This window comes from Hypanus sabinus, chromosome 11 (assembly GCF_030144855.1).
Source record: "Hypanus sabinus isolate sHypSab1 chromosome 11, sHypSab1.hap1, whole genome shotgun sequence".
Taxonomy (NCBI): domain Eukaryota; kingdom Metazoa; phylum Chordata; class Chondrichthyes; order Myliobatiformes; family Dasyatidae; genus Hypanus; species Hypanus sabinus.
The window spans coordinates 40073123-40649838 of NC_082716.1; the positions used below are offsets into that span (position 1 = coordinate 40073123).

Below are 576716 nucleotides of genomic sequence, written 5' to 3' on the forward strand. Positions count from 1 at the left end.
GGTTGACAGCTGGCTGAAGTTATTTTTGGTTTGCTGCTGGCGGACAATTTAAGTTCAGCTTTTTTCATAAATACAAGAAGGACTCAAATAGACATTGAGTATTTTACTTAAAAGTAACCTTCAACCCAACGTCTTTTTTTTGGAGTTCAAAATGTTTTTGTTGCATGCAGAAATGTAATTTCGTTTTCTCTGCAAGAGTTCATCGATTTAATAAATGCAACACATTATAGTTTGTTTATACATAGCAGAAAGGCAAAAAAAAAACGTTGTATGCAGTGTTATTTCATTTTAAATGTCAAACGGGTTTTGTGGCTCCCAGTGTTTTCTTTTCTGTGGGAAACGGGTCCAAATGGCTCTTTCAGTGGTAAAGGTTGCCGACCCCTGGTCTAGGGGAAGCAGTCTTCAGCTCCGCCAAACTGGATAATCAGCTTGTGTGAATGCTCCCAACCCCACCAATTAACAGTACACCATATGCGATTAAATGATTACACTTTATAGATATTACTAGAGCTAAGTGATTAATAACGATACAGTAAATATGAAGGAAAAGAAAACAAAGAAAAGGTGCCGAACTTATCACAGTCTAAACCACTTTGTGCATAACTGTTGGAGCTGAATTAACGAAGTCTTCTAACCACTATTCAATCCCCTCAGACCTCCTCGACTTGCAGTTCAGGACCACCCAAAATGATCAACCAAGCACCCCCGGCACGTCTGTCTTCATCTCCTCTCCTCGCTGAACCTCCTGCTCGGGGTCTGTTCCATTGCCCAGCTTACAGCATCGCGTCCTCCCTCTCTCACCTCCTTGTGCCGACTCCCCAAAAGCCCACCAACAATAGTTTACAGACCCAGAAGAGAGAGAATAACATCAATCCCAATTGGTTAACAAATGAATACAATCCCCTGTTATCAGTAAATTTTAACCCAAATAAGCTTCCAGCACTCTCTCATAACAAAGAAGCATTCCTACTTTTAACAAAACAAAGAAGCCATTTTGATTAACATACGTAGTAACAAAGAAAAAGAAGAAACTCCCTTTACATTATCATGAACAGTTTTTTCATCAACAGTGTACAGATTAGTGCTATTTTTGAACTGCAACTTGAGCTTTTAGCTTTTTGTCTTCTTTGAGTAGTCGATTTATTTTGTCTGCCCAAAATGCTCTTTGTCTATGTCCTAATTCATTGCATCTTCTGCAACTTTCACCTTTCAGCATACATTTGTTTGGTGAATGTGAGTCCCTGCCACAACAGTAACAATTTGTTCAACCAGGCTGGTTTCTGTTTAGATGTTGTAATTTTATTCCTGTTCTCTTTTGTTCCTGAATGCAACTCAATTGCATTTCTGTCTGCAGTTTTCATTGAAACAGCAATTTCAACTGCTCTTTTGAATGTAAGTTGTTCCTCAGTTAGGAACTGTTTTTGAATATTTTCTTGTAAGATTCCACAAACTAAACAATCTCTCATTGTATCATTAAGATCATTATCAAACTGACAATGCTCAGACAACTTCTTCAATTCGACCACCTACGCTGAAATGGATACCCCTTCCTTTCGATTCCGCTTATGAAACCTAAAGCATTCTGCAAGCAACAATGGCTTTTGCTCTGAATGTTGCTGCATTACTTTGACAATATCAGCAAAGCTCAAAGCTCATTCTGCTGGTTTGGTTGTAGCAGCCAAACTTTGAAGCGAATTATAAGCCATTAAACCCAATGACTTAGCAAAATTCATACTCATTTCTCATTGGCTATTTAATTTGCTTCAAAATAATGCTGGATTAGTCTATTATAGTGATCTACAGTATCATCCTCTGCAAAGCAAAACAGTAAAAAGTATTTCTTGCATTCAGCTCTCAAACATAAGAATACATTCCTTAAAACAGATTATCTCAGCTGGTCAGTGCTCAAAAGTGTATTAGTGGGATTCACTGAGCATGCATTAGGAAGAGAAAAATCAGTTAGAAATGCTACTCACAATTACTCCAGTAATACCTCCTGGTGTACACAGTTATGTTGTTTGGAGAAAATTTACTTCAGCTGCGAATTCCCCAAAGACCAACAACGTCAATTTTTGCATTCCCATAAATGTGAGAGGATGGGCAACAAGACTCTCATTATCGATCATCAGATGTATAGAATCACAAAATTAGTACTCAGTTGTCAGAGCCAGATCTTAAGATACAGTATCGCTTTTGCAGGCAATACTGAAATGTTCACCAACACTACCACTTGAATAGCACTTACAAATATTGTTGGTTTGCATTGTCACAAAATAAATTGCTGCAAATTTTATGCTAATTTTTAAAATTCTTTTTAAAGATCGTTTTAAATGATGTTCACTTATTACACCAAGTTATCATGTGATATTCTAGTAACAGTATACAAGTTCTTTTATGTATTTGAACTAAATTTTTTTAACCAGAAGTATCTTCAAACATGTATTTTAAGCACAAAGAGTGCAGCACAGATACTGCTGATGTGTGCTTGAGGAAAGAGCAAGCTGATTTCAGCAGAATCAGAGGCTGTGTTTGTCCAGATCATCACACTGCATAATATCATAGACCAGTGCACAGAGTGGCAGAGACAACCGTCTGTGAATTTCACGGACTTTGAAATGGCTTTGACAGCATTCACAAGGAGAGCCTCTGGCAAAGTCTTATACCATATGGAATCCCTTCCAAAATTGTCCAGCTTATCCAGGGTTTCTATGCTAATTTCACCTGCATAGTTGGGGATTGCAATTTGAGCTTTGAAGTCAAGACTGGAGTCAGGCAAGGCTGTGTGATGTTGGCAATATTATTTAACTTTGTGATTGACTCAGTTATGAGGCAAACAATGAAAGATAAGCAGAGAGGCATGAGTTGGACTCTATTCTCTACTTTAGAAGACCTTGACTTTGTGGATGATCTCACATTACTATCACATACATACCGGCAAATGAAGAGAAAACTCAGCACCTGTGTACTTTGATCAGGTTGGAATCCGAGTCAGCCAAAGAAAGACTGGGACCATGACCTTCAAGGTAAAATCTCCTTCTCCTGTCAAGACATATGGCATCGACTTACCCCGCACTGGTAGATTCACCTACCTGGGCAGCTTCATTTGGCAGGATGGTGGGATCAAGGATGACATCCAGTACAGACTCAGCAAAGTTCGAAATGTCTTCAGATCAATGAGGATCAACCAAGTGCAGCATCCACAGCAAGGTGAAGCTGTACCCAAGCTGTGTTCTGCCCACACTCTTGTACGGGTCAGAATCCTGACGCACGACCGAGAACAACCTTACCAAGCTGTAATAATTCCACACCATTAGCCTCCTTATTTTCTGACTAAGAAAGCTCCCTATTCCTTCAGTGTCACTAAGAGGACTTGGCCACAATCATCATGAGGAAATGTTGTTGATGGATTGGGCATGTGAGGAGAACAGAAGCCAAATCCATCATCGAGACAGTACTTAATTGGACTCCTGAAGGGCGGAGGAAACACAGGAGACCAACGACAACTTGGTGCCATTTCATAGAGGCAGAAATAAGGACTCCGAATCACACCTGCGACACAACAGAGAACAAGGACAGATAGAGATGGAGGACTTTCATTGCTGCCCTAAGTAGCAGCGGTATAACAGGCAGTAACTAAACACAAAAATAGTGAATTATTTGTTGTCATGTACTATACAAATTGCAATGGCGATCAGCAAATGATGGCTCGTCTTCTACAAAAGGTCTCCAAATTTCGATTTTTTTGTAACGTGCAAATTTATTTAGTTACATTCACAATAACTTTGTCATATTATTTGTGGAATGCTGTATATGCTATGGGATTAATTTGTCTGATCTAATTTTATACTGGTTGTATTTATGTGACAAAACTCTGGGTTAGAAATGTAAAATGGATTTTCCATTTTAAACTTGAGTGTGGCACGGTTGTGAAGCTGGCTGACCTGCTGCCTCACAGCTCCTAGTTCTCTCTTTTTCGATGACATCTCAAAAACTTGTGGATTGCTAATTTAAATGTAAACTTCTTCCATTGTGCATGCAAATAGGTACACAAACATGGTGGGCCAAAGGGCCTGTTTTGTTTTCTCTAATTCTGACAAAATGAGCCTTATAAACTCTGAGCACCTGAAGTGTATTCTCAGTTGCTACTTAATTCTGTCTCAAATATCTTGTGCTCCTGGACCCAGTCATGTTACAACTGACACACACAAAATGCTGGAGGAAATCTGCAAGCCAGGCAGCACCTATGGAAAAGAGTCCGTTGACGCTTCAGGCAGAGTGAAGGGTCTCGGCCCAAAACATTGACTATACTCTTTTCCATAGATGCTGCCTGGCCTGCTGAGTTTCTCCAGCATTTTGTGCGTGTTGCTTGGATTGCCAGCATCTGCAGACTTGTTCATGTTCCAGTTGACATCTTCTCATTGAAAAATCATCAACTAGAAATGTTAGCACTGTTTCTCACTCCAGACCTGCTTGGAACCTGCTGAATATGTGCCTACCAACTCAACAGGTCAACAACAGATGCCATTTGCTCTTCAGTCAGCTCTGGCAAACCTGGACTATAAAGATGCATGCATCAGGATACTCTTTATTGACTACAGCTCAGCATTCAACACTATAGTCCCCTCAAAACTAATCACTGTTCCAAGGCCTGTGCCTCGATATCTCCCTGTGCAAGTGGATCCTTAATTTCGTCATTTGTAAACCCCAGTCAGTACAGATTTGTGACAACATCTTCTCCACAATCAGTTTCAGCACAAGAGCACCACAGGGCTGTGTCCTTAGCCCCCTGCTCTACTCATCTCATAGTTATGATTGTGTGGCTAAGTATCACTCCAATGCCATGTTGGCCGTGTCAAAGGTGGTGAGCAACTGGCATATAGGAGGAAGGTTAAAAACTTGGTTGAATGGTGCCACAACGACAGCCTCTCACTCAATGTCATCAAAATCAAAGACATGATTATTGACTACAGGAGGAAGAAACTGGAGGTCCATGAGCCATTCCTTATTAGGGGATGAAGATGGAGAAGTTTTCAATAACTGGGACTACCACATAAATGCCACCACAAAGAAGGCACAACTGAGCCTATACTTTCTTAGAGATCTAAAACTTTATCAAAATTATATAGGTGTACAGTGGAAAGTATCCTGACCAGTTGCATCTCCACTCCCCTCTCATATTAGATACCTTCTCTCCAGCCATTTATTTTTTCCATCTACCTGGCTTCATCTATCACCTTCTAGCTATCCTCCTTCCCTTTTTTATTCTTCCATCTATTCCCTTTCTTTCCAGTCCTGAAGAAAGGTCTCTGCCTGAAATGTCGATTGTTTGTTCATTTCCATAGATGCTGCCTGCCCTGCTGAGTTCTTCCATGTATGTGTTACTTTTGTTGTATCTCTGCCTGGTATTGAAACACGAATGTCCAATCATGGGAAAGCCTACAAAAAGTGGTGGACGCAGCCCAGTCCATCACAAGCAAAGCCATCTCTTCTATTGAGCATATCTACAAAGAGTGAAGCCACAAGGACCCTACCATCCTGACCATGCTCTCTTCTCACTGCTGCCACTGGAAGGAGGTACAGGAGCCTTAGGTCCCGCTCCACCAGGTTCAGGAACAGTTATTACCCCTCAACCATCAGGCCCCTGAACCAGAGTAACCTCACTCACCTCAACAATGAACTGATTCCACAACCTATGGACTCACTTTCAAGGACTCTTCAACTCATGTTATAAGTACTATCAATTTACTTACCTTTTTTTATTTGTACAGTTTAGCTTCTTTTGCACATTGGTTGTTTGTAAGACTTAGTGTGTCGATCTTCATTAATTGTATGGTATTTCTCCAGTCTACTATGAATGCCTGCATTAAAATGAGACTCGGGGTAGTATATAGTTACACAAATATACTTTGATAATAAATTTACTTTGGACTTTGAAAATTTCCAGCATTTTCCATTTTCACTTCAGATTTTGAGTATCCACAGTCTTAGTTTTTGATGAGATTCTTTCAGATGTAATTTATAAAATAAGTGAAAATTGCAGTTTCAGAAATACTTTATTAACTGCTGTAGATAAGGATCCAATTGTGAAACACTGACAAACAGAGTAGGCAAACAAAGACAACCATTATCCAAAAGGTCCATCAGGGTCCAACTAAAACAAGGTCAGCCAGTACAATCAATAGTAGCTTGATAAATGTTGGTGTACAGTAAACTCAATGAAAGAATATTGCAGGAAAAATGCGTAAGCAAAGATTTGTATTACCTTTTCTTGTCTGCAGGTGAATAAATGTTATTTTAATGGTTGCCTTTTACATTAGGACAATGTGGAATTTTAAGAGAAAATAAAACAAAACTCTCCTTTTATATAGTTCCAGCATCTAAAAAACAAACAGTATTGATTCTATCCGAACAAGCAAAAGTATTGAAGATATATAGGACAACGAAATGAAAGATATAGATTTACATGCAACATGCATGACTATTTCAGGGTAATATATGTACTCTTTTGTAGCCATTGAAATGTTTTGAAATACAAACTTAAGTTTGGCTCTTCTTTTTGAGGCATTTGCACACAGTCATGAGCAAGTGCTTGATTATAGCATGCCTTGTGCTTATTGGGAGAGCCCCCAATGCCCAGTTGCAGCTCATCCAGTTCTAAGTAAGGACACCTATGGAAAGTCATAAACAAGGCAACCAGTTAGTGCATAGGAAGCTCTTATAAAAACGAAGCTAGTGTAATAATGAACAGATAATTGCTTTTAGTGACAATGACTGAGGAATTAATATTCCAAAGGGTAATACCTCTATTCTACCTGAGTGAGCAAGTGAAGCATCATGCAAAGACATTATCTGCAATAATCTATTCTTCACAATGTACTGAACTAATACATACAAAGTGCTGGAGGAGCTCAGTAGGTCAGGCAGCATGTATAGATAGGAATAAACAGTCAATGTTTCGGGCCGAGACCCTTCATCAGGACCGGAAAGGAAGGGAGAAGAACTGACCTGCTGAGCTTCTCCAGCACTTTGTAGACATTGCTCTAGATTTCCAGCATCTGCAGTACCGCTTGTGTCTATGATGCACTGAAGTGTCAGTTTAAATTTTTATCCTGAGAGGTCTGTTTGAGGAGATTAGGTTTGCACCAAAGACAGTGACAAATTTCTACAGATGTACCGTGCAGAGTCATTCTAACTGGTTGCATCACCATCTGGTATAGAGGGGCCACTGCACAGGATGGGAAAAAGCAGCAGGAAGATGTAAACGCTGCCTGCCCCATCATGAGCACTAGCTTCCCCAGCATCCAGGACACCTTCAAAAGGCGATACATCAAATTGGCAGCATCCATCATTAAGGACTCCCATCACCCAGGACATGCCCTTTTCTCATTGCTACCATCAAGGATGAGATACAGGAGCCTTAAGTCACAGACTCAACATTTCAGGAGAGCTTCTTCCCTTCTGCCATCAGATTCCTGAATTGACAATGAACCCATGAACACTTCCTCAGTATTTTTTCCCCACTCTTTTTGCACTACCTATTTAATTTAACATTCTTTTATATGTATACATCTTGTTGTAATTTATACTTTTTATTCTGTATTCCAACGTACTGCTGCCACAAAGTAACAAATTTCACAACATATGCCAGTGATAATAAACCTGATTCTGATTCTTGAAGCTTAACCCAAATAGTATGCCTCAGAGTTATTAATGCTACCCATAGAGCCACTCATGACACACCATCCTGCTCATTTTAATTTATTTTTGGGATCTGTGCTTTACTAGCATTTATCCCCTATTCATATTTCTCCTTGAGAAGATGTTGGTGATCTGCATTTTTGAGCCATTGAATTAACTCAGGGAAGAGATTCACATAGTGCTACTGGAAGGGAATAAACAGTCAATGTTTTGGCCTGAGACCCTTCATCAGATCTGTTTTGATGGAGGGTCTCAGCTCTTTCCATACTTCCCATAGATGCAGTCTGACCTGCTGAGTTCCTTCAGCATTTTATGTGCTTTACATTGTATATGCAGAATTTCTTGTGCTTATGCAGTGCTATTAAATTGGGATTTGCAGAATTCAAATGATGGTAATGCTTTTGAACATCAAGGATAGGCATTTGCATTTTCTCTTCTTTTATACCATCAATCCATAACATTTTTTCAGAGCAAATGTTACCAGCCTTTTATTGGTCTAGGTCTTTTCAGAACAGCTTAATTTGTAGTGCTATTTCATATCATTATGAGCAAAACTGAATGGTGGTGGTGCTGTGCTTAAATTACTGGATTGATAATCCAGAGGATTGGACTACGAGTAATCCAAATTCAAGTTCCACCATTAACTTTACATTTGTTTAATAATCTGGTTTGATTAAAAAAGTCTTTGGAATGGTAACGACTCAATAAGCTTCAAGACCTTGGTCTCAATACCGTGTGCAATTGGATCCTGGATTTCCTCACTAACACACCCCAGTCAGTTTGCATTGGCAACAACATCTCCTCCACAATCTCCATCAGCATTGGTGTACCACAAGGATGTGTGCTCAGCCCTCTGCTTTGTTTGCTTCACTTGTGACTGTGTGGCTACATCATAAGTCAGGTGTTGAATCAGGACCCAACTGCAGGACACAGACACTGGAGTCCCAGAAACAGGATGAGACAGAACCCAAGGACAGGACGGGATGCAGTCTAGGCAGGGGAAGCAGGACCAGGACGAGGGACAGGGAGCAAGGAACCTGGAGTGGACTCTGAGCCCGAGACTGGACAAAGACCCAGAACCTGGGTCTTGACTCAGGCTCAGACCTCCAAACCCAGGCGAGGACATGACGAGGCTTGGCTAGGGACTTGGGGTCTTGAGGCTTGGGGCTGGAGGCTGCAGGCTTGGGGCTGGAGGCTGCAGGCTTGGGTCTTGAGGCTTGGGGCTGGAGGCTGCAGGCTTGGGGCTGGAGGCTGCAGGCTTGGGTCTCGAGGCTTGGGGCTGGAGCCTGCAGGCTTGGGTCTCGAGGCTTGGGGCTGGAGCCTGCAGGCTTGGGTCTCGAGGCTTGGGGCTGGAGCCTGCAGGCTTGGGTCTCGAGGCTTGGGGCTGGAGCCTGCAGGCTTGGGTCTCGAGGCTTGGGGCTGGAGCCTGCAGGCTTGGGTCGAGGCTTGGGGCTGGAGCCTGCAGGCTTGGGGCTGGAGCCTGCAGGCTTGGGTCTTGAGGCTTGGGGCTGGAGGCTGCAAGCTTGGGTCTTGAGGCTTGGGGCTGGAGGCTGCAGGCTTGGGTCTCGAGGCTTGGGGCTGGAGCCTGCAGGCTTGGGTCTTGAGGCTTGGGGCTGGAGCCTGCAGGCGGGTCTTGAGGCTTGGGGCTGGAGGCTGCAGGCTTGGGTCGAGGCTTGGGGCTGGAGCTAGGGGCAGACTAGGAACTTTACATCAACATGGAGTCAGGACTTATTCTCCAACAAGCCAGGACTCATCTATAACTCCACACCAAGGTGGGGCAGGACCATCCATTGGGTAATAGCAGAACAGCCTGACCTACCTGACAGAGGCAAAGACAAGGCAAGACAGATTCCCCCCCCCCCCACAGGGCAACAGCAGAACAGCCAGATTTACCCCACAGGGGCAAGGACAGGAAGAGATAAATACCAAGGAACAACAGACAGTTCCACCTCTGCATCAGGGTAGCTCTGAGTAGTTGTTATGGCCAGCAGCCTTGGCTGGCTACAGAAACAACCAGATCCCTCCCTAGCTCAGAGTGGCTGTCGACCACCCAGTTGGCCCAGGAAACAGCCAAATCCCTACTGCAACGACAGCTCCGACTACTGACAGCAAGGCTCCCAGAAGCCATGGTTCTCCAATACAGCCCCAAGGACAGCAAGCACCCATTCTAGCCATCTGTGCTATGAGTATCTTGACAAGACAACCCCCAACCACACTCAATACCAGGGCCACTTATATTCCCAGTTCCAATATCAGCTTCAGGTGTTTCTAGTTAAGTCCAACCGCAGCAAGGGACCGCCGGAAAACCCGGAGTCCACGGACCGGCCCACAGACTTCGGAATGAACCACCACAGGCTGAGCACAACTCCAATGCCGTATTCAAGTTTACTGTCGACACCATTGCGAAAGGTCAAATCAGAAGTGGTGACAAATCAGCAAATAAGAAAGTGATTGAAAATTTGGTCAATTGGATCCACAACTTCTTACTCAGTTACGAAGAAAACACAACAACACCTCTACTTCCTTCGGAGTTTGTGAAGATTTGGCATGACATCTAAAACTTTGACAAACTTCTATAGATGTGCAGTGGAAAGTATATTCACTGGCTGCATCACAGCCTGGTATGGAAATACCAATGCCCTTGAATGGAAAATCCTACAGTTGAAGTGGATATGGCTCAGTCCATCATGGGTAAAACCATCCCCCCCATTGAGCACATCTACATGGAGCATTGTTGCAGAAAAGAAACATCTATCATCATGGATCCTCACCACCCAGGTCATACTCTCTTCTTGCTGCTGGCATTAGGAAGATGGTACAGGAGCCTCAGAACCTACACCACCAGGTTCAAGAATGGTTATTACTCCTCAACCATCAGGCTTTTGAACCAAAAGGGGATACCATCACTTGCCCCTTTTCCTGATATATCACTTGCTTTGGCTAGTGGGTGATAGCCCCTGGCCCGGCCAAACTTAAGAAATCTTGTTTGTGTGGATGCTGCATGATGTGTCCCCTGTTACGAATCAGTATCCGAAATAACAAAAAGCACACAATATGCAATTAAACGCTCCCCTCCCTCTTTCATTCTCCCTACGCCTCCCGTCACATGATCCTTTCCCTTTTCTAGCTCTGTATCCCTTTTGCCAATCATCTTTCTGGCTCTCAGCTTCACACCACCCCCTCCGGTCTTCTCCTATCATTTCACATTTTCCCCTCCCCCTCCTACTTTCAAATCTCTTGCTATCTTTCCTTTCAGTTAGTCCTGACGAAGGGCCTTGGCCCGAAATGTCGACAGTGCTTCTCCCTATAGATGCTGCCTGGCCTGCTGTGTTCCACCAGCATTTCATGTGTGTTGCATAGTTTTATAATTCTTACTTTGACTATATGGTTAGTAAAGAAATGGAAAAAAGAAAAAAGGGCCCAATCTTATTAAGCAGTATGTTGCGCAATGTTGGAGCTCACTGATAAGCCGATCGCCGCTGCCCTTCGGACCCTCACTCCACGTCCACCCCGTCCGGCGGTCTACCAACTCTCTCCATCCACGTCTTCTCTCCTCATCTCTCCCCAGCAAAAGACTGCGAAAATCTCTCTTCCAGCTCACAAGAAAGAACAGCAGCATTCCTAACCCAGTTACCTCTAGTTATAACTCAAACATTGCTGCTACAGAGAAACCATTACATTATCAGTGAAAACTTATAGCATGTTACACAGCAGTGAAACCCTACAGCATGTTAAACTCAAACTCCCAACAAATTTAGTCGTGTCCTCATGACATTGAGATAATTCACCAATGCTTCCTGCAAAACACAAAGCCCAATCCAGGTGTAAAAGGCAGTGATAGCTCCCCAACACAGTAGGGGTCACACTCTGTTCCCCTGGTGCTACATAGGCCAACTTATCTGGTGGTCTTCTAATTCTCTGAGATCTCTGCACCCCATCATCTTCAGGTTCTGACACTACTGGGGATTCTTCTAGTCTACCTGACAAGGCCTCCCCTGATCTATCACTCGTGCCCACCTGCAACTTGGAGCCCTCTGTTCCGTGATCAAACCCTGCTTCCTCCCCCGCAGAGTCTCACTGTAACCCAGGTTGTCCACAGGTAGACCTTCCCACTTCACCTGTCTCAATGGGAGAAAGATCTGGTTCTTCAACTCCAACTGAGGCCATTCTCATAGTAACGGAGGCACCGACGCGTGCTTCGTCCTTTCCTCCTGAGCCACGTCTCCCTTTTCAACCGCTGTCCAAATGGAAGCAGGTTCCTTATGTCCAGTCTATACCGCAATTTAGGTTACATGGCTCTCAGCTGCTGTCCCGCTTGCTCACATTTTTTTCCGTTGAAAAAACTCAGTGGGTTTGTCTTTAAGTGCAGGGTGTTTGGACTCAGGGTACCGAAGCAGTTTTGAGGGCTTCATTGCCTCATTAGACAGCCTCCGGGCCCGAACTCCAGCCTCCCGCCCACCTGCCGCCAGACGTCTTGGCCAGGCTCGGCTGGTCGTGGTGGGGTGAGAGGACAAGGTCAGGGCCGGAGGTCCCCATGCTGGGGCCGCGGTGGTTGCAGTCCGGACAGCGACCAACCAAGTGAGCAAGGAGTGCGACAGGGAGTGGGCACGCCCCCCCCCCCCCCCAGGATCTATCAGCCGACAAAAGTTTGTTTCCGTAGATCGCAGCGAGGTAGCTGCTCTGCTACTTACGAAACCCTGATCCTGAATTAGGCTGTCTGCAAATATTTTAGCACCGGGTTCCCCACGAACATTCGGTGTGCTACACAGGTTTAGAGGCAGCGCCCATCTGTCCACGCTCCAGGACGGTTGCACGAGGATATCACTGCGACTGATAACCTCGCGTAGGTTCAAATTCAACAGTGGGCGTGACAGGAAATGAGGAAAGGTGCAGCTGACTCATATTGTTTCCTCGCAGCCCAGTGGCTGGGGGCCACTGAAGTACACTGTGTAGTTAAGTGTGTAGCAGGGAAGCTACACACATGCACACTGGGCAGAAAGAACGGAACTAAAACCCCACAACCCGGAAACAATCTCTCAACAGTAGTTATGAATTTATTTTCCTTTTTTTCGGTATCTACTGGGAAAGTCTCAAAGATCGACCAGTTGATCGCGATCGACAGGTTGGTGACCACTAAGTTAGGGGGTTGTTGTCTGTCCTCACCTCAAACTTGGCCCCATAGAGTGGGTGGCAACTGGGAGATCCTGCCTGTTCTGGTGGACGGAGTGGAGGTGCTCAACGAAGTGGTCCCCCAATCTGCGTCGAGTCTCCCAGTTGCCACCCACTTCAACTCTGCTTCACATTCCCATTCGGATATGTCCATACAAGGCCTCCTCTACTGCCATGATGAGGCCAAACTCAGGTTGGAGGAGCAACACCTCATATACCGTCTGGGTATTCTCCAGCCTCTTGGCATGAACATAGAATTCTCCAACTTCTGGTAATCCCCTCCCTTCCCCCATCCCAGTTTCACTCTACCTCCTCCTCCAGCTGCCTATCACCTCCCTCATGGTTCTGCCTCCTTCTACTACCCATAGTGCTTTCCCCTTACATTCCTTCTTCACCTTTCCTGCCTATCCACTCCCTGCTTCCCCTCCCCCACTCCTTGATCTTTCCCCTTACTGGTTTTTCACCTGGCACCTACCAGCCTTCTCATTTCCACACTCCCCCCACCTTCTTTATGATGAAGGGTCGTGGCCTGAAACGTCGACTGTTTGTTTCCTACTGATGCTGCCCGACCTGCTGAGTTCCTCCAGCATGTTGTGCCTGTTGCTTTGACCCCAGCATCTGCAGAGTATTTTGTGTTATTCAGGGTGTTCTGCACAAGGATTCCCAAGTCCCTTTGCATCTCAGATTTTGGGATTTTCTCACCATTTAGAAAATAGTCTGCACATTTATTTCTACTACCAAAGTGCATGACCATGCATTTTCCAACATTATATTTCATTTGCCACTTTCTTTTCCATTTTCCTAATCTGTCTAAGTTCTTCTGCATCTTACCTGTTCCCTCAACACTACCCACCCCCTCCACCAATCCTGGTATCATCTGCAAACTTGGCAACAAAGCCATCTATTTCATCGTCTAAATCATTGATATATAGCATAAAAAGAAGTAGTCCCAACACCAACCCCTGCAGTACACCACCAGAAAAGGATCCTTTTATTCCCACTCACTGCCTTCTTCCAGTCAGCCAATGCTCTAACCATGCCAGTAACTTTCCTGTTATATCATGGGCTCTTAACTTGGTAAGGAGCCTAATGTATGGCACCTTGTCAAAGGTCTTCTGAAAGTCCAAATATACAACATCCACTGCATCCCCTTTATCTATCCTACTTGCAATCTCCTCAAAGAATTCCAGCAGGTTCGTCAGGCAGGATTTTCCCTGAAGGAAACTATCCTGACTTTGTACTATCTTGTCCTGCGTCACCAAGTACTGCATTGCATGGTGACCTATATGGATGTTGATAATAAATTTACTTTGAACTTTAGATAATGACTCCCTCATTGATCAGGTAACCTTGTTTGTAGTTGATTCCCAGCTCACCCCATTTTTACCTGATCAGAGACATAGCCCTTCCCTGCAACTTCTTTTGTCTCCTTCACAGTGGTGAAGAAAAGTCTTTGTCCTGAAATGTTAACTCCATTTTTCTTCCTGCAGCTGTGGCCTGACTTTTTGAACCTTTCCAGCATTTTCTGTTTTTACTCTAGATTTCCAGCAACTGCTGCTTTATTGATTTGGTTAAAACTATCCGATTGCTGTATAATCTCATCTGGTTTATTAATGTCTTCAGTGAGGAAATCTGCAGGTAACAAAGTTATGGTACAGAGACAATTATTGTTGTGGGCAGCAGTTACCCTGGACTTGTGCATGGCTTTGGTTTTGAAATAGATTATGAGAAAAAGAGTACAAGTAACCAAATGCTCTTGATAAATGGGGGATGCTGCAAAAATGTACAAATAACAAGGAGGAAGTGTAATTTTTATTGTACAACAATCAATTGTCTTGGAAGTTAAGTCAGAGAAGCAGAATGGAAAATAAGAGTAGTTCTAAGAAAAAATAAGAGACATCCATTTAAATGCATGGAGAATGAAAACTAGGATTGTGCAGAACTAGATTTTTAATAAGCTGTGAACACATTACTGTGTTGTATGACTATGATTTCATAATTTACAAGTAACTTTGTATCTGAGAATGTGTACTTTATATCAGCGTGTAGTATATTGGTAAATTAGTGAACTAGCAGCATGAGGTTTGTATCATTGTTCCAAACTGAAAATATTTTTTCACCAAAGATGATACTTTAATCTCACAAGCAATGCCTTTGTATGGAATTCTGATGATGGAGACATGAAGAGTGATGTCAGAGTATTGGTAGAGACGGCACCACAATGATTAAATAATTATTTCAGAAAAATATACAATCCACAAAGAAAAATAGTATAGCCCATGTCCCTGAACGTCCAACTTGTTCTTCCACCAAGGTGAACACTGGAGGGCAGCACTGGGCGAGCACTGGAGGGCAGCACTGGGTGAATACTGGAAGGCAGCAGTGACAAGAGGAGCAGCCCCTCACCCAGAACAGATTCCAGAGGCCTTCGCATACCTCAACATTTCTATCTGTAGGTGACTACAAGTGAGCCCATCCACTTGGAGTCACTGATCTTCGAACCAGTGTCAAAGTGCCCTTCATAAAAGCATTTGTTGACAAGTTTCAATAGGTACATTTAATGTCAGAGAAATGTATACAATATACATCCTGAAATTCTTCTTCTTCGCAAACATCCACAAAAACAGAGTGCCCCAAAGAATGAATGACAGTTATGTTAGAACCCCAAAGCTCCCCCAAGTTCAAACTATTAAACCTATCCTCGAGTTTGCATGTTAAAATTCTTTGCATTTATTGTTGATTTACTGTGAAACTACCTACACCATACATTGCTGAACCTTTTGAAAAGGCAGTTAAGGTTTGACTATACTGATGTGTCTGAATTACATGCAAAGCACATCTGGTACAGATGGATTATTTCCTTCCCTAATGGGTATTAGTGAAGCAGACAGGGTTTTAATACATCTGTTTGGTTCATGGTGTTTAACGTTAAATTGACATTCACTTTTTTACTACAGGTTTATTTCAGTTCAGCTGCCACGGTGCAATTAATACAGATAACTTGCCCAGATCTAGGAGCGCAAGTCCAGTAAATTAACCACTGTGCTGCCGCAACTCATTAGCACTGCAAACAAAATCTGTGTGAGATCTCTGAAACAACATCCCACAACAGCATATTCCAGGCAAAAAAAAGGTAGACAGAGAGAAAAAAATTTCAGCTTTTTGCTGCGCCTAGATTAGGGGTTGAGAATCTGAACATTATTGAGTTATGAAGCAGTTCTGTACACAGAGGGTGCTAGAAATTTGCAACATTCCTCCACAGTTGTTAATTGATATCAGGTCAAGTGCTGATTGTATATCCAAGATTTACTGTTCTTAGTTTGTCCTTAGTGTTAAGGGAAATGGAGAACAAAACTGCAGGAATATGAAATCAGTCTATGAATCATTCAAGGTCATATTAATGGAGTCACAAGAGACTGCAGATGCTGACATTTGGAGCATTAATTTGTGGGAGGAACTCAGTGAGTCAAGCAGCATCTGATTAAGATATTGCTCAACCTGCTCAGTTCCAAGAGCAGATTTGTTTTGTTACTCTGTGGTTGGAACAGGGTTAAGGGTTAATTGCTCTAATTACATTCCTATATCTCATGCATACTATGTTGTTACTCTTCGGTGAGCTCTACCTGCTACAGGTTAACAAGAGAAAAAAACACATTTTAGTTTCTGTACTGTTACTGCTCTTCGTATCTAACTATTTTATGGTATTGTTAATTTGTCTTTAGCTCAACAATCATTGTTAATGGGAATTATGCCTGACACATACTGTATTATACTTTAGTCTCATCACTTCCACTTTTGGCAGATCCTGCTGGATTATACTACAGTTGGTCAATCATTCTCAGAATCAGAACCAGGTTTAATATCACTGACATATGTTGTGAAACTTGCTGTTTTGCAGCAGCAGTACATTGCATACACATAATAAAAATAACAATAAAAATAAAACTATAAATTACAATAAGAAATGTATACAGTGAATTCCAGTTAATTGGGCCATTGGTTAATTGGGACAGCTGCTTATTTGGGACAACTCTTGAAGAAGAAAGACTAATTGAGAAAATGGCCAGGATTTCCTCGGTGTATATGGAACACTAAGCCATTTAATTAGGACCAGAGACTGTTGCTGAACGGTTTCTAACTGGTGTCAGTCGCGTGCACTTGTGTGACTGTTAGACACTACACCATGCTTGGAGGGGGTGGTTTTTAAACAACGTCAGTCGCATGTGTTTTTGTTCAGAAAGCAGTGATTTTTGTCACTGATAGTTGGCAAAAAAATGTTTCACTCAGGACAGATCTTCAGAGATGTTGACACCAAGGCACCTGAACCTCACCATTGCTGATCCCTTGATGAGGATGGGTGGACGTTCCCTCAACTTCCCCTTCCTGAAGTCCACTATCAATTCCTTGAGCTTACTGATGTTGAGTACAAGGCTATTGTTGTGACGCCATGCAACCAGCTCATCTGTCTCACTCCTCTTCACCTGTCACCATCTGAAATTCTCCCGACAATAGTTGTGTCACTGGCAAATTTATGGATGATGTCTGAGCTGTGCCTAGCCACACAGTCGTAGGCATCGAGAGAGTAGAGCAATGGGCTAATCACACATTCTCGAGGTGCGCAAGCTTTGATCTTCAGTGAGGAGGAGATGTTATTTGCAATCTGCTCTGACAGTGGTCTCCCTGTGAGCAAGTCAAGGATCCAGTTGCAGAGGGAGGTACAGAGGCCTAGGCTTGGAGTTTCTTGATTAGAAGGTATGATTGTGTTGAATGCTGAGCTGTAATCAATAAACAGTAGCCTGACAAAGGTATTGCTATTGTCCAGGTGATCCAAGGCTGTATGGAGAACCAGTGAGATTGCACCCACTGCAGACCTATTGCGGTGATAGGTAAATTGCAGTGGGTCCAGGAGTTGATTCTGGCCAGACTAAACTCTCAAAACACTTCATCACATGTGAGTGCAACTGGGAGATAGTCTTTGAGGCAGCTCGCCCTGCTCTTCTTGGGCACTGGTAATGCAAATGGGAACCACCAGCTGCAGCAATGAGGGATTGAAGATGTCTTTGAACACTCCTGCCAGTTGGTTGGCACACGTTTTCAATGCCCTTTCAGGAATGTCATCAGAGCCTGATACTTGCGAGGATTTGACCCTCTTGATAGATGTTCTGACATTGGCCTCAATGACAGAGATCACAGGGTCACCAGATGCTGCAGAGATTCACACAGGGTAGTTTTATTCTGCTCTTCAAAGTGTACATATAATGTGTTGATAATAAATTTACTTTGAACTTTTGAACTTTGATCATCACAGCCATTCATGATGAAAGGTTTTGCCCTGTAGCAAGTAATTGCCTGCAAACCCTGGCAGAGCTGACATGCATCCAATTCCATCTCTAACTTCAATCAAAGTTGTTTTTTCACTCTCAAAATAGCTTTCCAGTAGGTTGTATATTCTTGTATCATTCTGGATCACTGGTGTTGGATGCCATAGCTTTAGCCGACTATGAATCTCCTGGTTCTGGTTCATCTACAGATTTTGGCTAGGGTACATTCAGTCTGTTCTTGACGGTAAACATCTTGATAAAGTTGCTGACAACTATGGCCTATTAATTTCAATTCAAAAATGAGTCTTTGAATATTGTCAAGTCCGCTGACTCAAAGCAGTTTTTAAAGCACTCCTCTGTCTCCCTTGACCATAACTTCTTGGTCCTCACCACTGGTGCTGCGGTCTTGATTCTCTGTCTACATGTTGGGAGTAGAAGTACAGCCGGGTGACTGGATTTTCCAAAGTGTGGGTGTGGGATAGCGTGGTAAGTTTTCTCGATGGTGGTATAACAGTGATCAAGTTCGTTGGCTCAGCTAGTTCCACAGGTGATGTGTTGGTGGTAGTTGTTCAGAACTGTCTTCAAGCTGGCCTGGTTGAAATATACTGCAATGATAGTGAAGGCATCTGGGTGTGCTGTTTCATTACCGCACGAGAAGGCAGGACCATATGCCAGAGAGATTTGAGGCCAATTGGCTTTTCAGAAAGTTGTACTGTCTTGAGATAGATTCCCTGCTAATTTTAACTATTCCCATAGGTCAGACAGTGGCTTCTAAACTTAACCAAACTTTTATGGAAGCATATGAGATGGCAGATGATCTCAATCCTTCCTTCCAAAATGTAATATTCTCATAGACTGATGGGACTCTCTGGCCCAATACAGTGCATTGAAGAAGGACACTGAAAACAAGGAAAAGAACAGAGGGGCACAGAATTTTTCAAACAAACCAAATTAAATTCCTCTTTTCCTATCAGTGACAAAGTCCGTAGACCCTGCAGACTTTATCTATCCCTTTTGATTTCATGAATCTCTAATGGAGGCAAGTCATCATCAAAACTAAGGGACTATCGAAGAAGAAAGAGAGTTCGCTGTCAAGACTGTAATTTTGCACGTTCCCTTAAATTAGTCTCTGCAATCTCATCTGAAATTTCTGGAAAGAATTAACTGATGAGCCATCAGTTAGGATTATCTGTAGCAGCTCTATATAAAGGTATACAGACCTCAGTAGGTATTTTTAAAATTATGATGTGCCTCCACCTCAATAACATTGTCAATTTGCTCAAAACAAGCTTCATCAAACAACACTAGGATCAGACCTTTACCATCTTTCATTACCAGCTCCATAGCAAAGAAAACCCAGCAGCATCTCTACTTTCTGCGAAGGCTTTGGAAAGTCCATCTCTCACCCCCCATCCTCATCACATTCTACAGAGGTTGTATTGAGAGCATCCTGAGCAGCTGCATCACTGCCTGGTTCGGAAATTGCACTGTCTCGGATCTTGAGATCCTGCAGTGGATAGTGAGGTCAGCTGAGAAGATCATCGGGGTCTCTCTTCCTGCCATTACAGACATTTACACCATACGCTGCATCTGCAAAGTAAACAGCATTAAGAAGGACCCCATGAACCCCTCCTGCCATCTGTGAAAAGGCACGGAAGCATTCAGGCTCTCACAACCAGACTGTGTAACAGTTTCTTCCTCTAAGCCATCAGACTCCTCAATACCCAGAGTCAGAACTGACACCAACTTACTGCCCTCTACTGTGCCTATTGTCTTGTTTATTATTTATTGTAATGCCTGCACTGTTTTGTGTACTTTGTGTAGTCCTGGGTAGGTCTGTAGTCTAGTGTATTTTTTTTGTGTTGTTTTACATAGTTCAGTGTAGTTGTTGTATTGTTTCATGTAGCACCATGGTCCTGAAAAGCGTTGTCTCGTTTTTACTGTGTACTGTACCAGCAGTTATGGTCGAAATGACAATTAAAAGTGACTTGAGTTGACTTGACTTGATTTATGATGACTAGCCAGGATAGCAGCACAACTTTAAAATGGTGCAATGGGATGACTTGCAACCAACCAGATAATGAGTTCAAGAACGCAAATGTAAAGATGTTGAGCCGAGAAACCTGCCCCCCCCCCCGACGCCCCAGCCCACCTGCCCGGAGCAGATGTGCCCCCGCGCGCGCGCGCCCCCCAGCGGTGCTTCCGGCCTAAAGGTCAAGTGCGCCAGCCACCGGAAGTGAGTGCCGTTGAAAGGGAGTAAAACAACAACAATAATAAATTAAGTCTCATCATCACTGTCATCAGCCGGGTTGATATGTCCGTCGCATTGCGGCTGTCGTGGGACGCGGCTTGTTTTCGGGACGATGCTGACAGCGGAGCAGTTGGTGTCAGCGGCAGTTGGGGCAGCGGCTTCTCACCGGTAACAGCGTCTTGAACTGCGGCTGGAGCGAGGACGAAGGAGACTGGAGCGGGGCCCTGCACGCCCTTCAAATGGCTTAGCTTTAACCGCATCTGCGGCCACGGTCCAACTTCTTCACTTTCTACCGTCTCCTGGTCCTGAGTGAGAGCGGCTCGCAGTCCTGGAACAAGGGAAAGATGCCCGAGAGTGGCGGGTGCCTGCATCTCGTCGCCCGCTGATTAATTCATTCATTCCTTCCTTCCTCTCGGCCAATTCCCAAACGCTTTTTTCTCCCTTCCCGCTTTTTTGTTTTAAAACTAAACGTGGACCACCCTTTCAAAGATGTATCTCTACCAGTTGTGGCCTGGAGAATAGATTCGCCTCTTTAATTTTAAGGAGGATAATCAACTTTTTTTTTGTTGGTTGTTTTATTTATACATGTGCTTAAATTAGTTGGGGGGGGTGGTTTTGACTGCTGAGCAATGAAGAAATCTGGAACATACATCAGCCTCAAGACCAAAAAGAAAGCTTCGAAACAGTTCTTGCGGGATGAGCACAGAAGTGCAAACGAAGTTCACCCTAATCAAGAGTGTAGGAGCGAAGTGCAGAGAGAAAAGGTGAGCTCATCTTCCTCATGGTGAATTTGTGGATTATTCACGCTTTCATTTCCAGTATTGCTTTTGACCTGCAGTATACGGAAAATGTTTCTAGCTATTGTGATCGAATTGTAGAAATCCTAGAAGTTTGAGGCATATCATTGTATTTATTATGATTACATTTGAATATTACAGTGAATCAACAGCTCATCGTAAACGTCTCTTACTAGTACTCACAGGTACTGACTTGCAGACCGTTAGTGCTTCCCTGATTTTTTTTTTCAATATGGTGCTCTTGGACGTGGTAAATATTTTAAATCTCTGCTGACTGATTTCACTGCTGAGAATCAAATTTATTATCGCACACAAAATGCTGGAGGAACTCAATAAGTCAGGCAGCATGTTATTACTGTAATATATGACGTGATTTGTTCCTTTGGCTGCAGTACAGTAGAAAGACATAAAAATTACCATAAATCACAAAACGAATAAGTATTGCAAAACAAAAAGAATAAGGAATTAGTGTGCGTGGACTGTTTGGAAATCTGATGATAGAGGGGGAGAAGTTGTTTCTTCAATAATGAGTGTAGGTCATGATGGTAGTAAATAGAAGAAAGCATGTCCTGGATAGTGAGAGCCATTATTGAGGCATCACCTCTTGAAGATGTCCTCGATGTTAGGGAGGGTTATGCCGACAATGGAGGTTGCTGAGACAATAAGCTTATGCAGCTGTTTCAAACCTGTGTAACAGAGCCTCCATACACAGTGGTGATACAAGCAATCAGAATGTTCTCCACCAACATCTGCAGAAATTTGCAAGGATCTATGGTGGTGACATTCCAAATCTTCTCAAACTCCTAGCAAAGTAGGGCTTCTGACACGTTGTCTTCATGATTACATCAATGTGTTGGGCACAGGACCAGTCCTCTGAGATGTTGACAGCCAGGAACTTAATATTGATTACCTTTATCACTGCTGCCCCTTCAATTAGGACTGGTATTTGTTTTCCCGACTTCCCCTTCCTGAAGTCTGCAATCAATTTCTTGGCCTTGCGAGGTTGTTGCTGCAAGGTGAGTCTACCAGATAATCGATCTCAATCTTACATGCCTCCTCATTACCATCTGAGACCTGGATGAAGGTGATCTTACTATGTAGTCTATAGAAATCTCTTTATTAAACACTGTTAAATCTCCAATCTTTGTAGTTACCCAAAATCTAACACGGCCCTGCCAATCTTTTGTCATATTGAAAGACTTAAGTTCGGACAATGTATTTGTAACTTCTCTCTACCCTGTCTACTGTTAACCTTTATTCTGCAATGTAGTTTGCAGACTAAACTTTTATTTATGACATTACTGAAACTTGCAACTTCAATTTCAACTGAAATATGTTTACTTGTAACAAAAACAATATATTGGAGGCAGGCAGCATCTCTTGAAAGGTAATGTTTCAGGTTGATTATAAATTAATGCAGAAAATACTGGAAATACTTAGCACTTCAGGCTAAAACTGTGGTAAATGGGTCAATTAGAAACATTAACTCTGTTTCTCTTCCCACATATATGGCTTTGTTAATCGTTTCTAGCAGTTTGCCTCAATTTTTGATTTCCAGCATCTCAAAAGTTGTCACCCTCTACCTCGTTGGCATGTTAAGTATATTTCATGATCATACATAAGCATATTTTTGCTGGTTTCTGATGTAGGCAGTGTTGATAATGTGGAGCTTGCGATGATTTGTCTGCAGATCTTAGAACTGGCTTATTTGTACTGTTTTTATTGAAGAAATTACTCAGTTGCACAGTTGTTGTTGGGCAAAAAATTGCACAGCACAAAATTTTTGCACACACTGGTCATTGCAAATTAGAGAGAACATTGCCCAACACCAGTTCCATCTTTTCCATTGTGATTCCTATTATCAATTTCCTTCTCAAGTTCCTTGGCCTTAGTGCCTTTACTTTTTTTCCACCCAACCCCTGTCTTCACTTTTATCCTCCCCTATCCACATTTGGTTCCATCTGCTTTTTTTCCTTGTCTACTTCCAGCTATCACCCACCTGCCTCAGTCTCCCCACTCTACTCCTACCTCTCCTTCACCTGTCTTCTTCTGCTCATCAGTGTGGCTTTGTTATAGGAAGTCAAGCTTGACAAATCTACATATGTCTTTTTGAAGAGGTAACCGTAGGGCTTGGGGGTGTTGTCTCTCTGGAACTTCCCAAGGCCTTTAACATCGTCCTGCATGGCAGGCTGATCTGGAAGGTTAGCTTCCATGGAATCCAGGGAAAGTTAGATGGATACTAAATTAGCTTGGAGGTAGGAAGCAAAGCGTGGTTGTTGAAGGTTATTTCTTGAAAGGGAGGTTGATGACAAGTGATGTGCTATAGGAGTTGGTGTTCAGACCCTTGTTACTGTTACTTTAATCTGATTTGATTGCAAATGCACAGGGTTTGATCTCTAAGTTTTTGGATGATACAACATTTAAAAATGTTGATAGTAAAAAAGGTTATTGCAGATTATAGGGAGATTTTGATCATTCGCTGAAGTGAGTCAAGGAGTGGCAAATGGATTTCAGTACAGATATGGGTGAGATAATGCATTTTGGGAGGTCAAACCAGTGTAGGTCTGATACTATGAATAGTTGGGCACTAGGGAATGTGATGGAACAGAGGACTGAGAAGTACAAGTGTGTGGTTTGTTGGAAGTGGCTCCATATGTACACAGGATGAGCAATAAGGCATTTAGCACACTTACCATCATTAATCAGGGCTCTGAGTAAGGGAGCTGGGACATGATGTTGCAGTTATGTAAGTCATTGGTGTGGCCACACTTGGAGTACTGTGTACAGTTTTGGTCACTCTGTTACTGGAAAGATATGGTTAAATCTAGATTCAAGATTCAAAAACTTTTTTGTCATTCTAACCATACATCAGCTCTGCAGGGCAGAATGAAACAGTGTTTCCCAGGAGCAGTGAAATCTAAAGAGTGAAGTAAAAATTTGAGGATGTTGCCATGATGGCAGGGCCTGTGTTCTAGAGAGAGATTGCAGAGGGTAGGTCTTTATTCCTTGGAAAATAGAATATTGAAGGGTAACTTTATTGAAGTGTTTGAAATTGTGATAAGGTGGATAGTAAGGGATATGTTTGAATGCAGGAAATTGGGATGAGCTTCTGAGTACACCATGGTTAGCATGACTTACTGGGCCAAAGAGCTTGTATCCATACTCTGTTGCTCGATGACTTGGCCCAAAAACATGGGCATAAAGGAGGAAGTGGCCCTGCACAGTGAGTATAGAGAGTTAGGAAAGAGGCCAAGTAACAATACTTCAAAGTTAGTAATCTCTGGAATACTCCTGGTGCCTTTTGCTAGTTATGGCAGATATATAAAGATAGAGCAGATGATTGTGTGTCTGAGTATCTGGTGCAGGTTGCAGTTTCTTGGATCACTGAAACCTCCAGTGGTGATCAGAGTGCAGTCTGTTAATTTGTTGGGCATTTTGAGATAAAGGAGGTGGTAATGTTAGACCATTAAAGAACATTAAGGTGGTTAAGTCCCCTGGGTCTGATGGGATATACCCCAGGTTATTGAGAGAGGCAAGAGGTGAGATTACTGTTGCCTTGACCAAGATCTTTGTATCCTCTCTGGCCACAGGAGAGATCATGGAGGACCAGTGAGTAGCTAATGTTGTTTCATTATTTAAGAAAGAAAATGGAGATAATCTTGGAATGTGAACACTGACATCAATGGCAGGAAAGCTATTGGACAGGATTGTTAGGTATAGGATTTATGAACAGTTTGAAAACCATGAGCTAATAAGGGACAGTCAGCATGGCTTTGTTTGGGGCAAGTCAGGTCTTAACTGGTTTGACTGAGATTTTTGAGGAGGTGATGGTGATTGATGAATGTCGAGGTGTGGATGTTGTTTTCAGCAAGGCATTTCTGTCAAGGGAGGCTTCTCCAGAAGTTTAAGATGGATGGTATTCATGGTAACTTGGCTGTTTGGATTCATAATTGGCTTGCCCATTGAAGACAGAGTACGGTAATAGTGGCTGAAAATTATACTAGCTGGAAGACCATGACTTGTGTTCTGCAGTGATCCATTTTGGACCTCTCCTGTTGGTGATTTATATAAATGTATCAGAATCAGGTTTAATATCACCAGCATGTGTCATGAAATAACTGGATGAAAACGTAGATGGGTGGGTCAGTAAGTTCGCAGTTGATACCAAAGGTTGATTGTAGTGTTGATAGTATCAAATAATGCTAAATGATACAGGGATATAGATCTGCTAAATGATATAGGGGTAAAGGTGGAAAAATGGTAGATGGCGTTTAATCCAGCCAAATTTGAGATGTTGCACTTTGGGAGATTAACCATGACTTGTCCTTTTGCGTTTAATGTAAGGCCATTAACAGTGCTGATGTACAGAGACACCTTGCGGGTCTAAGTCCATAGCTGCAGAGGTTGATGGGTGATAAAGAAATAATCAGACTTGCTTGCCTTGAAGAGTCAAGGCATTGAGTTTGAGAGTTCAGAATTCAGAGATGCAAAAGGATTTGGGAATCCTTAAGGCAAACACGAGGAAATCTGCAGATGCTGGAAATTCAAGCAACACACACAAAATGCTGGTGGAACACAGCAGGCTAGGCAGCATCTATAGGGAGAAGAGCTGTTGATGTTTCGGGTTGAGACCCTTCATCAATCCTTAAGTATTCCCTAAGTATTAAATTGTAAGTTGAGTTGGCAGTAAGAAAGGCAAATTCAGTGTTCGCATTTATTTCAAGAGGGCTAGAATATAAAAGCAAAAAATGTAATGAGGCTTTATAGGTTGTTGGTCAGACCACATTTGTAGTGTTGTGAGCAGTTGGGCCCCATATCTAATAAAGGACCATAAGGCAGGGGAGCACAATAAGGCCATTTGGCCCATCAAGTTTGCCCTGCTGTTCTATCATAAGTGACTTATTATCCTTCTCAACCCCATTATTTTGCCTTCTCCCCATAACCTTTAATGCCCTAACTAATCAAGAACCTATCAATTTCCACCTTAAGTATACCCAATGACTTGGCCTCCACAGCAGTCTGTGGCAATGAATTCCACGTTGTGCTTGCATTGGAGACAGTTCAGAGGAGGTTTATGAGAATATCCCAGGATTGAATGGGTTAAAATGAGGAGCCTTTGATGGCTCTCAGCTTGTACTCACTGAAGTTTAGAAGAATGAAGGTGGGAATCTTATTGAAACCTACTCAAGATTGAATGTTTCCAGTAGTAGGAGAATTGAGGACCAGAGGGCACAGCCTCAGAATACAAAGGTGTCCCCTTAGAGAAGAGATGAGGAGTGGCAGAGACTGAAGAGAGACTGATAGATGCTTGTAGGATTATGAGAGGCATAGGGAAGGCTGCTGGTATAATTTTCTCAGGGTCAAAATGTTTCATACTCGAAGGCATACGTTTAAGACAAAATGGGTTAAGTTCAAAGGAGATGTGTGGGTCAAGTTTATTTTGCACAGTGTGATTGGTGCCTGGAATGTGCTCCCTCTCCTCTTTATACTGGCTATCTTCCCTCTCCACTCCTGGTCCTGATCTTTAATGTTATCAATTCCTTCATCCCACAGATGCTGCCTAATCTGCTGACTTCCTCCACCAGTCTGATTTATGCAAACAAAGGATTATGTGTTTCTGTTGCCTTTTTAAAAATAATTTAACATCAAATGAAAATTCACTGAATATTTTTTTACTATTTATTTGAAATGTACAAATTAAGGGAATTGTCAAATAATTACAATAGTATCAGAAACATACTAGATATATCAGACTTGGTGGAGAGAGCAGATTATTTCATGTTCAGGCTAGGGCCTTTTCAGAACTGAAGTTGGATCAGAGTTATGACAGACCATGGAATAAAAGAAAAACTGCGTGTTCTCTTTACCATTTCTGATTGAATGAGTTCCTGAGATTTTATTTTAATTTCATCAACATGTTTTCATTTTCAGATTACTTCTGTTTCTTTTAAATGTGCCATAGTTTTCTATGAATATTTGCTCTTTTTATCAACCTGTTGCGTACAGGTAAAAAAATATTAAATACCTTCAAGGACAAAATACTAAGATAATGAGATCCCACTGCTCTACTGTCCAATTTCCCACTTTAACTTCCCTCATTATGCAAAATTTTCAAATTATTTATTCTCATTGCATTAATTTCATTTACTATATTGACCTTCACTAGCTTCCACTCCTGCAAAACTTTAAATATTTAAATTCCAGTTTTCAAATTGGCCTTATCCTATCTTTTATCTCTAACTTTCTTAAGCCATAGAACCTTTTGATAGCTGTGTTCGGGTGATTCTGGCCTTACTCATTCTTTCTTTTCTTGAACATTGGCAGCTTCCCTTTCTACTTCCTAAGCTTTGGAATGATCTTTTTTAACTTCTTTGCCTCTCGACCTTTCTGTTCTTAAAATGCCTACCTTCTGAAAGAATCTTCTGGTTACTTTATAGTATAAAATGAAATTTCATTTTGATAACTCTCCTGTTAATCACCTTTGGATTTTTTACTATGTTATGGGAGCATAATAAATACAAGGCATTATTGATATTACTTACAATAGATCAATGCTTGACAAATAGGAAATAAAATCAGAAAATGCAGGAACTAACTTGACAAATAACAAAAAAAAGCTGTAGATGCTCTAAGTCAGAAACAGAACCAGAAAATTCTGGAAATACAAAGCAGGCAGGCAACAGCTATTGAACCTGATGCAGTTATTGTCCCAGGTTGCCACACCCCTCACTCTAGCATTTCCTGCTCTTTGATGGTCAGGGTGATTTCTTCTGATACAAACTGGAAAGGCTTATTATATGAAATTAATGACTGCGATGTTGAGCCCTAAGGCTTGTTGCGTGTCTCAGCGCGAGATGTAATATTGTACCTTGAGCTAGTGGTATGTTGTACTTCATTGAAGTAGTGTGCAAGAGATAACTTGCATGCAGCAATTTACTGACTCTTACCCAATTCAGCATTCTGCGTTCAGTATTCACAATGTGTTCTCTAGTTGGAACAGCAAAATGCAGTCTGAGAGATTGGACTACTCCAGTTCAAGATCAAGTTTAGTTATCAAATGTTGGATTGTTAATAGGATAATTCTTAATAAGCTCTTCTTGGGCTTCCAGCCGGGTACAGATATTGCTTATAACCGACATTTCGATCACAAACTCTGCCACCTTCTTCAGGGATGATGCCTGAGCATGTCTTGTCCAGTGGTATTTATACCCCCATAATTCCATTCCTCCTGATTGGCTAGTCCTCATCCAGACTGGGAAAATTGGGCTGAAAAATGGCAGATGAAATTTAATGCAGACAAGTGTAAGGTGTTACACTTCAGGTGGACAAACCAGGGTGGGTGTTACACAGTGAGCAGTTGGGCCCAATCTATTTGGCATCTGTTTTACTTGTCTTAAATATAAACCCTTTCAGTAATCTGTTTTTCTAGACATGAGTAGATGTATTTTGGCTTTTGAATCATGAGATCCATTTGCAGATAGTCATGTAAAATCAGAGTCATTTAGCAGGAAATCAGGCCCTTGACCCAGCTCATTTGTTCTAACTGGATTCCAAGTTAGTCCTTTCTGTTTGTTTTTGGCCCATTGTCCACCAAACACTTCGTGATCATGTACTTGTCTAGATGGCTTTTATATGTTGCTAACGTGCCTGCTTCAACTGCTATTTCTGGCAGCTGTTCCAAATAAGCACCCTACTTTGTATGAACAATCTGCCTGGATGTCCCTTTAAGATCTATCGCCTTTGATGTTAAACCTGTGCCCAGGTTTATTCTCTCCTCCCTGGAGGGGAAAAACATGTGCTTTCTTTCTGTTTATACTTTCCATGATCTGGTTCACCTCTGTGAGGTCAGCCCTCAATTTCCTGTGTTAAGGAATAGAGTCCGAGTCTGTGCAAGCCCTCCTTGTAACTCAGGCCCCAAGTTTAGGCAACTTTCTGGTAGATCTTTTCAATCTTTACTAATATCTTTCATATAATATCATGACCAAAACTATGCATAGTACTCCGTGTGATCTCAGCGATGTCTGACATAACTTCCTAACTCTAATTTACAATGCCCTGAATGAAGGCTAGTGTCCTAAATGCCTTCTGTACCACCCTAATTAACAGTGATACCAATTCAGTAAATTATGCACGCACCCCTATTTCCCTCTACTGCGTAACACTGATAAATCAAAGTATTGAGTACAGGAATTGGAATGTTATGTTGGAATTGTATAAAATGTCAGTGAGGCCAATTTTTGGAGTATTCTATGCAGATCTGGTCACTACCTACAGGAAAAATGAGATTGGAAAAAGTGCAGAGAAAACCTACAAGGATTTTGCCAGGACTTGAGGACCTGAGTTATAAGGAAATGTTGAATAGATTAGGACTTTATTCCCTGCAGTGTAGGGGAATGAGGGGAGATTGATAGTATTTAAAATTATGAGGGGTTTAGATCAGTAAATACGAGCAGGCTTTTTCTACCAAGGTTGAATGAGACTAGAACTAAAGGTTAAGGGCAAAAGGTGAAATATCCCACCTCTCCAGGGATTAAAGTCCAAACCTTCCCGATTACCCTGGCATGCGAGACTTAGCAAAGTTCTTGCTAAAGTTCATATAGGCAGTATCCACTGCTTTACCCTCATCTACCTTCTTGATTACCTCCTCTAAGAACTCAAAAGGGATTTAGCAGACATGATCTCCCATGCACAAAGCCACGCTGACTGCTGCTATGTTGGTAGATCATGTCCCTCAGAATTCCCTCCAGCAATTTACCAACAAACAACGATGTCAGACTCACTGGCTTATGGTTTCCTGGCTAGTTTATGCTACCCTTTTAAAATAATGATGCCACATTAGCCACTCTTTAGTCCTTGGAAACTTCAGCTGTGGCAAGAGATAAAACAAGATTCACTGTAAGGACCTCCATGATTTCTTCTTTAGCTTCCCACAGCATCTGCAAATCCAACTTAAGGCCTCTAATACTTTCTCATTGGTACCTTGTATGAGGTCAAAGACAACACCACTGGATTCTCCCATTTCCTTAACTTACATCATAGAAACAAGAGAAATATTAGTTTAAAATCTTGCTGTTTCCTATGGTTCCACAGACAGGTGGCCATGCTGATCTTTAAGGGGAGCTTTTCTCTTCCCAGTCATCCTTTTAATATACAAGGGGTGATTAATAAGTTTGTGGCCTAAGATAGAAGGAGTCCATTTTAGAAAACCTAGCATATTTATTTTTCAGCATAGTCCCCTCCTACACTTACACACTTAGTCCAGCGGTCATAGAGTATATGGATCTTGGACCTCCAAAAAGTGTCCACAGCAAGGGTGATTGATAAGTTTGTGGCCTAAGGCAGAAGGAGATGAGTTATACAGCTCTTGTTACATGCACATGCAGGTCAACTCTGTGAGTGATTATGCAGAAAGTTTGAAGTTAATAACCCATCTCCTGCTTTAGGCCATGAACTTATCAATCACCCCTTGTACTTATAAATCCCTTTGGATTTTGCTTCTTTTTGCCTGCCAGATTCTCTCATCCTCTTCTTGCTTTGTCTTTCAAGTGTACTTCCATACTTATAGTGATAAAGAGGCTCACTAGTTCCTAATTTCTTACATGCACAATGTATACTTGCATCTCTTTCTTAACCAGAGCCTCAAAATATCTTTCATAACTGAGGATTTGCTGAGCCTGCCAAGTGTGCCCTTCTCCCTGCAGGAACATGTAGACTTTGAATTCTGAACAGTTGTAAAGGCCTCTTAATTGGCAGATGCTTCTTTCCTTGTTGTTGTATTAGCGCACTACTGGACATATCTGTAATTCCATACCTTTCTATCTTATGAATAATCAGGTGTGGTGATTTCAATAAATTTATAAATAAATGATCACAGCTCAATAATTTTAGTTATTTGTAGTCTGTTTTCCTTTGCATTTGTTTATTTTGGCTCATTTTAAGTCTATTATCTAATGCTACTTGTGAAATTCCCAGCCATCTGTACAAGTACTTTCCAAATTCATGTCATTTATAGAACTTCAGCGATATCCATTCTCAGTGTCTTGATATATTTCACTGCCTAAGCAAAAAGTGACATTTGTTGCAATGTTGAAGGGTATGTGTACAGATGTTCCAGTTGGAGGAAATGATGCCATTTTGCAGTCTTGGCATTATATCTACTTTTATGCCTTTGGAACATTTTAATGAATTACTTTGAAGTCTGGTTACTATCTGGAGCAAAGCACAAAGTTCCAAAAAGTAGCTAAGCTTTGACCACAGGAGTTGAAGTTGTCATTCAAAGCCATTTAGATGTGTTTTTCTAATCATGTTTTTACAGGTATTTTAATGGGTAGTTCTGGTTACCTGGTTTGGATATTATGTAAGCTTGCCTTGAGTGATAATTTCCATTGACAGTTATGATTAAAGTTGTGAGATTGGGCACGGTCAATAACTAGCTTTGACTCATTCAGTGTTGAAGGAAATGCTTCTAGTGCACATTGGTATGCACTGTTTTTTGTGGCCAGTTGTAACAAGATTGGTGTTTCCCTAAGTATAAAAACAAAAATGTATTTCTCAGTGTCAGTCTATATATGGAGCTCGTTTAGATGGAATTATCTTTTGTAGCTTCTTGTGTATTTTGATGGGAATTTGTTCCAAATTCAAGAAGGATGACGGTGGCAAGAGACTTTTCCAATGTATATATGACTTGTTGAATCTTGTAGAGTCAAGTGCCTTTTTGTAGTGATATTCACAGAATATCATAGTTAAATTTGTAATTATGGTCTCATTCTGTTTCATTGTAAAAACTATTAGTTGTATCTGTTTAATGTTAAATCTACTGATTGTAAATTTAACACAATCATGGTAGACTAATTTGATTCTGTACTTTGGAGTTTCAGTTTGTTGGAAATTAATTTTGCATATAGTATTGGGTACAGAACATAGAACAAGATTCTGAAGAGGATAATGTAAAGAATGGAATGTAATAGGTTTTAGCAAGCTGGAGTCAAATGCCAAGTTTCTTTTCATTCAATTGTTGGATCATACCATGTTTGATATTATTTGCAGTCCCTAAGATCACTCTGTCTAAAACACTTATTTGGTTTCAGTATTTCCCAGATAAAGGCTAAGGCTATAATGATTGATGTTCCAAAGCTATTTAGTTAGCATTTTAATATCATGACTTTGAACTAGGTCCTACTTTACTGATAAACTGTGACTATTCTTTTGGCTTATGTTGCTGACAAAGATCCACATAAAACTTAGATTCTCCTTGTGGTCATATAGGTTTTGTTATCTTCCTAAGGACATGGAGGTTGGCATCAGCATTCCTGTCATCCACCATGGAAAATAGAGAAATTAGAGAAGATAGAGAATAGGAAGAATTTAACCGTTTTGCTAATGAGCTAGGAGAAGTTGCCCTCTGGTGCCATCTTTAACTGAAAGCTCTATTTTGGGTCTTAAACTCTTGATCTAGGCTGATGTATGTTATTGCAATGGTAAATATAGTCTTTGAAACCCTGCAGAGAACTTCGGTATTTTTTTGGGACCAATATTTACAGAAAGATTCCAGAATGAATGACTAATTGGCCGGTTTTGGTGTAACGATTTGACAGGTTGTTATTGGGGGCAGTGACAAGCACAATATATTTGTGAGATCATTCTGACATAGGCATTGAAAGTACGATTGAGTTGATCAGAGGAAAATAATCGAGATTTGTCTTGTTGATGTGGGAGGTCAATCTTTCATCTAAGCCTTATTGATTATCCTGCCGATTGGAATGAAATCTTGTCACTGTAAGGCCTATTGATATAATTTTGTATCTGATGAAAGTAATATTTTAGCCAACAACACACACAAAATGCTGGTGGAACACAGCAGGCCAGGCAGCATCTGTAGGGAGAAGTGCTGTCAACGTTTTGGGCCGAGACCCTTCGTCAGGATATTTTAGAGTTGTTTGCAACAGAATAGCCCTGGAATCACTGGAGTTGAAACCATTGGAAGCTTGTTCATATCAGAGTTTTCTGTTCAGCATTGACTTTTTTATTTCGAGCACCCTTTTTGAGGATGTATATTCAAGAACAAGGCATGATTACATTAAATAACTACTTTGATGCATTGATGATCAATCTGGTATTTTTGTAGTGTCACGTTATTAGCTACAGTTTGAAAGCATCTGGAGTCTGTATCTCCAGTAATGCACTTTACAGTGCATTCTCGCATTTGAGCAATTTGAATTGTTTGTTTATAAATGGCATTTTTGTTTCTTTTTAATTATTTAAAAGTCCTTTTTCATTTAAAACAACTATGATTATACTTTGTGCATGCCTTTAAAGTGGGTGTTCCATTTAACTGTTTGCTTCAATAGATTGTAAGGGCTATATATAAACTGCATATGGAACTTCCTATTTGGATTTATTTTTTGTTGTTCTCCTAATGTTAACTCTTTATTTTATTCTTTTCCTTATGAACTTGCACATTTTTGAACATTATTTTGAATAAATGGTAACTTAAGGTTACCATTTTAATTACATGTGATATACAGCATATAAAAGCTGTTTTATTAGATTTATATCAATCTTAAAGCAATAAACTTATTCCCCATTTATTACATTAGTATCTGAATCAGGTTTAATATCATCAGCTTACGTTGTGAAATTCGTTGTCTTTGTGGCAACAGTACAATGCAATACATAATAATACAGAAAAAATGAATTACAGTGTGTGTCTTCACCCCCTCCCCAGAAGTTTTCATGTTTTATTGTTCTACAACTTTGAAACACGTTTGATTTAATTTGGCTTTTTTGACACTGATTAACAGAAAAAAGACTCTTTCATGTCAAAGTGAAAACTCTACAAAGTGATCTAAATAAATCACATATATAAAACAAAATAATTGATTGCATAAGTATTCACGCCCCCTAATATAACACACCAGATCATCACTTGTGCAGCCAATTAGTCTTAGAAGTCACATAATTAGTTAAATAGGGATCTGTATTTGGAGACCTGTGTGCAGTCAAGATGTTTCAATTGATTGTTGTAAAAATACACCTGTATCTGGAAGATCCAACTGCTGGTGAGTCAGTGTCCTGCCAAAAACTACATCATGAAGACAAAAGAACACTCCAGGCAACTCCAGGAAAAGGTAATTGAAAGGCACAAGTTAGGAGATGAATATAATAAAATTTACCAAGTCACTGAACATCCCTTGGAGTACAATTAAGTCAATCATCAAGAAATGGAAAGAATATGGCACAGCTGTAAATCTGTCTGGAGCAGGCTGTCCTCAAAAACTGTGCAAGAAGGGGACTAGTGAGGGTGGCCAGCAAGAAACCTATGACAACTGATGTCAGGGATATGTTTTGTACTCAGCGGTGAATGTGTGGAATGGGCTGCTGGCAAAGGTGGTGGAGGTGGATATGATAAGGTCTTTTAAGAGACTTTTGGATAGGTACATGGAGCTTAAAAAAATAGAGGGCTATAGGTAAGCCTAGTAATTTCTAGGGTAGGGACATGTTCAGCACAACCTTGTGGGCCGAAGGGCCTGTATTGTGCTGTAGGTTTTCTACGTTTCTATGTTTCTAACTCTGGATGAGTTTCAATTTTCCGCAGCTGAGATAGGAGAGACTGGGCATACAACAACTGTTGTCCGGTGCTTCACCAATTGCAGTTTAATGGGAGAGTGGCAAAGATAAAGCCACTGTTGGGGGTGAAAGAAAAAATTCACATTAAATCTTGGCTAGAGTTTGCCAGCAGTCATGTGAGGGATTCTGAAATCAGCTGGAAGAAGGTTTTATGCGCTGATGAAATGAAAATTTAGCTTTTTGGCCATCAGACTAAACACTATGTTTGGTGTAATTCAAACAGAGCACATCATCAAAAACACCTTGTCCTTCCTATGAAGCCTGGTGGTGGCTGCATCATGCTGTGGGGATGCTTCACTGTAACAGGCCCTGAAAGGCTTGTGAAGGTAGAGGGTAAAATTAATGCAGCAACATACAGGAAAATCCTGGAGGAAAACATGATGCAGTCGACAAGAAAACTGCCACTTTGGAGAAGATTTGTTTTCCAGCAATACAATGACCCCAAGCAAGGGCCAAAGCTACACAGGAATGGCTTAAAAAAACAACCAACGTTAATGTCGTGGAGTGGCCAAGTCAGAGTCCAGATCTCAAATCAATTGAGAATTTGTGGCTGGACTTGAAAAGGGGTGTCCACTCATGATCCCCATGCAATCTGACAGAGCTTGAACAGTTTCTAAAGAATAATGGGGGAAAATTGCTGAGTTCAAATGTGCAAGGCTGATAGAGCTCTATCCACGCACTCAAGGCTTTAATTGCTGCAAAAAGTGTATCTGCTAAGTATTGACTTGAAGGGGGTGAATATTTATGCAATCAATTATTTTCTGTTTTATATTTGTATTTAATTTAGATCACTTTGTAGAGATGGTTTTTCATTTTTGACATGAAGGTCTTTTTCTGTTGATCAGTCTCAAAAAAAGCCAAATTAAATCTGCTGAGATTCAACATTGTAAAACAATGAAACATGAAAACTTCCAAGGGTAGTGCAAAAATAAGATGTATTGAGATAATCTTGTGTTCAATGTCCATTTAGAAATTGAATGTTAGAGGGGGGAAAAGCTGTTCCTGAATTATTGAGTGTGTGCTTTCATGCTCCTGTACTTGCTTCCTGATGGTAGCAATGAGAACAGGGCGTGTCCTGGTGATGGTGGTCCTTAATGATGGATGCCACTTTTTTTTTTGAGGCACCCTCCATAAAGATGTCCAGGATACTATAGAGGCTTGTGCCATGATGGGGCTGACTGAGTTTACGACTCTCTGCAGCTTATTTTGATCCTTATTTCAATAAGGTGAATGCTCACAGGTTTTCTTTCCGTGGATTGGAAATAACATCTCCTTGCTGACAGTCAACACAGGTGCACCTCAAGAATGCATGCTTAACCCACTGCTCTACTCTCTCTACACCCATGACTGGAATCATGGCCCTAGTATGCTTATAAGGAGCACGGGAACAACGTCTCATGGTGTTTAATGGGAGAATGAAAAGGTCACCTGATGAGCTATCAAAATTTCTGAACAATCAGACGATGGATTCATGGAATTTTAGTCTTCCAGAATACAAATCTGAGTTCAAGGGAAAAGTCTTCTCTAAGAGACTTGGTAAATCTTTGAAATTCATGCCCTAGGAATGGACTATTTTGATATGTTATTCTGAATACAAAGGAAGAAAAAGGTACTCAAGGATACTATAGAAATTGAGGTTGATTTGGACAATTAGCAACATTGAATGGTGCAACAAATGTATAAGGCTTTGCAGGCAATGCTCATAATCCTAGGTATATTGAAGTTTGGAAAGAAAACACAGGTGGTAGCACAGTTGTTCAGTGCAGTACAGTTTTCTTCCAAGAACACAGATGAGACACACCTCTTTAAATGCAGCTAGTATCTGATTTTATAGATTTAAGTGGACCTGTTTTGAGCCCAGGACTTTAATGTGTTCAATTATGATAGCAGACCAGTTTTGGTTTAACATATCCACTGATAGTATATTCCTCAGTGCTCAGTTTGGGTAAGATGCTCGAAATTGGTATAGAATCCATGAACTATACATGTGAGTGATGCCACTGAGCTCTATCTGGAATTTCCTGTCCACTTGCTATTATAAAGCAAATTGATTTGACGATGATAGAGAATCTACGTTTTTCCATCTTTTACCAACACAAGAGCAGCCACCCCAATTAATTCCAGTAGATTAAATGTGATAGTATAATTGAGAAGTTAATTAAAATCTTAATTTTGAATGCCGTCAATATCAGAGACATTAAAAGTTGCTTTAAAAAAACAGGTTTAACAACAGATAGTGCTCCATTCCCAGACCAGCCTGCTGTGAAAAGCTATGCTTATTCTGTGCTGCATCTCAATCAATAAACACACACACACACACACACCCCAGGGCAATCAGGGTCAGGGCCCCTGGCAGCAAATTGCTTGTGTCTTACTACTTACTAAAGACCTCTTTGTAATAGATAGATGGAATGGTCTGAATGAGTTGGCTAAGAGTGGGGACGGTAACAAATCAATGTGGGTAGCAAGCCAAATATAGTTTGATATCACCCTTTGGAACTGTAACTTTATTCAAAACATAAGTATTGGACTGCTTTAAGTTTCCTGGCCATAACTTATCCCTCAAGTGCCATCCTTTAATTAACTTAATTAAAGTAGATTTTGTGGTGTCAATTTAGTGGGGCTTTACTATGCATAAATTGATTGTCCCATTTCTTGACATTGTGTTAATCACTATACTTCAGAAAGTACTTCATTGCCTGTAGAATAGATTGACAATACTTTATTGATCTCAAAGGAAATTGCAGTGTCACAATAGTATTACAAGTGCACAGATATACAAATGTTAGAAGAGATAAAATCCAAAGAATAAAAAATAAGTTACAACAGTCTAACTTGAGGGGGTCATCACTTCCCCAGCTATAGGTCGACTCATTATCGAATCTATTGGCCAAGAGTAAGAATGACCTCATAGTGCTCTTTGGAGCAGCTCAGTTGTCTTAATTTATTACTAAAAGTGCTCCTCTGTTCAGCTAAGGTGGCATGCAGAGAGTGAGAAACACTGTCCAGAATTGCCAGGTTTTTTTTGTAGGGCCTTTTGTTCTTCTACAGCCTCTAGTGTGTCCAGTTTAACTCCTAAAACAGAGCCAGCCCTTTCTAATCAGTTTATTGAACCTGTTGGCATCACCCGTATTGATGCAATTGCCCCAGCACACTACTGCGTACTGGTGACAGCAGACTGATAGAACATGTGAAGGAAAGGTCTGCATACTCCAAAGGGCCTCAGTCTCTTCAGGAAGTAGAGGCAACTCTGGCCCTTCTTGTTTACAACCTTTGCGGTGGTGCTCCACTCAAATCTGCCATCCAGGTGCACTCCCAGGTACTTGTAAGTCATCAAAGGTTACAGAGATCAGTGCAGGCTTAGTCTTCCTAAAGTCCATCACCATCTTCTTTGTCTTATTGATGCTGAGCTGCAGATGATTCAGCTTGCTTCATTTGATAAAGTCCTCCACCAGGGCCCTGTATTCATCACCTTTCCTCTCACCCAACTATTGCTGAGTCATCAGTGAATTTCTGTAGATGACATGACACAGTTGAATCTAAAGTCAGAGGTATACAGGTTAAACAGGAAGGGAGCCATACAGTCCCCTGTGGGGCCATGTCTGACACACAGCTCTGAATACTTTGACGCATTCTGCCCAAAAGGGAACTACTTCAATAAAAAACTACTTTTTCTCACCAAGAATTGTGCTGCTATGTCTGTCAGAGTATGAAAACTTACAAAACTGAAAGAGGGTATGTCTGTCTGTCTGCCTGTCTATCCTATTGATTCTGTGCTGATCAGAAAAAAGCCCTCCGGCCTTATCCTACCTTGTAGCACCATGATCAGAGCTCTTCAAGGATCCAGACAAGTACTTTTTAATTGTTCCTGCACTGCATTTTTTTTGAAGTAGCAAGCTCTAGATCCCATTTACCCCTGGGTGAAAGCTGTACTGTAAGTACATTTATCCTGGTGGTTTGATAGCATTTTAATGAACATGATAATAATTTAATATTATAAAGAAGGGTTTTACTTCCATTCACCTATGGCAATCCTCTTGTTCCTGCAGATGGTGGGATTACACAGATGGGAGGTAGCCGGTGCTTTTACACATTTTCCGCATTCTGTTTTTATTTTTGTTACTTCAGTGTACATATGTACAGAATGGTTTGTCTGGATTGCACACAAACAATTTTCACTATATCTTGGTATGTGTTTGAGAATAAACAAATGCACTGTATAACAGATTTTCTTAATAGATAGTCCAATGTACTATCTATAATGCTCTTAAGTATGCTGCTGAAGAACGTCAGAAATAGAAGCAAGTGTATATCATAAGGTCCCTTGTATCTCTGCTGCTTCTCAGCAAGAATATGACTGATCTTTTTCCACAGCACTACCTTGCTCGATTCTCATAAGGTCTGAAAAATCTCATGATCTTTGGTGTTGTAGTGTGTTGCTCGTATGACATCACAGAATTCTATTTCCGCAGTCAGCTTGTTTTGCAAGTTGGCCAGTTCATACCACACTATTAGCATCACAGGCCTAGCACCTTAACAGATTGAACATTTAAGTTTGATGCTTTCAGGAAGTTGCAGAAAGGGCTGCACATTTTAATTCTGCATTCCAGGTTGACAGTGGTATTCTGAAGTCAAATGATCTGAGGAAGTAGACTTCATGTCACTGAATGTTTAGTTGATAAAGCCATATGATTGACCAACTGAAGACACTTCCTGATAACATCTGTATGATAACTTTTGATTATTATTTTGATGCTAGTAGATTGAATATTTTTTATAAAAAACCATGATTGCAACATCCCCACCTTCTACCTCCTCCTGTTTGAAGATGGGATCTAGGAAACCAACCTTTAAACTAAACTTTGAATCATGGTCAGATTTGTTTCTTGCTTTAATTTTGTTATTTTTGATGTATACGGAGTTTGTAATAAAGGAATCTATTCTCTTCAACAGGTGGAAGGAGCTCATTAGCATGGGATGTTGCTGAGTGCGGTGATGGTGGTTGAGAGGTGGAGAGAATAGTGGGTGAAATGTATGATGGAAGTAGGTAGTCTGCTGTGTATTACTTGATGAAAAGGAGTGAGGTGTCTGTATTGTTTTTCCAGACCATAAGGGGTTGTAGAAGAAAACTAAAGTTGTCTTTTTAACAGCAGTATAGCTAATAGAACAGATTAAATGTTCAGGTTTTGTGGTAGTTGTTTGTATTTGAGGAGTAAGAAAAAAGTTTATGATTGGAGAGCTGCATGATACTGCAGTATCTCATATCGCTGATTTATTCTCAGATTTGGACCTTTTATTGAGACAGTTTCTGAATATTACTTAGCTCCAGCTTTCTGAAATATAGGAGATGCCAAGCCACAGAAATGTGCGATCAATTATTTTTGTTCAAATCCTGCAAAATGCTTTTATATAAGATGTTGTGTTTATAAAGCAAGATTCCATTTATTTGGGGATGTAAAGGCTTGTTAAGGGAGTGATTTTTGTGTAAGAATGTTGGAAAGTTTGAAGTAAAATCTGAATAACGAGTAAGTAGATACCTAATTTGCCTCACAGGTGATAAGACATGCAATCTCCAACCACCACTCTGACGTCCTAATTGTTGTACCCTCCTTTTGAAATGTAACTATCCAGTTTACTTTGGATTTCTTTGCCTACCAAAATATATCACTGTGCTATCACTTTGTCCATTTTAACATTCTGTTTATTCTTCTGAAGTTGCTATTTCACGCCATTTAATGTTCTTGAGCCTAAATGCTGCCAAATGTACAATTGCTCCATTTTGCATGTCATTTAACCCTGTTTAGAAGTTACTCCTGCTGTTATGCTCTCCATTCCATAAAACTGTGTCCTGAATGTATTTTCAGAAAAGAAATGCTTTTCACCATGTCTCTTAAAGGTATGAATTGTGATTTTCAGTTATATTATTTGTAATTTGAAAGATGTTATTAATTTCTCCAGTGCTAATCAAAAAATTTGTAACTTTATCTTCACATTTGATAATTCTGGTACATGTATAATGATAAGATATTGATTCCTTTCAGTTAAGAACACGGGCACTTAAACTTACAAGAGGGTGATACAGTAGCATAGCAGTTAGTGCAATGCTTTTCATCGTGAGCAACTAGGGATCAATTCACATTTCTGTCTGTAAGGAGTTTGCATGTTCTCCCCATGACTGCATATGTTTCTTCTGGGTTGTCTGGTTTCAAAGGCATATATGTTAGGGTTCGTAAGTTGTGTACATGCTATGTTCGTACTAGAAGCAAGGCCCCCAAATATAGTCCAGCAAGACTACAATGCCAGTCAGATTTGAAGCAAAAGTACTGAGGGGTAAGTAATTGGAGGCTTCATTATTAAAAATTGAGTAAGGCGTTGCGCAAGATGATGTTGGTGAACCACGTCAACGTTCTGCAGACTACATGCAATTGTTCCAAATATACCCTTTTGAATGACTCTACTGCAAGTTGTAGTATGTAATTTGCCTTTAAGCACTGCATTTTAAATCAACTTAGTGAATTGCAGAGTTCAGGATCTTCAGAAGGATTCACCAGACTTAACTCTTAGGCTATCAGGTATGGTGCCTTTAAGTAGATGAATGTTCACTGTCATGGTCTGAAGCGAGGTGGGTTGGTGGGGGGAGGTGAAGGCTGAAATGCAGAGGAATGAGGACTCCTATACCCAGCATCTTATTAGCAAATGTGCAGTTGCTGGAGAATTAAATTGAGGACCTGAGGGTAAGATTGGTGTATCGAAGGGATTTGAAAAATTGTTGTGTTTTGTGTTCTGTGTTTTACCAAGACATGGCTTACTCAGAAATCACAAGATATGGTGATCAGTCCTGAAGGCTTCTCAAAGCACAGAATAGATTAACTTTTGATTCATAAAAGGCAAAAGGTGGAGGTGTCTGTTTCATAATAAACTCTTTGTGGTGCTGTGATGTGGCTGTTTTGTCAAACACATAATCCTTGACCTTGAACACCTAATGATCAAATGCCATTTGTTCTATTACTATCTGTTCTAAGTCCTCCATAATTCGACTGCAGTTTACATACCACCAGTGGTTCACTATGATCAAATGTTTAAGATGTTGCTTGATGCCATCTCCAAACAAGAAACAATCTATCCTGATGCATTTCACATCATAGGGATTTTATTCAGGTTTGTTTGAAGAAATCCCTGCCCAGTTACCATCAGAGTTTCCAACATATTAGTGCTCTCTTGTACTAAGATAGTGAATGCCTACTGTTCCATGCCTGGAGCACATTTTGGGAAATCTGATCATTTGGCTGACCTTCTCCAACTTGCACACAGGCAGAGGCGAAATGACAAAGAGCTGGACGTGGGAGGCAGGAGCTGCTATGGAATCGCTTCACATCAATGGACCAGGCAGTGTTCAAGGACTCAAATGAGTACACCATGGTTGTCACAGACTTTATGAAAACAATTAGAGACAAATGTTTCCTCATAGAATCTTTCACTGAATGAAGTAAAATGAAGCAACATAGGTGATAATGAGCTTTGTTTCCAGATGAATTCAATGTCTTCTATGATTGCTTTGACCATCAAGAGATCAAGCTCGCACAGTCCCTGATGATCCTGTGACTGAGTGGTGTCACAGCAACAACCTCTCACTCAATGTCCTCAAGATCAAGGAGCTGATTATTAACTACAACAGGAGGAAACCAGTGGACCTTGAGCCATTCCTCATTAGGAGGTCGCAGGTGGAGAGGGTTAGCAACTTTAAATTCCTCAGTGTTATCATTTCAGAGGATCTGTCTGGTCTCGGCATGTGAGTGCAATTACAAAGAAAGCACAGCAATGCTTCTACTACCTTAGGAGTTTGAGAAGATTTGGCATGACATCTAAAACTTTGACAAACTTTTATAGATGTGTGGTGGAGAGCATATTTGACTAACTGCATCACAGCCTGATATGGTAACGCCAATGCCCTTGAATAGAAAATCCTATAAAAAGTAGTGGATACAGCCTAGCCCATCATGGATAAAGCTCTCTTCACAATTGAGCACATCTGCACAGAGCATTGTCACAGGAAAGCAGCATCCATCATCAGGGACTCCCACCGCCCAGATCATGCTCTGTTCTCCCCTCTGCCATCAGGAAGAAGGTACCGCAACAACCTCTCTCTGAAAGTTAGCAAAACCAAAGAGCTGGTTATTGGAAGGAGGAAACCAAAGGTCCATAAGCTAGGCCTCATCAGGGGATGGGGATGGAGAAGATTAGCAACTGTGAATTTCTCTGCATTATTATTTCAGAGGATGTGTCCCAGGTCCAGCACACAAGCACCTTTTACAGCAGTGCCTCTACTTAAAGGTTTGCAAAGATTTAGCATAACGTCTAAAACTATGATGAACTTCCATTGATGAGCAATGGAAAGTATATTGCCTGGTTGCATCATGTCCTAGTATGGAAACATCAATTCCCTTGAATGGAAAAGCCTACAAAAAGTGGATACAGCCCAGTCCATCATGGGTAAAACCCTCCCCATCATTGAGCACATCTACAAGGAGTGCTGTCTCAGGAAATCATCCATTATCAAGGATTCCCACCATCCAGGCAATGCTGTCTTATCACTGCTGCCATCAGAAAGCAGATACAGGAGCCTCAGGTCCTACACCACCAGTTTCAATAACAGTTATTACCCCTCAACGAGCAGACTCTTGAACAAGAGGGCATAAGTTCACTCACCCCAATACTGAACTGATCCCACAACATATGAAATCAATTTCAAGGACTCTTTGTCTCATGGTCTGAATATTTATTTTACTTATACTTTATGTTATTTAGAGATACATCATGGAATAGGCCCTTCTGATCCTCCGAGATGCGCTGTCTAGCAACCATCAACAACCCAGACTTAACCCTAACCTAATCATGGGATAATTTACAATAACTAATTAACCTACCAGGCATGCCTTTTGGACTGTAGGAGGAAATGGGAGAAACCCATGTACTTCACAGGAGGGACATACAGATTCCTTACAGAGGACATTGAGATTAAACTCTGAACTCCACCCGAGCTGTAATAGCATTGTGATACCGTGACACCCTTATTATTATCTTTTCCATTTTGAATTTAGTTTGTCTTTTGCATGTTGGTTGTTTATCTGTCTGAGCAGTTTTTCATTGATTCCATTGCGTTTCTTTACGTTTACATGAATGCCCACAAGAAAATGAATCTCAGGGCAGTATATGGTGACATATATGTACCTTAATAATAAGTTTATTTTGAAGTAAATCTGATTATTAGATTAATATGCATAAATAAAACCCTTTAATAATTTGCATCATATCTGAGTTTCTAAGTTTATTGTTAAAGAGAAAGTAGAGGCACAAATACCCATTTTAAGTTGTGTTGAGGACACAGTGGTTACACCCTTCATTTATCTGTTTTTTGCAATAATGGACAGCAGAGTCATTCCTTTAAATCTAACAACGCTAGCTTGTACTGTGGTGAGTAACTTGTGCAATATCCTCTGTTTGTGACTGCATCTGTTTTTACATTCATGCTCACTCCTACTGCCAGGAACAATCCCACTTGATTAAAAATGTCTCTGGTTTATTACTGTCTTTTCTAAAACTGATATGCATAGGATAAATTTATGTGTCTTCTCCAATTAACACATCATGACAAACGCATCCATTTCTGTTACATGTATAGATATTACTGCTGCTGCCTTTTATTGATCTCAATTAATTCTAATCTCTTCAATTGATATCTCAATCTAATCAAAATTGACATTTTTTTCTAAAAAGACTTGTTGCTCCATGGCATGTGAGTTTGCTTGTTGTGATAATTGAATTGAAAAATGCTGGACTCATACTTGATTATAAAAACAAAATATTCTTTTGACAGGCAGAGCTTTCTGGATCCTCTCCATGGCTTTTCAGGAAATTGAGCAATCCCGATCTTGACTGTTCATCAGGAAAAGTTTCTAAAGTCCTACACCAATTCAGTGAAGATGATGCAAAACTTCGAAGAGGGAGCTTTGGTGCTGCAATGGGAGGTGAAGAATTGATTTAATTCTTGCAATAAAAGACTTTAGGATGTAATTATTTAAACAAACACACAGAAAATTATTATCTCGGGGGAAAAAAATCTTGGAATATCCTGTATCTAGAAAAATTGTTGTAATTAAACAGTGCAACATTGGGGAAAAAAACAATCCAATGGGAGAAGAATGTTTTAGAAACATACAGCACAGACACAGGCCCTTTGGCCCATCTAGTCCATGCCAAAATGATTTGAATTGCCTACTCCTATTGACCTGCTTAGGAACCATAGCCCTCTGTATGCCTACTATTTGTGTACCTATCTGAACTTTTCTTAAACAGTGTGTGGCTGCTAATTCCACACGCTAACAACCTTCTGAAGAAGTTTCCCCTCATGTTCCCTTGAAGCTTCTCACCTTTCACCCTTAACCCATGACCTCTGGTTGTAGTCCCACACAACTTCAGTGGAAAAAGCCTGCTTGCATTTACTTTATCTATATCCCTCATCGTTTTGTATACCTGTATTCATTCTCCTCTCTACCTTTGTTCCTCACTGCCCACTATATCCCCAATCTTGGTGTCGTTCACAAATTTGCTGATCCAGTTAACCACATTATTATCCAGATCATTGATATCAAGGACAACAAAGGACCCAGCACCGATCCCTGTGGTACACCACAAGTCATAGGCCACAAGTCAGAGAGGCAACCTTCTACTACCACTAACCCTCTTCTCCCACAAAGCCAATGTCCAATCCAATTTGCTACCGTATCTTGAATGCCAAGCAACTGAACCTTCTTGACCAGCCTCCCAGCATAATGGATGAAACTCTTCTTTTAAACTGTGCAAAAGCATTTCATTTCATCGACAAATACTCTAAGCTTCAGAGTAATATCAACTGCTGCTAATTTGTTAAGTATTCTGCTGAATACTGTACAATGCATGTTTTGGTAATTACCAGTTCCTTGGGGCAGCAAATATAAGCACTAAGTTTTAAGCGCAAACACGAAATCTGCAGATGCTGGAAATTCAAACAACACACACAAAATGCTGGTGGAACACAGGAGGCCAGGCAGCATCTATAAGGAGAAGCACTATCGACGTCTCGGCCTGAAACATCGACAGTGCTTCTCCTTATAGATGCTGCCTGGCCTGCTGTGTTTCACCAGCATTTTGAATAAGTTTTAAGCTCTGATTTTTCATGAGGTGCCTGATTTTGACCACTAATGATATACTTAATATTGGGAATTACTTGTTAGAGATGAAGTCATATAGCATGGAAACAAGTACTGTGGCCCAATCAGTCCATGGCAACTAAAGTCCACATCCAAGCTAAATTTATATAATTCCATATTTTGAAATGTAAATAAATCAAATAAATGCAAAATGTTTTCAAATTGACTGAAAAGTAATTTTTATCATAAGATAGTGATCTGAGATGAGCATATTGACAAAGGCATGTTAGTCTAGAAGCAGTAATTTCAGAAATAGCATGTTTCCTTTAATGGATTTGGTGTGTTTAATTGAATTTTTGAATGCACCAATATTACAATTATTTGGCAAAATTGAATGTTTTCAGTTATAATTAAGTGTATGAGGTTTAAAAATTTCTCTAATAGTTATGTTAGTTAAGAAAAATTGTATCTGCGCAGCATAATTTGCCCCCCACCGCAGTGACTTTACCATTTTTTTTCAGCCATCACTGTCACCGCCTACCCACTGCTAAGTTACAACACTGACCTCAGTTATAATAGCATCTCCATGCTGTATGTGATTGATTGAGGTGATAAGCAGGTATTACTATTTTGAAGGCTGCATTTTTAAAGCAGGGTTTATATAAATGTACTGCCAACAAATGGAGTAAAAACTTAAACTGATTACATATTTTCCAAATAGGACAGTGGAGGTGTCTTGGTTCTTTGTGGTTATCTTCAAGACGAGAAAAAATGTGCTTCTAGCAACTGAACTAGACTGTTAAGATTCTAAACAGTAGTTGCCAAACATTTTTTAGATTACTGACTCCTTGGCTCCCAGACCACATCCCCAACACACTCCTCTCCCTTTCTGGCCATTACTTAAAAATCTATAAAGAATTTTGATTCATGATACATAGTGAAAGAAAGTCAGAACTACAAAATCAAAGCAGTGACAAAGAAATCCAAATATTATTAAGATCTATTTAAAGCTGCAAATAAATTTTCTTTAATTATAGTAAAAATAGTTTTCTCAACAATCTTAGAGCATACATTAGGAAGATCTATTTAAAGCTGCAAATAAATTTTCTTTAATTATAGTAAAAATAGTTTTCTCAACAATCTTAGAGCATACATTAGGAGTCCAACTCTTCAATACTTTGCTCTCTCACCTTTCAATGTGATGGATGGGCTTGGTGCTGTCACGTTCCCCATGACCGGGTTACTAAACCAGCAGAAATGGAATAATATGTTGGAGTCTGGTGGTACTGTAACTAAAAGTGTTTATTAGTAAACTAAATAATACAGTACTATAAAATGTAAATATATATATATATAAAACAGGTTAGCAAGGATCTATACAGAAGTGTAGATATAGGAATCAAAATCAAGCTCTAACAAAGTCCAAACAACACACACAAAATGCTGGTGGAACACAGCAGGCCAGGCAGCATCTATGAGGAGAAGCACTGTCGACATTTCGGGCTGAGACCCTTTGTCAGGACTAACTGAAAGGAAAGACAGTAAGAGATTTGAAAGTAGTGGGGGAAGGGGGAAATGCGAAATGATAGGAGAAGACCGGAGGGGGTGGGATGAAGCTAAGAGTTGGAAAGATGATTGGCGAAAGTGATACAGAGCTGGAGAAGGGAAAGAATCATGGGACGGGAGGCCTCGGGAAAAAGAGGAGGTGGGGGAGCACCAGAGGGAGATGGAGAACAGGCAAACAACTAAATATGTTAGGGATGGGGTAAGAAGGGGAGGAGACGCATTAACGAAAGTTAGAGAAGTCAGTGTTCATACCATCAGGTTGGAGGCTACCCAGCCGTTATATAAGGTGTTGTTCCTCCAACTGGAGTTTGGATTCATTTTGAATCCTGCACTCCCTACGCGACTCCCTTGTTCACTCGTCCCCCCCATCCCTTCCCACCGATCTCCTTCCTGGAACTTGTCCTTGTAAGCGGAACAAGTGCTACACCTGCCCTTGCACTTCCTCTTTCACCACCATACAGGGCTCCAGACAGTCCTTCCAGGTGAGGCGACACTTCACGTGAGTCGGCTGGTGTGGTATACTGTGTCTGGTGTTCCCGGTGTGGCCTTTTATATATTGGTGAGACCCGACGCAGACTGGGAGACCATTTCACTGAACACCTACGCTTGGTCCGCCAGAGAAAGCAGGATCTCCCAGAGGCCACAAATTTTAATTCCACGTCCCATTCCTATTCTGATATGTCTATCCTCTCTACTGTCAAAATGAATCCAAACTCCGGTTGGAGGAACAACACCTTGTATACCGGCTGGGTAGTCTCCAACCTGATGGCATGAACATTGACTTCTCTAACTTCCGTTCATAGATGCTGCCTGGCCTGATGTGTTCCACCAGCATTTTGTGTGTGTTGTTTGAATTTCCAGCATCTGCAGATTTCCTCGTGTTTGCTTTATCGAAGTCTAGGGGTAAATGAATAGTCTTAAGATGATGCAGAGTTCAATTCAGTTTAGTTTGTCGAGGTAGTTGCTGTTGTACCGTTGGGGGGGGGGGAGAGAGAGAGAGAGAGAGAGAGAGAGAGAGCGAGAGGTGAGCAGTTGCAGCAGGCAAACCTTCTGTTGTCTTCTTGTCCTGTTGTGGTCACTGACTGTGACCCCTCCGTACCAGGCCAGACTGTTCTTCAGACCGTCACCCAGGCGAGGGTGGACACACACACAAGCCCCCACTGGTCTGCCTTCACACACTGTGAGCCTCTGATCGATTCCCCCCAAATCGATCCTTCAAACCCCACCTTCCTGTGGGTACACAACACTCTTTCAGTGTCCCGTGGCATGGCTGCCTGTGTCTCAGCAGACTTGCTTTTATCTCCCCTGTCGGGGTACCAGCCGTCCATCACGCCCATAACCTGGCACCGCCTTGCTGCCTCAGCAGGAATCTACACAAGTTGGCAAAAGTGTCCTTGGAGCAAAAGTAAACAATTATCGAAGAAGCTATAATGCTAAATCATTCTCTCTCTCATTATCAGAATCTGCAGCAGGAGGCCTTCCCCCTCTTCTTCTCTCTCTCGTTGGCAGCATAGTTCACAGGGGGGTCAACTCTGGACCCCATCTCCACCTGGTTTGCTCATCACACATCAAAGTGCATTGATATCAGCTTCTCAACTTCAGGTTGAATGCCAGTGAGAAGGAGTCTCAGATCCCTACATTCAGTAATTTGGACCCTGTTTTGTTGCTTTGAGAGGCATTGGAAGACTGCTAGTGAAACTGCGCTCTGCAAAATACGATGTTGGAAGGGCAATAAAGAACATCTTGATCTTTATCCAAAGTGCAGTATAGTATTTAGAGATTTCTTTCTGCAATCAAATGTCTTGGTGATTTATTTTGAACCTCCACTTCAGCTCAAAGTCATTTTGTAATGAAATATTTCTTCCTCCATCCTTTTTGTTAATTCCTCATTACAAGTGCTCAAGGATGGATTTATTACCCAATCTAGAATTTGGATTGAGAGAAGATCCTGAAAACTCTGACATATCTTTATACAGCTCACCCAGGTGGACACAGTATACTTGAAGATCATCTGGTCCTAAAACGAGATAAAGAGAATCCAATTAAATAAATAACAGAAAAAAGCATTATACTTGAGAAAAGTTATGTATTTCTTGGAAAAAGTATGTGAGCCTTTGCTTTCAGTAACTGGTGTGACCTATTTGTACAGCAATATTTTAACCAGATGTGTCTGGTAACTGTAGAGCGGTCCTGTACATTGGCTTGGAGAAACTTTAGGCCATTCCTCCTTACAAAGCTGCTTCAACTCTGGGATGTTGGTGGGCTTCCTTGCATGAACTTCTTTCCACACCATTTCTATCGGGATTAAGGTCAGAACTTGGACTTGGCCATTCCAAAACACAAATTTTCTTTATTTTAATTCTGTTATTGATTTACTCTCTTTTGGATCATTGTCTTGTTGTATTATCCAACTTCTATTAAGCTTCAGGTGATGGATTGCTACCCTGACATTCTCCTGTGAAATATCTTGATACAATTTTGAATTCATTGTTCCCTCAACAATTGCAAAGCCGCCCCAAACCATGATGCTCTTTCCAACATACTTCACAGTTAGGATGAGGTTTTAGTGTTGGTGTGCAGTGCCCTTTTTTGTCCAATCATAACAATGTGCATTTCTTCCAAAAAGTTCTACTGTTGTCTCATCTGTCCACGGAAGACTGTCTTAGAAACGTTGTGTAACATACAAGTGGTCTTCTGCAAACTTGAGCTGTGCAGCAATATTTATTTTTGAAGACCATTGGTTTCCTCCATGGTGTCGTTCCATGAACAGCATTCTTGTTCAGTGTTCTTCTTATAGTGAACAGAGAATTGAGCAAGTTCTGGAGGTCTCCGCAGGTCTTTTGCTGTTACCATTGGGTACTTGTACATCGCCTTCAGCATTGCAAGCTATGTTCTTGGTGAGATCTTTGCAGGATGCCCATTCCTAGGGAGAGTAGCAACAGTACCTCCATTTGTAGACAATTTCTCTTACTATGGACTGATGAACACTTGGGTATTTCAAAATGCTTTTGTAACCTTTTTCAGCTTCATGTATCTCTACAATTCTTCCAAAGTTCTCTGAAAGCTGTTTAGATTGAGGTATGGTGCACATAACAGATCTGTTTTGAGAAGAGCAGGCTCTGTCAGTAACTTAACTCTGATACTTTTTTATAGGGCAGGGCTTCTCTATAATCTCACCTCTAGTCTCATGTCATTATTGGAGCACCTGACTCCAAATAGCTTTTGTAGGAGACATTACCCCCAGAGGTTCACATACTTTTCCCAATAAATAGATGTAATATTGGATCATTTTTCTCAACAAATAAATGACCAAGTATGATTTTTTTGTGTTATTTATTTAATTTGGTTCTCTTTATCTAGCTTTAGGGCATGCATGAAGATCTGATATGTTTTGGGTCATATTTATGCAGAAATAGAGAAAATTGTACAGAGGTCAGAAACTTTATAACATCACTGTAACTCTCTGCCATTTTGTGGATTTATGGGGAAACATCCAGATTAGATGCTTTCTATAGCACTTTGATAGAAGTTGATAAAAATCAAAAGGATCACGGCAATTTAAAAATTTTTTTAGCTTCCTGAGGAAGTGGAGGTGCTTTTGACATTTACGTGGTTGGACCACGACAGTGATGTTCACTTCTCAGAATGTGAATCTCTCAAACCTCAGCACTGTTGATATAAATAGGAACATGTATACCCCCCCCCCGAAATAATCTGCTCTTTTGACTTGCTGACATCAAGAGAAATGTTGTCATGACACCATTTCACTGGATTTTCTATATCCTACTTGTACTTCAAGTACAAGATAAGGAGAATCTTTATCTGTTTCTAGTCATACTATCAAGAGGTTTAGAAACATTCTGTAGTGGTGTAATTGGTGAGAGTTCGAAGTTTTGACCAAACAGATCTCATTATCCAGCAGAATGTTTTTGATTTCTATGTCATTAGTTTGCTTCATCGAAATGGCTGTTCAGCCCCCTGAGGATATGCTGATTATCAGACCCATATTTACATTAATCCAATGTAATTCCCATATTCTTAGCAATCACCCCCAGACTCTACCATTCACCTACATCCTCGGGGCAATTAATAATGTCAACTTGATCTCCACTCCATCCATCATAAGTGGAACTTCCCAGTGGCCAAGCATTTTAATTGCAATTCCCATGTTGATCCATGTTGACATGTGCCAAGGTGAGGCCACACTCAGGGTGGAGGAGCAACACTTTGTATTCCGTCTGGGTAACTCCAACATGATGGCATGAATATCAATTTTTACATCAGTTTAAAAAAAAACAAAACTCTCCTCTCCCTTCCTCTGCCCTTTCACTTCTCAACTGCCAATCACTACCCCCGGGTCCCCTTCCCTTCCATTTCTCATATGGTCCATGCTCCTATCAGATTCTTTTCTCTCTAGCCCTTTACTTTTCTTGCCCTCTTGGTTTCACCTATCACCTTCCAGCTCACCTCCTTCCCCTGCCCCCACCTTTTTATTCTGGCACCTTCCTTCTCAGTTTTGAGGAACGGTCTCAGCCCAAAATGTTAACCATTTATTTCCATGGATGCTGCCTGATCATGGTTCTCCAGCATTTCATATGTGTTGCTTTGGATTTCCAGTATCTGCCGACTTTTGTGTTTGATAATTTAACATACTAACTCGTGTATCTTTAGGATGTGAGAGGAGATTGGACAAAATTCAATTGGCCAAGGGACAATATGCAAAATCCACTCAATCAACAGTGAAAATCAGGATCCTTTCTCTACCAGGCACACCACTGTGCCATCTATATTGAGTGATAAAATACAATTAATTAGGACACATTGGGACCAGTATATTTTGGTCCAATTAAGCCGATGCCCCAAATCGCCTATGTTTAATGGAAATAGTTAAAAATGTATTAAAAAAAGACAAATTACCATTGAGCTATTGAGCTACAGTACTATAAAGTTCCAAATAATTATTGACGGAGGAATTCATTCTGTGTATGCTATAACGTTCTTTTGATTGTAAATGGGGGAAAAAAATCAGCACAGATACCTAGTGCAGATAATGGACTGCCTTCATACAATGCTTTCAATGATTACGTCCTCCAAATCTTCATTTTGATTGTAACATTCAAGATGATTGTCAATACCTTCAAATTCTTTGTAGTTTCTAACTTGCTGAAGTAGCAAAATTGTTTCATTTTCACTCCTGGCTGTTTCTGGTATCTCCAACCATGAATATTTGAAATAGCAGTAAGCAAAGCAGTTCTTAATTGTCTTGCTGTTTATTTCTTGCCAACTGTAAGTGACAAAAAGCACTGGTTTTTTGACAAAAATCCATGGAACTGATACTACAGTTGGCTCTCCTTATCCGCGAATTCAACCAACCACAAATCGCAAAAACCTGGAAGTGCTCTTCCAGCACTTGTTTGAGCATGTACAGACTTTTTTTCTTGTGATTATTCCCTAAACAATGCAGTATAACAACTATTTTACATAGCATTTACATTGTACTAGGTATTATAAGTAATCTAGAGGTGATTTAAAGTATACAGGAGGCTATGCGAGGGTTATCGTGGATTGGGATTGAAAAAAATTGGAAGTTCTCTTACTAAGTAAGTTGGAACAGGTACATCCGGTATTATTTAGTGCAGTTAGGCAAACGTTTGTCTTAGTGTATAGTATATATTTTACCTTTCTATGCATATAAAATGCTTAAGAATGTATGTTTCAGCGCTGGGGTCGGGAACAAAAGTTCCTGAGTTCGATCCAGTGACAGACCGCTATCGAGTGCACTCTCCACCGTGCAGGGTTGATGTGGAGGATCAAAAACCCAAAACTCAATAATTAAACCACTGCATTGCTTAGTAATAATTGTAGCTTTCATCAGGGCAGGGCCTTTCTCACTTTATCCTTTAAAATTGTTCCGATCGTTGACCGACTGTAGCCTAACGCTTTTCCAATGACTGATGGCGTTTCACCTCTTTCCGATCGCTTTATTATTTCCACTTTATTTTCAATTGTGATCGTGATTATTTTTGTGAACAGAAACACTGCGGATTTAGAGCTTCGCCGCTGAGTCCTAATGTCCTCTGCACTGAGACAGATTAAATAACGTCTGGGGTTCCGCTGGGTTCTAAGGCCCACCGCATTGAGATAGGTTGAATAAGGGACTTGAGCATCTGCATTTTTTGGTATCCGCGAGGGGTCCTGGAACCAATCCCTTGTGGATAAGGAGGGCCAACTGTATTTAAAAATGGGAAGAGCTGGGGACTAAGCACATAGCCTTGCGGTGCACCTGTGTTGATGCTGATTGTGGAGGAGATGCTATTGCCAATCCAAATTGACTGAGGTCTGCAAGTGAGGATATTGGGAATCCAGTTGCACAAAGGGCTATTAGGGCTTAGCTCAAATATAAATCTTTTCTGCCTTCAAAGCTTCTGGACTCTGTGAAGGGCAAAACAAAGGACTCATCTTTATCTTGAATGGGTGGCTTTTTTTTTATTCTTAAGGTCTGACCCCAAGTTCTTGATTTCCCCAGAAGAGGCATCATCCTTTCCACATTATCCTGCTCCAAACTTTCAAGAACTTGCATTATCCAGACTCCGAACCTATGTTTTTGTAGATTGGTTTGCCAATAGTCTATATTAAATTAATTATTGCATCTGATTCACAAGTATTAAAAATCCCTGTTTGTTATCCATTGTGAATCAATTGATGACTGAAATCATTTTTTACATAATTAAACCAAATTTATTTAAATTTTTTCCATTTATAGAATGTATCAGTATGAATCCATAAGTCCCTGGGTGTCACGATCTCTGAGGATCTAACGTGGTCCCAACATCTCGATGTATCTTTTAAGAAGTCAAGACAGTGGCTATATTTCATTAGGTGTTTGAAGAGTTTTGGCTTGTTACCCAAAACACTCAAACTTCTACAGCTGTACCATGGAGAGCATTTTGACAGGCTGCATCAATGTCTGTCATGGGAGTGGGTTGGGGCGGGACACTGGGTACTGCACAGGATCGAAAGACGCTACAGAAAGATGTAAAATTGGTCAGCTCCATCATGGGTACTCGTCTCTGTAGTATTCAAGGAACAGTGCCTCAGAAAAGCGGCATCCATTATTAAGGATAGTCATCACCAGAACATGCATTTTTCTCATTGTTTCTGTCAGGAAGGAGGTACAGAAGCAAAAAGGCACACATTCAGAGATTCAAGAACCGCTTCTTCCCCTCTGCCATCCGATTCCAAAATGGATATTGAACCCATGAACATTATCTCACTATTTTTATTTTTTCTGTTTTTGCATTATTTTTAATTTAACTGTGTGTGTGTGTGTGTGTGTGTGTTCGTTCTGTGAAAAGCCATATTGTAGACATTCTATAAAGATCTTTTGGAATCCAGCACCAACTTGATTTCCCCAATTTACTGCATGTTGAAGACCCTCATGAAAACTGTAACATTGCTTGCTCCTCTTGTGTTTCTTTTTTATCTCCCATTGTAATTTGCTACCACCCATGTTGGACCCTCCGACAATTCACCTACCAACACAACCGATTGACAGATGATGCAATAGCCACAGCTCTACGCACCATCCTTACACACCTAGAGAAGAAGGATGCTTATGTGAGAATGCTGTTCTTGGACCACAGTTCAGCTTTTAACACCATAATTCCATCCAGGCTTGACAAGAAGCTCAGAGACCTCGGCCTTCACCCTATCTTGTGTAGCTGGATCCTGGACTTCCTGTCAGATTGTCAGCAGGCGGTAAGAGTGGGCTCCCTCACCTCTGACTCTCAAAACAGGTGCTCCACAGGGCTGTGTCCTAAGCCCCCTCCTTTACTCTCTCTATACCCCTGACTGTGTTGCCACCCACAGCTTCAATCTGCTGATTAAATTTGCTGATGACACTACATTGATTGGCCTGATCTCAAATAATAATGAGGCAGCCTGCAGAGAAGAAGTCTCCACCCTGAAACAATGGTGTCAAGAAAACAACGTCTCCCTCAATGTCACAAAAACAGAGGAGCAGGTTGTGGACTACAGGAGGAATGGAGACAGGCTAACCCCTATTGACATCAATGGATCTGGGGTTCAGAGGATGAACAGCTTTAAGTTCCTTGGCATACATATCACTGAGGATCTCACATGGTCTGTACATACCGGTTGTGTGGTGAGAAAGGCATAATGCCTAGGACAGCCTAGCGTATCTGTGGATGTGAACTTCCCACTATTCAGGACATTTACAAAGACAGGTGTGTAAAAAGGACCCAAAGGTTCTTTGGGGACTCAAGTCACCTCAACCACAAACTCTTCTAGTTGCTACCATCTGGGAAACGGAACCTCAGCATAATAGCCAGGACCAACAGGCTCTGGGACAGCTTCTTCCACCAGGCCATCAAACTGATTAACTCATGCTGACACATGTTATTTTGACTAATCTGTTGTACATACTATTTATTATAAATTACTATAAATTGCACATTTAGATGGAGAAGTAATATAAAGATTTTATACTCCTCATGTATAGGAAGGATGTAAGTAATAAAGTCAATTCAATTCAATTGTACTCTACATCCTGGCTACTATTTGGAGGCTGTATGTAATTCCCGTCAGGGTACTTTTACCCTCTTTTTAATTCTACCGACAAGGGTTCTACATCTTCTGATCCTATATCACTTCTTGCTAAGACTGTTTCATTTTTTGGGGGGTGTCCTGGGGTTTGCGTTGTTTCAAATCTATTGATTATTTTGCATCAGAATTTAATTTGTATTTTCAGAGCAGTTCAAGTAATCTCTCTTAATTCAACCCTCTGCTTTAAGATTTTGTTTCTTTATCTTTAAAATTAAGGGAAAGATTCCAGCTACAAAAGACACATCAGCTAACTCATGTTTAAGTATTTCCAGTCAAAAAGTTGAGATTAGGTTGAGTTTTTGAAAAAATTGCTAACTAAAGATAGATAGTGGAAAGGATGATCAGCTCATGTGACAGTATTTTTTTGGTTTGCAATTTTATCGTGTTCTCCTTTCCACTGCTGACCATGTCTCTTTTACTTTGCTTCCTGCATCATCTCTTCTGCATGAAATAACAGCTTTCAAAATCACTACTGTATAATTCTAATGCAGATTTCCATCCAACTAGTTAATGTCAAAAGCATTTAAAATAAAACAAGTATAAGGTACTGATTTAAGTGTCATTGTATTCATTGGGGAATAAACCAATAATTTGTATATGACAAGGAAATAGTTCAGAAAATGTAGAGACTGGCCACAAATGTATGGAGTTTCGTCATTAAAGCAGTAGTGACAGAATAGTTGGCAGAGAAAGGTGATACAAGAAAGCACAAGTCATTTCATGACAAGATTATGAAGTAGAGCCATTTTTGTCTGTTTTGAACATTACAAAGAGCTGACTATGAAATTAAATACTTTAAACTCCTTATATTTGCTGTTGTTTTGCATTAAGTTTTGTATTTTTTAAAAACCAGGTAAACATTTGCTGTATGGGCCATCCACGTGTCGATTATCAGCTGAATCCTCCAATTTGGTGCGAATGCGGAATCAGGCATTTGGGCAGTCAGCTCCTTCTCTAACTGCTGGCATGGTAGGTCAATAATACCTTTTGAGGGCATCGGTGAAAATAATTTCTGCGTTAGGTTATACCTCTTAAACATGTTACAATTGTTTTCTTCAAGTTGTCTACTTGGCTTTTAATCTTATTTCTAACTACTAGTATTAGAAAAAAAATATTTGTCAACAGAACAATTTAAATGCATTTTAGAACATTCAGAGTGGAACTTATTGAAATTTTCACCTGCATGATTTAACTTAATACAGTCTGTTATGATATTTTTTAGTTGTCCAAAGTTATGAGCATGTGCACAGCTGTTTTAGAGAAAGCTATTTAAAGATTGTGAACTGAAAAGTTCAGCCGCAGCTGAATGAACAAAAAAATACACTTCAAAGCAGAAGAAAAATCAATGTGATTCATGAGCACAAATTTCTTTGTTGAGCAACTTGTACTACTCAGGTAAATAACCGATTTGACCAGGATCCATTAGTTACCAAAAATTGAAACTTTACAATTTCATTGAAGTTGTAATTCATTGACCATATTTATAATGTTGATTTATTTAAGAATAATTGCACATCTGCTAAAATGTTAATATTTTCACTTTTTTGGAAGTTGTACTGGTAACTTTTGCTGGGACTTCGCTTCAGATTGGCAGATTATTTCATAATGCTGAGTTGTGTAAAACTGCCTGAGGTTAGAGAACTCTGAATCAAGACATCTGACTTGGTGGTGGCAGTTGCTTCATTTTGTTGATTAGCTCTTGGTCATACATGTTGACCCAAAACCAAAGAGAGAATCGTGATATTAACACTGAATTGAAAGGCCATGGCATATTCAGTATGTTTCTTCCATGCCTAAAGATTAGTTAATGTTTGCTGAATGGAAAACGGACTTACCATATGCTTGAAACACATACTTTGTATGCTCTTTGTATTCTCTTTGTATGCTTTGAAGAGCCTCTCAACAACCGTATTTGTGTCCTGCATTTTTTAAAGAATTTTTAGAGGCTTCCTACTTATCAATCAGGAACAAGAGTAGGTCCCTCAGCCCTTCATACCTGCTACACTGTTAAATGTATGGCAAAGCAGATTCATGCAATAACCCTCATCCCCTTATCAAGTAACAATCTCAGTTTAAAAATGTATTCATAGACATTGCTTCTGCTGTTGTTTGAAGCAACAGCAACCCTTGACAAAAATCTTTGGCAAAAAGTTTCAGTCCATCTTTAGGTTGAATGACTGGCTAATGTTTCCAGTTTAAGTTTTTACCCCACAAGAGCAAATGTCATTTGCATATCAATTCTGTTCTTTATGTAATTTTTGTCATGAGATATTGAAAAATGAAATAAAGCTGCCACCTTGTGGTTATAAGTAGCTATGCTGAAAGATAATGAAAACTGATATATATATATATATAAAATTGTGTGTGTGTGTGTGTGTGTGTGTGTATATATATATAAATAAAAAGTTGTTGGACTTGTTATTTTGACTAATGCCTTTTGAGTTCCTCTCAATATTGCTTCAAAACATCCTTTTTATTATAAAATGTTACTTGATCTCTAATTTTTCTGATTTGTTTGAATTGTTGTGGATATTATTGAAGTGACCTGATGAAGTAGCACTGGATGTTCCTATTTGTATTAAAATTATGACATTAAGCATTGTGAATGAAGTCTGATTTTGTTGCAAACCATCAACTTTGATATCTTACCAAAAAGAATGAACACCTTTCTGGTATCCTGGTATCAATTCTGTGTTGCTCTCGATATTTTTGAAGAATTTCCATGTGAAGTATGTATTCCTCTAAGTGATTGGAGAGTGAGTTTTCATTATGAAATGTTAGAATGAAATTGCCTTTGTTAAATTTATTTTAGAGAATTGTATTTCAAATTAATTTAGTAATAGCACAGTCTTCTTCTGAAATGTTTAAGCATGGATCATCATGTTCAACTTAGCCTATTCAAAGTTCTATTTGTTTCAGAAGTCATCATCTCGGTTGATATAATTTACAGTTTAAAAATTATTTTTATAGCAATTATGTGTTTTAAGTAATAAAGTTGTTCATTAAATATTCAGCTGTTTCATCCAATTCCTTGCGTATCACTTTCCAGTCAAAAGACATTCAAGCAATTTGTAAGAGGGAAAAGAAATCACCTTCTGTCTTATTTATTGACAGAAACCTCTCATTTAGTTCTAAAATATTGACTACTCTGTGTATTTAATATTTTAGTAATATGTGAGTAATATTGTAAATTTTATGTTTGATTAAGCAGTCATTGTACTTGCATAATGCCTTGTGGGTTATCTGTAAAAGTATGTAAATGGCATATGCCACCACGTGATAAAAGTAAAAAAGAAGTTACACTTGCACTCCTGGCATTCTTGTTTTCCTTTCAATTAGCTTTTATGTTTTGAAGTTACAAAACATAACACACATGTTCCAGATTTTCTGCATAAGCAGAGACAACCCCTCCATCTTGTCAAGACTTTCAGGATCTTTTGTTTCATTTAAGGTATCGTTCATTTCAGCAGATAGCAAAAGTAGTTTTGACTGGCATTTCTGTCTGTTGGTTGTGTGAGTTAAGATTTGAAAAACAAAATAAGAAGCTGGTTTACCAAGTATCTGTGATGAGTGTGTCCCCACTAAATCGTTCAGTCTTCTGCAGTTGGAAGCTCTGGGTGAACCATGAGATCTAAAATTTGCTGAGGGCCAGATCAAAGGCAATCAAGTCTGGAGACTAAGACGGCTACAAGAGGTGCAGGTATGATCTTTGGAGAGCCACCTTATGGGTGAATTGGAGATTCTGGACCAAACTAGAATCAATGAGGGATGTTTCATAGCTGTGGGAGGGCTTGAATGCTTTCACCTCCTACAAGTTAAATCAAGCAACATGGGAGACATTTCAGATGAGGTCAATGCGTTTATGCTTGCTTTGACCATCATAGCATGGAGGAACCATCATAAATCCCCACATCTCCCAATGATTCTTTGATCTCAGTATCTGATGCTGACATGTGGGCAGCCTTCGAGAAGGTGAATCCAAGGAAAGCATTTGGACTGGATGGGGTATCTGGCCATGTACTAAAGACCTGTGCTGACCAACTGTGTTCACTGAGATCTTTAACCTCTTGCTTTGGCAGTGTGTGGTACACACCTGCTTCAAGCAGGCTTGTATCATACCAGTGCCCAAGAAGAGTGTGGAGACCTGCCTCAGTGACAATTGCCTAGTTGCACTTATTTCCGCAGTGAAGTGTTTTGAGAGGCTGGTGATGAAACATATCGGCTCCTGCCTGAGAGACAACTTGGATCCATTCCGATTTCCCTTCTGGAGCAATAGGTCCACAGCAGGTGCCATCTTAGGTGCATACATCAGGATGCAATTAATGGATCAACATTTGTTACCATTATCCCCTAAAAACTCATAAATAAACTCCAAGACCTTGGCCTAAATATCTCCTTGTGCAATTGGATCTTGACTTTCTTACTTGTAGACCCCAGTCAGTTCGTAATGGCAAAAACATCTCCTCCTCCATCCCCATCAGCACAGGTACACCACTTCTCATTCAGCAAGTCCAAGGAATTGATTGTAGACTTCAGGAGAGGGAAACCAGAAGTCCATGAGCCAGTCCATTGGAAGATCAGAAGTGGAAAGGGTTAGCAATTTTAAATTACTGGGTGTTAATATTTCAGAGAATCTGTCCTGGACCCAACATGTAAGTGCAATGTGAAGAAAGCATGGCAGCACTTTCACTTTCTTAGGAATCTGGAGATTCAGCATGATATCTAAAACTTTGACAAACTTCTGTAGATGTGGAGAGTGTGTTGACTGGCTGCATCATGGCCTGGTATGGAACGGAAAATCCTACATAAGCTGGTGGATTCAGCCCAATATATCCTGGGTAAAGCCTTCCCAACTATTGAGCACATGTATATGAAACGCTGTCATAGGAAAGCAGCATTCACCATCAGAAATCCTCACCGTCAGGACATGCTCTTTTCCCAGTGCTGCCATCAGGTAGAATGTACAAAGCTTCAGGACTTGCCCCATCAGGTTCAAGAGCAGTTACTAGCTCACAACCATCAGGTTCTTGAACAAAGGGGTTAACTACACTCACTTGCCCATCCAGTGAGATGTTTCCACAACTAATGATCTCACTTAAAGGACTCTTTATCTTGTTATTTCATGTTCTTATTATTTATTCATTTTTTAATGTTTGCATTTGCACAATTTTTTTGTCTTCTGCACTATAGTTGATCTTTCATTGATCCTGTTGTAGTTATTGTTTATAGATTTGCCGTGTGTGCCCATTGGAAAATTAATCTCAGGGTTGTGTATGGTATATATGTACTTTGATAATAACATTTATTTTGAACTGTGAGCTCTTGAATGATGAAAAAACGGGCAATGATTAGTCATGTTATATTTTATAAGATATTTTGAATTTCCTGAAGCAACTGAGAACTTTAAAAATGCTTATGAAATTTGGGCTTATCGTATCTGGCTGCTTTCCAGCATTTTTAACAGAGAATGCTGTCTTAGGACTTGTAAAGAAATGATGAGCAATAGCTATTTCAAACCCGAATACAAGATATATTTTTATATCCGGGTGATTTAATGACAAGGGCTCAAAGAATCCCATTTTCTAAATGCTAATAGGTTTGTTAAATGAGTATGGAATGCTTTGAAGCATCAAGTGGCTTTCACTGTGAAGTGAGACACCATCAAGATTATAGAGAGCTGTATGAAGATAAGCTTATTGTAGATGAATGTACTGAGGAAGTGTTGCCAGGCTTAGTAATTGAGTATACGCCTGACTGCACTTTCACAAGCAAGACCAGACTTGCATGATAATCTTACATAAAAGAGCAAAGTAAACTGAGGTTGTTTTTGTTTTGTGTTAACCAAACAAGCTCAGACAAATTGAAATTTCTCATGATGGGAAAACATATAATTTCTTTGAAAAATATGCAAACATTTTCAACTGATTATCAAAGCAGGGCTAATTCTAAAATACTATTTTCGGCACGTGGCAGCAGTCTTGCAGTGCAAGGATGAGAAAGCAGCGAACAGACAGTAGTGCTTCTGACATTGACACTTAATAGAATGTGGTTCAAACTTGCACATGTGAACTCTGCTTTCAGCAATTTCATCATTGAGTCCTGGACAAGTGTCATTCATAGTTGAAGTGTGAATTATTTTCTCCATATGGTGGTTTGTATTTTAGATTTCACACTGAAGGAGTTCCTTTTTTGTGAAAAAGTGAATGCCTGTGTCAAATTGAGAGACTTCAGTAAACCAAGAACTAAACAAAACTGTTGTCGAACCTCAGCATGTCAAGCTGCAAAAGGATATTTGAAGTTCTGGGTCAAAACACTGCATCAGGATGTGTGGGGTCTTGACCTAAAACATTGGCTATACCTTTTCTCCTATATATGCTGCCTGATATGCAGAGCTCTGCTAGCAGTTTGTTTCTTGCTCCAAATGCCTGCATCTGCAGTCTCTCATGTCTCCTCATACACTGAGTTCTCACTTGCATTTGTTTAAAAATGTAAGATAAGATGGAGTTGTGCACAGTTCTTCTCCTGCAAAAACAGCCGTAGCTGGTAGCATGTTTGGTTTTGGATATCTGCTTAAATGGTGACAGCAAGAGATGGATGAGTCTATGTTACTTGCAGCTCATGACATATGTAGGGAGTCAACATTCAAGAAAAAAGTCAGTAAGCTTCATTGATAGGAAAAAAATGAATTTGGATTTGGATTTGGATTTAAGTGCTCAGGAGTGGTGAATAGTTGTTTCCTAGGGTAAGTGAGAAAATATAACTTTCTGGCATTAAGCAGATTGAGGCATTTCTTAGGTTAAATGTATGTACATGCCTTGGATAAACTGGACAATGTACGAACGGTTGTAGGATTAAACAGCAAGGAATCTGCTTGGTGTAATTGGAAGAAGTGTCCATATGTAGTGAAATAATAATCTAGGACTTTGGTACTAGCTATCAGATTTTCTGAATTATTGTATGTTATTTCTATTCACACTTCTATTTCACTATTTTTTAGATGTTTTATGGTAAAGTATTATAATAAATTTGTACTGATCCAGATACATGGGAAGGGATTTGTGAAACCATGAGTCCTCGTGAATAGAGAGGAAGTGTGGCAAGTGTTACTTGGAGAAATAGATGACATAGAATTTGTACTTCTAAATTATCTTACAGTAGATTATTAGAGTTTTCATGATCAACAAATATCTTGGGTAGAGATGCGAGGGGCTATTTGCTAAATTTTTGGTTGATAGATAACATCAAGAAACTGTTAAGTAAGTGTTCTGTGTGTTGTTACCTTGCATAGGCTTCAGAAAAATATAAAAAATTGTGGGAAGGACAATTAAAAGAAGCTGATGAGAAAGGAGCACTGATTTTTGATAAGGCACTATCTGGGAATGTGTCATTTTTGGGATGGTTAAGATAGAATTGCCACATTTGGGAAAAGAAAAAATAATAGCAAAAGGTAATGGATCTCTCCACCTTCAATTATAGATTAATGACAATATCCACTAGGTGATTGTTTCTCCATCATCTTCTTGCATAGATGAATAGAGGAGGAGGGAGACCAAGAGGGCAAAATTGTAAGTCACAGGAACAGTGATGACTTCTGAAGGTATTAAGCCTTCTTTGGGTCTTATGACCAGAATCTGCCCTAGAAGAACCATTGTCTTGTGGAGTAGACTAAATCCTCATCAGCCACTGACTTCATCACTGTGGATGTAAGTGCAACACTGTTCTGAGATGTGGAAGAGCAAAATGATTAGGATATTTTGTAAACATGTTGAAGATGCCTTTTTGCTATCATCTGGTAGCGACACACCAGGTAGTCCTAACTGCAGATTTGCAGCAGTAACTGTTCTTTGCTTTATGTGGCATGGTGGCTCACTCTCTATTTTTATCAAAACATTACTGGTATTCTATTCTGAATGGAAACAAAGCATGTGTCTACATTCACAAAGCAATAAACTATGAATAATGGTTTTGTTATTAACATTATAGTCATGACAGCTTTCTTTTGCTGAACATTTTCCTGCAAATTAGGAATAACTAATGTTACCTACCCGTGGGTATCTTGTGACTTTCACATGACCATGATGTAATAGTCTTGTGATGGTGGAGTGATGTAATTTTCCCACCAGTGAGAAGTCACGTGGTGGCCTCTTTCAACAGGGTATAAAAGGAGAACCCTCCCTGTAACGTAGGTCAGTGGCCTAATTCATCGGTGACTCCGTTCTGCTGCTTATTTGATTTCATGATGCAGTTTCATTTAAAAGTGGAATTTTAATTTCTACTGTAAGAATCATTGTGCCGGCAGTTCTGAAAATCGCTGCCAGTTAAAGTCCAGTCGGAGAGTGAAGAATTTATTGAAGTACAGAAAACCTGAAGGGTCGAGAAAACAGGTTCGACCTTATTTAATCTTCATTTGAAAGGAATTAGTAACCTGCAATCCAAGATTGTCTCTGCTAAAGAGCAGAAAGGACTGGAGCAGGGTTTCGCCAAGGAAAGGTCAGTGCCTTTAAGCCGTTTTATTTCCTTCGCCGTAAATCCTTCGGGCAAGGCATATTTTGGCTGGGATCAGCAGTAACGTCGTGATGCCAAGGAATATGTTACTTCTAGAAAAATCTCTCCTAACTGACTGTGTAAATCATTTGGACTTTTGTATTTACTACTTTTAAGAACTATGTTTGCATTTCTCATTTTAAGAACTGCTTGAGCAGTTCACTTCCAGTTAAATTAGTTGTTTGTTTACTTTTCAGTTTTTTTGAGCAGTGTTTAATAAAGGTTTTATTTGTTATAAAAAAAACCTGTCTCAATTCTATATTCATTGTTGCCATATCGTAACACTAATTAGTGGTCCATTGTAGAATTCAAGCTTGCTTGGTATTCACTGGTAAGTATAAAAACGACCGATCACTCCTTCTGTGATTCCCTTGTCCATTCCTCCCTGCTCACTTGTGCATCCAGTCAAGATGGTGCCTGCGTACAACGTTCCTTTAGTCGACATCTCATGAACCCATATATTTAGCTATATGTATTTTATGTATTTTTATGCATTTTACATTTTTTTTGTTATGGATGTGATTCTAGATCTGTTGGACCCGATGATTTGCTATTTGGGGATCATTTAGGTATTCCAGCATTCTGCCGTCTCTGAGGAGTTTCAGAGAGGTAAAGACAACGTGTGGGAACATCATGGCAGGCAAACTGTGAGACAATGTTCCTCTCAACTTCGCTGATGAAGCCTTCCATTGTTCACTAATTAAAGTGATGAGGGAGATTAAAACATCAAGGCAAATGCAGAAACTTGGAGATTGTTTAGGTGCTCAGTGCTCTGCAGTCTCTGAGAAGATTCTGGGAGACAGTGTGTGCAAAGGCTGAGGGACAGGGACGCAAGCCATTTTAAAAAATTCTATTTTGCCGATTAAAGGTTCCATTGTTGGCTGTTCAAAGCAGCAAGGGTGATTGAAGCATTGAGACGAGTGCAAAGGATGAGCGCTGGCTGTGTTTTTTTTGATGGCTCTGCTAGAAGAGGGAAAGGTCTGCCGCTGGGCCTGTGAATGTTGCCCAGGTTTTCTGCATATTGGATGTGGACTTGGACTATAAACTTTCTTTTCAGTCTTTTAGTTTTTTATATTCTGTGTCTCTTGCATGATTCTTTTTGTTTTCTTGTGGGGGAGGAGGAATTTGGGGATTCATGTGTCTGTTCCATTTTTGTTCATTTTTTTGTTTGGGAAGGGGGAGTGTTTGGGGTTGATCATGCTGCCTGTCTTTTCTTTCTTGGTTTTCATGGCTACCTGGAGAAGAAGAATTTCAAGTTGTATACTTTGAAAATAAATGAACCTTTGAACTAATTTCCCTGTTGGCATGTTTCCCTGCAAGTGACAGAAATGCTTCATCTGCCCATTTACCTCCTTCCTCACCTCTTTACAGGGCCCCAAACAGTCCTTCTGGATGATGCAAACCTTCACCTGCAGTTTTGTTTGAGTTATCTCCTGTATCTAGTGTTCCTGCTGCAGCTCTACATTACTGAAGCCTGATGTAAATTGGGGGACCGCTTTCTTGAGCATCTCCACTTCATCTGCAAAAAGCACAATTTTTTGGTGGCCAACCACTTCAGTTCTATCCTCGTTCCTATTTTGACATGTTGGTCCACGGCCTCCTTTTCTGCCACGATGAGTCCACTGTCAGGATGGAGGAGCAACACCTCATATTCTGTCCAGGTAGCTTTTAACTGATGGCATAAACATTGATTTCTCCTTCTGGTAATTTTTTTGTTTTGTTTTCTTTCACTTCCCGTTTCCTTCTATTCCCCACTCTTGCCTCTTCTCCTCAGCTGCCTATCACCTCCCTCTAGATCCCCTCCTTCATTCCTTTCTCCCATAATCCACTCTCCTTTCCAATCTGATTCCTTCTTCACCAACCCTTTGCCTTTTCTACCTATTACCTTCCAGCTTCTTACTTCATCCCCAATCCCCCACCCACCCGGTTTCACCTGTCTCTATGCGGTGGACGTTAGGACCCAGCGGACCCCAAGACTTTATTTAACCTGTCTCAGTGCGGTGGACATTAGGACCCAGAGGCAGAGATCTGAATCTGCAGTGTTTTTGTTCATGAAAATAATCATGATAACGATTGAAAATAAAGTGGAAATAATAAAGTGATCAGAAAGAGGTGAAACGCCATCGGTCATTGGAAAAGTGTTAGGCTACATCGGTCAATGATCGGAACAATTTTAAAGGATAAAGTGAGAAAGGCTGTGCCCTGATGTAAGCTACAATTATTACTAAGCAATGCCGTGGTTTAATTATTGGGTTTTAGGGTTTTGGGTTTTAGATCCTCCACATCAACCCGGCACAGTGGAGAGCGCACTCGATAGCGATCTGTCACTAGATCGAACTCGGGAACTTCCCGAGCCCCGTGCTGAAACATACCTTTCTATACATATAAAACAATTAATGTAAAATATATGCTATATACGAATGCAAATGTTTGACTAACTGACACTAAATAATACCAGATGTACCTGTTCCGATTTACTTAATTAGTAAGAGAACTTATAATTTTTTTTGATCCAGATCCACAATAACCCACTCACGTCCTCCGTATACTTTAAATTATCTCTAGATGACTTATAATACCTAATACAATGTAAATGCTATGTAAAATAGTTGTCATACTGCATTGTTCAGGGAATAACGACAAGAAAAAAAGTCTGTACACGCTCGAATAAGTGCTGGAAGAGCACTTTTGGGTTTTCGTGGTTCACAGTTGGTTGAATTCATGGATAAGGAGGGCCGACTGTATTGTGCCCTTGCACAGCTATATGGACTGAATTCATTTTGTAATTCTTGGAGTAGGTCTCAGCTAATTTACAGGATGAATTGTAAATTCCAAAACTAAATCCACCCCAAAAATTGAACTGCAGTGGGCAGCTGACACTTACATATGCATTTGGTTTCCAGGCCATGTTCAGAGTCATTCTTCAGTGAAGCATGCAGGAGAATCAGACTAAGAATTCTACAAAAAAAGCTTCTTCCAACCTGCACTGACTGTAAAACACTGTTCTCTAATAATAGGATCCATGCAGGGCTCTGCAAAATATGAGCTACTTTCTTTATTTCGGGTGTTACCTCTCTTTGATGATGGGCACAATGTAGCAACTCATCCTTTTGGACATCTAAAGAAGCGAATTTGTTAATCAACTATTTAATCGTGCTACAAAAGTTTTAGTCAACAAGACAGTAATAATCCATTCCTCCTGAGATGATTTACAATAGGCCCAACAAAGCACTGGCAAGCTACCACCAGCCCAGTCTGTGCTAATCCAGAAGATTCACTGGTTGGGTGGCAGGAATAGTTGAACTACTTGTAGCACTTTTTCCTAGTACAAAGGTGTGAATTACACTCACTCAACTCTGACTGTCAGACAGCATTGTTCCTCTGCCTAATCACGCAGACTCCTAAAACAAATATTGTCATGCAAGTTCTGTTTGAAGCGATTACCAAGTATATAAGAAGACACTGATGGATGATTCACTGGCTGGGTGGCAGGAATAGCTGAACAATTTGTAGCATTTTTCCCTAGTACAGGGGTGTGAATTACACTCGCTCACCTTTTCCTTGTCAAGCAGCATTGTTCATATGCCTGAACACACAGACTCCTAAAACAGGCACTGTCATCCAAATTCTGTCTGAAGAAGAGATTACCAGGTTAATAAGAAGATACAAATGGATGTTTTCAAAACGTTCTGGGGAAAAAAGTCCCCATTGACTCATGGGAATGCCTAATGTCAAAGGGAACATTTTAGATGGCTTTGAGAATTTCGAATTCATTCATCAGAACTAAATAGCTAGCATAAATGGCCAAAGGAGTGTACTTCCTGCCTTCTACATCAAGTATCTCCTTCGAGATAACACCAACCTCATCGGCTACATCAAAACCGCAAAACTGGAGCAGAAACAAGATATTCTTGACTCTGAGGCACTGTCAAAGAAAAAAAGAATCTGAGAAAATAAAACTTGTCACTTAAAGTTTTGGATACAAATACATCAACTCCTAATGTGGTTTTATTGCCTTTTTGCAGATTGGATTCTGAAACTTATTTCTTCTTTTCTGGCAGACTGGTGACAGAGATGCAGGATTCACTGTACCCATCTCTGAATGCCAGCTCAATTTGTGGCAGGAGTGGCTTCTGTCAAACCTTTTTAAAAGTAAACTAAAGACTAAGTTATGGTCTATTGGATGAGTTTGTGAAAACTTGAGTGTAATGATTATAGATAAACTAATTGAAGGCCAGTATTGCCAAGGAATGTTTCTCCCCTTTTGTATTATTTGGTCCTTGCTGACTGTTCTTACTGAAAACTAATTTTTTTTGCTGCCTAGTAGAACGTTATATCTGTCAAGATTTTGATTAATGACTTTGGGTTTTGTTTTTCAGCTTGGATTAATTATTAAAGTTATTCAGTAGAATAGAATCCCAAGCTACAAAAGATGTTCTGCAGGTCCTGATTTTGAGTGCTGATGTAGAATGAGAAGTTATTGTTCAGGCACTATTCAGCCAGATTTTCAATCTTCCTCTGATAAGATCATTTGTCACAACAACAATATTTCACTCCCAGTTGAGCTCAGTGGCTTTAATGCTCACTTTGACTGACAAAACATGGAGAGACCTTAATGAACTTCCACAGCCCCCAACAACCCTGTGATTTCAGTCTCTGAGGCTGAAGTTGGAGCATCCTTCAGGAGGGTAAACCCAGGGAAAGCACATGGCCCAGACAGTGTACCTGGCTGAGTACAAAGACCTGGGTTAATCAACCGGTTGGAGTTTTTTCTGATATCTTTAACTTATATCTTAGGCAATCTGATGTACCCACTGCTTCAAGCAGACTTTGGTTAAACAGTGCCATTGCCCAAGAAGAATGTAGTAACCTGCCTCTATGACTATCATCCAGTAGCACTTGTATCCACTGTAATGAAGTGCGCTGAAAGGTTGGTGATGAAACAGATCAATTCCTGAGGAGTGACTTTGATCTGCTCCAATTTCCCTATGTCACAACAGCTCAACAGTAGATACCATTTCATTGGCACCTTACTCAACCCTGGAGCATGATGACAGTGAAGGTGACAGTGAACATAAGGATGTTCTTCATTGACAACAGCTCTGCATTCAACACCATCACCCCCTCAAAAATAATCAATAAGCTTCAAAACCTAGACTTCAATACCTTGCACAACTGGATAGCATTCAAGCCTCAAGTCAAAGGTAGTGACGATTCAACAAATAGGAGGGAGATTGAAAATCTGTTAGAATGGTGCCACAACAACAATCTACCACACATCAGCAAAACCAAGGAGCTGATTATTTCCTACAGGAGGAAGAAACCTGAGGTCCAATAGTCAGCCCTCATCAGGGGATCAGAGGTGGAGAGAGTCAGTAAATTTAAATTTCTCACTGTTAAAAATTTCTGAGAATTATTAAAAGGTTTCGAAGATTGGACATGTCACCTAAAACTTTGATGAACTTCTATAAATCAGTGTTGGAGAGTGTACTTACTGGTAGCAACACAGCCTGGTATGGAACAACAATGCCCTTGAATGGAACTGCCGACAAAAAGTAGGGATACAGTCCAGTCCATCATGGGTAACCACCACTCCCCCACTTATTGAGTGCATCTATAAGGAGCACTATTGCAGGAAAGCGGCATCCATCATCAATGACTCCCACTATCCAGGCCATGTTCTTTTCCAGCTGCTGCCATCAGGAAGAAGTTACAGGAGCCTCAGAAACGGTTACTTCACTTCAACTATCAGGCTCTTGAACCGGAGCGAATAACCCCACTAAGCTTCATTTGCCTCATCACTGAACTGTTCCCACAATCTATGAACTCACTTTCAAAGACTTTTCATCTCATCATCTCTTTATTTATTGCTTATTTATTTATTAGGAGTCAGAATCATAGAGAAGTACACCACAGAAAAGACAATTCACGCCATCTAGTGAATGCCAAGACCGTTTAAACTGTCTGCTCCCATCAGCATGCTCCAGGACCATAACCCTCCATATCCCTGCTAACCATATACTTATCCAAACTGCTCTCAAATGTTGAAATTAAGTTTGCTTGATGCTCATACTTGCACTGGCAGCTCATTCCACACTCTCAAGACCCTCTGAGTGAAGAAATTTCCCCTCATGTTTCCCTTAAACTTTTTACCTTTTCACTATTAACCAATGACCTCTGGTTGTAGTCCCACCCAACTTCAGTGAAAAAAGCCTGCTTGCACTTAGCCTATCTATACCACTCATAATTTTGTATACCTCTATCAAATCTCCTCTCAGTTTTTTTATGTTCTAAAGAATACAGTCCCAACCTGTTCAATCTTTCCTTATAACTCAGGTCCTCCAGACCTGGCAACATCCTTGTAAATTTTCTCTGTATGCTTTCAACCTTGTTCACATTTTTCTAGTAGGTAGGCAACCAAAACTGCTGACAGTACTCCAAATTAGGCCTCATCAATGTCTTGTACAACTAAAACATAACTTCCCATTGCCTTTATACATTGATTTATGAAGGGTAATGTGCTAAAAGCTTTCTTTATGACCCTATCTACCCATGATACCACTTTCAATGAATTATGGACCTGCATTCCTAGATCCTTTTGCTCTAGAGCACTCATCAGTGTCCTACCGTTGACTATGTAAGGCCTACCCTGGTTTATCCTAATAAAGTGCAAGACTTTGCATTTGTCTTCATTAAATTCCATTTGCCATTTTTCAGCCCACTTTTTCCTGCTGGGGTCTAGATCCCACACAAGCCATGATAGCCTTCCTGCTGTTCACTACACTCCCAATCTTGGTGTCTTCTGCAAATTTGCATAGCCAGTTAACTATATTATCATCTGGATCATTGATATAGATGACAAACAACAAAGGACCCACTACTAATCCCTGTGGCACACCACTAGTCACAGGCCTCCATTCAGGCAGGCATCCATCTACTACCACTCTCTGGCTTTGTGGGAGAAGTCAATATCTAATCCAATTTATCACCTCATTCTGAATACAGAGCGAATCTTCTTGACCAACCTCCCATGTGGAACCTTGTCAAAGAATTGCTAAAGTCCATGTAGACAAAATCGACTGGCTAGCCTTCATCCATTTTCCTGGTAACTTCCTTGAAAAACTCTAAGTTGGGTTGGACATGACCTACCATGCATGAAGCCATGCTGACTATCCTTAAATTAGCCCATGTCTCTCTAAGTAATTGTATATCCAGTCCCTTAAAATAGCTTCCGGTAACTTTCTCACAACTCACTGCCCTATAATTTCCTAGTTTATGCTCAGAGCCTTTTTTATACAGTGGAATGCATTGACTATTTATTTATTTATTCATTCATTCATCTCTCTCTCTCCCCCTCTCTCTCCCCCTCTCTCTCCCCCTCTCCCTCTCCCTCTCCCTCTCCCTCTCCCTCTCCCTCTCCCTCTCCCTCTCCCTCTCCCTCTCCCTCTCCCTCTCCCTCTCCCCCTCTCCCCCTCTCCCCCTCTCCCCCTCTCCCCCTCTCCCCCTCTCCCCCTCTCCCCCTCTCCCCCTCTCCCCCTCTCCCCCTCTCCCCCTCTCCCCCTCTCCCCCTCTCCCCCTCTCCCCCTCTCCCCCTCCCTCCCCCTCCCTCCCCCTCCCTCCCCCTCCCTCCCCCTCCCTCCCCCTCCCTCCCCCTCCCTCCCCCTCCCTCCCCCTCCCTCCCCCTCCCTCCCCCTCCCTCCCCCTCCCTCCCCCTCCCTCCCCCTCCCTCCCCCTCCCTCCCCCTCCCTCCCCCTCCCCCTCTCCCCCTCTCCCCCTCTCCCCCTCTCCCCCTCTCCCCCTCTCCCCCTCTCCCCCTCTCCCCCTCTCCCCCTCCCTCCCCCTCTCCCCCTCCCTCCCCCTCTCCCCCTCCCTCCCCCTCTCCCCCTCTCCCCCCCTCTCCCCCTCCCTCCCCCTCTCCCCCTCTCCCCCCCTCTCTCTCTTCTTCCCCCCCCCCCCCACAACTTGTTAACCAGCTTCGGAGTGTGTTGTCAGTGATTCTTTTGTTTTTCTTTGTACTTACTATGAATACCCACAAGAAAATTAATCTTGGGTTGTATATGTTGACGTTATGGCCCTCGGGGGTTGACCATGAATGTTGTTTCCCACCTGTCTTTGTGACAAGCAAGCCAGGGCAGTATGATATGGAGAGCAGGCTGTTTTTTTTACCCTCTCCACACAACCGATGTAACCATGGGAACAGCAGAGACAGATACAGTTTGGCACCAGTGGCATTGCAAGAGTTGTCAGTCAGCGTTGCATTCAACCTCGGATTGCCTTTGGGACTCCAGCTCTGGATTTTTCCTCTGGGTTTGCTCCTGATGCCTTCCCTTCAGTGGATTTTGCTGAAAGACAGTGGAGGTTTGAGATTCAGAGTTCCCTTTCCCTCAATGAGCTGTCAACCATGGCTGATGACCCCCATCTGCTCGAACCGACAAGTTTTAAGATGCCAGTAACCTGCCTCTTCCCCTTCTCCTGTCAGCAGAGCCAGTTCTGTCGGACTTAGTAATGAAGTCATACGTGAAAGGCTGGAGCTGCACTTGGTTGTCAGAGGCTATTTGAGATAAATGACATTGGGAGCATTGAATAGGTAGAGGGAGCTTATTTCACCCCTAGCTACAGCAACCTTCAGGAAACTGAAATACAGTATTTGTACTTGCATAATATATTTATTTTCAACATGAAAGGTATGCAAATTAAGTATTTAAAATTTCTTATCAATGTATGTATATGTAACCATATATTACCTTGAGATTAATTTTCTTGCAGGCAGTTACAGTGGTGCTAGAAAGTTTGTGAACCCTGTAGAATTTTCTCTATTTCTGTATAAATATGACCTAAAATGTAATCAGATTTTCATACGCTAGATAAAGCGAACCCAATTAAATAAATAACACAAAAAGCATTATACTTGTTAGTTTATTTATTTAGAAAAATGATTCAATATTATATGTATTCATTGAAAAAAGTATGTGAACCTTTGATTTCAGTAACTGATGTGACTCCCTTGTACAGCAATAACTTCAACCAAATGTTTCTGGTAACTTGATCAGTCCTGCACATTAGCTTGGAGCAATTTTAGGCCACTCCTCCTTACAAAAATGCTTCAACTCTGGGATGATGGTGAGCTTCCTTCTACAACATTTTCTGTAGGATTAAGGTCAGGGCTTAGACTTGCCATTCCAAAGCAGGAATTTTCTTCATTTTAAACCATTCCGTTGTTGATTTACTCTTGTCTTTATCCAGCTTCTATTCAGTTTCAGGTGATGGATTGCTACCTTACAATTCTCCTGTGTTGTTACAATTTTAAATTAATTGTTCCTTCAACGATTGCAGACTGTCTGGGTCCTGAGGCAGCAATGCAGCCCCAAACTATGATGCTTCTTCCACCATGCTTCACAGTTGGGATGATGTTTTGGTATTGGTGTGTAGTGCCCTTTTCCCTCCATACATAACAATGTGTATTTCTGCCAAGAAGTTCAATTTTTGTCTCACCTGTCCACAGAATATTATCCCAGAAGTGTTGTAGAACTTTTGCAAATTTGAGACATGCAGCAATTTTGTGTTTTTTTTCTTTTGGAGAGCAGTGGTTTCCTCCATGGTGTCCATGCTATTCAGTGTTTTTCTTATAGTGGACACCTGAACAGAGACTTTAGCAAGTTCTAGGGATTTCTGCAGGTCTTTTGCTGTTACTGTTGGGTTCTTTTTGATGCACCATCAATAACTCACACTGAGACGTAAGGCGAGATATCGGCTTTTATTGACTGGAAGAAGGAACCAGGAGTGAATGTCTATCATACAATGTCCTGGAGACTGAGGCAGAGCGTCAGGCCTCAGATCTCCTTTATACAGGGGCCTGTGGGAGGAGCCACAGGAGCAGTCAGCGGGGGCGTGTCCAGACAGGCACATAGTTCACCACACTTTTTCACCTCCTTCACCATTGCATGTTGTGCATTAGTGTGATCTTTGCAGGGTACCCACACCAAGGGACAGCATTACTTAGCAACAGCATTAAGTTTCCTCAATTTGTAGACAATTTCCCTTTCTGTGGACTGATGAACACTCAGTCTTCAGAAATGCTTTAGTAGCCTTTTCCAGCTTCATGCATCTCTACAATTCTTGGGCCTCTGTAAATTGTTTTGATGGAGGCATGGTGCACATAAACAGGTCTTTCTTGAAAGTGCAAGATAAGTAACCTGACTTTGTGTGTCTTTTTGAAAGGGCAGGGCACCTTTACAACCCACACCAGAAAATTTCATCTCATTAATTGGAACACCTGACCCCAAATAGCTTTTGTACAAGACATTACCCCAGTGGTTAACATTCTTTTTCCTACAAATAGATGTAATATTAGATAATTTTTTCAATAAATAAATGAACAAGTATAATTTTTGTGTTATTTAATTGGGTTCTCTTTATCTAGTTTTAGGACTTGCAAGAAGATCTGATCACATTTTAGGTCGTATGTTTGCAGAAATAAATAAAGTTCTACAGGGTTTGCAAGCTTTCTAGTTCCACTATACAGCGGAGAAAATAGGATTTTATAGAAAAACTGAGACAAGCATTGTCAGCATTGTGCAATGTGCAAAAACAAGACAAGCTGTGTAAATAAAAATAATACTGAGAATGAGTTGTAAGGAGATTGAAAGTGAGTGTAGATCGTAGAATCTCTTCAGAGTAGCAGTGAATGAAGTTATCTATGCTAGTTCAGGTGCCTGATGGTTACTGGGTAATAACAATCGTGAACCTGGTAGTGCGTGATCTAAGACTTCTGTGCCTACTATCCGATGGTGGTAGTGAGAAGTGAGTGTGGCTGGATGATGGGGGTCTTTGATGATGATGCTTCCTTGTTGCAAAGCACCATGTAAATGTACACAGTGGTGGGAGGGCTTCACATATGATGGACAGGACTGTATTCACACACTCTGTAGTCTTTTCTGTTCGTGCGCATGAGTATTTCTGTACTAGGATCAACATGTAGGAGCCTTGACAAAGAAGGTATAGCAATGCTTCCACTTGCTCATAATTTGAGTAAATTCAGCATGTCACCTAAAGCTTTGACAGATTTCTATAGATGTACAGTGGAGAGTATGCCAATTAAATGTTTGCAAATTGTTGAAATTAAATTTTCAGTTGTCTTATTCTATTTTAAGTCCAAATATTAAAGATATATACAATATGTACCTTCGAATTTGGAGTATGAGCAGAAATAGACCACTTGGCACTGAACCCTTCGCTGCCATTTTCATAAGGTCAATAATTTTTTGAACTGAATTGACATCCTTCCTTAAACAGGGACACCAGTACTCTGCACAGTACTCAATATCTAGGATTGCCAATGGCCTCACTTTACTTTGCTGGCTGTCTCCTCTAACCTTAGACTCTCCTAACAAAAGAAAAACTATCCCTGCCTTTAATGAATATTAATTATAATGACAACAAAAATATACTGTTGTACAGAGCCAACTGATTCCCTAATGTACTTAAGGGAAATAAGTCCTCCATCCTTGGTTTGGCCAGCACGTGACACTCAGCAATGTTGTTGAATCACTCTGATGTGGCCTTGCAAGGCACTCAACTTTGCTAGAACCACTGCATTAAAGCAGACAGACAATAAAATTAAGTGAATCACTTAGCATTGATGGAAGCTTTGGATTTTGGGCATGACTAAGTTATTTAGTCAGGTTGACCTTATAGAGTCTCTTTGTGAATATCTGTGGACTACTGACTGAACTGGGAGAACTATTCCACTTTATCAACAGGTGGAAAAATCATACTCACAGAATGATTGCAACAAAAATTGGAATTGGTTTATTATTGTCACTTGTACTGAGACTGAAAAGCTTGTCTTGCATACGGTTCACACAGCTCTGATAATTACATCTGACGATGCGAATGCAGGTCGATGGGATTAGGCAGTTTAAATGGTTTGGCACAGACTATTTGGACTGAAGGGTCTGTTTCTGTGTTGTACTGCCCTGTGACTCCTTGACTCTGCACTGTGCATTGAAGTAGAACAGTGTAAAATGAGCTAGGCCATTCTAAACCAATCCCTGTGTATGTCTTATTTCTCCAGGAGGATGGATACACTTGAAGGGGGATGATATAATTATGCAAGCAGGAAGGAGTTAGTCCCATGAGTCCCCAGTGCTGTTTCCAGAACCTTTACTTTCTCAGGAGTGTAATGAATCTCCCCATTGATTCTTGGCAGTTTTTATGGGCGCATGATAGAAAGCATTCTATATAGATGCCTGCAACACACACAAAATGCTGGAGGAACTTAGGCAGTATCTATGGAAAAGAGTACAGCCATGTTTTGGCTGAGACCCTTCAGCAGGACTGGAGAAAGAAACATGAGTCCTGCTGAAAGGTCTTGGCCTGAAATGTCAACTGTACTCTTTTCCATAGATGCTGCCTATCTGGCTGAATCCCTTCAGCATTTTGTGTGTGCTGCTTGGATTTCCAGCATCTGTAGATTCTCTCTTGTTTGCTATATGGATGCCTCATGGCTTGGTAAGGCAACTGATCTGTGTATGACCGCAAGTTACTGCAGAGAGTTGTGGATATAGCCGAGCACATTATGAAAACCTGCATCCCCCTTGATGCACCATCAATAACTCTCGGAGATGGAAAGCGAACAATAGGCTTTTATTAGCAGCAAAACGGAGCACAGCATCTTGGAGACTGAGGGGGGAAGCAGTGCCCCAATCGGCTTTATACAGAGGTCTGTGGGAGGAGTCACAGGAGCAGTCAGCAGAGGGGTGTGTCCAGACAGGTATACATAGTTTACTACATTCACCCCCCTTTGTTTTAAAAGAGAGTCCCCAGGGGGCGAAGTTTCTTACAAGTATATTTACAGGTTAAGTCTATCAGGTGGTCGAATCTGTCGCTGCGATTTACGTAGCACTGGTGGTGATTGCACTGGTGATGGTGGCTGTGCTGGCTCCAGCCTGACTTGAGGTGCCAGCCCGTTAGGCGTCAGTAATCCCTCAGGTATGTGCATGGTGCCCAGTATGGGAGTGTTGTGAGGAGTCTGTGTGGGGCTTGGTGTGCGTGGTGTCTCGTGGGTATATACATCAGTGGGTATGGGGTTCATAGTCACTGTGGAGTGTTTGGGGTAGGGGTCTGGTGCTCCTGCGAGCGCCAGGTTGCGGACGGAGACCATGTCCTCCCGTCCATCAGGTAAGACCATGTAGGCATACTGGGGGTTCGCATGAAGTAGGTGAACCCTCTCGACCATCGGGGAGTATTCATTGCTCCTCGCATGTTTCCGGAGCAGCACTAGCCCTGGGGACGTCAGCCAAGCCAGTAGGGTGGTCCCGGTGGATGACTTCCTGGGAAAAGAAAAGAGTCGCTCATGAGGGGTGGCATTGGTGGACATGCATAACAGGGAGCGGATGGAGTGGAGTGCCTCGGGGAGGACCTCCTGCCTGCGAGAGACCGGCAATCCCTTTGACTTAAGGGCTAAGAGTGTGGCCTTCCACACAGTGGCATTCTCCCTCTCCACCTGTCCATTTCCCCGGGGATTATAACTCGTGGTCCTACTAGTAGCAATACCCCTAGCCAGCAGGTACTGGAGCAGCTCGTCACTCATAAACGAGGACTCTCTATCACTGTGGATATAGCAGGGATATCCGAACAGAGTGAAGAGCTGGCGCAGGGCTTTTATGACGGACGTGGCAGTGGTATCGGGGCAGGGGATAGTAAAGGAGAACTGCGAGTGCTCTTCGATGATGTTGAGAAAGTAGACATTGCAGTCGGTGGAGGGAAGGGGCCCTTAAAGTTGACACAGTCTCACAAAGGGGCGGGTGACGTTGATAAGTTGTGCCTTTTCAGGACGGTAGAAGTGCGGTTTGCACTCAGCGCAGACTTGACAGTCCCTGGTCATCGTCCTGATTTCCTCAAGGGAGTAAGGGAGGTTCCGGGCTTTCACGAAATGATAAAGTCAGGTGACCCCGGATGGCAAATATCTGCATGGAGGGCGTATAGGCGGTCGAGCTGCGCGCTGGCACACACTCCCCGTGATAGGGCATCAGGGGACTCATTGTGCCTTCCAGGCCGGTACAGGATGTCATAGTTGTGGGTGGAGAATTTGATTCTCCCTCAAAATTTTATCATTTTTGATTTTGGCCCGCTGTTGGTTGCTGAACATGAACACAACTGAGCGCTGGTCGGTCAGCAAGGTGAACCTTTTGCCGGTGAGATAGTGCCTCCAGTGCCTAATAGCTTCCACTATGGCCTGGGCTTCTTTCTCCACCGTGGAGTGCTGAATTTCAGGGCCCTAAAGGGCATACGAGAGGAGAATGCTACTGGCCTTCCTGCCTGATTGAGGGTAGCAGCCAGCGTGAAGTCGGAGGCGTCATTCTCTACTTGGAAGGGAATGGTCTCGTCCACCACATGCATCGTTGCTTTGGCAATGTCCCCTTTAATGTGGCTGAAGGCCGCACGGGCCTTGGCTGAGAGTGGGAATGCGGTGGATTTGACTGGGGGCGGGCCTTGTCTGCGTAGTGAGGGACCCATTGGGCGTAATAGGAAAAGAAGCCCAGGCACCGTTTGAGGGCTGTGAGGGTGGTGGGAAGAGGGAGTTCCAATAGGGGGTGCATACAGTCAGGGTCAGGGCCAGTGACCCCGTTCTCCACGACATACCCAAGGATAGCAAGTCAGGTGGTTCCAAACACAGACTTGTCCCTGTTATTGGTGAGGTTAAGAGCTTTGGCTGCTTGGAAAAATCGTTGGAGGTTGGTGTCGTGATCCTGCCTGTCGTGACCGCAGATGGTGATGTTATCCGGATATGGGAACGTGGCCTTCAGTTGGCACTGGTCCACCATCTGGTCCATTTCCCTCTGGAAGATAGAGACACCATTCGTGACACCGAAGGGGACGCACAGGAAGTGATAGAGCCTGCCGCCCGCCTCGAAGACGGTGTAATGGTGGTCCTCCGGGCAGAGGGGGAGCTGATGGTAAGCGGATTTCAGGTCTATGGTCGAGTACACCTTGTACTGAGATATTTGATTGACCATATCCGCGATGTGGGGTAGGGCATACATGTCAAGCTGCGTGAACCTATTGATGGTCTGGCTATAGACCACGACCATCCTATTTTTCTGCCCGGTTCGAACAACAACCACCTGGGCCCTCCAAGGACTTGTGCTTGGCTCAATGATCTCCTCCCTGAGCAGCCGCTGCACCTCTGACTGAATGAAGGCCCTGTCCCCCGCGCTGTACGTCCTGCTTTTAGTTGCCACAGGTTTACAGTCGGGGGTCAGGTTGGCGAACAGCGGTGTGGGAGGGATCTTGAGGGTGGAGAGGCTGCAAGTGGTATCAGTAGCGTGGCCATTGACATGGTGTTGGGTGGGATGTGCGGGTAGGTGTGTGTGTGTGGTCAGTAGCAGGGTATATGACCAAGTCCCACAAAGCTGAGGATTTCTGATAATTATCGGTGGGAGTGGCCCATCATACTCCATTGTCACACTTTTCGGGTGGCTCTGGAAGTTGAGCCCCAGTAGCACAGGGGCACACAGTTGAGGCATGACCAGTAACGCAAAGTTCCTATATTCTGTGCCCTGCACCACTAATGTCGCTACACAACCCCACCGGATGTCTGTGGAATGCGGTCCAGAAGCCATGATGACCTTCTGGCTTACCAGCTGTGTCACGAGTCCACAGTGTTGCACTGTGTCTGGGTGAATAAAACTCTCAGTGCTGCCCATGTCAAACAGGCAGCTAGTCCTGTGCCACTCCACCAGGATGTCCATCATTGACTTTGCGAGCTGGTGTGGAGCGCTTTGGTCGAGGGTCAGAGTTTTGGTGTGGAGGCCAGAGTTGCATCGCCGTCTTTGTGCCTGGTAAGCGGGCAGGCAAGATGGCGGTGACCAAGATGGTGACCCCCATGCCTCGCATGTGGCACTGCTCGTCCTAGCTCGTGGTTTGGACTTACAGGCCTTGGCGAAGTGGCCTTCTTTCCACAGCTGGAGCAGGTAGCTTCTCGGGCCGGGCAGCGTTTTTGGGGGTTCTTTTCGAGTCCGCAGAACACTGCACGGACTTGTGACTAGCAGCAGCCATGGTTGATTCGCCGGCGGGTTGTGGGGACTTCACAGACTCACGACTGGTAGCAGCCAAGGTCGATTCGCTGGCAGGTTACAGGGTCTGTGGCGTCCCTGGGGCCAGCGGGAGATTGCGTGCTTGGACAGCGTCAGCATCGTGCAGAGCGGCCTCCAGCTTGTTGGCCAGCTCGATCACCGACTGTAAAGTAAGATCGGCATGTCCCAGCAGTCGCTGGTGCACGTACACTGACCTGATGGTGTCTCTTACTGGCAGCTCTGCATGCTGTTCCGCCATCAATCCCCTGCAGTCACAGGCCCGCACAAGTGTCCGTAGGGCTCGGTCAAACTCAGCGCTCGACTCTCCTGCCGACTGCCGCCGTGTCGCTAAGCAATGTCTCACGTAGACGGTGTTCACCGGTCGCAGGTGTTGTTGTTTGAAGGCATCCAGTGCCCCTTACTAGGTCGGCAGGTCCCTGGTCAGGAAGCAGACCCGCGTACTGACCCTGGAGAGAACTCTGATCATTGTGGCAGGCTCGGTCACACGAATCTCCTCTAGGTACAATTGGAAGCATGCAAGCCAGAGTTCAAAAGCGATGTTGGCTTCCGGAGATTGAGGGTCAATATCCAACCTGTCGGGTCGTAAAATGCTCTCCATGGTTTAAAATTGCTGCTAATAAAATTGATGCATCATCAATAACTCTCGGAGATGGGAGGCGAATGATAGGCTTTTATTAGCAGCAAAATGGAGCACAGCATCTTGGAAACTGAGGGAGGAGCAGTGCCTCCAATCGCCTTTATACAGGGGTCTGTGGGAGGAGCCACAGGAGCAGTCAGCAGAGGGGCGTGTCCAGACAGGTGTACATAGTTTACCATACCCCTTGACTCTTTAAATCTAATCTATGGATTTAACCTGCTAAATCCTTTCATCTCAGCAAAAGTAGTCAAATTTCTCTGAAACTTCCAATTCAAGTATTAGCCTACTTAAATAAGGCCAAAATAATACCCAGTGAGACCATACCCAGAAAACTAACACTGCAACTACTTGTATATTCAATTAATACTAAAATAATTGAGAAGCTATTTTTGGTAAATTTCAAATTGTAAGTCATTTGTGCTTTATCTTAAGACAGGACCTATTTATGTCACAAGTCTCAGCATTTTTCATTGCTTAGAGGCTGATGTAGTGAGGTTTTAATGCAAAAGTAACTAAGAAAAGAATAATTTCTGAAAGTTGATAAATATTTTCATTATATTATGTCCTGTTGTTGTCAGCATGTGAAATCAGGAAAATCCAGTGCCTGTGACAAAGTTTTTTTGTTGTTAGCTGACATTTTTGTGTCTGATCAGCTTGGGGATTAACAGAGAAGTAGAAAAGAGAAAATGGAACATGTAGAAAGGTGGGTGGCTGAGAGGGTGTGATTTTGAATTAAAGGAATTGAATTGTGCATGCAAATCAGTGAAAATATTTGATAAACATTTTTCAGACTGTCTACACAAGGACTGTATACAATTGAAACACATACCTTCAAGAAGATAAATATGGATGTGTTCCAATAAGTACAGTTATTTGAAAATTAAACTGATTTGATGCCTGTTGTTCAAGCGTTAACTTCAATCTCACTGCACTTACATTGCATGCTGGCAGAAAAGATACATGACAAATATCATATTGGAGTGTTAGCTTAACAGTCATATTTAACTGGAAAGTTCCTTCTTCCTTATTGAAAATTTCCATGAATAATTTCGGTAGAGGGAGAAAAATCCATTTAATTGCATAATACTTAAACAGAATCACTAAAAAAAATTGAATATTTAAGAATTCCTTAAAAATTAAAATTATTGCTTTGTTGTCTTTTAAATCAGGCTAAGTAGCACTTCTTAAGCAAATGCACTTTAGTTGCATATGAGTTGTAATTTGATGCACTCTGAGAACTGATAGCTTTAATAGGTGCGCTGACATTGAACCTTGTGTATTTTACTCAAAATGCAAAATGCAAAGAATTGCCTTTTGTCGTCTAAGTGGCAAGATTAGTCAGTTTGTGGGCAATGCTGTAATTGCTGGTATGGTAGATTGTGAAAGCAGTTGTCTAAGGTTACAACAAGATCTGGATCAACTGGAATGCGGACAATGGAATGGCAGATGGAATTTAACTGAGATAAGTGTGTGTATTTTGGGAAGTTAAACCAGAGCAGAATATATGCAGTGAATGGCAGTGTCCTGGGCAGTGTTGTAGAAGACACCTAAGGATACAAGTACAGAGTTCCACGCAAGTGGCAACACAGATAGGCAAAGTGAAGAAAAAAAGCACATGGCATGCTTGCTCTACTGCCTTTGCAGTGTGTTGTGTATAAACCTGGGCAGGGAGTTAACACCTTTTCAAAACTCATCCGCGCCAAAAGTTGTCTTCAAGTTTTTTAATGAGAAAACTTTGTGAAACTGCAAAAAGTTAAGTAAAATATGTCTGTATGTGTTAATATTATTGATTATTCTCATGCTCAGCATTAAATAAGGTAATACACATTGCACCATTTTATTGCTGTGCTGTGAACAACAAAGAACTATGGTGCGATGATAGCTTAATAGCGATGAATGATAAGCATAATACTTCCTTCAAAGTACATCTACTAGATGTTTACCAGTATTTAGAAAGCTTAAGACTCACAGTGCTGTTTCAAGGGCAAATAGTAACTGGATGGAGATGGATGTCTTTCTATTGCGCATGCTTCAAGTTCGAATATGAATTTGCTCATGCAGGAAGAGATGTAGAAAAAACAGCTGACGAACAGGAATTGATGTTTGTACAAAATCAACTGCATACAAGTGAATAGTGCCTCCAGAGGCAGAGCTCTTGCCTTCGTTGGAGGAAGTATTCAACATAGAGTGTTGTATTGGGCATTGGTGAGATCGTACCTGGAATATTGTGTGCAGTTCTTGTTCCATACCAAAGGAAAGATGTCATTCAGCTAGGAGATTGTGCAGAATAGATTCATGGGGGTTATTGCTTGGGCATGAAACCTTGAGTGGTAAGGTAAGACTGGATTGACTGGAACTATCCAAAAGTCAAAAGAGATAAACTTCTTGATAAACCTGGGAACTTGGCTCTCCTTGTAAAACCATTAGTAACAAGCCTGGCTGCTGTCCCTGATTTTAAATCCCACCTAAAGAAAGTGTCAGAGCAATATTTGTACGTTTAAGAAATATTGCTAAGGTACATTTGTTTCTGGCACATCATGATGCTGAGAAATGAATTCACTCCTTTATATCAAATAAACTAGACTGCTATGCACTCCTTACTGGTTTTCGAAAGCAATCTAATGACAAACTTCAATTCATTCAGAATGCTGCTGTTAGACTTGCAACTAAAATGAGGATGAGGGAAATTATCACTCCTGTCACAGCCACTCTGCATTGGCTTCCTTTATCTTTTAGAATTGATTTTAATGTTCTCTTGACGAAGGGTCTTGGCCCGAAACGTTGACAGTACTTCTTATAGATGCTGCCTGACCTGCTGTGTTCCACCAGCATTTAGTGTGTGTTGTTTTAATGTTCTCTTACTTGTTTTTGAAGCTCTTAATGTTCTGGGACCAGAGTACATCACAGAATTGCTTTCAGTTTATAATCCTGCTTGAGCACTCAAGTCTTCTGCCACTGGTCTCTTAAATTTAAACAACCTCTCTCAAAAGATAATCAGCAGGTCAGTTTTTTTTTGAACAATGCTCCTAAACTGTGGAATTCAATACATAAAACTGTAAGGGATGCAGTCTCAGTTGACACTTTTCAACGCCAGCTCAGAACCCATTTGTTTAACTGATAACTTTGCCTTTTATTTTTATTTTTATTTTTTTTATTTTCATGGTTGCTCATCATCCCAATATAAAGAATTTTGAGCTACATCGTCTATATGAAAAGTGCTTTATAAATATCATTAGTTATCACCATCTTCCTTGGAGTGAAGGCAACTAAGTGGTGACCTCACAGAGATTTGTGAAATCAGAAAGGCATAGATAAGGGAGATGGCCACTGTCTTTTTCCCAGGGTAGCGGAGTCTAAAATAAGAAGGCATCGGGTGAAGGGAAAAGAGGGATTGAGGGCAACTGTTCATGCATAGGGTGTTAGCGTATGGAATAAGTGGTAGAGACAAATATCATTATCTTCAAAAGAAATTTGATCAAGTTCACAAATAGGAAAGCTTTCGAGGGATATCAGGCAAAAGGGATTAGTTTAGGAAGAAAACTTGGTTGACATGGACGAGGGGCTGTTTGCAAACTAAATATCTTTATGACTCTTTTTAATAGAAAATTTTGAATTGAGTAACTTTCCTTTTTATTCCAATTGTGTTGATTTGATGTGTTACTGTTGCCGATGATTTAATGTATCTATTCAAAGTATTTATAAGTTAATTGTAATTGGTAGAATCTCTGATCACTAAGTAAGCAAAATGGCTGAGGTAAGAGTGACTACTGTTGATGTCAATTTTAGCACGTGCCAATGCCGTATTTGAGTGATTTTATTTTCCATTTGGTGCCAATCATGTGGATTTAATGTATTTAAAGTAAACAATCCACTGGTTGCTGATTGTTTAATGTTAGTCTTAGTTCAGGAGTAATGATATAGGAAATTGATATAAAATTGAAGGCAGTGGGAATTGAGGAAACCTTCAGCTGCTTCACGAATTAACTCCTCCCATGGTGGATTCAGAATTATGGGTGATAGCTAATATTTGCAATTGTTTGGCTGCATTTTCAGTTCCTCTTGCAACAATACATTCTTACCTGCATTCAGTGCAATTTGGACAGTAATAAAGCTCATTAATGCCACACAAGTGCTGGGCAGTAACCATATCCAACATGAGAGTAATTAGTGACAACCCTTGATATTCTATGTAAAGATAACAATTAGCTTTGATTGTCACATGTACATTGAAACACACAGTGAAATGTGTCATTTGCGTTAAATCAGCCAGGATTCTGCTGGGCAGCTCGCAAGCGTTGCTTAGCTTCCAGCATCAACATAGCATGCCCATAACTCACTCACCCTGACTGCCTTTGGACTGTAGGAGGAAACCAGCACGGTCACAGGGAGAACATACAAACTCCTAACAGACAGTGGCGGGATCTTAACAGCCTTTGCTGTAAAGCTGTGCTCAAACTGCCATGTGCGCATTGTCATACAGCAACATTAACGATTATTAATGATGAATGCTACCATCACCGTCCTTGGCTTTGACTTAAAAGGTAGAACACAGTATAGAACAGGCCTCTTCAGCTTATCATGTATGTGCCAACCATGATGCCAGTGTAACTAATCCCATCTCTTGGCACCTGATCTGTATTTCTCAATTATTTGCTTTCTAAATGTTGCTGTTGTACTTGCTTCTGTTACCTTGCCTGGCAGAAGAGTGCATTCTTTGTACTTACCACTCTCCGTAATTTCAAAACAAACCTGTCATCTTAATCCTATGCACTCTAGGATTTAACATTTTATCACTTGGAGGATAAAAGATTCTATTTGCTAAACATTTTATCTGTTTTCTTGGTTAAAAAAGTTTTACCTGTATTCTCTGTTGAATTTTCTATTACTGAAAATTTGGTACTAATAGTCCTTAGTTCCACATAAAAACATCTGCATGTGAAATCTATTAAATCATTTTATAATTTATATGGAAAATTTTATGAAGAAATGGTGAATCTTTTAACTTATTTTTTAAACTTGTGTATCTTTATAGTGAAGGCATTTTCTATAGTTTTCCATTTCTTGGAATACTCCATAAAATGATGACCAGACTTTGTCACAATATTCTGACTGTGGTCTGACCAGTGTACTCCTAACATCATTTCTTCAGCTCTTTTCCTGAGGAACCTGCCTCATCTTTCATTTGGCTTTCTTTCTCCATAGTCACTAACTTGCACGTGTACGATTCATGTGTCCTCCACACATCCAACAATGTCCCTCTGTTTAATCACATGCCTTCCAGGGAATCCATGGCCTTTGTATTCTTAGCAAATGTGCCACCCACCATTGTAACTGTAAGGAGTTTGTTGCTGTCCTCTGAATTAAGTAAATTTTCCAAATTAGTATTAATTGTAAATTTTCCAAGTCAGAAATGTTCAATAAATTGCGAGCAGCAATAGGGGAAAAACAAGTAAGTTGCAGTGAAAGCATTGTCCACCCTTCCTGTGAGTTGTGAATAGAGAATTGTCAATGTTTTTCATGATAGAAAACAACGCAATATCATGTGTTTTATCCAACCACAGTGTGTATGTGTGCGTAGTGTGTTGACAAAAGATATTTTGTATTTGCCCTGGACTTGCTCTTGTACTACATTTCACAACCTATTTGCTATGTATACAGTCACAGCTGTATTATAATATACAGTTTGTTTATTGGTTTTTGAGTTACTTTTCGTTTCGGGCAACTAATAACTATTTATAATCAGAAACAGAATGAGGTTTACTATCTCCGAAATGTGTTGTGAAATTTATTATCTTAGCAACAGTTCAAAGCAATATATAATATAGAAGAAGAAAAAATAAATAAATAAATCAATTTACAGTATACATTTATTGAATAGATTAGAATCGTGCGACTACAACTAGGGGACATTGCCTCAAGATTCAGGGGAGAAGATTTAGGATGGAGATAAGGAGAAACTGTTTTTCCCAGAGAATGGTGAATCTGTGGAATTATCTGCCCAGGGAAGCAGTTGAGGCTTTTTCACTAAATATATTTAGAAAACTGTTAAGTTTTACATAGTAGGAGAATTGAGGATTATGGGAAAAAAGCAGGTAGATAGAGCTGAGTTTACGGACAGATCTGCCATGATCTTATTGAATGGCGGGGCAAGCTTGATGGGCCGGATACTCCTGCTCCTATTACTTATATGCAAAAAACTGAAATAGTTGTATATTAAAAAGAGTGAGCTAGTGTTCATGGGTTCAATGTCCATTTAGGAAATGGATGGCAGAAGGGAAAAAGCTGTTCCTGAATTGCTGAGTGTGTGCCTTCAGGCTTCTGTACCTCCTACCTGAAGGTATCAGTGAGAAAAGGGTATGCACTGGGTGCTGGAGGTTCTTAATAATGGACACTGCCTTTCTGAGAGAGTTGTGTTAAATGAATTTCTTTAAAGACATAGTGTATACCTTACATCATTTTGTGGCTAGATGCTGCACAGGTTAATGCTGTAGTAATTTAACAATTAACAGAGTATTTGTCCAGAACTCAAGATTTAAAAGATTCCCCTTTTCTGCCAAACATGACCTAAATTCTGATCCATATTTAATGGAATAAAGCTGCTTAGGTTGTGATTCTTAAACTAGCCTTTGGCTGTAAAATTTAAGTCATGGAGGTGAAATAGTTTGATTTACATTATAAACTGTTGTATACAGTCAGAAAATTGGAATACATTTTAATTTAGAGACTTCTGAAACTTGGTAAAGTTGCCCTGTAACAGGAAAATATTGATTCAACTTAAAAGAAAAATTAAATGGCAGATGATTGTAAGATGTTTGCTATTTAGATTCCTTATTTGCTTGGAGACTGTATGTCTAGCTTGTGTGAATGTTTCTCATTTCCTTCATCCTCTATTTGTTTCGCTTTGCTTATGACATATTCTCAAAACCTGAGCCCTTTGGTGCAGGAGGTATTTTTTCCTGTTTCTTTTGTCTGACCTTTCAAGATTTTTCACTTTTCCAGTTTATCATCAGCTTTTCTACACTGAAAAATTATTGCTGTGTATTTCAAAACAGAAATGAGTACTGATAGATCTCTTTGTGATATATATTAATGTTGTAAGTAAATGTCAAGCAATATTTATTGTTGTTAAGTCCTTTGTTCATTCTAGCTTTTAAGAGTGAAATTTGATGGGAAGTTGTTAATTAGGTAAATTGAAGAAGGATATTCAATAATTAAATGATTTGTTAATGGCTATTTAGGTTCATGCTTAGTCAGAGGAAAGAATATTCTTTAGTGCTATTCCACAACTGAGTTTCTATTGAATTGGGTTGAGCTTTCTAAAATCTGAAAGAAACCAGTCATTCACTTTTGCACCATCTGTTCTATTGTTTCACTTGTTTTCAGCATTTCCTCACAGGATTTCCTACAAAGTCAAATAAGAAAATTCATGAAGAAGGTTTATGCATGTTTAATTGTGTATATTTAAACTGTTTTTCCCTGTTTTGATGTGGTCATAAGCCATCTTCGAAAATTCAAAACCACAAAACTTGAAAAACTATCATTTACCAAACAGTGTGATTATATAAATCGTTCTCAAGTGTGTATGACCTTCTGTTACCTCTGCTTAAGTGGGAGTGGAATTAATTATACTATCTTCAAAAGCAACCAAATTCTGCTTTCTGTGCAACACTTTGTCATTGCCACTGTACAGGATACTTGTGCAGAATGGCAAAAAGGTTGCACTGCAGTTACTTGGCAATTTTCTCTTCAGTCTGTTGAGGCACCTTAGATATTGACAAAGCTTGTCTCTTTCATGTCCTTTTCCTCACTTGCTTATGGTATCCTTGACATTGGTTCTACAAGTCTTTTTGGGTCAACCGCTTTTTCTCTCTTTAGTGTGTAATGGTGCTGGCTAGGGTTTCCTGCTTTGAGTCCTCACAATTGCTATTTTCTTTGAAGCATAGCCTCTAATAATAATTCATCAATATATATTTATTGCAGTATTTGTTGCTGGAAAAAAATGGTGCTTGGTCATCAAGAAACAACTTTCTGACGAAAAAGTGTATTCCAAGTGTTTAATTAACTTCTGACAGTTTATTCAGCTTCTGTGCCATGCAGCCATTGCACATTTTTGAAGCGATCTTTGCTTGTAGCTCTTAATAATTTTACCATTTATGATGTTATGCTACCTTGACAAATTTTTATAAGCTTGATTGATTTTGTGGCATTTTTATGAGTTAAGTCCACTCTAATTGTCGTTTCCATTTTCCTTAAATGTGTTTAGTTTTCACATTTTTACTGATTGTCTTGGTGACTAGGTATTAAGAGACAAAATTCTTGTGCTGTTATATTAAATCCCTTCTGAATTTTTAAATCTTTGAACATTTAGAAGGCATCTCTACCTGAAATCCATCATTCTAATTCTCAGGAATACCAGAGGAAAACAAAACATTAGAGGCTTACTTTGTTGATAATACTTGCCAAAGATTTGTTTGAACTAAACATCTTTTAACATTTAAACCCCATTCTTACATGATATTGATAATTTCTAGTTTAATGTATGAGTATGAAGACCTTGGGGACGATGATTTATCAAGATCTTTCGGTCCATTGAAATGAAATGTGGTGGTCAGGAGGTTATTAATACTAAATTATGTTGGTTATAATGACTGCCTGTGGGACTGATAATTGATGGTCTCAATCCTTAAATGATTTATATTCTTTGTATCCAGAGGTCATTTCAGACAAGGGCCTGTCGACAACATTTGGCAGAGATTATTTTGTAGAACATTGAAATACTTATTTTCTGCCAACAATCATATGCTAGTTTTCCTGCATTCTTGGTTCCTCCTTTCCCTCAATGAGGTGTGGAACATTGTTCAAAGAGCAATTCTAACAAAAGAAGTGTTGTGTTTGAACAATTTGTCTTCATTGGGGGTTGACTGTACATGTTATAGGAAAGCTAAGGACGAAAAATTTCAGTTCCTATCCATTGAGTAAATCATGATGTTTATAACCATGGAGACAGTCTCTCCTGAGCAGACTCTACATTCTTGTCTGTGGATTTCTGTAATTGGTCCCTAATGTCATTTGGGTTGCAAAATGCAGTTTCCTTTTATGGTTTCACCATCAATTTAGTTACATTGTAGACAGTGCACAAGCTGGAAAATCATAAATACTTGTCCAGAATTATGATAAATGATAATGTTTATTCTATACAATTGAAAATTCAACATTAGTCTCTTGTTTAATTATGTTTCACAGAGGTCTGGATTCTGTCCTTGTAACAACAGCAAAATACCAGTGTTCACTCTAGATGTTTTGTGAAACGAAAAAAAAATCAAGATTTTTATGCATCTGCAGGTTAATGTGAAATCCCCAAATTTTCTGCACCTTTAATACTGTGTTTTTTTTTAAGCCTTTTCCAGCATCTGAACTGTTGTTAATTCTAGTTTGCAAAAACCCAGCTTCACAATAAATATCTTGTAAATCTTGATACTGAAGTGAGTTTTTCGTGGCAAGCTTTAGCCAGCAATTACTGTTTGAAAAGTTAGTTCATACTTACTGTCTATGCCATTTCTTTTTTTTTCAGCTAGCATGATGCCTTTGCATCTCCTGGGAACTGATGATTATGTTGAACTGATCCCTGACATTAGTGTGTGTTGGAAACTGCAAGTTCACATCATGGATTTCAAGATCTCCATGGTGAACCTTTCTTTCAGGTCATCGAGAAATGCTGTTGCTTTACCTTTAGCTGCAGTATGGGGAATAACTTTCCTGAACCCATATTTTGTTTTTTCCCCAATGCCACTTATTATTGCCCTGTAATATGTTCCATTATCCAACTTGTAATTCCTGATTTGTACCCAGTTGTGAACTAATTATTTTGCTGTTTTTCACTCTTTCCTTCATTTGCTATATTTTCTATAAGCAGAAAATCAAGCTAAAACATCTCTCCCCCCTCCCCAAGTTGCTTAAATTTCTGAGAATTTCCACCATTTCCTGTTTGTTACAAATTTTCAATATTTATACTTCCTTTGTGCAGTATCATTTCCATTGTATTTCTGCGACAAGGGAGCCTGCAGCCCTTTCTTTCTCTGGTGCTTTCAGTGTTTTTCAGTGCACAGGATTTTCCGGCTATTTTAATGGGGTACTCCAAACAGACGTACAATACTAATACATTTTAAGTATACGTAATCAACATTGGGGAGGTGATGCTGCCCTAAGGCAGGCTGGTCGATATTATTTCTCAACCAAAAGTAAATTCAGATGATTATTACATTTTGGCTGAAGATAGAAAATATTGGAAGCAGTCAGCTAGTTGGGTGACAACTGTGAAAAAAGATTGCAAACTAACATTAAGGGCAATGATCCTTTGTCAGAACTCGGCAAGAGAGATAAAATTGTAGTTTTGAAGTTCAAGGCAGCTTCATTTAAGGAATTGCATGCAATTGACTTTTAAGACCACTTTGATTTTCACATTTCAATATTAACATAATCACTGATGTAATTAATTGATTTTACAATATGTGATTGTGTTGGTGGATAGCAGTACCATTAATGACAATTTGGCATAATAATCATTTCCTATCAATGTCAAGGCACTCTTTAGAATTTCTTAATCCATAATGAACATTGCCTTTTATTTAAAAGGACTAATGGCACTAGTTCTCAATGTGTGAACCATGTAAGACCCATGAGCATGTTGCTATGATTTGGGTGAAAGCCTATTTTAAAAATGGATGCACAGGAATTAATTTATGTAGCCATGGCCATATCATATATTGTGGTAATTAGGTTAAGAACATTGGGTTAAAGGAACAAATGCAATTTTATGTTTAATGTACTACACAATCTTTTGATCAGTCTTGCAGCTATTCAGCATTGCTGAATTCATCTTCGGCTTCCCAGCTTCTAGGATGTGCCTGAACCTAAATCCTACCACTGAATTCTATTGACTAGGACTTGATCGATCTGGTTCCCTTTAATATACACCAAAACAGATTTAATTTCTTGTGACTTTCTCAAGCAGTCTGAGTCTGCACCACATATATTCTTGAAATGTGGTCTTGACCCAAAACCTTTGCTCTCTTTCTTCCACAGATGCTGCCTGACCTGGTGAATTCCTTGAGCACAAACAAGAGAAAATCTGCAGATGCTGGAAATCCAAGCAACACACAAAATGCTGGAGGAGCTCAGAAGGCCAAGCAGCATCTTTGGAAAGAGTGCAGCTGATGTCTTGGGTGGAGACCATTCAGCATCTAGCATTTTGTGTATTGCTCTGCTTTCCAGCATTTGTGTCTTCTCTGAAAATCACAGAAACTGTGTCTTTGGACATCAGGGAAAGGTTGAATAGGTTAGGACACTTTTCCCAAGAATGTAGGAGAAGAGTGGAAATTTGATAGAGATATACAGAATTATGAGGAGTAAATGTAAGCACTGAAATTGGGGGAGCCTAGGGTCATGGTTTAAAGGTGAAAGATGAAATGCTGAAGGGGAACATGAGGGAGAAACTTCTTCACTAAGGATGGTGAGCGTGTGCAATGATCTGCCAGTAGATGTGCTGGATGTGCGTTTGACTTCAACATTTAAGAGAAAATTGGATTGGTATATACAGGGGTATGGAGGGCTATTGTCTGGATGCAGGTCAATGGGACTAGGCAGTTACATATTTTGGTATGGACTAGATTGGCCAAAGTGCCTGTTTCTGTGCAGTAGTGTTCTGTCACTTGATGACCATTGCATGTATTCAGGCATCTCTATACTGGACTTCCGACAGTACACAGTGACACAAGTTTTTTTCAGAAATTTTATTTATTATCATTGATACAAATTGTTATGACAAGCTGACTCAATTGACTTTAGATGGTGGAACACTGAACACCACATTAGATTGTTTATTAGGTGACAACCAGCGACCAGTGTCCAAGCTAACACAAATCCATGGAGCCAATGCTATGCCAATTGGAGTAAATTACTGTAAATGCCAGAACATTATACTAAATACTTTGTTTTGGTAAATGTTGTGGCAATAGCTGTAACTAAGAATTTTAATGAGAGCCAGTAATTTTCAAGGTGGCTGTAATTACTCTTGTTAAACTTAAAAGGGTTAAGATGTTGAAAATAAGGAGAAACATCTGTTTTCATTTTTTCTCAATGATAAATCTTCCCTTCCTGTTTCATGTAAGTTAAAATCTTGTCGATAACTGTGCATCATTAGCCCGATAAAGTAGGTTGGCTACCTTGTCTATAAGATACAAAAAGATTTATTTCTGTGTAACTTTCTCATTCTTTCCATGGTTTCCCAATATGCTAATACCCATATATGATGCCAACATGAATTTGGTGTTGCTTCTGAAATTATCAATCTCATCTAACTTGCTCTCTGCACGTGATGCTAAACTGTAAATTATAAATTTTGTAGAGTTTAAAGGAAAATCCTGCCCTGGCATAATTTGCTCATCACTGAATGTAACATATTTTTCTCAATGACTTGTATCTAGCTACCTAATTGTGTGTTGCAGAAATTACTCTGTTTTAATAGATTGACCTCATTTGTGCATTGAAGATTGATTGATCTGTTATTTAAGTAATTGAATATAAAATATAAAAATCCTTAATTATTCAGTAGCTATATACATTGTTTTTCTATAATGAGCATAGCTTCAGTGTCGTATTCCCAGTGCTGAAGGCAATTTCACTTGTGGTGGAATGAAAATGTTATTTTTGTCCTGGCATCCCTTGATTAGAGAGGCTGAAATGACAATGATTTTCTTGTAATTATTGACAATATATATGTTTAATTTATGGTTGTCAACAAATATTGTGGCCAGAAAGCATATATTGTTATGCAGGTTCAAAATCTTAACTGAAAGCAGCTCGAAACACTTGAGCCGGTTAGAAAGCATCTGTGGAAGGAGAAGTTAACATTTCAACTCAAAGCTTCTTTGTCAGAACTAGGAGATTGCTTTGAACTTGCAGAGAGGAAGGTGGAGGGATAGATGGGGCAAAGCAAATATCTTTGATAGGGTGAGGCTTTGGTGATAAGCTACTGATAAAATGATCAGATTGTCTCATTGATAGTTCAAAGACAGAAACACAACCAAGGGAACCCAAAAATAGTGAAATGCAGGCCAACTACAGTAAAATCCCATGTGCTTCCAAAGTTTTAGTTTGCTCATTTTCATTGCATGAGAACTAGCCACTTCTGCTGTAAGTTAGTAAACTAAACACCGTTTTTTTCTACTCCCCCCTTCCCCCATCGACACTGTCAGATTTTCTGGACAACTCTTGTATAACTTACATTGATTGTGTTTGCCTTATTTTCCCCTTATCCAAAATTGTCACTTTAAACCCTCAGTAGCTGCTTTTAATTGAACTGGATCAAAGGGCCTATTCTGCTGAACCTCTGCGTCTCCAGACTCCAGCAGTATTATGTGAACGGGGGACTGGGCCTCGAGTGTCTTGGAGTAACAGTGAAGTAGTTACTTTGCCAGTCTGTGTGTTATTGATTTCAATATTTGGTAAATGTGTCTTGGTCAAAGAGATATTAAAAACCCATGAACATTAAAGTAACCAATAGAGAAAAATATTATTCACTAAAAATATTTCGCTTTGGTTATGTTCTCTTAATTATGTACTTACTGAGTCTTTGTTTAATGTTCTTCATTTAGATTAATGGAGATGCAGCATAGGATAAGCTGACAGAGTTGACTCTGAAACTATCATTAACTTGTAGGCTTGTATCTGTTTCAATGTCAAGCATTCGCAGTTCTGTTTGGCACTCCTGATGAAAATCAGTACTATCTTACTCAAAGTCTTCAAGTTGTTCTGATGTAGGATTTCAATCTGAAATATTGAAGTTTATTTCCTCTGCTGCCAGACCTACTGAGTTCCTCCAGCAAACTGTATGTTCAAAGTCTTTGAGATCAGGTTTTGGACTCCAAAAGCTTGATTTTGGAGATCATAATTCAGGATGCAAAGCACTTTACAGCTAAAGAAATAGTTTTGAAAGTGACATTGCCTTGGATTATAGTTGGGTGTGTAGATGATTTCTCCCATTTTTAAATAGTGGAGTTACACATGTCATCCTCCAATCTGCAGGAGTTGCATTATACTTTTTAAAAAAAACTTGATCCTTGAGAACCATGTAAAATGGTCAACTGCTTAATACAATATCTTTGTGAAGGAAAACTAAATAAAAATATTGCAACAAAGTTTTGCTTTAGCAGCTCAGGTAGTACTTAATGCTTGAAAATGTATAAGGCAGAAGAATAGTTCACGTAGAGCAACTTTTTTTCTGTTTTGCCTGCCACAAGAAATTTTTATTGAAAAAATTCTCTTCATGTTAAGCTATTTTAAGTATTGTAGATTAGCAAAACAGCAAAAGAAAACAAGTTGTCAGGCCTGTTTAGGCAGGCACCTCCCAGTTTCCATCCAGCGAACAGTCAGCTGCCACATATTTCCAGCTCGTCACCGGTGGTCTATTTAAACCCAGATCTCATCCACAGGCCGAATTCACCCATCGAATCAACTAGCCTCCATCAGTTGTTCTTAGCCTTCAGTTACCTTGTTGCCTGCAAAACTATTTTGCAGTTTATTATTAAAGTGATCACTCATTGCTAAATTGTCTTGGCTGCTTTGTATTTGGGTCAAGCCTCCTCTACATTTACTGACACAATTTAGGATAAATGAATGTTCATTACTTGTTTTTGTTTTGCATTAGATCATGGCTCGGTTCTTGTGCTTGAATTTAACTGTGAATTAGAATTGTTTCCTATCTTTATCAATTTCATAGTCACTGGGTAGGATGAGTTCCATTGCTTACTTTTCTATTTTCTTTATTTCAACAAAATGTACAATTACAGTGTTACTATTCTCTTACCACTACATGTATGTATATGAAATAATTTAAACAGAATTGAATGATATGATATGATGGCACATTGCTTGCCAGTCTGCAAGTTCCAAAAGTAGCTTAATATTTTCTGTAACTCCTGTGGATACAAATGTTTGCTGCTTTTGCATATGGTGAGAGTGGGGGTTGGGTGAATGCTGGTTGTGTAGAAAGTGCTAAATTTTCAAGCTATCCTTTGGTTTTAGGACAAAGCATTGGTTGGAAAATGGAATTGGTTCAGTGGTACTTCCCTCAGTGAAAAAGCTCTGAGTCTGGAGCTGTTGCTCAGAAGGGAGTGGGTGTGGTGGGGGGCTGGGGAGAAGAGGAGTGAGGGTATGGTAGGGGATTCCATAGAGAGGAGTAGACATAGAAATAGTATGAGATTCTGTGGATGTGAAAGAGATACCTGGATGCCAGGGTTGCTTCCCAGGTACCAGGGTCAGTCATGTCTCTGATTGGGTCCATGGCATTCTAAAGGGGGAAGGTGAACATTATTGACATTGATAGGAAAAGAATGGAGGTTCTGAAGAGAGAATTTAAGAAGTTAGGTAGAAGGCTGACTTCCAGAGTAGAAATCTATCCCATATGCCAGTGAGGGTAGGAATAGGATAATTTAGTGTATGAATCAATGGCTGAGGAAGTTCTGCAGGGGGCAGGGCTTTAGATTTCTGGATCATTGGGATTTCTTCTGGGGAAGGTATGACCTGTACAAAAGAGATGGGTTTCATCTGAACCTGAGGGGGACCAATACCCTTATGGGCACGTTTGTTAGAGCTATTGATGAGGGTTTAAACTAAGTTGGCAGGGGGATGGGAACCGGAGTGATAGGGCTGATGATTGGGTTGCTGGTATACAAGTAGATGAATTGCATAGTGAGATGGTGATGAAGGACAGGCAGATGATAGGTCAAAATTGCAATTAGTAAGATGTGTTGCAGTATAACATGGGGATAAAATTGAAAATGGTGATGAACACAGGACTGAAGGAGTTGTATTTCATTGCATGCAGTATATATGGAATAAGCTAGATGATCTTGTAACACTAGATATAACTTTGAGGGCATCACTGAGCTGTGGCTGAAAGAAAATTATAGATGAGAGCTTAATGTCCAAGGATACACCTTGTATCAAAAGGACAAGCAGATAGACAGAGGGGTTAGCGTGGCTTGTTTGGTAAAAATGAAATCAAATCCTTACAAAGAAATTACATAGGATCAAAAGATATCGAATCCTTGTGAGTAGAGTTAAGAAACTGCAAGGATAAAAATACCCTGTTGGGAGTTGTATATGGACCTCCAAACAGTAGCCAGGATATGGGCTACAAATTACAACAGAGATAGAAAAGGCATGTCCAAAGGGCAATGTTACGATAGTCATGGTGGATTTCAGTATGCAGGTTGATTAGGAAAAATCAGGTTGGTGCTGGGTCCCAAATGAGAGAATTTGTAGCATGCCTATGAGATTGCTTTTTAGACCAGATTGTGGTTGAGTCCATGATAGGAAAGGCAATGAATCAGGTTTGATTAGGGAGCTTTAGTTACAGGAACCCTAAGATGGCAGTGATCATAATATAGTGTTCACCCTGCAGTCTGAGAGGGAGAAGATAAAGTCTAATGTATTAGTATTATGGTGGAATAAAGGGAATTACAGAGGCATGAGAGAGGAACTGGCTGGAGTTGATTGGAAGGGGACACTAGCAGGGATGATGGCAGAATAGCAATGGCCAGAATTTCTGGGAGCAATTCGGAAGATGCAAGATAGATACATTCCAAAGAAGAAGTATTCGAAAGGCAGGATGACACAACTGTGGCTCCAAGGGAAGTCAGAGACATCAAAGCAAAAGAGAGGGCATGTAATGAAGCAAAAATTAGTGGGAACTTAGAGGATTGTGAAGCTTTTAAAAACAAAGAAAAGGCAACTAAAAACATTATAAGGGGAAGGGGAGGAAAAGATGAAATATGAAGGTAAGCTGGCTAATAATGAAAGGGCGCTAAAAGTTTTTTTTCAGATATATATAAAGGGTAAAAGAGAGGCAAGATTAGTTCGCTGGAAAATGACATTGGAGAGAGTAATATAGAATAAGGGAACAATAGACAAATTGAATAAGTATTTTACATCTGTCTTTGCTGTAGATGACACTAGTAGTATGCTGGAAGTTCGAGTATAAAGGGGCAGAAGTGAGTGATGTTGCTGTTACTTGGGAAAAGTTGTTTGGGAAGCTGAAAGGTCTGAAGTAGGTAAGTCACCTGGACCAGATGGACTGCACCCCAGGGTTCTGTAAATGGTAGCTAAGGAGATTGTGGAGGCAACAGTAATGATCTTTCATGAGTCACTAGATTCTGGCATGATTCTGGAGGACTGGAAAATTACAAACGTCACCTCACACTTCTAGAATGGAGAGAGGCAGAAAAAAGGAAATCACAGACCAGTTAGCTTGACCTCAGTGATTGGCAAGGTGGTGGAATAGATTGTTAAGGATGAGGTCTCTGAGAACTTGAAGGCACATGATAAAATAGGCCAAAATCAGCTAGGTTTCATCATGGGAAAATATTGCCTGACAAATCTGTTGGAATGCATTGAGGAAATAACAAACATGATAGACAATGGAGAATTGGTGGTTTTGTGTGCTTGGATTTTCAGAAACCCTTTGACAATAGGCCACACTTGACGCTGCTTTACAAGAATCTATGGTATCACAGGAAAGATAGACAATAGGTGCAGAAGTAGACCATTCGGCCCCTCGAGTCTGCACCGCCATTCTGAGATCATGGCTGATCATTCACTATCAATACCCCCAGTCCCTGCCTTGTCCCCATATCCCTTGATTCCCCTATCCATCAGGTATCTATCTAGCTCCTTCTTGAAAGCATCCAGAGAATTGGCCTCCACCGTCTTCTGAGGCAGTGCATTCCTCACCTCCACAACTCTCTGGGAGAAGAAGTTTTTCCTCAACTCTGTTTTAAATAACTGACCTCTTATTCTCAATCCATGCCCTCTGGTACTGGACTCTCCCAACATCTGGAACATATTTCCTGCCTCAATCATATCAAATCCTTCAATTATCTTAAACGTTTCAATCAGATCCCCTCTCAATCTCCTCAATTCCAGTGTGTACAAGCCCAATCTCTCCAATCTCTCTGCGTAAGACAGCCCTGCCATCCCAGGAATCAGCCTAGTGAATCTACGCTGCACTTCCTCAATTGCCAGAATGTCCTTCCTTAAACCTGGAGACCAAAACTGTACACAATGTTCCAGGTGTGGTCTCACCAGGGCCTTGTACAAATGCAAAAGGACATCCTTGCTCTTGTACTCATTCCATTTGCCCTCTTCACTGCCTGTTGCACTTGCTCATTCACCTTCATTGATTGATGAACTAGGACTCCTAGGTCTCTTTGCATTTCTCCCTTACCTAACTCTACACCGTTCAGACAATACTCTGCCCTCCTGTTCCTGCTTCCAAAGTGGATAACTTCACATTTATTCACATTGAATGACATCTGCCAAGTATCTGCCCACTCACCCAGCCTATCCAAGTCTCCCTGTATTCTCCTAACGTCCTCTTTGCATGTCACACTGCCACCCAGTTTAGTATCGTCAGCAAACTTGCTGATATAGTTTTCAATGCCCTCATCTAAATCGTTGACATAAATCGTAAAGAGCTGTGGTCCCAATACAGAGCCCTGTGGTACCCCACTAGTCACCTCCAGCCAGTCCGAGAAACACCCATTCACTGCTACCCTTTGCTTTCTATCTGCCAACCAGTTTTCTATGCATGTTGAAACCCTGCCCCCAATGCCATGAGCTCTGATTTTACTCACCAATCTCCTATGTGGCACCTTATCGAATGCCTTCTGAAAATCTAGGTACACTACATCCACTGGCTTACCCTCATCTAACATCCTTGTTACACCCTCAAAAAACTCCAACAGATTAGTCAAGCATGATTTGCCCTTGGTAAATCCATGCTGGCTCGCCTAATCCTAATACTGCCATCAAGATATGCCACTATTTCGTCCTTAATAATGGACTCAAGCATCTTCCCCACGATTGACGTTAGGCTAACAGGGCGATAGTTCTCTGTTTTCTCCTTCCCTTCATTCTTGATAGAAGTATGCTGATTGGCAGGAGGCAATGAGTGGAATAAAACGGCCTTTCCTGGTTGGCTGCTGGTTCCACATGGTAGGCTTATTCAGAAAGTCAGAAGGCATGGGATTCAGGGAAGTTTGGCTAGGTGGATTCAGAATTGGCTTGCCTGCAGAAAGCAGAGGGTCATGGTGGAGGGAGTACATTCGGATTGGAGGGTTGTGACTTGTGCTGTTCCACAAGGATCGGTTCTGGGACCTCTACTTTTCGTGATTTTTATTAAAGACCTGGATGTGAGAGTAGAAGGGTGAGTTGGCAAGCCTACAGACGACACAAAGGTTGGTGGTGGTGTGGATAGTGTAGACAATTGTTGAAGATTGCAGAGAGACATTGATAGGATTCAGAAGTGGGCTGAGAAGTGGCAGATGGAGTTCAACCCGGAGAAGTGTGAGGTTGTACACTTTGGAAGGACAAACTCCTAGGCAGAGTACAAAGTAAATGGCAGGATACTTGGTAGTGTGGAGGAGCAGAGGGATCTGGGAGTACATGTCCACAGATCCATGAAAGTTGCCTCACAGGTAGATAGGGTAGTTAAGAAAGTTTATGGGGTGCTAACTTTTATAAGTTGAGGAATAGAGTTTAAGAGTCGCGAGGTAATGATGTAGCTCTATAAAACTCTAGTTAGGCCATGCTTGGAGTACTATGTCCAGTTCTGGTCACCTCACTATAGGAATGATGTGGAAGCATTGGAAAGGGTACAGAGGAGATTCACCAGGATGCTGCCTGGTTTAGAGAGTATGCATTATGATCTGAGATTAAGGGGGCTAAGGCTTTACTCTTTGGAGAGGAGGAGGATGAGAGGAGACATGATAGAGGTATACAAGATATTAAGAGGAATAGATAGAGTGGACAGCCAGCACCTCTTCCCCAGGGCACCACTGCTCAATACAAGTGGACATGGCTTTAAGGTAAGGGGTGGGAAGTTCAAGGGGGATATTAGAGGAAAGTTTTTTACTCAGAGAGTTTTTTACTAGAGTGTGTGGAATGCACTGCCTGAGTCAGTGGTGGAGGCAGATATACTAGTGAAATTTCAGAGACTGCTAGACAGGTATTTGGAGGAATTTAAGGTGGGGTGGTTATATGGGAGACAGGGTTTAAGGGTCTGCACAACATTGTGGGCTAAAGGGCCCTTACTGTGCTGTATTGTTCTATGTTCTATGACCGGTGTTCTGCACGGATTGGTTTTGGGACTGCTCTTTACATAATATATTAGTGATTTGGATGATGGAGTTGAAGCTTTATGGCCAAGTTTGCTGACGAAACAAAGATAGATGGAGGCGGAAGAAGGACTCAAACAGATTTAGGACACTGGGCAAAGAAATGTCAGATAGAATACAGTTTCTGGAATTGTGTGGTCATGTACTTAGGTAGAAGGAATAAAGACAAAGACTATTTTCTAAGTGTGGAGAAAATTCAAAAATCCAATGTACAAAGAGACTTGGGAGTCCTCTTGCAGGATTCCCTAAAGATTAACTTGCAGGTTGAGTTGGTGGTGAGGAAAGCAAATGCAGTGTTAATATTCATTTTGAGAGACTAGAATATTAAAGCAAGGATATAATCCTGAAGCTTTAGAAGGCACTGATGAGTCATCCCTTGAAGTATTGTGAGCAATTTTGGGCCCCTTATCTGAGAATGCTGACATTGGAAAGAGTTCAGAGGAGATTCATGAGGATACCAGGAATGAAAGGGTTATCATATGAGGAGTATTTGATGACTCTGGGCCTGTAGTCACTGGAGTTTGGAAGAGTGGTGGTGGTGGCGGTGGCAGTGGGGTATCTCATTGAAACCTATCGAATATTGAAAGGCCTAGATAGAGTGGATGTGGAGAAGATGTTTCCTAATGGATGAACTTGGACCAGAAGGCACAGCCTCAGAATAGAGGGATGGTCATTTAGAATGGAAATGAGGATGAGTTTCTTTAGCCAGAGGCTGGTTAATCTGTGCCAGGCGTTGATGGAGGCTAGGTTATTGGGTGTATTTAAAGTGGAGGTTGATAGATTTTGGATTGGGGCATGAAAGGTTATGGGTTGAATGCAGGAGAATGGGGTTGAAATGGAAACTGGAGCAGCTATGGCAGAGTAGACTCTCTGGACTGGTTTGTGATAGGCAAAATGTTCAAATTTGGACTTGCACACTTTGCTGAAAAGTTTTGTTTTAAAAAGAATATTAAATGAAGGCATAGACAAAATATATAGTGTAATCTGCAGCAGATTAGCAAAGATATTGTCAGTCATATGATAAAACTAAGCAGTGGAGAAACAGATGTGCATCTTGGATATACTTCAAGAAATGATGTCAGATATACAGTATAAATGGCTATGTGAATAAGAATTAGCTCATAAAGCCTATTTTTCCCTGCTTGGATCCTTGTCTTGTCATTTTATGTAGTTAATAAGATAAACTGTAACTGATCTTCTGCATCTATTTCTTGAGAGGGAACAATTTATGCACCAAGTATCTGTCTATATTGTATAAATCCATTTATTTTTGTCAAGGGTATTGTATATTTATTATTTCCCTTTACCTGTCCATCCTTCTCATTCAAAATTTGCATTTTTCGATAGCAATTCTTTTTAAATTACAACTTCTCTATTTAGGCTTCTCTATTATTGAAAATTCTGTGAGTAAACAAGAGGAATTAGCTTAATTTCAGAATATATTGTGCCTTTTTAATGGAAGTATGTTCCAGAATGTATTTGGCTTTGTGCTGATCATTTTACTTTCAAAATCTTCAGAAAAGCCAGGTATTTGTTAAATAATGAGAATTTGGGCATTGTTGACATTGAAAGAGATGAAGGTTGCTTGTACACAACTCACTGAAGGCCATCATTTAGCGCAGAAGGCAATTTGGAGTACAAATGGCCTAATAGCCTTCATTTCAACAGGTTTTGATTGCTGGAGTGGGGAAATATTGCATTGGCGAGATTGCACTGATGTGTTCTGTTTTGGTCTCTTCAAAACAAACTTTTCATATAAGTACAGTGAAAATTCTCTTTACTGATTCCAGTGATGACATAAAGAGATTAAGTTAGCTTGGACAGATAAGAATTTGAAAAAATGAAAGGCATTATTGAAACTTAAAAAAATTGTTCAAGGATTTGACATGTTGCAGAGAGGAGTCTAGGATGCACTGTTTAAGAATAACATTTAGGACTTGGATGAGGGGAAATTTCTTCAGGGGTGTAGTGAACAGTGAAGAAGGATATCATGGCTGGTGTGGAATCTGGACCCCAGCAGGAAAAATGGCAGATGGAATTTAATGCAGTCAAGTGCAAAGTATTGCTTTCTGGTAGGATCAACCAGGGTAGGTCTTACACAGTCAAAGGTAGGGAACTGAGGGAGGTACTAGAACATAGGTTCGTAATTCATTGAAAGTGGCATCACAAGTAGATAGGGTCTTAAAGAAAACTTTTAGCACATAGGCCTTTATAAATCAAAATACTGAGTATAGGAGATGGGATGTTATGTTTTAGTTGTATAAGACATTGGTCTTATTATATAAGACATTTATCTAATTTGGAGATTGTGTGCAGTTTTGGTCGCCTACCCACAAGAAAGAAGTAAACAAAGTTGAAAGAATACAGAGAAAATTTATAAGGACGTTGCCAGGTCTAGAGGACCGGAGTTACAAGAAAAGATTGAATGAATTAGGACTGCTTCCTTTAGAACATAGATGATTGAGAAGTGATATGATAGAGCTTTTCAAAATTATGAGGGTTTGGATAACGTAAATGCAAACGTGTTTTTTTCCATGAGGTTGGGTGGGGCTAGAACCAGAAGTTATGGGTTAAGGATGAAAGGTGAATGGTTTAAGGGGCATGTGAGGGGAAATTTCTTCACTCAGGGTCTTGAGAGTGGACTGAGCTGCCAGCACAGGTGGTGCATGCAAACTCAATTTTACCATTTGGATAGGTACATGGATGGAGGAGGTATTGAGGGCCATGGTCACAGTGCAGATTGTTGGGAGTGGGAAGTTTAAATGTTTTGGCATGGACTAGATGGGCTGAAGGGCCTGTTTCTGTGCTGTACTTTTCTATGACTACTGATTTCTAGAAGGGGAAGGAGGGCAAACATACATACACTGGTCTCGATTGGGGGATTGGCAGTGTAGAAGTTCAGCAGCTTTAAATTCTTGGGCATTAACATAATACAATCTGTCCTGGGCCCAGCACATAGATACAAAGATGAGGAAAATGTGTCAACTTATTACTTTCTTAAGGTTGGCTTGTCATCAAGCACTCTGCAAATTTCTACAGATTTACTGTTGAAAGTATCCTGATTGATTGCAACATGGTCTGGTACAGCATTCCGGATGCAGAAATGTAAGAAGCTGTAGAGAACAGTAGACTTTGCTCAAAACATCGCAGGCATATTCCTCCACACCATTGGTATTAACTACAGAACATGCTTTTTCAGGCATGTAACATCTATCAGCAAAGGTCCCCCACAACCATCTTTTCACACCTACCATAAGGCAGGAGGAACAGAAGCCTGCGAAGACGGCACTGGTGAGATATGGCTGCAAACAAAACTAAAAAGAATTCTACTAAATATACTTCTTTGATAACTGCAATTTGCAGTCTGCAACTTCCTGTTAGGAGGTGTGCTTTTGAACCATCTGTACGACCGGGAGGTGTGGTTTTGAGCCATCAGTGTGACCTGGCATTTTTTGTAATGCCCTGAAAGTCTCAGCAAACTGGATTCTCAAGTATGAGAATTGCTGGAATGGACTTGGGGCCGGATTGAATCTTTGGGTTGGACTGAAACGATGAGGTCTGGACTGGAGAGCAGATAACATACTAATATTTGGATGGTTTAAGCGCCAAACCAGATTAAAAAGATTAATCCGTTGAGGCTGATCGTGGAGGATGAACCAGTATTCAACTCATTGCCGGAGGCTTTACTCACCTTAACACTGAACTAACTCTGTAGCTGTGGCTTGCAGCCATCGGCACTTGCCTCAGTGCTGAATCTGGCTCTGCGGCTGTGACCTTTGGGTTCCTGGATCTGCTGCAGGACCTACGTGGCTGTGGACTTGTTTTGGGCGACACTGTGGTTCATGTTGGTATTTTTTTATTGTTTGCATGATTTGTTCCTTTTTGCATGTTGGATGTTTGTTTCTGATGCTTTGTTCCCACAATGCTCTTAGAGGTAATTGTACCTGTTCATACAGATACAAGTTGTGCACCCCTTATCTGAAAATCCAAAATCCAAAACTTTCTGAAATCCGCTGACATGAAATCTCAAATGGAAAATTCCACAACACAGGTCCCTGTGGATCACAGACAACTATGAGAAGTGACCTCACATACGTAAGGAACAGAAGTTAATGAAAAAATACAAAAACCCTGCGTAAAGTGAAAAATGAAGATCTCGATTGTGTACTGTCAGTGTCTGAGCGAACATGTGCTGCTGTGCTGATCATGAAGTAAGCAAAGATCTATCACGATGAACTGAAAATTGAACATAATTGTTAATATTTTGCAGGCTGGTTACAGAAATTTCAGAAAAAGCTCAGCATTAAATTTTTAAAGCATCTGCTGATCTCAAATCTAACATCAAAACAAGTCTACGATGCTGAATGTTTTTGTACCTAACAGAACAGCATCACATTTTTAGAGAGTTGCTGATGGGACTCTTAACATGAGAACAAGTCTACGATGATGGTTTTTATACCTTACATAAAGCCCCCAAAAAGTAAAATACAGTGTATTGTAACCTTTTAATTGAGACACAGTGTCGCAGGTGGGGACTGAAAGCCTGCTGTTATTTGTTGTTCAACAGCAACTTCAGGTATTCGCTCGATGCTTTTTTTGTTAACCTGCATACATTATATTTTATATTTTCATTATATTAATGGTACGTAATAATTTTTAAGGTTAATCATGTTTATGTGATGAACAAGTGTAAGACAAAGACTGGTAGCACATAAATAGAGTCAGAAATTTTGGTAATCCCAAGCTAGCTCTTTATATATTCCAAAAATCTGAAAACATCTGAAATCCAAAGCACTTCCAGCCCCAAGCATTTTGGATAAGGTGTACTCAAACTGTATTCCAAAAACTGAAATCCAAAGCACTTCTGCCCCAAAACATTTTGGTTAAGGGGTGTTTAACCCGTACTTGTGCAAACAATAAACTTGACTTTGATATAGGCATGCTTTCAATGTGCAAATTTAACTCTGCTTTCCGATCTGTTTTTCTTGGAATCAACTTTTACATTAGAAAGTATTCCCCGTTGATTTTAATAGGATGTGGAATTAGTTTCTCACGAACTGAAAGCACACTTCAGAACAAAATATTTAGTAAACTGTCATATTTGTGGATTGTGTGATGTTTGTGACCCAAGAAGTGTGGAATGAATGAGACTGAGCCAAAGGAACAGGGAGTTTCTCTCAGCAGCATGAACAGACTAGCTGTATAATTTAGGCAAATCTTCCTCTGCTTGCATGTGGTTGGTTGGCTGACTGCTTGCATTCAGTTGTTTTCAACAGCAGATGGGGAGGAAGTGCTACTGCTCACTGACTGGATCTGCAACAAACGGACTGCCTGCCATAACGGAACAAGATATGCGAGCTGAACATTTAGTGCACTTTGGATTTGTCTTGCATATTATTCTTCTGAATTGTGGCGAAGCTTCCAAGTGAATCCAGCTAGCTTAGCTTATATGTTTCCAGAAATCTCATTTGAACAATCACTTTGTAGTGTGACTTCAAATCTGAAGAGAGCGGGAAAGAAGAATCTTTTGTACTGGGGGGAAAGGCAAGTCTGAAAGAGAGAAATCTGATTAAAAAGGCTATATCAATGGTGCCCTCATGTTGAAGTGTCTTGGAAACGGATCCCGGGTTCTGACTGTAATTCGCATATGGGAATAGCTACTGGCTATTTGCCAAGTCTGCTCTCCCATTAACACTGACAATTCAGAGGTGCTGCGACATTGAGATGGACTCACCAGCAAAACTAGTGAATGAATTACTGCAACGTCAGATCACATATGTCTCAGCTGCTCAGATGAGAGGAAAAAGCCCTGCTTAAGTGACCTGTATAGCACAGACCCAATTCCAGTCAAGAAGGAAGTGGATTTTTGCAGCACGGACTCCAAAAGAACAAGAACCCTCACGGAAATGAGGAATGAAGTCCGGTAGCTCTGGCTGCTTAGAAATAGAAATAATTTATTTGCCTGCCTGTCTGCTGCTGATGTGAGAGACTAGCTAACAAGCTGTTAATACAGTTTGTACGCGTTTGCATACTGGCATGAACTGTGGATTTTAATTTGACTTGTAACATGGACGATTCGAGTATTTTGAGGCGGAGAGGACTGCAGGTAAGACAAGTGGTGGAGGAAGCCAAACTAAATAGTGCATATTAAAGTTTGAACAACTTTGATAATGAGCTGGTATCACTGTTTTGAAGTGATACTCGTCGGATTATTTTCAATCTGGCAGCTCTTGGGAGTGTCTTGTTCACCAAGAATGTTTATGACTCACTGAACTGACAATATTTGAGGATGGCTTTAGGTTTTAAAAAAATACATCTTCAAAGTATTTGCATTTAAAGATTAAAGAGCCCTTGTTTGCAATTTAAAATAACAGATGAACCAGGGGGCCTCCAATCATTATGCTTTCTTCAGGGTTTGCTGATTACTTTCTACCACTTAACTCATGAAGCTATCGCTGATATTCATATACCATTCCATTAATTATTCAGATTGGTGTTTATTTTAATGAAGTCATGTGAAGTAGGTAGAAGTAATTATGAAATCCCAAATGAGTTGTGATTCTTTGCTTCCTCTTCAACAATAATCTGTTTCTAATCTGTTGCCCGAGTTCACTTTTTATAAACGTGCAGATGTTCACTGATAAATGGTGAAGGCCAATAGAACTGATTCTAACTCTTCTCCTAATAGAAGAACAACACAGTGCTGTAATCAAAGTAAATAATCAGGATTATGTTTAATATCACTGTCGTATGGTCTGAAGTTTGTTATTTTGCTGTAGCAGGGCACTGTAAGACATAAAAATTACTATAATTGACAAAAATAGATAGTTTTAAGAAAGATGAATAAACATTTGGTGTTCTTGGGAGCATGGATGTTCAGAAATCAGATGGTGGAGGGGAAGAAACTGTTTTTAAAATGTTGGGTGTGGGTCTTCAGACTCCTGCACCACCTCCATGATGGAAGCAAAGAAGGCATGTTGAGGGTCTTTAGTGATAGATGCTATATTCTTGAGGCACAGGCTGTTCTTGAAGGTACCCTTGATGGTGGGGCCAGTTGTGTCTGTGATGGAACTGGTTGAGCAACCTCTTGTGATTCTGTGCGTTGGAGACTCTATACCAGGTTGTGATATACCCAATTAGAATTCTCTCTATAGTACATCAGCAGAAGCTTTCAGAAACCGTTGGCAGTGTACCATTTCTCCTTAAACATGTAATTGAGTGGGGGACTGGTGTGCTTTCTTTGTGATTGCATTAATGTGTTGTGCCCATGATGCATCCTCTGAAATGTTGGAGCTGTTCCATGCAGTCTGCATCTATGGAGAAAGGAACTGTTGTTTTTGATTCTTCAACTGCTTTCTCTCTTTTCAGATGCTAGGTATTTCTTGAAATTTCTGTTCTTATTTTCAGGCTTGTTTTCACATCATATGATGCTGGATTTCCTTTTGTGAAAGATTGATTAAATATAGTGCAGCAATCTTACAGAACTAATGAGATACCAGAAAAGATAGTTCAATGAGAATGTATTGTTTAAACAAGTGCCTTGAAATTGGATAAGGAAAACAAAATTATTTGTCTTTTTATGTGTAAAGAGTGCGTAATTAAAATTCTATGTCTTTTGATCAGTTTCTGATGGAAGTTCAACATATTGGGAAATTGGATATTTCTAGTGACAATTCACCAAAACACTGGTGTTTATTTTTGCTGTTGTAATTGACATACTGGTTTCACTAATCAACATGGCATTTTCTCTGACCCACTACTTTTTGGGGAGCAGCAGTATCCATGGCCAACTCCTTAAAGCAATGTCCTGGTCCCTGCTTTACTTTCACTCAGTCACTGTTTTTACCTATTACTCCCCTGAACCACCTTTCTTCCATGAAGCCATGTCCTCAAATCCCATGCCTTTTCCTGATATCCCTATATCTGAAACTCTTTCCTAAAGCATGAGTCTTGCATGTCAGAAAAAAATGCCTCGCAATTGAAGATCGTGGCTGCTCTGCACTCTGAGACATCTGTTTATATGTCCTCGAACTGGAGTGACTTGCTGCGACCGCCAGTATCATTGATGTGATGACATCCACATCCAGATTTTATTACTCCACAGTATTAATGTCTTAATTTGTCGTTACTTTTGCATGAGCCCTGTCCACCTTCCCAGTCTGTTGCCTCAGCTTTTAAATGACATTTGGTCACTTTATCATCTCTGGGGAAAAATAGTTTATTATGAAAGGGAAACATTCCATAGGGATGCATCTCCATTGTTAACAGGACTCAATAGGAAAAGGTGTTTGCATTACAGAACATAACCCCTCTGTAATGCAAGGATCACCTGAAGTGTTTTTTTAAAGTGGATTTGTACTAGTTAGTTTTCCGTGGTATTAGCGCAAAATGCACTGCTCATTCCATGCCAAAAATGGATGAAATACAACTCACTGACTGAAGGTAGTAGCTTTGTATGCATTGATGGTGATAAATTATATTTTAAAATATGCACACATCTTTTAAAAGAGGAAAGGGCTAAATTTGAAAAAAAGCAAAGTAAAAGATTTATTTCAAGTTTTTGGAGCTTATGATGAATCCTTAACTTCACACTAACTTGTCAAAATAATTTCAAATAGTTTTATTTTATGAGTGTAACCCCCCAAAAAAATCAATCTGTTGTATTTAGTATATTTACTGTATTTTCCATCATCTGATTAAAGAAACAGCGTATAACACTTTGCTAGCAGGGAATTACTTTTATGTAAAATTTGTTGGTGACTACATTTTTACTTCAATTATGATACCTGGCTTAGTCTTAAACTGCGAAGTCTGCTTCCTTACATTGGTCTATGGCTTTATGGAGTATAGTGCAGCTCAGGATCACTTTATCCTAAATAGCCAACAATATTCAGAGATTGGCTTTTGTAGCCAGTTTCGTTGCTCCATTTGTGAATGTTTTTGGCTATCAAACATTCAAAATGCCCTGAACCAATGAAAAATGCAAAAAAAAACTGGAACAATTCAAAATGCTTTAAAGAAGCCCTTAAGCTGCTTTAAACTAAACTGAATGATGTAAAATGGTTAGTTTGCCTTTTTTGGCAGTCTTTCTCACATTAATTTCAGTGAGATTGCTCTATTTGGATTAGGTTGAACAGTGCAGACTCCATGGGCAGTTATTTCTAAACATGAACACTGGGATGCCTGCAGAAGCTTGCACAAGGGGAGTCCACTGTGCAGTGCAGTGCAAAGACAGGTAGCATAAATCATAGTGCATCCCCTGGGCACTTGCTAGCAGGTGGCTCAAGAGCAATAGAAGTATGTTTGCAGGCCAGTCTCAGGAAATGTATATTGAGCCTGGGGGTAAGGAATAAAAGCGGGCCAAATTAATAACATAACAAAAATGAGAGCATTCCTTATTTAAAGTGCTTTCGTAACTGAGAAATTTATTTGCTATATTAAAGGGAAAAGATACCAAGAGGAATTCTTATTTGTGAAATTATGGAGAAATATCCTTAAATGACATTCATATATTGTTGCATACTAACCATACATCTGATTTATATGTGAAATTGATTTATGACCAGTTTTGTTTCACTTGTGGGAGATGCAAGGAAAATCTTGTCAGTGAACTCCAGCATTGATAAGTATTGTCAATAGGATGGACCGATCCCATTAAAAGTAATTAATGAGAGAGCTTGACAGATCGGATTACTCTTTTTCCTATCACCATTCTTGCTTATAATTGAGTTGAAAGTAATGAAGTTTTGAAATATTCTATTGAAGATGACATTCTGTGTAATGTGTGTTCTTGTCTTTAAGTAATATTAATGTGGTAATTAACATTACTTAAAGACATTAACAATATTTGTCACATGTTCATTGAAACATATAATTAAACGCATATTTTCCATCATGACCAACACAGTCTAAGGTTGCACCAGGGAAAGCCTGCAAGTATTACCATGATTCCGGCACCAACATAGCATGCCCTCAACTTACTGATCCTAATCTGTATCTGTTTGTAATGTGGGTGGAAATCGGAGTACCTGGAGGAAGCCCACGTGATCATGGGCTGAATGTACAAACATCTTAAAGACAGCAGCTGGAAATCGAACCAAATTGCTGGTGCTGTAAAACTTGTGCTAACTGCTATGTTACTGTGCCACAATAGTTATGGCATATTGCTCTTTTTGATCAATGTTTCTCTTGTTTCTCAAACATCCTTGATAGTAAGCCAGTTTTAATTGAATTTTAAAATACTGCAATTAGAGTTTTATAATGGAAATCAAATTGCAGAACTCTTATTGTTTAACAAAATGTGGGTATTATTTATGACTGGTGTTCAGTTTCTCAAAGGGTTAGGAAATATTTGTGTGCCTCAAGACCTGAGTAACATTCAGACTTGGACAGGCAATTGGGATGCAAAATTAAAATCTCCTACATGCCATGCATTGACCAACTCTAACAAGCGAATGGTATGACTAGAACAGTCCCCAAGCGTCAACATCCTGAGGGACACCATCGATGAGAAACTCAAATAGAATAACCATAGAAATATATTGTGGCTTCAGGTGAGAGACTGGATTTCTTGTGGAGTGTGACCTGTTGTCTGTGCACAATTACATATCAATTAAATAAAAGCATGCATGCGGGAGACAGTTTTAACTGGTTTATTCGCATTGCAGTGAGAGAGAGTGACAGAGGACAATGTGCACACGTAGACAACAGCGCATGCGCAGTCAACAGTAAGTGGAGGGGTTCATTGCTCTAAAAGAAATAGGTCTATACATTACACTTCCTCCCCCTTTAGATTAATGTAATATAAAACTGTATATGTACAAAATGTTCAATTTTCCTTTCACAAATCCATATTCCAAATAAACATACTTTCACAATAACCATCCATAATGAACTTCATAGTTATAAAGGTTTAGCTTTATAGGTGACACTCTGTTCCTTTCAGGTTAGCGACTTTGGACTTGTGCAGTGGCATCAGTTTTGGTAGGTGTCTTGTCAAAGACAATGTTCTCGGTTTCTGGTATCATGTTGCTGTCAGTGATATGATCATCACTGAGAGATAAGTTTGGTGATTGTAATGAGTCCGTCTTGTTGGATGCATTCGACTCGGATGTGTTCTTCAATTGAATGCCCATTATCTGGTCCACATGATTTCTCCATGTCTGAACTCCAACTTCGACTGTGTACATCAGTGGTCCAGTTCTTGCAGCTATCTTACTGCATGTCCACTGTCTTCTCGGTAATCCTGTCCTAGGACTTCCTGTCCAATCTCGAAGCTCCTTGCTGCTTCACTTGGCAACTGGTTGAACTATTCTGCTATTCTGCATTTCCCTCTGTAGGTCTGGTTTCAGGAGGTCCATGTGAGATCTCAGATCCTGATCATGAACAGCATTGCAGGTATTTGATTTGTCACCACATAAACAGAGTTCTGATACACAAAAAGGAGGTTGTCCACCTTGTGCCCTCCTTGTCCATAGTTTTAATGGACTTCTTGAAGATTTGGATAAACCTTTCAGCTAATCGATTCATTGCTGTGAGGTGAGGAGCTGATTTGAAATGTCTGATGCCATTTTTCATCATGAACAGTCACAATTCTTCTGACGTGTACTGTGGTCCGTTGTCACTCACAATTTGTTCTGGTAAGCCATTTCCGACAAAGATAGTCTTCAGAGCGGAGATGGTCTTTGTTGAGGTGGTTGACTTCATTGGTATAACCTCCAGCCACTTTGAATGAGCATCCACAGCCATCAGAAACATGGAGTCCATGAATGACCCAGCAAAGTCAATATAAGCTCTTTGCCATGGTGATGTTGGCCACTCCCATGGGTATAGCATCCCAAACAGCTTTTGGCCACGTCTTCAATCTGTTTATCTATTCTTGGCCACCACATGTAACTCTGGGCGATTCCCTACATCTTGTCTGCATTCAGCTGTCCTTCATGCAGATTTTCTAGCACTTAGATGTGCAGTTTAGAGGGAATCACAACATGAGATCCAGACATCAGCGTTCTTTGACATACAGACAGTTGGTCTCTTCTCACTGAAAACTCTGAAAACATAGGGTTACAATGAGCTGACAGTCCTTGCATGGTGATTTCATAGACTTTTGACAATGTCACGTCATTCCTCTTTTCCCTTTGTATTTTGGAATTTGTTACCGGCAACTGGTCCACCAATGTGGTGTGGAACACTTGTGCTGGGTCACAGTATGAAGACTTTTCTTCAGCTGCCAATAATGGAAGATGTGATAAGCCAACAGCATTGCTGTGTTGTTTGGTACCCTTGAACTCTATGTCATAAGAGTGGGCTCCTCAGAATAGTTCCCAATGATGCAATCGGATAGCAGTCATCATGGTATTACCTTCTTGGGATTGAAAATGGACACAAGGGGCTGGTGATCTCTTAAACTTTTGTCCATTGAGGTAGTGATACTAGACTAAGGGCCTCCTGGTCAATCTGTGCGTCAGTGACCTTGAAGCAAGTGCAATCAGGCATTCAGATTCATCTTTTAAAATGTGTGACTAAACAGTTCCAATGCCAGTAGGGGATGCATTGCACGCCAGTCTGATGGGCAGGGGTGGGTCATGATGGGTGAGCAATTCATCGGATGTTATTACCGGTAGTCTCTTTTTTTCCTTGAATGCTTTTTCACATCTCTCTGACCAGTCCCACTCTGCTCCTATCTGTAACAGTGTGTTCAATGGGTGCAGCACTTTAGAGGTGTTTGGGAAAAACCAGTGGTAGTAGTTTACAAGGCCCAAATATGTCCTGAGTTGTGACACATTTTCAGGATTGGATGCTTGTAGCACTGCTTCAGTTTTCTCTTGTTACTTATGTAAGCTACGCTTGTCAATGACATGTCCACAATATGAGATCTTATTCTTGAAAAACTCACATTTCTCTGCACGCAGACCATGTCACCAGTCTGGTAAACACTTTACCAAGGTTCCGGAGGTGCTCTTCATTATTTTTGTCGGTCACGATGATGTCATCAAGGTAACATTGTGTTTCTAGTGTAACTTGGAACACTTGGTCCATTGCTCTTTGCCAAATTGCTGGAGTTGATGCAATGCCAAAGATAGGACGATTATACTGGAACAGTCCCTTGTGATTGATTGTGAGGGACTTCCTGATTGACTCCTCAATCTCCATTTGCAGATACTATAGACTTGTGACAAGTCAATCTTTGAAAAGCGCTCTCCACCTGCCAAAGATGCAAAAGCGCCTTCTATTCATGGCAGGGGATACTGCACAGTACACAACACCGGGCTGATGCTGATCTTGAAATGCTCACCCCACATTTGCGAGCAGCTCGGGCCTTCCTTTTCTTGATCACTGGGATGATGGGTGTAGCCCAATTGCTTCATTCAAACTTGGAGAGAATTTCAGATGCTTCCAAACTCTGCAGTTCAGCATCCATATTAGGAAGTAGTGTGTTAAGGCACCAGGTGTGCTTTGTGGAGTCTTGGTGTTGCCGCTTCATTCAATTCAATTCTGGCCTTTGTGCCTTTGACTTCTCAAACACCTTCTCATTAGCGTTAAGCGGCTCTGCCAGTCTCTGGTTGGTGCTACTATTTGAGCTGCTGTTGCCTGTTGATGCTATGCTGAGAGCCTTGGTTGAGTGCCAGTCTAGTTGGATTTTTCTCAACCATTCATGTCTGAAAGGTGTTGGCCCTCCACTTTTCAATACATTGAGGTCTAATTGTTGTGTTTTGCCTTGATATGTCATATTTACTTCCAGTTTGCCTTTGGGGTACACTTTTTCACCTGTGTAAGTCCTCGCTGAGGTCTTCTCTCATGGTATCTTAGTTTTATGTATGAGACTTCTCACTCGGTTGTGCTTTTTGTCTGCCTTGCGCATTCTCTCCATGTGACCTTATCAATGGCACTTACTGCAAACTTTTTCTTTGAACCAACAGTCATGGGAGGATTTGCTACATCAATAACATCTTTGGCTTTTTGCATCATTCAGGGACATTTTGTGTATTTCATGTTCTAAACTTTTCTGTAGTTCTGCTGCATCTTCTGCTGAAGTCTCTAACAATATTGCAATAGTCAATGCCTGTTCTAAGGTTGAGTCTCTTTTGGACAGTAGCCTCTTTTGAGTGCCTTGACTGTGCATGCCACATACAAACCTGTCCCTTAATGCATTAGAAAGTCCATCTGAAGTCACAGTACTGGGAAAGTTTGCACAGTTCTGCTGTCTATTCAGAAATACTTGCATCCTTTAATTCCTTTTGTAAAATCTAAATCTCTCAGCTATTACCAGCGATGTAGGACTCAAGTGATTTGGTAAATTTGTAACAACTTTTATCAAACATCTTGCCTGCTAGCTTTGCAGGGTTTACTAAGTTGCGTAAGAGACTGTACGTTCTTCAGCCCATTAAGCTAAGAAGTGCAGTGTTTTGCTCCTCCACATTATTTGCATTACAATACAGTTCAACATTCTCAATATACGACTCCCAGCCTTCATTAGCACCAACAAATTCGTCAACTTCCCCGACTGAAGCCATCTTCTCATTATTCTCACTTAAAATTAAGCACGTCTTGCGTGTTCCTTTGTTAGTGTCTGTGACGGCTTTCTTATGCGGCTTAGCTCTCACTGTTTCATCCCGTAACTGTTGGTGCAGTTCGCGACATTTTCTGACATTTAGCTTTGTACTCGTCACCAATTTGTTGTGTCTGTGCACAACTACGTATCAATGAAATAAAAGCAAGTATGCGAGAGATGGCTTTATCTGGTGTATTCACATTGCAGTGAGAGAGAGCAATGTGCTTGTGCAGACGAGATTTATGGTTCTAAAAGAAATAGATCCAGACACTACATCAGGGGTGTCAAACTCAAATACACAGTGGGCCAAAATTTAAAAATCGGTACAAGTCGAGGGCTGGACTGGTTCAGCGTTTATTGCAAAACTTATTGAAATGAATTTATTACACATAATAACCTGGAACTAACAAAGCTTAGGTTATTGCCTACAAAAACAACATTGAACATTAAATAAATAAAAAATCAGTTGCATTTATTTCTTATGGCTTTATCTGCAGCTTTTCCGGAGTAATTTCTAATGAAAACATTTTTCCACAGGCCAACACTCTGTGATTCACACTAGTCTAAGCCAGATACTTGGCATCTCATCTTGGATGCAAGTTCATCAATGTTTGGAGTCAGGCTCTGAGCTGAGGAAATCTTCAGAATTGAGTGAAGGTGTTCATCAGAAAAACAACTCCTGTGTGATGTTTTGTTTATCTTCATCAAAGAGAACAGTTGTTCACACAGATATGTGCTGCCAAACATAGAGAGCATTTGAGCAGCTTGGGTACGCAGCTGGGGCATTGTGTCGGGAATGAAACGTAGAAACTGTGCAGCACCCACCAAGTCATACTTTGCCTTGAGTGTGTCACTACATTGGAGTTCAATCAGCTCCATTTGTCTGTTGGTTGGTGCGCTTTCCATGTCAGCTGCAAATGGTTTACTGAGCAGTTCAAACCTGCTTTTTTGGGCTTCAAAGTCGGCAAATCGCCATGTGAAGTCGGCACCAAGTATGCTAAGTTTTTCAGCAAACTTTGCACATGGGAACACTGCGGTAGAAACCTGCTCTTTCATAGTTTGGCAACACGGAAAATGGCTCAAGTTTTCTTGCTGTATCTGCGTCTCCCACAGGCGCAGCTTGGTTTTAAAAGCCCTCACTGCAGAGTACATGTCTGTGATCACACGACCCCGCCCCTGAAGCTGCAGGTTGAGCATTGAGATGGCTCATGATGTCACACAGAAACGCCATTTCACAAAGCAACTTTTTATCCCGGAGCTCTGTTGTGTCTTTCCCTTTGCTTTCCATGAACTGACAGATCTCCTCACGCAACTTGAAACATCTTTTCAGCACTTTTCCTTGGCTTAACCATCGCACCTCTGTGTGATAGGGCAAATCATTATATTCTGAACCCAACTCCTCCAGCAACGACTTGAACTCGTGGTGATTTAAACCTTTGGCTCTTATGAAGTTAACTGCTTGTGTTATGGTGCTCATTATATGTTCCATTTTCAAGGCTTGGCCACACAATGATTCCTGGTGTATGATGCAGTGATAAGCTGTCAGCTCACCTGCGCCGTTTTCCTCCCGCATCTTCTCCCGGATCCTGCCCACCAATCCACTCTTTTGACCGCACATCATGGGCTTCTGTTTCTTGTCCAGATGCTTGTATTTGTCGTGTTTCGTTTCATAGTGTTGTCTTAAGTTATATTCTTTAATTACAGCCACACCATCTCCGTACACAAGACAAACAGGTTTGCCCTTTATATCTGCGAACATATACTCTGCCTCCCACCTGCCTTGAAAACCCCTGTTTTCAAAGTCCACCTTTCGTTCAGCCATTTTTGGGGTGAGGGATAGCTGAAAGTTGACCACACGTGACTAGCGCCATAAGGATGCTGATGAGAGAGTAAGGCAAGCGCGAGCAATGCACTGGCAGTGCATTGTGGGATTTGTAGTATTAGTGGTGCGTGCAATATACCGGCGGGCCAGCTCTAATAGAAAAAAAATTTATTCATTAATGATATTCAGGAAATAAACCAGGGAAACCGAATAAACACTAAAAACCCTGAAAACCTGGTACCTGAATAAACTCAGCATTAGCCATATCATACGCCATAGGCGCTTCGATTACTGGGGCCAGCTTTAACAGTAATTAGATATCATCTCGCGGGCCAAAGATAATTCCACCGCGGGCCGGATTTGGCCCGCAGGCTTTGAGTTTGACATATATGCACTACATGACTCGTTTTCTGTTATTAAAAAGATTTCCCACTCTTAAATTCACAATGTGAGCATTTTTATTATTTCTTCAGTTTTCCTTGAAGTAGTGATTGTGTTCATCATCAGCTCCAGTCTTGTTTGTAATGACATGTTCATGTTTTTGGGTAGGGATCTCTAAAATATGCATCCTGCAGTGAAGAAAGAATGCTAATATATTCCAATCAGTTTGCAGCGAAAAATGCAGTGGTAGCATTCCCATGTACCTGTTGTGCTTAACCTTGGTAATACCTTGGAGTTTTCGTGCAGGATTCTCCAAAGGTTAACTTGCTGGTTAAGTCAGTTGAACAGTGAGAAAGGCAAATGCAATGTTGGCATTACTTTTGAGATTACCAGAATATAAAAACAAAGATGAAATGCTCTGACCTGATAGGGCATTGGTCAAACCACGTTTGGAGTATTGCAGGCAGCTTTGGGCCCCATATCTAAGAAAGGATGTGCTGGCATTGTAAAGGGCCCACAGGAGGTTTATAAGAATGATCCTGGGAATGAAAGGGTTAACATATAAGGTAGTGGTCGCCAACCAGTCGATCATGATCGATTGGTTGATCTTTGAGACTTTCCCAGTAGATCCCGGAAAAAAGAAAAGAAAAGTGTTATGAATGTACCACAGCTGTGAGGGGCCGAAGGGTGCAGGGTAGCCCCCTCCTTTGTGAGAATCACAAGAGCATTATTGGGTTGGATCAGAGGACCCAGGAAATGAGAGAGAGTGACCTGGCCATTGTCTCCTGGAGACAACGTTTGTGGATCGGGGACTATGCTATGTGCAAGCCCTCGGGCAAAGTGAGCTGGTTGAGAGAGAGATTGCATCACCCCAACCTGATTGACATCTACTACCCAGCGAGTTAAGATAAAAGGGGGTGTAGGGACAGCCCAACAGACGTACCAGAAGAAATGCTAGCGATCCCGTAATAGTGGGAAGCCATTTGAAGGAAGCCATGTGCGTTCGGTTCCCCTGCCTGGGGGCTGGTGGCTGGTACCACGGAAAATGACTTGGAACTAACAACGGGGAACCAACTCCCCCGACTCAACGGATTGGCCTCATAAAAGACCCGGGCCAGTTTAAAACCGTCTCTCTTAAACTCAAAGAGCTGCAGCTTGAAAGGACAGTGAATTTTATCTTTCCATCGGACAATACAATATCCCCTAGACAAACGATAGAGCTATTGCTTAATTGATGATTATTGTTATACCCACGTTTTTAGATTGAGTATTGACGACGTCTATTATCTGAATGTCTGTATTAATCTTATTTTGTGCCCCTTTATAAATAAAAAATAGTACCATCAGACTTCAACGGACCTCTCGATATTTGCTGGTAAGTGACCCAGTTACGGGGTTCGTAACAAAAGAAAAATAAATGCAGAAATACTGTTGAGAGATTGTTTCCGGGTTGCGGGGTTTTAGTTCCGTTCTTTCTGCCCAGTGTGCATGCATGTAGCTCCCCCACCACGCACTACACAGTGGTCCCCAACCACTGGGCCGCGAGGAAAGGATATGAGTCAGCTGCCCCTTTCCTCATTCCCTGTTAGCCCACTGTTGAACTTGAACCCACGCGAGGTCATCAGTTGCCTAAACGCAGTGACACCCTTTCACCAGTGTTCACCTCGCGTGGCTGGTGAGAACTGCCGATGCTACTGGCCCGGAGCGCGGCCGGCGGGAAGTGCTGATGCTACTGGCCCAGAGCGCGGCCGGTGGAACTGCCGATGCTACTGGCCCGGAGCGCGGTTGGCGGGAACTGCTGATGCTACTGGTCCGGAGTGCGGCCGGCGGGAACTGCCGATGCTACTGGCCCGGAGCGCGGCCGGCGGGAACTGCCGATGCTACTGGCTTGCCTGGAGTGAGGCCAGTGGGAAGTGCCGGTGCAACTGGCCCGGAGCGCGGACAGATGGGCGCCACCTGTGAACCTGTTTAGCACACCGAATGTTTGTGGGGAACCCAGTGCTAAAATATTCACAAACGGGCTCAGGGTTTTGTAAGTAGCAGAGCAGCTACCGCACTGCGATCGACTGAAACAATCTTTTCTCGGCCGATAGATCCTACGGGTGGGGGGGCGGGGGCGGGCGCGCATCCTGTCGCACTCCTCGCTCGGTCGGTCGCTCTCTCTGGACTGCGACTGCTGTGGCCCCGGCACAGGGACCTCCGGCCCTGACCTTGTCCTCTCACCCCACCACAAGCAGCCGCACCTGGCCAAGGTGGCAGGCGGGTGGGTGGCTGGCTGCAGTTTGGGCCGGGAGGCTGTCTAATGAGGCAGTGAAGCCTTCAAAACAGCTTTGGTACCCTGAGTCCAAGCACCTCGCACTTAGAGACAAACCCGTTTTGAGTTTTTTCAGCAGAAAAAATGTGAGCAAGCGGGACAGCAGCTAAGTGCCGAGAGCTGCGAAAACTAAATTGCGGAATAGACTGGACATAAGGAACCTGCTTCAAGCATCGCTGTATTCCCGTCGTGTTTAACACCCTCATCCCCCGTCAGCTGGTCCGCAAGAATATTGTCAACATTAAACTGGTCCGCACTGCTAAAAAGGGTGGGTACCCCTGGTATTCATACATTATTTCTACTTCTGTGTTGTGGGATTTTACTTCTGGTCTTTTCTGCCCAGTGCACATGCGTGTAACTAATCGATCTGTGGTCAATCTTGCCTTTCACTAAGGCCGAGGTTGGGGATCTTGGGCTTAAAAATGTTGGTGACCACTAATATAAGGTGTATTTGATGGTTCTGGACATATACTCGCTGGAATTGAGAAGAATGGGGGTAATCTCATTAAAACCTAAATATTGAAAGATATTCAAAGATATTTCCAATAATGGGACAGTCAAGGGTCACAGCCTTAGAATAGAAGGACGTCCCTTTAGAACAGAGTTAAAGTTAAAGTCTGTCCCGAGCCTTATAGGCTCATCAGGCCAATGCTTATGCCGGCTTCCGTGGCGTGAAGCAGCTGAGAGTACGAGACACCCCCCACCCCGGATAGGACGCCAGTCTATCGCGAGGTTTACCCCCAGCATTTTGCCATACCCATTTTCAGCTGGGTGGACTGAAGCAATGTGTGGTTAAGTGTCTTGCTCAAGGACACAATGCACTGCCTCGGCTGGGGCTCCATCTCACGACCTTCAGATCGCTAGTACAACGTCTTAACCACTTGGCCACGTGCCACACTTTTAGAACAAGTACGAGGAGGAATTTCTTCAGACAGAGGGTGGTGAGTCTGTGGAATTCATCGTCACAGACATTAATGGAAGAGGTTATTGGATATACTTAAAGTGGAGATTGATAGGTTCTTGATTAGTTATGGCATCAAAGGTTATGGGGAGAAGGCAGGGGAATGTTGTTAAGATGGAAAATAAATAAGCCATGATTAAATAGAGCAGTGGACAGGGTGGGCCGAATAGCCTATTTCTGCTCTTGTGTCTTATGGTCTCCGTCTACCACCTAATGGAAACAATTAATATGGATCAGCAGGCAATGCTCTTCCCAATTTTACAGCCCATTTCATGTGTAGTCTGCTGATCTATTCTGCAATGGCTCTTCATAGCTGTATACTGCCTTGAAAATGGATGAAGGATAGAAAATAAGCTTTTTGGAGAAAATGTGTATAGTTACTTACAAGAACTATCAACGCTCTGTGATGCCTGAATATTTAATATATTCTCTAAATGAACTTCTTTCATTTCTCCGTCATTTTTGTCCTTTGCTTTGTTTAGTACACTGCTAAATAAGCTTAGTTCATTGCTGATAGATTAGTTTTGGTATGCTGTGGTTGACTTTTTCTGTTTCTTAGTCAAAAATGATCAAATTTATTTTTGGATATATTTCAGGCTGGTCAGGTAGTATATTTGTGTTTATACATTTACACAGATAAGATCGTGTATGCTGATTTTATTTGCTTGTGCGTGCCATGCAAAAATAACTGATGAGAGGTTGAGGAGATTAACTTCAATATCTGAATTGTTCACTAAGAATACTGAAAGATTGTTGTTATTTTCTTAGTAGAGAGAGCTCTTTTCTGAGTGCCTGCTAATGTATCAAGTTTCTCAAAATCTTTTTCTGGATCTGAAATGCTTCAAAGTAAGATTAACTAAAAATGTGAAAAAAACTCTCATAAATTGATTTGTACGGTTGACCTCGTTACTGAATTGCTGCTTGACACAGATGTGACATCTGTTTTTTTTCCACAAGACTGCATATTTAAATTTTATGCATTTGATCCTGAACAGTGAAAAAATAACATTTTAATTTTTGATTTTGTGAAAGAGTCCATGAATGTACTTGGAAATGTTCAAAATACCTGACTAGTGAATAATTTCAATTTCTTGATTGTTTTTTTTGTAAATTGTGCATAACCATGCTGTTAATTTGTCTTTGGCTCATGATTTGAGGAGACTGTTTCACTGTTAAATCTTTTATCGCCAACTTTCCCACTGTTCTTCTAACTATATACTCTTGGGTATTTCTTTTGATTATGCTGGACGGTACAGCTTTTCAGTATCTTCAGATATACTTTGTGGCTTCTTGTTTTCTTCCTGAAAAGGCATCAATGCATGGGCAATACATTCCACCTACTAGAAGGCTTTTGACAGTGTTTGATAGAGAATATGAATCTAGTGAATTGATCAGTCTCAAATATTAATGTAAAAATTAGAATTATTCTTCCTCTTGACAGATTTAAGATCCAAAAAACAATTGGACAGTGTGCTAAATTGTTTCACCTCTAATTTTATGTAGTCTGCCAAAAGGATAGTTGTGTCATGCACATTAAGAGACTAATATAAATAAAAATACTCATGTTCATTTTAATTTTTGACCAGTTTTAGTGGTGGCAGTGCTGTCCCTGAAGCCTTCAGCATACTGGATATCACTCAGCTGTGATATGTCTGGTACTTTAACAGCAGGGGCGATGATCAGATGGAAGTTACAATGAGATGGAATTTTTCAGAGGGCAGGGAAAGCAATCCTGTACAAATCAGTGAATCACAGTTTGTGACCTTTTATCTCTAGGAAGAATTAAATTGCTTATGGCTAGAGGAGGAGGAGGAGGAATATTTCTAAGTGCAACTTTCAAAATTCTGTTATCTTGCTCCCACCTGATGGACTCTGACAATTAACCTTGACGTATCTGGATATTCTGTTATATCCTGGAAAAGTAATTGGTTTATACTGTCCATAGGACTTGGATAAATTGGGAATTTATCTAACACTGTAGATAAATTCTGGTTGGGTACACTATCTCTTACTTGCAAAACTGCTGGTGTCAAACCCATCTCACCATTTCTTCCCTCCATCTCATTCCTTGTGGCTTCATAACTGATTATTTGTACAGGCAACTGTCTCATTAGAATGGTTGGGGTTGGAGGGGAAGTGGGGATCGCATTGCATTTCTAGAAAACAGCTTGTTTTGCACCTTGCCTTCAAATCCAGCTACAAAACCTTGCTCCTGCTTGCCTCTTCTATAATTTTCCTTGAACTCAGCCAAGGCTTCCTTTGACCCCACCATCTGTCAATAATCTAGTATGCTGTTTGTCCATATCCCAGATGAGATGTGCAGAAATTTCCTCCAGCTAAATATCAGGAAGCCTGAAGCCATTATCTTCAGGCTACAAACTAATTTCTTTATCTGCCAACTACATTTCTCTTCCTGGCTTCCTTCTGTTCACAATCTTGTGCTATTTTGAGTTTTTAAAAATACTTGTTTATCCACCAAAATTATCTTTAACTTAATTAATCGTTCTGCAATTTGAGATTATCTACAACCTGAAGTACTGAGTGCTCTATTTTTCCCTCACTCTTTTGTGTTTACTTTTGGATTGAACTAAATCTAGAATTTCTTTTTTATAAAGATTAGTATCTACATATTTTGCTTTGATAATTGGGCCATTTCACTTCATATTGCTGGGTGAGAAACAACACAATAGAGGTGATTGAGAAGTGGTTTATTCAATTTATGTTCTGCAGTTGAGCAAGATTCTCATTGATTTGCAGGCAGTTAGACGTTGGAGATGTTAGATTTTTTTGTGTACTAAGCATAGCAGCTGTTCCTCTAGTTCTTCATTATAAGGCTCAATGATTGTTCAGTTGTTAACTTAATTGACTGAAGCAAAAGGATACTTGTCACTATCTTGCTAAATGCCGTAAGGGAGAAATCCTTAAAATCTGAATGATTTTACATCCTCTACAACATTCAGATGTGCATAAATTAGTCTCCCACAAAACAGAATCATTGAACTGGAATGATTCTGAGCAGTACCTATGAGATGCAGCCACAACTTCGGAGCAGAAGAATATCGAAAGTGTAGTTGATTCCCAATCATTTGTTCCTAATTGTTCCTCTCTTAGTTATTATCATTATGTTAATCATTTCTGTAAAAGATATGACATCTATTTAAATTTGTTAGTGTACTGAAAATGAGGAATAGATCATGTGAATAATCTGAAATAAATGCCAGTATTGTGGCAGTTTAGTACTATAACAAATTTTATTTTTGGGTCATCTGAATAAGCTGGCTTTAGTAAGTGAAAAGCTTTGAGAAATGTCAGATGAAGGTGTTTTGGTTTCCATTTGAAATTGATTTTAGATTAAACTTGAGCATATTTTCCTATTGTTCCTTTTAGTGCCTTGTGGTGTAAGGGGTGGCATTTTTTTTGCCTTTTCCTTTGCATTTGACTTTTTTTTGAGGCTGAGTTGCTAGCTCGATGCTCAACTCAGTACGGATAGAAAGGGTACAGGGGTCCAGCCAGATTTGAACTCAGGACTATTTGCCTTAAAGTCCAGTGCTGATGCCACTATACTCCTAACCTTTTCAATTTTCATATTGACTGTGTGACAGTTTTGGAATTACTTCTGGTTAAATTTGAGTTGTTTTTATTATGTTAAAAATAAGTTTTAGGGTAAATGACCTGTTGCTATTAAGCTTTGGAAATGTTTTGAGACCATAATACCCTAAGGTATAGGAGCAGAATTAGGCCATTTGGTGTATGAGTCTGCTCTGTTATTTCATCATGTCTGATCCAATTTTCCCTCTCAGCCCCAAACTCCTGCTTTCTCCCTGTATCCTTTCATGCGCTGACTAATCAATAACATGTCAACTCTGCCTTAAATATGTATATATAAAGACGGCCTCCATAGCTGCCTGTGGTAAAGAATTCCACAGATTAACAACTCTTTAGCTAAAGAAATTCTTCCTCATATTCATTCTGAAAGGACACTTCTTTATTCTGAGGCTGTGTCCTCTGGTCTTGGACTCTTCCACCATAGGAAATGTCCTCTTCGCATCCACTTTATCAAGATCTTTCAGTCTTAGATAGGTTTCAATGAGGTTTCGAATTCTACTGAACATGAGCCCAGAGCCATCAAATGCTCTTCATACAACAAACCATTTAATCCTGGGATCAATTTTGTGAACCTCCTTAGTACCCTCTCCAGTTTCAGCAAATCCTTTGAAGATGAGGCCCCAAACTGCTCATAATAGTCCAAGTGAGGCCTCACCAGTGCTTTACAAAGTCTCATCATTACATCCTTGCTTTTATATTCTAGTCCTTTTGAAATGAATGCTAACATTGCATTTGCCTTCCTCACCACAGTCTCAACCTGCAAATTAGCCTGTAGGGAATCCTGCACAAGCACTCCCAGGTCCCTTTGTGCCTAATTTTTTTTGTATTTTCTCTCCATTTAGAAAGTAGTCAACCCTTTCACTTCTTCTACCAAATTGCTCGACCACACACTTACTGACACTGTATTCTATCCGTAATTTCTTTGCCCGTTCTCTTTATCTAAGTCCTTCTGTGGTCTCTCTACTTCCTCAAAACTACCTGCCCCTCCACCTATCCTCATATCTGAAAACTGCAGCAAAACCATCAATTCCATCATCCAAATTATTGACTATTGACATAAGAAGGATTGGTCCTAACACAGATCTCTGTGGAATGCCACTAATTACAGGCCGCCAACCAGAAAAGGTTATCTTTATTACCACTCTGTGCCTCCTGCCAATCAGCCACTGCTTTATCCATGCCAGAATTTTTCCTTTAATACCATGGGCTTGTAGCTTATTAAGCAGCCTCATGTGTGGCACCTTGTCAAAGACCTCCTGAAAACCCAAGTACACAACATCAACCGATTCTCCTTTGGCTATCCTGCTTGTTACTACTTCAAAGAATTCAAACAGATTGTCAGGTGAGATTTTCCCTTGAGGAAGCCATGCTGACTGTGGCCTATCATGTACCTCCAAGTACCCTGAGACCTCATCCTTAATAATTGGTTTCAACATCTTCCTAACTACTGTGCTCAGACTAACCGGCCTATAGTTTCCCATATTCTGATTCTCGCCCTTGAAGAGTGGAGTGACTTTTGAAATTTTCCAGTCTTCCGGAACCATTCCAGAGTCTTGTGATTCATGAAAGGTTACCAATTCCTCTGTGATATCTTCAGCTACTTATTACAGAATTCTGGAGTGTACACCATCTGGTACAGGTGACTTATCTACCTTCAGACCTTTCAGTTTTCCAAGAATCTTCTCTCTAGTAAGGGTAAGTGCACACAGTTAATGCCCCCGACACCTGGAATTTCCACCGTTCTGCTAGTGTCTTCCACAGTGAAGACTGGCACAAAATATTTATCAGTTCATCTGCCATTTCGTTGTCCCCCATTACCACCTCTCCAGCATCATTTTCCAGCAGTCTGATGTATCCACTCTCGCTTCTCTTTTATCGGAAGAAACCTTTGGTATCCTCTTTAATTTTATTGGTTAGTTTACTTTTGTATTCCATCTTTATCTTAATGACTTTATTAGTTGCCTTCTGTTGGTTTTTAAAAATTTCCCAATTCTCTAACTTCTCACTAATTTTGCTCTAATATATGCCCTCTCTTTGGCTTTTATGTTGGTTTTGACTTCTTTTGTTAGCCACAGTTGTGTCATCTTTCCTTTAGAATACTTATTTCTTTTTGAGGTGAATATATCCTGTGCCTTCTGAATTGCTTCCAGAAATTCCAGCCATTGCTGCTCTGCTGTCATCACTGCCAGTGTCCTTTTCCAATCAATTCAGGCCAACTCTTCTCTCATGCTTCTATAATTCTTTTTACTCCACTGTAATGCTGATAAATCAGGCTTTAGCTTTCCTTCTCAAATTTCAGGGTGAATTTGATCATATTATGATCACTTTCTTCTAAGAGTTCTTTTACCTTAAGCTCTCTAATCAACTCTGGTTCATTGCACCAGATTCTGGTTTTGAAGCTTTATTTATATTTGTGCTATTTTATTATCTCCAGTTGAAGCTGTTCATTATTTATATTAAATGATTTATATATAAATGTTGTTACGTACCCCGTAACTGGGTCACTTACCAGCAAAGATAGAGAAGTCCGTTGAAGTCTGATGGTACTATTTTTAACAGTATTTATTGATAAAAATACACAAAAATAATATCAATGCAAACATACAGATAATATACGTCGTCAATACTAAATCTAAAAGCGCAGGTATAATAATAGTCGATAAGGAATAGCTCTGTTGTTGTCTAGGGGATAATGTATTGTCCGATGGAAATATAAAAGTCACTTTAGTTCATTCAAGCTGCAGCTTTTTGGTTGGAGAGAAAGACGGGTTAAAACTTGCCCATTTCTTTTATGATGTCAATCCTTTGAGAGTCATTGGGAGTTGATTTCCCCGTTGTTAGCTAAAAACCGTTCTTCCGTGGTAAAGGACCACCGATTCCGGGGCAAATGGAAACGGACGCACGTGGCCTTCCCACCGGCTTTCGCTATTACGGGATCGCTAGCGTTTCTTCTGGTGCGTCTGAGGGGCTGTTCCCACAGACCCTCTTTTATCCTGACTCACAGGGTCTCAGATGTCAATCAGGTTGGGATGATGCAATCCCTCCACCAAACCCCCCCCCCCACCCACCTCGGTTCATTGCCTGGGGGGCTTTGATGCATCGTACAGGGTTCAATACACAAGTCCGTCTCAAAGACAGTGACCTGTTCTGTGGCTTTTTATGTCGGAGGCCCAGGAAACATTCCAACCATTGAGGAATCTGTGTGTGTGTGTCTCTCTCATTTCCTGGGTCTCCTGAACTGACTCAATAGTGATCTTGTGATTCTCAAAAAGGAGGGGGTCACGGGCGTAACAATGTGCAAGACATGGTTAGTTAGTAAATTTGCTGATACTAAAATAAGCGATACTGTAGACGGTCAAGAGGGTTATCAAAAGTTAGCCCTCTTGACTGTCATCAAGAAGAATCTTGATCAGCTAGGTGAAAGGTTTGAGGTTTGGCAAATGACTTTCTATTTGCATAGTACAAAGTGTTGCATTTTGGGAAATCATACCAGGGTTGGACATGTACTGTGAGTGGACATGGTCTTGGAGGTACTGTGGAACAGACAGACCTAGGGTAGCAAGTACATAGTTTACTGAAAGTCCCATCATAGGTACTCAAGGTGGTGAAAAGTACATTTGTCACGGTAGCCTTCATTGGTCAGGGCATCAGTCATAGGATTTAGGGCACTATGTTGAATATTCACTTCTGGAAAGACATCATTAAGCTGGAAAGGGTGTAGAGAAGATTTACAAAGATGCTGCCAGGGCTCAGGGCCCTGTGTTATAGGGAGAGATTGGAGAGGCTAAGACTTTACTTATTGGAGCATTGGGGATTGAGAGGAGGTCTTGTATAAGTCTATAAAACCCTGAGGGGCCTAGAGAGGATGAACACAGTCTTTTCCCAAGCAAAAGGGAACTAAAATCTAGAGGGCTTAGATTTAAGGCAAGAGGTGAAAACTGTAAATGGGATTCGAGACAAATTCGAGGAACAGTAATAGCATTCAAAAGTCATTTGGGTACATACATGGATAGAACAGATTTAGAGGGATGTTGGCAATGTGAAATGCATGATGAATGGCACGATTAGCCTGAATGTGCTGGCCTGAAAGGTCGATTTCCATGTTGTAGTAGATGATTGGTCCTGGAGTCAGAAAATCTTTTCCACACCACACTGTATTTTTAATATTTATGTGGACTTACGCTTGAACCATTAAGCGTTCTGGCAAGGTAAAACTTTGTGTGCTACCGTGCAGCAGCCAGTCGAGCCACAATCTCACTGAAACAGGAACTTAGGTTCAATCATGATTTTGGATGCCTTCTGTGTGGAGTTTCTGAACTTGTGGATTTCCAACAGATACACTGGTTTCCCCACATATCCCAAAGACCTGTGGGTCGGTAGGTTAATTAGCTGCTAACTGCCCTAATATAGACGAGTGTTAGAATCTGTGGGAGATGATAAGAATGGTATACTAAATTCATGTAACATATCTCTGAGATTACCACAGGTGTCCATCTAATTACAATTTAGAGATAAAATAGGGTCTTTTAAGAGCCTCTTAGATAGGTACATGGAGCTTAGAAATATAGAGGTCTGTGTGCTAGGGAAATTCTAGGCTGTCTCTGGAGTAGGTTACATGGTTGGCACAACATTGTGGGCCGAAGAGCCTATAATGTGCTGTAAGTTTCGATGTTGTATGTACTTCAATGCATGGAAAAAAATTGTCCCAACTATCCCCTGTGGCAATGAGTTTCAAAATTGCCCATCAGGGGATTTCTCTCTCTCTCTCTCTCGCTCTCTTCTAAACCCTGTTCCTTCCACATTGAACTATAGGCTAAAGAAAATGCGTCCTGATTGATTCTGTTTAACTTCTCTTCATTTTGAGCACATTATTTAAAGCTTCACTGAGCTCTTGTGCCTGAAACAATTCCACTTTTGTCAGTCGTCATCTATTCAATGTTGTCATCTATTCAAACTGTCTTGTGCTCATGCTCTGCATCTGCCTGGCATCTCACTTTTCTACCTAGTTTTGTTTTTACAGGGCATGTTGTCGTCTTCTTGGGCATCATCACCCTGACTGGGGCATAGGCTGCAAATAGAAGCTCACCAGAGTCCTCTGTCCTGGGCCAGTTGTAGCCCATCTCCTTTGTGTATCCGTCCTCTCCCAGAAATGAGATCCTTGCAGCTTCTGTTGGTAGTCCTGTAGCATTGGGTTGCTAGCCCCATGCCTAACCCTTCTCTTTTGGTAGCCAGGCTTGGGACAGTACACGGTGGCATTAACAGGGCATGTTGTACTGTCCTGATCCTAGTTCCCCCCCCCCCCCTTAATAACAGCCACCTATTACAATAGACCCATTTTATTCTTATTCCAAAAATCAGAAGTTGAGCTATGCTTTCGCATTATACTTCATAGGTGCTCAGTTCTGACTAGTATTCCATTGATATTGCACTGAAGTGTCAGCCCATTTCTTAAAATCCATGGACTATGATCTGCACAAGGTATTAAGATATGTCACTTGAAATGTTTCTTTGGTGAGTGATATGGGATCATTATAAATGTGATTTTGTTTGATGTAGGGTTTAATTATAAATGCAGTTTTAAGTGAGTAATCGAAGGAAATAAATTGAGATTGCAACAAAAAAGACAAGTGGAGTATCAGTTTAGGCAGCTGACTATTTTCTTTGGGAATTGTTCTTGAAGGAGGAAGAGTAGGGCAGAGCAGAGGTGCTTAAATGGTTACTTGTGTGATACAACTGAATTGAAAGTGTTTTGGGTTGTCCAAGTCCAAGTGATTTGGGCTGCTGCTTGTCCTGTGGTTTGACTCTTAATGCACTACCTGCAGGATGGTCTGTGGCTGTGGTTTATGCTGTGTGTCTTTTGTGGCAATCCCAAATCAACTCACTCTTGTATTTGATAGGTTTTCCATGCTCTCCTTCACATTAGTTGTTCTGCTTCTGCCATTTATACTGCTACTGAATACACCTTTTGCTTTTGTAATTGATTCATTATCATTCTTTTTGGATTTGTACTTTTATTTATTTCATCATTTAATCACTTTGGCCGTGTCTCCTGCCCCTTTCCCTGTCCTCTTTGATCATTTGCTGGTTCTGCATTTGCATTCAAGTGGTTCATTGTGAACTTCTAATGGAAAGGACAGAGGGCTAAATTTAAAGGTGCTTCATCTGAGGTCTTTCTAACATTTCTCTTTTTTTTGTTTCTAATGGTATGCTGATGTTTTTCTACCAAAACAAATATTTTGTTCTTCAGATTTGGATAATCATCAGGAATGCAATGCTTTCTCTACTCAACCCTTTGGCTTTGCAATATTCCTGTATCCCTAATTGTAATGTAGATCCATCTGCTACTTCTCTAGTGTGACATGGTGACTTTTTATGTATGAGCTAAGGAATGCAATGAAATTCTGCTTGCTCATGATGACTTCCTTACACTGCGTAATGACGGCTGTTGCACGGACTTTGAGAGCTTGTGTCATTTTGGATGTAATGAAATATAAATTGTTCCCATTTATGTGCAGGTGCTTTTGTCGCCAACATGTTGCAAGCTGAACAAAATGTAGATATTTAGTTATCACCCCCATGGGAATCAAAAGAATAAAATCTTCTTGAGGTTTATCTTCATGAAAACTGCTACATTTACTTCTGCTCACAAATGGAAACAATGAGTAAGAAGCACACTTTATTAGAAGAACATTTCTAAAGAACGTTTCAATGAAAACAGCTGGCTGAAGAACTGATGTCAGTAAAAGAAAGTGCAGATAGGACAGCTGTTTGCAAGAAAGTGAATATTTTCTTCACAAATGCAAATTGAATCACAATAGCGGCACTATTCAACAAATGTTGGCAGAGCAGTTTAATACACTACACAATGCTGCATGAAGTTTGGTCACATGACTAACTGAGGTTTAATTGTATTTGACTTCTGTGGGTCACATTCTGATAACCTTTACCCTCAAATTTATTTGAGTAGTTTAAAATGGAACTGGACATTTTCTAACAAGGGTGTGTTGTCTATTAGGGGTATTGTTTGAAACATAAAGTGCTGATTTTAGAACATAAAAACATAAGACATAGGAGCAGGAGTAGCCTTTCTTTTCTTTTTAAATCTTTTTATTAGCTTTAAACTTAAATGAAACATGAATACAAAATGTTTGAGAGTACATAATTAATAGTTTAAATAGACATTCAGATATGTAATAATAAAAATATATAAACTCTCAACCCCAGAACAATAAAGAACAAAGAAGTAAAAAGAAAAAAAAGGAAAAAACCCCCAAAAAAGAGAGAAAAAAAAACAAAAAATAACACTAACCAACATGGGCCATTGAATAATATTGAGTACATATACATTAGTGCCAATAACTCCAAACCTCCATCCAATCGATTAAGGATAATATAAGTAAGGTTTAGGAAAAGACAATTCAACTCATGTGAAAATGTTGAATAAAAGGTCTCCAAGTTTCTTCAAATTTAACTGAAGGTTCAAAAACCACACTTCTAATCTTTTCTAAACTCAAACAAGAAATAGTTTGAGAAAACCACTGAAATACAGTTGGAGGATTAATTTCTTTCCAATTCAATAACATAGATCTTCTAGCCATTAATGTAACAAATGCAATCATTTGTTGAGATGAAGCAGATAAATGATTATTATCCGTCATTGGTAAACTGAAAATTGCAGTAAGAGGATGTGGTTGAAAATTAATTTTTAAGACTTTTGAAATAATACTGAAGATATCTTTCCAATAATTTTGTAAACAAGGATAAGACCAGAACATATGAGTCAATGAAGCAACATCAGAATGACATCTATCACAGGTTGAGTTAAGATGAGAGTAAAATCGAGCCAGTTTATCCTTAGACATGTGAGCTCTATGTACAACCCTAAATTGTATTAGGGCATGTTTAGCACAGATAGAGGACTAATTTACCAATAATAAAATTTTTTCCCATTGCTCAGTAGATATAAGACAATGCAACTCTTCTTGCCATTCCTTCTTAATTTTTTCTGATGCATCTAACTGTAAATTCATGATCATCTTATAAATGATGGCTACTAAACCCTTTTGATAAGGATTAAGAGCTAAAATTCTATCTGTAATGTCCAATGGACATTCTTTTGAAAAAGACTGTAACTCATTATACAAAAAATTTCTAACTTGCAAATATCTAAAAAAAAATGGGTTTTAGGTAAATTATATTTATTAGATAGCTGTTCAAAGGACATAATGTTATCATCCAGAAACAGATCATGAAAACATGTTATACCTTTTGTTTTCCATAAAAGAAAAGCTTGATCCATAGATGAATGCCGAAAAAAATAATTAGATATTATAGGACATGATAAAATAAATTTATTCAAACCAAAAAATTTACGAAATTGAAACCAAATTCGTAATGTATATCTGACTATAGGATTAGTTATCTGTTTATTCAATTTGAATAAAGAAAAAGGAAGTGAAGATCCTAAGATTGAAATCAATGAAAAATCTTGCACAGATTTACATTCCAAATTTACCCATTGTGGGCAAGTAGCTATAGTCCATTCTTGTGTCCAGAATATTAAATACCGTATATTGACTGCCCAATAGTAAAATCTTAAGTTTGGTAAAGCCAAGCCGCCCTCCTTCTTAGGCTTCTGTAAATATTTTTTACCCAATCTAGGGTTTTTGTTCTGCCACAAATAAGAAGATATTTTAGAGTCAATAGTATCAAAAAAAGCTTTAGGAATAAAAATTGGTAATGCTTGAAATAAATATAAGAATTTAGGTAGTATCATCATCTTAATAGCATTAACTCTACTAACCAATGACAAAGATAGTGGAGACCACCTAATAGCAAGTTGCTTAATTTGATCAATTAAAGGTAAAAAGTTAACCTTAAATAGATCTTTATGTTTTTTAGTAATTTTAATACCTAGGTAAGTAAAATAATCTGTAACAATTTTATATGGTAAATCTTTATAAATTGGAACTTGCATATTTAATGGAAATAGTTCACTCTTGTTAAAATTCAATTTATAACCAGAAAAATTACTAAATTGAGCAAGCAAAGACGAAATAGCAGGGATAGATTTTTCAGGGTCAGATATATATAACAAATATAATAACATATTAATATATATTAATATAATAACAAATCATCAGCATACAATGATACTTTATACGTCCTCTCCCCACGGGTAATACCCAGAATATTAGGTGATTCCCAAATAGCTATAGCCAACGGTTCTAAAGCAATGTCAAATAGTAAAGGACTTAAAGGGCAACCTTGCCTTGTACCACGAAATAACTGAAAAAAAGGGGATCTTTGATTATTGGTAAAAACCGAAGCTAAAGGTTTATGGTATATTAATTTAATCCATGATATAAATTTTGAACTAAAATTAAATTGTTGCATTGTAGTAAATAAATATGGCCATTCAACTCTGTCAAATGCTTTTTCAGCATCTAAAGATATAACACATTCTGGTATTTTAGATGAAGAAGTATAAATAATATTAATTAATTTTCTAATGTTAAAAGATGAATAGCGATTTTTAATAAATCCAGTCTGATCTTCGGAAATAATTCGAGGTAATATATTTTCTAATCAAATAGCAAAAATTTTACTGAAAATCTTAAAATCCCTATTTAATAAGGATATAGGTCGATAGGATGCACATTCAGTAGGGTCTATCTTTTTTAAGAATTAAAGAAATAGAAGCCTCATAAAAAGATTGTGGTAGTTTACCTACATCTTCAAAAATTTTACAAAGCCAAGGAGAAAGTATGGAAGAAAAAGATTTAAAAAATTCTACAGGAAAACCATCTGGACCAGAAGCTTTACCAGAATTCATTAAAGAAATAGCCTTTTCTATCTCAGATTCCGTAATAGGTGTATCTAAAATTATATTATCCTCAACAGTTATTTTTGGAATATTCAATTTCCTTAAAAATTCGTTTATTATAGAAGAGTCCTTAGTGAATTCTGATTGATATAAGGAGTTATAAAAATCTTGAAAGGCTCTATTTATCTCTTTGTGATCGATCGTCAGAGTACCATCTTGTTTACGAATTCTAGTAATCTGTCGTTTATCCGAAACAATTTTCAATTGGTTAGCCAATAATTTACCAGACTTATCTCCATGCATATAGAATTGAGGTTTTGATTTAATTAACTGACTTTCAATCGAAGAGGATAATAATAAACTATGTTCCATTTGAAGTTCCACTCTTTTTTTATAAAGTTCTTTACTTGGAGTCATTGAATAAATTTTATCAATTGCTTTGATTTTATCAACTAATGTTAATATTTTAGAATTAGTTCGTTTCCTAACTCCAGCAGAGTATGGAATAATCTGTCCACAAATATATGCTTTAAAAGTATCCCACAAAATTCCACTAGAGATCTCTACTGTAGAATTTGTTGCGAAAAACAAATCAATTTGTTGTTTAATAAAGTTAACAAAATCTAAATCCTGCAATAAAATAGGATTAAACCTCCAAAATTTAGTATTGACATATGAATCCGTTATTTTAATAGATAACTTCAGAGGTGCATGGTCAGATATGGTAATACAGTCATATATACAATCAGTAACATCTGTGAGTAAATGGTGATCAATGAAAAAGTAATCAATTCTTGAGTAATTATGATAAACATGGGAAAAGTATGAAAACTCTTTGTCATTAGGGTGAAGAAAACGCCAAATTTCACAAATAGCTGAATCAATCATAAAAGAGTTAATAAAAGAAGCGGATTTATTCGGAAGAGTTTGGGTAGTCTTGGATTTATCCATCACAGGGTTTAAACAACAGTTAAAATCCCCACCCATTATCAGTCTATATTGATTCAGATTAGGAAAAGATGTAAATAAGCATTTAAAAAATTCAGGACAATCAGTATTTGGAGCATAAACGTTAACTAGAACAACTTTTTGATTGAAAAGTAGACCAGTAATAAGCAAAAATCTACCTTGTGGATCTGAAATTGTTTCATGATGTATAAAAGAAGTTGATGAGTCTATAAAAATAGAAACACCTCATACTTTGGCTTGCGAATTTGCGTGATACTGTTGGCCCTACCAAAACCTAAAAAAACGTTGACTATCCACCTTCCTTACATGAGTCTCCTGCACAAAAATAACATTGGCATTCATTCTATGGAATACTTTGAATATTTTTTTCCGTTTGATCGGATGATTTAAACCATTAGTATTCCAAGAAACAAAATTAATAATCCTATCCATATTGACAATATTTATTACAGTTAACACATAAGTTTCAGAAAAAAGTGAACTCATGAACCCGGAAGAAGGAAGTGAGTTCAAGGAGAAACCGGAAGTCACGGCACTGCAGCCATTTTTGTAGTTTCATATAGGCCCATGAAATAAAACTAAGCAAAAAGCAAGCAAAAAGAAAAAAAAGAAAAAAGAAAAATCCCCCTCCCTCCACCCTCAAAACCCCAGGAAAAAAGCCAAAAAGAGGCAAGCAGGCAATCTAATACTAAAATTACCCCCGTGTCTCAAGACGGCAACTCAGACAAAAAAAATTGAAAAAAATACGAACAGCCCATATTATAAAAAAGGATTAATATAACAAAAGATAAAATATAAAATTAGTATTATATATATATATAACAAAAGGGTTAAAAAAATTAAATTGATAAAACCCATAAATAAATACTACTAAAATAGTATTTTAAATGAGAATTTAAAACTTTCAAACTCATCAAAACGAATATGACGTTCCAGGCACTAAAATCTGTCGGGAAGAAGAAACGCCATTTTATTATTATTTTTTTAAAAAAATCTTAATATTTAAATGTTAAAAATATAAAAAAAAAGCTTATACTGTGGCGACCCATTTCCTGGCACATCCGAACCAGCTCACAATTAGATAGCCTACGGGGGTTTGCGAGCACAGAGCTTTGGAGCCTCTGCGCCACGGGGGGGCAGGTTGAGGGAGGCTTAAAAGTGAGGCAGAGGATTTCGAATAAAGTTTTTCCTTCGACTGCAGTTACCGACTCCGTGTCATAATTTTAGCGCTGCGTGTAGCACACCGCTACAATTGGTGACCCCGACGGTCCAAACGATTTTTGGACCAGAAATGACCGCCGCCGCCTCTGTTCATGCGGTTTTGTTGAAACTGCCGGGTTTTTGGACACAGCAACCGAACCTATGGTTCCAGCAAGCCGAAGCCCAATTCCACGTTCGCCGGATCACCTCAGAAGACACCCGCTACTACTACGTGGTGAGCTCTCTCGACCAGGACACAACGGCCCAGGTCGCGGAGTTCATACAGTCGCCACCGGCAGACGGCAAGTACACGGAGTTCAAAGCTCTGCTCCTCAGGACTTTCGGACTCTCACGGCGTGAGCGGGCTGCCCGTTTACTGCACCTGGATGGCTTGGGCGACAGACCTCCATCGGCTTTAATGAATGAGATGTTGTCTCTCGCCGACGGACACACACCCTGCCTCAGGTTTGAGCAGGCATTCCTGGAGCAGCTGCCCGAGGACATACGCCTGCTGCTGTCCGACGCGGATTTCAGTGACCCCCGGAAGGTGGCAGCCTGGGCGGACTTGCTGTGGAACGCCAAAAAGGTGAGCGGGGCGTCCATCGCACAGATCTCCCAGCCACGCTCCCGGCAGGAAACCAGTCCAGGCCCGGCCGCAGAGCACGCCAACCCCCGACCCAATGAACACTGGTGCTTCTACCACCAGCGGTGGGGCACAGAAGCCCGCCGTTGTTGCCCGCCCTGCAAGTTCCCGGGAAACGCCAGGGCCAGCCGCCGCTGATGGCTACGGCGGCTGGCCATCGGGATAGCCTCCTGTATGTGTGGGATAGAAGGTCGGGACGCCGGTTTTTGGTCGATACTGGGGCTGAGATCAGCGTTTTACCTCCGACGAGTTACAACACCCGCAGCAGGGCACCGGGTCCCCCCCTGAGGGCCGTGAATGGCAGCACAGTAAGGACCTATGGCACCCGTCAGGTGCAGCTACAGTTCGGCTCCAGCCAGTTCACATGGGACTTCACACTGGCTGCCGTAGCCCAACCGCTTCTGGGTGCGGATTTTTTGCGAGCTCACAGCCTACTGGTCGACCTGCCCAGGAAGAGACTGGTACACGCCGAGACCTTTCAGACGTTCTCCCTGGGTGCAGCCCAGTTGCCAGCCCCTCACCTCAGCTCCATCACGCTGTCCGACAACGACTTCACCAGGTCCTGGCGGATTTCCCATCGGTTCTGGCACCGCAGTTCACAGCGGCCATGCCCAGGCACGGCGTACAGCACCACATCCCGACCCAGGGACCACCCCTCCACGCCCGCGCTCGGCGGCTTCCCCCGGACAAGCTCCGACTGGCGAAGGAGGAGTTCCAGAGGATGGAGGAATTGGGGATCATCCGGCGGTCCGACAGCCCATGGGCCTCCTCCCTGCACATGGTGCCCAAAGCGACGGGAGGCTGGAGACCGTGCGGTGACTACCGCAGGCTGAACGAGGCTACCACACCGGACCGCTACCCTGTGCCGCACATTCAGGACTTTGCAGCAAACCTGCACGGTGCACGGATCTTCTCCAAGGTAGACCTCGTCCGAGGGTACCATCAAATCCCGATGCATCCTGACGACATCCCCAAAACGGCTCTCATCACCCCGTTTGGCCTTTTCGAGTTCCTCCGCATGCCGTTCGGCCTGAAGAATGCAGCACAGTCGTTCCAGCGGTTAATGGACACGGTGGGATGGGACCTGGACTTCGCGTTCATCTATTTGGACGACATCCTCATAGCCAGCAGCAGTTGTCAGGAGCATCTGTCCCACCTGCGTCAACTCTGTGCCCGACTGAGTGAGTATAGTCTTACAATCAACCCCGCCAAATGCCAGTTCGGACTCGATACCATTGACTTCCTGGGCCACAGGATTACTAAAGATGGGGCAACCCCTCTGCCCGCTAAGGTAGATGCGGTCCGCCACTTTCCCCGACCCACCACGATCAAAGGCCTTCAGGAATTCATAGGTATGGTCAATTTCTACCGCCGCTTCCTCCCTTCAGCCGCCCGGATCATGCGCCCCCTGTTCGCCCTGATGTCGGGTCCGAGCAAGGACATTACCTGGGACGAGGAGTCCACCGCCGCTTTCGTTCAAATGAAGGAAGCTTTGGCGAACGCCGCAATGCTAGTACATCCCAGAATGGATGCCCCTACCGCCCTCACAGTGGACGCATCTAACACGGCAGTCGGTGGGGTGCTGGAGCAACTCATCGCAGGTCGCTGGCAACCCCTGGCTTATTTCAGCAAACACCTGCAGCCACCATACCTCAAGTACAGTGCTTTCGACCGGGAACTGTTGGTGCTCTACCTGGCAATCTGGCATTTCAGGTACTTCCTAGAAGGTCGGCCCTTCACCGCGTTCACGGACCACAAATCGCTTACCTTTGCGTTTACGAAAGCGTCCGACCCCTGGTCATCCCGCCAGCAACGCCACCTGTCCTACATCTCTGAATACACGACGGATGTCCGGCACGTCTCGGGTAAGGACAATGTCGTGGCGGATGCGCTCTCTCGCCCTACCGTTCATGCCCTTTCCCAAGGCGTAGACTTTGAGGCACTGGCAGAGGCGCAGCAGGCGGCTGAGTTACAGAACCGCAGTCTCTGGTTTGCAGCTCCAGGACCTCCCCGTGGGCCCGGGTGAGAGGACCTTACTCTGTGACGTCGCCACCGGCCAGCCCCGCCCCGTCGTCCTGACAGCCTGGCGGCGCCGTGTTTTCGACTCCATTCATAACTTGGCGCACCCCTCCATCCGGACAACTGTCCGGATGGTTTCCAGCAGGTTCGTTTGGCACGGACTCCGCAAACAGGTCAGTGAATGGGCCAAAACCTGCATGCACTGCCAGACGGCCAAGGTGCAGCGGCACACCAAAGCCCCACCGCAGCAGTTCCATCCCGTCCACCGGCGTTTCAACCACATTCATGTGGATATCGTGGGCCCCCTGCCAGTGTCGCGCGGAGCGCGGCACCTCCTGACTATCGTGGACTGGTTCACAAGATGGCCAGAGGCGGTCCCGCTCACCAACACCACCTCCGAATCTTGCGCCCGAGCCCTGATCGCCACCTGGATATCTCGCTTTAGTGTACCGGCCCACATTACCTCCGACAGAGGCGCCCAGTTCACCTCCAGCCTGTGGTCAGCTATGGCCAGCCTCTTGGGGACTCAGCTGCACCACACCACTGCCTACCACCCAAAGTCGAACGGGCTAGTGGAGCGTTTCCACCGGCACCTGAAGTCGGCCCTCATGGCCCGCCTGCGAGGAGCCAACTGGGCGGACGAGCTTCCCTGGGTCCTACTCGGCATCCGCACAGCGCCCAAGGACGACCTGCACGCCTCGTCGGCCGAGTTGGTATACGGTGCGCCCCTGGTCGTCCCCGGGGAGTTCCTACCAGCCCCACGGGGGCAAGAGGAAGATCCCGCAGCAGTCCTGGGCAGACTACGCGAGAAGCTCGGTAACCTGGCCCCCATACCCACTTCACAGCACGGGCGGCACCCGACCTGCGTACCCAAAGACCTACAGAACTGTAAGTTTGTGTTTGTACGAAGGGGTGGGCATCGGCCACCGCTGCAACGGCCATACGAGGGGCCGTTTATGGTGCTCCGGAACAACAGGTCCACATTTGTGCTGGACGTTGGGGGGAAAGAGGAGGTTTTCACGGTGGACTGCCTCAAACCGGCCCATGTGGACCTGGCGCAACCGGCCGAGTTTCCGGCACCTCGGCGCAGAGGCCGACCTCCCAAGCAGGTTCTGGCCCAGACTGTGGACATTGGGGGGTGTATCGCCGGTTCTGGGGGTGGGGGGGTTATGTGACGACCCATTTCCTGGCACATCCGAACCGGCTCACAATTAGATAGCCTATGGGGGTTTGCGAGCACAGAGCTTTGGAGCCTCTGCGCCACGGGGGGGCAGGTTGAGGGAGGCTTAAAAGTGAGGCTGAGGATTTCGAATAAAGTTTTTCCTTCGACTGCAGTTACCGACTCCGTGTCGTAATTTTAGCGCTGCATGTAGCACACCGCTACAATACAAACTTAAAAAAGGAACCCTAATCAGTTATTTTCAAGGTTAATAGATTAGTAAAATATAAAAAAATAATAAAATCAGAATAGACCAAAAAAAAAGAGAACTTTTACAATATATAAAAAATACATATCAGCCATACCTAAAAAAAAACATCATTCTGTAAGAGATCGATATTTATAGACTAATTATTACATTAGTCAATGCAATAGAGTGTCATTGTTCCAAAAAACTTTGAGCGTCCGCTGGAGATTTAAACAGCCGAACAGTTCCGTCTCCAGAAATAACTCTCAGATGTGCTGGAAATAACAACGCTTGCTTGTAGCCTTCCTGGTGAAATTTAGACATAACCGGTCTAAAAGCCATTCTTGCCCTTAAAACTTCAGGGCTATAATCTTCCAAAATACGAAATTTGAATTCTTGTAAGTTAATCATACCCTTTTTCCGAGCGGCTCGAATCAGTTGCTCTTTGATACGAGGGTAATGGATCCGGAGAATTACATGCCGTGGTTTGTCTGAATCAGAATGATAGCGAGAGATACGGTGTGCACGATCGATTATTGGAGGAGAGTCCAGAACTTCTGAACCGAAGACATCCATTAGAAGTTTAGAAAAGACAACGGTAAGATCACCGCTCTCAAACTTTTCCGGAATCCCAATTAGCCGAAGATTTTGCCTTCGAGAGCAATTTTCAAGATCAATAATTTTAGATTTATAACGATCCATCTGTTGAGAAGTCGAAGCTTGCTCTTGTTTCAAAGTTTCGATAATATGTTCTTTCTTCCGAGCGGCTTCTTGAAGTACCAAAATACTTGCTTGATATTTTTGTAGTTCCAGTGAAAGCATTTTAAGTTCTCCTTCGAATGATTTTAAACACTCATCAAACGCAAAAAGCTGTTCGATAATTTTTCTCTCCAGACCCGCAAATTTATCTTCTATAAGCTTTACAATAGTTTCTAAAGTTATCGGTTCTTTCGTCTGTTTCGATTCTTTTGCTTTAGACATTTCAGCGAGTTGAAAATAGATCGAATAGTTAAAAAGAAAAATTCTATATATTTAAACCCCTTTAGAATAAGTAAAAAAAGATCATTTAAGGGGTGTTTGTAGGTTAAAAGGACGTAAAAGGTTTGGAGCAAAGCCAAAAGCGGTTTACTCCATAAGCGCCATCTTGAGACCCTCAGGAGCAGCCTTTCTGTCCCGTTGAGCCACCCCTGTAAGATCATTGCTGATTTTGCTGTGGACTTAGTTCTACCTACTACCGCTAGGCAAAAATCCATGTCCACGTGCATTAAATATATTTAACGAAGAAGCTTGTGCTATTTCCCTGGACAGAGAGTTTGGCAGATTTGCTACTCTCTGGGAAAAGTAGTTTCACCTCATGCATCCTAAATCTATTCCCCTGAATATTGAGGCTGTCTCCAAGTCTTAGAATCACCAGTACAAATTACTTTCCTGCTTCTGTCTTGTCTATTCATTTCATAATTTAATGTTTCTAAAAGATGCCCTCTTATTCTTCTGAATTCCAACAAGTATATTCCCAGGTGACTTGGTCTGTATTCATTGGCAAATCCTTCTGTGGCATTAACCTGGAGAGCCTCTATGCACTGTCTGCAAAGCCAGTATGTATTTCATTTAGTCAGGAGAATATAACTGCATGAAGTACTCCATGTATGGCCGCACCAGTACCCTGCACAGTTGCAGCATAACCTCCCTGTTCTTAAATTTAATCCCTCTAGTAATGAAGGATAGTGTTCTAGTTGACAACTTGATAACCTGTTGCACCTGTGGAATGTCAACAAATACACTCAAAAAATTCTGTAGTTGTACCATGGAGAGCATTCTGACAGGCTGCATCACTGCTTGGTATAGAGCGGCTACAGAACACAGAATCTTTGGACACAGAACCCTGCTGGCAGCCGATGGGGGTAACATCTTTTTGAACTTGCTCCTACCTTATCTATCTTTTTGTTTCCTACCAGTTTTTTGAAACCTTATTATAAATGTTAATAGTGCTGTATTATGTCTTTGAGAAAGACTAAAGCCTCTGCAAAAGAGAAAGATGATTCTCTAAGCACTTTTGAATCAATTGGAAAATTCCTTAAAAAGCAAAGAACATAACTCTGAGGAATTTCAACATCTTCATGTTAAATTGGACACTATTCAACAAACTCTAATCGAACATGAAAAATGAATTGAGAATAAAGGAACTTGGTCAATACTGGAAGTGGACTTAGAAGACACGAGTAAGCTCTGCAAAAAATTTTCATTATCTAATGAAAAATTGACAAAGAAGATTATCAACCTGGAAAGCAGAAGGAACAACTTATGTATTCTTGGTCTTGAAGAATCAATTGAAGGTGCCCACCCCACGGAATTCTTTGCAAGCTTTCTGAAGCAGTTATTCCCTGATTTATTGCCACCTGTCCTAAGATGGACCATGCCGACTGGTCACTGGCCCCCAAACCAAAGTCAGGAGAGCGACTTAGTCGGTTATTTTATGTTTTCAAGAATTTATACTAAGGAGCTTTTAATCCGTCATAACTGTTGAGTTGGAATGATCGATTACAACGGGAAGATGATCAGATACGTGGAAGATTATACACCGGAGGTTATGGCTGAATGTGCTAAGTACAAAGAGGTCATGTTGCTGCTTTATAATAAAAGGTTTAAGCCCTCCCTTTCCTTCCCCGCATGTCTTAGAATTGTTCTGAAAAATGGTGTGCAGAAATGGCTGGGATCAGTTGAACACGCACGGAAGTTTTTGAAAGCAGAAGATTAATTGCATTATATCTCTTACAAAAGCAGTTATCTTTTTAATGTTGGATAGAATAAGGTTTTAATAAACTTATGTTTTGACCGTTTATATATCTTGTTATTTGATATTTTCTTTGATCTTTTTACTACTGTATTTTTTGAGGTTTTTCTATATATTTTGAAATTGTTAAAATAAATCCTCTTATGTTTTGGATTTTTGATCTAAGTTTTTTTTTTCTGTTTTGTCTTGGTAGGAACTTAATAACCTTGAATGATAGAGTTTTGTCAGCAAGATTTCTTTGGGAGGGTTGTCTTTACGGTATAGCATGCTGACTGTTCTTTGGCCGGCATTTTGGCTTTGGGAGGGGGAAGGGGGTGGGATCTCTTTTTTCCTTTCTCTGGAAGCTGGGTTGGGCTACCATCCAAATTTTCTGATTGAGTACCTTATTTTATGGTTTGTTCTCTGGTTCTAATAATTTATGGTCAGATCTTTTAACTCTTCTGTTAATTAGAATTTATAATGGGTCAAAATATTAATTTACTTAGTTTTAATGTGAAAGGGTTAAATTATCCTGTGAAACGGAATGAGATTTTTGCTTACATTAAAAAGTTAAAGGCCCCCGTTATTTTTCTACAAGAAACGCATGTACGTAGTTGTGACAATGCACACCTTTTTAATTGGTGGAGGGGTCTACAATTTCATTCTTCATTCAAAGCAAAATCTCGAGGGGTCTCGATTTTTATAGATAATACAATTTCTTTTGTTCAACATAAAGTTGTCTCTGACTCTAATGGGTGATTTGTCATAGTGTCAGGGAAACTAGATAATAAATTAATTGTATTTGCTAATGTGTACACTCCCAATGTGGATGACCCAGGATTTTTTGAGTGTTTCTTTTCATTCTTGCCAGATTTGAGTTTTTATTCTTTAGTGATGGGAGGAGATTTTAATTGTTGTCTAGACCCAGTATTAGATTGTTATTGTCTTATATCAGCCTCTCCTAATAAATCAGCTTTATTTATTCAATCCTTTCTAATGAAGTGTGATATTGTTGATGTCTAGCATTTTTTTTTCACCCAGCAGAAAGGGAGTATTCATTCTTCTTTCATGTCCATCATTCCTATACCAGGATTGATTTTTTTTTATTGATAGTCAAATTAGTTTGATCCATTGAATATAAAGAAATAGCTGTATCCGACCATTCTCCTGTATTTCTCTCTTTAAATCTTCCTGGTTTCACTCATATAAACAGATCCTGGCATTTTAATTTAAATTTGTTATCTGATAAGGACTTTCTAAAATTTCTGGAGAATCAAATTACTCTTTTCTTTGAAGAAAATGTTTTGGAAGAGACTTCTAGTCTTACGATTTGGGACACTTTTAAGGCATGTATTAGAGGACAAATTACCACCTATACTGCATATATTAAGAAAAAAGCTAATAAAGAGAGAACTGATTTAGTTAATTAAAACAGAAATATGCTTTGGCACCAGACCCTGAACTATACAAAAGACGTATTAAAATTAAAACTAAATATGACCTTCTTATAACGTATCCAATTGAAAACCAGCTTTTAAAAGATGGAAGCCAATTCTATATACATGGAGAAAAAAACTGGTAAACTATTAGCTAATCAATTGAAGACCTCTTATAGCTAAATGGCAAATTAAAGAAATTTGCAAAACCAATGTTGATATGACAACTGACCATTTTGAAATAAATGACACTTCTGTAGAATTTTATTCTAAATTGTGTAGTTCTGAATCTGTTAAAGATAATACTGCAATGAACAACTTTTTAGACCAACTAAATATTCCTGGACTTGCAGTTGATAATCGAAAGCAGTTGGATCACCCTATTTCTCAGGAGGAAATGAATACAGCTATACGTTCATTGCATTCTGGGAAATCTCCAGGACCTGACAGATTCTCTGGAGAATTTTATAAGGCTTTTCCTTCATTGCTTATACCTTATTTATGGTCTACCCTTACTGATTCTTACAGAGCCTTTTTATGAAGCCTCCATTTCGCTTATTCTTAAAAAGAATAAAAATCCCACTGAATGCTCTTCATATAGACCAATCTCTTTACACACAATGTTGATGCAAAAATCCTATCTAAAGTTTTGGCCCGTAGACTCAAAAATATTATACCTTATATAGTATCTGATGATCAGACAGGATTTATTAAAAATTGATATTCCCATTTTAATATACGGCAACTGTTAAATGTTATGCATTCTCCATCCAAGGAAATATCAGAATGTGTGATTTCTCGGGATGCGGAGAAGGCTTTTGATTGAGTTGAATAGAATTACCGATATAAAACCTTAGAAAAATGTAATTTTGGACCCAATTTTATTCATTGGATTAAATTACTTATCTGCTTGGGTCCTTACTAATATTCATATTTCTAAACCAATTAAACTCCAATGTGGAACAAGACAAGGATGTTCGTTGAGCCCTTTGCTTTTTGATTTGGTATTAGAACATTTAGCAATTGCCTTTCGAGAGTCTAAAGATATCACCAGTATCTTAAGGAAAGGTACTATTCATAAAGTCTCGCTTTATGCTGATGACCTATTGCTTTTTATATCTAATATTACAACTTCTTTACCCTCTGTTTTCTTTTACTGATTAATTTTAGTCAGTTTTTAGGATATAAATTGAATTTACATAAGAGTTAATTGTTTCCTTTTAAATAATTTGAAACCTATCGATATTAACCTTTTTAAAATTGTAAGAAAACAATTTACATATTTGGGTGTAACAATCATTAAGAATTATAAGGATCTATTCAAAGAAAATTTTCTAACCTAAATGAATTATGTGAAAAAGACACTTTCTAATTGGTCGCCTCTCTCTTTATCATTGTTTGGTCGAATCAATTCTACTAAAATGAATTAGGTAAATTTTACCTAAATTTATATACCTTTTTCAAGCCGTACCTGTTTTTATTCCTAAGTCTTTTTTTTGATTCTTTAGATTCCATTCTTTCTTCCTATATATGCAAGAACAGAAAAACCCGATTAAATGAAGCCCACCTTCAAAAAATTAAAAAGAATGGAGGCCTTGCTCTGCCCAATTTTAGGTTATATCATTGGGCAATTAACATACAAAATCTTACGTTCTGGTTATATATGGATCTTCTTGGAAGCCAATTCTGTTACGAAATTTTCTATTATTTCTCCTTGGATCTTCTCTTCATTTATCTTTAAATAAATTAACTGACAGTTTGATGGTTAAACACACTTTGAGGATCTGGCTACAGTTTAGAAAACATTTTGGTTTATTGAGATTTTCCCTTTCTAGTCCTATTTTTTCTAATTTTTTTTGAACCATCTACGACTGATCTGTTTTTTAGAGAATGGGATAGATTATAAACCATTTCAGGATCTGTTTGTTGGAGGGAATCTTTCTTCTTTTGAGCAGCTCTTAGTGAAATATAACCTATCAAATACCCACTTTTTTTGATATCTACAGATTAGAGATTTTTTTAAGATCTAAACTACATATATTTCCTACTACCAGCCTGGATAAGAACATAATAGATGTAATTTTTAATTTGAAATCTTTTGATAATGGCTTAATATCTTGTATTTATGGTCTGTTGTTGGGATTGAGAATGGCTCCTTTAGAGAAAATTTAAAAAGATTGGGAAAAGGATTTACAGACTTCATTATCTGATGAGACCTGGAGGGCTATTTTCAAAATTGTTAATTCTTCATCATTATGTGCTTGTCATTCCCTCGTACAATTTAAAGTGGTACATAGGGCTCATGTCTAAAGACAAGCTGTCTCATTTTTTTGCAGATTTGTCTCCCTATTGTGACAGATGTAATAATGGAGAGGCTTCATTAATTCATATGTTTTGGTCATATTCGAGCCTTGAAAATATTGGAAAGGAGTATTCTAAACTATTTCTGTACTTTTTAAGGTTAATAAACAATCCTCTGACTGCCTTATTTGGTATTGTTGAGGAAAGAGCTATAATTTTGGAGCCTTCTCATTTGCGGGTACTGGCTTTTATTTCTCTTATGGCTAGGAGAGCAATCTTGCTTAAGTGGAATGATGTTTGCCCCCCCACCCCCACACACACGCTCAATGGTTATGCGATGTTATGTCACATTTAAATTTAGAGAAGATTCATTGTTCGATTTCTGATTCTAACCAAGATTTTCAACCACTTTGGGGACCCTTTGTGAACTATTTTAAAAATCTTTGAATTCTATTGTTATTAAAATATAGACCTGGGCTATTATTATAAGACACAATATGGTAAAGTACTCTTTTTTTTTCCTCTCGTTGTTTTACCAACCATCTTTGTCATGGTAGTGAGTGTAGATTTTTTAATAATATAATTAACCATATTATTATATTTCATAATTCAATTTATTTTATTTGATCATGAATATGAGATACCTTGATTGATTCAGTGTGATTTATATACAGTGCATTTTGTACTATCTTAATTTGATTTATAATAAGTATCCTTATGAATTCTGTATTTGTGTATATGAAATTTAATAAAAAATATTGGAAAAAGAAAGAATCTTTGGACACTACCTTTTTAAAAATGTACAGTATTTCTGTTTTTGCACATTTTAAAAATCTGTTCAATATACTTAATTGATTTAGTTGCTTATTATTATTTTTATTTATTATTATATATATTTTTCTTCTGTTAGATTATGTATCTCATTGAACTGCTGCTGCTAAGTTAACAAATTTCACATCACATGTCGGTGATAATAAACCTGATTCTGATTCTGCAAGCCAATCTTTTGTGATTCATGCACAAACACTCCAAGTCCCTTGGCACAACAGCATGCTGCAATCTTTCACCATTTAGGTGATAGTTTGATCTTTCATTTTTCCTTCTGAAGTGGATGACCTTGAACTTACTAGGGTCATACTTTATTTGCTAGACCCTTCCCTCTTCACCTATCTATCTCTGCAGACTCTCTGCATCCTCTGCAGAATTTGCTCTTCCAATCGGATTAGTGTCATCAGCAAACTTAGATATACTATACTGTGTCTCTTTGAAATTGTTGATGTATGTCATGAGCAATTACAGGCCTATGGACTGATCTCTTTAAATTCTGTGGTCTTGTATTCAAGAAATATTTCCACATGATTTTAATGTAATTTTAGAATTGATGATAGTTTGAAGAATTTAATGTTCAAAGGCTGTGTTGTTACCTGGGAAGTTGCAGAAAAGGTACATTTAGTGTCAGAGAAATGTATACAATATACATCCCAAAATGTTTTTTCTTCACAACCATTCACAAAAACAGAGCAGTGCCCCACAAAGAATGAATGACAGTTAAATGTTAGAACCCCCAAGCCCCCCCAACTCCTCTCCTCCCTCTGGTAGGAAGTAATAATCCCCCTTCTCCCCACCAGCAAAAAAAAAAGCATTGGCACCTGCCACCGAGCGCTCAAGCATGGGCAAAGACACAGACTTGCAGTTACACCAAAGACTACTTGTTCACCTGGTATTCAACATGCCACAGGCTCTCTCCCCCCCCCCCCCCACCCCCAATAAGGGAGTAAGAGGTGTCTCCGTTTCACAGTGAGAGGTTAGAGGCATTACAAACAGCTTGCTGGTTTACTGTGTTAAAAGTCCATTGTGTTACTTTTTCTGAGCTCTGTGCCCAAAGATCTCAGATCTCTGGGCACATAGCCGTAGATCTTCAGACTTCCCTGCTGCCACACTGATCTCCTGCCGTGACACCGATCTTCGATCTGCCTGTCTCCAGAGCCACAAGATCTTGGTCCGCTGAGGGCGAGCTGAGCTCTTAGGCCAAGCTCTTGGCATGCCAAACATTGGCCATTTATGAAACCCTGAGAGTGGGTCCCATTCCTGCAAAGAACTGTAGTCAGTGTGTAACTCCAGGTCAGGGTCTTCAAAGGAACCATAAAAGCAAAAAATAGAGAAATTAAAGGTGGAAATAGAGCTGTTTCCAAAGATGCAAGCAAAGGAGTCACCATTAGGTGCCATTAATCCTCCTAAGCTCCTCCTAATGAATGAATTGATAAATTTATTTTTTAAGAAAATTAGCCTTGTCCCATTTAGACTTAAGTTGCTCACCTTCTCAGCAATTATTAACCTCTATAAAATTGTCAAATATTACTAGAACAGCTGATTTCACCACATTGTTTTGAGGTATGAAAGTCATAGCCTGACAGTAATTCAACATGGAAAGAGGCCCTAAGGCCTAACTAGTCCCTGTTGACTACAGCATCCTTCCTGCTAATCCATTATCCTCCAAGCCCCTCCCCTCCATATACCTATCCAAGTTCCAAAAAATTGATGCAATTGTATTATTTGGTTTGTTCTGATCTGATTTTTTTTTGCCAATAAATGTTCTCCAAACCCCATGCCAAAAAACTTGGTTTGAATAACAACTGTGTTTCTCTCCTATTCTGTGCCTGCCCTTGGAAAAAAAAACAGTGTACAGAAGCCTATTTATGAAGTTGCTTGCTCTGGCTGGATCACTTTTTAGTAAGAATCTGCTCTAAGTCTTTGTGAGGTCTTGATGCTAAATCTACATTACAGCAAATGCAATGTGCCTATCTGGTGGTCAACCATAGTAACTCAGATGAACGTACACATGGCAAAATAAATGATCTGTGTGTGAGGTGTGGGCGGGAAGAATTATGTTAAAGAATAGGATCCTGCCAGATTCAGTAAAGTGGTATGCTGATTCACTTCTTTCCATAAAAGGGCAGAATAAATGATCATTCTTATTTTGTTAACAGTGTTTATGTTCACAGGTTGTAAGTTAGAGGAGAGTTTTGATTTCGTTCAAAGAAAGATATATTTCTCATCACATTGTGGTATAAACTCCAGAATTTATTCACTGTGCATTGCTGATGAAACTTAATGACAGAGACAGTGAAAATTGATCAAGATTTCATGAAATTGAAAATTCCACAAAGCAAATCGATTCATTATATTTGTGATTGTCTTATTGGAAATTCATATATCAATTTGTGAGACATATGTTTTCTTGTATTTAACCCTCTTCAAAGAAAATAAAGATTAAGTAGTTTGATTGCTTTATCCTTGATGTGGAAACTCTCGGGTAGTTGGTCTTTGAATCAGGTTTCCAAAGTGATTTACAATGATTTTCGTAACCATCATTCTTCCCTTTATATACTTGAGTATACTGATGTGGTCACAAAAATGCACAGATGAAGACATTGCATTTCCTTGATGTGAAACATTTCTTTAATTGAATGCAGCACACACTCTTGGAAAAATTATAATTTGGTACATTTATGTTGCATGTTATGAGTAGTCCTCATGGTATTTTCAATGTCTTTCGCTTTATCAAGGTATTTTATACCAAGGTGTTCTGTATTCTGCTGGTTTTACTTTATAAAATACCCAAATTCATTTCCCTATCTGCTTATGTTTTCAGTTTTAGAATTGGCCAACAATTTTAATTGTTGAATTAAAATCAACAATGCAGTAGTTTCTGTAGTTGATTGTTATTAGGGTTTCCTAAAAATTTGAAAACTCAGTTAAGAATTGATGTGATTAAATTCAAGTCATTGCTTACAGTGCTTTGGTCAATAAGATTTACAGCATTATTTGTAATTTATGTTTTGCCATTCTTTTATTGAATGTTGTAGAATCTTGAAATTACTGAGAGAAACAGAATTAAGGATGAAGAAAGATCTAAGGATATTTTTGTTCTATTTTGAAAAAGCTCTCTAAATATGGTGCATCATTTTGAATTTGCTCTTCTGTATTTTTAAAAAAGCAGGTCAAGTGATAAAGAATTCAACAGAGTTACTGCAAGTAAACTTGAACAATTTTGGGGAGTTGAATTGTCTACTCGGGTTCTTATTTTTGTTGCTTTCCTCAAGATGAGATTTTGATCTCTATCATTGTGGGAAGGTGCCAAATATATAAATGTGATGTGAAAAAAATCTTGCAGAGTTTTCTCAGTAGCTTGAGTTTCTTGGTAATTTTTTAGTACAGTGCCTTGATATAGGAGGAACTGACCAGCATGTATTTTCTGCTAAGTGATGAGTGGAATTAATACAGACTTCTGTGGGGAAAGAGTAGTTTGCATTAAACTTCACTTCAGGATTTTCATTTTTATAGTATACTGATCTACAGCTTATTGAAATGACTCTTATTTCTTTGCAGGTTGTCATAATCATCACATTGAATCTTTAGAAATGCAGTGCATTGGAAAACATAAGAATTGCTCTAACACTAGAAAAGAAAAGTAATTAGTTGAAATTTATTGCTAAAAGGCAAGTCCCACTTAAAAAAATAGAATATGGAATGAATACTTAACTTGGTGGAAACTTAATGATTTAATTTAATGTGATGTGCTGCAATAACTTTAGCAATTTAAGCAATTTAAAAATTTTTGTTTGTTATTTAATGCTTAGTGGATGTTCGTATACATTAAAAATATTGCAATGGACCTGAAGTCATAGACGTTATGTCGTGACAACAAAGGTTGCACACTTGTCCCGCAGTGCATGGGATTTGTAGATTTGAGGATTTGGTGAGAATAAAGACATTCTTTTAGTGATAGCTTGTTCTTATTGCTGTAGATCATTCCGCAAAAAATAGTAGGAGTTTTTAACTTCACAGACATTTTTATTGGGACAAAATATAGGTACTCTTGGCCCTTATTATCTGCCGATCCATATATTCATGAGGCTGGTTATGTATTGTGTGGAGTGTTGGTAAATATAACAGTTACTGTCATGTGATGGGTGAATCCTGTTTGGCATTAGGTAAAATTGCATTTGATGTTGCTGCTGATGAGGAGAGAAATATTAATAGTCAGGGTCAGGGACGCCTGATGAGGAGTGTAGGTATTCTTGTGTTGGGGACTCATTTCTGGAGTGTGGGCTGCATGCGCAACCAAAGCTTGCTTGGGTTTCAGAGGATCTGAAGTCAGAAACTTACAATTTGAAATTATACAGAGGAAATGTCATCTCCATGGAGAGAGAGACCACTATTTGTCACTGTAACCTTTATATCATTACCACTGATTTTGGTGATTTCAGCATATTTTTTTATTACCCTTGGGAAGACCATGCACCTTTCCCTGCAAATAAGGAGAATTTAGTACAACACAGAAGCTTTTTTATTCATTTACTGTGTGAATGTGAAATAATCAGATTTATACATAAGAGTAAACATTTACAGTGTCGTACTTCAACTGAGAAGTTTTCACCGTCGTTCAAAATGGCAGTTTTACTTATTGTCAGGTCTCTCAGCTTTGCCATAAAACGTTACATTTATTTTTCAAGAAAACTTTCTTCTTCAGCTCTGAAAGTTGAGTAGAGCTGAAATAAGTGATGTTGCAATATCAAGTCACATTGACGCACGACCTTGTGGGATTAATTTACATTTATATAGTATTGCTTCAGGATATTCATGGGGCTCTACACATTTTGGGTTTTCCCCACAGTATATTACATTGCGTATGTGTAAAAATTGGTAATGAATGACACCTGCTAATGCAGATATGTTTTTTTCCTTTGCGCTAAATTAAGTTCTAAGATGACAGTATCTTTATTAAATAAAGGTGTTTATTGATAGAAATGGAATATGTATCTGTCATAATACTATAATATGTAAAATACAATTCCAAGTAAAGTTATAAAGTAGATATATGTCAGCATTACAACCCTGAGATTAATTTTCTTGTGGGCATACTTATTAAATCTATAGAATAATAACCATAACATAATCAACAAAAGACCACCCAACTGGGGTGTAGGAGTGCAGAAAACAACAAATTGTACCAATACAAAGATAAAGAAACAATAATAATAAATAAGCAACAAATATTGAGAACTTGAGATAAAGAGTCCTTGAAAGTGGTTGTGGGAAGCTTCAGAAGCCTGATGGCTAAGGGGATAGTATGAGAAATTTAAAGTTGCTGACCCTCTTTGCGTCCGATCCTCTGAAGAGAAGTGGCTCATAGACCTCTGGTTCCCTCAATGTCAAGTTACAAAACTTAGTGGTAAATTATCTAAGCAGTTGTGCCTTTATAATACAAATCTACTCCTGTTTGTGTTTTCTGTTTCTCCAAGCTTGTGGTCTATGCATTACCCAGTACCCTATGGTAGCTTCTAATTTCAATCTTCAAAATAGCTATATGTAATTGATTGAGAAAACCAGTTCAAAGAAATGTAGGAGAAGCCACAAAAATGTAGCATTTGGAATTTGTCATGAAGTATTCCAATTAACAGGAACACATGAAATTAATATTTAATGTAAATAAGTGTAAAATTTTAAGTCTGAGTTTTCTTTTAAGTACCACTTCTCATTCTATTTACATGTTATACAGGACTATTTGATCCAATACTCTGATTTTGCAGTGACCATCAGGAATTGTGTATGTACACAAGCATTACGAGGTATCATTCTGCTAAGATGGTGTTGGCAAGACACGGTCACACTTTTCAGGCAGCAAACAAAACTACAAATGATTCTATTAAAAATACTTTTGCAAGATTGCAATCATGACAATGGCAGCCTGTAATATCACACAAGGGAATGTTTGTTTTTTTGTGAATTCTATTGTGTTTCTTTGTTTTGCGACTAACTGCAATATCATTCTCAATGTTGTATATGGTATATATATTTTGATAATAAATGTTCTTTGAACTTCGAAGCAGAGTCAATATCATCGAACAGTCTCCTGTTAAGACTCATTGATTTTAAAACAGATGCTATTGGTCTGCTGTTGTTTGTGGACTGATAACACTGAATGATAATATTAAACTTTGAAAAAGGACATCAAATCAATAAATAGCTGATCCCTACTGCTGAATGAACTTTTTGTGTCAATTTTGGGTCTGTCTTCACTGTGGAAGACACTAGCAGTATACCAGAAATACAAATGTCAAGGGGCAGAAGTGAATGTAGTTGTTATTACTAAGGAGAAGGTACTTGAAGCTGAAAAGTCTGAAGGTAGATAAGTCACGTGGACTAGATGGACTACACCCCAGTGTTTTGAATGATATAAATTGTGAAGATATTGGTAATGATCTTTCAAGAATCATTACATTCTGGAATGGTTCTGGAGCACTGGAAAATTGCAAATGTCACTTCACTCTTCAAAAAGGGAAGGAGGCAGAAGAAAGGAAATTATTGGCCAGCTCGCCTGGTTTCAGCGATTGGTAAGATGTTGAAGTCCATTATTAAGGATGAGGTTTCGAGGTACTTGGAAGCACATAATAAAGTTGGCCGAAGTCAGCCTAGTTTCCTGAAGGAGAAATCATGGCTGACAGTTCTGTTTGGTAGTCTTTGAGGAAGTAACAGGCATGAGAGACAAAGTTACTCCAGCAGATGTTGCATATTTGAATTTTCAGAAGATGTTTCACAAGGTTGCACACATAGGTTGCTTAACAAGATGAAAGCCCATGTTACAGGAAAGATGCTCGCATGGATAGAGGATTGTGGACTGGCTAAATATAGGAAGCTTATTCTAGTTGGTTGCCAGTGACTAGTGCTGTTGGGACTGCTTCTTTTCACATTATACACCAGTGATTTGGATGATGGAATTAATGGCTGTGTGGTCAAGATTGCAGATGATATAAATATAGGTGAGGGACAGGTAGTGTTGAAGAGGGATGGAATTTGCAAGGACTTGGACAGATTGGGAGAATGGGCAAAGAAGTGGTAGATGGAATATAGTGTAAGAGAATCTGGTCATTTACTTTGGTAGAAAGAATAAAGGTGCTGACTATTTTCGAAATGGGGAGAAAATCCTAAATTTAGAGGTGTAAAGGGATTTGGGAGTTATTGTGCAGGATTGACTAAAGGTTAACTTGCAGATTGAGTCAGTGGTAAGGATTATTACTTTTTCCTTCTATATCATGTATTGTATTGTTTCAGGTAACACTATGGTCCTGAAAAACATTGTCTCGATTTTACTGTGTACTGTACCAGCAGTTATGGTCAGTCAAAATGACAATAAAAAGTGACTTGACTTGACTTGAACTGCTTCTGCTAAGTTAAATTTCATGACACATGCCGGTGATAATAAACCTGATTCTCATTTCAAGAGGAGTAGAAATATGAGCAAAGATATAATGCTGAAGCTTGATAGGGCATTGGTCAGACTGCACTTATTGTATTGTGAGCAGTTTTGGGCCCTTATCTAAAAGTTGTGTTGGCATTGGTGAGGGTTCAGAGGAGATTCACAAGAATGACTCTGAATGAAAGGATTAACACATGAGCTTTTGATGGTTCTGGGTCTGTATTCGCTGAGATTTAGAAGAATGAGGGGAGACCTATTGAATATCAAAAGGCCTAGGTAGAATGGATTTGGAGAGGATGCACTGGGTGAGTTTAGGGCCAGAGGGCACAGCCTCAGAATAGAATGACGTCCATTCAGAATAGAGATTTCTTCAGTCAGAGGGTGGTGAATCTGTGCAATTCATTACAATGGATGGCTGTGGAGACCAAGTCTTTGAGTATGTTCAAAGCAAAGGTTGAGATGTTCTTGATTAGTTAGGGCATCAAAAGTTATGGGGAGAAATGAGGAGAATGGGGTTAAGGGAGATAATAAATCAGCCAGGATGGAATGTTGGTGCAGACTCGGTGGGCCAAATTGTTCTAATTCTGCTCCTATGTCTTATGATCTTATGGCATTTACATATTTCATATGCATTTATTTTCATGTAGCTATGCATTTTATTGTTGTAACTTTCCAGTAGGTGATGTCTGGCTATGCTGCTGCTGAGGGGAATATAGTATTGAATCTTAGTTTAAAAGAGGATAAGTTTAAAAACATAGGGATGTTATAAATCAGAATATGCCTGTGTGTGTTGAGTATTTGTGGAGTGTCTGTTGGACATAAGTTCTCCTGTAGCCAACAAATAAACGTATTTTTAGGAATATTCTTGAGAGCAGTACTCAATGAAATTGTAACTTATTAGCCCACAGGGAAACATGACTGAAAATTATCATGTAATACAGTCGGCCCTCCACATCTGCGGATTCAACCAACCGTGAATTGAAAATATTTAAAAAAGTTCCAGAAAGTTCCAAAAAAAACAAGACTTGAATTTGCCACGCGCCGAGCACTACGCTGAATCCACGTGAATGAAGTGATGTGTAGGCATACCCTGCTGTAGCCTCCCGCCATTTCACAGATCCTCAGTCTCTCTCCAGCACTCGTTGTTTGAGCATTGTTTGCCTCGCGTCTAGTTCGTTCGCTACTTGTGTTGTGAGCGAGAGGAAGGAGTTTAAGGCTAGTAAGGGATGGATGGCTAGCTGTGTAAAGCGCTACAGCCTCAGAACTTAAAGATCACGGGAGAATCAGCATCGGCTGATGCCGAGGCAGCATCAGCGTTCTTTGAAGAGCAAAGATGGTTGAACATGTATGTCCTTTTTTTCTTGTCATTATTTCCTAAACGATACAGTATAACAACTATTTACGTAGCATTTACATTGTATTAGGTATTATAAGTAATCTAGAGATGATTTAAAGTATATGGGAGGATGTTCGTAGGTGCACATATGTGCAAATATGCAAATGCTATGCCATTTTATATAAGAGACTTGAGCATCCGCGGGGGGGTCCTGGAATCAATCCCCCATGGATACTGAGGGACAACTGTATTACTGAAAACACCGTCTATAAGTCGAATGGCAGCCATCTTCAAAGAAATATTGTCCAAGCTGATAAAGCTTCTTCGTAATCCTTGCAGCTGATCTCTGCCCTGTCTGATTTGGCACTGTGGTAACAAACTGGGCAGGTGGCAACTTTTGTTCCTGATTCTTTCAGGAGGCCCATTGATGATATCAGAGATAGCAAGTGGTGATGGGGAGGAACACCGCAGCATGGGACTAAAAGTGGTTCTGACATGTTTTCCACCTGCTTTCTGTTGGAATTCCTAAGGTCACCCTACATGAGGTGCAGGGCCTTAGTACCCACCAAATGCATGCCTGCCGGAAACTTGGGAGCCAATTGGTCTGAAGCCTTGTTGTGGATGGCTTGATCTTCTGGAACCAAATTCAGATCCAAGTACATGTCTAGCAGAACATCCAGGATAAATATATTGATTTTCTTGGCTCAGTGAAAATTCAGAGTAAAACTGGATGTTGGAAATCTGAAAAGAAATCAAAAAGTGTTGGGATCTCCCAGTTAGTTGGACAGCATTTGTGGAGAGAAAAAAAATGAATGTTTAAGAATTGTTGCCCTTCTTCAGAAGTGAGAACAAAATACTTCCGTGGTTAATTTCGGTGGAGGACAAAGTGTTTAGGAAATAGGGTATGGTGTGAAACAAAAGTGAGAGAGTGTTGGCATGACGTGGTAGTTCAGGGACAGTTTAGATCCATTTGTGCCTCTTGGTGTATGTAATTTCTTGCTAATGATGAGTCTTATTGGACAAAGCCAGCTGACTTGCGACACAAAAAAAACTGAACCAAAATGTCGACAGGCTCAAACGGCAAGTTCTGGTTTGAACCGAAAGAAAAATCAAGTTGTCTGGCCCTGAACTTGAAATGTGAACTGTTTCCCTTTCCACAAATATTGCCTGGCCTGCTGAGTGTTTCCAGCATGTTTAGTTTTCATTCAAAAGGTCTGTAATTATAGGACTGATATGACTAGTTTAGTTGCTGTATTGCACTGTCATAGAGTCAAATTGAATAGTTTTACAGTACAAGAGTGGAGTACAGAACTAAGTGTTCCAGAGAGGTGGTGAGTGAATAAGTTTGGAGGTAATGAAGAGGCAGTGTCATGGGGAGCTTTGGGTCCCACACCACCAGGTTCAGGAATTGTTATTAGCCTCCAACCATCAGCATCCTGAATGATGTGGATAACTTTATTCAACGTGACTCGGAACTGATTCTACAACCTACACACTCATTTTCAAGGTCTCTTTTCAATTTGTGTTCTCAGCAATAATTTTATTTGCATACGTTGTTTTCTTTTTTACATTGTTGTTTGCCGGATGTTTTTTGTATATTTTCTCACAAAATTGTATTGTATTTCTCTTTCCCCGTAAATGCCTGCAAGAAAATAAATCTTAAGGTAGTATATAGTGGCAGATACATACTTTCACAAACGAGAAAATCTGCAGTTGCTGGAAATCTGAGCAATACACACAAAATGCTGGAGGAACTCAGCAGACCAGGCAGCATATATGGGGGAGAAAAGCACAGTCGACGTTTTGGGCTGAAATCCTTCAGCAGAAGTGAAAGATACATACTTAGTAATAAATTTACTTTAAATTTGAAAATTGAGCAAGGAGTCGGTTTTGAGTTACTGATGGGGCAAGGAGATTGTGAGGATGCAGTGAAATTCAAGGCATTTGTCTCTTTGAATGTGATTATGTACATCAGTGTCTGTCAATACTGGTCCTTCCGGTCAAGATGGTGCCTGCGTACAACTCTCCTTTGGTTATCATCTTCTGTATAGATCATGAAACCATCTTTTTCGCTTATTTTGTCCTTTACATTTGTTTCTCATCTTGAATGTGATTCTGGAACTGTTAAAGCCTGTATTTTGCTGTTTCCAGGAGGCAGAGGTGGCATGAATGAACCTTGTGGTGAGAAGGCTGCAGGATAGTGTGCAAGCCGATGTTTGACCCCATTTTGCCATTTAAAGCTTCCATTGTTTGCCAATTAGTGACAAGGGTGATTGAAACACTAAGGCGAATGTGGAAGTTTGGAGATCGTTTGGGTTTTCCAGTGCTTTGCAGTCTTGGAAAGGATTCCAAGAGGCAGAGGCAGCATGTGCGAACCTCAGAGTGGGCATACTGCAAGCTGATGTTTGGGTCCATTTTGCTGATGAAAGCGACTAGGGCGATTGAAGCATCAAAGTGAGTGCAGAGGATGAGCTCCAGCTGCTTGCCTTTTGATTGGTTGACCTGTACCAGAGAAGGGAGAACCTGCTGTTGAGGAGAGTGTTGTTCAGGTTTTTTTTCTGCGTTTTGGATTTGGTCTTTGGACTATAGACTCTTTTCCCCCCCCAGTCTTGTAGATTTTATATTCTGTTTTTCTTGTCCATTCTTCTTGTTTTTTTTTGTGGGGGGAGTTGGTTTTGGGGGTTGATGTGCTTGATTCATTTTGTTCAATTTTTTTTTGTGCAGGAGGAGGAATTTGGGGGTCAATGTGTTTGATCTGTTTTGTTCTTTATGTGGGAGAAGGCAGTTGGGGATTGATGTGTCTGATCTGTTTCGCCCAGTTTTTGTGTGGGAGGAGGTATTTGGGGAGGTTGATGATCAGCTGCCTTTCTTTTCTTTCTTTGTTTCATGGCTACCTGGAGAATTGAAGAATTTCAGAGTTGTTTACTTTGTTGATAGACTTTGATATCTGGTTAAAGTAACACTTCCTCTTCGTGAGCACTGCTGGAAGTGTTAACTTTAGTGTTTTAGTCTAAATCAGTATCCAACCTCATTGTAGTTTTGCTCAAATTTCAAAAAGAGGCTTGGATTCAATTGATCTGTTGAGAATAACTCTCCTTGATGTGAGAGTAGCATCAATGTGGAATCAAGGAGCTTCAGTGAAATTGAAGTTAGTGGGAATTGAGATGCAATTTATCCAGATAGGAGTAGTGGATACCATTTATTGAAAGTTCTGCAATTGGGAGTTGCATTTACAGCAATGCGTTTGATTTATACCTCCAGATAAGGAGGTAGTCCAGTAAGACATGGACTGCTAATCGTCTTCAACTTGAAACCATTCCATTTCCAGTTAATAACCATTTTCACTTTGATGTTTAAAGACATTACCTTTATGGCATCCACCGCCATTAATGTCCTGTCAGTCACTTCTGACCTGAAAAATTATCGTATAAACACAGTGATTTCAAGAACAGGTTGGAAACTGATTATTTTGTAGTGAATGACTTGGTGTATAATGTCAGAAAACCTTTTCACCATCAACCTACAGAAGAGAAATGAACTGTATGTTGATTCCTTCCTTGGAAAAGTTATGCTTTAGCAACATTTGATAATCTTGTCACTAACCAAAACAAATTGCATGTGTTTAACTAGGGCTGCCTAAGTAATATAGATTGGTACTTGATGGGCTGTAGAGACTATTTTGATGCTAAACAGTTCTGTAAACCTGAGTCACTCCCTTTACCACTGGGCATAGTGGCTGCAGAGTACACCATCTACAAATTGCTCAGACATCTATTGCTAAGGCTTCTTAGTTAAGACTGTCCATCCTTTGACTTCAGTCATGGAGCACTACCGCCACCATTGCAGGTTACATACTACCCATGTTTGGTGGATGAGAACGCACAAATTCCCTTTCCAACAGCTCTATCAAGTATATCCAGTATGCAAAGACCAGGTGCTCAAATAGTTTGAAGTTCGAAAGAGGTGATAAATGGGCCAGCAATGTAACCTGGTATTTACTGATATTTGAAGGAAATTCTGCATCATGCCTGAAAACCAGGAAATGGGTCAATAATTTCTCATATTACTGTCAGAGTAATATAATAGCTGAACAAGGGAGTACCACACAAAGCACAAAGCAGCTTTTGCATGCTGCTGACATGGCATCGATCAAACTAAATTTCTCATTTAAAAGACTGATGTTGTGCAAATGACCCAGGAACAATAAATATAATGTTAGTGAACTAAGCAGGGAAATAAAAAGAAAAAGCCAATCAAAATCTTTGGACCATGAAACTCATTGAATTTCAGCAGTTACCACTTATCAGGGAGAAACCATTAAATATTATGTACGAGTTCAATTTATTGTTAGTATGATGTTTTTGAATGTCAGACTTTCTTTGTCTCTTTTATGATGTTGAAACAAATTGTTACTGCCAGAAATTGATGTTCTATTGTTAGTGATACCTTGCTCAAATCTCATTAACACACAAAAACTGTGGAACAGCAGTTTAGTGCTTTTTGTCAAGAAATATCAAAGTGGTGAGTTATTTGAAATAATATTTATCCAGATGAACAATAGGTTGCCAGTGAAGCCTTTTAAACATAAGACTATTTATTCACAAGTCATGCTGCAAACCGTAGGTTACTTCTGCAAGCTTTGATTTATTATTAGTATGATTAGTCCTTCATTTATTACTTTATTAATAAACCCATAAACAACATTTTTTTAAGTTCATCAAATATTATGTGTCCATTTATACAATATCATGTAACTCTGTTTTCCATATCTCTATTTCCATCCTGTTTTTGTCTGACATTGAGTTCCTGGTACATTGTATCCCAGAGGATTCTGAGGTCAATGTAGCAGGGGTACTGGATTAGTTAAAGGATTGAAGACTAATCAATCCCAGGTGCTGAATAGTATATGAATTGAAGAGTGTTGAATAAGACTGAGGGTGGGGGGTAGTGTGGTAGGGGTCCATGTAGGACCTACTAACATGCTGAAGCACTACTGGATAAGAAGTAAAAAAGTAATTTTGACAATTAAAGACTTTGAATATAGTGTTACATTAGGCAAAGTCATTTAAATCCCATTACAGTGTTGAACAATAGATGCTCTTTTTTTAATAATCTAATAAGAATTAGCCAGAATTACTTTCAGAGTGAGAAAAAATATGAAGTAATGAATTTCACATCACAGTGTTAATAAATCTGATTCTGATCTTATCATTGGGAATATTGCAGATAAAGATAGTGGAATTACTAGAGATACACATATTTGGAATTGTGACATGCAGTTCAGGATAGGGTAGATAACATGATATGCTGCAGATATGAAGAGTATAACAACTTTACTGGTGATGGATTTATTGTTAATCTGCGCTAAATACTGAAAGCAAAATCCTGAATGAGGATTTGGATGTTAAAGTTTGAATGTGATATAAAATGAGGCAGAAAATTGGAATTATAATTGATTAATGTGTAGGAGAACTTGCAGTAACACACTAGTTCAGTTTTATTTCACTGTAAGCCTACAAGCCAGTGGTAACTCCTCTTCATCCACCCCCCAACAAATTTCATGACGTATGTGTGTGATGATAAACCTGATTCTGATATGGATCTCTATTATGGACTGAGAGTGGGAAGGGGGCAGGGAGAGTAGAATCATGGTTGGATAAATGGGAAGGAAGAGGGGAGGGAGTGGGCAGCTCTGGATACATATTCTGTAATGATCAAAACAATTGTTTGGAATCAAATGACCCTGTCTAGTGTTTCAGAGCTGGATGCGAATGTACCCAAGCCAACTCTGCCCTGGCACTTCTTTGCCATCTGCTCCACACCTCGCCATTCCTGATGTCGTTTGCTGCCTCCAGATTCGCAAACTCGCTCTCCGCTCTGTGTTGACAAATGTAGTATGTGCTAAAGTCTCAGACACCCTAGTTATATATTATATATGTGCGCCTAAGAGTAATGTATGTGAACACTTTAAGAAGCAGATTGAACGTCTTAGAGGCAAAGATAATTTGCAAGGAAACAGTTAATGCATATACTGTTAAAGTAGCACTTTGCCTTAGGTAATCCTTTGGTTCAAGGATGACTTATACTTGTGTATGTTAGCATCCTAAAGTGGCTAATGAGGCCGTGGAATCAGAGAGTTATACAGCATGGCCAGGTCGTTCGGCCCAACATCCACACACTTGCCTCATATCCCTCTAAGTATTTCCTCTCCATAAATGTGTTCAAAAGTCCTTCGAAAATTGTCATTTTACCTGCCTCTGCCATTTCTTCTAATATCTTGTTCCATACACTCACCATCTTTTGTGTATTTAAAAAAACAAACTTGCTTCTTGGCTCCCCTTTAATTTTTCCCCTCTCACCTCTAAAGCCATGACCTCTTAAGTTTAGATTGTCTCACCTTGTGGCCAACCGTCTTATTATCTCTTCCCCTCATGTTTTATAAACCTCTGAAGGGTTACCCCTTAGCTTCCTTTGCTTAAAAAGCAGTTCAAGTCTCTCCTCCCAACCCAAGCCCAGACTTTTCTCACAGATGGTGAGCGGTAACTGTTAGAGCAGGTGGTTGGGTAGTTTGTGAGGTGGTTCACTCTTTATGCAGCTGTGTGCTGCTGACCCTGGTCCTCAAGGTTATAAATATCATCCCAGATACAATTTTACTACCTTAAGTGGACCTGAGGTTGTCATAAATCACTTCCTAAGGCAATAATAGAACATCTGTCTTGGGAACCTGTTGTGGGGCAGACAGATGATGTTGCTGGGGAACATGTAGTTGGGGTCTCAGTAGTGGTGATGCTAGGTAGAGAGGTTTCCCTAACTAAAGATGCGCTAGCTGATAGTACATTAGTTAGCCATCTGGTAAATGGTAGAATTCAATGGTGGTGGTCTTGCTGGGAATGTAGGGAAAATAAAATAGGATTGACATAACTGTCAACTTTGACTCAGTGGGTTAATTCTGAGCTGCTTCATTCTGTGATTAACTTGATCTATGTCTTTGCAACAAATTTGGAAGATGTTATGGCAATAGCATGAGTGGTATTTTTCAGTTGTCTTGAGGGGCCAGCTATCGGCCTTCCAGGTCTCAGAAGCATAGAGAGATCACTGCTACTCAGGAGGTCATGAGCAATGTGCCAGATTTCATGTCTTGATCTTCAAATGCCCTTTTCCTCGGTCAATCAGAAGTTGTGCTGGCACATTAATGAAAAACATAGAACATTATCGCGGTCCAGGCCCTTTGGTCCATGATGTTCTGACCTCTTAACGTACTCCAAGATCAATCTAACCCTTCCTTCCCCCATAGCCCAATTTTCTTCCATCTATGTGCCTACAAAGAGTCTGTTAAATGTCCCAAATGTATATGCCTCTACCACCAACACTGGCACTATGTTCCATGTACTTGCCACTCTGTGTAGTGAGAATAAAAAGCCTACCTCTGACATCCTTTCTATGCTTTGCTCCAATCACCTTAAAATTATGCTCTCTCGTATTAGCTTTTTCTGCCCTGGGAAAAAGTTTCTGGCTAACCACTCTATCTATGCTTCTTAGCATCTTGTATAGCTCTTTCAAGTTGCCTTTCATCCTCCTCCACTCTAAAAGCAAATAGCCCTAGCTTCCTCAATCTGCCTTCTTTAGAGTGCTCTCTAATTCAGGCAGCATCCTGGTAATTCTCCTCTGCACCCTCACTAAAGTTTCCACATCTTTCCTATAATGAGGTGTTCAGAACTGAATACAATACTCCAGATGTAGTTTAACCAGAGCTTTATAGAGCTGCAACATTGCCTCATTGCTCTTGACGTCCAGCCCCAGCACTCAATACAACTTCTTAACCAACATATCAACTTGTGCAGCAACTTTGAGGGATTCAGGGGCGTGGATCCCAGGATCCTTCTGTTCCTCCACACTGCGAAGAATCATACCATTATTCTTTTACTCTGCCTTCAAGCTTTTCTTATTATTTTATTCATGAACTATTTCATGTTTAAACCCTTTTCTATTGCCTCATGAGAGAAATAATCAGTGCATTATTAAATGCAGTGCTCTTAAATTACAGTAACAACAGCTTACATTTTATGATCTCTTTAATGTCAAAGCTTGATGGGAATGTAATTAGAATGTAATGCTAACACTATGCAGGCATATAAGAGTCAGACTTGGTTATGATTAGTATGCCTCTTCAAATGAAGAGGGAGATTATGGGGTTTACTCATGCTTGAAAGTGCATGTTTGTGGATGGTTAGTGAGGGCAGGATCAAACGTGATTATCATTCATCCTTAATGAGTTGGACTCATTGTTCAGACACAATCTGAGGTTTGGATGTGATGGGCATCTTTAGGTGCAGTACAGCTTCCTTGGATATTTACAGTCTACTCTTGACTTGGAGAATAAAACCAGCTGTGACATTTTAGTGTCTATTGTGTTTACGAAGTGGTGGGAAAGATGCTGGAGTCAATTATAAAAGAGCAAATTACGACACATTTGGATAGCAGTAGAAGGATCTGTCCGAGTCAGCACGGATTTATGAAGGGAAAATCATGCTTGACTAATCTTCTGGAGTTTTTTGAGGATGTAACTATGAAAATGAACAAGGGAGAGCCAGTGGATGTAGCGTACCTGGACTACCAGAAAGCTTTTGCTAAAGTCTCACATAGGAGATTAGTGGGCAAAATTAGGGCACATGGTATTGGGGGCAGAGTACTGACATGGATTGAAAATTGGCTGGCTGACAGGAAACAAAGAGTAGCGATTAACAGGTCCCTTTCGGAATGGCAGGCTGTGACCAGTGGGGTACAGCAAGGTTCGGTGCTGGGACCGCAGCTGTTTACAATGTACATTAATGATTTAGATGAAGGGATTAAAAGTAACATTAGCAAATTTGCTGATGACACAAAGCTGGGTGGCAGTGTGAAATGTGAGGAGGATGTTATGAGAATGCAGGGTGACTTGGACAGGTTGGGTGAGTGAGCAAATGTATGGCAGATGCGTTTAATGTAGATAAATGTGAGATTATCCACTTTGGTGGCAAGAACAGGAAGGCAGATTACTATCTAAATGGAGTCAAGTTAGGAAAAGGGGAAGTACAACAAGATCCAGGTGTTCTTGTCCATCAGTCAATGAAAGCAAGCATACAGGTACAGCAGGCAGTGAAGAAAACTAATGGCATGCTGGCTTTTATAACAAGAGAAATTGAGTATAGGAGTAAAGAGGTCCTTCTGCAGCTGTACAGGGCCCTGGTGAGACCCCACCTGGAGTATTGTGTGCAGTTTTGGTCTCCAAATTTGAGGAAGGACATTCTTGCTATTGAGGGAGTGCAGCGTAGGTTCACAAGGTTAATTCCCGGAATGGCGGGACTGTCATATGTCGAAAGATTGGAGCGACTGGGTTGTATACACTGGAATTTAGAAGGATGAGAGGGGATCTGATTGAAACATATAAGATTATTAAGGATTGGACACACTGGAGACAGGAAGCATGTTCCTGCTGATGGGTAAGGCCAGAACTAGAGGCCACAGTTTAAGAAAAAGGGGTTGGCCATTTAGAACAGAGATGCGGGAAAAGCTTTTTCACCCAGAGAGTGGTGGATATGTGGAATGCTCTGGCCCAGAAGGCAGTGGAGGCCAAGTCTCTGGATGCATTCAAGAGAGAGTTAGATAGAGCTCTTATAGATAGTGGGGTCAAGGGATATGGGGAGAGGGCAGGAACGGGGTACTGATTGTGTATGATCAGCCATGATCACAGTGAATGGCGGTGCTGGCAAGAAGGGCCAAATGGCCTACTACTGCACCTACTGTCTATTGTCTATTATCAGTACCAGAATCAGAATCGGGTTTATTATCAACGGCATGTGACATGAAATTTGTTAACTTCGCAGCAGCAGTTCAATGCAATACATAGTCTAGCAGAGAGAGAAAAAAATAATAATAAGCAAATAAATTAATTATGTATTTTGAATAGATTTTTAAAAAGTACAAAAACAGAAATATTGTATATTTAAAAAGAAAGTGAGGTAGTGTCCAAAGATTCAATGTCCATTTAGAAATCAGATGGCAGAGGCGAAGAAACTGTTCCTGAATCACTGAGTGTGTGCCTTCAAGCTTCTGTACCTCCTACCTGATGGTAACAATGAGAAAAGCGCATGTCCTGGGTACTGGAGGTCCTTAATAATGGACACTATCTTTCTGAGACACCGCTCCCTGAAGATGTCCTGGGTACTTTGTAGGCTAGTACCCAAGATGGAGCTGACTAGATTTACAACCTTCTGCAGTTTCTTTCGGTCCTGTGCAGTAGCTGTCAGAATGCTCTCTGCGGTACATCTGTAAATGTTTTTGAGTGTATTTGTTGACATGCCAAATCTCTTCAAACTCCTAACACAAGCAGTCCTCGGGTTTTGAACGAGTTCCGTTTGTGAGTCCATCTGTAAGTCGGATTTGTAAGTAAGTCAGAACAAGTAAGTCCAGTATTATTTAGTGGCAATTAGTCAAACGTTTGTCTTAGTATATAGTATATATTTTACCTTTCTATCCATATAAAACAGTTAAGAAACTTATGTATTCCAATAATTAAACCACTGCATTGCTTAGTAATAATTGTAGCTTTCACCAGGGCAGAGCCTTTCACATGCTCCATTACCCTCACTTTATCCTTTAAAATTGTTTTGATCATTGAGCAACTGTAGCCTAATGCTTTTCCTTTTGTAATTTATTTTTTTATTGAAGTTCATCATCAAACAAACATTTCCATAAGATGTATTTCAGACATTGTACATGTATGTCATATAATTATATATATCACAAATCTCCACAAAGTATTTATCCGAGGTACACATTTATAGAAAAGAGTAGAAAGAAAAAACAAGCAGAAGGAGAGAACTATGTACAAGTAGGGAGTATATACATATATATGCACACACACAAATATATAACTTAATGCTTTTCCAATGACTGATGGCGTTTCATCTCTTTCCAATCGCGATCACTTCCAGTGAATGGAGCAAAAACACTGCGGGTGGCATGTCCCAACCTCTGCCGGGTCCTAAGGACCACCGGACTGAATTCCCCGTGTCCTAAAGTCCACCGTACTGAGACAGGTTAAATGGGACAAGTGGGGGCTGTGCTGGGTTTGGGTGTTTGATCCTCCACAATATTCTGTGTGGGAATTTAAACTGGAGGTGGCAGTGTTTTTTTTTAAACGAGGTCGAGTTGCAAGCTTGAGATCAACCGGTCACGGACGGTACGGGAGTCACTGGATCGACATCAACCCGGCACGGGAGCAGTCTGTCACTGGATCGAACTCGGGAACCTCCATTCTCGAGCTCGGCACTGATCTCACTGCGCCACCAGCCAACCTAAACGGTGGTGGGGGGTGGGGGGGGGGTCAAGGTGAATCTTGCTAAGAAAAATTTTAGCCAAATACAAAGTTACACTCAACACAGTGCCAACAGCAATGACTTAAAATGGCAGATGACGTTCTCCTTCCTCGGTTCTTAAGTACGAGTTGTCCGTAAGTCGGACGTTCGTAACAATCTCGGCTGATTAATGATTTAGATGAAGGGATTAAATGTAACATTAGCAAATTTGCAGATGACACAAAGATGGGTGGCAGTGTGAAATGTGAGGAGGATGTTATGAGAATGCAGGGTGACTTGGACAGGTTGGGTGAGTGAAATCATTATGTAGGAGGGAGATTGAAAATCTAGCTTGTGGTGCCACAACAACAAGCTCTCAGTGAATTCCAGCAAGACCTAGGAGATGATCATTGACTTCAGGAGGAGGAAGCCAGAGGTCCATGAACCAGACTTCATCAGGGGTTCAGAGGTGAAGTGGGTCAGCATGTATTACCATTTGAGGATGTGGCCTGGACCCAGCATGCAATACCATTACAAGGAAAGAATGAGAGTGCCTCTATTTCTTTAGAAGTTTACGAGGATTTGGTATGACATGTAAAACTTTGTGGTGGAGAGTATATTGTCTGGTTGCATCACAGCCTATTCTGTTTCCATTAATCAGCTTAGTTCATTCAATTCATGTCATTGATCATTAGCATTCTGTTTGTTACCTTTGTTTGATCATGCACTGGACTATATACCTACAAAGTAATCAAGTTTTTATTTGAAAAGTGGTATATTACTTAATATCACAAACACGAGATAATCTGCAGATTATGGAAACAATGCACACAAAATGCTGGAGGAACTCAGCTGCCCAGGCAGCATCTATGAAAAAGAGTAAATGATGTTTCTGGCCAGCACCCTTCATCAAGACTGGAAGAAAAGATAAGAAATCAGAGCAAAAATGTAAGGGAAGGGGAGGAAGGTTGTAGGTGATAGGTGAAACTGGGAGGGGGGGTGAATTAAAGAGCTGCAAAATTGATTAGTGAAAGAGATAAAGGGCTGGAGTAGGGAGAATCTGATAGGAGAGGGTAGAAGACCATGGAAAAAAGGAATGGAGAGGAGTACCAGAGAGAGGTGATAGACAGGTAAGGAGATAAGGTGAGAGGGAAATGGCAACTGTCAGATACGATGTCAAGGTAGAGGTAGTTCAATTTTTGCACCACTACATCCAAGGTTTTGTGAAATGACCTTGTAATAAAAAACATAAGAGTTCTACTTATTACTGCAGAGAAGGAGGTCACTGAGCCCAAATAGTACATTGTCTTTCAGTGTCACAATCCCATTGGTTCCATTCCCCTATTTGCCCCGTGAAAATATACATTATACATGCACGTCATCTCTCCTTTTTTATCGATATTTACTGAGAGGTAATGTACACAAGCCATTTCGGATACGAGCATGTCTTTGGTACATGTGAACAAACCAAGGCGACTGAGAGAAACCCACTTGACCATAAGATGAATGTGTATACTCTATAGAGATTGAATCTGGGTCCTTAGTGCTGTGAGGCTACAGTACTCACTGCTGTACCAATTGCTGCTGTTGCTTAAGATCCAAGTGAACTTATTAGACAACAATGAACAATTAAGATAATTGTAATGATCCAATCAAGTCATGCCATTTTCTCATCCATTTCTGAAAACATATTTTATTTGGTTACGTTCTTAACTTTGATGTCATCTGGGTTGGTCATTGTTGGGGCATATGCACTGATCAGTGTTGCACTCCTCTTATTGCCAAGTGGGAGCCGAAGCGTCATCAGGCGATTGTTGATGCCCTCTGGAAGCTTGGCAAGTTGACGAGCGAGGTGGGATCGGATGGCAAATCCAACGCCAGCCTCTCGTCATTCAGTGCTACTGCGACTGCTCCAGAAGAAGGTGTACCACCACGTTCTGTAAGCTGGCCTTTGCCTGCTATGTATGTTTCGCTGAGTGCTGCAATGTCCACGTTATAGCGGGCTAGTTCTTTGGTGACCAGTGCTGTTCTTCTTTCTGGTCTGACAGCCTTGGTGGTGTCAAGCAGAGTTCACATGTTCCACATGCTAAGGTTGAGCACCTTCACTTTCGTTTCCTTTGTAGTTCGACTGCTGAGTGGGATCCCTGCCAGCCGCGGTGTGCTGGCCAGGGTAAGATGAAGCAGTCTATGTTTGAGGCACCTTTTCTAGCCCCTTCCTCCATGGAGGTGAGCAGAGCGATTCCTAAAGAGGACTGCTCAGACACCGAGGGGGCTGCCAAGCTCCACTGCTGCTTCATTCCAGCGGAGAACGACCCAATGCCCTGGGCCACCTGTGTGCAGGTTTGTGACGACAGCTTCCAGTGTATCCACACCTGCTGCTTCGCCACTCGCCCATCGCCACAGGACTTGAAGTTTTTTGGCGGAATGGGTTTGGAGTCGTGACTTGCACTTGACTTGGATTAAAGTGAGGGAGAGTTGCGCAAATCATCAGCCTCACTCTCTCTTCCCGACCTATCTGTATCCAGTTGCAAGATGGATTCGAGACAGCTGGAGATAAGTTGGGATGCAGTGGATGTCCAGCAGTGTCCTACGTGTCTCACTGTGCTCTGATTGTGCTTCACAACGCTTTGCTGGGTCCGCCTTTCTACTCGTTGGACCGCCAAGTGGTGGTCTCCTCCGCGTAGTCTGCCGAATTCAGTCTTCGCATGCATAGGTAGACAAGCCCTAACTCACTGAGGGTTTGAGGCCCATTGGCTACCCTCACCAGGTTTTGCCGGCCAGTCGAAGCCGTTGCCCAGGGTGTGGCCGCTGTTACATGCAAACAGCTACGAGGAACCACCGGTGAGAGCTGAGTGTCAGGTGAGGACCAAAGTGGACGAACTACTCAGAAGAGTATAACGTGTTCCCTGTCAGAGATATTACCTCTCCCTGACACCCCATACACCCCACAATATAATATGCATGCAACTGCATTGATTTAAAGGCACAAGAGATGCACAAAGTATTTCGGCATTACTCCAACTTCTGGAAGGCTTATGCTTGTCACAGACATCAGTGTGATAAAACTTTGCAGGCATGGTATTTCTTTCTGCTTCCAGTCTGATAGTAGACTTTGCCTTGCATATGTTTATAAACATTATGTTATTTTTTGCTTTATTAACCTGTCTCTGGCTGTTCTCACCATTAGAGCAGATTCTCTAAAAGGTCAATATGAGAGCAGAGTTATATTACAACAGTTGAATTTTTCTGTGTGTTTTTTATTGCAAGAATCATCTTGTTTACGCAAGGTATTTTTGGGCACATCAGAAGTATTTTGAGAATCAAACTTCAAATAATTTGCGATATGCTAAATGCGCTTCTGCAACTTTCTCAGATTTTGAAGTACACTTCAGGACAATCCAAATTACAAGAAGATTGCTTCTGGATCTTGTTGGAATAATTTATTTTTTCTGCTTGAATCATGACACTTGTTAAGGCTGGCACACCGTCCTGGTTCATGTATGCATGGTGGCTTGAAACAAATTACTTGACATTTCTTTTTTACATTCATTCTGCATTTCTTTTTTACATTTTTTTTTACCCCTTATTTCTTGATTTTATTATTATATATTTAAATGTTCAATGATTTCATCTCAACTAGTAAATCAGGAAATTAATTATACAAGTTTGAACTTCTTTGTGAATAAATTTACTTTGTCTAAATTTTCTGCTATTGAACTTCAGTACATCATTTAACACCTCATCACTGACTGGAACCAGTGCAATTTTGTCTATACTCTGTTCAATAACATTACAATGAAGGAAACTCCAACATTTCTGCCGGCCTGTGGTGTAGTAGCATCTGCACTGGACTTTGAGGCAGTTGGTCCTGGGTTTGAATCTGGCCTGCTCCTTGCACGCTTTCCATTTGTGCTGGGTTGAGCATCGAGCTAGCAACTTGGTTTTGTGATTTCTGGTCGCCTCACTACAGGAAAGATGTGGAAACCATAGAAAGGGTGCAGAGGAGATTTTAAAGGAGGTTGCCTGGATTGGGAAGCATGCCTTATGAGAATAGGTTGAGTGACGGAGGACGAGAGGTGACCTGATAGAGGTGTATAAGAAGATGAGAGGCATTGATCATGTCGATAGTCAGAGGCTTTTTTCCAGGGTTGAAATGGCTAACATGAGAGGGTGCAGTTTTAAGATGCTTGGAAGTAGATACAGAGGAGAGTGGTGTGTGCGTGGGATGGGCGCCGGCGACAGTGGAGGCAAATACGATAGGGTCTTTTGAGAGACTCCTGGATAGGTACATGGAGCTTAGAAAAATAGAGGGCTATGGTAACCCTAGGTAGTTTCTGAAGTAAGTACATGTTCAGCATGTGGGCCGAAGGACCTGTATTGTGCTGAAGGTTTTCTGTGTTTCTGTTTCTTCACTGTTTCATTTCTTGAGATCAAAGTGCCTCCCAGTAGTTTTCTAGGCCAAGTGTCAGTATATTTCTTATAATTGATGCATGTCTTGGTACTGCATGCAACCTTCTAAATAAATTTATTCACATTCTACTGAGGCTTGTCCTTATTTCTCCATTTTTGTATCCTTTACATTTTGCAATAAAAGTTGGAATTTCATGTTTTGCTTTATAACCTTATCTGCCTGAGGTGCTACCTTGAATTTCCAGGAAAACTTGTAAACCCAAATCCTTCTGCTCTTCTGCATTCATTTGGAGGATGTATCTGTTTATGTGTATAATTGTTGAATTGCAAGTGACACATTGTAACTTATCTCTCCCATCTGATCAATATCTCTTTGCAGCTTCCTTTGGTTTTCTATAGATCTAACTTCACAGTCAAATTCAAGTTTTGATGCTCTTGCCTCTGGAGCATTAAGTGGAAGCAATCCCAGAAATAAACTGGGAGTTCATAATTATTCATACAAATGTTCTGAAGAATAGGAGCACACCACATTTTCTCTTGAATATTTTTGTGTTCAGTTTGGTTTACTTCTTATTTCACATTGCTCAGTCATATTTGGTACTCAGCTTGTGCAGAAGTCAAAGACCTTACAAAGTTCATGCACACTGAAGCTCCATATTGATTTAAGCCTTGAGCTATAATATAATTTGAGAGATAAGCATCTTCTCTCAAAGTCTCTTTTGTGATCAGAGGATAAAACAAAAACCTCTCAAAATTTCTGTCAATCTTGCTCTTCCACAGAAGTGGGGTATTATAATGTGGAATCTCTCATTTGATTTGAATTTCAATAGTCTTTGCACTGTTCTTGGTGTTAAATCAATTAAAAACAGTTTTGGTTGCCCCGTTATTGGAAGGATGTTGAGGCTTTACAGAGGGTGCAGGAGGTTTGCTAGGATGCTGCCTAGACTAGATTGCGTGTGATATGACGGGAAGCTTCACAACTGTGGGTTGTTTTTTCTGAAGTGAAGGATGTTCTGAAGTGAGAGGCATAGAGAGAGTGGACAACTATCTTTATCCCAGGGTTGAAATGTCTAATACCAGAGAGCATCGATTTAAGGTTAGAGAGGTAAGTTCAAAAGAGATGTGAGGGGCAAGATTTTTACACAGAATGGTGGGTGCCTGGAATGTGCTGCCTGGGGTGGTGATAGAAGCAGATATATGAGAAACTTTTAAGAGACACTTAGATAGGCACACAAATGTGAGGAACATTTTATAATCCAAGAGGATTAGTTCAGTTGGCCATTTGATTTTTAGTTTATTCAGTTTGGCACACATTCTGGGACAGAGGGCTTGTTCCTGTGTTGTATCATTCCATGGTCTGTTTCCTTTGGATGATTTAAAAAAGACTACACTAAAATTCCTGAACTTGACCATGACCTTTTTGTTCATTGCTGGAAGGTAGTTATAAGATTACATAGATAATTTTGAATATATTACTCCACTTTAGTATTAACTAATTGAATTCTTGCTGCATGGTTTCATTTTTGATTGATCACCTGGAGAAAATGACTGTGTGGTTGCTTCCAGTGCCCTACCCACCAGCATGCGCTCTGAAGTTGTTATTGATACCTTCCACACAACATTTGGTGAAGAGCTATGTTGCATTTTGAATTAAAATTGCTATATTTAATGTAGTGTTATATGATGTGGCTAGAAACCCTGTTGCTGTAGTCTTAAACCCTCTGTAGAAGAGAATTGTAGAGATCCACAACCGCACAGGTAAAGAATTCTTCTTTATCTTCATCCTAAATGGTTTAACCTTTAAAGAATTTCAATCTCCTTATTCTGGACTCTCCAGACAGAACAGATAGCTTGGCAGAAATTGTTCTGGTCAAAATCTAATGTCAGAACAAGGTTAACTCTAAATTGCCACCCTCTTTTAATGAGGTATCTATTATTCTTTTATTAAAAAAGGGTAAAGACCCAACAGAGTGTTCCTTGTATAGGCCGATTTCTTTGCTTAATGTTGATGTTAAAATCTTGGCCAAAGTTTTGGCTTATAGATTAGAAACTGTTATTCCCTGTATTATTCCTGATGATCAAACTGGTTTTATTAAAAACCGTCTTCCTTTTTTTAACATTCGGCGTTTATTTAACATTTTATATTCACCTCCAACTGGGATTCCTGAATGTGTTATTTCCCTCGATGCGGAGAAAGCATTTGATCATATAGAGTGGAACTACCTTTTTGCAGTTTTGGAAAAATTTGACTTCGGTCAAAGTTTTATCTCTTGGATCAAATTGCTGTATTTGTGTCCTACTGCCTCTGTTTTGACTAATTTTCAGAAATCCCAGTATTTAACCTCAAACGTGGCACCTGTCAAGGATGCCCTTTAAGTCCCTTTCTCTTTGATTTGGCTATAGAACCTTTGGCGATAGCATTTTGAAATTGTCCTGAATTGACCGGGATTTGGAGAGGGGGTGTTGAGCATAAAGTTTCTCTTTATGCTGATGACTTATTACTTTTTCTTTCAAACCCATCTACATCCTTAGCTCCAATGTTTTCACTTCTTGATCAGTTTAGCCAGTTCTCTGGCTATAAACTTAATTTACATAAGAGCGAACTTTTCCCAATTAATAAAGAAGCACAAGAATTAACATTTCGTGATCTCCCTTTTAAAATAGTTCATAATCAATTTACCTATCTTGGGATTACAGTCACAAGGAAGTTTAAAGACCTCTTTCGTGAAAATTTTGCCAATCTTTCATATACTATAAAACAGAGTCTGTTACAATGGTCACCTCTATCTATGTCTTTGGTAGGTCATATTAATGTTGTTAAAATGTATGTTCTCCCTAAACTTTTATATTTATTTCAATCAATCCCAATTTTTATTCCTAATTCTTTTTTTGATTCCTTAGACTCTATTATTTTGTCATATCTGTGGAAGAATAAGTGCTCTAGAATTAATAAAGTCTAAAAATCTAAAAATCTAAAAAAGAGGGTGGCATGGCTTTACCTAACTTTCGTTTATATTATTGGGCAGCCAATATACGTTGTGCTACCTTTTGGTCTTTTTTCCATGGCCAACCCGAGTGCTCTAATTGGGTGGCAATGGAGTTGAGTTCCACTAAAGATTTATCTATTTCTGCACTTCTTGGCTCTGTACTCCCTAGTACTTTGTCCAGATTAATTGTTAATCCTCTTGTTAGACACACTTTGCGTATATGGGCTCAGTTTAGGAAATTTTATGGTTTCCAGGGTTTTTCCTTTTCTAGCCCTATCTTACATAATCACCTTTTTTTTACCTACTACGTATGATTCAGCATTCCATGTTTGGTATAGGAAGGGCATTAGACATTTTGAAGATCTTTTTATTGATAAACGCTTCGCATCTTTTCAACAGCTCTCTGCTAAGATAAATCTGCCCAATGCTCATTTTTTTTAGATATCTCCAAATTAGACAGTTTATTAATCCTTTAATTCCTAACTTTCCTGAAATGCCTGAGAAAAATGTTATGGATTTATTTCTTTCTATTAATCCACTAGGTAAAGGTTTAATATCATTTATTCATGATAAATTAGCAGCCTTACGGCGTGCCCCTGTGGATAAAATTAGAATGGCTTGGGAGCATGATTTAAATATCTCCTTATCTGATGAGACTTGGGACTCGATTCTCAAATCGATTAATTCAACCTCTCTTTGTGCTCGCCATTGCCTTTTACAGTTTAAGATTGTTCATAGAGCCCATATGTCTAAATCTAAGCTATCTTGATTTTATCCTAATATTAGTCCTCTCTGTGATAAATGCAAAAGGGGCGAGGCCTCTCTCATTCATATGTACTGTTTTGTCCTAGCTTGGAGAAATTTTGGAAAGATGTCTTCATAACGTTATCTTATATTCTGAATCACCACCTAGAATCTAACCCTTTAATTGCTTTGTTCGGTTTTTTGGGTGAGACAGATTTACTGAGTTCGACTAAGTGTCAAATATTATCTTTTGCTTCTCTCCTGGCTAGATATTTAATCCTCCTTAGATGGAGAGATGTTGCCCCGCCCACTCATGCTCAATGGCTTAATGATATTATGTCCTGCTTAGACCTTGAAAAAATTCATTATTCAGTTCTTAATTCGGATACAAAGTTCCATAAGGTCTGGGGACCTTTTATTGAGTACTTTCATAACCTTCCTCTTAACTAAGGTTTTTTTTTCGGTCCCTTGCTTTCAGCTCTTTTTTTTTTTGGTAGTAGGCATTACTATCTTCTGTTGCTAAGTGTATTTACAGTTTTGGGGGTTTGAATGTCCTGATGTATACTCTCTATATTGTGTTGTGGTTGGTCTGGAGTTCTTTTTTTGTTGCGGGGCTTGGGGAGGATACTAATTTTACATGTCTTCAATTTGGGTGCTTTCTCAATTATCTTCTTTTGTATTATATTATTATTGTATGTTTATTTTTGCACTGTATTAATGTTCTTCATATCGATCTGGTTTTTTTTTTACCTGTAGCGATGTAGAAAATGTATAAAAAAACTAATTAAAAAAAATTAAAAAAAAAAGAACAAGGTTAACACTTATGCTTCCGGATTGCAGTAAATATAATAGTTTACTTATAAAGTACTTTTCAAACAAATGATATAGTCCAAAATGCTTTACAAGTTTAAAGATGAAAATCAAAGACAAAAAGATGTTAGTTAAAAACAAGGTGAAATATATAGTTTTTTTTTTAGCAGGTGTTTAAAAGTGCCAATTGATTCTGCATCCCTTATAGTTTTGAGTTCCACAATTTAGGAGTATTGTTAAAAAAACCTTACTTGCTAAATATCTTTTGAAGGTGTTTGTTTAAATTTAAGAGACTGCTGGAAGTAGACCTTGAGTGCTTGAACGGGATTATAAAATGAAAGCAATTCTGTGATGTACTCTGGTTGCAGAACATTTGAGAGCTTTAAAAGCAAGTAAGAGAACTTTAAAATCAATTCTAAAAGATACAGGAAGCTAATGCAGAGTAGTTAGAATGGAAGTGATATACTTACCTCATCCATGTTTTAGTTAAAGGTCTCGCAGCAGCATTCTGAATAAGTTGAGATTTATCAATAGGTTGCTTTGGAAGGCCAGTAAAATATGCATTGTAGTATTCTAGTCTATTTGATTATAAATGTGTAAATTAGTTTCCCATCAGCATTACATGGCAGGAATGGACATATCTGTGCAATACTGTATTTGTTAAGTAGAGAGATGCTGCTCTGGCCATTTTGTTGATAAGACTGTAAGACATAGGAGCAGAATTGGCCCATTCGGCCCATCAAGTCTGGCCCACCATTTTATCGTGCCTTCTTTCCATATCCCTTTATGCCCTGATTAATCAAGAAACTAACATACCATGAACATACTTAATGACTTGGCTTCCACAGCCATCTGCAGCAATGAATTCCGCAGATTTACCACCCTGTGGCTTTAAAAATTCCTCCTCATCTCCATTCTAAGTGGACATCCCTCTATTCTGAGTTTGTACTCTCTGGTCCTAGACACTTCCACTACAAGGAAAATGATCTTCACATCCACTCTTTCAATAGGTTTCAATGAGATCTCCCCTCATTCATCTAAGTTCCAGTGAGTACAAGCCCAGAGCTATTAAGCACTCCTCATTCAATAAGCCTTTCATTCCTCGAATCACTTTTGTGAATGTCCTTTGAACCTTCTCCATTGTCAGTACATTGTTTCTTAGATAAGGGACCTACAACTACTCAATTCTCCAAGTGAAGCCTCACCTCAGTAATGCCTTGTAAACTACTTGCCACTGCACCTGTCTACGTACCGTCCACAAAGCCATCAATTTCATCATTCAGGCAATGCACACAGAGTGCTGAGGGAACTCAGCAGACCAAGCATCTGTGGAAAAGAGTGAACAATCACCTTTTCAGGGTGAAGCCCTTTATCAGCCTGATCTACTTAGCTCCTCCAGCATTTTGTGTGTGTTGCTTGGATTTCCAACATCTGCAAATGTTCTGGTATTTGTAATTCAATTATCCAGATTGTTGACATATCATGCAAAAAGAGTTTGCCTCAAAACTGATCCCTGTGGAATACCACAAGTTACTAGCAGTCAACGAGAAAGGCTTCTCTTTATTCCCAGACTTTGCCTCCTGCCAATCAGCCAATGGTATATTCATGCTAGTATCTTTCCTGTAATGCTAGGGACTCTTATCTTGTTAAGTAGCCTTATGTACGACACCTTGTCAAAGGCCTTCTGAAAGTCCAAGTACGTAACATCCACTGATTTTCCTTTGTTTATTCTACTTGTTATCTTCTTGTAGATGTGCAACAGGTTTGTCAGGCAAGATTTCTCCTCAAGGAAACTATGTTGACTTTGGTCTATTTTACCATGTTTCTTTAAGAATGCTGAAATCTCATTCTTAACAATGGACACCAACATCTTCCCAATTGAGACTAAGTTGCCTATAAGTTCCTTTCTTTTGCCTCCCTCCCTTCTTGAAGAGTGAAGTAACATTTACAATTTTCCAGTCCTCTGGAGCCACTCCAGAACAAGTAATTATTGAAAGATCATTTACTAATGCCCCCACAATCTCTTTAGTGACCTTTTTTAGTTCCCTGGGGTCTTTTCATGATATAAAGATATCTCACTTTGAATATTTGCATAGAAAGTGGGTTATCCAGTTATGTAATTTTTTTAAGTATGGAAACCATCCATGTTGTCTATACTAAGCTATTTTACCCTTCCCACATTTTCATCAACTTTTTTCAAATTCTGGCCTACCTACACATGAAGGGAAATTAACCCACAAACCCACAGACCTTTGAGATGTGTGAGAAGCCCATCACGCTATGAGAAGGTTCAAATTACAGCAGAAGGCAGGATTGAATTAAGTTGCTTAAAGCTGGGAATCAGCAACTCTTCCAAACATTAATGCTGATTTTTATCTGGATTTGGGTGTGGAATGCTTGTCCATTTTGGTTGTCACATTCTCAAACCAAGAGTTGTTCCTTTATTTCCAAATAATATATTTCAAAATCTTTTGGATTAGCAGGAAGTGACTGACTCAGTCCTGAATTCATCTTTCAACAAGGTAAGAGAGTTGACTACGTGGTTGAAGGATTAGTATAAAATGTAGCTTGACATTTTTCAATATATTTTCCATCATACCTCACTGGCAAGCTTAAACTCGATGCTAAAAAGATTCCACACTCATTCACAATTTACTAATTGACACAAAACTATAGATGACAAATTAAAATCATCTTTAAACCAAATGTATAGCTGAATATGTTTCAGTTTAAATCCTACTGTAGTGGATGGAATTTTTTTTTTAATTAAAAGTGAAATAAATTTTAGAACTAGTATCAGCAATAATGACCATGAAATTTTGGATTTTTGTTCCAAACCTTTCTAATTCATTAATGTCCTTTAGATGATGGTGGTGGTGTGGGAGGGGTGAGGGAAAGAAGTAACTTTTTATATCCAATATGGCCACATTCATCAATGTTGCTGACAGGCTGCATCATTGTCTGGTATGGAGGGGGGCTACTGCGCAGGACTGAAAGAAGCTGCAGAGGGTTGTAAATTTAGCTGGCTCCATGTTGGGCACTAGCCTACAAAGTATCCAGGACATCTTCAAGGAGTAATGTCTCAGAAAGGCAACGTCCTTTATTAAGGACATCCAGCACCCAGGGCGTGCCCTTTTCTCACTATTACCATCAGGTAGGAGATGCAGAATCCTGAAGGCACACACTCAGTGATTCAGGAACAGCTTCTTCTCCTCTGCCTTCCGATTCCTAAAATGGACATTGAATCCATGAACACTACTCCTGGCTTTTTTAATATGTATTATTTCTGTTTTTTTTGCATGATTTTTAATCTATTCAATATATGTTATACTGTAATTGATTTACTTATTATTTTTTCTTCTACATTATGCATTGCATCGAACTGCTGATAAGTTAACAAATTTCACAGCACAGGCTGGCAATGATAAATCTGATTCGATTATGCTTTCAGAAATAGCTATCCAAATATATAACACTTGCTCAAGTGCAAAGGTAGAAAGAAAACTACAATTTTGAAATTGTCAGAAAAATTATTCCTCTGTGCAAAATAAAAGTAGATCGTAAGGTGAAAGTAGTATGAAACAGGAAAATTTCCGACTAGCAAGATAAAAGGTGCTTGATCAATTTTATGCTTCAGTGAGAACACAGCATTTTGACATTGGCAGACAGTTTTTGTGGTGTTTGGATGACCTCTAACATTTAACTAGATTGGAGATGCACCAATTGCATGGAAAATTAGTTCAAGGGAAGGAAATGCAATTAGACTAGCAAGGTTGGTACTGGCATACATATACAGTCAGTAGCCTGGAATACATCAGCATTTTTTAGATCTTATATGGTAGATTCTGTAAGTCTGAACAGGCCACTTGTATCAGCATGACATCACCTTGTTTTTGAAGCCAATTTCATAACTTTCTTTCTGTGCCATGGTTGATGACTTGAATTTGGAAAATATAGATTGTGATGATCAGCATTTGTTTCAGTTCATCACAAAATAAAACTAGTTATCAGTATATCAGAGCTGCTGAGATAACTTGTTTTTCAATGATGTGACTTGAATATATTCTTTCAGTTGTTGAAATATCAGATAAATCCTTTAAATCTTACCGTCTTTTAATCCTGTAGCATACTTTCATTCTAATGACCAACAAAGCATTAACAGTGCAAAAATCAGGAGCTGAGTAGAAGTTTAGCAAGGTTTTCAGTGAACCAAATTTTTATGAGAATTCTGATGACCATTGGAGGCCACCACTTTGAATCTGAGCAAACTCAGCAAGATTTAGGTGACAGGTAGTAGTTTAAGGTGCTACCAATTTCAAGTCTTAACAGTTTTACTGTTTTTGAGAATGAAGAGATAGAACAATAATTGAATGCACTAATATTTTATAACTGATTCACAACTTGTTTCCCTTAATTAAAATTTAAATAACTAGCTGTGGTGGTATGATTTGAACTTGTGTGTTCTGTTTGCTTGCATCAGACATTGGGGTGCTCTCTTCAGTTACCTCACGTAGCCTTTGGCCAGAGGCACATGTCGTCAGGTGGTGCCCAACATTCATAGTGTTTCAACCCTTAACCACTACACTCTCTAGCTGGCCGGTCAGCAGTGGTGGCAAGTCACTGCCCATCTGCTCCTGACTTCCAGCTCAACTTGTCTTGCCTGCTCCATATTCAACAAGAGGTCCTTCCTGTTTCCTCACCCATTCTGAGAGCTGCTTGGTCCTTGCTCCTTTCATCCAGTCTTCATCAGCTTGCAAACCCCATCCTGACTTTGTTGGGAACCTTCTATAGTCAATCTCTACAGGGAATAGCCACGTCCACCATCCTCTATCCCTGCACTCCTGGGCTAAGGGCTGGTACTTTAGCCCCTTCTTCTTGTGAGCTTTCTCGCATCCTTCCTCCTATGGTACTGTGAGCTCCACCAGGATAATTTTTTTGTCTTTGGTGGACCACAGTATGATGTCTGGTCGAACTGTGGTTTGCACCACATCTAGGAACTGCATCTTCCTCCCCACATTGACCCTCATATCCCATGATTTGCCAGTAAGCAGCAGTTAAGATTTGGGTCTCTTTAATATGACTGGCGTGGCCCTCTCCTTGATGAAAATGACTGCCCTGTTGACTGCCAGCTGGTCTCATTTAATACCTCTCCTGCTCCAGTATGTCTGCAGGGGACAGCAGGGCCTTGTCGTGATGCCACCTATATCGTCCTTGTGTTAAAATTGTTTTGCATCCTGGCAATATGTGTGCCAGTGAACCCCACCGATGACAACAGTTGGAGTTAGGGTCCTCTTTCAGCCCCCATGTATGCAGCTGTAATGGTGTAGGGAGAGTGTCATTCACGGACTGCAGAGGAAAGAAATGCGGAAAGGCTCCAGTCTCCAAAGCTCTGCCCAAGTGATCTTGCACTTGGGAAGATACCATTTTGTCCAGGCGCTCTGTGACCCCCAACTCCACTGCCTTCAGTAACCGCCTTTCGTCCTCACAGTTCCGTATCTCTGACTGGACCATGTCCTGTCCATCCCTTGTACTTGCATTCCCCCATTGTTGGTAGCATGTAGAGCCAAGTCCTTGCCGTCCCAGGCATGGGTTGCCGATGATGTCTCTCAATTGCAGATTGCTCACTGCCTGGTCTATGGCCAAGTTGGCGGTCCACTTTCAGCCTGATCTTGTTGTGACTCCTACTTGATTTATGAGCTTGTCATTGGAGCCCCTCAATGATAACACAACTCTACACTTTGCCACCTTGAACTCCTCCGCTACCGATAACAACAGGAACTGTAGCTGGCCTGATATGCAGAGCCCCACTGAATAAAAACTTGGGGACTGGGGGATCCCCAGCCACCTTCTCAGGAGCTTGTTAACTTTCCTTTTGATGTCTTCTACAGTGGTCATGGGGAACTTGAGCACGGTGAAAAGTTGGAGCAGCCTTAGTAGAAGACAATGTTGGTACAACCATGTCTTAAATTTAGCAGGGAGTCCAGTTTTGTTGGTTTTCTTCAGCCACTCTTCAGTCTGCTTTACAGTCTCAGTGATATTGGTGCTGTCTGTCATTGCTGCATTAAACCATTTCCCAAGACATTTTACTGGTTTGTCCTCTCTGAATGGAATGACTTCTCCCTGTACTTGAAGACGTGTTGTTCATTTATTGAAGTGTCAGTTGCTGGATAACACACTTACAATCAGGTTAAGTCTCCATAAACTATACCCATGTTATCCATACTCCTCTATATCTGTAATCTGTATCAGCTATGTTATCTTTAATGTGCAAGTTTGAAAATAGCTTCTGTTACGTACCCGTGACGTGCCAGTGGTGTACTTGTCACGTGACTGAGGTTAAAGCTATACTGGACTTGAGGTAATGGTCTTGTGATGGTGGAGTGACGTCATTTTCCCGCCAGTAGAGGTCATGTGACAGTTTTTTTTACAGGGTATAAAAGGAGGACCCCTCCCTGTGAGGAGGGGCAGTTTGTGGCTGGATTTGCCATGTTGACTTCATGCCACTGTGTGATTTAATGTTATGATGCAATTTAGTTGAAAGATGAAGTTTTATCTAATACCTAAAGTTTAAAAGGTCATTGCCAGCAGTTTCTTTACAATACTGCGAGTTGAGAATCAGTGGAGAGTGAAGATCAGAGTTCGGGAGTTAAAAGATCGAGGAGAATCAATTTTGACAGTGAAACAGGTTCGACCTTGTTTGATCCTCATTCGGAAGGAATTCGTTGACTGTTCTCGTGTTAATCCCTGTGAATAGCAGAAAGGATTGGGAACAGTTTTGTAAAGGAAAGGTCAGTGCCTTTAAGCTGTTACATATCATCTTCGTAAAATTCTTCATGGGAAAAGTAGTTCGACTGGGAATTGCAACAACACGACATGAAAGAGAATTTAAATCGTCTTAAAAAGTCTTTCCTTAAATGGACTGTAAGCATTGTGAACTTTTGCAATACTACTTTGAAGAACTGTTTGTGCAACATCACTTTAGGAACTGTTAAGCTTCCTTGCTTTAAGAACTGTTTAAGCTGCCGCACAGCAGCTGATTTCCGGTTCCGTTAGTGATTTGTTTTCTTTTGGGGGGGTTTGTTTTCAATGTTTAATGAACATGTTATTTGTTATAAAATCCCTGCCTAACTCATATATTTATTGTTGCTTGAATCCGTTAACACTTCTCTAATTTTGTATTCTCTTTCATAAAATAATAGTTTCTGTAAACTTGCAGAATTTAATAGTGATGTTCAGCCATTTGCTGCTTTCAGTGATTAGTGTTGTGTTTTGATTTTTCCCAGTAATCTTATCTGCTATTCTTCCTGATAATATGCAGTATTACAAAATTACTGTATATTGAAATGAATTTACAATTACCTTTCTCATTTTGCTGTTGGCACTAAAGCTTTATTTTTGTTTGAAGGAAGCCAGTAGTAGTTGGAGCTGCTCCCTTCCATGTCTTTGGATTTGTGAAAATGTAAAGGTCAAATCTGTTATATCTTTAATGGATAGGATCTGTATTTCTAAGCTGAACTCATGGAGGAACTTTTTGACTACTGACCACACTGGCCATTCTTTGATTTCTGACCACAAAGTGGGAAGGATACCCAGTGCAATAAGCATTGGGTCTAGTCAGCCAGTTACTGGAATTTTTTTTCATTGTTGGGTAGCCTTAATAATCACTTGCTGGTGAGCAGTAGATCCCAGATTGTATCACTGAAGTGGAAGAAAATCAAAGTCACCTGCTTCAAAGATATGAACTCTTCAGAGAAGGTCTTAGAAGAGCCCTTCCAGTAGGTTCCAATTGCCTGTTTTCATAATCTTTGTGACCTCCAATCTCAAACCAAGATCACCATTTCCATTAATGGCACAAAGTTAATTATTGCAGATGTGTATCTATGAAGGTTCAGTTGCAAGTCATTGTTGACAACTTTACTGTACTTACAATTAGTGAAAAATATCAATCACTTTCTGTATCTCAGATATACCTCTCAGCAAAGGTAGACAAAATGCATTGTCTCAGGACAGCTTCTAGCCAATGAGTAAATGCAGGTTTGAAGGCCAGGGTCTCAAGCCCAGCACTTGCATTGTTTTCTGCTGGCATGCTCACTTTGGAATGCGGATGAAACACAGTTGGTAACTTACAAAGATCTGGAAAAATATGAATAACATCATCACCTTAATATCTTCCAAGATGATTCAGTGTTGGTTCCTAGGGCACTGAGTCTCTAATCATGCTATATCAGCTCTTAAAATCAGGGTCTGTAATGTACATGGCTGACTCCAGACTCTTGAAACAAGTACTCTACTCTGAGGCCCATGATAATTTAAAGTGCGGTTGCATCAGAGAAGACAGAATGAGCAGGTTCCAGGAGGAGCTCAGAACTTCCCAAATGACTCACCTGCCTGCCTCATCATGTAGTTTCCAGATAGGACTCTTCAGCCATCTTAGAACTCACAATACTGGAATGGAGGCAAGTCATTCTTAACCAAAAAGAATGACTGATGAGGTGGGAAGGAGGCTTGATTTATTACTATATTCAAGTCCACTTGCTTGCTCTCTTCTGCTTCAAGATTTTATTCTGACCTTTTGTATTATCTCCAAGACAATTGTTTTATAGGGCATTTCACAATGAATGATCTTGTGCAGTAAAAAATACTCTGTGTTTCAAAGTGAAAGCTTTCTAAAGATTCACAACTTCCCTTTATTTAGGATTTCTAACAAAGAGCAACAACAAAAATTAACTGAAGTTTCATGTTGCTGTTTAATATAATTGCTAGATTGTACAGATGCTTCATCCTCACTATATGATGAATATTTACCTTTGCTTTATATAGTATTATTAGGTACCTCTACATGCAAATATGCACTATGGTGTTAAAAACATTGCATATTTTTCAGAATCAGAATCAGACTTTAATCGCCAAGTACCTGTACACATACAAGGAATTTACTTTCGGCAGATGTTGTCTCTCTGCTCATAACAATAATAGTGATAAATATAAATGAAAATATAGATTATACATACAAGTAGTGCAATCCAAGTAATAGTTAGCCGACAGTTAACCGGCAGTTAACTGTTCAGCAAAGTGACTGCAGTAGGGAAAAAACTTCTCCAGTGCCTATTAGTCTTAGTCTGAAGCACCTACCAGATGGAAGCAGTTCAAACAGTCCGTGCGCAGGATGGAAGGAGTCCTTTATGATGTTCCCTGCCCTCTTCTTCAACTTGGAAGAGTACAGGTCCACAATAGAGGGCAGGGAGGCTCCAATGATGCGCTTGGCAGTCCTCACTGTGCGCTGTAGTCTGGTTCTATCCTGCTTGGTGGCGGCTCCAAACCACACAGTTTTGGAGGTGCACAGGACAGACTCAATGACTACAGTATATATCTTTTTAATGCACTCTGTTTAAAATGTCAGCGTCTCTTGAACGCAATGGCAAAGAAAGACTAGCTTTATACTTCTATTTGTGACATCTGAAATCCAAAATATATTACAATTTCATTTTGTCTCAATTAGTTTACATGAAATACAACATGCATGGAGGAGGTGCTGCATCACCATTGCTCAAGCCATCCCTGCATCCATGATTATAGCAGCCCTTGGTTCAGATACTCTTTGTTTTATTAATGTGGCATGTGTGGAGTGGGTTCTCAGCACATCAGTATTTTGCATGGGACCCAACAACAGTATTCTGTTGAGTACAAGATCCCAAGTACCGTGTGCAAGAAATATTGGCCTTACAATATAGACACAGACCATTGTAGAGCTTGCAGAGGAAATCTGTTAGTATGTGGACTTGTGGGGGAGGGCTTAATGGGGGTGGTGTGTAAGCAAATATCCACCTTGGAGTTTGGGGTTTTGGAATTTTAGAGATAAGAGTAATAATTGAAGGAGAAGGTAGGATCAGGGTGTGAAACATGAGGTGATTCTTCAGGAATGTGTGGCACTGGTATTGTCAGACAATGTGACCTTTAAATAAGAACCTGTATATGTATAATTAGATTAACTTTCTTTGTGTAAGGTCAAAAAGTGTTGCATGCAATAATTTCTGGACCTATAACATTTCTTTAAGATTAAAAAGAAGTTGCAAAATTGGATTATATATTTAAGAGCTAAAAATTTTACCTAAATTTAAAACTTTTTTTTTACAAGGGAAACTCTTCCACAAAACTCCTAGCTTTAAAGCAGTGAACCATTAAATTGTAAGAAAGTTGCAAACATGGAGGTACAGATCTAACACTCTATTCTTTTTGTTGCTGCACTGTACAGTGGTGAGGTCACATATGTTGAAATGATGAGCCATATTGCATGAGGTAAACAGATGGTCTAAGCTAACCAACTGTGCAGTGTTCAGTATCGGTACAATAAAATCTCACAGGAAATGTTGACAGTTCTTGAGTATTTCAAGATAAATATATTTTTATATCCTTTGTATCTAATTTAGTGGACTGCCATAATATAATAGGATGCAATATTATTATTTAGCTGATTTTCCACAGTTAAAAATCATGAATGGTACATCTGACTTAGTTACAGTGCACTAGTGGTCTTAGTCTAGGTCATATGTTACTAGTATTTCAGAAGACTAGTGTTAAATAACAGCACTGTTGTAGCTCTGCTTGGAAGGCCAATTTTCAAAGAAGTAGCCAACAGCAATAAGATGAAGTATTGCTTAGAATGTATGCTGTATGATGCAAGACGTATTACATGCATATAATGGATGAAATCGTTTATCGGATTGAATTACTGACCTTTAAATTGTGCTCCTATGGGTGGTGGGTAATCATCCTCTTTGACATTTCCTTGGAAATGAGGATGATGAACTTTCCAAGCAGCACACACAAAAAGCTGGAAGAACTCAGCAGGCCCTGCTGAAGGGTTTCAGCCCCAAACATTGACAATACTCTTTTCCGTAGGTGCTGCCTGGCCTGCTGAGTTCCTCCAGCATTTTGTGTGTATTGCTTGGATTTCCAACAGCTGCAGATTTTCTAATGTGATTAGCTTCCAGTCCAGTTTTGTGAATTCGTATGTAGCTGAGAAGACCAGTGTGGTGCTATGCCACAAATGAGGTTAGAGGTGCTTGATCAGTTGGCATGCAAGTTGTTTGGGAGATGGTGTACTTCTACTGTTTATGCTAGCTTTCGGTGTGGAATCTGGAATTGAATGTTACATGAAATTCTTTATTTTGAGACATCAGAAGTAAGGAATTCTCACAAGGCAGCGCAGATGTTAAACTTTTAGGGAGGCTTTGAGAACCTCATTGAATTTTTTCCTCTGCATAATCTTGCTGTGATAGAGCTTAGAAAAGTTGAGCCTGCTTTGGAGGTGTGACATTAGGCATGCAAAATAATGTGGTCTGTTTATTGGAACTCACTGATACTAGCATTTAGGGTCTCAGTGCTGGGAGTATCTACACTGAAGAAGTTACTGACTTTAGTTTGCTTTTCCTGTCAGTGAATCTGAAGAACTTTATGGCAGTGGTGCTTTGAAGTGTTTTTAAAGCATGCAGTAGACTAGGGCCTACTGCTGCCCGTAAGTCACGAGTTTTGTGCTGAATCTGAGGATCTTCAAAAGCTTTTTTTACACACTCACATGGCAAAATGTTCTGAAGGCATGGGTGAATTCCATTACATTGCCTTCATTGTGTGGTGGTTCTCAGAAATGATGGTGACTCATTTTGAGGATTGCATTGTGGTTATTTGTTGTCAGAGGGAATTGTATGGAACAGATGTTGTATGGAAAAGATGGAACAGAACATATTGTTTTATGTAAGGTTTATCTCTCAGCTGCCTTTGTGGACAAGTGTCTGGTGATTTGGAACTCAGTCTCAGAATGTGCATATATGTACGCAGGCATCATCTGTGTGCTGCAATTGGATGGTTGAAGTTGGATGACCTTGGTTCTGCAAAACGGGCGGCATTGGTTTGGGGGTTTTCCATTTGTCCTCCAGATTTGCTTCATCCCAGTCTGAAGTTTTATTTTGAAGGTGAGGTTAAAATTGCTGTGAGAAGACAGAAAGATGTTGAAGCAACATTCTTGCTTCAAGAGATTGTGCACTGAATTTCAAACAGCTGTGAATCTGTTGATTGAGGTTATTGCATGTGCACCATCATAAAGGTGATGCAAGAAGGAAATGCGATTCTGTTGGCAGCCAGATTTTAAAAGAAAGTTGTACATTCTCTCTGTGAAGTTAAATCATTATGTTAGAATAAAAAAAACATGAACAGTGATTGATGCTCTCCTTGTATTTCTTTTGAAATTTAGCCATGATGGAGATCGTGTCCATTGTGTCTCTGAATGAATGCTATCTTCATTGTGATAAGGAAGCAGCTCTTTGGCCATTGGAAGGTGGTGTTGGTACGGTACTCGTTGTGTTAAACAGGACATTCATAACCAACATACTTTATCAGAGAAATAGGCCCAGGATATCATGCCCAACCCAGATATCAGCACTTGTTAGATTAATATAGTTGGTGTCCTTTTTGAAGGTGGTTATAATTACAGCAATCCTGAAGCACTCTGGCACATTGACTTCCCAGGTGCTGAAGTTATGAATTTGTAACAAAAACTGTTCTTTATTAAATTTTACAACTTCAGAAAGGAGACCATTTGCTTCCAAATCCTTTGTGTTCTCTACTTGATTTGTAATCATTTTGATTTCTTTGGCAAATGTTTGTTGCTGTAATTGCTTCAGAGCCAGGTGATAGTCTGGGTGCAATGGATAGTCCAACAGTACCTTTTGTGGTAAAGGTGGTTTGGGCATCCTTTTGGTCTTGTGTTTGGCTGTTAGAGTAATCTAACAGTATCAGTTATATTGAGTGTGTTACTATGAGGTCTTGTACTCTTCTCTCTGGTGAAATAATATTTTTGGTGTGACAAAGCCTTGCAATGTGAATTTTGTCATTGACGTTAGCTTTCCTTAAAGTCCACTTGCTAATCACATGTTGATAAAGGATTGCTATTTTTCATTCATGATGTTGATGTTGATCAGCAAGACCATTGTGTCTGTTGGGACTGCCAGGGTGGCTGCCAGAGAAATAGAGCCCCCTTTTGGCCACATTTTTCTTCTGTGCTGGGATTTCAAAGCTGATGATCTTGTGTCAGTGTTGCAGTGAGCCAAAGGGTCAATGAGATGTTCACTTTTCTTGTTGAAAGATACCAGACACCACATTCTACACAGCAAAAATTGCTCCATGAACTATGTTGTCCCCATTCCTGTATTGCCCCTTCAGAATTTGTACTTGCACTCTATTCTTTCAGCTCACCATCTCCTATTTGTCTTGTTTCACTCTGGCCAATGATATTATTATCAAAGTGTCTGAGTTATCTGAGCTGTGATAGCGGAGCACCTTTTGGATAGGTTGTTGCTTTTTGAGGCCCCTTATGTTCTAAATTACAAACTTAATATTTGCATTGTGGGAGTTGCATATATCTAATTTCTTCTAACATAGGATAGCTGTTAAGCATCTTCTTTGTCGACAAGCATGTTATATACATAGATATGTCATAGATATACATAGAAACAGAGCACATTACAGGCCCTTTGGCCCATGATGTTGTGCCAACCACTTGTTCTTGATCCAGTAGTAAAGGGGTTCAAGATAACTGAAGACCTGGCTCAGCTGCAAGGACATTATCAGATGTGCTTGTGTAAATACAATTGAAATGTCTGAATTGATAATTAATGTTTTTCGTCATTCAAGTTATGAATCCTCAGATTTGAGTCACCTCTGATAGCTGCAAGTTGCATTAATTCAGGAGGTGGATGTGGCAACCTCACTGAAGTATACAGCTAACAGACCCTGTTATGAGGTTATTCTACTTACAGTGTGAGAAAAGAATGGTATTTTTATTTCTTCTAATAATATTAGGTCTGTAAAATCCACAGGATACACTGAATGATGCTGACACATTTGAAAATAAAACAATGATCATGCATCACGTTTGGCATCTGGGAGAAGTATTAGTTTCTTTCAGAACAAATGAGACATAAAGTGTACTGACAGCTTAATGTGTTTGCTTAATTTGATTGAGTTTTCTGTTGTAGATAGTCAAGAATGATGGAGCACTCTTCTGTCAATCCATGATTTGTATTTTTATTAATTGAAGTATATACAGCATTTGTAACTCATGATGCTGGACAATAGACATTCCACTTCAGTCCAGTCAAGCTGGGTTTATTTAGTCTTTCATCCTTTATGTTTATCTGCACAAGGTGTTTGAGTACTTCAGTACTTTGCATGGGATGTGAATCTATTGGTGTAAAGTGGCAACAATTCATGAGTTACTGCCTGCATACATATCATTGACAATGTGCCATGAATGATTATTTAAGACCACATTTTGATAGAATTTTAATATAACCTCTGGATCTTGCTTTGGTTTATGATTTAAAGAGGTTATTTTCCATTCTTTCATGTTTTCATCTCTTATATTTGAGTAACTTGGTAATTAGTACTTAAAATATGATAGATTAATGTTTTAAATATGGTAGGTTAGTATTGCCAATTGCGGTAGATTAATGGTAGATTACGATATGGTAGATTAGTGGTTTTTGACCAATAAGCAATTAACCAATTGCGGGGGATAACTGTTCAGTAAAATAATTAAATACATTTACAATCAAAAGTTGATTTCATTCATGGTCACTATGAAATTCCTAGATTGTACAAAAACTCTAATTTTGTTTATTGTGAAGGTTTTAGGGCAGGATATGTGTTGTTCTTATCTAATTTCGTTCTTATGTCTGACAATAAATCTGATTCTGTCTCTGATTCTTTGTGTGTGGGACTCTCAACTCAAAAACAATATGTAATTAACGTTATTATGAAATGAATGGTTCAGCAAGGTAGTGTTCTGTATTAGAATTGACCACAAAGATTTATGACGCCAGCTTATTTCCAACTTCTTTACCGTGCGGACCACAAGAGTTCAATAAGATAGTTCACCTGCAATTTAGGGGTAATCTAATTCTCTTTCATTTTAAACTTGGGGATAATCAGAATGATATATGCTGGCTTTGTAAATAATGATATATCTATGAATTGATTAGAACAAAACTGAGCTTGATCTGTGAACTAGTAACTGATGTAAAAATCAGTGCATTCACGTTACTTGTCTGTTGAAAGGAGCAATGATTTGCTTGTGTTCAGTGAATCAAAAACAACAGAAATTGTCTTAATCAAGTAGAGAAATACTGATTGTGTCAAAGCTAACCTCTGAAGAATTAAGGTACAAAGCGTAAAGTCCCAGAAGAGTCTCCTTACTAATTGGGCAGCTGAAGTCTTTTGCATTTACATAGCGGCTTTAGAATAGAGACTGCTCAGTGGCAAAGTTTCAGATAATTTTTTTGTTGAGCCACATAAGATGTTAATAGGGCAGATGCCCAATAACAGTGGTAGAAGTAGGTGTTAGCAAGTACCTTGACGATAGAAGTCAGGAAATGTAGTTATTTAGCATGTGCCTCAATCATTTCAAAATACATTTTACAGCCAATGAATAATTTTTGAAGTAGTCTTTATTATGCTCAACAGGCTCCAAAAGATGGTCATAATTTTGTTTTTAGTTAGAATACATGATATTACTCCCTTGTGCTTTGAAGTAATGCAATGGAATATTTTTGATCTACGAGGAGAAGGAGACAAGAATCAGGTTGAAGATTACATCCAAAGGATGTAACAAGAGATTACATCTCTAACAGTACAGCAGTCCCTCAGTGTTGCATTGGAGTGTCAGACCAGAATTTTATGTTCAAGTCTTTTGAGCAGTTCTGAAACTGAAGTAAAAGTGCTATCAAATAAGCCACGGTTGACACCAGCTTACATTCAGTAAGATGAGAGGAAAGGTAGAGACCATTTTAAAATGCTGAAATTCTTGAAATTATGTCCCTGTCAGCTAGAAACATGATTCTTAATAGTGTGATGATAAAATAAAGTTGCCAGAAATGGAGCAATGCAGATGATCTGTTTTTGCTGTGGTTTGAGATCACAGTAAAGGGCACAGATGAAATCATTGCTCAAACATTTTGAGTAGTGAGGTTACGTGGATGACTGGAAAAAGGTGGTGGGGGGGGGGTGAAGTAGATCGGAAATTGTATCTACAATTATATCCTAAAATAACTTAATTATTTTGTTACATGAATGATCAATGGTGAAGAAGTGCCACCATATTACTCAGTTACTGCTGAACTCATACTGGTACATCAGTATCTCTTTTTACTCTAACTTAAGAATAGTGGGTATGACTGCAAGGTCAGTTTTCTACTCTGGATGTCAGATGTAGGACATATGGGAGACTTCCAGCCTCCCTGATGGCCACATCTGCACCAAGTGCATTGAGCTGCAGCTCCTTAGAGTCCAACTTAAAGAACTGGAACTGCAACTCGATGACCTTCAGCTTGTTGGGGAAAGTGAGGAGGTGATCGATAGGAGCTACAAGCAGGTAGTCACACCAGGGCCACAGGAGACAGATAAGTGAGTGACTGTCAGGAGAGGGAAGGGAGAGTGTCAGGTGGTGGAGAGCATGCCTGTGGCCATTCCCCCTTACCAATAAGTACTCTATTTTAAGTACTGTTGGGGGAGGGGTGCGGGAGAAGCAACAGTGGCTGTGCCACTGGCACTGAGTCTGGCCATGTGGCTCAGATGGGTAGGGAATGGAAGAGGATGGTATCAATAATAGGGGACTTTTTATATTGTTAGTGGGACAGATAGATGATTCTGTGGGCACAAAAAAGAAACACGGATGGTAGTTTGCCTGCAGGTGCCAGGGTTTGTGATGTTTCTGAATGCGTCCACAATATCCTGAAATGGGAGGGGGAGCAGCCAGAGGTCGTGGTACATATCGTTACCAATGACATAGGTAGCAAAAGGGAGGAGGTTCTGAAAGCAGAATACAGGGAGTTCGGAAGGAAGCTGAGAAGCAGGACCTCAAGAGTAGTAAACACGGGATTACTACCTGTGAAATACGACAAAGTGTATAAGAATAGAATGAGGTGACAAGTTGGAGCGGAGGGCAAGGATTCAGATTTCTGGATCATTGGGCTCTCTTCTGGGGCAGGTGTGACCTGTACAAAAAGGACAGGTTGCTCTTGAATCTGAGGGGCACCAGTATCCTGGCGGGGAGGATTGCTAATGCTGTTGGGGAGGATTTAAACTAGATTTGCAGGGGGTGGGAACCGAAGTGAAGAGGCAGAGGATAGGGCAGTTGGTGCACAAGTAGAGACAGCTTGTAGGGAGTTTGTGAGGAAGGATAGGCAGATGATAGAGCAAAGATGCACTCAGCCTGATGGTTTGAGATGTGTCTATCTTAATGCAAGGAGTATCATAAACAAGGTGGATGAACTTAGAGCCTGGCTCAATATGTGGAACAATATGTTGTGGCCCATTACAGAGCTGGATGTCCCAGGAGCAAGAATGGCTGCTGTGCCAAGCTTTAGATGTTTCAAAACAGGACAGGGAGGGAGGCAAAAGACGTGGGGGCATGGTACTGCTTATCAAGGATAGTGTCACAGCTGCAGAAAAGGAGTAAGTCATGGAGGGATTATCTACTGAGTCAGTGTGGGAGGGAAGTCAAAAATAGGAAGGGGGCAATAACTCGACTGGGATTTTTTTTTTATAGACCTCCCAATAGTAACAGGGACATCAAAGAGCAGATCAGGAGGCAGATTCTGAAACAGCGCAATAATAAGGCTGCTGTGATGGTAGATTTTAACTTTCCCAATATGGGTTGGCATCTCCTTCGAGCAATGGGTTTAGATGGGGTGGAGTTTGTTAGGTGTGTTCAGGAAGGTTTCCTGACGTAATGTGTAGATAAGTTGACTAGTGGAGAGGCTGTACTTGATCTGCTATTGGGAAATGAACCTGATCAGGGGTCAGATCTCTCAGTGGGAGAGCAATTTGGAGGTAGTGATCAGTAAGATATTTGATAAGGTTCCCCATGCAAGGCTCCTTCAGAAAGTAAGGAGGCATGGGATTCAAGAAGACTTTGCTTTATGGATCCAGAATTGGCTTGCCCACAGAAGGCAAAGGGTGGTTGTAGTTGGTTCACATTCTGCATGGAGATCGGTGACCAGTGGTGTTCTGTAGGGATCAGTTCTGGGAACCATCCTCTTTATTATTTTTTAAATGACCTGGATGAAGAATTAGAAGGGTGGATTAGTAGTAAGTTTTTCCAATGATACAAAGGTTGTGGTTATTGTGGATAGTCTGGAGGGTTGTCAGAAGTTACAGCAGGACATCGATAGGTTGCAGAACTGAGCTGAGAAGTGGCAGATGGACTTCAACCCAGATAAGTGTGAAGTGGTTCATTTTGGTAGGTCTAATTTGAAGTTAGAATATAATATCAATGGTAAGACTCTTGGCAGTGTGCAGGATCTGAGAGATCTTGGGGTCCGTGTCAATAGGATACTAAAAGCTACTGCGCAGATTGAGTGTTGTTAAGAAGGTGTATGGTGTGTTAGCATTCATCAACCGTAGGATTGAGTTCAAGAGCTGTGAGGTAATGTTAAAGCTATATAAGACCTTGGTTAGACCCCAGTTGGAGTACTGTGTTTCTGGTCACCTCACTACAGGAAGGGTGTAGATACTATAGAGAGAGTGCTGAGTAGATTTACAGGGATGTGTCTGGATTGGAGAGTGTACCTTATGAGAATAGGTTGAGTGTACTTGGCCTTTTCTTCTTGGAGTGATGGAGATTGAGGGGTGACTTGATAGAGGTGTATAAGATGATGAGGAGCGTTGATCGTGTGGATAGCCGGAGGCTTTTTCTCAGGGCTGAAATGACTAGCATGAGGGGACATAGTTTTAAGGTGCTTGGAAATGGGTACAAGGGGATGTTAGGGGTATGCTTTTCACACAGAGAGTGGTGGGTACAATAGGGTCTTTTAAGAGCCTCTTAGATAGGTACATGGAGCTGAGAAAAATAGAGGGCTATGTGTTCGGGAAATCCTAAGCAGTTTCTAGAGTAGGTTAGATGGTCGGCACAACATTGTGGGCTGAAGGGCCTGTAATATACTGTAAATTTCTATGTTGTATAGCTCTATCGCCATTAGCATAGAGCTGGAGAGGGATAGGAGCAGACAATTTGGGAAAACATTTAATTAGTGTAGGGGGAAATATGATGTTATTAGGCAGGAACTTGGGAGCAGATGTTCTCGGGGGAAATGTACAGCAGAAATGTGGCAAATGTTCAGGGATCGTTTGCATGGCCTTCTGTATCAGTATGTTCCATTGAAACAGGGTAAGGATGGTAGGGTAAAAGATCCATGGTGTATAAAGGATGTAGAAAATTTAGTTAAGAAGAAAAGAAAAGCTTAAAAAAGTATCAAGAAACCAGACTGATAGAGTTCTAGAAAATTACATGGTTGCCAGGAAGGAGATTAAGAATGAAATTAGGAGAGCTAGAAGGAACCATGAGGAGACCTTGGCGAGCAAGATCAAGGAAAACCCCAAGGCATTCTCCAAGTTTGAAGAGCAAGAGGATGAGCTGTGTGAGAATCGACCAATCAGGAGTGATAGTGGAAAAGTGTGGATGGAGTCTGAGGAGGTAATGGAGGTACTTTTGCTTGAAATGGCTAACACAAGAGGGCAGAGTTTTAAGGTGCTTGGAAGTAGGTGCAATGGGGGGTGTCAGAGGTAAATTTTTCACACAGAGTGGTGGGTGCGTAGAATGCACCGCCAGTGAAGGTGGTAGAGGTGGATACAATGGGGTCTTTTAAGAACCTCTTAGACAGGTACATGGAGCTTAGAAAAATAGAGGGCTATGCGGTAGGGTAATTCAAGGCAGTTTCTAGAGTAGGTTACCTGATCAGTTCAACATTGTGGGCTGAAGGGCCTGTAATGTTCTGTAGGTTTCTACATTCTATGTTCTGCGCAATCTGTAGGAAAAAATGCTTGATTTTGTTCTGTTATGCTTAATCTGAGTTGTTGAATTTTTTTCTGAGCAGTCCTAAAGAAGGGGTTTGGCCCGAAACATCGACTGTTTATTCTTTCCCATGGAGGCTGCCTGACCTGCTGAGTTCCTCCTGCATTTTGTGTGTTGATTTCCAGCATCTGAAGACTTTCTCGCGTTTGTTGAATGTATTGATGTGTGTTTCTTGCCACCTAGTGGTATAACCCCTGAATTGACATGAGTTGCAAAATTGTTTTGAATTGAGCTAAGATTTTAGTACCATTCAATTATAGCATATTTCCCCATAGGAATTTAAAAAGTAGATTTTGTTTAAACTTTTAGCTATATGTTGCATCATGGACAGATAGAAGATTTAAATCAACGTAGATCATAGAACTGTCTTGCAGAGGAACAGGCCCCTTGGCTCGTGATGTTTTTGCTGACCTAGATACCAAATTAAATTAATCTCACGTGCCTGCACTTGGTCTACATCCCTCCATTCACTGCCTGTTCATTGGCTTGTCTAAATGCCAAATAAATGCTACTATCATAGATACTTTCACCACTTCCCTGACAGTGCATACCAGGCACCTATCACTCTCCATGTCAAAAAAACTTGCCTTGTAAATCCTTATTTCTTCTCCTGTTTTACATTTCTATCCTGGGAAAAAGTCCGACTATCTCCCCTGTCCATGCTGTCTAAAGCAAGGTAGAAAATATTTCTTTAGAACTAAGTTTAATTAATTTGTTTACTTTCAGTTACTTTTTTGTCATGGTGTAATTTATTATGGATTATGCTTATTTTCTGCTCAGTGGTATGGTTGAGCTTACTTGGAGAAAAAAAAACTTGATATTTGGGGCATTGGTTTACCGATAGAGCAGACATATAGAAAATACATAGACATGTAAATAATGTTATAATTGATTGTGTTTTGTGAGTTTGTGACATTACTAATGCAGGACTAAAAGGACAATTTAGTCTTGGTCATGAAAAAAATGAAATACAATGGGAAGATCAGGTTCCAATTATTCCAAAGTAACTGTCTGTGCATTGAAGTATATTTTCTTATTTATTAATGGGTTTTTACATGGTTTACAAGTAAATGGTTCTTATCATTATTATAAAAGGAATATACTGGCCATCTATATTCATATAACAGGTAACCATTTTAATGATGAAACTTGTCACCACCTGTACATTATAATTGCTTCAGGTTATTAATTTAAATTGTACTGAAACAGAATAATGTATCTATCTCTTACTTGTTGCAATAATTTGCATTCTTTTCTTTTGCAGAAAGAATTGAGTTTACCAAGAAAAGGAAGCTTGTAAGTAAACATAGTTACACCTGGAACACTATGGCTGTGATATGTAATGGATGTTTAAAAATATTTCTTTGTGAATTTGTTAGTGTTGTAAATGTATTTTAGGCATTCAGCATATTCATGACCATCAAGTATTTGCAAAGCAAGTCAAATGCCATTTGTTGCACTGTAAATTATTTTACACTCCTTTTCCCAGAGAAAATCAGTGCCTTTTTTCCCACCTCCCACACTAAAATTTAACATCTGTTCACACTATGTCCAATGATATCAAGTCAAACTCATTGTGTCTTCCATGTTCAAGGTGTTTCTGAAAGTTTGCTTTGATCCCAGTCATTTGTTTCTCACCAGTTCTTCTCCTCTGTGAATCTGGACAATAAATTTGGATGGCCTATCCTGAAGGAAAATAACAAGCAAGGTGCATTCCGTTCTTGGTGATTTTTGCCTCACAGTTCATTCACTGCAGTTAAAATTGGGAATGGGTTTTATTTTCCTCAATACTTCAAGCTGAGGCTGCTTGTAGTGCTCCTGTTACAGTTCCAAACATTTGACCAACTCTCACTAAATTAATTGAATCTAACAGTTTCTCATTTAGAATATCATACTGCAATAGAAACATAGCACTCTGATACATATACCTGCCATTGTGAGTATGTCAGAAATGTTTAATTGAGGCACGATATCTAAATTTTCTTTTGTAGATACACTTGTATATCAAATCAAGTGATTTTTGAGGACATTATGTGAACTATATGAATCAGAATAATTGTATTGTTTTTCTTGTAGTTTAACTTTTGTGAAATGTGTGTCCTTTAAAGTGAGATTGTTAATGCTTTAGAACAGACTGTCTTTTCACTGTTGTCATTGAAAGTTGGATCACAAATGTTGGAGCATGGATTATGGAACGTTATAAAGTTTTTTCAAGGTAAGTTAGCCAGTAATGTGAAAGAGGATACCGAAAGTTGAAGAAGCATTAGGAAAGAATCACTAGATTCTGGAATAGTTCTGGAGGACTGGAAAATTTCAGATCTCATTCCACTCTTTAAGAAGGGAGGAGGCGGAAGAAAGGAAATTATAGGCCAGTTAGCCTGGCTTCAGTGGTTGGGAAGATATTGGAGTCCATTATTAAGGATGAGGTTTTGAGGTACTTGGAAGCTCATGATAAAATAGGCCGAAATCAGCATAGTTTCCTTTAAGGGGAAATCTTGCCTGACAGAAGTGTTGGAATTCTTTGAGGAAATAACAAACAGGATAGAAAAAGGAGAATCAGTGGATGTTGTTCACTTGGATTTTCAGAAGGGCTTTAACAAGTTGCTGCACATTAGGCTTCTTAACAAGTTAAGAGTCCATGGTATTTCAGAAAGGAGTGTGAATAGAACATTAGCTTACTGGCAGGAGAAAAGAGTAGGAGGAAATGGGGCTTTTTCAGGTTGGCTGCCAATTTCTGTTGTGGTGTTCTGCAGGGGCTGGTGTTGGGACCATTTCTTTTCATGTAATAGATCAGTGACGACGAAATTGTCTTTGTGGCCAAGTATGCAAATGATACAAAGATAGGTAGGGGGCAGTTCACGTTGAGGATGCAGGGATTCTATAGAAAGATCAATAGATGGGGAGAATGTGGAAAGAAGTGGCAGAAGGAATATAGTGTAAGGAAGTGCACGGTCAAGCATAAAGGCACAGAGTGTTTTCCAAACGGGGAGAATCAGAGGTGTGCAGGATTATTTTCTTAAAGGTTAATTTGCAGGTTGCTTCGGTGGTAAGGAAGGCATTCATTTCAAGAAGACTGCACTATAAAAGTAACGATACCATGCAGAGGCTTTATAAGGCATTCATCTGACTACATGGGGTATTCTGAGCAGTTTTGGGCTCCTGATCTAAGAAAAGAATGCTGGCATTGAATAGGTTTCAGATTTCTGGAAATGATAGGGTTAACATATGAAGAGTGTTTGATGGCTCTTAGCCTATACTCACTGAAGTTTAAAAGAAAGAGGTGGGTTGGGAGGGGCAGCTTTGAAATCTATCAGATATAGAGTGGGCGTGGAGAGAAAGTTTCCTAAAGTGGGGGAGTCTGGGTCCAGAGTGCACAGCCTCAGAATCGAGGAACATTCATTTTCAACAGAGTTGAGGAGGAATTTCTTTCGACAGAGGGTAGTAATCTGTGGAATTCATTGCCACAGACAGCTGTGTAGGCCAAGTCATTGGGTATATTTAAAGCGGAAGTTTATGGGTTCTTAATTAGACAGGGTATCAAATGTAATTGGAGAAGGCAGGACAATTTTAATCAAAGAATTAGGTTGTTATGAAGTGGCTTAGATTATTACCAAATTAATTATGTATAAGGTTTGTGCTGATTCAGAGTGAGTGCTCTGATTGAACGTGCTTCATAACCATATACCTCATGATATTCGCTATTTTTATAGTGGAATTTGACAATGTGAGAGCCACATTAACTTCAAAATTATGACTCCAACACCCACTCCTCTGAGCAGGCGCCAGAGTAGAGGGAGACAGAGTAGGAAGGTTTTGGCTTAACAGGGCTTAGGCAATAATGGATCGAGGTAAGGTAGGTTACCTGTGAAGAATAGAAACGGGAAGTACGTCTGTGAGGCCGATGTTCTGTGTGGGTGTCAGATGTGGGAAGTCTGGGAGACTCTCAGCCTCCCGGAAGGCCACATCTGCACCAGGTGCGTCGAACTGCAGCTCCTTAGGGACCGTGTTAGGGAACTGGAGATGCAACTCAATGACCTTCGTCTGGTCAGGGAAAGTGAGGAGGTGATAGAGAGGAACTACAGGTAAGTAGTTACACTGGGGCCTCGGGAGACAGATAAGTGGGTAACAGGAGAAGGAAGGGCAAGAGTCAGATACTAAAGTGTACCTCTGTGGCTGTCCCCCTTAACAATAAGTACCCCTGTTTAAGTACTGTTGGAGGGGGAGGGCCTACCTGGGGGAAGCAACAGTGGCTGCGCCTCTGGGAGAGTCTGACCCTATGGCTTAAAAGGATAGTGAAAGGAAGAAGGCAGCAGTAATAGGGGACTCTACAGTTAGGGGGTCAGATAGGCAATTCTGTGGATGCAGGAAAGAAATACGGATGGTAGTTTGCCTCCCAAGTGCCAGGGTCCGGGATGTTTCTGATCACATCCACGATATCATGAAGTGGGGAGGGAGAACAGCAAGAGGTCATGGTACATAATGGTATCAATGGCATAGGTAGGAAAAGCGAGGAGGTCCTGAAAACAGACTACAGGGAATTAGGAAGGAAGCTGAAAAGCAGGATCTCAAAGGTAGTAATCTCAGGCTTCTGCCTTGCCATGTGATAGTGAGTAGAAGAATAGAGTGAGGTGGAGGATAAATGCGTGGCTGAGGGATTGGAGTAAGGGGCCCAGATTTGGGTTTCTGGATCATTGATAACTCTTTTGCGGCAGGGTTGACCTGTACAGAAAGGACAGGTTGCACTTGAATCCAAGTGGGATCAATGTACTGGTTAGAGAGGTTTGCTATGGCTGTTGGGAAGAATTTAAACTACAATTGCTGGGGAGTGAGAACTGAACTGAAGAGATGGAGGAAGGGTATTTTGGCTCACAGATGGAGAAAGCTTGGAGACAGTGCGAGAGGGAGGATAGGTAGGTGATAGAGAAGGGTTACGCTCAGACTGATGGTTTGAGATTCAGATTCAGTTTATTGTCATTTAGAAACCACAAATGCAATGTAGTTAAAAAATGAGACAACGTTCCCCCAGAATGATATCACAAAAGCATATGACAAAACAGACTACACCAGAAAATCCACGTAACGTTTGGCAATCCCCAATTCTGAGTCCGGAGAGGCTGCTGTGTATTAATATTGTGCTACCGTCTAGCGTGTTCCCCGGAAAGGAGCTCCAAATCCAACAGACAATAACAAGACCAAAAACTAAAGCTACAAGACCTGCACAAAACCACATAATTACAACATATAGTTACAACAGTGCTAACAATAGCATAATTGATAAAAAAAAACAGACTATGGGCACAGTAAAAATAGTCCAAGATGTTAAAGGACTGTAAGTTTGAAAGAAATCACCACAGTTTCCACAAGTCCCTAGGGTCCCGACAGACTCACCATCCCATGCCGACGGCAGAAGGGAGTGCCCCCGCTATGGATTTCCAAGGCGCTGCCTGACTCAGCCTCACAGACGCAGCACACAATGGAAGCTCCGTCGAAACCAGCCTCGCAGACGCAGCACACACCAAAAGCAACCTGAGTCCGTCGAACCTCCGAGCCTACGACCATCCCCTCCGGCACAGCTTCTCCGAGCACCATCCTCTGCCGAGCGTATTAAGACGGCCCCGCCAACGGCCATTGGCAACGCGACCCCGAGGACTGGGGGCCTGTTCTTCCCAACAGAGTCCCAGACCTCACAGCAGCAGCAGCAATGAAGAAGGTCTTCCTGGAATTTCCCGATGTTTCTCCGTGCTTCCACGTTTGTTTTCAATCGATTATGATTGTGCACGGCACCCCACTTCACAAATAACAGATAATTAGTTCCGGAGTGGCCGCTGCCAGTTGCGTCATGCCGCCATCTTGGATCTTGAGATCTGTCTATTTTATTTCAAGAAGCATCATGAACAAAGCGGATGAGCTTAGAGCGTGGATCAGTACTTGGAGCTATGATGTTGTGGCCATTATGGAGACTTGGATGGGTCAGGGACAGGAATGGTTACTTTGAGTGCCAGGCTTTAAATGTTTCAGAAAGAACAGGGAGGGAGGCAAAAGAGGTGGGGGTGTGGCACTGCTGATCAGAGATAGTGTCATGGCTGCAGAAAAGGAAGAAGCCATGGAGGGATTGTCCACTGAGCCTGTGTAGAAGTTAGGAACAGGAAGGAGTCAATTTTTATAGACCACCCAATAGTAACAGTCACATATAGGGAGTCAGATTCTGGAAATGTGTAATAATAACAGGGTCATCAAGATGGGCCATTTTAATTTTCCAAATATTGATTGGCATCTCCCTAGATCAAGGGGTTTAGATGGAGTTTATTAGGTGTGTTCAGGAAGGTTTCCTGGCACAATATGTAGATAAGCTTACAAGAAGATAGGTTGTACTTGATCTGGTATTGGGAAGGGAACCTGGTCAGGTGTCGGGTCACTCAGTGGAAGAGCATTTTGGAGGTAGTGATCATAGTTCTATCTCCTTTACCTGAGCATTGGAGAAGGATAGGAACAGACAAGTTAGGAAAGTGTTTAATTGGAGTAAGGGGAAATACGAAACTATCAGGCAGGAACTTGGAAGCATAAATTGGGAAAAGATGTTCTCAGGGAAATGTATGGCAAAAATGTGGCAAATATTCAGGGGATATTTGTGTGATATTTTGCACAGGTACATTCCAGTGAAACAGGGAAAGGATGGTAGAGTACAGGAATCATTCTGTACAAAGGCTGTTGAAAATCTAGTCAAAACTGGGCTGAGAAGTGGCAGATGGAGTTCAACCCAGATAAATGTGAGTTGATTCATTTTGGTAGGTCAAGTATGATGGCAGAATGTATGTTATTAATGGTAAGACTCTTGGCAGTGTGGAGGATCAGAGAGATCTTGGGGTCTGAGTCTACAGGACACTCAAAACTGCTGCGCAGGTTAACAGTGTAGTTAAGAAGGCATACGGTGCTTTGGCCTTCATCAACTGTGGGATTGAGTTTAAGAGCCGAGAGGTAATGTTACAGCTTTATAGGACCCTGGTCAGACCCCACGTGGAGTACTGTGGTCAAGTCTGCTTGCCTCACTACAGGAAGGATGTGGAAACTATAGAAAGAGGAGATTTACAAGGATGTCGTCTGGATTGGGGAGCATGCCATATGAGAATAACTTGAGTGGGCTTGGCGTTTTCTCCTAGGAGCGGCAGTGTATGAGAGGTGACCTGATGGAGGTGTATATGATGATGATGATAAGTTTTGATCATGTGGATAGTCAGAGGCTTTTCCCCAGGGCTGAAGTGGCTAACGTAAGAGGGCACAGTTTTAACGTGCTTGGAAACAGATACAGAGGAGATGTCAGGGGTAAGTTTTTTTTTAACGCAGAGTGGTGAGTGCGTGGAATGAGCTGCTGGCAATGGTGGTGGAGGCAGGAGACCCCTGGACATGGAGCTTAGAAAAATAGAGGGTGCAGGGTAACCCTAGGTAATTTCTAAGTAAGTGCGTGTTTGGCACAGCATTGTGGGCTGAAAGGCCTGTATTGTGCTGTAGGTTTTCTGTATTTTGATGTTTCTGTGACAAAATAGTTTTATAGAGCTTTTTGTGTAACTAAAATAAAATCAATTAAAGCAATTAAACAATACTCATTTAACAAAATTAATTAAATAGCACTTGTGCACTTATTTTTTTTTTAAGAGTAGAACTATTGTCTTTATATCGCAAATATAATTAAATGCAACTTTTGACACCCACTGGTCCTCTCTAAGGCTTTCTCTCTCCAGTCCTAATATCCTCTTCCCTCAGACGTAATATCCCTCTGTCTATAGGCATACTTACCTGTGTTACGAATTAATCTGCTGCTCTGCAGCTCCTGATCCTACCCACACACTTGTCTGTGGTGCTGACCACACTCCATCTGCATATATTTTTCCTGTGGTCCTCAGCTGGTCCCTTTACCCACCACACTCCTTCTGCATAATGATGGAATTCATAACTATGTTCCATCCGCCCATTTTTTGATGTGCTTTGGCTCCTGATGTGCAATAAAAGTTGATGGGTGTTATATCTATTAAAAGTACTTGTTTACAACTTGGCCTTTTGGTATCAATTGGAAAATACTGTATGTGAAATGTAGAAAATAACTAACACAAGTCTTTAAAAAAGAAAAACTTGATAAAAGGAAGTTGCTGTTATCAAGTCAAGTCACTTTTATTGTCATTTTGACCATAACTGCTGGTACTGTACGTAGTAATAATGAGACAATTTTTTCTGGACCATGGTACATGACAGAGTACAAAAACTAGACTGAACTATGTAAAAAAACAACACAGAGAAAGCTACGCCAGACTACAGACCTACACTGGACTGCATAAAGTGCACAAAAACAGTGCAGGCATTACAATAAATAAAGAAACAGGACAGTAGGGCAAGGTGTCAGTCTAGGCTCTGGGTACTGAGGAGTCTGATAACTTGGGGGAAGAAACTGTTACCTAGTTTGGTCGTGAGATATTGCTATTTGCTACAGAATAAATGAGGAAATCAATTCAACCTATTGGTGGGCTCTTCTAAAGATCAATGTGGAAAAGCAGAAAACTTTGAGGTGGGGGGGGGAGGTGGGGAAGAATGATTGTCTATATACATTCAGTTCTGTGTTGTTTGTTGGATTTGGAGGATTTGCAGAGTTAATGCTGGTGGATCTCTGCTGTGATTGGAACATATCTAATTATTATGTAATGAATTGCTTGGGATGACTTGCCCTCTCTCCTTTTCTGTCAGCTTTGAGATAATTGGTAAGACCAATGTGATTCTGGCAGACTCCACAGATTATCTGGGAGGTTCTTGACTGAGTTGGCAAGTGGAGTATCTGGGTTGTGGTGTGCTCCTTCTGGCATTTCCATTATGTGTCTTTGTGTTCTTCACCAATTCTGAATGCTCTTTTACTTTGAAGGGTAGAGAACCTTTGGGATGTTGGCCTTGAGAGGATGTTTATGTTTGTTCACATCCTGCATGTAAAGTTAGAGGATTATACAGAGACATTGTTGGTAGTATTTCTCCATTGCTTTGATGTGCCTGTTGTAAGTGGTTCATGTCTTAAAAGCATACAGGCGGATCTGGTGGATTGTGAACTGTGTGCTGGGTTTGTGAACTTTTCTGTAAATTCTTTTCCTCACAAGGCAAAAGTATGTGCTGATGCATTGATGTTGATGGTGACTTTTAACATCAGTGTCTGTCTTTTCTCAGAAGTGTTTGCTGAGATTATGGGAAATGGTCCATGTTTTCTTAGGATCTTGTCATATTTAAAGAATATTTTATGATTTTCGCATTTGGCTTTTTGCTGAGAAACTTTCTGGAGATAATACTGTGGATGGATGTTGACAGCTGAGTGTGAAAGTGCTTGAACTTGTGATTGAAAGCATTTTGGCAGATAGAATCAGTCTGGCTTTGCTATCAGTTAATCATGCTAGCATGATTGCTTTTCTGCAATGCCAGTAAAAGCATGAGGTACTTCATTGGAATGTTTTTGACGAAGCCTTCTGCATTGAAGCTCACCAGGCATTTGCATATCATATTTGCACCGTGATGTGCTTTTCCTGCTGCTCTTGGGAATCAGAACGTGCTTAATGCTTTGCTAAATAAAATAATGAGCAGCTCTGTAGATATAAATACTAACAAGCAGACCTAAGCCCTGCTGAATCACAATCTTTTATCTGTGGGCCCTTGCTTGTTCTGCAACATGCTCAGAGAGTCAGTTCCCTTCAGAAATCAACTGATAATACTGATAATGTTGGTGGGAGAATGGACAGATTGTATAGCCTTGTGGTAACCAAACTGCCCCACTTCTTAAATTCATTGGCTTTGAAATGATTCATCCAAAAATAAACACTAATGCTTATTTATTTATTAGTATTATTTTGTTTTCTCCCCCCTTTTTTGTAAGTGTAAAAGGTAACAGTTTGTTACCTCTGGCACATTGGTTGGTTGTCCGTCTTTGTAGTTTGTGGTTTTTCATTGGTTCTGTTGTACTTCATCTACTGTGAACGCCTGTCAGAAAATGAATCTCTAGGTAGGATATGATAATGTGTACATACTTTGATAATAAATTTACTTTGTTCTCTGAACTTTTGAACTATAAGCACATTGAATGGAACGACACCATAAGCAACTCTGAACAATGTACACATGGTGACCTTCACTTCAATTTTTCCACATTTCATTGACTTCTCCCTGCAACTTTGTCAATTGGGAAATGGAATACATACAGAACCAGGAAATGAATAAATGAACTGAAATGATGGAGGCAGTGGTGTGGAAGTCCTGGGAAGAGTGAATGTGTTATAAGTGTTACTAAGAATAAAGTGGGCTATGTTCTTAAATTCTAAACACCACTAAGATCATGAGAGAAAGGAGAAAAAGAACAAACTGTGAAACAGATGAAAGAAACCAGGAGGTTTCTCCTGGCACAGTTGACAGGGAGAAGAAAGAGACAGAATAATGCAAAAAATCTGACAGCATTTGCCACCCATAGGAAACTGGCTTTAGTAAGCCATATCCTAACAATCAAAAGAAAGGAGAATTTTTGCTCTGAACTGGATTCAGATGCAGGCAACACAGAAGCCATTGTCCCAGATATGTGATTCAGACTGCCCCTATCATTCACCAGAAGTGTGTTTTTGACGTTGAATTACCAGAATACTACAGCACAGTACAGCCCCTTCAGCCCTCAATGTTGTGCCAGCCCATATATTCCTTAAAAAATACTAAACCCACATTAATCCATAACCCTCTATTTTTCTCTCATCCATGTGTCTGTTCAAGAGGCTCTTAAGTACCCCTAATGTTTTAGCCTCCACCACCAACCCTGGCAAGTCATTCCAGCCGCCCACAACCCTCTGTGTTTTTAAAAAAAAACAACTTACCCCTGATGTCTTCCCTAAACTTCCCACCCTTAACTTTGTACATATGCCCTCTGGTGTTTGCTGTTCGTGTTTGGTGTTTGCCCTGGGAAACGGCTACTGGCTATTCACCCTATCTATGCCTCTCATTATCTTGTGGACCTCTGTCAAGTCCCCTCTCATTCTTCTACGCTCAAGTTGAAAGTATGAGCTTTTAAAATATCAGCAAAAAAGAGATGGTGTCTAGGACAGAGGAGATTTGAGAGCTTTGATTGACGGAAACAATATTATGAGAGGCATAGATTGGGTAAATGCAAGCAGACTTTTTCCATTGAGGACAGCTAGAGGTGATGGGTTAAGGGTGAAAAGTGAGAAGTTTAAGAGGAACATGAGGGGAAACTTCTTCATGCAGAGAGTTGATAGAGTGTGGATTGAGCTGCCAGCACAAATGATGCATGCGAGCTTGATTTCAATGTTTAAGAGCAATTTGGATAGGTACATGGATGGTTAGATTTGGAAAGCTATGATCCTGGTATATGTCAGTGGAAGTAGACAGAGCAAATGGTTTGACATGGACTAGATGGGCTTGTTTCAATGCTGTACTTTCCTATGACCCTTATTACTCTATGGCCAAGATGAACACAGTATGCAACAGGACATATGATGAGTGGAATTGTGGAGTATGAAATGGTCAAAAGATGACTGTAGAATGGGTTAACTTTTATTGATTTCTGTACTTGATATGATTTGACTGGTTAAACAAGAAGGAAATAATGTACTGCTTGCGCGGTTTGTTTACTATTGTCACATGTACCGTGATACATGAAAAACTTTACACGAAATCCAAACAGATCATTTTATTGCCACAGGGAATTGAGATAGTGCAATGCAAGGTAGTATTACACTTACAGAGAAAGTGCATTGCAGGTAGACAATAAGGTGAAGAAGGCCATAACAAGGTAAATTGTAAGGTCAAGTGTCTATCTTATCCTATTGCCTGACTGTTCAATAGTCTTATAAGAGCACGATAGAAGCTGTCCTTGAGCCTGCTGGTATGCTTACTCAGAGTTTTATATTTTCTGTGGGATTGGGGGAGAGGGTGGCGAAGAAGAGAGATCATGCAGGATGGATGTGTTCTTTGATTATTTGGCTGCTTATCTGAGACAGCAAGAAGTGTAGGCAGAGTTCATGGAGGGGAGGTTTTATTTTCATTTATTCATTTTTTCGCAGTGTGGGTATTGCTGGCAGGGCCTGTTATTAATTGCACTTCCCCAGTTGTTCATCAGAAGGCAGCAGTGTGCCAGCCACCCTTTTGAACCACTGCATGGAGGTTACAATGCCTTTGGGTCAGGAGTTCTGGGATTTAGGCCAAGCAATGATGAAGAACTAGTGATGTATTTCCAACTGAAGATAATATGTGACATGCAGGTGCTAGTATCTCCGTACACCTGCTGCCCATGTCCTCCTTTGTAGTTAGTTTATGTTTTGAGAGGTAGCCTAAATAAGTAACTGCGGTATATTTTCTAAGTCATTTCTGTCACAGTGCACCAGTGGAGGGAATGAATGTTTACTGGGACCATTCAAAACATGTTGCTTTCAGTTACAGTATTAGGATACTCTGGTAGTTCAGGGTTTGTAATTTCTAGGTTAATTATAGTTTGAATTGGTGGAAAATAACCACATCCAGCAAAAATGATTGCTTTTATGTGATAATGTAGACTGTAGGATAACTATTAGTTCATTCCCTGTCCTTTGAGAAAATCCAGTTGGATTTCTTGCTTCTCTCTTGGAGAGCAGATACTCACGGTTGATTTATTTTAATTTGAGAGATGTGGATTTCACAGGCTGAGCCAACATTTGTGCTTCCATCCCCAAATTCCTAAATGGTGGTGAATTGCCTTCTTAAACAGCTACAGTCTTGAGGTATAGTATATCCATAATGGTGTTAGGGAGGAAGTGCCAGTTATTCTGAATTAATGGCAGTGATATTCAGTATTTATAAGCCAGGAAACTCTTGTGGCTTGGAAGAGAAATTCAGTTGATGGTATTTCCATGGTTTTGCAGCCCTTGGCCTTGGGTTTGGAAGGTGCTTAAAGGGGACTTGGTAAATTGCTGCAGTCTATCCTGTAGATAGTACAAACTGTTGCCATGATTCTGGAGGGGTAGATGAATAGGACTGCTTTGTTCTGTTTAATTTGAGATTCTTGATTTTTTTTTGTAAATGAAGAATCATTTATCCAGCAGATTTAGAAAGTCAGTTACTCACTGCTGGATTCTGAGTCCTTGCCTGCTCTAGTAGTCACATTGTGTTTATGGTTTCTCCAGTTCAGTTTTTGGTTGATGATGCAATGTTGATAGAGGGTATTCAGTGATAGTAATGTCCTTGAATCTAAGCAAGTGACAACTAGATTTTCTCCAGTTGGACATCATCATTGTTTGTCATTTGTGTAGCATGATTATTACCATTCACTTATCACCCTGGGCCTGGATATTGTCCATATCTTGCTGCATTTGGATGTATATTGATCCATGATCCAAGGACTTGTGAATAGTGTTGAGCATTGTGCAATCATCAGTGAACGTCCATACATACTTCTGATCTTATGATGCATAACATTCCCTCTGGTTGTCAAGTGTCGTCATGGATTTGGTGCTCAGGTTTCTGAAATTCAACGGACACAGAAGCAAAAGATGAAGTGGATTAAGTCAAAGGGAACAAAATAGTGGATTAAATCAGGAAGGTTTGCATTGGATAATACTGATGAGGTGCCGCAATGAACTTGGTTGACTGAAGCAGGAAACATTATATTGCTAGAAGAGAATTTAGGCTTGAAATGTCAAGAATTAGCTTTCTGTGCCGTTTTGTTTTGTTTCCAACACAAATGCAGCAGTTTTAAACTAGTGGTACAGCAGGAATTATTGGTGGAGCACTGCAACTTGGAGAGCAATATCTGCCTTACCTGAGGTTGCTTAAACTGTTTCTTAATTCTTATTTTGATATGGCTAATTCAGGGCAAATATCTCACTTTTACATGCGTGAATTCAACTAACCGTGAATCGTGAAAACCTGGAAGTCCTCTTCCAGCACTTGTTGTTTGAGCATGTGCAGACTTTTTTTTCTTGTCATTATTCCCTAAACAATGCATTACATAGGTTACATAGTTACATAGTTTACATAGTTACAAAGTTACATAGCATTTACATTGTATTAGGTATTATAAGTAATCTAGAGATGATTTAAAGTATACAGAAGGATGTGCGTGCGTTATCGTGGATCGGGATCGAAAAAAATCGGAAGTTCTCTTACTAAGTAAGTCAGAACAGGTACATCCGGTATTATTTAGCGTCAATTAGTCAAACGTTTGTCTTAGTATATAGTATATATTTTACCTTTCTATGCATATAAAATGTATGTTTCAGCAGCGGGCTCAGGAACGGAAGTTCTCGGGACTCGGGACAGACTGCCGAGTGCGCTCTCCACCGTGTTGGGTTGATGTGGAGGATCAAAAACCCAAAACCCAATAATTAAACCACTGCATTGCGTAGTAATAATTGTAGCTTTCATTGGGGCAGAGCCCTTCTCACTTTATGCTTTAAAATTGTTCCGACCGTTGACCAATGTAGCCTAACACTTTTCCAATGACCGATGGCGTTTCACCTCTTTTCCGATCGCTTTATTATTTCCACTTTATTTTCAATCGTGTTCGTGATTATTTTCGTGAACAGAAACACTGCGGGTTCAGATCTCTGCTGCCGGGTCCTAAGGTCCACCGCATTGAGACAGGTTGAATAAGGGACTTGAGCATCTGCGAGTTTTGGTATCCGCGAGGGGTCCTGGAACCAATCCCCCACAGATAAGGAGGGCTGACTGTATTTTCTTGCATCTCTCCCCCAGAATATAAGCTTTTGGCCTCCGTTTGCTGTGTTAATCAAATTGTTTGTTGATAAATTTGATACAGAGTTTTGGATCTCCAATGAATTCTGACTCCAGTTTCTGGTTTCAAAATAAATCTGCAATTTGTGCATTCTGTTTGATCGTTCCAATTTGAGAATTCTCACTTACGTTGATGTTATTATAGCTGAAACTGTAAACTGAAAGTTGCTAGCAACAACTGTAATAATAGTCATTCATGAATTGATATCTACAAGATTGTAGTTTAGTATTGCAGTTCAGATTCTTGTTTTGGAATTGAATTGCATTCTTTTTAATTATCAATCCAGGTAATCCACTGACTTTGTTAGTAATTAGTTGGGAGACAGATTTGAAAACTTTGCTTTCTTTTTCCTTTATGTGTAGTCCTCTGATAATGGTGCACTTAAGAAATAGTTTGTGGGACATCTCTAAAATTTGCATATACATGTACCTTTTACTGAGTAATAAACTGGAATAGCTTAATCTCATTCAGAAAATATGTCTTTTTTTCACTGATGTTTGAACATGTTGGATCTTAAAATGGCATTAATTTCAATGGAAGTTACTATATTAGCAACTCAGTATTGTAGATTTAAATTTATATTTGTAGTTAACGCAAAAAAATGTTGCAGCTGCTCAGGATATGAAAGGCACGGATGGTGGGCAACAGATCTTTATGAGCCCAGTGAAGGGGAAGAGTTTTAATTGGTCATTTTTGGCAGAGAGTGAAAGGCAACTGACAGATGAGTGTTGAAGTTCCAGGGAATTTGTAATGTTGAAGGGTCATTGACCTCTTAAATATTTCTTGCAATTTGCTTTTATTTCAAGTTTGCAGCTTCTGTATTTTTTTAATTTAGCATTTTTTGCTTTTTACTCCTTACAACCAGAATGTTGAATGCATTGGAGTCATCAAATATTAAAGATTAAGTCAGGTTCTGCCGTTGGGAAAAAGAAAATATAGCTGCTGGCTTCTGAAACAAAAAATGATGAAGGGTCTTGGCCCAAAACATGGACTGTTTACTTCCCTGGGGCCTGCTGAGTTCCTCCAGAATTTTGTGTGTGTTGCTTGGATTTTCAGCATTTGCAGATCTTCTCTCGTTTGTATTTAAAGAATTTAGCCAGTTAGGCAGCATCAATGGAAAGAAAAATCAATCAATATTTCCAGACATCAACCTTTCTTAGAGCTGGGGCAGAGTTGAGGTGTAATACAGAAACCTACACAGAGATTGATTAGGGTAGATTAGTTGCTATTTAGCGGCATCAGTATTCACTTTTCACACGCCAAGTGACGAGATTTATTTCAGAAAAATGAAGTAAGCTTTACAATTAATTAACAGCTTTATGTAGTTGCACTTTCTTAAGCATTACCAAATTCAGTGTATGCTGGAAATCTGAAATGTGCAAATTTTGGAAGGAGAAACAGTTAACAGTTCATGTGGATAACCTTTAAGCTGACAGATAGGAGCTGAAGTGCTGTATGTCATAAAACCTTTTTGTTTGAAGTATTGCACTATATATTTTACTTTATAAGTTCTGTCCACTTACTATTTTATCATGGTAAATTGTGTTTCCCAGTCACAAGTCAGAAGAAATGTTTCATTTCTCTGGGTAAAGCAGCATTTGAAAATGAAAATGTTTCTTTATCTGAAAGGAATTAAAAATCTAAAAGTTGCGCTTGCTTTTCATGAACAAATTTCACATTAGAAGTGTTTTTACTTAGGTTAGATTTTGCTAGGGATCATTTCCGGGTGACGGGCGAGGGGTGAAGTAGAGAGTTGGGAAGTTGATTCGTGAGAGAGATACAGGGCTGGAGAAGGGGGAATCTGATATGAGAGGACAAAAGGCTATGGAAGAGAGAAAAAGGGGAGGAGCACCAGTGGGAGGTGAAGGGCAGACAAGGAGATGAGGTGAGAGTGGGAAAAGGGAATGAGGAATAGAGAAGGGGGGGATCATTACTGGAAGTTTGAGAAATCAATGTTCATGCTATTAGGTTGGAGGCTACCCAGATGGAATATAAGGTGTTGCTCCTCCAACCGGAGTGTGGCCTCATTCCAGCAGTAGACAAAGCCACACAACTGGCATTTTGGAATAGAATGGGAAATGGAATTAAAATTGGAGGCCACTGGGACCTCCTCCCTCACTACCATTCAGGATCCCAATCAGTCCTTCCAGTTGAGGTGATACATCTCCTGTGAATCTATTGGGCTTATCTACAGTATCTGGTGCTCCCGATGTAACCCCCTGTATATTGATGAGGCCCGACATAGGTTGGGAGACTGCTTCGCCAAGCACCTACCAGGAAAAGCAGGATCTCCTAGTGGCCACCCATTTTCATTCCACTTGCCATTCCTCTTCTGACATGGCAGTCCAAGACCCTCTCTACTGTCATGATGAGGCCACACTCAGGTTGGAGAAGCAACACCTTATATTCTCTCTGGTGACCCTCCAACCTGATGGCATAAACATTGATTTCTCAAACTTCCATAAATGCCCCAACCCTTCACCATTCCCAATTTTCATTTTCCCCTCTCACCTTATCTCTTTATAACCTCCCTCTGGTGCTCTTCCCACATTTTTTCCCCATGGCTTTCTATCTTCTATCAGATATCCCCCTCTCCAGCTTGGTATCTCTTTCATCAAATCAACTTCCTAACTCTTTACTTAATCACCCCCCCCCACCCCTAGTTTCACTTTTCACCTTGTGTTTCTTCCTCTCGTCCCTTCACCTTTTTACTCTGATTTCTCTTTTTTTTTGCTCTCCAGTCCCGATGAAGGGTCTTGGCCCAAAATGTTGCTTGCACTCTTTTCCATAGATGTTTTCTCACATCTTGAAGGCAGTATATTTTGCAATTATTCTATGGTCATTCTGAATGTAGTTCTTAAGTCTGCTGTTCTTTCCAGTGATAACTGTAGTAATGATGTGGCAGTTGAAAATTCTTTATTCAGCCCTGATCGAAACCCAGAGGTCTAATTTCAATATGTGATTCTGTGTGTAAAATACTACTGTGTTGCTTTCAACATATTTTTGCTTATCCTCATATTTTGTGAGGGACCTCGTGGCATTGGCGCTTTTTGTAATGCCTCTCCAAATCTGTCATTCCATTTATATTACAGTGCTAGATTTAAAGACATGCTCTAAGCAAATGAGGCAGCATGGAAACCTCAGTAGGTAGGTATCTATATCTTTGTTTTGTTTATTTTCTCTGTAGTGGAAGTAGATTACTGGCTGTAGTATAATATACTTTCTTTTGAACTGCTTTATGTTTGTGTTTCACAAAGCCGAGGAGACGCAGAACAATTTTGGGTGTTTGCAAATACGAAACTATGTCACTATAATGGCTAAATTAGCTTGCTCTTTTGAGACAATTGGAAAAGGTCTTTATATGCTTTCATGGTATCTCTTAATTTTATGGACATTGCTTCATGATCATCATAGACTGAAGGCTTTCTTCATTATGTTGTGACTAATTAGCCATTGATTATCATAAATGCTGCAGGATACTTTGATTTTTTTCCATGCTTTTCTGTATTCAGTGGTGCTCTATTTTTAAAGAGTTTGCTTAAAAGAAAATGGTATTGCTTCTTGAATGACATTAATGTACAAAACTTGGTATTAAAAACATGCTTGGCTTTTTATACATCAGAAAAGCTCATTCCTCAGGTTAATCAGGTAATTGATTTTTTTCAGTAAGTGTATACCTTTTGGAAAGCCATGCTAGTCTGGTGTTCCAAATGTGGCCAGTTTAACCTTTTGAATAATAATGCTCCATGTTTTCTTATAAGGGAACCAAATGCTAAATTAGGTATGGAGAATTGATGAAAAGAAATGAAAATTACCTTTGAGTTGACTTTTGAAGTAGGTTGAAGTGAGAGATCAAGACGTACAAACAAGCTGGATGAACGCAGCAGGTTGGGCAGCATCCATTGAAAGGAGCAGTCAACGTTTCGGGCCAAGACCCTTCGTCAGTACTAAAGAAGGAGGGGGCAGGGGCCCTATAAAGAAGGTGAGGGGAGGGTGGAATGTGCCAGGTGAAAAACTAATCAGAGGAAAGATCAAGGGGTGGGGGAGGCGAAGCAGGGAGGGGATAGGCAGGAGAGGTGAAGAAGGAATCTAAGGGGAAAGCACTATGGGTGGTAGAAGAAGGCAGAATCATGAGAGAGGTGATAGGCAGCTAGAAGAGGAGGCAGAGTGAAAGTGGGATGGGGGAAGGGAGAGGGAGGGAATTACCGGAAGTTGGAGAATTCGATGTTCATATCAAGGGGCTGGAGACTACCCAGACGGTATATGAGGTGTTGCTCCTCCAACTTGAGTTTGGCCTCATCATGGCAGTAGAGGAGGCTATGTATGGACATATCTGAATGGGAATGTGAAGCAGAGTTGAAGTGAGTGTCAACCGGGAGATCCTGTCTGTTGTGGTGGACGGAATGGAGGTGCTCGACGGAAGCGGTCCCCCAATCTGCGTCGGGTCTCGTCGATGTAGAGGAGGCTGCACCGGGAGTACCGGATGCAATAGATTACCCCAACAGACTCACAAGTGAAGTGTTGCCTTACCTGGAAGGACTGTTTGGGGCCCTGAATGGTGGTAAGAGAGGAGGTGTAGGGACGGGTGTAGCACTTGAGCTTGCAGGGATAAGTACCAGGTGGGAGATCTGTGGGGAGGGACGTGTGGATCAGGCAGTCATGGAGGGAATGATCCCTGCGAAAAGCAGAGAGGGGTAGAGAGGGAAAGATGTCCTTAGTGGTGGGGTCCTGTTGAAGATGGCGGAAGTTGCAGAGGATAATATGCTGGATCCGAAGGCTGGTGGGGTGATAGGTGAGGACAAGGGGAACATGGTCCCTGTTGTAGTGATGGGAGGATGGGGTGAGTGCTGAAGTGCGGGAAATGGAGGAGATATAGGTGAGGGCATCATTGATGACAGCAGAAGGGAAACCACGATTCTTAAAGAAAGAGGACATTTGGGGTGTCCTGGAATGGAAAGCCTCATCCTTGGAGCAGATGCAGCGGAGACGGAGGAATTGGGAATAGGGAATAGCATTTTTACATTTGGTAGGGTGGGAAGAGGTATAATCAAGGTAGTAATGGGAGTCAATGGGTTTATAGAAGATGTCAGTGGACAGTCTATCTCCAGAGATGGAGACTGAGAGATTGAGAAAGGGGAGAGAAGTGTCTGAGATGGACCAAGTGAATTTGAGGGCTGGGTGAAAGTTAGAGGCAAAGTCGATGAAATTGACGAGCTCAGCATGGGTAGAGGACGCAAGCACCGATGTTGTCATCAATGTATTGAGGGAAAAGTTGGGGAGCAGTACTAGTGTAGATTTGGAGCATAGACTGTTCCACATAACCAGCGAAGGGGCAGGCATAGTTGGGGCCTATGTGAGTGCCCATAGCTACACCCCTCGGTCTGAAGAAAGTGGGAAAAGCCAAAAGAGAAGTTATTAAGTGTGAGTACCAGTTCTGCCAACCTGAGGAGTGTGGTGGTGTTGGGGATCTGGTGAGGTCTATTGCCCAGAAAGTAGTGGAGGGCTTTGAGGCCTTCTTGATGGGGAATTGAAGTGTATAAGGAAGTGAGAGATGTTTGCTGTCAGTGCACATTTGATGAGCACATGCAACTTACTGTAATAAAAATTAAATATTCAGATAAGATTTTGGAGGTTTCCAAATTATGATGTATTTGTTTTTGTATGTCGGTTGATTTGCTGTCATGGGTTAAGTTTGAAATCATTCATACAAAAGATTGGGTGCTGACTAAGATTGAGCCTTTAGCTACTTTCACAAGAGAGTACAGTAAACTGTGAATTTTGGAAATCTGAAATAAAAACAGAAAATACTGAAAATAGTTGGCAGGTTTGATAGCATTTGTGAAGAGAAAGCTGGAAATAAGCAGAGATATAAACACTTTTTACATGCAGGTAATGCAAGGAAATGAAGTAAGAACTGAAGGGATTTTGTGATTATGTAGAAGACAATATTTTATCTCAAGACATGGAATAAAATTAAAATTTGTCTATCTAAGCTGTTATTCCTACTTCAAGTGTATAGTGTATGTATGCAAGACCTTCCATCCTCTTATGGACCATTCACTTTGTTCTCTCCCCTTCCCACTTTCTATCTAAGTCATAACTTATTTTATCTTCAGCTCATTTCTGAGCTTGTTAATCTTAAATGTTAAGTTTGTTTCCAATCAGGTGCTACTTGACCAGCTGAGTATTTGTACCTGGTTCTCTTTTTATTATGGATCACTCAAGTGTATTGTTAAATACTGCTGTTTCACATTATTTTATCCAAATACCTGTCCGATATCAACACAGAGTTACGAATGTCAGACTTACAGACAACTCGTACTTACGAACTGAGGAAGGAGAATGCCGCCCGCCATTTTAAGTCATTGCCATTGACAGTGTGTTGAGTGTGTAGCTTTGTATTTGGCTTAAATTTAGCAAGATTCACCCTGAACCCCCCCCCGCCGGGTTGGCTGGTGGTGCAGTGAGATCAGCGCCGGGCTCGAGAACGGAGGTTCTGGATTTCGATCCAATGACTCCTGTACCATCCGTGCTGGGTTGATGTCAAGTTTGCAACTCGACATTGTAAAAAAAAACACTGCCACATCCAGTTTAAATTTCCACGCGGAATATTGTGGAGGATCAAATGGCCAAACCCAGCACAACCCCCATTTGTCCCATTTAACCTGTCTCAGTGCAGTGGTCTTTAGGACCCAGCGAACCTCGGGAGCCAGTGGAGGTCAGGATCCGCCGCCTGCAGTGTTTCTGTTCTGTTGATGGGAAGTGATCGCGATTGAAAATAAAGTGGAAATAATAAAGTGATGGGAAAGAGGTGCAATGCTATCGGTCATTAGAAAAGCGTTAGGCTACAGTCAGTCAACGATTGGAACAATTTTAAAGGATAAAGTGAGAATAATGGAGCATGTGAAAAGCCCTGTCCCGACGAAAGCTACAATTATTACTAAGCAACACAGTGGTTTAATTATTGGAATACATACGTTTCTTAAGTGTTTTATATGCATAGAAAGGTAAATATATACTGTATGCTAAGACAAACATTTGACTAACTGATGCTAAATAATACTGGATATAGTTGTTCTAACTTACGTACAAATCTGACTTAAAGACGGACTCAGGAACGGAACTCATTTGTAACCCATGGACTTCAAAAAGCAATTTTGATATTGAGAAATTGAAATGAAAACAAAATGTGAAAGTACTCAACAAATCAAATGACATTATTGGAGAGGAAAACTGAGTTAGGATGACATTGAAATGAGTTAAGGGTTTAAGGAATTTCTAAGGTACAAAATGTGGAGGGGTTGAAAGAATTAAATGGAAGATTCTCAATAAGAGAACAGACAGGGCAGGTTAAAATCTGCCAGCTTTTCCCTTCACTCCTATAGGAACTTACTGCCCTGAACTGTTCCTATCTCACTTTTAAAAACCTCTCACTGTACTTGTTTTACCTTTACCTGCCTTCTTTTAATCAACCTTCACAGCTTCTTGTCTAATGCCATCAAAATTTGCCTTGCCCAAATTTAGGACTTAAACTTATAGGCCAGTCCTGTCTTTTTCTCTTACTGTCTTGAAAGTAATAGAATGTTGTTCACTGGTCTGAACATTAGGCTTACACCTGATATACGACTTCTTAGCAAGACCACAATATCCATTGATAATCAATGATAAAAGAAACTAAGTTCCTACCAGATGTGCCACACAGTTGTTTGCCTTCACCCTTACTCTTATAGGTACTAGTGCATGGGATACTAATTCAGAGATAACAATCCTAGGGATTTTTTTTAACCTTCTGACAAACTCCCTATGTTCACTTTGCAGGATCTCATCGGTTTTCCACCTATCATTAGTTCTCAGTTGTACAATTAACTTTTGTTGCTTCCCCTCCCCCCACCCCCATAAAATGTTCTGCAACTGCTTAGAGACATTCGGAGACCTCCTTGGCTATGAAAAATGTACCATCCTAGAATCTTGTTCACACAGCAGACTCCACTAGGTTCCACCTTCCTGAGCTGTGCATCAGAGACAATCATTGTGCTGCATCTGAGGCAAGTGGTTCTCTGCCTGGTTTTCTTGTTGGTACTCGGCCTGCTGTGGATCTTATCTCAAATTGCTGATTAGCCATCAATGGGCTCAGCTTCGGCACTGCTCCCTCCTCCTCAAACCTTACTGCTTCTGAATACACTGCCCTTCACTCTCTTTGCATCACACCTGCGGACAACCGGGGTGCTGTTGTTGTGTGGTGGACTGATCTCTACTTTGCTGAGGCCACGTCGCAGCTTCTTACCTACCCCCATGAAGAAGCCCCCACTCTGGACCATTAGAAAATTGTCTCTGACACCATCATTGGCCTCATCAACTCTGGAGAACTCCCATCCACTGCCACCGAACTCCTAGTTCCTTTACCCTGCACTGCTCACTTCTCCCTCCTTCACTTGCGAATCTGCTGGGGTTTGGTGCTCTCAAAGGTCGGGCCACGTCTGCATTGGTGAGGCCCATCCTAAATTGGAGTCCACTTCAACCACCTCCACTCCATCTGTCAAAAACAGAATTCCCCGGTAGCCAACCATTTTGATTACTATTTCATTTCCAGTTCTGAGATGTCGATCCATGGCCTTCTGTATCACAATGAGGCCACTTTCAGGGTGGAGGAGCAGCACCTCATTTTCTATGTGGGTAGCCTCTAACCTGATAACACAAACATTGATCTCTCCTTCTGGTAATTTTTTCCCTTTCCCCCTTCCCTCCTATTTTATTCCCCACCCTTGCCTCTTACCACTGCTCATCTGCCTATCACTTGCTCCTGCCCTTATCTTTTTGGCTTTGCATCTTCTCCCTTCCTTTCAAGTCCTGTAGAGGAGTCTTGGCCCTGAATGTCAATTGTTTATTCATTTACATCAATGCTGCCTGATCTTCTGAGTTCTTCTAGCACTTTGTGTTGCTTAGGGTAGTGCTGCCGTTCTTCTCTGAAAAGCCTCCTAATAGAGTAAAAAATGATATACCTGTTACTGAGGAGAATATCTAGTTGGATAACGTATTTTGTTTGTTCATGAAGAATAAGGCCTCAATTTGAAATTCTGTATCATGCAAGGGAGCCGACTGGATTCGAACTTGGGACATCTTGCTCTGAAGTCCAGCGCTGATGCCACTATGCCACCAGCCGGTAGAAGGAGTCAATTTTAGAAAACCTAGCACATTTATGTTTTCTACATTTACACACTTAGTCCAGCACTCATGGAGCACACAGATGCCTTCTTTGTAGAAGTCGGTGTCCTGGACCTCCCGAAGTGGTCCACAGCAGGAGTGATTGACAAGTTTGTGTCCTAAGGTAAAAGGAGATGAGTTATTAACTTCAAACTTTCTGCATTTTTACTCAGGGTTGAACTGCACGTGCATGTAATTGGAGCTGTGTAACTCACCCCACTTCCGCCTTAGGCTACAAACTTAACAATCACCCCTGCTGTGGACCACCTGGAGGTCCAAGACACACTCACTGCATGCATGTGGAGTTCAACTCTTTGAGTGATAATCCAGAAAGTTTGAAGTTAATAACTCATCTCCTTCTATTGTAGGCCATGAACTTATCAATTACCCCTGCTGTGGTCCACTTCTACAAAGAAGGGATCTGTATGCTCCATGATCGCTGGACTTAGTGTGTTCATGTAGGAGGGGACTATGTTGAAAAATAAATGTACCAGTTTTTCCAAAATTGACTCCTTCTACCTTAGGCCACAAACTTATCAATCACCCCTTGTAGCTTCAAATTGTGGATGATTTATTTGATATTCTAATTCCTATATTATTTACATATCCACACTGTAACTGGCTTTAAATACAAAATCTTTCAAAATAAAGCACACTGAGGCCAAATGCTTGGCAACAGATTTATTTTAGTAAATGATGTATAAGCATCTACAATTTTTAAGCAAATGTTTACTTATGTAGTTTTTGGTTTGAATATCAACCCATGGATAATTATTTCCTAAACTTCTGCATTTTGGACCGAATATTTGTAATATTAACGCATCTTATTGGGCATGTTACCTTTTGAATATTCGTTCCGTGGATCTCTGACGATTAATGGGATTCTGAAATCTCTTGTGCCCCAAAGTGTGTCCGGACACCAGTTTGGATTGGATTGCTTAATTTCAACGTACTGCCATTCAGGTGGCTGTTGCTTTCTAATTTTAGCTCGAGTTGTTATGCTGTTAGTCTGTAGATTGATAGATCCTCTGCATGAGTTGACGGGATTAGTTCATTTGCTTTTTAAATTCTAAATGTTATAGCATGAGTATGCTTGGGATGAAGAGGAATTGATTGTAACAAATCTGGCAACTTCTGAATGTGAAGATATTATTCTCTCAACCATGTAATGGGTGACTCTGATGGTTCATAAGATATCCTGATTTCCTGTGAGGGTTGAACAAACTTGTACTGACTGCTTCCATTGCACAAAACACAGCTGCCAGTATTTTCCTGAGTGATGTCAGTTTTATGTTCGTATTACCAGGACAGCTTATGTTCTCTGTCTGTAAAGGTGTTAGATAATCCAGCAATGAAGAAGAGACGGGAAGGACTTGGGGCCCCACGCTTGCGGATCCAGTAAGATCTCTGTAAATTTAACTTCCTTGCTTTTAGTTGGATGTCTTATCAAATGGATTTAAAGATATTGTGTATTTTATCAATATAATTCATACACTGATCAAAAAATTTTATTAAAGAGGTACATGCTGATTTAATCTGTTAAATTTAATCTGGTAAATTCTGTGGGTGTTATTGACACAGTAATTCTGTGGCTTCTTTACTTGATGACTGAGACACTCATGAATCAATTAAAACCATTTTATTTGTTTGAAATTTTTCTGAAACTGTAGTTAACTCATGTTTTAGACAAGAGGAAATACCTCGTGTAATTATATTGAAGAAAAACATGGCAAGAAATTATTGATCAAGAATTCAATTTATATTATAAAGTTAAAACCATAAATACCTCAATGGATATATTTATGTGAAAATTATCATTCAGCATAGTCTAAAAATATGCTTAAATATAATGAAATATTGTTGACTCACAGGATTCCAACTTGGTTTGCCCTATCTGCATATCGGAATACATTGAAAGCCATCTGACGAATGTGCTGCAGCTAGTAAAAGTGAATGAATGTCATCAGGAACAATTGTAGCTCAGCTTGTTTAAACAGGTTTTATCATTTTTTTCACAAAGCTGAACTCAACGACAGGAAGATCAATACCAACATAATTTTCTCCTAAATTCACTCTGCACTGCAAACCTGAATAGTTTGCTCCAAATTTATAATGGCATGAAATAAACAGAAAGTTCATAAGTTTGTTGGGTACTGAATTGCACAAATAGGCAACTTCATGGGAAAAAGATAATCATATGTTATATGCTCACATAATGTATATGTGATATAATTCATGGAAAAGAACAGTAGTATAATACAAAATGATTAACAAAGGAAAGGTTTCTTCATTCACTTGTTTAATGGTTCTCACTGACGCATTGCTGATTTCACAAGACTTAATTTTTAAAAGTTGACCAATTTAAATAGAAGTTCAAGTTTGGTTAAGGTTTTATCTGTCAGTGTTTAAATGAATTTTACTTTTTTGCTGTTGCAGTTTGTTTTTCCCAAGAACTGTGCAAACACTGAGTACCAGTGGGGTGATCTGAATAACAGGCATTGTTCTAGGGTCGACCTTCTAACAGAATTTTTGTTGGGGTGATACTTCAAACAGTAGGAAAAGGTTTAACCCACTAAATTGTGAATAGATAAAGTTCAGGAACCTTAATTGTATAGTTTCTCCCACCGTTCTCTGAACCTATATTTCTGAAAAAGTTTTAAACCCTGGTGTTAACCCATGTGTACAAGTGTTGGATGAGAAGTCTCAAAATGCAATGTTTTTTGATAAGATTTCAGCTTATGGCTTCAACCTTGTCCTTCTCTTTCTCCATATTTCTGTCTTTTTCCTTCCAGGTGTACCTGCATCCCAGTATTTTCAGTGACATGTTGTTTATAGTTATGTCAAATCAAAATTATATTAACATTGTATTGGCAAACTGTTCACTAATTTGGATTATAATTGATTTTGTGTTTATGGTTACAGAGTAGTCACATCCATTGAAGAAGGTTGTTCATTTAGATTTACTGAACTGTAAAGTGGGAATCTTGCATTGAAGAACATTAGAGCATGAAAATGTGAGAAATAAGAGCAGGATTAAGCCACTTAGCCCCTCAAATATTCCCTGCCATTCAAAATCACCATGGCTGACCTGTTCCAGGCCTCGTCCCCTCTTCTGTGTGAATTAAGTATAGCATAAAATCATACAACATAGAAACAGGCTCATTTAATCCAGTCCCATTTGCCTAGATTTGGCTGATATTCCTTGAAAGCTTTCCGAAACTTTTACCTGTCTAAGTCCCTTTTAATGTTGTTACTATACCTTTTTCAACCACTTCCTCTTTCAGCTTATTCCATATACTGACTATTCTGGGTGAAAATGTTGCGCCCTGAGATTCATAATAAATCTCTCCCCTCTCACCTTCAACCTATGCCTTCTGCTTCTTGATTCCACAAAGTTGGGAAAAGACTATGCATCGACTCTATCTATGCCTGTCTTTATTTTACACACTTTTGTAAGAACACCCCTCATTCACCTATGCTCTGGTGAAAACAATCCCAACCTGCTCAACCTTTCTCCATAACTCAGTCCCTCAAGTCTTGGTGATCTCCTCCGTGCTCTTTATAGGTAAATGCTGCATCATCAATGGCTTGTACAACTGCAGCATAACATCTTCTATACTTAGAGACCTGATCGATAAAGGCCAGTTTGCCAAAGCCTTATTCACAAGCCTCTACTCGTGACACCATGGGTGGAAAAATAGCAATGGTCTTACTAGTAAGCCCTGGGGAACACCACTTGTCCTGGGCTTCCAGTCCAAAATACAACCTTCCACCATCACACACTGCTTCTTACTATGAAGCCAATTGTGAACATAGAATAGCACAGCATGGCCCACAATGTTGTGCTGACCCTTAAACCCTGCCTCCCATATAACCCCCCAACCTTAAATTCCTCCATATACCTGCCTAGTAGCCTCTTAAATTTCTCTAGTGTATCTGCCTTCACACTGACTCAGGCAGTGCATTCCATGCACCAGCTACTCTCCGAGTAAAAAACTTTCCTCTAATATCCCCCTTGAACTTCCCACCCCTTACCTCAAAGCCGTGTTCTCTTGTATTGAGCAGTGGTGCCCTGGTGAAGAGGCACTGGCTGCCCACTCTATCTATTCCTTTTATGTGCCCAATTAGTTAGTTTTCTTTGGATGCCTTGCAGTTTAACTTTCCATTGCAGCCTATCATGCTGAACTTTTATCAAAGGCCTTACTGAAGTCAATATGGACAATGTCTACTGCCCTGCTCTCATCAACCCATTGATTGAATAGCTTTCAATTCCCTGATATTTCAGACACCTTCAGGGATTTTGTATCCTTTGTGTGAAGTTTCTATGTATCTCAATTTTAAATGGCTGTCTTTAATATTGTCACATCTTTTTGCTTGAGATGTCTTTTTAGTAGAAACATTTTAACATCCTCCTTGTTAAGACCTTGTATGTTTCTGTAAGTTCATTCCTCATTCTCTTAAACTCCAAAGAATTTTTGATGTAATTTCTTTAGCTGCTTACAGTAGGCAAGGCCTCATGACCCAATACTGAATAGGTTGGGTTTGTTGTCCTTGGAGCCGAAAAGACTGAGTGGAAGAGCATATTGAGCGATACAAAAATGAGGGGCATGGATAGATTAGTTCATAGGAAACTTTTCCCCATGGTATTGGTATCTGATAGCAGAAGGAACTGGATTAAAATGAGGGCATAAAGTTAAGGAGGGACATAAGGAAGAATATTTTTATCCAGAGGTTAAAATCTGGAGCACGTTGCTTAATGGGGATAAGAGAGTAAAAGTTTACAATAGGTAGATAAATACTTGAATCACTATACCATAGAAAACTGAGGAGCAAGTAAATGGGATTAATATAGATGATTAGAGTACTTGATGGATAACATGAACACAGAGTTGAAAGGCATGTTTTTGACTTGCCTTCCATTTCCCAGCTCTAGGTTAGTAACCTTGTCAAGCTGCACTTTTTCAAATGCTTATACTCGGAAATGTTTTAAAAAATAACGAAGGTTTCTGTTTCCACTACCTGTTCAGGCTAAGTGTTCCAGGCTCCCATAATCCATTTGATGGAAAAGTATTTAATTCACTTTCCCTCCCAAGAATGCTCTGTTTCTCTCCACATTTTCACTTCTCATCTTAGTTTATTTGTCCTTCCTTTCATGTTTGCTTCTATTTGGTTGTTTAGTGCCCACCTAACATGTCTTGTACTATAGAACCTTCTTATTTAGTGTTAGGTGCACTGTCAATTTTGTTATTTTCAGCAGGCATGGAATCATGGTCCCCTATAAATCAGCCATATTTACAATAGTCAGGAGTTCTGCACAACCGTAATGTACTCAATTTGATAAACAAGAGAAAATCTGCAGATGGAGGAAATCCAAGCAACAGATACAAAATACTGAAGGAACTGAGCAGGCAAGGCAACATCTATGGAAAAACGTACAGTCAATGTTTTGGGCTGAGACCCTTTGGCAGGGCTGTGTTTTCTTTTCCATAGATGCTGCTTAGCCTGCTGACTTCCTCCAGCATTTTGTGTGTGGTACACAATTTGATGTATACTACAGTTGCCAATAACCATTACAGTTTGTATTACTTCACTTTGCCAATTTTTGATCCAAGTTATTGCTTTCACTTGGAACCCATGAACTCTCACTTTAATGATTAATCTCCCATTGTAGGGTTTTATCATAATCCCTGCTAAGATCCACAAAGCTTGCATAAAATGCACTTCCTGGTAAGATGGCAGTGTGCTCAATCACAGTGGCCTCTCTGGGTTCAAACAAAAGTCCTTGTCCTTTATGTCTTTATTATGATTGCAGGACACTTCTGGATATTAAGAACTTAAAATGCATGTCTACCCACTAGTGAGTTTCTTGATAGCAGTGGAGCTGGGTTTCATGCATACTGTGTTGCCATCTCCTGCAGCTTTCTACAAGGAGTTAGTTGTCAGTCAAACAAACAGTGTAAATGACAGTCTTGGTTGTTTTTCTTGTAACCACAAGCCCCTGTTGAAGATTGGTAATGTAGAATATTCAAAGTCCGGTTCTCTGGTGCATTTGAGTTACCGACGTTGGGGGAGCTGCGTGGCCTCGGTTGTTGCGTGTACCAGGCTTTTATGCCTCAAGTTGCTGCCGCCTAGGGGAAGAGACACCGGAGGCAGTATGGGAGAGAGCAGAAGTGCGGCTGAGTTGGGACTGGCTCCTCTAATTGGTGCTGCTCTCCAATGTTCGATCGGTGGAAGACAAGCTGAATTGCATTTGTCTGCAACTGCACCAGCATGTGATGAGGACAGCTGCGTATTTGTTCTTGCAGAACCATAGATTTAGGACAACATCCCATACACCATCAATCTAGAGGCCAAGGCACTCAGGATCTTAGGTTATACTAGTTTTTAATTGTGACAGTTTTTCTGATACAGTATGTGCATTGTACTCTGGTTGACTTAGTACTATGTTCTGCATCTTGGTCCCAAAGGAACACTGTTTTATTTGGCTGTATTCATGTGTATGCTTGAATGACAATTGAACTTGAATTTAAACTTGAACTTGAATACTCCTTGTCACTTCTTCAAAAAATATTCACTTATTCACCCAACATATCTTTGCTGAACAAAATCCATGTGGACTTGCCTTGGTTAACTTGAGCATCTCTGATTGCAGATTTTCTGTACCTGAGAACGTTTTCCAATAATTTGCCAATCACAAGTGTTTGACTATCGACTGTATAGTTTTGGCTTATCTCTTTACCAGTTTATAAACAATCATATCCTGTCAGCTGTTTTCCAGGCTAATCCCATTACGCCTGTCGCCAGAGGATTGGAGGCTTGGCAGCTTATCCGCTTCTAAAGATGTTAGCTTCATTATTTCAGCCTCCTCTTGTCATGGTCAACACATTGCATTCAAATTTTGTAATGTCAGTGTGTTTCTCATGTTCCTTTATATGTGAAGTTTTTGCAATGTCTTTATTAGCAATACCTTTTGCCTTCATTCTCATGTTCTCATTTTGCTCCTTGCCTGACATGTCTTTCCAGGTTTTTGAAGTTCCCTTTTTATTTTAATGAATCTAAAATTTTATTCCAATAGCAGGACCATTTGGGATAAGTTACCTTTTTTAAAAAATTGAATTAAGAATACTTTAGACAAGATTATATTTCAGTAGTCCACTAACAACTCATTGATTATGACCAAATACATTTAATCATAAAAGATTGTGCAGTCACACATTAACATGATCTGCTACTCATTCAGATGTATTGGGACCATATTCATTGTGTAACAATGTTTGTGGGTGCTTTGCAATTCCAGTTTTAAACATGATGGTCATCATTCAAAAATAGCAGATTTTGAGGCCATTAGTTATGTCAGTCATTTTCTGTTTGTCAAGTGATAAAAATTGTGAAGAGAAGTTACTTCAAGTAACTTTGTTACTTGAAACATTATTTCAAACTCCCACCGAGGATGAAATATTCTTCTGAATTCAGTGCAGTGAGGAAAACAGAAGAAAATAAAATGAGATCCCATGCATGAGATATTTGTGATGATGAATGAGCTAACTATTGTCTAATGTGGTGATGAAATCAGTTATCTATGTTGTTCATTCAACTAAAAATTTAATGATCATCATTATAAATAACAAAATGGTCAGACAGTCAAATCTAGATGGTTTATTTGCAATTCTGATATAAGGAAATTCCTGGCGATGCCTTTTGCTGATGCTAACTTTAAATACCGACGATTAAAGCTATCCATTGCAAACTTTGGCTCTGTTAAACCCATGACTATCAAGCTCACTATTAATAGAAGCAGACTATATGCTGTAAACTACTGCCCGCTGAACATCAACGGCTCCTCAGTAGAGATTGTAAAGAGCACCAAATTTCTTGGTGTTCACCTGACAGAGAATCTCACCTGGTCCCTCAACACCAGCTCCATAGCAAAGAAAGCGCAGCAGCGTCTCTACTTTCTGCGAAGGCTGAGGAAAGTCCATCTCCCACCCCCCATCCTCATCACATTCTACAGGGGTTGTATTGAGAGTATCCTGAGCAGCTGCATCACTGGAAATTGCACCATCTCGGATCTCAAGACCCTGCAGCGGATAGTGAGGTCAGCTGAGAAGATCATTGGGGTCTCTCTTCCTGCCATCACGGACATTTACACTACACGCTGCATCCGCAAAGGAAACAGCATTATGAAGGACCCCATGCACCCCTCATATAAACTCTTCTCCCTCCTGCCGTTTGGTAAAAGGCTCCGAAGCATTCAGGCTCTCATGACCAGACTATGTAACAGTCTCTTCCCCCAAGCTATCAGACTCCTCAATACTCGAAGCCTGGACTGACAGTTTATTGCCCTACTGTCCTGTTTATTATTTATTGTAATGCCTGCACTGTTTTTGTGCACTTTATGCAGTCCAGTGTAGGTCTGTTGTCTAGAGTAGCTTTCTCTGTGATGTGTTTTTTTATTATGTAGTTCAGTCTAGTTTTTTTTACTGTGTCATGTAACACCATGGTCCTGAAAAACATTGTCTCATTTTTACTATGTACTGTACTAGCAGTAATGGTTGAAATGACAATAAAAGTTGACTTGACTAAATGCGTTTCATTCTGAACTTTAATTTCAGTTTGAATGTTCTATGTTCTGTTGAATGGAAATGAATGATGTGTTATCTGCCACTTGCTGCTTCTTTTCTACTTCTCTATTTAAATTGATTATCCAGTTTAAAATGCAGTGAAGGTTTCCACATGCTGTAAATATTATTCTTAGCCCAGTAAACCTACTTGTACTCCAAATCCAAGATCACTTGTTTGCCCAGTCAACCCAATATTATCAACCATACCAGCACTCGTTTTTGTCTCCTCCAACATGTGCAATGTATCTTGTTTATTTATCAGCTATGTTTCTTTCTTCACACCTTTTTCCATGCAACAATTTCTAAATTAGCACCAGTTAATAACCAACCTGAAGATTAATATAAACATTGCAAATTAATGTTAAATTTCATGAAGTCTGGGCTGATCCCGTCTATATCTTAACCTGATTTTGAGAAAATGTTAGTGAATTTGGACAGAATATGTGGCTGATAATAAGATTTCCTAGTCAGTTGTCCATTATCACAGTTATTGCAATAAGCAAATAAAAATAAGAACACAAGAAAGTAGGAGCAAGAGTTGGCCAGTTTTGAGAGAACAAGTTTCCTAGCACCTCAGTTTTAAGGATCAGCCTTTTATTCTCTAACTACATCTAATTTCTAACTCTCCCACTCAAGAAAACTTCTTGACATTTACATCGTCAAGCCGTTATCCTGCCTAGGATTTTATATGTTTGAACAATTCTTTGAAGCTCCAAGGAATACAGAACCAAACTATCTACCTTCTCTTGGCAGGACAACACTTTCATCCAGAATTAGTCTAGCGAAAATACTTTGGACTGTCAACAATGCTACTACGTTCTTTTTTTTCGTGTATTGAGACCTAAACTGTAGAATATTCCACGTGTGGTTTCACCAATAGCCTCTGCAACTATACAAAACCTAATTATTCTTAAATCCTGCTCTCTTTGCAGTAAAGAGCAAAAATGGCATTTACCTGCTAAACTACGTGTTGGACCTACTTGTTAATTTTTTTTGTTATGATCTCTTTGAACTTAACTCAATTAGGTAATAACCTGCCTTTTCCCATCTCTACCAAAATACCTCATAGCCCACGTTAAAATCCATTTTCCAGGTTTTCATCTTGTTCTGCAGTCTGTCTACAGGACTGTGCCGAAGTCATAGCTAGGGTGCCTAAGACTTCTGCACAGTACTGTATTTGTCAACATGGAGCAGACATCAAATTTGTAAATCTGGCAAGAACAAAAGATGTTGAGATGGTCAAGGGTGGAGTGCTGCGGGAGGGGTATGAAACAACTGGCAGAGAAGTGCTAGATGTGGGTGCAGATACACTCTGCCCTGAGACACCAGGCAAGGTCATTTGATTCCAAATAGTTGTTTTATTGATCATTACAAAATGTCTCTCTGGTGCTTCCTGCCCCTTCCCACTCTTAGTCCATGATAGAGACCCATATTAGGATCAGGTTTATCATCACTCACGTTCGTCATGAATTTATTTTTGTGGCAGTGGTACAGTGCAGTACACATAAGATTACTACAATACTGTGTAAAAGTCTTAGGCACGCTAGCTATGTATATGTGCCTCAGACTTTTGCACAGTACTGTATATTCTATTGGAAAATAACAATGTCCAGATCACTACACAGTCTTCCTGAAGAAGGGTCCCAGCCCTAAATGTTGATTTTTCGCTCTTTTTCCTAGTTGCAGCCTGACCTGCTGAGGTTCTTCAGAATTTTGTGTGTTGCTTTGAACCTCCAGTATATACAAATTTTGCAGTGTTTGTGACACACTTCTCCACTTATTTTCATATCACTAGTAAATGTAGGAACCTCGTATTTTGCTTGATGCTACTCTCTCTGGTGTTTGTGTGGTGCTGCCCCTGGTGTTCTCTCAGTAAAAGCTGGACCAAGGCAACCTACCATTAATCTACAGTCGACGCTACTCAGGAACTTGGGCAACATTACTTCTTTATCTTTGTAACTTTTTCTGCTATCATAACCATATATGCTATTTGTGCTGTGTGCTACAGTGCTTGCAGTGTGCTGCATGCTGTTGATAATGTGCTTCACACCTTGGCTTCAGAGGAATGCTGTTTCATTTGGCTGTATTCATGTTTGGTTGAGCACCACACGCACACAATGCTGGAGGAACTCAGCAGGCCAAGCAGCATCTATGGAAAAAAGCACAGTTGACATTTTGGGCCGAAACCCAAAGTAGAAGTAGATTTGAAAGGTTGGGGGAGGGGAGAGAGAGAAACACCCGGCGATGAGTGTAACCTGGAGTGGGAGGGATGAAGAAAGGAGCTAGGAAGTTGATTAGTGAAAGAGACAGAAGGCCATGGAAGAAAGAAAAAAAAGAGGGGAGGAGGAGCACCAGAGGGAGGTGATGGGCAGGCAAGGATAGAGCCTAGATGCTCGGCGAAACGATCTCCCGATCTGCAGTGGGTCTCACCAATGTACAGGGGGCTACACAGGGAGCACCAAACACAATTTATGCCCCTAACAGACTCACAGGTGAAGTGTTAATTCACCTGGAAGGACTGTTCAGGGCCCTGAATGGTAGTGAGGGAGGAGGTGTAGGGGCAGGTGTAGCACACGTTCCGCTTGCAAGGATAAGTGCCAGGAGGAAGATCAGTGGGGAGAGACGAATGAACAAGGAAGTTGCATTGGGAACAATCCCTACAGAAAGCAGAAAGTTGGGGAGGAGGGTAAGATGTGTTTGGTGGTGGGATCGTTGGAGGTGGCGGAAGTTTCGGAGAATTATGTGCTGGATGCAGAGGCTGGTGGGGTGGAAGTTGAGGACAAGAGGTACCCTATCCCTGGTAAGGTGGTGGGAGGATGGGGTAAGAGCAGACATGCGTGAAATGGAAGAGATGCACTTGAGGGCAGCGTTGGTGGTGGAGGAAGGGAAGCCCCCTTCTTTGAAAAAGGAGAGCATCTAGAATGAAAAGCCTCATTCTGAGATCAGATGCAGCGGAGATGGAGGAATTGAGAGAAGGGGATGGAGTTTTTTCAAATAACAGGGCAGTTTGAGTTATAGTCCAGGTAGCTGTGAGAGTCTGTTGGTTTATAATAGACATCAGTGGATAAGCTGTCACCATATCTCTTCCATGTCACACACATCTGCTCTTACCCCATCCTCCCACCACCCTACCAGTGATAGGGTACCTCTTGTCCTCACTTAACCACCCACCAGCCTCCTCATCCAGCATATAATACTCTGAAACTCCAACTGGATTCCACCACCAAACACATCTTCCTCCCCCTCCCCACCCCCACAACCAACTTTCTGCAGGGATCACTCCCTATGTGACTCCCTTGTCCATTCGTCCTTCCACACTGATCTCCCTTCTGGCACTTATCCTTGCAAGTGCTACACCTGCATCTACACCTCCTCCCTCACTACCATTCAGAGCTCCAAGCAGTCCTTCCAGTTGAGGCGACACTTCACCTGTGAGTCTGTTGGGATGATATAGTGTGTTTGCTGCTCCCAGTGTGGTATATCAGTGAGACCTGGCATAGATCGAGAGATTGCTTCGCCGTGGATCTACACTCTATCTGCCAGAACAAGCGGGGATCTCCCAGTGGCCATCCATTTCAATTCCACTTCCCACTTCCATTCCAATATGTCCGTCAATGGCATCGTCCACTGTCGGAATAAGGTCACGCTTAGGTTGGAGGAACATCTTGTATTTGGTTTGGGTAGCCTCCAACCTCAAACTTCCAGGGATGCCTCCCCCCCACCTCACCATTTCCCATTCCCTTTTCCCTCTGTCATGTTATCTCCCTGCCTGCACATCACCTCTCTCTGTTGCTCCTGCTCTTACCCTCTTTTTTTCTTTCTTCTATGGCCTTCTGTCTTTTTCACCAATCATCTTCCCAGCTCTTTGCTTCATCCCTCCCCCAACTCCAAGTTTAACTTATTGCCTGGTGTTTCTCCCCTCCCCCCACCTTTCAAATCTGTTACTTTTTTCCATAGGTGCTGTTTGGCCTGCTGAGTTCCTTCAGCATTTTATGTGTGTTGCTCGGATTTACAGCGTCTGCAGATTTTCTCTTGTTCATGTATGGTTCAGTAATAATTGAACTTTATATAAATACACTATATCTATGTGTTTCCCTCTATGAACTCTTCTTTCGACGTCCTCATAGAAGTCAGGCAGATTTGTTTGACAGAGCCATATTGATTGTGATTGATTACATTCATCTTTCTTAAATGTTTGGCTCTGCTCTACTTGATTATTGACTTTTACATCTTAAATAACTACCCTATCATTCCCTGCCTTTTGCCTTCTTCCTTCTTCCTTTGTGAACACAAGTCACAGAGCCTGCTTCCAATTATCTGGTAGTCTCTTGAAATTTAGTGCATTTAAAATATTTTCAACCAATGGCTCCACCATCTCTGCTGCACTTCCTCTAAAATCCTAATTGTGTATCATTTCTCTTAAAATTTATCCTTTGTTATTGTAAGCTTTAGAATATTATAGAACTTGGAACATAGGACATTACAGCACAGTACAGGTTCTTCATCTACGATGTTATGCTGATCCTTTACTCTGAGATCAATCTAGCCTTTCCGTCCCACATAGCCTTCCATTTTTCTTTTATCTATTTGCCTATCTATGTATTTGCATCTGCCACCACCCTTGGCAGTGTGTTGCATGCACTCTCCACTCTCTGTGAAATAAAAAAACTTAACTCTGACATCCCCCCCCCCCCCCCCATACTATCCTGTAATCATCTTAAAGTTGTACCTTCTCGTATTAGCCATTGCTGCACTGGGAAAAAGATGCTGGCTGTCCACTCTGTCTAACCTCTTAGCATTTTATACCCATCTATCAAGACACCTCACTTCCTGCTCTGCATCCTCTCTAAAGCTTCCATATCCTTCTGATAATGAGGCAAACAGATCTGAAGACAATGCAGCAAATGTGGTTTAACAAGACTTATTTAAAGCTTACAGTTCTTGAACTCAATCCTCTGATTAAGGAAGGCTAATGCACCTTAACTGCCCTATCAACTTGTGCTGCAACTTTGATTGAAGGACACCCAGCCCCAAGATCCCTCCCCCTCCACACACTGTTAAGAATCCTGTCATTAACCCTGCCTTCAAGTTCTTTCTTCCAAAGTGAATCATTTTATATTTTACACATTGAATTCTCTCTCCTCCTTCGCCATCCAAGTCTACATCCTATCAATGCCCTATTGTAACCTAGGACAACCTGCTACACTATCCACAACACCACCAATGTTTGTGTGATCTGCAAGCTTAACTCACTTTTCCACCTCCTCATCCAAGTCATTTCTATAATTTGAAGAGGAGTCCCTGAACAGATCACTTTAGAACACCACTGATCACCAACCTCCAGGCAGAATATGCTCCATGCATTACCACCTTCTGCCTTTTGTGGGCAAGCCATTTCACAGTCCATGCAGCCAGGTTGCTCTGGATCCCGTATCTCCTGACTTTCTAAATGAGCCTACTATGGGAGAACTTTATCAAACGCCTTACTAAAATCTGTATCCACGTCTCTGCTTTCATTAGTTTGTTTGGTCAGATCCTCAGAGAGCCATGTTAACTGTCCCTAATCAGCTTATGTTTCTCCAAATGCTCAAATCCTGCCTCTAAGAATCCCTCCCAGTAGTTTGCCCACCACTGATATCAGGTGCAACTCACAGGTCTACAAGTCCCAGAATTAATCCTATTGCCTTTTTTGAAGAAAGGAATAACATTTGCTACTCTCCAGTCTTCCGGAATAGTGTCTAACTTATTTGAAATTAGTCTATTTGTTATTTTGGGCAGTTTTTCAATGTCCTGTACAGTGACGACTATGGTAAATCAGCACATTTGTCATTTCTTTGCATCCTATTATAAATTCATCATTCCTTATTCTCATACTTAGCTTTCTATTTATATGATCCATAGAATATCTTATTGTTTGTTTTGGTATCATATGCAAATTTTCTCTCAAGATCAATATTTTCCCTCATGAACTTTCTTTTCTTTCGCTGCTGGATTCTAAAAATCAATAATAAAAGTAACTTGTTGCTTTCACTAGTGAAGTAGAACATTTTTGCCTATTTGTTGTGTTTTGCTTTTCAAGCAGCAATGGAATTTCTCTGGAAAACATTACTCTATCCTTAAAACCAGCTGTTTGCACATTAAAACCTGCATGATTGTAAATAATTACATCTTTTAAGACAGCCATTGATTCAGTGATTGTAAGTCCATTTAGGGCCATTGCAGTGTACTGTACGAGAAAGGCTATTTGGCCCATCAGTTTTTGAAATTTTATTACTTTGCAATGACCCTGCTCTTTCAAATGTTTATAGATTCTGCTTTACCAAACCCCACAGGGGCAATACATCTGTGCCAATTTCACCTTCAAAAATCTCTTGATAAACATTTTTACATTGACCCTCTTCAGTGTGGAGAAACTACACTTTACCAACATTTCACAGTTTTGATAATTTGTTGTTTGTCTTTTTCTGATTTAATGGTGATGGTGTCAATATTTAAAGTCACTGATGTTGCTTGTCTGTGATCAGCAAAAGTACTTGTTCATGAGTACTGATTAGATCAAGAATTACTGGAACAGCAGATTCATCAAATCATGAATTTTAAGATTTTTCTGTCTTCTACTTTCTGAAGCATTAATAGTTTATTATTGTCACATGTACCAAGGTTCAGTGAAAAATGTCTTGAATATCCTCCATATAGATCAGTTAATTACATCAGTGCATTGTGGTAGTACAAGGTAAAAATAATAACAAGAGTGCAGAATAAAGTGTTAAAATTATAGAGGAAGGTTGATAAGGTGCCAGGCCATAATAAATTGGATTGTGAGGTCACAGTCCATCCTATTGAGGGGACTGTTTAATAATCTTATAACAGCAGGATAGAAGCTGCCTTTGGGCTGGTGGTATGCTGTATGCTTTCAGACTTTTGTATCTTCTGCCCAGTGGGATTGGGGAGAAGACAGAGTATCCAGGATGGGTGGGATCAACTGTATGATTATATTGGTTGCTTTAACAAGGTAGCAAAAAGTGCACATAGGATCCATAGAAGCAAGGCTGGTTCCCTTGATGTGCTAAGCCATGCCCTCAACTCCTTGCAGTTTTTTGCAGTCAAATGCAGAGCAGGTACCATACAAAGCTATGATGCATCTACGTAGGCAACATGAGTGAATCTTCAGATGCTGAAAATAAATTAAAACACAAAATGCTGGCATAACTCAGCAGGCCAGACGGCATCTATGGGAGAAGGTAGTGGCGACGTTTCGGGCTGAAACCCTTCATCAGGAGTGACCCTTCATCCACTCCTGATGAAGGGTTTCGTCCTGAAATGTCATCACTACCTTCTCCCATAGATGCTGTCTGGCCTGCTGAGTTCTGCCAGCATTTTGTGTTTTTATGCATTTACATAAGATGCTGTCTATAGTTCATTGATAAAAATTGTTGAAGGTCAAAGATGACATGCTGAATATTTTTAGCCTCCAGGGAAGGTAGAGGTGTTGGTGAGCTTTCTTGGCCTTGTCCTCCATGTGGTTAGACCAGAATGAGCTATTGATGATATTCTCATTCTAAGGAACTATCTCGACCTCAGGACCATGTATCTCCCTGAAGTCAATAGCCAGCTCTTTTCTTATGCTGTAAAGGTTGTTGTCATGACACCACCTCACTCAGCTGTCTATCTCCTTCCTGTACTACAACCCATTATTATTTAAGATAAAACTCACTATGGTGGTATCATCTGCAAATGTGTAGATGAAGTTAGAGGAGGATCTCCCTATGCAGTTGTGAGTGTATAGTGATTAAAATAGGAGGCAGAGGGTGCAGCCTTATGGAGTGTAAGTGTTTAAAATAATCGTGGCAGAGGTGCTTCTGCCTGTTGTACTGATTGGGATCTGTAGATCAGGAAGTCAAGGATCCAATGAGTTTTGGACAAAAGCAGACTCTGTTAATCTATAATGGTGCAGTTTTACTTAGTTGTGGAGATGTTGGAGACTGCAATACTGGAATCTGGAGCAAGTGGTCAAGAATTGTTCTGATGCAAGATGTAATCTTAAATTGTCACAGTTCTTTCATACCCACACATGGATGCTGCTTGACCCGCTGAGTTTCTCTAGCTGACTGTTTATATAGCTGTGATTATATTCAAAAACAATAACTACAAATTGCTTTCTTGAGGTCTAAAGCCGGATCCACTTCTGTGACTGCCTCCTATTTTCAATGCTGCCAGGTTTCTTCAGCAGCTGTTTTTTCAGACAATTGTTGTCCCTTGAATTTGATGCACATCTCAGGTGGCTAATTGCATCTTTTGAACAAATAATAGCATCAGACTGTCTGATCGCAATGTGTTTTTTGAACTGAATATAAATATTGTAGATGCTTGTTAAGTGGATGTATGCATTAAAATGCATTTTTGTTAGTGCACACAATGTGTTTTCTTCCAAAATTAGTATATGTAACTAAAGTGGTGTCGTCGTAAGCACAACAAGGCTAAGCAACAGCTTCCATTGTAAAATATTGTTTTAAATAAAATTTTCTGACTAGTCTTAACCCATGTCAATTTTTTTCCCTATCAAGTCTAATTAGATTTCATTGGACAGAACATTTTAATGTAAATTCTAGCACAATTTTTTAAAACCTGAAGATTACAGACAAACTACTTTCCTATGAATTCTGAGTTTCTTTTCCATGTCTGGATGCTCATGGTCACTGGTCTTGGATTTGGAGCATGACAAATTTCTCTTTTCATTTAAATGTTCAGTGGCTTTGGCTTAACATCGTAACAGTATTTTTCAGAGAGCAGACTAAATCCTTTGATTACTGTGTGCAGTTCTGGTCACTTAACTATAGAAAGGATATCAGTAAGATTGAAAGAGTACAGAGAAAATTTACTAGGATGTTGCTGGGTCTTCAGGAGTTGAATTACAGGGAAAGATTGAACAGGTTAGGACTTTATTCCTTGGAGTGTAGAAGAATGAGGGGGGATTTGATAGAGGTTTACAAAATTATGAGGGGTATAGACAGAGTAAATGCCAGTAGGCTCTTTCCACTTAGATTAGGAGAGATAAATACGAGAGGAAATGGCTTTAGAGTGATAGGGGAAAGGTTTAGGGGAAACTTCTTCACTCAGAGAGTGATGGGAGTGTGGAATAAACTGCCATCTGACGTAAATGCGGGCTCACTCTTGTTTTAAGAATAAATTAAATAGATACATGGATGGGAGAGGTCTGGAGGGTAATGGACTGGGTGCAGGTCAATGGGACTAGTGGAATGAAGTTTTGGCACAGACTAGAAGGGCCGAAGGGCCTGTTTTCTGTGCTGTAGTGTTCCATGGTTTTATGGTTCTATTGATTATATTTTCTACTACTATGCTTTGTTAGAATCTGGCCTTCTGAAAACTGCCTTTCTGAAGAAAATGGTGTCACTGAGTGCATCTCTTCGCCTCTATCAGTCAACACAATGCATCATCTCACTGTCCCCAGCAATACAGATGCTCCACTTAATCAGCACTGTGCTGCTTTGGGCATCTTTTCAAATCTTTATAGATTCACCAGCCTCAGTTCTCAAGCCTATTATAGTCCCTTCCACTGGAGGTAAGAAAGCAGCATGAAAAGCATTGGAGCCTGACCAGTGTGTGTGGTGAAGAAATTTGTTTACAGTGTATAATTAATTTCACCTTCTAATTTAAGACTGCTTGGCTTTTCTGTTAAATATTTAATAACATGAAAGAGCAATAATTTAGAAATTGCATTTGTCATTTTTGCTGTTGATTTAGAAAAAGTGATTTAGGGCAAGATCTTTAACACTTGTATTAATATTTTTGGCAATTTTAAAATGTTGCACTATCTGTGCAGTGTTGGGCAGTTGTACAGAACCTATAATTATATATGGTCCTGTATTTTTACAGTGCAAATTTTTTTGCAGCTTACTAACTCATTATTTTTTATTTGTCTTTAAGTCTTCTGTTATTCAAATAATTTAAACGTAACTCAAAGGCTAGGCATCTATTTGCATTGGTCTTGATACTCTTGCATTTTTTGTTGTGCTCTAATATTTATTCTTAAAAAAGTGGAGTTTAGTCAAATGCCTTGATGAAATTTATAAGTGCTTGGTGCTCTTAAAACAAGACAACTAACCACCTGACTTTGGAATTTACAATAGTTTATTTGGTTTTGTTTTTTTTCCCCAAATTTTTTAGCTTGGAGAGTGACACCTATTATCAAAGCTTCCCTTTTGGTAGAATTTTCAGTTGTAGGCAATTTTAACTCTTACTGATTCATACTGTTACTGCAAAAGCACTATACCACTGAATCAACAATAATACACATTTCTTTTTCACTTATTCATTATCCTAGTTGTATCTTCCGTGGCAATTGAGCAGGTAGGGCCAAAGGTGGGATGGGCATCAAACTATCCTCAACACAAGAGATTTTATAGATGCTGGAAATCCAGTACTACACACACAAAATGCTGGGGGAGCTCAGCAGGTCAAGCAGTATCTATGAAAGTGAATAAACAGTCAACATTTCAGGCCAAGACCTTCCATCAGGACTGGAAAGAAAGGGGAAAGGTGCCAGAATAAAATAGTTAGAATGGAGGGGGAAGGAGGATGAGCTATAGAAAATGATAGGTGAAGTCAGGTGGAAAGGTAAAGAGCTGGGGAAGAAGGATTCTTATAGGAGAGGAGAGTAGACCATGAGAGAAGGGGATGAAGGAGGGACACCAGAGGGAGGTGATAGGCAGGTGAGGAGAATAGGTAAGAAACTAAGTGATGAATGAAAGAAAAGAGAAGGTGGAGGTGGGGGGGGGGGGAGAAAAAAAAGAGAAAATAATTGAGAAGTAATTCATGTTCATGCATCAAGTTGGAAGCTAACTAGATGATGAGATGTTGCTCTTCCACCATGAGAGTGGCCTCATTGTGACAGAAGATGGTGGCCAATCATTTTAGTTCCATTGCAGTTACAACATATTATTCCTTGGCCTTCAGGAAATTCTGCTCTTGACAGGTGGAGCAAAGGTGGCGCCCCAATTTACAGTTTGCCTCATGACCATAGAGGAGGTCACATCGGGAGCACTAAATACAATAGACAACAGTAACAGATACACAAGTGAAATGTTGCCTCATCTGGAAGGACTGTTTGGGAGCCCTCAATGGAAGTGATTGAAGACATGAATGGGCAGGTATAACATTATCCTCGCTTGAAGGGTTATGTGCCAGGAAGGAGATTAATGGGGAGGGACAAACAAACAAGAAAATCATGTCGGAAGTGGATCCTGCAGAGAATGGGGGAGAAGTTATGATGTGTTTGGTGGGTGCGATACCATTGAAGATGGTGGAAGTTGTGGAGAATAATGTGTTGAATACCGAGGATAATGGGCTGGTTGGTGAGGACAAGCTATCCTTGCTTTGTAGCCTTAGGCTCAAATGGATGTTAAATTATAAATTTTATCAATGCCCTTGTGGTTTGCTTCATGCCAGATGTGAATGTTGAAAACGGTAAAGTATTGGGTGGCTGTGGAGGCCTTTGACACAAATTGAATGGTCCCTGAACTTGCATAAATGAATCAGGAATTAAAGCAAAATGCAACACTGCACATCTGATTTGTTGCAGTGTGTAAAATCTTTAAGCTGGAGGTGATAGAGAATGTTGGTGAGGACTCTTCATTTGTTGTAGTGTATTGTGGATTCAGAAAAGTTTTTGATAAGGGCTCGTATGAAGTTTGGAGCCATGAGGTACAAGACTTAGTTACGTACACAATAAATTTATCTACATTTGGACTTGTGACAAGTGATTGTTTCATGGACTGGTGGAAAATGATGGTGGTGACTTTTAGCAGTGGAACCATTGCTTTTTCATAAGTTGGGAGTGAAAGGGGCAATTTCAAAATTTGCAGCTGACACCAAGCTTGCACATACAGTTACTTTACAGGAAATTCTTGTTGTAAAGATGATAAAGGCTCTGGAATAGGTGGCCATGTGCCAGATGAATTCCCATGTAGAAAAATATCGTTGTATAAATTTGATTGGTAGAATGAATAGAGGCAATAAAAATAATGGGTACGACACAAAAAGGAGATTTTGCAGAAGATGAAAATCCTGAGAAACACACAAAATGACTCTCCCAAAACATTGTTATCACCTTTCAATATTTTTTCTTATTTCCATTGTAACATAATGAGTTGCACGTTTTGTATTTATTTCAGAATCCAACATCAATAATGAATTAACAATATATTTGCTGTGTGCGTTTTGATGTGAGGGATTTCCTTTCTTATTGGAGTAAATTCACTTATCAAAGTTTCACATAATTTTATTACATCTAAGGCAGAAGTTAAGACTCAAGTAAAATTTTAGCTGCTCCCATCAAAACTTGAGGTCGATGCTGGAACACTATTAAGTTGATTAGTGCTCTAATGAAGTGTCTTCACCTTACCATTATTCTCTTTCCACAGATTTTGTGTGACCTGCTGTGAGCATTTCCAACACCTTATTTTTTTATTATATATGATTTCCTTAATTTGTTCATCATATGCGAATTGGGAGCTGTTCTTCCTGTTCTGCAGTTAATAACCATTACAGTTAGTAATGAAATTTATTCTTCCGATAATGCAAGTTATTTTAAAAGGCATCATGGCTGTCAAGTTGAGTTTTTACCACTCCCACTATATTCACCATAGGTAACAGAAAAATTTTAGCAATTTACCATTGCCATAGGCATCAGGTACAAAGAAACAAAAAACACCTATTCTGTGCAAGCCAATACTTAAATCATCTTTTAAGTGCTTCCCATTATACTTCGATAACTACATCCAATCATTGTTCACTTGGCAGCATTAATATTTTATAGACCCACAATCATAAATGGAACAAGCCAATGCACACACTCCCAAAGTCCCCAGTGACCCTGTGATTTCTGTTTCTGAGGCCAAAGTGAGAGCATCCTGCACGGAAAGTATCTGGCCCAGATGGGGTACACAGTTGAGTATTAAAGACCTATGTTATCAACTGGCTGGAGTGTTCGCTGCTATTTCACCTCTCGCTTCAACAGTCTGAGTACCCACCTGCCTCAATGATTATCGCCAGTAGCACTGGAGGCCACAGTGATGAAACACATCAACTCCTGTCTGAGAAGCAACTTGGATCCACTCCAATTTCCCTACAGGTCCACAGCAGATACCATTTCATTAGCTTTACACCCAACCCTGAACAGCAAAGATGATCTTATGATTCAGCATGATCTTTATAGATTACTGCTTGGCATTCAATACTGTCATCCCCTCAAAACTAATCAGTGAGCTTCAAGACCTGAGCCTCATTACCTCCTTCTGCAATTGGATCCTTGATTTCCTTGCCTGCAGGCCCCAGTCAGTTCAAATTGGCAGCAACATCTCCTCCACAATCTCTCCATTAGCACAGATGCGCCACAAGGCTGAGTGCTTTGCCCCTTCTCTACTCGCTTTATACTTGGGGCATTCTGGCTTGTTCTGTAGTCAAATCAGTGGCAGTGACAAGGTTTCTTGCAGGTTGGCGACACTTGTTTAAAAGTACAGAAGGGACATGCTGGGTGGCTATTGTTGGGAGTAGGCCACTGGTGAGCGTAGGAGTGTCAGGCTTTGGCGCAAAGTAGAAATGGAAATGTGGAGAGGCAGGTAGCACAGAGCACCCCTGTGGTCATTCTCCTCAAAAATAAGTATACTGCTTTGGATACTGTTGTGGGGGATGACCTTCCAGGGGAATGTCACGGGGACAGTATTACTGGCACTGAGCATAGGTCTGTGGTGCAGAAGAGGGGATCAGTAGTGATAGGGGCTCAATGGTCAGGGGAGCAGACAGGAGATTCTGTGGACGTCAATGGGACACCTGGGTGCCAAGGTCAGACACATTTTGGGTCATTTTCACAACATTTTGGAAAGGGAGGATGAGCAGCCAGATGTCTTAGTACATATTGGTACCAGTAACATAGGAAGGGAAAAATAAAGAAGTCCTGAAAAGTGAATTTAGGGGGCTAGGTAGAAAGCTGAGAAAGAGGTCCTCCAGGGTAGTGATTTCTGGATTGCTGCCTGTGCCATGTGCCAATGAAGGTAGAAACAGTATGATCTGGTAAACTAATCTGTGGCCGAGAAGCAGGTGCAGGGATGGGGCTTCAGGTTCTTGGACCATTGAGTTCTCTTCTGGGGCAGGTATGACCTGTTCAAAAGTGACGAGTTGCACCTCAACCTGAGGGGAACCAATATTTTCGTGGGCAGATTTGTTAGAGCATTTGGAAAGGGTTTAAACTAATTTGGCAGGTGAGTGGGAACCGGAGTGAGGGGACTTAGGATAGGATGGATGGTTAAAAAACAAAGATAGACTGCAGTCAGACTTCAGGAAGGGTAGGCAGATGATAAGACTTAATTGCAGCCAGCAAGTAAAGTATTAGTGTGTTAGGGATGCAGAATAAAAAAAGGGTAGCAAATGCAGTACTCAAAAGTGTTATATTATCAGTGCACGGAGTTTAAGAAATAAGGTGGATGATCTTGTACCTTTACGGATTGTCAGGTATGATGTTGTGGCCATCACTGAATCATGGCTGAAGGATGGTTGTGTTGGGAGCTGAATATCCAAGGTTACACATTGTATTGGAGGTATAAGAAGGTGGGCAGAGGTAGTGGCATGGCTGTACTAGGAAAAAAGTGGCTTCAAATCAGTAGAAGAATGTGACATAGAAGATGTTGAATCCTTGTGGGTTGAGTTAAGGACTGCAAGGGTAAAAGGACCCTGATGGTAGTTTATATAGCTTCCCAACGGTAGCTGGGATGTGGACCACAGATTACAACAGGAAACAGAAAAGGCATGTCAAAAGGGCAATGTTATGATAGTCATGAGAGATTTCAACATGCAGGCTGACTGGGGAAAATCAGGTTGGAAATGGATCCCAAAAGTGAGTTTGATGAATGCCCAAGATATGGTCTTTGAGAGCAGTTTGTCGTTGAGGCTACTAGGGGATCAGCTTTACTGGATTGCGTGTTATGTAATGAACCAGAGGTGATTAGGGAGTTTAAGGTAAAAGAACCATTAGGAGGCAGAGATTACAATATGATTGAGTTCAACTTGAAATTTGATTGGAAGAAGGTAAAGTCTGATGTAGCAGTATTTCAGTGGAGTAAGGAAAATTACAGTGGTATGAGAGAGGAATTGGCCAATATAAATTGGAAGGAGGTGTTGGCAGGGATGACAACAGAGCAGCAATGGCATAAGTTTCCAGGAAAAATGATGAAAGTGCAGGATACGTGTATTCCAAAAACAAAGAAATACTCAAATGCACAGTAGTACAACCATGGCTGACAAGAGAAGTCAAAGCTAATGTAAAAGCAAAAGGCAGCATACAACAAAACAAAAATTAGTGGGCAGACAGAGGATTGGAAGGTTTTTAAAACCCTACAAAGAGCAACTGGAAGAATCTTCAGGAGGGAAAAGATGAAATATGAAAGCAAGCTAGCAAGCAATATCAAAGTGGATGGTAAAAGCGTTTTCAAGTATGTAAAAAAAGAGAGATGAGAGTGGATATAGGACCAATAGAAAATGAGACTGGAGAAATAATAACAGGGGACAAGGAGAAGGCTGATGAACTAAATGAGTATTTTGCATCAGTCTTCACTGTGGAAGACACTAGCAGTGTGCCAGATATTGAAGTGGAGTGAGTGAGGGTAGTGAAGTGAGTTCAGTTACTATTGCAATGGAGAAGGTGAACAAAAAGCTGAAAAACCCAAGGGTACATAAGACGCCCGGGCCAGACAAAATGTACCCAAGGGTTCTGAAAGGGGTAGTGATAGAGATTGTGTGAAATGATCTTTCAAAAATCATCAGACTCTGGCATTGTGCCAGAGGACTGGAAAATTGGAAATGTCATTCCATTCTTTAAGAAAGGAGGAAGCAACAGAAAGGAAATTATAGACCGGTTAGCCTGACCCCAGTGGTTGGGAGGATGTTGGAGTCAATTGTTAAGGATGAGGTTATGGAATACTGGGTGATATGGGACAAGATAGCACAAAGTTGGCATGGTTTCCTTAAGGGAAAATCTTGCCTGACCAACCTGTTGGAAGTTCTTTAAGGAGATTTTAAGTATGATTGATAAAGAGGATGCAGTGGATGTTTTATATTTGGACTTACAGATGCCTTTGACAAGGCATCATGCATGAGGCTGCTTACCAAGTTAAGAGCCCATGGTATTACAGGAAAGTTACTAACATGGTTGGCTGACTAGAAGGCAGTGAGTGGGGGTAAAAGGATCCTTGTCTGGTTGGCTGCCGGTGATTAGTGGTGTTCTGCTACTAAAAGTGGTTAGTGTTGGGGTCACTTCTTTTAATGTTGTATGTCAGTGATTTAGATGATGAAATAGATGGCTTTGTTGTCAAGTTTGCAGATGATACAAAGATTCGTGGAGGCGCAGGTATTTTTGAGGGAACAGGTTGGATACAGAAGGACTTAAAAACAGATTAGGAGCATGGACAAGAAAGTGGCAAATGAAATATAGTGTTGGAAAATGCATGCTCATGCCCTTTGGTAGTAGAAATAAATGTGCATGCTATTTTCTAAACAGGGAGAAAATCCAAATATCTGAGATGCAAAGGGACTTGGGAGTCCTTGTGCAGAACACCCTGAAGGTTAACTTGCAGGTAGAGTCAGTGGTGTGAAGGCAAATGCAATGTTAGCATTCATTTCAAGAGGTCTAGAATACAAGAGCAGGGATACTGATGCTTTATAAGGCACCGGTGAGGCCTCAACTTGAGTGTTGTGAACAGTTTTGGCTCCTCATCTTAGAAAAGACGTGCTGGCATTGGAGAAGGTTCAGAGAGATTCAGAAGGATGATTCTTCGAATTGAAAGGCTTATTATACAAGGAACATTTGATTATTCTGGGTCTGTACTCGCTGGAATTTATAAAGATGAGGGGGGATTTCATTGAAATCTTTTGAATTTTGGAAAGCCTAGATAGAGTAGATGTGGAAAGGATGTTTCCCATGGTGGGAGAGTCAAGGACAAGAGGGCACAGCTTCAGGATAGAGGGGCATCCATTCAAAGCAGAGATGAGGAGACATTTCTTAGCCAGAGGGTGGTGAATTTGTGGAATTTATTACCGCTGGCAGCTGTGGAGGTCGGGTTGTTGGGTATAATTAAGGCAGAGCTTGATCGGTTCTTAATTGGACAGCATTGAAGGTTATGGGTAGATAGCTGGGGAGTTTGGCTGAGGAGGGGAAAAAAGGATCAGCCATAATTGAATAGTGGAACAGACTCGATGGGCCAAATGGCCTAATTCTGCTCCTATGTCTTATGGTCTTATGGATTGCTTGGTTAAGTACAGCCCCAATGTTGTGCTTAAGTTAACTGAAAACACCACTGTCATAGGTGGTGATGAATCAGCATAGAGGAGGGAGATTGAAACTCTGGCTGAGTGGTGCCACAACAGAAACTTCTCGCTCATTATCAGCAAATTGAAGGAGGTGGTTATTGATTTCAGGAGGAGAAAACCAGAGTCTATGAGCCAGTCTTCATCGAGGGATTAGAGGTGGAGAGGGTCAGAAACTTTAAAGTCCTGGGTGTTATCATTTCCAAAGATCTGTCCTGGGCCCAGCATGAATGTGCAATTACATAGAAACTGCAGCAGGTCCTCTACTTCCTTAGAAGTTTGTGAAGTTTTGGCGTGACATCTAAAACTTTGACAAAATTCTATGGATGTGTGGTGGAGAGTATATTGATTGGCTGCATTACAGCCTGTATGGAAATACTAATGTCCTTGAATGAAAAATTCCACACGCAGAAGTGGATACGGCCCAGTCTATTACGGATAAAGCCCTCCCCATCATTGATCACATCTACATGGAACGCCTTTGCGGGAAAGCAGCATCCATCATCATGGATCCCCACCATCCAGGTCTTGTTCTCTTTTTGCTGTTGCCATGTGGAAGAACATACAGGAGTCTCAGGACTCACACCAGCAGGTTCAGTCACAGTCAACCATCAGGGTCTCAAACCTTAAGCTTCATTCAAATTCACTTTCAAAAAATCTTCATCTCACGTTCTTGATACTTATTGCCTATTTATTATTATTGTTTCTTTTTTCCTTTGTATTGCATGTTTTGTTGTCTTTTGCATATTGGTTGTGTCTCTGCCCTGTTGGGTGCAGTCTTCCATTGATTCTATTATGGTTCTTTGATTTACTGAGTATGCCCACAAGAAAATCTCAAAGTCGTGTATGGTGACATATATGTACTTTGATAATAAATTTACTTTGAACTTTAATTTCTGAGCATATGGATTATCAAAGTGCTTGTTGCAGAGACTTCTGGCGTATTCTGTACCCACAAGGCTTTCTGTGACCTCCAAGTACTAATGGAGTCCATGAGAGCAGATATGGGAAGTGGGCACTTTTGTTCAATGTTATGTTTAACTATGTTAGGATGTTACTGGTATTGGAATTGGTTTATCATTTTTACACATACCAAGATGTAATGAAAAGCTTGCCTTGCATATTGTATATACAGATCAAATTATTACATAATGCATTGCACCAGAATAAGATAAAACGCACTATCCTGTTATGGCTTTCCTAACATAAATACAACCAAGATATTGTAACAGAATTGGACCTCATTGGTATTAAACATATAAGTTGATTGAAGTTGCATCCTTCAGCTGTTAATTATATGAGCGATGATGGAGAATTAAAGTGGCATCAATCAATTGTTGGCATTGTTAAAAACTCAGGGAAGCAGCTGGAATTGAACAAATAAAAGAAAATTCGGACAGATAATATAATCACAGTCGATTTGTGAATTAATGAATCATTTTGGCTAAGTAAAACACCTTTAATAAATCAGAGTTTGCATATGACTCCATGAATACAGTTGAATTATGGCAGTAGACCTTAATACTGAATCTCTATCTCAAAAGTATTCTACTGCTTAGCAACGCAAGCACTAACATAAGCTGTAATTGATGACACCCAGCTGGTATCTGTCCATCACCACACTATAATTAACTGCTCTAGCTTACCCAATGTAAATGAGATCAAATTTAGTGGATTTTAATAACTGCAAATCCTGGAAGTGCTCAGCAGTTCAGCTAGCATTTGCGGAGAGGGAAATGAGTTAATATTTCATTAAAGTAATTACCTTTTATTAGCAAATTATTTCATTGGTACAGTAAATGAACTTTACTGTTATGGCAGGTACTACTTAAATATGGCTGTTGCAGGATGTGACTTGAGAATCTGGCAATAGAACAGATTAATACTGCAGTTTTGCTCATCACCATCTGACATATTAAAACCTGTGTGTATTTTTAAAGTTGCCTACCTACTTCATATAAGCAAAATAATAAGCCAAAAGTCATGCAGGATTCTTGCTACATTGCCAAATCTAGTGCCTTTCGCATAGCTAGGCTTGGGAAAGAAAATGCAGCAGTGTGTTCCTACTTAAAATTACTGGACATGTATTGATAGACAAACTGATTTGAAAATCTTTCGTTATGTCTGATCAAGATAAGACTTGGAAGAAAGTTTGATTTAATGGAGAGACTTTACAAGCCAAATCTTACAAATTCGGTTGTAACAAATTTTAATTTTGTTTCCAAGATTCTTTTAAGTTTATAGGCTTGAAGTATAGCCATCATTCATATTATCTCACTTTCAGGCCTTCTCCTCTGGCACAAAAATTAAGCACAGAATAGGGGGTATTATGGTGAGCGAATATGGGTGGAAGATTGACCGACATCTGACCTTCTCCTTCATGGGATATTTCTGGAAATTCATTCCCGGATGCCCTCAAGAAATTTTAACCGAGTGACAAGCTAGGCCTTTTCAGAGGTCAGTTCAACCAGTAACCAAATTATTGCTGATTTAAAGTGGATCCAATCAAACCTGATTTTTTTTTTTGCTGCAGTACAAAAATGGGCTCACCTCGTCCTGCTGACCCTAATGCCCATCTATACTAAATCAGTTTACCCGCATTAGGTCTATAACCATCTAGCTTTTTCCTAATCAAGTAATTACCCAAATGTCTTTTTAAATTTTGTGATTGTACCTGCATCTATTGCTTCTTCTGGCAACTTGTTCTATTTATTTATTGGTGCTTATGTGAAAATCTTACCCAGCAGATCTCCTTAATGTTTCTGTACTCTCACTTCAAACCTGTGCACTCCAGTTCTAGACTTACCTTTTCCGAAGAAAAAGATTCTGATTATCTATCATATCTATCACCCCCATAATTTTATTAGCCTCCATAAGATCGCCAGTCAGCCTCCTATATTCCAAATGAATAAACCCAACCTATCCAATGTCCTCCTGGAATTTCAGTCTCCATTCCTGGTTACATTCTGCTGAACCTCTTTTACAATTTCTCCATTAGTATAGTGTGGTAACCGGAAATGTACACGATACTTTTAAGTGTGAACTAACTAATGCTTTGTGCAGCTGCAACATGATGTACAGTTCTGTGCAAAAGTCTTAGGCATGTATATATAGCCAGGGTGCCTAAGACTTTTGCATAGTACTGTAGTAATTTTATGTATTTTGTGCATATGTGCCTGAGACTTTTGCACAATATTGTACCAATGATTGCACTAAATGCCTTGGTTCATGAAAACAAACATGCCAAATGCTTTTCCCTCCCTTATATATTTGTGAAAACACTTTAAAAGTGCAGTGGATTTGCACCCTAAGGTGTCTCTGTCCATAAATGCCTCTAAGCCCCCCTCCCATTTACTCTAATTGCCTTACTAGAATTTGACTGCTCGAACTGCATTATATCATACATTTTATATTTCATTTGCCCACATCTGTCCAACTTTCTAGCTGAATTATGTCCCCAGGTCCTTGGATAACCACCTTCGCTATCGATGACACCACAAATTTGCAAGTTGTCTCCAAATTTATTAACCATACTCATAATTTTACAGCAAGCTTTACAGCCATGACTATCAATTTTCTAGATTTTAATAGTGATATTCAAATTTGGGTTCCAAGGTTGTCAAGCCGAGCAGAGGTAGTGGGGACAAGCTCCCACTACCTATAAGTGCTGCTCACGGCATGCACCTCAAATAGCCTCTGACAATCAAGTCCAACTCCTGGCCTTCTCATGTGGCTAAGCCTCTAAGCTCAGCGGAGCTGTCTTTACTGACAGGAGAAAGAGCGAAGAACAGTCCTGGCGCCTTAAAACCAGTACTTTGGGTAGATAGAGCTCGTTGGCCTGGGAAGGCAGTCCATCTAAGAAAGGGAAAACTCTGATTTCAAACCTCCGCTGCCTTGCAGCCATACCCACTTATGGGAAAGGCTTTGGGAGTAAACCCTGAGGACAAATCTGGAGCTGGAGACCCTAAGGCAGTCTGACGTTGCCTTCAACCTCGTTCTGGCAACTCCTGCGACGTCACTGGTGCCAAGCTGAATCAGCCCTTGCCCTTCCCTTGGACAACATTGGTGTCATGGAGAGGGAAGACTTGCAGCTTGGGCAACTGCTGGTCTTCCATGCAACCTTGCCCAGGCCTGCGCCCTGGAAACCATTCCAGGTACAGATCCATGGTCTCACAAGACTGGCGGATGCCATCAACTCAAATTTGCAAGCTGTTGTGGAGGGATAATATCAGATTATTTATCTAGTCTTCTTGATTATAAATTCAGTTACCTAAGGACTGTGTATCTTCCAGTCAATTTTGTGTTTGCTATTTGATAAAAATTACAGAGTTCTTAAAATTGCCTTCAGAAAATTGACCAGGATCATAAACATTCAGACTGAAATAGAAATGCCAGCAGCTTCCTTATCCTATAAATTAAAATAAGGTACAGGATAGATCCCAAACCCATGTCAGAGAAGAGCACTTAGACTCTTGTGGCAATAGTTAATGCCTGGCACATTTATGATTCAAATGTTTAATTGTCACTTGCCCATCTTTGCTGTAGAACTATATTGGTTTTCTACAGACAGGCATAGACAGATAAGTTGTAAATGGAATTGAATATTGTGCAATCATCAGTTAACATCCTGATCTTGTGATGGAAGGAAGGTTTTTGATGAAGCAGATGGTTGGATCTGGGACACTACTGTGAGGGATTCTTGCATTGGTATTCTGGTGCTGGGAGAACTCGTATTCAATACCTACACCTATCTTCCTTTGTACGAGGTATGAAAATAACTATCACTGTTTTCTCCTTTGGTTTTTGTTGAATTGTTTTATTTGAGGTGCTTGGTACAACAGTTGACCAAATTCTGTCTGATGTCTAGAACTGTCACATTCACTTCAATCATTGCAAGTAGCTCTTTGGTCTGAGCTTCAGTCAAGTTGTGCTAGTGATTCATAACTGGGCTCTAATGAGCTGGTGAAAGGGGATTAAGATGCTCAATAGAATTGTCAATTACTCTTTCCTTCCCTTTGCTGCTGATTGTGAGTGGATCGATTGGGTGGTAATTTGATGAATTGAATTTGTTCTCCTTTCAGTGAACAGTAAAACATTGTCAGCTCATTGTAGATGTATTACAGCAGATTGATTAATCTTGCCACTTGGTACAGAAACATAGAAAACCTACAGCACAATACAGGCCCTTCAGCCCACAATGCTCTGCCAAACATGTACTTACTTTAGAAATTACCTAGAGTTACCCATAGCCCTCTATTTTTCTAGGCTCCATGTACCTATTCAGGAGTCTTCTAAAAGACCCTATCGTATCTGCCTCCACCACTGTCACTGGCAGCCCATTCCACGCACTTGCCACTCTGTGTAAAAAAAAATTAAAAAAACACCACACAAAACACCTACCCCTGACGTATCCTTTGTACCTACTTCCAGGCAACTTTAAAACTGTGCCCTCTTGTGTTAGCCATTTTAGCCCTGGGAAAAAAGCCTATTGACTGTCCACACAATCAATGCCTCTCATCATCTTATACATCTCCATTAGGTCATCTCTCATCTTCTGCTGTTCCAAGGAGAAAAGGCCAAGTTCACTCAACCTATTCTCATAAGGCATGCTACCCAATCCAGGCACTGGACACAACAGGAATTTGGTGTTTTCCTGAAATAAAATTGTTCATGATACCTTTAGTCAAAGCTGAGGTTATTGTTGTAGCCTCAAGTATACATGCGTGCAATGAATAAAGTACCAACTCCAGCATTATAGACACCACTTATATGACAAGCATAAAATTAAACAAAAATAATACACAATTTTTACAAGTAAGAACATAGAACAAAAAAATGCCCATTTTAGTTCAAAATGATCAAAGCAGTCATAGTGTTGCTAAACTGTAGTTGTTAGTATTGTGCCAGTTGGTTCAAGAACTGAATAATTGAAGGGAAGTAGTAGCTTTTTACATTCCTGTGTGTTTGAATTGCTTTGCCAAATGGAACCAGTCAGGATGCAATTGTTTTTACTAACTAGTTTTGGCCAAGCTCATTTACTCAGATCTCTGACAACTCTTTCCGGCTGTTGGACAGTCAGCATAAAAGATTGAGGGCACAGAGTTCTTAACATCCTTTTCTGGAGAACGTTCTCAGCCAATATATTTCAGGAGTGGAAGGACTGCAATTCATTTCTTTCTTTTAGAAAATGCAGCCTTTTTGCTGGTGATCATCATGGTTCAGTTAAATTTAAATTTAGAATAATGTTGGAAAAGGTCAGATAAAATAAAAGAGAAAATTAAAAAGTTAAATTCAAAGAAAATGTTTTATCAAAGTAGGCATGTCTATGTCACCTCGCAATTTTCTTGCACGCATTTACAGGAGAATAATTAAAGACAATAGAAATTATGAAAAATAGTGAGAACATGAGTTGTCGAATACTTGAAAGTGAGACTGTAGGTTGCCTGATAGTTGTTGGGTAATAACTGTTCCTGAATCTGGTGGTGTGAGCTCCTATCGTCCCTGGCGATGGTAATAGTGAGAAGAGTGCATGTCCTGGATGGTGGGGATACTTGATGATGGGTGCTGCTTTCTTGTGGCAGCATTCTTTGTAAATATGCTCCATGGTGGCGAGGGCTTTGCCTGTGATGGACCTGATTGTATCTAACATTTTCTTTGCATTCTTGGGTATTGGTGTTTCCATATCAGGCAGTAATACAATCAGTCAGGATATTCTCCATTGTTCATCTATTGAAGTTTGGCTAAGTTTTAGATGACTTGTTGAATCTACTTAAACTTCTATGAAAATAGAGGCACTTCATGCCTTCTTGGTAATGGCACGTAAGTGCTGGTCCTGCCAATTGATATGGTAATGCCAATGAATTTAACGTTACTGCTCCTCTGCACTTCCAATCCCCTAATGAAGACTGGCTGATAGACATCTAGCGTTTTTCTCTTGTCATTGATGATCAGCTTTTTGGTTTTGCTGGTGACGAGTGATAGGTTGTTGCTGTGGCACCATTCAACTACACTTTCAAACTTACTCCTGTGTACCAGTTAGATATCACCTAGGATTCAGCCAACAACAAGAATGGCATCAGCAAACTTAAATATGGCATTAGCTTTGTACTTAGCTACACATTCAAAGGTATAAAGCAAGTAGAGCATGAGCCATTTCTGTTAAACTGGAGCGATTTAACAGAAGTAGATCTTATTGATTGTAACCGGTTACTTGAGGGAAATTTAGTCTTTGATTAATAGGAGATTTCTTGAGAAGGAGATTCCAGAGATTTTTGGAAACTTGATCCCACAAAAAATGTTGGACTCAGAATTTGGGCCGCTTTAGATGATCAGGTGCTTTTATGGTACGATGGTTGATAACTAACGTGTATGACACCAAGACCCTTATATATCAGAAAGCCTGAGAGGTTATACTAAGTGTAGAAAGTTACATTAAAAATAGAAATGCAGAGAATATGAAACAATACTGACAAATAAAATCAAAATAAATCCAACAATGTTTTTCAAGTGCAAAATCAACAAAATACTTGGGAAACAGTATGATCCATAAAGGCCCAAAAGTCAGCTCGTGAGTTGCAAAGATATGCAAATTGTTTCAAATGAATACTTTGCAGCTAACTTCACAAAGGCAGAGAATGAAACTGATTCTGCTGCTAAGGTCCTCAAGTATGAAATATTGAATAAATGTAGTAAAAGAGGAATTGTTAAGCAGTTTGACAACTTTGAAGCTCAAAAAAAGTAGAAACCAGACAGGTAACGAAAGCAAGGGAGGAAAACTGGAAGTTCCCAATCTTGCCTAATGATAGAACTTATGTCAGATGCTTAGAGGATACTAATATTACATAATTGTTTAAAAAGGAAAGAAGGAATAAACCAAATAATTACAGACCAAGGGAGTGGATAATTTATGGAATCATTTTAAAGGATTATTTAGAAAGACACAGAGGAATCAGGAATAGTCAATGTAGGTTTATTGAAGAAGAGTGCTCTCTAACTGATTGAATTTTTTGAGCAGGTAGCTACAAAGGCAAATGTTTTCCTGTATTCTAACTGAGTTTAGACGGGTGACGAGCTGGTAAATGTACTGTGTTGCTGCAAGCAACAAATTTTCATGTCATCTATACACTGGGTTTCTATGCCCATGGGAATAAACGTGATATTCAAAAAAAGATAGCAACCCATGAGCTTGGATCTAAACTTGGCTTACTACAACAGTGAAGGCTAATAGTTGATGGGTATAGTAATGATTTAGATTCAGATATTGAGCAGGATATGAAAGATTGCAGATGGTACTGAAAATAATTTTGTGGTTGACACTAAGGGAGAAAGCTTCAGACTTCAAAGATTTAAGAAAATTGGGCATAGAAGTATCTAGTATCTAATCCGATAATATGGTGGCACACTTGGTCACAGTGGCCTCTCCAGGTTCAACCATTGGTGTAATTGTTCGTCCTTTATGTCTTCTGGTCACAAGATACCGCTGGATAATAAGAGCACAAATACTGTAAGTTCACCTCACTTATGAGTTACTGGGTAATAGAGGAGCTGAACAGCATAGGCTAACTGCATAATGCGTCGTCACCTGCCACATCTATTCAGGGAAGAAGGCATCGGAAACTGTGTGCAATTCAAATGTGCAAATTTTTGTCTTAAGCATTTTCTTTTTGATTGCAAAACCCTGTTAAACATTAGTAATATAAAATACATTAGCAGGAGAACCGTGTGGCCTCAGTTGTTGTGTGAACACATCCTCATACCGTAGCATTGCCTGTTACAGCCACACAGGGAAGGAGGCCCTGGAGGCATTGTGGATGTGCTGGAATCTGTGCTGGTTTGGTGGCTGACCCCTCTTCTCAGTGCTGGCTCTCTGGAAGACAGACTGGATTGCCTTCACTTGCAGCTGACGCAACGTAAGATGAGAAACTGCTACGTGCTTGTTGCAGCAGAAACTTGGCTCCAGGACAACATCCATGCACTATCAATCTTCAGGCCCTGCCTTTCAGGTGTGTTAGTATTAATTTTTTGTGACTGGATTTGCTGTCATAGCTATAATGTATGTGCTGTGTGTGACTGTATGGACTGTGTTTTGCACCTTGGTCCTAGGGGGATGCAGTTTCATTTAGCTGTATACATGTGTGCAATTGAATGACAAACTTGAACTAATCTAATTAAAGTATTTGGAGCATACAATAAATAGGTTATTGAGTGTGCAGAGAAAAAATGAGTGTGGAGATCAATATATTCTTGAGGATGTAGACAATAAAGGATTAGAAAGTCATGTAGATTGTTCTGTTTTATTAGCCAAGAAAAAGAATAAAAGACTGCGGAGTTACATTAGAACTGTAGTCAATGCTGGTTTGATCATATCTTGAGCATCAGTACAGGTCTGGAGAGAGTGCAAGAGGGATTTTGGCTGATGTTGCCTGGAGTGAAAAGCTGCAGCGATGAAGTAAAAAGGGAAAAGCTATGTTTGTTTTCTTTGGAACAACTGAGAGCAGACTTGATCAACCCAAAGGACCTGGATGCACTGGAAGGACTTATTTACTGGGATCCATACTTGAAGAATTGCAATCTACATGTTCCTAGTGCAGGAGGTGTAATTAGGTTGGAGTGTTTTTTTCTAAATGGCACTGACACGGTGAGCTGAAAAGGTCTCAGCCTGAAATGCCATTTGTCTACACTTTCTGTAGATGCTGTCTGGCCTGCTGAGTTCCTCCAGCGTTTTGTGTGTCTTACATTGATTTCCAGCATCTGCAGATTTTGTCTTGTCGATGTTGAATACCCTTTGAAAGATGCACACTGAACAACAAATGAACTGCCATTGAGTGAAGTGACTAAGCTATGAAGGACTTTGCTTTCCGGCTGAGTTTGTGATGAGATTATCTGATTTGTTGAAACCTAGTTGACCTCTTTCTTATTAAACCATTTGCTGGATCTATACACGAGCAGCAGAAATATATACCGCTTCAATCTGTAATCTCACTGTCTAGCATGCCACCCAGTTGATGTGGCCTGCAAAAGATAAAATTAAATCATTCCCCAAATGAGGTCAAATCAAAGTTATGTTGTTTTGCCACTTACGACCATGAATGGTGATGGACAGCTAAGTAGAGGAAAGAGATAAGATTCAGGGAATGTTCCTTTTTTAAATGATGGTGAAGCCCTGCTCATGACTTGTACTTCCTTTATCATATAATACTTTTAGTCCATGTACAGTAGTTGCTTTCTTCCTTTTCCAAACACTGCTTACAGTATTTGGTTGTTTGCTATTTATAGGAAAATGCCAAGAAGGTGTAAAAGGCTTTTAGTTCCTTCAGGAATTTAATTTTCTTATCTTTCACAAAATGTTTTGTTAAATGTATTGAACACTTCAATTTCTCCCATTATCTAATGAAAAATTACCGATTGTTTGGTATGATACCTACTGTATGTGAAAAGTAAAGCACAGTTTTAATCTAATTGTTTTTTCAATTTTTATAATCTCCTCTCCTCAGGATTTCCTATTTTCTTCTTTATTCTAAATAAGTAACAAAGCAGATTGGATCTTGAAGTCAGCTGGAAATGAATAACACTGGCATTCACCTTACTCTTAGCAATTTCAATTTCTCAGTGTACACTGTGGATATTATTGAAATCCAGTCTGTGATGCCCTCTACAGGAATCCTGTGGCATTTGAAATATGAATCACTTCTGTTCTTCTCAATTCAACTTTTAATTGTTGTAAATATACTGGCAGTGACTGTATTTTATGCAGACTGGTATATGAAACCTATCTTTATGTTTAAAAAAGGCTATATTTATCACGAATTATACCACTTGTTGCAAGATTTCATGTTCCTCAGCCTTCTAAGTATTCCATCTTTCTCTTTTAAGATTGCAGGTTCCACATTACTACAATTAATTTGTGCAAAAATTTATGGTTGAAATTTGTTTTCCAACCTCTTGAAATGTAATTGGGGATTAGCCTAAGTAGCAGTTTAAATGTGAGGAAAATTCATCGTTTTTTAAAAATCTATGCATATCACTAAAGATTTTCTTGGAATGTTTTTAATTCATGACCATTTGGAACAAGTATTATGGAAAATTTTATTTCATGTTATAAACTACTTCATTAAAGATATGATAGTCTGTAGATATTAAATATTAATTCCCATAGTCTTATCTAGACTTCGGTCCACATGAACAGCTGCAGCTATCAAATTATTTGAAGGCAAAGCAGGTACATTTGATAAAAATTGAAAAAAATATAACTTCCAGATTTTCTGTTCACTCCTGTTTGCCACTGCCAGCCAACTTTCCTTTATTATCAGAACACTCGTAATCCTTCCTTTTGTTAATCTGGGATATAATTCCACCATTGAATTCTCCTAACAATGTTGTGAGACTTGGATCTCAGACACTGAAGCATTGTACAGGAGTTATTGGCCACACTAATATAATAGATCTGGAAGAGAAGCAGGTCTGATGAGAAGTGTTATGGAATATTATTTAAGCTGAGTTAGTTTTTTATGCACTGCATTTCACTTGGACTTGAGCATATAATTTATGTAAATATGTCTACATCAGTGAGTATGGATTCTGGCATACAGTTCGACAAATGAATGCAAAAAATCCATTTTGGTAACAACTTTGGAATATAGTTAAGTTACTTCCAAATTATGTTTTAAATTCAAAATTTGATCCTACTTCTGTTATTGAATGGATTATTATTATCTACAGACTAGAAGCAGGTGATTTGTTTTTGAGTTTTTTGTCCTTTGTTAATGTTAATGTTTCCAGTCACTTATTTTTTATTAATGCAGATCTGGGATAGTATGTTAAGAACCTGTAGTAGAAGTTTTACTGTTTTTAATGTGATATACTTTGCCATTAAAATGCATTAAAATAGAAAGGTAGACGAAAATGGGTATTCTAATTTGAAGTAGCGATTGAGAGAGAGACATTGTTGCAAGGTGGAACCATGTGGAAAAAAAACAAGTCTCATTGGGAGTGAGTTTTATTTGAGTCAATGAAAAAAAGGGATGTGTAAGTGAAGAGTCATTGTTGGAGCTGGCTGGTGTTAGAGTGGCAGTCTTTGGCTCAACAGGCTTCAGCAAGGACAAGCTTGGGCAAGAACAGGCGGAGGTTCTAAGTAAGTCTCTACTAAGTATTTATTTCTCTCTGTCTATTAGTACATAGCTAGTGTGCTTGGATGGGACCAGAGTTATGGTATATTCTTTGTGTGAGATGTGCAAACTCTGGGGGACCCCTAGTCTCCCTTATAAGTACATCTGCACAAAGTACATCAAGCTGCAACTCCTTAGAGACTACGTTAAGGAACTGGAGATGCAGCTAGGCCAGGCATGGGCAAACTACGGCCCGTAGGCCATATGCGGCCCGTTAAGCTTTTTAATCCGGACCGCAGAACTTGATGAAATTATATTAATAAACCTTGTTAACGTCTTCTCCCCGCAGTTCTGGCGTTTTCCCAATAGATGACGCACTCTATATACATTGACCTTTGTTGAGGTGCAGCGTATTACTCCACATTTGCGCTTTACTTTGTGACCTTGTGGCGACCCATTTCCTGGCACATCCGAACCGGCTCACAATTAGCCAGCGTTCCGGCTAAGAGAGATCGCCTGCGGGGATTTGCGAGCACAGAGCTCTGCATACCGGCGCACTCTCCCTGCTTTGTCATTCTGCGGGTCGTTGTTGAGTTTTGGCACGGGGGCAATTGAATAAGAAGGAGCAGGACAAGTAGACCTGCATCTCCTACGGTTTTTGAAATAAAGACAGTCAGGAGGAGAGTGATGATGATAATATCTTGAAGGATAACAGAATTTTCAGTGCTTTAAAATAATAACTGTTACTATTTAAAAAAAGCTGTATTTTATTCATTTAATTTTCAGCATATTAAAAGTCATTTCAATAAATAGCTAAATACCATAGGACTTCAAAGACAGATATTTTGTTGTAATGCATTTGTTCATTTTCAATTGAAATTAAAGCACATGTTTTCTACATATCCCATGATATTTTATTTTCTCTTATGAGGTGTATTACCAAAACACTCCGTCCATCTGCTCCTGGTCCGGCCCCCCTGTCAAATTTTAGAACCCTTTGTGGCCCTCAAGTCAAAAAGTTTGCCCACCCCTAAGCTAGGCTCATATGGGAGAATGAAGAAGTGATAGATAGGAGCTGCAGGGAGGTAGTTACCCTTGAGTTGCAGGAGGGAGGAACCTGGGTGACTGTCAGGGGAAGGAAAGGGATTGGGCAGCCAGTACTAATAGGCAGAGTACCCCTGTAAACATTCCCCTCAATAATAAGTATACCACTTTGGATACTGCTGTGGGAACAACCTTACTGGGGGGAGCCACAGCAACAGGGTCTCTGGCACTGATCTGGCTTTGTGACTCATAAAGGAAGGTGGGAGAAGAAGAGTGCAGTACTGATAGAAGATTCCATAGTTAGTGGAGTAGACAAGATTATGTGGATGTGAAAAAGAAACCCAGGGGCTGGGGTCAGAGATGTCTCAAATTGGGTTTATAGCATTCTCAAAGGGGAGCCAGAAGTCATGGTAGATGAGTTGTAGAGTCCTTTAAAGTGAGCCTATAGGTTGTTTAATCATTTTAGAGTTGAGGTGAGAGAAGTTATCCATCTGGTTCAGGAGCTTGATGGTTTCTGGGTAATAACTGTTCCTGAATCTGGTGGTGTGGGCTCCTGTAACCCCAGTCGACGGTATTGGCAAGAAGAGTGCATGGCCTGGATTGTGGGGGTCTGATGCCTCTGTAATTACATTTATTGTACTGTAATGTTGATACATCTGACTTTATCTTCACCCTCTCAAATTGTAGGGTGGATTCTATCATATAATGATCACTGGCTCCTAAGGATTCCTTTACCTTCAACTCCCTCATCAAATCTGGTTCATTATACAACACCAATTCAGAATTGTCTTTGCCCCGATGGGCTCAACCACAAGCTGCTCTAAAAAGCCATCATATAAGCATTCTACAAGTTCCCTCTCTTAGGGTCCAGCATTAACCTGATTTTCTCATTCTCCCTGCAGATGGAAATTGCCCATCACGATTGTAACATTGCCCTTTTTAGATGTTTTCTTTATGTTCCTTTGTAATTTGTATCCCCATGCTGGTTACTAACTCCCATCAGGGAGATTTTACCCTTGCTGTTTCTTAACTATCTACAAGAATTCTATATCTTCCTTTCCTATGTCATCTCTTTCTAGGAATTTGATTTCAATATTACCAGCAGAGCCACCCCACCCCCTCTTTCTACCTGCCTTTGTTTTTAATATAAAGTGTATTCTTGGATGTTCAGCTCCCAACTATGATCTTTTCTCAACTGCAGCTCAGTAATACCCACAACATAGGACCATTTGACACAGGAGCAGAATTAGGCCATTCAGGCCATCAAGATCACTCTGTCATTTCATCATGGCTGGTCTCGGATTTCATTCAACTCATACACCTGTCCTCTCACCATATCCCTTGATGCACCAACCAATCAGGAAACTATCAAAAACTGTCAGGGATCTTTCGGAGGAAACATTTGCTCACTATAGTACATTATGCTCTGTTCCTTGCAGGTCACACTGCGGCACTCTTAAATGTGATGGGAGAGAGCCTCTCCACATTCAGTCCAGTTAAGTGCAGGTATGATTAGGCCATTAGAAATTGTGGGTGTGAGGAGTGGACCAGTATGATCTGGCCTAAATTTTGAAATCTGCAGAATATTTTTCCTTGATCATCAGTGAATAAAATAAAGGAAAACAAATAAATTGAACAATATTTTAGGTGGTCATAAAAGAGTCTTGTCTTTTGTTTCCAAATTGTTGAGGAAAGGTTTAAGATTACTGGTGGAAATTACCTCTATGGACAATGTGGTTGTTAAAGAAATGATTCAAGAGATAAACGAACAATTTGCTCTAAATGATTCCAGAAAAACACTCTCAAAAATCCTTATTTGAAATGTTACCCACATCTCTCTGTATCAAATCAGGTGCATTGAAAATTGAGCTGAAAACTGAGGAACAGCCCTTAAAGCAAAGCTGTAAACCCTAGCTTTCAGCTTAATCATGCAATCTTGCCTTAGCCACTCTCATTTGTAACAAGCAAGTTTACCGTTACCATGAATTTCTGTTTCTTGATCCTTGCTGTGTTGTTGCTGCTATTGTATTTTCCATGTTTGGGAATTCAGATGCAAATGCCAAATATACTTTTTGTATGCTTTCCCATTTGATGGGAGTGGATTTTTTCCCACTTTAAATGGGAAATATGATCTTTAGCTCTATTCCTTTCTGTTTTACTCAGAGAACATCTACTAACAAGGCTTCAATGGCTTTAAATATGTATTTTGCCAACCAACATTGAGCAGATATAAAAGTACTTGTTTTCCTCAGCTGGCAATCTTATTTGGCAAAAAGACATCTGGTGTTTAAATAAATTCATATTAAAAAATGTATTTTTCTTACAATTTGGCTAGCATTAATTGGATGCCCTTGAATTTGTAATCTTCCTGCTGATTTCTCAGATGATTTTGTTTTGTGCTAGATGTTTGTTTGAGTTCACCTTAGTCCATCTGGATCGAATAATATTACACACATTTTGGTGCTAAAATTGACATTCTGGAGGTGCAGTCAGCTGCACAAAATAGTGAAGCATATGTTGTTACAGTGCAATATACCATGTGATACTGCAGAAGTTGTACTGACTTTTACAGATTTTGGAGCTTTATCTCCTCCAATTCAAGCATTTCATTTTGCTTAAAGTATTTCTTTTGTAGTATGAAATTGATTCCCTTTCCCCTCCTGAAAACACAAAAGATAAGGAAATCTGTGGTGCAAAAATCAATGAGTCCATACAGGACCTTTGGCCCAATTTGTCCTTGCTGACCAGGATGCCCTCCTAAACTAGTCCCATTTGCTATATTTGGCCTGTATCTCTCTAAAACTTTACTATTGATGTCTTTCAACTGCTGTTATTGTACCTACCTCTACTGCTTCCTTTGGCAGCTTGTTCCATATACCTAACACCCTCTGTGTGAAATAAATGCCTCTCTGGTGCTTTTTAAATCTTTCCCCTGTCACCTTAAAACTATGCTTTTTAGTCTAACACTCATTAACCCTGGGAAACGACTGCACCCATCCACCTTACCTATGCCCCCTCATGATTTTATGATCCACTTTAAAGTCACCCCTCAGCCTCCTTCAATCCAGGGAAACAGCCTGTCCAGTCTCTGCCACTAATTGAAACCATTCATTCACAAAAGAATTATTATGAAACTTTTCTGTGCCCTCTCTAGCTTAATCACATCCTTTTAAAACTACCACTAGGTGATAACTTTCTGAATTCCATATAATCTTAACTTTCCTGACCAGTTTATCTTTGAGCCCTTTTCAGAGGCCTTGCTAAAGTCTGCATAGATAATGTCTGTCACCCAACTCTCTCAAATCTTTTTCCTGCCCTATAGGGAAAAAGAAAGAGATAAACGTTACGTTCAGGGAATCAGGAACCAGTCAATGCCTCAAAACCTTAAAAGGATAAAGAGTGCACTTATGAGGTTAAGCTGGAGGGCTAGAAGAGGTATGAATGGATCTGGCAAGTAGATTTAAGGAAGCTCCCAAGAGATTCTATAGATATATTGAAAGGGTGACAAGGGAAAGAACAGATCCTGATGAAAGATCAGCATGGTTATCCAGCAGTGGGTGAGGTTTTTTACTAAATAATGGCTAGAGGGTGAGATTTGTATGAATAGTTCTCAAGGATTTTTTTGCTGTGAAGAAATTAATGGATGTTGAAGAAATGAGCGATGATTTCTTGGAACACCTGCCAATTGCCAGGGAGAAAATATTGGTGGCCTGAAAGTGCAATCTCATAGCTTAAGGAAAGCTGGAGAAGAAATTGCAGAGGTTATTGCAGAGATATCTATTTCATTTGTAACCACAAGTGAAGTTCCGGAAGAATGAAGGGTGGCTATAGTTGTACTATTATTTAAGAGCAGCAGCAAAGACAAGTCAGGGAATTACAGGTTAATGAGTTTGACATCAGTGGTGGGGGATTCTGAGAGTTTGACTTCATAATGTAAGAGATTGAGGGTGACCTTATAGGTGTGTATAAAATCATTCAGATAGGATTAATACACATACCCCTTTCCCCTGGGTATGAGCACTTAAAGACTAGAAGGCATAGGTTTAAGGTGGGAGTTGACAGATTTTAAAGGGACCTGGGGGTAACTTCATGCAGAGGCAGGTGCATAAATAGAATGAGCTGCTGGAGGAAATGATTGAAGCAGGTACAATAACAATATTAAAGGATATTTGAATACGTACATGGATAGGAGTGGTTTAGAAACAATGGGCCAGATGTGTGCAAGTGGGACTATCTTTAACCCAAAGAGTTTGTTTCCACATTATATCACTCTGTAACTCTAATCCTTGTGGACAACTCTTCAAAAATAAACTTTTAAGAAATTTGTGAGACACTATTTCCCACATATAAAGCCATGTTTATTATCCAGTACATCACTTATGACTTATAATGAAACAAGTATCTCTGCCAGGCCCCAACAATTTATTCAGTAGCTTGCCACAATGTTCTAGAATACACTTAGACATGCTTTGCAGAGTCATCCATATTTGTGTACTTTTAAGACTGCTATCACCTTCTCTTTTGTATTTTGGATATGTCTCAAGAGATCACCATTGTCTTTCCTGAATTCCCCAGCTACTTTGCCCTTCTCCATTGTAGATATAAATAAGAAGTCTTCATTTAACACCATCCATCTTCCGTGGCTCCAAACATATATCCTTAAGTGGATCAATTCTCTCCCTAGTTACCATTTTGTTCTTAATACACTTATAGCTTCATTAGGATTCACCTTTACCTTATCTGCCTCTTTTTGCTCTCCCGATTTCTCTCTCCGGTATGCTCCTCTATTCCTTAAACACAGTGAATTCTCTTGATCCTTGATGATATATCTTGACATATGCTTCCTTTTCCCTGAGCTTCACAATCGCCTCTCAGCCAGAGTTCCTTAATCCTGATAGCCTTGCACACTCTAACATGTACATGTTTGTCCTGTGCTCACCTTATCTCACTTTTACAAGCATTGCCACTTTCTAGACATTCCTGTATCTGGTAACATCATCTCTCAGTCTATGCAAGTTCCTTTCTAATACCATCAAAATTAACTTTGCCCTAATTTAGGTCTTTAACTTGTGAACAAGTCTTTACTTCTTTAAATAACTGTTTTAAAGTTGAATGCAATTATGGGTGTTTGTCCCAAAGAGCTGCCCCAATGACACTTGAGCCACTTGCACAGCATCATTTTCTAAGAGGAAGTTGAGTGTACCCTTCTCTGATAGGGCCATCTATATATTGCTTGAGGAAATGTTCCTGTCCACATTTAACAAGTTGTACCCTAACTAATACCTTAGAACTTTGACCCATTGAATATCAGGTAAGTTCAAATCATCTACTATTACTATTCTATTATTCCTACAGCTTTGTGCTCCCCTTATTCCTGCTGACTACTGGGGGTAGTGGGGAGGATATAATACAATCTCTTAAATGATCATCCATTACCTATTTCTAAGACTTACAATGCCTCAGTGGACGTTCTCCAGGAATATCCTCTCAAAGTACTGTTGTGATGTTCTCCCTAATTGTAAAATCCCCTTCCCCTCCACTCTTACTCTCACCTGTGGCATCTGTACTTTGGAGGAATGAACTACCAGTCCTATTCATGTTTCTCATAGCTATAATATCACAATCCTATCCATATGCTGAGCTCATCTGCTTCCCTGCTGTGTATGGTTTTATGTTTATCCAGGTTTACTTCAGGATAGGGTACATATTAACAAATAAAAATGTTGGGTAGTATGAAGACAAACAAACAGTATGGCTTTGAACTGCAATGGAAACTCTGTACCCTTGAGAGAATCTCCTTGTCTAAACTCCAAATATGTTCGTTTATCTTCATTTCTAGTATTTGTATCTGGCCACTCTGCATCAAATGCTCTGGATGTTGTCTTTTTAACCAGATCTAAAATAGTATTTCATAAGGTTAAAAATAAAATTCTCAATACCATTCGTCTCTGTTGTTTCAAAAAAGGTGTTTGTTTAATTTTCTGTATTCATTTTTCTTTAAAGTTGAAATCAGAAGGAACAGTATTTTAGAGTAATCTCACACTGTTGTATGCTGTTCTACTTTGTGTTTGCACACTTCCATAAAATTGTGGAAAAATGATGTTAAGCATTAGATGCAGTTTGTATTCCTTAGATCAAAGGGAGTATATTAATTTCATCGGATTTTATAAAATAACTTTGACTAAAAAATAACAGTGAATGGTTAATGTGGCAGCAGTTGATCCTTTGATCACAAATGACTTTGTTGCAGTGCAGTAAGCTGATGAAAGTACAGTCAGTCCAGCTTGAATTTCTATTACCTGCATTCACAGAGGAAGCCAGGCATAATCAATAGACAGCAGAGCAGACAGCACAGACACTGTGCCTTTCTGAGTAACCTTAATGGAATAACCTAGTAGTCTAGTGGGAAAAGCTGAGCTCTTAGTGGTTAGAGAGTACCGTATTCTGCAGCCATGACAAGTATAAAGGATCATGTCTGACTCTTTTTGGACTCTGCTCTCCAATTTCTCTATGCCAGACACAAGCATGCTTCGACGTTCTAAAAGGTACAGTCTTTTATTCTCCATTCTGCTGTAATTCTGTGAAAGCTGCAGTGTTGTGTTACAGAAATCATGTTACTATGATTGTCGTACGTCTGTGACCCAGAAAATTGTGCAAGTATTACTGAAAAGATTTGAGCTGCATAAGATACGGGGAACATATTTTAAAAATAATGCTGTGGTATTGTTTTGAAGCAAATCAGTTATTAATAAAACAAATGCCATTTAATGATTTTTACAGCAAATTGTCTTCAATTAATGGGATATTGTATGCATGAAATATTTAGACTTTATTTTACCAATTGAAGGGCAATGCAGTGTTCAGTAGCTTGTGTTTTTGGAGAATGCTGGGCACCATGCCAGGGTGGTGTTGGTGAATATTGAAAGAAAACGAAAGGCTGACCTTTTCAAAACTGAGCTGAAGGATACATAGCACAGCATTGTTTGTATTTGTACATTGTGAAGTGGTCCCACTTGTCAGTGTCCCTGTGCTGCGGTTTTTGCCTACTGATCCCATTTCGCAAAATAAAAAAGACTTTTAACACTCTTCAATGACTGACTTGTATCTCCATTTTATCTTCCCTTTTGATTCTATGTAACATCCAGATTTCTTTGCAGCAAAACAGAATATACAGTTACTGCTTTCTAAGCTTCTGTTATTTTAGTACATTGAATCATGTTCTGTGATTGGGAATTCAGATTTTTTTCACTTCACTTTAAATTTAACCTGAATAGTTTTCAGGCTAGGTATTATTTTACCAAATGTTATATTTGCTTTTGCAATGAAAGCACCTGATCTGTGTTTTTTTTGTTTAAATACAATGAGTGAGTATGTTAGCTCTGATCTAATTAATTTTTACCTTTTTTGCTTTAAATAATGATTCACTTTGTGGCAAGTGGTGATGCTGGGAGAATGACATTTTCCCAATTTTAAATGGTAGATCGATCAATGGCCTCTATTCCACCTTTCTGCCAGATCTTTTTATTTACAGATTTCTCCTGTTGTTCAAAAAATCCATCTTAGCTTGAAACAACCCTGATAACATTCACAGTTATCTGGATAGGAAATAAATTACAAACAGGAAATTCCTCCTTAATTTTTTTCTTTTCCTGAAAATATATACTCCAGGTTTTAGATTCTGCCACCAGAAAAAGCATCCTCACAGTATCCTCCCAAGGCTTATCACAGCTTAGCGTGATAAGCCTTGTCAGAATCCTGTGAGTTTCAATGATTTTCTCAATCTTTGCATGTCCACAGTGCACGTATATCTGATTACTCTGGCTTTTGTAGAAAGACATTTTCATTCCTGCAATCAATGTTCAAAGTTCAAGTAAATTTATTATCAAAGCATGTATATGTCATCATATATTACCCTGAGATTCATTTTCTTGCAGGCATTCACTGTAAGACAAAAGGTGTAATGTAATCAATGAAAAATTACACACAAAGATTGACAACCAATGTGCAAAAGAAGACAAACTGCAGAAAATCTAATAATAATTACAATTAAATAATGCTGAGAGCATGAGCTGCAGAGTATTTGAAAGTGACGTCCTTAGGTTGTGGAATCAGTTTATTATTGAGATGATTGAAGTTATCCACACTGGTTCAGGAACCTGATGTTTGAAGGATAATAACTGTTTCTGAACCTGGTGATGTGGGGCCTAAGGCTCTTGTACCTACTTAACTGTGGCAGCAACAAGAGAGCATGGTGTGGATAGTGGAGGTCCTTGGTGATGGATGCTGCTTTCTCATAGCAGCAATCCTTGCAGATGTGTTCAGTGGTGGTGAGGGTTTTACCTGTGATGTACTGGGCTGTGTCCACCCTTTTTGTAAGTTTTACCATTCTTGGGCTTTGGTGTTCCCATACCAGGCCATGATGCAACCAGTTAGGGTACTCTCTACTACACAGACAGACAGACAGACATACTTTATTGATCCCGAGGGAAATTGGGTTTTGTTACAGTCGCACCAACCAAGAATAGTGTAGAAATATAGCAATTGAAAACCATAAATAATTAAATAATAATAAGTAAAGTATGCCGTGGAATTTAGTCCAGGACCAGCCTATTGGCTCAGGGTGTCTGCCACTCCGAGGGAGGAGTTGTAAAGTTTGATGGCCACAGGCAGGAATGAGTTCCTATGACGCTCAGTGTTGCATCTCGGTGGAATGAGTCTCTGGCTGAATGTACTCCTGTGCCTAACCAGTACATTATGGAGTGGATGGGAGTCATAGTCCAAGATGGCCTGCAACTTGGACAGCATCCTCTTTTCAGACACATACACATATACATATCTATAGAAGTTACACATACACATCTATAGAAGTTTGTTAAAGTTTCAGATGACGTGACAAAATCTGTGCAAACCTCTTAGAAAGTAGAGATGTTGCTGTGCTTTCTTTGAAATGGCACTTACAGAGCCACTAATTTGATAACAATGAAAAATTTAGTTACTTACCCTTTTCACTTCCATTCCCTAGTGAGAAATGGCTCGTGGTTTCTCGCTTGTTTTCTTCCTCCCAAATACTTAAGTGGCTGACCATCCTAAGCCTGAAAATAGTCAGAAGTTTGACAATTCCAATCATCTGTGAACGTGAATACCTCATCTTGAAACAGACAACCCTTTAGCTTGAGACTACTTCCAGATTTTACAGCATGAGAGAACAATCTTCCTGCCAATTCCTCTCAACATTTTATATGTCCTATTCCAAGCTTCGAAATGGCACTTGAGTGTCAGTCCCAGAACATAATGCCAAAGGATTTAAAGTTATTGATCCTCACCATTTCCAATTTCCTATTAAGGATTGGCTCATTGCCCCCATTTCTTCCTCCTGTCGTCAATAATCAGCTCTGTGACTTTGATGTTGAGTTATGTTGTAACACCGTCAGTCAGGTTTTCAATCTCCCTTGTATATGCTGATTTCTCACCACCTTTGATTTGGTCAACAACAGTCAAAGTCAGCAAACTTAAAGATGGTTTGGAGCTCTACTTGGCCTCAGCTTTACTTTGAACCTTGAATTTGAATCTTAATTATACATGCCCCCCCACCGTACCCCACTGTTGAGCACATTTACACTGAGTGCTGCCACAAGATAGTAGCATCCATCATCAAGGATCCCCACCATCCAATCTCTTCTCACTGTTTCCATTAGGAAGGTGGTACCGGAGCCTCAGGTCCCACACCACCAGTTCAGGGACAGTTATTACTCCTCAACCAGAGAGGGGATAACTTCATTCACCCCCAACACTGAACTGATTCTACACCCTATGGACTCACTTTTAAAGACTCTATAACTTGTGTTCTCAAAATTCTCAAAATTTTGTTGCTTATATATTTATTATTATTTTCTCTTCTGTGTTTGCAGTTTGTTGTCTTTTGCTCATTGTCTGTCCATTTCTGTCATGTGCAGTTCTTCATTAATTCTATTATTTCTTTTTATTTACTTTGAATTCCCACAATAAAATTAATCTCAGGGTAATATATGGTTACATATATGTACTTTGATAATAAATTTACTTTGAATTTTGAAAGTATAAAGCAATTAGACATGAGTGAAGCATATAGCCATCTGGTGCACCTGTACTGATGGAAATTGTGGAGGTATTTTTGCCAATCTGTACTATAAGACTATAAGATATAGGAGCAGAGTTAAGCTATTTGGCCCATTGAGTCAGCTCTGCCATTTCATCATGGCAGATCCATTTTTTCTCTCAGCTCCAATCTCCTGCTTTCTCTCCATGTCCCTTCATGTCCTTACTGACTGGCATCTGCAAATAAGGAAATAGAGGATCTAGTTGCACAAGGAAGTATCAAGACCTAGATCTTGGAGCTTATTGATTAGTTTTGAGGGGATGATATTATTGAATACTGAGCTGTAGTTAATGAAGAGCTTCCTGATGTATGTGTCTTCATTGTTCAGATGTTCCAAAGCTGAGAATCCAAAGAAATGTTGTCTTGTTGACCTTTTGTGATGGTAGGCAAATTAAGTGGAACCAACTCTCTCCTTGGCAGCCGTTGATATGCCTAATGATCAACCTCTGAAAGCACTTCATCACAGTGGATGCAAGTGCTCCTGGACAATAGGCACCAAGGCAAGTTACTAGTTTTTTCTTGAACACTGGCATGATTGAAGCCAGCTTCAAGCAGCTTGGTATCTCAGACTGCTGAAGCAAGAGGTTAAAGATATCAGTAAACACTCCAGCCAGTTGATTAGCACAGGTCTTTAGTACTCAGCCAGGTACACTGTCTGGGACAGCTGCTTTTCATGGGTTCACCCCTTTGAAGAATGCTCTCATACCAGCCTCAGAGACTGAAACCACAAGTTGTTAGTGGCTGTGCGAGTTACGTGAAGGTTCCTGCATGTCCTGCCAGTCGAAGTAGCCATGAAACTCAATGAGCGAAAACATGCTGTGACATATGTTGCTTGGTTTTACTTTGCAGGAGGTGATAACATTCAAGCCTCACCACAGTTGTCAAGTATCCTTCGGTGATTCAAGTATGGTTCAGTTTTGCCATCTTGCATCTGAGATGGCTTTCAGGGCACCATAGCTGCGACCTCTTATACTTTTTTTAGAATACAGTGTCGTAAAATAAAAATTACTCCAACCAGAAGTTGAACTTTGAGTCATAATCAATCCCAAAGCTATATAGCCAAGGTCAGGTTTAGAGGCTTCCCACTGTTAAAGCTCAAAATTACCATTCTCAGAATACTGTGGACACAACTGTTGCACGTTTTATTCCCCATTTTGAACAGTTTCATGACTTGGACAGGACATAAACTCTAAACACAAAGTACACTGCAGATGCCATGGTCAAATCAACACGTACAAACAAGCTGGATGAACTCAGCGGGTTGGGCAGCATCAATTGAAATGATCAGTCAACGTTTTGGGCCGAGACCCTTCTTCAGCACTGAAGAAGGAGGGAGCAGGGCCCCTATAAAGAAGGTGGGGGGAGAGGGAAGGTGCAGGTGAAAAACCAATCCGAGGAAAGATCAAGGGGCGGGGGAGGGGATAGGCCGGAGAGGTGAAGAAGGAATGTAAGGGGAGAGCACTATGGGTAGTAGAAGAAGGCAGAATCATGAGAGAGATGATAGGCAGCTAGAAGAGGAGGCAGAGTGATAGTGTGATAGGGGAAGGGAGAGGGAGGGAATTGCTGGATTAATTTATTAATTAATTCTCCAACTTCCGGTAATTCCCTCCCTCTCCCTTCCCCTATCACACTTTCACTCTGCCTCCTCTTCTAGCTGCCCACCACCTGGTTTTTCACCTGCTCATTCCCCCTCCCCCCACCCTCTTTATTGGGCCCCTGCCCCCTCCTCCTTCAGTCCTGACAAAGGGTCTCAGCTCGAAAAGTTGACTGCTCCTTTCAACATAAACTGCAATTCTCCAGGCTCAGTTACCTTGGGAACTTTGCAGTTGGTGTGTAAATTCACTGGAAGAATAAGCAAATCCATAGTCACATCAGTTTGGCTGGAGTTAAGAAATAGATGGGGCATAAAGCATTAGTGGAAATTTTATGTAAATCTACAAAATGTTAATAATAAAGAACAACAGGTCCAGAGTGAATGTGAAGATGAAAGAAATTAGCATCAGTAAGAAATTAATGAGACTTCAACAGCCGTTACTCCAGAGTGCCTATGACTTGCAGCCTAAGGTGTTGAAAGAGCTGATTGTGTAGATACAAGTTATCAAATTCTAAAATCTGATAGACTCTGGGGCAGATTCGAATGCAGCACTGCTTAAGGAATGAGAGAAAGAGGGAAAAAAGAATGACAGAGCATTTTAATCAGACATCAGTAGTGGGAAAAACTCAGGAATCTGTTGCTAAGGAAGAAGTAGCAGAAAATGGTAATAACAGGAATGGGCAGAGTCAGTGTGGATTTATGAAAGGAAAGTCATGTTTGATAAATTTGTTATAGCTAATTTGAGGATACAGTGAACAAGATGGATAATGGTGGGCCAATATGTCTGGTGTACTTGGCATCTCAGAAGGCATTGCAATTACAATGCAATTATTTATAAAATGAGATTGAGGATTGGGGAAATAAACTGGCATTGATTAAGAACTTGTCAATAGAAAAGAGGGGATAGGAGTTAGCAGAGACACAAGGATTTCTGTAGATGCTGGAAATCTTATGAAACACACAAAATGCTGGAGGAACTCAGCAGGTCAGGCATCTGATGAAGGGTCTTAGCCCGAAATGCCATCTGTTCATTTCATTCCACATATGTTACCTGACCGTGCAGAGTTCCTCCAGCATTTTTTGTGTTGTACAGCAGTTAGCTGATCTGTTTTGGAGGCTGTGAAAAGGCTGCTTCTACTGATATCTGATTATCTGTTCTGTGGTTCACTACTGTTCAGTCAATATCAGTGATTTGGATGACAGAGAGAGAGAGATAGAGAGAGAGAGAAGCTTCTGGGGATATAGCAAGGCTATGAGTGGGCAAGGATGTAGCAGCTGGATTGTAATGTGGAAAATGTGAGATCATCCACTTTGGTGAAAACAAAAGAAAACATTTTTTTTAAATTGTGAAAGATTTCAAGATGGTGTTTTGATGCACCTGTAAGTGTGAAGTGAGCATAGAGGTAAAACTGGCAGTTAGTCTGAAGGCCTCTATAGCAAGGGGATATGAGTACAAGAATAAAGACATCTTAATGAACTTCCAGAAGCCCCGGTGATCTGGAATATTAGCACCTGGAATGTCATCATTTTCAGGTCTGTTTCTCATTCCCATGGTGAGATATATATGTGCTAGAGGAAGTAGGGCTGACATTTGACCATAAGATTATAGAAGCAGAATTAAGCCATTTGACCCATTGAGTTTGCTCTGCTATTTCATCATGGCTGATCTATTTTCCCTCTCGGTTGCAATCTCATGCCTTCTCCCCATATCACTTGGTGCCCTGAATAACCAAGAATCAAGCACCTCTGTCTTAAATATACCCAATGATTTGGACTTTACAGCCACCTGTGGCAATGAATTCCACAGATTCACCACTCCCTAGTTTAAAAAAAATCTTCATCTCTGTTCTGAAAGGATGCTCCTCCATTCTGAGGCTGTGTCCTCTGATCTTAGACTCCCCCATCATAGGAAACATCCTGTCCACATCTCAATATATTCTTAGGTTTGTGTGTTTGTTCTATGAGAGGAGAGTGAGTAGATTGCACCTTTCATCTCTCAAGTTCAGAAGGATGAGAAGGGGATCTCATTGAAAGGTATGGAATTCTTTTGGGGCTTGATTGGCTTGACATAGTAATGATGTTAGCCCAGATTGATGTGTCTAGAAGCAAAAGTCATGGTCTCAAAATAAGAAGTCATCATTCAGGAATTGATATGAGAAGAAACATCTTTACCCAGAGAGTAGTCATTCTTTAGATTTTTTCCATATATCCAAGAGTGCTATGGAGGCAATGTCTTGAGTGTTTTGAAAACAACAGTGGAATTTCTTGTATACTAGGATAATCAAGGTTATATAGTTAGCGCAGTACAGTGCTTATAAGGTCAAAGTTGAAATCAGGTTTATTGTCATGCACTAGAAAGTGTATGCACAGGTGCAATGAATATCTTAGTTGTAGCCGCATCTTAGACACATAGCATCATAAAGTAGCATTTACAAGTAAAACAAAAATTAAGCATAAATGGTAATAAATTTTTACAATAAAACAATTAGAACAGAAGAATAAAAACGCAAAAATGCTGGCAGAACTCAGCAGGCCAGACAGCATCTATGGGCAACTCGAGTGAATCTGCAGATGCTGGAAATAAATAAAAACACAAAATGCTGGCACAAAAGAATAACCAATGCCTATTTTAGTGCAAAGCGGATATAGTTTTACAAATTATAATGATTGAAATTTTGCTGGTTCATTCAAGAACTGAATGGCTAGAGGGAAATTAGTGAGACTTCTATACCTCCTGCTTGATGGTAGCTATAAAAGCTGGCATGGCCCAGCTAGCTGGGATCTTTGATGAAGGCAATTTCTTGAGACAGAACATCTTATAGATATTACCAGTGGTGGGATGGATCTGCTCATGTTGTATTTGGGCAGAATCCACTACTTTCCGCAGCTTCTTACATTCTTATGCATTTCAGACCATGAGGCAACTAGTTGCAGAAATTTGTTTGACTGTTTGATAACAAGCCGAACCTCCTTAAATGGTAAACTTTTCTTGTGGTTGCATCTGTGTACCGAGCCCAGGATAAGTCACCTTTGTATTAATGAATTTAAAGTTTCTGACTTTCTCCACTACCAGTCCTCCAATGTAGACTGGCATGTGCTTGCCCTTCTTCCCCTTCTTGAAGTCAAAAACCGACCCTACAATTTTTTTGATGTTGACTGTGAGGTTGTTTTTATGGCACCACTCAACCAAGTGATCTATCTTGCTCCAGCAAGTTGATTCATTATCATATGTGATTTGTCCAACAACAGTAGCGTCATCGGCGAATTTGATGCTTACATTGGAGCTCTGCTTAGCCACTTGGTCAAGGTATATAAAGTGCAAAGTTGGTGCAAAGCACGTAGCTTTAAGGTGAATCTGAGATGAAGATCAGCGAGAAAGAGATGTTGTTATTAATCCTCACTGATTGAGATCCGCTGATGAGGAAGTATCTATTTAAAGAGGGAGGTACAGAGATCCAGGTTTTCAAGCTTGTGTAATTGGGTAAAAGCTGAAATGAATGAATGATCAACCATGATCTTACTGAATGTGGAACAGGCAGGGGGACTCAGTGACTTTATATTCTTATATGCTCATGTTAAAATTCTTGAATTGAAATCAGATCTCATTGGTAAGTGTGAAGTGATAAAAATGCCTCTTAATTGTATTCCTTCAATTTTTAATGCCTGATTATCATGCTCTCCAGTTTCTAGCTCTACTAAAACTGAGTCCTTGGTTACCCTTTGATGGATTATGGGATTATCTGGAAGTCCTTTGATCTAAATTGCAAATTTTTTGTCTGTAGTAATGTTTGTACATTTTGCTTTTTTAGCCCTTTTTGCTGAAGATTCTGTCATTAATAACCACAAACCTTTTTATCTGCACAGCATGCTGTACTGTAAAATGCAGGTATCTTTGAGCAGAAGTATGAATGAATGATCACTGCTGCCTTTTCCGCTATCATTAAAAGAAAAAATCAGTATTCAGCCACTTTGCTTCACTGTGGGTGATATCAAAATAGTAGCTGAGAGCTCTGGCTAAGGAAAAGACAATGGGACCTTTTGGCTGAATCACTGTCAATCCAGAAATAACAATTTGTTATGTACTAGAGGTACAGGACTGGTATATACCTGGCAATGTTGAAATTTTCCCTTGTATTCTTTGTCATGAATAGCCAATCAAGTTCTTTCCATCATGAGGTCAGAAGTGGGGACGTTCAGGGTCAATTTACTAGTTCTGTTCCATTCATAATTCCTGCAAAGCGAAGCAGCTTTTCTCTGCAAGCACAAGATTCATCAGTATTAAAGCATGGGCTGTTAAGTGACATATAATTCACTCTACACAAGTGCCATGCAATACTAACACCATTGAGATAATTTAACCACTTGACTTTAACAGTCAAATTTATTATCATTGCCAATTTCCTTACCAGAAATATCCATGTTGGGAGATTTTGGGATTCAGATTCAGATTCATTTATTGTGTGTACAACTTAAGAAATTGTGATGTGAGTAGAACATAGAACAGTACAGCACAGCATGAGGCCTTTATTGCACAATGTTGTGCTGACCTATATAAAGCTACTTCACAATCAGTCCACACAGCCCATAACCCTCCACTTTTCGTAAATCCACATGCCTTTCTGTGAGAATCATACAGACTTGCAAAAATCAAACACTATTATTTAAAAACATGAAACAGGATTTTTTTCAGATTTTCCTCTTTTCCCCAAACACATTTCTTTGATTTAGCAGCACACGGAAGAATTAAGTAAAATTTTGATGCAAAGAGTGGAATTATCATGAACGTTACTTGCTCTTCTCATTTGCAGGACATGAATTTAATATTGAAAAAACTTTCTCTTCATTCTAAAAACAGACCACTGATGATAAGAGTGCTCATACATACAATTTTCTGATGAATGAAATTACTGACAAGGTAGCAGTTTTTATTACTGTACAGCTGTCATTATTCAATGGAAGTAATGAAGGAAAGCTATCAAAGATTTTTAATTTAAGGATGTAACTATTAGCTTCAGAAACATTTGGTTGTGGAGTCTCCCATGGCTAGCTTTGTGCCCCACTCTCGGGCAATATCTATACTTAATATTATAGGAATGTAATCTGATTTTTGTTTTAGTTTCTGTTCTAGTTTTTTCAGAGGTTAACCAGAAATAGATATTTGCAAGCTTGTAGACAATTTAGGAAGATGGTCACCAACTATATTTTTAAGTATCCAGGTGTTCCAAATGATTCTTATTGACTTAATTTTTATTCTCACTGTTGATCTGTTTGATATTTATTTTAGGTCATAAATAATCCTGCAAAGGATTAACACTGATGCATTTTCTCATCCCAATAGTCTATGGAGACAAAAAAATAATAGGAGAAACCAAATCAATATTCTTTTAAATTCTGCCTGATCTAATAACAATTAAAAGAAACTTATTGTTTCTTTCCTCAGGTTAAAGTATGTCAGCAAATTTATTTCCCTGGAAGAGATTAGTTGAGCTCACTACGTGATTGACATCCTAAACTGAAAATAAAAAGTTGCATTCAGGAACACAATATTTGAATATGACAGTTAGCATGGCATTTTGGGAGTTTGACATGTTTAGTAGATGGTGTATTGAATTTCACAATTTTAATAGCTTATTTTTGCATAAGCAGCACATCTATTTTAAAAGGCAAATGTAATGGACATTGTGTAAATTAATTTTCTATTGTATTTATTCAGTTGCTTTTAGGGGATAAACAAATTATTGTTACTTTACAAGCTGTTACCATATACATAAATAATAGAACATAAGGGCGATGGTTATGCTATTCCATAAAAATTTTAAGATTGAAGCTAATTATGGACAGGTTTTGATAATATTTAATTACAAAATGCAAATTACAAGAAACATGACAAAATTTGGATCAACAAATCTGTGGATGACGCTAAGATTAGGGGTGTAGTGGATGGTGAGGAAAGCAATCTAAGCTTGCAGCAGGATCTGGACAAGGTGGGAAAATGGACTGAAAAATGGCAGATGGAATTTAGTGCAGACTAGTGTGACATGTTGCATTTTAGGAGGACCAACCAGGGTAGATCTTACACAGTAAGTGTAAGGCACTGAGGAGTCAGTAGAGCAAAGGTAGCTGGGAATACAGGTCCATAATTCATTGAAAGTGGCATCATAGGTAGATACAGTTGTAAAGAAAGCTTTTGGGACATTGACCTTCATAGATCAAAGTATTGAGTATAGGAATTGGAATTTTATGTTGAAGTTGTATAAGATTTGGTGTGGCCTATTTTGGAGTACTGTGTGCAGTTTTTGTCAGGCCTCAGAAGTCATATACGTGCCCACAGTCGTTGACTGCGCAACACATCCGTCTTCCTCGGACTTCTAGAGACTACTAACCAACCACAGGAAAGATGTAAATAAGAGTGAAAGCGTACAGAGAAAATTTACAAGGATATTGCCTGGACTGGAGGATTTGAGTTACAAGGAGAGATTAAATAGTTTGGAACTTTATTTCCTAGAATAATGTAGATTGAAGGGAAATTTGATAGAAGTGTGCAAAATTATGAGGGATATAGATAGAGTAAAAGCAATCAGGCTTCTTCAACTGAGGTCGGGTGGGACTACAACTAGAGATTGGGGGTTAACTGTGAAAGGTGAAATGTTTCAGGGGAACATGAGGGGAAAGTTCTTCACTCAGAATGGTGAGAGTGTGGAATGAGCTGTCAGCTTGAATTTTGTTTTCAATGTTTAAGAGAAGTTTGGATAGGGACATGTATGGGAGGGGTATGAAGGGCTGCAATTCGAGTGCAGGTTGATGAGATTTGGTAGTTTAAATGGTTTGTTGTGGGCTAGATGGACCGAAGGACCTGTTTCTCTGCTGTAGTTTTCTATGACTCTTAAGGATTTTAAGTGACTTGATTCCCTATTCTAGAATGGCAATATTAGCAATCCTGTATTGCAACATTTCTTTATTTAAAACCTAAATAATCATGTGAAGGATTGTATGTAGTGAAGGTGTTCATTCTGGAAGTCATGCAATGCCATTTACTGCCATTATATTCAGAAACCTTACAGAGATACTGTTTGCCTTGTTCTGTATATCTTTAAAAGTTTGCTTTCTCTTCAACTTCTGAATTTCAGTGATGTTGGCCCATCTTAATTAGAATAATCCTCAGAGAAGAGCCACATTCCATGTTTTCATCTTCTTTTCATCATCCTGTTGCCTTAACTGCTGAGCTTCCTTCCTGACAATTCTCTTGATGCAGATGTTTTGGAAAAAAACACCTGCTGTTCCTGTTTTGCATCTGTTACATCTCTTTCCATTTCATGATTGGTGTCATTAATATGGAATTCTACTGTTATTTTTGTGTATTATTATATGTTTTCCTCTTTGAAACAATATAGAAATGACACAGAAGAATTAAAATCATGGCTTAATGTGCTCCTGGAGTTGTGGGGGTTCCCCACATTCCCCACTCAAAATCATTTTTTCATCTTGGGTATCATGGCTCGAAAGTACTTGTTACAAAGTTGTTAAATTTTGTACCACTGAAAGACATAAAAGTTCAGATTAAATTTATTATAAAGCCATACATTTGTTACCATCTGCTGTCTTGAGAATCATTTTTTTACTGGCATTTGCTGGAAAAATAAAGGCAAACAATAGAATCTTTGAAAAGCCATATATAAACAAAGACTGCTAATCAACCAAGGTGCAAAACAAGACAAATTGTGTGAATAGAAACTAAGAACATGAGATGTAAAAGAGTCCTTGAAAGTGAGTATGTAGGTCTCGTAGAATCAGTTTGGAGCTGTGGTCAGTGAAGTTATCCATGCTGGCCCATGATGGTTATAGGGTTATAACTGACCCTGAGCTTAATTTGTGGGATCTAAAGCTTCTCTACCCTCTACCTGATGGTTGTAGCAAGAAGAGAACACAGCCTGGATTGTTTGGAGGCTTTAATGATGGATGCTGCTTTCTTGTCATGGTGCACAATGCATATATATTGCATTTACTTTTTCAAATTTGTGCAAGAAAATGAATCTCAAGGTAGTATATGATAACATCGAAATTTGAAATCTGCTAAGAGCTTGTTCTGGATGTATGAGTTGTACTAATTTTCTTGGGCTTTGTCATTATTTCCTTTCTAAAGTCTGGTCAGGGGATAATGGCATACAGCACATGTCTTTACAATGAATGTAGATTATAATAAGGGCAGAAGTGCCTCTATATTTAGGTTTAGAAAAGACTGAAACCTTTAATTTGCTCTTGCTGCAGTTCCTGCTTGATGTGGTATTTCAAATGTTTCTTTTTATTGGCATTCTATCTTGAAGCTATAGGGAGGATTTTTTTGGGGTTAAACTTGTATAGATAGGTATGTGAAAATTCAATATTACTGTATTAATCACACTATTTTTGGGAAGTAACTGTTTATTTCCATTTACACCTATGAAACTGAATATTGATAAAGATGCATGTGCAGTTTACATGGTTCTAATTTTCAGAAAGCACAATGGAAACCTGCTTAGGTTTTTATTTTGGATGTAGTTTTGTTGGCAGGACAAAGGTTGCATGTTGAAAATGTTCTTGCAGTCTCCTTTTTTGTCATTGACATCTGTTACTATGAATTATCCAGGCATAAGGCTGGACATGTTGAAGTTATTTTCTAATTTGTAAATTAGAATTAAAGTGTGTTCAATCTGCTAGTGTTCACTGAGGGAGTGACGGGACAGAGGGGTCTGAGATTGAGAGTTCCAACACAATAGACTGGATCATCCCAATTTAACAAATCAACCACTAATACTGAAATTAGAACAGAATTTCTACCCAAAGGCGAGTGTAAAGCATAACATTTTGTACTCAAACGTCCTGTGACATCTCAATCATTGAGTAGTTTAAGGACAGATATATAGATAGATTTTAGATATTAAAAGAATTGAGAGATATTAGGACAGAGAAATCTTGGGTTAGGACTGAGTCAAAAGATCAGCCGTGATCTTATTGGCTGGCAGAACAGTTACATAGCATCAAATGACAAGCTCATAAAGAGACAGAACTGCAGATGCTGAAATCTGGGGCAACATACAATCTCGTGGAAGAACTAAGAGTGTCAAGCAGTGAGGGGAAAGGAATTGTTGATGTTTCAAGTCAAAGGCCTGCATCAGAACTGAGAATGGAGAGGGGAGATAGCTATCAAACACAGGAGAAAGGAAGTGTTGAGGAGGGATTCCAAGGTAATTGGTGGATTGAGAAGGGATGTGAGGGATCTCAGACAGGTAGACAGATGAGTGGGGGTTACTTTGGAAGAGAGTATTAGGTGAATGATAAACAGAAAGATAGAGACATGATAGATGAATGCAGAGATAAAAGGGAAAAAAACACTTGCGGGGCAAGGTGAAGCAGGGGAGTATGAAGAGAGAAGACCATTGCTGCTAAGCCATCGCCAGGAACTGGAACCAGATGGAGGTGGGGTTGGAATGGGAAGAGGGGTCATGGCTTATTTCTGAAATCGATTTCACTGACAATTGCAAGGGTGTCTGGTAACATTCCTTGTCATTTCCAGTGGGAAAATAGCCAGCTCAGATTATCTTTCCGTTCACTAAGCTAGCCACCTTTTGACTGCATGCTTTCTAATGAGCTTGGCCCCTTGACATGCAGTTGGAAGGTGAAATCTCCCAGTTTTTAATTTGATGGACAGGCCCTGCTGTTCAATGATTCTGCTACAGTGTTACGATATTTTGGAACTACTGGCAGCTCATATTGTGGTGAGAGGTCTAGTAGTCTTTCTCAGGATCACTGACTCAGCTTTTGCTTCCTGGGATTAAAGTGGAGATGGGGTTAGTGGGGAAATGAAATAAGTGAATATCAGTGCATTCTATATTGCTTACCCAAATTATTAGTCATAAGTCTAATGCTGAAAAATGAAGTGAAGATTGAAGACAGACAAATATGTTTTAACTCTGATCTTCTCCCGGATTTTTGCCATGGAGGACCTGGTGAAATTTCTCAGTTGTATATTCATTACTGTGATTGGGAGGGCATGAAATCATGTCCAAGCCCAAATGAGGATGCGTTGAGTGTGTCATGCAGGTAACCTGCTAAGGTTCAGCTGGCTGTGCTATGCACTATTGACGAATCATAGATGTTCATCTATTTTTTTTCCATTTCATAGAAACATAGAAAACCTACAGTACAATACAAGCCTTTCGGCCCAAAAAGTTGTGCCGAACATGTCCCTACCTTAGAAATCTTTGGGGTTACCCATAGCTCTCTATTTTTCTAAGCTCCATGTACCTATCAAAAAGTCTCTTAAAAGACCCTATTGTATCCGCCTCCTCCACCGTTGCCGGCAACCCATTATACGCACTCACCACTCTCTGTGAAAAACTTATCCCTGACATCTCCTCTGTACCTACTCCCGAGCACCTTAAACCTATGCCCTCTTGTGGCAGCCATTTCAGCCCTGGGAAAAAACGTCTGACTATCCACACAATCAATGCCTCTCATCATCTTACATACTTAACATCTTTGGACTACTTTTACTATGCCCATGATCTGTTTTTTTTATCAAATATGCTATTGTTTGCACTGTTGTAACTATACGTTGTAATTATGTGGTCTTGTAGCTTTAGTTTTTGGTCTTGTTTTGTCTGGTGGATTTGGAGCTCCTTTCCGGGGAATGTGCTAAGACGGTAGCGTGATATTAATACGCAGCAGCCTCTCCGGACCCTGGATTGGGGATTGCCCAATGTGGATTTTCTGGTGTAGTCTGTTTTGTCATGTGTTTTTGTGATATCATTCTGGAGGAACGTTGTCTCGTTTTTTAACTACATTGCATTTGTGGTTTTTAAATGACGATAATCTGAACCTGTACACTTCTGTCAGTTTACCTCTCGTCCTCCGTCGCTCCAAGGAGAAAAGGCCAAGTTCACTCAACCTATTCTCATAAGGCATGCTTCCCAATCCAGGCAACATCCTTGTAATTCTCCTCTGCACCCTTTATATGGTTTCCACATCCTTCCTGTAGTGAGGTGACCAGAACTGAGCACAGTACTCCAAGTGGGGTCTGACCAGGGTCCTATATAGCTGCAACATTACCTCTTGGCTCCTAAATTCAGTTCCACGATTGATGAAGGCCAATACACCATATGCCTTCTTAACCACACAGCCAAACTGCGCAGCTGCTTTGAGCGTCCTATGGACTTGGACCCCAAGATCCCTCTGATCCTCCACACTGCCAAGAGTCTACCATTAATACTATATTCTGGCATCATATTTGATCTACCAAAATGAACCACTTCACTCTAATCTGGGGTGAACTCCATCTGCCACTTCTCAGCCCAGTTTTGCATCTTATCAATGTCCCGCTATAACCTCTGACAACCTTCCACACTATCCACAACACCTCCAACCTTGTTATCAGCAAATTTACGAACCCATCCCTCCACTTCCTCATCCAGGTCATTTATAAAAATCACGAGGAGTAAGGGTCCCGTTGGTTAAGGTCAACCATGGATGTTGTCTCCTAGTTATTTGCGTTGCTCATGCAGTGCCTTCTGTGGCTGATGAGTCCAATGTGAGCACAGCAGTCTCTGTGGCCAGGATTGCATCTGTAAGTGGTCTCAGCTCTGCTGAAGATGCAGCATTCCTTTCTATGGGCCAGTTTGTCTTCTGCTGCTTTTGGTAATATTTCCTCACCTGACTTAAGGTGTTGTTTCAGAGTGCATCTCCATCTGGTGTGGTTGGCTACAAGTTCCTCCCAGGATTTAACGTTGTTGTCCAGTGCCTTCATATCCCACTTGCAGACATCATTGTAGCACGGTTATGGACTGCCAGTCATTCTCTTGCCTGAAGCCAGCTCACTGTAGAGGATTTATTTAGGGATGCGACCATCCTGTATGTAGCAGAAGTGACTCAGCCAGTGCAGCCTATGCTCCCTGAGCAGAGAGTGCACGTTGGAGAGGCCAGTACGAGAGAGAATCACGGCATTGGACAGCTGATTTCCCAAGAGATGCCCAAGATGCAAAAAAGGTACCTGAAACGGAAGGTGTTCAGCCTTCTACTTAGCCAATGTTGTCCAGGTCTTGTTGTTGTATAGCAATGTGATGATGACTCAACTGTTGTACGCTGCCTTTTTTTAACTGGAAGTCTGGAGTTCTCCTAGACTCATGTGGTGAGGCAGACAAGAATTGTTGCAGCTTTCCTGATGTGCTTGTTGATTTCTGTATCCAAGCAGAGGTTGTCACTGATGATGGACTCCAGGTATGTGAACTGATGAACAACATCCAGTTGGTAGTTATCAATTGTAATTACTGGTGGGGGCTCCATATCTTGTCCCCAGAAGTTCATCTTTTTCAGGCTTGTAGTCAGACCAAATTCCATGCAGGCCTGGGAGAAGCGATCCATCAATCTCTGGAGGTGCTGTGGAGTGTGAGTTGCAACTGATGCATCATCAGCAAACCTCATGTCTCTGATCATAGCCTCACATAATTTAGTTTTGGAAGATACCAATGAGCACTGGGTCAAGAACACAAACTTGCTTAATGATGCTGCTTTTGTCAAGAGCGGCTGCTGTAGTTCACTGTCCTCTTCATGTTGTTGTGGAAGAATTTGATGGTGCTCTGTAGACTTTGCAGGCAATTTGCCTTGGAGAGGATCTGAAAGAGCCTTTCTCTGCCTACTGAGTCAAATGCATTGGTGAGATCAATAAAACTGGGCATAGACGGGCTTCTTGTATTTTCCACACTTCTTCTGGAGCTGGTAGAGAGAGAAAATCATGCCCACAGTTGATTTTCCAGTACGGAAGCCACTCTGTGAGTCTGGGTAGACACTTTCAGCCAAGTTCCATAGGTGGACCAAGAAGACTTAGATAAAGACTTTGCCAACAACATTGATGAGGGAGAGTTACAGTCACTTGTTTTGATCTTGGTATCCTTTGTATTCTGTGGTACAGCTTCTTCCTGTCAGCACTGACACAGGACTTCATGTGGCGAGTAATCATGCAGTGCTTGATCAGGTCTTCGGTAATCCCATCGTTGTCTGATCCCTTCCCTGAGGCCAAGCTGGCAGTCAACTTGCTGGATAGGATTGGGTCTGTATCTAGTTCTTCCATTGTTGGCAGGCATACAGTGGCACCCAGGATTGGGATGGGTGACAGTGTTCACTCTGGAATAGAGGTCAGACTAATGTTCTTCTCATCTCTCCATCTGCTTGCCTGTCTGTGATTACTTCCACATTGGTGATTTTGAGGGAAGCTATCTTGCTCAGAGAGGGCTTTCTTGATGCCATTGTACACACCTCTGATATTGTCCATAAATTGTGTGCTCTGGATGTCTTCACTGAGCTTTATTATTCTTTCAGTGCAGTGCCTGGTAGTCTGCTGTACTTCTAGCAGCCCTGAGGATCTGTAGGTTCTTCTCAGTTGATGAATGCTTATACCCGACTAGGGAAGCACATGTGGCTTCAGTAACATGGGTCATCTCACTGGATTTTGCTTTAAACCAATCATTTGTTTTCACACATAACTGCACGGCCAAGCACCCAAGTAATTACGTTGTCAGATTTGCCGATGACATGACAGTGGTGGGGCTCATCACCAACAACAATGAGACAGCCTAAAAAGAGGAGGTGGAAGAGTTTGAGGCCTGGTGGCAGGCCTGAATTCCTGAATTTCAACAAAGGAGATGGTTACTGACTTCAGGAGAAGTCATACCACTCACCCCCCCCTCCCCCGCCCTCCCTTTTACATTGCGGCATAGCAATAGAAACTGTAAGCAGTTTCAAACTCCTGGGAGTGCACATCTCTCACAACTTCTCACGGTCCCAAAACATATTTTACACAGTCAGGAAAGCTCACCAATGTCTCTATCAGGAGGCAGCTGCTCTATGCGCATCCATACTCATGTTATTCTACAGATCAAAGGTTCTTTTATTAATAAAGTACACAACTCTGAAATTTTTCTCCAGGTAGCCATGAAACCAAGAAAGAAAAGAATGGCAGCATGATCATCACCTGTCCCCACACAAAAAAAAGAAACAAAAATGGAACAGGAACCTCGATTCCCAAATTCTTCCCCACACACAAAATTCTGGAGAAAGATCTGGTGAAAAATACAGAATATAGAGAAAAAAAAAGACTGGAGAAATAAAAGGCCATAGCCCAAGCCCATGTCCAAAATGCAGAGAACCTGAGTAACATTCTCCGGGCACAGCGGCAGTCTCTCCCCTCTCTGGCAGCAGAGCGATCCCGCCAGTGATGAAAAGGCAGGCTCCCCTTTCCAGCAGCAGCGTGATTCCACCAAAATCATAAGGCAGGTAGTTGGTGCACACCTTCTGCTTTCGCCTCAATGTTTCAATCTCCCTCGTTGCTTTAATTGGCAAACAATGGAAGCTTTAATCGGTGAAATGGAGTTGAACATTGGCTTGCACCCCATTCTGCAGCCTTCCCGCCACGAGATTCACGTATGCTGCTTGTCTCCTGGAATCCTCGGAGAGTGCAGAGCGCTAAAACACCCTAAAGATTTCCAAGCTTCAGATCACAGGTTCCAACAGTTCCAGAGTCACATTCAAGACAAAGAACAAATGTAAAAGATATAAAAGTGAAATATGTGGTTTCACAGTCTTTCCAGAAGATGCCGACTGTGCGAGTGTTGTACACAGGTGCCATCTGGATTTGCATCACTGTTTGGTATGGAAATTGCACTGCAGCGGACAAGCAACATCATGACTGATACCACCCACCCTGCTCATGGACTGTTTGTCCTACTCCCATCAGGGAGGAGGCTATGTCATAAACCAGACTCAAAAACAGTTGCTTTCCCCAAGCAGTAAAGCTGATCAACACCTCTACCCACTAATCCACCCCTCCTTGCCCCCAACCATCACTACTTTAATATTTCCTGTCAGTCAACCTTATGCACAGGCACTCCTGTGCCTAGCATCATTTTATGCACATACAATCAATCTATGCATATAAGCTATCTTATGTATCCATATTTCTGTTTTTTTAATTATTATTTATTTTATAGTTTGTGTATTTTTGTTCTGCATCAGATCCAGTGTAACAATTGTTCAGGAAATGACAGTAAACAATCTTAGAAAATAATCCAGCCCAATATGATAACCAAATTTGGTCATGCATTGGGGTAAATCACTGAGTATACCATAGACCCACTGCTATTTTACAAAGCTGAGCAACTGAAAGAGTAATTGACACATATGTTATTTCTGTCTGGCACATAGCTGAATGAACAGTAGTTTGGCAGAGGTCTGTGCATCAGTAACCACTTTGTCCTGTTTGCAGGTGAAAGCATTAGACATGGAAAGGAAGAAGGGAGAAAATTATTATGTTATAACTGAAAGCGTGTGTGTTAATTTCTTCTGTTTCACCACTACCCTTTCCACCCTTTAAGAAGCTCCTAAAAAGCTCCAAAATATTTTTGTCTGACATATGCTTTAATATCTCCTCATGTGGTGTTGTTTTGAATTTTGTAACACTCCTGCAAAGCATGTGAGGAGATTTTGCTACATTAGGGGCACTGTATAAACCGGGTCTGTTGTGTATAAAGTTGGACAGTTGCTTAGCAGTTGTTTAATGGCTGTCAACATTAGTACTTGAGAAGCCAACTTTGGACATATGATAACTTGCAGACACAGTAGACCAAATAATGTTTATATTGAACTGTAGAAGAATATAGAAAAATGTTGGGATGTACTACATTCAAATGATAGGATTGGGGGGAAAACACCTGAAAAAGTACCGGTAATTGTTTGTGAACACTTGCTTTATTGTGTTTCAGTTGCCGTACAAATAACCGGAAGAGCCTAATTGTGACTTCAAGCACTTCGCCAACACTACCACGTCCACATTCACCACTGCCAGGGCACACAGGTAAGGAGTAATGGTTTTAAAAAAAGTATTTGTACTTGTACTTGTAGCATTTACAAAGCAAGTCTAAGCATAACTTCTCATCACCACCAACAATTGATGTCTGCAGTATGTCTTATCTACAGCTTAAGGCTTCAATCTCCTACACTTCAAAGGAAAATTAGTATATCTATAAGCATATTTTCCTGACTTGGATGTATGTTTCTGCTCCTTCAACAATGGTAGATAAGAATTATATCGAAGGGCCATCATTAGTCTCTCAGGCCATTTGGGCATGAAAGGTTTGACCAAAATTTATTATACATTTCATATCTTAGTGTATCTGTATCCTATAGTATTTTATCCAGATGTTGCAGTTGGTACTTTATCATTTTCAGAATGGTAGATGAGTGTGCTGCAGAGATGTATCTCTTAACTATGTGGTTGGATACAGTTAAGCCCTTTCCTTTAAATGACTTGGATGAAAAGGTGGATGACTGGGTTAGTAAGTCTGCAAAAGACAGGTTAATAGAGAGATGAAGAAGGCATATGCTATGCTTGCCTTAATTAGTCAAGGCATTGAGTTCAAGAGTCAGGAAGTTGTATTTCAGCTTTATAGAAGGCTGGATTAGGCTGCGTCTGGAGTGCTGGTCACCCCATTATAGCAAAGACATAAAGGCTTTGGAAAGGGTGGAAAAGATGTTTACATGGATTAGAGGACATGTGCTGTAAGGGGAGGTTGGATAAGCTTGGGTTGCTTTATCCAAAGAAAGACACTGTGCAAAAATCAGTTTGAGGCTTATAAAATCAAGAAAGGAATAGATAGAGAAGAGAGCCACTAACTTTTGCCCCAGATCAAAATGTCTGGAGGGCATGCATTGCAGGTGAGAGGGGGTCAAGTTCAAAGGAAATATGCAAGATGAGTTTTTTTTACACACAGAAAGTGGCAGGTGCTTGAAACTTGCTGCCAGGAATTGTAGTGGAGGTAAATATGATAGATGCATTAAGAGGCTCTGAGGTAGGCACATGATTGTGCTGAGATTGGAGGGATATGTACTTTGTGTCAGCAGTAAGGATTAGTTTGGTTAGGTATTTAATTACTTGTTTAATTAGTTCAGCACAACATCATGGCCAATAGCTTGTTCTTGTGTAGCACAGTTCTGTGTTGTTCATCCTGAATGTAACCAATCAGGGTTTCACTGTTATTCTAAACATTATTGTAAAATTGCCACATTCTAAGATTTTGAAGCAATGAGTCCTAAGATTAAACTTAAAATTCAAGTTTAAGATATCCTCTTTTAAGCATTTAGAGCAAGAATGAGAAAGAAAATTATAATCCTAATTAGATGTTACAGTTGTAGATTTTTTTCAGATTTCTTATTTTTGCATTTAGTGCCACTCAGAAATCTGCATCAAGTCACTTTTTATTGTCATTTCGACCATAACTGCTGGTACAGTACACAGTAAAAACGAGACAATGTTTTTCAGACCCATGGTGCCACATGAAACAATAGAAAAACTAGACTGAACTATGTGAAAACAACGCAGAGAAAAACTACTCTGGACTACAGACCTACACAGGACTGCATAAAGTGCACAAAACAGTGCAGGCATTACAATAAATAATAAACAAGACAATAAGCACCATAGAGGGCAGTAAGTTGGTGTCAGTCCAGGTTCTGGGTATTGAGGAGTCCGATGACTTGGGGGAAAAAACTGTTACATAGTCTGGTCGTGAGAGCCCAATGTCTTCGGTGCCTTTTCCCAGATGGCAGGAGTGAGAAGAGTTTGTATGAGGGGTGCGTGGGGTCTTTCATAATGCTGTTTGCTTTGCGGATGCAGTGTGTAGTGTAAATGTCGGTAATGGCGGGAAGAGAGACCCCAATAATCTTCTCAGCCGACCTCACTATCCACTGCAGGGTTTTGTGATCCACGATGGTGCAATTCCCGAACCAGGCAGTGATGCAGCTACTCAGGATGCTCTCAATACAACCTCTGTAGAATATGATGAGGATGGGGGGTGAGAGATGGACTTTCCTCAGCCTTTGCAGAAAGTAGAGACGCTGCTGGGCTTTCTTTGCTATGGAGCTGGTATTGAGGGACCAGGTGAGATTCTCCGTCAGGTGAACACCAAGAACTTTGGTGCTCTTAACGATCTCTGCTGAGGAGCAGTCAACGTTCAGCGGAGAGTGGTCGCTCCGTGCCTTCCTGAAGTCAACAACCATCTCATTTGTTTTGTTCACATCCAGAGACAGGTTGTTGGCTCTGCACCAGTCCGTTAGCCGCTGCACCTCCTCTCTGTATGCTGACTCATCGTTCTTGCTGATGAGACCCACCACGGTCGTGTCATTGGCAAACTTGATGATGTGGTTCAAGCTTGCGGAGAGGAAATGCAAAACCAATATAAAAATCAGTCCTCTCAGGATGATAATTTCTTAAGAGCTAGCGAGGTATCACATTATTTAGGTCTTATCTAGTAATTTTATACAGTACTGTCAGATACCATACATAACAATAGATATGGAATCTATTCTTTGAAAGATTGAAGAACAAAACCAATATCTTATTTTAGTTATTATACAAGCAACAGGATAGATAAATGCCACAATAAAAAAATTAAATTAAATCTAAATTATGTTAAGAAAGCAAGCTTTCCTGTCTAATTAATATTAATGCAAATTAATATTTTGCATTAATTAATTATAAAATAAGCCTATTCACTGCAAAGTGATTGGCAGATGCTTTTCTGAACCTTTGCTTTAACACATGGTTGACCTTGACCTGCAATTGAAGATGTAGTTTAACATGCTCAGTAAATATCTGTACTACTCTTTTTCTTTGAAGCTGAGTGTTGCTGTAGAGTGCTGGTATCTGCTGTTATACTTACGAAATAGGAGAGCAGAATATTATAATAAATGACAAATTAACTTGTCTTGGTGATATTGTTTGAGAGATAAACATTGACCACAGTTTCTCTGCTGGTCTTCAAAATTGTGCTATGGAACTATTTATATCAACCAGAGAAGAGACCAAGCTGTGAGTTAACATTCCATCAGAGCTATGGCAAGTTTGCTAGTGGAGCACTGCCTTCTTGCTGCATTGAAGTGTTGGCTTGAATTTTTCTGGTCAATTCTGGGAGTTGATCTGAAATTCATAGTTTATCAGTCAGTGTGCTACCCAGTTAGGTTTGGAGGACATATGAATATAAAACTACTCTCATTACATTCAATTAACAAACTTAGAAAAGATATGTAAGAAATAAAACCGGTTTTAAATCTGTTTTGCTGCCATTTTTATTCCCTTCCACCTGCCTGTTTTAAAACCTACAGCAGAAGGGCAGATTTTCTTTCCCTCCCGTTCTGTTACCCATCACTTTTCTTGAGCAATGAATCAAGATCTACAGCAGTGTGTTGCAAGATGCTACTTGATCTCATTCCCTTTGTGTAAGTTCAAGTGTTACTGTAATTAAAACTGTTTGCATTTATGTCATTCTATGAATCATTGTAAAGGACCTACATTTAGCATTATTTATTTACTTATGCTGTGACAGAACACTTCCTCTCATATTTTCTTTAACAGAAATTGTAATTGCTGTTTATACAATAATTTCAAATGGCAAATATTTTAAGTATATTGTATAATTCTCTGATCTATCAGGTAAAATCTGGGTTCGAGGGGTTAATTTTTAAGAAAAGAAAAGCAGGGAAGTCTTGAAATTAAACATCAACTCCACAGGTACAAAAATGTTGGTATCTGCTTCTTTTGGTTTAAAGTTGTCGCAAATAAAAAGTAGCAATGATAATTCTGATTTGGTCATTTTTGCAGTTTGCAATTATCCACTTTGATTTGGAACACCTGTTTTGGGAATTCTACCAATGAGCTGATTATCCATTGTGTATTACAAGAAGAATAGAGCTGTAATTTGCTCTTTCTTTTGTAGAACTGATCTATCATTTGATGGTAATGTGTGAGTGTAGGTTCAAAACTGAATACGAAGCAGGATCTTTAAGACGAGCACTATTTTTTTTTAGAACTGTGACATTTAATTCTTAATGTCTGATTATTGTATTATGCTGTAGCTTCCACCATTGCACACTACCTAAATGGGAAAATGAAGAATAAATAAGCCTAGTAGCTAAAGTGAAATTGCAATGGTGCTAAAGCAATTTAAAGCTATTTGATGTTGAAATTTTGTGCTTAATCAGCTGGAAGATGTCAGTGCTGCATGATGAAACATTTTCACATTCTTCATGCCTAACTAGAAAGGTCATACACTTAGAGCTACCAAGGATGAGAACAGCTTCAACTAAATTTAATCTTCTAACCTAGCTGAGAAGAACACTACTTAACTATTTCTTTCACTGTAGTGACCATTCATATTGAAAAAATATGCTGTCACCATTTATCAAGAACATGAGAAAATCTTGATACTGAATACTGGTCTCTGAACAACACACACAAAATGCTAGAGGAATTCAGCAGGTCAGGCAGCATCTAGGGAAATGAATAAACAGTCAACATTTCAGGCTGAGACCTCCCTTCATGACTGGAAAGGAAGGGGGAAGACACCTGAGTAAAAACTTTGGATGGAGAGGAAGCAGGATAACTAGAAGGTGATAGGTGAAGCCAGGTGAATAGGAAAGGTTAAGGGCTGGAGAGGAAGGAATCTGAGAGGAGAGAAGAGTGAACTAATGAAGAAAGGTAAGGAGGAAGGTACTCAGGGAGAAGAGATGAGAGGCCAGAATGGGGAATAGAAGAAGTAGAGAGGGGGGCGATATTTTTTTTAACTGGAAGGAGAAATTGATATTCATGCCATCAACTTGGAGGCTACCCAGATGGAATAAAAGGTGTTACCCCTCCACCCTGAGGCCTCATCTTGGCTCAAGAGGAGACCATGGACCGATGTGTTGGAATCAGAATTAAAATGTTTGACCACTGGGAAGTTTTGCTTTTGGCAGATGGAGTGGCAATGCTCAACGAAGCGGTCCCTCAGTTTATGACAGGTCTCACCAATGTGGAGGAGGCCATGTCGGGAGCACCAGATACAATAGATGACACCAGCAGCTTAGCAAGTGAAGTGTTGCCCCACTTGAAAGGACTGTTTGGGGCCTGGAATAGAGGTGAGGGAGGAGGCGAATGGGCAGGTGTGGCACTTTAGCTACTTGCAGGGATAAGTGCCAGGCCTCCTCTAGATTAGTGAAACCATTCTGTCCATGACCTTCTGTTGTACCAAGGTGTTGCCTGTCCTGCTGAGTTCCTCTGCCATTTTGTATCTGTTGCTTTGAATTTTCAGCATCTGCAGACTTTGTGTTTCGATTTATCTCTCAAAATGAACTTCATGTCGTTTTAGATTGATTCTAATTTCTGCCTTTTCTGTTATGTTTCTACTTTGTTGTAACTTATTTATTAGTAAATATGAAATTGTAGTCAGGCTGTAGAATGCAAGCTCTGAGTTTAATACAAATGCCTTCAGTTAAATTTGCTTACTACCATCAGGATAGATTAAATTTTACATCTTTGGTAATGTGCAAGTACTTTTAATTAACAGGATTGGATGCTACTATTGCACAATATGTTATTCTTTCTTTCTGAACGTCAATAAAGCCAGTTTTATGAATGGAGAGGATGTTGTATTGGCGTAAATGGCTGGAACACATTAACAGCTAACCAACAGATCCATGAAGAACCAATTATTTGCTACAGAAGAATTCAACAGCCTACATAGTGAAGCGTGGAAATCAGGAACTTGCTGGACGTCAGATGAGCACACATGGCAATCAGTCATTTATTCGGAATTTAAGGCTATCAAGTACACCAACTTAGGTTAATTCCTGGGAAAAATAGAAACATAGAAAATAGGTGCAGGAGTAGGCCATTCGGCCCTTTGAGCCTGCACCGCCATTCAGTATGATCATGGCTGATCATCCAACTCAGAATCCTGTACCTGCTTTCTCTCCATACCCCCTGATCCCTTTAGCCACAAGAGCCATATCTAACTTCCTCTTAAATATAGCCAATGAACTGGCCTCAACTGTTTCCTGTGGCAGAGAATTCCACAGATTCACCGCTCTCTGTGTGAAGAAGTTTCTCCTCATCTCGGTCCTAAAAGGCTTCCCCTTTATCCTTAAACTGTGACCCCTCGATCTGGACTTCCCCAACATCGGAAACAATCTTCCTACATCTAGCCTGTCCAATCCCTTTAGAATTTTATACGCTTCAATAAGATCCCCCCTCAATCTTCTAAATTCCAGTGAGTATAAGCCTAGTCAATCCAGTCTTTCTTCATGTGAAAGTCCTGCCATTATATTAACATAATATAATATTATAATAACATTATAAACAAGAATCAGAATCAGGTTTAGTGTCACCAACATATCTTATGAAATTTGTTGTCTTTGCAGCAGCAGCAGTACAATGCAATACGTAATAGCGAAAAAAAGTGTGTGTGTGAGGCATCGCTTCTTAAAGATGTCCTGGATACTATGGAGGCTGGGGCCTGTGATGGAGCTGACTACGTTTACAACTCTCTGCAGCTTATTTTGATCCTGTGCAGTAGCCACTTCCTTCCCCCCCACCCCACCTCCATATCAATGATGCAACCTGTTAGAATGCTCTCCATGGTACATCTGTAGAAACTTGCAAGTGTCTTTGGTGACATACCAAATCTCCTTAACCTCCAAATGAAATATAGCCCTTGTCATCTGTAATGAAATATGGCTTCTTTGTAGCTGCATTGATAGGTTGGTCGATAAATTGCTTACTCTTTCCACTTCTGATCCCTCTGAGGACTGGTTTGTATTTCCTTGTCTTATCCTTTAAGAAGTCCACAATCCTTTCTTTTGTCTTACTGACATTGAGTGTAATGTTGTTGCTGCAACACCACTCAATTAGCTGATATATCTTGCTCCAGTACGCCCTCTTGTCACCATCTGTAATTCTGCCAACAATAATTGTAATGTTAGTAAATTTACAGATGGCATTTGAGCCACACAGTCATGGATGGAGAGAGAGAGAGAGAGAGAGAGAGGGAGCAGTGGGCTAAGCACACATCCCTGAGGTGCACTAGTGTTTGCAGTCAGCAAGGTGGAGATGTTGTTTCCAATCAACACGGACTGTGGTCTCACAGTTTGGAAATCAAGAATACAGTTGCAGGGGGAGATACAGAGGCCCAGGGTTTGGAGCTTTACAATGAAAACTGTAGGAATGGTCGTGTTAAACGCTGATCTGTAGTCAATAAATAGCACCTACAATAAACAGTAGGTACTTGTAATGTCCAAGTGATCCAAGGCCTCCTGTAGAGCCAATGCACTAGAGACCTATTGTGGGATAGGGCAAATGGCGGTGGATCCAGGTCCTTGCTGAGGCAGGAGTTAATGTTAGCCTTAACCAACATCTCATCATTGTAGATTTGAGGGCTATTGAACGATAGTTTCAGGCAGCTCACCCTGCTATTGTTGGGCACTGGTATAATTGTTGCCCTTTTGCAACAGGTGGGAACTTCGCTGTCTTTGAAAAGCACTGTCATTTGGTTGGCACAGCTTTTCAGAGCCTACCAGGTATTCCATTGCGAGGGTTCACCCTCTTGAAAGATAGACTGATGTCGGCCTCCAAGACTGAGGATTACAGGGTCACTGGGAGTGCAGAGATCCTTGTAGCTATAGGCTTATTCTCCCTTTTAAAGTGTGCATAAAAGATGTTGAACTCATCTCGCAGTGAAGCATCACAGCCACCCATGATGTTAGGTTTCACTTTGTAGGAAGTAATGGCCTGCAAATCCTGCCAGAGTTGACGTGCATCCACCCCCATCCTCGTTCAGAATTGTTCCTTTGCTCTCAGTACCAGACATTTTTTAATCACTCTCTTAGTCTCCACAGCATATCCCATTTCATGGGAAATTATTTATTATCATTATAATTATTATATACATATATATATATATATATATATATATATATATATATATATACACACACTTATAATTATAATAATCATTATATTTATTTATTTATTATTATTAAGTTACTGGGGTCTCCTTACCTTCTGTCCAAGACCTCTTTCAGAGTCGATGCCTCCAGAAGACACGGTACATCATTAAAGACCCCTCGCACCCTCTCCACAAACTGTTTGTTCTTCTGCCATCAGGTAAAAGTTACAGGAGCATCAAAACTAAAACCACAAGGCTACTAAACAGCTTTCTCCCACAGACAGTCAGACCGCTAAATAGCTGCTCTACCTGACTTCTGCTTTGGACACTTTCAACTTACACTGGACACTTATAACTTGCTTTTAACTGACATATGGCTGTTGTGTTTTAATATTTATTGTTATATTTATTATTTAATGTTGCGTTTGTCATGTTATGATTTCACTGCTCCTGGGAAACGCTGTCTCATTCTGCCCTGCAGAGCTGATGTACGGTTAGCATGACAATAATGTTTTTGAATCTTGAATCTTGAAATATTCTGATCTCAAGGGAGATTCCTCAACTGACTATCAGAGGGACAGGCAAAAAGCTCGACACTTTTGAAGTCGTGGCAAAACTGTTAGGGTAAGAGATCATGTGGTAAATATTGAGCTACTGAGAATTTAAGGAAAGATAAAATCAGACTTTATTAGAGCATTGCATTAAGAGACAAAGCAATGAAATAAGCATTGTATGAACAAATGCCAAGGATCAAATGGCTTTGTTTTTTATACACTCCAAACTTTTGCTATAAGCTTTGTAATTAAGAATTTGAGGAATCAAGATCTCAACTGACTTCCGGTAAGATGGTGATTGTTTAGTCGCTTCAGACTTTTGCTCCATTACATTTCTTACCTTTGCACTATATGTCTCCCTTTTTAAACCTTAGTTCGTTATTCTATCTGTTTTTTTCTTATCTGCCTGCGAATACGTCTATCTTACAATGGCTACAAAAAATTCTAAATCCAGGAAAAAAGAAACTCCCACGTCTTTGTCTGCCAAGGTTCTCTCTATGCTGGAACAGACATTTTAACTGATAACAAGACTGAATTTAGAGCCTCTATCAGTCAGCTGGAGTAAAAATTGGATCAGATTAACGCCAGAGTGGATGATCAAGCTGAACATTTATCTCGCATCGACCTAACCTCTGAACTTTTAAAACACCGCGTTCAGCATTTGGAAACTCTCTGTTCCAAATTAACGGAGCAAAACAGCAAACTTTTTTCCAAAATGGCAGATCTCGAAAATCAGAGCAGGTGCTGCAATCTGCGAATTCTCGGTTTGCCAGAGGCCACTGAAACGGGTTCCCCCATTGAATTTTTCTCATCTTTTCTCTGTGAGATTTTTGGGAAAGAATTTCTCCCGAATCCACCTGAGCTAGAAAGAGCTCACAGAATATATGTCCCTCGAGCTGTTTTGGGTTCTAGAGCACAACCAGTTATCCTGTGTTTCCATCGTTATCAGGTGAAAAATCATTTGATTGTGGAGGCACGATGACTTTCTGAAATAATACCATTCGTATTGTGGAAGACTATGCTCCACAGGTCCTGAAGATGCGTGCCGAGTTCAAAGGCGTTATGAAAGAGCTCTTTAATCGTGGATTCAAATCTTCCCTTCACAATCCTGCCGATCTTACTACTAGAGAATATAAGTGGTTTAAGTCAGTTAGAGAGGCTGAGATGTTTGTTGGAAATCTTCCAGCCACCTTGACTTCTTTGGACCTGGTTTGACTTTCTAAAATGGCTGATGAGTATTTCTTGAATTAAAGTCTTTTTTGCAAACTCAGACTCTATTTGAATAATTTAGTCCTTAACTACTGAGAACCTAAGGGTTTTAGTTGGTCTCTGCTTGGACTTGGTGTGATTTTCTTAAATAGATTATTTAAATTAATGTTTAATGATGGGTGCCGCCTCTAAACCTGTGTAGCACACTGAATGTTCGTGGGGAACCCGGTGCTAAAATATTCGCAGACCACCTAATTCGGGCTCAGGGTTCCATAAGTAGCAGAGCAACTACCGTGCTGTGATCAACTGAAACAAACTTTTGTTGGCTGATAGATCCTACAAGGTGGGGCGGGCGCGTCCTGTTGCACTCCTCGCTCGGTCAGTTGGTCGCTCTCTCTGGACTGCGACCACTGTGGCCCCGGTACGGGAACAGAAGCATCTGGCCAAGGAGGCGGGCAGGCGGGTGAGAGGCTGTCTAATGAGGCAATGAAGCCCTCAAAACTGCTTCAGCACTTTGAGTCCAAGCACCCTGCACTTAAATACAAACCCGCTGAGTTTTTTTCCACCTTTAAAAACGTGAGCAAGCGGGACAGCAGGCAAGTGCTGAGAGCCATGTAACCTAAATTGCGGAATAGTCTGGACATAAGGAACCTGCTTCGAGTGTCGCTGTATTCCGGTTGTGTTTAAACCCCCCCTCCCCCGGTCCGCAAGAATATTGTCAATATTAAACCGGTCTGCAGTGCAAAAAAAAAGGATGGTGACCCCTGGTGTTCATACATTATTTCTACTTCCGGGTTGCGAGGGGTTTTACTTCTGGTCTTTTCTGCCCCAGTGTGCATGTGTGTAAATAATCGATTTGGAGTCGATCTTGCTTTTTACTAAGGCCAAGGTAGGGGATCTTGGGCTTCAAAAGATTGGTGACCACTACAGTAGGGTCTTTTAAGAGACTCTTGGATAGGTATGTGGAGCTCAGAAAAATAAAGGGCTATGGGTAACCTTCAGTAATTTCGAAGTAAGAACATGTTTGGTACAGCATTGTGGGCTGAAGGTTTTCTATGTTTCCATGTTAACTCCAATTTGTTTGGATTAGGTTATAATTTCTGATCAAAAATGCTTAAACACCACAGGTAGAAGCTGGAGCTTCACTGTGTTTAAGCCAAAGATCAAGCTATTTCTAAAGTAGCTGTATTAGCCTAAATCTAAACAATGATAATAATTCATTGTGTTTTCAGATTGGAGCAAGGTTATGAATTTGAGTGTGAAGTTAGCTACAGAGGCTTTGTACTTGAATCTTAATTTTGTATAGAGTATATCTGAAGATGTGAAAATTATAGCCAAGTTGCATTCTTGCATTTCATTGAAATGCTGTCAACTTTCATTAGATGACCATTGCACCAAAGCAAAATTGGCATTCAAGTGCATTGAAATAGTCTTGTTTTTCTTCACAGCAGATTGCTTTGAAATAACATGATCAAACACATTTTCCTGGGGTTACATTAAAGCGCAGGTGCAGATACAGCCAGCATCTGTTTATCACTCCTAATAATGGATGTTATATCATCAGATTATATTTCCATTTGATATGAACTGCAGAACGTGAATTATCAATAACTCAGGGAATCTGAAGGATTATTAATAATAGAAATACCCCAAAGTCAAGAATCGCCATTAATAAAGTTGGATAATTGCATGGAGAGCTGGTGTCAATGAATTTTTTGGGAGTGCTTTTTAGCTGTTAAAAAATCATGGGTTTGATTTCTGTATTTATTAAGTATCAGAGTAAAAGCACAGTTTTAAACATTAAAGCAAGATTTAACCAATAAATGGAGTGAAATTTTGTCCATTTTATCTGCTTTGTGCCATTTTACAAACTGTCACTGTGTATTTTAGCACTTTTGTTGCCCTTGTATCCTTTCATGTTTTTGTAAGTAAATTCTTATCCATTTGTTATTAAGGAGTGAATTGTTATTCTGAATGAACCTCAGTTTCCATTTGTGATAAAGCATCTTGTATTCTGTTTGCAAATTGGGTGAAAAATAAATCCTTTAACTTTCTCCTGTTGGATTATGTAGATTAAAATCTTGAGGCTGTGTCACTGGTCAGTGATTAATTATTCAATTGAAACTGAATTTCACTATACACTTCCTCAAAACTTCTCAGAGTATTAAATATTTGCATTGATTTATAAAACTAAATATCTTTTCAAGTAAACCTGAACATTTTGTGGGAATAGAGCATCTCATCTTTATAAGTATAAGCTTTTTATAATCCTGAATTGAATGACCTGGCAAAAGAGAACTTTGTGAGACTTGTAGCTGTGTGGGGAATTACATTTGTTTAGATTTCCGTTATGAATGTCTATGAGTTTGTTTGATTAAGGTGTTTGATTTTCATTTTGTCAGAATTTGGCCTTTACTTTTATTTGTTGCTTTCTCTAGAGAAGTGAATGACGTAAAGATTGAACTGCCATGGGGATAGATGATCTTGAATAGGTTTTACTCTCACAATCATTTATACATTTGTCTAAGTTGTTTACCAACTTTTACTCCATCTCCCTGGATAATATGATCTATTTTGTAATGCATTTCCAATTGCAAGCTTCCCATCTTGTGGTTTAATGGCTAATCTGCTAATACGATTATTTCAGCCTACAGAGTCGGATACATTTTGCTGTTGTTCTGTTTATTTAATTACTCATTGTTTTTTTTCTATTTTAATTGTCACCAGTGTTGGTTTTCCATTTCAACAGCTGCCTGTTTCAATTTAACCTGTTCCCTATTTTTGTTGTCCTCTTTTTCCAGTTCAATTTTCTCCCCTCCCCACTGCTTCCGAATTTTGGAAGATATACTGTATTGTTTATTCTACATGATTGGGCTTCATTCTTAATGCTAAAGTACATTCTTTGTGTTTATTACATCTTTCTTATTATTCAGAATTGAAAATGTACAGTAAATTACTGTATATGTGATTCATAGTGGGGCATAATTCATGAAAATGGAAATAAATTTATGCTCCTTAGTTCAGAAGAAAAGGGAATGGTCCTTAGCAAAGACCTTGACGTTCTGCACTTTGCTTATTGCCACAATCGATCTCCTGTGGATGCAGTCTCACTCCACTCAGCCTTGGATCATCTGCACAATAGCAATACTTACGTCAGACTTCTGTTAATTGACTACAGCTCAGGGTTCAATCCAATTATGCCTTCCAAAGCCTGGGCCTCAATGCCTTTTTCTGCAACTGGATCCTTGGCTTCCTCATTGGGAGATCACATTCTGTGCAAATTGGAAATACCATCTACTCGCTGACAGCTAAGACCAGCACACCTCAACAATGTGTGCTTAACCCATTGCTGTACTCTCTCTACACCCACGATTGTGTGGCTGGACACAGCTCAAACACCATCTATAAATTTGCCAATGACACAGCTATTGTTGGCAGAATTTGTAATGGTGATGAGGAGGCACACAGGAGTCAGATAGATCAGCTGGTTGAATGGTGTTGCAGCAACAAATTGCACTCAAGATCATAAGACCAAGGAAATAATTGTGGATTGTGGAGGATGAGGGAAGACACATCAGTCCTAACTGAGGAATCAGAAGTTGAAAGGGTGAGCAATTTCAAGTTCCTGGTGTCAACATGTCAAAGGATCTATCTTGGGTCCAACACATACTGTAGATGCAATTACTGAGAAGGCATGACCGTGGCTATATTTCATTAAGAGCTTGAGGAGAATTGGTATGTCACCTAAGGCACTCGTAAATTTCTACAGATGTACCGTAGAGAACATTCTTAACTGTTTTCACCTGATATGGAGGGGCCACTGGACAGGATCAGCAAAACTGCAGAAATTTGTAAATTCAGCCAGCTCTATCATGGGCAACACACACAAAATGGTGGAGGAACTCAGCAGGCCAGGCAGTATCTTTGGAAAAGGGTAAATAGTTGATGTTTCAGACCGAGACCTTTCATCAGGACTGGAAAGAAAGAGAAATCAGAGTAAGATGGTGGGGGGGGGGGGGAAGGAGGAAGAAGAACAAGGTAGTAGGTGATAGGTGAAACCAGGAGAGGGGTGAAATAAAGAGCTGGGAAGTTGATTGGTGAAAGAGATAAAGGGCTGGAGAAAGGGGATTCTAAGGAGAAGATAGAAGACTATGGAAGAAAAGGAAGGAGGGGGAGCATCAGAGAGAGGTGATGGGCAGGTAAGGAGGTAAGGTGAGTGGGGAATAGTGAAGGAAAGGAGAGGGGGTGCAATAACTGGAAGCCTCCACAGCATCCAGGACACCTTCAAAAGGTGGTGTCAGAAAGGAGGCATCCATCACTAAGGGCCCCCATCACCCAGTAGATGCACTTTTCTCATTGCTACCTTCAAGGAGGAGGTGCAGGAGCCTGAAGACACACACTCAACATTTTAGAACAGCTTACCTTCCACCATTAGCGAACATTACCTTCGTATTTTTCCCTCTCCTTTTGCACGACTTATTTAATTTAATGTTTTTATTTACTGTATACCACACTACTTAATTTATAGTTATTATTATGTATTGCAATCTACTGCTGACATAAGATGAACTTTATGATATAGGCCAGTGATATTAAACCTAATTCTGATTCTAAATCTTGACTGTCAATTTTCTCAATAATTTCATTGATAAGAGCTGGTATTGAACTAGAAAAGCTAGTTAGAGTTTTCATGGTACATTTTCCAAATACATTTCCTCATAGATTAAAAAGAACATTTCATCTTTTCTTGCCAGTGTCAGATGTTTGGTAGGGGTGTAATAAGCATATGGTAGAGCCATGTGGGAAGAACAGTGCTGAAAGTAAGCTGCTTTGTCATTGTTATTATGGGTTCTTTTGTATAATAACAATGGATGTTTCCTAATAGAATAAATATGAGTTATACTGTAGTCTAAGACATGTCTTTTATTAAAATATAATATTGGTTGCTGATAATATTTGCAGTTTGATGAAAAAATAATAGTTGAATAAATTCACTTTTTGGCTTTTGTCATAATGATCAGTTTCAAAATAGAGATGTTTGCACCTTCAAAAATCATGCCTTCCCTGCTACAGAGCTTGTCATTTTTTTTTAACATATAAATGTTGATAAATAACAATTGGGGATATAATTTGTAAAGGGAGAAAAATCTTTACAGTTCAATTTTTCTAATTTTGACACTCAAATTTTCTTTTGTTATTTTTAAATATTTTTGAGTAAAATGCAAGTCCATTGACCAAAAAATACATAAACACGTTGGAGACAGAAGTCACCAGAGATGCCAGAATCTGGACCAAGACATAAAACACTGGAGTAACTCAGCAGGTCAAGTACTTAAATATTGTACGTACCGAAAGCTTGAGTGGTATTTGCGACATCACCTGCCTTCTTTTCTTCACATCCTGGTGCTTCAGTTAGCGGTAGTGGGTGTGCACCCTGCTTAAAAGCAAAGACTGCAAAATTTATGCCTCATTGAAGATGTTTCTCAGGAGTCAAGGAAACCAGGAAGAGGGAAAAGAAAGACTCCCTGATCAAGCATTCAGCTTGATACACAAGAATTACCAGAGTTTTTGATTCAAAATCTGTAAATTTCCAAGATAAGTATATATAGCAAAGAGGTGTGGCCTAAACGTCGATTCTTGAAGGATTTCTATAACAATCTATCATTTCTGTTCTGTCTCCTTCCTCTCAATCCATTTGCTGCTCACATCTGGACATTGACACAATTTGCATGTACTTACATTTTTGCTAACTGTACCCTTTGTCAAGTATTATCAGCATCTACTGGAAGTTCATATTCATATAAAAATATTGACTGACACTGCTCCACCGAAGTCAGAATCAGGTCTTATCACTGGCATGTATTGTAAAATTTGCTAACTTCGCAGCAGCAGTTCAATGCAACACATGATAATACAGAAAGAAAAAAAAATACACAAATTAATTGCAGTTAGAATATGTGTGTGTATGTATACATATGTGTGTGTGTGTGTATATAAAATAGATTAAAAAAAGTGCAAAAACAGAAATATATGTTAAAAATGTTTATTACCCGACAGTAACAATGAGAAGAGTGCATTCCCTGAGTGATGCGGATCCTTATTAATGGATACCGCCTTTTGAGGTACTGCTCCTTAAAGATATCTTGGATAATACGAAAGCTAGTACTCAAGACTAATTTTAGAACTTTCTGTAGCTGCTTTCGATCCTGTGTAATACTGCATTCCTTCCTCCATACCAGACCAGTGATGCAGCCTGTCAGAATGCTCTCTGCGGTACATCTATAGAAATTTTTGAGTGTTTTAGGTGACAAACCAAATTTCTTCAAACTTCTAATGAAATATAGCTGCTGTCTTGCCTTGTTTGTAGCTGCATCGATAAGTTCAGACCAGGTTAAATCCTCAGAGATTTTGACACCCAGGAACTTGAAATTGCTTACTCTTTCCACTTCTGATCCCTTAGAGGATCGTGTTCCCTTGTCTTACTCTTCCTGAAGTCCACAATCAGCTCTTTCGTCTTAATGCCATTGATTTTTAATAAAAAGTCATACAGGTTAGTGAGACATGATATACTCTTTAACTTGTATTTGAGCAAACCCTCAGAATTGAGGCTGTATTGGTACCTCTGCAATTCTATGGAGTGAAAAGACTTGTGATGCCAATGTGAGAATTGCTGACTTTGTCAAAGATCAAGTAGGAGGGACTAGGCGGATTGGCAAGTTGGCATTTTGGAAGTTGGTTACTCTTCCACTGTTTATGCTAGGCAACTGCTGGCTCTTTCCAATCAGTTGATTTTTGTCTTGAAAAGTTTCCCTTTTGACACATGTTAAATTAATAAGTCCATCATTTTCTATTTTCATTTTGTAGGCTTTCTTTAAGTATAGTGATAATGGCTCCAATTTGTAGAACAGGTGGCTACAAAGCTGCACACACAAATTGCTGGATGAACTCAGACAGCATATGTGGAAATGAATATACAGTCATTGTTCTTAAACATTTATTTATTTTTGTTCCTCTCCATGGACACTACCTGACTTGCTGAGTTCCCCAGCATTCTGCTTGTGTTGCTCTGGATTTCTAGCAACTGCAGAATCTCTTGTGTTTATGGTTACTCAACTATTACCTTTACTAGTTTTACTTCACATATTTTAAAATTATTTTTGCAGTCAATTTTTTACATGAATTACATTTTAAGTCTCATCTGAAATCAAACAAGATAGTGGTTTTTCTGTTCTTCAAAACATTTAAACTTGCAAGCCTCTTCACATTTTATATCAAATCTAGGAACTGTAGAGATAGGTTTTATCTTGTAAATGTGTAATTTGATGGAAAAATTTGGCTGAATTATTTTTTTGCTGAAAATAACAAATGTTTTAAGTCAATCAGAGAAGCAGACTGATTACTTCAGTCTGGGACTGCTGTTAATTCTGACCTTGAGTCACATGATCAATTATCCAGTGTGTTGATTGTAAAACTCATCATCACTGCCCCATATACTGTGTCCTCCCTGCAATCTAGTAGGTCTGGTGTTGTCGCCTTTTAAGGTACTTCATGATGCAGACCCCAAGTGGAATCTGTGAGCTCTGTTGATGTTTATACTTGGCATTCCTTGTGTGATGAGCTGTTATACAAGGAATGAAAGATACAGGTTGAAAGTGCTGAGCACCACGATGGCGCAGTGGTTAGTGTGACTGTGTTCGAGCTCAGGGCATTGGAGTTCGGAATTCAATTCCGGCATCATCTGTAAAGAGTCCGATTGTCCTCCCTCTGGAATGCTTGGGTTTTCTCTGGGTGCTTTTGTTTCCTTCCCCAGTCCAATGACGTCCTGGTTAGTAAGTTAATTGGTCATTGTAAATTGTCCTGTGGTTAGGCTAAGATTAAATCGGGAGTTACTAGACAGTGCAGCTCAAAGGGCTGTATTCCTTGCTGTATCCAAATGAATATAAATTAATGATGTAAGCTGAGCATGTTAATACTGTTGCACTACCACATAGTGGCTTAAATTTGAAACTACTGATACTTATGTATACAGGCTTGCTATTTCAGAAAATGTCAACATTGATGCAAGCTTTTAAATAAAAGCAGATAAAATCTGCATATTTCTGAATCAGCATCCAAAGTCGATCAAATTTATCCATAAGGTTAATTTAATTGATAGCAAAACACCTGTTTTGAGAAATTTTGAGTTGCATAATTGAATCCATGCAAACTGCACTTTCCATTATGTCATGGGCTGTAGGTACTGCATAGAGTTAGAATTTCTAATATTTCAATGAAAAAGATGGGGACTGTTTTCATAAACAATTGTATTCTCATTAAAATCAGCATTTATATCTTTATATTTTTCAATAATATATTGCCGATTTTAAAAAGAAACTTGATTTAGTGTGTATAATTTAATTTGTATCTTGGGGTGCTATTCGATAACATTTACAAACAGTTGATTTGCAAAGGAATGAACAGGGTCAGGCCACTCATGAAGTATAAGACTTTTCTGTGCCCTTTCTTTCCTTTATTATTGCTACAGGAATTGACTTTTTAAAAAAAATTGCAGAATATTGATTTATGATTATCTTGCCAAATTACTTTCCAGAGTAAATTTATTTTGCCTTCATGTGGGCATTATCATGTTAGATTTATGCTAGACATTTTGTTGATTCTGCATATGTCTCTTAATAATATTTATTGTTTTCAAATTTCTTTTAGTTTACTGGCTAACATTCTCCCTGAGGATTATGATTAACGTAGAGCATTATTCTTAGCAGATTGTATTTTTGACTGATACTCATAAATGTTAATTTTAACCTAATATTTTCATGCAAACAATTCCTGTGGAAAATATGGGATAACTATTTTGCATACAACAGATCATTCTCCACAATTTCTGCCACCTCCAAAGGGATCTCACCACCAAGCATATCATTACTTCCACCCCCCCCACCACTCTCGCATGCATCTCTTTCTGCGGGGATCGCTCTCTCTTTGATTTCCTTGTCCATTTGTCCTTCCTCACTGATCTCCCTCCTGGCACTTACTCCTGCAAGCAGCCTAAGTGTTACACTTGCTCGTTCACCATCTCACTCAACTCAGTTCAGGGCCCCAAACAGTCCTTCCAGGTGAGGCATTGCTGGGGTTGACTGTTGTATCCATTGCTCCCAATGTAAATTGGAGGACTGCTTTGTCGAGCACCTCTGCTCCATATGCCAAAAGTGGAACTTCCTGGTGGTCAAACATTTTAGTTTTGATTCTCATTCCTATTCCGACATGTCGGTCCATGACTGCTTCTTGTGCTAAAATGAGGCCACCCTCAGAGTGGAGGAGCAGCACCTTGTATTCTGTCTGGCTAGCCTCCAACCTGATGGCATGTATATCAATCTCTCCATCTGGTTAAAAAAAACTCCCCCTCCCCTCTTCTTCGATTTCCCACTCTGGCCTCTTATTTCTTCTCACCTTCCTATCACTTCCCCTGAGTCCCCTCCTCCTTCTCTTTCTCCTATGGTCCACTCTCCTCTCCTATCAAATACCTTCCTCTTTAGCCCTTTATCTCTCCTACCCACATGGCTTCACCTGTCACCTTCCAGCTATCCTCCTCCCCCAACCCACCTCCAGCGTTTTATTCTGGCGTCTCCCCCCTTCCTTTCCAGTCCTGAAGAAAAGTCTCAGCCCAAAATGTCAACTGCTTATTCATTTCTGCAGATGTTGCCTAATTTTCTGAATTCCTCCAGACTTTTGTGTGTATTGCTTTGCGTTTCCAGCATCTGCAGAATTTCTAATATTTATTATTTTCAGTGTTCTATGAACAGGAGCCCTAGTAGATTTTCCCATCCTAACAAAGAGACAAAAGGGCACTGAGGCATGCTGATATCCAACTCTGCTAATTGAGGTGAAACCAGTTATCCTCATATGGTTGGGAAATGGAACCATAAACTGTTTTGATCTGGTTCATTGATCCTGTGGATCAAATCACTTGGGAACACATATTCAAGTACTATTTCAAACTGGGTGAAGTTTCACTCTTTCCATTCTCAATTTACCCACAGGTAGCAGTCCCCTCGACAGTCCAAGGAATTTTTCTCCGAATGCAGCAGCTCATTTTTCATTCATACCAGCTAGAAGGTAAGACTGGTTGCTTCATTTTAAACTGGAATTGTGTGCACAGTTTTCTGAGTGTTGCATGAAATTTTAACAGATGTATGTGGAATTAACCAGATGAATCTCACACACGCACGCACGCACGCACGCACGCACGCACTCACCAAATGCATCTTTTAACATTTGCAATGAAGTAAAACATAATGTGCCATTGTTGAAAATAATGTAATAAATCTACTAAAGGTAAAAGCAGGATGTCATGTCACCTAATAGTAATATTATAACAATTGTATTATCTAGTACTTCTGGAACCTCACATATGGATGAATACCACAACAGAGTTCATATTTATGTTTAAAATTCATTCTAGGCCATAAAATAGGAGATTTAGTGTATCCTTAGTGGATATAGAAACATGGAATCTTAAAAATTTATAAGACCATAAGATATAGGAACAGAGTTAGGCCATTTGGTCTATCGAGTCTGCTCCGTCATTTCATCATGGCTGATCCAAATCTTCCTCAGCCCCAATCTCCTGCCTTCTCCCCATATCCCTTCATGTACTGGCCAATCAAAAATCTATCAAACTCTACCTTAAATATGCATAAAGACTTGGCCTCCACAGTTGCCTGTGGCAAAAAATTTCACAGATTCACCACTCACTGGCTAAAGAAATTCTCCTAATTTCATTTCTGCCCCTCTACTCTGAGGCTGTGTCCTCTGATCTTAGACCCTCCCACCACAGGAAACATCTTCATATCCACTCTATCTAGGCCTTTCCCCATTTGATAGGTTTCAATGAAGTCAACCTTCTTTCTCCTGAATTCTAGTGGACACAGACCCAGAGCAATCAAATAATCTTCATATGGCAAGCCATTCAATACTGGAATCTTATTCGTGAACATCAATTGAACACTCTCCAGTTTCAGCACATACTTTCTAAGCTAAAGGCTCCAAACCTGCTCTCAAAACTAAGTGAGGCCTCACCGGTGCTTTATAAAGTCTCAACAGTACATCCTTGCTTTTATATTCTAGTCCTTTGAAATGAATGCTGATATTGAATTTGCCTTCCTCACCACAGCCTCAACCTGCAAATTAACCTTTAGAGAATCCTGCACAAGGACTCACAAATCCCTTGCACCTCTGTTTTTATGTGTTTTCTCTCCATCTAGAAAATAGTAAACCCTTTTATTTTATTCTCCCAAAGAACATGACCATACATTTCCTGACAGTGTATTCCATCTACTATTTCGTTATCCATACTCCTAATCTGTCTATGCCCTTCTGTAGCCTTTCTACTTTCTCAAAGCTACCTGCCGCTCCTTCTATCTTCAGATATTCTGCAAACTTTGCAGCAAAGCTGTCAAGTCCTTCATCCAAATCATTGACATGTAAAGTAAAAAGAATCGGTCCCAGCACAGACCTCTGTTGGAATGCCACTAGTCACCGGCAGCCAGTCAGAAAAGTTTTTATTGTCTTTACTGTAATGCCATGTGTTTGTAGCTTGTTAAGCAGCCTCATGTGGCACCTTGTCAAAGACCTTCTGAAAATCAAAGTACACACATCAACTGATTCTCCTTTGTCTTCCTGCTTGTTATTTCTTTGAAGAATTCCAACAGACTTGTCAGGCAAAAAAACCGTGCTAACTATGGTCTATTTTATCATTGCATTCAAACAATTATGTCCAATCCTGTCATAAGTAAAGCTATTTTGCCTTAGTCCAATTTTTCATCTGTCAAGGTAACCTTTAAGTGCTCATTCAGGTTCTTTTGAAATATAAATATGATTTTCAACCTCCATCATCCTTTCAGTGAGTTTCAGACTCCATTATTCTTTTTCTACTGAATTCATCTCTTTACCAATATTACATTGTTCCGATAATCTGTACATCAGCTGAGAAATGCAAAAACTAAATGTCATGTCAAAGTACTTTTATACATTTGTGGCCCAAGGACTTCAAAATCACAGTTTTCTCAAGTTTATATAAAATTCTATCTCTTTAATTTTCAAGCTTTAATGCTATCTTAACAAACCATATATAACAATCACAGCACGGAAACAGGCCATCTCGGCCCTCCTAGTCTGTGCCGAACTCTTAATCTCACCTAGTCCCACCTACCCGTACTCAGCCCATAACCCTCCACTCCTTTCCTGTCCATATACCTATCCAATTTTACCTTAAATGACACAACTGAACTGGCCTCTACTACTTCTACAGGAAGCTCATTCCACACAGCTATCACTCTCTGAGTAAAGAAATACCCCCTTGTGTTTCCCTTAAACTTCTGCCCCCTAACTCTCAAATCATGTCCTCTCGTTTGAATCTCCCCTACTCTCAATGGAAACAGCCTATTCACGTCAACTCTATCTATCCCTCTCAAAATTTTAAATACCTCGATCAAATCCCCCCTCAACCTTCTACACTCCAATAAATAGAGACCTAACTTGTTCAACCTTTCTCTGTAACTTAAGTGCTGAAACCCAGGTAACATCCTAATAAATCGTCTCTGCATTCTCTCTAATTTATTGATATCTTTCCTATAATTCGGTGACCAGAACTGCACACAATATTCTAAATTTGGCCTTACCAATGCCTTGTACAATTTTAACATTACATTCCAACTTCTGTACTCAATGCTTTGCTTTATAAAGGCCAGCGTTCCAAAAGCCTTCTTCACCACCCTATCTACATGAGACTCCACCTTCAGGGAACTATGCACTGTTATTCCTAGATCTCTCTGTTCCTCTGCATTCCTCAATGCCCTACCATTTACCCTGTATGTTCTATTTGGATTATTCCTGCCAAAATGTAGAACCTCACACTTCTCAGCATTAAGCTCCATCTGCCAACGTTCAGCCCATTTTTCTAACCGGCATAAATCTCCCTGCAAGCTTTGAAAACCCACCTCATTATCCACAACACCTCCTACCTTAGTATCATCGGCATACTTACTAATCCAATTTACCACCCCATCATCCAGATCATTTATGTATATTACAAACAACATTGGGATCCCTGAGGCACCCCGCTAGTCACCGGCCTCCATCCCGATAAACAATTATCCACCACTACTCTCTGGCATCTCCCATCTAGCCACTGTTGAATCCATTTTATTACTCCAGCATTAATACCTAACGACCGAACCTTAACTAACCTTCCATGTGGAACTTTGTCAAAGGCTTTGCTGAAGTCCATATAGACTACATCCACTGCCTTACCTTCGTCAACATTCCTCGTAACTTCTTCAAAAAATTCAATAAGGTTTGTCAAACATGACCTTCCACGTACAAATCCATGCTGGCTACTCCTATTCAGATCCTGTCTATCCAGATAATTATTAATACTATCTCTAAGAATACTTTCCATTAATTTACACACCACTGATGTCAAACTGACAGGTCTATAATTGCTAGGCTTACTTCTAGAACCCTTTTTAAACAATGGAACCACATGAGCAATATGCCAATCCTCCGGCACAATCCCCTTTTCTAATGACATCTTAAAGATCTCCATCAGAGCTCCTGCTATTTCTACACAAACTTCCCTCAAGGTCCTGGGGAATAGCCTGTCAGGACCCGTAGATTTATCCACTTTTAAATTTCTTAAAAGCGCCAGTACTTCCACCTCTTTAATTGTCATAGGTTCCATAACTTCCTTACTTGTTTCCCACACCTTACACAATTCAGTATCCTTCTCCTTAGTGAATACCGAAGAGAAGAAATCATTCAAAATCTCTCCCATCTCCCTCGGCTCCACACATAGCTGACCACTCTGATTCTCTAAGGGGCCAATTTTATCCCTCACTATCCTCTTGCTTTTAATATATACTGTAGAAACCTTTCGGATTTACTTTCACCTTATTTGCCAAACCAACCTCGTATCTTCTTTTAGCTTTTCTAATCTCTTTCTTAAGATTCCTTTTACATTCTTTATATTTCTCGAGCAATTCCTTTACTCCATGCTGCCTATATCTATTGTAGACATCCCTCTTTTTCTGAACCAAATTTCTAATATCCCTTGAAAACCATGGTGCTTTCAAACCTTTAACCTTTCCTTTCAACCTAACAGGAACATAAAGATTCTGTACCCTCATAATTTCACCCTTAAATGACCTCCATTTCTCTATTTCATCCTTCCCATAAAACAACTTGACCCAATCCACTCTCTCTAAATCCCTTCGTATCTCCTCAAAGTTAGCCTTTCTCCAATCAAAAATCTCAACTCTAGGTCCTGACCTATCCTTCTCCATAATTATGTTGAAGCTAATGCTATTGTGATCACTGGACCCGAAGTGCTCCCCAACACATACATCTGTCAGCTGACCTATCGCATTCCCTAACAGGAGATCCAACACTGCCCCATCTCTAGTCGGTACTTCTATGTATTGTTGCAAAAAACTATCCTGCACACATTTCACAAGCTCTAAACCATCCAGCCCTTTTACAGAATGAGCTTCCCAGTCTACGTGTGGAAAATTAAAATCTCCCACAATCACCTCCTTGTGTTTACTACAAATATCTGCTATCTCCTTACACATTTGCTCTTCCAACTCACGCTCCCCATTAGGTGGCCTATAATGCACTCCTATCAGTGTTACCACACCCTTCCCATTCCTCAATTCCACCCAAATAGCCTCCCTAGAGGAGCTCTCTAATCTATCCTTCCAAAGCACCGCCATAAGATTTTCTCGGACAAGCAATGCAACACCTCCTCCTCTGGCCCCTCCTACTCTATCACACCTGAAGCAACTAAATCCAGGAATATTTAGTTGCCAATCACACCCTTCCTGCAACCATGTTTCACTAATAGCTACAACATCATAATTCCAGGTATCAATCCACGCTTTAAGCTCATCCACCTTTCTTACAATGCTCCTAGCATTAAAATAGATACATTTAAGATACTTTCCACCCCCTCCTCTCTTTTCATCCCTAACAATGCATTCAAATTTATTATCCTTTTCTTTCTTCTCCCCTACATCTTCGAGCTGAGCGCATCCCTTTTCCATCACCTGCCTTTCCTCCCTCACACACTATCTACTTGCTCTACTGGTGAACTAACCTCCTCTCCCATGATTTCCTCAAATTGATTCCCGCCCCCCCATCTTACTAGTTTAAAGTCTGCCCTGTAGCCCTAGCAAACCTCCCCGCTAGGATTTTGGTCCCCCCAGGATTCAAGTGTAACCTGTCCTTCTTGAACAGGCCACGCCTGCCCCAGAAGAGCTCCTAATGATCCAGCAACTTGAATCCCTGCCCCCTGCTCCAATCCCACAGCCACACATTCATCCTCCACCTAATTCTATTCCTACTCTCACTGTCGCGTGGCACAGGCAGTAATCCCAAGATTACTACCTTTGCGGTCCTTCTTCTTAACTGCCTTCCTAACTCCCTATACTCTCGTTTCAGGACCTCTTCCCCTTTCCTACCTATGTCATTGGTACCTACATGTTCCACGAACTCTGGCTCCTCACCCTCCCACTTCAGGATATCTTGGACGCGATCAGAAATGTCCCGAACCCTGGCACCAGGGAGGCAAATTACCATCCGGGACTCCCGATCACCTCCACAGAACCGCCTGTCTGATCCCCTGACTATCGAGTACCCTATTACTATTGTCCTCTTTCTTCTATCCCTACCCTTCTGTGCTACAGGGCCGTCCTCTGTGCCGGCCCGGCCACTGTCACTTCCACCAAGAAGGCCGTCCCCCCCAACAGTACTCAAACATGAGTACTTATTGTCAAGGGGTACAGCCACCGGGGTACTCTCTAGTACCTGCCTCTTCCCCTTCCTGACCGTGACCCATCTATCTGCCTCCCGTGGCCCCGGAGTGACCACCTGCCTGTAACTCCTCTCTATCACCTCCTCACTCTCCCTGACCAGGCGAAGGTCATCGAGCTGCAGCTCCAGTTCCCTAACTCGGTCCCTCAGGAGCTGCATTTCGGTGTACCTGGCGCAGATGTGGACGTCCGGGAGGCTCGGAGACTCCAGGACCTCCCACATCCGACACCGAGAACAACAAGCTGCCCTCACGCTCATACTTCCTGAAAAACTGAAAAATAACAAGAACTAAAAGATAAGCCTACTGTGCCCTCTTCTGCCTAAGCCCCCTGAGCCCAAGCCCTACACTCTGCTCCCGGCACACTCTGCTGCCCGCTTCTTAAGGCTGTGTTCTTTTTATATCTTCCCTCCTTCCCAGGCCTCCTCATGCGCCTGCGCAGTCCCGCCTCTCAGAACTCCGATCTGAGACGCAATTGGACAATTTGAAAATGGCCGCCGCCACACTTCCGCTCAAAGCCTCGCTGTTCTCTTACTCAAATCTATTCCTTCTCAAAAGTGTTACATTGTAGAAATTACAATTCTGAAAGAAAAACAGAAACTGCTGGCAATACTTACTGGGTCAGAAAACATTTGATCAGAGAATGGTGAAGGTTTTGGATTGTTGGTCTTTTTTCATCACAGCCTGGTGAAGTTAAGAGTTGAAAAGAAAGGGAAAATATCAGAGGTTGTGATTAGGTGCAAGACTGGAATGTTTCGGAATTGATAGTGGAGTCATTGACTGGAATTGTTTTGGTGAATTTTGGAATCATTTACAGAAATATTTTACAAGATTATCTTCAGTTGGAGTCTTGGTAAAATGCAAGCTTATAATTTGAATGAAAAATACAAGCAAATAAAATGAAAAATTAGTCAAAATTCAGTTGCGATGGAACTAAGAACTGATGAGCAAAACTGAATCATGGTAGATACAAAGGTTCTTACAGAAGTTGACTTTGCTTTCAGATGTTAAGCATTTAATTCCTTCAACCTGCTACAGTAAAAATGAAATCATGTCTTATTTTTGCTTTTCTCTAAGCCTTGCCTTTGATCCATATCCACTGATAATCTAATGAAATAATATCTCTGTATTGAAAGCTCTAGCAGTCCCAGAAGTCACAGCCTTATTGGACAGAAACACTCTCGGGTTTGTGCATACTATTCCATTTTTTTTTAAGTTGTCCTCTTTCTACTCCTCACCTCAATTCCTGTGGGCAAGAAAAGGCAACAATTAGCTTACATTTTTAAAGGATTATTTTGGGTTAAACATAGTTCTCTACGCAGGGTATGACAACAAAGCCACTAATCATCTTAACATAGGTGAGAGAGTTTCAAATTTGAAATACCCATCTTTGCATATTTTGCCATAACTAGCACTTGATTCTTCCGATATGTTACAAAAAAAAATAAAAAAATTAAAAAAATGAAAATCAAACCCATCATACTTTGTCCTTTCCACTATAGTAGGCTAGTTTCCACCCTTTGCTCCTGTAGGTACCTCTGTACCTTATAGTCAACAGCTGAAATATTTAGGAAAAGCCTGATTGGAAGGCTTACAACTGGTCTGTGGGAGACATAACGTGTTATTTGCACTGCACTACTTTGTGAAAACTGTCAGAGATGTTTGTGAGTTGCTTTTATTCATAACTGAAATATCGGCAATTGCAATTCCCGCAGCAGATATTCTTTATTTAAAGTTGCTCGACAGGCATTTAAAAATAATTCAAATACTTATGAGGTCCTACAGCATGATGATAGAAAAAAAAATAACTTCTGTATTGACTCCAGATAATTATTTTCTGTTGTCCTGTGGTTCAAGTCCTTATCTGATGCAACTCTAGGCCAATGGCCTCAAAGATGTCTGATTCAGTGTCATTGTGCTTTGAAAAACCATTCATAGCTGAGGCAGTGCAGTTTCTTCACTGCTTCTGCACTTAATGGGAGAAATAAAACAACATTTCTTGCTCCTGACCAAAGAATGACTTGTATTTGCAGAATGCATTTTATGATTATTCATGTTGTGAGAGTTTTGTCTTCTTAACTTCAGTTTATTTCTTTCCATCGCGCTTGGTATTCTCAACCACTCTCCCATCTGAGTATTCTCCAGGTCTGAGTTTATTTGTAAGTTTAATATTTTGTTCAGACAAATAAATTTGAGGATTGAAAGATACTTTATCTTCAAATTAAATCCAGATTTATTTGTTTTTTCATAGGTAGCTTATACATGTTTAAAATATGTTGTTTGCTCCTTTGTCCTCTGTACTACTGACAAGCAGAATTTGGAGTCCAGTGGCCTTAATGTTAACTCCAAACTTCATTAAGTTTAATGGCAACTCACACGGAATGCTGGAGGAGCTCAGCAGATCAGGCAGCACCTAAGGGGGAAATGAACAGTGGAGGTTTTGGGCTGACACACTAATTTCCAGTACCTGCTGAATCTCTTATGTCTCTGTTAAGTCTTCTGGTGTCGGATCAAACTTGGTCAAGGGAGCCTTGTGTCGAGTAACACCTCCAGTTGATGAATCTGTGCTCCTGCATGTTGAGTACAACTTGTCAGATGCACCAAGAGAGAGACAAAGACATAAAATATTCTTTGGTTGGGCAATTTCAATATCCACAATGAAGAATGGAACCATCACAAATTAAGTCAGAATCAGGTTTATTATCACGGGCATGTGATATGAAATTTATTAGCTTAGCAGCAGCAGTTCAATGCAATACATAATCTAGCAGAGAAAACAAAATAATAAATAAAATAATCATAAACAAGTAAATCAGTTACATATATTGAACAGATTTTTAAAAAAACATGCAGAAACAAAAATACTGTATGTGCTAACACAAGGAAATCTGCAGATGCTGGAAATTCAAGCAACACACACAAAAACGACGAAGGGTCTCGGCCCGAAACATCGACAGTGCTTCTCTGTATAGATACTACCTGACCTGCTGTGTTCAACCAGCATTTTGTGTGTGTTACTGTAAGTGCTACCTGGTTCATCAGACTTTGAGGAAATGTATGCCAAAAAGGGGTGAAGCTACATGGCCTCATCCAATCAAATCAACTTATGCAGATAAATGTATCCCAGGTGATTTTGATAAAAAAAACCCACCTCAAAGCAACTGTAGAGGGAAGATTCCATTTAGTCTACTCTTAATTGTCAAAGTTATGGAAAATATTACCATTAATGGTATGAAGCAGCACCTAGTCTTTAATGATCAGCTGACCAATGCTAAATTAAAATTTTGTCAAGTTCACTTAGTTCCTGACCTTGCCATAGCCTTAGTCCACATGCGGACCAAAGAGCTAGATCCCAGGGGTAAGAGAGAAAGGCTGTCCTTGGCGACAAGATAGCATGTCATCACATATGGGGTTACGGGCCACAATTAAGAAGATGTTGATGGCCTTCTCTGAGAAAAGGCAATCAAAGCTCAGGGAAAACTTCAATCATTCTAGTTCGCAATGTTCAATTCCCTGTGCCACTGCTCAGAAAATGAAGCTGTGTGTGCTTGCATGTAGCAAGAGTTGGCCAATATTCAAGTATAGGCTAATAAGTCACATTTGCTACACAAAAATTCAAAGAAAAGAAATCATAGAAACATATTTTGCTGATGACACAAAGGTTGAATGTATTAAGGATAGTGTGGAGGGCTTTCAGAGGTCACAGCGGGATATTGATAGGTTGCAAAACTGGGCTGAGAAGTGGCAAATGGAGTTCAACCCAGTTAAGTGTAAAGTGGTTTATTTTGATAGGTCAAATATGATGGCAGAATATAGTATTAATGGTAAGACTCTTTGCAGTGTGGAGGATCAGAGGGATCTTGGGGCCCCAAGTCCATAGAACGCTTAAAGCAGCTGCGCAGGTTGACTGTGTGGTTAAGAAGGCGTATAGTCTATTGGCCTACATCAATCGTGGAACTGAATTTAGGAGCCAAGAGGTAATGTTGCAGTTATATAGGACCCTGGTCAGACCCCACTTGGAGTACTATGCTCAGTTCTGGTCACCTCACTACAGGAAGGATGTAGAAGCCAGAGAAAGGGTGCAGAGAAGATTTACAAGGATGTTGCCTGGATTGGGGAGCATGCCTTATGAGAATAGTTTGAGTGAACTCGGCCTTTTCTCCTTGCAGTGACGGAGGATGAGAGGTGACTTGATAGAGGTGTATAAGATGATGAAAGGCATTGATCGGGTGGATAGTCAGAGGCTTTTTCCCAGGACAGAAACGGTTGCCACAAGAGGACACAGGTTTAAGGTGTTGGAGAGTAGGTACAGAGGAGATTTCAGGGGTAAATTTTTTACTCAGAGAGTGATGAGTGCGTGGAATGGGCTGCCAACTACGTGGTGGAGGTGGATACTAAAGGGTCTTTAAAGAGTCTCTTAGATGGGTACATGGAGCTTAGTAAAATAGAGGGCTATAGGTAACCCTAGTAATTTCTAAGGTAAGGACATGTTTGGCACAACTTTGTGGGCTGAAGGGCCTCTGTTGTGCTGTAGGTTTTCTATGTTTCTATGAGCTGCTGTCAAAACTACTACACCAGCACCTCCAGAAGCCACAAACTCAGCTAATCAGGAAAGGTGAAAGTACTAGCTGCAAATCCCACTCCCAAGGCATATGCCATCCTAATCTAGGTTGTCGATCTTGCAGTTTTTAAAAACTGCACCTAACTCTCTACCCAACAGTACCAGGAGAATTCTTCATCAGAAAGTTGCAACAGTTCACCACCACATTTTCAAGGAGAGATAGGGATTAGGAATTGATGCTCACATTGATGGCAACACTACAAACGAATAAAGAAAATATAATCTTGTCTGAGATTACAAGATTTCATCCACAATTGTGTGCTTAATTTAAAATTTGATAAAACTTGGGTTATTCTCAATCATTTCTGCTAACATATCCTCACCAACTCCCCAACCACCCCACCACATCCTCAGTTCCCAGCCCTGAATTCTATGCATCATTAGAAAATCCTCCACTTTTTGATCCACTTTATTTCTGTAACATTGCCATTAATTGTACTTTGTTCTTACTGTACTCTTCTATGCATCATATTCACTTCTGGCTTTTGTACATTGTTTTCTAGCGTTCTCTCTCCAGAATGTCTGACTTTCCATGTTTAAAAAAAATTCTTCAAGACATTTCTCTTTAATTACGCTACACCCACTCTTACTTAAATTATCTGTTTTGATCCTTGGAGATAAGTTAGGAAGTTCACTTCGTTAAAGCTGCTACGTAAGTGAAGCCTTGATATGAAACCATTATTATGGAACTTAACTTAGAGAATCTTTTGTATGTACTGCAAAGAAAAGCCTGCACTAAAGAGTTGTTTCAGTTACATTGCCTACTTAATGCCTATGTTTCACAAGTCTATCTTTATCCTTGTGGTGTTATTACTTCACTGCAGTTCTTGTATAGGTTTCAAAATTGTCTCATCTTGGTAATGGCAAATACTGTTTGCCAATTCTGCTTAAATAATGCAGTCTAAAACATTGTCTAATTATGTAGGGGCTATAGATTAGCATTTTGTAACCTTGATCACTTTGTCACTAAGGAGGTAGTAATAAGAACATGATTTAAAATATAAAAGAGGATCATTTATTGGGTGAAACATGGTGTAAACTTAAATAGTTCACAGTTTGTGTCGCCAACTTATTTATTTCTGCTCAGTGATGCAAAAAATTATTTTAAAACAATTCATGTATTCATATATCGAATAATATTTTGAACATTGTCAAGGAGATATTCCATGTGAAAAGGGATCTTACTGAAAATTTTAATTTTTCAATAGAGCCAATGGTTTATTTTGGCTACTGTAAATGAATTGGACTATCTTAATAATAATTAGTAATAATCCTTAGTAATAATTCACTGCAGTGAACACCTAATGCAAAAAAGTCTATAGATACTGAGAAATAAATAAGTCTTTGTTGTCTTTATCACAAATGTTGATAAATGCATCAACTTACTTGACCGTATTACCTTCTGCTGTTTTGTGAGCTATTAATGAAATTCTATTTTTTCAATGCAGCCATGGTCACAGAGCTGACAGGTAACACTCAAAATAAGTGTTGCTGTCATATTTATTGCATGTTCTGCAACTGCAATTCCCATGTTTGCATGTGCTTTTTTTGCATGAAAATGCAATAGTGAACAGTATTTCACTTTTAGTTGTGTGTGTATACAGAATAATGCACAAACTGTAGTTGACTTTTTGGGAAATGGAAGACTTAAATTGCATTTTGTGGATAATGTAGCATCTTGAGGAATCTCAGTTAAAGCCATTGGATCTGTAAATAACTGTACTTTAATGAAAACCAAGCTGCTTTTGTCCTCCTTGTGCTGACCTGTTTAGATTAATGCAAAATTACTGGTGTCTGTTCAGTGTTCTGTTATATTTTTGTCATGGAAGTACTAATCACTGTTGACTAATTTCTGTGTCTTTCTGTCTAATAAAATGGTAGACTGTTGTTCATATTTCTCATTAATACTTTTGTCAAACTGTGACGTGTTTTATTCATGAGGTATTTTGATTTATTATTGGCTTTAAGTAATTTTCAGTTGAAACAAATAATGTCATGGTATAATAGAGTAACATTGCCATTAAATGAGCAGGCTTCCAGCAAAGTCTGAGAACTTGTTTGTTTTCAGAACAACAATGTTCTTGTATTTCCTGCTTCTATCCCCACAGTATGAAGGTGTTTTTTTGGACATCTTCTTTTTGCTGTGTTTGAATGTTCTTCCATTTTTCTCAATAGAATAAATAATTATTAATTCAGGAGTTCTTGCGGATGCTGGGAATTTTAAGAACCACACACAAAATGCTGGAGGAACTCAGAAGGTCAGGCAGCATTTACGGAGGGGAATAAACAGTTGAATGTTTCGGGCTGAAACCCTTCATCGTGATTCCTGATGAAAAGTTACTGTTCAAAATAATTACTGATTTTTTTTCCCCAGCATCCCAGACACTTTTGTTATGCTGCTCTTTTTGAACATTTTGCTAAGAGTTGTAAATATTTAAAGACTAACTATGTGATATTCTAATCCTGAATATAACTTTCTTCCTTTACAGGACAACATTGTAAAGATTTGCATTTGAATCATATCAATTACTAATACAGAAGGAAGCCATTTGATCCATCTTGTCCTTAATAGTGGTTCCCACCCTATTCTGCTTTGTTAGTCCCTTTACTTCTAAGACCATATGTCAACATTAGCAATATTTATCATGAACACGTTCAAGTAACCAGCATTCAAACGTTGATTGGCTGGCCTTGCAAAAGCTTTGACCAAAATCTCTGAATCTTTTTATTATACGATGTTCAAAGAATTTTATCAGAATTTAGGAATTACATTCCAAGATGCTATTATTTTATATTCAAAATGTCTGCTTTGTTAATAGTGTAAATGCACACTTTTTAAGTTTGAAAAACCTTCTTCAAATTCCACATGGAACATGGTCACCTACATATTTTTCCCTCAACTTTCATGAGCGATTGAGCGTGCTGGTGGTTTAAAGAATCACATCACTTGCTGCAACTGTTCATAAATAAATTTGAACTATGCTTTTGCAGTACTTGGGAGAGTAGGGAAATTTTTGGAGTTGATACCAAAAAAATTATCAGTACTGACATGTGAATTGATGAAAAGAATGAAATTGCTGTAAGACCATAAAACACAGGAGCAGAATTAGGCCATTCAACCCATTGAGGCTGCTCTGCTATTTCATCATGGCTGATTCATGGCTATTCAACCCCATCCTCCTGACATCTCCACATAACCTTTGATGTCCTTACTAATCAAGAACCTATCGACCTTCACTTTAAATATTGTTCACCTTCCCAAAGGATGCTATCCCTGGCTTCAGAGACTGAAATCACAGGATTATATGAGAGTTCGTGAAGGCTGATATCTCCCTTGGGCACTTAGAAAGTGGGTGTTAGAAAGAGTTGATACTATGATGATTGCTTCCCATCTTTCTTTGGATTGCAAGTTGAAATGCAGAAAATATAAGTCAATGATTTAATAAAGTAGGTGAGAGGGGAAAAAAGACTGTAAACCAGGTAATCTGTCATTAGATTTGGCCAATATCCTGAAGTCCATCTTTAAAGATGTAACAACAGTGCATTTAGAAAACAGTAATGAAGTCATCATGGATTTGTGAAAGGAAATCGTGTTTATTAAATCCACTGCAACTAGTGGGTTAGGAATGGGAGAACTAGTAGATGTGGTTTACTTAGACTTCAGAGTTAGAGTCTGATAACACCACATCTGGAATATTGTGTGCAGTTTTGATCTTCTGTCTGATGAAGAGTGAATCGAATTTTAGAGGATTAACTCCCTGGATGGTAGAACAAATGCAAACTGAGATAATTGGTTTTATAGTCACCTTAGAAGAATGCAAAGATACTTTCAACTTATAAAAGCTTGATGGGGCTGGACTGAGAAGATACAGGAAGGCTATTCCTGATTATACAAAGGGGTAATACCCCAAGATTGCATGATAAGCTATTTAGGACTGATTATGCAGAGAAGCTACTTCACCCAAAGAGTGGTGAACATGTGAAATTCTCCACCATAGAAGACAGTTGAAACCAAATTATTAAATATATTGCAGATTGTGTTAAGTATAGTTCGAATGGCTAACGAGATAAAGGGATGGGGGGATTGAACATTGAATTTGGATGATCAGCTGTGATGATCTTGAATGATGGAGAAGTCACTAATGACTAAAGGGTCCTTTCCTACTGAAGTTTTCTGTATTTCAATTGTTTTAATATTCGGTCTTCTAGCAATTCTTATGGGTGGGATTTTTATACATGTCATTGACAATGTTTTGTTAAACTTCCTGCACCAGAAGTGAGAGGAACCCTTTTAAATTAAACTAACGGTGCAAAAGTTGCAAGTTTTCAGACATTGGAAGCAAATCATAAAGCTCAAGATGACACTTACAGTGGTACAGTTTGTTTTTGAAGACTGAGGTTATAAATATCTCAAAATTTCAGAGAAAAAAAATATAAAACACCTATAGATTACTTCAGAGTCAAAGGTTTACATCAAATACTTAAACCATCAAGTAGTTATTTTCAGAACACAGACTAGAATTAGGATGTTGTGGATATTAGGATGCTGTGAACTGTTTCCAGTTCTGATGAAATGTGCTCCAGCTGTTAGAAGAAATTAAAAAAAAAATCAAACTGAAACATTTAAATCCCTTGCAAGGGTCCTGATGTGGTTTCAACCCATTATGTTGACCATCTTTTAGCTCCACAGATGCTGCTTGACTTGCTGAATTCTGACTGTGATTTTTTTTTGTTCTGGATTCCAACATCTGCAGTGTCTTGTTTCTCTGAAATACGATCGCCTTCTCACACTTAGGAAAGTGCTGTCGGGCTGCTTCCAGCATTTTTGTGTTTCTCCCCATTTCATGAAACACCCTGATGGGAAAGCTGCAATTGTGAATTCACCAGATGTAGTTTAGGATTAGAATTGCTAGTCTCATGTAGAATGTTAATCATGTTGAAGTATGAAATACTGATTTTGGAGCTGACGTCACCATTCTGTATTTTCTCCCTTCTAAACTCCAGGACTGATGGACGCCGGTGGTCCTTGGCCTCCCTGCCATCTTCTGGATATGGAACTAATACACCCAGTTCCACAGTCTCTGTATGTATTTGCAATAAATTATCACTTTTCCTACTTAAGGATTAATTTCACATTCCAGACTGTACCTGTATTGATACTGTCAGCTAATATTATATATCCTTAACGAGCTGGCATCTATCACGAAGGACCCCACCATCCGTGACATCTCTCTTCTCATTGCTACCGTCAAGACAGCACAGACTCAATGTTTCAGAAACTACTTCATCCCCTTTGCCATCACATTTTTGAACAAACTATGAATCTGTGTATGCTTCCTCACTATTATTTTGCTCTCTTTTAGCACTACTTATATAATTTGATTTCAAAAGATTTCAAAGGTACATTTCATGTCAGAGAAATGTATACAATATACATCCTGAAATGCTTTTTCTTCACAACCATCCACAAAAACAGAGGAGTGCCCCACAAAGAATGAATGACAGTTAAATGTAAGAGCCCCAAAGTTCCCCCCCGACTCCCCTCCCTTCTGCACGTAAGCAGCAGCAAGCAATGATCCCTCCTCCCTCCACCAGCAAAACAAAAAGTATCAGCACTGAACACTCAAGCGTGAGCGAAGCAACAGCAAAGACACAGACTTGCATGCAGTACTCCAAAGACTACCCATTCACCTGGTATTTGACATACCACGGGCTCTCTCCCTTCCTTATAAGGGAAAAAGAGATGTCTCTGCTTCACAGCAAGAAGGAAAACCTAGCAAACAACTCGCTGGTTTACAATGTTAAACGTATGTTGCTTCGCTTTTTCTGAGCTCTGTGCTCAAAGATCTCAGGTCTCTGGGCACAACCAGAGATCTTCCAACTCCCGCGACACACCAATTTCTTGCCAGGCCACCAACCTTTGATCCACCCGCCTCCAGAGCCACGAGATCCCAGGCCTGCGAAGGCAAGCTAAGCTCTTAGGCTGCATCCTTGGCATGTTAGATAATGGCCAGTTATGAAACCCTGAGAGCGGGTTGCATTCCCCCAAAGAACTGAAGTCAGCATGTAACTCCAAGTCAGTGTCTTCAAAATAACCCCAAAAGGGAAAACTAAAGATATTAAAGATGGAAATAGAGCTGTTTCCCAAGTTGCAAGCAAAGGAGTCGCCATTTAGCGCCATTATAACTAAGCTCTGCCCTCTTTCACAATATATGTCAGTGATACTTAACCTGATTCTGTTTCTAATTAGTAAAGGGCATAACATAGGAAAATATGTTGTCTGTCTTGTCTTTGCTAACCAATTGGTCACAATACCTTGCTGTTAGTACTGGACCTAAAAATTCCTTTATTTCCATTATTTATACAATCTCTAAAAGCAAAAAAGTTTTAAAGAAATTTGTGGAATTGTTTTCTAATCTGAGAAGTGCAGTTCATGTTCTGTTTCATCTCTTCACTTGAGTGCTTTGTCCCTTGCATCGTGCTCATCATTCTCCTTAGCACTCCACCTCCTTAATTAGATCCTTTGTTGGACTTGAGCCATACCGTTCAAGAAAATTCAGGTAAATTTATTATCAAAGTACATATGTGTCACCATATACAACCCTATGATTCATTTTCTTACAGACATTCACAGTAAATATAAGAAAACAATAGAAATCACAAAAAACTACACACAGATGAGAATGGACAGGCAACCAATGTGCAAAAGACAACAAATTGTGCAAAAAGAAATAAACAACATAATAATAACTAAATAATAAATATCGAGAACATGAATTGTAGATTTCTTGAAAGTGAGTCCTTGGATGTTCTTGCATTCATCTTTTGGGAACTTATCCCTTTCTTTACCCTTGTGCTCTACAATTTTCATGATATATAGTAAAATTCCAATGCTCTACTATTAGAAATCTGGAATATTCTATATCAGGTTCACCAGGTGATGTTTATTGTGCTCTCTATCAACTCATTAGGACCCTGGTTCTTACACCCTGTCAATGCTTCAGTTGCCATGCTTTGATTCATTCCACTAGGGCACTGGTTTCTTGCTCCCTGTTAATCCATTGGGGCCCCTACTTTCCATTCTGTCTTTACTCTCATTAGGTTCACTGTTAAGTTTATCAATCATTTGTAACATTTAAAGAAGATAATTTAAAAATGCTGCTGGGCATCAATAGCATTCAATAGTTTGGAAAATCTGCCAGTCCAGCATTACCGAAGTCCTAAGTATGCCAGATTATCTAAGTGTTGCTGTATTGTTAGTAGTTGTTCACTCAATTGTTTGTATCGTTACACTCTATTGTTAGTATTTTTTACATCTTGCTATGATTTGCCTGTAAATTTGGCCCTCTACCTTTTACATTTGATCAGATCTTCAGTGTATCCTAGCAGCATGACAGTTTCTCAATTGTGACATAATTCTACCCAGAGTGATCCCTTTAATCATTGAGTATGCAATCCCAATTTCCGTGATCAGTGCTATTCATTTTGTTTCCTTCCTCATCTGTACTGAATTCACAATCCTAGTCTTCAAAATCAGTCGCCCTGAAAATGTGCAGCGCCATTGAGATCTCCTCAGTAACTTTTTTCAACAGAGTGTGAACAATGAAAATCATCTATCAAACACTTTTAGTGTACTCATTAGGTTACGTTAGAATTTCCAGACAACTTAAGTTGGTTTCTGGAAGGGGAGATCTGTCAGAGAATGAGAGATTGGCCTAAAGTTATTGAAATTTTGAGTATCGACACATTTTATCATGGAGATGTGAAAGATTCTGAGTGATTTGCCAAGAGGCTGTTTCCTGCTGTTCAATGCCCAAAAGCAAGTGGTGTAATATGACAACGAAAAGGTCTGGGTGAGGAAACATTTCTTTCAGAGAGGATAGAATTCTCCATTTCAGAAGCTGTGGTGGTTCACTTCTTTGGTTTAAGCAAGACTGACATTGAGAGATTTCAAAGTGAAGGAACTGAATGATTGTTTATTAACCTAAAGGTCTGAAATCTCTATTCAAACTCTTAATGCAAAGTAGGCAAGGTTCAAGGGCAATGAAATCTAATTCTGGTTATGTTTCTGTTTTGCATGCCTTCCAGATATGATAATACCAATGCAATTGACTTTATGCTTTTACTTAAAATTGAGAAACTAGTTTTAATGGGGTGTAACTTCTAACTTGATGCCACTACATATACTGATTACCCCAGCAGATGTGTACATTTCCAGCACTGGCATAGGACTAAGCAAATGGCATCAACCCCCACCTAACTGCTGCATCCATTGCAGGAAGCCTGCCTGCTGTTCCTACCTAGAATTAAACTGGTAGAAGCCCTGAGTTCTTTCAAAATAATAGGCAAAGCTGCCTGCTGGCCAATTTCTTTTATGGTTTATTTATTTGACTTCAATGTTTTTCATTGATATTTTTGGGGTGCAAGTATGTTTCTTAATGTACCTTTTTATTAAACTTAAGTCCAATGATTAACTGACTGCAAATACCAAAGGCATTGACAGTCAGATGCACTAATAATTTGAATGCTAGTGTGCCTCACTGGCTCTAGAAGCTAGTCTGTGAGAGCAGCAGGCAGTCTGTGCTGAGCCAGCCTTCACAGTGCAGTCAAGCATGCTGAAACTCTGCAGAGGCTGATTCTCAAAGGACTCTGTGCCAAGACCTTGCTGAGATAAAGAAGTGGTCTTGGTGTAGGCAGCTGTAAACTGTGCAGCAGTTGATCATCTACCCTAACGTCTTTCTAACCATTTTTAGTATTATATTTACTGCTGAAGAACATACGTAATTGATGCAACATCAATAACTCTCGGAGACGTAAGGCGAGATAGGCTTTTATTAGCTGGAAGAGAGCAGTCAGCAGCAAGAGACCATCACACAACATCCTGGAGACTGAGGGAGGAGCAGTGCCTCCAATCGCCTTTATACAGGGGTCTGTGGGAGGAGCCACAGGAACAGTCAGCTGGGGGGGGGGGGGCATGTCCAGACAGCTGTATGTAGTTCACCACAGTAATAAATTATATTTATTTTATTCCTCAGTATGTATTCTCACTTGCAGCCTAGTTAAGCCCTGTATTGTACTTATTTTGTTTTGATATTCTTTGTTAAGCTTCTTGTCCAAGGAATGGATTGCATTTGGGGTACTTCATTCACAACTATAGCTCAAACAGTTGTGCTGAAATAATTTAACAGAAATGATAACGATGACCACCAGCACCACCACTTGCTTAGAAGTTTGCGTAGATTGAGCATCTCATATAAAACTGACAAACTTCTATAGATTCACAGTGAAGAGTATCCAAACTGGCTGCATCATAACCTTTTGCAGAAGCACCAATGTCCAGAAATAGCTACGGAAAGTCGGGGGGTTTACCCAGGCAAAGCCCTCTGCATTATTGAGTACATCTTCATGGAGCCCTGCCATAGGCAAAGAGCATCTATCATCAAAGACCCCCTTCATTCAGCCATGCCATCTTCTCACCGCTAACGTTGGAGAGGCGTACAGAAGCATTAGGTCCCACACCACCGGATTTGTTATTACCCTACAACCAGCAGACCCCTATAATGATGTGGATAGCTTCAATCACTGCAACTCTGAACTAATCCTATGACCTACGGACTAACTTTTAAGGACTCTTTTACAACTCCTGTTCTCGGTATTATTTGCACAGTTTGATCTATTTTGCACATTGGTTGTTTGCCACTTTTTGACTTTTTTTTTGTAAATTCAATTGTGTTCTTCCTGTAAATGCATGTAAGAAAATGAATCTTACACTAGTATTTGAGAACATATACATACTTGGTAATAAATAAATCTGTTTTCAACTGTGAACTTTGTATATCAGCTTAAAACTGTACTTTACTCTTAAAAATAGTTCTGCTTTGCTTTTCGAAAGCTATTGTAATGCTTTAGATTTCAGCATGAGTTTCAAATGTGATGTTCTGTGGGAGAAATTTACTTATTTGTTTCATTGTCACTTGAATACCTATATCTTCTTTCACTAATATACTCCAGTAATTTAGAAGAATGGAGTGTGCTGATGAGGAATAGCACTTAGAGACAGTTTTGTTTACTGCACACAGTCATCCTGCTCGTCACAGGAGAAACTTCACCAGCTGCCATATCAGCCAACGGCCGATGAACTGCATTTCCTCAGCAAGCACTTCAGCACTGAGAGCATCACAGATGATGATGGACGACAGTCTCCAACCATGCGTCCTCGATCACGTAGCCTCAGGTTAGTGGCATAAAAATAAATCTTGGCAAGCATGTCAGTTAAGTGTAATACTACTGAAGTTGAAATTTCAGTGAGGAGATAATGGAATTGTTTGAATTACTGTGGTTGTAAAGTACTGCTGTGTTTGAATCATTTAATGATTATTGGACATAGTTTTCTGTGAAAACAAGGTTTACTTTATAAATCTTCAGCTGTTTATATATTAAGATGAATTGCATAGCTGGATAGGGAGGAAAGAAATTGTTTTATCTAAATATTTGTAAATGGGAAATTCCAAAGTGCATATCAGAAAATTTTAATGGCATCTGGCCTTGTTGGTTCAAATGTTAGTGATTTCTGAACCATAGCTTAGGTCCTTAAAATTTCCACTTGAACTATATTTTCTACCATTTGCGTATTAAGTTAAATCTGATATATTATTGTGGTCACAACCTTGCAGCATGGCTTCATACAAAATGCTAGAGGAACTCAGCAGGCAGGGCAGCATAGATGGAAAAGAGTAGTCAACCTTATGGGCCTGCTGAAGGATCTCAATCCAAAAGGTCAACTGTACTCTTGTCTGTGTTGCATTGTTTTTCAGCATCTGCAGATTTTCTCTTGTTTGTAACATGGCTTCTTATTTATTTTGTATCTAGACAACCAAATCTTGCTGGCTAGAGTTCAACCATTTAAAGTTTCTATAAGTCTTGTCAAATATGGCAGTTCAAGCCCACTGGAATCTGGGCTTGTTATGACACTTTATCATTTTGCTGGAGAACCGGGCACATGCTCTGAATATTGTTGATCTCTTTAGAGATTTGAGGGTTGTGGATTAGGAAAAAAATGGCAAAATAAGTTTTAATATTTGAACAAAAGTTACTTTAGTTCAATGTTTAATTATTTCAATATTTTTCATATTTTTTCCTAATTCTTCAAAATGTTCAAATTAATAAAAATGGCTTTAATCAATGCTAATTGTTTTTGCATGTCTCTGGATGCTAGAGGTATTTAAAGTCTATTAGTGTGCCTTACAACTTTGGCAGAAGATGCAGCCTTGCCTTCTGTTAAAGCAGACAGAAATTCCGAAATGGGGTCAGAATAACATTGTGCCTCCATATTAAATCCACGTAATCAAATGGACTGTAGGTAACAGACTAGATCCAGCACAATCACTCTTTCAGTCTTCGTCCATATGCCTTGCTTAGAAATGGTAATCCTTTACTCCAGAAATGTATATGCAAATTAAAAAAGATAATCCTTGTACATGAGTTCTGTGTAAAACTTGAAAATAGTTTCATAAACAGAGCTTTTCAATGTTTTTGGTATTCTCAAGTTCCAGTGTTGAAAATATTTTAGCATCTTATTCCCTCATTTCTCCCATCAGTAAATCATGAATAGTGAAAACAGAATACTGGAAAAATTCAGCAAGTCAGCCAGCATCAGGGAATGAGAAATAGTTGACGTACTCTTAATTTCAAGGGAGTTTCTGAGATTGGATGAAGTAATTTGGTTGTTAAGAAGCATTTAAACTCCTTTGTGTGATGTTTCTCTGATGTTATAAAGTCTGGGGAATGTTGTATAATCTCTCCAGGGCCATGTCCAGTAGTTCAGATTATAAAAGGGGAAGATAAACAGACAAGTTGGGGACAGGGAATAGGTAGGGTGAGGTGGTGCAGGTAGAACCAGCCAGTCCTGATACAGAGAGAAAGGAGGAGTATTCTAAATTTGACAAATTTGGTATTGAATCCTGCAAGCTACAATAAGACCTGACAAAAATTAGATATTGTTTCTCATGCTTGCATTGGGCTTGTTGTGACAGGGCTGGAGTCCACAAACAGAGGTCAGATTGGTGTAGGAGGGTGACATGTTTAGGCTCACTGCTATGAAATTGGCTTTGAAAGTGTTAAAATTTTCATGCTGAGCATGAGTTCAGGATACAGCTCAACACAGCCAACAATGTTTTGAGGGTAAAATGCTAGGGGGCTTTTTCACATATCCTACAAAAAAGTCAGGTCTAATGTTCATAAATATACCTTTGATCTGGAGAAAGATAAGTGAAGTTAGAAGAAACTTAATGGGAGGAGAAGTTCAACCAGGTGATAGAATGTGTTGGTGGAGGGGAACTGCTTAGGCCTCTGAGGAAGAAGTTAAAAGCTCTCAGGCTGCCCTCATACTGGAGTTAAATCATTTAGTTTTGGTTGGAATTTTGGAATGGAATTTCAGCAGCTATTTCAATGGAATCTGAGCAACGGAATATATATATTTAAATATACAGTGTTGCTGGTTACCATATATAGATGATTCTATTGGGATCAGCACATTGTGGCCAATTAAATGGCTGCCCAAATTAGCTGAAGTTTCATGGACGTTTAAAAAGGTATAAAAAGTCTACTATAATGCTATAAAACTGTGTATTAGATCCTTGGAATTCATCCAGTGTAGTGTACTGTCATATTCTTCTGACTGACTATAAATGAACAAAATCAGCACAGACACCTAGTCCAGATAAAGGTCTGCCTTCAAACAATGTTTATCAATGATTAATTCCTCCAAATCTTCATTTTAACATTCAGGATGATTGTTGATGCCTCCAGATTTTTCTTAGTTCCTAAACTTGTTGAAGTAGTGAAATCATTTCGTTTTCATTCCTGGCTGTTTGTGGCATCCCCATCCTGAATACTTGAAATCACAGTGAGCTAAACAGTTAGGAATTGTCTTACTGCTTATTTTTCTCCAACTATCAGTGACAAAAATTACTGTTTTTTGAACACACATGCAAATGATACTATTTTAAAAACTGTTCGCTCTAAGCACAGTGTAGTGTCTAATGATCATACAAGTGTGTTTGACTGACGCTGATTAGAAACTGGTTGCCAGTCTTCTGTCCCAAATGCATGAAGGGAATTCCAGCTATTTTCTCTAATTTTTTTTCTTTAGGAGTTGTTCCCAATAAGCGTCTACTCAATTAGCCAGAATCCATTGTACATATGTAGGGGTTAATGTATGTTTTCTGCTCTCCAATGTTATGTCTCCCAGTTTATGGCTTCCAGCAAAATAAGTAAACCTGTCATTGTCACATTCATAGATGTAGTTGAAAAATACCAGCAGTTGGCTAGATCTTGTAAATCTGCCCATAATCCTCATAGACCTACATTTTCTTTAACATGGGTTTAAATTCAGTGGTCTTTCCTTCCCTCAAGTTGAGCTATGTGCCCAAATGGTGGCTTGTTCTCATTTGATGCGGAGGTAGCCCAGCCCCACCATGCAATGTTCCTGAAAGGATTTTAGTGAACACTGTCATAGATTTCATGATCATAAACATAAAAAACTAAGGTTGATATAATTTAAAATAATTATTCTACTTCATTATAAACAGAACAATTGTTTAAAAACTAAGAAGAAATGCCTCCAGCAGTTTGTGTGTGTTGCTAAGAAAACTTGCCTTCCCATCTACCTCTGAATCTGCAAGCCTGGTTTCTCCATTGAAGTCAGTGGAATTTAGATCCTGGATTTTGGTTGGAATAGGAACTTAGAGGGGATTTAACTAGTGAATTAGGAGGGAATCCCAGCAAGACAGAATCCTGTCCCTGGACACCATGAATAGTCCCATCAGTGGGCATCTGACAGATTCCTTATATATCTATCAGTAAATCATGAAATCACAGCTTGTGTTCAAGTCAAGACTTTATTTCACATGGCTGAACACTGTTTGGAGGTCTGACCATATCCTGCAATGAATAGTCCGGTGGCCATCATTTAGCAGGCAACAGCATATGAGCAGCACTTAGGGTTTGCTGGAGATTCTTCACAGGTTAAAGTAGTACTAAAGTGAGAAGAAAGATCATTGATCTGAGACTGTTTCCATCTCCACAGACAAGATAAATTAATGCATGTTTTCTGTTTTAATTTAAGACTTTAAGTATTTGCAATTTTTTGTTTTCTGAATTTTAGTTGTTGTATCGCAGTAAGTTACATTAGTGGGTGTCATTTTAGTGTTGCATGCCTGTATGACCATGTCTTTGACAAATTAGATTCAAAAGTCCTTTCTGAGGCCCGCAAGCTCAACCGGGTAGTCAAAGTTTGAATACTTAGTTCAAAGTAAAAACATCTATTGAAAGTCAAATAAGAATCACAGTAGAAAATTAGATTAAAAAAGAACAGACAAAATATTTTTAGTTTTTCACAACTTTTAAATATCTAACCATAATTAATCTGAATGAATGAATGTCAAAGAAATTGTTTGATAATCATCAAATAGTTAAAAGCTCTTTTGCTGTGGGTGAGCCCTATCCTTGGTGTGTTTAGAAAGAAGTACTGAGCTTGAAAGCTGTTGTAGCTTTAATGCTAGGTATCTCAATTTACAGGTTCAGAAATGTTTATGGAGAAACAGGGCAACCTGAAGAAGCAACTTGCAATTTCTTGTTTAATTTCAGATGTTCTGATTCTGGAAATTGCCATCTAATTTACTTCACCTCAAATAGGAATGCATTATTGATGTGAAGAAAAAAAATCACATCTTTAAATGTGGCTCTATTTAATACATTGTATTAAAATGTTTTTGTCATTGAAAGCATCGACTAATTCATTCTGTTGTCCTCTATCATGCAGAACCTATGCCTTTTAAAATTATACATCACCATTAATCAAAATTTTAATATTTTGTGCAGTGAACTAATTATTTTCACAATTATAATTCTGCTCCTCAACAAAGAACAAAATGTTGGCTGAATCATGAAATTGAAATCTTTATGATCAACTCTGCACCATTTCTACAAGCACGCAAACCTCTCCTCAATTTTGATGTTGGATATCAAAGCCATCCCAAAAGAATGATGGGATGGACCCGCTTCTGAACTGCACTGACGCCTAAAAGTAGACAATTGTTCTTTCACATGGTGAGGGACATGGAATAACAAGCAAAATAGATTTTTAAAATTTAAAAACACTTTGAAAGTACTAAACCTTGGAATGAGTAAGATTTACAAAAAAGAAAACTGCAATTGAATGGGGTTTTAATGCATGCGTGACATAAAGTTGAGGGGCTGGATAGTCAGCATGACTGAGCTCTGCCCCTACAGCGCTGAATTTAGCGGTGCAGTGGGAGACAGAATGCAATAACATCTGGCCTCCAGTATGTCCCTGACCTCTGTATTGAAAACACAGATATGCACAGGTGGGGAAGTGCTGGCTACCAGCAGTATGTGGCCAAGAATATGCTGGCCACATACTGCAGGTAACCAGCATTTCCCCACTATGCAGCCAGTCATCTGCACATTCTATCCAAATGATGTACACTGCCGTTTTTTCTGGTGAGTCCTTTGTATGTTTTTTATGAACTGATATAAAACATCAACTGTATGATTAACTCTTGTTGCTCTCTAGTCTAAACTAAAATAAATTGGCTTTTTTAAATTAAGATGTTCTTTAAAATGGAAAGTTTGTAGGGAGCATTTGTCAACATCTGTGAATTTCAGTTGTGACTACACTCTGTGAATGATGTAAATCAGCTGGGCAAATGGACTGAATAAAAAAGTTATGTACACAAAATGTTGGAGGAGCTCAGCAGGCCAGGCAGCATCTATGGAAAAGAGTACAGTTGGCATTTTGTGCTGAGACTCTTCAGTAGGACTGGAGAGGAAAAGACAAGTCAGAGTTAGAGGGTGAGGGGTAGTGGAGTAAGAAATACAGGTTACTGAGTGAAACTGGGGTGGGGAGAGGTGAAGTAAAAAGTTGGGAAGTTGGTGAAAGAGATACAGGACTGGAGAAGGGGGAATCTAATAAGAGAGGGCAGAAGGCCATGGAAGAAAGAAGAAGGGCGAGGAGCACCAGAGGGAGGCAATGGGCAGGCAAGGAGGTGAGGTGAGAGAGGGAAAAGGGGATGTCAGGCCTCCTCCCTCACCACCATTCAGGGCCCCCATCAGTCCTTCCAGGAGAGGTGACACTTCATCTGAGAGTTGGGGGTCATCTATTGTATCTGGTGCTCCCGGTTTGGCCTCCTGTATATCGGTGAGACCTGACATAGATTGGCAGACTGCTTTGCCGAGCACCTAAGCTCCATATGCCAGAAAAAGTAAGATCTCCCAGTGGTCATCCATTTTAATTCCACTTTCTGTTCCCATTCTGACATGTCCATCAATGGTCTCCTCTACTGTGGTGATGAGGCTACACTTGGGATGGAGGAGCAACACCTTATATTCCGACTGGGTGGCCTCCAACCTGATGGCATGAACATCGATTTCTCAAACTTTTAGTAATGACTCTCCCTCTCCCCCCACCCCCCAGCTATTCCCCATCCCCTTTTCCCTATCTCACATTATCTCCTTGCCTGCCCATTGCCTCCCTCTGGTGCTCCTCTCCCTTTTCTCTTTCTTTCATGCCCTTCTGTCCTCTCCTATTAGATTACCTCTTCTGATCTTTACATCAACCCTCCCCCCCTCCCAACCTCTAACTCTACTCCTCATCTTTTTTTCTCCAGTCCTGCAGAAGGGTTTCAGCTCAAAACATCAACTGTGCTCTTTTCCATAGATGCTGCCTGGCCTGCTGAGTTCCTCTAGCATTTTGTGTGTGTTACTTGGATTTCCAGCATCTGCAGATTTTCTCTCGTTTGTGACTGAATAAAAAGATTGTTTATAATTAGTTCACCTTAATTGCTCAATCCATAAGAATGCTATGGAGATTCGTAAACACAAAAGATTCTGTAGATGATGAAAATACAAGTCAAGTCAACTTTTATTGTCATTTCGACTACAACTGCTGGTACAGTGCATAGTAAAAATGAGACGATGTTTTCAGGACCATGGTGTTACATGACACAGTACAGAAAACTAGACTGAACTACATAATAAAAAAAACAACACAGAGAAAGCTACACTAGACTATAGACCTACACTGGACTGCAGAAAGTGCACAAAAAACAGTGCCGGTATTACAATAAATAATAAACAGGATAATAGGGCAAGGTGTCAGTCCAGGCTTCGGGTATTGAGAAGTCTGATAGCTTGGGGGAAGGAACTGTTACATAATCTGGTCGTGAGAGCCGAATGCTTCGGAGCCTTTTCTCAGGCGGCAGGAGGGAGAAGAGATTGTATGAGGGGTGCATGGGGTCCTTCATAATGCTGTTTCCTTTGCGGATGCAGCATGTAGTGTAAATGTCCATGATGGTGGGAAGAGAGACCCCGATGATCTTCTCAGCTGACCTCACTATCTGCTGCAGGGTCTTGAAATCCGAGATGGTGCAATTTCCAAACTGGGCAGTGCTGTAGCTGCTCTCAATACAACCCCTGTAGAATGTGATGAGGATGGGGGATAACAAATACAAAATCCTGGAAGAACTCAGCAGATCAGGTAGCAGCAATTTCTCTTTTGGCTCCTCCCACTTTCTTCAAACCCAAGGTATAGCTATGGACTTTGTGCCTCAGTTATGCCTGCCTTTTCGTTGGCTACATGGAAGAGTCCGTGTTCTGACTCTTCACTGGTAGTGCTCACCAACTCTCTTAGTGCAACATTGATGACTGTATTGGTGCTGCTTCATGCACCTCAGCTCATAAATTTCATCAACTTTGCCTCGAACTTCCACTCTGCCCTTAAATTCACTTGGTTCACTTCTGCCCTTAAATTCACTTCACTCTCTTTCCTTTCTTGATCTCTGTTTCCTTCTATGGGGAAACTGCCTACTGATATATTTTAAAAACCTACCAAATCTCACAACTATCTTGAATATACTTCCACCTTGTCACATGCAAAAATGCAATTCCCTTTTCTTAATTTCTTCATCTGCTGCCCTCACCTGCATCTACTCCATTTTCCAGACTTCTGCTATCACCCCATCTTTTTGCAGCCTTAACAGGGTTGAGTTCCTTTTGTCATCACCTAACACCCAATGAGCCTCCGTGCCAGTGCACTATTTTTCACTTCATTTGCCTTCCTCAACCTCCCCCTGTCCCCTCTGCTTTCCACGATTCTCTTGTCCATTCATCTGTCCCCACTAATCTCCCTGGTGGCATGTATCCCTTGCAAACAGTAGATGTGCTACACCTGCCCATTCACATCTTCCCTTAACTCCACTCAAGGTCCCAAACAATCCTTTCAGGTGAAGTAATACAGTACTTCATTCGTAAATCTGTTGGGGTCTTCTATTGTATCCATTACTCCCGATGCAGCCTTCTTTCCAGTACGTTGGTGAGACCTGATGTAGATTAGGGGACCACTTTGTCGAACACCTTTGTTCCATCCGCAACAAGCGGCCTTTCCCAGTGGCCAACCATTTTAATTCCAATCACCGTTCCTATTCCGACATGTTAGTTCAAGGCCTCCTCTACTGCCTTGAAGAGACCACTCTCAGGCTGGAAGAGCAACACCTCATATTCCACCTGGGTAGCCTCCAACCTGAGGGCAAGAACATTGATTTCTCTAATTTCCAGTAATTCTCCCCCTCCCCTATCCTCTTTTTTCCACTCCCCTCTTTGGATCCCTTCTGATCTCTTGTTCTCACCTGCCTATCACCTTCCCCTTGTGTCCCTCCTCTTCCCTTTTCTCCCTTGGTCTACACTACTCTCCTATCAGATTCCTTCTTCAGCCCTTCACCTTTTCCACCTATTACCACCCTGCTTCTCTCTTCATCCCCTTTCTCCCCCCCCCCCCCCACCAGCTTCACCCACCACCCAGCTTAAACACTTTCCCCTCCTGCTGCTGCCTTTTTTCCGGCTTCTTCCCTCTCCTTTTCCAATCCTGATAAAGGATCGCAACCCAAAATGTCAATTGTTTATTCCCATTCAGATTTTGTATGCCTCTTCCCATTTCTCCCATTGGTTGTCCTGCATGTGCACTGTGCATAAATGATTAGTACACACTGTGTGTAAATACTTGTCAGATCATAAACTTTATATCCATGGTTACTACCTCCCGCCCCCCCCCCCACTACCATGTAATGAGTAATGCAAAAGGTGACCCTGACACCAGCTTTCCATTGCAAAGAACTGATATTTTCATTTAATTATCTGTATCAGTACTCGCTTTATATATTCTTGCTGTTATATTGAGATACGACATTACAACTTCAAGACTTGTTGGATGAATTAGTAGCCGTATTTTCTACTGTCCAATAAAGGATGACAATTAAATAATACATTGTTTTGATGGTTACTAATTTATTAGGCAAGCTATAACTTTAAAAAAATTACTTCAATGTCTTTGCTGTCTAATAAATTTGTATATGTGAAAGATGTTGTTGTGAAGATTACAATACCCTGCTCTCCCAAAGATGAAGTCATCAACAATTTGTCAGCTTTCTCCAAGTTCTATGCATCATTTCCAAAGTGACAGGAGGATTGATGAGAATGAATATAAAACTTGCTGAACGACACTGAGCTGAAATTTATTAAGCACAAGGATGACATAGTAAATTTTTTCTTCTTGGATTGAAATAGATGTTATTGAAAACAAAAATTCCTTTTTAATTCCATTTGCAAGATGTTAGAACAAACAACTAAATTGCAACCTTTCATCATTGTACCAGGATCAAATGCAAGGCGAGATTATAATTTTTAAATTGTTTGCAGTATGTATGATGTGGCAAATTAAGAAACCTGAGGGACAATGGGAATAATAGTATCAGATTTGAAATTAATCCAGGATACTGAAACCGCAAAACCAGGCTGGATGTTATTTTTCATGCCTCTGAGGCTGGGATCTTTATCTGTAAGAAGGATAACTAGTTCAACAACAATTATAAAATCAGTTTTATTTTACCTTATATTCTTTGAAAAGAAAGATTTGGCCAACAGTATTGATTTTCTTGCACACATGGTTTTTCAGTATTACCTTCAACAAACGTAATAGTTTAATTCCTGAATATTATTTTATGTCGTTACAATCAATTGCTTGATTAGAGCAAGAAAATACTTTACTAAAGCTGCAGTAGGGTACTTTTAAAACAAATATTGTTAGTTTTTTTCCTCAAAGAGGCATCAACAACTGGAGTTAACCTCAAAACAACAATGTAAAATATCAGAGAATCATTTGAGATATTTAGATTAAACACTAGTAGTAGAGTGTAGAATTTTCTTTGGACAGATGAATTGCATGTTACTGAGTGTATGCATCAATAGAGATAGGTTGAAAAGAAAAATATGTAGAGTCTTTAAAATTAATCCGTGCACAATTTAAAATTATGGTAACATGATGCAGGCTAGTTAAATTAATGTGTAAGCATGAAAAATGCAAGAAATTAAGTTTATTGTAAGAAACAATAGAAATCCCTAAAGAAAATTAAATTATTGCAGCCTTTAAATATGCATACCTATGTTGTACACTGAAATGAAATTGTATAATGTTAATGTAAACCTTTACCATAAGACATAGGAGCAGAATTCAACCATTTGGCTCATTGAGTCTGCTTTGCAATTCCATTGTGGATGATCTATTATCCCTCTCAGCCCTCTTCTGCCTTTTCCTTTGACATCCTGACTAATCAAGATCCTTTTAACCTTTGCTGTAATTGTACCCTATGACGTGGCCTCCATAGCTATCTGTGGCAATGAATTCCACAGATTAACCACCTTCTAGTTAAAGAAATTCATCTTCATCTCCTTTGTGAAGGGATGTCCTGCTCTCCTGATGCAGCGTCCCCTGGTCCTAGACTTCCCCCACTTCAGAAGACATCCTCCCCATGTCCACTCTATCTAGGTCTCTCAACATTCAGATCAACAATCAGACCCCCGATTGTATTCCATTAGAAAAAATTACTTATAATTTAAGAGATAAATATGAAACATTTTTGAAAATTTGGAGCCCTTATTTACAAAAGACAGGATTAAATATATAGATGCTCTGAAGATGAAACAATTGGTTATTAGGGGAAAGAAATAAATATACATATTAAAGTTATTACGAATTCCATGGAGCATGTGGAGATCTTCCAACAACCAGGCATTCTTTCTTTCTTTCTTTTTTTTCTATAGGGCAGTTAGGGGGGAAGGGTTAAGGGGAGGGGGTATGGGTTATATACATTGTTTTTTCATACTTTGTAACCATTTAAAAATGCAATAAAAAAAAGTTTAAAAAAAAACAATCAGACCCCCCACACCATTCTCCAGTTAGTACAGACCCAGCCATCAAATGCTCCTCATATGTTAACCCTTTCATTCCTTGAATTATTTTCCTTCATGCATATGACAAATCATGGGTAAAAGATTCTTATTCTTAAATATAATTATCAGAGATGGTAACAAGAATGACACTTTAATTGGTGTACAAAATGTTTGACTCAGAGAGTCATAGAAACGAGCCCTGTAGCCCATTGAGTCTATGCTGACCATCGACAGCCTATTAACAAAATACTATATGTTGTCCATTTAATTGTTAACATTTATTCTGTTGACAGAACCAGGAATGAAACCCTGACTTATAACTCCAAATGCAAGTTCCATTCAACCGGACACGAAACTTGATTTCCATTGACACTGGACTTGGAGCATTTATTAAAATGGCAGAGCAGTGAAAACAGGACAACACAAATGACATTAATATAACCAACATAACTATTCACATAACTGAAGCAGACAATAAATCTAAATCATTAAATGCAAAGTTATGAGAAATGCTTAATGAACACATTGAAACAAGTTCCCTTTCTATCAACTTACACAGGTTTGTTGCAAAATGAATGGGGAAAAGTTCTCAACTTGTTATTAATGCCACATTTAAAGTAAAATGTGTTTTATGGTATTATCCTGAAATAGAATTTAAAAATAAATATTTATTTCTAAAGAAATTTGTGAAATTAGAACAGATTTGGTCTCTATGGAACAAGATACCTGAAGTACAACTGACGTAATCAATAAATCAAATTTCAAAGAGTAATGAAATGATGGACACTCCTGCCTCAGGTGACAGATTAAAATGACAGCCTTACTCTGCAGAAAGCTACATTAAATTGTAACAAAGCTATTGTGAAGACATATATAAGAAATACAAAGGTTATATACTATTGCATTGTGGCAACTTTGTCAGTGTTTGTTGTGTATTTGAAATTGGTCTGGTTGATCACTTTCAGTATCTGTTTATGTTTGCTGAGATATTCAGAATCCTTAAAAATAATTTAAAAATTGACAAGGGAACGGAAAAGTATATTATTATTTTGTGTGTGTGTGTGCCCTTAAATCCTGGTGGAGTTGTCGGGGTGCCGTCATGACAAGCTTTTTTATATGCTCATCATACGGCATGTCTTGGGCATCTGAAACCTTGTGGAGCCCATCCCTCTTCATGTTTAAAGAAAATTAATAAAATGAAGAGCTGTTATTAACAAGAGAAAATTTGCAGATGCTGGAAATCTAAGCAGTGCACACAAAATGCTGGAAGAACTCAGGCAGCATCTATGGAAAAGAGTTTTGGGCCGAGATCCTTCATCAGGCCAGGTCTTGGCTCAAAAGGGCAACTGTTTACTCTTTTCCATAGATGCTATCTGTCCTGCTGAGTTCTTCTGGCATTTTGTGTGTGTTGCAAGAACTGCCATTGTTTTTTTTTCTTTGGACCAATTTGCTTTATAATTAGACATAATACATTGAGTCAGATTAAACAAAGCAGCAGATAATTTCCAAAATTTGTAATGTAATCATTGATGAATAAAATATACTCATGCTTTTCACGTTTTTGTCCATTTTAAAAAACAGTCCCGGGAGATCCCCTTGTTTCTATGACAATGAGATAGTAATGATGAACCATGTGTATAAAGAAAGATTTCCCAAGGTGAGTTGTAATTATTCTTTTTTTTATTACTGTTTGTCCACATGTAGTCTTTACAATTTATCAAATTGATGAACACACCTCCAAATGGTGATCATTTTGAAGCAAAAGCAGAAAATGCTGTAAATACTCAGCATTTTCAAAGACGCACAAACATCTTCAGTTGGTTTAAGGTTAGAGCAGATTCACATATTAGACAGGAAAAGATATTTAAAAAAGGAAAGATGAACATTTTGAAGTCAAGCACTGCATAACTAGAAGCCATTGTTTGTCAACAGTTACAGAGTTAGTGAAACTATATGTGAATTAGATCACAGGCTGCAGATTTGTGGATATCTTCATGTTTATGGAGGTTGGACCTTCAACAGCCAGTGAAGAGTATGTTGTAAAGAATCAACTGTAGAAGTAACAAAAGGTTGGATTAATGTTTCAACAGCAGGTGACTTAATGAACAGATGGAGTCAGACAATATTACAAGATAAAATATGCAGATATATGGTTGCGAGCTGAACAGGTTAGATATGCCACCTAATTGCATATAACTTTAGACAATTGCCAGACAATGGTATAATTGTGTAGCCAGAGAGCTTGTTTTGTGACAAATATTGAAGACAATGGCTTTGTTTTTTATTTGTTTGGAGGAACTTTCTGCTCATCCAGCACCTGATATCAGGTAAGCGGTCTGATAATTTAGAGCTGTTGATGTCATCAGCATGAAGCTGAAATGATATCAAACAAAGGTCAAGTTCCTATGGGCAATGTGCAAATATGAAGTAGAACTGGCCCGATGTGAATCATTGAGAATATTAAAGGTAATTGTGTAAAAGCAATGGAAGAAACCTTTGCAGGAACAGGTTATCTGCTAGATAGGGGATTCAAATCAGGCTTGCATAGACCCCTTAAGATGGCTGAGGGTTGTGTGCTGTTGACAGGATTGTGTAATTAATTTTATCTTGGGAAAATGTCCTCATCCAAGTCCAACATTATCCCTTTTAGAGTTATACTAGAGCTATATTAAACAAGTTACTATGGATGGGGTTGCATAGTTTATATTTCTCATTGTCATATTGGCCAAATTATCTTCACCTTGAACAATGAATGTATAAATCTATGTTTGAGCTGCTTGATATAACTATCTAACTGTGTGTCAGGTATTAATGCTTTTCTAGTGAGATGCATCTTTTGTTCACAAATTGTCATATCTTATGGGAATCACTCTTTATAACATGACGAACAAACAAGCTGGATGAACTCGGCAGGTCGGGCAGCATCCGTTGAAACGAGCAGTCAACTTTTCGGGTTGAGATCCTTCGTCAGGACTGTGTTTACTCTTTATAACATATTCTGATGTGTTAATTCATTTCCTAGGTCTTTAAAAGTGTCCTGATTTCTCTTCCTTGAGATCCGTTTAAAACAAATCTCTCTTCTGCCACTACGACAGCCATCAAAATTTATGCCACTGACTCCACCCTTGGATTATAATAGGAGGAACTCTGGAATTGGCTTTCTCGCTCATTATCCTTAAAATGTTTGCTTTTACACAGAAGTAGTCTACGTTTAGTACCTTCAGTTACCTAATCCAAGTAAAATTTTCGATCTAGGAGTATATGTCAGGAAAGGCCATTGAAACCTATCTCATTGGTCTATTTGTGTGAGAAATATTCATTATGGTGAAACCTATCTGATAGGTTATTCATTGCTATGTGTCATTGTTCTCATGAACATTGTTGACAAGCCCAGTATTTATTGGCTATCATCAAATGTCATGAGTAAGTGCCAATGCTGTACTTGAAGTGCTACTATTTGAGTATGTGCAAAGTCCACAAAAATTAATCTAATCTAATCTAATCATTGTCCTTCAAGTCTTTTTTAGTATGTAGTTTCCTCCTCTTTGACATTTTGCTTTACTTGTGGAAGTAGTAGTTATTTGCCAATTTATCTTTTTCTACTATTATGCTAATCAGTTTGTTGCCAACATTTCCATCTCAGGAATGGTGTTCAGGCATTTTGAATTGTTATTTTATGAAACATCTAAAAACTCATTTGATCTCATGCAGTTATGAACTGATTGTAATAATTTTGCATTATTTTAAAAAGATATTTATAGCTATGCATTCTTTAAAAAACAAGATTTTCTTTTTTTTAAAGTCATTACGAGATGTTTGCTATTTGTTAGTTAGCCCCACTGTAATCTCTAACTTTCTATCATTCTTGCTTTGGTATGTTAGCATAATCATACAAAATTGGAAATGGTCATCTTTTCCTGGCGAGTTGTGTATCTATTATATAAATTTGCAGTCTCACTTACAAAAACAAAGTGTAGGAAAGCTTCTGAATTGTTATAATTACTATTTCAAGGAAGTCAGGGTGGTGAGTCTTGGCAGGATCACCGACCATTTGCAAACTGGTCAATATTCCAATGGGCCTTCTTTGAACTTCCCAGTCTAGTTTCTTCTCAGATCCATTAATCTTGGACCATGCATTCTTTTTTGTCTTAAATTGTTGATTCAGAACACATTTCAACTTTGACTTTCTGCTATCTCAATACAGAGCCATTTGAGATCCTCTTGTCCTTATGAAAGAGCAGCAATCATACTTCAGAAGTAAATTATTGACAATAATTAACTGGAGTATGAGTACAATGTTTTGTAAATAACATTGATTTGTAAACGTGATCACCGTTAAAAATGAAAGGACATTAGAGGCTCTTCAATAAGTATTAAAAATAACAATAGTATCATTACAGATAACCTATGGCAAACAAATTTCATTCAACAGGCCACGGCTCAAATGGAGGAGAACCTCCAGGAGTTCATCAAATCCAGTGCTCCAGAGAATGTGTTGCAGTTAGCTGATGGGGTTCTCAGCTTCATCCACCATCAGGTGATTGAGCTCGCTAGGGACTGCCTGGCTAAATCTCGAGATGGGCTTATCACTTCCAGATATTTCTTTGAGCTGCAAGAGAATTTGGAGAGGCTTCTGCAAGATGTAAGTATTCAGTATGAGTTTAAAATTCTGATAACATTATAACCAGATCTCTCTATTGCTATCAAATGTTCCCTAATTACCGAAAATAAATGAAGTTTTAATTATGAAATACTCATGTAGATATGAGTAAAAAATGAAGTAACATTACAAATACTGAGAATTTGAAAGTAAAATACAATTGTACATCCAATTATATATACTCCTCTTTCTGATGAAAATGATGTTAGTTTATTGTTACATGTACCAAGACACAGTAAAAAACTAGGAGGGCTGAGATGGCCTGTTTCCGTTCTGTGATTGTTATATGGTTATATGATTTATTCAGATCAAATCATTCTACAGTGCATTGAGCAAGAATAAGGTAAAATAATAACACTGCAGAATATAGTATAAAAGCCACCAAAAATGTGCAGTGCAGGTAAATGATAAAGTGCATGATCATAACGAGGTAGATTGTGAGGCCAAGTGTCCATCGTGCAGTTCAAGAATTTGATAACAGTGGGATGGAAGCTGTCCTTGAGCCTGGTGGTACGAGCTTTCAGGCTTTTCTACCTTCAGTCCGATGGCAGAAGGAAGAAGAGAATGTCCAGAGTGGGTGGGATCTTTGATTATGCCACCTGCTTTGCTGGATGAGAAGTATAGACCGAGTCCATGGAGCCGGTTTCTATATGTTGAGATGAGTCCACAACCCTGCAGCTTCTTGCAGTCACATGCAGAGCAGTTGCCATACCAAGCTGTTAAGCATCCATACAGAATGCTTTCAGTGGTGCATCGATTAAACATTGGAAAGAGTTGACTGAGATATGGTGAATTTCTTTAGCCATTTGAGCAAGTAGAAGCTTTGATGAATTTTCTTGGCAGTAACATCAAAGGTTCATTTTATTGTCAAAGTATGCATGTACAATATGACTCTGATATTTGTCTTCTCCAGATGGTCATGAAATACAGAAAAAGTATGGGAGTTGTTGGAAGAAAAGACATCAATTTCTCTCCCCCACAGCTCTAAAAGGAAAAAGAAACAAAACTTGCAAACCCCCAAACCCTTCACCCCTCTCTTACACAAAAAAGTAACCGGTTGCCCACATGAAAAACAGCAACCAGAACATCAAAAACCCCAAATCCTTGACCCCTCCCTCGCAGCATAGAACAGTGACATGGCATCAAACCCCCACCACTCTCTCTCTCACATGCACAAAACTAACAGCTTGCCCATGCAGCAAAACACCAACAAGAATATCAGACCCTAAATCCCCAACTCCTCCGTCTCACAAAAGGTACAGGATCTTCTGTTATGGCCATGGACACATCTGGGCCCACAATGGTAACTATAGATTTGGGTGCAGTGGATGCAGTCAGGGTGCAATGGTGACAATACCCATTCCTTTCTGTTCAAAAGCTTATTGGGATGGGATGGGATTGTATCGGTGATGTTGCCTGACTTCATTTTGTAACCTATTATAGTTGTAAGTCCTGCTTCAGCCTATGGCTGGATCGAGACTCTTCTGGACTAGTTCTATCTCTTAGCATCTCTGACAGTGTTACAGAGGTCATGTCTTTATTGCTACTTATTTATAGAATCCTTTTCACACTATAAAACATACTTAAATGTTGTAAGTATAAGTGATTCTTTAAAAACTATCCTTTAAAACTGTCTGATTGTTGATGGAGATGATCACACTGCAGATTTCCACCGACTTACAAATGAAGTGGCAAGGCAAAACATTTTTTTTGAGGCAAATGTTATTGATGTTTATGACAATGTTGTTCCCAAATACTGAAGTGTATACAATTTCTGCAAGGATTTAAAAAAAAATATCATCCAATGTCACATGTTCTTGCAACTGTCACTACTTCATTTGGCAGTGAAGATTATTATGTATCATTTTATTATAGGTGAGGTTAAAGAATTGAGGGGCGGCACTGTAAGTTGTATCCCAACAATTTTTTTGTGCATGCTATCTTAGGCATGCACCCTTGATAGGATCTGCAGATTTCCATATATTACAAGTACAGTGCATCACCTAGACAACTGTTCTGATTAATTAGTTTGGGTTTAATTACTTTAATCATGTACTTATGGCTTCATTATGTTCCCTAATGTATATTACTTGGTTATTCAAAAGAGACTGGAAAGAAATACCCATCAGCTACTCATGGTTATCTTGTGACAAGGCACTTCTTGCTTACCTGTTCTCCATTCACAAGGCCTGTGTCACTTAGCTTGTCTAGGTTCCTCCTGTCCATTCTTCACAGCACTATCTCCACACTCTGCCAGACCCTCACTCTCCACACATGTTGCCTTTCTCTTTCTGATCTGTCCGTTCTTTCACTTACAGGCATTGTGACTTTTCACTCTCCCAGAAGACAATTCAGTGATTCATACAGCACAGAAATAAGCCCTTTGGAGTATCATGTCCACACTTTCCAGCTGCTTGCTCACTCTTCACGATGCCCTCTTGATCTTGTATTTGACTGATAATTATTTCATAAGGTTAAAGAGTCTGAAGATATTTCAATATAAAATCTACTTAATCAGAGTGGTATTTTTCATTTCAATAAGAATTCACAGTACATAGAGTTATAAAGCAATACAGTACATATATGCAGATCCTTTGGCCCAGTGAGTCCATGGTGCTCGCCCTACATCATAGAAAATACAAATAATAAATGGGAAGGTAGTCCACACTAACTAATTGTTTGGAATTTGATGTGATTTTCTGCAATATCTTTTTCTGCACAGAAGTTTTCTCTCCAGATTCCCATGACATTGGCATTCAGTAGATTTTAGTTGATTTTATTTGGGTTTGATTAACCAACAAAAAACAGATTTAAAGATGTTGCTGGATAGGTTGATGAATATGACTGACTTTAATACTAAGTATAATTGGGTTTCAAAAGCTAGTGGTGCATTTGCCTCATTGTTTGACTCCCAAATCATGTAGTTTAAGTTTTTTCTCAGAATACCTCCTGGAAGACAAAAATTGGGCAAGAGCAAAAAAAAAAGCAGCATTTGTTAATGGGTTGGTGTTTGAGTGTAGTTTCATGGTAAGGGAAAGATGAAGCCACAGAAAGATTTGATGTAAGTTTTAAAAACGATTTGTGTCTTGATCAGGAAACAATAGAAGGCAGTGTGCCCACGGTTGTGATGGGGCACGTCGTGATGAAGAAGCAGCAAGTCTGCAGGACTTAGACAAGTTGGGAGAATGGGCAAAGAAGTGGCAGATGGAATATGGCGTAGAGAAGTCTACAACATACTTCCCACTACTTCCTTAGAAGTGTGTGAAGAATTGGCATGGTATAGCAGGATTTAAATATCTCCTTATCTGAGGAGAGTTGGGACTCGATTCTCAAATCGGTTAACTCAACCTCTCTTTGTGCTCGCCACTGCCTTTTACAGTTTAAGATTGTTCATAGAGCCCATATGTCTAAATCTAAACTATCTCGATTCTACCCTAGCGTTAGTCCGCTCTGTGATAAATGCAAGAGGGGCATGGCCTCTCTCAATCATATGTACTGGTTCTGTCCTAGCTTGGAGAAATTCTGGAAAGATGTCTTCACTACGTTATCGTGTATTCTGAATCAGCACCTAGAACCAAACCCCTTAATTGCTCTGTTCAGTTTTTGGGGCGAGACAGATTTATGTCTGGGTCCGACCAAATGCCGAATATTATCCTTTGCCTCTCTTCTGGCTAGACGCTTGATCCTCCTTAGATGGAGAGATGCTGCCCCGCCCACTCATGCTCAATGGCTTAACGACATCATGGCCTGTTTGGAGCTCGAAAAAATTCATTATTCAGTTTTCAATTCGGATCTAAAGTTCCATAAGGTCTGGGGACCTTTTATCGAGTACTTTCATAACCTTCCTCTTGACTAGGGTTTTTTTTTCTCTTCGGTCCCTTGCTTTCAGCTCCTTTTTTTTTCTGGTAGAAGGCATTATTATCCTCTGTTGCTGAGTGTATTCACAGTCTGGGAGCTTGGCTGTCCTGACTTATACTCTCTATATTGTGTTGTGGTTGGCATGGAGTTGCTGTTGTTTTTTCTTGTGTTGTGGGGCTTGGGGAGGACACTAAGCTTACTTGTCTTTAATTCAGGTGCTTTTTTTTTGCTTAATTCTCTTCCTTTGTAGCATATTGTTATTGTATGCTTAATTTTGCATTGTTTTAATGTTCCTCATTGGGATTTGGGGTTTTTAATTTGTAAAATGTTTTGAAAAACTAATTAAAAAAAAATTAAAAAAAAAAGAATTGGCATGGTATCTAAAACTTTTACAAACTTTTATACATGTGTGTGGAGAGTATATTGAACTTTGATAGGGACTGGCTGCATCACAACTTGGTATGGAAATACCAATGCCCTTGGACAGAAAATCCTCTTTGAAACAAAATAGTGAATAGTGCCCAGTCCATCACGAGAAAAGTTCTCCCCACCGTTGAACATATCTACACAGAGAGTTGTCACAGGAAATCAGCATCCATCATCAGGGACCCCCACCACACAGGTCATGCCCTGTTCTCTCTACTGCCGCCAAGAAAAATGTACAGGGGCCTCAGGACTCTCACCAGCAGGTTTAGAAACAGTTACTACTCACCAGACATCAGGCTAGTGAATCAAAGGGGATAACTTCACTCATCCCATCCCATCACTGAACTGGCCCCACATCCTGTGGATTCACTTTCAAAGACATTTCATTTCATGGATATTTATTAATTATTTATTATTGTTATTACTATTTCTTTATTCTTTTTCGTATTTGCACAGTTTGCTGTCTTTGCACATTGGTTGTCCACCCTGTTGGTGTGGTCTTTCAATTATTCTAATATGGTTATTAGATGTATTGAGTCTGCCCACAAGAAAATGAATCTCAGGGTTGGATATGGTAACATATGCTGTATGTCCTTCAGTAAAATCAGTTGAACTTTGAAGTGCATGGTCATGCACTTTGGTAGAAGGAATAAAGGTGAAGACTATTTTCTAAACAGGGAGCAAATTCAGAAGTCAGAGGTTCAAAGGGAGTCCTTGTGCAGGATTCCCTAAAGATTAACTGTAGGTAGTAAGGAAGGCAAATGAATGTTAGCATTCATTTCACGAGGACAAGAATAGGAGAAAAAGATATAACGCTGAGGCTTTATAAGGCATTGTCAGGCCAGACTTGGAGTATTATGAACAGTTTTGGGGCCCTTATTTAAGAAAAGATGTGTTGCCATTGGAGAGGATCCTGGGAGGTTCACAAGAATGAGTCTGGGAACAAATGGTTAACGTACAAGAATAGCTTGATGACTCTGGGCCAGTACTCAATGGAATTTAGAAGAATGAGGGGAGATCTCTTTGAAACCTATTGAATATTGAAATACCTAGATAGAAGGGATGTGGACTGGTTGTTTCTTATAGTGAAGGAGTCCAAGACCAGAGCGCACAGGCTTGGAATAGAGGGTTGTCTATTTAGAACAGATGAAGAGGAATTTCTCTAGCCAAAGGTTAATGAATCAGTGTAATTCATTTCTACAGATGGCTTTGGAGGCCAAGTCATTGGATATACAGGGCCTATAAAATATATTCATTCCCCTTGAAGATTTTATGTTTTATTGTTTTGCAACATTGAATCACAGTGCATTAAATGTGTTATTTCTCTGTTGATCAGTGTCAAAAAAAATTATATCCACCGTACTTCAATGTTGTAAAACAATAAAACGTGAAAACTTCCTTGGGGGAGGGGGGGTTGCAGTGAATACTTTTTATAGGCATTGTATTTAAAACTGAGGTTGTTGGGTTCTTAATCAGTTAGGACATCAAACATCATGAGGAGAAGACAGGAGAATGGGATTGAGAGAAATGATATATCTACTATAATGGAGTGGCTGAGCAAACCCGATGGTCTTAATTGTATGTCTTAAGGATGAAACAGATACGGTCCAAGTGAGAATGTTGGCAGGAAATTTTTGATGACCCTAAGTTTATGGAAGATAAAATATAAAATGCCTGTCAAAGAAACATTAAAATAGTCAGGTCAGAAGGTTTTTAGCAGCAGGTGGGCCAAGGTAGAAATAGCTATGGTATGTAAGTGAAGCTTTATAAGTTTAATGATGGATGCATTAAGTGGATAAAGCACAGCTCAGAGTACAGTAGCACACTGAAGTTCAGTCATATACGCCTAGGAAGAGTGATGTAGCTGGAATTTGTGGGGACTGAATAAGTTAGCTTAATTCTTTTCATAATAAAACTATCATCCTTTCATGGATGCTGACGAGGACTTTGACTGTGCAAAGGCACTGCCAAGGGAATAATTTGTTGAACCTAACTGTATTCATAGAATCTTGCTTTGTATTTTAGACAGCGTTGATGAAGTACAGCATGCAAATGAGAAGAAGATGATTTAGAATCAATCTTTGGGGGACATTAAACATAATGCTGGGAGAATGAAAAGATAAATCCTTGCAGTTGATTTTCTGCCTACCATTAACTAACATTGACAATTACATCATACTGGATCATAAAGCAAAAATATTGGAGAATAATCGTATTTTTAGCCGTGGCAGAACTGCAGGGAGCACATAAATCATTGTTTTAATTTTTTTCTGTATTATATAGCTTAGAAATTCTCGCAGTGTACCCATAAAACTATAACAGTGTCTTGCAGTTGAAGAGGTCAAGAACAAGATTTGGGAAGGGGAGAAGTTGTTCCTTTTAAATTGTGCTTTTTGTTTGTATTTATTATTAAATTGATTTACATTTAATTTAGAGCAAAACTCCACACTAAAACCTTTTTCTGTTACTATTTAATTCTGTAAATGTGATCTTCCACATATCTTTTATTTTGCAAGAAAAAATGTTTATTTAGTAATCTTAATATATGGAGATATTAAAAACCAATATATGAAGGTAATTTTTAATAGAGAAAACATATTAACATGAACCAAAATGTAATGTTTCTAGGAGAAAAATACTTTGTGTTTATTTTTCTGTATATTTCTTAACACCTACCTATTTGGAGTCTCTTAAAGAGGCATTGTGATGTGACCTGGAGGAGTGGGGGAATGGTGGGTCATTTTAATTTCAAGCACCAGTGATTACTAGTGTTGATGGATGACTTTTCAGACAGAGTATAACTTAACCTGTCTGGGTAAATTGTTCTGCTGGTGATTATGTCATTGGGATTCACTGTGTATAGGAATGACATAGGCATTTCTCAGCTAAGCAATGACATCAGCTTCAGAAGCTAATGATCGTGTGCTGCTGCTGGCAAGGTTAAACTTGCACAGAAGTGAGGTTCTAGTATATAGTATAGCATATTTCAAAAGAGGTTTAAACAGCATCAAAACAGGATGTCTCGATTATCTTTTGAACATGTTAGTGTCCTGACGAGAGTTTTGGAGCTTCAGAAATGTGCAAGGTTTTTGGCAGACATACTCTTAAAAGTTGAGCCCCTTCTTTTATTAGTGGTCCTATTTCTGAGGCAGAGGGCCCTGAGTGTTATTTGTATACAATATAGGATTTCTATTGTTGCTGAAATAAATTGCAGTGTTGTTAAAAAATCTTGTTTTAAATATGAATCTAATCTTTATTTTACAGGCACACGAACGGTCCGAGAGTTCAGAGGTGACATTTGTTACTCAGCTGGTGAAGAAACTGATGATCATTATTGCCCGGCCAGCACGACTGCTAGAGTGTCTGGTGAGATAAACCTTTCAAATACTCATTACCTCAATGTCCATCAATAAAATATGCATGCATTGAATTGAGGAGGCAAGGTTAACAGGTCAAGCAGATCATTGTACTGTTGTTAACTTTTAAATTTTGCATTATGGAAAAGTACAGGCAGGAAAAAATTAGTTTAAGATAATGTGTGGATGGATGATAATTTGACTATAAGAAATAACACAAGGTTATTTTAAATGCCAAAATTGTGTGGCTGTCCGTACTCCCAACATATCTAGCTTCCTAGTGAATTTGGTGAAGTAGCTCTTTAAATCAAGATAACATTTGTAATAAATGATCATGTCACAAGACACCACAGAACTGTATGTTCCATTGATTCACCTCCACCCCAAAGAAACAATTCTTTTGTGTCACAAAATAGATTTGCAGAGATGGGTGAGCCAGTGAATGCAAAATAGGTGTGTTGCATTCAGCTAATGTTGTTTGAGCTTCTTTTGGAGTTGGTTATAAATGAATAGGGCAAGAATGCCGACCGAGTATTAACAGAGACAACATAAGGGACATAAATGTTTGGTTCATCACTTTCTCCTCAAAGACCATGCATTAAAATTATGGTCAAGAATATTTAATAGCAAATCAGTCTGAATGTTTAAATTTAATGATGAATTGTTAATTAAAATGATTCCAGTATATTAATTAATTTAGATAATTAGGGAATTAATAGGTTTGCTTAAAGTGCTACTTAAAATTATTTTGTCCACTGAGCAGATGGAAGAGTGAATGCCTACCCATCTTCCTTTTATTGGTTAATGAGAACTGTATGCTGGCATTAATTTAAAGTCTTATTATAGGTTTATTTCAAAAGATTTTGGTAACTGGAAGTTTGTTTGTAGTGGGGTTCTGCAGGACCTGGTCAGAGGAAATTATTAGAAATTTAGGAAAGGATGATTAAAGATGATAAAGAGGTAGAATAACAAAGTAAATATAGGTTGAGTACCTCTTATCCAAAGTGTTTTGGATATTCAGTTTTTTTTTCAATTTTTGAAATGCATAATGAGATTGAGATCGCCATCATTTCTGATTCTGAATTTATACGCTACCAGTGAGCAGTCTTTGTATGACATTTGTTCATCATGCTCAAGTAGTTAACAGTAAAAACTGTTAGATACCATTAATATAATGAATATAGAACATGTGCAGGGTAACAAAAGCAGCAGAGTAGCATCAGGAGAATACCTGAATCAGCTGTTGAACAACAACAAATTACAGCAGGCTTTCAATCTCCATTCACAATGCCATGTTTGATTAAAATGTTACACTACACTGTATTTGTACCTCACTCTTTGGGTTTTTTGTAAGATGTAAAAATAATCAGCATTGTAGGCTTGTTCTGGGGTTAGATTTTCATCAGTGATAATCTTGGCAAACTCATCAATTAATTTCTCTGCAGTTTCGTGATCTGCAGATGCTTTAAAATTTAATTCAGTGCCTTTTCTTAAATTTTTGCAATACTGAATATTGACAATTTCCTTCAATTTTCAGTTTGTTGTGACAGATCTTTGGTTGTTTCATGATCAGCATACCGTTAAGCTGTATATGTTCACTCCAACACTGACAATATACGATCGAGGTTTTCATTTTTCGCTTTATGTCGAGTTTTTTTCTTTTTCATTAACTTATGTTCATTACATAGAAATTCTCTGAACTGCAATCTATTTACCAAGTGCACCTTTACCAGAAAACAACCTGTCCCAATCACAATTACTGGATTTTTTTTGATGCCATCAAAATTGGCCTTTCTCCAATTTAGCATCTCAATCCAAGGACTAGACATATCCTTTTCCATAATTACTTTGAAACTAATGACATTATGATCACTAGATGCAAAGTGTTCCCTTACACAAGCTTCTGTCACCTGACCTTTCTCATTCCCTAATAGATCTAGTATCACATTCTCTCTAGTTGGGAATTCTACTTACTAATAAAGCAAACTTTCTTGAACACATTTGACAAACTCTATCCCATCCAACCCTTTTACAGTATGAGAGTCCCAGTCAATACGTGGAAAGTTAAAATCACCTACTAGCACAATGTTATATTTCTTGCAACTGTCTGCGATCTCTCTACAAATTTGCTCCTCTAAATCCCGCACACTGTTTGTTGATCTGCAATTTAATCTCATCAACATGGTCATACCTTTGTTATTCTTTAGTTCTACCCATAAATCCTCACCAAACAAGTTCTCCTGTCTGACCTGACTGAGCACTGCCGTGACATTTTCCATGACTAGTAATGCCACCCCTCCTCCTTTATTTCCTTCCACTCTATCATGTCTAAAACAATGGAACCGCTGAACATTGAAATGCCAGTCCTGTCCCTCCTGCAACCATCTCATTAATGGCTACAATGTCATAATTCCACATGCTAATGCATGCCCTAAGCTCACCTGTCTTTACTAAAATACTCCTTCCGTTGAAATATATGCAGCTCAGATCATTAGTCCCAAAATGCTCAATCTTTCATTTCCTGACTTTGTATGTAGGCTTAACATCATCTTTCTGCACAACTACTCTACTATCTTCTGGTTCTCTGGTTACCATCTTCCTTCAATTCTAGTTGAAAACCTTCTCACTGCATATTAGTTCCCCCTCCAGATCAGGTGCAAACCATCCCTTCTGTACAGGTCCCAGCTTACCTGGAAGAGAGCACAATGATCCAGAAATCTGAAACTCTTCTCCTGCACCAACCCCTTAACTATGTGTTAAATGATATGATCTTCCAATTTCTAGACTTGCTAGCATATGGCACAGGTAACAATCCTGAGTTCACAACCCTGGTGGTTCTGTCCTTTAACTTAACACCTCACTCTCTGAACTCATTTTGCACAACCTCATTACCCCTTCCATGCATTTCATTGATACTGATATGAACCACAACCTCTGATTGCTCACTTAAAAGTGCTGTGGATGTGATTTGAGGTGTCTCTGACTATGGCATTCAGGAGGCAATAAACCATCTGGAAATCTCAATCTAGTTAACAGAACATCCTTTGTGTTCCCCTAAACACTGAGTCCTCCATCACTACAGTTTGTCTCTTCTCTCCCTTTCCTTTCTGAGCCACAGAGCCAGACATCTGACTGCTGAGGCTTTCCTCTGCTAGAACGTTCCCCACAATAGTACTCAAAGTGGTATATCTGCTGTTGAGGGCAACAGCCACAGGGGTACTCTGCTCCAGCTGCCTATCCTCTTTTCTTCCTGACCATCACTTAGTTACCAGTGTGTCCCTTCCTATATGTTCTGCCTAACAACCTGTCAGCCTCTTAATGATCTGGAGTTCCAGCTCCAACTCCATAACATGGTCTATTAGAAGCTCCAGCTGTGTACACTTCTTGCAAGTATAGTTGTCAAGGACAACCTTCCCACATTCTGCAAGAGGAGAATTCCAGTATCCTGTCTGACATTCCCACTATTCTAAATGTCTATTAAGAAATAAAGAAAGAATAAATAAATGTACCTCCGACATATCCTCTCCTCACCAAGCCTCAATGAACCAAAGCCTCCACTCCCCACTCCAACATTGGACTAATTACACAATGGCCACTCCTCTTAAACCTAATTATTTTTTATTGATCCTGCCAAGAGCCTATTTATGTGCAGTCCAATGTTTCCTCTTGACTCTGGCATGCAAAGTGTGCCAACTGCTCCCACTCACTTAATTTAAATTTTTTCTCCCTCCAAGCAATGTGGTGTTTCGGTGGCATGCAAAATGTGCTGACTGCTCTTGATCACTTCTTTTAAGCTCTCTCTACCTCCAAGAAGTCCGTTGACATGTAAAAATGTGCCAGCTGCCCCTGCTTGTTTCTTTGAAGCTCCCTTTCCCTCCAAGCAATCCGGTGTCTTCTCAGGACTGTTCTAAGCAAAACGTGCCGACTGCCCATGCTGGCTTCTTTTCAACTCCCTCTACCTCCAAGCAATTCTATGTTTCCTTGGGACTGTGGTGCGCAAAATATAGCTACCCCTTGAAGTTGGAGAAAGTGGGAGGAGCAAAGGTGAAATTATTGAAGGCAAGGACCAGTTTTGCCAGATGGAGGAGGAGGTAGTGGAAAGGAACTGGTTGGATCTTTTGTTGATCAAGAAGTGGAGAACTTTAAGGCCTTCTTGATGGGGGATAGAAGTGTCTAGGGACTGGACAACTGGTGAAAATGAGGCAGTCAGGGCCAGGGAATTGAAAGTTGTTGAGGACACTGAGAGCATGTGAAGTGTTGCAGTTGTTGGTGGGAAGGGGCTGAACAAGGGGAATAGAATGGAATTGTGATATGTGGATATGAGTTCAGTGGTGCAGATGCAGGCAGAGACAATGGGCTTACCTCGGCAGTCAGGTTTGTGGATCTTGGTAGGAGTTAGAAATGAGCAGTGTGGTGTAACGGAACTGCGAGTTTGGTGACATTGGACAAGATGGTGTTGCTTGTAATGGTGTTGGAGACAATTTTCTGATAGCCCAGGAAATTCCCTTTTCAATGGTCCTTTTCAAGGTGTCTGAGACCTGCTGCCTGGCTTCAGCAAGATAAAGGTCAGTTCGTCACTGACCTGTGATGTATGAACATATTGGATAATGGAGAAGCATCGGGCTTAGTATATTAGGATTTCCAGAAGGCATTTGATAAGGTGCTACCAGACTGATTACTGTGTAACTTTAGGGTTCATGGAGATAAAAGCTGACAAGATCATAAACCTGATAGCTATTGTAGGAAGTAGCTGCAGCGATAATAGATTCTTAGCTCTGATCTACCAGACTTTGTTGGATTCTGCAGAGTCCCAGAGGACTGCAAAATGACAAATGTAGCACTGGTATTCAAGAAGAGAGGTAGACAACATGTAAAACTAGGCCTGTTTGCTTAGCTGTTTTCATTTGTAAGAAGATGATGGTAGTACACCTAGAACATCTTGAAACAACCAGCATGATTTTATCAAAGGGAAATTGTGCTTGACAAATTTGCTTGTCTCTGGAGGATATCATGAACCTCTTGGATAATGAGGGAGCATTGAGTATATTATATTAGGATTTCCAGAAGGCATTTTACATAGTGAAATAGAATACTGTATGACTTAAGGATATATGTTGGAAATGGCTAAATAGTTGATCAGTGAACAAATGCAAACAAACAATTACAGTAAATAGGTCAAACAGATTTGCAAAAGTGTTATCTATTGGGATATCACGTGCATCAGTGTTGCAGTTTCAACCATTTATAGTGACTTGTACTTGAGCACACTGTAGTCAAATTACCTGCTGACACAAGAATAACTGGAATAGCAATTTGTGCTGAGGACACAGACAAACAATGCAAAGATCAAGTAGGAAGAAGCTGGCAGATACAATATGATGTAAGGAAAACAAATAGCTTTTCCAAGGAAATGAGAAAACTAGTTCATGAAACAGGTTAGTTTGTGGAAACAGATTAATGGAGAAATGGCCGTGATAGCATAGGTCATAGAATTTACAAGTATGGAAGGTTTGATACATTTTTAGCGTGCATTAGTGGGACAATATATGGTTTTTGTCACCATTTTTAAGGAAGGATGTGCTTGATTTGGAGGCAGTGCAGAGAAAGTACAAGGTTGATTCCTGGGATGAAGATATTGATAAAGAACTTGAATTGAGATTTGCAGTAGCAGAGAATGAGGAAGAAAAGTATAAGCTGCAGGAAAATATCAATGAATTGGGGTGGATTTCTGTCAAATGAATTTAATGCATTGAAGTGTAAGGTAATTTATAGAGGATAAACAGGCTAGAAATGCACAAGTACCCAGAAACAGGAAACTTTTATGTGTATGCTACACAGGCTCTGAAGGCAGTGTGATGAGTTGGGTGGATGGATTAAGAAGGCATAGGACATGAGGAGAGAGATTGGCCCAATTAGTGATAGAGTTTCAACGCACTTTTCGAGTTATGTACCACTTTAAAGGAAGGATGTGATTGTATGAGAAGCCACAGAAGAGATAAAGGATCAAGTTCCCAGATTTAGAAATTTCACTGAAACTCTTTTCTCTTGGAAAAAACTAATGATAATTTCTTTCAACTTTTCATCCATGTTGTTGCTGTCATCCTGCACGGTTTTCAGGATGTTTTCTGTATCTTATATGAAGAAGGGCAAAGGATATTTGCTTAATTTTGCAACCATTTGCTTATTCTCCAGTATAGTTCCTGTTGCAGACTTTAAAAATGTCTACATTATATTTAGCAGCTTTAACAGTCTCAGCCCTAAACATTAGCTGAAAATTCATCTTAATAGGTGCTCTCTGACCTGTTGAGTTACTCCAGCATTTTGTTTATGTTACTCTGAATATCCAGCGTCTGCAGAATCTCTTGTGTTTATATATTGGCATGCAATTCTCTGTTATTTATGTTTAATGAGAGATTTTTTAATTAAAACCATAAAATCATACTGTACAGAAGTGGGTATTTCAGCTCAATGTTCCCATCTTCATCTCTGCAAAATTCATTATGCCTTTTGCATTCCTGTCAGTTCTTGTTCTTTGCCCCTTCATCCCCCAACACTGATTTTTCTTCCTGCGGTGAGGGGCAGTTTGCAATAACTAATTAATTTAGTAACCAGCCGATCTTTGGCATGTGGATGGAGATCAAGGAAAGAACATATGCTCATAGGGTGAATGTGTGCACTCCACATAGATGGAATCCAAGGTCAGGATCAAACTTAAATTTCTGGATCTGTGGAGCAGCAATGTTAACACTGTACAATGTGCATTAGTTGTTTGTCGGTATTTCTGATGTGTAGTTATTGATAAATTCTATTGTATTTCTTTATTACTGTGTAAATGTCTGCAAGAAAATGTATTTCAAGGTTATATATGGCCACATATGCAACTTTAATAATAAATTTTAACAATTAACTCTGTACTGCCCTAAAGCACTTGTCTGGAAGTACAGCTTTCTGTCAGTGGTATCCATCTACCATTGGTTTTCTCAGTTTGTCCGTTGTCTGGAAAAACTAGAATTTCAAGAGAACAGGAAATAAATCGTAATAAATTGGCTGATCTTTCATGGTTTGTTGAAAAATAACACTGATTGTGATTTATTTTTCCTATGTAAGACTATATATTGATTGAGTTACAGCATGGCATTCTGCTTTTTCTGTTTTAACAATAACCACAAGACGTAATGGCAGGCAATCCTTTTCGTATCTGGCTGAAGAACACTGAGAGGAGTCTAAAAAGCTTTGTTATTTAATTGTGAGAAAGTGATTCTTAAAGTTTTAGTTTTAGAAATATGTTGTTTTACTGAAAACATTTGCTAATTCTTTTCCTTGGAAGTGCTACTGCATCCCTTTGGAGAAACAGCATGCTGATTGGTACTGTGTATATTGGTGCGGTTTATCAAAATAGTACTTTTTAAATCCAGCACACAGTACATATAAAATGCATGTTATCAATTCCATTCAAACTGATATGATTTACAGAATTTACTTCTCATTAAGTATTTTACTGTGCCTTGTATTTTGGTTGGAAAAGAAGAGTAGAATTAAAAACTATGATGAAATATCATGCAACAATGTATTTTACATATTGGTTGTTGTCAGTTTTTGTGTGTTGTTTTAATTGATTCTATTGTGGTGACCCACTTTCTGTGTAGGTGAACCGGCTCACAAATAGCCAACATGCGGGGGAGACTTTAGTAATGTACCTCCGATGTTATTTTCGCCCGGAGAGGGCGGTCGCTAGGGATTTAAATGCCGCGAAGTTTGAATAAACTAGTCTCAAAACGACTTACCGACTGCATGTCATTATTTCAGCGCTGTGTGTAGCACATTGTTACATTGGTGACCCCGATGGTCCAAACGGGATTTAGAACAAAGATGACCGACTCTTCATCTGTTCACGCAGTTTCGCTAAAACTGCCGACTTTCTGGATGCTGCGACCACGCGTGTGGTTTAGCCAAAGCAGAAGCCCAGTTCCAGATTTGGTAGATATCCTCTGATTCCACGCGTTACTACCACGTGGTGAGCGCCCTTGACCAGCAGACGGCCGCCCAGGTTGTGGATTTCATACAGTCGTCCCCGGAAGAAGGCAAATATGAAGCATTCAGGGCGCTGCTCATTGGGACCTTTGGCCTCTCACGGCGTGAGCGGGGTGCCCGCCTGCTTCACCTGGACGGTTTGGGAGACAGACTGCCGTCAGCATTGATGAACGAGATGCTGACGGACACAAGCCCTGCCTCATATTCGAGCAAGTGTTCCTGGAGCAACTGCCCAACTGGCCGACGCAGATTTCAGCGACCCCTGGAAGGTGGCGGCCCGGGCAGACGTGCTGTGGAAAGCCAAGAGGGAGAGCGTGGAGTGCGTCGGTCAGGTTACCAGGCCACGCGCCCAACAGCAGACCAGACCAGGCCCGGCAGGCACACAACACAGAGGCAGGAGTGAGGAGGCCAGTGAACAGTGGTGTTTCTACCACCAGCAGTGGGGCACAGAAGCCCGCCGTTGTCGCCCGCCCTGCCAGGGCCAGGGCCAGGGCCAGGTGCCGCTCATGACTATGGCGGCTGGCCACCAGGACAGCCTCTTGTACGTCTTGGACAAACAGTCGGGATGCCGCTTCTTGGTCGACACCAGAGCAGAGATCAGCATCTTGCCCCCGATGAGGTACGACACCCGCAACAGGAAGCCAGGACCCACCCTGAGGGCCGCAAATGGCAGCACGATACGGACCTACGGTACCCGCACAGTGCAGCTGCAGCTCGGCGCCAGCCAGTTCACGTGGGACTTCACACTGGCCGCCATGGCCCAACCACTCCTGGGGGCAGACTTCTTGCGAGCTCACAGCCTGCTGGTGGACTTGCAAGGGAAATGACTGGTACATGCCGAGACTTTCCAGGCGTTCTCCCTGGGTGAAGCCAAGTTGCCGGCCCCACACCTGGACTCCATCACGCTGTCGGACAACGAATTCACCAGAATCCTGGCGGACTTCCCATCAATTCTGGCATCGCAGTTCACGGCAGCCATGCCCAGACACGGTGTACAGCACCACATACCGACCCAGGGACCACCCCTCCACGCCCGCGCACAAAGGCTCCCCCCGGAAAAGCTCTGCCTGGCGAAGGAGGAATTCAAGCAGATGGAGGAATTGGGGATCATATGGCGGTCCGACAGCCCATGTGCCTCCCCCCTGCACATGGTGCCCAAAGCAACAGGGGCCTGGAGACCATGCGACTACCGCAGGCTGAACGAGGCTACAACACCAGACCGCTAACCCTGTGCCACACATTCAGGACTTTGCAGCAAACCTGCACGGCGCAGGGATCTTCTCCAAGGTAGACCTCGTACGGGGATACCATCAAATCCCAATGCATCCTGACGACGTCCCCAAAACAGCACTCGTTACCCCTTTCGGCCTTTTCGAGTTCCTCTGCATGCCATTCGACCTAAAGAATGCCACACAGATGTTTCAGTGGTTAATGGACGCAGTGGGACATGACCTGAACTTCGCTTTCATCTATTTGGACGACATCCTCCTAGCCAGCAGCAGTCATCTTTTTTTTAAAATTTTTTTTTTAACATGCACAGCCTTTATTATATACAACGGGAAACATTCCCCTCCAAATGTAGAGGAGGGACAGCTCCTCCATACAGAAGCATCTCCACATGGACCACAGCAGAGAAACACAGCTCTGTACAACAGATAAATATTCCACACGATGTTTCACTGATTCAGGGTCTCACTGTGTCTGGGATCAGCAGAGAACTCATGCCTTGAGACAAGCCAACCAAACAGCGCCAATCACATCAAACTGTTGGAACAATCGAGCTGGTGCACATCACATGGATGATCACGGTCAGGTCTTCTCTCCAAACTAGAGATGCCCGATTTTGAATGTGGGGTTATGAATGCTGAGATCACTCAGGAGCATCTGTCCCACCTCCGTCAACTCTATGCCCGACTGAGTGAATACGGCCTCACAATCAACCCGGCCAAGTGCCAGTTCGGTCTCGATACCATCGACTTCCTGGGCCACAGGATTACCAAAGACAGGGCAACACCTCTGCCCGCCAAGGTAGACGCGATCCGCCACTTTGCCCGGCCCAACATGGTCAGGGACCTACAGGAGTTTGTTGGTATGGTGAACTTCTACCACCGTTTCCTCCCCTCAGCAGCCCGTATCATGCGCCCTTTGTACACCCTGATGTCGGGTAAAGGCAAGGACATTACTTGGGACGAGGAGGCCGTGGCCGCTTTCGTTAAAGCCAAGGAAGCCTTGGCAGATGCTGCGATGCTGGTGCACCCCAGAACGGACGTTCCGACCGCCCTCACGGTAGACGCATCCGACACAGCAGTCAGTGGGGTGCTGGAGCGGCTCATCGAGAGGCGCTGGCAACCCCTGGCGTTCTTCAGCAAGCACCTACGACCACCCAAACTCAAGCTTTCGACCGGGAGCTGTTGACACTGTATCTGGCAATCCGGCATTTCAGGTACTTCTTAGAAGGCAGGCCGCTCGCCGCGTTCATGGACCACAAACCGTTGACCTTCGCGTTCACGAAGGTGTCCGATCCCTGGTCGGCTCGCCAGCAGCGACATCTGTCCTACATCTCGGAGTACTCGACGGACATCCAGCACGTTTCGTGGAAGGACAACGTCGTAGCGGACGCACTCTCTAGACCAGCTAACCAGGCCCTGTCCCTGGGGGTGGACTATGCAACACTGTCGGAGGCGCAGCAGGCAGACGACGAGATGCCCAGCTACAGGACCGCAGCTGCAGGACTTTCTCGTAGGCCCAGGTGATAGGACCCTCCTGTGCGACGTGGCTACCAGCCAACCTCGCCCCATCGTCCCGGCAGCCTGGAGGCGGTGGGTTTTCGACTCCTTACATGGTTTGGCGCACCCATCTGTCAGGACAACCGTCTAGCTGATCTCCAGCAAGTTCGTGTGGCACGGACTTCGCAGGCAGGTCAGTGAACGGGCCAGAATGTGTGTGCAGTGCCAAACAGCCAAGGTGTAGCGGCAAACTAAAGCCCCGCTGCAGCAGTTCGAACCCACCCACCGGAGGTTTGACCACATTCATGTGGATGTCATGGGCCCCCTACCAGTGTCCCGAGGAGCGTGGTACCTCCTAACAATGGTAGACCGGTTCACAAGGTGGCCAGAGGCGGTCCCGCTCACCGACACATCTGCCGATTCCTGCGCCCGAGCACTGATTGCAACCTGGGTAGCACGCTTCGGGGTACCGGCCCACATTACCTCCGACAGAGGCGCCCAGTTCACCTCCAGCCTGTGGTCGGCTGTGGCCGGCCTGTTGGGAACGCAGCTACGCCACACAACTGCCTATCACCCACAGCCGAACGGACTGGTGGAATGCTTCCACCGTCACTTGAAGTAGGCTCTCTTGGCCCGCCTGAGAGGACCTAACTGGGTGGACAAGCTTCCCTGGGTCCTGCTTGGAATTCGTACAGCGCCCAAAGAGGATCTGCACGCCTTGTCGGCCAAGTTGGTGTACGGTGCAGCCCTGGCCGTCCCGGGAGAGTTCATACCAGCCCCAAGGGGGCAAGAGGAAGAACCCACAGCAGTCCTGGGCAGGCTACGTGAAAGGCTCGGCAGCCTGGCCCCCGTACCAACTTCACAGCACGGACGGACCCCGACCCATGTACCCAAAGACCTGCAAAACAGTAAGTTTGTGTTTGTACGAAGGGGCGGACACCGGGCGCCGCTACAGCGGCTGTTCAAGGTGATCAACAACAATGGGTCCACGTATGTCCTGGACACTGGGGGGAGAGAGGAGGTTTTCACGGTAGACCGACTCAGACCAGCCCATGTGGACTTGGCGCAGCTGGTCGAGGTTCAGGCACCGCAGTGCAGAGGCAGACCTCCCAAACAGAGGCTGATCCAGAATGTGGACATTGGGGGGTGTATCGCCAGTTCTGGGGGGGTGGGGGGGGGTTATGTGGCAACCCACTTTCTGCGCAGGTGAACCAGCTCACAAATAGCCAGCGCACGGGGGGAGACTTTAGTAATGTACCTCTGATGTCATTTCCGCCTGGAGAGGGCGGTCGCTAGGGATTTAAATGCCAGCACCGCAAAGTTTGAATAAACTAGTCTCGAAATGACTTACTGACTGCGTGTCGTTATTTCAGCGCTGTGTGTAGCACATCGCTACACTATTGTATTTTTTGTACTGTGAAAGTCCATAGGAAAATGAATCTCAGGATAGTATATGGTGACATTTAAGCACTTTGATAATAAATTTACTTTGCACTTTGAACAGCTAGTTTCAGCTGCATTATTACAAACTCAGGCAAGAATTTGAGAATTATTGATCCCTGTATTGATAGAAAGGTTATTGGTTTAAGGAACAGATTATTACCTCTTCATGGGAGAGAGGGTTTTGACCTTTCAAAGTGTTATGTGTTCTATCAAAAATAAAGACAAAGTATGCAGCAGTCTCCTTGTTAACTTCAAAAAGGTGGTGACAATGTTGGCACCAATAATCCTCCTTTCATCTTAACATTCTACAAAGTGCTTAATTAACACCTCTTGTAAATTAAGTGAATGAAATTGAAGCTGATTTCCATGAGAAAATGTAAACAAGTGTTGAAAGTTAAGTCCTAAACACAAAGTGCACTGCAGATGGTGTGGTCAAAGCAACACTTACAACAAACTGGAGGAACTCAGCAGGTCAGACAGCATCTGTGGAAATGAGCGGTCAACTTTTCGGGCCGAATGATGCACCATCAATAACTCCCTGAGACGTGAGGCGAGATATATGCTTTTATTGACTGGAAGAAAGAACAAGCAGCAATTGACCACCATGCTACATCCTGGAGACTGAGGGCAGGGCTCAGGTCCCAATCGCCTTTATACTGGGGTCTGTGGGAGGAGCCACGGTCAGTGGGAGGAGCCAAAGGAGCAGTCAGCGGGGGGGGGGGGGGGGCGTGTCCAGACAGGTACATGTAGTTCACCACACCGAGACCCTTTGTCAGGACTGAAGAAGGAGGGGGCAGGGGCCCTATAAAGAGAGTGGGAATGAGAAGGCTGGTAGGTACCAGGTGAAAAACCAGTAAGAGGAACGAACAAGCGGTGGGGGAGGGGAAGCAGGAAGGGCATAGGCAGGAATGGTGAATAAGGAATGTAAAAAGTAGAAGGCAGAATCATGAGAGAGGTGATAGGCAGCTGGAGGAAGAGGCAGAGTGAAACTGGGATGGGGGAAGGGAGAGTTGCTGAAAGTTAAGTCCTTTCTCTAGAGATTTACTCAGATCAGGTTGCACTCTGCACTCTTCAATATAGCAAGGTTAGGAAATTATAAATTTGACATTGTGGTGAACTATGTGCCTGTCTGGACACGCCCCCTGCTGACTGCTCCTGTGGCTCCTCCCACAGGCCCCTGTATAAAGGAGATCTGAGGCCTGATGCTCGGCCTCAGTCTCCAGGACATAGTATGATAGACACTCACTCCTGGTTCCTTCTTCCAGTCAATAAAAGCCGATACCTCGCCTTACGTCTCAGTGTGAGTTATTGATGGTGCATCAATTTTATTGACTGGAAGTTTTAAAACATGGAAACCGTTTTGTGTCCGGACCAGTTGGATTTGGACCCTCAAGACCCTGACGCAGCTCTCGCTTTTGAACACTGGCTTGCATGCTTCCAATCGTACTTGGAGGAGGTTCGTGCAACTGAACCCACCGTTATGCACAGAATTCTACTCTCGAGGGTCTCCTCCAAAGTTTACTCCATTATCCGGGACCTGCCGACCTACGATGGGGCACTGGACGCCCTCAAAAGACAGTACCTGTGGCCGGTGAACACCGTCTACGCAAGACATCATTTAGCTACCCGGCAACAGCGGCCTGGCGAATCGTGCGCTGAGTTTCTCCGAGCACTGCAGACGCTCGTCCGAGCTTGTGACTGCAAGACGCTCACGGCAGAACAACATGCGGAGCTGCTGATACGAGACGCCTTTGTGACGGGACTGAGGTCAGTGTACATGCGCCAGCGGCTGCTGGAAAATGCCAACCTTACCTTAAGCTCGGCGATAGAGACGGCCAATGCTCTAGAAGCTGCGCTGCATAATGCTGACGCTGTGCAGTCGTGCGATTCCCCGCCGATTCCGTGGACACCTCAGACCCCGCCACTGCCGGCTCCCGGGAGCGAATTCGCCAACGCCGCTGCCAGTCGCGATTCCACGAGCTCCCCGAACCCGACCACGGCGGTGGCCCGTCAGATGCCTGTGCTTTGTTCTTTCTGCGGCCATAAAAAACACCCTCGACAACGCCTATTCTCTTTTCCCAGGAAGTCTGTCACTGGGACCACCCTACCAGTTTGGCTGATGTCCCCGGGGCCAGTGCTGCTCCGGAAACATGTGAGGAGCAATAAATACTCCCCGCTGGTAGAGAGGGTTCACCTTCTACATGCGAACCCCCAGTATGCTTACGTGGTCTTACCTGATGGGCGGGAGGACACGGTCTCCATCCGCGACCTGGCACCCGCAGGTGCAGCAGACCACTACCCTGAAGGCTCTCCGGTAACTATGAACCCTGCACCAGAGGTGACACTGTGCTCACCAGGCCCTACACAGACTCCTCACGACACTTGTATACCGGGCATTTCGTACGCATTTATACCAGGCGCCTCGCACATGCGTGAGGGATCACCGGCGCCTAGTGGGCAAGAACAAGCGCAACCTCCGTCCCCTGTGCAATCACCAATGTTGCCGGCATCTATGCGATCACAGCCGGTGCTACGTAGATCGCAGCGACAGATTCGACCACCTGATAGACTTGACTTGTAGGAAACTTCGCCACATGGGGACTCTTTCAAACAAAGGGGGGGTGAATGTGGTGAACTATGTGCCTGTCTGGACACGCCCCCTGCTGACTGCTCCTGTGGCTCCTCCCACAGGCCCCTGTATAAAGGCGATCTGAGGCCTGACGCTCGGCCTCAGTCTCCAGGACATAGTATGATAGACACTCACTCCTGGTTCCTTCTTCCAGTCAATAAAAGCCGATATCTCGCCTTACGTCTCAGTGTGAGTTATTGATGGTGCATCAGACATACTGCATCACATCTTGCTGAATGATAGTATAAGTCATGAGTCAGGCAGTTGTGAAGTGAGGTTACACACACAAAGCTTTAACCATTCTAGTACTGTTATACTTAGAATGATTTTATTCTAGCAATGTGGAGTTAGTGCCATTTTGTTTACACTGTATATCCAGAAATACACTCATTGGCCACTCAATTAGGTGCCTCCTGTACATTATAAAATGGCCACTGAGAAGATCACTCATGATCTTCTGCTGCTGTATCCCATCCACTTCAAGGTTCAACGTGTTTTGCGCTCAGAGATGCCCTTCTGCACTTCACTGTTGTGCGATTATTTCTGTGGCCATCCTGTCAGTTTAAAGCAATTTGGCCATTCTCCTCTGATTATCTTTCTCATTAACAAGGTGATTTGCCCACCGAACTGCCACTCACTGTATATTTTTTTTGTTTCCACACCATTATCTGTAACTCTAGAGACTGCTTTGCATGAAAATCCTAGGCGATCATCAGTTTCTTAGATACTCAACAATGGCATCAACATTCATTCCACAGTTAAAGTCACTTAGATCACATATCTTCTGCATTTTGACAGCTCATTATCAATAAGATTTTACCCACAGATAAATTTGCATTTCTTTCAGGTCCTGTTGGGCTATGTTTATTGTGAGATTCCAGTTTGGTTCCTTTGATATCTGATATTCTTCTTAACACTTAGAGTCATACAATCATAGAATGCAATAACCCATTCAGCCCAATTCACCCATGCCAACTTGTGGGCATCCTTCCATTTGCCATCTCCCAGTATTATAGAAGTCCGTAGCCTTCTGTGTCTTTGCACCTGAGGTGTTCATCTGGCATTCTTAAATGCTGCTTGCTTTTAACTCAGCTTAAACCATTCTCTCACTCACTACCCCCTCTATCCCCTCTAAATCTCTTCCCCTTTACTCTAGATCCTTGGCCCCTAGTTATATCTGCCTCTGATTTAAGAAAAGGTTTACTGCAGTCCACCCTATCTATATGTCAGAGTTTTAAATGTTTCAGTATGTTCTTTGTTAACCTCATCTGCTCCAGGGGAAAAGACCTAGCTTCTCCTGTCTCTCCTCGCAACTGAACTGCTTCATGCCAGACAACAAGCTGGTCAATCATCTCTGCATCTTGTCCACCATAGCATATTTTTCCTGTTGCGAGGTGACCAGAAATGCACACAGTACTCCAGGTGACTCTGACTATGGCTTTCTAATGTTAAAACATAAGCATCTGGGCAATAAAAATGAGCTGCCCTCTCCTACCAACTCAGTTGAAAGTTTTCCAACAGTGCTGTCAAACCTCCCAGGAAAAATGTTGGTCCCACTATTATGGTTAAGATGCAATTTCTGGATTTTCGGGACAAAGTTACATTTGAATTTCAGTTCTAGATGTGTATTTTTTTCTTAAGCACTCAATATTTTCAATAGGCATAGAATGCATGTGAAAAATATCATTAATAATAACAGAGGAAGACTGGTGAATAAGTACAAGCCATTTGCTTCAGCAAAATATGCTTCCAAGTTGTTGTAAGTTCATGCTTTGTATTCTTGATTTTTTTTTCTGTTCCTCTATGCTCTGTATCAAATGGAATGACATCCCAAATGCTCTTTGGGCTTCATTGTCCAGGGAAGTTTTGAAAAGGTAGAAGACAAATGAGTTTCTGGTTTTCTTCCAACAGACACAAGCTGTTTTTTTTTGTTTTCTAGGAGTTTGATCCTGAAGAATTTTATCATTTATTGGAAGCAGCTGAAGGCCATGCTAAAGAAGGACAAGGAATCAAATCTGATATCCCACGCTATATTATCAGTCAACTGGGGCTCACCAGAGATCCCTTGGAGGGTAAGTACATCTTACTGAAAAGGATAGAATGGCTTGCTCAGTACAAATGAACTCTTAGATTGCTGGTACAAATAATGAACTTGGACTACTGAGTTTGTCTATTTTAAGTATGAAGGAGCAAATTGTAATGATTGAATTAAATAAGACTACAAGATATATGAGCAGAATTAGGTCATTTGGCCCATCGAGTCCAGGATCATAGGGATAAATTAGGCTGTTCAGTTCTATTCAGCAAGATCATGGACAGTCTATGACCAAATTTCATAAATTCACTTAAATTGTTCTATATCCCTTAATCTGTCAATCTCAGATTTTAATTTACCAATTTACATGGCATTATTTGATGTTAGCTGAAGAGAATTCCAAATTTTTACTCTCTTGAAATAAAGAATGCTTATGTATGTTTTAGATTTGCGGCTACAAATCAGAGTTCATTCCATAATTGTTTTTTATTATTTTAACTTTGTACATCCTCCGGTTGAAACTTAAGATTTCAGAATGAGCCACTTATACTCTCTGTCTTTTCCTGATGCAAACATTATTTGGTACTTGTTCTGTTTTGACCAGAAATGGCCCAGTTAACCAGCTATGACAGTGGCAGCACAGAGCCCCCAGAAACTGATGATTCTCTAGAAGTGAGTATTGTTGATCAAACCAAAGAGTACACTATTTTACTTCCAAATAAAAGGTAGCAAACAGTTTCCACAAGTTAAAGTTGAACACAATGCTCAATGTTTTAGTTCCCCACCCCCAGCCATCAGATTTCAGAACAGTCCATGAACCCATGAACACCACCTTGCTAATTTCTTATTTAGCACTATTTATTAATTTTGTAAGTGATAGTTATTTTTATGTCTTTGTACTCAACTGCCACGAATCAATTAAATTTATGTCAAAGAAGTCAATGATAATAAACCTGTTTTTAATTCTGAATGAACAGAACTATATGAGCTGGTTATATTATTGCCAGTTTTAAATGAGTAGGTTATCAGTGTGCTAAATTGACTGCCCAAGATTATATTAGAGTAGTTCAGACTTCAGATAACTAATCATTTCCAAAGTAGATTGGCTGCAGTAGGTGGAGGAGGTAATAGGACAATCTTACTGAGGTAAAAGTTATTATGGGACAAATATGTAGTTGGAAGCTTATCTTCAGATCAGCTGTGTTACCGAGGAGAGGAATCGCATCAGTGGTTAAAGAGCAGAGATTGTGGTCCTTAGTAACGTAAACGTGGCTATTATCCACATGTCATTTCATTTTCAGTTGATCTCACCAAAGAGTAGATGAGCTGGCAGAATAGGAGGGGCCTAAAAATGTTATTTGGAATATTGTAGTAGCAGCAATACCCTTTGTGTATTATTCACTGTCTGTGATGATTGATGAGAATAGACCTTGGTGAGTGGAGTCTTTTGCAACTGCATAATGATGGATGTACATTATGGAGCATATCTTAGACAGGGTAAGAAGGATAATGAGGTTCAGTTACTTAACTGCATTTATATAGGATTTAATTTGTGACCTGTGTGGAAATTAAACATTTTTGCAATGTGGGAGGTTGGAAACTTGAGAAATTCAAACATGGGGAAATGGACATGGAATTAGGAGATGACGGAACATTCAATTGTGGAGTATGGAAAAGAGCGTGATTGAAAATGGAAGGGATTTTTTGCAAGAAAGAGGGAATCAAAATGTTTTTATTGTTTAAAGTGGTAATGATGTTGATTTGAAGGATAAGGGGTAGTAACGAGAGAAGGAACCATTAATTTTATCCAAAAAAAAAGTTGTGTTCAGGAAAGTAATGAAGGTGGTTATCATAAAAGGAGTAGGGAAATAAAAAGGTTCTCATCAACGTGATGATCATTGGGAGATTGCATTCAGTGATACGCACTGATGGATAAAATGAATGAGATCCTGGAGAACATTTTATCCCAGTGGTAAAGGAGGAAGGAGAATGCCAGAGGCAAGTAAATGGATTGTCTCAATATTGGTGAAAAGTTTGTGTTCTTTGCACTTACACATAAGGATTGATAAAGCAAGGGAGAAGGGTTTGGGAAGGTGCTTCGCAGGAATTAAGGAAGCAATAATGATCTTGGAATTCTAAGCAGTCTGATTACGGAAGAGTACAGCCTGATTGTGCTTTGTGGTTCAACCAGGTAAATGGTTTTCCTTAGGCAGTTGTTAACGTCTGCGTTAAAGTCTAGGTCCCTTGTATTTAAGGGAGGGAAAACAAGGACTCCTCCAGAAAAATGGCTATTATTTTGTGACATGCAGTGTCTTACAAGTTACTAAAATAAGGTCCAGTCTCTGACATCATCAGCAGAGTTTTCAGTTGCAAAGCAGAAGAGAATTGTACATACTGCAAGAGTTGATAAAATGCTTTCAGAATTTACATTTCTTAGTAAACCACCATTAATCTTTGAAAAATGCACCAATTATCTCTCAAAAATACTCATTACTTTACACTTGAATTTGTTACTTTGTCTTTAATAGCCTCATCTTTTATTTATGTAAGACATACTGAACGCATTTTTCTGAATACAATGCCTTCATAATACATGTAGTTAACTGATGATGGAATATCAGATTTGTTTAATTGTGATTGCTTTCAGGGTCGTGGTGCTACATTTAACACAAAGAAAACTCCATGTGAGGAAGACTTTGAAAACCTAAAGCTGATTAGCAATGGAGCCTATGGGTAAAGAATTTCATTCTTTAACAGAAAGTTTGGTGATCCATTCTCTTTCCATTGTTTGTAAAATAAGGACTTACTCCTGATTGGTGAGTACTTATGACATTGTCAGAGGACTCCGACTTGAACATTAAGGCAATGCAGTTAAAGTGACCTTTACTCTTCCCAGGTGACTGCAACTTCAAAAATATGAACATAAATAACAAAAGCTATAGGAGACTAACACCAACACTCAAGACTTTGAACTATCCTCTGTGAAATCACAGTAGATTTTGTATCTGGTAAATCCCTTATGGAGCCCAGCCCAAATCCTGGAGCTAAAATGTGTCTATTGTCATTCTACAATCTGAAAAGAGTACACATAACCATAAAATAGACAGAAATTTATGCAAACCTACATAAGCTCTTTGGGTTCAAGGGACTTTTACCTTGTGTTCACTGAGGATGAAAATTAAAGTTTCAATTGAGTTGGCCATCATTCAGATGCAGTATGCTTAAGAACCTGGAACAGTAAAAAAAATTGGGTTTTGCTTTGGGTTCTGCAGTGAACAAATGCATTTTTAATGAGGGTATACAAACTGAAACACCCAAAACATTTCTGTCCCTCTTTTGATGATGGCCACCAGCAAGTATGGTTGGTGGAAGATCATATATATGCCTCATTAACTTGATGAGGTGGCTATTATTAGGAAAACAGATGTGATTGGAAGGCAGAATTGATAAATTACAAAAGATCAAGAACAGTATATTGAACATATAACTTGGAGTCAAAATTTTGCAAACAGCTTGAATGTTTGATCTGTACTCAGATTATATGTTTTTGGGATGCTCGAGGCTAGTTGTTGTTTCAGCTAAAGAAGCAGGACTGATTCAAATATGCTGCTTATTCAAGATTGTTTAAGTCGTTCATCACTTCTACTGAACAGTTAAACAATTTAATGAAAATGTCAATCTTTGATTAAATAATTAACTTGTCCTATGCTTATTGCAATCCTAGGTAACATGCTAACCTTTAAAGAACATTGCCATTTTACTAGTCTTCCTTTGCTAACTGCTGTTGCTTCTGATAACAGAATTGTTGTTCTGCTCCTGTTGTTGCAAGAGTACGTAATTGGTACAATGTACACATATCTTACAGAGCAGTCCATCTTGTGAGACATAAGGAAACACGACAGAGGTTTGCTATGAAGAAAATTAACAAGCAGAATCTCATTCTACGGAACCAAATCCAACAAGCATTTGTTGAAAGAGATATCCTGACCTTTGCAGAAAACCCTTTTGTTGTAAGCATGTTCTGCTCTTTTGAGACAAAACGACATCTTTGTATGGTGATTGAATATGTTGAAGGTAAGTTGCTTGTTTGAGTTTAAGTATAATTTAAAAAAAAATTGTTCTTATGCCTCCCCCAGAGGATCCTGTTGTCAAAACATTATCATTTTCCATAATTTACTGTTTCCCTTAACTATCGTAGTGTTTTAGAGTCTCACAGGATAGAGGCAATCTTTCTGGTTCAACCTGTCCATGCTGTAAATCTTCATTTTATGGTGAGGATGGTTTATAAATGCTTGAAATTCAGCACAATTTTAACTGGTTTGAATAAAGATGATCAACAGCTTAAACTGTGAATCATTGACAGATGTTCCAGATTTATGGTTTAATCTTTGCAGGCATGGAAATCTTAAATTTTATGCCACCTTTCCCTTGCAATAATAACAAGCATTGTTCATTTCAGTACCACTATGACTTCAGAATTCTGGCCATTTGGCCATGAATATTATTTAACATTTGAATGCAGTGGGAAGGCATAAAACTTAGCTTGATTATTCTTGCTTAAAGTAACCATGACTTCCTGGCGACCCACTTTCTACGCAGGTGAACTGGCTCACAAAATGGCGTGTGCGTCGGCAGAGAGGCCAGCCCCAAAATGGAGCTGGGCCTTCTTCACTAGCAAGGGCTGAAAGCCCTCGCGCAGGAAGAGACTTTTGTAATGCACCTCTGACGTCATTTCCACCCGGAGAGGGTGGGAACGAAACTACGTAAAAGCCAGTGCTGCGAAGTTTGAATAAACTAGTCTGGAGTGCAACTTACAGACTGCGTGTCATTACTTCTAGCTCTGTGTGTAGCACTTCGCTACGTTGGTGATCCTGATGGTCCAAACGGGATTTGGACCAAAGATGACCGACTCTTCATCTGTTCACGCAGTTTTGCTAAAACTGCCAGCTTTCTGGATGCTGTGACCACGCGTCTGGTTTGACCAAGCAGAAGCCCAGTTCCAGATTCGGCAGATATCTTCTGATTCCACGCGTTACTATTACATGGTGAGCTCCCTTGACCAGGAGACAGCCACCCAGGTTGAGGATTTCATACAGTCGCCCCCAGAAGAAGGTAAATATGCAGCATTCAAAGTGCTGCTAATAGGGACCTTTGGCCTCTCACAGCGTGAGCGAGGTGCCCGCTTGCTGCATCTGGACGGTTTAGGAGACAGGCCGCTGTCAGCATTGATGAACGAAATGCTGGCCCTGGCTGACAGACACAAGCCCTGCTTCATGTTTGAGCAGGCGTTCCTAGAGTAACTGCCTCAGGACATACATCTGCTACTGGCCGACAAAGATTTCAGTGACCCCCGGAAGGTGGCGGCCCGGGCAGACGTGCTGTGGAAAGCCAAGAGAGAGAGCAGGGCATCCATCAGACAGATTACCAAGCCACGCACCCAACAGCAGGCCAGTCCAGGCCCAGCAATGGAACGCACACAACTCAGAGGCAGGAGTGAGGAGGCCAATGAACAGTGGTGTTTCTACCACCAGCAGTGGGGCACAGAAGCCCGCCATTGTCGCCCGCCCTGCAAGTTCCTGGGAAACGCCAGGGCCAGTCGCCACTAATGGCTATGGCGGCTGGCCACCAGGACAGCCTCTTGTACATCTGGGACAAACAGTCGGGATGCCGCTTCTTGGTCGACACCAGAGCGGAGATCAGCGTCTTGCCCCCGATGGGGTATGACACCCGCAACAGGAAGCCAGGACCCACCCTGAGGGCCGCAAACGGCAGCACGATACAGACCTACGACACCCTCACAGTGCATCTGCAGTTCGGCACCAGCCAGTTCACATGGGACTTCACACTGTCCGCCATGTCCCAACCACTCCTGGGAACGGACATCTTGTGAGCTCACAGCCTACTGGTCGATTTGCAAGGGAAAAGACCGGTACATGCCGAGACTTTCCAGACGTTCTCCCTGGGTGAAGCCAAGTTGCCGGCCCCACACCTGGACTCTATCACGCTGTCCGACAACGAATTCACTAGAATCTTGGCGGACTTTCCATCAGTTCTGGCACCGTAGTTCACGGCAGCCATGCCCAGACACGGAGTACAGCACCACAATCCAACCCTGGGACTACTCCTCCACGCCCGCGCACCAAGGTTCCCCCCGGACAAGCTCTGCCTGGTGAAGGAGGAGTTCAAGAAGATGGAGGAATTGGGGATTGTACAGTGGTCCTTCAGCCCATGGGTCTCCCCCCTACACATGGTGCCCAAAGCAGCCGGGGGTTGGAGACCATGCGGCGACTACCGCAGACTGAACAAGGCTACCACTCTAGACTGCTATCCCATGCCGCACATACAGGACTTTGCAGCAAACCTGCATGGGGCAAGCATCTTTTCCAAAGTAGACCTTGTCCGGGGATACCATCAATTTCCGGTACACCCTAAAGATATCCCCAAAACAGCACTCATTACCCCATTTGGCCTGTCCGGATTCTTCCAAGTGCCGTTTGACCTGAAGAATTCTACACAGACATTCCAGCGGCTAATGGATGCGGTGGGACACGACCTGGACTTTGCATTCATCTATTTGGATGACATCCTCATAGCCAGCAGTAGTCGTCAGGAGCATCTGTCACACCTCCTCCAGTTCTACTCCCGCCTGAGTGATTTTTGCCTCATAATCAACCCGGCCAAATGCCAGTTCGGACTTGACACCATCGACTTCCTGGGCCACAGGATTACCAAAGACGCTACAACTTAATTATTGTTTTGATGTTTGATGAATTATCTTATTGGTCATATTTGTGGAAATATATATTTAATCAATCTTCTGATTCACCTGACATCAGTGAATCCTCCAAGGCTAAATTAATGGACACATTTAGCATTTGGCTGGATCAAGTGATCCATTGTTACTGCGATTTCTCTACACTGCCCATTAAATTGGATCAAATTATTTCTCATCAGATACATTTTGTAAATTTCTTTCTCTTGCTTAACAACTCATTTCAAGTCACAATGTGCTTGCTGTGCAGAATAGAACCTTGGTTATGTCTGGTACGTTTTCTGTCTGATGTCTGATCACAGATCACATTGTTATTTTCACAAGTAAATTCTTTGAAAATTATTGATTGTTTACACCATGTATTCTTAACAAGTGACAGATGAAAATTATTGTATGTGCAGAAAGAGGGATTTATGTCTTTCAAGTGTTTATGTAAAAAAGTTCCAAATCTTAACAAAGATTGGAATGTCTGATTTAAAATAGATTGGTATACAAACTTTTATCAATACACTTTCCATTAATGTTATTCCAAGAAATTGTTTCCACAGAATGGGCAAGTGCTTATACTTGTGATTTTCTTTGAAAATCTTTCTAAATCTCTTTGAATTGCTCTATCTAATTTTTTTGACAGGTACTTTTATTTTAACTTGTATCCTGTAGTGAAATATTCATATAATCTCAATGTATTTTGCTTGTAACATGGAAAATACTAACATTTAAAGGTATATTTAGTTACAGTAGAATTGATGTTGATCAGTTTGGTGAAAAACTGGCTAATTACTTACCGGGGGTGACTAGGTTCACAAAAGACATCGTTGAAATTTTTCAAAACAAAGGTTGTCAGAGGTTTCAGTGGGATACCGATAGGATGCAGAACTGGGATGAGAAGTGGCAGGTGGACTTCAACCCAGATAAGTGTGAAGTTCTTCATTTTGGTAGGTCCAATTTGAAGACAGAATATAATATAAATGCTAAGACTTTTGTTAGTGTGAGGATCTGAGAGATCTTGGGGTCTGTGTCAGACCCCACTTGGAGTACTGTGTGCAGTTCTGGTCACCTCACTACAGGAAGAATGTGGATACTATAGAGAGAGTGCACAGGAGGTTTACAAGGATGTTGCCTGGATTGGAGGTTGTACCTTATGAGAATAGGTTGAGTGAACTTGGCCTTTTCTCCTTGGAGCAATGGAGATTGAGAGGTGACTTGATAGAGGTGTGTAAGATGATAAGGGCATGAATCGTGTGGATAGCCAGAGGTTTTTTCCCAGGGTTGAAAGGACTAACACGAGGGGACTTAGTTTTAAGGTACTTGGAAATAGGTATCAAGGAGATGTCAGAAGCAAGTTTTTCACACAGAGTGGTGGAGGCAGATACGATAGGGTCTTTTAAGAGTCTCTTAGATAGGTACATGGAGCTTAGAAAAATAGAGGGCGATGCGCTAGAGAAATTCTAGGTAGTCCCTAGAGCAGATTACATGGTCGGCACAACATTGTGGGCCAAGGGGCCTGTGATGTGCTGTAAATTTCAATGTTCTATGTTCTTAACTTTCTCACTATTGAAGTAAGTGCTTGTTGATAGGTTAGCTTCCGCAATATTAACCGTGCTAACCTAAGAAATAAACACCTAAAGGGGGCCAATTTGCTTGTCCCACCATATCAGTCACATCATGCCTGATCTGATCTTGGCCTCAACACCATTTTTTATGTCCCTATACATCTTTGTAGTTAAATCACCATCTTGAATATATTCAGTAATCCATCTTTGCCATGTTTTGGGATTTCAAAACATTGAAATTTTATCATCCACTGAGAAAGGAGCATTCTCCTCATCTCTGTCAAAATGAGCAAACCTCGATTCTGGAGCTATGCTCTGTAGTTCTAGTCACCCTCACTCAAGAAAATGTCCTCTTGGTATTTACTGTGTCAGTACCATTCAGGAGCCTCTACTGTATGTTGCAATAAAATCACCTCTTATTATGCTGTTTCACTATTTACAGTGCAAACCTACTAAGCTTTTACAATAGACTTTGTAAATGCCTGCTGTACCCTTTATGTTTCATATGATGCAGCATTTCATACCTTCACTCTGTTTATATAATAATTTATACTACTCTATCTATGCAGATATATTATCCCTAATCTCACATGCTCTTGTAGTTACCTCTCTTGTGCCACCTGGTTGAATGCCTTCTGGAAATTCAAACGTACCATATTTACAGATTCCACTTTATCCAACCTGTTTATTACCTCCTCAGAAAAATACCTAGCAAATGTATTATAAACACATGAGATTTTGCACATGCTTGAAATCTTGAGCAGCATGCACAAAACGTTGGAGAAACTTAAAAAGTCATTAAGAAGGTAAAGATGGAATATGAAAGTAAGCTAGCCAATAAGATACCAAAAGTTTTTTCATATACATAAAGTGTGAAAGAGAGGTGAGCATAAATATTGGATTACTGGAAGATGATGCTGGAGGAGTAGTAATGGGGGATAACAAAATAACAGGTGAACTGAATAAGTATTTTACATCAATCAGTCTTCACTGTGGAGACACTAGCAGTATGGTAGAAGTTCCAGGTGTCAGGGAGCATGAAGTGTATGAAATTACCATAACTAGAGAGAAGGTTCTTGGGTAACTGAAAGGTCTGAAGGTAGATAAGCCACTTGGACCAGTTGGTGTATACCCCAGAGTTCTGAAAGAGGTGGCTGAGTAGATCATGGAGGCATTAGTAATGATCTTTCAAGAATCATTACTAATTACTGGAGGCAGAAGGATGGGTGAGCAAGTTTGCGGATGACACAAAGATTGGAGGAGTTGTGGATGGAGCTGTAGGTTGTCGAAGGTTACAAGAGAACATAGACAGGCTGCAGAGTTGGGCAGAAAAATGGCAGATGGAGTTCGATCCGGACAACTGTGAGGTGATACATTTTGGAAAGACAAACCAGAAGACTGAGTACAGGATTAATGGTCCGTTACTTAAGAGTGTGGATGAACAAAGGGACCTTGGGGTTCAAATCCATACATCCCTCAAGGTCGCTGCACAGGTTGATAGGGTAGTTAAGAAGGCCTATGGGATGCTAGGCTTCATTAACAGGGGGATTGAGTTCAAGAGTGGAGAGGTCATGTTGCAACTCTACAAGTCTCTGGTGAGACCACACTTAGAGTATTATGTTCAATTCTGGTCACCTCATTATAGGAAGGATGTGGAAGCTATGGAGAGGGGGCGGAGGAGATTTAACAGGATGTTGCCTGGTTTCGAGAACAAGTCATATGAAGCAAGGTTAACAGAGCTGGGACTTTTCTGTTTGGAGCGTAGAAGAATGAGAGGGGACTTTGATAGAGGTGTACAAGATTATGAGAGGCATAGATAGGGTGGATAGTCAGTACCTGTTTCCCAAGGCACCAATAGCAAACACCAGAGGGCATATGTACAAAATTAAGGGAGGGAAGTTTAGGGGAGACATCAGGGGTAAGTTTTTTACAAAAAGGCTTGTGAGTGCCTGGAATGACTTGCCAGGGATGGTGGTGGAAGCTAAAACATTAGGGGTATTTAAGAACCTCTTGGACAGGCACATGGATGAAAGAAAAATGGAGGGTTATGGGGTAGTGTGGGTTTAGTACTTTTTTTAAGGATTATATGGGTCCGCACAACATGGAGGGCTGAACGGCCTGTACTGTGCTATAGTGTTCTATGGTTAATCACTAGATGTTCCAGAAACCGGGAAAATTGCAAATGTCACTCCAAGAAGGGAGAGAGGCAGAAGAAAGGGAACACTAAGCCAGTTAGTCTGACTTCAGTGGGTGGGAAGATGTTGGAGTTCATTGCTAAGGATGAGGTCTCAGGGTACTAGGATGCACATGATAAAATAGGCTGTAGTCTGTATGGTTTCCTCAAGTGAAAATCTTGCCTGACTAATCTGTTGGAATTCTTTGAAGAAGTAGCAAGCAGGATTGACAAAGGAGAGTTAGTTGATACTGTGTACTTGGATTTTCAGAAGGCCTTTGACAAGGTGCTACACATGATAGGAGGAGGGACAGGTAGTTGTGAAGAAGTAGAGAGGCTACAGAAGGGCTTAGACAGATTTGAAGAATGGGCAAAGAAATGGCAGATGGAATGCAGTGTCGGGAAGTGTATAACCATATAACAATTACAGCACGGAAGCAGGCTATCTCAGCTCTTCTAGTCAGTGCCGAACACTTACTCTCACCTAGTCCCACTGATCTGCACTCAGACCATAACCCTCCATTCTTTTCCTGTCCATATATCTATCCAATTTTACTTTAAATGACAATACCAAACCTGCCTCTACCACTTCTACTGGAAGCTCGTTCCACACAGCTACCACTCTCTGAGTAAAGAAATTCCCCCTCGTGTTACCCCTAAACTTCTGCCCCCTAACTCTCAACTCATGTCCTCTTGTTTGAATCTCCTCTACTCTCAATGGAAAAAGCCTATCCACGTCAACTCTATCTATCCCCCTCATAATTTTAAGTACCTCTATCAAATCCCCCTTCAACCTTCTACACTCCAAAGAATAAAGTCCTAACTTGTTCAACCTTTCTCTGTAACTTAGGTGCTGAAACCCAGGTAACATTCTAGTAAATCTTCTCTGTACTCTCTATTTTGTTGACACCTTTCCTATAATTTGGTGACCAGAACTGTACACAATACTCCAAATTCGGCCTTACCAATGCCTTGTACAATTTTAACATTACATCCCACCCAACTCCTATACTCAATGCTCTGATTTATAAAGGCCAGCATACCAAAAGCTTTCTTCACCACCCTATCCACATGAGATTCCACCTTCAGGGAACTATGCACCATTATTCCTAGATCACTCTGTTCTACTGCATTCTTCAATGCCCTACCAATGACCATTTATGTCCTATTTTGATTATTCCTACCAAAATGTAGCTCCTCACACTTAAAAGCCTTAAATTCCCATCTGCCATCTTTCAGCCCACTCTTCTAACTGGCCTAAACCTCTCTGCAACTTTGAAAACCTACTTCATTATCCGCAGCACCACCTATCTTGGTATCATCTGCATACTTACTAATCCAATTTACCACCCCGTCATCCAGATCATTCATGGTCATGCACTTTGATAGAAGAAATGAAAGGATTGACTATTTTCTGAATGGAGAGAAAATACAAAAAAACAGGTGCAAAGGGACTTGGGAGTCCTTATGCAGAATTCCCTGAAGGTTAATGTGCAGATTGAGTATGTGGTGAGGAAGGCAAATGCAATGTTAGCATTCGTTTCAAGACAACTAGAATATAAAAGCAAGGATAACTGTTGGGATTTTATAATGTACTGATGAGGCCTCACTTGTAGTTTTGAGAGCAATTTTGGGCTCCTTCTCTTAGAAAGATTGTGCTAAACAGGAGCAGGTTCAAAGGAGGTTCGTGAAAATGATTTCAGGATTGAGTGGCCTGTCATATGAAGAGTGCTTGATAGCTCTGAGCCTGTATTCACTGGAATTCGGAAGAATGTGGGGTTGACTTCATTGAAACCTATCAAATGGTGAAAGGCCTGAATAGAGTGGACGTGGAGGTAATGTTTCCTATTTTGGGAGAGTCTAAGACCGGACAACACAGCTTCGAATAGAGGGGTGTCCTTTTAGAATGGAGATAAGGAGGGATTCCTTCAGCCAGAGAGCAGTGAATCTGTGGAATTCTTTGCCACAGGCAGCTGTGGAGGCCAAGTCTTTATGTATACTTGAGGCAGTGGTAGTTAGATTCTTAATTGGTCAGGGCATGAAGGGATACAGGGAGAAAGCAGGAGATGGGAGCTGAGAAGGAAATTGCTTCAGCCATAATGAAATGGCAGAGCAGACTTGATGGGCCAAATGGCTTAATTCTGTTCCTATATCTCATTGTCTTAACTCAGCAAGTCAGGCACCATCTATGGAGAGGAGTAGACAGTCGATGTTTCGACCTGAGACCTTTTATCAATTTCCTTTTCTTAAAACTTAATTAACTGCATGATTGTACTATGATTTTCTAAACAACCTCAATTTTATGACAGTTGTTTCAGTCCCAGGTTTCTCATTCTCAGACTGAACTTGTACTTCTACAATGTTAGGGTCACTCTTTTCAATGAATCCTTAACCATGAGATCATTAATTCTGCAACACATCTGTAATTGGCTGCACCCTGTTTAGTTCCTCAAAGTCTCATTCCAAGGCTGCCTTTGTAATTTGATTTTAGACAATAAGCCTTAGGAGCAGAATTGGACTATTTAACCCATTAAGTCTGATCCACCATTCCATCGTGGCTGATTTATTATCCCTCTCAACACCATTGGTTGGCAAGAAGTAAGCATTAAGACAATTCTGGAACTGTTTTTCTCACTGCGGTTTGGAGCATTCAAGCTTGCAGATTCCAGAAATGGTCAGGAGTGAAAATGGGACTATTTCACTACTTCAAGAATTTGAAGGTATCTAATGACAATCATCTTGAATGTTACAATGAAAATGAAGATTTGAAGGGGGTGCAATCATTGATAGCATTATATATAGGCAGTCCGTTATCTGCACTAAGTGCCTGTGGTGATTTTGTTCGTTGCATATACTGAATGAATTCCTCCATTGATAACTATTAGGAACAAATACATGTTTTTATAGTACTGTAATACTCTTGGTAGTGTTCTGATTTGTTCTGTATTTAATTTAAATGCGTAATTTGTTCATCACTTCGTGGTTTTTTAAATTCCTTTTTAACTATGTCCATGAAAGTTCGGCTAATTGGGGCAGCCATTTAATTGGGTCAAAATGTACCGGTCCCATGTGTCCCAATTAACTGGAATCCATTGTGTTACATTCTTATGTTTGTGTACCTTTTTGATACGCTTTATCATTACCTTTCCTGTTGTCCTGCACTATTTCCATTCCTTTCTCTTTGTTTTCCTGAACATACCCAAACTTGGATGCCTTTTTAGTGTTTCTTCCCCCTCAGGTTCCCACACCCCTGCCAGGTATTGTTACAACAGCTCATCTGTTAAGTACATCTTTCAACACCATGATTCCTGTCATCCACCAGTACTTGGTGCCTTCATATGTAATGTTGATTACTGGAGAATTTTGTAGTGGAAAATGAGGGAGAAATGGATAGTTGCAGAAGTAATCAAGGCTACCCAGACAGAATATAGACTGTTGCTCCTCCAACCACCACTCTGCTTCATCTGGCAACAGTAGTCCTCACCCTCAATAATTTCTCCTTCGGCTCCTCCCACTTTCTTCAAATCAAAGGTGTAGCCATGGGCACTCACATGGGTCTCAGCTATGTCTGTTCAAAGCCTGCACCAGTATTGTTCCCCAACTCTTCCTACATTACATTGATGACTGCATTAGTGCTGCTTTCTGCACCCATGTTGAGCTCATCAACTTTGCCTCCAGCTTCCACCCTCAAATTCTCTTGGTCCATTTCTGACACCTCTCTCCCCTTTCTCGATCTCTCTGTCTCCATTTCTGAAGACGGACCATCTACTGATATCTTTTATAAGCCCACTAACTCTCCCAACTATCTGGACTACACCTCTTCTCACCCTGTCGCTTGTAAAAATGCCATTCCCTTCCCTCAATTCCTCCGTCTCTGCTGCATCCGCTATCAGATGAGACTTTTCATTTCAGAGCAACTGAGACGTCCTCCTCCTTCAAAGAATAGAGCATCCCTTCCTTCACCAACTTTGCTCCCTCACCTACATCTCTTCCATTTCGCACACATCTGCCTTCACCCCAGCCTTCCATCACCACATCAGGGATAAGGTTCCTCCTGTTCTCACGTACCACCCATTAGCCTCCGCGTCCAACACATAATTCTTCAGAATTTCCACCATCTCTAACTGGATCCTACCACCATACACATCTTTCTCTTCCCCTGCTTTCTGCTTTCTGCAGTGATTGCTCCCTACATGACTCCCTTGTCCATTCATCCCTTCCCACAGATCTCCCTCCTGGGACCTAGCCTTGCAAGCAGAACAAGTGCCATATCTGCCCTACACCTCCTCCCTCTGTACCATTCAGGACCCCAAACAGTCCTTCCAGGTGAGGTGACATTTCATTTAAGAATCTATTTGGGTCAACTACTGTATCCAATACTCCCAGTGTGACCTCCTGTATGTAGGTGAGAGCTGACGTAGATTGGGGCACCACTTCGTCGACCACTTCTACATCCAGCACAAAAAGAGGGATTTCCTGGTGGCCACCCATTTCAATTCTTCTTCCTGTTTGCATTCTTGTACTATTTCCTCCCCTCCCCCACCGTCTTTGTCTGACTCCTTCCCCCTTACTTTCCAGTCCTGTTGAAGGATCTCGTCCCGAGATATTAACTGTACTCTTTTCCATAGACGCTGTCTGGCCTGCAGAGTTCCTCCAGTGGCCTGTGTGTTGCTTTGGATTTATTTTACTTTATTGTCACCAAACAATTGATACTAGAGTGTACAATCATCACAGCAATATTTGATACTGTGCTTCGTGCTCCCTGAAGTACAAATCGAAGTAAATATAATAAAAATTTAATTTATAAACCATAATTAGAAAATAGAAAAGGGAAAGTAATGTAGTACAAGTCAGGTCTGTATATTTGGAAGGTATGGTCCAGATCCGGGTCAGGATCCATTCAGCAGCCTTATCATAGTTGGGAAGAAGCTGTTCCCAAATCTGGCCGTACGAATTTTCAAGCTCCTGAACTTTCTCCCGGAGGGAAGAGGGACAAAAAGTGTGTTGGCTGGGTGGGTCGTGTCCTTGATTATCCTGGTAGCACTGCTCTGTCAGTGTGCGGTGTAAAATGAGTCCAAGGATGGAGGATTGGTTTGTGTGATGTGCTGGGTTATGTTCTCGATCTTCTGCAGCATCTACAGATTTTATTGTGTTTGTTTCTCTATAACCATGTCCTTTATATTTATATTTTGTACCATAGGTGGGGACTGTGCAACTTTACTGAAGAATATTGGTGCTCTGCCTGTTGAAATGGCCAGGATGTATTTTGCAGAAACTGTACTAGCTTTAGAATATCTGCACAATTATGGCGTTGTTCACCGTGACCTCAAGCCAGACAAGTATGAATCCTTGAACTCATTGATTTCTTCTAGACTTGCAACCTATGTCTGAAGTGCTTGTTTTTCTTGCATGTTAAATGTCTTCTTGATTTGTAGGTTTAGTTGTGAATAACAACTTCTAAACCAGTTGACATCAATAAAACATACAAACCTTCTCTATCACTGACACTAAACAAACTGTTGAGGATCAAGCAGCACCTGTGAGGCAAAAGGGTTTTTGACATTTTAAGTTGTATATATGCTGGTTCTTATTCCAACTATTGTATTATCTTAGTTACAAGCTAATAAGCAGAATTTACCATATTGTGAATTCTATTTATGAGTATTATAAGTAGTGATCTTGTGTGATAGCCATGGTCAGTGCAAACAGTCTCACCTTTTACTGGAGTTCCCATCCAGATTTGACAGTTCAGAAAGCACTAAGTATTACAACGTTAGAGGATGTTGTCTGTGTTAATGAGACATTAAGCAGGCATTGGCATTCCATTATTTTAGTTTGAACTGGGGAATTCTCCTGGTGTATTGGCCAATATTTTCTTCTTCTTGTCGCTAGCTTCTCAATCTGTCAGCTGCTGGGAACATTGATCTCATTTTGTAAAACAAAAATGAAGTGTATTCATTAGTTTCGGCCTATTTTTTCTTATAATACCAAAAAGTAAAAATAATTTACTTTTATTCAAGGCAAAAGATATTATCTAATTTTTTATTTATATGCAGTTACAAATTATTATAGAGAATCTATAAGTGACAGTATTAACATACAAGTTTTTTTGTCTTTTCTTTTTTCTTTGCTGAATTTATTTTCTTCTACCCTTTTTTTTATATTTTCTTTCACTCTGATTGCTACCCACGTCATTTTTTGCTGTTTTTCCCAGGTCCTTCAATTAATTGTTAATGTATCATTCTCCCCACTTCGGTTTTGAATGAATCTGATGGATTTCCTTCTTCTTTCTTCATCCATTGCACAAAGTGCTAGACTTGCCATCACCTCATTTTGCTGTCTTGGCCTTTTAAAATTGGGTCCAAAATGACATAACAATTTGTAACAAAGATAATCTTTTCAGAAATTTGGAAAGTTCAGAAAAAATATCAATCTTTATAATAACACAGTGGTTGACTAGCTTTGTTGACTAAGCCTCAGGATGGCAAGTTTCAATAAATAACTGCTAAATCCTTTTCAGAGTCTTCAGTACTAATCACTGAACAGCCATATGTAATGTTTGAAGGTACTTATACCAAATGCCCGAGTTTCTCCTTTTGTACTTTCAATATTTTACCTGCCATTCTTTAACTCAGCAACTATCTGATAATTTTGAATATGTGTGAATTTGTTAATTTCAATCCATGCTAAGTTTTATGCATATTTTCTCTGGCACAGAGCTGTAGATAAGTGAAGTTATTCTTTCATTTCTAATTTGTTTAAAAGTGAGCTTGATGATTGTATGTTACACTCACCTTTGTCTATATTTGGCTATTAATTGGCCCAGTATTTAACAAGACACTCAAAAAGTTAGTGCTTCAAACTAAGGTCATCCAAGTTACTTTTAGGATCGCATATGTCAAGGATCTGTATTCAAAAAATTGTTTATAATATTTAGTTATAAAATGGCCACCTGTGAAGCATACCACTAATAACCAAATAATTATTTCAATTACTTTAGCCCATTGCTCATAAAGTATCTAAAGTGTTTTGAGCAAACGTCTCAAAGTCAGATTAAGTTAGTACCTTGAATTCACTTCAATCTGAGTGTTATTGATGTATACACTTACAAAACTTCATACTGTGGAAAATTCAAAATATCTGCAATTTATTTGTAGAACTTTCTAGAGAGTTTGATTTTTGAAAATGTTTTGGCAGCCGTACACAAAGCCTGAGCTGTTTAAATGGTCTCCGTTATTGACTTGAGTTCTTTCCTTTTACAGCCTTCTCATCACTTCAATGGGTCACATCAAGCTGACAGATTTTGGACTTTCAAAGATTGGTCTGATGAGTCTCACAACCAATTTATATGAAGGACACATTGAAAAAGATGCTAGAGAATTTCTTGATAAGCAGGTGAAAAATCAATATAATCTTGTGAATTTTTTTTTTAAATGCTGTCATTGCTGATTTTTTTGTGAATGGATTGCTGACAAATACAGTTGGTATTAATCTTATTGTTACTCATAAATAAATTTAAGTAACCACAATCTAAGTAACTCATTGCTTTCTGATTTAATATTAGTTGGTAGTAAAAACTATTTTTGAAGACTAAATCATTTGTGAATCTAATTGCTCTCAAAATGGTACTGGTGAGTTACCTCTTTTAATTACTGCAGTCATCTGAAGGGTTTTACCAGAAGAACTGCAGTAATTAAAAGTGGTAACTCCAGCATTTAGATCCATTAACAAAGAAGGAGTGGCATTATATGATCAAGTCAAATAAGATTGTGACTTGAAGGAGAATCTATTGATATTCTTGATCCCAGGTGCTTACTGGCCCTATTTTTCTGATAGTTGAGATAATGGGCTTGAGAAGTACTCTTGAAATTGGATTGATGCAATTCTGCAATGCATTTTGCAGATGGTACACATGGGAGCAATGGCGTGCTGCTGACAGGTAGAATGAATGTGGATAAAAAGCATTTCATATTTCTTTCACAAAATATCTTTCAAACTAAGTCCACAATTTGCTTTCATGCAGCAAAATAGAAATCAGTACTGGTCATTTCTTAATTTGAAAAATTTGTATAATAAAACTGCTATTGCATACATATAAAGACATTGTGGACCCTATAATCCTAATATGTGACATGTTTCTTGTTTTACCATTCAAGACAGTAGCATTATGGATTTTAAAAAATAGAGCATTTGAGAACTGTTTTTCTGTGTGTGTGTCAAAGACTGAATGACCTTTCAATATGTTAAGTGAAATAATTATGAGCGATTCAATTCAATTTGTAGTCAATGACACAAAACTGTTCAATAATTTGGCATAAATTCCCTGCCACATTTAGGACGTCCGCAAGTGTGCACAATTTTCAAGCATCCTCGGGGATTTGTAATAATTACTTGATGATTTGCCTTAGTAAAACTATTCTTCTGCTGTGTCGGTATTTTTTTTTAAAGTTGCATTCATCAATTATTAACTGTGGCTATATTCTACCCTGGTCTTGTGTTAGCTGAAAAATTAATCTTACTTCAAGGGATGTTTAAGGGGCTCAATGGCCAACCAATTCCCTTCCACCACTACTCTCCTCTGTCTAGCAGAACTTGTCCACACTCTTAATAATTTCTCTTTTGGTTCCTCCCACTTCCTTCAAACAAAAGGTGTAGCCATGGGCACTCACATGGGTCCCAGCTGTACCTGCTTTTTTGTCAGCTACATGGAGCAGTGTATGTTCTAAGCTTACACTGGTGTCTGTCCCCCACTTTTCCAATGCTGCATTGACAACTGTGTTGGTGCTGCTCCCTACATCCATGCAGAGCTCCCCAACTTCATCAACTTTACCTCCAACTTCCACCCTGCCCTCAAATTTACCTGGACAATTTCTGACACCTCGCCCCTGTTCTTGATCTTACTGAATCTATCGCTGGAGTCAGTTTATCTGCTGATGTCTTTATAAACCCATGGACTCTCACAGCTACCTGGACTATACCTCTTCCCACCTGGTTACTTGTAAAAATGCCGACCCCTTCTTTCATTTCCTCCATCGTTACTGCATCTGCTCTCAGTATGAGGCTTTTCTTTCCAGAATGAAGGAGGTGTCTTCCTTTTTCAAAGAAAGGAGCATCCCTTCCTTCACCATCAACGCTGCCCTCAACCGCATCTCTTCCATTTCTCACATGTCTGCTCTTACCCCATCTGCCCACCACCCTACCAGGGATAGCGTTCCTCTTGTTATCACCTACCACCCCACCACTCTCCATGTCCAGCACGTAATTCTCTGGAACTTCTGCCAACTCCAACGGTATCCCAACACCAAGCACATTTTCTCCTTCTTCCCACTTTCCGCTTTCTGCAGGGATCACTCCCTCTGCAGCGCCCCTATCCATTTGTCCCTCCCCACTAATCTCCCTCCTGACATATATCCTTGCAAGCGGAACGAGTGCTATACCTCCTCTCTCACTACCATTCAAGGCCCTAAACAGTCCTTCCAGGTGAGGCGACACTTCACCTATGAGTCTGTTGGGTTCATATACTGTGTCTGGTGCTCCTAGTGTGGCCTCTTGTACATCGATGAGACCGGACATAGATTGGAAGAAAGCTTCATCAAGTACTTGCACTCTGTCCGCCAGAAGAAGCGGAATCTCCTAGTGGCCACCCATTTTAATTCCACTTCCTATTTCCATTCTGATATGTTAACCAGTGCCTCCTCTACTGTCGTGATGAGACCACACTCGGGTTGGAGGAACAACACCTTATATTCCGTCTGGGTAGCTTCCAACCTGATGTCATGAACATTGATTTCTCAAACTTCTTTTCACCCCCCCTCCCACCCTACCATTCCCTGTCCCCTTTTCCCTCTCTCACATTATCTCCTTGCCTGCCCATTGCCTCTCTCTGGTGCTCCCTCCCCTTATCTATCTTCCTTGCCTGCTGTCCTCTCCTATCAGACTCCCCCTTCTACAGCCCTGTATCTCTTTCACCAATCAACTTCCCAGCTGCTTACTTCATCCCCCCCCACCTCCCGGTTTCACCCTATCACCTTGTGTTTCTCTCTCCCCTCTCCCACCTTTTAAATCTGCTCCTCATTTTTTTCTCCAGTCCTACCAAAGGGTCTTGGCCCTAAATATCGATTGTACTTTTTCTATAAATGCTGCCTGGCCTGCTGAGTTCCTCCAGCATTTTGTGTGTGTTGCTTGGATTTCCAGCATCTGTAAATTTTCTCTTGTTTGTCAATGGTAGAAAGGTCTTATTTTGGCAAACCTTTGCAAGCTTTCCCCCATAAATTTCTCTGGAAGTTTTGAAAACTGGCAAAGATAATTTTCAAAATTGCCACAGTTTTCAAATATTTCTGAACATCTTGGATGAATGGAGCTGTTTTAAACAATTACAAAACAACATTAGAAACCATTAGCAAGTTGGTAAAATGCATCTTAAAACTCAATAAATTAACTAAATAAACAACATAATTTTTTTTAAAGGTATTTTCCATGACTTTCCCTCTTATTTTCTCCATATTAATCAGTTCTTATTGAAATCATTGGACAAATGCATCCTGCATCAGGTATAAACTAGCACAGGATCAGAATGCAGTATCTTAATATAAATGCTGGAGAGTCTCAACAAGGTGCTGGTCTGCTACTGCACTCCATGTGGGTTCCAATAATGGAACACAGCAGCAGATGGGCCAGGTGTGTGGCAGTATTGTGTAGGCATTAAACTGGATATGCTACTGACTTCAGAGTCTGTATATTTCAGTGGCATAAGTTGGAAAGTCAGTTTTTTTTTTTGCTTTTGGTCCATTGTTGCATTTGAGACAGTGTACTTAATAAAGCAAATCTGTCAAATTCAAGAATGATGGGAAGCTGTCTTCCAATCTATGTCGGGTCACATCGATGTACAAGAGGCCACACTGGGAGCACCAGTGGTGTCACCACCTGAGATTCTACCAACAATAGTTGTATCTTTAAGAAATTTATAGATGGTATTTGAGCTATGCCTAAACACACAGTCATGTGCATATAGAGAGTAGAGCTGTGGGCTAAACACACACCCCTGAAGTGTATCAGTGTTGATCGTCAGTGAGGAAGATATGTCATCACCAATCTGCACAGATTGTGGTCTTCTGGTTAGGAAGTCGAGGATCCAATTGCAGAGGAAGGTACAGGGGCCCAGGTTCTGCAACTTCTCAATCAGGATTGTGGGAATGATGCTATTAAGTGCTGAGCTACAGTCAATGAACAGCTCCTGACGTAGATGTTTGTGTTGTCCAGGTGGTCTAAGCTGTGTGGAGAGCCATTGAGACTGCGTCTGCGGTTGACCTATTGTGGCAATAGGCAAATTGCAATGGGTCGAGGTCCTTGCTGAGGCAGGAGTTCAATCTAGTCATGACCAACCTCTCAAAGCATTTCATCATTGTTTATGTGAGTGCTACTGGGTGATAGTCATTAAGGCAGCTCACATTCTTCTTCTTAGGCATTGGTGCCTTTTTGAAGCAAGTGGGAACTTCTGCCCATAGCAGTGAGAGGTTGAAAATATCCCTGAATACTCGCGCTAGTTGGTTGAAACAGATTTTCAGAGCTTTACTAGTTACTCCTTTGGGACCTTCACTCTCTTTAAAGACAGCCTAACATTGGCCTCTGAGATGCAGATCACAGGGTCATCAGGTGCAGCGGGGATCTTCACAGCTGTAGTTGTATTCTCCCTTTCAAAGTGTGCATAGAAGGTGTTGAGTTCATCTGGTAGTGAAGCAGTGCTACCATTCATGCTATTGGGTTTCGCTTTGTAGGAAGTAACATCTTGCAGACCCTGCCAGAGTTGCCATGCATCTGTCATCGCCTCCAACCTCATTCGAAATTGTCTCTTCAACCTTGAAATAGGCCTCCACAAATCATACCTGGTTTTCTGGCACAGGCCTGGGTCGCCAGACTTGAATGCCACAGATCTAGCCATCAGCAGGTGACGTACCTCCTGGTTCATCCACAGCTTTTGGTTTGGGAATGTACAGTAAATCTTTGTAGGCACACACTCATCCACACAGATTTTAATGAAGTCAGCAACAATTGCAGCATACTCATCCAGGTTCGAAGATGAATCCCTGAATACAGCCCAGTCCACAGATTCAAAGCAGGTGCTGTAAGTGCTCCTGTGATTCCCTTGTCCATATCTTCTTAGTCCTCACTACTGATGCTGCAGTCTTCAGTCTCTGCCTATACTCAGGGGGTAGAAGTACAGCCTGGTGATCAGACTTCTCAAAGTGAGGGTGTGGAATAGCACGGTAGGCATTCTTGATGGTGGTGTAGCACTGGTCCAGTGTGTTGTTTCCTCTGGTATTGCAAGTGATCTGTTGATGGCAGTTGATTAGTGATTTTTTTCAGACTGGCCTGGTTAAAATCTCCCAAAACAATGGTGACGGCGATAGGATTTGCTGTTTCATGCATGTTGATCCCGTTGCTCAGTTCATCTAAAGCCTGATTGATATTGGCCTGAGGTGGAATGTAAATTGCTACCACAATGACCCCAGAGAGCTCCCTTGGCAGGTAAAAAGGATGGCACTTTACTGCTAGATATTCCAGATCTGGTGAGCAGAATTGGGACAGCACTGATATATTTGTGCATTAAGAAGAGTTAATCTTGAGGCATACTCCTCCACCTCTGCTTTTGAGAGACTCTATAAATCAGTCCTAACAGTGTGTAGTAAACCCGTCGATCTGAATCACTGCATCCGGTACGGAAGGGGTTAACCAGGACTCCATGAAAAAAAAGGACACACGCGGTTCTAATGTCCCTCAGATTCAGCACCCTGGCTCTGAGATCATCGATTTTATTCACCAGAGACTGCACGTTTGCCAGCAAGATAGTCAGTATAAGGAGTTTAAAACCCCGCTTCCTTAAACGTACTTGTAACCCCGCTCTGCAGCCACGCTTCCTCCGTGGTGTCTTATGTAGGCGCTTCCGACCACAATTGGTGTTGTTTTCATCAGCTTTAAGCAGCGATAGTTTGTTTAAACACATTAAGACATCTTTGTTGACTGTACTGACCTTGGAAGCAGTTGTGCTTTTTAGCTGTATCAGGCTGAGACAAGAATATTTAATCGTATCCATTGAGAGTACTGCTGCTGCTTGAGTCGCCCCCTAGGTGCCTCGGAAGTTAATGAATATATGAAAAAAACTGCTGTATATATTAAAAAAAAATTACCTCAACATCTCCGCTGAACTTTCTTCCACTCACTTTAGTATTAGTCCTCTAGTATTAGCCATTGCTACCCTAGGGACCAAGGTGCTGGTTACCTATTATACGTATGCCTCTCATCATCTTGTACACCTCTATCAAGTCAAGTCTTGTCTTTCATCACTCCAGAGAGAAAAGCCCTAGCTTGTTCAACTTTTCCTCATGAAACATGTTCCCTAATCCAAGCAACATCTCCTCATCCTCTCTCTAACGCTTCTACATTCTTTCTATAATGAGGAGACCAAATATGTATTCGTAAGTGTGGTTTAACTAAAATTTATAGAGCTGCAATGTTACCTCATGGCTTTTGAATTCAATACCCCAATTAATGAAAGCAAACACACGATACTCCTTCTTAACCACCCTATCAATTTGCACACCAACTTAGAGGGATTGATGGACTTGGAGCCCAAGATCCCCTTGTTCTTGCATACTGCTATTAATTTTGCATCCTACTTTCAAGTTCCATTTTCTACTGTGTATCATTTCACACTTTTCCTGATTGAATTTCATCTTCCACTTCTCTGCCCAGTTCTGCATCTTGTCTATATTCCGTTATAGCCTCTGACAACCTTCTACACTATCCACAGCACCACCAACTTTCATGAAATCTGCATACTTGCTAACCCACCCCTCCACTTCCTCATTCAAGTCATTTATGAAAATCACAAAGAGCAGTGGTCCTGGGGTCAGTGCAGAGCACCACTTGCCACTGTCCTCCAGGTTCCATCGTCTACCTTCTGTGAGCAAGCTAATTCTGAATCCGTGTAGCCAAATTACCATAGTTCCCATGCCTCATGACTTTCTGATTGAGTCTATTATGGAGAACTTGTCAAATGTCATATAAAGTCCGTATCAATTGGACTCACGATGCATGATCTGCCTCTCACAAAGTCATGTTGATTTTCCCTAATATAACTATGCTTCTCTAAATGCTCATAAATTCTGTATCTAAGAATTCTCCCCAATACTTTGCTTATCACTAAAATGAGATTTACTGGTCTATAATTCCTAGAATTATCCCTATATCTTTCTTGAATAACAGAATAACATTTGCTATCCCACTGTGGTCAGGAAGTGTGCAAAGGTCATTGCCAGTGTCCCAGCAATCTCTTCCCTTAATAACCTGGGGTATCTCCTTCTGGCCCAGCAGCCTATATATACTAATGTATTTCAGAAGCTGCAACACTATCTCAGCATGATCCAGCACATTAACCTGATTTATATAAATCTCACCTTTGTTTCTTTTCCTGGTGAACTCTGAAGCAAAATATTCATGAAGGAACTTTGTAAAGAAAAAATGATTGTAAAAGTAGTTTGATATTAAAGGTGAGCATGAAGTTTCCCATTAATTTGATATTGAGAAGTGAATGATCAGTTGACATTTTCAGCTTGGTACTCCGTTGTTGCATTTTGTGTGGCCAGCCAAGTTTTCAAATTATCATAGATCCTTAATCCTGACTGTCAGGTGACTTTTTTAAAATACTCTTTGATTAAATTCTTTTGGTATAATTATTGAATCTTATAGAACTTATGAAAGACACATCCAGGTGAAAACTCCATTTGCTTTACCACTTAACACTTACAAAGCTAGTTTTAAAAAATCATTGTTGAGAAATGTATTTCCTGACAAAGTCTTTTTCTGTTGATACAGGTTTGTGGAACTCCAGAGTACATTGCTCCTGAAGTGATACTACGACAGGGCTATGGAAAGCCGGTGGATTGGTGGGCCATGGGAATAATCCTATATGAATTTCTGGTAGGATGCGTTCCATTTTTTGGAGATACTCCAGAAGAACTATTTGGACAAGTAATTAGTGGTGAGTTGTATTTGGTTTATTTTCACTCTATTAATGGTTCTTGAGGAATATTTGAGAGAAGCACCAAATAAATCCTATAATGTTGAACTGCTTCCTTCATCCAGGATGTTAATACTAGAGTAGGCTTCAGTGTCCCTTCTATTGTGCATTATTGTTCTAGAACGACCCCACTCTTTCTAAAATTAAAAACTACGTGCAGGAAATATTCAGCAAGTCATGCAGCATAAATGGGGAAAGAAATACAACTGACATTTCAGGTCAATGACCCTCCATCAGAAAATGAAAAAATAAGCAGATTTCAAGTTGCAAAGCATGTGTGGTGTCCAGAGAACAAAGTGAATGTTTGTCATTGGGTGGAGACCGAGATAGTCCATGTTATACAATGTTTCCAGTAGATGAATAGGGACATTTAGTGCAAAAAATATGCTGAAACTGCGGTGCAGAAGCTGTATAATTGCCTGAATTCTGAAACACAAGAGAATGCTCAGCAGATTAGACAGCTTCTTTGGAGGGCAAAAACTATTATTACAGGTAGATAAACCTAAATCAGACCTGGCCAATTCTGACACAAAACATGAAGAGCTGGTTATCTGAGATAATTCAATTCAGGATTCTGTCCTTAAGGCTACAAGAGCAATTTTTTTTGAGTATGAAAGGAAGATTTGAGGGACGGAGACTCTTATATGTTTCCCACAGAAAGAGGGAAGGCTTAAGACCATGAAAGTTGGGAAAGATCCCAAAGGCCAGTTGTTTCTATTTCCTTCAGAGCTACATGTCTAGTGATTTCTGCTGTGTAGTATAATAAAGTTGTTAACAATTTCTAAAACTTAACATCTTACGTAATCATTTGCCCCATCACTGAAATGCTCCCACAACCTAAGGACTCATTTTCAAGGACTCTTCATCTCATGTTCTCAATATTTCTTGCTTATTTGTTATTATTATTGTCATTATTATTTGTGTTTTTGCACATGAGTTGAACTCCCAGTTGATGAGGTCTTTCATTGATTCTGTTATGATTATTATTCTATTATGGATTTATTGGGTATGCCTGCAAGAAAGTAAATCTCTGCAGTGTATATGGTAACATATATTACTTTAATAATAAATTTACTTTGAACTTTGAATAGATATTAGAGTTTTACACAGGACATCAAACAATGTTCTAAAATTAGCATTCATTTAGAATTGCAATTCAGAAATGGGTTAAATCACTGTTGTTTCACACAGTTGGTCAAAGTTCATACGAGCCTACCCTGCTCTTCATCTATTTGTTTCCATTTCCTTCACATTTCTAATTCATTGCCATATCTGGGCACAGTTGCCACGCAGTCACTAATACCATTAGTGCAATTTCCAGCCACACAACTCTCAGTTTCAGAAAATAATATTCTCTTAACTCTACCCTACATCTCTTGAACTAATTCTGATACTCTACTGGATTTGCACTCCCCATCTCAAAGAGGATATTTGGTTAGTTTCTGACAGATTATTTTAAAGAGCTGAGCCGAGTGATTCTAGAGTTTAAGGGAATTTCTCATGAAGAAAGGTCCCTGTCTTGAAAACAGGAAGCTGAAAGTAGATTAAACCTTTGAAAAAATTAGATGTGTAAGTTTTGCTGCCATATAAGAAAATTATGCACATAATCCTATTTAAAAATTAAAGGTAGCAAATGTAACTGGGAAATACATCAGCATTTTTTGTTTTCTGGAAGGGAACAAAGTATTGGAGCATATTAGCATTATGGTTGTAAAGTGGTTACTCTAAATACTATAAGGTTTCAAGGCAGATCTGAATAGGTCTTTGACAGCTAATGGAATTCAGGGCTGAATCCATGGATGAAGTTCTGCAGCAAAGTGGAGCAGTAGGGTCAGCAGTCGGAAACTGTAACTCTGTAACCTGGGCTCTGTTGGAAAAATGCTTTATTGTAACAAATAAAGTAGAAATCTTGCATGAACTTGTCACTAAATATCATGACTGAGTTCAGCAAAAATTTCCAACACTTCTCCCAGATGCTGACACTAAAATTGGCTTTTATTTCTTTCTATATTTTCAATGATGTAAGTTGATCATTTCCTCAGTATTTAAGAAGAAAGTATAATGCGTTATCAAATAATTCCAGAATATTGCCATTTAGACTCTGTTTTAATGCTTTCAACACAACCATAGGTACTCCCTTTCTTTGTAATAAATGAGAACTTCGAACAAAAACAGTTACAGACTTCAGGGAGATGCAGGCTGCCTTCTTGATTAGTCAGATAACATTAAACTGTGTGGGAGAAATGTAAAGTGTTACACTTCATAGAAAGAATGAGAAGTGGCTATATAAACAAGGCAATTTAAGAAAGTCACTTAAATAGCATATTGTACTGTGAGCTTTTTAAATTCAGGAATAGAGTATAGAAACAAGGAAGTCATAATGTCAGTTTATAAAACACTAATTCAGCCATAGTTGGTGCATTTTGCATCATTCCCATAGCAGATTTCAGGAAAAATATAAAAACTCTAGAGAGTGCTGAAGGGATTTACCAAACAGCTGAAAATATAAAAACTGCAGGTCGTGGAAATCAGCATCAAGGCTGTATCGGTGGAATGAGTGTTGATGATTCGAGTCGAAGGCCCTCGAACAGAACTGAGAAAAAGAGAAAAATAGTCTAAAGCTACAGAGTGCGTGTAAAGAAGCAATGGGCAGAACAAAGGTAATACTCGGAGTAATAGGATAAGGCCAGGGTTGCCATGGTGAAATGCTGTTTATGAAGCCTTTTGATGAATAGATCATTGAGGGCAGTTAACGCGAGGAGAAACAAAAGGACTTGAAAAAACTGTATGGTGCAGTTCAGAGCTCTGTTAGAGATCTGATACCAAAAGAGAATATTGAAAATGTCAATGGAAGGAGAATTCTGAACTTACATTACAGATAAATATCCTTGTAGCAGAATTGACCAGTTTTGATATAAATAGAGGAACCAAGTGACTTGAAATTGTGGAACTCCCTGTCACTTCTGCATCCCACTCCCACTCTGATTACTCTCTCTCTTTGGCCTCAACAAGTCTCAACGTAAGATTGAGAAACAGTGATAAAATCAGCACTTTTCTGTTCTCTCTTTCTGCAGCTGCTACCTGATCTGCTAATGTTTCAAGCATTTTCTGTTTGATGCATTATTCTGGAGATCGTGGAATTTAGTTATATAGTTATTCTCCTTCATACAGAGGTGGTTGTAAAGGGAATCTGATGGAGGTGTTTATAATCACAAAATATACTGACAGAAAAGACCAAGTGAAATAATTTCCATTGGCAGAGGGGTCAAGAACCAGGCAAAAAAGAATGGAGATGACTGGCAAGAGTGACACAAAGAAAAATATTTTTATATAGCAAGTGATTAGTGTCTGGAATGTATTGCTAGAACCCAGCAGTTAAAACAGATTGAATTATAGTATTTAAAATGGATCTGGAAAAATATTTCAAAAGAGGCAATTTGCAGGATCATTTGGAACAAGTAAAGGAGTGGGATGATAAGTAAGATTGCAAAGAAGTCCATTGAATAGCAATCTACTCTGTTGTACCCATTCTGTGATTCATTGCAACTTCTGAAGCTAAGTGTGAATAAAAGAACACAGATGACATTCACGGATCTTTTCGACATAGAGCAATGTAGGAATTTTGGAATGTTTCCTCAGGAAAATGGCAGAAGCATGTTGGTTATATCTTTTTGGAAGGATGTTAATAAGTGTATATAAATAACACTTAAAATGTTTATTGGAAAAAGATAAATAAATTACTGGACTAAATATTCTGAGAAGTAAAAGCCAAGGGATATTTGTGGTTTGATTGATTTGATTTGTTGCAGTTTTTAAATTAGATATTGCAGTTCATGATACTATGTTTGTATAAACTTCTATTGTTAACTACTTATTTCACACTTCAGATCAGATAGCTTGGCCTGATGGAGAAGAAGCTTTGCCACCTGATGCTGAAGACCTCATCTCAAAATTACTAAGGCAAAATCCGTTAGAACGGCTGGGTACAGGTAATGATGAGCATGTACATTTGAAATATCATCATTGTTAAGAATACCTATGAAATTCCAATGAACTAGTATTTAAAATTCTTGAATGTGATCACAGAGTATCATAGCCTTAGGTGAAGTCAAAAGCTATGAATTTTTTAAGTGCATATCAGTTATCTCACATTGTCTGCCTTCCTTTGAGTCCTCTTGTGATATTATCATGCCTGCTCTTCCTTCTAAAGATGTTGATGATTAGCCTTCAATATTGTAATCTTATTACTTGTTGACTGAAGATTTATTATAAAGTATGAGTGTGTGCCTGTGTGCTGTTTATCTGTGATGTGTGTGTATTTGCTTTTTATAGATAAATTTGCTACAATATATTAACTTTTTTGTATGATAATGAAACGTGATTATGACTTGAGGGAGAGGCTATAGGTTTATGAAATGTATAGTATGAAATCATGACAGGTGTACTTGAATCGGCACAAACCTGTTTTCTTCTTAGGAAGTGCTTATGAAGTTAAGCAGCATCGGTTCTTCTCAGATCTGGATTGGAATACTCTGCTGCGTCAGAAGGCAGAATTTATTCCTCAGCTTGAGTCGGAAGATGACACTAGTTACTTTGATAGTAAGTAGTGCTTAGAAACCTGGAGCTTGGGTTGAAGGCTAAAATCTTAACTAAAATCCTTCATTGTTTCCTTTTGTTTCATTGCTTCTTGGTTGATTACACATATTAACCAAAATTCATAATTGATATTTCTAAATTACATTTTAACGTTGTTACCCAATAATTTAACTTATTCAGTGCACATGTTACTTGGAGTAACTTGTTAATTAAAGATAATTGAGATCAGAGGAAGCAATTTTGACATCCACAGATGAAATTAAGCAACCTTGGATACCTGGAGGAAGTCAGTAGGTCAAGCAGTATTAATTGAAGATGCACTGCACTTTCCCTCCATAGATCCTGCCTGATCTGATTTCCAACAGCTTTTTGTGTGTCATTCCAGATTCCAGCATCTGAAAATTTTTGTGCAACCTTAGAAGCATCATCCATTCATGTTTTTGATTGATTATTATTTTACAACCTTCTTGTGACAAGAATAGTAATTTTTCCATAAACATTTTTGTTGCCATCAAATGCCCTTCTTTGAAGAAGTTAAAGATTTGTTGAGGTTAAGGATGTGCTGCATGTAAAATGGAATATCATCCAAGTCCATTGGTCTTAGTGTTTCAACAGTTGCTGTAGTTTATTGTTGTAACTTTATGAGTAGTATTAACCTGTGAACTTGCAGCTTGGGTAATTCTTATTTCACTGTTATTGTAAAAAGCAGAGAGATTTTTCTCCCTATTATTTTGGTTTGAATTTGAAATGATTGCTCAAATGGTCGTTTTCAATCTTCCTGCTCACAGAGGTCAAGCAGGGCAAAACAGCACCAAAAGAAGAATGTAAACTTAAAGTTTGTCACCCCATTGTAACTTGTATGCAGCAGTTAGTCAACTGACAACCGTATTTTAGGTTAAGCAAAAATCTAACGCACACAATTGGAAGAAAAAAAACTAAAAGCAGTTAAATGTGTAGCTTTTAGGTTGAAACTCATTTTTACCGTCTCCTTTTGTTGCTGATATAATTTGGTCCATTACTTTCAAGTAGTACTTATATCTGATAATTATATGTCATGTGTCATGTTATCCTCACATAGTCTCTAATTAAAATGATATGTGGAATGATGACAATTTGTTAACAGTGAATTACCTCCCATTTTTTTTATATATCATAGCCCGATCGGACAGGTACCACCATCTTGATTCTGATGAGGAAGATGACACCAATGATGATGACCATGTAGAAATTAAGCAGTTCTCATCTTGTTCACCGAGATTCAGCAAGGTAACTTCAATATCTAAATTAATGAATGTGAAGGTTATTAATGAACACTTTTGAACCACATTGTGAAAATTGTAGACAAGTGACAGGGAGATATGTTTATGAAGGGAAATTGAGGAATATGCTAAGAACCAAGGACATTGAGGTTTTAATCAATCAGAGTATTAAAAATATTTGCCTATTTGAATCACATTTAGCTCATTTCCAATCACACAATTCCAAAGTTTAGTGTAACAAACAGGGTTTCCCCTCCTCCACCATAGATGCTGCCCTTACCCACATCTCCTTCATTTCCAGGCCATTCATGCTCACCCAGTCTTCCCAATTCCTTAGCAGGGATAGGGTTCCCCTTGTCCTCATCTATCACACCATTAACCTCCACATCCAACATGTAATTCTCTGCAATTTCCGCCATCTTCAACGGAACCCTACCGTCAAGCACATCTTTACTTCTCCATACATTCCCCCCCCCTCCAACACATCCACTCTCCACCTTTTGCAGAGGTGGCTTCCTCCATGATTCTCTTGTCCATTTGTCCTACCCGAATAATCTTCTTCCTGGCACTTATCACTGCAGGCGGCCAAAATGCTACACCTGCCTATTCACCTTCTCCCTCACCTCCATTCAGGGCCCCAAACAGTCCATCCATGTGAGGCAACACTTCACATGTGAATCATCTGGGGTCGTCGACTCTACCCAGTGCTTGCAGTGTGGCTTGGTGAGACCCAGCATGGATTGGGGGACTGCTTTGTTGAGCACCTCAGCTTCATCCAAGAAAAGCAGGAATTCCTGGTGGGCAACCATTTCAATTTCTTTCACCACTTCCATTCCGACATGTCGATCCATGTCCTCCTCCTCTGCTACCAAAAGGCCACTCACAGGTTGGAGAAGCAACACCTCATATTCTGTCTGGGAAACCTCCAACCTGATGACAGGAACATCAATTTCTCCAACTTCCAGTAATTATTTTCCCTTCCCGCTTTTCATTTCCAACTTACCTCTTCTTTTAACTTGCCTGTCATTTCTCCCAGGTGTCTCTTCTCCCTTCCTCTCACCCATGGTCCACTCTCCTCTCCTAGCAGATTCCTTCTTCTCCAGCCCTTGTCTTTTCTACTTATCACCTCCCAGCTTCTCACTTCATCCTCCCTCCCTCAGCTTCCTGCTCCACCTGTCACCTTCCAGCTTGGCCTCTTCTGCCTCCTGCGCCGCCTTGTGCTGGCTTCTTTTCAAAGGTTTCAAAGATACATTTAATGTTAGAGAAATGTATACAATATACAAGCTGAAATGCTTTTTCCTCACAAACATCCATGAAAACAGAGGAGTACCCCAAAGAATGAATGATAGTTAAATGTTAGAAACCCAAAGACCCCCCAGCTCCCCCTCCCACACATAAGCAGCAGCAAACCAATGATCCCCCTTCCAAAGCATCAGCAACCCCCACCAAGCACTCAAGCATGCAGCAAGCATCACCAAAAATACTGACTTACAGTACCCCAAAGACCCGGTAATTCGACATACCACAGACTCTCTTTCTCTCCCTAATAAGGGAAAAAGAGGTGTTTCCGTTTCACAGCGAGAGGGGAGCAACTCATAACAAACAACTCGCTAATTTACGATGTTAAAAGTATGTTGCGTTGCTTTTTCCGAGCTCTGTGCCCAAAGAACTCGGGTCTCTGGCCACACAACCAGCAGCCAGCTTGCTGCTTTTGATCTTCCACGTACTCCCACGGCCTTGAGTCTACCCGGCTCCAGAGCCAAGAAATCCCGAAACTCCAAAGGTGAACTAATCTTCTAGATCACGTCGAATAATGGTCAATTGTGAGTCCCTGAGAGCGGGCCCCATTCCCATAAAGAACAGAAGTCAGCATGTAATTTCAGGTCAAGGTCTTCAAAAGAACCCGGAAAGAAAAAAATAGAAATGTTAAAGATAGAAATAGAGCTGTTTCCAAAAATGGAAACAAAGGAGTCGCCATTAGGCGTCATTGTCTCCTAAGCTCCTCCTCCTTTCCCCCTTCCTTTCCAGTCCCAATGAAGGGTCTCAGCCCAAGTTGTCGACTGTTTTATTCACTTCCATAGATGCCTCCTGACCTGCTGTGTTTGTGTGTGTTAATCTAATCAGGATTCTATTTCAGTATTGAGGGGTAAAAAAACATCAAATTTTGTCAGCATCGCAATTTTAATTAACAATGTTCAAGGCTTATTAGTGGGATTTTCATTTGAATGTAAATTTTACTATGCACAACTAAGTCATTGCTCTTTAAAATACAGTGCACTTCTTTGTAAGTAAATCACTGAGATTCAGTTGGTAAAAGGGGCATTTGCTGAAAAGGTCAGAATATGCTTCTCTTAATAATTATTTTAGAAAATTGTTGGAAACTGAATCAGCTTTGAATTGCCATGTCATGTACTGCAAAAATAAAATGCTGTGAAATCCTTATTTTCTTGAAAGGTAGAAGGTTTCCATTTTATATAAAGATCAGAATTGACCTTCTATTGCAGTATAACATGGAGTGGAGTGACTGAAGTGTTTTGTAATGTACTTTGCAATAAGGTTAAATTATAATTGTTCACTAAACACTCTCAGCATTCCCATCACACACAAGACGTGTGCAGGTCAGTATTTAAAATGACAACTGCTTTAACAATAGGTTTGAGACTTGTGTATGAACTTTATCTATATTTTATTTAGTTTACAAATACGTTCTTAATAAAATATTGGCAAGCACTTTTAACAGAGCAATAATATTAAGGATTTTATAATCTTATATTTTGTAAGTTAGTACATTTATGTATAGGCAATATCCTGTATCCTGCCAATAAATGCTGGAAATTTAAATTTCCTATTGTCAAAAGTATAGTATCCAAAGTTAGAGGCAGTAGTGGGAATTTGCAGAGATTCTCAGATTTTGCATTGGAGATTGACTGCTCATAACCGGCTTTAGATTAAACATCCATTTGACTGAAGCAGCAGTTGGTGGGCTTGAGAGGAAAAAAGGATTTTTTAAAATTATACTTGTTTTTATTTTAAGATTCTTTTGGTTACTTTGCACATTTTTACTTCACTATTGTTTATACAGTACAGTGATTGTACAATATTCTGTACAGTACAGTACAGAACAGTCTAAGGCACATACATATATATAAATGTACGTCGATGTAGATAGATATATAGTTAGCTAGGGTGCCTAAGACTTATGTACAGTATCATATATTGGTTAAAATAGGAAGATGGTTGGGAAACAGAGCTATATGTACATAGCTTTGTATTAGCTCAGTAGTATTAAGTATTATCGGGTAACTAGAAAGACATCATATGCAGTCCTGTGCAAAAGCCTTAGACACCCTTGCAATACATATGCCTAAAACATTTGCACAGTACTATAAAAGTTTCATTGTCAAGAACATTCGGGTGTTCGACAGTCAAGCAAAGTGAGGTATTTTGCTGGTCATCAGAGTATTTAGGGATTTTGGGAGTAAAGGTTCCTCTGACTATTTAAGATCTTGCTGCTTCTCAACTTTATTATTGGTGGGCTGCAGCTCTTCAGGCCAACAATATCTCTGTATCCCTCTGTATCCATATGGTATCAGTGAGGGGTGTGGACATGGTGGAATGTTGCCCTGAGTAAGAAAGATTAGACTCATAATATTTAACTTGAAAATTGGAAGATAATTGTGCATGATGAGGAAATAAAGAAATTTGTTCTTTTACGGCTAAGTTATTTTGTTAATTATAGGATATATATATATTTTTAACTGAATGAAGGTGCTTGTCTTAAAGCTTTATTTTGAATTCCTGCAAAATTTAATTTAAAACTAATGTCCATTGTTCTGAGAGGTGCAGTGACTGATAAGATTCCTTATCTTTTAGGTTTACAGTAGCATGGAACGGCTTTCACTACTTGAAGAGAAGAAAACACCACCTCCAACCAAACGCAGCTTCAGTGAAGAGAAGGAGGACAGAATAGACAGGTTGGATGGGCTTAGCGGCCTGAAGACACGGGACAGGAGCTGGATAATTGGCTCTCCTGAAATGTGAGTTAGCTGCCTACTGTTAAACTGAGGGGAATAAATAAACTAGGCCACTAATATACTGTCACCTCCGTAGGAAAATGATTGGTTAGTGCTTGTTTACAGAAATGTCTATCTTGAATGATCACCTTTGGGACTGATCTGATTACGTCTCAGTAACATTACGAGTGGGAATCAGTTAAAACAAATGCTAGGTGACTTAGACAGCCAGTGATTTTAAGAACATTGGACAAAATCAATTTTTATGGGCAAGTGAATATTGCATTGTTTGCAGTCCTGTTGAGTATGATGACATGTCAAAAATTAACAAGGAAGTGTCCTCCTGATTATCACTAACTGTCCTCTGATGAATTAGTGTTCCTTCAAGTTGAATAACACTTGGATAAAGCAAAGAAGAACATAGCACTGCAGTCCATACCTTTTATGTAATATAATCTGGATAGCATTCAGGTATTGGCAGAAAACTACTAAGTACAGTTGCACCTCAAATCTGCAAGGCAGTGACCGTTGCTAACAAGAGAATGTCTAGCCACATAGTCAATTCCATGCAGTGGTCATATCATCACCAAATCCTCTCCATAAATATTCGTGGGTTCACCATTGACCAGATACTCAAATGGAGTAACCTTGGAAATGTGATTATAAGAAGTCAGAAGTTGTGTGCTCTATAGGTAACACGACATTTCCTAACACCCCAGTGTTTCTCCATCAAATAGAAAGCTCAAGTCAGGGATATCTTTGTCTCCTTTCCTGGATGTGTACAGCACCAATAACACAGATGCTTAACTCCATCCAGTCTGCTAGAGTGGTACCCAGTTCACCACCTTAAACATTCATTCCAAACCTGGCTTCAAAGGTCCAATTTAATGTCAGAGAAATGTATACAATATACATCCTGAAATGCTTTTTCTTCACAACCATCCACAAAAACAGAGAAGTGCCCCAAAGAATGAATGGCAGTTAAACGTAAGAATCCCAAAGTTCCCCCCCCCCCAGCTCCCCTCCCTCCCACGCGTATGCAGCAGCGAGCAACAACGGTCCCTCCCCCCACTGGCAAAAAAAGAAGTAAGTATCGTTACCAGCACCGAGCACTCAATGTGAGCAAAGCAATAGCAAAGACACAGACTTCACTTTTCACCCAGCATTTGACATTCCACAGGTTCTCTCTCTCCTTAATAAGGGAAAAGGAGGTGTCTCTATTTTCCCAGCGAGCGGGAAGACCTAACAAACAGTTTGGTGGTTTACGATGTTAAAAGTCTGTTACGTCACTTTTTTTTGAGATCTGTGCCTGAAGATCGTAACAATCCCAGGTCTTCGGGCCCACAGCAGTAGATTTTCTGACTTCCTGATGACACACAGGTCTCCTGCTGTAACACCAACCCTCGATCCGCCTTTCTCCAGAGCCCTGAGATCTTAGGCTTCCAAATCCGAGCCGGAGTCTTAGGCCGAACCCTTGGTGTGCCGAACAATGGCCAGTCCTGAAACCCTGAGAATGGGTCCCATTCCTGCAATGAACCATAATCAGCGTGTAACTCCGGGTCAGGGTCTTCAAAAGAACCCTGAAAGGGAAAAATAAAGATATTAAAGATGGAAATAGAGCTCTTTCTGAAGATGCAAGGAAAGGAGTCGCTGTTTAGCGCCATCTTAACTTAGCTCCACCTCATTGTGTGCCATCTACAAGATGCAGTAGATTTACTTGTATAGGGTGTCCATATAACATCTCCCAAAACCATGATCCCTACCACGTTCAGGACTTGGAACTGTATCGCTCTTTCTGTATCCACACATAGTCCATATCATGAAACTTCTCCACCAGAAGACTGCAGTGGTTCAAGAAGATAAACCAATAGCATCTTTTCAAGAGCATGTGTGGGCAATAAATGATGGCCCTGCACATTGCACTAATGAAATAGATAGGATTAGTCCTTGGGAAGCTGCTAATTGTCAGACATTCAACCTTTGCCCACATGATGAACAAAAGTTCAATTGACCACTGGATCAAAGATAATAAGGAAATATTAATAAATTATTGTGTGCTGTTCTGGTCACTCCTATTATAGGGAGTATATGGAAGTTTTGGGAAGGGTATAGAAGGAGTTTACCAGGATGCTGCCTGCATTAAACTGTATCAGCTGGTAAGAAGAGATTGAACAAACTTGGATTCTTTTCTCTGAAGCATCAGAGGCTGAGAGAAGGCTGATAAAAGTTTATGAAATTCTGAAAGGCATGGATAGAGTAGATTGACAGATTCTTTTCTACGGGAGAAATGTCAAATACAAGAGGATGTGCATTTAATTTGAGAGGAGGAAAGTTTGAAGAGGATATGCGGGGCCAATTTTCACAGAGTGGCAGGTGCCTGAGTAAGGCTGCCAGGGGTAGTGGTGAAAGCAGATCTGATAGTGACATTTATGAGGTTTTTAGATTGACACATGAATATGCAAGGAATGGAGGGAAATGGGTGTTGTGCAGGCCAACTTTTAATTTTGGTTTAATAAGGTGAAGTTAGCATTGTGTTTGGCACAGAGATCATGGGCATGTTCCTATGCTGTACTCTCCTATGTTCTATACTAAAAGATCATATGATATTTGTGGGGAGGGAAATAAAGTTTATACTTCAATTCTTTCTGAATTGTTGTTTCTCCCCCCACAAATGCTGCCAAGCCTACTGAACTTTCTGCACATTCTCATTATATAATTCACAAATCCGTTAAATGTTCTTTATCGCTCAGATTGACTTCAAGGCAAGGAGACAGAACTATAACAGTAGAGCAGACAGATCTACTAATGGATGTAGTACAAAATGATACAAGTGGAAAGTGCTCCACAAAGAGTATAATGAGATGCAGAACCAGCAGGTGTCCAAGGAGCTCTTCCAGCATTGATAAAGCACATACATATATATTTAGTGCCCTTAACATGATAAAATTCCCTAAAGTATTTATTGGAAGCTTTATCAAAAGTATAGAGAGTTGTCCACTCATGTTTGTCTCAGAGCACCATATGGGTACGATGTTGATGATCATTTATGCAATTGTTTTAATTTATTCTCTTTGGAGACTTGGATAGCCACTCACTATTATCAATTGGCAATAATTGTGGCATCCCTTGGGAATATATATTGGCTAGAAAAGTATTTTTATCATACAGGAAACAATGCACATCATATTGCTGTTTTGTCTTTTTTTTGTTTAGTAAAACATCTCAAGCAAATACATAAATAAATGCAGCATAAAAGAACATGTTCATCTCTAATCATGAAAGTTTTGCATTTTCTCATTCTTTGTTTTTTCCAAAAATGTATATCATTTAGGGTTCCAATTAAATAATTCTCACATCATCAGATTATTTAAAGACCATGAATTTGCTATACATTCCAATTGTTAAATGGTAGTGCGTACATTAAAAAACAAGTAGTTTTGTCTATTAATGGTATTGCATTACTAGATTAAGCTAATTATCTTGATAGTTCTGTTGTATGCTATGAAGAAAACGATAAGGTAGATAATTTTAATGACTAATGTATGGTTTCCTCATAACCTCTCCAACTATCTATCTTCCTTCAGTATCAGAAAGCGCATGTCATTGTCAGAATCTTCCCACACTGAAAGTGATTCGAGCCCTCCACTAACAGTGAGACGCCGTTGTTCAACTCTAATAGAAATGCCACGCTTTTCTATATCTGGAGATGAAGAAGGAAAGAAGCAACAAACAACTAGGACAAGAGAGGAAGTGTCCTTAACTATTCCAGAACAGCCTACTGAGAAAGACCTTACTCTGCAAGTGGATGTTATCCCTGCCACACCTCCCTCAACAATGAGTAATACCAGTAGCTCGACTTTGACAGGTAATGTGCATAAGTGAAAATGCTTTAAAGATCACATGATCAATAATCAGCCTGAAATTGGATGGCTGCTTTTAATGCTCATCTTTAGTTCTGAGGGTATTATGAGTCACTATGTACTGTGGTCATGAAGTCAGGTGTAGGCCAGATGAAATTAAAGGTACCCACTTGCATGATGTTTGAGATAAGTTTGTCCCACTGAGACAGGGAAAAGATGGTAGGGTAAAGGAACCATGTTTGACAAGAGCAGAAGAACATTTAGTCAAGAGGAAGAAAAAAGCATACTTAATGTTTAGGGAGTGAAATTCGTGCAGGGTTCTTGAGTAGACAGGAAGGAGCCTAAGGAGGGACTCAGGAGAGCTAGAAAGGCAAGTAAAAAGATCTTGATGAGTAGGATTAAGAAAAAAGAACCCAAGCTGTTCTACACAACATGAAGAACATGAAGATAACTAGTGCCAAAGTAGGACTGCTCAGGGATAAAGAGGGAAATATACCTGGATGTGGAGGAAGTAGGGGAGGTCCTTAATGAACATTTGCTTTAGTGTTTACCAGGGAGAGGGACTTTGAAGAATCTGATGTCGGTGTAGAACAGACTTATGTTCTGAAGCATGTTGAGGTTAAGAAAAAGGTATTTTTTGGAACTTCTGAAAAACATCAGCACATGGTCACAGGAGTTGAACCACAGGATTAAAAGATAATAAAAATTGTTCCATTGCTCAAGAAAGATAATAGAGATAATATTGGGACTTGAATGAGGAAGTGACAGAGTAGGTGAGTAAGTTTGCAGATGACATAAAAGTTTGTGGTGGTGTGGATGGTGTAGCAGGTGGTTGTAGTTTACAACAGGGCATTGATAGGATGCAGAGCTGAACAGACAAGTAATAGGTGGAGTTCATTCTGGAAAAATGTGAAGTGATTCACTTTAAGGTTGAACTTGAAGGTAGAATATAGGGTTAAAGTAGGATTTTGAATAGTGTGGAACAGCAGAGGGATTTTGGGGTCCAAAATTGCAGCACAGATTGATAGGGTGTGGTTAAGAAGGTATTTAACCTTCATTAGTCAGGTGACTGAGTTCAAGAATCATGAGGTAATATTGCAGCTCTTTAAAGCTCTGGTTCGACCACACTTGGAGTACTGTTGACACGAGAGATACTGTAGATGCTGGAGTTTGTGTATACTGATTTTAGCTGTTAATTCAATGAAAAGCAGGTGTCATTCATTTGTCGTTGGCTGCATAATCTGTGCCACTGTTAAGTAGCTTTAATTTGTATTCCAGCCAGCAGCACTGCTGACCTATCTGATCAGAGATCTCGCAGTAACAGTGCAGAGGGATCAGACTCTTCGACTCCAAAAGCAATCAGTGACCTAGCAGCCCGCAGAGCTCGACACAGGCTATTATCTGGAGAATCAACTGAGAAGCGGACCTCCAGGCCTGTCAATAAAGTGATCAAATCAGCTTCCGCAACTGCCTTGTCCCTTATGATCCCTTCAGGTGAGGATTAAGCTGGACGACCTGAAAGAACCTTGGTATTAAATTGTTTATTGACTCTAGAATCAACAATTTTAAATATTCTATCCTTTACAGAGATGACTAAATTAGAGAAGAGACAAAGTGAGCAATGAAACAGCGTATTAGGATTTCAACTTATAAATCATGGAGAAGTAAAACATGTTCAAGTTTCATCCCCTTTTCTCAATTCCTCCATCTCCACTGCATCTGCTGTCAGGATAAGGCTCATCATTCTATGATTAAGGAGATGTCTTCCTTTTTCGAAGAAAGAGGCTTCCCTTCCACAATCGCATCTGTTCCATTTCATGCACGTCTGCTCTTACCCCATCCTCCCACCACTCTACCAGGAATATAGTTCCTCTTGGACTCACTATCACCCCACCACCCTCCGTTCAGCACATAAATCTTTGAAACTTCGGCCTCCTCCAATGGGATCCCACCACCAAGCACATCTTTTCCTTCCCCCCCCAACCCTCCCACTTTCTGTTTTCCACAGGGTTCGCTCCCTACGTGACTCCCTTGTCCATTTGTCCCTCCCCACTGATCTCCCTCCTGGCACTTATCCTTACAAGTGGAACAAGGGCTACACCTGCACCTACATCTCTTCCCTCACTACCATCCAGGGCCAAAACGGTTCTTCCAGTTGAGGCAACACTTCACCTGTAAGTCTGTTGAAGTTATTTACTGTGTTCAGTGCTCCTGGTGTGGCCTCCTGTACATCGGTGAGACACAATGGAGATTGGGAGACTGCTTCGCCGAGCATCTATGCTCAACCTGCCAAAGCAAGCGGGATTTCCCAGTGGTCACCCATTTTAATTCCACTTCCCATTCCCATTCCGATATGTCCAGCCATGGCCTCCTCCACTGCCATGATGAGGCCACACTTAGGTTGGAGAACAACACCTTATATTCCATTTGGGTAGCCTCCAACCTGGTGGCATAAACATTGATTTCTCAAACTTCCAGTAATGCCCCTCAACCCCACCCCTCCATTTCCCATCCCGTTTTCCCTCTCTCACCTTATCTCCTTGCCAGCCTGTTGCCTCCCTCTGGTGCTCATTCCCCCTTCTTTGTTCCATGGCCTTCTGTCTCTTTCACCAATCAACTTCCCAGCTCTTTACTTCATACCTTCCCTTCCAGGTTTCACCTATCATTCTGTGCATCTCTCTCCCTACCCCATCCCTTTAAAATCTACTCCTTAGCATTTTTTCTCCAGTCCTGCCAAAAGTTTCGGCCCAAAAGGTCGACTGTGCTTTTTTCGGTAAATGCTGCCTGGCCTGCTGAGTTCCTCCCAGCATTTTATGTGTGTTACTCAGATTTCTAGCATCTGCAGATTTTCTGATGTTCAAGTTTTTAACTTAACATTTCCTTTGTATTTTATTATGATGAATGATAGTTTTGAATATATGCAATAATAAAGTACTCATTGATACGTAATGATATTTCAAATTATCAATTTAGAATGTTCCAACATAACTGATAAAAAGAAAGGGAAATACTGGGATCACATTCTCCCCAAGATGCTTGATCAACTTGTAACTGATGTTCTAATTTTTTCTTCTCTCTTAAATAAAACATTATTCAGTTATTCAGTTCAGCAAGTTCTGACTTGTTTCAGCTTCACAAGAAATAATACATTTTTTCTTCTGTTAATGTGTAGGTTTGAATGCTCATTTTCAAAGTCTCCAAATGAAAACTATAGTTAAAAATGTTTCAAAGATCATTCAATATTACCACAAAGATTTCCTGCTCTTAAAATATTTTGCAAACATTCTTTTTCTGTGGTATTGCATGTTATTGGAATAGCCTGGGGTAAAACCGACCATTAGACAGTTCTGTACCACATTGTGCCATTGTTCCCACTTGTAAAACAAACAGATTTTCAAGCCTCATTCCTTCCAAGTGCACTGCTCTCCACTCTCTGCACACTAATCCTAACCTCACCATCAAACCCACAGATAAAGGGTTGACAGTAGTAGTCTGGCAAACTGACCTCTACCTTGTTGAGGCCAAGCAACAACTGTAAGCTGTAACCACCTCTTATGTACCCCTCGAACAGGCCACCACAAAGGAGCACCAGGCCATTGTCTCCCACACCATCACCAAACATGAACTCCAAGGATCTCCTATCCACTACAACCAACCTCATAATTCCCTCACCTCACAGCACCAATTTCTATTTCCTACCCAAGATCCACAGACCTGCCTGGCCAGGTATACTCATTGTTACAGCTTGTTCCTGCCCCACTGAACTTGCATACCTTGACTCAGTTTTATCCCTCTGTTTCAGTCTCTTCCTACCTACATCCTTGATGTTTCACACACTCTTGATCTTTTCAATGATTTCAAGTTTCCTGTCTATATTTTCGCTATAGATGTCCAGTCCCTGTACGCCTCCATCCCCTTTCAGGAAGGCCTCAAAGTTTTCCGTTTCTTTCTCGACACCAGACCCAACCAGTTCCCCTCCACCACCACTCTCCTCCGTCTGGTGGAACTGGTCCTCACTCTCAGTAATTTCTCTTTGGCTCTTCCCAGTTCCTTCAAATAAAAGTTGTAGGCATGGGTACTTGCGTAGGCCCCAGCTAAACCTGCCTTTTTGTTGGCTACGTGGAACCATCTATGTTCCAAGCCTACAATGGTATCACTTCCCAAATTCTCCTGCGACTGCATCATCATCGACTGCATTGGTGCTGTTTCTTGCACCCATGCAGAGCTGGTCAACTTAATCAACTTTGCCTCCAACTTCCACCCTGCCCTCAAATTTACCTGGTCCATTTCTGACACCTCCCTCCCCTGTCTCTATTTCTGGTGACAGCTTTTCTACTGATGTCTATTGTAAACCCACGGACTCTCACAGCTTTCTGGACTATACCTTTTCCCACTCTGTTACTTGTAAAAATCTATCCCTTTCTCTCAATTCCTGCAACTCTGCCTCATCTATTCTCAGCATGAGACTTCTCCTTCCAGAACTAAGGAGATATCCTCCTTCTTCAAAGAAAGGGGCTTCCCTTCCTGCACCATCAATGCTGCCCTCACCTGCATCTCTTCCATTTCGTGCATGTCTACCCTTACCCCATCTTTCCAACACCCCACAAGAGATAAGATTCCTCTTGTCCTCATCTAAGGTTCATCTTGTCTCACCCCACCAGCCTCCACATCTGGCATGTAATTCTCCGTAACTTCCGCCATCTCCAATGGGATTCCACCACCAAGCACATCTTTCTCTCCCTTTCCCGGTTTCACCTATCACCGACGACCTTTTCTTTCTTCCTCCCCTTCCCCCATCTTCTTGCTCTGACTTCTTATTTCTTTTCCTCCAATCCTGATTAAGGGTCTTGGCCCGAAACAGTGACTGTTCACTCTTTTCAATAGATGCTGCCTGGCCTGCTGAGTTCCTCCAGCATTTTGTGTGTGTTGCTTGGATTTCCAGCATCTGCAAATTTTCTCTTGTTTGTATTTTAAAGCCCTTTATGGCAAACATTGAAATATTTTTAAATAGATTCTTATTTAATTAAGTCAATTCTGTATGAAGATTGATGGAGATTGACGTGTTCACTTGTAATAGTACATAAAATAGTTTGTTGAATATTGTGTACCCCCGAGAGAAAATCTACTTTTTGCTAGTGAAACTTGGAATAAACCTTACAAATTAACTACTTTTATATCCTTTGTTCATATAGATCATCATATTGGTTCTCCTTTAGCCAGCCCTATGTCACCACGTTCTTTATCGTCCAATCCATCTTCACGGGATTCTTCACCAAGCCGAGATTTTTCTCCAGCAGTAAGCAATTTGAAGCCTCCAATCATTATCCACAGAGCAGGGAAAAAATATGGGTTTACTCTTCGTGCTATCCGAGTTTACATGGGAGAGAGTGATATCTTTACTGTTCACCATATGGTCTGGGTAAGTAGAATTTACTGAGTAAATAACTGTTATGTTGCATATCAAGTGGGAAAATCTAGATTTGGTTATGTCCTCTTCAGACTGGTGAGCTGTATCCTCCTTTCATCTTGTGCGCCTTCTTTGTATTGCAGCATGTTGAGAGTGATGGACCTGCCCATGATGCTGGCCTGCGTGCAGGGGACTTGATAACTCATGTAAATGGAGAGCCTGTCCATGGTCTGGTGCACACAGAAGTGGTGGAACTCATATTAAAGGTAATGCACACTTGCAGAAAACACGTATGTGATTTGTTTTCTGCTAGGCTCCTGCACTTTCTCTGTGGGCTTCCCCTGGGTGATTTGGATTCCTCCTGTATGTTGGATGTTAGGTTAATTGACTGCTGCAGGTGGTTGCCAGGAGAAGTGGAGTGAGAGGAAAGAAATGGGATGGAAGAGGAAAAATAGTGTTAGTCTAGATGGCTTAAGGGCTTGTCTCCCTGTTGAGTTTCTCTACAACTCATTACCTGATGTGAAATTTGAAGAAGGATGTTTAGGTGTCATTTCCACCTGGAGAGCTTGATCATTGCTGATAATCCATTGCTTTGTAGATGTTGAATCGTTTCTAAATATGATGGTTGTGGACTACTTTAATATATAACGTCTGCTTTAACACTCAGTTTAAAAAAAAATCTTAGTCTGAAAGCCAAACTAGTTTCAGAAATGACATCAAATAAGTAATCAGCTTAACAGTCCATGTAGCATCTATATAAAAGAGTAAAAGAGAGCATTTTGGAATTAACTTCCACTGGGACAAAGAAAGAGCCAGTTGAGACCAGACTTGGAGTATTGTTTGCAGATTTGGGCTTCTTATTTTAGAAAGGATATACTGACATTGGAGACGTTTCAGAAAAGATTCACAAGACTGATTCCAGGAATGATAGAATTACTGTATGAGGAATGTCTGGCAGCTCTTGGGCTGTATTCCCTGGAGTTCAGGAGAATGAGGGGGGATCTCATAGAAACATTCCAAATGTTAAAAGGCCTGAACAGATTAGATATGACTAAGTTAAATCCCATGGTAGGGGAGTCTAGGACAAGAGGGCACGACTTCAGGATTGAAGGACATCCTTTTAGAACTGAGATGCGGAGAAATTGCTTTAGTCAGAGGGTGGTAAATCTGTGAAATTTGTTGCCATGAGTGGCTGTGGAGGCCAAGACACTGGGTGTATTTAAAGCAGAGATAGATAGGTTCTTGATTAGACAGGGCATGAAAGGGTATGGGGTGAAGGCAGGGGATTGGGGATGACTGGATGAATTCAATCAGCCCATGATTGAATGGCGGAGCAGACTCAATGGACTGAATAGCCTACTTCTGCTCCTATATCTTATGGTTTTATGGTCTTAAAACAGATTCACGAGACTAATTCTGAAATGACCTACAGTGACTTATAAAAGTATTTAGTCCCCAACCCTTTGTTCACATAAATATTATATCCAGGGGACTTTGATCAATTTAACTGAGAATTTTGATTTGTGGTTCACATGCTGCTTTTTCACAGTAAAACTCAAAGAACAGGGAAAATTGTAAAGCATGAAATCTAAAAATTGAAAAGCTGAAATGTCAGCAGTTCAAAAATATGAACCCCCACCCCCCCCTTTGCTCATTACTTAGTTGAATCGCCTCTTGCAGCTATTACAGCCAGTAGTCCTTTTGGATAAGTCTCTATTAGCTTTGCACAACTTGACTATTCCTCCTTGCAAAATTACTCAAGCTCTGCCGGGTTAGTTGGTAAGTCACTCAGAGTGGCTGTGGACAGCAATCTTGAGGTCTTGCCAGAGACGTTCGATCGGGTCAAGGTCAGGCTCTGACTCGATCACTCAAAGATATAAACTTTCTTCCTTTGAAGTCACTCCATGGTTACTCTGGCAGGTCATTGTCCTGCTGAAAGATGAACTTCCTCCCCAGTTTGCGCTTTCTGGTAAGACTAGCAGGCTTTTATCTAGGATCTCTCTATATTTAGCAGCATTCATCTTCCCATCAATCCTGACTAGATTTCCAGTCCCTGATACTGAAAAGCATCCCCATAGCATGATGCTACCACCACCATACTTTACAGCAGGGATTGTGTTACCTGGCTGATGCACAGTATTAGATTTATGCCACAAGTGTCACCTAATGTTAAGTCTCAGCCGACCATAAGACCTCCTTTCACATCTTTACAGTACCTTCTAAGTGACACATTGCAAAGTCGTAATGGGCAAGGGTGTGCATTTTTTTTAAGCCAGGGTATTTTCCTTGCCACTCTTCCATAAATCCCCTTTTTGTACCAGGCCTTGGAGATTGTGGAGACATGATCTTCATCTCCAGTTACAGCCACTGACTTCTGCTGCTCACTCAGAATGACTGTTGGCATGGTATTAGCCTCTCTTACAAGTGCCATTCCTCTCCATGACTAAGTTTAGAGGGACAGTGTGACCTGGGCAGTGTGGTGGACTGCACTGACATCTAATTTATGCTCGGTGCCTTTGAGGTGGTCTTGTACCCTTCTCCAGATTTGTGCTTTTCTGTTATAATTTCCCTGACTTGCCTTGAATTCTCTTTTCTCTTAATTTTGGTTTGGTCAATTGAAATTCTACCATACTGTTAGAATTTACAGAGAAAGAGGTATTTATTCTGCTAACCTTCCAATTTTCTGCATCTACAAATTGGGTGAGTTGGTAAGGTAATATACAGTATTGCACCAGAAGAAAGTTAACACAGTAATTACAAAAGGGATAAATAATTTTATTCCCTTTTTTATTTTTGATAATTGTTAACAGGTTTTGGCATTTTTCTTTTGATTTAGCATGATGCACAATGTTTTATAGATGATCTCAAAACATCCAATATATTTTAAATTTAGAAGATGAGACAGTAAAATGTGAAAATTGTCGTGGGCACCATATTGCTATCACAGGTAACTAAAAAGTTTGGAAGATTGAGGGGTAATCTTACTGAAAAGTCTAAGAACCTTGGAGGCATTGAAGGTTTTATATAGAGGTGCTTGGATTAGTCAAAGCATCTGAATGAAGATGGTTAAAAATTTAGGGAAAATCTTTAGAAACTGATGTGCATGGGAAAAGCTTGTAAAAGTAATGTATCTCTGGTGCTCTCTGCCTCAGTGTGTTGTGGAGACAAGATTATTAAAGGTATTTAAAGAAGAAGCAGACATTTTTTTAGAAAGATATTTCCAACAGGTAGCTGACTCCTGCTATTTTCTTACGTTATTAGGACTATCACTTTGCTTGAAAGTTATAGCTCTCCAATAACTGGGTAGTCTTTGTTTTACTGCTCTGCATGGATGAAAAAGAACTGCACTGTGGAAACTGTTAGCATTAAACTATATGTAAATGTCAAAATTTGGCCAATTGGATTGATTTGAATTTTTTAATGGTTTAAAACTACCCCAAATCAAAATCTATATAAAATGTTTAGAAATTGTTTTGGACTACTCTTCTTGTAACAGTATCTTAAGATGTTTACCATGTTGTGGTATTTAAATCTCTGAACCGATGTCAGTACTTAATGTAGAATAATGTATATTTAAAATTAAATTCAAAGATACAAAAAATAAAAAAAAATATTTCCAATGAGCAGAGTGGAAACAAGGTTTCAATATCAACAACTCCTTTTGAGAATACATCAATCAAGGTTGGGCCAGCTCGGCGATCTACACACAAGTCAAAGATGGCAAGGAGGAATAAGAAGAGTAAAACAAAAGATGGCCAAGACAGGTATTGTTCCCCAAAAAGCTGAAATAATCACCATAGTAATTCTGCCTATTTAATCCTGATTGACATGAGCAGGGTAGTTTTTCATTTTTGCTGTAATTGATTGCATATGAATTATTAATGGACATAATTTATGGTGGTTGGTAACAGGATGGTGGGAGGGACGTGTGTGCTGAAAATCAAAACTAAGATAGAATGATTAGAAGGGTTCTGAGGATAAGCACGGTGTAGATTTAAAGTTCACTGTCAAACAGAGTAGTGAAGAGCAAAATCTTAATCCCATTTGAACCACAATAGAATGTGGCTACAAGTCTATTGTTTTGGAACTGAGATTCGTTTGAACAGCTTTTTTTTTGCTAAGCATGGATATGGTATGTTGAATGATGACCAGGTCTGCAGTAAATTTCTCCGTTAAATAACTGCTTCAGATTTTTATTCAACAGAAATTTCCATTGTATTCGCACCCAATAATGTGCATTGTTCTTCATTTGTGAAGGCCAAAGTTTGAATGACCAGTTTCTTTCATGTTATTTTGTATAGTATTTGTTCAGTTCCTTGTTGTGATAGTCTATATCTGGAAGATTTGCAATGTGATACAATAGGAAGACTATATAAACTTGTGTTATACCGTGCCTATAAAAAGTATTCACCCCTCCATCTTCCGGAAGTTTTCATGTTTTATTGTTTTGCAGAATTTAATTTGTTTTTTTATATACAAATACACTAATCAGCAGAAAAGGACTCTTTCGTGTCAATGTGTCCTTTCTACCTCAGGTGACTGAAGAAGTTCGGCATAGGCCCCCAATTCCTCAAGACCTTTTACAGGGGCAACATTGAGAGCACACTGGTTGTATCACCTCCTGGTATGGGAGCTGCACCAACCTTGATCACTAGGTACTGCAGAGAGTGCTACGGCCAGCCCAGCATATCTGTGGTTGTGATCTTCCCTCCATTGAGGACATTTATAGCAGCAGGTACAGAAAGAAAGCCTGGAAGATCATTGGGGACACCAGTCACCCGACCATAAACTGTTTCAACTGCTTCTGTCTGGCAAATGGTACAGCAGCATTAAAGCCAGGACCAGCAGTCTATGGGACAGCTTTCTAATAGTGAATTCTATTAAATTCACACTTCTGTACATTGCAACAGAGTCATAAGGCAAAGATTTTTGCTCCCCCAAATTGTGGGATAGATGTAAGATTTAAATACAAAAACAACATTATTGATTGCATAAGCATTCACCTGCTTCAAGTCAGTATTTAGTGGATGCACCTTTGGCAGCAATTACAGCCTTGAATCTGTGTGGATAGATCTCTATCAGCTTTGCACATGTGGACACTGCAATTTTTCCCCATTCTTTACGAAACTGCTCAAGCGCTGTCAATGCATGCAGATCATGACTGAACAGCACTTTTCAAGTCTAGTCACAAATTCCCAATTGGATTGAAGTCTGGACCCTGACTTGGCCACTCTAGGACATTAACTTTGTTGTTTTTAAGCTATTCCTGGGTAACTTTGGCTTCGTGCTTGGGGTTATTGTCTTGCTGGAACACAAATCTTCTCTCAGGTCGCGGTTCTCTTGCAGACTGCATCAGGTTTTCTTCCAGGATTTCCCTGTATTATGCTGCATTCATTTCACCCTCTATCTTCACAAGCTTTCCAGGGCCTGCTGCAGTGAAGCATCCCCACGGCATGATGCAGCCACCACCGTGCTTCATGGTAGAGATGGTGTGTTTTTGATTACCTGCGGAGTTTGGCTTACGCCAAACATAGTCTGATGGCCAAAAAGTTCAATTTTGGTTTCATAAGAACACTGAACCCTTTTCCAGCTGACTTCAGAGTCTCCCACATGCCTTCTGACAAACTCTAGTGGAGATTTCATGTGAGTTTTTTTTTCAACAGTGGCTTTTTCTTTGCCATTCTCCTATAAAGCTGCGACTGTCAAAGCACCCTGCAACATTTGTATGCGCAGCCTCTCCCAGCTCAGCTACTATAGCTTGCAACTTCTCCAGAGTTGTCATAGGTCTCTTGGTGGTCTCACGGACTAATCCCATTCTTGCATGGTCACTCAGTTTTTAAGGATGGCCTGCTCCAGACAGATTTACAGCTGTGCCATATTCTTTCAATTTCTTGATGATTGACTACAAATTGTACTCCAAGAGATATTCAGTGACTTGGAAATTTTCTTGTAACCATCTCCTGACTTGTGCTTTTCAGTACCCCTTTGGCAGAGTTGCTTGGAGTGTTCTTTTGTCTTCATGGTGTGGTTTTTGCCAGGATACTGACTCTCTAGCAGTTGGACCTTCCAGATACAGGATTTTTATATAGTAAAAATATAGTATATTTTTACTATATAAAAGATATTTACTATATAAACATATAGTATTTTTACTATAATCAATTGAAACACCTTGAATATACACGGTGATGTCCATTTCACTAATTATGTAACTACTAAAATCAATTGGTGGCATGAATGATGATTTTGTGTGTCATATTAAATGGGATGAAAACTTATGCAATCAATTATGTAGTGGTTAATATTTGTAATTAATTTAGATCACATTGTAGAGATCTGTTTTCACTTTGACACAAAAGATTTTTTTTTCTATTGATCAGTGTCAGAAAAAGCCAAATTATATCCACTGTGATTCAATGTTGTAAAACAATAAAACATGAAAACTTCCAAGGGAGGTGAATCCTTTTTAAGGGCACTGTAATTGTGTGTTAGTTTCCTGGAAATATGGTTGACATTTATGGTAGATAATTACAGTACTATTTTCACAATAGATCTAATGGCTGCATCCAGCTTCTTTGTCAGTGAGATCTCTGAGAGTATTGCAAGTTCCTCTTCGGTATCACTTTGATGGCTTGGTCTACTGTTGTCACCATGTTAATGTGCAATTCATAATGGCATTCTTAGAAGTTTGATGGTCATCTGTCAACTGTACTCTAGTGAATGGTCCCTGATATTAATCAGAACATTTCTGAGTTCCTTTTATTTTTTGTAGTTTGTAATGTTATGCCTGTGTTTTTAATTTTTTTTAATTTACAGTAAGAAGAGAAATTCCCTCTTTCGCAAGATTACAAAACAAGCCTCATTGCTACATACAAGTCGGAGTTTGTCCTCTCTGAATCGATCGCTTTCATCGAGCGAAAGTGTGCCAGGTTCACCAACGCACAATCTTTCCCCTCGCTCACCAACACAGAATTATAGGTCCGCAGCAGATTCTACGCATTCAGGTAGATCTCCTTTCTTTATTTGAAATCTTATACTTTCGAAAACTAAATATAACTCATTCTTTTTTAAAAAAAATTGCTCACTTTAATCTGTATTGCCTTGACTTAAGATAATTGTCTTGATTTAAAATAGTCTTGAATTTCTTAGGAACGTAATAATACAGAAATTATGCTTTCTTGCTGATAGAAGCTTACATCAATATTTTCCCTGGCACTCCTTTGTTTGTTTGGAATGGATAAGTGTTTTTAAGCTGGTACGTGTGCCTCCTTGGGGTGCGATTGAGGTTGGAGTAAATCATGCATTGCTTTTTTTGCATCTCTCGAGTTAAATGACTTTCTAGAACAATTTAGTACAAAATTTTTCTTCAAATATCCTACTGTTTTCAAGTATATCAGCAGTCAAATATATAGTCTAAAAATAGAAGTGAAGGCATTGCAGGTTAAATTTAAATTGACTGCTTTAGGTGCTCAACACAACCGCGTTGTAATAACTCTGCTGGACTGTCGTGCTGAATGCTATTGGCCTGGTAAAATCTCTCAGGCCTTCCTGGCTTCTAGATTGTTTTTTAAATATACTATTCTTATTAAGTTTTCAATCTCCTGACTTTATGTCTTATACCAGAGTATCTTTTGAATGGTAATACGAATTGATTGCAATATTGGTAATTGAGTAAATATAGTCAAAGTAAAAATAAATTAATTATGGAAGATGAGGGAACATTGAATGGTAACAAAAAAGGTGGTTGAAACAGCAAGCAAAAGTTTGATTTACTCCAAGAAAAACTGCAGACCACTTTGTGGATGGTTGATGTTAATGTCTTGTTTCAATAGTCTGAAATGATTTATGTTGGATACTTGGATCATGCATTAAGATGGTATCAGTGCACATCAAAAATTCCAATGAAATGATATAATTAATTGATTAGAGCTTCTATGTGCTTTTTGTTGTATGAAATTCATTTATTGTAATTCTCACATACTTTATGTACTTCTGAATCTATTTGTGTACTCCACTGTGTTGGAAATGCTGACCACCTTCTCCCAAGCCATTGATTCCCAAGCCAAAACTATGATTCCCTAGTTTTGTGAAGTATCCTTTCTTGCAAAATCCCAGTTATCGTCTGGTAATTGTCCGTAATTGACCATCAATAAAATTTGCACTATACTACTATGAATCAGAACATGTTATGCTCAAGTTTCATTACAGACTTAAATGCACATCTAGCCTGATTATCCATTAATATATTTTCTGTTACAGACAAATTAGGAATCATTTTTTCCCAAAAATGTTAAATTTAGGTGGCATCCATCGGTCTCGAGAGACCATGGATCTGCGCCTGGAGTTTCCAGGGCGCAGGCCTGGGCAGGGTTGTATGGGAGACTGGCAGTTGCCCAAGCTGCAGGCCTTCCCCTCTCCACGCCACCGATGTTGTTCAAGGGAAGGGCACGAGGACCCATGCAGCTTGGCACCAGTAACGTTGCAGAGCAATGTGTTGTTAAGTGCCTTGCTCAAGGAAACAAACACGCTGCCTCAGCTGAGGCTCAAACCAGTGACCTCCAGGTTACTAGTCTGATGCCTTGCCCACTAGGACACGCGCTAACAGAAGTGTTAAATACAAACCCCTTTAATGTGTGGATAACTGTAATTATACAAAACGTAACAAACTACATGCCCTATTTTAAGATCACCAAAGTCTGGGGTACCTCAAAGAATTTAATCCGTAAAGAAGAAAGCAGATGAAAACAGATGTGAGGATGCCATAAAATATTAAAATATCAGAGGGTGGCTAAAAGATAGGATCAACTTTATTTTCAACATGATTAAAGGCTGATCAGTATGTTGACCAGATGACTCATAAACCCAAATTTATTAAAGAGAAAACAAAAGGATCTATAATTCAATAGAGAGTCAGGAAACTTTGGAAACTTCAACTCTTTGCAAGTATTACGAAGCAGTAACTCTACCAAGGCTTGAATGTAATGGCCAGATGTCAAATTAAATGCTTTCCTCATTTCAGGTCAAAATTGGTATTCAGTTAAGATGGATAAACTCGTGGAATGTGATCATATTTCATTAGTTTTAAACTCTGAAAAGTGTTTTTATTTTACATGTATAAAGTAAGTTTGCACTGTGATAATTGTAGAACATGCTGTTTGAAGTCATTTTGTTTCTTCAATTTAAGATTTCAGTAATAACTTGTGAATCAGATCACACAAAAAAAAACAAATTGCCAGATTGTCTTAGATTGTTGAAACTGGAAAATTCAGTATTATTTGCTGTGCAAAGCAGCAAGGTCAAAGAATTGTTCTGGATTCCAAGAAACTTATTTTCCCTCATCTTACTTGCATCATAATAAATTGTATGTCTTTATATTCACTGAAAATGAGACAACTTCCTTTTATGTAGAGTAATTGAAGAACTCATATCTATTTGTTTTTTTCTCAGTGGTATGTTTTTATCACTGTTAATTTTAAAACTGACAGTGCACCAGCAGTTTATGGTCATTTCTGATTACTTTTGAACTATTGATTTCATCAGAAAGTCATCATGTGAGTTAATGTTGCTAGTTCGATAATTCTGAAGAAATAGCAATTGTTTTCTTTTGAATAATTTGTATTTGGACAATTCCATTTGTGCTTATAGCAATGGTATTTGCAACCCATTGAAAAGGATCATGAATAATGTGTTACTGGCTTCCGTCATTGCTACCACATAACTCCAAATGATGGTCAGCACAGAGGGTCTGTTTCTATGCTGTATCTCTCTGACTCTATTATTAAATATCTGTACCCCATAAATTAATTAAAAATGTCAGCCACAAAAGATATGGGCCATATATGAACTGTATCATGTCCTGAGCTCAGTACATTATGTAACTACCGCCAATCATGCTGATTAGATGCACTGTCATCTGACCTCCAGCATATCTTCTACTTTCTTGCTGTAGATGCAGAAGTCCAGAACAGGATGAAAGATACACTACATTTGTTATTGATATACCTTGTACTACCTGATGCACTGTATAATGTATTGATTGATCTGTATGGAAAATGTGCAAAACAAATTTTTCACTGCTAATATGACAATAATAAACCAATCCCAATTCCTATCTAGATGGAACCACCAACTAAAAATCGAGTGATCTGGCCCCTACATTTGATCTTTTATTTGTCCTCTTAACACTAACTGGGTGAGGAACATAGTGAGAAGAAAAAATAAATATACTATTTTAAAGACACCCTTTTGTGATTTGAAATGCTGAAAGTGAGTTTCTTTCAACTCCTTTGCCCAAAAGCAAACTACTTTCCCCCAAAAGAGCATGAAAATTGGTTACTCGATATATGGTGCTCATTCCGTTTGTATTTTGGTATAAAAATTAGTTTGCAATGGCATTTTATTATTGTAAGTCTCCTTGAATAGTTTTTGATAATTTTCTTCCAAAATCAATATTTAATGAAACCTGTAGTTGATTACTATTAGTGCTAATATGCTATTTCCTTCTCCTTGTTTCTAGTTGCCGGCAATTCATCTCAGAGCAGCTCTCCCAATTCCAGTGTACCCAATTCTCCAGCTAGTTCTGGTCACATTCGTCCAAGTTCTCTCCAAGGACTGGCACCTAAGCTTCAACGGCAGTATAGATCACCAAGACGCAAGTCTGCAGGAAACATCCCTCTCTCTCCACTTGCTCGTACTCCGTCACCTACTCCACAACCAACTTCGCCTCAGCGCTCCCCATCTCCATTACCTTCACATTCTCTGGGTAGTTCAAATGCAGCACAATCATTCCCAGTGAAATTACATTCGTCACCACCATTAGTCAGGCAGATCTCCAGGCCCAAAAGTGCTGAACCACCAAGATCACCATTATTAAAAAGAGTACAGTCTGCTGAAAAATTGGCTGCCACTTTATCATCAGAAAAGAAGTTGTCATCTTCCCGAAAGCATAGCCTGGATATATCACATTCTGAATTCAAGAAGGAAATGCTGCAGAGGGACCCCAGTCTACAGAGTTTACAGGAGTCTGCCAGTGAATCGTCAGGCAGTAAACTTGGCCCTGCAGAAAAGGGAACTCTAAAGCAACCTGCTGCTAGAAAAATTGGAAGGCAGGAGCATTCAGAAGGAATGAATCGGGGAAAGCTCAATGACAAATTAGTAGCAATAAGACATGACAGGGCAGAAAGGAGAGAAGCACTACAAAAGCAGGATGCTATTCGTGAGGTAGATGTCTCTGAAGATGAAAGTGATGAAGGTTCAGAAGACCATCAAGCAAGAAAGAAGTTGCAGTGGCCCTATATTCAAAAAGAAGATTCAAATTTAGATGAGCTAGGTTGTGTCTCACATAAAACAGGAAGTAGGGATTCTTCAGAAGATGACCTCAGTTCTGCATTTGTTTGTGAGGCTAAAGAAATGAACTTAGCTCTGCTTCCAGAGCACAATGTTGGGAGAACCATATTGGACAGTACAATACCACATAAAATGGGAGAACTTTATCAATCAGAGGATTGTACAATCAACACAACACATGTAGAAAAACCCATGTTAGAACATGCAGCTTCTGGATTCCACAAGAATGGCCAGCTTAAAACAGATTCCAATAACTTAAAAGCCGTTGAAACAAAGCAACCTGTGCTAGATATTGCCACTACAAAGAATGACTCCTCCAAGACTACATTAATGCAAAAAGCACTGAAGGAAGCACCAAGCCAAATGCTTGGAAAGGCAGCATCATTCAAAATACAACAAGGTGTTCAAACCAGTTTGTTAGAATCTAGCAAGAATAATGACAGTAGTCCTCTTAATCAAATAATGCACATATCAAAGGATGCACATCAGAAACTTTCAGAAGCAACTGATAAACTAATTGCATGCTATTCCCCTATAGCTGACAATTTACTTCTCAGATCAGGATGTCCTCAAACTTCAAAGCCATCCAAGAAAACTGAAGATCTGAAGAAGTTGGACACCGGAACTGAAAGCACAACAAAGGATGAGATCAAAGGACAGAGTGCAAATAAACAAAAAGATCCATTTGGAATTAGCGAAAAGCCTCTTCGGTCAAATAATGTAAAGTGTCTAGAAGCAATTAACCAATCCACTATTGGGGAAGTAGAAGGAAAACTAAGCCAATGTGAGCAAAGATTAAAAGAAAATGAAGAGATGCTCACTAAAAGTCAACTTGCCTTCAGCATGGAAAGCACTGGCTCAAGATATTCTCCAGTTAGCTTTGCTAAAACACCTTTTGTTTCCCATTTAGCTACTGTTGCCAAAAATGTGCTGGGTCCAGTGAAATTGGCTATCCCTGGAATAACAGAGGCTGAGAGGAGGAAAGAATTAGGATCAGAAGAATTGATGGCTAGGAATGAAAAGCCAGTGTCACAGTTTACCACATTTCAAAGCACAGCTGTGCCCTCATCATTGCCTGCAAATGTAAAATCACAATTTGAAGAAAAGGTCATTCTTTGTGGATCTTTGTTAAAACCTGACCAAGTCACAGGAGTATTAAGTGAACAAAGAGTTTTGCAGGATACTACAGGAAGTTCGTTATCAAGAGAACAACAATCCTGCGTGGGAAAATGTGAGAAAGATCGATCTGGGAGCTGTCAATTCAAAACTAAACAACCTGTAGACAAGAAAGGACAAGATTCCCAGTTATCACAGAAATTTACGTGATAATTAGAAAACATAATTGGAACGTTCCCGTTGTATACAAGTGGTCATCTGGATCTAACTAAAAAAATTCTTTTGAAAGCTCCTTAAAGCTACATGTTTGACTTTATTTCCTTTTACAGTTCCAAAAAGACAGTCAGTAAGGTATTTGTGAATAGTTTAGCATATCCTTAACACTAAATTCAGTTTTGGACACAATGCTCGTGTTGCCAAAGTGAGCTAGCAATCAGTGTATTAGGAGTTATTTTTCTTTTTTGCTAACGTCAATTTTGATTTTATGTTGGACCAACAATCTTTTGAAAGAAGCAAAGCGGATGATAATTTCTGCATACACTGTGATTCGATGAGAAATGCCATAATGAACATGAGTGCATCAAATCATTTAGCTTATTTGTCACCTCTATTTTCTACATTTTCATATTTAACCGATTCCCATTTACAAAATGTCTCTATTTTCTGCATTTATAGCAAACAGGTCCTCTGATGTACAGGACAAGTTTGCCAACAAAGCCGTGATCAAGGCTTATGCTTTACAATTTACAGGATTCATTATTGTTAGAAAGTTGCCTGAATCCTTAGCTCTGTAATGTATTTCGTCACTATGCAAAGTAATACATTCCTGCAGAGTGCTTCAAGATTGTAATGTAATTTTTCTTTTTTTTTGTATTAATGTATCTTATTTATTGTAAATATACACATGACAGTCTTGGATGTCTTTATGGGTTTGTGCCACATAGATATTTTGTCTTGGAGGGATGTAGTGAATGTGTAATGGAAATGCTTTCACAATTAGAGGAAAGCATTAAAAAACATTTTAGTATTTAATCAACACATAATCACCACCAACTGTGGTGCAGTAAGCATTTTTGTGTTCTGATTTATTGCATGTTGGCTTTAACCCATTCCCTTCAAACATACAGAATTTAATATGATACAAATTTAGTAAGCTAATTAATATACAAGATCCATTAATTCATATTTTTATATCTCTTGCATCACTCTTAAAACTTCCCATGACAGCAATAAATTTTGTGTTGGGTTTCAGCTGATGTGCAGAACTTGTTTGGTGTAACTCCTCTGTTCAACTTGTATCATGTTTTTGTTAATAATATATTGCACTAATAGAAGTGGAGCTTTAGTTAGACTAACAATCTTAGATTGCTTTGTTTTAGCTACATTCAGCTAAATGTGTCAGTTAGTTGAACTGAGTAAGTTAGACTGTCAGTGATTATTAATACTGACTAAATTTTAATTGCTGTGTTTGATTTTTTTATATAAAAACAAAACTAGTAAAAAATAAGCTGTGGACTTTATGGGCACTCTGGAACCTATACTTGCAGTGCATCTGACTGAACTTCTTTATTGCTATAATGTTTTCATTCAAAGATAATGAGGAAAATACTTGAAATAAAAGGGTTGTGTTTACTGCCGTGAAAAGAAAATAATTTTTTGTGTATTTAAGCGTTATTTTCTTTAAATGATTTTTGCCAATTTGGGAAAACTACAGTATGTGTTTGTTTTCTAAGCATTTTGTATCCATTTTTTAACCACAAAGTACTTAACTTCCTTGAGTACATGACGTTTTTTTAATATACAGATGTTACACACTTACATTTATTAGATGGTCATACAGTTATGCACTATATACAGTCTATAAAGTTGCAATGTCTTGAGACTATACAATTTGTAGGTGAGCAACTTAGTAATAATTTGCATAACTTAATTTGCATGGACAGTATTAAGTTGTGTGTAATGTGAGACAACTCAGTACAAAAATGCTTTGACTTCAACATTTTCAGTTGTTTCAGAATTCAGTCAATTCTAATGCAATCAAAATAAACTTGAATTATTTGACATATATTTCCAATCTAATATGGTCCATTCTCTCACACCTTATTTCTTCTCAGTAATGTGTGAAAGCATACAGCAAAAATCATTGAAGCCTTGACCTTTACCATGATACAAACTTTGGGCTCCTATTTTCTGAAGGGTTGCATACAAATGGGACTTTCATGTTAACTCAGACCTAGAATATTGAGCAACCATTAGTGAGACCTCTGAGGTAAGTAATAGATAAATTCTTCATTGATCCCAAAGGAAATTACAGTGTCACAGTAGTGCACAGATATAGATATGAGAAGAAAAGTAGAAAGAAAGTAAAAAGCAAGTTACCTCAAACATCATTTCCTCGGCTATAGGTTGACTCATTATATAGCCTAATGGCCGAGGGTAAGAATGACATAATATAGCGCTCTTTGGAGCAGCACAGTTGTCTTAGTCATGATGTGACCATTTTTTCTAAAGCTCAATAGCATGATTTAGTGAAATGCCAAACGATCTCTCAGCTGAGCACTAAGTTACCATAGAACACCTCTTATCTGTGTACACTGATTATATTGAAATGTCCCACTGTATCAATTGCTTACTTTTTGCATGTCTGCAGAAAAAGAAAATTATTAAATGGATATTATCAACATTCCCTTGGCAATGAAAGCAAGTTTAACTCTCAGATTTTTAAAAAATTGATTTTGTACTATATCCTATTTGGCAATAGTCTCTTTTATCTTCCTTCATTTCGCTGCTATCTGGGTATTTAGAAATCCCAGTGATTCAGTGTCTGGCTCATAAGGTGATGTTTGCCACATTCCCATTTAACTCACTGTGACCTCAGTTACCACATGCCTCATTCATTGGGGATGGTTCTTCTGCTTACTCTCTCATCATGCCTCAATTCCTGCCTTCCCTCTACAGTTATTGGGTTCACTGGGCAATTTAAAGCATTGGGTAAATCTTAACAATGCCAATTAAGAAATGATTTTGGGGGGGAGGGTAGCTAAAATCTGCTACTCTCAGTGAAGCACGATGGCAAACTAATCCCTCCTGCCTGCACATGATTTATATTCCTTCATTCATATTGTTTCCTTCAAGCTTAAAAGTTAGGGAGCTCTATTCCTACATGTATTGACTGCTACTGTACTGTTGCTGCATTCTGGACAGTAAAGAAATGTTTGATAACCTATTAGCAGGTAGCTCTTGGTTTGACCATATTATTTATTCTTCTTTAACAGTTAATGACATGCTGTTCAGGATGATCACTGCTACAGTCATTATCATTTCCATTTTGCAAATTTCCTAATTATATTTCTCCTTTACAGTTATATGTATTCATCTGAGAAATGTGCCAGATTTGAAAAGCGAATAAAGACTGTCAGGACTTTCTGCAGAGCTTAAGATCAAGTGGGCTATTAGGCACTTGGCAATAAAAAAAATTAGGTTTAAGAAGACCAGCCATTGTAGGAGAGGTGCAGCTGGAGTGGGAAGCTGAAGCTTTGGCTCAAGAAGCTTCAACAAGATAGAGGAAGCCAAGGTAAGTTTATTTCCATTGTATTGCACAGTCAGAGTAGTGGGAAGAACAGGATTGTAGCGTGCACCACTTGTGGGATGTGAGAAGCCAAGGAGACCTCTAGTAGACCCTGAGAACTGTTTGTTTATTTATTTATTTAAATCTTACCTACATTCTAGAACATGAAGGAGTAAAAATCTTTGCATTATTACTCCATCGCAATGTATAGTCGTGTGAATTTATAAGTCAAATGTGATCGAGAAACCGTTGCAGCAGGAAGAGGAGGAGCAAAGGGATCGTGAGATAATTGGCAGGGACAAATAAAAGGACGGGTAACTGAAGAGGAGCGGCCAGTGGTGTGAGTGGCTCAGGGTAGGAGTGGAGTTGAGAGGATGAGGATGAGCTTGCTCCAAATGAGGTAAGGCTGGGTAAGTTCCTTTAATTAATTTAATTAACTTAGAAGTCGGTAATAGAGGCAGCAGTTAGGGCAGTCCATTGCTTCGTATGCAGGATGTGGGAAGTCAGGGACAGCACAGTTGTCTGTGATGACTACACCTGTAAAAGGTGCAGCCAGCTGCAGCTCCTGACAAACTGAGTTAAGGAACTGGAGCTGGATGAACTTCGGATCATTCGTGAGGCAGAGGCAAAAACAGACAGGAGTTTCAGGGAGATAGCCACCCCTAAAGGTCAGGAGGCAGGTAGCTGAGTGACTGTCAGGAGAGGGAAGGCGAATAGACAGGAAGAATAGAGCACCCCTGTGGCCATTCCCATCAACAATAAGTATAATGTTTTGGATACTGTTGGTGGGGACGAGCTACAGGGACAAGTTGCAGTGATCATGTCTCTGGCACGAGACTGGACACTCAGCTCAGAAAGGAAGGAGGGAAAAGAGGAGAGCAGTAGTGATAAATCGATAATTAGGGGGACAGATAAGAGGTTCTGTGGGAGAGATCGAGAATCTGGGATGGCCTGTTGCCTCCCTGGTGCCGGGGTCCACGATATCTCAGATCGAGATCTCGGTATTCTCAGGACGGAGGGTGAGCAGCCAGATGTCGTGGTCCATGTAGGGACCAATGACGTGGATAAGAAGAAGGAAGAGGTCCTGCAAAGAGAATTTAGGGAGTTAGGTGCAAAGTTGAAGGAGAGGACCTCAAGGGTTGCAATCTCAGGATTGCTACCCTTGCCACATGCTAGTGAGGCTAGAAATAGGAAGATAATGCAGCTAAATACGTGGCTAAGGAGATGGTGCAGGAATGAGGGATTTATGTTTCTGGACAATTGGGTTTTGTTCCAGGGAAGGTGGGACCTGTTCCGATGGGATGGTTTGCACCTGAACTGGAAGGGGGACTAATATTCTTGTGGGTAGGTTGGTTAGTGCTGCTCCGGGGGGGTTTAAACTAGATTTGTAGGGGAAGGGGAACCAGAGTGTTAGAGCAGATAGTGAGGTGGAGGAGGATAAAGGTCATGCAAGGCCTGCTTGTGTAGACAGAAATCAAACGTTTGTATGTGATAGAAATGTTCTCAAGTCCCAAACTGAAGAGACTGGGGAAGAGGCATCTGGGTCTCAAATAGAGAAAGATAGGAGACAGCATGTGAGGAAGGAAAGCCAGTTGATAGAGAAGGGACACACTCAGACCAAAGGTTTGGGATATATCTATCTTAATGCAAGAAGTGTTGTGAACAAAGCCAATGAGCTTAGATTGTGGATCAGTACTTGGACTTATGATGTGGTGGCCATTACAGAGACTTGGATGGCTCAGGGACAGGATTGGTTACTTCAAGTGTTGGGTTTTAGATATTTCACAAAGGACAGGGAGGGAGGCAAAAGAGGTGGGGGCATGCCACTGTTGATCAGAGATAGTGTCATGGCTGCAGAAAAGGTGGACACCATGGAGGGATTGTCTACAGAGTCTCTGGATGGAGATTAGGAACAGGAAGGAGTCAATAACTTTACTGGGTGTTTTTTATAGGCTGCCCAATAGTAACAGGGATATCGAGGAGCAGATAGGGAAACAGGTCCTGGAAAGGTGTAATTAGTTGTCATGATGGGAGATTTTAATTTCCCAAATACAGATTGGCATCTCCCTACACCAAGGGGTTTAGATGGAGTGGAGTTTGTTAGGTGTGTTCAGGAAGGTTTCTTGGCACAATATGTAGATAAGACTACAAGAGGAGAGGCTGTACTTGATTTGGTATTGGGAACTGAACCTGGTCAGGTGTCAGATCTCTCAGTGGGAGAGCATTCTGGAGATAGTGATCACAATTCTATCTCCTTTGCCATAGCATTAGAGAGAGATAGGAACAGACAAGTTAGAGAAGTGTTTAATTGGAGTAAGTGGAATTATGAGGCTATCAGGCAGGAAATTGGAAGCTTAAATTGGAAACAGATGCTGTCAAGGAAATGTATGGAAGAAATGTGGCAAATGTTCAGGGAATATTGTGTGAAGTTCTGCATAGGTACTTTCCAATGAGACAGAAGTTATGGTAGAGTGCAGGAACGTGGTGTACAAAGGCTGTAATAAATCTGGTTAAGAAGAAAAGAAAAGCTTACAAAATGTTCAGAGAGCTAGGTAATGTTAGGATAAGATATGAAAGAATAGGACCTATCAAATGTGACAGTGGGAAAATGTGTATGGAACCAGAGGAAATAGCAGAGGTACTTAATGAATACTTTACTTCAGTATTCACTAGGGAAAAGGCTCTTGGTGATAATAGTGATGACTTGCAGCAGACTGAAAAGCTTGAGTGGTTAGAAAGAGGGTGTGCTGGAGCTTTTGGAAAGCATCAAGTTGGATAAGTCACCGAGCCTGGATGAGATGTACCCTAGGCTACCGTGGGAGGCAAGGGAAGAGTTTGCTGAGCCTCTGGCGATGATCTTTGCATCATCAATAGGGACGGGAGAGGTTCCAGAGGTTTGAAGGGTTGCAAATGTTGTTCCTTTATTCAAGAAAGGGAGAAGAGATAGACCAGGAAATTATAGACCAGTGAGTCTTACCTCAGTGGTTAGTAAGCTGATGGAGAAGATCCTGAGGGGCAGAATTTATGAATATTTGGAGAGATATAATGTGATTAGGAATAGTCAGCACGACTTTGTCAAGGGTAAGTCGTGCCTTACGAGCCTGATTGAATTTTTTGAGGATGTGACTAAACACTTTGATGAAGGAAGATGTAAAACATTTGGATTTCAGCAAGGCATTTGAGAAGGTAACCCATGCAAGGCTTATTGAGAAAGTAAGAAGGCATTGGATCCAAGGGGACATTGCATTGTGGATCCAGATCTGGCTTGCCCACAGAAGGCAAAGAGTGGTTATAGATGGGTCATATTCTGCATGGAAGTCGGTCAGCAGTGGGGTGCCTCAGGGATCCATTCTGGGACGCTTACTCTTTGTGATTTTTATAAATGACCTGGATGAGGAGGTTACTGCGGGACATTGATAGGATGCAAAACTGGGCTGAGAAGTGGCAGATGGAGTTCAACCCAGATAAGTGTGAAGTGGTACATTTTGGTAGGTCCAATATGATGGCGGAATATAGTATTAATGGTAAGACTCTTGGCAGTGTGGCGGATCAGAGGGATCTTGGGGTCCTGAGTCCATTGGACGCTCACCTATGTAGGACCCTGGTCAGACCCCACTTGGAGTACTGTGCTCAGTTCTGGTCACCTCACTACAGGAAGGATGTGGAAGCCATAGAAAGGGTACAGAGGAGATTTACAAGGATGTTGCCTGGATTGGGGAGCATGCCTTATGAGAATAGGTTGAGTAAACTGGGCCTTTTCTCCTTGAGCGAAGAAGGATGAGAGGTGACCTCATAGAGGTGTATAAGATGATGAGAGGCATTGATTGTGTGGATAGTCAGAGGCTTTTCCCCAGGGCTGAAATGGTTGCCACAAGAGGACACAGATTTAAGGTGCTGGGGAGTAGGTACAAAGGAGATGTCAGAGGTTAAGTTTTTACTCAGAGCGGGAGTGCGTGGAATGGGCTGCAGGCAACGGTGGTGGAGACGGATACGATAGGGTCTTTTAAGAGGCTTTTAGGTAGGTACATGGAGCTTAGTAAAATAGAAGGCTATAGGTAAGCCTAGTAATTTCTGAGGTAGGGACATGTTTGGCGCAACTTTATGGGCTGAAGGGCCTGTATTGTGCTGTAGGTTTTCTATGTTTCTGTGTTAACTGGGCTAGGACTTACACAGTTAATGATAGGGCACTGAGGGGTGCAGTAGAACAGAAGAATCTGGAAATACAGATCCATAATTTCTTGAATGTGGTTCCACAGGCAGATCAGGTCATAAAGTGAACTTTTGGCATGCTGGCCTTCATATACATCAGAGTATTGAGTACAGGTGTTGGGATGTTATGTTCAAATTGTATAAGACATTGGTCAGAGGCCACATTTGAAGTATTGTGTGCAGTTTTGGTCACTGACCTACAGGAAGTATGTACAGTGCCTATAAAAAGTATTCACCCTCCCCTCCCAGCAGAAGTTTTCATATTATATTGCTTTACAACATTGAATCAAAGTGGATTTAATTAGGCTTTTTTGACACTGATCAACAGAAAAAAACTCTTTCATGTCAAAGTGAAAACGGATCTTTACAAAGTGATCTAAATTAATTACAAATTTGAAACACAAAATAATAGATTAAATCAGTATTCACCCCCTTCAAGTCAATATTTAGTAGATGCACCTTTGGCAGCAATTACAGCCCTGAATCTATGTGGACAGAGCTCCATCAGCTTTGCACATCTGGACCCTGCAATTTTTCCCCATCACAAAACTGCTAAAGCTCTGTCAGATTGCATGGGGTAAGTGAGTGAACAGACCTTTTCAAGTCCAGCCACAAATTCTCAATTGGATTTTGGTCTGGACCTTGACCTGGCAAGTCCAGGACATTACTTAGTTGTTTTAAGCCATTCCTGTTTAGTTTTGGCTTTACGCCTGGTGTTATTGCCTTGCTAGAAAACAAATCCTCTCCCAAGTCACAGTTCTCTTGCAGATTGCCTCAGGTTTTCCTTCAGGGTTTCTCTGTATTTTGCTGCATTCATTTTTACCCTCTCCCTTCGAAAGTCTTCCAGGGCCTGCTGCAGTGAAGCATCCCCACGGCATGATGTAGCCACCACCATGCGTTATGGTAGAGACGGTGTGTTTTTGATGCTGTGTGGTTTGGCTTACGCCAAACATCGTATTTAATCTGATGGCCAAAAGCTCAATTTTGGTTTCATCGGACCATAGAACCGTCTTCCAGCTGATTTCAGAGTCTCCCACGTGCCTTCTGGCAAAGTCGAGCTCTGAATTCATGTGAATTTTTTTTCAACAGTGGCTTTCCCCTTGTCACATAAAGATGTGATTGGTAAGGCACCTTGACAACAGTTGTTGTATGTGCTCCCTCTCCCATCTCAACTGCTGAAGCTTGTATCTTCTCCAGAGTTATCAGAGATCTCCCTCATTAGTCCCCTTCTTGCACTGCCACTCAGTTTTTGAGGACTATCTGCTCCCAGCAGATTTACAGCTGTGCCATATTCTTTCCATTTCTTGATGATTGATTTAACTGTACTCCAAGAGATATTAAGTGACTTGAAAATTTTCTTGTAACCATCTCCTGACTTGTGCTTTTCAGTAACCTTTTGGCAGAATTGCTTGGAGTGTTCTTTTGTCTTCCTGGGGTAGTTTTTGCCAGAATACTGACCCACCAGCAGTTTGACCTTCCAGATATAGGTGTATTTTTACTAAAATCAGTTGAAACACCTGGACTGCACAAAGGTCTCCAAAAACAGATCCCCATTTAACTAATTATGTGACTTATAAACCAGTTGGCTGCACCAGTGATTATTCATGTGTCATATTAAAGGGGAGGTGAATACTTATACAAACAATTATTTTGTGTTTTATATTTATAATTAATTTAGATCACTTTGTAGAGATCTGTTTTCACTTTGACACAAAAGATTCTTCCTCTGTTGAACAGAATCAAATAAGCCAAATTTACTGTGGTTCAATGTTGTAAAACATTAAAACATGAAAACTTCTGGGGTGTGGGAGAGGATACTTTTTATAGGCACTGTAAATAATATTGAAACAGTATAAAAGAAAATTTAATAGGATTTTGCCAGGACTTAAGATCCTAAGTTTGAGGAAAAGTTGAATAGATTTGGACTTTATTCCCTGGTGTTTTGGAGAATGAGGGGAGATTTGATTGAGGTATGCAAAATTATGAGGAGTATTATTACAGTGAACAAAGCCAACAAATTTAGACATCTTGGCAGTTAAATAACAAGTGATAGCAGGTGTGACACAGATATCAAATACAGAATAACAATGGTGAAAGAAGCTTTTCAGAAATTGAAGACCATATTAACAGACAGAAAGATGAGCATCTACACTAAAAATAGAATACTTATGGAAGTGAATGCTGGACCATTTCCCCAGCAATGGAAAAGAGACTAGAAGCAGTTGAATTCTGGTTCTACAGGAGAATGTTAAAAATATCATGGACCACACACACATCAAATGGAGAAGTTCTCAGAAGAGCCCAGGCAGTTAGATCACTCATACCAACAATAAGAGAACGACAACTCAGATTCCTGGGATGCATCATGTGGAAAGATGAACTAGAAAAACTCATTCTCTCTGGAAAGATCGAGGGGAGCAAACCTAGAGGAAGACCTCGGCTTATGTACATCAAAAGCCTAGCCAGGTGGCTACACATCGAGGAAATGGAAGTCATCCAAAGAACAAGGGATAGATCTGTATGGAAAACCATGGTCACCAATGTCCCCATCGGATATGGTACCTAGACAGACAGGCAAGCTTTTTACGCAGGTTGGATGAGATGAGAACTAGAGGCCACAAGTTAAGGGTGAAAGGTGAAATATTTAATGGGAACCTAAAGGGGAACTACTTAAATCAGAGGGCGGTGGGTGTGTGGAATGAGCTGCCAGGTGAAGTCGTGGATGCAGGCTCAATTGCAACATCTGGGAGAAGTATAGATCATAGAATGTTATAGCACAGTACCGTCCCTTTGATCCATGATGTTGTGCTGACCTTTTAACCCATTCTAAGATCAATCTAACCCTCCCCTCCTTCATAGCCATCCATTTTTCAATCAGCAACGTGCCAATGCAAGAATTTGTTAAGTGTCCCAAATGTCTTTGCCTCTACCACCATCCCTGGCTGCATGTTCCATGCACCCTGTACTCTCTGTGTTATCTCTGGCCACCCCCTGTACATTTCCCCTCAAAATTACGCCCCCTTGAATCAACCATGGGTGTGATTGGCAATGGGCAGAAGGACCTATTTATGTATTGTAGTGCTCTGTGACTCTATGGCTCTTTCTAAAGGAATTAATTTCTAGCCTGCATTGAATGTTTGTATTTGTCCACATATTCCCACAATTGTCTCATTTCATTTTGTTGGTGTCCCTTGTCTGGTGTGTAATGTTTTCTCTTGAATGTTACCAGTTACTTCTATTATGTTAGTATATTTTAGTAGATGAGCTTGAGGTTGATCTGTATTGAAAAGTATTGGCTTTTGTGATCATGTATGTTTCCCTTCCATCGATATACCACAATGAGTTATAGTGAATGGTAATTGAGAGAAGATTATTGTTATCACTGTCATGTGATTCTTGGAAATTGAATAATGCATCTAATTCTACTAATTTTTGGTTAACTCATACTTCATGTCCATTGAAGTCAAACGGTAATCAATTTTAAACCAACAGCTGATTGTGATGCTATTAATCTAGTGGTGTCTTCTATAGGGGTCTAAGTTAAGCAAGGACACTGTTGGAAGTGTCTAATCTTTGAACTATTTTCAGTTGCATCCTATAGAAAGGAGACAAATTTTTGTAATGAGTCAGAAGGATCAGTGCAGAAAACAACAGACAGAGAGGGTCATGATTAATGGTAGCTGCTTTTCAATATGTTCTTCAGAATTTACCTTTTTACAGAGCTGATATGAACTTTTAGCTCAATACATAATTATTAATGTACAGAAAATGCATCTTGCATGCATTACTGAATAATGATTTAAATATTAACATAGAAACATAGAAAACATACAGCACAATACAGGCTCTTCGGCTCACAAAGCTCTGCCGAACATATCCCTACCTTAGAACTACCTAGGCTTTACCCATAGGCTTCTATTTTTCTAAGCTCCCATCCATTAGACTCTTAAAATACCCTATCGTTTCCACCCCTACCACCGCCGCTGGCAGCCCATTTCACGCACTCACACTCTCTGCGTAAAAAAAACTTACCCCTGGCATCTCCTCTTCCAAGCACCTTAAAAATATGCCCTCTCGTGCTAGCCATTTCATCCTTGGGGTGGGGGGGGGGGGAAGCCTCTGACTATCCACACGATCAATGCCTCTCATTATCTTACACACTTCTATCAAGTCACCTCTCATCCTCCGTTGCGGCAAAAAGAAAAGGCTGAGTTCACTCAACCTATTCTCATAAGACATGCTCCGCAATCCAGGCAACATCCTTGTAAATCTCTGCACCCTTTCTATGGTTTCCATGTCCTTCCCATAGTGAGGCGACCAGAATTGAGCACAGAACTCCAAGTGGGGTCTGACCAGGGTTCTATATAGATGCAATATTACCTCTCAGCTCTTAAACTCAATCCCAAGATTGATGAAGGCCAATGCACCGTATGCCTTCTTAACCACAGAGTCAACCTGTGTAGCAGCTTTGAGTGTCCAACGGACTCGGACCCCAAGATCCCTCTGATCCTCCACACTGCCAAGAGTTTTACCATTAGACATAGCAAATCAAGAGAATGCTTCAAATCAGGGTAATGTATTGACCTTTGAGTGAGACTTCAAAGAGAGCACTGCAAACCGCTGCATCAAAAAAAAAATTAGTAATTCCTAATAATATTTTGTTTGGATGTATATTTTCTGTAGTGGATATTCAGAAAATGTTCCTGCAATAGCTGAATTATTTTACTTTTCAGATTTTAAGACCATAAGCCCATGAGGCATAGAATTAGGCCATTCAGCCCATCATGTCTGTTCCATCATTTCTTCATGGTGATCCTCTCAACCGGATTCTTCTGTCTTCTCCACATAACCTTCACATCCTGACTAATCAAGAACCTACAGTATCAACCCCTGCCTTAAATACACCTAATGACCCGATATCCATAGCCTTCTCTGGCAATGACTTTCACAGATTCACCATACTCTGGCTAAAGAAATTCTTCTCTAAACGGAGTCCCTTTATTCTGAGGCTGCACCCTCAGTCCTAGACTCCCCCACCAGAGGAAATACCTTCTCCACATCTACTCTATTTAGGCCTTTCAACATTTGATTGGTTTCAATGAGATCCTCCATCATTTCCTAAATTCCAGTGAGTAAAGGGCCAGAGCCATCAATTGCCCCTCATTTGATAAGCCTCTCATTCCCATGAACCTCCTCTGACCTTTCTCCAATGTCAGCACATCTTTTCTTATATAAGGGGCCCCAAATTGCTCTCAATACTGCAAGTGTGTCTCATAAAGCCTCAGCACTACATCCTTGCTTTTATATTCTAGTCCTCTCAAAATGAATGCTAACATTGCATTTGCCAACCTCACCACCAACTCAATCTGCAAGTTAACCTTTAAAGATTCAAAGTGCATTTATTATCAAAATATGTATGCAGTAGACAACCCTGAAAGTCTTCTTGCCACAGATAGCAATGAAACAAAGAACCATGGAACCAACCTGTATAAAGAAAAACATCAAAGAACCCCTCCATGTATTAAAAAAGAATGGTGCAAATGGTAGCGAGAAACGATGAGTGAAAACACAGAATATAAAACACGAAGTCAAACGGCAAACTTCTGTTCAGCTCAGTGCTGCCCCAATTCAAAAATTACCCAAAATCAAAAATCATTACCTGAAGGCTGCCCCAATTCAAAATCAGCCAAAAGTAAAATAATTTAAAAAATGAATGACCAGAACTAGAACACATCATAAACCTGAATTAAAGTTCAAGTCGACAAACTGTAGTGATTAACCGTTGATTCAGCACAATCATCTGAGGGGGAGGGAGATCACTTGAATGCAAGGAAATTTTCTCACGAGCAGAGAGGGAGAGAGAGAAATCACCACATGTAGATAGCCTCTTCCGGCAGTAGCAGGTGAGAGGCTGGTAGATGGTGCTGAACATTTGATTGTTCTCTACCTTCGCCTCGATGATTTCAATTTTCCTTCCTGCTTTAGTTGGTGAGATCGGTGAAAGATGAAGTTGATCACAGGTTCGTGCCCCAACCTCCTGTATTCCTGGCCTTCCTGCCACACACTCTGCTCACAGCCTCGTGGAATCCTCTCGGAGACAGCAAAGCAGCAGATTGCCCAACTGGCCCGAAAACACACTGCCAGAATGTAGAGACCAGGCTCCAACAGTAGCAGAACCACTCCTGAAATATAAAGAAGACGTCAAAGAAGTGAAAGGAGTTGTTTTGTGAACTGGCTTGAGGATGTCACCTTTGATAGCATTGTTTGATGGTGCCATCTTTTTCTGGATCTTTTAGGGAATCCTGAACGTAGACTCCCAAGTCCATTTGCACCTCAGAGTTTTGAATTTTCTCCCCATTTAGAAAATAGTTTATTCTTTTATTCCTGCTGTCAAAGTGCATGACAATACATTTCCCAACACTGTATCCATTTGCTGTTCCTTTGCACATTATCCTAATCTTCTCCAAGTCCTTCTGCAACCTCCCTGCTTCCTCAACACTACTTGCTCCACCTATCTGTATCATTTGCAAATTTGGCCATAAAGCCATCAATTCCTTCATCCAAATCATCAACATACAATGTAAAAAGGAGTTTTCCCAACACTGAACCCCTGTGGAAGACCACTAGTCACTGTCAGCCAGTCAGCAAAGGCTCCCTTTATTCCTTCTCTTTGCCTTCTGCCAATCCCCCAAAGCCCTATCCATGCTGGTATCTTTGCTGTAATTCGTGGGATCTTGTTAAACAGTCTCATGCTTAGCATCACATCAAAGGCCTTTTGAAAGTCAAAGTACACACCATCCACCAATTCTTCTTTGTCTATTCTGCTTGTTATTTCCTCAAAGAATTCTAACAGATCTGTCATGCAAAATTTTCCCTGAAGTAAACCATGCTGACCTGCCTATTTTTTCATGTGGCTCCAAGTACCCCTAAAACACATTCTTAACAATTGACTCCAATATCTTTCCAACCACTGCGGTCAGACTGACTGGCCTGTAATTTCCTTTTTCCTGCCTCCTTCCCTTCTTGAGGAGTGGAGTGATATTTGCAATTTTCCAGTCCTCTGGAGCCATGCCAGAATATTTTTCCAACTGAGGACTGTCCATCTTGTCCTCACTTCAGGGCAGAGAAAATTAAATAGCTTGCAACATAGAGAGTCTAGTTGAATTTGTTGTTGGTCTTCAACATATGGTTAGAGTTTTGCCATGTATTTTGAACATTTAGGAAGTGACTAGGCTTCAGAAATACTTAATTAGCTATGAAGTGCTTATGAAAGAGCCTATATAAATTTATTTTTTTGTTAAAAATCCTAAAGTTTATTTGAATGTTGAACTCTAACCTTGAGAATGATGCCAATAAAGCCTGAGGTAAATCTACAGAGTGGAAAGCTGCTGCTCAAGTGCAAACAGGTTGTCCATGAAGATTTGAGACTAATAATCTTAAGAGGAAACAGAACAACAATATTTTTGTGAAAATAAATTGAGGAACATGTATAATCAATTAAATAAACACTTACTACAGATGGACATTAAAACAGTTAGGTTTTTCTGTGTTATTAGGAAGGAACAAAAGACTAAGACAAATTCAAGTTCAAGCAAAATAGATTGCTTGTGACGGTGACATCCCAGATATGAAGGCAGAATAGCCTCCCATGCTATGCTGGATATTGTTTTAAATTGGTTGCTCTTTAATTGATCCATTAATTGATCATTAGAAAAGGGATACGATAGTTCTGCTCGACTCCACCTTGACACTTTTTACATCAATCCCCATCACCCAATTCCCTATCTTATAGCTCATCTAGTACTATATACACTCAGGTTCAGAGGTAACTAATATAGTGGTGTGTTGCTTGAATTTCCAGCATCTGCAGATTTCCTTGTGTCTACTTTTTGACTGGTCTTTTGGACTTGCAGTTGCCTTGAAAACGTATAATAAATTTTTCAAAACAAATCTGGAAACTTCAGTGTATTGCTTCAAGTTTCCTGCATAAAATTAACATAATCACTGCAGGCAAAATATCTCATCACGAGCCGATTAACTGAAAATTTCCTGTAATCCCTGTCATGTAAAATAAATGTAATTCAATACTTCTCTCTTCCATTGACATAGATGAGAAGGTAGAAGTAAGACAGCTAGATTCAAAATCAAATTTCTTGATTAATGACAGCTGCAACACGCCACACAAGCTCTAATATCTTATCAGATATAATGGTGGTCAAGAAATCTGTTAAATTTGCATAAGAATGAAATCCAGTGAGTGAAGAGTAATAAAAGATTGATTGAGACAACTTAACCTTAGTTCTGTGGCAGTCCAAATGTCACATGCATCTATGTAAGAATGGTTATGCTTTTGGGAAGAAAGCTTTCTATTTCAATCATTGACCAGCTGTGATAGATAGTGTTGTGTGCTTCCACTGAGAATCATTTTGGGGTTTTGATGAAGACTGTATAGTTAGCTTGATGGAACTGATTTCCTCTGCCACATTTGAATAACTAACATTGATGAATTCAGAGAGCATAATTTATCAAAGGTAGTCTGAATAAGGTTTGACTTTTGTACAGCCTTTGTCCAGCTAGCCAACTGATTTTTGTGATGTTTCTCGTTCTTTTTTTAACATCACTGTTACTGACAATGCTCAATCTTTTTTTTCAGATCTAAACATATTTTGTCATAATTTTTCTCCTCTCTCTGTCTGCATTGTTATGAATTCTTTGGCAATGTAATCGTGAAGTGTGCATGTGCATAATACTGTGAATGTACAAATCCAGAATTAAAGCACAAAACACTTAACAAATCTGAAAGGGAAGGTTTAGAGAGAAACAATCAATTTCCTTCTGCAGGTCAGAGTTCTTCTGTCTCTCTTAGTAGATTCTTTCTGATCTGCTGGCTATTTGGTTTTATTGATTTAAAAAGTAAAACTCATTTGTTTGGTTGAAAGGTCTGATATTGGTTAAATTGCTAATATATGAGGATATGACTTAAAGATTCAAGATTGCTTAATGTAATTTTCTGCACTTATTTGTAAAGGAGAACAAAATATTGTTACTCCAGATTTAATGCAGCACAAAAAAACCCCAAAGGATAAAGAACATAATAGTAATTATTAATTAAAAAGCTATAAATATGAATACATACAATAACTCATATACATTGATTGTATGTCCATAAAGTGACACTATGCGTAATAGTGTCTGTACATAAGGTGACTGACAGGAAATAATAAAATAGAGGAGGTTGGGAGTGTTGAGGGGGTGGTTTAATGGTTGGAAGTGTTGATCAGCCTTACTGTTGTGTAGCCTCCTCCCTGAAGAGAGTCCATGAGGAAGGTGGGTGGGATTCTTCATGATACTTGCTTTATTAATGGCACATTTCTGTATGTCTTTGATAGCGGGTAGGCTAGTGTCAGGGATTCATCGTATAGCCTACCTATCCACTGCCATGCAGTTTCTGTACCAAGTAGTGATGCAGCTTGTTGGGATTCTCTGTACTGTGAGCATTCAACTCTCTTCAGCCTCCTCAGAAAGTAGAGGCATTGGTGAGCATTCCTGCCTGTGCCTGATGTCTCCTGTGACCATGAGAGGTTGTATGAGATGCGCACTCCCAGGAGTTTGAAACTTCTTGCTGTTTCTGTTGCTGTGCCATGATGTAAAGAGGGCAGTAAAGTTCTCCAGAAGCAAATAACCACCTTGTTGACGTTAAGGAAGAGGTTATTTGCCTGCCATCTGGCCTTGAGCTCTTCCACTTCCTCTCTGTAAGCCGTCTCATTGCTGCTGATGATGAGCCTCACCACTGGCGTGTCATTGGCGACATTGACAATGATTACTTGGATACTTGGGTGTTTGGTGTGCACTCGATGTGACAGAGTATATATAGGATTTTAGTTAAGAATTTATATAGGCATTTCAGATGGGAACATGAATGTGAGGAAAATTAAAGGATATGAACATTGTGTAGGCAGAAAGGATTAGTTTATTTAGCCATTTGATTACCAATTTAATTGGTTTACTCAACACTTTAGGCCAAAGGGCCCATTCCTGTGCTGTACTGTTCTATGTTCTAATTATGCCTATTTTTCCCCTCTGTGTTTAGACCATACGATACACACAGTTGTACTCTTCACCCAAAATAAAATTTCCATCTAAGTCATGTTCACAGAAATAATATGAAACATAGCTACCACCAGTCAGTAAAGAAAGCAATCTCAAACTTAAATGAAAATAGATGAGGTGTAGGTTTTCCTTGAAAAATTAATCTTTATATTGAATAAGATGATTTTGGACCAAGTAAAGATTAAAAATATACATTCAAGTGGATCAAAAGGATGAAAGAAGAAATGCTACGTTGATGAGAGTGATCCAGAGGTATTGTTGCAACAAGCAGAAAAAGTCTAGATTCACAGATTCATGGAGCAAAGTAATGATTATCCTTCCCTTGTGTATTGAATCTATTCTTAAATTTGACATGATCTTTGCTTCAATCATTAATTCTGGTCATGGATGTCAAAGATAGTCAAGAGATGATGGAATGAACATTGTAACTTGGATGCATTTCCAAATTAATTAATTTTGAATTCACATCTGGAACTACATATTGCAATGATTAGGTCAGAATTACAGCAGTGCTTACTATAAAAGCTAATATACTGATTTATAGTGGTTGCTGTAAGATCTGCATTGATAGTGTTAGCAATAACAGTTTGATCTCTGATGTTAAAGGATAAGGATTAACAATGTGAGAGGATTTTACTGCCATAGAAGGAATCTGATTTTAACCTGGAAGTTGCAATGGATCTAAAACCTTTTAAGTGACACAGCCTGGAGGAGTTATGCCACTGTTATGAGTGACATACACTTAAATCATATACTCCATCTGAGGCCCAGTAGGCATCAGGGATACTGCAAACATAAGTAGAAAGGGTTAGGTAAGGGGAGAAAGCTGGGTGCAAGGTAGGAAGAAATGAATTTGGTGGGTTGAAATGTAGCTTGCTGGATAGGAACATTAGGCAGGGGGCAGAAGTGGCTGGGAAACCAAAAGGCCAGATATTTAGGGGAGTAACTACTGGAAAAAATGAGGTCACTATTGTCTGGGAGATAGTGACCTGCTGGTTGGTGGTCTTGAGAATCTTTATAGAGTGGATGTGAAGAAGTTGTTTCCTTTTGTGGGAGAAGATGGAATGAAGGATCCCTGTTTAAAAATGGGGCATTGCCTAGTTAAGGCAGGGATGAGGTGAAGCTTTGTTTGCCAAACATGTCCCTACCTTAGAAATTACTAGGCTTACTCATAGCCCTCTATTTTTCTAAGCACCATAGACCTATCCAAAAGTCTCTTAAAAGACCCTATCATATCAGCATCCACTATTGTTGCTGGCAGCCCATTCCACACACTCACCACTCTTTGCGTAAAAAACTTACCCCTGACATCTCCTCTGTACCTACCCCTCAGCACCTTAAACCTGTGTCCTCCTGTGGCAATCATTTCAACCCTGGGAAGAAGCCTCCGACTATCCACACGATCAAAGCCTCTCATCATCTTATACACCTCTCATCCTCCATTGCTCCAAGGAGAAAAGGCCGAATTCACTCAACCTGTTTCCATAAGGAATGCTCCCCAATCCAGGCAACATCCTTGTAAATCTCCTCTGCACCCTTTCTATGGCTTCCACATCCTTCCTGTAGTGAACTGAGCATAGTACTCCCAAGTGGGGTCTGACCAGGGTCCTATATAGCTGCAACATTACCTCTCGGCTTCTAAATTCAATTCCACGATTGATGAAGGCCAATACCCCCTATGCCGCCTTAACCACAGAGTCAACCTGCACAGCTGCTTTGAGTGTCCTATGGACTCGGACCCCAAGATCCCTATGATCCTCCATACTGCCAAGAGTCTTACCATTAATACTATATTCTACTATCATATTTGACCTACCAACATGAACCACTTCACACTTATCTGGGTTGAACTCCATCTGCCATTTCTCAGCCCAGTTTTGCATCCTACCAATGTCCCGCTGTAACCTCTGACAGCCCTCCACACTATCCACAACACCCCCAACCTTTGTGTCATCAGCAAACTTAATAACCCATCCCTCCACTTCCTCATCCAGGTCATTTATAAAAATCATGAAGAGTAAGGGTCCCAGAACAGATCCCTGAAGCACCCTGCTGCTTACCGAACTCCATGCAGAATATGACCCGTCTACAACCACTCTTTGCCTTCTGTGGGCAAGCCAGTTCTGGATCCACAAAGCAATGTCCCCTTGGATCCCATGCCTCCTTACTTTCTCAATAAGCCTTGCATGGGGTACCTTATCAAATGTCTTGCTGAAATCCATATACCCTACATCCTTAAAAAATTCAATCAGGCTTGTAAGGTGCAACCTGCCCTTGACAAAGCCATGCTAACTATTCCTAATCATATTATACCTCTCCAAATGTTCATAAATCCTATTGGCTGTACCCATTACCACTCTGGTCTTCACTTAGAATAGAAATTTCATATTTAAAGTCACAACTCCTGCAAGAGCCAACCCTTTAGTTTTGCCACATTTGGTTTCTTAGCCTGTTACTAGGTCCAGTTCATCTTTCTACATTGTTTCATTTAAGTATTTGTTTTATACAAAATTATGGTTCAAGTTGTAAGACTTTAAAATGAGCAAACACGAGGAAATCTGCAGATGCTGGAAATTCAAACAACACACACAAAATGCTGGTGGAGAACAGCAGACCAAGCAGCATCTATAAGGAGAAGCACTGTCGACGTTTCGGGCTGAGACCCTTTGTCATCCTATGCCCGGTCCGAACAACAACCACCTGGGCCCTCCAAGGACTTATGCTTGGCTCAATGATCTCCTCCCTGAGCAGCCACTGCACCTCCGACTCAATGAAGGCCCTGTCCCCCGCACTGTACCTCCTGCTTTTAGTTGCCACAGGTTTACAGTTGGGGGTCAGGTTGGCAAACAGCGGTGGGGAAGGGATCTTGAGGGTGGAGAGGCTGCAAGTGGTGTCAGTAGCGCGGCTGTTGGCATGGTGCTGGGTGGGATGTGCGGGTCGGTGTGTGTGTGTGGTCAGTAGTGGGGTATATGACGAAGTTCCACAAAACTGAGGATTTTTTACAGTGATTGGTGGAAGGGGCCCATCATACTCCATTGTCACACTTTTCAGGTGGCTCTGGAAGTCAAGCCCCAGTAGCACCAGGGCACATAGTTGAGGCATGACCAGTAACGCAAAGTCCCGATATTTTGTGCCCTGCCCCACCAATGTCGCTACACAACACCCCCCGGAGGTCTGTGGAATGCGGTCCAGAAGACATGGTGACCTTCTGGCTTACCGGCTGTGTCGCGAGTCCTCAGCGTTGCACTGTGTCCGGGTGAATAAAACTCTCAGTGCTGCCCGTGTCAAACAGGCAGCTAATCCTGTGCCCCTCCACCAGGATGTCCATCATTGACTTTGCAAACTGGTGTGCAGCGCTTTGGTCGAGGGTCGCGGAGGCCAGAGTTGCATCACTGTCTTGGTGCCCGGTAAGCACCTGTGGGTTGGAGGCGGGGCGAGGTGGCGCCAACGAAGATGGCCGCACCAATGCCTCGCACGCGGCGGGCAGGCAAGATGGCGGCAACCAAGATGGTGACCCCAATGCCTCGCATGCGGCGCTGCTCGACCCCACTCATGGTTTGAATTTACAGGCCTTGGCAAAGTGGCCCTTCTTTCTGCAGCTGGAGCAGGTAGCTTCTTGGGCCGGGCAGCGTTTTCGGGGTGCTTTTCGAGTCCGCAGAAGTAACACTGCGTGGACTTACGACTGGCAGCAGCCGAGGTCGATTCGCCGGCGGGTTGCGGGGACTTCACGGACTCGCAACTGGCAGCACCCGAGGTCAATTCGCTGGCGAGTTGCGGGGTCTGCAGTGTCCGTGGGGCTGGTGGGAGATTGCGTGCCTGGACAGCATCAGCATCATGCAGAGCGGCCTCCAGCGTGTCGGCCAGCTCGATCGCCGAATGTAAGGTAAGATCGGCGTGTTCCAGCATTCGCTGGCGCACGTACACTGACCTGATCCCCGTAACGAAGGCGTCTCTTACCAGCAGCTCCGCTTGCTGTTCCGCCGTCAGTCCCCTGCAGTCGCAGGCCCGCACGAGTGTCTGTAGGGCCTGGACAAACTCAGCGCTCGACTCTCCGGCCCACTGCCACCGTGTCGGTAAGTGATGTCTCGTGTAGATGGCGTTCACTAGCCACAGGTATTGTCGTTTGAGGGCGTCCAGTGCCCCTTGGTAGGTTGGCAGGTCCCTGATCAGGGCATAGACTGGCGGACTGACCCTGGAAAGGAGAACTCTGTGCATCGTGGCAGGCTCGGTCACACAAATCTCCTCTAGGTGTGATTGGAAGCATGCAAGCCAGAGTTCAAAAGTGATGTCGGCTTCCGGAGATTGAGGGTCAATATCCAATCTGTCCATGGTCTCCATGTTTTAAAATTGCTGCTAATAAAATTGATGCATCATTAATAACTCTCGGAGATGGGAGGCAAACGATAGACTTTTATTAGCAGCAAAATGGAGCACAGCATCTCAGAGACTGAGGGGGGAGCAGTGCCTCCAATCGCCTTTATACAGGGGTCTGTGGGAGGAACCACAGGAGCAGTCAGCAGAGGGGCGTGTCCAGACAGGTGTACATAGTTTACCACACTCCCCTCTCCCTTTTACTCCCGACGCCTCCCGTCCCATGATCCTTTCTCTTCTCCAGCTCTGTATCACTTTTGCCAATCACCTTTCCAGCTCTTAGTTTCATCCCACCCCCTCCGGTCTTCTGCTATCATTTTGCATTTCCCCCTCCTACTTTCAAATCTCTTAGTATCTTTCCTTTCAGTTAGTCCTGACGAAGGGTCTCAGCCGGAAACGTCGACACTGCTTCTCCTTATAGAATTGCTGTCTGGCCTGCTGCGTTCCACCAGCATTTTGTGTGTGTTGTTTAGACTTCAAAATGAGTTTGGGATTTAAGTCAAGGGATCATTCTAATTATTTCTCTTGTCAACAGAAAAGTAAACCTCCTTAAGCCCTACTGGAGCAGAGGCCGGCGACTGCCGCTCACCTGAGTCCTCAGTCCTGGGCTGAAAGTTGAACAGCCCTGTGGCTTTTGCTTTCAAAACATGACTTCATGCATCTTCTCGGCAAAGATCCTTCCTCTCCCAGGAATGAGGTCTTCGGAGTCTCTGTTAGCATTTCCGTAGCTTTGGGTTTTATGGGATGGGGTTGCTAGTCCCTTGGCCAAACTTCCTCTTTTTCAGCTGGGCTTGGGACCGTCAATGATGGAGTTAATGATGGAGCTATTTCCAAGGAAGTCAACTGATATAATTGATTGCGGCTTCATGTAATTGTGTTCTTAAATTTACCGGTAATTCAGTGATTTTGAGACACTAGTTCTCATTCACATCAGATGCATTGAATTTGTTTAATTTAATCTTTGCTAACATGACAGGTATTCATCAGAGTTCATCTGCTGCTTTTCAACCTCCTTTAGGCAGCATCAATGCAACTTCAATCACCTTAATTTACCTCAATTAAAAATTGAAGACGCAGTCAGTCAGGCAGAGTTCGCTGTTCTTTTGCTTAATGCTATAATTTTAATGACACATTTGGGTTGATAAAAGGAGGTTGCTCTTTGAATCTTTTCAAAAGAACATGTATTATTAGCTGTAGTAAAAAGTCTTTGGTCTTTTTCTGCAGGGTATACTGTCTATTCCATTTTGAACAATACTCTGTCAAAGTATAATAGGCCTCTCATTTATTATGTTTCATTGTTTGTCATACCTCTTCTCTCTCTGCTGCTCTTCTAGAACACGCTATCCATCAATTTTCTATTTCCATATTGATCATCATAAAGCACAGAATAGTTATATGCCATATGCATTACCCTAGATTAGATTTCTGTTTGAGATCATTATTACTTAACTATGATGTTACAACATTAAAAGGATCATTGCTGCAGTTATGATTCTCATACATTTACTGAACACTTTCCATAGGTAGTTTCAAAAGAGATGTGAAGGGCAAGTTTTTTTTCACAGAGGTTTGTGGGTGCCTGGAGCATGCTACTGGGGTGGTGATAGAGCCAAACACCAGTGGATATATATATATATAATTAGATAGGCACATGAATGAGAGGAAAGTAGAAGGATATGGACATTGTGTAGGCAGAGGGGATTAGTTTAGTTGGCCGTTTGATTACTAATCTAATCGGCTCAGCACAACATTGTGATGAAGAGTCTGCTCCTGTGCTTTACTGTTCTATGCCAATGCTCACTGAGATGGAATAGATGACACTGAGGCAATCTTAAAGGGTGAATGGTGTTTATGTGCAGTGAAGCACCATGATTTAACTATCCTGTGCTTCCTTGCATCTTAACTATTTATTACTTATCTCCTGAATCACCATCTTACAGGGGCATTGCAACATTCCTTTACACTATCTGACCACTGTTACAAAGAAGTGTGCAGTACCCATTTTTATATAAGAATATTGATGCTGTTTATTGTGAAATGAACCATAACAGAACCCAAAAGTCCCATCAATTCTATACATTCATGTATTTTAATTTTCTTTTTTGCTCATAACAAAACTTTCAATTTTCAGATATACTTATATTTACATTTCTTCCCTCACAGACATCAGCGATCAGAACACTTCCATCAAAATATAGACATCACCACAACAACCTATACAAAAGCCCTCATTAGTTTAGGAGACAGGTTCATGTTTTAATAAGGGTGCTATGTCAACTAAGAACTGATAAGTAGAAAGTAGAAATTTGTATATAAGTGAAAAGATGTAGAAATGCTTGCAATTTAGTTTTATAAGTAACTAAAAATGAGAAAACCTGTTAATTGACTTGAAGCCTCATAGTATTCTCATGACTACTCATGTTTTCACATAGTTTTTTTTATTATCAGAAAACTCCCAATTTTTACATTTGGATTGCTCAGCTACTGATCCTTGTAGTACGCCATTAGCAACAGCCTGCCAATCTAAGAAAGACCTGCTTATTCGTGTACTTTGCTTTCAATCTGTTAATATTAAAACTATATTGGTGTTTTACTCCCAATTTCATGTACCTGTTCACTGTCCTTTGTGGATCTTTTTCTGAAAACACAAGTATTCTGCACCTGCTGCTTCTCTTCAATTTCCTGTAATCTCTTAGATAAAAATACTAAAGGCCTCTAATACTTTCTAATATTTGCTTAATTCCTCTGCATTTCCATATTTGCCATTATAAGTTCTACCCATTCAATTGCTCCTGTATGCCTTCTTAGTTTTCTATGTTTGGATTGAAAACAATAGTTTCAGGTTGGACTGCATCACTTTCAAACTTAAGGTAAAATTCAGTCATATTACGGTTAATCTTTTTTAGGGGCCCTTTACAGGAGTTTATTCGCCTTTTTTTTGCAGCACAGTGCATCATCTAATGTAATTTGTTCCCTGATCAGTTCTCAACATACTCCTCTAGAAATGCACCTTGTAGATATTCCAGCAGAACACACTGCACTGACACAAAATCAGAAGCTTATAAATCTCCTTGAGCATTGCAGCACTCTCCACAACCAACAACTCAACAGTTATGCTGTTCCTGGGTCATTGCTTGCTCTCTTGCTTTGGTCTCCTCAAGCCCAACTGTAGAAGGAGTATGCAGGATAAACAAGTGAGACAACTTGAGGGCTCATCAGGCAAGGAATCCCATTGTGACCAAAAATTGGTACTTGAAAAGATTAAGGACCTAACTGGACCACTCTCCTACACAGTAGAGATTGCAACTGAAGGCATCTGCAACCATCAGATGTACTTCCTGCAGTCCTAGAGTCAACTCCTCCAAGCAGCAAGGAGGAGGCCCCAGAACCTGAGAATGTTTCACAACTACGTCTCACCTGCCAAGTAGAGTAGCCCCACCCCCTACTATCAGGAAAGATGTTATCCTACAAGTGTAAGAAATCCTACACTGCGCTTAAATCTTTCGGCCTAAATGGGACAATTTAAAATGTACTAAGCTGTGGATGTCTGTACATAATAGTTGTATTATAGAGTATACTGAAGAGTACTGAAAAATTGAGGAAATCTACAGATGCTGGAAATTCAAACAACACACACAAAATGCTGGTGGAATGCAACAAGCCAGGCAGCATCTATAGGGAGAAGCACTGTCGACATTTTGGGCCGAGACCCTTCGTCAGGACTAACTGAAAGGAAAGATAGTAAGAGATTTGAAAGTGGGCGGGGGAGGGTGAAATCTGAAATGATAGGAGAAGACAGGAGGGGGTGGGGTGAAGCTAAGAGCTGGAAAGGTGATTGGCGAAAGGGATACAGAGCTGAAGGGAAAGGATCATAGGATGGGAGGCCTAGGGAGAAAGAAAGGGGGAGGGGAGCACCAGAGGGAGATGAAGAACAGGCAAAGAGTGATGGGCAGAGAGAGAAAAAAAAGGAAGGGGGAAATAAATAAATCGGGGATGGGGTAAGAAGGGGAGGAGGGGCATTAACGGAAGTTAAAGAAATCAATGTTCATGCCATCAGTTTGGAGGCTCCCCAGATGGAATATAAGGTGTTGTTCCTCCAACCTGAGTGCGGCTTCATCTTGACAGTAGAGGAGGCCATGTACTGTAAAATGTTGAGATGCATTCTGTTATTGAGATGGAGTTTATAAACTAAGCAGGGAGGAGTGTTGTGCATTTAATACTTCAGTAATATTAGAGCAATATTGTAAATATATATTTGTATTAAGTATTCTTTGTCTACATAATTCATTACAGGTTATATGTAAAAGTATGTGAATGGCAAACGTCAGTACACCACTACATCAAATGTGACTCACGAGAGTAAAATGAGTATCTCCAGCTCCCATGTTCCTCTTATGATTAGTTTCTGGAGTTAGAGAACATAACTAATTATAGGAGATTTTAATGGACCCCTGGAGATATTGGTGCAATCCTGTACTTGCCACTATATGCAACAATTCACTAGAAACAGTATGTATGTTAAGTTGGGAATGAAGGTAACTTTAAATTAGTCCTTACATAAGATCATATGGTGGTCCCAAGAAACTATTGCTTGGCTGAAGTATTAGATAGCTATCTTAAAGGAAAAGTGATGAGAACACATATCTGGGTATGGTATTGACCTTGTAAGAGGAAATTGGGATTGTTTCATGGGAGATAAATCTTCCTTCACAAATTGAAAGAAGATTTTAAAGAACTGACATTGAGTGCTTCGACTGAATGGGTGAAAGGCTTGCTTCAAGTCTCTGTTGGTAACTGATTTTCTGCATTTATGATGTATCTTGATTTCACTACATACCTGACGTACATCAGACAAAGGATTACGTCACAGAACAGGAAGACAATGACTAGATGGACACTGAGCTAAATTAGTGAGTGCAAATAAGCAATGAGTAGAAATTTCAGCTGGAAGAAAAAAAGAGATGCAATATTTGTTGATTAGGCCTTACCAAAATATTTCAACTATCACAGATTTGTAATGGCTGCCATCTTGTTAAAATCATCCAAGAATTTAAACTTTCGTACATTTGTTATGTAATATATGCAAGTTGTATGTTTATGTAGACTCCATGTGATGTAAAATTGCAATAGCAAAACAAATCTGAAAGAACTTCCATGTAGCTCTCTGTTGCTACAAACAAATTGGATATTGGAGAGATTAAACTTATCCAGAAAAAGCTGTAAAATGGAGTCCTATGGTCAGACACTGGTGTTTTATTGAATGTATTTTCATGCTTTTCTCACAACGTCTGATCACAGTGATAGAAAATTGATCTCATTCTCACCCTACAGCTCACCAGTTCTGGAGTTAGTGAAGTCTGGACAACTTCAACTTCAGTTAAGGTGTGCTCTCAACCTATTTGCATAAATCCTAATTTCAGTAAACTCTTTCATTTGTTCCCTTGCTTTGAGTGAAAAATCAAAGGTGGCTGCATAAAGAAAAGCTTTTCTGATTTTATGTGGAATTGGATTCTTCCATTTTCCCAGATACAAATAGCAATTTTAAGATGAAAGTGTCTCCCTAAATCTGGACAAAACCTGACCTTCATTGCTAAAGCAGGGTTAAAAATTACATTCACCAGCAATTTTCCTAAGTGTTTTTCCCTAATGTCTGTCACAGGCTTGGATGAAATATCAGAAGTGCCATCTGATTTCCATGGGTTAACATTGAACAAATCGTGCTTGAAGGCAATAGCTACACAAGATAACATATTCAAAGCTGTACATGTTGTTGTTTAATCATGGCACAAAAATTCAAAACAAGTGCAACAATGGATAATGTGTTTGGGTGGTATTTAAATAGAGTGATGACCTGCTGGCGGACACCAATAGAAGACATTACATTGACATTCTGTCATGTTTATAGACTTGATTTAATTAGCTATTGATACTCAAAGTACAAAGGTGCACTGCTGGGAATTTCTGGAGGTTAAATGTCTTCTTTGCTTATATATAAATTAAATAAATGCAAATGTATGTTTAGGAATGTGTCAGAAATACCTAATTAGTATTCAATCAGCATTTCCTAACATACAGTGCATCTCATCCAGTTATTCATTCTTTTTATTTACCATGGACAGAACAGCAAATCCTCCTGCAATATTGAGCCTTTTCATTTGTTATTCAATAATTTATGCAACACATTCTACTGGCTGTATTCTCTAAACTTCATTAATATTGATTCAACTAAAAAAGCAAGCAGCATTTACTGATAATTGGTTGGAGTTGAGGGAAAAAAATCTCTGCCTATCTAATTGATTGAGGTTGTGAAATGAAGGTGTATAATGACCTACACCTGACATTATCCTGAAAGCCCTATTTTCTTTAATAGCAATTCAGACCAAATAACTGCAGGGCTTCAAAATTTTTTTAACATTTCCTTTTATTGCAAAGATGGCAACTAAATAAATGCAGAGGTCAACAGCAGGCAGTACTCCAGATACATTCTTAATTTAAAACAAGGTACACCCTTTTCCACATAATCTCTTGCTAATTAAGCCATGGATGCAGACTATTTGATTTAGGATTAGCACAATTTAAAGAGGAGACCAGTTCTTTTCAATACCTAAATCAGTTATTGATAAAATGCAATTACTGTGCATTCCCAGGATGTGATTACTCTTCATTCTTTGGTAATAAGAAGCTTAGCAATATTTTATTTCTGAGAGATTTGGAACAAGTATAGACCCTTCATGAAATTCAGTTTGTAGACATTAAGATCATATTAGGAGACATGCTCCCAAAAATTTTCAGTCACACTAAGAATATGCATAAACCAAAAGTTTAGTAAGGAAAGAATTAAAATTGACCTGGGGAATAGTGAGTAAGGACTTGAAAAGTGAACTTTGTAGCAGGGATACAGTGCTGTATAATACCATCATTTCTCCATTGAGAATAGTACAGAAATGATTTTTTTCTCCCTACCACCTCAATTGTGCTGACAAGGCTTTCCCTATACTGGTGGCTAACACCTCATCTAGTTTAGAAACTGGGTCCCAGAACATAGGTCAACAGGAAAGACTCTTAAAACAAAATAAAAAAATTTAGTGTCTTGGCATCTGGAGGCGCCCTCACTATCCCAGATAGCTTGCCAAAATAATGCAGAAAATAATCAAGACCATGAATATACTTGTTTTCCTGGTATTTGGCTTTGTAGTGCAATTTCCTGTAGAATATTTCACTTGTAAACCGGTTCTCATAAATAAAATGTGAATTAAACAGATTATACAAGATAGCCATCATGTTTATCATAGATGTTGCAAACATACAGTTAGCATTAAGATATAACTGATTGTTATGTGTATGTGTTGGTATGTTATCACATTTAGACAACATTATTTGTATGATCAAAAGTAATGTCTATGTGTTTATATAATGCTTACTTAAATATTTCTGGTACTAGTAATGAAATCCCCTACCAATCAACAGCAAATGTGAGATTAATGCCACCATGTGTATGGTTTAGCATTGAGTTACATTTTGAGTGCTTTATTTGTATTTATATTAAATATTTTATGATCTTGGAATAATAATGTATACTTCATTGTTCTTCCTTTATTCTAATATCCTGCCTTGCCATATCGCATTGAGCAGGCACAGATTGTCGGATAAATCTATTACTATTATTCATATTTTTTATATAAGCCTTTCTGAGCTGCCTTAATTTAATCTATAATAGAAGTGCTTTAGTGACATCGTAGTTCCTAATGTTGGCATGCTTCCAATCGGAAAATTTTGTTAGCTGGAGTTTGCTTCAGTGAGCCGTAACCCTCTCCAGTGGAGATGACAGATCACTTCCTCAAGGCTAATGTGTATCATGCCAATAGATATGCCATCCACCAAATATGCAACAAATTTAACAGAGTCCATGTGGACAGGTTCTCCTACAGTGATGATTCATGCCTCTGATTGGCCTTATAAGTAGTCTGCAGGAATTTACTTGGGAAGTTGGCCTTGGGTCAGGAATCTACCATTGCAATGAAATTCAATTAACCAATTAATCTCTACTTTTCCTTATTATGTACTGTGATTGTCAAAGTTAAAATACTGGCTTTTATTTTTAATATCTAACTTAATAGGAACAAAAATCATCTGTCACTGTCACACTTAACAGGCCTTTCCTCTCATGCTGTCTGAGCTCATACTTTGTGAATATTCCCTTTTCTAACTAACTCCTCATCTGATGCTATTTTCTCTCTGGATATGTGTAGCTTTCAATTTAATTAGAATCCTTTCATCTGATCAAAAGCTTTCTGAAATTTCAAGTAAACTATGTTGCAGAGTCTCACAATGTCCTTTATCTGTGAAAGGTTTATCAGACTAGACCCTCTCCATTTAAATCCATAATATTCTGAGTTCCTTTGATGTTCTAAAGAAAAGCCTTGAAAGTCTGAAGACTATCTCTTTCCTTGTTAGTTTTACCAGACTCTTACAGGGCTAAATTTGAGCTGAAGGAAGTTAATTTTCAGGACTAATGAACATTAAAATAGGTGGCAGGCACTGAGATTTTGAAATGTTGTTGTGAAGTTTGTTAATGCAGGTTATACTGTTTGTGGAATCTCTTGATGTTTACTTTATTGTAACATTCTGAGCCATCTGTTTCTCTCATGTGAATATGTATCTGAAGCAATTTATTCAAATGTCATTTTCAATGTGAGTGTGATAACAAAATACCTGGTAGAAGAGACAGAATCAAACTTTAGGGTCGAATTGTTTACTATTGGCCTCCATTCTCCACTTCCCTTGCAAAGTAACTAACACACATCCATTAGTAGTGCTCTGAAATAAAAATTGGTATTAAACTAATTACTATATTGTTAAGAAATATTCCTGGGTAACTATATTTTAGCATCAGCTTTTTTAAAGACATTTTTTCCTCCACAATTCCAAGGCTATCATTGCTTAATATGACTGCCAGAAGCTGGGATGCTTTCCTATTCTGCATGCATAACATTGATAGTTGCAACAAGATTTCAGTTATTAAATTACTGGCAAATACAGTCAAGGATCAGCTTTATTCCCCATATATATTTCCATGTATTAGGAATTTGATGGTTGGTCAGAGCAAGACATGCAACAAAAATACATTAAACAATTATTAACAATTAACAAATACATTAAAAAATTTAAAGTACAGATATGGGATAAACTGTGCAATAATACATAATTATCAGTATGTATTTGCAATGTAAACAGCATTAGAACAAATGGTATACAGTGCAATGCAGTTACAGGGGTAATAGATAGAGGGAAGTGGGGGTAACTAGAATGGTTGATCAGACTAACAGCTCGGGGAAGAAACTTTTAAGCTGGTGTGAAGTTTTTGTTTTAATAGACCTATAGAATTTTCCAGAAGAGAGCTTTTGGGAAAAGGCAGTTGCAGGGTCAAAATGTCCACAATGACCTTTCCTGCCCACTTCCTACACCTGGAAGCATACAGTGATGGTAGACTGCAGACCTAATGCTATAGACTTTGTATAGTGTGAGAGGATGTTGCACCATACCAGACAGTAATCGCTGACGTGAGGACACTCTCTGTAATGGCAGTAAAGAACTGTACCAGTATATCCTGGGGAAGATGGAATTTTACCAACTACTGAAAGATGTACATTCCCTGCTGAGCTGTTTTGCTAATGAAGGAGATGTGGTTCTCCCACATGAAATCCTGTGAAGTAATGATGTTGAGGAACCTTACAGCTTTTGGCTCTAAGTTGTTATGATTGCATCAGGCCACTATCTTGTTTACCTCCTGGTGGGACTTGGGTTCGCCACCGCTGGTGATTAGTCCAGTGACAGTGATGACGGCTGCAAAAACTCAGAGTAAAAATAGCACCAGATGAGCAGTTAGTTAGAAAAGGGAGTAATCACAGAGTATGAACTCAGACAGCATGGGAGAAAAGGCCTGTTAAGTGTGGCAGTGTGAGAAGCTTGTTCCCAATAAGCTGGATATTAAAATAAAAAGCCAGCGTTTTAAATTTGATGATCACAGTAACATAAAGAGGCAAAGTAGAGATTAATGGGTTTTGATGGTAAATTCCTGACCTATGTCCAACTTCCCAAATAAATATCTACATACCATTTGCAAGGCCAAGCAGAGGACGTGGGTCCTCACTCTAGGAGAACCTGCTCCCATGGACTCAGTTGGTTTACTTGTGACAAAGTTATTGGTGTGCAGAGAAAATAGGAGAATATATCAGACAAACTAATTTTTTAAACTCATTATGACAAATTCATTCTCTGTAATAATTTTTTCATAGAAGGTGGTCAAGTTTTGTCAGCTGTAAAATAACGAAAGATTGATTCTGATCTTTTCAGATTGCTGTCATTCTTGGCATGAGGATGTTCTAAGGAGGAATTTGATAATTGGATGTGAAGGAACAAGTCAGCAGGGTTTAATGTTTGGTGGGCAGTGATGGTGGTGTTCCATTCTATTAGTGCTCTTCTCAGTCTTGATCACAAGTTTGAGAGGAAGCTTTGAAATAAGGAAAACTGTTCTGGTGCACTGCATATATAGTGTACTTTATAGGTACTGCAGCACAAGTGTCTGTCGAGGGATGGAATTGAACATGAGTATTGCTGCAGCTGACTTTCCAATTCTGCCTTGAACTTTGTGGCCGTTTGATAGATTTAAGTAGAGCCTTACTATAATTTGTGTGGGGTCACTAATGTTGTAAGATTTCAAACCGGTCAAACTGGTCATTTCTCCCTTGAGAAATGATTGCTTACAGAAGGCAACCTTTGAAAAATCTTTTTACCTTTACTTCAATTAAGGAAAGTATTTAAATGGCCACATAATTTCATGCCCAAATTAGGGAATAGACTATTTAAAAATACAGATCTGAGCCTTGATTTCTTAAAAAATGTATATATATATATATATATATATATCTTTTGATGGCTTGGCGTCACTGGTACTCTTGAGATGGTACTATCCATCCCCAATGCTTCCTTACATTTTATGGCATGATAGCATAGAGGTTATTACAACACTTTATGGTACCAGTGACTTGGGTGTTCAATGCCCTCTGCTATCTATAAGGAATTTGTACGTTCTCCCTGTGACTGCATGGATTTCCTCTGGGTGCTCCGGTTTCCTCCCACGGTCCAATGACATACCAGTTGGGAGGTTAATTGGTTACTGTAAATTGTCCAGTAATTAGCCTAGGGTTAAATTGAGGGGTTGCTGGGTGATGTGGCTCGAAGGACCAGAAGGACCTGTTCCATGTTGTATCTCAATAAATAAATAAACAAACAAACATTGTCTTGCTACTGGATGACATTATCTGCATGTAATGTTTTCCAGATATCTTTGCTGGAACAAAGTAATTTACGCAGTTGGTCTAAAAGCTTCTGAAGACAATGGTGTACAGTAAATAACTTTGTTGTGGTTGCCTGGTTTAATGTAGGCCACTTAATATTGTCCCATTGTCTTGTATTTGGCTCATGCAGACAAGAATTCTGATGGTCACTTCACTTTGCAAACCACATGCCTTATCAGCTAACCGGGTGTCCTTTTAACTTCAAACAGATTACTGCTTTCAACTTAAATTAAGAACTGAAAACCTGTTCTTTTTTACAAAAAGAAGGTGAACAAGGAATAGTTGTTAGCAGTTTAACTTTGTCGTAAACAACTCTGACCCTTTGGAAAGATCATGCTACTGTAGTAGAAAGCTATGGTTAGCAATAAGTGAATATCGATCACATGTGGTGACAATAGACTTGCTTCACACGTTTCCTTGATACTGCTCATGATGGAATCTCGCCTTAATGTCGAGAGCAGTCTCTTTCACCTCACCTCTAGAATTCAGGTCTCTGGTCTACGATGGTTATGACTATGAATCCAGCATCCCACCTGGGTCAGAGGGGCTCTGTACAGATGGTACAGCTCTGCACCAATAGCCTCCATCTCTCACGGTTCTGGGTGAGTGCCTGGGTTGTGGCAAAGCTCTCTCTGGTCCACTCTGCAGTGTTGTCTGTCCATTTCTTCCTCTGTCTGTCCCTTTTTCTTCTCCCCTGCACTATTCCCTGAAGAATGGTCTTTGAGAGTCCACTTGCTCTTGTGGCCATACCAACTCTTTTTTACTGTGGACAGTAGACCTTCGTAGTGTCTCCTATGCTGGGTGATGGTTCTTTGTACTTCATTGTTTGAGACATGGTCTGTGCAGGAGATGCCGAGGAGCCTTCTGAAGCATCTTAGTTCTACTTCCTGAATCTTCTTTTGCAGTTCTGCTGTCAAAGTCCAAGAGTCACCTGCATACAAGAAGATGGAGAGCACAAGTGCATGTACGAATTTCAGCTTGGATCTCAGAGCGATATTATTGTCTCTGCGGATTGGCTTTAGCTTAGCCAGTGTTGCGGTTGTTTGAACTGTCCTTGCAAGGTCTTCAGGCTTTGATTCTTCATGGTTGATGGTGGCACCAAGATACTTGAACCATTTGGCAGCTCTAGTTCTTGTCTACTGACTGTGATTTTAGTCAGAACTGGCTCTTCACTGTTTCTCATCCGCTTGGTTTTCTCTGCACTGACCTCCACGCCATATCTGGTAGATGTATCATCCAGACGGTTCACAAGGTAGACCAATTTACCCTCATTTCCTGCCAACTGATCAATATCACCAGTGAACCTGATGTTGGCTATGATCTGTCCTCTGATGCCGACTGTGCTGATATGGTCTTCCTAGTCCTTATTTGCTTCGGGAAAATGTTGAACAGTGTGGGTGAAAGGAGGCAGCCTTTTCCGACTCTAACTGTTCTGTGGAACCACTCTCCAACTGTGCCTTGATCAAATACCGCACTGCTAACTTTGGTGTAGAGCTGTTTGATGGTTTGGATCATCTTCTGGCCCAGGTTTTATCTCTTCATTGTGGCCCAGAGTGCATTGTGCCACACCCTGTTGAAAACCTCCTTAAAGTCAATGAACGTGTGAAAGATGTCCTGTTGATGTTTGTTGTATTTCCCGCTCAGTTCTCAGAGGTTCTCAGTTCTGTTGTACTTCTTCCTCTTCTGAATCCAGTCTGCTCTTCGGCGATTATTTCTTCTGACTGTGGTTTCAGTTTGTTCAAGATGACTTTCAACATCCACTTTTCTTGCATGGCTGATAAGACTTATGGGTCTATAATTCTGGCACTGCTGTAAGTTGCCTTTCTTGGGATGAGTGATTTTGTCCAGGGTGTTGGCCATTTCCCGGTCAGCCAGATTTATTGCAGATATTGGTGAGGATGTCTATCACTGTCTCTCCTCCATGTTTTATCAGCTCAGCCGGGATGTTGTCTATTCTTGCAGCTCTCCCATTCTTCAGCGGCTGCTTCTACTTCTTCCCGCAGAATTAGAAAATTGTTTCATGTGTCCTGGCTTGTGAGTACGCTGGTGTCTCCATGGGTCTGATGGTTGTAAATGTCTGAACAATGCTCAATCCATCAGTTGAGAATGTCTTCATCTTCTGTGAGACAGATTCCTTCTTTGTCTCGGATGGTTCTGACTCGTGACTGTCTCTGTTTACTGAGGTCCTTTGCAATCTGAAATGCTTGCTTAAAGTTGTTCTTGTTCTGGCTGTCTTCCATCTCTGTACGCTGTCTCTTAATTCATTCTTCATTGGCTTTGACCATGATCTTTCCTGATCTTCTTGCTGATCTCTCTGTACGCTGAGGCCCCTGTTGTTGTGTTCTTAGTTTTCTTCAGGTCCGTGATGGGACCAAGTTAATAATGAGTTCTGGAGATCCTGACAAAACCAAACCTGTGCACTGGCGCTGCCTCCTGCATGCATGCTGAGCTCGTTGACTTCATTAACTTTTCCTCCAACTTTCACCCTGCCCTCAAATTTACCTGGTCCATTTCCGACACCACCCTTTCTTGATCTTTCTGTCTCCATCTCTGGCGACGGCTTATCTACTGATATCTACAATAAGCCTACAGACTCTCACAGCTACCTGGACTATTCCTCTTCCTGACCTGTCTCTTGTAAAAATGCTATCCCCTTCTTGCAATTTCTCCGTCTCTGCCACATCTGCTCTCAGGATGAGGCTTTTAATTCCAGGATGAAGGAAATGACTTCCTTTTTTAAACAAAGGGGCTTCCCTTCTTCCACCATCAACTCTGCTCTCAAATGCATCTCTCCCATTTCCCGCAAATCTGCCCTCACCCCATCTGCCCGCCACACCACTCGGGATAGGGTTCCCTTTCTCCTCACCTACCACCCCACCAGCCTCCAGATCCAGTGTATAATTCTCCATAACTTCCACCACCTCCAATGGGATCCCACTACCAAGCGCAACTTTCCCTCTCCCCCTCTTTCTGCTTTCCCTTGTCCATTCGTTTCTCCCCCCACCCCCATCCCTTCCCACTGATCTCCCTCCTGGCATTTATCCTTGTAAGCGGAACAAGTGCTACACCTGCCCTTATACTTTCTCCCTCACCACCATTCGGGGCCCCAGACAGTCCTTCCAGGTGAGGCGACACTTCACCTGTGAGTCAGCTGTTGTGGTATACTGTGTCCGGTGCTCCCGGTGTGGCCTTTTATATATTGGTGAGACCCAACGCAGACTGGGAGACCGTTTCACGGAACACCTATGCTCTGTCTGCCAGAGAAAGCAGGATCTCCCAGTTGCCACACATTTTATTTCCACATCCCATTCCCATTCTGATATGTCTGACCATGGCCTCCCTACTGTCGAGATGAGGCCACACTCAGGTTGGAGGAACAACAGCTTATATACTGTCTGGGTAGCCTCCAACCTGATGGCATGAACATTGACTTCTCTAACTTCCGTTAATGCCCCTCCTCTTCTCCTTACCCCATCCCTGATATATTTAGTTTTTTCCCCCCTCCTTTTTTTTCTCTCTTTCTGCCCATCACTCTGCCTGTTTTCCATCTCCCTCTGGTGCTCCCCTCCCCCTTTCTTTCTCCCTAAGCCTCCCATCCCATGATCCTTTCCCTTCTCCAGCTCTGTATCCCTTTTGCCAATCACCTTTCCAGCTCTCAGCTTCACCCCACTGCCTCCAGTCTTCTCCTATCATTTTGCAATTTCCCCTCCTCCTCCTACTTTCAAATCTCTTACTATCTTTTCTTTCAGTTAGTCCTGACGAAGGGTCTCGGCCCGAAACATCAACAGTGCTTCTTCCTATAGATGCTGCTTGGCCTGCTGCGTACCACCAGCATTTTGTGTGTGTTGCTTGCATTTCCAGCATCTGCAGATTTCCTCGTGTTGTCTGTGCTTTGGTGAGCAGGTTACTGAGGAGGTATGTGATGCTTGATGACACTGTTGATGTAACTGGAAAGAGGAAGGTGAAGATACTGAAGCAATTGTTGTCATCTTTCAAAACCTCATGGTTTCCATAACACACATTGGAGTGTGATAAATGCAAACACTGTTAAAGAAAGGCAGCTGTGAGAAAACTGAAATAAAGATCAGTTGGACATTGAATCAGTTGTAGCAAAAGTGGCATCATAAGGAAATAGTAATTGTGCACTTTGGAAATAATATTAAAATTGGGGAAGTACTTGAGGATTTACAGATGGAAATCATGTTCGACAAAGCTGTTAGACTTTGAAATGGGTAACTTGCCGAATAGATGAGAAGGAACAAGGGTATGTGTTGCAATAAATAGAACCCTCAAAAACATGCTACAGAGAGGTTATTAAACAAAATTCAGGTTTATATACTCGTATGAACTGAGCTCTGGCAAACGTGCAGGCAACAAACAGTAGGGATCAATGGGACATTTTTGTTTTGGGAAGTTGATTAGTGCTGAGTCCCTAACCATTCACAGTGTACATTAGTGATTTTGATGAAGATACCATGTGTAATATGATACAAAGCTGGGTGTCAGGATGCAAGGTGTTTGGAATAATGAAGGGTTTCTTAAGGATCTAGGTAGGTTAATTGAATGGATGAGGACATAGCTGATATCTTATAATGTGTAATAAGATGATATTGTCTTCTTAGGTGACAGGAAAAAGCAGAGTATTTATTAAATATTGAGCTATTGAAAAGTTGTTTTTGGAGGAACCTGGGTGTTGAACATGAATCACTGGATTAATATGCAGGTACAGCATATAAATGGTTTGTTGGTTTATATTTAAGGAAGGCTTGAGAACAGAAATAGAAATTTCTGATAGCAAAACCACTGTGACTCATCTGGAATACTGCGTGTAAATCTGGTATTCCAGCCCAAGGATGAATGTATTTGCATTGATGAAATATACTAAAGATTCACTACATTAATTCCTGGGTGGAGAGATGTTTGTCCAAAGAGCGAAGACTTGCATTAGAAGTCATAGAATTGTACAGCATACGGCCTGAATTATCCACACTGGCCTTTGGTATTGATTCTATCTTCCTGCACTTGCTCCTGGGCCTTCTATGCTTTAGTGATTCAAGTGCTCATCTAGACAATTATCAACAATGCAGTGATTCCAGATGCTTGCCTCTCTCCGGCTGAAGAAGTTTCCCCTTATTATCTCTCCAAATATCTTCCCCCGTACCTTAAATCTATGACCACTGGTTTTATCGATCTCTGATTTCTGGAAAAGTTTCCTGCAGTCTACCCTATCTACTATACCCCTCATTATTTTATATACCTCAACCATGTCGCCTCTTAATCTCCCCACTCCAGGAAGAATAGACCCTGCTTCTCTAGACTGACTGGGGCCCTCCATTGGTCGGCGTTGACCATGGATATTGTGTCCAAGCCAAGGCAGTAGAATATGCAGAATAAGCCGTTGCCCATAAAGTAGGGTCTCCCTCTTCATGCAGCTGATGAATCCCAAGGAACAGCAGAGGTGGATACAATTTGGCACCAGTGGCATCTCAGGAGTTAAAAGTCAGCATTGGACTCAACATAGGACTGCTTAAGCACTCCAGCTCCATATTTTTCAAAGCTCATCATGACATCTAAAACTTTGACTAACTGTGTGTTGGAGAGTATATTGACTGGCTGCACCACAGATTGGTATGGAAAAACCAATGCTCTTGAATGGAAAATCCTGCAAAAATTAATGGATACAGTTTAGTCCATCATGGGTAAAGCTCATCCCACCATTGAGCACTCTGCACGAAGTGTTGTCGCAGGAAAGCAGATTCCATCATCATGTCCTGCTGAAGGGTTTTGGCCTGAAACGTTGACTGTACTTTTTCCCATTGATGTTGCCTGGCCTGCTGAGTTCCTCCAGCATTTGCATCCATCATCAGGGACCCCCACCACCCAGGTTATGCTCTCTTCTTGCTGCTGCCTTCAGGAAGAAGGTACAGGGGCCTCGGCACATTGTGCCACCAGGTTCAGGAGCACTTATTACCAAAGGGGGTAACTTCACTCAACTTCACTTGCTCTATCATTGAAATGTTCCCACAACCTATGGACTCACTTTCAAGGACTCATCATCTCATTTTCTTGATATTTATTGCTTATTTATTATTATTTTTTCTGTTTGTATTTGCACAGTTTATCATTTGCACACTGATGAGCACCCAAGTTGGTGTGGTTTTTCATTGATTCTATTATGGTTATTATTATGGATTTATTGATTATGCCTATAAGTAAATGAATCACAGGGTTGTATATGATGACATGTATGTGCCTTGATGAAAAATTTACTTTGGACTTTGAATTTGTATTTTATCTCGGAGCTTATTGATTAGTTTTGAGGAGATGATGGTATTGAATGCCGATAAAGAACATCCTGGTGTATGCATCTTTGCTGTCTGCATGTTCCAGGGTTAAGTGAAGAGCCCATGAGATGGCATCTGCTGTGGGCCTGTTGCTCCTGCAGGCAAATAGGAGTGGACTTAAGTCACTTCTCAGGCGGGAATTGATGTGTTTCATCACCATCGTCTCAAAACGTTTTATCCCTGTGGATGTAAGTACTGCTGGCTGAAAGTCACTGAAGCAGCTCACCACACTCCTCTTTGGCACTGGTATAATTGAAGCCTGCTTGAAGAAGTTGGGTACCTCAGATTGCCAAAGTGAGAGGCTAAAGACTTAAGTGGACACTCCAGGCAGTTGATCAGCACAGAACCCAGAACCCCATCTGGGCTGGTTGCTTTTCATGGGTTCACCCTCCTGAAGGCTGCTTGCGCATTAGCTTCAGGAATTGAAATTTCAGGGCTATGGGAGTTTGTGATGGTTCTTATGTATCCTGATTGTTAAAGTGAGCATAGAAGGCATTGAGCTCATCTGAAAGTGAAACCCTGTTGTCACCTACGTTGCTTGATTTAACTTTATAAGAGGTAATAGTATTCAAGCCCAATCACAACTGTTGAGCATCCTTTGTTGATCTAAGTTTTGTCCAGAATTGTCGCTTCGCCCATGAGGTAGTTTTCCAAAGATTGTACCTGGATCTCTTGTAACTTTCTTGGTTTCTTGGTCACCAGACTTGAATGCCTCTGATCAAGTTCTTAGCAGATAGTGGATCTTATAGTTCATCCAGGACTTCTGATTGGGGAAGGCACTGGATGATTTTGTGAGGACAAACTTGTGGTGCATTTACTTGGATCCACAGATGTGTCCTTGAACACAGCCTAGTTCACTGACTCGAAGCAATCCCTTAGTTGCTCCCCTGCCTCCCACGACCACCTCTTTGTTGTCCTGATCTATGGAGCTTTGCTCTTTAGCCTCTGGCTATATATAGATAGGAGAAGGACAGCCAAGTGATCCAATTAACTGAAATGCAGTCTGGGCATGGAATGGTAGGCATTCCTTATCTGGTGTAACAGTGGTCTAGTGTGTTGGGGCCTCTGGTGCTGCAAGTTATATGCTGATGGTAAATGGGCAGGTTTTTCTTCAAGCAAGCCTAGTTGAAGTCCCTGACTATTATTTGATAAGCACTGGGATGGACGATTTCTTGTTTAGAGACGGCATAGTACAGTAGCTCAAGTGGTTGATTATAGTCGGCCACTGGTATGTAAACTGTCGTCAGGGTTATGGAGAAGAACTTCCTAGGTAAATAGAATGGGCAGCATTTGATCATTAGGTCTTCAAGGTTGGGGGAATACAAGGTCGACAAACCCACCACATCGGAACACCACCTTGAGTTTTTTATGTAACACACCTCCACCTTCTGTCTTTCCCGAACCAGCAGTTCGGTCCATATGGTAAATTGAGAAGACCATAAGACCTAAGAGCATAAGTATGCCATTTTGGCCCATCAAGTCTATTCCACCATTCCATCTTAGCTGATTCATTATCCCCCTCAACCCATTCTCTGACCTTTGACATTTACAAAAATTCTTTCAGACCCTGATGGGAGAGATGCAGGAAGATGTTTCTTCTGGCTGAGATGTCTCAAACAAGGCAGCACGGTCTTGAGGTAAGGGGTTTGCTACTCAGGACCGAAATGAGAAAATAAATCTTTGTCCAGAGATAGTGAAGCTTTGGAACTCTCTACCATGAGTGCTATAGGATTTCAGTCAGATTATATCCAATACAGAGGTTAATAGGCAACACGAGTGAATCTGCAGATGCTGGAAATAAATAAAAAACATAGGTGATAGGTGATCTGTAGGCTGGAAGGGTTTCTGCCTGAAATGTCGTTATTACCTCCTCCCATAGATGCTGTCTGGCCTGCTGAGTTCTGCCAGTATTTCGTGTTTTTTACAGAGGTTAATAGATTTCTTTTAGATATTTAGGGAATTGAAGATTGTGGGTTAGTGGAGGAAAGTAGCATTGAGGTAAAAGACCAGCCATAATCTTAAAGAACAACAGACAGTATACTTCTGTGTCTATTTCTTAGATCACATTGCCTGCATGGCAACAGCCTTTTAATAGCAAAATGAGGGTTTGAATCCAACTGTTGTCTCAGGGGAAAAGATTAACTCATCATTATATGATTATAATTCCACTAGTTTCAGCCTGATAAAGAATGAATTGAACTGAGAAGCAAGTCCAGATTTCAAAATACTGCACTTGTAAATGTTGGTAATATATTTGATTGATGCATGTCTGTGTGAACATTATGATGCATCTTTCTCTGTTTATGCCTGTATTAAAATTTGGAAAGGTTTAATTCTAAACTTAGAAATACATTCTCCCATAAAGGTTCCCCTGGGAATTAATTAGACAATTCAGATTTTGGAAGATTGTTTATCATTAATAAATTATCACCTGGAAGCTAATTTGGGTAATTTTCATTTTGCATGAACCTATCCATAATTGTACCTTAAGGAATATGCATTAACTTGGAATATTGGTTTTGTGAGTGCATTTTACCACATTATACAGATATCTTGGAGTTATTTTGTTCATCTGAACACCAAGTAGCATGTTTAAAAGAATAATTTATTTTAAAAATTTGCTTTAAACATGGAGCTGAGTTGTCAGCTTCAGATGACTAAGAACGGTTTCGATGCTGATGAGAAAGGGTGGAGTTTGTGCCCTGTAGGCAGAAGGTTGGGTGGTAAGTATGTCGTTCAGTGAAATAAGCTTTTGAAACTTTAAAGTCTGGGCCAATAAGAAAAAGCTGATATTGGTAAAATATTCTGCATTGAGTGAATTAATAAAGAAGCCAGTAGCTAGCTGGATAGAGATATGTGTATATTTCAACTGGAGAAAGCCTTTGCCATGACTTGTGTTATAGCTGTATGATTTTATGCCATGGGGGAGGTCTGGTAATTTTATATAGCTTCCTAAGTGGTAGAATTTTATTTGTTTGTACAACAACATTTGCAGGGAAAGCAGTGGGGCAAAGCTGAGCAGTCATTGTTCTGCCGTAGCTTAAGGGCCTGATTACAGCAAAGGCTGTGTCTATGAGCCTATTATAGGCTCCATCACTACTCCCAACATTGAAATGAAGTAACTTGACACAGATCTGCAGTTGAGCATGTGACCTCGCTGCCTTATATGATTTAAAACCATGCCATAGATTCATGGAATATTGAGGTAAGAGAACCTAGATTTCCAAAAGGTAAGACTGACCAGCTAAATGTAATGGGATCTGTAATTCTGTAAGCTTCTTTCTAAAATGGAATTAGTCCCAAAAACTGCCAGAGAGAATAAAAAAATAGAAGGAAAGCCAAAATAAAAAGAAATCTCTGTAAGTTACATATGAATGCAGCAATTTTGCTGCATCTTACTGCGTGGTGGAATGGTGTTTCATGTTAATGAGCAGAAGTACATTTTCCCTCGGGGTACATTCTGGAGAAGTGTTGCATCACCGCCAATCTGAAAAACTGGGTCAATAATTAAATCCCTTTCTAAAGATTGTTTGCCCACAGAGGTGGTTTTTTGAAGTAACAATAACTAGGCCTTGGCAACTGCCTGAAGCAGGTGTGATCTAATGGAATGGTGGAGCAAGACCAAGGAACTAAATAAAGTAAATAATGTAACTCCGAGTCAGGTGGAAAAAAAAACTAAAGTTTCACAAGTCTATTAGTTTTCACATCCGATGAATATAAAACTAAGATTACAAAACTGTTATCTCTGCCCAGCATATTTGACAGTATTAGGGAAATTTTAAGAACATTTTCTGCCCGGAGGTGTATTTGAGATTTGATGGATTCTTCTGCAGAATAAACTCAAAAAGAAATGGAATGCAAGAAGAAACTGTAATGCTCAAGATCTTAAATAGCGCTGGAAATACTCAGCGGGTTATGTCACACCCACAAAAAGAGTAACAGAGTTCCCAGACACCAGAGATTCTGCAGGTGCTGGCAATCTGGAGTTCATATTTTGGAATGACGACTATTCAGATTCAAAAGAAAATCTATCAGAGGAAAGGTGATTATGAGAATGAAGACAGGAGAGGGTACCTGCAGTTTTCTATATTTATATAAGAAAACAGCTAATACCCTGGATGACAAGGTAACTTAACATAACATGACCAGTAAGTTTGGCTTTGATGCTGTGCAGAAAAGGAGTTTTTTTTCTTTATTTAGGAAATCGCATCTGAGGTTAAACTACAAACAAAGGAATAAGAATCTGTGCTTAATTATTCCCATTGAGATGTCATATGGTAAATATCACTCTCAGTTTACTATATATTTTTTCTCTTAGTAATTTGAAATGTTTTGCCACATTTTTAAACAAAAGAAATACATTTCAAATTGTATGCTTTTATAAATTGTATATTTTATATTGAACCAAAATTAATTTAATCTGACAAATGAAAAAAATCACATTAATTTTGCAATGCTCATAAATCTCATTAATACTCATTAACAGAATAATTGCAATGATTTTCCAGTTGTGGAAGCTTCTTGTTAAATGACTCCAGTAGAGGTCAGTATTAATCTATAACAATTTATAATCAATCTTGTGCAACCTCATGTCTCATAGGTCTGGTATCCTTTTACCAGTTTACTGTAAGCATTGTGTGTCATTGTCGTGTTCTTCCAGATGATCAGGGAAGTTCATTACCTAATATGCTTGCACTATAAGCTAGATCTTGTTTACCTTAGCACATTATCAAAGAATTTTAAATCATATTGGTGTTGTGATATTACAGTGATTAGAACTAGGTTTGAGACCATTTGCAGAGCTTCCTCCAGGATTATTTGATGACATTGGAATTGGATGGAACTGCATCCTAATTTATAACATGGAGATGCACCAACAAGAGGTCCTTCCACATTATTTAAGTCTAGTATTCATAGGCATCTCATCACATGGATTTACCATACATGGTTCTAATCATTCCTGTTTGCTGTATGCTCATATTTAAAGGTACTTTAATTGCAAGCAACTGTGAAACCAAAGATTGAGGGCAATGGCAGATGAAGAGAGAAGTGCTACCCCATCAGTACACCACCCCCCCCCCCACGTGAAACTTTCTCTAGAAAACTGATTGAGCATGAAAGGAATTTATCAGATTGGCTTCAGAAATTGCTTTCATTCATTCTCAGCTTGCCTTTCTTCAGCAGGTCTCACTGGAAAGGTGGAGGTTGTGCAGTATGCCAGGCTGGAATGATCCGAATAGGTTAAGTGATGCGTTCCTGGCCTTTACAACTTATTTCTACAATGGTGACACAGTTCCAGCGATTAATTGTCGGTTATTTGTTGTCTCATCTTTTTGCGCTGTAAGATTGATTCCACGAGATTTAGGTTGACTTTGAGCATTTCTGTGTAGAGTTGTTGGCCTGGGCATTGTTGCAATGGATCCAAGAGTTCCCTGCATTTAAATGCATTGAAACTGTTTGATATTGTATTTTGTCCACAGAGTGGTGGACAAGCTTTGCAGTCTTTGTGATTGACATAAGTATCGTTGGCCTTGATTTCTCAAACTTCTGGTAATCCCCCCTCCCTGCTTCACTCTTTTCCTATCTCTCTTCCTCTTCTCTTCTCATCTGGCCATCCCCTCCCTTTGGTTCACTTCCTCCTTACCTCTGGTCCACTATTCTCTCCTATTAGATTCCTCCTTCTTCAGTCTAATATCGCTCCCACCTATCACCTCCCAACTCCTTATTTCAATCCACTGCTTCCACTCAGCCACCTTCCCCCTCGCCTGGTTTCACCTATTACCTGCAAGCTTGTACTCCTTCCCCTGCTCTCACCTCTTATTCTGGCTTCTGCCCCCTTCATTTGCAGTCCTGATGACCAGTCTTGATCTGAATCATCGACTGTTTATTCACATCCATTGATCCTGCCTGACTTGCTGAGTTTCTCCAGCGTTTAGTGTGTGTTGATTGAGAGTCAAAGGGCCTTTTTCCATATTGTATTGTTCTATTCTATGTTCTAATGCAATAACAGCTGCAGGAAAAGGAGTTACAGAGTATCTAGGGCAGAATGTTCCTAAACAGTATCAGATTACTAAATGGTCTTGGATTATATAATGTAAGTCCTGAATTAAAATTAATAGATCAATCCAAGCCTTCACATAGAATTAAGATCACAGGGAAACCATTGGCTCTGACTCTCTCAGTTGTTTAACATGCCATATTGATGTCACCCATTTAAATTGTGGAAGCCCCTGCTGTAAACTCTAGGGTTAAGTATGGGTTCCCTAATTTTAATTATTAATCATGGTCCCACACCTCGAGGATTCAGAATGTAACTGAATAATTCACATGGAGTTTCGAAACCTTTGGGGATTTCACTCATGCCCAATGGAGACCGTGAAGCATCAGCCATTGGATCAGTTTGCCAACATTCATTGGATGCATCAGGCATTAAGATGATTCTCTTTTTATCTAAAATTCAGATTTCAGAGTCCTGTTTCTGAACATCAAAGAAAATAGTTCGTCCCTATCTCTCCTATAAGCTTCTTTGATCACCTTGAAAGTCTTTAGATCAGCCTTTCTAAATGCAAGGCAATGCATATCGTGTTTATGACTTTTTTTTTACAATTTAACCCATTTATTACAAATTATTTTTCTGTGAACCTCAGATTCAACTTCACTGAGGATAGTATATATTTTCAGAAAAATGGATAAATGGCTCTTTGTTCTTTCAACCAAATGGCGAAAGTTAACCCCCCAGTATATATTCCAAAGGATACTACTAAATACATCTTGTTGACATTAATTATCTTTGCTTTCTGATTCCTGCCTCCCAACTCATTCCTTATCCAACCAATAGATTACCTCCAAATCCATGCATGCCCATTTTTGTCGTGAAATTGGATACCCATATCATGTTATTTAGTAGGGAAGATGAATTTTTTTTCATTTACTTTTTTGATATATTTGACATATATGTATGATTATACACTCAGTGGCCACTTTATTAGGTACAGAGGAACACCTTGTAATACAAATATGTAATTATCCAATCATGTGGCAGCAATTCAAGGCATAAAACATGCAGATATGCCCTAGAGGTTCAGTTGTTGTTCAGACTAAACATCAGAATGGAGAAGAAATTTGACTGTGGAATGATTGTTGCTGCCAGACAGGGCGGTTTGAGTGTCTCAGAAATCATAGAATTTCATGCACAACAGTACCTGGAGTTTACAGATAACAGTGCAAACTAAACACCAAAAAACATCCAGTGAGCGGCAGTTCTGTGGGCAAAAGCACCCTGTTAATGAGAGAGATCAATGGAGAATAGCCAGAATGGTTCAAGCTGACAGGAAGGCAACAGTAACCTGATAACCACACTACAACAGTGGTGTGCAGAAAGGCATCTCCAAGAACACAACATGTCAATCCTTGAAGTGGATGGGCTGCAGCAACAGGAGACCACGAGCATCCGTTCAGTAGCCACTTGATTAGGTACAGAAGGTATCTAATAAAATGGCCACGGAGTTAGATAAGTAAATTTATGAAGGTTGACAACAATTATTAATGCTTTATCAATTTCACCGATTCATTGTCAATTCCTCTTGCAATAGTTGGCAAAGGTTTCCAGTTAGCTGTTTATTACTTAGATGTAGAGCCCCTCAAGCCTTGAGCAGGCAGCCTTTTGTAACAGTAGCACAAGGGCAGCTGTGGCCAAGGTTGCTAAGGTATATGCTGAGCTCTGTGGTACAATTTCTTCCATTATTTTCAACCAGATACTACTGAATTTGAGACTCATCTAGACCAGTTAATTTATTAAATGTGTTTATTTGTCTGCCACTGTGGAGATCTGCCATTTGTATTTATTCACCTCCCAACTCTCTCGGCTCTGGTACAAGCTGGTGTAGGAGAAGTTTCATTTCAGGTGTTCTATTTTCCCATCTTTTCCTTTTCCACTGCGGCCCTTTAATGACTTTTGGTTTGACAAGTGGAAGAAATGATCTGATTATTCATTCAAGGGAACGAGAAAACCTGCTGTTGTCACCAGCATGGCACAACATTGCAACTGAATCCCAAGCTGGTTTCAATGATTTCAATAGTATTAATTAGCTTCAGGCAAACAACGGGAATTTTAGAACAACTTTTATGGAATTACCATTTAATCCATCACCAAAATTCTCTTTAGGGAAGGAAATGAATCAAATTTACATTTTTAAAATAGCTCAAAATGGGTATTTTTGCTGACAATAATGTTGCCTACATTTCTTGCATCATATTTCAAACACCAAAATGCTTTGAAATCATCAACGTGAACAAATTCATGTGAACTATTTGAAAGAGGCCACAAATGTTACTTCATTTTTTTTGGTGTAGAAGGCAATTTGCTGCTGAATACTAAATAGAAGTGTGACCTTTGGAGGGGGGAAAAGGCAAGGAATCACATTTATGAAGGATCAGGCAGTCATCAGGGGAAGCTCTACAAGCAAGAAATCAAAAGCACAATTATTAATGAGGCACTGTGAAAATTACCCTGCAATATAAATGGGGCAGATTCCTCACTGCTGGGAGCTGTGATATAAATATACAATAAATTGCTTCTTGTATCATATAAACATACAGTGAAGTTTCCTTTGGAAACCAGTCATCTACAGATGGAGTGTGTTCTGCTATTGCATCACATCATAAAACAATAAAGCCTGTTTGTGTGATTCTGTTCTCACTCAAGATTATGAAAAGGCACAATGAGCATGGGGGAGGAAATTCTCTGGATTAAGCCAAAGGTGTTTCCCAGAGAGAATAAATAATCATAATATCTTACAATGCTAGTCGTTCAGCTCCACCATCATATACACTCAGTGGCCACTTTATTAGGTACCTGCTGTACCTGATAAAATAGCTACTGAATATCTGTTCATGGTTTTCTGCTGCTGTAGCCCATTGGCTTCAAGGTTTGATGTGTTGTGTATTCAAAGGTGCTCTTCTGCACCCCGCTGTTGTAACATGTAGATATATGAGTTACTGTGGCCTTCCCATCAGCTTGAACTAGTCTGGTCATTCTCCTCTTACCTCTCTCATTAACAAGGCGTTTCCATCCACAGAACCACTGCTCACAGGAGGATTTCTGTTTCTGCGCACCATTTTCTGTGAGCTCTGGAGACACCTTGGTCTCCCTACCAATTCTCTGTCTAAAGTTTGTCAATTATTTTATTTCAAATACCTATGCAGATATCTTCTTAATGCTACAGATGTTCTGATGTCTGGTCTGAACAACAACTGTTCTCCTTGTCCATGTCTGCATGCTTTTATGCATTGAGTTGCTGCCACGTGATTGGCTGATTAGATAATTGCATTAACGAGCAGGTGTGTCTAATAAAGTGACTACTAAGTGTATTTATGTTAAGAAATGGAAAAGAATTGTTCTGCATTCCTCTTGTTAGAGGCTTTCTCTCGCTCTCCTCAACCCCATCACAGTCGTGCTCATCGAGGCTAAGTGCATTTTCACATATAATTTTGCCATCAACAGGGATGTGCTTCTTTGACATGTCCTCTAGCCACACACTTAATGCTTTCTCAGTCTTTGCAAGCACTTTATCACGAACCAGAGAGACCATTTTTGCTGTTGTAGGGGCAGCACTAACACTTCCATGAATTTCAGCTTCTTTCTGCTTTATTGTGCAAATGCTCAACTCGTTCTTACCAAGCTTATGGCCCACTTCGGAAGGCGACATGCCACTTTTCAGAAGATCTAATATTTCTACTTTTTCGGCGTGAGATAGCACTTTATGCTCCCTCTTAGCCTTTGAGGAATTGCTTTGACCACGTAATGGCTTTTTAGGAGCCATTTTTTCACAGGAACATAGTAGTGAACGAGCGAGACAACAATGCTCGTACAACGAGTGCTGGAGAGAACTTCTGGATTTTCCCAATCCGCGGTTGGTTGAATTCGCGCATGCTGAACCCACGGATAAGGAGGGCCGACTGTACATGGTTTGAAATGCACTAAAGTGCTGGCTGGGCTCAGAGAAGAGAAGTTAGCAAATACACATAATGTTCCAAGTTAATTTCTTAAGCCTAAACCTATTTCATGATGTTTCAGAAGAAATCTGATTTTAATCTATTCACTTGCAATGTGACTGCTATTTTCTTCGAATTACAGAGTCACTGAACAGTAACCGCACAATCTCGGCATTCAGCCCTAATAGGTTTGTAGCAGCTCTGTGTGAAAGGAAACCAGCTGGTCACCCGGACAAGTCTCTGCCTTTGATTTGTAAATTATTTTATTCAAGTATCCATGCAACTATCTTGCGAGTGCCACAATTGAATCTCCTTCCACTACTAAGCTTGGCACTGTATTCCAGACATGTTTTCACATTTCCTTTTGTGTCTTTTATTGGTTCCTTTGTGCACCAGAAAAAGGTGAAACCAGTCAGCAGGTCCACTCAAAACATTAATAATGTTTCCTCTTCCTCAGTTGCTGCCTGACTACTGAATGTTTTCAACATTTTATGTTTTTATTTCAGATTTCCAACATCTGTAAAGTTTTGATTTTCTCTTTCATTCCATGTGCTGGTTCTTGGCAACTCTGCTAACTAGAATACCTTCTCCTGTTCAGCGGTTTCCATATCCTCCAGAAGATGAAGATTAGCTTTATTTATCTCATGAAACTTCGAAACATGCAATGAAATGTGTCATTTGCAACCAACGTAGACTGAGAACTGTGCTGGAGGCAGCCCACAAGTGTTACCATGCTTGCACAGCCAAAATAACATGTTCAGAACTCACAAACCCTAACCCTAACCATATGTCCTTATTAGAATGTGGGAGGAAACCAAATCACCTGTGGGATCTTTAGAAAATATCCTTCACTCTCTGACCAATGTTTTCATCTGTAGGATTCACCACAGGTTAGTTAAAAAGCATTTAATTTACTTTTTATGATTTAGTTTTATAAAGGATACCTAAGTCATTAAAAATTAAAAGATAATTTGCTGGGCCCAGTGTATACATTGACTGTGAAATATCGTGGGCCATAGTGCAATATTGGTCTTCTTAATTCAAAGCAGCGTATGCCAAATTACTTTAATGTTCTTTGCACTACAGCATTAAAGTTTTAAATGTGGCGTAACTACATCAGCTATGGCCCAGTTGGTAGCACTCTTGCCTCCAAGTCAAAAGCTTGTGGTTTGAGTCCCTCTCCTGGGAACTGAGCATACAATCTAGGCTGACACTTAAGTGCTGCATTTAGGGAATGGCTATCCATCAAAGAAAAAAAAACATATGAGGTGCATTGTTCCCTCAAGCTTGGTACTGGCTCTCTATTTAAAATGGCAAACCATTTAACTTCTTGCTGTGGGGAAGAGCTGGAGCTGAAGGAGCAGATGCAGCATTTCTATTAAATGGCAGAATCAAGGCTTAATAGAGGCCACACATCATGTCAGCTGAGTTCCTTCCATTAGCCAGCAACATTCATCAACAGGATAAGGTTTCCACTCAATTCCTGTCCAGTTTTCACCCCTTATCATATAGATTGATGCCAGGTTCCAGAAAGTTGCCATTACTCTCTCATTTCTCAATGATCAACTATACCAACCTTGCTCAAGGATCAGTGGCCATGGTGGAATGCCCTCAAGGATACCATCAATTCTGACCGACTGGAGACACCTCTGTGTGTCTGAAAGAAGAACAGCAGAGAGGAGGAAGTTTGTGGAGAAACAGAAATATCCTTCCTGCTGTTTTCATGGACTTGAAACACTGTGAAGCTAGTGGTACTCAGAACAGGGTACCCTCAGTGATGAACGTTTCTGTGATGAACCGTAGACTATAAGAATAGAGATGACAGTGTTAACAATCCCTCAGGCACGCCAGCAGGTACTTTCAGAAATGCTTGTGGTAACTTCCAAGTGGGCCAGGATCTGGTTTGCATTACATTTCAGATCAGGGTGCAGCCGTACATTTGCATTGCTGACTAAATCAAAGCTTCGGAGTTTGCAATGTGTATTTTTTTTCCTAATTGTATTTTTTCCACATAATATTATCAGATTTTAAACTGGAAATGTATGTGTTGCTTTTTTTTAAAAAAAAGCTTATCATTGCCGATAAAGACTTTGCAAAACATCACTTAAAACATTACTAGAAGGTCTTGTGATGGGATGAGAGTAAAGTGGAACGTTTTAGCTGCCACTCTAAGCAGTACATGTGCATCAGCCAGTAAACACCATCACTATTGTAAAGGAGCAGACGGGGCTGTGAGCTGAGAGGATGCTTTTCAGCAGCAGGGACTTGAAATCTGGTCAGCATCAAGGGGAAGATGAATGCTACATAATACAGAGGGATCCTGGATAGCTAACCTGCTAGCCTCTGCCAGAAAGCTCTGTCCTGTCTTTCAGCAGGACAACAACACAAAGCACACTGGCAGAACAACCATGGAGCGGCTTCAAATAAAGAAAATTGATGTCCTTAAGTGGCCTAATCAGAGTCCTGACCTTAAAACCTCCTCTGGCAATACCTCAAGATTGCTGCCCATTGCCACTCCCCTACTAATCTGGCACAACTTGAGCAATGTTGAAAGGAGGAGCAGGCAAATCCTGTTCCATCATGTTGTGCAAAGCTGATCGCGACTTAGCCCAAACAGACTACTGGTTGTAATAGCTGTGAGAGGTGGTTCAACTAAGTACTGAGCAAAGAGGGTTGAGTGCTTTTGAACTGCTGACATTTCAGTTTTTCAATCTTTAGTCTCTCATACTTGGCAATTTTCTTTGTTTTTGGGCTCTACTGTGGGGCGAAAGGAGCATGTGATTCACAAATAAAAAATTTCAGTTAAATTGATTAAAAAAAGACCCTGGTTGTAATATTTATCCATGTGAACAAAGAGTAGAGACCTAAATACTTTGTCAAGGCACTGTATATATCTCACACATCAAAAACTGTGAAATGTCTCTCCTTTGATTTTACACTGAAAATATTCTAGCTTTAACATTCCTAATGGAGAAGGATGCTGCATTTACAACAATGGTGCGTTTCCCCAGAGCTTTGTGGCTCAGCTAATTGTAAATTCTTTGGTAAATGAAAGACTACATTGTTGGAGTATTCAAGATTCAAGATTGTTTAATGTCATTTCCAATGCACAGGTGTAAAGGAGAACAAAATAATTGTTCCTCTGGATCCGATTCAGCACAAAAAAAACCCCCAACAACATAAAGAACAATACTGAGATAAACAATACATTTAAGTACTTAAGATAGCTTATATACATGAATTGATTGTACATCAATAAAGTTATGCTAGTGTCTGTACATAAGATGACACTGACAGAAATAAATAAAGTAGTGGTGGTGGGGTTAATGGGCGGAGGTGTTGATCGGTCCTACTGCTTGGGGAAAATAAGTGTTTTGAATCTGGTGGTCCTGGCGTGGATGCTATGTAGCCCTCTCCCTGATGTGTATGGGACAAACGGTCCATGACCAGGGTCGGTCCTTCATGATGTTGCTGGCTTTTTCCTGGCACCTTTCTGTACGTACAATAGACAATAGGTGCAGAAGTAGACCATTCGGACCTTCGAGCCTGCACCGCCATTCTGAGATCATGGCTGATCATCTACTATCAATACCCGGTTCCTGCCTTGTCCCCATATCCCTTGATTCCCCTATCCATAAGATACCTATCTAGCTCCTTCTTGAAAGCATCCAGAGAATTGGCCTCCACTACCTTCCGAGGCAGTGCATTCCACACCTCCACAACTCTCTGGGAGAAGAAGTTTTTCCTTAACTCTGTCCTAAATGACCTACCCCTTATTCTTAAACCATGCCCTCTGGTACTGGACTCTCCCAGCATCTGGAATATATTTCCTGCCTCTATCTTGTCCAATCCCTTAATATTCTTAAATGTTGCAATCAGATCCCCTCTCAATCTCCTTAATTCCAGCGTGTACAAGCCCAGTCTCTCTAACCTCTCTGCGTAAGACAGTCCGGACATCCCAGGAATTAACCTTGTGAATCTATGCTGCACTTGCTCTACAGCCAGGATGTCCTTCCTTAACCCTGGAGACCAAAACTGTACACAATACTCCAGGTGTGGTCTCACCAGGGCCCTGTACAAATGCAAGAGGATTTCCTTGCTCTTGTACTCATTTCCCTTTGTAATAAAGGCCAACATTCCATTAGCCTTCTTCACTGCCTGCTGCACTTGCTCATTCACCTTCAGTGACTGATGAACAAGGACTCCTAGATCTCTTTGTAGTTCTCCCTTACCTAACTCTACACCGTTCAGATAATAATCTTCCTTCCTGTTCTTACTCCCAAAGTGGTTAACCTCACACTTATTCACATTAAATGTCATCTGCCAAGTATCTGCTCACTCACTCAGTCTATCCAAGTCACCCTGAATTCTCCTAACATCCTCATCACATGTCACACTGCCACCCAGCTTAGTATCATCAGCAAACTTGCTGATGTTATTCTCACTTCCTTCATCTAAATCGTTGACGTAAATCGTAAACAGCTGTGATCCCAATACCAAGCCCTGTGGCACCCCACTGGTCACCACCTGCCATTCCGAGAAACACCCATTCACCACTACCCTTCGCTTTCTATCTGCCAACCAGTTTTTTATCCATGTCAATATCTTCCCCCCAATGCCATGAGCTCTGATTTTACCCACCAAACTCCTATGTGGGACCTTATCAAATGCCTTCTGAAAATCGAGGTACACTACATCCACTGGATCTTCTCCCAGAGAGTTGTGGGGTTGTGGAATGCACTGCCTCTGAAGGCAGTGGAGGCCAATTCTCTGGATGCTTTCAAGAAGGAGCTAGATAGGTATCTTATGGATAGGGGAATCAAGGGATATGGGGACAAGGCAGGAACCGGGTATTGATAGTAGATGATCAGCCATGATCTCAAAATGGCGGTTCAGGCTCGAAGGGCCAAATGGTCTACTTCTGCACCTATTGTCTATTGTCTCCCTTGTCTTACTTCCTGGTTACATCCTTGAAAAACTCCAATAGATTAGTCAAGCATGATTTGCCCTTGGTAAATCCATGCTGGCTCGGCCCAATCCTATCACTGCTATCTAGATATGCCACCATTTCATCTTTAATAATGGACTCTAGCATCTTCCCCACTACTGATGTTAGGCTGACAGGACAATAGTTCTCTGTTTTCTCCCTCCCTCCTTTCTTAAAAAGTGGGATAACATTAGCCATTCTCCAATCCTCAGGAACTGATCCTGAATCTAAGGAACATTGGAAAATGATTACCAATGCATCCGCAATTTCCAGAGCCACCTCCTTTAGTACCCTAGGATGCAGATCATCTGAACCTGGGGACTTGTTAGCCTTCAGTCCCATCAGTCTACTCATCACCGTTTCCTTCCTAATGTCAATCTGTTTCATTTCCTCTGTTACCCTATGTCCTTGGCCCATCCATACATCTGGGAGATTGCTTGTGCCTTCCCTAGTGAAGACAGATCTAAAGTACTTATTAAATTCTTCTGCCATTTCTCGGTTTCCCATAACAATTTCACCCAATTCATTCTTCAAGGGCCCAACATTGTTCTTAACTATCTTCTTTCTCTTCGCATACCTAAAAAAGCTTTTGCTATCCTCCTTTATATTCCTGGCTAGCTTGCATTCATACCTCATTTTTCCCCCCATAATACCTTTTTAGTTAAGTTCTGTTGTTCCTTAAAAATGTACCAATCATCTGTCTTCCCACTCACCTTAGCTCTGTCATACTTTTTTTTTAATGCTATGCAATCTCTGACTTCCTTTGTCAACCACTGTGGCCCCTTTCCCCCCTTTGAATCCTTCCTTCTCTGGGGGATGAACTGATTTTGCACCTTGTGCATTATTCCTAAGAATACCTGCCATTGCTGTTCCACTGTCTTTTCTGCTAGGATATCCGTCCATTTAACTTTGGCCAGCTCCTCCCTCATGGCTCCATAGTCTCCTTTGTTCAACTGCAACACTGACACCTCCGATCTGCCCTTATCCTTCTCAAATTGCAGATAAAAACTTATATTATGATCACTACCTCCTAATGGCTCCTTTACTTCAAGATCGCTTATCAAATCCTGTTCATTACACAACACTAAATCCAGAATAGCCTTGTCCCTGGTCGGCTCTCGTTCAAGCTGTTCCAAGAATGCATCCTGTAGGCACTCTGCAAACTCCCTATCCTGGGGCTCAGCACCAACCTGATTCTTCCAGTTCACCTGCATGTTGAAATCCCCCATAACTACTGCGACATTACCTTTGCCACATGCCAATGTTAACTCCCTATTCAACTTGCACCCAATATCCATGCTACTGTTTGGGGGCCTGTAGACAACACCCATTAGGGTCTTTTTGCCCTTACTGTTCCTCAGTTCTATCCACACAGACTCTACTTCTCCTGATCCTATTTCCCCCCTTGCAAAGGACTGAATCTCATTCCTCACCAACAGGGCCACCCCACCCCCTCTGCCTACATTTCTGTCCCTACGATAGCACGTATACCCTTGTACATTCATTTCCCAGGTCTGATCTCCCTGCAGCCATGTCTCCGTTATCCCAGCAACATCATAGTTACCCATTTGCACCTGAACTTCAAGCTCATCCTTATTTCTGACACTTCGTGCATTCAGATATAGAATTTTTAGCCCATTTCTCCTCTCTGTTTAAATCGCTGCCTACTGTGCTTATCCCAGCTCCCTGAACTCCCATCGGGCTATACGCCCCTTGAATTTTGTTGTCCTTCCTAAATTTACTTATTCTTTCTGCACATTTAACTCCATGTTCCGTCAGACCATCCCTCTGTACATGTGTCCTCCTTATCACTTGTTCCACCTCACCTTTCTCTACCACACACTTAATATTCCAGAACCGTCCTTGATGGTGGGTAGGCTGGTGCCACTGATGTATTGGGCAATTTTAACTCCCCATTGTAGAACCTTCCTGTCCTTCGTGGTGCAGTTTCCGTACCACAAAGTGATGCAGCATGTTAGGGTGCTCTCTGCTGTGCATCTGTGGAAGGTCATGGGTATTGATGTGCATAGCCCATCTTTCTTTAACCTCCTCAGAAAGAAGAGGCATTGATGAACTTTCTTGATTATGTAGAATGTGTTCTGGGACTAATGAAGGTTTTGTGAGATGTGCATTCCCATGAGTTTGAAACTGCTCACAGTCTCCACTGCGGTGCACCAGCGTACAGAGGGGTGTGAGTTCTCCTGAAGTCAATAACCATCTCCTTTGTTTTGCTGACACTGAGAAAGAGATTATCTGCCTGGCATCAGGCCTCGAGTTCTTCCACCAACTCTCTGTTGGCAAACCGTTTACAAATGTATGATCTGATTCCTTCTCTCAATCCCAAGGAAATGTTCTACCTATCCTGCCAGAATGTGTTCTCTCTCATGCTGAAAATTAATTGCAGCAACAGTTAGATTGGGTGATAGGAAAGGTATGGAGAGGGACAAATCAATGTAAGGATAGACAAAAGGAGTTAAATAGCTACTTCCAGTGAGATAAACATGAATGTTAAAGCTGAGGTGGATGCTCATGATGAAGTAAATGTTGGACCTAAACCCACCCATCTTTAGATCCTCCTGTTCCGTGTCCTCCTTCTCTAATGTCCTTCTTTATATCCTTCTTCCCTCCCATCTGCCAGTTCAGATATGTTGTTAGGTGAGAATTGCAGAGTGTTGGCAAGGATTACCAACTGAATAACTCTCAAAGCATGAGAAACCTAGATGATGAGGACTGCCCAGGAATATACTGCAACTGCGCTGAGAGAAAACTACCCATCATTATGAGTGAAGGGAATAGTTCCAATTGGGAACCAGCCCTATAACTATTCAGCTAGAGGTTGTTCAAATTCTACTATATTATCATAGGTGTTAATGCACAGGAGGTAAATGCCATGAAAATTAGCTTTTTGCGGCAGCAACAGCATAACACATTTCCCAGATTGTGCAGAAACTGGTGAATACCCTCTTGAGCCCACAGCTACCATCTTCAGTAACACCTGGGAAATTACCATTATTTTCCAGATAATACTGGAGTTTGAAGGATTATTTGTGAGTTGAGAGAATTTTTAAAAGTGCCACTGAACCATTTTCCATTAAAATCTGGTTGACTTTTCACTCATGAATACCATTTTTATTAAAATAACATTCCTCTTATTTTACCTATTCTAACTTGGTGGTTCCCTGTTCCTGCTTCCTGAATAGCTGAGATACTACATTTTTCCTGTAGAAATTGTTCATTATAATACCCATTTTCCTATTTTTGTTTACAATACTTTTCTTTTGGGTGCTACTGCATTACTTGTTTTTCAAAAAGAAATAAAGCTATCACAAAGAATAGTCTTGTTCTAACAGAGTAGTTTAACAAATGTTCATTTTCATGTTCCTTGAATGCTTTCATATCTCCTTCCCATGCAACTAGCACATTACTATATAGCTCGAGCATAAACCCAACAGAGAAGCTCTCTTATGAATGGCTATGCAGCAAGTTTGGCCTTGCAACTTTGGACCTCATGAGATGGTCTTTTAGCGAAACATTAGATTGGTCTACTCTGTAAAAACACGGGTATCTATAAGTTAAATCAATAAATTGAAGAGAGCTCAGTATGATTGACTCTCTTTCAGAACTTTGGTGATCTGCAGATTGTCGTATTTGTGGACCTCAGCAGCAGATTTATGATGTGGAATGTAATCTCCATACACCACAGGCAGGCATATTAACTCAATGTGACCCTGCTTAAAAATTTTACTGCCCATGAAGGGAGAAAGTCTTCGCTATAATTAAACTGCTATGCAAACAGCTTGTTTAATTATGTAGTTCCACAGAACTGTTGAAGGGTCTGCATCTATTTTTGTCATGTCATTGAGGTTATATTTCAAAATGATTACAAATAAAATATACACTCCACTCCTTTCTAAATTGCTATTCAGAATATTTCCATTTTTAATTTTCTGCTGCCATAGCCATTTGGTTAGATGCATTCTCTTTGTTGGTTTGGGGGAGCAGGGTCAGGCAAATGACTTTGAATGTAATTGCTACTGTATATTAAGTAGAAAGTAAATGCATTCTGATGAGGATTAAACAGTATATCAAATGCAGGGGTAGAGCGGTGGTTAATAATTTGGGTGAATATATTACAAAAGAGAACTGAGGTACTTGAACCTCGTATCTGAAATTTGAACATCAAAAGAAAGATTAGGAATAGTGAGAGGGAATATAATAGAAGAATGTTAAGAAGAGCAAAAGGGTTGTAGTGAGAAATTTTATAAGCATATACACGCAGTGGCCACTTTATTAGGTACCTCCCGTACCTAATGAAGTGACTGCTTTGTGTATGTTTGTGCTTTCTGCTACTGTAGCCCATCCACTTCAAGGTTCAATGTGTTGTGCACTTAGATGCTCTTCTGCACACCACTGTTGTAGAGTGTGATTATTTGAATTACTGTTGTCTTCCTGTCAGCTGAAACTAGTGTGGCCATTTTCCTTTGACACTCTCATTATCAATGAGTTTTTACCCACAGAAGTGTTGATCACTAGATGTTTGTTGGTAATCACACCAGTCTCTATAAACTGCAGAGTCTTGTGTGTGAAAATTCCAGATCAGCAGTTTCCGAGTTATTCAAATCACCTTGTCTGGCACTAACTATCATTCCACTGTCAGAATAGCTTGAATTACATTCTGATGTTTGGTCTGAACAACAACTGAACCTCTTGACCATGTCTGCATGCTTTCATGCACTGAGTTGCTGCCACATGTTTGGCTAATTAGATATTTGCATTAACAAGCGTATGTACATGTGTACCTAATAAAGTGGCCACTGAGTGTATGACTATAAAGAGTGACAAAATAGTGGGGGCTACTTTGACAAATACAAGGAAATGTGGTTTGCTGAACAGCTCATTTCTTCACAGTTTATAGAGAAAGGTAAACATTTGAATGTATGAGTGACTAATGAGTGACTATGAGTAATAAGATAGACAGGCAAATGATACTTAAAGGGTTGACGGTGGATATGCAATGGCAAGCATTTAAAGATCGCATGGATGAACTACAACAATTGTTCATCCCAGTTTGGCAAAAGAATAAACCAGGGAAGGTAGTGCACCCGTGGCTGACAAGGGAAATTAGGGATAGTATTAATTCCAAAGAAGAAACATACAAATTAGCCAGAAAAAGCTGCACACCTGAGGACTGGGAGAAATTCTGGGAGTCCAGCAGAGGAGGACAAAGGGCTTAATTAGGAAAGGGAAAAAAGATTATGAGAGAAAGCTGGCAGGGAACATAAAAACTGACTGTAAAAGCTTTTATAGATATGTGAAAAAAAAAGATTGGTTAAGACAAGTGTAGGTCCCTTACAGTCAGAGACAGGTGAATTGATCTTGGGGAACAAGGACGTGGCAGACCAATTGAATAACTACTTTGGTTCTGTCTTCACTAAGGAGGACATAAATAATCTTCCAGAAATAGTAGGGGACCGAAGGTCTAGTGAGATGGAGGAACGGAGGGAAATACATATTAGTAGGGAAGTAGTGTTAGGTAAATTGAAGGGATTAAAGGCAGATAAATCCCCAGGGCCAAATGATCTGCATCCAAGAGTGCTTAAGGAAGCAGCCCAAGAAATAGTGAATGCATTAGTGATAATTTTTCAAAACTCCTTAGATTCTGGATTAGTTCCTGAGGATTGGAGGGTGGCTAATGTAACCCCACCTTTTAAAAAAGGAGGGAGAGAGAAACCGGGGAATTATAGACCGGTTAGTCTGACATCGGTGGTGGGGAAAATGCTAGAGTCGGTTATCAAAGATGTGATAACAGAACATTTAGAAAGAGGTGAAATCATCAGACGAAGTCAGCATGGATCTGTGAAAGGAAAATCATGTCTGATGAATCTTATAGAATTTTTTGAAGATGTAACTAGTAGAGTGGATAGGGGAGAACCAGTGGATGTAGTATATTTGGATTTTCAAAAGGCTTTTGACAAGGTCCCACACAGGAGATTAGTGTGCAAAATTAAAGCACACGGTATTAGGGGTATGGTATTGATGTGGATAGAGAATTGGTTGGTAAACAGGAAGCAAAGAGTGGGAATAAACGTGACCTTTTCAGAATGGCAGGCAGTGACTAGCAGGGTACCGCAAGGCTCAGTGCTGGGACCCCAGTTGTTTACAATATATATTAATGATTTAGACAAGGGAATTAAATGCAGCATCTCCAAGTCTGCGGATGACACAAAGCTGGGCGGCGGTGTTAACTGTGAGGAGGATGCAAAGAGGATGCAGGGTGATTTGGATAGGTTAGATGAGAGGGCAAATTCATGGCAGATGCAATTTAATGTGGATAAATGTGAGGTTATCCACTTTGGTTGCAAGAACAGGTAAACAGATTATTATCTGAATGGTGGCCAATTAGGAAAAGGGGAGATGCAACGAGACCTGGGTGTCATTGTACACCAGTCATTGAAGGTGGGCATACAGGTACAGCAGGCGGTGAAAAAGGCAAATGGTATGTTGGCATTCATAGCAAGAGGATTCGAGTACAGGAGCAGGGAGATTCTACTGCAGTTGTACAAGGCCTTGGTGAGACCACAGCTGGAGTATTGTGTGCAATTTTGGTCCCCTTATCTGAGGAAAGACATTCTTACCATAGAGGGAGTACAAAGAAGATTCACAAGATTGATCCTGGGATGGCAGGACTTTCATATGAAGAAAGACTGGATTGACTAGGCTTATACTCGCTGGAATTTAGAAGATTAAGGGGGGGATCTTTTTGAAACGCATAAAATTCTAAAGGGATTGGACAGGCTAGATGCAGGAAGATTGTTTCTGATGTTGGGGAAGTCCAGAACGAGGGGCCACAGTTTAAGGATAAAGGGGAAGCCTTTTAGGACAGAGATGAGAAAAACGTCTTCACACAGAGAGTGGTGAATCTGTGGAATTCTCTGCTACAGGAAACAGTTGAGGCCAGTTCATTGGCTATATTTAAGAGGAAGTTAGATATGGCCCTTGTGGCTAAAGGGATCAGGGGTATGGAGAGAAAGCAGGTACAGGGTTCTGAGTTGGATGATCAGCCATGATCATACTGAATGGCGGTGCAGGCTCAAAGGGCCAAATGGCCTACTCCACCTATTTTCTATGTTTCTATGTATGTAGTTAAGTCTTCAAAGGGTTATTCTCTTATAGAATGTTATGTATTAATCAGGATATCAGGCATGTGTTCCAAAATACTGAAGAAAGCTGGTGGAGGAGATTGTGAACAAGGTCCTGCCAATACAGTTGTAGAATGGAGATGGTGACTTCAGCTTTCTTTGATCTTAGTAAGGTTATTCATTACAAACTGCAATTTAAGAATTGGTGTGTTTCAGAATGAAACCATTATACTTATTAGGTTCACTTTCTTCAAGATTCTTCATGAAACTTGGTTTAAAATCTTCTTTATTATTAAGACGATTGTTTTTCCTTATGTCCATATTGACTGAAATATTATAGCTGCTTCAGTGACAGTCAGTTTCAAATAAATCAGAAAAAATAATTTGTGTGATTATTCTTTACTGTGAAATTGTACGCAATTTCTCAGAAAAATGTCAACAAAAGTGAAAATACAAAAGAAACTGAATGACCTTTGACTTCTGTGAACTCCTGTAAGTCAGTTGCAAGTTACTGAAGGAAAATCCCCATCTTAGAGGTGGATGGAAAACATGCTCAGCTTTGATTCAATGCAATGTTCGAATATTGTTCAACTTTGGCAATACTAATTTAAGCTGTCTGAAAGAATCCTTGAATTCTGTAGAAGAAGGAAATCTACAGTAAAACAATAAATGTTGAAAATGTTCAGCAAGTAATATTGTGTCTTTGGAGTGAGAAGCACAGTTAATATTTCAGGTCACTGAACCTCCATGAAAACTAGGGAAAAAAATTCCTGGCAGTCAAGTTTTAAGACATTAAAAAGAGGTTGAGTAAACTCGGCCTTTTCTCCTTGGAATGACAGAAGGTGAGGGTTGACCTGGTAGAGGTGTATAAGGTGATGTGTGTCATTGATCACGTGGATAGTCAGAGGCTTTTTCCCTGGGCTGAAATGGCTATCTCGAGAGGGCACAGTTTTAAGGTGCTTTGAAGTAGTTACAGAGGAGATGACGGGTAAGTTTTTTACGTAGAGAGTGGTGAGTGCGTGGAATGGGCTGCAGGTGACAGTGGTGGAGGTGGATACGATAGGGTCTTTTAAGAGACTCCTAGATAGGTACATGAAGCTTAGAGGAATAGAGGGCTATGGGTAACCTTGGGTAATTTCTAGGTAAGTACATGTTCAGCACAGCATTGTGGGCCAAAGAGCCTGTTTTGTGCTGTAGGTCTTCTATGTTTTTCTGTACAAAGGAGAGGGAGGAAAGATCTGTAATGGAATAGATAGCAGGCGAGAATCAAAGGTACGGTGCAAGATGGAAAAGGGTAGTGATGGAACAACAGAAGATAGGTCCCGAACAGCAAAACCATTATCTGAAATTGTTGAGCTCATTGGAGGGTCTATTTTGATGAAACATGAAGTGTTGTTCCTTAAAATTTAAATAAAACATGCTGGAAATGCTCAGCAGGCCAGGGAGCATCGAGGAGAAAAAAGCTGAGTAAATACTTCATTTTGATGATCTTTCAATGGAACTGATGAAAATTAATCAATCTGGTATGTTAAATCCTCTTCCCCAGTTTTCTCTCCACAGCCATCTCCTCGGTGATCCACTGAGTTCCAATTCGGACTCCAGCATCTGCTGTTGTTTTGGTGTTTGATTGTTGCTTGAGCTTACTTTCAAACATCTCTGGAAAGGTAAATAATGCTGTGGTAGAGGGGCTGACAGAGTGAGATAGAGATTGAAAATGACAGAGAACTTTACGTCACACTTATAGACTATGTAGAGGTGTTCTGCTAAGTGATCATCTCAAGAGGTTTCAATAGGTACACTTAATGTCAGAGAAATGTATGCAATATGCCTCCTGAAATTCTTTTTCTTCACAAACATCCACAAAAACAGAGAAGTGCCTCAAAGAATGAGCGACAGTTAAATGTTAGAACCCCAAAGCTCCCCAACTCCCTCCCCCATGCATAAGCAGCAGCAAAACAACCACCCCCACCAGCAAAAAAGCATTGGCACTGCCCCACCAAGCACTCAAGCTGCAGCAAAGCATCAATAAAGACACAGACCTGCAGTACCCCAAAGACTATTCATTCACCTGGTATTCAACATATCACAGGCTCTCTATCTCTCCTTCTTTTCCCTCTTCCCCCCCCCCCCAACATAATAAGGGAAAAAGAGGTGTTCACAGTGAGAGGGGAGACATAACAAAAGAACTTGGTGTATTATGGTGTTAAAAGTCTATGTGTTGCTTTTTCCGAGCTCTGTGCCCAAATAACTTGAGTCCCTGGGCACACAGACCCAGCCACCTTACTGCTTTCGATCTTCCGTGTACTCCCACGACACATCAGGCAGTTGTACCGACCTTCAATCAGCCCGTCTCCAGACCCACGAAAACCCAGCACCCTGAAGGTGCACTGCGTCCTTGGCATATTGAAAAGCGGCCGGTCATGAGGCCCTGAGAGAGGGTTCCATTTCCGCAAAGAACTGAAGTCAGCATGTAACTCCAGGTCAGGGTCTTCAAAATGACCTTGAAAGGGGAAAAAAGAAATAACAAAGATAGCTGTTGCCAAAGATGCAAGCAAAGGAGTCCCCATTAGGCACCATCATCCTCCTCAGCATCTGCCGGCTGGTGTTAAAATAGTGGCAATCTAGCTAGGTGAAACTAGGCCAAATTTCTTGGGCTCCGTGTTGGGTTTATTCTGGTGCCAGAGTGAATTGAGCAGAAATTTATCATTGCTTTAATCAATCAAAAAATGTATTTGTTGTTGGGCAATTGATATTTGTGAGTTATAATACTGAGCCTGATGGTCTAGGTACCTGATTAGCCATTCCCAGGGTTGTTCTTCAGTAGAAGTGTGACAACACATCATGCATTGTCAGTGATCCTGCAGACATGCCATCAGCTGAGCAACCTGATACACCTCACTCACTGAAATGGCTCAGATCACATTTGTAGATATGGAACTGCAGTGGGAAATTTCCTCTGTCATCTACATCAGGAGGGAGCTAGCTTCAAAGTCATGCAATCTACTAAAAGAACACTTATTTCTAACGTGGCATTTTAACTCCAGGCCTTCTCCTCTTTTCATTCCTTCTCACCAAGTCCACTGAGACTTCAGCTAAGTTTAAACCTGAAGTGAAGGATGGTCTATGGCTTCTGCTCCTCCTGGATGCACCGTCCATGTTCGCAGGGAGCCTGATGAACCTGGACAGGCCGATGAAGAACTTTGCCCAAAGGAGGTAAGTACTTCCTGCACGTCAATAAGAGAGACTGTCCAGCATCGCAGCACGTGGTTCGTGGCAGGAGGGGTCAGAGATCTCTCTTTGAGGACACAGTACACTTTAAGGAAGCTGGCCATTAGATGAATGCCTATGACTGTTCTGCCTTCTCCTCTAAGCTGAAGGTCGACTCAAGTCTCTTTCCTCTGAGCACAGTGTTGCAGTGAACTGTGTGGTGAGGTGGACACCAGCAGCAAGCTGGATAAAAGACTGAGTGTGACTGCCACCCTGACCATCACGTGCAAAGCAGTCGTATGAGTATGTTTATACCGAAGATGGTCAGAGGTTATGAATCTAGAGCAGGGGTGGCCAACCTTTTACATTCCAAGCCTCAATTTTTTCACGCACGAGTTCAGATGTGCCGTACAACTCTTGTACCCCATTCAATTCTTGTAAAAATATGTTAATATAGACATATTTAGCATTTTACATGATATATTGATTTAATATAAAAACAAGATAAACCTTACTTACTTCAATAAGACCTAACAAATATATTTTGTCTTTTTTTGATTTCCTTCTTTTTCTTAATCACATATTCTTTCCATAATTCAGACCCAAGCACCAGCTTCAATTTTCCTTCTATTTCAGTCTGATGTTGTGTTTTATAGTGTCTATTAAGATCATGTCTTCCATTATGTGAGAAAATGTTTTCACAGACAATGCAAAACGGTTTTCCTGACGGACCCGCTATAAATAAGAACTCATTTTCCCACTGTTCATTGAATTCACGCTTACTATCACTTTCTGCTTTTCTTTTGCTCATTTTCTTTTGCACTGTGATGGGTAACTGAATGTAAAAACAAGGCTTAATTTTCGAAAAAGTACAAAACTGCAAATGTTCACAAAGGACAAATAAAGCACAACTCCGTAGTGCACAAGTGTCAATTGTAAACTGACAGGCAAAAACTTGCGACGCATCGCTGGTGCAGACACCTGGCACCTCAGGATCAAACAGGTATCAAACATGTATTGAACAGTTATGGAACAACTGCAGAAGTCCTTCTTGCCTAGTTTGACTCATTGAACATTTTTTAAAAAGTGAAAACAGATTAATGTGAAAGAAGATAACATTTGCCAAAAGATGTGCGCGAAATAATAAAATCACTAAAAATAATTGCTATGTTTTAGATTTATTCTCAGTAAAACCCATTTCTAGCTCTAAGCTACTTGAATTCCGGTTGTAGATTTTTTTCTACAAATCAGTTTTTGGTTAATACTTTTTGCATGAGTAGGTTTACTTTTTTATTATTATCACTGGGGTGCAATGTGCCATTTCTAATCACTCAATGTGCCACTTTTGGCACATGCACCATAAGTTGGCCATCCCTGATCTAGAGATTGCAAAGAAAGAAGTTTGTGAGTTGACCATTTAAAATAACATGGGTTCAGTAAATGCTGGTTGTTCTGTGAGTAAATAAGGACTCTGGAGTTACATTACTATTTGGGGTGTTTTGCACTGGAACAATACTGCTATGGAGACGAAGATTCTGCCAAAATTTAAGAAATAAATTTTACTATTAGCTCTGGGATCCTCAATACTTAGAATGTAGAACGTAGTTCTGACACTGTACAAGTCCCTTAGCCTACCATGTTATACTGACCTACATAACCCCATTCCACAATCAATCTAGCCCTTTCCTCCTACAGAGTGTATAACTTTCCACTTTTCTTGCATCCATATGTCTATCTAATAGTCTCTAAAATGTCCCTATTGTGTCAGCCTCTATCACAATCCCCAGCAGTGCATTCAGGATAGCTACCACCCTGTGTAAAAAAACATCCATCAGGTATCTCCATAAAACCATAAGATAGAGGAGCAGAATTAGGCCATTTGGCCCATCAAGTCTGCTCCACCATTCAATCACGACTGATCTTTTTTCCCCTTCTCAGTCCCACTCTGTCCCACACCCTGGCCTTCTCCCCATAACCTTTGATGTGTCTAATCAAAAACCTGGGGGGAGGGGTTAAGGGGAGGGGGTATGGGTTATATACATTGTTTTTTTTCATACTTTGTAATCATTTAAAAATGCAATAAAAAATTATTTTAAAAAAAAAAAAAAAAAAAAAAAGAAAGCATTGCCTTAATATAGCCAAAGACTTAACCTCCACAGCTACCTATGGAAAGAAATTCCACAAATTCACCACCCTCTGGCTAAAGAAATTTCTCTTCATTGCTGTTTTAAATCGACGCTCCTCTATCCTGAGTCTGTGCCCTTTTGTCCTAGACTCCCACACCACAGGAAATGTCCTTTCCACATCTACTCTGTCTAGGCTTTTCAACACTTGAAAAGTTTTAATGAGGTTGCCCCCTCAACCTTCTAAATTTCAGCGAGAACAGACCAGAGCTATCAAATTTTCCTTGTATGATAACCCTTTCATTCCCAGAATCATCCTTGTGAACGTCCTCTGGACCCTCTCTAATGCCAGAATACCTTTCTTTAGATAAGGAGCCCAAGACTGTGCACAGCACTCAAGGTGAGGCCTGACCAGTACTTTATAAATCCTCAGCATCACATCCCTGCTCATGTATTCTAGACCTCTTGAACTGAATGTCAACATTGCATTTGCCTTCCTTACCTCCGACTCAACCTGCCAGTTAACCTTCAGGGTGTCCTGTGTAAGGATGCCCAAGTCCCTTTGCTTCTCAAACTTTTGGATTTTCTCCTCGTTTAGAAAATAGTTTGTACATTTATTTCTACTACTGAAGTACATGACCATGCATTTTCCAACATTGTATTTCATTTATCACTCTCTTGCCCATTCTCCTAGTCTGTTGAAGTCCTAAGAAGCCCCGTGGAACACCACTAGTCACTGGCAGCGAGCTAGAAAAGGCTCCTTTTATTTCCACTCACTGCCTCCTACCAATCAGCCAATGTTCTAACTGTGCCTGTCACTTCCATGTAAGTCCATGGACTCCGAACTTGGTAAGCAGCTTCATGTGTGGCACCATGTCAAAGATTTTCAGAAAGTCCAAATATACAACGTCCACTACATCCCCTTTATCTATCCTACTTATAATTTCCTCAAAGAATTCCAACAGGTTCATTAAGCAAGAGTTTCCCTTAAGGAAACCAGGCTGGCTTTGTCCTATCTTGTCCTGTGTCACCAAGCACTCAATAACCTTAGCTGTAACAATTGACTCCAACATCTTCCCCACCGTTGAAATCAGTGGTTTCCATAATTTGTCCTTTCTGCTGCCTTCCTCCTTTCTTAAAGAGAATCTCCATTTATCTTAAATGGATGATTTCTACTATTAGTTATTGATACCTGGAAAAATGTGCTGGCTGTCCACCTTATCTATGCATCTCGTGATCTTATACAGATTTATCAAGTTACCACTCATCCTCCTTTGCTACTCGCTCAAACTTTCCGAATCAGGCATATTCTCTAATTCAGGCAGAATCCTGGTAAATTCTCATGATTTTTTGGTTGAGCCTACCACGAGGAACCTTGTCAGATGTCTTACTAAAATCCATGTACATTATAGCCATTACTAATTTACAATAAGCCATCTCCTTGAAAACTCAGTCAGCCTCATGAGGTAAGACCTGCTCTTCACAATTCCACACTGACTCTCCCTAAAAAGACGATACTTCTCCAAGTACTCATAAATGCTGCCCCTCAGAACCCTCTGCATTTGTTTGCCCTCCACTGATATAAGAAAGATGCATAAAATTATTACCCTTCTGACTAATCTGATTTTGAACTGTACAGCAGCATTTTTATTTTACAGTTGTCTAAAAGAACTGTAAACCTTTGAAAGAACGTTGAGTATGAGGCTTGTTGTAATACAGAAGCTTGGAGTCCTGCAATACTAGGTTCATGAACACCTACTTCCCTACAGACATCAGGCTTTTGAACTGACTTGCAAATTCCAAACTCGACATCAGCAACAGAATGTACGGACCGCCTCTTGTGCTACCTGTGGTGAACTACATATACCTGTCTGGAGGCCTGAGCCCGGCCTCTCAGTCTCCAGGATGTAGTATGGTGGTCACTCACTGCTTGTTCCTTCTTCCAGTCAATAAAAGCCGATATCTCGCCTTTACGTCTCAGAGAGAGTTATTGATGGTGCATCACTACCATGGATCTTTTTTTTGCTGTATGCTCTTCATTTGCTTTTCTTTCTCTCTCTCTCTTCACCGTCTTGTAGATAATTTATATTCTGTGTTTTGCCTGTATCTATGTGCCTGTGCTTCTGCTGTGCGCAAGATTTTCATTTTGCCTGAACTTTACTGTATTTGTGGGCGTGGTAATAAACTTGCCTTGACTTGACCTGATGGAGTTTGTGCACAAGCTTCTTACTGCTGGACGTGAATTCCAGGTCACTATTGTTTGTGGTGTCCATAAAGTAACCAGCCCTTACAGAATTCCCCATTAATGGACGATCCCCATGGGAATATGTGTTTAGCATTTCAGTTACGTCTTTTGCAGATGCTGGAATTTTGTGGTTTATGGTGGTGCTGGTGAAGCTCAGCGAATACTTGCTGGTGGCCAGTGAAACAAAGAAATACCTTTTTAAATCACACTTTTTTTGATAAATGATCACTGCAAACAATAAGCTGTAACTTCCCTTTTGACTTGGAGGCAACTCGATGCATCAGAACCAGGCAGTGGGCCCATCGCTGAGTGTGAGGGAAGTCACAAGATTCGATCGAATTAAAGCAACAGTCTGAATTAGAAAGGTTGGGTACAGGCTGAATCGAGGCAGTGGGGTCCAGGCTTCAGAGCGTGGCAAGGCAATAGAACCCAATTTTGGGACGACACTTTAAGTATCGGGCCAAATTGGAAAGGTCAGGTACAGGCCGAATCAAGACAGCCATGTCCAGGTGACAGGGCACGTCAAATCGGAACCCAATGTTGAGACAATGATTCTCTATCTGGCACAGGCCAGGTTGGAAAGGACCCGAGGTGAGGGACAAGTGGGTTCAGCTCGCATTTCCTTGACGTTTACTTGGCTCTGTGCTGAGCAGACTGTGTGCAGACTCTCTTTGGTAGACTTCAGTTCTGAACGTTATTTTCTTGCTTTTATTGTTTGCATGATTTTTTTTTTCTCTTCACATAGTGTTTGACGGTCTGTTGTTTTTTAAATGTCTTCTTTGTTTTGTGGCTGTCTGTAAGGAGAGAAATCTCAAGGTTGGAATTGAGTTTAGGAGCAGAGAGGTAATGTTGCATCTATATAGGACCCTGGTCAGACCCCACTTGGAGTACTGTGCTCAGTTCTGGTCACCTCACTATAGGAAGGATGTGGAAGCCATAGAAAAGGTGCAGAGGAGATTTACAAGGATGTTGCCTGGATTGGGGGGCATGCCTTATGAGAATAGGTTGAGTGAACTCGGCCTTTTCTCCTTAGAGTGACGAGGATGAGAGGTGATTTGATAGAGAAGTATAAGATGATGAGAGGCATTGATTGTGTGGATAGTCAGAAGCTTTTTCCCAGAGCTGAAATGGTTGCCACAAGAGGACATAGGTTTAAGGTGCTGGGGAGTAGGTACAGAGGAGATGTCAGGGGTAAGTTTTTTATGCAGAGAGTGGTGAGTGTGTGGAATGGGCTGCCGGCAACAGTGCTGGAGGCCGATACGGTAGGCTCTTTTAAGAGACTTTTGGATAGGTACATGGAGCTTAGTAAAATAGAGGGCTATGGGGAAGCCTAGTAATTTCTAAGGTAGGGACATGTTCGGTACAACTTTGTGGGCGGAAGGGCCTGTATTGTGCTGTAGGTTTTCTATGCTTCTATGTTGCATAATGTATACATACTTTGACAATAAATGTACTTTGAACTACAACAATATACCACCTGCTGTAGAAATTCAGTAGGTTAAGCAGCATGTAGGGGTAGTTGGGGCAGGGGGCGGGGTGCAGAAGATGAATTGTTAATATTTCAGTCAAAACCTTTCAACAGCACCGATGCAAGAAGTCAATCAGAAACTTGAATGGATCCTCCCCCCAAGCCCCGGATGCTGCTCGACCTAGAATTTCTCTAGTAAATTGTGTCTTTGTTCAGTGTTAATTTTTTTTCCAATAACATTTTTCTTGAAGTGCTCTGGGACATAGAAATGAAAGACATTGCTGCTATTTTAGTAAAAATGTTAAGAAAACCTTGCTTTTCATTTGCTTGCTGGCATTAGCTCATTGATTTAAACTGCGAGCAGCACCATCTGAGAGCAAATGCTGTTTCTTGCTAAGCATTAAGCACTTTAATAATGAACAATCTCAAAACCACAGTTTTTGTACTTGAATTGGTAGTTGTCATGCATCCCATAATTTGCAATAACTTCAAAAAAAAAAGTAGCAGAAAGTGATTGAGCTTTACAATCATACACAAAATGCTTGGAAAAATTAGTAATTTCTTGTTTGGGATAATAGCATAGATAATGGACTTGCGTAAAAACATTCAGGAAGAGTGCGAGGGCAATGTGTAATGTCAGACAAGGGGAAGTGCTGAGTGGAGTGGTTAATGTGTGGATCCCTGTTGTTTTCAATTTACATTAATGACCTGAATACCGAGGCCAAATATGAGCATGACAAATCCACTGATGATTATAATTAGCAGTCAGAGAATTCATCCAAATTTCTACCATAGCTTTTCAACCATGGGACAAATAGATAACAAATGAAATGTAACATTTAAAATTATATGCTTATTTTGCTAAATAATAATTCTTATGAAATATTTTAATTACCTCAGCTGTCTGTAAGGAGTTTGTATGTTCTCCTCGTGACTGCGGGTTTTCCTTCAAAGCTCCGGTTTCCTCCCACAGTCCAAAGATGCACCGGTTGGTAGGTTAATTGGTCATTGTAAATTGTCCAGTGGTTAGGTTAGGGGTTAAATTGGGGGATTGCTGGGTGGCGTGATTAGAAAGGCAAGAAGGACCTATTTTGTTCTATTTTAGGGCCTATTTATCTCAATAAATAAATCAATAAACATAACATAGGGAAAATATAACATAGGGTGCACCTACCTACAGGAAAGATTTCAATAATGTTGAAAGAGTGCAAAGAACATTTCCAAGCATGATGTCAGGATTGAGGAGCTGAGTTATCGGGTATAGTGGTTACTGGAAAACGAACCAGAACCACTCAGAGACTGGGCACAAGGGATGAGACTGTATGATGAGCTGTCCAAAAGAGTATGTTCGATCCTTTATTAAGAAACCAACACATGTGATGCACCATCAATAACTCACTCTGAGACGAAAGGCGAGATATCGGCTTTTATTGACCGGAAGAAGGAACAAGCAGTGAGTGACCACCATACTACATCCTGGAGACAGAGAGGCCGGGCTCAGACCTCAATCACCTTTATACCGGGGTCTGTGGGAGGAGCCACAGGAGCAGTCAGCGCGGGGGGTGGGGGGGGGGGCCTGTCCAGACAGGTATATGTAGTTCACCACAAAAGGTGAACAATCTTGTAATGAAAAAAGTGAATGAACTAGTTATATCACGCAGTGAGTGGCCTAAGTGCTCCAGCCTCTGGGTTCTATCTAGACTAAACTGCACTAAGAAAAAGCATAAATACGTAACTATACTCTTCGTTTCTACCATGTCCTAACAATGTGACAAATTACCCATAGCAAACGCACAACACAAAATATAAAACAGGTGGACAGATAATAGATATATGGCTCCTATCTCCCAGCCTCCAACTGTTACATTACAATTACAACTACATACTACCAGAATAGGAGATGCAAAATCTTAACGTTCATACAAATGTTCTCTTATTTCTTTCTTCTTCCAGTCACGTCATGCAAGAGTCATCTAGGCCAGAGGTTACCAGCACTTAGCACAGTGCAGAGTGACCTTTACCACATTCTCTGTCAAGTCAGTAAGTCGTCCAAGTCATGAAGCTTCTAGATCTGTAGCTCCTCAAACTTCTGCCTCCTGTAAAAGACAAATCTTGGTTGTAGGCCTGTCCAGACAGCTGGCCTTGGTCTTGGTGTGCACTTGCCACACAAATCCTCTTCCCATGATTCAAGAGGTTCCAGGCGCTGTGAGCACAATGTTTCCTGGGGAGGAAATTGCATTTTATACCTGACCATTTCTGACTTTCTTGTAGCTGTGCTAAATATCCCTTGACCCACCATTTTCAAAACAAACTTGACACGTATTGAATCTACTTCCATCTGCGACAAGCATAAATGTCTTCCTTTTGGATTTCTCCTGGCCGTAAGGATGGTGAGATCTTCAGAGGCAACAGATGACTGGGGGTTAATGCTTCCAAGTCATTGGGATTGAAGGATGCTTTGGACGACCATTGATGATTACCTCAACTTCACAAAGGTCTGCAGGGAAACCCTCCATCATGATTCTGTACTTTCATGGTAGAACAAAGGACCTTTTGCACATACTTGATAAATCCCTCTCATGTTCCTGAATGATGTGAACCAGTTGCAAGGCTAAAAATCCATTTAATTCCTGTCTGAAGAAGGACATCACTGATTTGTGAATGATTCCAATTCTCAATGGCTTCTCTCAACTCGTGCTCAGCTCCGCCAAAGTTTGTCGTGTTATCAGAAAGTAGTTCACAAAGCTGTTCTCACCTTACTATTGTGATTGTATGACAGACTGTATCAAATTCTGTGAGAACACCATCTTGCCAGCTTCAACTGTACACTGCTTCCCCAACAACAAGCCCTGCATTACCAGTGGCCTGAAAGATCTTTTGAATATATAAAGAAGAAAGTCCTCAGGTCTGGGGATAGACAAGTTCTGAGGTGAGTACAGGGATAACTGAGGATAAACTGAGGGGGTGCAAAGAATCCTACAAGAGGAGGCTGGAATACGGGCTCCAGCAGAATAGCATAAGCGACGTGTGGTCAAGAATGAAGCAGATCACTGGTTTCAAGGTTAAGGAAATGAAGACTGAGGGCTGCCTGGATAGGGCTAACGAATTAAACTTATTTTACAATAAGTTCAGCGTGCAACCACCTACTGTCCCCTCCCCCACTTGCCCAGACCCCCCCCCCCCCCGAAGCCTTCTTCCTCCACCCCTCCCGCTTCGGTGGGGATGACCACTCTCCCCAGCCTAACTCTGACTGCAGGTCAGGTTAAGAGACAGCTGGAGAGACTACATCAGGGCAAGGCAGCTCGACCGGATGATATCAGCCCTAGGGTACTGAAGGCCTGTGTGAGCCAGCAGTCTGGTATTTTGCAGTACCTTTACAATCTGAAAAGATACCAGTGCCATGGAAGACTTCCTGCTTGGTTCCTGTACCCAAGAAGGTGACTCCATCTGAACTTAACAACTACTGACCAATTGCCCTCACATCTCATGTGATGAAGGTGCTGGAGAGGCTGGTCCTGATTTACCTTGGACCGCAGGTGAGGTCTTCATTAGAGCCTCTACAGTTTGCCTCCTGCCCTCGTGGATGTGGAAGATGCCATCATCTACCTGTTGCAGAGAGCTCACTCCCACCTTGAGGAAGTACAAAGGAGAGGGAGTGGATGTCATTTGCTTGGATTTTCAGAAGGTATTTGATAAGGTGCCACACGTGAGGCTGCTGTGTTCCTCGGGGATCAGTATCGGGACCGCTGCTTTTCACATTGTTTGTCAATGGTTTAGATAATGAAATTGATGGCTTTGTGGCAAAGTTTGCAGATGATACGAAGATAGGTGGAGGGGTAGGTTGTGCTGAGGAAACAATGCAGTTGCAGCAAGACTAAGACAAATTGGAAGAATGGGCAAAAAAGTGGCAGAGGGAAGATAGTGTTGGGAAATGCGTGATAATGCATTTTGGTAAAAGGAGCAATAGTGGGAACCATTATCTAATTGAGGAGATGGCTCAAACATCAGAGGTGTGGAGGTACTTAGGAGTCCTTGTGCCAGACTCCCAGAAGATTAATTTACATATTGAGTCTGTGCTAAAGAAGGTAAATGCAATGTTGGCATTAATTTCAAGGGGAGTAGAATATAAAAGCAAAGAGATAATGCTGAGGCTTTATAAGACACTAGTCAGGCTGCAGTTAGAATATTATCAATAGTTTTGGGCCCCATATTTCAGAAAGCATGTGTTGTAATTGGAGAGAGTCCAGAGGAGGTTCATGGGGATGATTCCAGGGATGAAGGGGTTAACATATGAGGAGTGTTTGGCAGCTTTGGGCCTGTACCCACTGGAATTTAGAAAAATATGGAGGGATCTCCTGGAAACCTACTGAGTATTGAAAGGACTAGATAGGGTGGATGTGGTGAGGGTATCCAGAAATACAGGGCCCAGCCTCAAAATTGAGGGGTGACCCTTTAGAACATAGGTAAGGAGGAATTTTTTTTAGCAAGAGAGTAGTGAGTCTGTGGAATGCTCTACCACATAATGTGATGGAGGCCAAGCTTGTGGGTATACTTTAGGTGGAAGTTGATCCTTTCCTGATCAGTCAAGACATCAAAGGATACGGTGAGAAGGTAGGTGAATGGGGTTGTGGGATCCAGGATCAACCATGATGCAATGGTGGAGCAGACTAATTCTGCTCCAGCATCTTATGGCCTTCTGATACTGGTGGCATTGTGTGAACCAGTTTTTGATTTCTCTAGTGCCGTCAATACAATCCAGCCACTTCCTCTGAGCAAGAAGCTCCAAAGAATGGGTGTAGGCTAATCCACTATCTCCTGGATTACTGACTACCTGACAGATAGACCTCAGTTCGTACTGCTGGGTAGTTCTCTGTTTGAGATGGTGGTGAGTGGCACTGGAACACCAGAAGAGACTGTCCTATCTCCATTTCTATTCACACTCTACACATCAGACTTTCAGTACAAATCCAAGTCTTGTCACTTGCAGAAATTCTCTGATGACTCTGTAGTGGTTGGGAGTATCTGAGAAGGGCAGGAATCAGAGTATAAAGAACTGGTGGACAGGTTTGTGGAGTGGTGTGGGAGGAATCACCTGCTCCTGAATGTGGCCAAAACCAGGGAGGTGGTGATTGATTTTAGGAGGAAGAGGACTGTGTTGAGTCCTGTATACGTTCTGGGAGAAGAAGCTACAGTGATGGAGGAGTAGAAATACTTGGGTGTTAACCTCGACAACAGACTTGACTGGAAAATCAACACCAAGGCTGTTTACAAGAAGGGGATGAGCAGACTCTACTTTCTCAGGAAGCTGAGATCCTTTGATGTGTGCAGCAGGATGCTGGAGATCTTTTACCAGTCTGTTGTCATGAGTGCAGTCTTCTTTGTGGCTTTATGTTGGGGAAGCAGCATCAGTGATGATGATGCAAAAAGACTAAATAAACTCATCAGAAAAGATTGAATCATCCTTGGCTACAACCTGGATACTTTTGAGTTAGTGGTGGAGAGGAGGTCACTAAACAAATTGTTATCCATTATGAACAATCTGGCACATCCTCTCCATGACCTAATGAATAAGCAGCAGAGCACCTTTCAAACAGATTCATTCAGCTCCACTGTCATAAGGATCGTTAGAGAAAATCTTTCCTACCAAATGCAATAAGCATGTACAACAGTTCATCTTTGTGTGACAGGAGAGCACCCATCATTGTACAATAGTCTGTTTTATTATTTTGTACATTATTATTGATAGTAGTGCACATTATTGCACATTGGTAAATTACTATTTTGTATATTATTATTCTGTACTTTATTATTATTTAATATTATTATTATATTATTATTTTTATTAGTGCTAAGTGTGATTTGAAATGTTGCTGCTGTAATGAAGTAATTTCCCACTTGAGATGAATAAATTATTTATTATTATTATTTTTAAAGCATCAAAGTGCATTAACAAAGGAATCAGCATCTAAAGAAGATATTACTTCAATATGAACAGCTCGTATAGTTCAACAGTTAAATATGGTGCCATACTTCTTCATTGCACTCCTTCTGATATTCATCCTGAAGGTCCAAAGTAGTCTACTCCTGCTCATATAAATGGAAGTTCATCTGGAGAGACCCTGTCCAGAGTTAGATCTGCCATCTGCTGGCATCCTGGAGCTGTGTGCAACAGTCAACAAACAACACACTCTGACGGGATTCTTCTTATAACTGCACAATTTTTGGTGCAACCTGCATAACAGGCACCATGGCACACCTCTTGACGTACATCAGAATAAAGTCTGAGATGTGAAGACCCTTTGCCAGTATAATAGGATGTTTTGACTCTTCAAGCATGGCTGCTTGACTAAGCCGTTCGCCAATTCTCAAGGCACCATCTTCAAATATTTGGTTAAGCTTGAAAATATGCTATTTCTTTTCCCAGTTTCTCCCTTTTGCAAACTCGAAAATTGATCTTGAAATCTGTTTCTTTGGCAAATCACAATGATCTCCATTTTAGCTTTTCTGAGCTCTTCCTGTGAAAGATATTCTCGGTTATTCTGCTATTTGGCTTTCTCAATCTCTCTCCCAAAGAATGCCCTTGTTGTTCTTCATCCAAGTTAAACTGAGCAAGAGTGATGTTCTATTGCTTCCTCTTCTGACTAAGGAATAAGAGCAGGTTCTTAAATCTCAGAATCCAGGCCAATGTCTTCCTCAAATGGGCCCAAGACAAGAAATGATGGATTATACATGTTTCCACATCCAAATGTTTTTCAATCTGCATGACATTCATTGCAACACTTCTGTTGACTTCCAGATCATCTAGCAGAAGTTCTCCTGAACAGCAGGGATTCCCAGGCCATTCCCTTTCAAACTGAAGAAGATACTGTGACCCTTCACCTTCAACCCTCTAGAGGTCATGTCTGCCAAGTTGCTTAAGTGTTTACTTACCTCCACTGAGATGCTTGTGAGACCTTAAAACATTCTGAAACTCTGTTTGCAACGAAGGTTTGGAACCAGGAAGTTTCATTCTCGATATACCTCAGCACACAAGCACGGTCAGTCCAAAACACGGAGTCCTGAAGCTGCATGTGCATTTCCTTTCTCCATGATGTGTCCATATCACTTGCCATTGTAGCAGCGGTCAGCTCTATGAGGGATAGAAACTGACTTCACTAGAGTGTCTGTATTCCTGAAAATGCATGTTGTGTAACAATAGGTAGGCCACTGCTGCATAGCCGTCTTCGCTTGCAAGTGTAAAGTGGTGTAACTGTGCAGCAGTAACTTCTCCAAAATCCAGGGGTTTCAAACATCTAACATCCTTGAAGTATTCCAACTGGCAGAGTTCTTCCAGCCATCTTGTCCGCTCATGAGTAACTAATGTTGATATAGTATCAACCCAGACAAGCCCTTTCTTACTTACATCTTGTAGGATCGTCTTAGCAGATAGCACCACTGGACTCAAAATTCCTAAAGGGTCATTGATAGAACTAACTGTGGAGAGAATCCCTCTTCTCATAAGTAGTCCATCTTGGATCATGATCTTAAGCTTTATTTCACTTCATAGCTTGTCACACCAGACAGTCAGCCATTCTTGTCAGCTGCGTGGTGTCAGGATTGGTCTCCTTTTGGATCAACCAGTTTGCGGTATGAACATTCCATTTTTTACGAGGCTGAGTGGCTAGCTCGGCGCTCAACCTGGCATGGATGGAAAGCGTGCCCAGGGAGGGGTGTGCTTGGTTCAGACTTGGGAGCCTTCACTTCCGAAGTCCGGCACTGATACTACTGCATCACCAGCCATCTCGCCTTAAGCTTGAAAGTATCAGACTGAATGCACTTTGCACACCCAGTATCTCTTCACTAAACGAATATCTAGATCCAAATCCAAATCTTTTATGCCTTTCTCTCTTTGCTCTTCCAGTATCACAGGTAGCGCTCCATGTCTATTGCTTATCCGCACTGTGAATCAAAAACCAACTTTAACACAGATGGTTACAAGACCATGATGGACAGATGCCACTTCTTCCTCAGAAGTTATTAACATAGACACAATGCAAAACCTTATCCACTGTCTTGTGGCACATGCACCCTCCACGATGGGAATCCACCGTAACATCCCGGTTATGTGCGTCTACAGCCACCTGAAGACCCACCACTAGATAACCCCTCTGAAGAACATCACACTCAACTTGAGCAATGGTACTACTACTTTAGAATATCAGAAGATGAATTGCTCACTACAGAATAAGTAACTTCTGGCCTGTTCTTACAGTGGTAGTATATATATGATTAGTCCAGTTAAATTTATGTTCATTGGTGGCACCCAGAATATAGTGATTTGAATGCGAAGGTTCGGTTAGGTCACTTAACCTTCTCTGGATGGGTGGGTCGTCCACTTCCCTGCACACCTGATGTGCAGTTAATGTTACTTGCCTTTATTAAGCCACGCCAGACGGTTGCCAAGGGCTCTCTGCATGCATCTGTGGACTGCTTCATAGACTGCAGTGTTGTAAATAGTGACACTGACTCAAGGAGCTGACTAATTTACACTTGTGCCTAGGTTCCTGACAGGTCGGGAGTAAGGCTTGTTGAGAATATGTATTTATATACATTCCTTAATTAGAACTCAAGTAATGTAAAACTTATGGAGAAGTACGTAGAAGTAGTGAACTGCTATGACATTAATTTCTGGTTCAGTCAAGTTATTCAACTCTCTAACTACAATGTGCATGTGTGTACATCGTACATTTATGTAGAGTTGCATGCTTGCCTCCTCTTGAAAACAAAGGAATGATTCATGAATATACATTCTTACAGATTTAGTTTATTCACCAATTTCTTGAGTCAGTTTAATTTCCTCAGTGGATTGCGTCTTGCCTCGTCTTCTAAAGGAAGATGTTCAGTGAAGTCTTGTGTCGTTTTCATAATCTCCAGTAGTTCAACTGGAAATTAGTCTTGATCACATAACATGTTATTATTCTCCTTCAACGTTCTGTAGGAATGAAGAAATTTATATGCACACTTCTAATATTATCACCTACTTCCACAGATCTTTCTTTGTATCATATCTCATTTCTAAGCATTAGATTTACTGGGTGGTTTTAATGTGCAAACTTTCTCATTGTTTGAATAGTTCTTTGCTGTGGCTTGAGTAATAATTTCAATTTCCTTCAACTGCCTGTCTCGTACTCTCCTCTCAGCAATTGGTTGAACTCAACTCAATCATGTCCTGGGTCTTCAATGCATTGGTAATAAATCAGGAGTATAATGGATTGTAGAATTGATGTCTCTGTCAGAGAAAGTAGCTTTGTACTGTCTCCATTTGGGCCCTGTATAATTTTCTACACATCAGCTATATTATTCCTCACCTTCTTCCATTCTAGTGAAAACAACTTCAGCGTATCCAGTCATTCCTCTTAGCTAAACTTCCCCAGCCTTGACAATGTCCATGAACCCTATCCAGTGAGGCAGCTAGTAGAGCTGCTGCCTCCAAGGGTAGCTCTGTGCTGACTTTGATTGCTGTCTCTGTGGAACTGTGCTTGTGATAAGACCTTAAGACATGGGAGCAGAATTAGACCACTCAGCCCATCAGGTCTGCTACACCATTCCATCATGAATGGTTTCTTTCCCCTCTTAACCCTATTCTCCTGCCTTCTCCCCGTAAAAAACCTATCAATTTCCGCTTTAAATAGACCCAATGATTTGCTCATCCCCCCCAGCTGTCTGTGGCAATAGATTCCATAGATTCACCACCGTCCACAAACTTGGCCACAAAGCTGTCAATTCTGTCATTCAAATCATTGACATATAATGTGAAAAGGAGTGGTCTCAAGCAAGTGCATTTTTCATTGCACCTGTGCATACATGAACCTGACAATAAACTTGATTCTGACTCTTCATGCAGAAGCAGGAGAGACCAGATTTATATTTGAACATTCCCAGGCAGTGGATGCAATCTTACCAGACTTCTGAGGGCCAGTAGTTAGGAGTTTTGGAAGTCTGTTACATGTTTTTATTCCCTGTGGACCAGATGTCTTTGTGCTTTTCACTTTCACAAGGATCCTGAAATACAACGATGATGTGGGTTTCCTTTTTTATTCCTTTTCCAAAGGTGGTTTATTCAATAATGACATTATCATATTATTAGATAGGACAGTATTCCATGAACCACAATACTTTCAATCAATAGCTTCAGATTACTGCAGTCATCTCTATTCAGAATGCACTCACCCCGCGATGCCCACTGGCCCCAGAAAACCCCCGCCATGTGTTCCTTCTCCAGGGACACGTGGGTACTGTGGGTTTTCTCTGGAGCTCTATTTTGCTCCCAAGGGCATGCAGGTTGCTTGGTTAATCAGCCACTGTAAATCACTCCTATTGAGTAAGTGTGATAGAATTCAGAGGGGAATTGTTGGGAATGTGGGGAGGGAAAAAAAAACCAAATCATGATTAGTGGGAGTGGAGGAATTAATGTAGATGAATGTATATGTATGGTTGATGTTTAGTACAGGTCCTGGTCTAAATGACTGTTTCCATTCTCTAGCTATCTATGATTCTACATTTTGTACTGTCCCAGAATAACCTTTCTCCTTTTACATTCTTTGCTTTAGGCAATGAAATATAAAATATACCTTAATATCTTAACTACCTGACTTGTTATCTTTGGGGATGTGAGAGCATATGCTCTTAAGTTCCCCTATTCCCCTATACCACTCAGTTATGCTACCAATTATTATAAATTCCCCAGCTTAATTTACCTTGCTCCAGCATTACGGTAGGTTTGGGTGTGCCTGATGGGGGATGCTGAGTTGTTAATGTTAAAAGTGTTCCAGTCTACGTTCACTGGTTTGAATCAACTCGATGAGCTCAAAATTCCTCCAAATAACTTTGCGACTAATTAAATTCAGACCTATTTTCTTCTTGTCAGAATTGGAGCTGTTGCTGCTGGCTGTGGCTGCTCTCTGCAGAGAGAAGGAAGATGAAAGTCATTTAATTATTCATTTTTATACTGGGGGAATGTGAAATATAGAGCAGCACTGAATTTTAAAAAAAGTGAGTGGAAGCTGTAAACATTCAACCTTCTAACCTGACCCTTTTGATCTGTGCCGATCAGCTCCTTTCACATGCTAATTTTTGACAGCCATAGGACCTGCAGGAAAACTTGAAAGTCATGTTGAATGATGTAGAACAAAGAGAATTACAGACAATTTTGAGGTTTGCCCTGAAGGACTACAGCATTTTATGACAGGTACATTGATAATATAAATCCAATTTTTTCAGCAGTATGTTTTAAAAGGCAACTTTCTTATCTCTGGTTTGGGTTAGGAAAGTAGTCAAATCCCTAAAAGTTGTTTATTTTCATTTCTGAAGGCAAGGGCTGTCACATGACCAGAGTAGTTTTACATCTCATTTAGTAGTTCAAAGTTTCTAGATTAAAATATAGTATCACATGTTATGGCAACAGAGAAAAAGATTCTCTGCAAGGTAGTTTAGAGCAGGTAGCTATGAGATTGAAATTGACTGGCTATCATTGCTTTGAACTGCTGAATGTAATAGGTCCTCAGTAGACTGAAATTAGAATAGATGTTCCCTGGTCAGACCATCCAGGAAAGCACATTTACGTTCGTTTTGGGAGTGATTTAGACCTCAAGACCACAAGAAATAGGAGCAGAATTTGGCCCATTGAGTCTGCTCCGCCATTCCATCACACCTGATTTATTATCCTTTCCAACCCTACTATCCTGCCTTCTCCTTGTAACCTTTGACACTGTTACTAATTAAGAACCTATAACCTCTGCTTTAAGTATGTCCAATGACTTGACCTCCTCTGCTGTCTACAGCAATAAATTCCACGGATTCCCCACCCTCAGGCTAAAGGAATTCCTCCTCATCTCTATTAAAGGGACATTCTTTTACTCTGAAGTGAAATGGTAATGTAACAAAATTTCTCTTTTCATTTTCTAACCAGTGTCTTTCTCTGTTGCGTTTGTACTACCAATGAGGTTACAGGTGAATCCTGGTCCAAAGAAAATAGATGAGGATATGGATGCCATACCCTATGGCAATGATTGGCGAACTGACAAGACTGTCAGAAGTTACTCAAGAAATGCTAAGGAGAGCTGGGGAGTCTAGAATCGTGGACTTTATGAGGCACAAGGAACTGGTGGTCACTTCCCCCTTGACGTAAGGGTGGCACAGTGGTGTAATTAGAGATGCTGCCTCACAGTGCCAGAGACTTAGTTCAGTCCTGTTGTCGGGCATTGTCAATGTGGAGACTGCACGTTCTCTCTGTGACTGTCTGGGTTTCCTGTGGGAAGCCCCGGTTTCCTTCTACATCTGAAAGGTGTACAGGTTACTGTGGCTGCTTGTCTACTGTAAATTGCCTTGAAGTCTGTGGTTGAATGGTGAGGGGAGCTGATGATAATGTGGGGTTACGATACATGTAAGTGGGTTTTTTAATGGTCAGTGCAGACCTGATAGGTCAGAGGGTCCCTGTTTTCATAGAACATGGTACATTGAACACAGTCCTGGCCCTTCAGCCCATGATGGTGTGCCAACCTTTTAACCTATTCTAAATCAATTAAACGCTTCCCTGCTACAGAGCCCTCCATTTTTATATCATCCATGTGCTTATCTAAGAGTTTCTTAAATGCCCCTAATGTCTGCACCTGGCAGGGTATTCCACGCACCCATCACACTCTGTGTAAAATAACCTACCTATGATATCCCCTCCTATAATTTCCTCCAATCACCTTAAAATTATGCCCCCTTGTATTAGCCATTTCTGCCCTGTGAAAAAGTTTCTGGCTGTCCACTAGATCAATGCCTTTTATCACCTTGTTCACCTCTCATCTTCTTTTGCTCCAAGGAGAACAGTAGCTTCCTCAACCTGTTCTCTTAAGACGTGCTCCCTAATCCAGGCAGCATCCTGGTAATCCCCTCGGCACCCTCTCGAAAGCTTCCACGTCCTTCCTATAATGAGGCAGCCAGAAGACGCCCATGACACATAGATCCAATCCACCCCATGAGGATTGAGTGGCAAATCTTTCAGCTTCCCTTGCTGCTCAAGTCACTGAGTGTGCAGTAGGCTCAGGGCTCTAGGCAGCAGTGTTCCAGTGGAGTCTGAATGTGCCTTGCTGTGGCTCCAACACCTTAAATGATTGTTGAAGCACTGGTAGGAGCACTGGATTTGTAGAGCATTCTCTCACTTGTGTTTACACCAATAGCACCTCAAAAATGTCGGCAAGGTTACCCCTTCAGTCAGTTAGCAATGCAATCTAAAGTCAATTTGTCTTTGGCTCAAGTGTTGCATGGGGTCAGCTGTCAAGGCATCTGCAGCCCTCTCCATTTAAACAAAAACCCATTGCACACATATTACAGGCACTCGAGGAGTACCAGTGTACTATCAGGACAGCCAAAGGCTCCTGGAAGCCAATCCTATATACCCAAGGGTGATTAATTGGTGGTAATATAAAAAGATATATAAATATTATTTAGAATATTGATTGGATGTCATTACATTATTGCCATCAAGCGGATGCTCAGCAACAGATTGAACAAAATTTAGTGCTCGGGATATTGTTTACTGAAATTGGAGTTGAGTTGGTTGGTCTTGTACCAGGTCTCCATAAATCAGTTCCTGAGGTACCTCATTCCTTACTTCCATCTTTCTCTTTTTTTCTCTCTTGTTCCTTCTCCACAGATACTGCCAAGGCCTGCTTGTACACAATGTCCCGGTTGTGGGATATAGAGTATACCACCACAAATATGGAGGCCCTCTCTACCGTCGATTCTGAAATACCTGCAGACTCATCAAGGTTTGAGAACTTTAGAGGTCTGCTGGATTTATTTCTCAGCGGAACTCTGTTGTCTCAAAAAGCCACCCTTCAGTCTGATGTGGTTACTCCAGAGCAGGTGCTCAGACAATTACAGAGCTGTGACTGATACTGGGAAACTATCAGTGACCAATATAATCCTCTGGGTAAGCTGTCCATTCGGGGAGTGAAGTCCCTTTAGTGGCGGATTACCTTCGACTTCAAAGAAGGCACCCTTAAAACATGGAATGCAGTCAATGGCCTCCAATCTTCTCAGAGCTCCATCAACCTTGCTCCCTGCTGATCCCTCTGAAGGGAAAAACTGATGAAATATTTTACTTGGAACAGGTTGTGTCTGTCACCTCCACAGCAAAGTGCTGTGTTGCTGATTATGAATCCTTGCTGATGCTTCTTGCACCAACATGAAAAAAAATCAAAAATATGATAATTAAAGAGAGAAAAAATAGTGTTATTTGTCACATGTACAACGAAACATACAGTGAAATACTTCACTTTGCATCATGATCAACACAGCCTGAGAACTGTGTTGGTCTGCCTGCTAGTGTCACCACACTTCTGGTGCGAATATAGCATACTCGCATGTAACCCAGATTAATTAAACCCAATGTTGTAAAATTAGGAAGTTCTACCTGCGGAGGGATGAAAACGAGGTTTACTGATTTTTTTTTTAAAAAGAGGAGAATTTGGAAAAAAAACACTATACGAGGGTGGGGCGGTCTGGACACAGGACGGACAAGGAGAGAAACACAGCAACAATTAGAAGCTGAAGACATGAACTTTTAAGAGTGGAATTATTAGTGAGTATCTTTAACCCTGCTAACTTGAAAACCTCAGGGTGGAACTCCTGGAGGAGAGACAATAGCAATAAAAGATTTATTGAAGCTACAGCTATAACATGCAGCAGCTATAACGAGACAATATCAGCAGAGACCAGTGTCCAAAATCCTTACTGTGTAGTTGGGAATCAGTTCTGCAAGATCATACCAAGGGATTTGGGTAAGTTTTTGTACAAGTTTGTGAATTGACTTTCTGTGGATGATAAACTATTTCATTCCAACGAACCAAGAAACAAGATGGCGAGCCACTCAAGATGAAGAACGAAATGTGTAATGATGCAGAAGATTTAATACGGTTGGATGTACAAGTTTATTTTCGTTTAAAGAATCTGAATTTGATTTTCTGCAGGAAATGATTATTTTTGCGAAGACTTTGATAAGTTACTTAATGAGATTTACTTTAAGAGTTGTGATGCTGGAGAATTGTCATGAAAAGAGTTAAACTGCGTATATATAATTTTTGAATTTGAATTTCAACTTGTAGATATACTGCTTGGAACCTAAACTGAATGTTTGTATTTCGAATTGTTCTTGCTCAGGTAAATGTTTTGTACATACTGTTATTTTCTTATAAACGAAACTTGTCTCCAGAAGTACACACTGCCTGGTTTCTATTCACTGCCTTCTTCAGATACCTAGAACCTTCTGTGGGCTACTAGTACCTAGTGTAATTTGATTAGTCACACGTAATATGATTGGTGCTACATAGGTGTTAAACACAGCACACTATTCCTAACCCTAACTGCATGTCTTTGGGATGTGGGAGAAAACTGGAGCACCCAGAGGAATTCCCGTGGGCCTGCGGCAAACGTACAAACTCCTTACAGACAGTAGTAGGATTCGAACCCCATTGGTGATCATTGGAGCTGTAAATTGATAGTGCTAACCACTGTACCTCTGTGTCACCCACGTAATTTATATTTCCACTTCTGATCCTTTGATGAGGACTGGTTTGTGTTCCCTTGTCTTATCCTTTCTGAAGCCCACAATCAGCTCTTTGGTCTTACTGACATTGAGTGCAAGGTTATTATTGCAACACCACTCCACTAGTTGGTATATCTTGCACCTGTACGCCTTCTTGTCACCATCTGTGATTCTGCCAACAATGGTTGTATCATCAGCAAATTTATAGATTATATTTGAGCTATGCCTAGCCACACAGTCATTGATATAGAGAGAGTAAAGTCATATCCCTGAGATGTGCCAGTGTTGATTGTCAGTGAGATGGAGATGTTATTACCAATCCCAACAGACTGTGGTCTTCTGGTTAGAAAGCTGAGGATCCAGGTGCTGAGGGAGGCAAAGAGGCCCATGTTCTGTAGCTTTTTGATCAGCACTGTAGGTTCAAGACAAAGGTTTAAGAGCACATACTGCCAGAATCAAGGACAGCTTCTATCCCATTGTTATCAGACTCTTGGAGAGACCTATTCCAAGCTGAAAATTAACTCTGGAGCTCAGGATCTCCCAGTGGCCTTTGCACTTTATTTATCTCCCTGCACCACACTTTCTCTCCAACTGTAATGCTGTTTTCAGCATTCAGTTTTCTTTTGGATTCCTCAGTGTAATCATTCATAGCATGATCTCTCTCTATGGCACACAGCACAAAAACTTTTCACTGTATCAATGTTCAAGTTAAAAGTCAAAGTTGAGTTGTCACAAAACCAAGTACATAATGAAAACATTTGCAAATATAGCACAGGCATGAGAGACAAAGCACTCACAAGAAAAAAAACATAAATTAAACATAAATTGTCCAAAATTAAACAATATGGTTACACTCAGTAGCTACTTTATTAGGAATGTTTGTACACATGCTCATTATCGCAAAATTTAATCAGCGTATGATATGGTTGCAACTCAATATGTTGCAACATGTAGACATGGTCAAGAGGTTTAGTTGTTGTTCAGATCAAACATCAGAAAAGGGGAGAAATGCAATCTAAGTGATTTTGACCATGGAGAATTGTAAATGCCAGGTGGGTTGAGTATCTCAGAAACTGCTGATCTTCTAGAATTTCCACACTCTGGTCTAGAGTTTGCAGAGAATGTGGTGGCATCTGTTAGTCTCACGAGACCATGGATCTGCGCCTGGAATGGTTTCCAGGGCTCAGGCCTGGGCAAGGTTGCATGGATGACCAGCAGTTGCCCAAGCTGCAAGTCTCCCCTCTCCATGACACCGATGTTGTCCAAGGGAAGGGCAAAGGCTGATACAGCTTGGTACCAATGACGTCACCGGAGTTGCCAGAATGAGGTTGAAGTCAATGTCGGACTGCCTTAGGGACTCCAGATCCAGATTTGTCCTCAGGGTTTACTCCCGAAGCCTTTCCCATGAGTGGGTATGGCCACAAGGCAGCGGATGTATGAAATCAGAGTTTTCCATCTCTTAAATGGACTGACTTCGCAGGCTGATGAGCTCCATCTACCCGAAGCACTGGCTTTAAGGTGCCAAGACCCGCCTTCGCCCCTTCTCCTGTCAGTAGAAACGGTTCCACTGGGCTTAGAGGCTAAGCCACTCAAGAAGGCCAGGAGTTGGACTTGGTTGTCAGAGGCTATTACAGAGTTTACAGAGAATGATGCGATAAAAAAGAAAACATTTAGTGAGTAGTGGTTCTATGGATGAAAATGAGAGTGGTCAGAGGGGAAAGGTCAGACTGGTTCAAGCTGACAGAAAGGTGACAGTAACTTAAATAACAATGTGTTACAGCAAGGGTGTGCAGAAGAGCATCTCTGAACCTTGAACCTTGAAGTAAATGGGCTACAGCAGCAGAAGATTACAAACATACACTCAATGGCCACTTTATTAGATACAGGAGGCACCTAATAAAGTGGCCACTGAATGTATAATGAAACTCCAGATCTGGGAGCACTTAGCAGTAAAGTATTGAAATCAATGCTCTGTCTTAGCTGGCAAAATCCCAATGGGCTTCAGAATCCATGACGAGATCTGTAAGCTAGTATTTTTAATCACTAGCAAATGTACAAATAATTGATAATCCTTTCAAATTGCACACTGGATGCAGTTATTTCTGATTGCTGAATCCAGGATTCTCCATGCACCTTAAACAATTGGTGTTAGATATATTGTTTGGGACTAATTCACAGTACAAGGATCACATTAATATTACATACAGATGGAAACAGTTAAATTCCAGCTCTGCACACTTTTCATGCTGTTGCTGTTCCCAATGGGCTAGATGAAAAATGTGATATTACAGGTATAAATACTGAATATTTGAAGCATATTGACATGTGGTTCCTGAACCCTGAGTGGGTGCTACAGAAGTTAATTTCATGACCTCTATTCCCTCAAAACAAATGTAAAAGAATAAAAAGTACGGATATACAGTAAGTATTTATAAATATATCGAATTCAAGAATCAACTAGTAAATTGTGCAAAGCATTGGTTAGGCATGATTGTAAAGTTCAAAGTAAATTTATTATCAAAGTATGTATACTGTATGTCATCGTGTACAAGCCTGAGATTCGTTTTCATGTGGGCGTACTCAGTAAATCCAAGGAGCATAATAGAATCAATAAAAAAACAGACCAATTGTGCAGATAGAAGAACCAGTGTGCAAAAGACAACAAACTGCAAATACAAAAGAAAAAGAAATAATAATAATAATGAGCAATAAATGTCAAGAATCTGAGATGAAGAGCCCTTTAAAGTGAGTCCATAGGTTGTGGGAACTGCTCAGTGATGGGGTGAGTGAAGTTATCCCCTCTGTTCAAGAGCCTGATGGTTGAAGGGTAATAACTGTTCCTGAAGCTGCTGGAGTGAGTGAGTGAGTGAGTGTGTGTGTGTTGGAAGGGGAGGTTGTCCTTGATGATGGATGCTGCTTTCCTGTGATAGCGCTCCATGTAAGTGTGCTGACTAATGGGGGGGTTGGCTTTAACCACGATGACTGTGCCATATCCTCTACTGTTTGTAGGATTTTCCATTCAATGGCATTGGTCTTTTCATATCAGGTCATAATGCAACCAGCCAAAATACTCTCCACCACACATCTATAGACATTTGTCAAAGCTTTAGATATCATGCTGAGCTTTCTTTGTAATGGGGCTTACAAGCTGGACCTAGGACAGGTTGACCAAAATGATAATACGTGAGGAATTTAAAGTTGCCGACTCTCTCCTCCTCTGATCCCCGATGAGGATTGGCTCATAGATGTACGGTTTCCACCCCCTGATCAGTTTTCCGCTCCTTAGTCTTGCTGGCATTGAGTGAGTGGTTGTTATTGTGGGACCATTCAGCCAGATTTTCAATCTCCCTCTTATATCATTACCGACTTTGATTCAGCCAACAGCAGCGGTGTTGTCAGCAAACTTAAATCTGGCATTGGAACTGTACTTAGCCGTGAGTAGAGCAGGAGGGGCTAAACACGCAGTCTTATGGTACACTTGTACAGATGGAGATGTTATTGTCAATCTGAACAGACGGGGGTCTGCAAGTGAGGAAATTGTGAATCCAATTGCACTAGAAGTTATTGAAGCAAAGGTCTGAAAGCTTCTTGATTAGTTTTGAGGGGATTGTAGTATTGTATGTTGAGCTGTAGTTGATAAAGAACATCCTGATGTATGCATCTTTGCTATTCAGATGTTCCAGTGTTGGGTGAAGAGCCAATGAAATGGCATCTGCTGTGGGCCTGTTGTGTCAATAGGCAATTTGGAGTGAATCCAAGTCACTTCTCAGACAGAGTTCACATGTTTCATCATCAACATCTCAAAGCACCTTGTCACAGTGGGTCTAAGTACTACTGTACGATGGTCACTGAGGCAGGTTACTACGTTCTTCTTAGGCACTGCTATAATTGAAGCCTGCTCGAAGCAGGCGAGTACCTCAGACTGCTGAAGCAAGATGTTAAAGGTATAGGTGAACTCTCCAGTCAGTGATCAGCACAGTCATTACTCAGTTAGGTGCTCCATCTGGGCCGGATGCTTTCCATGGGTTCACTCTCCTGAAGGATTCTCAGACGTTGGCTGCAGAGACAGAAATCACAAGGTCATCAGGGGTTTTTGGATTTTGTGAAGGTTCCTTCATGTCTTAATGGTCAAAGTGAGCAAAGACGACATTGAGCTCATCTGTGATCTGGCCCTCATGGTTCATCCAGGGCTCCTGGCTGGGGAAGACTCTGAATAATTTAGTGGCACAACACTCATCTATAACTGTTTTCATGAAGTCCAAGACAACTGTGGTGCATTCATTCAGATCCTCCGATGAGCCCTTGAATATGGCCCAGTTCACGGACTTGAAGCAATCTCGTAGCCACTCCTCTGCCTCCCGTGACCACCTCTTTGTTGTCCTTATCTCGGGAACCTTGGTCTTTAGCCTCTTCTTGTATGCAGCTAGAAGTACACCCAAGTGATCAGATTTCCTGAAATGCGGCCTGGACATGGAATGATAGGCATTCCTTACCATTGTACAGCAGTGGTCAAGTGTGTTGGAACCCCTATTGCTGATGTTTATCGGGCAGAAGCCTGACCAAATTCCCAGATGTAATTTGAAATGGATTAATGAGGTCTACCTCTTGTTTAGTGATTTAATATCTTGAATGCCTGATTAACATTGGCTTTGGTGATATGTGTACTATATTTTTATGTGCAAGTCTTAGGGACTGTATTTTATGAAAATATCAAAACCATGGAGCATATATGGCATTGAGCATGAGGTTAATGCCAGAGACAAGAAACTAGTTACAATGAAAGATTTGACATTCCAGTGCTTTTTCCACTGAAACAGAGAAAAGTAAGTAGTTTAATTTATGTTTAAAGGTTGTTCTTTCCTTTGGAGGCAGCAAGCTCTATTCTGAGTTTCTAAAATCCTTGGTCAAATGTGAGTCTAACACAAAGTAAGACTTAATGTTTCTAAAGCATCCGATCTCGCTGGAGAACTGGCATACATTAAAATTATTTACAGCAGGAAAGCAAGCATTCCAGCAGGAAATAGATATTGCCTTGGTAAAGAGATGCAGTTTACTTGTCAAATTTTGCAAAGTGTGTTTCATCACACATAAGGTATTATTTGGATAGTTTTACCACTTAACTTTACACTCTGTTGTACTATACTAAATTAATAGTTTGTTTTATTCACAGTAATGCTGGTTTTTCTGAGGATTTGGCAGACTTTTCTCAATTTTATCACTGTTGGTCACACAGGGCTCAATTAAATTATGCCTTTGTATTTTTGAGCTGCCATTAGTGTTGGTAACTGTTTCTACAGATTCCATACAATATTAAAAGATCTACAATGACTATATTTATGACTATATAATAGAGCAAATTACTTGGATACAGGAGGCGTTGCATCTGTCCTACTGGATGAGTTGTAAAGCTTTATCATGTGGAAGGCAATTCAGGCATTTGAATTCATTAATCATCTTGTCGGGATTCTATGGTTTTCTCCTTGGCTGATTTAATATCCTGTTCAGCTGTATTTTCCATTAAAAATGGTTTTTAAAGAGCTATTGTTTTGCATGAATTTATCCTTTCCCCTTGCTGATTTGTATGGAGATTGTGGAATAATTTTTGACCATCATTTCAACGCACTTTGTAAGCTTTGCCACTTTTCAAAATACTGAGGTTTTTTTCTTTCTGTTATTTTTCACCAATCCACCCTGACAACTGGGCATCTAAAGGCTACCCCTATACAGCAAGAAAGTTGATTGAAAATGACCAGAAATGATGTACTGCACAGCAAAATGACAAAAAACCCTGGAACCTGATCAGAGAAATAGCCCCCCAAAAAATTTGAAGTTAAGAGAAAATTTTGAAGTTATTCACCTTGTGTTTAGTAGGGATATTTTGGAATTCATTTAACTTAAATCTCACTCAGCAACCTTTACTTGAGCTCTAACAGTCCTTCTTTGAATGTACGTAAAAATATTTTGACTTTTGCAAGCTAGGTGATATTTGATGTATTTATTTTAATACAGAAACAGTGTTCTGAGGCAGTTAGATATGGGTTGCAAGCATTTAACTTCAGAGGATTAATGAACCCTGCCCTACTGAAATCTGAGTTAGCCCATGAGGGGACAAAGTAGGTTCTTTATCATTAAGTGTATGTTAATAGGGGATGACACTTGATTACACTTATTATCATATGTGTTGTTTAGGTTACCATTTCAATGACACGAAAGATCGTCAATCGGATTAATTGACACTTAGGACAGCTATTACAGCCATACAAAACATATTCCATTAATTGCATGCCTCTTTCTGGATTCTACATTGACAAATGCCAGTGGTGCACATAGATTCTGTCTTCACAGATATAACAGCTTTTCAAAGTTTAAACTCAGCTTAAAACTGTTTTGTTCTTAGGCTGAAGCCATTTTCATTTTAATTGAAATTTGTTTAGGGACCACAGAATGAGGCATTAAAACCAAATGGAAGCAATTAATAAGAAGTGTATCTTTATTGGGAGTTTAACTATGTTGGGATTAGCTTTGTTTCAAGGTGAAGCTGGACACTGAAATAACCTCTGGCATCTTAGATACCCAACAAACAACACCTTTTTATTCAAAGTTATAAACCTGTTATATACGTAGCAACTGTGTACAAGCACCTTCTTATATTACAGAATTCTGTTTCACAGTTTCATTTCAATGTTTTATTCCAGTATTCCTAATCTATTTTTATATAACAATAAATGCCAAAGCCTTGTGTCTCTGGTCATTCACTATACAGAGTTTCTAATGGATTCTTCTAGAAAAGAAAGTATGTTTTCCCCTACAGATTTTGCATATAACACATGGAAATATTTGTTTCTCGTTATATTGCGTGTATACAGTGGTTTGCGACATCTAATGTGAAATGTAAATATGGCGCACGTGAATTGATGAAGTTTGATCCCTAGTAAGCTTGACTTGAAAAATGGTGTTTGACTGATTATTGGCGGACCAATAGAACTTGTAGTTCTCTGCAAAAGTCTGTTTTTGTTCATTTCTAACATCACTCCAGGACATCCTGAAACAGTCTGCTACTCATACAGAACTTCTGAAATATTGTCACAATTGGCAATCGCAGGAATGCCGAGCTATTCCTTGAAGAGTTCTGTGGAATTTCCTGCATCAACTTGAGAAGCGAGATGAAGCCTCTAGTTATTGTCTCATTTGAAATATAGCTCCTCTGATAATCTAGTACTCCCTCAGTACTGTACCAAAGCCCCAGTTTGGACGATGTTCTGGAGTGTCTGCAGTGGTGCTTGAACCTGTGGTCTTCTTCCTCATTTGTGCAAATGTTAATACCAAGACAAAACTGATAAATACATTACTAATTTTAATTACACTTCACAGCTGACCTTTTCCAATCATAGCAACCTTTTGTGGTTTGTGGGAAGTGTTCATTAAGATAATTACTCTTCCTGCTCATCTGTCTGAGTTTAGCTTTGATGTGCTAAAAGATAATTGGCTGCAAGAATAATCTGTAAAATTAGCCCCTTGTGGATTTGTTGTCTAAACACTATAAAGTCCGACTGCTACTGCAGCAGCAAAAAGACATAGTGTAATATCCCGGTAAATCAAGTATCCTGACTGTCCCAAGTTTGCTTCGATTGGCCATTTCTAACCTGGAATTCCTGCTTTTGAATATTACACTTTTATTACATTTTTATGGGTCCCAACTTTGATTTTTTTTATTATTGCATATTAACATGGAATTTTAAAATAATTAATAAGGCTTTTGACAAAATATGACACAGTAGACTGGTCCAGAAGGTGAGATCACAAGATCCCAGTGATCTAGCCAAATGGATGAAAATTGGCTTGGTGGTGGGGTCAGAGGCAGGTAGTGAAGATTTTTTAAAAAAAATTCAACGTCTGTGATCAGTGGTGTGCACAGAGATTAATATTAGGTTCCCTTTGTTGCTTGACATATATATTCACTATTTGTATAAGAATGCAGATGACGTGATTAGTTGTGTGGTAGGACCCTGAAGAAAGTTTTCTGAAGTTACCACAGGATTTAGTTCAGCTGGCAAAGTGGGTAAAGTTATAGAAGATGGAACTTAACTCAGACAAGTATACAGTGATGCATTTGGGAACCAGGGCAGGACAAGCACATGGAACAGCAGGACTATGGAGAGTGTCATAGAATAGAAAGACCAAGGGATATGTCGTTCACTGAAAGCTGTGGCGTGAGTAGATAAAGTGATGACAAAGGTGTATGGTACATTTTCTTTCATTGGATGGGGCATTGAGTGCAAGAATGTCATGTTGTAGCTGAATTGTTGAAAAGTGAAATTGTTGTGAGTGAAATGTTTGGTCCACAAAACAGGACTGAAAGCTTCTCATTAAAACTAATTGATACCATAGTTCTTGAGTTTTTAAAACTGTTCTTCCTTCAAGAAGCAGTAAAACCTTGCACCAATGGGATGGATTATGAGTAGCTCCCTATGAACTTCACTCATCCATGTCTTCCCAACACCCACTGGGACACCTCCAGCACCCATTCCTTCCTGAAGCCAATGGCTGTACTAATCACTTGGAGACCCATGGAGCTGTTCAGGAAAGGTAATTTGCTGCAATGGACACTAAGGACCCTAGCCCAAACACTCTGATGAGAAGAGGGATTTTTAACTGTTCCTTAATGTTGACATGGATTTAAAATATTATTTTGAAAATTAAAATGTAAGTAAATATTAAGCAATAGATTTATTTAACTGATTAAATTAACTAAAATATTAATCTGTTAAAGAAAGGAGAACCCATTTTTATTACCATATCTACCCTGGTCTGTGATTTCTCTTTAATGACAACGAGAATAATCCACTGTTCTTCAAAACATGTTGCGTCCTTTAGGGCCAGAAAATACTTCACTTTAACATGTCATTCAAACGGTCTCTTCAAAGCACTGAAGTGTTGACCTAGAAATGAGAACATTGGTCAATGCAAAGAGTAAAAGAACCTCTGGACAATTCTGCAGTCAATCAACTATTCAGATACAATCTTTGCATCAAAACAAATATTTTTTTCAAATTAATTGTTGAACTATTGATAAAGTTACTTAGGCCATGAGTGGCATTCATGTATGGCAACTAAATAAAATACAAGAAGTCCAGGCACAATCTCCAGAAAATCATCTCATGTGCAACGTGGCAATTCCTGACCAAACTTGAAACACTGAAGGATGCTCATTAGCTGTGGCAGGACTTGAATGCTATCACCTCCTACAAAGAGAAACCAAGAGACATAGGTCACAACAAATTTTCACTTCCAGAAGAGCTCAACATCTTTTATGCTCGCTTTGACTATCAAACCATGGAGGCACTTTCATGAACTCCACATCCCCTGATGACCCAAAGATGTCTCCATTGCTGATATGATAGCATCCTTCAGGAGGGTGAAACCACAGAAAGCATTAATCCCTGATGGAGCGTCTGGCCGAGTACTGAAGACTTGTGCTAATCAACTGGCTGGAGTGTTCACTGAAATCTTTAACAGCTAGCTTCAGCAGTCTGAGGTATCCACCTGCTTCAAGCAGGCTTCACTTGTACCGGTGCCCAAGGAGAACATGATAATCTGCTTCAATGACTGTAATCCAGTAGCTCTTATATTCACTGTGATGAAATATATCAACTCCTGTCTGAGAAGTGACTTGGATTGGCTCCAATATGCCTGCTGACACAACAGGTCCATATCAGATGTCATTTCATTGGCTCTTCACACAACCCTGGAACATTATGACTGTGAAGGTGCATACGTCAGGATGCTCTTCGTTGACTATAGATCAGCATTCAATACTATCATACCCTCAACTCTAATCAATAAGCTTCAAGATCTTGGCCTCAGTACCTCCTTGTGCAACTGGATTTCCTCACTTGCAGACCCTAGTCAGTTTAGATTGGCAACAATATCTCCTCCACAATCTCCATTCTTCATGTGGACAACAAGTCTGTGTGTTTAGCTCCCTGGTCTACTTACTTTATACATACGATTGTGTGGCTAAGTACAGCTCCAATGCCATATTTAAGTTTGATGATGACACCACTGTCAGATGAATCAAAAGTGGTGACAAATCAGCACATAGGAGGGAGATTGAAAATCTGATTGAATAGCACCCCAACAACAACTTCTCACTCAATGTCAGCAAAAACATGGAGCTGGATATTGTCTTCAGGAGGAGGAAACTGGAGATCCATGAAGCCAGTCCTCATCAGAGGTGGAGGGGAACAGCAACATTAAATTTCTCAGTTTTATCATTTCAGAGGATCTGTCCTGGGTCTAGCACGTAAGTGTCATTATGAAGAAAACATGGCAGTGCCTCTACTTTCTCAGAAGTTTGCGAAGATTCAGCATGTCGTCTAAAACTTTGACACACCTCCATAGATGTGTGGCGGAGAGTATCTTGACTGGTTGCATCACAGCCTGGTATGGAAGCATCAATGTCTATAAATGGAGACTCCTTCAAAAAGTAGTGGATATAGCCCAGTCCATCATGGGTAAAGCCCTCCCCACCATTGAACACATCTGCATGGAGGGACGTCACAGGAAAGCAGCATCTGTCATCAAGGACCCTCACTATCTAGGTCACGGTCTTTTCTTGCAGTTGCCATCAGAAAGAAGGTATATTAGCCTCAGGTTCATCAGACTCCTGAACCAGAGGGATAACTTCACTCGTCCCATTGCTGAATTGTTCCTACAACCTACAGACTCATTTTCAAGGACTCTACAACTCATTTTCTTGAAATCTGTTGCTTATCTATCTTTATTTATTTTTATTTTGTATTTGCACAGTTGGTCTTCTTTTGCACGTTGGTTGTTGCCTATCCTATTGGGGACAGTCTTTCATTGATTCTATTGTGTTTCTTGTATTTACTGTGAATGCCTGATAGAAAATAAATCTCAGGGTTGTATATGGTACCATATAAGAACTTTGATAATAAATTTACTTTGAACATAGAACAGATTTAATTAAAGTACTGAAGTGTGGTGTTTATGGTCATTCCCTTTAAAATTGTTTCTCTATTGGAACATGTTCAGTTGCTTCAATAGATGATAAGTTACACTATAACAGAACTCCTCTAGCGACTTGTATAAAATCTATTTGAAAACAAGAATAATGTTCTAGGATAGAAGCAATTTGAAGTGAATGCTTTAAAATATAATCTAAATATCATAGATCAACCAGCGTCAGCTTACAGAATTCTCCTCTTATGGAAGTGGGAATGTCCCTCAAGTACCTTTTGCATCACAGTTCTGAAATGAATAAACTTCTAAAGATATCCTGATGGGTAATTTCAACTGCTCTGGAACAGCAGATCTTCAATATTTCTACAAATAAAGTCCTATATCCTCTTCATGTGTTGACTCCTCTAACTTGGGTCTGTGTTTATTACTTTCCCTTTGGGAGCTACACCTGCAGCCCTTTGCAATTACCACCCAAAGCCCTGACATCTCTCCAACTCTATTTTAAGGCCCTATTTAATTGCCTTTGTTGTTAATGAAGATTTGTGCAATTCTCATTGGGATATTTCAGCCTTAAGGTATATGAGCCATAGATGTCCATATGAATAGAATTAGGCCATTCAGCCCATCAAGTCAGCTCTGCTATTCCAACACGGTTGATTTATTATCCTTTTCAACCCCTATCTCTTGCATTCTCCCCAGAAACTTTCATTCTCTTACTAATCGAGAACCATTAAACCTCCACTTTAAATGACTTGGCCTCCACAGCCATCTGCGGCAATGAATTTCATATATTCACCAGCCCTTGACTGTAGAAATTTCTCATCAAATCTGTGTGATGGTATAGAATCAGAATAACCTCTATAACTGGGAGAAAAGTAATAGTTAAACACTCCAACAGTAACGTAATGGTTATCTTCCAAGTAAAAATTACTGTGAAGTGAGGAGTTAAAGACAAGATAATATGAATGGGCTGGTGCATTGACCCTGTGCTCCCACTGCAGAACATTCTGGAGTTGGAACACAAATAAGGTAAGTGGGTGGAAGATCGTTGGAGTGGGGAAAAATTGCACCTTAAGGTATGTGCACCTGAGTGTGACCAGAGTTAATTTCCTGAAAAACTTTCCCTTACATCCTGCCCAGGTGATCCTCATTAGGATCATCCTGAAAAGTTTCGATGAATTACAAGATGCCTCTCAAATTCTGAAATAAGCAAGTGCCAGATGGGTCATGGATATTATATTTTGTGTAAGTAAAATTTCTTAACTCTCAGCATGTTAGAGGGCTTACACAGCCATTATAAATTCTGTCCCATATTTCTGTTTAATTTAGCAGTCAAGGCGTGAAAAATCATTGCTTGTACCTTACTGAATGCCCACCCCTCCTCCCCTCTTAAGGTCTGTAGCTTCATTATATTATCATTTCTAACTTACAGATAACAGGCTGAGGCACTGGGGCATGATAAGGAAAATTCAACTGTCAATGTAAGGATCTCATCTCCATCGTATGTAGTTAGACTGAACGTAACTGTGTATATTAGTTGTTTTGTATTTTTGAGAGGTTCACAATAGAAATATTATTTCTTTTATTCTTACTTTCAGCATCATTGACCTTTTCAGCTAAATTTAATGGAATCTTGCTTGAATAATGATATCACAGTCCTGTTTGCCCGTTCTTAATCCAGAAAAGCATTACTTAATACCTTCATACAAGGAAACTTCTTCTCAACAGAATCTACTTGAATCAAATAAGCAATTAAACTTAGATGTGGCAACAGTAGGTAGGTTGGATGAAACTTCTTACAGACTGCGGTGACGTTACAGGGTAGCTCTCACCAGACTAATCCAGAAATGTTAGGGCAAGGGTAAGTTAGTAAGTTTGCAGATGACACAAAAATTAGTAGTGCTGAGGATAAAGTGGAGGCTATAACATAACTCTGGTAGGATGCAGAGCTGGGCTGAGGAGCAGCAGATGGTGTTCAAGCTGGGAAACTGTGAAGTGACACACTTTGTAAATTCCAACTTGTAGCTAAAGTACAAGATTATTTGTGGGAATTTTAACAATGTGGAGGAACAGAGGGATCTTGACGTCCATAGCCAGAGATCCTTCAAAACTGTTGAGCAAGTTGAGTGGATGGTGAAGAAGGTGTATGGAATGTTGGCTTTCATTAGTTCGAGAACTGAGTTCAAGGGGCATGAAGTAATATTGCAGCTCTATAAAATTCAGTTTAGGACACACCGACTAATTCTGTTGCATTAACAAAGCACCTTGTTAAATGCATGAATGTTTTAATGTCTGCATCAGTGTTACCTTGTATTTCCATACAATGCTACATTAGGCTGTTACACATCTATTGTCAGAGAAGTACTTGCATAAACAGGTAAACCACCTTCATACGAGCAAGGACAGAAAACAGGGCAAAGTGAGTATACTTATTTATTCAGTAAGTTATTGTTCAAAGTATTTGGTGAGTAATTTCTAACTCTTCTGGCTTCAGTCTCATTGCCGTCTGTTCTGAAATTGTTAGGTTGCATTCAAGAAAACAATTAAATAGCTCGCTGCCGTTTGATAGCATTTCCAAATATCTCCGGTTTCCCTGTCCACACTGATCTGCCCAAGCAGCGTTTTCAAAAATACCCACTCCAGAAAGCGTTTCTGAAAAGCTCCGGTTTTGGGGGACAAAAACACAGTTTTAGTGTGGACGGAGGGTAAAAACAAAGAGAAAAAGCTTCGGTTACGGATTTATCCGGTGTAGTGTGGACGTAGCCAAAGTGTGTCCACATCTTGTACAAGAATGTGAGTAATTGTGATGCACCATATCAGCCAATCTTAATGTTTCCCTCATTAGCATGTGTTAATAGCAAAGAATTGCAGTTGTCTCAAGCATTAGCATTACAATTGAAATAGGCTGAGTAATTCAAGTCATCCTCAATGCAGTCAATTACTTTGGCTTCCTTGGTAGGGAATTTCTACAATTTATGGTCTGAATGAAGAAGTTCTTAACTTGCTTATTTTTAACATGAATTAGAAATGGTATTGGCTTATTATTGTCACATATTACAGTATGTCTTGCATACTGTTTGTACAGATCAAATAATTACAGGGTGCACTGAGGTAGAACAAGGTAAAAATGATACAGAATAAACTGTAACATCTTAAGAGAAAGTTCAGTGCAAGTAAATAGTAAGGTGCAAGATTAAAATGAAGTAGATTGTGAGGTCAAGAGTCCATCCCATTGTAGTAAAGAATCATTTACTAGTCCTATAACTGTGGAGTAGAAGCTGCCATTGAGCCTGATGGTACGCACTTTTGTACTTTCTACCCTGTGGAAGAGAGAATAATTGTGACAGTGATGTTGCTGCATTTCCTTACTGATTGCAGTCTGTTGGTCAGCAAGTCAAGGATCCAATTGACATTGACTCTGAAGATCTGGAGTCCAGTGATGAGTTTGCTTTGTTACAAGGATCTGCCCCTTAGTAATAATAACCAGCCAGGCACAGAGAGAATCTGTAATTACTGAAAAGTACCTTTATTTTCTTTATGGAAAAGCACTTGAATTTACACAACCGAATACCTGTGTGCACACCTACTAAGATTTCCTGACCCTCCATGAACAGTTGCAAGAAAAGGAAATACTCCGAAAAGGAGTCTCTGCTGGCATGTGTTCCTTGTGATCCTGGTCTGATTTCCATGTGTCCATGGAGTACTTCACATCCACAATGGTTGGAGAATTATCGCTACTTTTGAAATTGAAGCATCTGCTTCTATATTCATTTCCTTACCAGTTCAAATGTTGCATTCCAGAGTTATTGGCAATGGATCATCTGGCTGACCTATAAGAGCACCTTAGTAGCTCCGGTCCAAGCCAGCATCCACTTATTACCCTTCTACCCCAAGTTATAACTAGTAATTTATGGCTCTTCTTTCTAAATCAGTTTCCAAACCAGTAACCAGCTCGAATCACTCAGGGCAGACACAGACCGCACCATTCACAAATCTGCATGTTATATCTAACTAAAGAACACTTCACAAATAACTTCCTAATTGGAAATGATTTCTAGCCCAGCACACTACCTGAAGCATCATTGTATCTACTTTAAAACACTACTCCAGCCAAGCAACTCCATTTCACAAAATGGAGGATGCAGAGCGACTTCACAAGATGACAGCCTCCATTCCTTTACCCTCACGGCAAGAACAGAGATAATTAGTTTGTCTGCTTCCACTGTCTTTGATTCCATTGATCTGTATCTGTAGTTCTTCCTGGCCAAGATCTTGTAATTATAATATTGAAGATGGAGCAGTGGTGAATAGACTATAGTGTGGGTTTTGTTATTTATAGTTTGCTCTTATGTTGAGACTGTGATCCTGGTTTGTATCACCTCAGTCAGAGAACTGTCCTCCCCACTTTTACCCTACCATGATGAGTCCTGAATCTTGACTGCTTATTGTCAATGTGCAACTTGGTGCCACTGGCAGGAATGACATCAACAGAGACCTGGAAGAGAGTGGTTTTTTCCATCGACATGTGGTTAAAGGTGTGGACAATAATAAACATTTCCAACAGGGTCAAGAGCCCAGGAAAGCTATCAAGGACTGAAATAAACTAGGATCAGTTTGAGATGGCCAAGGGATTAATGCCAAAAATAACGACCTAATGGAATAAACTTAATAGCCTCTTCTCTCTGGTTTAGGTCGGTGAAAATAGCAACAAATCCTATCTATAAACAGATGCATTGCTGTCCTCACACAGTTATCATTAAGCTGTGGACATATCATATGTACCCTAGTATTGCAACATGGTCACTAGTTCCCTTCCATAAATCTTGTAGATGAAGGTATCCTGCTAATACCACCTACTGTGTCCACATGGTGAGCCATCTAAAAGATAGTAGGCTCAGTCATTGTACCACCAGAGATTAAAGAAGGGGCAGATATTCTTTCTACTTTTTAAGATCCAAGTGTTTTAACCATGTCCCTTGGTTGTCTCTCACCAATTATGACTTTACTCTCTTATCCTTTCCATTTTCAGAGATACACAAACTACATTCCTGACGAAGTACCCAAAGTGATGGAATAGGAGTGCATTAATGGGGCAGTCATTATTGTATCATTGCAAGTGAGAGAAAATCTGCAGATGCTGGAAATCCAAGCAACACAGACAAAATGCTGGAGGAACTTAGCAGGCCAGGCAGCATCGATGGAAGAGTACAGTTGACCTTTCAGGCTGACACCCTTCAGCAGGACTGGAGAATCAAAGGTGAGGAGTGGAGTTAAGAAGTGGGGTGAGGGAGGGAGAAACACAGGGTGAAATCGGGAGGGGGATAGGTGAGGTAAAGAGCTGGGAAGTTGACTGATGAAAGAGATACAGGGCTAGAGGAGGGGGAGTCTGATGGAAGAGGACAGAAGGCCACGAAAGAAAGAAAAGGGGGAGGAGTACCAGAGGGAGGCGATTTGCAGGCAAGGAGATAAGGTGAGAAAGAGAAACGCAGATGGGGAATGGTGAAGGAGGGGGAGGGGCATTACCAGGTTTGAGAAATTGATGTTCATGCCATCAGATTGGAGGCTACCCAAACAGAATATAAGGTGTTGTTCCTCCAAACTGAGAGTTGACGTGAACAGGCTGTTTCCATTGAGAGTAGGGGAGATTCAAACTAGAGGACATGATTTGAGAGTTAGGGGGCAGAAGTTTAAGGGAAACACGAGGGGGTATTTCTTTACGCAAAGAGTGATAGCTGTGTGGAATGAGCTTCCTGTAGAAGTAGTGGAGGCCAGTTCAGTTGTGTCATTTAAGGTAAAATTGGATAGGTATATGGACAGGAAAGGAGTGGAGGGTTATGGGCTGAGTGTGGGTAGGTGGGACTAGGTGAGATTAAGGGTTCGGCATGGACTAGGAGGGCCAAGATGGCCTGTTTCCGTGCTGTGATTGTTATATGGTTATATGGTTATGACAGTGGAGGAGGTCATGGATGGACATATCAGAATGGGACTGGGAAGTGGAATTAAAATGGGTAAACACTTCCTTTTTAATTTCAAAATATATTTTATCCGTACGGTACAGACCATTCAAGTCAACATTTTTATAGCAGATCTCATCATTCCAATTAGTTAATTTTAACATATCTTCAGTTATTATTTATAAGCAACCCTTGAGCAAATAGTTCCTGAGGTTTTAACTCGAAGTGCATCTAATCAGTGTGCAGTGTGGGAGAGACTTTTCTCAGTGGCCCTTTGTAGTGACTGTACCCAGTGTCAGGGTGCCCTTCAATGTAAGATCATGGACTTTGGAGTATTCAGGTTGCAACAATGGGTTGAAAGTGAGCATGGTTACCTGAATATGGGTTTCAAAGTTTATTTATATATGACGGGTGATTGATACGTTTGTGGCCTAAGGTAGAAGGAGTCAGTTTTAGAAAACCTAGCACATTTATTTTTCAATATAGCCCCCTCGTACAGTTACACACTTAGTCCAGCGGCCGTGAAGCCTATGGATCTTGGACCTCCAGGTAGTGTCCAGAGCAGGAGTGATTGATAAGTTTGTGGCCTAAGGTAGAAGGAGATGAGTTATACAGCTCTCGTTACATGCACACACAGTTAAACTCTGAGTGATTATGCAGAAAGTTTGGTTAATAACTCATCTTCTACCTTAGGCCACGATCTTATCAATCACCCCATATGAGTTATTAACTGATGAGTTATTAACTTCAAACTTTCTGCATAATCACTCAAAGAGTTGAACTGAAGTGTGTGTAACGAAAGCTGTATAACTCATTTTGTTCTACTGTAGGCCACGAACTTATCAATCACTCATCTGTGAACACTTCCTGGAGGTCCAACATACGTATGCTCCATGACTGCTGAACTAAGTGTGTAAATGTAGGAGGGGACTATGTTGAAAAATAAATGTTCTAGGTTTTCCAAAATTGACTTCTTCTACCTTAGGCCACAAACTTATCAATCACCCCTCGTACTTCACCCAGTGCAAGCTCTGGCTCTTCTAAGTCAAGCTTCCATCATCTGCTGTTAATTGATTTTGATCATGAAAGATATAGAGAATCGTCAGATGAGCTATCAAGCAACAACGCCTCATCTTGCTGCTGTTGTCTTTTGGTTTCCTAATTTAGTGTGAGTTGGGCCAGCTGGTGGTGTAATGGCATCAGCATTGGTCCTGAGTTCAAATCGGGCAGGTCCCACCCTGGGCAGTAGCAGTATCTGTATGGAAGAAAGACCTGGCAATCTACTTCTGTATCTTGCCTCAAAAACCCTATGGACAACTACGCTACTCATAGGGTTGCCAGTTGTCTTGACGACTTGATGGCACTCAACAATTTAGTGTGAATGTGCACAGTAGATCATCAGTCTGCGCGGACTGAGAATGGGTCTGAGCAGGGGGATCCACTGACTTGGTAACAGCACCCCGTTTTATACCCAGGCCCTTCCTGATAGACTTTGCAAAAGGATTCTCATTGATGGTTTTGTATCCAAATAATAGTTGAACAAAGACAATCACGAGGAAATCTGCAGATGCTGGAAATTCAAGCAACACACACAAAATGCTGGTGGAACACAGCAGGCCAGGCAGCATCGATAGGGAGAAGCACTGTCGACGTTTCGGGCTGAGACCCTTTGTCAGGACTAACTGAAAGGAGGCCTCAGGAGAAAGAAAGGGGGAGAAGGGGAGCACCAGATAGAGATGGAGAACAGGCAGGGTGATGGGCAGAGAGAGAGAGAAAAAACAACTAAATATGTCAGGGATGGGATAAGAAGGGGAGGAGGGGCATTAACGGAAGTTAGAGCAGTCAATGTTCATGCCATCAGGTTGGAGGCTACCCAGCCGGTATATAAGGTGTTGTTCGTCCAACCTGAGTTTGGATTCATTTTGACAGTAGAAGAGGCCATGGATAGACATATCAGAATGGGAATGGGACGTGGAATTAAAATGTGTGGCCACTGGGAGATCCTGCTTTCTCCGGTGGACCGAGCATAGGTGTTCAGCGAAACGGTCTCCCTCTAGTGCTTCCCCACCCCACTTTCTTTCTCCCGAGGCCTCCCGTCCCATGATCCTTTCCCTTTTCCAGCTCGCTATCACTTTCGCCAATCACCTTTCCAGCTCTTAGCTTCATCCCACCCCCTCCGGTCTTCTCCTATTATTTCGCATTTCCCCCTCCCCCCATTACTTTCAAATCTCTTACTATCTTTCCTTTCGGTTAGTCCTGACAAAGGGTCTCGGCCTGAAACGTCAACAGTGCTTCTCCTTATAGATGCTGCCTGGCCTGCTGTGTTCCAACAGCATTTTGTATGTGTTGTTTGAACAAATACAATGATGGTTTGTCATTTCTCATTACTTCAAAGATATGGTAGATCATCACTTGATCATCATTGATTGAAGATAGGCTAAAAAACATTGAGTCATACAGCAAAAAATGGGCCCTTTGCCCCAACATGTCTATGTTGCCTATTGTACCAATCTCCACTAATCCTACTTACCTGTGTTGATGGTGGAGGTAAACATTCTTGTAACACTTAAGACAAATATCCTGAGAGTTTGTTGATTAAATATTTGTTTAGACACATCTTAAATGTAATGAGAGAATTTACCTCCACCACCATTTGTGCAGTGCATTCCAGACTCCAATCAAATTTGTGTGAAAAAGATTTCCCCCTGATCCTTTGTCTCACTCTAAACCTTTGCCCTCTAGTCTTTGTCAGTCTCACCATTGGAATAAGGTTTTTACTATCGACTGCTCTATTTATCTCCCTCATGATTTTGTACACTTCTATCAGGTCACCTTAGGCATCCTTTGCTCCACAGAAAACAAACCTTACCTATCCCATTGCTCATCATCATAATGTTTCAGTCCTCTTTTGCACATATGCACTGGGTCCTGACTGGAAATGGTTGTGAAGATTCATTCCTGTCCAGTTCATTCAAAAATGGCCATGGAACACCTGCAGTGATTTGACTTAAACTTTTACTTGAGGGATAACTGACCTTTACCTGTGTTAGGCTGTAGTCTTCTGTGCGTTGGTGATTACTTGTTTAGAAGTAATGTCTTAAGTGTTATGACAATAATTACCTCCACCTTTACCTATAGTATGTTATTTTTAAGGGGACTTGGTGTTGTTCTTGCGTTCTTTTCTATCTTTGGAGCCGAGTTGATAATGAGGGTGCAATGGTTATATCAAGTCCTAACTGTACAGGTTACGGTGGGACATAATTCTGTTGCTATGCCAACCCATAGTGTCTTATGGATGCTCAGTTTTGAATTGAGGTATTGCTGGAATGGTATGAGTATGTCAAGATATTGCCCAGTTATTTTGGGGGGATAGCTCTTTCACATTAGGTACAGGTTCCCATGTGTTCATTTGGAGTGTGATCTAGGCTGCCTGTGCTTTTGAGATGTCTGAGTTTAGTGTGTGTACGTTGCCTAAATTTGGCTGTGATAGTCCTGTAGTGGAACAATTTGCTGATGTGCGTATTGAGGTGTACACATTTAGGTGAGGTATCAGAGGCTGCTGATAACTGAGGAACTATGCTCCAGCAATGGAGAAGAATGGTAAAGAATAGGAACAGAAAAGATATTAATTGACCAAAAGCACGAAAACTGCTCTGCTAATGACATAATTAGCTTTTGGTGTCCACAGCAGCTTATGCTAGCTCTTAAGGAGAGCTTTATTCTGCATTATTAAGTTAGTAGCAGGAGAAAAAAAAAAACTGAGGTTTTGTGGTTGCTAAGTGCTGTGTAACTTTTACTAAATTATAATGAGTATGCATTACAGCAGGCTATAACTTATTCATAAGCACCCTTGGGACCCGAGTAGCTCAGCAAAAAAGCTCGGAAAGGTAAACCTCATTAAGTAATCAGCTGTATGAAAACCCAAGTGGCCCCAAATTCATTATAGCACCTAAGAGCAGCTGCATCTTTCAGTGCTGCGGAGAATAGGTTCATAATAGCAGAGGCATAACATAGTATTCTAGTCTTTCCAAGACGTTACCTATTATGTATCATGTTCATTAGACATGATGGAGCCCTTTATCCTGCTGTGTTTCCCTGATTCGGGCTATATTTAACCCTTTGAGTGATAGCTAAGTTAACAAGAGACTGCAGTGAATGCCTGCTCTCTGATCACCTTAGGTAAAGCCATAAGTAAGTAAATAGAAAAAGAATAGCTATATTGGGGTACAACCGTAACCAGAAAAATACATGGCAAAACCATAACAAAAATCTAAAATAAGATAGAAAGGAGGCCTATCTTTAATTTGAAATGAGTGTACTGAATGGATTTCTTGGATAACATTGTTCTATGACAATACAGGACATCACAACATTATCAAACAAGTTGGAATTAAAAAATCAAGAGGCTGATTTATTACCAAGCTATCTTGCAAAAGGAAGATTTACCCAGGATGCAGTATTGACTTGATCGGCCAGTTGCAGAAGGGAAAGCCTAATATATTAACAAAGGAGGTGAACAAGTTTGCTACTTTCTGCATATTCATAGTGGATAAATGACAAGTTGTTTTTCCAGGTAGGATCACTGGGATGGAGTTATTACCACCCACCCTCTGCCATTGAAACCCATACTCTGCTTTGCTTGTGCTTTGTAAAGGTTACCACTGTTCAATAGACCTCAAATACGTATTTCAAAATGACGACTGTCAATGCAGCAGTAGCAACCTGCATTTGCAAAGTACCTTTAACATAATAATATGCCTCAGGGCATTTCACACAAGTTTTGTCCAATAAAGTTTAATTCCAAGCCACAGAAGAAGATATTCGATTGAGTCTAAATGGTAATTTTTTAAGGTTGATGTAAAAGTAGAGAGCAAGAGCCCTAACATTTACCATCCTAATACACTATGGAAAATATAGACTGAGATTTATAAGAGGCAACAACTGCCAGTATCCACTGAGACAAGTGAAAATGAAGAGCTTCTGGGCCAGAAGAGCTGGAAAGATTGAACTGCAATTTCCACAACTCGAAATAATGTTTTTCTGACTGATTTATTTATGATCCTTCTGCCTAAGTGATAACAGGGTCAGATCAACAAATGATTTTCAGTTTATCATGAAGGAGAATGAGAAGGAGAGGCAAGTAGTGACTACAGAAGATGATCAAAATTAGATGTCACTACCTACCCCAATCCCCTCCGCTCAATTTGCAAGAAGCAAATGTATAATGGGAATTTTTGGGATATGATGTACACAGTAACTGTAGGCTGTACTGTAGAGCCAGTAGTAAACCCAGAGCTACATATTGCACAAGACCCTCTGGCCATAGTCATCTGCCTACATAATTTGTATGTAGCAATGAAGGTGACAACAACACTTAGGAACAGAATGATTTCAGGCAGCCATGGGAGAATCTATTTAATATCAACTAGATTGTACCTTGGGCATTCATTCATTACAGGACCAGCACAGTTTACTGAAGAGCTGAGGAATTCATCACCTTTGACAACAATATAGCAGTGAAATAGGTCTATCCATTTTTACAAGATCTCTGGCTTCCTTGCCCTCCAGGGGCACTGTTGATAGTCTCTATGTTGTTATGCAAGCTTCTCCAGAACATTCCATCATCCACCTTAATAGAAAGGGCTCCTGCTTCCTCAACTGGTAAGATTTCTGTGACTTTTGCTGAGATTCTACAATAAGTTGGAAATAATAGCAACATCTTCATTTTGTAATCAATCCTTCCTGATCTCTTCTGGGTAGAAGTGAAATCAGTGGGTAAAGTTTCGGTTACAAACCTATCCAGTCAATTGTGGACATGGAGAAGCTTTATAATAAGGCACTAGTATCTGCAACATTTGTCCTTGAGAGGACCAGAGGAGTCATAAATATGGCTTGTGGGCAGGTTTGGTAGAGTGAAGTTGGTGTTGTCACCATTATTCATAGTCTGTTGTAACCTTTTAGTACTTTTACATTTAACAAAGGACAGCTGTGGAATTGATGAGTGTCATCATATTTGCTCACATGAAACCACTAAATTCCCAGTAAGGCTGGTTGAAAGTGCTGAGATTTGAAATTCGCTACCTAGCATCTCCTAAGTGGCACAAATTATGTTCCTGCCAGAACTGCTGGCAGAGTGATTCAGGAGCTTATGCCTTATTATTTCAATTTCCTTGAGAAAATTAATGCTGTGCTCTGTTAACTTATTTGGCTGCTTGGTCAAGAGTTTCATGGGCACCATGAGGAAAAGATTGATAAGTCATGCTTGAAGTTAATTGAGAATCACATGAGTGAGATTGTTTCATTCTTCCCAGCCTGACCGATTGCTGTGCTTTTGCTGCAACGTCTATAGGCTTTGATGTACGGCAGTGACTTGCATTCACTCTATGCAGGATTCAAGCCAATGACTATTTTAACGTGCATGCAAATAAACTGCCCTGGGACACCATGGTCTTAAGTTCCTTTCAACAATTGACACAAATCTTTTTTACCTTTTCATTCTGTGAATGAGTAAAAATGTGGAGGATTTTCCAAATGGTAACTTACCTTTCATTGTGGGTTGCAGACATTTATAAAAAATGCAAAAGCAGCTTTGACCGCTGATACATTTACCTGAATAGCTATTTTAGCAGATTTCAGAACTACAATGGCAATGTTTTCCTATTCTTGCTTCAGTGAGAAATTTTGATTTGTGCTTCTCATAAACTTAGATGAATTTCTTTAGAATCTTCACACGAGTTATACACAAACTAAAACCAGTAACAATGACTGTAATTACATGCTCCTAAATGTGACCTCAATCTTACCTGCACTAATTAACATGCAAAGCAACGTAAAGGAGAACGAACACCAAGCATATTGAGGGTGATTATTAGGAGAACTTTAATAAATTAATTTAATGTATATTACTAGAAAATAAACAGTTCCCATTAAAGTAGTTGGTTGTTGAGGAAATGAGAAGGATCAAATGCCATAACTTCACCATAACTGGTGAAAAGCAAGTATGATCCATTCACCTGGAGGCTCCAGAAACTTTCCCAAATTATCATGCCAACCTGGCTGCAGGATGTGGTGACACAGTGGTGTGCCTGGTAGAGTTGCTGCCTCACATCTTCAGTGACATGAGTTCAACCCTGACTCTGCTACTGTCTATGTGGAGTTTGCTTGTTCTCCGTGTGACTGCATGTGTTTCTTCTGGTTACCTCTACATCCTAAGATGTGAGTATTTGTATGTTAATTGCCATTATTAATTACCTCTGATGTGCATATAAGTGGTAGAATTTGGGGCGTATATGAGGAGAATGGGAGTGGCGGAGATCTTAAATAGATTAGGGTAAGATTAGTGAAAACACACACTAATGTGCTTGATGGGCAGTTAGACTTCAAGATTCAAGATTGTTTAATATCATTTCTGGTACACAACTGTAAAGGAGGATGAAATAATTGTTAATCTGGATCTGATGCAGCACAAAAGAAGCACAAAGTAAGATAAGGATCACAAAAATAATAAAAAGCACAATACATAAGAAACCTTATATACATTGGTTGTATGCTCATAAAGTGACTCTAGGCACGGGAGTGTCTGTACATAAGGTGATTCCGGCTGAAGGGTTTCTGCCCAAAATGCCACCTGTACTCTTTTCCATAGATGCTGCCTGGCCTGCTGAGTTCCTCCAGCATTTTGTTTGTGTTGTCAGGGCATGGAGAATAGATTTGCCTATGCCCCGGTCTTATAACTGGGAGCAGTACATGCTGTGGTGCAGAGTTACAATTAATAGTGTGAAGTCAAACTATTTCAGGTGGACATAGCAGTAACTGTTGGGACCTGGATCAATTCCTGGAATGGTCTTGTGTGAAGACCCACTGTATTGGCATTCTTTTGTGTTTCAGCATTCAGTAAATATGTTGAAATGTTATTTCCCAGTGTGCACTCTTGTCTTTTTTATTAGTCTTAGAGAACTTTATTATACATTATAATTAAGATTAATTTGTGACATTTTATAAAATCAGTGCAATGACCCACATTGAGAATCCTCATTAGACAGTACTTAGGTGCTAAAACCCTTGATCTCTGTTCAGCCAGAGCTTGCTGGTCAGCTGCTCAGGAAGATTTGCCAAGGCAAACTCAGTTTGAGTGAACTCTCCAAATGTAGGTTATAATAAACTTAGAAAAAAAGTTGTTAGATGTTTGTGTGAAAACAGTCAGCTCAATCTTGTTTTTGCCTTTTGCACTACTCTACAAGTTATTATGTCTTGTGAAGCTCCTAAGACTGATTGTCACTTTCACGAGTTTTGCGGTTTGACAAAGGCATTTTGAGCTTGAAACTGTATTTCTTGTTTTGCTAAAAATTGGCATCTTGGCCAAGCATTCTAAATATCGCTTCATGATAAATCGTCTTCACATGGGGTTAGTAGTAGGTATGCAGCAGAGATGTCTGAAATGAAAGCAGCTTTTCAACTATTGAAGTTTCAAGTTGCAGATGACTAATGATCAAAATTTGCAGATTGGCTGCTGTGCTGCTGGCCTTGGTCATTTGTTATTCCATCTGGTAAGTACATACCTCTGTCTATGCTCAAAGCAACAGTAAAACTGTTGACAAGAACAAGCACCAACCTTGTATCTCTATTCAAAGTAAACTATTTTTGTGCCAGCATTCGACCTTCAGCTAGATATGTCAGTACAAACTGTTTTAACAATCTGATTCTTTTTGATTGAACTACAATTAAAGATGAGGCACTAAAGCGATGACTGTAATGGTTCTGTAGATCCTTGTTCTGGTTAAGTGATGATCAAAGTAAAGTAGTGCATTTTACATTTATGTGCATTTATTGTAGTTGCAATGACCTCTACTGCACCTTTCACTTGGAAAAGGTCATTGGGAAAATTATTGTCTGGGCTGCAACTTGAAGAGAGTTTGTTATTAAAAATGCCCATTATACAATTCTAATGCATACTTTGTATTTATAGTAGGACTCATACTGAGACAGGTCCAGAACCATTGAGATTTTACAATTAACAAGTCACAGTTTCACTTGGTTATACAAGGCCTCTTTAGTGAGCAGACCAGTTTTCCTTTCCACTCCTCTTCTTAAAGGCAATTCTTTTATAATTTGCTCAGTAATTATTACTAAGGCCTCATTTGACTGCTTAGTATAAAGCTTGAACTTTCCTTATCCATTTTTTTAAAACTGCATAGAGCAGTTCTAAACATACTGAAGAGCCTGTTAGAAATTTCTACATTGAGGCCACCATAACCTAAGGATATCTGTGTTTGGTCAAAACAGATGAAAAGAAAAATACTTATCAGTTTAAGTCTTTACAATTTGGTCACAGATCTAACCTCTTCTGACTTTTTGTAGATGGCTAAGTATTTCTTAGACCATGAGGGATTTCAGCCACCAATTACAATAGAACAGGAATGGGTTAACATTTTGTTTCAAGTCAGCATCTCCTTATGCCAGAGAAAAGCAATTTTGTAACTGCAGTAGTGATTGTTAATGACTAGCCTAAAGTTAGAAATGAATGTTAGGAGAATTTAACACAGATGAATTGACTTCAGTTGTAATTCCTTAAGAAACAATTTATTTTCAGAATTTTAGTCCCTATCTAGTTTAAAAGGCAGGTTACTATTTTAAGAGGTTCTGAGTATTTTTTTGACACTGGATAGATTTGTTGCTAATTACTGAAGTAACATGCACAAAATGCTGGAGGAACTTAGCAGCCCAGGCAGCATCAATGGAAATGAATAAATAGTCGACATTTCAGTCTGAGGCTCTTCTTCAGCACAGTAAAAGAAAAGGGAGAAGATACCAGAATATAAAGGTGGGAGGAGGGCAATGAGGTTAGCTAGAAGGGTCACCCAATTTATGACGAGTCTTGTCAATGTAGAATAGGCTGCATCGGGAGCACCGACCACAATAGATTCGCAGGGGAAGTGTCACCTCACCTAGAAGGACTGAATGGGGATGAGGGAGGAGCTGAATGGGCAGGTGTAATAGTTCATCAAGCACCTCTGCTCTCTCCGCCAAAAGCAATAATTCTCAGTGGCCAAGCATTTTAATTCCCATTGTCATTCCTGTTGTGGCATGTCAGTCCGTGGCCTCCTCTTGTGCCACGATGAGGCCACCCTCAGGGTGGAGGAGCAAAACCTTATATTCCATCTGGGTAGCCTCCAATCTGATTGCACGAATACAGTATTGATTTCTCCTTCCGGTAAAAAAAATCCGTTCGCCTCCCCTCTTCTTCTATTCCCCACTCGGGCCTCATACCTGCCTATCACCTCCCTCTGGGTTCCCTCCTCCTTCCCTTTCTCCTATGCTCCACTCTCCTCTCCTATCACCTTCTAGCTGTGCTCCTTCCCCTTCCCCTACCTTTTTATTCTGGTGTCTTCCCCTTCCATTCCAGTCCTGAAAAAGAGTCTTGCACCAAAATGTTGACTGATTTTTTCATTTCTATGGATGGTGAATTCCTTCAGCATTTTGTGTGTGTTACTTTGGATTTCCAGTATCTGCAAAATTTCTTGTACTTTTAATTTAAAATATAACTTAGATATATATCAATATTTTTAATACATTAAAAATTAATTACTGTAATGCTGCATGGTAGAAATTCCTATCAGGTAGATGTTATACTGATTATTACAAAATATAGAACATAGAACAGTAGAGCCCACAATGTCTGTTGCAACTATGATGTCCAATTAAAATAGTCCCATCTGCCTGCACATGGTTTACAACCCTCCATTTCCTCCTCTTCATGTGCCTGGCTAAAAGCTTCTGAAACATTGCTATTGTATTTGTTTCCATTAGCTCCCTTGGTTGTACATTCCAAGCACCTACTGCATAAACAAAAAACTAGTCTCGCCCATGTGCATTAAACTTCCTCCTCTCACCTAAAAACTATGCCCTCTGGTAGTTGATATTTCCACTCTAGGAAAAAGACTTTATCTACCCCACAATTTGATGTTCTTATTTGTTTGTGTATAATGCAACTCAAGACATTCCTGCTATTGGTATTCCGCTCTGGGGTTTCATTTGATTCAGGAGAATGTCCATGATAAGTTGCCCACCATCACTCTCATGGGTTTACAGTTCTTGATAAACATCTAGTATTTCCACTGCTGCAATTTCTTTAAATCTTCTGAATAATCCTTTGGGTTGAGGATCCTTGATTACTTCTTTAAGCTGCCCCTTATATTATCCAGCATATACTGTGTACTTTAGTAAAGTGATAGCAGTGAATTTGTGCTGCACCTACTGGCTAACATATTGTTGCTAAAGTTGCCATATGTTGCTTTTTTTTTTACTTTGAAGGGTAGGCAGACCAAAAAGTATGTGAAATGAAGCATATTTGAAAGATAACCTAGTGCTTTATCAAACTACATGAATGCAGATCGTTCTTCTCTTGACATGAATATTAAAAGAAACAACTTTACTGATGACAACAATGGGTAGAACTTGCATAATGAGCAGTTTCATTTTCAGTGGCTCATGTATCCACTGGGGGCTATTATATCAGAATGGGATGAAATGCTTGGGGTTGGTTGATGGTCCGGGATTTGTTGTAAAGGCAATTTTGAATGAGTAATAGACACTCTTGTTAATGTACACATCAGTTATTACTTGTGGTGAGATGGTGAGACTCAGTGAAATTTTGGTCATAAATTACTGGGAGATTTGTACTGTCTGCCAGTAGTTTTGTGAACATCACATCGCAGCCTATGAGGTTCATGAAGTTTTTGGATGTTTTAGTAATTGTAGTTTAAGTGTTTGTGTGTATCTAGCATCAAACAGCCTAGGTTTGATCTTAACAACTTGGCAAGAGATAACTTCTGCCAATCTATTTCTCCTGTCCTTACAGCAAAAAATCAAAAGAATTTTAAAAAGATAAAACAGGTTTTTCTTTATTTATTCGCTTTTCTTGTCCATCCTTTCCTTTTTACTTTGCCTTTTGTGTCTGCTTTGTGATAAAGTTTAACTTCTCTATTTCACTTACGTCAAAGTTTCCAGCATTCATCACTCAAATTTCAACACTTTTTTGTGAGGCAGATATCCTGTTGTCCTGTAATTTCCTCTCAAATTTGTGAATTTAACTGTGAGCAAGAAAGCTAAATTAACCGTGTACATTACAAAATATTCTTCCAGCAAATTCTGGGACAATGATTTCCTCTTTGTTATTAATTACTATTGTCTAAGGGATGAAGTCTGGTCAAAATTGTTGCGTTTGCCACTAATTATAAAAGCCAGCTGAGCAGAAATGCACTCCTTGGCCACTTTATTAGGTAGTCCAGTACACCCTCTTGTTAATGCAAATATCTAATCAGACAAGCATGTGGCAGCAACTCCCATGTTTAAAAGCATGCAGGCATGGTCAAGAGGTTCAGTTGTTGTTCAGACCAAACATTTGAATGGGAGAGAAATGTGATCTAAGTAACTTTGACCATAGAATGATTGTTAGTGCCAAACAACATGGATTGAGTCTCTCAGAAATTGCATCTTAGAACATAGAAATTTACAGCACATTATAGGCTCTTCAGCCCACAATGTTGTGCCGACCATGTAACCTACTCTAGACACTGCCTAGATTTCCCTAGTACATATCCCTCTATTTTCCTAAGCTCCATGTACCTATCTAAGATGCTCTTAAAAGACCCTATTGTATCGGCTTCCACCACCACCACCGGTGGTGCATTCCACGCACCCACCACTCTCTGTGTGATAAACTTACCCCTGATATCCCCTTGGTACCTATTTCCAATCACCTTAAAACCATGCCCCTTTACGTTAGCCATTTCAGCCTTGGGAAAAAGCATCTGGCTATTCACACGATCAATGCCCCTCATCATCTTATACACCTCTATCAAGTCACCTCTCATCCTCTGTCACACCAAGGAGAAAGGGCCGAGTCCACTCAACCTATTCTCATATGGCATGCCCTCCAATCCAGGCAGCATCCTTGTAAACATCCTCTGCACTCTCTCTATAGTATCCACATCCTTCCTGTAGTGGGGTTTTCTGGGATTTTCACACACAACAGTCTCTAGAGATTCCAGAGAATGGTGTAAAGCAAACAAACACCAAAAAAAAAAGCCAGTGAGCGGCAGTTCCGTGGGTGAAAATGCCTTGTTAATGAGAGAGGTCCAAGGATAATGGCCAGACTGGTTTAAGCCGACTGGAAGGTGGCAGTCACTCAAATAAACACACATTGCAATAGTAGTGTGGAGATGAGCATCTCTGAATCTACAATATGGACCATGGACATTAACTTATTGGTCACTTTATTAGGGTCATGAGGTACATAATAACATGGCCATGAAGCGTATATTGCAAGCTATTGCAGGCTGCTGCTTAAAATGAGATGGAATTTTGACTCTATTTATATAACCACAATGAGTTTTTTTCCCTTTTTTATTAAATTGTGTTTAATAAGTTTAGTTGTTATTGTTACCAGGCAGCTTCAGAAAGACTTGAAACCCATTTCTTGGGATTTCCTTCTAGATCAGCACATGTATTCAGGATTTTCTACTTCCAATGTTATGGTGTAATTATGGGCCTGTTTTATTCAAGTTTTACTTAAAAAGAGCTTGTGTTGCATCCACTCTTTACAGATTTAAACTTCCTGAAATTGCTGAAGGTTTCCATTCTCCACAGTACTTTTAATGCAGCTGGAAGACACCATTCCAAAGGGATTAAATTTACAATTAAGTAAGGGCAGCCAGGATTAACCCAAAGCAAATTGCATTGATTGGCATCAAAGAAAACATATATATGAATGTATGGATATACAATGGTATTTTAACTACATGGGGCCCAAGTTACTCAAATCTTCTGTGCAACAACTCACTGTAGGTAAAAGATTATTCTCCAAGAAGATGAAAATCTCCATCAAGAAATATAATCACAAGTTTTAGAGGGAATTTAAATGTTCAGTCCTATGCGTTTGGGTAAAATTACTGTGTAGATTAGAAACAGATCTGGGGATTTACTTAAAGTCTCTCCCACCCCTCTGACTTCTGGGAATCTCTGGCTACGTGTCCATGGACAGGAATTTTGGCACAGGGAGCCTCATATCTATCCATCTGGAGAACACACGTGCCCAGTGTAAGCAGTGGGATGAGCATACCATCTTACGAACAGTTCAATCACCCCATCAGATACTTCTTGGCCTATCTGTGGAAGAATCTGGAATTCCTGCATTGGTCTGTTTAGTCTCATCATAACCCACAAAGCCAGATAAGAAGTCATCCTCAATCCTGAGACAGAAAAGAAGAACTGCACAAAACTGTTGTTACACTGGGTGTGAGGTGCTTTGGAATAAGATGAGTTGTGGAAGGACCTACGTAAATTAAATGTCATATTACACAGAACATAGAATGGTACAATGCAGAAACAAGCTCTTCGACCCACAATGGGGTACTGAACCAATTAAATTAGTAATCACATGGCCAACTAATCTAATCCCTTCTGCCCACACAAAGTCCATATCTTTCCATTTCCTTCATATCCATGTGCCTGTATGAATGTCTCTTAAAAGTCCCTAAATGTGTCTGCCCATATAACAAGCTTGCGGTCATGTTGGGAAAATGCGGCAGTCATATGGTATGCAGACATATGTTAAAATCCGATGATCTGATCTATGCTGAACATTGGCAAAAAAAAAGTTACAAATATCAGAAAGGGAAGATGCTGCTTTGGTGCTTTGGTTTATTGTCTCATCCAGATGATGGGATATCCAATGTTCTGCCATTCCTGTGATGGATCACAAAAGTTTCAATTAAGATTGTCTCATTCTCTGGTGAGAGAAGCACCTGCTCCCATGGCTTCACTTGAACCTGAACGGTGGGTCAAGGGTGACCTGCAGGCTCGTGGAGGGAAGGAGTGCCCTACACTTCCTTTGGTAGTGTTACGAAGGATGAACAGCTCTGATGTGCAGAAGGGTGCAAGGTTGTCCATGTCCCCCTCCCCTGGGAGAATTACAAACTGTTACTGTTGCCAGGCTGCTAATGAGAGAGAAAGAGATGGAACAAAACATACTGGGACTGGAACATTTGCTTCAGACAAAGGAGAGAGATAACACCAGGGGAGAAAGAACATATTATGACTCCTGTAAGACTTACAGCTCCGGAGAGGGCTGTTTACTTGGTACTATTCTGTTCATTAAAATTCCTCAGTGGACAGCCGGAGTGGGCTGGTTTGATGGGCTAAGCCATTCAAAACTGATTGACACCTGAGACCCCGTGAGTAGGGATAAAAGTGAGGTCTGGGGAGACACCCCTAAGACACACCAAGAGACACACTAGTGAGCACTGCTTAAGTGTTGGAACCCACGAGAAAAGTGTGGGGCATCGGAGACCGAACGAAGGATCGGTCAATTTTAACTCACAGTGTTTATAGCGAGGCCGGTGGGGGTTTGTGTGTGTGTCCACCCTTGCCTGGGTGACGAGTCCACCATAGAAGAACGGTCTAGCTAAAGGACAGAGGGGTCATATCTGAATGGCCACAACAACACATCGACGGATCAAGAAAGTAAAGGAAGGTTTGAATGACTGGCTGTCACTGTTTGCTCGCTCTCTCTCTCTCTCTCTCTTTCTCTCTCTCCAACAATTACAACACATCGACCAACAACTACCTCAGCCTGTATGAACTGAACTGAACTTTATATTCACATATGACAATTCATTATCCCCTAGACATCGACAGAGCTTGTTTATTATTGATTATTATTATATCCACACTTTTAAGTTTAGTATTGCTAACGTGTATTATCTGTATATTTGCATTGTTGATATTGATTTGTATATTTTACTAATAAACACTGTTTGGAAAATAGTACCAGACTCCAACGGACACTTCTATCTTTGCTTGTAAGACACCCAGTTATGGGGTACGTAACAGCAGAGATGTATCTCCACTCTGTGGCACAACATTTCTTAGATAAGAGGCCCAGAACGTCTCACAATAGCCCTATGTAATGAAATCTAATTCATGAGCTTGGCCTTGTTATGTGACACTTAGGAAGCATATTTCCAGAGGGAGAGGAATAAATTGTCCTGGGCTCCTCACGTCCACTTCATTATGGTCAGTGCAACATAATATGTCACCTACATCGGAGCCTGCTTCATAGTTATCTTTTTGGCTGGGTTGAGGAATGTTGTGTTGAGAAATTGAAAAAGAAGTTTAAAAAACTAAGCTACTCATTGTAATATACAATTGAAATTATATTAACAATTGTATTTTCCAATGTGTCAGAAGAAGTCTAAATTATATACAGTAGCTGCTGATCAAAATATTTTAGTATGTCATTACCAAAATACTGATAATGACAAAAAGCATTTGTGAAATTCCTTTGCTTATGCTTAAGTATTATGAATGGGATATAAGAAAGAATTATTATCCTGCTGTAGAGATACAATCACTGTAGCTAGGGACCAAAGGTATAATACCACAACATAGGCAGTGTGAATATTCATTTTGTGCATTGTTTATAAAGGAAATAAGGAGGTGGCTTGTTACTTTGGATTTGACTTGTTTGATCACTCTGCTCAGACCATGCCTAGGGATTGGTTGCTTTTTGACTTCCCTTGTCTCCTATCTCCCTTTCAAAGTGTTCAGTCTAAATAGGCAATATGCCAGTTTCATTTGACCTTGTGTTCTGTTTGTTATTTTGTAGGCAGTGATTTCAATGAAGAAAATTGTTTCCATTGTTACTGCTTTCAATATGCCAATTGTGTTTACAGGAAAATAAATTGTCTTAAAATTTCCAGGTGATCTACATCCTACTGGCAGATTTTCACTATTTCCTCCCCTGCAAAATGTTTATTTAAACTCTTGTCTACTATCCTGCAGTTTACACTGTCAATGGAAAAAGAGGAAGTAAGATAAATCCTGTTATCCTGCTCGTCCAGGACATAATGTGACTAAAGCGACTGTAGATCGTAGGACTGGCACTAACTTCAAGCATGGCTCTTCACTGAGGGCAAGACTTGCCAAGTCCACTGTTCAACCTGACTAATTACTATACCCTAAAATTATCTTGATTAGCTAAAGGAACTTCTCTTGCGACTCTCATCAATGGTGTATGAATAGGATATTGTTTGTATTTCTTTGCTGTTTCCTTTCACATCCATCTGGAATTATTAAAAGTAATTCTGATTTTTTTCAGAATCACAATTAAGTTTATTAGACTACCAATTATTATTTTGTAGCAGTACAGTGCAAAACATAAAGAAAACCATAAGTTACAAAAATAGATAAATAATGCAAAAGAGGAATAATGAGTCCTCTTATTTCCTTGTAGCATCATCATCCTTAGAGGAAGGTTGTGAATGGGAATGAAAAGCTGATCCAGGAAAATTCGGAAAGTAATTTAAACCATTGCATCTTCTGGCCAATGAAACTGGAAATGGAACATGTCACCAAGGGAAGATAGAGCTCTGAGTAGTATTAAAGTCGGTGTGTTCCCTGTCAGTTAACCTACCATTACTGTAATGTCCTTGACATGGATGGGCAGCATGTCTGAACTCCAATTTTCTGGTGTTGGTTTTTTGTTGCTTTAAATATTATTATTATTATTGTTGTTGTCTCTGATAATTCCAACACTGATCCCTTCAAGTTAACCATCAACAATCGCACTCCCTGAGATTCAGATAAGGCATATCAGATTTGTGCCTCTGAACTTACAACTGGATTCAAATGAAGGGAGTTGGTAGCCTTGTGTTATTCGTATCTATCCTGCTATTGGACTTTCTCTTTCTTAGTAAAACAGTTATACTCTTTAGGGTAAAACCTTTTATTTCTAATATCCTATCAAGAGTCTCATTCTTTCCTTGATACTACAGTTATATTGCAGCAGAATCAATTACAATGCCACAGTGGTGCGATTATCTCTCAGTGCCAGAGACTTGGTTTTAGCCCTGAGCTTGGGTGCTGACAATATGGAGATCGAAGATTCTTTCTCTGACTGTGTGGATTTCATCAAAGTACTTCATTTCCCTTCCACATCTCAAAGACATGTGCCATGTTAGGTTAAATTTCCTCTCCTGTATTGGAGAGTTGTACGACCTGCAGTGGAGTGTGGGGGTGTATTGAAGAGAATAAGAAAGGAGATTAATGTTGAATTGGTATAAATGCATGGTTGATAGAACCCAGTACCCAGTAGGCCGGAGGCCCGGTTTCCATGCTATATAGCTGTGAAATAGACAGTTCACCCTACCGAGTTGGTCAAAAGCCTACAATGGTGACTAGGAGGCAAACAGGAGTGAGATAGATCAGCTGATTGAGTGGTGTTGCAGCAATAAATTTGCACACGACATCAGTAAGACCAAGGAATTGACTGTGGACTTCAGGAAAGGGAGGTTGAGGAAACACACAACAGTCCTCATTGAGGGATCAGAAGTGGAAAGGTGAGTGGTTACAAGTTCCTGGATGCCACTATCCGAGGATGTATCTGGACCAAGCATGTTGATATAATTACAAAGAAGTACCACAGTGGCTAGACTTCATTGGAGGTATGAAGAGAATTGGTATGACTCCAAAGACACTTACAAATTTTTCGAGATGTATCGTGGAGAGCATTCTAACTGGTTGCATCACCATCAGATATGGAGGGGCCACTGCACAGTATTGGAAAAAGCTACAGAAAGTTGCAAACTTAGCCAGCTCCATCATAGGCACTCGTCTCCCCAGCGTCAAGGATACCTTCAAAAGGCGATGCCTCAGAAAGACAGCATCCGTACTGGACACCCAGCATCCAGTACATGACCTCTTTTCATTGCTACCATCAGGGAGGAAGTACAGGAGCCTGAAGAGACACACTCAAAGTTTCAGCAGCAGTTTCTTCCTCTCTGCCAGCAGATTTCTGGATGGACAATGAACCCATGAACACCACCTCACTATTTCACCTCCTCTTTTTTCACTACTTATTCAATTTATTTTAAAAAAATATATACTTAATGTAATTTTTGTTTTTTTATTATTATGTATTGCACTGTACTAATGCCACAAAACAACAAATTTCACAAAATATGCCAGTGACATTAAACCTGATTCTGATTTTGAATCCATGACGTTCAAGGTAACAAAGTACAACTTGCATCTGAACTGCGATGCTCTATCTCTATTGGGCAATATGTCCCTCAACCAGATTGGGGACTTCGATAAATTGATTTCCACTTTTGTGAATCTGTGTATGATACTTCACCATATGAAGGAGGAAAGAACCCTAGCTTCTGTCTGCCATTTCCTCACGTGATCATCACTGGTAAGTGGAAATCTTCTTGCTCTACATCCAAAAAGTCAGTGAGTGCATATTCGAAATCAAACTTGTGAAACTACCATATTCCACAGTGATTCTTACATAAGACTATAAGGTATAGGAGCACAATTAGGCCTTTCAGCCCATCGAGTCTTGTCCACCATTTGATCATGGCTAATTTACTGTCCCTCTCAATTCCACTTTCCTTCCTGCTGCATGAAACCTTTGACACCCTTATTAATAAAGAACATATCATCCTCTGCATTAAATATAACTAATGACTTGGTCTCCATAGCCATTCTGTGACAAGCAATTCTACAGATTTACTACCCTCAAGCTAAAGAAATTCCTTCTCCTCTCTGTATCAAAGGGAGAGAAAATTTGCCGGTGAATTACATAGAAGTGTAGTGCATGAGGGGCAGCATTGCCCAAAGAACCCTAGAAACAGAAATAAAATATATTACCAAATAACTTGAATTTAGGGGAAAATGTTGAGTGGGGCAGTGGATAATAGAGCATTCAATTTTTAAATTTTAATCTTTTTCTTTGTTTTGCCCATCAATACAGATATGCATGTGATGTTCTTCCAAAGAATGATATGGCCATCGTAGTTCTTCTTGCTAGTATTGGATTGATGTCCCAGGCTGATTATTTGCTCAAAGCATAGAGCTTGGTTAGTGTTTAGTTTCTGAGCTTTTTTAAATTGCATTGATCTGAATATTAAAAATCTATTTGCTGTGGAATTAATAAGTACTGTAAAATGATTAGAATCCATCATGTTTTGAAGTAGATAGATCCTTTTGTGGATGAGGATAAGGGGATTAGCATGCTCCTGTACTTTCCGAGCAATACATATGTCAGCGGACTCCTGGGAGAGGAAAAGCATGTACAATTTTAGATCGGCTGTCTCTGTCCCTGCTGGGACTTGTCTGTGCTTGTGCATGAAGAATATCCACCCTGAAGAGACACTGGAGAATTGCTGATGCTTGCATATCCATTCCACAAAACAAAAATGTATGATCTTTATTATATACGTACGTTCACTGTTAATCTACTGTATACGTGAATGCGGAAACATTCCTTCCCAACATACCCTAGGTAAATAAGTGCTAACTGACAAAGGACAAGGGTGTCTCTAACTCTGTCATCCAAAATTAAGATAAAAATTCATAATTTTTTATTGTTTTAATTTCAGCTAATGACACTCAGATAATATGCTGTAGAAAGGTTTGAAAGGGAATCTACTGTATATAAACAAAGGAATAATTTCTTTGACTGAAGATCATGTGTGTCTTGATGATTAAACTTAAATTTGGTCTCTAGATATTTGTCATGGCAGATAAAGGAGAGAATATAATCAAGATTCAAACAGCTGAATTGAGATTAAATTATATACAATAATTGGTTATGAAGCAAAGCCACTTCAGTGTTATTTTGATGGATAATTAAAATCTGCAGTCTTTGAGATGTTGCCAGGTGCTGGTCAAGTATGAGTCAGCTGATGGCATTGCAACTTTATAGCCACCAGCTGGTGATCATAAGACATTTGTCGAGCAGTGGGTAATTCCTCCTCTCAGTCTCTCCTTTTAGCTTGATATTGCTCAAATCATTTCCCAATAATACAACTGAAAGTAGGAAATCTTCCTGTAACAAATCACATGTGTATGCTGCAATGTTCTTGCCAGGTATACTAATCATTCTCAGTTTATAAAATTACAGAACAATGAATAGGATAAAAATCATATGGCACTGAAGAGTTTTTTTCATCCATGAAAAGCAAACCAAAATTGCAAAAGGTCTAGGTCTGTAATTAAAAGCAGAGAATGGTGCGCAGAATTGACACAGAATGCTAGCTCTTTTTGTCTCTGCACAGATACTGTCAGGATTGTTGAGTATTTCCAGTAATACCTGTTTTAATCTGATCCAGTTTTGTTTGTCCTGGCTCTATGATGAACTGCTTAATTAGTTGTACTCATTTAAGTCTTCTCCATATCCTTGTAAACTACTCCCAGGATATCTTCAGTCAGTGTCTAAGGAAAATCGCTTGGCGCTCAGAAGGAGGACGATGGAGTGCCAGTAACCAGGGCTCCGGGCTGAACAGCTCTGAAGATTCCCCAAGAAAGGCTACAAGCATAACTGATGTGGGCTGTATATCAGAAAGATAATGACTCATCACCTTTGCCTCTGACATGTCTGACTGGAAGTAAAGCCTAGGTAATGAATTTGCCCCATCTGCCCATCCATTAGACATATAGCAGCACCTCTTCCAACCTCTGTGGAAAACATTTCTGTGTTTGCTTGATTTCTGTTGCAGACTTGCTAGAACTTACAGCATTATGGTATGAGTGTGAAATATTTTTCCCAGCCACTGGACAGTAAAAACAAATGTTCTTTGTAATTTTAAGATGAGAATCTTTAAACAAGGGTTGACTCTAAGGAAGCAAAGCCCAGCAATCAGATGTATCTTGACTCTCTTCATTCTGCGTTTCATATCAACTCCTGCCTGAGAAGCAACTTGGATCCACTCCAGTTTGCCTACCGCCACAACAGGTCAACAGCAGATGCCATTTCATTGCCTCTTCACTCAACCCTGGGACATTTGGGCAGCGAATTCACTACTATCATCCACTCAAAGCTAATCAATAGTCTTTAAAATTTAGCCCTCAATACATCCTTATGCAACTGGATCCTTGATTTCCTCACTTGCAGACCTCAGTCAGTTTGGATTGACAACAATATATCTTCCACAATTAACGTCAGCACATTGTGTTGTGTGCTCAGCCCCCTGCTCTACTCACCTTGTACTTATGACTTTGATGCTAGGCACAGATATAAAGCCATATTTAAGTTGGCCAATCAAAGGTGGTGACAAATCAACGTATCAGAGGGAGATTGAAAATCTGGCTAAATCATGCCACACCAACAATCTCTCACTCAATGTCAGTAAGACCATGGAGCTATTATTGACTTCAGGAGGAGGTCCATGACACAGTCCTTATCGGTGGATGAGAGGTAGAGAGGGTCAGCAACTTTAAATTCCTCAGTGTTATCATTTCACAGAATCTGTCTTGGGTCTATCAGTTAGTGAAGAGCTTGCATGTCATATAAAACTTGAAAAACTTCTGTAGCTGTGCAGTGGAGAGTATATTAACTGGATGCATCATGGCCTGGTTTGAAAACACTAATGCCCTTGAACAGAAAAACCTACAAAAAGTAGTAGATACGGCCCAGTCCATCATAAGTAAAGCCCTTCCCACCACTGAGCACATCTATATGGAGCAGAGTCATAGGAAAACAGCAACCACCATCAAGCCCCCTTCCTGCTGGCACCATCAGGAAGTACAGGAGCCTCAAGACCCACATGTCCAGGTTCAGGGTCAATTATAGCCTCTCACATCAGGCTCTTGAGTCAGAGGGGATAACTGCACTCAATTTCACTCGCCCCATCACTGAACTGTTCCCATAATTCAAGGACTCTTCTTCTCATGTTCTCAATCTTTATTGTTTATTTATATATTGTTATTGTTATTATTACTTGTTTTCTTTCTTTTTTGGCTTTTGCACACTTGTTATCTTTTGCACATAGTTATCAGGCCTGTTAGGTGCCGTCTTTCATTCATTCTATTGTGTTTATTATATTTATGACAAATGTCTGCAAGAAAATGAATCTTCAGATTGTATGTGGCGACATAATATATACTTTGATAATAAAGTTAGGTTGAACTTTGACTTTTAAACTTTAGTAATTTCTATTCCTTTAACACCTGATTTCAGACATGCACTCCTTTTCTCTATCCTTCCGATGATCTCTCTTATCTCTTAGAATGGTAAAACACTAATCCTTTCTTATAATCTGTTTGGAACTATGCCGACATTCTCTTCCCAATTAACTTGCTGTTCCTCTTCCTCCTCATGCTAGCAACTATTTATTTTTATTTTATTTAGAGATACAGTACGATAACAGCCATTCCAGCTCAACGAGCCCACATCGCCCAATTACACACATGTGACCAATTAACCTTCTAGCCCGTACGTCTTTGGAATATCCAAATGACTCATCAATTTGGATTTTAAAGCTGTCTTGAAGTGTTGAAGTATTTTTAAAAGCTTCTTTGGCATGTTAAGACTTCTAATACTTTTGTCTATCTCAGAAAAGTTTAGAAACATAGAGAATTTTTAAAATAATGACGACTTTCTGACAAAGTTAGTAAAATCTGAGGAAGTAACTTTGCCTACTGTTACATTTCTCACTGCATTGTTATTACACAAAGGCGGCCATTTTGCCCATCGAGTCTATCTCAACTCTATGTAAAACAGTCCCTTCTTTCCCTGTCTGTAGTCTTCCCACATACTCCTTTAAATTATATTCCCTGAAGTGTCTATTTGTCCCTTTGGCTTGTTTTGGTTCCCTCACTGTCATCAGGCCCATTTGAGCTGGAGGACCTCAGGAAGTGCTGGAAATTCTCAGCTGGTTGGGCAATGTTGATGAAAAGTGAAAGCAGATCAATGTTTCAAGTCAAAATGCTTTAACCAGAACTGGAAAAATGAGAACAAAAGTGTGTTTTAAGTTGCAGAGAGATGGGTAGACAGAACATTGGGGTGTTGCCAATAGGATGGACAGGGGTGGTACTGTTGCTTTCATTCTGTCCCAGTTAGTGTAACTAGAAACAACTGAACAAGGGAAGTTGGTGAGAGAAAAAAATAACAACATCTGCAATTGTGAGTTGCAGCATACAGAAGTTGCTGAAAATCTGAAATAAATTTCCAGCATCTGCAGAAATCCCCTGTATTCAGGGAAGATGCTGTGGCTGACATGGACCAGTTGGGCCAAATGGCCTACTTCCTTGCTGTATTTCTTTATCACTATTTGACTCTAATGGAGTATGCATTTTCTGTGAGTTTTCCTTTTGAGAATTGTGAAAAGTGGGTCTACTTTTCTTTATATATGAGCAGCGAGAGCTATTAATCAACCCTAATGGTACAAATCTGGTGCAGCTAGAAGTAATACTGTGACAACTTCTTGAAGTAAAGGTTTGTAATTTGTTTTATAATTTTTATGTAGGCTGTTATAATATTAAGTGCAGAAATGGTTCTATAAATGATAACGATAAGTACCTCTCAATTATTATTCTTTGTTAAATTATTATCACATTTGGTCTTGAATTGCTGTCGAACTAGATTTAACATGTGCTATACTCAAAAAATGCAACAGAGCAACTCCCATTGTTTGTATGTGGCATTCGTTAATCTCGCGAGACCATGGGTCTGTGCCCTCTCCAGGGTGCAGGCCTGGGCAAGGTTGTATGAAAGACCGACAGTTGCCCATGCAGCGAGTCTCCCCTCTCCACACCACTGATGTTGTCCAAGGGAAGGGCAAGGGCCGATACAACTTGGCACCAGTGTCGTCGCAGGAGTTGCCAGAATGAGGTTGAAGGCAACGTCGGACTGCCTTAGGGACTCCAGCTCTGGATTTTTCCCTCAGGGTTTACTCCCGAAGCCTTTCCCGTAAGTGGGTATGGCTGCAAGGCAGCGGAGGTTTGAAATCAGAGTTTTTCCTCTCTTAGACAGACTGCCTTCCCAGGCTGATGAGCTCCATCTACTCACTGTTTACTCTGTTAGAATTGGTTCCTCTCTGAAATCAGCAGTTGTGAGTCAAATTAGAAAAACAGTCCCTAGCATTATATGGAGTTAAAAAGGCAGTTATTTTAGTTTATGATGTATTACTGAATAAACTAAAACATTGCCAAGCTAAAGCTTAAAAAAAGGTTTCATTTTTTGTCACATCACATTTGACTCCTAACCTTCATGCTTGTAATACCTCATGCGTGTTTATACCTGCACTGAGAATGTGTTGCCATTTTCATTTGCTCTTCACAAGGGACCTTTAATTTTATCTGCCCTATCTCTCCTGGCCAATTACTCTGATGTTGAAAATCATCTTCCAAGTGGATTTGGGAAGAATTTCTCCCTCTCATAAAGAGGACTTAATGTATATTGTTCTTTTGGGCATCTAATGCAATCATTTCCCAGAAATTCAACTGCACGACATATTTATCAATGTTGTGCACTTAAACATTACTATTTGTCTAAAATGAAATGTGGTAGGTGGTATTTCCCAGTCATTCTGCATCATTCTAGAAATTTGACCAGCATTCTTGAGTTTTGCAGTCCTGGTGTGACTTCCAAATCACTAGCATATTGTGTAATATCATTTCATGTGCTTTAGATCATTGCAAGAGAACTTGGCTTTTGTAGTCTGAGAGAAAGCTCACCATCAAGTCCTTGAGGGACAACTTTCATTTATCAAAATAAGACAGCTGCCAGGTAAACAACTAACTATTTTCATCACATACAACACGCTGGAGGAACTCAGCAGGTCGGGCAGCATCTGTGGATTCATGGATGCTGCCCGACCTGCTGAGTTCCTCCAGCGTTTTGTACGTGTTGATTTGACCACAGCATCTGCAGTGTACTTTGTGTCAACTATTTTCATCATTGGGCATTTCCACACCACTGCATCCTGTAATGCCTTCCATTAAAAATTCTGATCCATGATCCCCTCTATCCAAATTCACATATCCCCATTTACCCCTCTGAACAAACAATGCCAGTCCTAATATCTGCCCCGCTTCCCAAACTTTCAACAAGTTACACCTCTCTTAATTTTCACCATCGTACTTCCCCAAGCTCCACCTTACCAAACAATCTTTCAAAAAGCTGAAGAGCAGTCAAACAATATTTGACTTCCCTCTACAATGTGAATCTGATCTCTCTCCCTCTTCTAGCCACAGGATAGGGTTGATCAGTCCCTCACAGGGGCGCCTCCATATCTAAGCACCCAAATAATCTGTAACCAGGTACTTACTGTTTGCTAGGGTGTTTTCTGGAGTTATGGTATATAACTAATACTAATTTCAATAGCAACCAGTCTTCAGACCTGAATGTGGATTGTGGATTGAATTTAAAATGCAACTCTGAACAATGATCTTCCTGGAGCTGCAGACCAGGAAACACTTAAGATGTCTGCATATGCATGAATGCAGCCAGAGAGACAGTGGGATTAACATTCATTCTGGGTGTCCGGAGTGCTGGTGTGAAGATGGAGATGTTTCAATATTGTATGTAATTCAAAGGAAGCAGTGTGAATACAATGTAACTATAGAATTGTCCCGCTGTGGCTTTTGTTCTTTAACATATAAAAATGTCATGTAATATTGGGTCAGGCAGGCCTCTTCTTCAGAGAGTGTCTCCAGGATGATTCCTGCTTGCTTGGCTGAATAAAGACTTCTATATCCACCAGCTTGTCAACACCATTGGCATTGAAACAAACATACTCTGCCTTCCTTGATACTCCTGTACAATTATTAGAGCTCTAACTTCTTTTCTCTTGTTTCTGCACATGTTTTGGATTCTCTAAATCATCCTTTAATTTGATTTCTTTGCTACTGTTTCTCTCCTCAGTATAAGAACTTCCTATTAACTCCACTGAACTCTAACTATAATTGAACTGAGCTGTACTAGATGAGTGCAGGGGTGATGCAAGTCTTTTCTCAGGACTTTTTTCTGCTTCCTGCAATACCAAACGAAAATGACCCCTCCTGAGTATAAAAACACAACAGATTTTTATATTTTCTATGGTTCAGTTTGTCTTGTAGTATGGCATGAGGATTAATTAGACTTTGGAACTTTTTGCTTGAGTTATTCATTCAAAGACTGCATTCTGTTTTCTCTGCAGACTAAGATTGTATATGGCTTTCTGAGACATTCTTCCAGTTTAGTTAGAAGAATTCAAAGTAGGTGGTTTGAATCAATCTATTGAATGTTTTTACTCTTCAGGACTTGCACTATTTGTTTCTGTCAATAAGTTCTTGTGTGAATAAACTGATAAAAAGTTTTAGCAAGACATGCTTGAGTTTACTTACAAATGATATGATACATTATATTAAGTGACACAAAGTACTGCAGGAAGCAGAGAATGGAAGAGATCTGTTTGCTCTGCAGATCTTCCTTGCCCAGAAATATATATGCAGTTAAATTCAGAGCTTATAGATGTGGTGCTTACCAACAGGAAGTCCCTCTTTTGTTAAACTGGCTAACAGATATTGGGGAAGAGGATAAGTTCTGAAATTAAACAACTTAAATGTTGTTCCTTGTCTTTGGAAACAAAATTGAAATTCAATTTATAATTCAAGGAATGGTCCAGCAGAACTACAATAGGGGTCTCAGGCAGACGTGGTATTTGAGAGAAGCAATAAGATTCTGGAATAGAACATAGAATGTTACAGCACAGTACAGGTCCTTTGGCCCACATTATTGTGGTGAAATTTGAACCTACTCCCCTTAAAATTATGCCCTCTTGTATTAGCCATTTCTGCCCTGGGAAAAGTCTTTGTCCATTCAATCTATACCACTTCATTTTGTATGCCTCTTATCATCTTGTATACCCCTATCAAGTCATCTGTCATTCTCCTTCGTTCAAAAGAGAAGAACTCTAGCTTGCTCATCCTGTCTTCATACGACATGCTCTTTAAAATTCTGGCAAATCTCCTCTGCACCATCACTGAATCTTCCATATCCATCCAGGAATGAGGCAACCAGACCTGAACACGATACTCCAAGTGTGGTCTAACCAGAGTTTTATAGAACTGCAACATTACCTCGCAGCTATTGAACTCAATCTCCCAACTGATGAAAGCCAGCATACCATTCACCTTCTTAACAACCCTATCAACGTGTGTGGTAACAATGAGCGATCTATGGACATGGATCTCAAGATCCCTCTGCTCCTCTGCATAACTTCTACATGAATCCTGCATTTTGCCTTCAAATTTGACCTTTCAAAGTGAATCACTTCACACTTTTCCGGGTTGAATATTTGAGGAATTAATCTCTGGAGTTATAAAAAGAAAATGTAAGTAATACTATATGTGTAGCCAAACCTTCAATAAATGCTGATACTTTATCACTGGCTAAATTACAAGCTCATGCTGATTTGCTTTCTACATAATGGCACCAAATAGTGTAAGTTAAGTGCAAGTATTTTAAACTTCGATTGATAAAATAAATAGTATTCCTTTAATCTCATGAATTTATATATCATGTATAATCAGTTTCCTTTCAGTTAATTATTAAGGAACATTTTTATATTTATAGAAATAAAATCTTAATGTCTGAGTAGAGTTTGACTTTGCAATTTATAACAAGAAAGATATTTGGACTTGCTTAACCAAGAACTTTATCTAAAATTATGTGTTCACACTTCTTTCAATTAGTATCAGTTTTCTTTTGGTTATAAACTAACTTCACTTTTTTTCTCAAATCACCTCAACTATTCTATTTGGGCATCCTTAATTAAATCAGCTGTGTCAGTGCAAGACTTGCGTCATGAATCAGGGCTGAAAGTGCTTCTTGGATTTTGACTGCCCAATCAACTACTCCAACTATAGTTTTATTGATTAAGTCCCCTCTGACTGCTTTTCCACTCATTATGTCAGGTCTTTTTCTAACTGCATTTCGACTGACTGGTTTGACTTCTCCTCTGATTGCAGTTCAATGGCTAGTCTTTTTCTGGTGGCAGATTGACTATCAGAATTTTAATTTCTGGGGTCTAGGCATCACCCATAACTGTCCCTGAGAAGGTGGTGGTAAGTCACCTTCTTGAATCACTGCAGTCATTCCAGTAAAGGTGCTCACATGATATTCCTGGCAAGAGACTTAACTCATTTAGACCCAGCAGCCAATTAATGGTAATGTATTTCTACATTACAATGGTCATAGTCATTCAGCATTGAAATAGGGCCTTTGGCCCAATGTGTCCTTTCCAACATATCTGCACTAGTTACGTTTTCCTACATTTCACCCATATTTCTCTACTCATTTCTCAACCATATATCTGTCTGGATACTTTTTAGACATTGTAATTGTTCCTACCTCCACCACAATCTGTATTTATACACTTTTTTTTAGTTAGAAATACAGCACATTAATAGGCTTTTGGTTCAATGATCCCACATTGCCCAGTTACACCTATGTTACCAATTAACCAATTTACCCATTAATCTTTGGGCAACAAATTTACCCCTCAGATCTCCTTTAAATTTTTTCTCTCTCATCTTAAATTCATGTCCTTCAGTTTTAGGCTCCCCTTCCTTGGAAGAAAGGCAATGACTATCGACCCTGTCTACGCCCCCATAATTTTATGAACGTCTATAAGGCCACTTCTCAGTATCCTGAGCTTCACTGAGAACAATCCCAGCCAATACACTCTTCCCTCTAGATATGTGGTATGTTACTTTGCTGTTTTCTTTTCCCATGGGCCTCAATTGCTGACTTCTAATGTGTCTTGGATCACAAGGTTTAGTCATTTACTCATTCACCTGGAAGACCGTTTCGCTAAACACCTATGCTCTGTCCACCAGAGAGAGCAGGATCTCCCAGTGGCCACACATTTTAATTCCACGTCCTATTCCCATTCTGATATGTCAATCCATGGCCTCCTCTACTGTCAAGATGGAGCCACACTCAGGTTGGAGGAACAACACCTTATATTCCGTCCGGGTGGCAACCAACCTGATGGCATGTAAATTGATTTCTCTAACTTCCGTTAATGTCCCTCCTCCCCTCCTTACCCTATCCCTTATTTATCTATCTATCTATATATCTATTTATTATTTTCCTCCTTTTTTCTCTCTCTCTGCCCCTCTCACAATCACTCCTTGTCTGTTCTCCATCTTCCTCTGGTGCTCCCCTCCCCCTTTCTTTCTCCCTAGGCCTCCCGTCCCATGATCCTTTCCCTTCTCCAGCTGTGTATCCCTTTTGCCAATCAGCTTTCCAGCTATTAGCTTCATCCCTCCCCCTCCTGTCTTCTCCTAGCATTTTGGATTTCCCCCTCCCCCTCCCACTTTCAAATCTCTTACTATCTCTTCTTTCAGTTAGTCCTGACGAAGGGTCTCGGCCCGAAATGTCGACAGCACTTCTCCCTATAGATGCTGCGTGGCCTGCTGTGTTCCACCAGCGTTTGGTGTGTGTTACTCACTTGCTGTTCCTTAGTCCATTGTAAAGCCCACCATTCCAGGGTGTTATTTGGGTCCTTCTACGTGCAGGCATGGACTCATTCACCCTTTGAGGAACAAGAGAAAACTTGCAGATGCTGGAACACCTATTGAGGAGCTGTGAATGAACTGAATAAGTTAACCTCCTGATAATCAAAGGAAAGTTATTAATGAAGCCACTGAAGGCTGATCTGGGGTATTGCCCTGAGTAACTGTACTGTGATATCCCGTTGCTGGGATGATGGGATTTGGACCATTGATTGTTCTCTTCTAGGGTATGACAACTGAAGGGCAATTTACAATAGCAAATGAATAAACCTTGTTATCCAAGACACATTGGAAGTCAGCAATTTATGCCCACGGGACAAGTAAACAGCAAAGCAACATACCATATATCTAGAGTTTAATTCTCTGATCCATGATGCTAAAATGAAGTCTGGAAACAAGTAGGCCTGGCAAAAATGAAACAGTGAATTGGGAACTATGCTTTTGGTGAGTAAATGTCACATGAAAGCATTGTTGATAACATACTTCATCACTTTGCTGAGATTGAACTGATTGTGAAATAATCAGCCATGTTGAATTTATTCTGGTAAGCTAGCTCCTCTGACTGCCATGTGATTGATTAGGTTCACCCCTCACCTACAGCTCTGACTGCAGTTCATTTCTCTCTCTCTTTATCCACAATGCAGTCATTGGAAAGCAAAGTCCATCATCAGACATCCCATCACCCAGGTCATGCTCTCTTCTCACTGCTGCCATCAGGTAGAAGGTTCAAAGAGCCACAGTATTTGCACCACCAGGCTCAAGAACAGTTTCTAGCCCTCAACTATTAGGCTCTTGAATAAAAGGGAATAATTACATTTACTTGCCTCATCATTGAAATGTTTCCAGAACCAATGATTTCACTTTAAGACTCTTTATCTCATTATCTCATGTTGCCTGTGATGGACTGGTTCTGGTGGTTATTCCATCAAGTCCAATGATGATGGGAAAACTTGTGTGTGGGAGTTTTTAAAGTGGAAAAGCCATTGCACTGGGGTAGTTCCACTCTCTTGGCCTCAGAAGTCCAAGTACAGGGGTACAAACAAGTATCACATACTGGGATCTTTCTTGTCTGCAGTGAATGACTATGACATCTTCTGTGCCTTGTCATACCCTTCGTCGGTATGAAGTTGTTGGATACCCTCACCTGGTTAACCCTACCTGTCAAAGCAGTGTACAAGGGTGTGGCCGCTGTTGCATGCAAGCGACTATTTGGAGCCACAGCTGAGAGCTAACTGTCTTGTGGGGAGCAAGGGTGAGTAAGCATCTCTGGGATGGACATGTCAAGCCCTTTCACCAGAGGAGCTACCCTCCCTGGACACACCATGCATCCCAAGGACTGGGTGGTATCCACCACATTTTGTAGATTTTCCATTCCTGGGCATTGGTGTTTACATACCAGGGCATGATGCAACCAGTCTGGATAATCTCCATTGTGCATCTATAAAAGTTAGCTAAATTTTTAGATGATGGTCTGTGCAACTTCTAAGAAAGTAAAGGTACAGTTGTGTCTTCTTTGTGATAGCATTTACATGTTGGGCCCAGGACAGATCCTCTGCTATGATAACACAAACAAATTTAAATTATTGACTGTCTCCACCTCCAATTCCCTAATATCCCCTAATGAGGACTGGCTCATAGACACCCAGCTTCTTCCTCTTGTCATCAATAATTAGCTCTTAGGTTTTGGTGACATTGGGTGAAAGCTTGTTGCTGTGGCGCCATTCAACTAGATTTTCAGTCTCCCTCCTATATGATGATTTGTCACCACCTTTGATTCTGCCAATGACAGTGGTTTGTTGGTGAGCTTAAGTATCCATTGTCATCTTTGGTACGTGAGGATCTGTTAGATGGTATAATCAGATATCGGATGATATACCTGTTGAGCATTCTTAGAACAGAAATTTTCACCACCTGGTATGCTGACTTGTTGGTTCCTTTTCTGAAAAATCAAAAACTTTAATATAAAATATTTGTTATTTTCCTTATTTCAGGGGCATTTCTCTAGAATCTCTTTCCGATGTCACTGCTGTGGAACTCAAGATTTCTTCCTTTCCTTCCTCAGTTTGGTTGTTAAGCAATGGTTCACCAGTGCCAGGTCTCTTACTGGTCTTTTCTGGTAGGGCTACCAGGTACTCTGAGGCCTGCTCCTGCTCATTCCCAGTCTGACGGGAATCTGTCTCTGCACTTCCAGTCAGACACGAGTCTGCCTCTGTACTTCTCGGATATGACTGGAATCTGTCTCTGCACACTTCCATCTGAATGGTGTCTGACCCTAGTCTTCCCAAGTCTGACTGAAGCTGCCTCTGTATTTCCCCAGAAAAGACTGGAGTCTGCCCCTGCACATTCCCAGACAGACTGGTATCTGCTCCTGTGCTTCTTCAGTCTGATGTTCTTTAGGTCTCAGCATTTCCTGGCAATATGTCCCTTTTCTACTATGCAGAGAGTATCTTTCACCTCTTCCAGAGAATCTCCCTACTATATTGAATGTTGTTTTAATGGTCACAGCTAAACAGTTATTTTCTATTTATCTGTTTAGGGTTGGGAAGTAATTTCACAATTCCTTTATTGCTTTTCTTTTTACTGCATCAATTATAAAGGATATAGGAAAAGATCCTGACTGGTGGTTCAACTGAGGTCACAACACTTATCTCTGAAACCAGAGGAAGTTAAATAATTAATTTCAGTCAAGGCTGCAACATGGTTTGGGTTTTTCGAGGTTATTTCTGTTCCTGCATTGCACTGAAAGACATTCTCCAGCTAGAATCTTTGTTATAACATTAAGAAACTTTAGATTTTTAAAACACATTTTTTCTTTATTTCTTTTCTTAAAAAGAGTCAGAAACAAACGAAGCATAATAGCCGAGGTCAGCTGGCTTTGAAACATTAAAAAATAAAGGCAAATCCAGGGCTTTACTGTACCTTATCAACTAAATACTGCTGGTTGCCCAAGGCATTACGTTGGACAGGAATGTCAATGCTTCCTACAGTGGGCTCTTGAGCAAGCAAGATTGCCCTAGATTCAACGTGTACATACACAAAGGACAAGTAACTAAAATGAAATACGAAAAGCCTCTCTCATTGTGTAAATATGAAATTTTAATCAGCCTCAGGGAAAATGAGTGAGGCAAACAGTCTCTGAAAATATGAGGAAATTGAGTCATGGTCAATGTATTCAAAATTAATTTACTTTTAATAAGAAGTGAAATAAATGCACCAAGATAGCATCATTTTTTAAATGCTCCACTACTCATTGTTATCTTCACAATAGGTTGGTGACGCAGTCTGGTCCCCTCCACTCCAACTAACATTTAGTTTAGGGTGATGGGAATTAATGTTTCTTTGGATGGCATAGGTCTCCCTTCCAAGGGAGTCATCCTTTGCTATTATGATGTGAATTCCACCCATCAACCTTCTTGATAGTCATTGTGCACAATGCACATGTTATGTAACTTGACTGACAGGAGGGCTAGTTTGTTTAACCACATGATTATATTTCGAAAGACAGATTTTACAGCGTAGAACCAACAGATTTTGTATTTTAATTATTTTGTATCCAAGTATACTATAGAAACTTCAGTTTTCCAGAAATAATACTGATTCAGAGAGTGCAGATATGAACCATTCATACAATGCCTCAGACAATATTTACGTACCATTATCAGGGTGCCTAGTTTGTTTCCAAGTGAATATCCAGCACCATTGTGTTGTGTTACCTTGAGCCTTGTCTTCCTTCCCAGTTTTCACCTTGGTGGGCTTTTGAGTTTTCATTGCACATTCAAACACACAGAATCATTAAGACAATCTGGTCATCTACACTGGCTTTTTGTTCCTCAGTATTTAATAGATAGTCTTCACATCTGTGAAAGAAATTTGCTTCTATGTCCCAATCCAAACTGAGCATGATATTACTTATCTTAGTGACATTCTTTCTTGCTTTTCAAAACATCCTTGTTTATTCATCCATCTTCCCAACCTCTTATTCAGATTTATTCTCTTTTATAATGCATCTTACAACATTTTTGATTGGTGTTGTTGAAATTTAAATGTACTGGTAAGTTATTTACAATTAAAAATGTATCAAGAGTTCAATTTAGTTACCTCCATTCTTCTGCTAGAAGGCATTTTTTGAGTTATGTGAACACACAAACAAAAATGTACTAGAAAAATTCCACGATCTTGCAATATTACAGATGATTGTCAACTGTGTGTTCCTGCCTGATATCTAAAGTTAAGCTGTTAGAAACAATGACCTATGGAAGCATATATCATGAAAGAGGTTCTTTGGTCCATTCTGTTTATACTGGCTTATGGCTATAACTTTTCAAAATCATTCTTAATTTAGAGCCTTCCCAATGCTGCCTTTTAAAAGCACTTTGACCTAAAACATATGAATTAACCATTTAAAGCACAGTAAAATATTTGGATTACAATGCAGTCTGCGTCTTTATATGCATTGCTTTGTATAGCGAGTCATCTAGAGTCATCCAGAAATGATTTCTAAAGTATTTTCTCCAAGATTTTTAATAAAGTACACAGAAAGGAAAAAGGAAGCAGAACAATAAATTTAAAGTTACATTCTATGTTTTCATTGGTGTGTTGACTGCAGTTCCGTAATTTTAATTTCATGAACATTTCAGTTCAAATTAAAACATGATAAACTGAAAATGACGAAGTGTAATAGAAATGACAAGCATTTTTGCACCACTCCCTTGGCCGGATCTAAGTTTGAGATTAAGTGCTTTGTTGGCTGTCTATAAATTCATCCATGACACCATTGTTATTGGCAAAATGGCAGATGATGATGAGTGAGATAGATCAGCTGGTTGAATGGTGTCACAACAACAACCTTGCACTCAACATCAGCAAGACCAAGAAATTAATTGTGGATTTCAAGAAGAGGAAGGCAAGAGAACACACACTGGTCCTCATTGAGGGGCCAACGGTAGAATGGATAAGCAGCTTCAAGCACCTGGGTGTTAAGGTCTCAGAGGATCTATCCTGGGCCCAACATATTGATGCAATCACAAATAAGACAACACAGGCCCTCTTCATCTTACTACCTTTGGAGAGGAGGTTTGAAGATCACACTCAACATCTCAAAAATAGTTTTTTTCCCTCTGCACTGAATGGTCCATGAACACTAACTCATTAATCATTTTGCATTTTTTTTTTGTAATTTGTCACAACTTTGTGTTGTACTGTACTGCCACAAAATAACAAATTTCATAACATATGCCACATCAGTGACAGAAATACACATTATCTAGCAGGGAAAAATTAAACATTCCTAAGTTCAGGCAGAGTGGTGTGCTCCTCTTTTGAATTGTGCAACATCAGGAAATGCGTCCATTTGCAGTTCCTCTCAGACTGCATGGACCAGTGAGGAGCATATAAAATACAGCAAGCAGATAGTTTCTTAGAAAGAAAGTGACCATGTGGTGTTACATACCCCGTAACTGTGTGTCTGACCAGCAAAGATAGAAGAATCCATTGGAGTCTGGTGGTACTATTTTCAAACAGTGTTTTTTAGTAAAATATACAAAATCAATATCAACAATGTAAATATATAGATAATATACGTTAGCAATACTAAACCTAAAAGTGTGGGTATAATAATAATCAATAATAAACAATCTCTATCGATGTCTAGGGGATAATGAATTGTCATATGTGAATATAAAGTTCAGTTCAGTTCATACGTGCTGAGGTAGTTGTTGGTGGTTTTGTTGTAGTTGTTAGAGAGAGAGAGAGAGAGAGAGAGAGAGAGAGAGAGAACGAGCAAACAGTGACAGCTACAGTCATTCAAACCTTCCTTTACGTTCTTGATCCGTTGATGTGTTGTGGCCATTCAGGAATGACCCCTCTGTCCGTCAGCTAGTCCGTTCTTCTGTGGTGGACTCGTCACCCAGGCAAGGACGGACACAGACACAAGCCCCCACCGGCCCTGCTATAAACACTGTGAGTTAAACTGACCGATCCTTTGTTCAGTTCCCGATGCCCCACACCTTTTCGTGGGTTTCAATACTCAAGCAGTGCTCACTAGTGTGTCTCCTGGTGTGTCTGAGGGGTGTCTCCCCAGACCTCACTTTTATCCCTACTCACGAGGTCTCAAGTGTCAATCAGTTTGGAATGGCTTAGCCCATCAAACCAGCCTACTCCGGCTGTCCACTGAGGAATTTTAATGAACAGAATGGTACCAAGTAAACAATCTTTCTCAGAAGCCATAAGTCTTTCAGGAGTCATAATATAGTGGGTAAACAAGTCTCTCTCTCCCAGTGTTATCTCTCCCTTATCTGAAGCAAATGTTCCAGTCCCAGTATGTTTTCCCTTTGTCTCTCTTTCTCTCACATTAGCAGCGTGGCAACAGTAACAGTTTGTGATTCTCCGGGGGCGGGGGGGGGGGATTATGGGCAACTTTGTACCCTTCTGCCCATCATAGCTGTTCATCCTTCGTAACAGTGGAAAATTCTGCCAGATAGATGGTTAATTGCTAGGAGAGGCTGGCAAGAGGTGCAGGAGTCTCCTTGGCTATTCCACTCCTTCACTTGGATATTATTCATTGGAAATGTGGTTGGGCAGCATCAAGACCAAAGGCATCATAACCCATTGTGTACTGCAGGGAAGGTCAAAGTTTAGGTGAGTGGTAAGGTTTCGTAGTCATAGAGGACAGACAGGCGTTTCTGTGTATGTGCGTGAGACTCCAGGACGGAGTCCTGCTTCTCTAGTGTTAGGGTAAAGGATGACTCAGAGCAGGCACTGGGCATTTTGAAAAGGGAGGACGAGCAGCCAGAGATTGTGGTCAATGTTGGTGCAAGTCAAAGTCACATACAAATTGATTGTCATGCATGTAAGTTAAAAACTTGTAGAGAGTTGTGAGCACAGTCTCAGAATCAGCCTCCCAATATGCACAGTTCTGAAGGGTCTCTGCCTGAAACACCCTTTATAGATGCTGCCTGTGCTGCTGAATTACTCTGAATTTCCAACTACTTCTGTTTACCCTAGGTTCCTGTCTACATACAAGGGTAAAATCCAGCAGATACACTGGGTTGGCCTGTTTTTCACTGGGTGGTTAAGGCTATGTTACAAATCACTACAGTATTCTAAATGGTGAAGTGTCTTTAGAAGGGCTTTGAGACTTTCGGGTTTGAAATCATTGTTTTCAAATAGCTATGCTATCTTAAGGGATGGAACGGGCTTATAATTAGTACTTTGTATTAGTCTCAAAATGGTTACATTTAGGTTATTGCGTCTCCTAATTTTGTCCCAGCACTAAATAATGAGAATGATGAGCAGTTGAGCAGTTCAGTTGGTCCATTTGCATAGTCAGTCATATTGTAATTTAAATAAGTGTCATTACCCAGCCAACATACTGCATAGTGAAGAGAATTAAAATGATTACCATCCTTCGCAGTGAGGCAGATGGAGTCGCAGTATTCCTTAGGGTAAACCACTGATTACAGGTGGTTTCATCTGAACTCTGGGGATTCGGCTTTTAAGTTAGCTTGAGTCTGCAGCTACACAACTATATTAAAAAGCCACTGATTAAACTGATAGGATGAGAGAGAGAGAGAGAGAGAGAGAGAGAGAGAGAGAGAGAGAGAGAGAGAGAGAGAAACAAATCAAATAAGTGCAAGCACCCACCAATTTGTGTTCAATTTATGTGTCACCTGAATACTACACATTTTATCAGTAACTCTCATGCACCACTGCTCATTGTTGTCTTTATGAGGATAGAAGTACAGCAATATTGTTATATGTCACATGTTGCAATGGCTGTGCTAGCTGAAAATGAATTCTGGTATCAATTATAGGTCACATTGCAGATGTCAGGACCTGAATATAACTTGGCAATTACACAGTAGAGGTGGTGTAGATTTTGTCTTCTCTGAGGATATTGAAATACACTATTTTAGAATTGTCTTATAAATCCCAAGTGGAGGAAGTAGAAGGTGGAATAATCTTGGCTTAAAAATATTCTCACAATCACAGCGACGTTGACGGCTGTTCAGTTATTTTTAGCTTGTTGAGGTACTACAGTTGTTGCAACGGATGAGGTGAACCCAAGTGCAGGACTCAGGCACAGAGATTTAGTTAGGATGCAGATGTGAATGGTAAACAGGCGGGAGAGCAGGAAGGCAGGAGACAGGCAGAATTTATCTTGACACGGAGTGTAGAAAGGGAGATGGCAGACTAAGTTACACAGGCAACCCTTGGTGCTGAAGTAAAACTTTAGAAGACTTACCTTGACGCGATGAGGCTGGGTTTCACAGGTAAACCTCAGAACTGGAGTAGAACTTAGAAAACTGATCTTGGAATGAAGAGACTGAGTTCCACAGGTAATTCTCAGTACTGGAGCAAAACTTAGAACACACAGTCCTAAGCGGCCGGGAAACGTTAAATACCACGTAGGGAAAACCAAAGATCTGGCAACTAGTGGTTGTAATGCCGGGATTCTTGTGCTGCAGGTCTTGATGGAAACCAGGTGTGCCGTCATCAAGGAGAATTAGGAGCAAACGGGGAATTAACAGTACGAACCGTGGCTCAATCAAAGGGAATTAGGAGAAAATAGGGCATTAACGGTCAGAACTGTGACAGTAGCCCCACCCCCCCCCCCAAACAGAAGCCTCCAGGCGAACCACCATGCTTGTCTGGATTGTCTCAATGGAAATCATGGTCCAGGATGAAGGAGCGGGGAATCCAGGAGTGTTCCTCTGGGCCGTATCCCTCCCAATCGACCAGGTACTGGAGACCTCTGCCTCGGCGGAGCTCATCCAGTATTCACCGCACGGTGTACGCATGGTTGTCGTCAATGAACCGGGCGGGTGGAGGGGGTTCGGCAGGAGGACACAAAGGGCTGACAGATACTGGTTTCAACTGGGAAACGTGGGAAGTGGGATGAATGTGCATGGATCCAGGCAGTTTGAGTCTGACCACCAAGGGGATGATAATGCTTTCAATCTCAAATGGTACCAGGTAGTGAAGAGTGAGCTTCTTGGGTTCATTCTTGAGGGGGATGTCTTTTGATGAGAGCCAAACCTTCTGCCCAGGCCGATAATTTGGTGCAGGAATTCGAATCCAATCGGTAATCCTCCAGTTGTGGTCAGCTGAGCGGGGCAGGGCCGTGTGTGCATCCTTCCAGATCTTGTGGCACTGGTGGAGATGGGCCTGAACTGAAGGCACAGCAATATCATCTTCATGGGCAGGAAACAAAGGAAGTTGGTAACCGAGGGAGCGTTCGAAGGAAGACATTCCGGTGGCGGTGCTGACCAGGGAGTTGTGGGCGTACTCTACACAAGTGAGAAGGGTGCTCCAGGATGATGGGTTGTTGGTGGTTATGCAGCATAGTGCTGCTTCCAAATCCTGGTTTGCTCATCCTGTTTGGCCGTTAGTCTGTGGATGGAAGCCGGAAGACAGGTTTACTGAGGCTCCAAGGGCTTGCTAAAAGGATCTCCAGACTTGAGAGATGAGTTGGGGCCCCGGTCAGAAATAATGTTAGAGGGAAGTCCGTGAAGGTGGAAGACATGACAAACAAGGAGGTCGGCAGTTTCATGGGCTGTAGGGAGTTTGGGAAGGGCTATGAAGTGCACAGCTTTGGAGAAGAGGTCCACCACAGTAAGTATGGCAGTGTTACCATGTGAAGGGGGTAGTCCAGTAAGAAAATCCAGTGCAATCTGGGACCAAGGGTGACCAGGGACAGGTAGGGGACAAAGCAAACCAGCAGGTGGTCGGTGGGACATACAGAACAGACAGAGACAAAGGAGTGAGTGTCAGTGTCCATGGAGGGCCACCAGAAATGTCTCTTCAGAACCAACAGAGTTCGATCGATTAAGGGTTGGAAGGTGAAATGAGAAGTATTTGAGAACCTGCGACTGAACAGAGTTGGGCACGAAGAGACGATTGGGGAGCCCATTGCCTGGGTCAGGTTGAGTCCGTTGGGCCTCTTTGACTATGGATTCGATCTCCCAGGTGAGGGCAGCCACTACACAGGATGGTGAAAGAATGGGGCTGGGAAAGCCCTCCTCAGAGACATATTGACAGGAGAGAGCATCAGGCTTCCCGTTCTTGGGCCCCGGACGATAAGTAAGTGTGAATCTGAAACGGCCAAAAAATAATGCCCAACGGGCTTGGTGGGAATTCAGGCGTTTGGCGGTTTGGATGTAGGTGAGATTCTTGTGATCAGTCCAGATGATGAATGGATGTTCCACTCCCTGTGTCTCCACTCCTCCAAAGCGATTTTGATGGCCAGTAACTCCCAGTTCCCTACGTTGTAGTTCTGTTTGGCGGGGGACAGCCGGCGAGAGAAGAAGGCACAGGGATTGAGCTTTTGGTCTGGGCCGGAACTTTGGGAGAGGACTGCTCCCACGCCAGAGTCAGAGGTGCCGACCTCCACAATGAATTGGCGAGAGGGGTCAGGTTGGACCAGGATGAGAGCGGAGGTGAAACACCTCTTCAGTTCCGAGACGGCTAAGTCCACTTTGGGGGTCCAGTGAAAAGGGGTCGCAGGAGAGCTGAGCCGAGTAAGGGGAACTGCCACCCGGCTCTAATCCCTGATGAAACGACGATAAAAGTTTGTGAACCCCAGAAATCGCTGGAGTTGCTTGAGGTCGTGAGTGAGCCACTCTGCCACTGCCCGAATCTTTTCTTGACTTGCCCACTGTCAATAATGTACCCCAAGAAACTGATAGAAGGGACATGAAACTCACACTTCTCTGCCTTAATGAATATTTTATTCTCCAAAAGCCTCTGCAGAACCTGACAGACATGGCGGGTGTGTTCCTGAAGACTGCAGGAGAAGATTAAGATGTTGTCCAAATAGATGAAAATGAAATGGTAAATTAAGTCCCTAAGGGCGTCGTTTATCAGGGCTTGGAAGATGGCGGGGGCATTCATGAGGCTGAAGGACATGACAGACAGACAGAGAGACAGACATACTTTATTGATCCCGAGGGAAATTGGGTTTCGTTACAGCCGCACCAACCAAGAATAGTGTAGAAATATCGCAATATTAAACCATAAATAATTAAATAATAATAAGTTAATCATGCCAAATGGAAATAAGTCCAGGACCAGCCTATTGGCTCAGGGTGTCTGACACTCCGAAGGAGGAGTTGTAAATTTTGATGGCCACAGGCAGGAATGACTTCCTATGACGCTCAGTGTTGCATCTCGGTGGAATGAGTCTCTGGCTGAATGTACTCCTGTGCCTAACCAGTACATTATAAAGTAGATGGGAGTCATTGTCCAAGATGGCATGCAACTTGGACAGCATCCTCTTTTCAGACACCACCGTCAGAGAGTCCAGTTCCACCTCAACAACATCACTGACCTTATGAATGAGTTTGCTGATTCTGTTGGTGTCTGCTATCCTCAGCCTGCTGCCCCAGCACACAACAGCAAACATGATAGCACTGGCCACCACAGACTCGTAGAACATCCTCAGCATCGTCCAGCAGATGTTAAAGGACCTCAGTCTCCTCAGGAAATACAGATGGCTCTGACCCTTCTTGTAGACAGCCTCAGTGTTCTTTGACCAGTCCAGTTTATTGTCAATTCGTATCCCCAGGTACTTGTAATCCTCCACCATGTCCACACTGACCCCTTGGATGGAAACAGGGGTCACCGGTGCCTTAGCCCTCCTCAGGTCCACCACCAGCTCCTTAGTCTTTTTCACATTAAGCTGCAGAAGATTCTGCTCTCACCATGTGACATCATGTGACCAGATATTCAAATTGACCAAGAGGGGTGTTAAAAGCTGTTTTCCACTCATCTCCCTCCCTTACCCTGACCAGGTTATAGGCATTCTGCAGGTCCTACTTAGAGAAAATGGTGGCTCCGTGAAGGGGCTTGAAAGCAGAATTGATAAGGGGCAGTGGATATTTATTCTTTATGGTGATACTATTCAGGCCCCGGTAGTCAATGTAGGGATGCAGTGAGCCATCTTTCTTCCCACAAAGAAGATACCTGCACCTACAGAGGAAGATGAGGGTTGGATAATGCCCGCCACAGGAGAGTCATTTAGGTGAGCCTCCATTGCTTCCCTTTCTGGTCGGGACAGGTTATACAGCTGACTGGTGGGTAGAGGGGCTCTGGGGAGAAGGTCAATAGCACAATCGTAAGTTTGGTGTGGAGGCAGGGAAAGAGCCCATTGTTTGCTAAACACTTCTCCCAGATCGTGATACTCTGCTGGAACCTTGGATAAGTCGGGGGTTTCAGAGGCAGACGAGGTCGAGGTGATTTCCGCTGGGGAAAGGGCTGATTGTAGACAAGTGGAGTGACAGAATGAACTCAAGCTGACTATCTTCTAGGTGGACCAGTCAATGTGGTGATTATGGCGGCTTAACCAGGGATAACCAAGAATGAAAGGAGCTTGAGGAGAGGAAATTAAATTGAATCATACTTGTTCCCAATGGTTCCTGGAGAGAAAGAGAGACGGGGTGGTGTGACTCGGGCCAGTAGTCTACCGTCCAGTGCCTGGGCTTCCAGAGGGGTACTCAACAGCTCACGAGGAATTCCGGCCCGGGAAGCTATGTTTTCATCCAAAAGGTTTCCCTCAGTGCCAGAGTCCACTAGAGCAGACAGAGGCAGGGATTGTTGGTTGTAAAGTAGCCGGGATCTGCATCCAGGTTCGCGGAACGGAAAGGAATGTTGTCTGGCTCACCAGGGTCCCCCTTTCTACTTGTGAGCCTTCCTTTCTGGCCGAAGGGAACAGGTAGTTTGTAAGTGGATGGACTGGCTGCAGTATAGACACTCACCCGCTCTCAATCTCCAGAGTCGTTCTGTGAGGGAAAGGGGGTTCTATCCCAGCTGCATGGGTTCCTCTCCCAAGGCAGGGGAAATGGCTGGGCTGGGAGCTACTCTAGGAGCAGGAGAAGAGAGGCTTGTTAATGGAGGGAGATGGAAATGAGTGCTGCGGGGTAGCCACAGGTGGTGGACAACCCGTTCTTTCCCCATGGTGTTCTCGGAGACGATTGTCCAACCTGGTGGCTAGGGAGATTAAGGACTTCAGGCTGCTGGTGTCATCTCTTGCTGCCAACTCGTCTTTCACTCTGTCGCTGAAATCATTCTGAAATACTCCTTGTAGTGCCTCAGCATTTCACTCCGAGTCGGCTGCTAATATGTGGAACTCCACGGAATATTTGGCAACACTGCGTGAGCCCTGACTGAGAGCGAGTGGACGATTGGTGGCATCTTTACCACGGACGGGGTGGTCAAAGTTCTTGCTCATTTCCGCAATAAAGGTGGGGAAAGAAGAGCAGATATCTGGTTGATTATCCCAAACAGCTGTGGCTCACTCTAAGGCACTTGCCCGCAACAACCCATTATTTAAGCAATCTTTGACTTACTCGTCGAGTACATGGACGACTGCTGTTCGAAGACCAAGGAGCACTGAAGAAGGAAGGCCTGGCACTTCCCCAAATCCCCAGCGTGGTGCTCCGGTTCAGGTACGTGAGGCTCTCTTGGCGGGGGTGTTGCTGACACGTAGGGGGTTGCCACTACAGGCTGTCTGGGCTGGTTAGACAGTGCTCCAGGAGTGGATGGAATAAAATGAGTGGATGCACGGTCCACCTGGTTACTGATATTTGTTATGTCAGTAGACAGGAAATGGAGGTTCCTCATGGCCTCCCGGAGGTGTTGATCGTGCAGACTCAGTAGGGAACCCTGGCTGGTGAGGGCTTGTTGCAGGGTATTCATGTCCGCTGGGACCATGGAGGTCAGATTGTTCTGTTGCAATGAACGAGGCGAACCCAAGTGCAGGACTCAGGCACAGAGATTTAGTTAGGATGCAGATGTGAATGGTAAACAGGCGGGAGAGCAGGAAGGCAGGAGACAGGCAGAATTTATCTTGACATGGAGTGTAAAAAGGAAAATGGCAGACAAAACTCTTCCCAGCATGGAGAGATGGAGTTATGCAGGCAATCCTCGGTGCTGAAGTAAAACTTTAGAAGACTTACTTTGATGTGGTGAGGCTGGGTTTCACAGGTAAACCTCAGAACTGGAGTAGAACTTTGAAAACTGATCTTGGAATGAAGAGACTGAGTTTCACAAGTAATTCTCAGCACTGGAGCAGAACTTAGAACACACAGCCCTAAGTGGCCGGGAAACACTAATTGCCACACAGGCAAAACCAACGATCTGGCAAGTAGTGGTTGTAACGCTGGGGTTCTTATTTTGCATGTCTTGATGAAAACCAGGTGTGCCGTCATCAAAGAGAATTAGGGAAAAATGGGAATTAATGGTTGAAACCATGGCACAATCAAAGGGGATTGGGAGAAAATAGGGAATTAATAGTCAGGACTGTGACAACAGTTATTGAGAAATGGAAGTTGCAGTTGAAATGCAAAAATCATCAGATTCTGGAATTCTGAAATAAAACTGAAAATGGTGGAGATACTTGGCAGATAAGGCAGCATCACTGTTTTGATGAAGGGATTTGACTTAAAACATCAGCTCTCTAGCTATCCAATCGTTTCTCTCTAATTTTGGTATCTCTGATATATGGAGTTTCCTTTATCCTTCTGAGAGAGATTATTCTTTTTTTTCACAGGTTCATCATACCTTCACTAGAATTGACTATTTCTTACTCGACAACCAACTTATTCCATTTGCCTACTCTTGTGACTATCAAAGTATACTGATTTCTGACCATGCCCCAATTACTCTCTCTTTAAACTTTCCTGGTCTCCTTCAGAGGAATAAACACCGGCGGTTTGATTCGACTTTATTATCGGATGATGATTTTCTAAAATTTATTAAGGATCAGATAACCTTTTATTTTAACACTAATACATCACCTGAAGTGCCATCCCAGATTGTCTGGGATGCCATGAATGAATATCTGAGGGGTCAAATAATCTCTTACGCAGCAAATCTCAAAAGAAGGTCCTGTGCAGATCGATTAGACCTCATTAACCAGATTAAAGAATTGGACCAACTGTATGCTCAAACTAAGAACCCTGAACTATACAAGAAGCGTGTAGAACTTCAAACTAAATTTAATCTTCTGTCTACTCAACCTGTCGAACGCCAACTTCTCGAAAGCAAGAGTCGCTTTTACATTCATGGTGATAAGTCTGGTAAATTTCTAGCCAATCAGCTGAGGCGTTCCAAAGCCAAAGAACATATTACAAAGATCCGGAAGGAGAACAGAGACTTTACATCGGATCATTTAGAAATTAATGACGCATTTAAAAATTTTTATTCTCGGATTTATTCCTCTGAATCTTCGAATGACAACATCTCTGTTGATCAATTTTTAAATAATCTGAATATTCCTTCACTTTCATCTGATTTTAAAGCCAAACTTAATGCGCCTATACCATCAGAAGAAATATCTTTTGCAATTTCTGCACTGTCCTCAGGGAAATCTCCTGGACCTGATGGGTTCCCTGTAGAATTTTATAAATCATTCTCTTCACTTCTTTCTCCTCATTTACTTTCAGTATTATCTGACTCGTTTAATTATGGCAAATTGCCACCCTCTTTTAATGAGGCATCTATTATTCTTTTATTAAAAAAGGGTAAAGACCCAACAGAGTGTTCCTCGTATAGGCCGATTTCTTTGCTCAATATTGATGTAAAAATCTTGGCTAAAGTTTTGGCTTATAGATTAGAAACCGTTATTCCCTCTATTATTTCTGATGACCAATCAGGTTTTATTAAAAACTGTCTCCCTTTTTTTAACATTCGGCATTTATTTAATATTTTATATTCACCTTCAACTGGGGTTCCTGAATGTGTTAAATCCCTCGATGCGGAGAAAGCATTTGATCGTATAGAGTGGAACTACCTTTTTGCAGTCTTAGAAAAATTTGACCTCAGTCAAAGTTTCATCTCTTGGATCAAATTGCTGACTCTTGTGTCCTACTGCCTCTGTTTTAACTAACTTTCAGAAATCCCAGGTATTTAATCTTAAACATGGCACCCGTCAGGGATGCCCCTTAAGTCCCTTTCTCTTTGATTTGGCTATAGAACCTTTGGCGATAGCATTTCGAAATTGTCCTGAATTGACCGGGATTTGGAGAGGGGGTGTTGAGCATAAAGTTTCTCTTTATGCTGATGACTTATTACTCTTTCTCTCAAATCCGTCTACATCCTTACCTCCAACGTTTTCACTTCTTGACCAGTTTAGCCAGATCTCAGGCTATAAACTTAATTTACATAAGAGCGAACTTTTCCCAATTAATAAAGAAGCACAAGAATTAACGTTTCGTGATCTCCCTTTTAAAGTAGTCCATAATCAATTTACTTCCCTTGGGATTACAGTCACAAGGAAGTTTAAAGATCTCTTTCGTGAAAACTTTGCCAATCTTTCATATACTATAAAACAGAGTCTGGTACAATGGTCACCTCTATCTATGTCTTTGGTAGGTCGTATTAATGTTGTTAAAATGTATGTTCTCCCTAAATTTTTATACTTATTTCAATCTATCCCAATTTTTATTCCTAAATCTTTTTTTGATTCCTTAGACTCTATTATTT

The 576716-nt window shown here is 40.2% G+C and overlaps 1 protein-coding gene across 5 annotated transcripts; it reads left to right on the forward strand.

Annotated features, from left to right (window-relative positions):
• The first annotated feature begins 21068 nt into the window (after window positions 1-21068).
• Window positions 21069-427889, forward strand: mast2 (microtubule associated serine/threonine kinase 2). 5 transcript variants are annotated; one of them, XM_059984199.1, is made up of 29 exons: window positions 21069-21203; window positions 44737-44887; window positions 57093-57208; window positions 199007-199038; window positions 288382-288473; window positions 308174-308249; window positions 323627-323705; window positions 328702-328856; window positions 341504-341579; window positions 344355-344564; window positions 352131-352232; window positions 368991-369123; window positions 369691-369758; window positions 371734-371819; window positions 372952-373160; window positions 384785-384923; window positions 386847-386979; window positions 394456-394621; window positions 398548-398649; window positions 399137-399259; window positions 400413-400522; window positions 404389-404552; window positions 408113-408393; window positions 409667-409882; window positions 413581-413807; window positions 413939-414061; window positions 417423-417559; window positions 420612-420799; window positions 424312-427889. In XM_059984199.1, the coding sequence occupies exons 1-29, from the start codon at window positions 21069-21071 to the stop codon at window positions 426465-426467; spliced, it is 5985 nt and encodes a 1994-aa protein (XP_059840182.1). In that variant the 3' UTR covers window positions 426468-427889. The 5 variants fall into 5 exon arrangements, with proteins under 5 accessions (XP_059840182.1, XP_059840184.1, XP_059840185.1 ...); XM_059984201.1 differs by lacking the exon at window positions 44737-44887 and having other exon boundaries at window positions 21171-21203; XM_059984202.1 differs by lacking the exons at window positions 21069-21203; window positions 44737-44887; window positions 57093-57208; window positions 199007-199038 and adding exons at window positions 222565-222688; window positions 223059-223123.
• The last annotated feature ends 148827 nt before the right edge of the window (window positions 427890-576716 follow it).

Bases quoted from the DNA above. Each gene is read 5' to 3' on its own strand.
- mast2 (XM_059984199.1), top strand. From the start codon at position 21,069: ATGAAGAAATCTGGAACATACATCAGCCTCAAGACCAAAAAGAAAGCT. The intron at 199,039-288,381 runs GTAAGTAAACAT...ATTGTGTTTCAG, and splicing joins TTACCAAGAAAAGGAAGCTT to TTGCCGTACAAATAACCGGA. The intron at 420,800-424,311 runs GTAGATCTCCTT...CCTTGTTTCTAG, and splicing joins AGCAGATTCTACGCATTCAG to TTGCCGGCAATTCATCTCAG.